At 34.1% G+C, this 550,993-nt stretch overlaps 25 protein-coding genes, 6 long non-coding RNA genes and 1 pseudogene across 36 annotated transcripts; 10 read left to right on the top strand and 22 right to left on the bottom strand.

The window, feature by feature from the left end:
- Window positions 1-32,835: 32,835 nt before the first annotated feature.
- On the bottom strand, window positions 32,836-34,688 carry LOC105322912 (uncharacterized). Its single transcript, XR_004602284.2, has 3 exons — window positions 33,634-34,688; window positions 33,187-33,442; window positions 32,836-33,027 (listed from the first exon to the last, which is right to left on the bottom strand). It is a non-coding gene; the product is annotated as an uncharacterized lncRNA (long non-coding RNA).
- Window positions 34,689-82,608: 47,920 nt separating this feature from the next.
- LOC105325449 (uncharacterized) lies at window positions 82,609-83,081 on the bottom strand. Its single transcript, XR_010708755.1, has 3 exons — window positions 82,961-83,081; window positions 82,791-82,862; window positions 82,609-82,668 (listed from the first exon to the last, which is right to left on the bottom strand). It is a non-coding gene; the product is annotated as an uncharacterized lncRNA (long non-coding RNA).
- A 995-nt stretch (window positions 83,082-84,076) lies between these two features.
- LOC117686306 (uncharacterized) lies at window positions 84,077-84,961 on the bottom strand. The gene is made up of 4 exons (XR_010708754.1): window positions 84,878-84,961; window positions 84,731-84,778; window positions 84,546-84,583; window positions 84,077-84,437 (listed from the first exon to the last, which is right to left on the bottom strand). It is a non-coding gene; the product is annotated as an uncharacterized lncRNA (long non-coding RNA).
- Window positions 84,962-95,343: 10,382 nt separating this feature from the next.
- Window positions 95,344-97,012, top strand: LOC109620476 (P2X purinoceptor 7). The gene is made up of 4 exons (XM_066069765.1): window positions 95,344-95,592; window positions 95,831-96,046; window positions 96,378-96,623; window positions 96,734-97,012. Exons 1-4 carry the CDS (start codon window positions 95,572-95,574, stop codon window positions 96,995-96,997), a joined length of 747 nt encoding a protein of 248 aa, XP_065925837.1. The 5' UTR covers window positions 95,344-95,571; the 3' UTR covers window positions 96,998-97,012.
- A 604-nt stretch (window positions 97,013-97,616) lies between these two features.
- LOC117685087 (uncharacterized) lies at window positions 97,617-99,434 on the bottom strand. The gene is made up of 3 exons (XM_066069764.1): window positions 99,225-99,434; window positions 98,436-98,600; window positions 97,617-98,252 (listed from the first exon to the last, which is right to left on the bottom strand). The coding sequence occupies exons 1-3, from the start codon at window positions 99,392-99,394 to the stop codon at window positions 97,994-97,996; spliced, it is 594 nt and encodes a 197-aa protein (XP_065925836.1). The 5' UTR covers window positions 99,395-99,434; the 3' UTR covers window positions 97,617-97,993.
- A 664-nt stretch (window positions 99,435-100,098) lies between these two features.
- LOC136271008 (uncharacterized) lies at window positions 100,099-101,773 on the bottom strand. The gene is made up of 6 exons (XM_066070072.1): window positions 101,681-101,773; window positions 101,343-101,405; window positions 101,062-101,148; window positions 100,622-100,931; window positions 100,233-100,519; window positions 100,099-100,102 (listed from the first exon to the last, which is right to left on the bottom strand). The coding sequence occupies exons 4-6, from the start codon at window positions 100,919-100,921 to the stop codon at window positions 100,099-100,101; spliced, it is 591 nt and encodes a 196-aa protein (XP_065926144.1). The 5' UTR covers window positions 100,922-100,931; window positions 101,062-101,148; window positions 101,343-101,405; window positions 101,681-101,773.
- An 11,188-nt stretch (window positions 101,774-112,961) lies between these two features.
- On the bottom strand, window positions 112,962-116,407 carry LOC136271006 (uncharacterized; annotated as a pseudogene).
- On the bottom strand, window positions 113,025-113,420 carry LOC136271007 (uncharacterized). The gene has a single exon (XM_066070071.1). The coding sequence runs from the start codon at window positions 113,418-113,420 to the stop codon at window positions 113,025-113,027; it is 396 nt and encodes a 131-aa protein (XP_065926143.1).
- A 17,686-nt stretch (window positions 116,408-134,093) lies between the features above and the next one.
- Window positions 134,094-179,654, top strand: LOC105341005 (hepatocyte growth factor receptor). 2 transcript variants are annotated; one of them, XM_066068291.1, is made up of 26 exons: window positions 134,094-134,393; window positions 139,176-139,761; window positions 140,719-140,863; window positions 145,031-145,136; window positions 145,429-145,486; window positions 149,316-149,586; window positions 149,759-149,862; window positions 150,420-150,590; window positions 152,304-152,505; window positions 154,177-154,356; window positions 155,636-155,792; window positions 157,321-157,484; window positions 157,929-158,080; window positions 159,864-160,049; window positions 160,945-161,041; window positions 161,990-162,217; window positions 162,662-162,823; window positions 163,749-163,938; window positions 164,963-165,045; window positions 165,884-165,995; window positions 166,128-166,235; window positions 170,908-171,086; window positions 171,755-171,864; window positions 172,222-172,387; window positions 175,554-175,699; window positions 176,421-179,654. In XM_066068291.1, the coding sequence occupies exons 2-26, from the start codon at window positions 139,337-139,339 to the stop codon at window positions 176,605-176,607; spliced, it is 4,089 nt and encodes a 1,362-aa protein (XP_065924363.1). In that variant the 5' UTR covers window positions 134,094-134,393; window positions 139,176-139,336; the 3' UTR covers window positions 176,608-179,654. The 2 variants fall into 2 exon arrangements, with proteins under 2 accessions (XP_065924363.1, XP_065924362.1); XM_066068290.1 differs by having other exon boundaries at window positions 134,095-134,393; window positions 163,749-163,944.
- Window positions 167,499-168,560, bottom strand: LOC136270867 (uncharacterized). The gene is made up of 2 exons (XR_010708742.1): window positions 167,877-168,560; window positions 167,499-167,553 (listed from the first exon to the last, which is right to left on the bottom strand). It is a non-coding gene; the product is annotated as an uncharacterized lncRNA (long non-coding RNA).
- A 4,215-nt stretch (window positions 179,655-183,869) lies between the features above and the next one.
- On the bottom strand, window positions 183,870-195,201 carry LOC105340989 (BCL2/adenovirus E1B 19 kDa protein-interacting protein 3). The gene is made up of 5 exons (XM_011447260.4): window positions 195,039-195,201; window positions 185,883-186,039; window positions 185,491-185,595; window positions 184,972-185,109; window positions 183,870-184,357 (listed from the first exon to the last, which is right to left on the bottom strand). Exons 1-5 carry the CDS (start codon window positions 195,070-195,072, stop codon window positions 184,309-184,311), a joined length of 483 nt encoding a protein of 160 aa, XP_011445562.1. The 5' UTR covers window positions 195,073-195,201; the 3' UTR covers window positions 183,870-184,308.
- Window positions 195,202-227,679: 32,478 nt separating this feature from the next.
- LOC105341004 (probable sodium/potassium/calcium exchanger CG1090) lies at window positions 227,680-248,097 on the top strand. The gene is made up of 11 exons (XM_034473555.2): window positions 227,680-227,949; window positions 234,791-234,988; window positions 236,851-236,951; window positions 238,153-238,239; window positions 239,619-239,719; window positions 241,726-241,943; window positions 242,612-242,704; window positions 243,068-243,292; window positions 243,741-243,842; window positions 244,304-244,435; window positions 246,207-248,097. The coding sequence occupies exons 1-11, from the start codon at window positions 227,793-227,795 to the stop codon at window positions 246,404-246,406; spliced, it is 1,614 nt and encodes a 537-aa protein (XP_034329446.2). The 5' UTR covers window positions 227,680-227,792; the 3' UTR covers window positions 246,407-248,097.
- Window positions 248,098-251,240: 3,143 nt separating this feature from the next.
- LOC105347520 (A disintegrin and metalloproteinase with thrombospondin motifs adt-1) lies at window positions 251,241-262,110 on the bottom strand. The gene is made up of 14 exons (XM_034473554.2): window positions 262,021-262,110; window positions 259,725-259,779; window positions 257,751-257,921; window positions 257,521-257,631; window positions 257,192-257,299; window positions 256,655-256,816; window positions 256,187-256,297; window positions 255,392-255,502; window positions 254,800-254,979; window positions 254,274-254,444; window positions 253,516-253,686; window positions 252,247-252,443; window positions 251,747-251,909; window positions 251,241-251,335 (listed from the first exon to the last, which is right to left on the bottom strand). The coding sequence occupies exons 1-14, from the start codon at window positions 262,021-262,023 to the stop codon at window positions 251,262-251,264; spliced, it is 1,788 nt and encodes a 595-aa protein (XP_034329445.1). The 5' UTR covers window positions 262,024-262,110; the 3' UTR covers window positions 251,241-251,261.
- Window positions 262,111-270,091: 7,981 nt separating this feature from the next.
- On the top strand, window positions 270,092-285,763 carry LOC105341001 (C-type lectin domain family 4 member M-like). Its single transcript, XM_066070003.1, has 5 exons — window positions 270,092-270,567; window positions 270,764-270,851; window positions 272,975-273,054; window positions 281,503-281,578; window positions 283,167-285,763. The coding sequence occupies exons 1-5, from the start codon at window positions 270,271-270,273 to the stop codon at window positions 283,391-283,393; spliced, it is 768 nt and encodes a 255-aa protein (XP_065926075.1). The 5' UTR covers window positions 270,092-270,270; the 3' UTR covers window positions 283,394-285,763.
- LOC105341000 (A disintegrin and metalloproteinase with thrombospondin motifs adt-1) lies at window positions 285,692-307,525 on the bottom strand. 2 transcript variants are annotated; one of them, XM_034473549.2, is made up of 19 exons: window positions 307,469-307,525; window positions 304,921-304,979; window positions 303,844-303,898; window positions 303,494-303,664; window positions 303,119-303,229; window positions 302,299-302,406; window positions 301,780-301,941; window positions 301,548-301,658; window positions 301,345-301,455; window positions 301,035-301,214; window positions 300,700-300,870; window positions 299,511-299,681; window positions 299,004-299,174; window positions 298,706-298,876; window positions 298,213-298,383; window positions 297,885-298,055; window positions 297,356-297,552; window positions 296,874-297,030; window positions 296,316-296,602 (listed from the first exon to the last, which is right to left on the bottom strand). In XM_034473549.2, the coding sequence occupies exons 2-19, from the start codon at window positions 304,945-304,947 to the stop codon at window positions 296,523-296,525; spliced, it is 2,496 nt and encodes an 831-aa protein (XP_034329440.2). In that variant the 5' UTR covers window positions 304,948-304,979; window positions 307,469-307,525; the 3' UTR covers window positions 296,316-296,522. The 2 variants fall into 2 exon arrangements, with proteins under 2 accessions (XP_065926073.1, XP_034329440.2); XM_066070001.1 differs by lacking the exons at window positions 296,316-296,602; window positions 296,874-297,030; window positions 297,356-297,552; ... (11 more) ...; window positions 303,119-303,229; window positions 303,494-303,664 and adding exons at window positions 285,692-285,897; window positions 286,217-286,373; window positions 286,735-286,931; ... (7 more) ...; window positions 292,274-292,384; window positions 292,526-292,696.
- Window positions 307,526-309,458: 1,933 nt separating this feature from the next.
- Window positions 309,459-311,268, bottom strand: LOC117690172 (uncharacterized). The gene is made up of 3 exons (XR_004602289.2): window positions 311,165-311,268; window positions 309,912-310,074; window positions 309,459-309,659 (listed from the first exon to the last, which is right to left on the bottom strand). It is a non-coding gene; the product is annotated as an uncharacterized lncRNA (long non-coding RNA).
- Window positions 311,269-316,416: 5,148 nt separating this feature from the next.
- LOC117690171 (SCO-spondin) lies at window positions 316,417-328,207 on the bottom strand. The gene is made up of 17 exons (XM_066070000.1): window positions 328,189-328,207; window positions 325,320-325,377; window positions 322,889-322,943; window positions 322,558-322,728; window positions 322,178-322,288; window positions 321,376-321,483; window positions 320,857-321,018; window positions 320,625-320,735; window positions 320,419-320,529; window positions 320,105-320,284; window positions 319,684-319,854; window positions 319,381-319,551; window positions 318,887-319,057; window positions 318,558-318,728; window positions 318,021-318,217; window positions 317,562-317,718; window positions 316,417-316,701 (listed from the first exon to the last, which is right to left on the bottom strand). The coding sequence occupies exons 2-17, from the start codon at window positions 325,344-325,346 to the stop codon at window positions 316,622-316,624; spliced, it is 2,154 nt and encodes a 717-aa protein (XP_065926072.1). The 5' UTR covers window positions 325,347-325,377; window positions 328,189-328,207; the 3' UTR covers window positions 316,417-316,621.
- A 2,058-nt stretch (window positions 328,208-330,265) lies between these two features.
- LOC136270966 (coadhesin-like) lies at window positions 330,266-340,916 on the bottom strand. Its single transcript, XM_066069999.1, has 17 exons — window positions 340,884-340,916; window positions 339,811-339,856; window positions 339,448-339,612; window positions 338,838-338,948; window positions 338,442-338,552; window positions 336,978-337,136; window positions 336,572-336,682; window positions 336,061-336,174; window positions 335,179-335,358; window positions 334,276-334,446; window positions 333,374-333,544; window positions 332,898-333,068; window positions 332,637-332,807; window positions 332,218-332,388; window positions 331,854-332,050; window positions 330,710-330,872; window positions 330,266-330,464 (listed from the first exon to the last, which is right to left on the bottom strand). The coding sequence occupies exons 1-17, from the start codon at window positions 340,884-340,886 to the stop codon at window positions 330,388-330,390; spliced, it is 2,292 nt and encodes a 763-aa protein (XP_065926071.1). The 5' UTR covers window positions 340,887-340,916; the 3' UTR covers window positions 330,266-330,387.
- A 5,505-nt stretch (window positions 340,917-346,421) lies between these two features.
- On the bottom strand, window positions 346,422-361,800 carry LOC105340999 (A disintegrin and metalloproteinase with thrombospondin motifs adt-1). The gene is made up of 22 exons (XM_066070070.1): window positions 361,752-361,800; window positions 359,164-359,250; window positions 358,688-358,852; window positions 357,561-357,671; window positions 356,375-356,485; window positions 355,494-355,652; window positions 354,988-355,098; window positions 354,542-354,655; window positions 354,051-354,230; window positions 353,790-353,960; window positions 353,468-353,638; window positions 353,034-353,204; window positions 351,881-352,051; window positions 351,444-351,614; window positions 350,966-351,136; window positions 350,468-350,638; window positions 350,033-350,203; window positions 349,568-349,738; window positions 348,439-348,609; window positions 347,998-348,194; window positions 346,812-346,971; window positions 346,422-346,698 (listed from the first exon to the last, which is right to left on the bottom strand). Exons 1-22 carry the CDS (start codon window positions 361,798-361,800, stop codon window positions 346,631-346,633), a joined length of 3,222 nt encoding a protein of 1,073 aa, XP_065926142.1. The 3' UTR covers window positions 346,422-346,630.
- A 4,669-nt stretch (window positions 361,801-366,469) lies between these two features.
- On the bottom strand, window positions 366,470-377,557 carry LOC105340987 (uncharacterized). Its single transcript, XM_066070069.1, has 21 exons — window positions 377,549-377,557; window positions 376,188-376,272; window positions 375,019-375,206; window positions 374,191-374,345; window positions 373,592-373,773; window positions 373,462-373,503; window positions 372,898-373,091; window positions 372,350-372,507; window positions 371,777-371,955; window positions 371,489-371,548; window positions 371,013-371,197; window positions 370,487-370,650; window positions 370,056-370,222; window positions 369,791-369,826; window positions 369,547-369,660; window positions 369,143-369,313; window positions 368,684-368,857; window positions 368,177-368,350; window positions 367,822-368,018; window positions 367,031-367,196; window positions 366,470-366,831 (listed from the first exon to the last, which is right to left on the bottom strand). The coding sequence occupies exons 1-21, from the start codon at window positions 377,555-377,557 to the stop codon at window positions 366,767-366,769; spliced, it is 2,865 nt and encodes a 954-aa protein (XP_065926141.1). The 3' UTR covers window positions 366,470-366,766.
- A 4,845-nt stretch (window positions 377,558-382,402) lies between these two features.
- LOC105342829 (deleted in malignant brain tumors 1 protein) lies at window positions 382,403-470,366 on the top strand. The gene is made up of 29 exons (XM_066069297.1): window positions 382,403-382,453; window positions 384,787-384,919; window positions 385,400-385,490; window positions 389,384-389,493; window positions 390,508-390,687; window positions 391,694-391,784; window positions 392,226-392,353; window positions 392,471-392,620; window positions 403,088-403,150; window positions 404,179-404,341; window positions 404,433-404,557; window positions 405,298-405,333; window positions 409,208-409,246; window positions 450,206-450,368; window positions 450,463-450,581; window positions 451,447-451,470; window positions 456,647-456,697; window positions 458,000-458,162; window positions 458,253-458,371; window positions 461,713-461,745; window positions 461,867-461,884; window positions 463,288-463,329; window positions 464,445-464,585; window positions 465,061-465,207; window positions 467,472-467,618; window positions 468,052-468,254; window positions 468,453-468,853; window positions 469,060-469,313; window positions 470,177-470,366. The coding sequence occupies exons 1-29, from the start codon at window positions 382,412-382,414 to the stop codon at window positions 470,344-470,346; spliced, it is 3,546 nt and encodes a 1,181-aa protein (XP_065925369.1). The 5' UTR covers window positions 382,403-382,411; the 3' UTR covers window positions 470,347-470,366.
- LOC105331852 (scavenger receptor cysteine-rich domain-containing group B protein) lies at window positions 425,458-432,892 on the top strand. The gene is made up of 5 exons (XM_066068867.1): window positions 425,458-425,596; window positions 428,590-428,747; window positions 428,984-429,022; window positions 432,342-432,486; window positions 432,727-432,892. Exons 1-5 carry the CDS (start codon window positions 425,574-425,576, stop codon window positions 432,890-432,892), a joined length of 531 nt encoding a protein of 176 aa, XP_065924939.1. The 5' UTR covers window positions 425,458-425,573.
- LOC136270738 (deleted in malignant brain tumors 1 protein-like) lies at window positions 434,883-442,621 on the top strand. Its single transcript, XM_066069298.1, has 10 exons — window positions 434,883-434,970; window positions 435,121-435,265; window positions 435,569-435,729; window positions 436,044-436,184; window positions 436,624-436,770; window positions 440,037-440,183; window positions 440,591-440,793; window positions 440,990-441,390; window positions 441,596-441,849; window positions 442,039-442,621. The coding sequence occupies exons 1-10, from the start codon at window positions 434,883-434,885 to the stop codon at window positions 442,206-442,208; spliced, it is 1,857 nt and encodes a 618-aa protein (XP_065925370.1). The 3' UTR covers window positions 442,209-442,621.
- LOC136270739 (uncharacterized) lies at window positions 463,426-464,235 on the bottom strand. The gene is made up of 3 exons (XR_010708591.1): window positions 464,143-464,235; window positions 463,638-463,783; window positions 463,426-463,539 (listed from the first exon to the last, which is right to left on the bottom strand). It is a non-coding gene; the product is annotated as an uncharacterized lncRNA (long non-coding RNA).
- A 4,741-nt stretch (window positions 470,367-475,107) lies between the features above and the next one.
- Window positions 475,108-490,644, bottom strand: LOC105327378 (uncharacterized). Its single transcript, XM_011427814.3, has 13 exons — window positions 490,528-490,644; window positions 489,344-489,557; window positions 487,254-487,344; window positions 485,957-486,961; window positions 485,597-485,712; window positions 481,339-481,426; window positions 481,058-481,143; window positions 480,150-480,212; window positions 478,461-478,552; window positions 478,270-478,343; window positions 477,478-477,709; window positions 476,691-476,793; window positions 475,108-476,291 (listed from the first exon to the last, which is right to left on the bottom strand). Exons 2-13 carry the CDS (start codon window positions 489,541-489,543, stop codon window positions 476,087-476,089), a joined length of 2,355 nt encoding a protein of 784 aa, XP_011426116.3. The 5' UTR covers window positions 489,544-489,557; window positions 490,528-490,644; the 3' UTR covers window positions 475,108-476,086.
- A 166-nt stretch (window positions 490,645-490,810) lies between these two features.
- Window positions 490,811-496,249, top strand: LOC105327382 (hypothetical protein). Its single transcript, XM_011427827.4, has 4 exons — window positions 490,811-490,942; window positions 492,105-492,459; window positions 495,159-495,336; window positions 495,843-496,249. The coding sequence occupies exons 2-4, from the start codon at window positions 492,127-492,129 to the stop codon at window positions 496,121-496,123; spliced, it is 792 nt and encodes a 263-aa protein (XP_011426129.3). The 5' UTR covers window positions 490,811-490,942; window positions 492,105-492,126; the 3' UTR covers window positions 496,124-496,249.
- Window positions 496,250-496,475: 226 nt separating this feature from the next.
- On the bottom strand, window positions 496,476-506,383 carry LOC105327391 (26S proteasome non-ATPase regulatory subunit 4). The gene is made up of 11 exons (XM_011427838.4): window positions 506,234-506,383; window positions 505,484-505,624; window positions 501,148-501,262; window positions 500,688-500,774; window positions 499,678-499,746; window positions 499,509-499,570; window positions 499,006-499,159; window positions 498,643-498,754; window positions 497,826-497,975; window positions 497,269-497,342; window positions 496,476-496,802 (listed from the first exon to the last, which is right to left on the bottom strand). Exons 1-11 carry the CDS (start codon window positions 506,257-506,259, stop codon window positions 496,641-496,643), a joined length of 1,152 nt encoding a protein of 383 aa, XP_011426140.1. The 5' UTR covers window positions 506,260-506,383; the 3' UTR covers window positions 496,476-496,640.
- Window positions 501,497-505,397, bottom strand: LOC105335449 (uncharacterized). The gene is made up of 4 exons (XM_066070338.1): window positions 504,927-505,397; window positions 504,664-504,795; window positions 504,421-504,555; window positions 501,497-504,333 (listed from the first exon to the last, which is right to left on the bottom strand). Exons 1-4 carry the CDS (start codon window positions 505,140-505,142, stop codon window positions 502,480-502,482), a joined length of 2,337 nt encoding a protein of 778 aa, XP_065926410.1. The 5' UTR covers window positions 505,143-505,397; the 3' UTR covers window positions 501,497-502,479.
- A 296-nt stretch (window positions 506,384-506,679) lies between the features above and the next one.
- On the top strand, window positions 506,680-511,339 carry LOC105327396 (3'-5' exoribonuclease 1). The gene is made up of 6 exons (XM_011427863.4): window positions 506,680-506,838; window positions 508,310-508,479; window positions 508,911-509,121; window positions 509,528-509,611; window positions 510,363-510,472; window positions 510,793-511,339. The coding sequence occupies exons 1-6, from the start codon at window positions 506,788-506,790 to the stop codon at window positions 511,253-511,255; spliced, it is 1,089 nt and encodes a 362-aa protein (XP_011426165.3). The 5' UTR covers window positions 506,680-506,787; the 3' UTR covers window positions 511,256-511,339.
- Window positions 511,340-514,220: 2,881 nt separating this feature from the next.
- LOC117689678 (E3 ubiquitin-protein ligase TRIM71-like) lies at window positions 514,221-517,887 on the top strand. 3 transcript variants are annotated; one of them, XM_034471297.2, is made up of 3 exons: window positions 514,221-514,311; window positions 514,833-514,907; window positions 515,136-517,887. In XM_034471297.2, the coding sequence occupies exon 3, from the start codon at window positions 515,158-515,160 to the stop codon at window positions 516,823-516,825; it is 1,668 nt and encodes a 555-aa protein (XP_034327188.2). In that variant the 5' UTR covers window positions 514,221-514,311; window positions 514,833-514,907; window positions 515,136-515,157; the 3' UTR covers window positions 516,826-517,887. The 3 variants fall into 3 exon arrangements, with proteins under 3 accessions (XP_034327188.2, XP_034327186.2, XP_034327187.2); XM_034471295.2 differs by having other exon boundaries at window positions 514,833-514,977; XM_034471296.2 differs by lacking the exon at window positions 514,833-514,907 and having other exon boundaries at window positions 514,234-514,311.
- A 10,070-nt stretch (window positions 517,888-527,957) lies between these two features.
- LOC105346321 (uncharacterized) lies at window positions 527,958-537,308 on the bottom strand. 2 transcript variants are annotated; one of them, XM_034471300.2, is made up of 10 exons: window positions 537,095-537,308; window positions 534,636-535,685; window positions 533,413-533,605; window positions 532,997-533,026; window positions 532,168-532,290; window positions 530,535-530,635; window positions 529,891-529,996; window positions 529,256-529,429; window positions 528,689-528,849; window positions 527,958-528,079 (listed from the first exon to the last, which is right to left on the bottom strand). In XM_034471300.2, exons 2-10 carry the CDS (start codon window positions 535,416-535,418, stop codon window positions 527,972-527,974), a joined length of 1,779 nt encoding a protein of 592 aa, XP_034327191.2. In that variant the 5' UTR covers window positions 535,419-535,685; window positions 537,095-537,308; the 3' UTR covers window positions 527,958-527,971. The 2 variants fall into 2 exon arrangements, with proteins under 2 accessions (XP_034327191.2, XP_034327190.2); XM_034471299.2 differs by lacking the exon at window positions 537,095-537,308 and adding an exon at window positions 536,059-536,215.
- Window positions 537,309-545,709: 8,401 nt separating this feature from the next.
- Window positions 545,710-547,368, bottom strand: LOC136271005 (E3 ubiquitin-protein ligase TRIM71-like). The gene has a single exon (XM_066070068.1). The coding sequence runs from the start codon at window positions 547,366-547,368 to the stop codon at window positions 545,710-545,712; it is 1,659 nt and encodes a 552-aa protein (XP_065926140.1).
- Window positions 547,369-550,993: the final 3,625 nt, after the last annotated feature.

Raw genomic sequence — 550,993 nt, 5'->3', positions numbered from 1 at the left:
TAAAGTCTTACATAAATTCATGTTATAACTTCGCTTTTTTACGATAATTTAAAACATATTGAATCAATTGACTTGGAAATCAATAAGGTTTGTCCTTTTACCATGCCAAAGAAGTGTACAAAGTTTGATGAATATTTATTAGAGGGTTTCCTGGGAATTTTGCTAAATTGCTGACAATGGACGCACACACAAACAAAAATATACACACACGCACAGCAGCGATGTAATATCCCCCTCGCAACAAGTTGCACGAGGGGATAACAAGAGGCCAAAAGGCCTTAACGGTGATCTGAGTACTAAAGCCCATACACAAACTTTAGCCCATACACAAACTTGTCGAGAAGTCTCATACATGTATCTGCATTTAATTGAATTTAATTTTGGAATAGAGAAATAATGATATTGTAATGACAACCACCTCCCTGCCTGAAATCTTTTAATAAGGACTATGGAATCTGTAATTTAGCAAAACCTTAAACCCCAGTCACACAGGAGCTGCGTTCTAATGACGATCCTGAAAAAAATAATTCTCCCGAAAACTTGCTTGTTTCTCGAATTCAGATGGATTTTCTTTATGAAAGTTGTGTAATTTGTCGCGGTGATATCGCCTCGAACATTATAGAACGCCATTGAACTTGCACAAAGTACGGGCAGTGACTCTGCGTTCGATTAACGCGCAGGAGAAATGGAGTGAAGTCGCCGTGACAGCGCCGTAAGATCTCGAACTGCACCACGAGTGCTCCGTTGGCGCGCTCAAGGAACGCAGATTCATGTAATCAATGTGTAGACGCAGTGATAATTAAGTTAATTGCGCTTGCGCGCGGAGTCTGCGACTCCATCGCAGTCTCTCTGCGCATCCACAGCCTTTGAACGAGTTTTGAACGACTTGATATTTAGTTAGATGTTGGCCCTGCAAAGGTAATAAGCAAACTTTTTTGAGAAATGGGGAGTTGGAAAGATGTCCAAAGTGAACAACTAACCTAAGCAGGGGATTTAGTTCATCTAATATAATTAAACCAAGCATTTGTCTGAGCCAAATTTCGGGGTATAAGTCTACTTATCGAATTATTTCAAAGGCATATCGACGCCAGCGACGAATACTTTTGTCCAATAACTGTACGTTGTCAATAAAACACGGTTTATATCTCAAATAAATTGAATAATATTATATGCGTTGTAGGGTGGTAATCTAATTCTAATTAAAGTATGAGTGCATTAAAAATAATTCGACTTCGAAATGCATAACCAAGAGAAATTAGTGTACACATTACAACGGAAATAACTTTCAGTTGGTGCATTCGTAATAGATAAGCCGTCTTATATGCAACGTGTACTCGACGCATATTCATGTATACAATACTAAATGATAACTGTTTTATAGTCGATATTTTCTAATTTTATTTAACTAATGAATAAATGTACTGGCCTAATAAATTTTATTGTCAATACAGATGCAAAACGAAGATATATAATTAATGAACGAGAGAGTGTTAACTACATTGTAATTACACCCCACCTAGCAGCCCTCTGGTATATATTGCCTTTTTTAAAGAAATGTTCAATTGAAATTATTTTTTCAATGTTAAATTTAGGCGTTGTGAAGTGGTTATGACAGAAACAGTGGATGAGTCTAATGACAGGAATGACCATGATGACAACGCAACCCATTCTATATCAGATGCAAGGAAGGTAATAATCTAGAATTCACATGCATTTGTCTAATTATCGGCAATCATAAAATTGTAGTTGACAAAGATTTAGAATTAAGCTATATTTCAGTAGGTTATGAAAGCATTTAAAACCAATTTAATGTGATTACCAATTTTATACTTGTTTATTCATAAGATACACCTTGCAGCTCTCCATTTCAATGAAAATGTTGCCAGACCCGAAATAGAACAAAGGAGTGAGAGAAGCAGTATTGTGTCTTTTATCCGACATCAGGCACGTAGCATCGTTTTTGAAATGGGGGGGGGGGGGGGGGGGAGGGGCAGACCAATTAAAAAAATATTGACTAGCAAAAAAAAAGGGGGGGGGGGGATCGGTTACTTACCAAAATCATAATCCGGGGAGGGGGGGGGGGGAGGGGCAAATATACCTTTAACTTCAATTTCACTGTTTATTTCCTTGTTTTTAATTCAATTTTTTACATAATCCCTTAAAAGGGGGGGGGGGCAACTCCATGTTAATTCAATCTTTTGTATGTAAATTTAAGAAAAATCTTTGTTGCATATAAAAGTGGGAGGGGGGGGGGGCCTGTGTTAAAAGCAATCGTAATATTGGTTATTATAACTAAATAGTAAAATCATTATCACTTTGAATAATGTTATATCAAACTATTTTTTTTATGTTTTGGAGGTTGAGGACGTTGGCCATTGACAAGTTATCACTTTGAATAATGTTATATCAAATTATTTTTATTTTGTAGGTTGAGGACGTAAGCCATTGACAAATTATGCAGTAATTAATTTATTCATTGATAATATTCAATTACTGCATAATTTGTTAATGTTTCCAGCTCTAGCCACGGGGTGGCCTCCTCAATGTAGAGCCATGTTATTGAATTATTTTCTTTTCCCTTTTTTTGTATTTTTTTTCGTTTCTTTGGTTTTTTAACAATTGAATAATAAAACGCATTTGCATAAACATACGTTCATATACACATATATATACAAGAACTAAGACATTCACATATTCTTCACAATAAAAAAGATCCATAAATCTTCTCCGGGGGATCTATTCACAAAAAATCGTACGTTTAATCGTAGACGTAAGTTTGACGTAAGATTTTTTCGAAAGATTTTGCTTATTCACAAAATGTCGTACGTGTGACGTTACGTCAAAAAACAGTCGTAAGTTTACGTCTACTATTGGGTTGACGTAAGTCTATAATTGATATGTTTATAGTTGAGTTATGGGCATTGGCAGTTCTACCTTCTTTTTGTCATAAGCAAAATTAAGAGAAGAAACTCCTATTTGATAACGCGCTGTGGTTTGCCATGAAAAAACAGTGCCGGAGATCCTTTTGTATCCCGTATTGCAAAATATGTTAATGGTGGTTGAAATTTATATTTCTTAATCTTATTTGAAGCTCAATTATAATCATTCAAGTATATAATCCAAAATCACCATTAAAAACATTACACATATTGGAAAATATATATGTTACGCGACAGCAATGCCGGTGTAATGACGAAAAGTGACCCCCATAGAATATTGACCGGGGGTCATTTTTTCTACGTAGAAAAATGACCCACTTCGTTGTAGAATACTTGGATTACATCATAGGAATTATGGCCTGTGGGTCATTATTCTCCGTAAGAGTTGTAGAAAAATGATCGTGTAGAATATCGACTTTATATTATTATTGTCTTTAGGGTGGATGCAGGGGTGGTGCTGGTGCTGGGCCGGGGGGGGGGGGGTTGCCTGTTTGATACTAAATTGTTCGAAAAACCAGCTTGAGTACGCTTTTCCGATCACCTGTTATTGCTTATCTGCATCGGTATCTTAGTCTGTTATTTAATTTTTCAAATTAAAAATGAAAGATATAGTCACGTTTAGTTAATTAAAGTTCATTGATTAAAAAATGTTTCCCTCACATTAAATCAAGGCAACAGAAGAAAATGACGTACCTTAGATAAATAGATAGTTAAAACAGGCGCAAATCTAGGAGAAAAAAATTAAAAGGTTAGGGAAGTTGGGGGGGGGGGGGGAGGAATGACATATGTTTACATTGTCAAACCATGACTGAAAAGGTATAATATCAATCTGAATGAATAAAAAACACGCCCTTATTGTATGCAGAAAAAAAAACAGAAAGAAAAAAATGGGTGGGGGAGGGGGATCCGAGGGATAATTATATTTGCCAAAGGGGGGGGGGGGGCTCTAGGCCTATTATCGGTCAATTTGATGAGTGAATTTAAAAAGTTTGAATTCCCCCACTCCTTAAATCCACGATTGCATGCATCATCCCATTTTGATTTTTCTAAGAACAATTATTTTTTTGTTACAACAGGTTAACTAAGAAGAATATATGTTAGACAAATTCTTGATTTAATATAATAATCGGTCAATATAAACGTCACAAATTCTAAAACTTCGAATTTAGAATTGATCAAAAGAAACAAAATACTTTACAGATGATTCTGTGTGAGTTTGAAATCGATCACTATCGTAATCAAAATTAAAATGTACTTGCAAACTTCGGTATATAACAGTGATAGCAAATCGCAAAATAACAATGACACTAAAAAGGGCTTTACATGTAGCATTGACTATTGAATACAACCACGGTACTTACATGTATAAACGACATCTGAATCTACCAATTAATATCGGCATATTCTGACTTAACATTAAACTCTCCTTTGATTTAGCACAAACATGTAAGTGTTCCAGGCATTTATACTCAATCTACAATATCTAGAAGAAAAAAAACAGCGGTTATTTTATTGATATTCTTGAAAAAGTGAACTCTTAACTGAGTGTTAATAAAGTATATCATCTATTGAGATATGTTTGCCGATAAGTAGAAAATCAAGTCATCATCAACATGTTGCATACAGGAAGTCCGGAAGGGAAGTCCTTTACAGTTTATTTGAGGCAAAATGTATGATCTGTCATGTAAAAACCATTCGGTCTAATACATACATGTATAATGTTTAATAATTTAAACAATATTTTATTATGTGAAATATTACATGTAAATACTGAAAACGTATTACATTTGGCTGTGTATTCTATTTAGCGTTTTTGGCGGAATGCGGCTTCTGCTAAATCAAGTACATCGCTAAATGTCATAAATATATGTAAAAGAATAGCCACATTCAGGAATACGCTAATTCAAAATCTACACCGACTTGTTCATAAACTAATTTCCGCTAAATATCGTACACGTGAAATATGATACGTTTACAGTAGCATAATATAATGTCATTTGTGAATCACTGCAAAATTGCATCCTCCAATAACTTGTTTCAGCGATGCGTTAATCGTTACCTTTTGACTAGAACTAAGTTTCTTGCACGTGTTGTTTGTATATTAAGGAAACAAGTTTTCTCCTATTGGGGAAAATTTGATATAAGAATTTGAACAAAGCAAACCAGTTTGCGACCTTTCGTGTTTGTTTGAATACACTAACTGGTCTCTGCAATTATTTTTTTCTCAAGTAGAAACTTTTTGATGTTGTTTTCAAGCGAGGTCAGAATTTGATAGGGACAGTTTTCAACATGTGGGGGTTGTAGATCTACAGGTCTGGAATGGCTTTCTACTGTAGAAAAAGGACCCTACTTGTCATAGAATACTGACCCTGGGTCAGTTTTCTCCGTAGAAATTTGACCCCCGTGTCAGTATTCTACAGGGTCACTTTTCGTCGTTACACCGGGTATATCGAATCAGTATTACTTAAAACTACGATTATGATATGATACTATAGGCTTATTTTTATTCCTACAAATGCATTAAATCAATTAAACAGTAGTCATTTGCATACACACTAATTAGATATCAGTATGTAATGTAATCAGCGTACTACATATCATGCATGGATCGGGGGGGGGGGGGGGGGGAGGTCCCTCTGGCCCCCTACAAAATTTAATTATTTAAGGTTGACCCAGCCTTTAAGAAATTTGTGTCAAACCTTTTTTTTTAAACAACTTTTAAACTTATTAAAAAGACCGAAATATTTATACCTTTGCACGTTGGTTTTCCTATTGTGAGCTTCAGCTCACGACAAGATCTAAATATTCAACCGCCAAATATTAATACAATGAAGCATGATCTAAAGAGCTATTAAATTATGCACAAAAATGCATCATGTTAGGTCATATTTTTAATAAAAATCTAATGATAGTCATGAACTAAATAACTTCTTATTCACTTTTCTACAGAAAAAAATATGAAAGAAATATTACATTTATTCTTCAGACGACCTTTAAAAAATTCACAATATCGAAAGGAAAATTATCAATGGACACGCCGACCTGGGTAATAACACTCAGTAACTTTATCATCGCCGAAACAGACAAAATAAACCGGCATATTTAAAATGTACATGTAGCGATAAACTCAAAGTGTTTTTGACAGTATTTTAAAAATGCCACGTTTTATTACAAACAAATTCTGCAGTAGATTTTTTGAAAGTTAAAAACATGACTTAAATTTCATACAGAACTAAGATTTTCTCACATGGGTCTGACGTTCAAAATTTTTCCTTTCACAACAAAATTATTCCCAGGAATATAATAACACTATTATAAAACAGGGAAATATTTTATTATAATACACAAGAAATATTTTTAACGTCAGGCACATGTACATTTTCTTTCTGTCGGTAATTGTAAACATACATACATTAAAAAAGGCGTATGGGAGGAAAGGAAGTGACTTCGTTATATACGTCTGTGCTCAAAGGCGCTATAAAAGTTCCGCGAATGTAAATGAGCGAAAATACAGCGTGACGTCATTTTTCCACAATGCCCACTGCGCATGCGCATTGTCGGTAACTAAGAACTTTGACGCACTTACGACTGTAACAGACGTACGACAACGTTGTTATCTTACGACAGTTTTTGTGAATAGCACCATAAACGTAAACGTACGTGTGTCGTAAGTTTAAGGTGTAATCGTAGACGTACGATTTTTTGTGAATAGATCCCCGGATCCTCTCTCTGTAGCTGTACGTCCTTTGACCAAGGGTGCGTTTAGTACGGCCGGTTACGGACTGATATGTGCTACCGAGGGCGGCAAGAATTACACATACCTTTCAACATTGTCAACTAAGTGATATTTAGTTAGCAACTAACATCAAAGAATTTTTTAGAACATTTTTGAGTGAGAGAGAGAGCAATACCAACAAAAGGCCCATGGGCCACATCGCTCACCTGAGGAACAATAGGTATGATAAAATCAGCTTAATGGAGTCATAGTACAAACAATCTGGACAATGTACAATAAAAATACATGTAGATCCTGTATAAATAAAATCCATTTTCCCCCTTGGAACTCGGATAGCCCTGATTGCTGCCAATATTTACAAGTGCAGACTTTAATCACCGCTCCTGCACATACATAGGGACTCAACGTTACGCAGGCAGGGATGACCGCACACCTATGCAACTCAACAGGTAGCAACGTTAACTCAAGCAGAGATAACGCAAGCAGGGATGACCGCACACTTGCGCCAACAGCTCAAACTAACGCAGGGAGTGCCCCACACTTGCGCTAGAAAGGCCAGAACACCAGCAGGGATGACCATACAGTAGTGCTCCACCGCAACCACCATCAATACAAGCAGGTATGACCGCACATCTGTATTAATGCGATACAGGGCAGGAATGACCGCACACTCTGTATCGTAGGTTAGAAAAACACGAAGATTAGATAGAGCAAGGATGTTCACACACTCAATCTATCCGTACCTGTTCAAGTTTAACCCCAAACAGTCGCTCGTGGTAATACAATAGACACTGTCCCTATATATGTGCCGGCCTAAAATAATTCATAGTATCTAAAATTTGGAAATCAAAAATAAACAAACTAATCCGGCCTAACCCAAAACTACTTATGCAGAACAACTTATATACATTGAATATTTATTATTGTATAAAAATAATCATCACAATAATTGGTTAACAGTGGATGCATTAATCAAAATAATCAAGAATCAATAAATCAAGGGCAATAACTCAAAACAGTAATACAAAAAGATTCTAATGAAAAAATAGCTGCCTGCTTCAATTTTATAGTCATATCACATGTTGAGTATTGCAGTTCTCAAAAAGATCCTTTACAATTGTTTGTATATGGGATATTTAGCTACATCAAACTCTGAACCTTCTTGCGAGGCCGATGAATTGTCCTGGAGCCAAAGTCTTAACAATTATAAAGAATCATCTTGCTGATTAGTTTCTGAGAAGAAGATTTTGAAAGATTTACTCTATATTCCTATGTAAAACTTTAACACCCCCCCCCCCCAATGTGGCCTCACCCTACCCCCAGGGGTCATGATTTTCACAACTTTGAATCTACACTACCTGAGGCTACTTCCACACAAGTTTCAGCTTTCCTGGCTGATTAGTTTCTGAGAAGAAGATTTTTAAATAGTTACTCTATATATTCCTATGTAAAACTTCGACCCCCATTGTGCCCCACCCTACCCCCAGGGATCATGATTTTCACAACTTTATATCTACACTACCTGAGGATGCTTCCACGCAAGTTTCAGCTTTCCTGGCTGATTAGTTTCTGAGAAGAAGATTTTTAAATATTTACTCTATATATTCCTATGTAAAATTTTAACACCCCCCCCCCCCCCAATGTGGCCTCACCCTACCCCAAGAGATCATGATTTTCACAACTTTGAATCTACACTACCTGAAGATGCTTCCACACAAGTTTCAGCTTTCCTGGCTGATTAGTTTCTGAGAAGAAAATTTTTAAATATTTACTCTATATATTCCTATGTAAAACTTCGACCCCCCATTGTGGCCACACCCTACCCCCAGGGTTCATGATTTTCATAACTTTGAATCTACACTACCTGAGGATGCTTCCACACAAGTTTCAGCTTTCCTGGCTGATTAGTTTCTGAGAAGAAGATTTTTAAATATTTATTCTATATATTCCTATGTAAAACTTCGACCCCCCATTGTGGCCCCACCCTACCCCGGGGGTCATGATTTTCACAACTTTGAATCTACACTACCTGAGGATGCTTCCACACAAGTTTCAGCTTTCCTGGCTGTTTAGTTTCTGAGAAGAAGATTTTTAAAGATTTACTCTATATATTCCTATGTAAAACTTCGACCCCCCATTGTGGCCCCACCCTACCCCCGGGGTTCATGAATTTCACAACTTTGAATCTACACTACCTGAGGATGCTTCCACACAAGTTTCAGCTTTCCTGGCTTTCTGGTTCTTGAGAATAAGATTTTTGAAAATTTCTCGAAATTTTTCATTAATTTCTAATTATCTCCCCTTGAAAACGGGTGTGGCCCTTAATTTCACAAAAGATCTAGGAGTTTTCCTTGGTGATTAACCATACTGATAATTTAATGAGAAACAGATAATCATGGGTTCTGTCATTGGGGTGGAATTTTTTAACAAAAGCATTTATCATTTAACTTATGCTGTTTTATTTATTTGTATTGATGTTATAAAAGATAAGTTAGGCTGCAAATATTAACACAAAAAGACTAAGTAGGTGTCCTGTGTGATTAACTGTACTGACATTTCAACGCGAAGCCAAAAACCATGGGTTCCTTCATGGAGGTTTAAATTCAAGTTAAAAGCACTTTTCTTTTAAATTTTACTGGTTATTTCCTTGTATTGATGTAATAAAAGTTAAAAAAGGGTGCCAGGATAAATTCAAAAAGATTTAGGAGTTTTTCTTAGTGACTCACTATACTAATTTTCTCTGTATGAACTGAAAATTATGAGCTCTTTTCTGGGCTGCAATTTCTGAATAAAATGATTTCTCACTTTATTAATGCTGATTTTCCCTTGTATTCATTTAATAACAGGTAATTTAGGGTGCACATATTAATCAAAGCAGGTTTAGGGTTAGGGTTAGGGTTGGGGTTAGGTTTAGGGTTAGGGTTGGGTTGGGGTTAGGGTTAGGTTTAGGCTAAGGGTTAGGGTTAGGTTTAGGGTAAGTGTTTCGGTTAAATTGAAGTAGGGTAAAGGCATATTTACGAAATCATTTGCTGTATCAACTCGTCAATGTCACCGAATTGTCACGTGGTCTTTGGAGGGCGGAGTTAAAGGTGGATTGATATATATATATATAGTGATTGTTGTTTAGGTTAAATTTCTTAAGCAGCCATTTTACCTTACATTTAAACCTGAAACCATAAACTTGATGTTGAACCCTGCATGGGGGTTAAGTTTTGAACTTATACTTCAGTAGAAGCTCTTTTAAGACGAAAATAAAAATCATTTAATGTTCCGGTTTGCATTAAAATTTACAGAAATCAATTAGGCCTACATATTGCAAATCAATTTCAACAAGAGTCCCCCCTCTAACTAATGATAATCATTAATAATCATTTCATGAATATTAACAACACTTATAAGCCTTCAAGTAGAGCAACTCTCAATTTTACAAAACAAAATTTGACGGGTACTTTTTCCCCCCGAAACTGTCCCTTGCTACCAAAAGGTTCTTCGATTTCAACTGATTCTCTATGATTAAGATTACTGTAATATAAGCAATATATTCCAAAAGATTTAGAAGGTTTCCTTGTTGATTAACCATACTGATAATTTAACGAGAACCAGAAAGTCATGGGCTAATTCATTGGGGTGGAACTTTTAAACAAAAAGCATTTATCATTTAACTAATGCTGTCTATTTTTTTGTATTGATGTAATAAAAGATAAACTGGGATGTGAAGGTAAATTCCAAAAGCTTTGTGATTAACCATACTGATAATTAAATGAGAAACAGAAAATCATGGGTTCCTTCATTGGGGTGGAATTTTTAAACAAAAGCATTTATCATTTAACTAATGCTGTTTATTTCTTTGTATTGATGTCATAAAAGATAGATTAGTCTGCAAATATTAAAACAAAGAGACTTAGTAGGTTTCCTATGTGATAAAATTGTGCTGACATTTCAACGCGAAGCCGAAAACCATGGGTTCCCTCATGGAGGTTTAAATTCAAGTTAAAAGCACATTTCTTTGAAATCTTACTGATTATTTCTTTGTATTGATGTTGAAAAGATACAAAAAAGGTGCCAGGATGGATTCCAAAAGATCTAGGAGTTTGAAAATGTGAAAAGTTTACGGACAGACGGACGGACAGACGGACGACAGACAAAATGTGATCAGAATAGCTCACTTGAGCTTTCAGCTCAGGTGAGCTAAAAAAAACGTTTTTGACGTCGGTAAAATATCATTTTCCGTATTCATTTTTTAAAAATTCATATTGTTTACATTGACAACCAACACCATCTTAATTGTACATGGTATTTAATTTCTATATCAACTATATAGTTTAAATTTCCTCTATTTTTTATCTCTGATTAAAGCATAAAATCTCGTTTATAATAGTTTTGAAAAAGTTGTACATGTATGCTTCGAAGCTTCCATAGAATAATACAAACCGGTAAGGGACGTTCATTGCTTATGCAGTAACCTCAGAATGCTTGTTCTGTTAGCCCTAAATCTTGTTCCACTGATCCTTAAATCCTACATACAGTACACCCATGCGATTGTTCCAGTGGATTTGAGTTGATATAAAGACAAAGAATAATCATCGAAATATTGAAAGGCCTAATCAAAACACTTAACATTCCTATTTTTGTTTAAATCATGTTTTAGTCGATTTGTAACTATAATATATGATCGTATACGTAGCAGTTTGATCAATTTAAATTGCGCGTAGAGTTATCACAGTAGAACATATATTGTCTCTCGTAATCTTTCCTCACTAACTTTATTCAACGAAATAAAATCTTCAGGGCTGATGAAAGCAATTGTACTCTCTCAAAAAGAATAATATCCCAGCGGGCATTTCAACGTTGATTCAACGTTGTTTCAATGTCAGGCATCAACGTTGAATCAACGTTGAAATAAGGTTGCATATGAAAGTTGAGGCACCGTTGAAAATGTAACGTTGTTTCAACGTCAATTTCAACGTTGATTCAACGTAGATAAAATTGTATTCAAATTAACATTTAACATTTGTAAAAACACGACATTAAATGCTTCCACTTTACAAAATATAAGTAAAACGTAAATTAAACAAATGAAAAGGAAGTTTAATTAATTTGAATTATGGTTGATCAACGTTGCAACTTGATTTCAACCATTTCTCAACGTTAAAACAACGTTGCATGCCCACTGGGATATACTTTTATATTTTGTGAAATTTTAAATGTTATTTTTTCTATAATACTTGTTCATGATATATATGTACATATTACAGTGTAGGAACGGAGGTGTACTGTTTTCGGTTTTTGTCAAAGCAGAGGACAAGTAGCGCTGCGTACAATATTTTGATCGTAGATGGAAAATAAGTAAAAAACTAATATCTGAAAGGGACAGTATCGCGATTTTTATACGGTAGCAAATTAGGATAAATTTGTACTCGTCATTTCAATCAAAAAAATGCTCTTTGGAAAATATATTAATTGGATCAAAACAGTGCAAATATTCAATAAGAAATCGAATCAATATTTCTAGAGAAGTTTTCTTCTCGGACACAAGTAAATGTGTTCAAAAATATCAAACCCCAATAATTTGTAAAGTGTTATTTCCTGCGCTTGCGCGGAGTGACATGTAGTTATTGTTAGATCACCAGTATACTCAGGTGACCTACTGCTATCTGTTTTCGTCCGTCGTCCTCCGTTTCAACAACTTTACATTTTTAACTTCTTTAAAACTACAAGGCTTATAGTTACCATATTTGTGTGGCATCTCAATGGTAAGAGGAATCTAAATTGTGAATTTCATGGCTCTACCACCCCCGGGGCGCCACAGGTGGGGCTGAATATGAAACAAATTTCTAATTTTTCAAAAATCTTCTTCTCTACTTCACCTTTGAGGAAAAAACTTGTAACATGGTTATGATGTCCATGAAGCCCTCTACCAAAATTGTGAATTTCATTACCCTGTGTCATGGGGTTCAGGCTCTAGGGTGGGGACCAATATGGCCATATAGTTAAAATGTATGAAATCTTAGTAAATTTTCTTCTCCACTACCATATACATTTGCATAAAACTAAATACATGATTATGATGTCCATATTAAAAATATCCAACTGCCCATCAGTTAGATATTTATATATCCAACGACTGTTGGTTGAATAGTAAAAATAAACGTTGACTAAATACAATGGGTGACGTCATAGAAGTTTTTCAAGGCCTATTGTCCTATTGTTTTATTAAGGGTTTTGTTATCAATTGCGTATACTGCAAGTATATTTAAGGTCTTCCGTTTCCAACGGAAGACCTTATAGTTTTCGTACAGTTTCTTCTTATTTTTTTTTCCACAAATTTTGTGCACGCGATTTCTCGGAAACTATCCAACAGATTAACACCATCTTTTTCACAGATAATTCGAAATGATCTGAATTTATTTTGTTTTTAATATTTTTGCCGTCGTCACTTCCGGTACCGGTTTATAGCTGGTTTTGTAACTTTTACGACCCATTTTGTGCACGCTTCTTCTCACAAAGTATTAGAGATATAAATATGAAATTTTCAGGATAGGTAGACCATAGTCTGAAGTTGTGCCTATTGGTTTTTTTTACGCCAGTGGCGCCATTCTTAAGAGCTCACTATGGCTCGAAAATTAGGTACAAATTTCGTTCACCTTTTTTATACACACGATTTTCTCTGAGATGACTCGATAAATTTTATTGAAATTTTCAGGAGTGATAGAAAAAGTTTATATCTCGAGTATCCATTTTTCATTTTTTTCAAAGTTCATTTCCTGTCGTCCGTTTTCTGTCCCGCGACAAAAAGCTTGTGACATTGAGATCTCAAAAATGATTAGGACTTGAGCATTCAGACAATATAGGATTATATGATTGAAGATGTGTTAAACGGGTTTTATTTTGTCAACCGTCACTTCCGGTACTCACCAGAAGAGTTTGAACAATTCATGTTTTTAACAAGATTAATCGAATGTCTTGTTGTTTCATCTATAGCATGATAAACAGTGATGTAAACTAGGCAAATGTATAAAAAAAAACAGCTTTTATTTTCATTAATCACTTTCGTTCGTCCGTTTCCGGTCTCGAGACAAAAAACCCAGTTTCACCAGGATCTCAGATTTGGCAAAGAGTATTGATATTTCATTGTATCATATAAAACAAATCGGACGGAAGACCTACTCATTATTCATAACGAGATCTAGTTTATATAAAGTTTCTAGTCCACTTGTCATTATAAATACTTGTATCAAATGCAAATATTTGTACCAGTACTCCGCTTTTAAATCTCATTAATCCTAAACCTAGTAGATATTGTTGCTTTTTGTTTAGCACTCATGGGCATATGAAAGCTACAGGGATCACTTTGGGTTGCGCTTTTGCGCCATTGGTGCACAATGTTTGTAAATGACGCACTAAAACTTTGGAAAGGGGTCGGTCTGGCGCATGTCTTCCAGATTTTTAATTATTTACTCTATATATTCCTATGTAAAACTTCGACCCCCCATTGTGCCCCACCCTACCCCCAGGGATCATGATTTTCACAACTTTGAATCTACACTACCTGAGGATGCTTCCACACAAGTTTCAGCTTTCCTGCCTGATTAGTTTCTGAGAAGAAGATTTTTAAATATTTATTCTATATATTCCTATGTAAAATTTTAACACCCCCCCCCCCAATGTGGCCTCACCCTACCCCAAGGGATCATGATTTTCACAACTTTGAATCTACACTACCTGAAGATGCTTCCACACAAGTTTCAGCTTTCCTGGCTGAATAGTTTCTGAGAAGAAGATTTTTAAATATTTACTCTATATATTCCTATGTAAAACTTCGACCCCCCATTGTGGCCACACCCTACCCCCAGGGTTCGTGATTTTCACAACTTTGAATCTACACTACCTGAGGATGCTTCCACACAAGTTTCAGCTTTCCTGGCTGATTAGTTTCTGAGAAGAAGATTTTTAAATATTTATTCTATATATTCCTATGTAAAACTTCGACCCCCCCATTGTGGCCCCACCCTACCCCGGGGGTCATGATTTTCACAACTTTGAATCTACACTACCACAGAATGCTTCCACACAAGTTTCAGCTTTCCTGGCTGTTTAGTTTCTGAGAAGAAGATTTTTAAAGATTTACTCTATATATTCCTATGTAAAACTTCGACCCCCCATTGTGGCCCCACCCTACCCCCGGGGTTGATGAATTTCACAACTTTGAATCTACACTACCTGAGGATGCTTCCACACAAGTTTCAGCTTTCCTGGCTTTCTGGTTCTTGAGAAGAAGATTTTTGAAAATTTCTCGAAATTTTTCATTAATTTCTAATTATCTCCCCTTGAAAACGGGTGTGGCCCTTAATTTTCACAACTTTGAATCCCCTTTGCCTAAGGATGATTTGTGCCAAGTTTGGTTGAAATTGGCCTGGTAGTTCTTGAGAAAATGTTGAAAATGTGAAAAGTTTACGGACAGACGGACGGACAGACGGACGACAGACAAAATGTGATCAGAATAGCTCACTTGAGCTTTCAGCTCAGGTGAGCTAAAAAAAAACGTTATTGACGTCGGTAAAATATCATTTTCCCTATTCATTTTTTAAAAATTCATATTGTTTACATGTGACAACTAACACCATCTTAATTGTACAGTATTTAATTTCTATATCAATTATATAGTTTAAATTTCCTCTATTTTTTTTTATCTCTGATTAAAGCATAAAATCTCGTTTATAATAGTTTTGAAAAAGTTGTACATGTATGCTTCGAAGCTTCCATAGAATAATACAAACCGGTAAGGGACGTTCATTGCTTATGCAGTAACCTCAGAATGCTTGTTCTGTTAGCCCTAAATCTTGTTCCACTGATCCTTAAATCATACATACAGTACACCCATGCGATTGTTCCGGTGGATTTGAGTTGATATAAAGACTAAGAATAATCATCGAAATATTGAAGGGCCTAATCAAAACACTTAAAATTCCTATTTTTGTTTAAATCATGTTTTAGTCGATTTGTAACTATAATATATGATCGTATACGTAGCAGTTTGATCAATTTAAATTGCGCGTAGAGTTATCACAGTAGAACATATATTGTCTCTCGTAATCTTTCCTCACTAACTTTATTCAACGAAATAAAATCTTAAGGGCTGATGAAAACAATTGTACTCTCTCAAAAAGAATAATATCCCAGCGGGCATTTCAACGTTGAAACAACGTTGTTTCAACGTCAGGCATCAACGTTGAATCAACGTTAAAATAAGGTTGCATATAAAAGTTGAGGCACCGTTGAAAATGTAACGTCAATTTCAACGTTGATTCAACGTAGATAAAATTGTATTCAAATTAACATTTAACATTTGTAAAAACACGACATTAAATGCTTTCACTTTACAAAATATAAGTAAAACGTAAATTAAACAAATGTAAAGGAAGTTTAATTAATTTGAATTATGGTTGATCAACGTTGCAACTTGATTTCAACCATTTCTCAACGTTGAAACAACGTTGCATGCCCACTGGGATATAGTTTCATATTTTGTGAAATTTTAAATGTTATTTTTTCTATAATACTTGTTCATGATATACATGTACATATTACAGTGTAGGAACTGAGGTGTACTGTTTTCGGTAGCGCTTTTTGTCAAAGCAGAGGACAAGTAGCGCTGCGTACAATATTTTGATCGTAGATGGAAAATAAGTAAAAAACTAATATCTGAAAGGGACAGTATCGCGATTTTTATACGGTAGCAAATTAGGATAAATTTGTACTCGTCATTTCAATCAAAAAAAAGCTCTTTGGAAAATATATTAATTGGATCAAAACAGTGCAAATATTCAATAAGAAATCGAATCAATATTTCTAGAGAAGTTTTCTTCTCGGACACAAGTAAATGTGTTCAAAAATATCAAAGCCCAATAATTTGTAAAGTGTTATTTCCTGCGCTTGCGCGGAGTGACATGTAGTTATTGTTAGATCACCAGTATACTCAGGTGACCTACTGGAAAAGGTCAAAAGGATCTAGCTCATTTGTGATTCAAACAGTACCATACACAATAGCCTAACCAAACACACCCTTTATTCATGGACGAGTGAACAGGTGCGCATGTTATAGTAAACCATTCCGCTGCACTGAGCAGACTTAAATTAAGATGATGAATTTTTAACGCAAAGTACATTCAATGTATATAGAGGTCTACACTACCGAGAAAGACGCGGGTACCATTTGAATGTTATTTTTAGACTTGCAAGGAGAAAGGACAAATCAGAAATTTGACAAGAATAACAGACGATTATTCGTTAAAAATTTTAGTAGGAGTCTTATGAAGTCGTAGTTCGACAATATTCCTTTAATTGTTAAAACTAAGGAAAAGGAGTGATATGGTCCAAGGTTCAAAGAGGAAGTCTACAAGTGTTTATGGAAGTGATTTATATGTGATCCCAAATCTATCAAAATTAAGAAAATGAGATATTTCTGCTGAAATTTCATTCGTGGTTTATCGGATATACTTTTATTGATGACAGGATTATGTGTTTATGTTGGATTTATGTTGGAAATACATGTTTCAACATTTTGTCATTTTTATTTGTTTTATGCACTGTTGGATATTTTGAATACCCAACTGATGGGCGGTTGGATATTAAAAATATCCAACTGCCCATCAGTTGGATATTTTTATATCCAACGACTGTTGGTTCAATAGTAAAAATAAACGTTGACTAAATACAATGGGTGACGTCATAGAAGTTTTTTAAGGCCTCTTGTTTTATTAAGGGTTTCGATATCAATTGCGTATACTGCAAGTATATTTAAGGTCTTCCGTTTCCAACGGAAGACCTTATAGTTTTCGTACAGTTTCTTCTTATTTTTTTTTCCACAAATTTTGTGCACGCGATTTCTCGGAAACTATCCAACAGATTAACACCATCTTTTTCACAGATAATTCGAAATGATCTGATTTTATTTTGTTTTTAATATTTTTGCCGTCGTCACTTCCGGTACCGGTTTATCGCTGGTTTTGTAACTTTTACGACCCATTTTGTGCACGCTTCTTCACACAAAGTATCAGAGATATAAATATGAAATTTTCAGGATAGGTAGACCATAGTCTGAAGTTGTGCCTATTGGTTTTTTTTACGCCAGTGGCGCCATTCTTAAGAGCTCACTATGGCTCGAAAATTAGGTACAAATTTCGTTCACCTTTTTTATACACACGATTTTCTCTGAGATGACTCGATAGATTTTATTGAAATTTTCAGGAGTGATAGAAAAAGTTTATATCTCGAGTATCCATTTTCCTTTTTCAAAGTTCATTTCCTGTCGTCCGTTTTCTGCCCGCGACAAAAAGCTTGTGACATTGAGATCTCAAAAATGATTAGGACTTGAACATTCAGACAATATAGGATTATATGATTGAAGATGTGTTAAACGGGTTTTATTTTGTCAACCGTCACTTCCGGTACTCACCAGAAGAGTTCGAACAATTCATGTTTTTAACAAGATTAATCGATTGTCTTGTTGTGTTATCTATAGCATTATAAACAGTGATGTAAACTAGGCAAATGTATAAAAAAAAACACCAGCTTTTATTTTCATTGATCACTTTCGTTTGTCCGTTTCCGGTCTCGAGACAAAAAACCTAGTTTCACCAGGATCTCAGATTTGGCAAAGAGTATTGATATTTCATTGTATCATATAAAACAAATCGAACGGAAGACCTATTCGTTACTCGTAACGAGATCAAGTTTATATAAAGTTTCTAGTCCACTTGTCATTATAAATACTTGTATCCAATGCAAATATTTGTACCAGTACTCCGCTTTTAAATCTCATTAATCCTAAACCTATTAGATATAGTTGCTTTCTGTTTAGCACTCATGGGCATATGAAAGCTACAGGGATCACTTTGGGTTGCGCTTTTGCGCCATTGGTGCACAATTTTTGCAAATGACGCACTTAAACTTTGGAAAGGGGTCGGTCTGGCGCATGTCTTCCAGATATGGCGCTGTAAGATGGAAAACTGCGCGTCAAAACTCTTGATGCATTTTAGGACCGTTCTGTAGATCTATTTTCAAGCTGACCGATCGTCATACTCCCCATCAAGGCCTCATCTACAGAGAGCAAACGAACTCTGGAAGTTTGAACGATCGTGTGACGTATCTGAGCAGGCTGTTACTTCGTTCAATTAGACGCTTTGTAGTCGCGTATGTTCTTTACATCAGCAGAGCGTCTGGTTGATCAAGACTAATATTGTACACGGAAAATGTCCTTCGTTTAGATTACGCTGGAAAAAAATTTCCGAATACTGAGTCAATTATATTCATTAATATTAGATGTAATGATTTAAATAATAAGCATATGAAAGATATACTCCAGTAAAATGTTTAATATGTAATATTGATTTTTTTTTAAAACTTTGATTATTTCTAAGAAAACATTTGCAAGTTATTTATTTATATCCAGACGCTTGCCCGATATGCATCCAAAGGCGAATATTGGTATTGGGCTAACTGACCCAAAACTGACCCAAAACAACGAAAACTTTTGTTCATCACAAATTAAACGACAGAAACGTTTCCATCCCAAGACTCGGCAGAGGTCTCTGATTTACAAGAACAGACCAAGACGTTAACTCCTGATGCCAACGGCAGCGATTTTCGTCATTCCCAGTCCAAGTGGACTGCCCCAGCAGAGTAATGTTCATATAAGTTTGCATCCTTTAGTTTAGCTCAACAACCTTTAAGAATTAAATCGATTAAATTTAAAAGGGTGAGGAATTATTTATTCTTTTTAATATCAATTATACTCTGTTGTATGAAGTCTCAAAAAATTTTCCAATGACATTTTTCACTACTAAGAATCATTAATGATGAAAATTAAATAAAAAAGTTCTTTTATATTTTTCATTTTATTAAAAAAACTGAAATTGGTTGTTTCAGAAATGGCATTTAAAAACCCTAAAAGACCCATCAAATTTACTTGAAATTCATCACAATATATATCATAAAAACATAAACATAAAAATCCATTAAAATCCAATTTTAACCCTGCAGCTATGTAAAAAGGACGTGCAAGGTCGATTAAAAATTAAAACTACTAATTATAAAAATAACCTGTTTTTCATCATTGAAATTTTCCTGAACGAGTCCATTCATACGATGATTGATCTATTGAGTTAACTTACCATTTGAAATCAATGCTTAAAGGGCATATCGCATGTTTCTAATATATGGGATATTGGACATTTAATGCCATTCTTGCGTATCTATTAATTATTTCCCAAAGTTTGTTTTGATTAAAATGCTTTAATTAGCCATAAAATCAATTTAAATCATAGCCCGGATCGTATGAAGACTCGCTAATTAACTTGTTACGTGGTACGGCAACGTCACATGCGACCTTCTTCGAACATCTGATTGTAAACAAATGGTAGGATTATAATTATCCTCTTTAAAGTTTTTACATTTATTCACCATCAATGTTTTTTTTTTTTTCGATGTTAACTAAATTAAAAGAATTTTACCATTCAGTCGTACAGGTTTGAGCCAACAGTACGAATAAAAAACGATGTTATAGACGAAGATGTGACTATGAAGTCGGCAATATTAATCAGACTGGTCGACGTGTTAACATTGTAAACACAACTTAATTAGTATGGATATTAGCTCAATCAAAATCGGTAACAGGTGTTTATTTTATCAAAATCTACAATAATTTTGTTCGTTAACTCATAATGTGCATTGTTGTAAAACTGTGGTGCAAAAGAAGTTTATTTCTTCGGTCAAGAGTGGTCACAACTTTCGAAAGTTTTTTACTTCATTTTACACTGTGTATATAATATATATATATATATATATATATATATATATATATATATATATATATATATATATATATATATATATATCAGGAAAAATCGTTTTTTTGAAATGTTGTTTCTTCTGTAGCATCACATATCCGTTTTTATCTATTTACGTATACATGTATCACAAACTAATGCTATTTCTAAGCGTAAAAATGATAAACATTCAATATCAACTACTTCTTAACTTTCCTGCAACAAGAAAATTTCAAATACCGTATATATGTTTTCTGCAGAGGTGAACAATGAATGAAGAAATCATTTATACAAAATCGACACATTCATGTATGTATAGTTTCACAATAAGAAAACAGCTAACGAAGCGAGGCGATATCCAAAATGACGTCCTCTCGTTATTTTCCTCCGATGAATTTGCTTTTTGAACACAGGCCCCCGTGCATAAACTTCTATTTTTCTCTTCGAAAAGTAAAAACGATTTATTTATGAAACTAACATTACAAAATTAAAACATTATTTATAATATATGTGTTGGTAGTTTTTTTTATTAATCCTCTCGTCGACAGTTATTTATCCATACTTTTTTTTGCAATGATATCAAACTTCAGGTCAGATTACTCTCTTGAGGTATATATCTACCTCTACATGTCCCCTATTTAGTGGGTGTATCTCGTACATTCTACATAAAAACATTTATTTTGGAATGTAACCTCGGATATTGATTGTCAAAAAGTTCATTGAAAATCATGTTGCCAAAGGAATACAACTTTATATACTTGTGCCAGTTTATAACAATAACGTACTGAATTCTTAAGGAAGTTTTTTTTTTCTTTTTTACATCCATTTATCATTTCATTTGATTAAACTAAGAGCTACCTCATCTACTCTTAATTGCTTCGACAAAAAGCGCTCCCCAAAAATGTACACTACTGTTCATACACTGCCTGTAGTATATTCATTTTTATAGCGTAAGAATTGGAGGATCGGTATATAAATTTCTTCCGTGATTTTAAAGTTTTTGACTTATCTTATAAGACACTTTAAAAATTTAGATAAAGTTCCTTTCATGATCTTGTCTTAAAGTTTTTACTCCATCTTTATCAGATAGAGTTTCTTCCGTTAATGTTTTTGACGTCATCTTAATCGGACACTTTAAACATTTTGTTTTCGACATCAGGTGCTTGAAGAGAAAGAGAGAGAGAGAGGCACATTTCATTTGTAATTCACTAATAGGAAGCATTGTTTTAATTCAGTAATTCAGATTACTTCATGACATTGTGATAGAATACTAGTATAAGAGTTTCAGTCAGTGTCCACGTTCTACACCTGTCAATCATCATCCCGCGAACTACACCACGTGCTCCTTCCATCATGTTTTTCAAGTCCATACAAAATAGAAATATGTTTGAAATTAACAAGTAGGTATTTTACAGTGTATTAAATGTATAACATGATTTTTATACACTCAGTGTGTCAAAGTTGTTTGTATATATACAACATACAACGTTGTTTAAACAAAAAATACACGTGTAACACACGCCTCTCTCTCTCTCTCTCTCTCTCTCTCTCTCTCTCTCTCTCTCTCTCTCTCTCCCTCAGTGTATATGTGTGTGCAAACAAAATTGTGAAACATGAACAGATCCAATTTGTTTTTATCATCTTTCAAGTCCAATCGAATCCAATCATTTTCATTTCTTTTTCATTCAATATTTTTTTCAATTGAGGTTGCATATTAAACTTGCCGACAGTCGATGACCCCTCCTCCTTTTTCCTTACCTTCTTCGAGTTCATTGTTCATGCATTTAAAATTAAAAATTGTAATCTAAAAGGTTATGAAAGCTTTAGATTTTTTTTGGCTTCCTGCACTTTGGTGAATAACCAATGGAGGCCGTAAGATTCCTGTATTTAACTGACTCACAACACCTTGGAATAGTTTCTCAAATCAACAGAAATTACTTGATTATGAAAGATGCATTGTAGAATAATACATCAAAGTATATGCATGTAGGCGGAAATATATATACAATTTTGTATTTAAGACTTTGAATTTCAAAAGTTCAGTGAAATAGGCCGCAAGCAGATCTGCAATTCAAAAGCCTGAAACTCGTGCACAGATGCCAGTATGTTTTACAACACGTATCAACTTCTCGCGTTAATATGCATGACGTCGCGTTTAAAATTTCGACGTCTTGCTAAAAACGGAACAATTTTCAGCATAAATTCCATGATGTATATGTTTTCTCTAGTTTTTAATGCTTTTTCAATTAGTACAAGAATAGAATTCCTGGGTCCCCCGCCGGTCAAGCAGTATACTAGTATCGACCAAGGCTGATTTAGGAACTTGACCACGGTATTAGTGATATAAACATTTGGTATAAATTTCATGTAAATCCGACAAAATTTGTAGGCATGAGAGCACTTACAAGGTCAATTATGGGATAAAACGGAGTCATTATTGTGGTCAAAGTCCCATAACTCCAACAAAAAGCATCGACCAATGCTGATTTACGAACTTGACCAAAGTATTAGTGGTACAAACATTTGTTATAAATTAATTGAAAATCCGTCAAAATTTGTAGGCATTAGAGCGCTTACAAGGTCAATTTTAGGATAAAACGGAGTCATTATTGTGGTCAAAGTCCCATAACTCCAACAAAAAGTATTGACCAAAGCTGATTTTCGAACTTGACCGAAGTATTAGTGGTATACACATTTGGTATAGATTTCATAAAAATCCGTCAAAATTTGTAGGCATGAGAGCGCTTACAAGGTCAATTTTTGGATAAAACAAAGTCATTATTGTGGTCAAAGTCCCATAACTCCAACAAAAAGTATCGACCAATGCTGATTTTCGAACTTGACCAAGGTAATAGTGGTATAAACATTTGGTATAAATTTAATGAAAATCCGTAAAAATTTGTAGGCATGAGAGCGCTTACAAAAAAGTGTGACGGACGGACGCCCGGTATTTCTATGTCCCCGCTCCGCGTTGCGGCGGGGGACAATAATATGTTAATCAATTTAAACGTACTTTATTATTCCGGATGTGGGAACTTTTTGGAGAAAGTGAAGAAAAGCGAGAGACAAATGACCCTAATCCGGCCCAGTTCTGGTCCGCTTTAAGGGAGGTGGAGAAGATTTGCAAACTCAAAGCAGACCCTCCGTAATGAGGCGCTCAGAGGATTAAGGATGAAATCGGACCTCGGATGCGCGAGACAACAATCTGGAAACATTTTTCGATTTTTTGTTTTACATCGAATTGCATGTTCTTCAGGAGCTCTGCGGTAAATTAGCAGCAGAGGAGGGTCCTTTCTAAAGATGAACAAGTAGCGGAAGTAAAGAGGAACCGTTCTTTGTCAACCAGAAATGTGATTGCCGTTGATGAAAGAATTTATTCCATCCCCCTTCCGATAGTGGCCTATCCTACTCTCGGAGATAATAATGAACAAATTTGAACTACACAATCTGATAATCTACAAGTTAAAGTTTTCCTGGCTAAATGGTTTTTATAATGATAATAATGATATTTGATTATCCAATCACAGCTTGCATAACACGTCCAGTGTTAATGTGAGTATTGATTAAGAAATTGTCAACGATCAAGAAGTAAGGATAGGAGAAAACTTTAGACAATGACTATGTCTTGTTTTGTGTAAGCTTCAAACAGAGCTACATGTAATAAGATATTTGTGAGTCTTTTAAAAAGTGCTCACAACCGTTACCCCCGCTCTGATATAAATATACAAAGTTATGAAGATTCATATATCTGCCTATAATTATTAAATTGATGATAGGTATTTTATTTCCAATTTGAACGAATACAGAGTTCAGGTACATTCTATACTTATAAATTAAGACATTTTCTACGAAATGCCTGCACCAGAGTAATTGCTTACATATTAAGTATTTCATTACTTGTAAGTTGATGTCCGTAAGCTATTATTAAAATTTACCTTATCCATGATGGAAAAATAAATTAAAATCCGTTTCATTTTTGATAAATCAGCCCAAAATGGCAAAAATGAGAGTAATGTGATGGACATGCTTTAGCAGATCGAAGTAAGTGGGAATTAGCATCAAAATATATGCTTGCAATGAAATCATATTAGGATTACGGTCACTCTTCTTTGCATCTCTCTCTGATTTCTTTACACCCTTTAAAGGTGGAACTAGATATCAGCGAGCTAGACACCTCAAAAACATTGACAAAGGAGGAGGTAGAAATGTTAAGCCCAATTCTTTGTGTCTTCTTGACCCTGTAAACCATTATTTCCTTTTTTAACGAATTAACGAAACCAATTATTCTTTTGTTTTGAAGGCTGTATGGTCAACAAAATACTCAGCTGATCTATCTTAAATTTTCTCAAACGAACTGTTTACAATTTATATATGATTTATTTCAATTATTTAATTACATATATAACATATGTAAAGTCCAATTTACGCGGAGATCATATAGTCTAATAATTACAGTGACCATCCATCCCTCTTACACAATTTCGTTAATTTTAAAGAGTTTACGAGTTTAGTACCCGCATAAACCGTTACACTATTTACTTTCTTTCTTAACAGTGTCTTGCTCAGGCAACGGTTAGATTTGTGGGGTTTGGGGCAGGGTAAATTTTTTAAATTTAAATACTGATTTCTTTCCGTCATTAGAAATCATTTATTCCTATGTATCTGCGGTGATTAAAAAAACTATTTTAATTTCAATTTGGATTTGTTTTTATCCCAGCCCGTGTAAACCACCAAATACCGATGCACTTCATGACGATGACATGGAATGTTTACATGTGGGTAAGCTTGAAAATATACAAATCAATCTAATAGATCGTTAATAAATGTAAAATAAAAAAAAAATAAAGATATGAACAGTAATTACTCTAGGACATTTGCAATACAAAGTGTATTATTTTCTAAAATTAAACAAATGAACAAAATAACTTCTCGATTTGATAATTCCAAGTGCTTGATGATTCAATAATGAACATTTTACTTCAAGAAAAAATTCATTGACGACATAATCGAGGACAAAACATAAGGAATGTTGTATGGCGCAGAGAGATGACATCAAATGCAGTCTAAAAACTTACAATATCGACGTGATTGAAAATGTACTTTTTAATGCATAGAAGAATTACTGCTTCACATACAACCACCAACCTTCTTTGTTAAAGCCTTGTTTCGATAAAAATAATTTCATTTTTTTTTATAATTGATACATTTAGTATAAACTCTATGTAGTGATTTACGCTGACTTTGATTAAAGGCCATAAATACCTTTATACCTGCATATATATTTATAAATATTCCGTTATGAACTAGTATGTATATATGACAATGTTTAAATAGATATATACGCATTCAAATATTTATATGGATAAAGCAATGCATATGTCATGCTAGGTATTTAATAGAGAAATAACAATGGTGTTTCTGGTATACTATTTGTTGAATAACTTAATATTTTAATTGTTGTTTTAAGAAAAGATTGTATCAGTATTAAAAGTGAGTAAACGAGTATATGCTTAAAACGTAACTATAAATATTATAGAGATTTAGAGAGAAGGACTTAAGCGTAAGGAATTTACTAATAAAGTGCGTTAATAATATACATGTTCATATGTGAGACTTGTGTCTTCGACATAAGGTCTTTAGGCGGGAGGGAATGTAGTTGTATTGTTGTTTAGAGTTATCTCGTTTTATTCTTGGATAGAGTGCGCGGTTGTTATTGACAACCGGTGCTATCGTCTGAGACGGTGGTGTTTATTCTCCGCTCCCTGGAGCATTCGGTAGTATTTCATTCGTAACGGACGTCTCTGAGTTTGTCTCCTGTTTACATAATCATTGTTGTCCAGAGGTTCTTATTAACTTTTAAAAGTCAAAATCTATCATTGGAAAATATGGAACGCCATGGCTGCCTTATAGCATTAGACTATAGGTACATTATGTCAAATTACCATTACATTATGTCAAAGTCCATTACGTGGTGTGAATATATCTTTACGCTAGGTCAAATCGTTATTACGTGATGTCAAAAGCACGTTAGATTAAGTAAACATGTCTTTACATTATGTCAACTTTTTATGTTGTGATGTAAAATCACCCTTACGTTATGCCAACATTGTACAACCAAAGGTCAATACATCATGACATTATTTCGACACTGTATTACATGGGGCGAATGTATCCTTACATTATGTCAACATTTTATTACATGATATCAATATATCCTTACATTATATCAACACCGCAGTACGTATCGCGATTCTATCCTTACATTATGTCAACATTTTATTACATGATATCAATGCATTTTTACATTTTATCAACACTTTATTACATGGTGTAAATATATCGTTTTATTATGTCAAACCTTTATAACTTGATGTCATAAGTTTATGACGTTATGTCTAAACTTAATAACGTGATGTGAATAAGTCTTTGCTGTAGGTCAGTTCTCTATTTCATGATGTACATGCTCCATTACTTTAAGGTGAAACATCATTTCGTTACGCGAACACGGATACATCGGCCTTTCTATATACAAGGAAACGATAAGCTTACCCAAATGTATCCAGGGGTTATTGAAACTTTGTGGAACAGAACGGAACCAGTAAAGGGTCATCCAATGGGAAAATAGAAATTTAAAAATAATGATTTATTTTGTTTTTATTCATTTCATTTCAAAATAAGATTGATCTTTAATTTTATTGTTTAAATTCGTTGTTTAAAGAAAAATATACATAATTATATTACTTACTACTCTAATATTAACATATTACAGTATTTTCACGGCAGAACTTACTAACTAGTTTAAGCTAGCAAAAAATATTCTCTATTAGTTAGAGATTTAAAACAAACGAAACGCATTCCAAAGCATACCATCTTTAAAATTACAATGTCAGCAGTACTTGACTTATTTGTAAGATTCTGGTTCCGTTACGTTCCGCAATATATTATTACCCCTGTGGATATTGGTATTCAACGGAACAGAACGGAATGAGCGTAAATTTCCTTCTCAACCTATTTTCACGCCTATTCTATACTTACAACGAAAATATATGTAACATGATCATACATTTAACTGTTTACAAAAACCAACACTCATGCTGTCGAATTATTTCATTTAATTAAAAATTAGTAAGTTACATGTATGGGGCAAACCCTGAAGACAGTACCGATTCTACCAAAAGTGTTTGCCTTTCTTTATAATAATTCTGAAATCGGCGAATACAGTTCCCCTCTCTTATTTGTGTGCGTTTTTATTAAGACATATTTCTGATTTATACCCTCTGTCTGAACAATTACCTAAAACAAACATTTCATAAAAACATCTATATCAAGATGGAGAAGGTCTTTAAAGGGGTTAAAGATCTCTTGTAATTTATTTGTAGATTTTATTTCATATAAGTTATCAAGTGCCCTCTTGGATGAAAAGGAGAAAATTTATTCAGAGGAACGTAGCGTACCCCATCCACAAACACCATTCCCACCCCCTCTGCAGCAATAAGAAAAAAATGATTTTCATAGCATAATAATTTTGTAGCAGAACGGCCATACCTACATGTGTAGTTAGGGTCAGTATCCTTAATTTAAGATAGCAATAGCAACGTTTACTTTTAACTACTAAATACTTTATTTTAACTTCTAAATACTTTGAGACTAAATTTTAGAAAATTAAATATGCACTGGGTGTCTGCGCCACGACATACAGGCTTTGGAACGATAAAGAACCCTGATTGCTAAATGACTGAGTGTGTAGTAACGAACGTAATTTGAATATTATTGAAGTAAAAAAAGTATAAATCAAAAATAAAATTTTAACCCCCCCCCCAAAAAAAAAAAAACCAATGAAGGGGTTATTTTTAGATTTTATATCCATTTCATTTTAAATATTCAAGGGCCGATGAGCACGAGAAAACTTGGATTTTAAGTCTTATTCTTATAACTTAGGTCTATCTAAACTATAAATTCAATGTTTAAATACGTAAATGTTCATTCACTCTCGAGAAATTAAATTGTCAGAAACTAAGTCTTTTACAGCTTTCAGAAGACCTATATATAGGCCTATATATATTTTCATTCTTGTATGATTAAATCACTGCTTCTTACTAGTATCTACTGTTGGGTTTTTTCTGGGTCCATTTGGGTAAATCGGCGTACCGTTTCTATATAGTAAATTTTGTATTTAAAACATGACAAATATACAAAGACCAAGGATTTCGTTTTTGTATAACGGAATGATGTTTCGACTTAAAGTAATAGAGCGTATACATCACGGAATAGAGAATTTGCCTAATGTAAAGACTTATTTACATCACGTAATAAAGTTTAGACAAAAAGTCAAGACATTTTCGTATCAAGTAATGTACTTTTGACATAAAGTGATAAAGTGTTGACATAATGAAAGGATGAGTTAACATCACGTTATTAAGTTTAGACATAACGTCATAAACTTATGACATCAAGTTATAAAGGTTTGACATAATAAAACGATATATTTACACCATGTAATAAAGTGTTGATAAAATGTAAAAACGCATTGATATCATGTAATAAAATGTTGACATAATGTAAGGATAGAATCGCGATACGTACTGCGGTGTTGATATAATGTAAGGAAATATTGAAAGCATGTAATAAAATGTTGACATAATGTAAGGATACATTCGCCCCATGTAATACAGTGTCGAAATAATGTCATGATGTATTGACCTTTGGTTGTACAATGTTGGCATAACGTAAGGGTGATTTTACATCACAACATAAAAAGTTGACATAATGTAAAGACATGTTTACTTCACCTAACGTGCTTTTGACATCACGTAATAACGATTTGACCTAGCGTAAAGATATATTCACACCACGTAATGGACTTTGACATAATGTAATGGTAATTTGACATAATGTACCTATAGTCTAATGCTATAAGGCAGCCATGGCGTTCCATAGGTAAACATTTCTAATAATCCTCTACATTTTCCTGGCAGTTTTTGCTTACTTAAATAAATAATCATGTTATTTGTTTTGATTTATTAAACATCGTATAAATATATCATTAAAATAAACAGATATTTGAAAACTATTGGTCATTGTTGCTTATTACATTCCATATAACAATTTATTATACATTAAACATGCTATGGTTTATCTTTTTAAAGAGAGATCTTGACATTGCTGGCTCTCATTGTGTGTACCGATTTTTTCGGGGGGGGGGGGGGGGGGGGGGTTGGGGGGTTGGAGAATGCAGTTGAATAAGATAACCTTACAATAAATATTTTATATTTTTGCTTTAAATGTTGAAAAAACAACCAACAGTCTGACAAAAGGAAGTCTTTACTTAGATCACCTTTATCACTTGAATGGGTAAGGAGGAGCACTTAAGAGAAAGAAGAATCTAAATCTGACGCGAGTAATTCAGAAACAACTTTCGACATGACGTCATACAATGATTCTCACGTATGTATTTTGGCCATATTTATACCATCCCCCTTCCCCTAAAAGTTAGCCCCATGACCTGGGCAGTGATTTCACCATCTCACATCACGACAACGTGAAAATAATAACAATGCATGAGTCATTTCCACCAACTGTGATAGCACCGGGGAGAATATTTTAATTTAGAATCGTTTTCACTCTTTGTCCATATCGGACCCGCCGCAAGGGTCCAATATGACCCATATATTCCAATGTAGAAGAGGACTTCATGAGTATCATGATCTGGCATTTAGTTTTTCTTTAATAATTTTTTACTAATTGGCCATATTGACCCCAATCTAGGGTCTGAACCCCTGACTAAGGGGCTATGAATTTCAAAATTTTTGATAACTATGCATTTATTTTTCCCCTTATGTGTTTGAGAAGAGAATATCTTCAAGATTTAAACTTTAAATCAACGTAGGCCTAAGATTCTTCGCTGTTTGATACCTATTACCTTTATGGTAACTTATCATATACTAAGTGAAAATAAAATATACAATGATTTACATATGCCTTAAATGATTCCAACTTATAGATTTCTAATCACGCGTATCGGCCCTTAATCAAACAACTGTCTTACTTTATTTAATTTTTTTAATGTAGGATTCCCAATATTCTGGGTTGCATCGACAGAACCTTCATTAGAATTATTGCTCCTAGTGAAAATGAACCAGATTTCGTCAACCGAAAAGGGTTACACTCACTGAATGTACAGGTACACGCCCCAGTGATAAATAGTTTACATATACGAGCTTTCCCCGTTGTAACACCGTTTGACACCGTTGTTACATGTGTGGTGGTAGACTTCTTTATTTTATGTGTATTATTTAATATTTCAGTAATTAAATTGTATTTAATCAGCATATGTTTATGTGTGTTAGTGTACGTATTGTTATTATAGTAATATTGTTCACGTATATCAAATTGTCGCACTCATTGTATAATTAACGTCATTTATTAAATATGACGTCACAATACGTTCCGGCCCGGGGTAGCCCGACGGTGATTGTATATTCTCCATATATTGTTGAGAAGGAGGATTTGAGAGAGTGGGTGGAAAACATTTGAACAGTAAGCACTGTTATTGTTACGCTGTGCAAGTATTGTTGTAATATCTTAATAAACGGTTATAAAACAAGAATCGATTCCTGTGCTTAATTCGGGACTATACAGTACTGTGTAATATTGGGCAACCGCCCGTTACATTTTTGGGGGCTTCGTCCGCGGGATATCGATTTTTGTTTTAACTGTTTGTTTTATATAGTTTGTTAAAAATTAAAACGAGATACTCTCAAAAGTTTATTTGTTTTAATTGCAATGAAGAAGGTAATATCAGTCTTAATTGCCCTCAGAAAAATTCAAATTACGCGAGAAAAGAGTCGGTTAGGACTCCAAGGTCACAACAGTCCAAGGAGAATGCCAATTTAAACTAGAACGGGCTGAGATGGAGGCCACAGGCTCAGCTCAGACAAATAATTGTTTTGCAAATTTTGATAAAAATGTAAGGCCAAATAGTTTCAGATTAGCTGCTATTTCTCAACACTGCTGGTTTATAAAAGTTACAATAGGAAACTCAGAAATTAAAATGCTCGTAGATACGGGTTCCGCGGTTACTTTGCTGTCGAAGCTAATGTTTGATTCCTTGAGAAATGTTGAACTGGAGAATGAATCGTCAATTTTGACGACCGCTGACGGAGAACCTATGACCGTGTTAGGTCGCTGTACTATGAATTTATGTATCGAGAATGACGAATTCAGTCAATCGGTTATGGTGGCTGATTTAGGAAATCTTTAAGGAATTCTCGGATTAGACTTTTTAGCTCGTAATCATGTTACTTTTGATACCGGCAAAGGTGTTTTGAAGTTCAAAAATTTTGACTTGGCCTTAACCAATGAGTTAGAATCGGAAAATTCGTGCGCTCGCGTACAATTAATTCAGACATGTTAAATTCCCGGAGAGTCAGAAATATTTCTGAAAGGGAAAATAAAAGGGAAATTACCCGAAATGGACAGTATTTTAGAACCATTTGAAGGTTATATGAGTGAAAAACACGTCATTATACCAAAGTCAATAATAAAATCAAACAACTAAGAAGTGGTATTTTCTGTTTTGAACCCTACACCAGAAACAGTTATATTAAAGAAAAACGCTTATGTAGCTTCTCTTGAGCCTATAACAGAAATTTATCAGCAAGAAACCCAAGTGTCTACAGACGTTAGACAAGACAACCACAGACTGTTAACGACAGACTTACCAGACCACCAGTACGAAAAATTCCACCCTGACTTAAGGCGGAATGTAGGCGAAATTTGAAAGGCGGATTCCGTCTTTCATTTCTCTGAATGTATAACTAATATCACAGATTCAGGGTGGAGTCCAGGTGAATTCCGGGCGGTATATGGCTCGAAATATTTAAATGAGATTAAGCGTATTCCGGGTAATAAAAATCCGCCTTAAAACAAAAAGGAATCCGCCTTAAAACAAAAAAGGAATCCGCCTTAATCTTAGGTGGAATCCACCTTATGATAAATTGAAATCCGCCTTAATATAAGGCGGAATATGCAAGATTCCGCCCTAAAATAAGGTGGAATCCACCTAAATATAAGGTGGAATCCGCCTTAGTATAAGGTGGAATCCGCCTTAATAAAAGGTTGCGTCCGAATCCGCTTTAGGGTAAAGATGAACACTTTTTACAATGGACAGAAAAACTTCTGATGATTTATGCTTTTGAATCCAATGACTAAGTCCTTTTAAATTAGCACCCGGATGGGGTGGAATCATTGCCTTCATTTCATTTATAAATCAGTGGCCAGACTTACAACATAATTCCTGTTTATTTCCTTTTTTAAACACATCATAATACAGATATCACATCCAGAATATCTTTTTATTTTCCTAATGTTTGTCTTCCACTTAATATAATAAGTTAAACTTTTTGATTTACAGTCCACGTTTTCACTCTTGTGTACAGGTAGTTCCTTGAAAAGTTTCTAGAGTAGCTCAGATCTTCCTTGAATCTTTTCGGTAATTGCATCACTAAAAATACTTCTCTCACATATTCTGAAAAAAATACATGTAATTTGATAAAGTATTACTTATAACCAAACACTCGATCAAATATAAATATATCAATATACATATATACCTTTTTGTTATTATCATGATTATAAAGAATACCTTTCAACAATGTGAACAAATAAAAAGAGATCCAATCCTTACCTTTCAAAACTTTGATTTTGGTAGGGTTCATGTAAATGGTATGGCTGACATTCTAATTTTTAGTCTCCCATGTCCATTGTCCTTCTGCTTTTGAGCTAGTTTTTATTTTTATCAGGCTGTTTCTCAATGCTCATACTAGGACAGCTTACATATAAGAAGGCAACTTGCCACCCTCCCAATGACTTGTTGGTATTGTTGCTTTCCTTGCTTTTTAATTGTTTAGCATAATGTCAGTTGTTTTCAACAGCTTTCAAATCTAAAGGAAGGAAGGGATTTCTATAGTTTATGCATTGTGTGACATTTACGCACTGTCTAATATCTTTTAAATGAAGAATTTCTTAGTTTAAACTTATTTTTTCTTCACATACAATTAGCACAATTTTAGACTGTACTTTAGAACTATTATTGATAAAGTCATGATCATAATTAAAATTTATATTGACTTACTTTCGATATTAACATTAAGGTTCCTGTGTTCATGCCCTTAGTCCACATAACGCGCACACTTTGCTCAACTCCATAAGACTTGGTTTACATCAAATTGCTGTAAATAAGTTTCACTCACAGTATTTCCTCCCAAAATAATCCTCATAACGGTTTACACATGTCTAAATTTTGTTACACAAAGATGATCAGGAAAGTTAGGCATGGCCGTTGTTGCCAAATTCAAAACTCACAAAGCGCGATCCTCTGAGGCCAGAAATATGATAAGGGGTAACGCTGATTTTATGTTTACAAGTGCTTGATGGCCATAGTAAAACAATTTTTGGCAGCAGTTTAAAAGTACAATAAATATGCTAGCGTGTTCATAACTCATTCCTGTCTTTATATTAATTAAACATTGCGGCTAAAATAGTATGTACATGTTTAAAATTGTGATAGAAAAAAAAGATTTTCCCTGTTGACGCCCCTCTGCAATACAGGGAGAGGCTGTGGTTCTTGCCTGTTAACAAATGGCAGCCTGTGTATTGAGGTCAAGATAAAATTAACCAGCCTGTGTGTAGAACATACATATATAACCTGTTTGATAGTGTCATCGGATTATCAATTTGAATTTAAGGTTACAAAATTAAACAATTTGAAGAAAAAATTAAAGTTTATTGAGTGAAAGCAACAGACAGTTTATAAGAATGAGCTATTTATAGAACAGAAAATGAACTGTTGTGCGCCTTTAACACGATTTGGCCAAGTTTTAGCCGTAAATTTTATATTATAACTTGCGAAGAATTGTCAATTAGCTAGGTTAAGGCGGAATATTTAATGATGGTAAGGGGGGAAACGGGCAGTGAGAAATAATACGGTTAACTTTGACAGAAAACGGCTAGATGCTGAAAATACGGCTAAGGTTTGAGGCTAGGTCGGGTTATGAATAAGATGGAATCCGTCTAACATTCAAAGCGTTTTCCATGTACGCCTTTGATACTCCTAAGTACGGCTACATTTTAACCGGAATACGTCTAAGTTCACCCTGAGTCCAGCCGGAAAACGGCCAACATTTTCGTACGGGCACTTAAGTCCTCACAAGAAATAGACAAAATGCTGAATCAAGGCATCATTGAGCCAAGTGAATCACCATGGAAAGCGCCCATTGTATTGGTTAAGAAAAAGGATAATAGCACTCGATTTTGCGTCGACTTTAAAAACAATTAAAGATAGCTATCCTTTACCTAGAATTGATTATTCTTTCGATTCACTTTCAGGTGCCCAATACTACTGTACTTTAGACCTCGCTCGATATTTTTCCAAGTGAAAATATCCGAGGAGGATAAGAAGAACTCAATATAATAATACAACAACTCGAACTCACTGGAAATAATAGAACATGTCATAATTATAATTTCAATTTTATTTTTTGAATTCCATGAAAACAATAACTATGTCATAATCAATATATACATGTATATGTGTATAAAAGGTTGCTTGATTGTATCATATACATATTAAATAAATTCTAAAAAAAACCTCAATAAATAAAAGAAAGAAAAGGATTAAGCATAATGATGCATAGTACTGAAAAACATTTAGGAAAGTGATTATATGTTAACAATAATCTATTCTGCAATTTTCAACAAAGAATTTTCAGTTAATGCATACATATACGATAGTATGTGCATGATAATCGTGAACAATGAATAAATATGTTGAATTGAATCCCAATATTAAAGTTGGAAATTCCAACTTGAAAGTTGGAAATTCCAAGATTAAAGTTGGAAATTCCAACTTTAAAGTTGGAAAAATCAACTTGAAAGTTGGAAATCAACTTGAAAGTTGGAAATTCCAAGATTAAAGTTGGAAATTCCAACTGTTAAGTTTGTAATTTTAACTTTTAAATTGGAAATTCCAAGATTAAAGTTGGAAATTCCAACTTTAAAGTTGGAATTTATAAAAAAAAAAATATGTATAGAGTGGCACTAATACGCTTCCGTAGGGTACAGATATATCAATGCTTAAAAGTACTAACATTGAAATGACAGCGCTTATACGAGAACGACAGCTCTTAAAACTGGAAAATGACATTTTAAGTCGAGTATGGAAAAACGAAAACGGTTTGACATATTTACAAACAGTTGTGCCTAAAGTTCTTAGAACAGAAATTTAAAATCAATTACACGATGCAAAGTCAGCCGGACATTTAGGTCGAGAGAAGACCTTAGGTAAAGTTAGGCCTAGGTACTATTGGCCAGGGATGACAAGCGATGTATTTCGCTGGTGTTAGACCTGCGTTCCATGTCAGCGTAGGAAACCCGGTCCAGGGTTGGGCAAGTCGCCCATGAAACGCGAACCAGTGTACCGACCCTTACAATGCGTCGCAATGGATATAATGGGTCCTCTCCCTATAACTGATCAATCAATATATTATGATGGTCGGAGATTATTCTACGAAGTGGACAGAGGCCTATCCTCTTCCAGACCACACGGCACAGACTGTCGCTGACAAATTAGTATGTGAATTTATATGCCGATATGGCTCGCCTTTAAGAATTCATACAGACCAAGGGCGCGAATTCGAGTCACATCTTTTTAAACGAATGTGTGACATTTTTGAAATTGAAAAATTCAGGACAACGCCCTTTCATTCCCAATCAGACCGGATGATAGAGCGCTTTAACAGAACTTTACAACAAATGTTGGCGATGTTCGTCAATGATTATAAAGATGATTGGGATGAACATTTATCGTTATTAACTATGGCATACCGAGCCTCAGTACAAGAAAGTAATAAGTGTACCCCAAATATTCTAATGCTAGGAAGGGAGACTTCACTCCCTATCGACATTATCACAGGGTCACCGACTCACCCTAATGACGCCCCTATAGAATGTCCCGTAAAATACGTCGAATGGTTAAAAGAAGCAATGCAAAATGCATTGGACTTCGCGCATGAAAATTTACAGAGTAGTTTCCAGAAACAAAAGCGTTACTACGACACTAAATTAAAGATTAGGTCATTCGAACCAAAACATTAGTGCTTCGCTGATATCCACCTGAAGCAAACCAAAAACTTGGTTAAGGATGGACAGGGCCTTACGAGGTTGTCAGAAAATTATCAGATATAACTTATGAAATAAAAAGATGCAGTGACGGGAAACTAAAAATAGGACATGTTGACCATTTAAAGTTACTCAACCAGAAATTAGAGTCAGATGAGGGACGGGGGTGGATTTTAATGATGACAGGAATGAGTATGAGGAGGAAAGTGATGATAGGGTTGAACCGACCCAAATCACCGCAATTCAGTAGAAGAGGCAGACGCCTCAAACCCAAAGTTATTTTCAGTCCATAAATATAATAAACTACGTTAAATATTGAAATTCAAAGCGATTCAGTAAAGAAATTAGTCTTGTTGTTGGAGTTGTAATTTCTATCTAGAGAATTAGAGTGTAATGAATATTCATTTATATATAGGTCCGTGAACATACATGTAGGTACATGAATAAGACGTGTGAACTCTATGACATAAATTGTTTTAATATATTGTTTTTACACTCATATGAAGTGAGTTATGTGGATATTATTCGTGCATGATACATGCATACATATATATAGTTTAAAACCATGCCATGGGCTAGTGCTTCCGGTTGTGTATTGACTGTATCTGTACATGTTTGCGAGTGTTGATATTGAGTGATTTTGTTTAAGCTTGATTTTATTTGTTTTGAGAAACTTAGTGAATTACATTCACTTGAACATAAGACTGGAGAAAGGTCTTGTTCTGGAGGATATAGGTTGTTGTTTTGTAGAGTTTATGAACTTAACAGTTTATTTTTTTATACCCCCGCTCCGAAGGAGAGGGGGTATACTGTTTTACCCTTGTGTGTCTGTCTGTCTGTCCGTCTGTCTGTCCGTCTGTCTGTCTGTCTGTCTGTCCGTAACAAAAATTTCTGTCGCATTTATCTCAGCAACTATTTATCGCAGATGCTTGAAATTTTTACACAGTGTTTGTTAAGGCATGCCATATCGTGGGATATATTTTTGTACCAATCGGACGTCAACTTCCTCTTAAATGATGACTTTGCTTATTTTTTAACTAAAATTTGCAAACAAATTTTCGTCAAAGAATTCTCAGCAACTATCTATCGCAGATGCTTAAAAATTTTACACAATATTTGTATAGGCATGCCATATTGTGGGATATATTTTTGTACCAATCAGACGTCAACTTCCTGTTAAATGACGACTTTGTTTATTTTTAGCAAAAATTTTCAAACAAATTTTTGTCAAAGAATTCTCAGCAACTGTTTATAGCAGATGCTTGAAATTTTTACACAGTATTTGTATAAGCATGCTATATCGTGGGATGTATTTTTGTACCAATTGGACGTCAACTTCCTGTTATATGAGTACTTTGTTTATTTTTAGCCAAAATTTTCAAACAAATTTCCGTCAAAGATTTCTCAGCCGCTATTTATCGCAGATGCTTGAAATTTTAACACACTATTTGTTTTGGCATGCCATATTGTGGGATATATTTTTGTACCAATCAGATGTCAACTTCCTGTTAAATGACGACTTTGTTTATTTTTAGCAAAAATTTTCAAACAAATTTTTGTCAAAGAATTCTCAGCAACTGTTTATCGCAGATGCTTGAAATTTTAACACACTATTTGTTATGGCATGCCATATTGTGGGATATATTTTTGTACCAATCAGATATCAACTTCCTGTTAAATGACGACTTTGTTTATTTTTAGCAAACATTTTCAAACAAATTTTTGTCAAAGAATTCTCAGCAACTGTTTATCGCAGATGCTTGAAATTTTTACACAGTATTTGTTTTGGCATGCCATATCTTGAGATGTATTTTTGTACCAATTGGACGTCAACTTCCTGTTAAATGACGACTTTATTTATTTTTAGCCAAAATTTTCAAACAAATTTCCGTCAAAGATTTCTCAGCAGCTATTAATCACAGATGCTTGAAATTTTAACACACTATTTGTTTTGGTATGCCATATTGTGGGATATATTTTTGTACCAATCAGATGTCAACTTCCTGTTAAATGACGACTTTGTTTATTTTTAGCAAAAATTTTCAAACAAATTTTTGTCAAAGAATTCTCAGCAACTGTTTATCGCAGATGCTTGAAATTTTAACACACTATTTGTTATGGCATGCCATATTGTGGGATATATTTTTGTACCAATCAGATATCAACTTCCTGTTAAATGACGACTTTGTTTATTTTTAGCAAACATTTTCAAACAAATTTTTGTCAAAGAATTCTCAGCAACTGTTTATCGCAGATGCTTGAAATTTTTACACAGTATTTGTTTTGGCATGCCATATCTTGAGATGTATTTTTGTACCAATTGGACGTCAACTTCCTGTTAAATGACGACTTTATTTATTTTTAGCCAAAATTTTCAAACAAATTTCCGTCAAAGATTTCTCAGCAGCTATTAATCACAGATGCTTGAAATTTTAACACACTATTTGTTTTGGTATGCCATATTGTGGGATATATTTTTGTACCAATCAGATGTCAACTTCCTGTTAAATGACGACTTTATTTATTTTTAGCAAACATTTTCAAACAAATTTTTGTCAAAGAATTCTCAGCAACTGTTTATCGCAGATGCTTGAAATTTTTACACAGTATTTGTTTTGGCATGCCATATCTTGAGATGTATTTTTGTACCAATTGGACGTCAACTTCCTGTTAAATGACGACTTTATTTATTTTTAGCCAAAATTTTCAAACAAATTTCCGTCAAAGATTTCTCAGCAGCTATTAATCACAGATGCTTGAAATTTTAACACACTATTTGTTTTGGTATGCCATATTGTGGGATATATTTTTGTACCAATCAGATGTCAACTTCCTGTTAAATGACGACTTTATTTATTTTTAGCAAACATTTTCAAACAAATTTTTGTCAAAGAATTCTCAGCAACTGTTCATCGCAGATGCTCGAAATTTTTACACAGTATTTGTATAAGCATGCTTTATCGTGGGATGTATTTTTGTACCAATTGGACGTCAACTTCCTGTGTAATGAGTACTTTGTTTATTTTTAGCCAAAATTTTCAAACAAATTTCAGTCAAAAATTTCTTAGCAACTATTTATCGCAGATGCTTGAAATTTTTACACACTATTTGTTTTGGCATGCCATATTGTGGGATATATTTTTGTATCAATCGGACGTCAACTTCCTGTTAAATGAGTACTTTGTTTATTTTGCATATTCACATCAGAGCGGGGGTATCACTAGTGAGCATTGGCTCACAGATATCTTGTTTTTGTCAGGAATTATGTCAAGTTCACACATGGACGTTGTACCAAATGCATGTATAGAGGTACTAGACATCATGGCTGATGATGATTTCAGCTTCGAAGAAAGCATCTTCAACTTCGAGGTGAAGGAGTTTGGCTATGTTGCCAACATGGGATGCCCTGTTGCAGATTGCAACTTTCAAGGGACCTCCCCATCGCCACTGGGAAGAGCGTCATGTTCGTGAGGTACAGAAGTGGGCATGCCCTCACCAAGGATGTAAGGCACTGGTCAGGAGGAAATCGGACATGAAGAGCCACCTTAAGTTTACACATAAGGAGACGAATCCTTCCATCCTCAGTTTGACCATCGCTAAAGCAACCAGCCAGATGGTGAGGGCCACCAATTTCATCGACCCCGGACTTCTGAAGTACAACTTCCGCCGTGCAGAGACCTTCCCGACAGCCGGCGTCCTTTCCCTGCCTGGATTCCCCTCGATGGCGAATGTTGCTCCCGGGATTGTGGTCATTCCTCCCCCGATGATTGAGCCGTCCTCTTCGTTGGAGCTATCTTCTTCCTCGTTGCAGACGTACTCTCCCGAGTTGGACCCGTCTTTTTCCTCGTTGGAACAGTCTTCTTCATCGTTGGACCCGTCTTCTTTGACGTTGGAACCTTCTTCTTTGATGGCAGCTCCTCTTCTCTCTACGATGGAACTTGCAACTGTATCAACGCAGACCGACTCGATGAAAATTTCCCTGGACGATTATTTACACAAACCACAGTCTAAATCAACGCAGACTTATTCATATTGTGACGACGATTTTGCTATACCGCCCATACCTTCATGTGAGGACTCACTCCAGATGTATATTGTAAAACTGGGAAACCAGATTGACAGAATTGCTCGTGTGCGCCTGTTAGCTAAGGAGCGCTTGGAACAACTACAGCGACCTGGATCGTCCCTCCGCGAACTAGAGAGCGAAAATCGCGCACTGAAGAGGAAAATTACTGAACTACTTGAGCGCGAGGAACTCTTCCCCGAACCGTGAACGTGAGACAATAAATTTATAAATGTGCTTAATTTCATTAACTTTAATTTGTGAACTTTGATAATTTTCATATTGTTTACTTTGTGATTTGACATGTTTGTATCCATTCATATCTTATATGTTGTAATATATGAAAATGTCGTGTTGTTTATTATGATATGTAAGTATTCTTATGTATGTAATATTGATATTTGTTCAGTTCTTTATTGTATGCACATTTGATGTTTGATAATTGAGACTAATGTACATAGTACATTAGGTCTTGGGAAGGGGGGAGTGTGGCGGTAGAATTTTTTATTTTATGTGTATTAATTAATATTTCAGTAATTGAATTGTATTTAATCAGCATATGTTTATGTGTGTTAGTGTACATATTGTTATTATAGTAATATTGTTCATATATATATATATATATATATATATATATATATATATATATATATATATATATATATATATATATATATCAAATTGTCGCACTCATTGTATAATTAACGTCATTTATTAAATATGACGTCACAATACGTCCCGGCCCGGGGTAGCCCGACGGTGTTTGTATGTTCTCCATATATTGTTGAGAAGAAGGATTTGAGAGAGTGGGGTGGAAAACATTTGAACAGTAAGCACTGTTATTGTTACGCTGTGCAAGTATTGTTGTAATATCTTAATAAACGGTTATAAAACTAGAATCGATTCCTGTGCTTAATTCTGGACTAAACAGTACTGTATAATATTGGGCAACCGCCCGTTACACATGTATTGTACATTCAATTATTTTTACAGTTACAATAAGTTTTTATTTTAAATGGCTATTGGTACTTTGCGGAACGGAACGGAACGGAACCAGTTAAGAGGCCCCAAAAGGGGAAACAAGATTTATTTTAAACGTCATTATTTCAATTTAACTTATCGTAAATGGAAGATTGTTTTACAAATTTTGCTGTTTTAATGAATTGTGTATTACATAAAATATACTACTCATTGCTCTATAAGTCAATACACGCTTCTTTCCCGAGAAAACCTAAAGTCACTAGTTGTTTTATGATGTTTGATTGACACTGTAAATATAAAGTTGAGGTTTAAACCAGACTCAATTAATCTGTGTGTGTAACGTCGATGAAAATTACTTAAGTAATCTTTCTCCTGAATATATTTCTTCTGATTCCGTTCCGTTCCGCAAAATACCATTACCCGTGTGGATATTGGTATTTAACGGAACGGAACGGAACCGTTTAAAAATTTTTAAATAAAGGAAAACATCATAACAACTACTAGCTGTTTGTTTATTTCTATGTTCTTTTGAGATAAATGAAGCAAATCATTTCATCAATTCAAACATCTTGCATATGTGCATATCACTCCTGTGTTGTGTACAGCTATAACTTTTATTTCATCTATGATACTACATTATTTACACGGATGATATTACTAGTTTGTTCACCAAGCTAGCAATAACGCAATGTGCATCCCATATTACGTAGAATTCTAAAATATAACGAGCACATTCGCAAGGAAAAAGTTTAATATTCATCACTTACCTTCCGTCTGAACAATTTTCTTCTGGTTCCGTTCCGTTCCGCAAAATACCATTACCCGTGTGGATATTGGTATTTAACGGAACGGATCGGAATCTTTCAAACTTTTTAAATAATGGAAAATATCATAACAACTACTCACCGTTCCTTGAATTTTTTATCAGATTCTTTAAAGATGAATGAGTCTATCAATCAAATCAATTCAGTCATCTTATGTATTTGCTGATTATTAATTTCAGCGTTTGTGTGCGTGTGCTGCATACAACAACAACTTTGTTTTCATTTTTTGTTTATCAATTTTATATCATTGTCACGGCAGAACTAACTAGTTGGTTAATTAAGCTAGCAAAAACACAATGCTTATATCAAGTAGAATTCATATAATACCAAGATCATTCGCAGCGCAGGGATAATATCGATAAAATACTTGATAGTCTTATTTGAAATAAATTTGAATGAATGTTGATATAACAGATGTTGTTACCATACTTATAAATAATTTTCTTCTGGTTCCGTTCCGTTCCGCAAAATACCATTATCCGTGTGGATATTGGTATTTAACGGAACGGAACGGAACCGTTTAAAAATTTTAAAATATAAAATATCTCATAACAACTACTAGCTGTTTGTTTATTTCTATGTTATTTTGAGATAAATGAAGCAAACCAACAAATCATTTCATCAATTCAAACATCGTGCATATGTGCATATTACTCCTGTGTTGTATACAGCTATAACTTTTATTTCATCTATGATACTACATTACTTACACGGATGCTATTACTAGTTTGTTCATCAAGCTAGCAATAACGCAATGTGTATCCCATATTACGTAGATTTCTAAAATATAACGAGCACATTCGCAAGGGAAACGTTTAATATTCATCACTTACCTTCCGTCTGAACAATTTTCTTCTGGTTCCGTTCCGTTCCGCAAAATACCATTACCCGTGTGGATATTGGTATTTAACGGAACGGAACGGAATCTTTCAAACTTTTTAAATAATGGAAAATATCATAACAAGCACGGCATTTATTCAATCTATAACGAACATGTATTTGTTACGGGAGTTTACAGGAGATTTAACGAGTTTGTTTATCAAATTAAAAATACACAATGTTTACATCCAGTAGAATTTTATATTATATCAAACATATTCTGAGGGATAACATTATTTCCAAAAATAATTGATTGCTTTATTTGTAATACATTAAAATAGATATTAATATAAGAATATGGATTCCATACTTATTAATAAATTTCTCATGCTCCGTTCCGTTCCGCAAAATACCAATACCCGTGTGGATATTGGTATTTAATGGAACGGAACGGAATCTTTTCCTTTTTTTAAAGCCATCTCAGGGCTCTGTTCGTACGATCAGTTTTATAATAGAGATTAACTGCCACTGATCATGGCTAAATATACATTTACATGCTTTATATGTTAAAAATATAATGTGCACATTAAATGGATTGCATGTCACTGAATTTTCATATCCATGATACAGCAAGAGACATATTATCATAATGTTGATTAAATGTGCTTAATCATGTGTCTCTGTATTCCGCTTGTAAGTTTGTGTTACTAATCAGTGTAGTCCTATTGCAACTTCTCGGGCCTTCCCGACAGGCTCGGAAAAAACATGAATGCATTAACATTACCGGATGTTAGAATTTTATACAAAATGGAGTTGCTTCCCATTTAAATAAGGATAGACTAAACAGCCTTGTGTGTCGTTTTTCGTGGTATAGTTTAGGATATATCGTTGGCTTTAATGAAGTCTATGTCAGATCTCAACAGGTCATAGATTGTGTTGTATTTATATCAAGTTTTATAAAAATGGATGTTACCATGTACGCCTATCTAATACTTTCAATTGTGTCAATTTCAACTGTTACCCTCCAAAACAGGACTATTAATTTTTTTATACTGAATGTTTTAATTTTAGAGAACATTTTACTGCTTCTACATAGAAATGACGAGAATTATACAGCAAACCGTACGCGTATGTAACAATTTGTGTGTTACCCGTTGCCAAGGGAGTTGCTAATGCTGAGGGTAATATAACGGATTATCAACTGCGTCTAAACCAATTAGATTTCAGTAAAATGAACATGTACAAGTTATTCACATCTTATATACTAGTATTTAGTTTTACAGCGCATACACATCATATATTCACTTCATTTGAGATTTAGAATATAAGTATAATATAGACACAGTCACATACCGAAGATAAAAAAGCACATGTACAGACAAGTGTATACACCGACAGACAGACGTATATATGCACAAACAATCTCGAAAACTTGCTTTCAAAAATTAACATAGAATTATAATAAAACAAAATATTCGGAAATGTATTTATTGGCCAATAAATCTCTCATCGACGGTAGAAACTAAAATATACATATAAAGACAAATGAATTCAAAGCACAAATCACACACCAACGCTAGATCAACATACAGACTTGAATCACAACGACAACTGATTACCCTTATGGCACGTCATACTATTACTTATTAGGTTAGTTACTGACTCACTACGCCTCGCCATCTATGAGATTGATCAACCCAATATATTTCCGTAGTGAGTCAGTAACTAACCTATAAGTGTTTTGTTTTCCCAAGGACTATCAAGCGACATGTTCATTCACAAATAGCGATGATCTACGCAAAGCCATGTACAAGATGTCTAACATCTCGTGCAATTTTTACTCATTTAAACTCTTCAAAATTTTACTTTCGATAAGTTTGGCAAGTATCTAGTACATTTCGGAAAGATGTGTTTATTATGCAGCGTACAGATGTAGTCAGACGATAGGAATAAGTAATTTTAACATTTTACAACCTATATATCGTCAGAAATCGTTGGAGAAACGGAAGAACTTGTTTAAAACATAGCTTGAAATGAGGACCCCCTATAAATCCAAAATGGCGAGTGTCGTCCCTTTACTTTTTTTAATGTACATTGAAAAAACTTTTTTAACATGATTGAAACGGGGGGTTTCGGTGAATTTATTTATTGCAATACACAAAAATACACATAAGATTACCAATTTTAATCAATTTTTTCTTCGGGAACAAATAATTAGGAAATTCACTATCCAACAACCAAGCCCCTGTAATTAAAGTATTCTCGTGCAAAATGTGACATAAAGTAAGCATTAAAGATTTTAATTGACAGATAACTGCAATGCGATAAGAATCTGTAATAAACAAAATACAAATAAAAATGACAGGTATTGGTTTCCATAGAAAAACAATCCAATAAAGCTTTCACATAGAATTAAGTAATGCAACATATCTTAAATATATTCTATAAATAAATTCATTAATTGAATAGAAAATAATGAGTTAAAACCGTAATCAATTGACTTTATTAAACTGACAGTACGTAATTATCAAGTTCAAAATGTAATGTTTGTCGACGAAATGGCGCACCATACTTGAAGCACATGGTAAACTAAAATCCATCGGTAACAAGAATATGCAAATCTAAGCATAGTTGACAATAAAGACAGAGGTAAATTACATCACTAGAAGATTAATAATACCTAATTATAACAGTCAAAACACTGACACAGTGGAATTCAAGGCTTACAAAAAACTGTAGTAATCGAGCGATTAGAAATATGGCGCAGTACTCCACCCATAAACAAACAAGTCGTACACAAAATCTTTCGTACAAAATACATGTAGTAATCAAAATAAGATATGCACAAGACATAACAGAAATAAAAGTTAACGTTGTACACAAGATAAACACACAAGATATTTATAATTTTATATTAATGAAATGGTTTATTAGCTTGCTTCTTATATCCCAAAATGATGTTTTGATATTTTCCATTATTTTTTTTTTTTAAGATTCCGTTCCGTTCCGTTAAATACCAATATCCACACGGGTAATGGTATTTTGCGGAACGGAACGGAATCATAAGAAAATTATTCAAAAGTTTCGTAACAACATTTGTTATATCATTATTCATTTGAATGTATAACAAACAAGCTATAGGTTAGCTTTTTAAAAAGAAAGTTAAGAAAGTCAGCCAGCGGAATATTATTTTAGGTCAAACGTGAATACACAATCTATTAAAATACGGGTTATGTAGTTTTCAGAAGAATGATAATAGGCAAGTGTATTTTTAGTTTGCACTCTTATTTTCATGTCTGTTTGCATATGTGCGGAGAGAAGCTTATATATTATAGCAAAGTCCTTACATTGTACGATTGCAAATCTACTTATTACTTAAAATTGTAATTTGCAAGATTGCACTCTGAATTTCATGGTCCTGTCGCAAACTACTGCCAATGCATTTTCTCTCCAATCTCACTAAGCTGATTCCGAAGACCCCGGCCCGTGAATGCAGACGATACTTATGGGCAGTCTTTCAAGATATATACAGTAAAACTCGTTTAGTACGAACACGGATATTGAGAATTCACGGATATAGCGAAGTCATCTTGGATCCCCAGCTATGTAAATCTAATGAATTTCTTATACGGTTATAACGAATTACGGATATAACGAAGTAATTTCTTAGGTCTCAGTGACTTCGTTATAACCGAGTTTTGCAGTATCCAGTTTGACCTAGAATCTTCGAGTTTCTCTAACAAGGACTGTCTAATTCCTTCCCAGAATTTTAATTTACGGAAGCGCAATTGAAGTTTAATCCCAACTTGATAAGTCAGCCCACTCATAAGGCTATCAAGTATTTATTTTTAAAAATGATTTTAACCCTGCAAATGGATTTGATATAAACTTCGACTTGATGTAAACAATGTCTTTCGCTAGCTTGATTAACCAACTAGCTAATTCTTCCTTTAAAAAAATCGAATGATTTATTATATAATGAATAAATGTTGCCTTTGTAAAAATATGTTTCACATTTTAAAAATTTTGAAAAATTCCGTTCCGTTCCATTAAATACCAATATCCACACGGGTAATGGTATTTTGCGGAACGGAACGGAACCAGAAGAAAATTGTTCAGACGGAAGGTAAGTGATGAATATTAAACTTTTTCCTTGCGAATGTGCTCGTTATATTTTAGAAATCTACGTAATATGGGATACACATTGCGTTATTGCTAGCTTGATGAACAAACTAGTAATATCATCCCACAGGCACCTGACGTCATATATTTTTCTCATAATAAAAATAATACACCGCTTACCTAATAATACACAAGGTACCCATCCCCGCCATCTTGGATTTTTTTAAAACTGTCACATCGCCGTGAATTTTCGCTTATAACTCAGCGGTAACATTTTTCTGCGATCATCTCCGCCGTCCGATCGGTCACTCGATTTATTAGCTTACTGCTGATTCAACCAAAACGGCCCATAACATCGTTTATTAATAAAAATATCTCCTCATTCTGCATCTACTGCTGCTGATTTGCGACAAAAGGCTAAAGGGTGGACGGAAGTTGACATCTTTGCGTCATCTTTTGGGATATCCCTTTTCTGATTGGTGCATTTTTTCCCTAATAAAATACTGCAAAAAATGCACCAATCAGAAAAGGGATATCCCAAAAGATGACGCAAAGATGTCAACTTCCGTCCACCCTTTAGCCTTTTGTCGCAAATCAGCAGCAGTAGATGCATAATGAGGAGATATTTTTATTAATAAACGATGTTATGGGCCGTTTTGGTTGAATCAGCAGTAAGCTAATAAATCGAGTGACCGATCGGACGGCGGAGATGATCGCAGAAAAATGTTACCGCTGAGTTATAAGCGAAAATTCACGGCGATGTGACAGTTTTAAAAAAATCCAAGATGGCGGGGATGGGTACCTTGTGTATTATTAGGTAAGCGGTGTATTATTTTTATTATGAGAAAAATATATGACGTCAGGTGCCTGTGTATCATCCGTGTAAGTATAATGCAGTATCACAGATGAAATAAAAGTTATAGCTGTACACAACACAGGAGTGATATGCACATATGCAAGATGTTTGAATTGATGAAATGATTTGTTGGTTTGCTTCATTTATCTCAAAATAACATAGAAATAAACAAACAGCTAGTAGTTGTTATGATATATTTTATATTTCAAAATTTTTAAACGGTTCCGTTCCGTTCCGTTAAATACCAATATCCACACGGGTAATGGTATTTTGCGGAACGGAACGGAACCAGAAGAAAATTATTTATAAGTATGGTAACAACATTTGTTTTATCATCATTCATTCAAATTTATTTCAAATAAGACTATCAAGTATTTTTATCGATATTATCCCTGCGCTGCGAATGATCTTGGTATAATATGAATTCTACTTGATATAAGCATTGTGTTTTTGCTAGCTTAATTAACCAACTAGTTAGTTATGCCGTGACAATGATATGAAATTGATAAAAAAAAATGAAAACAGAGTTGTTGTTGTATGCAGCACACGCAGACAAACGCTAAAATTAATAATCAGCAAATACACAAGATGACTGAATTGATTTGATTGATAGACTCATTCATCTTTAAAGAATCTGATAAAAAATTCAAGGAACGGTGAGTAGTTGTTATGATATTTTCCATTATTTAAAAAGTTTGAAAGATTCCGTTCCGTTCCGTTAAATACCAATATCCACACGGGTAATGGTATTTTGCGGAACGGAACGGAACCAGAAGAAAATTGTTCAGACGGAAGGTAAGTGATGAATATTAAACTTTTTCCTTGCGAATGTGCTCGTTATATTTTAGAATTCTACGTAATATGGGATGCACATTGCGTTATTGCTAGCTTGGTGAACAAACTAGTAATATCATCCGTGTAAGTAATGTAGTATCATAGATGAAATAAAAGTTATAGCTGTACACAACACAGGAGTGATATGCACATATGCAAGATGTTTGAATTGATGAAATGATTTGCTTCATTTATCTCAAAAGAACATAGAAATAAACAAACAGCTAGTATTTGTTATGATGTTTTCCTTTATTTAAAAAGTTTGAAAGATTCCGTTCCGTTCCGTTAAATACCAATATCCACACGGGTAATGGTATTTTGCGGAACGGAACGGAATCAGAAGAAATATATTCAGAAGAAAGATTACTTAATTAATTTTCATCGACGTTACACACACAGATTAATTGAGTCTGGTTTAAACCTCAACTTTATATTTACAGTGTCAATCAAACATCATAAAACAACTAGTGACTTTAGGTTTTCTCGGGAAAGAAGCGTGTATTGACTTATAGAGCAATGAGTAGCATATTTTATGTAATACACAGTTCATTAAAACAGCAAAATTTGTAAAACAATCTTCCATTTACGATAAGTTAAATTGAAATAATGACGTTTAAAAAAAAATCTTGTTTCCCCTTTTGGGGCCTCTTAACTGGTTCCGTTCCGCAAAGTACCAATAGCCTTTTAAATCATGTAATTTAAGCGTAGAGTCAATAAAAAGTTCTAGTACAAAATGAAGAAGGAATAACACTGAAATACATGTACTAGTTTTGGACAATGTTTGTTTTTTGTTTGAAGGCGCTGTGCGAAGCCAAATTTAAGATTACGAGTATTTGCGTGAAATGGCCCGGGAGCGTGCACAATAGTCGGATATGGCGGGTGTCGGCTTTGTGCCAGCAGTTTGAGAATGATATTAGGCTAAGACAATATATAATGCAGACACAAGCAAATACAGAATAGTTCATTTAAAAGCTATATGAATAATTTAAAAATTTTATGTTTCATTCGAACAGGCGTTCATAGAGGATATCTTTGGGTGATCCAGGTTATCCTTTTAAAAGGTACCGAATGACACCTTTTCTAAACACATCCACTGCCCCTCAGCAAAGGTTTAATGCATCCCTCTGTAAATTTCGAATTTTGAAACGTAGATTTTCTTGTCTTTTAAGGTGTTTAGGTATACGAAAGTCTGTAATTAAATATCCAGATATATGCATTTTTGTTTCATTTACATAATTCATACGCTTATATAAATATTCAATAAATTAATATTATCATATTTTGCCACAAGTGCATATTTTCAACAAAATTCGACATATACTTGGATTTTAAAATATTGTGGTCATTAATTCAAAACAGGACAAATCCAAATCAGGCGACAAGATATGTCATTGCCTGCATGTGAAATCTTGCACAATATTGGTATAAACAGGGGTGACATCGTAGATTCTACACAAGATCAAGTTCAACTTCGCGGTGAAAACGGGAACAACATCGTAGACGGCGATGGTGTCAACATGAGATACCACATTTTGGACACATATTTCACTTTAACACAGTCCTGCTCCAGATCTTTAAAGAGGAAGGGCGACAACCCGTTCGCATTCAGTCGGACCAAGGGAGGAAATTCACAATCAAGGAATTTCTGCGCGCTTTTGAATTCATTCATTTCTTCACCACTCGCAATGCTGAAACAAAAGCAAGTATCGTATAGCGTTTTCAAAGCACCCTAAAAGCTCGCATGTGGAGATATTTCACTCGTCATAAAACTCGAAAATATCTGGACCTTTTACCCGATCTGGCATATGCCTACAATCTCTCATCATCGCAGTATAAAAAGAGCTCCAGCTGACGTGAATGCCTCCAATGTCCTATAAGTGTGAAAAACTCTGTATCAAAAGAACTCCTCTACACCTTTTCTCCTAAATTTCACAATGGAGACATAGTGCGCATCAGTAAAGCAAAGCGAATTTTTGAAAAGGGATATCTACCTAACTGGACCAGGGAGTTGTTTACTATATCTCATCGAGTCCAGGGGGCTGTTCCTTATAGATATAAGGTATAGGACTATCACAGAGAAGAATTAGAAGGAACATTTTACGAGTCTGAATTACAAAAAGTCATGAAAGAAGACGACGTCTATAAGGTAAAGAAATCCTAGACTATAAGAAGAGGAAATAGGGGAAAAAGTCATTACAGAAATCAAAGTGCGTTGGAAAGGATACCCCCTAGCTTTGACTCATAGATTCCTCAGATCTGCTTCTCCCCAAATGAGTTTTCTTGGAAAATGTTTGGAAAAAAATTCCTAGAGCTGAAAAGGTGTATTTTGCTCAACCTTTGATCTGCTTGACATTAATTATCGCTTGTATCGTCATATTAGCCTTACATGACGCGAATCGAGAATATTGGATGATTTATGTTACTGGTTACAAATGGAATGTGGTTAAAGTCATGACTAATTTCTGGTCATGTATGACTTTTATCCACAATATCAGTAGATGTCCCACACCACCTACGATTATTAAAATTCGACTGTTGGATATATTATGCCAAGTCCCACTCTACAACTAAAATGCACCACCAAATTAAGAAAAGTATGATGAGAATTGAGGTCACGTGATCATGAGTTCTTTATAAAAGAAGTGCAGCTCGAGGTTAAGATTATTATCAGACCAAGCGATGATCAAGCAACATACGCAGTACAGTTAAGGTAGCCAATAGAAATATCGACAAACTTTAGTTTAACTGGCATGACTTTCTTTTTAAATCAATAACAGTCACTCAAATACAAGATATTTTTAATATATATACATGTATATATATAACAGTACAATATTTTATGTTGATAGTGGTCACGTGATAATGCAGTCGCATGGTACAAGCAGATGAATTTGTGGTTTTGAGGTCATTTAAAAAATGCAATGTTGCAAGGGCATAATCATGTCAAAATTCACAACCGAATTATGAAATAACTTCATGTTATATCGTGGATTTTGAAAAACGTTACGAACTTTGTAAGATAAGATTATTTGTTAGTAGAAACCGTAATTTATAATGCAAATGTAGAATAATTTTGAAGGTCACAGGGTTAATTTCATTAAAAAATAATTAGTTTGTAAGATTTTACAAGGATCAAATTCACATGTAAAAGTTTGTCAGGGTCAGTTAAGTGTATGCCCTTGCAATTAAATGATTTGACTCAGCTTTAAGATATACGATATTTTACACAAAACCGATGTTGCCTCTTTAAACAATGCATACTTATAACAAAATGAAAACTAGAGGTACTGTGAGCAAGCTCACAATTGATACCCCCCGCTAAGAAAAAAATCATAACGCGTGTATTTTTGCTATTATAGAAAATATTGGATGAATCTATTTCACTGTCCATTTTCTATAAATAACAACTGCTTTATTTTTGAAAACTGTTAATTTTTAGCTTCTAATATTTCCATTAATACAAGACATGACACAGACAGAATTTAGCTTTTTTGAAACAATGACCTTGAACTTTCTCAATTGACCTTGGGTCAAGGTCATGACACACCCTTTAATCATAAGCAATATTTGTGTAAAGTAAGAACTTCCAATGTTTCCCCATAAGAAAGATATGGACCGGACACGAATTTTGCATTTTTTCTGCCAGTGACCTTGACCTTGCCCAAATAACCTTGGGTCAAGGTCATGACACACCCTTAGGTCATAAGCAATCTTTGTGTGAAGTAAGAACTTCCAATGTTTCCCCAAAAGAAAGATATGGACCGGACACGAATTTTGCACTTTTTCTGCCAGTGACCTTGACCTTGCCCAAATGACCTTGGGTCAAGGTCATGACACACCCTTAGGTCATAAGCAATCTTTGTGTGAAGTAAGAACTTCCAATGTTTCTCCATAAGAAAGATATGGACCGGACACGAATTTTGCACTTTTTCTGCCAGTGACCTTGACCTTGCCCGAATGACCTTGGGTCAAGGTCATGACACACCCTTAGGTCATAAGCAATCTTTGTGTGAAGTAAGAACTTCCAATGTTTCTCCATAAGAAAGATATGGACCGGACACGATTGCACAGACAGACGGACAGACAGACAGACAGACAGACAGACGGACAGACGGACGGACGGACAAGGTGATTCCTATATACCCCCCCAAACTTTGTTTGCGGGGGGTATAATAAGACTATATAGGTAGCATTCTACGAATAATAATGTTAAACAAAATATTCATTTATAATTCTCCGTTAATCGGTAACATTTATTTTTTCTCGCTAATAAACTGCATGATAGCCTTCAATGACTTAACTTCATGCGTCATTTTGAAGCATAGGACGTCGTATTTTGTAGTACAGCGAGAACGACATCTCGCTTATATTTCAGTGTGTGCGATATAACGGACAGCAAAATTGTAAGTAATAGCATTTGTTGTTTTCAATTAAAAGATTAGCATAAATAAATAAGTACTTTTGAGGTTTGTAATATTCTGTGATGTCATAATGCACAATTCCCGTACTTTTTGTCTGAACGGAATTTATTGACAGCCTTAACTGTGCTGCGTAGTTGATGGAGAGAGAGAGAGAGAGAGGATGAATCCCATACAGTATCGTTGGAAAATCATAGATCCTAAGGGAGCTCCTAAAGAAAACCTTAAGGGAGCATGGGTCACATTGGGTGTCTACTAAGCTGGAATGTTTGCGTGATTTCATGCAAAAATCTCGTAGGCTATTCCTCAGGGAGAGGAAAATATCTACTTGTACAAAAGGATTCAGATTCCTCATAGAAAAAAACGTTTCTTGATGATTGGTAAAATTTAATAACAGCAATCCCATGGAAAGTCAATGGAATGTGTTTCATCGTTTTAAAGACCAGGAACCAGCATGGACTCTCAGAGAAGGAGACTGGACCGATGATTTTGAAAAGTGTTCAAAAGACTTTCGCGCCACTATCGGTGAATATTATTTGCACTCTTGTGTACCATACGAGTATGTGAACATGCGGAAAACCCTTTACATTCCGGGTCAAAATGAATAGATCTCACAGTGTACGACAAAATTCATCCATGTGTGTTTATGTTGTTGTTGTTGTGGTTCAAATAAAAAAAAATTAAGAGTGTTCTTTATGTATGAGAATACAGGGTTTTACATGGCTATACGCAGTGATGGGTCTATGGCCACTTTCCCAGAGAAGCTTATTTTAAAACATCAATATTCTCTTTACAGAAGTGGACAGGCAAAGGCTACTATGCCTGTCCACTTCTCAAAAGAGAATAGACCCATCTATACCTCCCTTGCCCGATGCTATGCTCCTGAATGCTAAAGAGTACATGCCGCATTTTATTGGTAAATTAATACTTTAGTTGCATGCTTACAGGAGTCCGAATAGTCTACATAATTATGTACTAAAATTATATTTGATGATATGATTGATTTAAGATTTAATAAATTTAATTGTACATTTAATTAATAAAGAAATAATTTTTGTTGACATTGCATGTCATGTCCACCTCTGGGACATATTATTTATATCTTTTTTTAACCTCTGATATTTCTGCTACATAGGAAAAATGTTATCATATAATAAGTTACTTAGTTAGCTTTATTAACCGAAATGCATGATTTTCAGATGATAGCATTTTGAAGTAAGCAAATTACATGTATATAGCAAGCAGTTTCTCTACTGATTTTCTTTCAAACAATTCAATGTCATAAACATTTACACCATTTTTCCCCACTTATGCAAATACAGCCTATTTACAGGTGACATTAAAAACCACACACCAAATCATAAACCATTTCAGTATAGAATTACTTATTTATTTTATTTAAGGAAATATTTTTTATATACTATGAGCAATTAAAATAATTCCAGCCAATCAGTCTATTACACCAGGAAACCCAAGGTATATTATTAAACTTTCAGCCAAGTGGGATACTTAAATGACAGCTAGGTTTAAGTGCTCAAAAATGTATTATTTCAACTTTTTTATTGCGTAAGATTATTAAAAACAGTAGTTTAATTACGAATTGTTAACGCAATTAACAAAATGTATCATTCAGACCAAAAAAAACAAATCCCACTCTAACATATTTATTCGTAATTTGAATAACAAAAACAACATTCAATTGTCTTCAGGCTGATTAGCTGTTGTGACTGGCAGGAAGTTGGGCTGGAAAAAAAAAGAATACGAAAGATTTTTCAAATATCAACTTTAAAAATATTCATCTATTTTTGTATAAACATAAAAAGATTGAATTCATGAAATGGAGTGAAAAAGTACATTAATCATTGATAAGGAACTTAAACATCATGCTACATAATGCATAAAACTTGTTGTACTCACCTCTTTAGCAGAATTTAAAGCTGTACGCTTTGACAATAATGCCATCCTCAAAAAGCACATTTACACCTGAAATTAGTAAACATTTATAGCTGAATTGAATAATTTCTTAAACACTATTAGGTATATTGTTTTTTTATGCAAAATCTTTTCTTATTTGTTTAAAGTTAAAAAGATATTAAGTTGCTTAGTAAATGAACTTTCCGAAAAAAAAGTCCATTACATGTTCAATGAAACACATTTTATGACTATAAAGTTGTCAAAAGGATTGAACAGCACTCTTCTTAAAAATTCCATGTTACTTGTGGTTTTGCATACGAAGGAAGCAATGCATACATAAACTTAAATGAAGTATTACACAATAAGTTTGCAAATTGAGACAATGTGCTTATTAAACAAAGTGATACACTGTAATACTAAAATTACCTTTCTCTTCAATGCATCTGACTTCTGCTTTGTGGAAAAAACCATCTTTCTATCTGGCCTTTACTTTCCCCCAAACAGCCTGTTAAATAGATGAAATTATTGTTTCACTTTGTATAGTCTTAAAAACGTGAAAGTCTTTTTTTTTAATTGTGTATACCTCTAAGGATTTGGCACAAACATCTTATACTAACAATGGATAAGCTTTCACTTCTAATTCTTTTGCCAACCATTTGTCGAGCTGTTTTCCGTACCCGAAGTAGTAGACTTTGATGCCACACTAACAAGAATCCACCACCATGTTACTGGAATCCTTGAGCATGACCAAAGAAAGCCGTACCTCTTTACGTGGACGGACAAGATTACCTGCGACACCAACATCGCTATCAATTGTTTCCTCAAAGTTTAAGAAAATGTTTCCAATGCGAGTACAGATATATGGGGTCTTTTGTAAAATTATGATAATAAAACAGAAAATTAACCGTGGTTTTATCTGTTCAGCTAAGAATAAACAAGTTCGAGTCGGTTTGCATATTATTGTTCAATTGTTAGGCTGTCCAGACTTAATTCTACTTTTAAGGTCACGTCAAAATACCAACCTATGAGGGAGGGCAATGAAATAAAACCAAACCAATTTTTTTCACACAAATGATTTTAATCATTTACAACAATACAAATACAATGACTATTCAAGATACATGTAGGCTACCTCTTAAATGATAAATTTTCCTGAAATGTCCATTGAGTCATTCAATATAATTATATAGTCCATTCTGTGCTCTAAACATTTCAACAATTTTACAGATTGCAATAATTTAGAAAATAATTAAAACTGGAAAAGATTTTATTAAAATAGGAGATTGTTTTTTCTATAAGACAATTTCTCCTAAACCTACGCCTGTGGGTTACGTTAAACGTATAATTAACTTTGGACAGCCTTAAAAACATTTTCCTTATCTTGTTTATATTACTCAATAAGATGGATTTTCATAACTAAAATGTGACACTTGGAGTGCCCAGTGTGCTATTTTATTAAAAACAATAAGACACACAAAGATGAACTCTAATAAATAAAAGGTCACCTGACACTTTGAGTGCCCATCGCGCTTTTTCATTAGAAACAATAAGACTTAGTGATGAAGAAGGTGACTTAAAGTTTATGTTTTGTAACATTTTAATACTAATATTTGTATTAAGAGACAGAATTACTTTAGCATATATTTTCTTAGCAATTATATGGTACTTGGACTTTATATATTGATGTTTTCAAATTTGACTACTTACTGATTTATTTTATTCGGGACATGTCGCCTCCACCAACGCTGTACATCCAAGCAGATAATTCAGCTGAAGACAACAAAGACTTTATTCTCATGGGCTTCCTCGCCAGTCTTGTACAATAGAATGTCTTTAAATGGGCATGGTCGCGATTTTGGTCAAAAATTATTCTAATGTTTACAACGCCTATTTAAGGCATTTTAAATATGCAACCAAAATGTGAGTGTCATTTGTTGAGTTATAAGCGAGTTACGGAGCTTACAATTCTTTGCTATGTAAAGAAATCCTTTGTTTATTTTTTGAATGTTGAAGTGAAAATTACAGTTTTAGACCAAAAATAATGTGTTAAACGTTAGGAACTGTTTGTTTATGCTGAAAATGAATAAGAAGACACACAAATCAGTTTGAAAAAGATTTTTACTGCATGGTATATTTTATATATGTAAACACAAACAGGGCACGAGCCTTGTTTACATGGCAAAGAGTGGTAGCCTGTGCCTACTCTTCCCATCCTCCAGGATTTGGCAATGGAGGCATACAACCCCGTGCCAAATGTTCGACATCTTGAGAACATCTGGGACTACAGACAGATGAGAATTTATCGAAAGTCCAACTTGTTGGCCACAGCAGCCCCTAACAGTTCAAATTCGTGAAAAAAGGAGATAGAGTACTGATGCATTTTAAAGAATGGCACCTCAAGTCAACAACATATCACGATGTTGACGTCACCAGCCTTGCCGCTGCGTACGAAAATGAGCCAGAGCCAATCCAGCAGATTGCAAAAAAAGAAGGAAGGTTTTTGAAGCCATGGAAGGGGGCCTTGAGAAGTGGCAAAACATTGGACTGCCATGTTTAGTTGTTTTTTTTCTAAAAAAAAAAAAATTGTATAACCGTGTAATCAAAAGGCCTTATTATGTGCCATGAAGGTCTATCCCGGCCTTTGAGCAATGAGGGACTAACACTAACTAGATTTCTCCCCAGAACTCAAGACCGTTCAAGAGGATGGGTGTACTAGTGTCAGCATCAAAGTTTATTTACATGTATATATATTAAGTCAAAAGTCTGTTGATTGATACTTCTTGTCTAACGTTATATTGATGTATGAGAGTTTAGTTAGAATTGATTTCATTTGATTTTGTAATACACAGGCATATGAATGTTTTAAAGTGTTATAGATGGTTTGTCATAATTTAATTTTCATATGAAAAACATGCAATTTTCATGTGAATTTCGCATGAATTTTAAATGAATTTGACACAAATATCTAATCGCATGAAAAACATACGAAAAATTATTCGCATGAAAATTGTACATTTTTAATGCGAACATGTTCATACAGTACAGGCAACGCGGATCCCGTATTGGCCCGCGTTACCGTCACGGTATTTTTATCGTTCCCGCGATACACCATCGCGGTTTTTGGTCATTAGATGAACTCGTATCAATGCAGAGCAATTTCATCTTCTCATTTTTATAAGTTGACACGCATAGCGCCGTAAACTGTCAATACATGTGTATGTTTTAAATTGAGAAATGAACAAATGTCGGGAATAAACTAGCAAATCTATTTTTCCATTCAATAATAAAATTATCATTTATATATAAAGTTGGTGCTGCGTTAAAGCACATGGAATCATAACGTGTTATCAGTATGCGTTTCCTGTGTATACATATAAAGTTTAAGGTACCTCACTACACCTTGAAATAGTTTCTCAAATCAGCAGAAATTTACTTGATTATGATAGAAAGAATGATGAATAAGAATTATATATATCAAAGAGGCGAGAAAATGTACAATTTTAGATAAAAAATGATATTTTCAAAAATGTCATTCAGTAAACATGAACAAAAGCCCCAGGTGGATTCGAACTCATTACTTGCGGTTCACAAGCCTGATACTTTAACCACTGAGCTATGACGATATACATCTGAATCGATTGATACAAACAGTTTAACAAAACATTTAAATCGCCATCTTATGACGTAGTGTCTTAAAAAGTATAAGTCTCGGTGTACGCGGGCATGTTAAGGCTTCCCGATGCGATATGTAGAAAGTCACTTGTCTGTACTTCATACGATATGACGTCATAATTAACTTTGACGTCACGATCTGCATTCCTGTCGATAGTTCTCAGGGAATGTATCTTAACGTTAAAAGTGAATTATATCAAACCAGTATAATACCGCATGTTTCCTTTATATAGATGTTGCAGTTAATTCTAGACGTACAGAATTCATTCATACTAAAAACCAGTATCAAATAATCGGCAGTTTTAAAGCTTCGTTTTAAGTTAAAGACTATTTATAAACTAGTGGTTTGGAGACTCTCCCTGCTATACGTGTAAACAACTGAATGAAGAAATTTTAATGCATGTAAAACCAGCTTGGCGCAGGTGAAAGATCAACACAATTTTAGAATATTTTACGTAAAATTGGTAGAGAATATAAGTAACAATGTGAATCGTGCTGCGGAAACCTACGGATTTACCCCATTTTTTTGTAAATCGCTTTTGATTAGTAAAAATGTGCATTATTTTGATGATTTTGTGGAATGTTTCAGCAATATCTTCTATAAACGAAATATCTATTTCTTTCCCAAGCAAGAACTTCAAAGTTTATGACTTAACAAAAGATTTTTCTTAAAAATATGTATGATTTAATGTCATTAATCACCTGCGCCGATGCGTTTTAACTAGATCATTTGCAATATTAGGATTCGCCTGTCACGTGATTACGAAGTACATATGACGTCACAAAAATGCATCAAATATAATGTTTAACATCGATGTCAATAAATGTAACATAGATGTAAAGAAATACTCCCGGTAAAATTATTTTTGCCATGATTCAAATAATATCGTTTTCCAGCCGTATTTTAGCATCGGGACGCCTTAACAATGCTGCGTAGTGAAGTACCTTAAGTCACGATGATTTTCTGTGTATACATGTAGTGATTAACAAACTCAGGGTAGAAAACGACATGTCCTTGAGGGTTTTCACACCTATTCACGACAAAAGAAAAAGTCTATATCGCGTACGGCTTCGTCTAATCGCACAACAACTTACGGGAGAGAGATAGAGGCGTTTAGGCGTAATTTAACGTACACTTATGTGAAATATACTAATATCCAATACGTATTATTTAGAGAGCGAGATAGTTTCTCTATTTTTGATACAAATTTGGGGGTAGACTCGTGCTACGCACTCGTCCACCCCCAAATTTGTATCAAACATAGAGAAACTTTCGAGTCTCTCAAAATGATTTGTGACACGATTCAATCGAAATGAGCAACTGACACTTCTAACTGATCAGAAGTGTCATGTAAATTTCACTTCTTCCTAAATCGAAAAAACGGGTGCATTCCCGGGTCAATAAGTGTATTTGAGTTAGATGTTTATTACACAATTTCTGCAGATCGGGTGAGACTTTGTATCAGTTTAGATTTGACCACAGCTAGGGTAAGATGGACGGTAAGATGGACATGAGCTCTCTTGATTTCCTAACGGACGAGGTAGACGATATTACCTTATCGCAGGTATGCGAAAGTATAGAGACAGAGCATCACGTGTTTGAAGGACTTCAAAATCTTAGTTTTTGCGACGATTCGAATGCGGGCGCTGCAGACAGCTGTTCAATGGACTTTGATTGCGGGGATATTATGACTTTAATGGACTGTGATGTTCAGAAAAGCGAAATGAAAGAAAACACTGCCTCTAGATTTGGACCAGTCGTAAACGATGACGAATTAAGAAATCTTATTGAAAGTCAGGAAAACTGAAACACAAAATATAATACAAAATGGGCCTTGAATGTGTTTGAAAAATGGCGCGAGCAGAGGGAAGGGGGCGTTATAGAACTTCACTTAATGGATGCTACAACCATGAACCATTGGCTTGAACGTTTTATTGTTGAGGCTCGAAAGAAAGACGGATCAGAATACCCCCCGAAATAACTGTACCTTATTTTGTGTGGACTTTTGAGTCATTTGAGACAGAGAGGTGTAAATGATATAAACTTTCTTGACGAGAAAGAAACATTTTTTATTGGAATGATAAACGTTTTGGACGCAAAAATGAAATCGCTCATTGATCGGGGAGTGGGATGTGAGATCCGCCAAGCTGATCCTATATGGCCGGAAGACGAAGAGAAATTATGGCAAGAGGGTGTTTTTGGTAAAGAGAACAGCGAACAGTTACAACATACTCTGTTTTTTTATTCGTGTAAATTGTTTGGTTTAAGGGCTAGGGCGTGTGATGAACACCACAAATTGCAGTGCGAACAATTCTCCATTGGAAACGATGTTCATGGACAGTTCATTCAGTTTCATGGGAGAGCATCGAAAACTTACAAAGGCGGTTTGGGGCAGATGGATGTACAGACGAAGAATTTGAAGCATTACAGTGAGCCTGGTATGTATTAGCGTTTATTTGATTCAATTTATGGCGGGATGTCACTGGCTTGTATTTCAATGGCTAATCATCATAGGCGTCGGAACCGGGGGGGGGGGGAGACAAGGGGATGCTTAGCGCCCACTTTTTTTGCAGACATTTTTTTTTGCTGTCATTATTTCTGATAACTTTAGCCTCCTCCCCCCCCCCCCATCCCTGCTTTCAGTTTGCTTCCAACGCCACATATTATTATTATAACACGTATATATATCTTAGCAATGTATTGTTTTAAAATTTGCAGGTAATCGGTGCTTAGCAGAGTATTTCCGGTTCTATATTGATGCTCTAGACGGCCAGGGGCCATTCTATCGACGTCCTCTACCTGGAACCCCCGACAGGCCAATACGCTACGGCACACAGGTTGTGGGAATAAATAAAATAAAAACTTTTATGAAGTCTATTGCGAAATAAGGGGGATTACAAGGGAATTATACAAATCACAGCGGCAAAAAGACGTGCGCAACACAGCTTTACGTAGGCGGAGTCCCGGAGGCCGAAATTATGTCCGTGACAGGGCACCGATCACAACAAGGAGTGAGGAAATACATGCGAAGTAGCGTTGACATGAAAAAGAATATTTGCAAGATCTTGGGTCCGCCTATATCAACATCGGAGGAATCGCTGGAACCGTCAACAACCCAGGAGTCGCTGGAACCGTCATCATTGCAGGAGTGCAGAAAATGCTCCTTATCTCCGGTAAATTCGGATAATTCTGGAGACGACGCGAAAAGGTTTAACCCGGAAAACCAACACATTTTAAAAGAATTGTCCAACACTGCTTCAGTTTTAAATAACTGTCAGTTTTCCTTTTCGTTCGGACCTTAATAACTCTCGGTGGAATTAAGTGTATATGTTCCTGAATGTTAAAAATGTCTTAATTCTCTTTGGGAATTTTATTGAGATGTCCAAGAAGGACCCCTACTCCCTTTCTTGCTATGTTTATTCTATTAGTTTTGAATATTATTTGCATATTGATTTTTTAAAAATTGAAATTAAAATTGAATCTGTTGTACTGATTGTTGCATTGATTTTTAGATCGTTCTGTATTTAAGATACAGAACAGTTGGCTAATACAGAACGGTTTATTCGCTAATACAGTACAGTTTATCACCTAATACAGTTCAGCAAATAGCTCCGCCCCCAGTAGCCTTGTACTGTGTTGTTAATACAAATCAGACCGCTAGCTCTACCATGTGTTTCCTCCATGATAAAGTTTCGTTCTATTAGTTTTATTTTTAATAAAGAAAATAAGAAGTATGTTTAACAGTTAAATATTTTTTACAAAGTTCGTGATGCATGATATACTGTGTTTGAAAAGTTCAATTCGTTGTGATTTTTTCCTATCTCTCGTTTAGTTTATAATGGAGGTTTTTTGCGGGAAGGAACATCTTCAGCACGTTTAGCGGTTAAAGAACGCAGTACAATGAATAAATTATTTGATATAACTATTAGTAAAATTGTTTGATATGCATGTAGAATTCTTCTTGGTCAATCGTCACACAGATTTTCTACCTGCCTCATTCCTGTGTATTCTGTGCGTTAAACCGTAGAGTGATTTCCTGTCAGTGCGACCACCTGTTTCACACCTTTGTGTAAAACAATTGGGACTAAAGTCAAATAAAGTTAACTCCGACAGTCATAAAGCGGTGGGGGGAGGGGGGGGTAAGGTTACGATAACAGGAAACGGGTTTACATATTTGTAGTAGCTTTCAATGAGATTACATTACATGCACACATAAAATGATATCAATACATTTACTGAAATGTTTTTTATCGGCATGAAATATCAACAGCAAAACTTTCAAAACATGTTCTTAATTTCTTTGAAATGTGTAAGAACATAAGAAAGGTTTAACAGCAGTGTCACGACAGCCGTCGTGTGTCTAACCAGTCAAGCAATGAGAACAACAATAAGTATTTACAATCTTTATATATATAAAATCAATAAATTTACAAATATACACATTTACACACACACAAAAAATATTAACCAAAAAAATGTTTCTAATATCTGATTCGTCAATGTCCTATGGTGGTATATTGGACAGCAGTGTCCCTCCAGTGTTCCTCCAATGTGTCCTCCTTCGGTACCACGTCCTAAGATTACGGCTTCCGTCCACCGGCTTCCAGCTGCGTAGTAAGTGAATACTAGAAGGAGGTTACACGGGTGGTAAGATGTTCAATACCGGAATACTGGTGTCTATGGTCGAATCATAACTGGGACATTGCTGGAGCCTTGTTGGAACCTTGCTGAAACCTTTTAATTATATATGATAAAAATAAATTCAATTAAACTTTACACTTTCACAATATACTTATTTACATAATTACCGTAACTGCACGCCATACAATCACACCGAACAATACTCGCTCTACAATACCGTTAAGTGTATCAGACCCCTCAACGTATCAAACACAGTCACAGTTAAGCGTACAAGACCTCTTAACATGCAATATAGTTAAGTGTTTAAGACCCCTTAACATCACAAAACAGTCAATGTATGACCAATAACGCCGTATAAGACTACGAAATATAAACTCACAAATAAACTAGCAAACCACGCTTGTCACACAAACACACTATAACTCTACGGTAAATAAACAAGTACTATGTAAAACGTTAACACGAAAATACTATCGAACACGTATAAGAACAGTTGCCTAAAGTCTTAAATATTACAAACAAGACTAAAGTATAAGGAAAAACGAACTTACCCCTAATTGAGATGGTTACCGTTAAAAACACGTTTAGCTATACATCGTGTTACTTCTGCAGTGCGTGCTAATGGACCCCGGCTCACTGACCAAAAACATGGGTATTTATAGCATCATAGTGAACAAATAGAACAGTCCGAGTATATAAATGACTCTCCGTCACAGTTGAATCCGGAAGGTCAAGAGGATGTCAACATGGTGAGAGAGAAACTCATGACATTAAAACTTTGCTTTGTAAATATTCTGATGTTCTTACAGATGCTCCAGGACTGACTTCATTAGCGAAACATGAAATTAGATTGACCAGTGAAAAGCCTGTACGCACAAAGCCATATCCATTACCCTTTACTTCACGTGAAACTGTATGTCAAGAGGTCAGGAGAATGCTAGAAACAGGGATCATCGAACCATCGACAAATCCTTTTACATCGCCGATTGTTACAGTCAAGAAGAAGGACGGCTCCAATAGATTCTGCATAGATTTAAGAACAATCAACAGAATAACCGTATTTGATGCAGAGACGATTCCGTGTGCGGACGATATATTCGTGCAGTTGGCAGGCAGTTAGTACGTGTCAAAATTTAATCTCTGTAAAGGTTCTTGAAGAAACGTCAAAGTGCATAACAGCTTTCCAGACACCACTTGGACTGTTTCAGTTCAAGGTTATGCCGTTTGGTCTGGTCAACGCGTCAGCCAGTTTCAGCCGTTTCAGAAAACTATTAGAGGGTATGCAGTTCATTGACAACTTTATAGATGATGTTATAATATATACCAAGTCATTTCAGGAACATCTGCAGATTGTGGAGGAGTTTTTAGAAAGACTGCGCGCTGCAAACTTAACTGCGAAGCCAAGTAAGTGCTTTATTGGATTTCAAAGTTTAGAGTGTTTGGGACATACAGCAGGAGAGGAGAAACTTCTTCCAGTACCAGAGAAAGAAGCAGCTATTCAGGAGTTTTCAAAACCTACCACTAAGAAACAGGTTAGGCCATTTTTGGGACTAGTTGGTTTCTATAGAAGATTTATACCTAACTTTTCAACTATTGCAGCGCCGCTGACAGATTTGACACGGAAAGGACAGCCTAACAAGTGTATCTTGGGACAGCAGCAGGAAAATGCATTTACATCGCTGAAGTACGCACTCATGGTAACACCTGTGTTAAAATTACCCGATATGAGTAAAGCATTTATATTGCAGACAGATGCAGGTGTTAGTGCAGTGTTGTTGCAAGAGGAAGATGGAGTAAAGAAACCCGTTATCTACGCTAGTCAGAAGCTGAAGTCGCACCAGTTGTCCTACTCTACGATCGAGAAGGAATGTTATGCTATAGTCTGGGCGGTCCAGAAGTTCCAAAGGTATTTATATAGCAAAGAGTTCGTACTAGAGACCGACCACCAACCTCTGGTTTATCTAAGCCACGCCAAGGTATCTAATGCTCGTTTAATGAGGTGGGCATTGTTATTGCAACCGTACAGATTCCGGATCGTCGCAATTAAAGGTTCTGAGAACGTCGGTGTAGACTGTCTAAGTAGACTGTAAATATGTTACAGTACATTTTGTGTATATTTTATTGACATTTTTTTTGATTGTGTTTTCTTCAAAAGTTTATAAAACTTTCTTGGATAGGGAGATATTGTCACAATCAATAGATTTATTCATGCTTACTATTTTCTTGTAGGGTACCTCTGATTTTTATTCTATGTTCATATCCTTTTTGGTGCCTCAAATTTTATCAATTCAGGTATTGGTCAATTAATCTGTTAAGAGAGAGAGATAGAGAGAGGCTCGGTCGCGAGCGAACGCTAACCCTCGTCACGGCAGGTAGCTGGTACACCATCACGACACCATCACATGGGATACTCACAATATCTTTCGATAACAATTTTATGCAACTCTGGGTATCTCTAAGGCTCCTAACTCTCTATTTGTTATAATTCAGTTCAGAGAGATACATGTTAATTTGAATTTTCCCCGCCGCAACGCGAAGCGGGGACATAGAAATGCCGGGCGTCCGTCCGTGGGTCCGGTCCGTGCGTCCGTCCGTCACACTTTTTTGTAAGCGCTCTCATGCCTACAAATTTTGACGGATTTTCATTAAATTCATACCAAATGTTTATACCACTATTACCTTGGTCAAGTTCGAAAATCAGCATTAGTCGATACTTTTTGTTGACGTTATGGGACTTCGACCACAATCATGACTCCGCTTTATCCAAAAATTGACCTTGTAAGCGCTCTCATGCCTACAAATTTCGACGGATTTTCATTAAATTTATACCAAATGTTTATATCACTAATACTTTGGTCAAGTTCGAAAATCAGCATTGGTCGATACTTTTTGTTGGAGTTATGAGAATTTGACCACAATAATGACTCCGTTTTTTTTCCAAAAATTGACCTTGTAAGCACGTTCATGCCTACAAATTTTGACGGATTTTCATTAAATTTATACCAAATGTTTATACCACTAATACCTTTGTCAAGTTCCTAAATCAGCCTTGGTCGATAGACTCGATATTAGTATACTGCTTGACCGGCGGGGGACCCTGGAACTCTATTCTTGTTCGCATTACAATGGGGCGTATTCGAAGGTGGCAAAGAAGTTGATGAGAAAGGAGAGGCTGGTAGACACTCGGTATCTTCCATTTCTCGCAGCTTGGCCCTCACTGACATGTCCTGCTCACATCAAGTATGCAAGACCACAAGCTCGATCGACTTCCTCAGGCCGGCCCCGCTGAACGTCATACTCATTTCCACACTTAATATTCAAGTCAGACTGAGTCTTGAAGAACACACGGCTTCGCACTTAAAGATTGTCGTCGCAAACGTAACGCACTTGAAAGTGGGAATCCTTGCGCAATGACAAACGACGAGCCATACATGTACCTAAAGTAACGCAACACAAATTCACTAAAACGTGAATTCACAAAAAATGTTCTTTACACATAGGAGACCTCGTAAGAAATGAACGGAACGTGCTAAAAATACTGGGTTGTGTTGATGAAATGCTGTATACTATATTTGGAACGGGTTCGGAATTCAGCTCGGGTTCGGTGTGTGATTGAATTATGTTGTATGTGTATTGAATAAACGCATGTTTGATCGTCACAGCTATTTAATAATTATTCGTCCCGATAGCACGAATTAACATGGTGGCAGCGGTGTGTGGACTCTGATAACGTCTCAACGCTCCATATCGGCATTCTTTAGGTGATTTTGAACATTACAAACTGATATTTGTAAGAGCAAAGTTTGACTTTTTGTGCAACCACGTGCATCCGCCATTTGCATATATGAAACATGGGCGAAGCAGAACCAACCCCAGTGCAGGTATATAACTGTCCTTTTCGATTACCCCCTGAGTTAGAATTAACAACAGGAAATGTGTCAGAAAATTTCAAGAAATGGAAAAGACAGGTCGAGGTGTATCTCGCAGCTTCCGGTGGCACAGAGAAGGCCAAAGAAGTGCAGGTAGCCATAATACTAAGTTGTGGAGGCCCCCACGTGGTTGAAATTTATGACCAATTCCAGTGGGACGATGGTAATGACAAGAATGACCCTGATAAATTGTTTCAGAAATTACAATCTTATTGTAACCCCAGATCAAATGAAGTACTCGAATCACACAGATTTTGGAAGCTCCCATACCAAGATCCATTTGATAGTTTTCTCACAGATCTGAAGACCCGTGCAGCATCTTGCAATTTCCAGGAACCTGACAGAATGATGAGAGACAAAATAGTGTTCACAGTTACCGGAAAGTTACAGGAACTTCTACTCAGAGAGGACAAACTTACACTCGAAAGAACCATACAAGTTTGTAGGGCGTATGAACAATCCAACAGACAAGTGAAGGAGCTACGTGAAGCCACTCTGCAAGTGAACAAACTACAGAGATCTGAAAAGTACATGCACAGCAAACCGAAAACAGAGAAAAAGAAGGAAATTCCAAAGACTAAACACACTCAGTATAAGAAGAAAGACTGTGAATTCTGTGGGTACAAACACGAACCAGGGAGACAAAAGTGTCCAGCATGGGGAAAATGTTGTGAACAGTGTGGTGGAAGGAATTACTTCAAAGCAAAGTGCAAGAAGATACATTCAGTCAGTCAGGAAGAAGAATTCAACGAGGACCAATGGTTGAAAGCTGTTAGTTCTGGTGGCAAAGAAGTGACTGCAATAATGCGTATCAATGAGTGTGACATTAGATTTCAACTTGACAGTGCCGCAGATGTGAATACAATTTCTCAGCGTTATGTCCGCAAGGAGCAATGCAAGCCTACCAAAATCCGCTTGAACATGTGGAATAAGACAAACATGAAACCACTTGGTGAGGCAGATCTGACAGTCGTCAATCCACGTACAAATGAGAAGCACCAACTCAGATTCATTGTTGTTCCAAATCATTACACATGTTTACTTGGACTTGAGGCGGTACAGAAATTGAAGTTGATTACCATAAATAACGAGAAATTCATATCCAGTGTATCAAGCAGTGACTTAGGTGATTTGGGAACAGCCCATCTACATGTCGACCCAAATGTGAAACCCAAAGCTCTTCCCTGCAGGAAGATCCCTATCGCACTCCAGAGCTTGGTACATGAGGAACTTCAGAAGCTTGAAGATAGAGGAGTACTTATTCCGATTACAGAGCCTACTCCATGGGTCAGCCAGGTGGCTATTGCTCGTAAAGCCAACGGCAAGCTAAGATTGTGTATTGACCCGCAAGCACTCAACACAGCGTTGATGAGAGAACATTATCGCCTACCTGTTCTTGATGACATTCTACCGCAGCTCAGTAAGGCCAGAACCTTCACAAAACTTGATGTCAAGGAGGCTTTTTGGCATGTGAAGTTTGATGAGGAATCCAGCAGACTAACGACAATGATAACTCCTTTTGGAAGGTACAGATGGGCAAGACTACCTTTTGGACTAAAGGTATCAAGTGAAATATTCCAGAGGAAACTGGATGAGGTGTTCGGAAACATGACAGGTGTTTTCAGCGTGGTAGACAATATCATAATAGCCGGCTGTGGAGAAAACGATGTAGTAGCTGAGCAAGACCATGCTTTAAAATTGAGAAAAGTGTTGGAGAGATGTGAGGAGAGACACATCATCTTGAATAAAGAAAAACAGGAGATTGGACTGAAAGAAATCTCATTTCATGGACATGTTATTTCCAGAGATGGAGTGAAAATTGATAACAAGAAAGTGAAAGCCATTAATGACATGCAACCTCCTACTGATGTTTCAGGAATTAAGAGACTGTGTGGCATGGTTCAGTACATGGCGAAGTTCCTTCCAGACCTTTCTACCATAATGGAGCCGCTCAGAGAACTTACTCGCAAAGATAAGGCATGGCATTGGTCTAAAGACTGTGAAGCAGCATTTCAGAGGATCAAGATGATGCTGACAGAAACTCCTGTACTAGCTTACTTTGACCCTGGGAAGGAATTAGTAGTACAAGTGGACAGTAGTAAAGACGGCATTGGTGCAGTTCTCCTTCAAGACGGTAGACCAGTGGAGTATGCATCTAGATCACTGACAGTGTCAGAGAGAAACTGGGCGCAGATCGAGAAAGAAGCGTTATCTGTGTTATACGGTCTGGAACGTTTTGACCAATATACATATGGCCGAAATGTGACGATACAGAATGACCATAAACCATTAGAGGCCATCCTGAAGAAACCTCTTGCAATGGCACCGAAGCGACTACAGGACATCATGATGAGATGGAACCGGTACGATTTTAACTTTGTGTATGTCAAGGGAACTAACCTTACAATTGCAGATACATTGAGTCGCGCATATCTGAAGAGTGAGGAAGGTAATTTTAGTGAGAGGCTAAGAATCATGGCATTGAAAAGTGACGAACCATGTGACATTCCTGATGCTCGACTTAGTGAAATAAAAGGAGCAACAGAGAGTGACGAGGAAATGCAAATTCTCAAGGAAACTGTGATGAACGGTTGGCCAGAGCAGAAACAAGAAACGCCACAGAGAATTCGCCATTACTTTGATTTTAGAGACACTATATCATACAGTGATGGACTTTTGCTCAAAGGGGAAGCTGTAATAATCCCTAAATCTTTGAGGAGTGAAATGAAGGCCAGACTTCACAAGGCTCACTTTGGATATGATAGCATGCTGAGAAGGGCAAGAGGAACAATATTTTGGCCAGGAATGAATTCAGACATCAAACAGTTGGCTGATTGTTGCTCAATATGTCAAGAGAGAAAACCAATGAACCAAAATGCTCCATTGATGCAGCATGCAGAAGGGTCTACTCCATGGCAGAAAATAGGACTTGACCTGTTTGAGCTGAATGGAAAGCATTATTTGATTGCAGTTGACTATTTTTCTAGTTTCATCGAAATCGACTTGCTAACATCTTAGACAAGCTCCAGAGTAATAGCTTTACTCAAGAAACAATTTGCTCGATTTGGAATTCCAAATGTAATCATGTCTGATGGAGGACCACAGTTCGTAAGCCAAGAATTCCAAGATTTTGCAAAGAAGTGGGGTATAACTCACATGACATCATCGCCTATGCATCAACAAGCCAATGGCAAGGCCGAGTCAGCTGTAAAAATCATGAAGACTTTGTTAAGAAAATGTGAAGCGGAGAAGACTGATCCTTATGAAGCAATTCTTGAACAAAGAAATACACCAAAACAGGATACTGGTATTAGTCCTGCAGAAATCATGTTAAACAGAAAAGTGCGTGGCATGATTCCACATTTTCCACAGAAACTGGAGAAACCAGAAAGTGATGCATTCATCAGGAAGAGGAATCAGCGCAGACAGACAGTAAAGAAATCCTTTGACAAGAAGTCTCGCGAGCAGAGTGAATTGGACGTTGGTCAAGCAGTATTCTTCCAGCATCTAGAGGGACGCAACTGGAAACTCGGAAAGATCAATGGTATTCTTGGACCAAGGACATACACTGTCAAGGACCAGAACGGAACCACTTATCGTAGAAACAGAATTCATTTGCGACCTACCACAGTTAATTTCTATAGTCGTGACTGCTCACCGATGCGTTCAGTCCCAGATGATGATACAGAGGGCATACAGAGACACTTTGTAACAGACTCTAAGCCAGTGAACAATCCGAACTCTACTGTTAGCGGAAGCGCACCAGAAACACCGTCCGTTGAACTTACCATACCAACGCAAAATGAACCACTCCGTGAAGGAAGACCTGTTCGCGAAAGGAGAAAACCAGCCTATCTGAAAGACTATATTACTGGTTAATGGACTTTGTCTTATGAAATTAAGTGATTTTCTAGTCAGTTGTTGTACATGTAATTTTCAATTGATCATTTTGTGTCTATAGGTCAGATACTTTACCATTTCAGTGACATTTTGTGCTAAATAAGTGCACTATTCATTTTATGTTTGTAACATGATGAAGTCTATTTTGTTTGATGAAATTTGATGTTTTGATGAAATTTTGACAAATTTTCTTAAGAAAAGGGGATGTTGATGAAATGCTGTATACTATATTTGGAACGGGTTCGGAATTCAGGTCGGGTTCGGTGTGTGATTGAATTATGTTGTATGTGTATTGAATAAACGCATGTTTGATCGTCACAGCTATTTAATAATTATTCGTCCCGATAGCACGAATTAACAGGTTGGTAATTTTATAGGAAGCCCTAATTTTTAATCACTTGCTCATTATTAGTTGACACTCATGGACTTCAACAACAAACAATACAAATGTAGGCGGACCAATTAATTGTTAAGAAAACACAATCACACTGCGTACACATTTATAATTTTATTGGCAATTAAAATCATAACATGATAATTTTTAATTTAACGACCTTTTTAAAATATGATAATGGATTCGAAAATATTTCATTTGCAATTGCTGCACAAGTATCAAATTAAATACTTTTATAATTTATTTAATAGCTATGAAATAAAAAAAATAGTAAAAAAGTCTCCAAGTATTTAGATTATAATCTCTGTCAAACTCTGGTTAAATATCGTCATTATTAAATTAGATTATAAGAAAGGGGTGTGTTTTTATAGTAAAAAATATATAGCTGGAGATGCGTGTACAGTTATACATGGTTGTACATGACCAACGTTGTTGTTTCTTCTAATATCCAAACCAAAGGTGATGAACGAAAATTAAACCTTCCATTTCCCAGATCCTGTCTTTTTCTTTAACTACGTTAATAGTTTATTCCATTGAAAATTAGAAATATTACAATGTGATTTCATGTACCTCAATCTTCACACCCTGGTACTGCGACTGCAACGATTCAGTTAAGACTGGATTCAATTAAATATAGAAGTATTTTGCGAATTCAGTTTTAAAAAGACATTCTACACCATCAATTTATTTACTCGGCTGTCTGTCCTAACATGTATTAAAATTGATCTAAAAAATCTAAAACATGCATCATCTTTGGTCTTATCTAGTTACATGCTTGTACTTGGAATGCCACGTAACTTTATATCCATAATATTCAAAGAATGATTCCTTATTGCTTGTATTTATGTTCACTTTAAAAAAACATTATTTTAAAACCACTATTTATTTTAATGTAGTACATGATTGGTATTACTACGCGGCGCAGCCAATACCATTTTTCGGTTATGCTATAAGACACGCCCATTTTGTGTCACTCATGTTTTATAAAGTTATTGGGTTTGAGGGTTCGAAATTGATTCGTTATGTTATCACAGACAAAGACAGTTGAAAATGTAAAATAAGAACATATCTACAATTTTCACGGTAGGAACGTTTTAGTAAGAGGTATTTTACAGCAGCATAGAGCAGAGACTTTGATAACTTACGTAATAGGCAGTAAGTCTCACGGACATGAGGCATAAAACTTTAAACAGTGGGGATCGCCTCTTTTCCATCCGTCAACAGTGCCGCGCTCTCGTTCTATGCGAAACTATTTACGAGAATATATACAAGTTAATACGTAGAAAAATGACACTTTTGCCTGAAGAATAAGTGTCATTTCATAAAAATAAGCATACTCTACATGAAGAAAAGTGACCCCTGTAGAATAATGACTCCCTTACAAATTAAAGTTTTTCAGTATAATTTTTTTGTATTTGTGAAATAGTCTTTTCAATATTGAAATCTTTACTGCAGCTTACAGAAAGTAACGAAAATTATAACTCATATTCAATTAAACTTAAAGTAAAAGAAGGGGGTATATCTTAGAAAATAAAAATCCTTACGTTTTAACATGACATTGACGTATTGTATAGGGGAATTGGTTTTCATCTTAATGAGTTATATTTACATGTTTATATTTCTCATTATAACGAGTGACAACACATTAAAATTAGTTTGAGATACAAGACACTATAAAACAAAATTCTTTTTATTGGCGATAAAAGAGTAGACTCTATATTGTTCATGAATTATACTTACTGTGACGATTTCCCCCTACTACAGACTACTGGGTATGCAAGTGTATCACCCAGAATTAATAATGAAACCAAAATTATGAAAAGTCTACTCCATTGTTTGGCATTATAACCATGCTGAAGTTATAGCAACCACTTACAGCAGCCATTCAATAAGGAAAATCGTCAAAGTACTGAGAGTACTCGAACAGAAAATATATTTTACTTTATCATCAGCATATTTTAATTAGTTTTGAAATGCATAATCAATACACTAAAAAAAATTGTTGTTTAAATCATGTTTAAGTCACTTTGTAACTATAATATAAGATCGTGTACGCAGTAGCTGATCAGTTTAAATAGCGTGTAAAATTATAACGGTAGAACATATATTGTCTCCCGTAATATTTTTTCACGAACTATATTCAACGAAATCAAATCTAAGGGCTGATGAAAAAAATTGTATTTTCTCAAAAAGAATAATATAGTTTTATAGTTTGTGTTATTTTAAATTTTATTTTTTCTCTATAATACATGTTTCTGGTCACAGTGTAGGAACGTAAGTGTACAGTTTTGGGTAGTGATGTTTGTCGAAGCGAGAGAACAAGTAGCGCTGCGAACAGTATTTTGATCGTACATTGTAGATGGAAAATACGTAAATAACTAGTATCTGGAGGGACAATATCTCGATTTTTATACGGTAGTTAACTAGAATAAGTTAAACTTTATGCTCGTCATTTCAATCTTGAAATTTCTTTTCGGAAAATATGTTTATTGGATCAAAACAGTGCAAACATTCAATAAGTTTGATTCAAAATGTTTAAAGAAGTGTTTCTCATTTTAAAAAACATGTTTCTTGTTTTGAAAATATTTCCCCAATACGATATTTTTTAGACAAAAAAAACTACGTATATGAAGGAAGCGATGCATTCTTTGAATTTTTTTGGGGGGAGGGTGTTTTTTTTAATTTTGTTTTTATCATGCCTCGATATTGCTTACTGTACGCGTAGCTCTTGTAAGTATGTACGGGTAGGTCTGATTTGCAGATGAACATATGTATGCGTAGCTTCGAACATTACAATGAGCTAAAATACTTATGCTGATTAAAATTACGTTTTGTAAGACTAGTTTGTTTTTTTTAGAAACGGTTAAAAAAACCAATTAAGAAAAAAATCAGACAGAAATGTGTACAAAAAAAACAACGCCCATTAACTTGTAAAATGTTATATCCCGCGATTGCGTGGGATGTCATCTAGTTATTTTTATATTAAAGGTTTTGATATTGTTTTGAACATATTTATTGATTAAACAAAATGATCAGAAACAAGTTCTTACAACTTACAAGTTCCTCTCCTTAAATATAACAATAGTTGTCATGCATATGAATACAGAACAAAAGAAAATATAATATAGATATACACAAAGAAATATTATATTAAGGATTCGTCTATAAACTTTTGTACAGAAGCAAAAATGCTTTTGTTGATATGTAAAGGTAGGTTGTTGTTGCCATATAAAAGTAAATTAGTATCAATATTGACTAAATCTAACATAAACAATTGATCAAACATGTTGTTTCTCGATCTAGAGTATTTTTTACAAGAAAAAAAGAAATGATGTACACATCTTATGTTTAATATCAATTGCGTATACTGTAAGTATATTATATATAAAGTTTCTAGTTCAACTTGTCAATATATATACTTAAATTCAAATACTTGTACTAGAACTCCGCTTTTAGATCTCATTAATCTAAAAACCTATATAGTTGTTTTCAAAATAGCACTCGTGTGCATATGACAGCAATGTAAAAGGATGTGCAAGGTCGATTAAATACTACTAATTACAAAAAATTTCAGCAAAAATATTTGTTTTTCATCATTGAAATTTTTTGAATTGATGAGATCATTCATACAATGGTCATTCTATTGAATTAACTTACACTAACTGATTGTATTTCGTACATAATAATAATTTCAATTTTGGAATGTGACATTTGATATTGATTGTCAAAAAGTTCACTGAAAATCATGTTGCAAAAGGAATAAAACTGTTTATACTTATGCCAGTGTATTACCATAACGTATTGAATTGTTAAGGAGGTTTTTTTATATCCATTTATCAATTCATTTGATTAAAATCTTCGACTGTTCGCAGAGCTACCTCTTCTATTTGTTAATTTGCTTCGACATAACTGTAGACTTCCGTTCATACACTGTACATGTGGTATATTCATTTTTATAGAGAAATCGTAGAATATAAAGTTCCTTCCGTGATGTTGTCTTTAAGTTTTTGACTTCATCTTCATAAGAAACTTTAAACGTTTAGATAAAGTTCCTTCCATGATCTTGTCTTATGGTTTTTTACTCCATCTTTATCAGACATTTTAAAAATTTAGATAGAGTTTCTTCCGTGATCTTGTTTTAAAAGGTTTGACTTCATCTTTATCGGACACTTTAAATATTTTGTTCAGACATCATTTATTTGAAGAAACTAAGAGAGAGAGAGAGATTTCATTAGTAACTCACTAAATAATATGTTATCGTTTAAAGTTATGCACATTGTAATAGAATCCAACAAAGCAGTTTCAGTCCACGTACTACACCTGTCAATCAAATCAGCCCGTGAGATGCACCACGTGCTCTTTCCGTGATAGAGTTTTTCAAGTCCGAAGAAAATAGAAATATGTTTTATAATAAAGTATGTTTGAGTGTTTTTTTAGTAATAATATGATTCTTGCACACTCTATGTGTGACAGTTGATCTGTTTATATACTACGTTGTTTAAGCAGAAAACTACACGTGTAATACCTCTCTCTCTCTCTCTCTCTCTCTCTCTCTCTCTCTGAGTGTAGTTTTTGTGCGAACAATATTGTGAAACATGAACAGATCCCGTTTGTTTTTAACATCTTTCAAGTCCAGTCCAGTCATTCCCATTTCCATTTCTTTTTCATCCAAAGATATTTTTTAATTGAGATTGCTTATCAAACTTGCAGAGAGTCGAGGACCCCCATCCCCCGTTTTCCCTTACCTTCTTCGAGTTCATTGTTCATGCATTTAAAATTAAGACTTGTTTTAATATAGTAGTATAGATTGTAAGTATGTTTACATGAATATAATGATAACTGAAAACATCTAGACCGACTATGCCAGACGAATGCATCACCGCCCATGCCATGATTTGAATGTTTTCGCTGGGGTTTCAGGAACTTAAACTTGGTCGGTGCTAGTTATCAGATACTTACACCATCAAAATAATTGAAAAGAAGACGCAGAAGAGCCAAGCTATCAAATTCATTGAACGACTATAGGATGCGACTGACAAGTGGATATTTAATTTCCTGACAGAAGGTCTACTACGCATATCGGGAGGAATTGTCAAGAACAGAGTTTTAATTATAGACACACAACACTTAATTTGCATTATGAAATACATGGTATTAAGTGTTTATTCGAGAGAGTTAAATCATTTCTATCATTTACCAAGAATCATCCAGATTGCTAAATAGAGGGACTACGGTTTTTGTTATATATATATATATATATATATATATATATATATATTATAATATATATATGCACAGCCACACACACAGAGAGAGAGACACTTTAAATATGCAGGGTTGAATTCAATAAATATTTAATAAAAGTTCAGGTAAAATAATTGATTAAAAAATAATTAGTACTTATTAAAATTTGCAGTTTACAATGCCCCCCCCCCCCAAAAAAAAAGGCTTCAAAAATCTACAAGAATTGCACTGATGAGAGCCTTGTCTGGACAAGGCAGTTGTTGCTGTCAAAAGTGGCAGTATGTCTTATAGAAAGGCCTGCGACACATTCAAAGTACCCAAAAACAACAGTTTTAAACAGGGTAAATGGAGACGTCATCGACAGTGGTGACGGGATTAAGACTGGCCGAAGACCTGCACAGAAAATAGTGGATTCCTCCCAAAAAGCAGCTGAAATGTGTTTTGGAATCTCAAAGTAGCAACTTATCTTAAAGGTTTCAAGGCTCTGCAAAACGCTAGGGTTGAATGTTAAGAACAACATCCCAAGTGATGATTGTAGGAGGGGATATCGTTCTCGCCACCCTGAAATATCACTGCGGAAGCCCGAACCTCTTTCAACACTGAGGTCTAGAATGATAAAAAGGGTTTGGTGTCCAACTATTTCTCAGAATTGCTTTAGCTGATTTCCGACCACAGTCTCACACCTGACCTCATCAGGAACATGGACGAAACTGGAAAGCAGTTTGAGCATCGTCCAAATACAGTTGTTGCCAGGAAAGAGGTTAAATCTCTTCCAGGAAGGACAGGCAATTCCAAGGAAAATGTCACCATCCTTGTTTGCGTCAATGCCCAGGGAGGAGCTCTCCCACCAATGTGCATAGGGAAAGGCAAGACTCCCTGAAGGCTTGAGTCTTTCGCCACTATAGATTCCCACCCCCCCCCCCCCCCACCCCCCGGCACTCTTTGGAAATACCCGGAGAGGGCTTCGATGTGCGACCTCTTACGGGAGATGTGGTTTTGGCAGGTGTTCATCCCAAACAACGGTCCCAAACGTCCCCAACTCCTAGTTTTTGATTCCCACTTTTCACATGAGGATCTTGATCTTCTTCAGGAGGCAGTCAGAGAAAACATCATTCTGGCTATGCCTCCTCACACATCTCATCATCTTCAACCTTCGGACAAATGCGTCTTTGTTCCTTTTCCCATGCCTATGACATGGCGTGTACTGACCTCCATTCAGAACACCCAGACCTGCTGATGAACAAAACAACATGGCCAAGAGTTTTCAACACAGCCTATACAGCAGTCTTCGCCATAGTCAGTGGGTTCATAGCTACAGAAATATGTCCTCCATATTTTTTCTGCTATCCCTGAGAGTGCTTTTGCCCCTTCTCTTCTTTGCGACAAACTACAAGATCCCTCTTCCTCTTCTACCATTTCCTCTTCTGCAGTTGCTAATACATCTGTTTTACAGCTTCCAACAGATGCGGAGATGCCTTCCAGCTTGACTGAGTCTCCTACCTTCAAAGAGCCAATCACCTATGCAGTTCTTTCTGAGGCTTTGAATGACTCCAATTCTGACCTGAATCTCTCTCTTCTGGCAGATGCTGCAGAAATGCACACAGAGATACATGTAGGTGCCGATGCACCAGAGATCGACTTGCCTCTACCTGATGTCCTTTCCCTTCTGACATCTTTGGGAAATGGAAATTTCATCTTGACAGAGGAAGAGCTCAGTTCAATCTTCTTTGTCATGGAACCAGGAGGTTGAGAGCATCTTCTGCATTCCTACTTCCAGTGCTCAAAATCAAAAAGCAGCACGACAAATAAATCAATTACATCCCATAGAGTATTGACGAGTGAAGAAATTATAGCAAGTTAACAACAGAAATTGGCTGAAAAGGAAAGGTAAGAAAAGCTCGGTGAGGAAATAAGGATAAAAAAATGAAGAATTCAACTTAAACGATCTTAAAAAATCTGTTTAATCTGTGTTCGGTTTTTAACATATTTTTTTATTATTTTGAGAATGCAACCACGTAAGAAATCCAATTCCGTTGACGAAGGGACAGGGGAGTCAGGAGTAAAGCGTAGATCTGTGTACTCGGGAAAGGCCAGATTACCAGGCAAAAAGAAACCCCGGGCTTCAAATGCCGAAAAAGCCGGAGGACCACTTCGACCACAACAATCAAAGGATACAATCACCTTTGATACGGAAGGAGCCGCCATAGGTCTGGAACAAGTAGTGTCATCGGTGGCAGAGCGGATGTTGCCGGAAATAAATAAAAAGATAGAAACGATTATTTCTCAGCTGCTGGACACATCCATAGATGAAGGTACCAAAATCTCGTCTAATCCAGATTTATCTGTTTCGAACGAAGTTATTTGTTTCGATACAATTGAACCACCATGTTTATTTGGTTCACCGAATATAATTAGTGTCCATGATGATCTAGCTATGCACGTTCCACAGTTAGTTAAGCAAAAAATCATGAAAGGTGAATTCGTTGAGCTGAATACACTCCTGAATAAGCAGGCAGATTTTGACACACAAGACAGTTGAGTTCTATTCATGAATGGGCAACATACTTTAAAACCTACAAATGCAACCAAAATTGTGTCGAGTTTATGGGGATTTAGGCTGGAGAGAATATGACCGACAATTTCGTTTAAAAAGAGCGAAAGACAACAGTTGCTGCAATAGTATCTGTATAGCCCCTAGAAATGCAGGGGGCGGGGCCAATTTTACGTCATTAAGATGAAAGGAAGGGGAGGGTTATCAGATATAGCCCCAGACGATGATTGGTTAAGGGGAAGGGTTATCAGATATAGCCCCAGACGATGATTGGTAAAGGGGAGGGTTATCAGATATAGCCCCAGACGATGATTGGTGTCAATATGACCCACAATGTGCATAGATATGAGGTATGAATTAAAGATGAGCTGTCTTATAATGGAATTTGCTTTTCCTGTGTTTAAATATAAATATTTAATCCTAATATGAAATAGATGTTACTGTTTATGACTGGTTTTGAAATATCATTAACATTTACGATGACAGCTTCAATATGTAATTGAAATGTAGAGACTAAATGCATCCACATGACAAAGCAATTATTGAACTTACTGCATTGCCTGTGTTGTGGTTTTTTATGACTTCGAAATAATTAAAAACATTTCTGAGATTAAGTGCATTCAAGTAATGGAGTACGACTTGGGCTATATTGAAATCGACTCATCTTGAAGAAGTTTTAGAGGCAGTAGCTGATAGCGGAATGTTTTCTAAGATTGTCAGTGAAATTTAGTACAAGGACAGAAGTTGTTTTATAATAAAAAAAAAGGAATCAAAATGGTCATTAAAGTTATTAGCTTTATGTATTTAATTAATGACGCATACCGATAATACAGTGTTAGTGTTGCACCATTTTATTGTTATGAGTTAAAGGAAGGGGGGGAGGGGGGGTAGTAGTTTAAAGTTGTTTTAGTAGAAAAAAGAGGGAAGTGAGGCAGATAAATCACCGTACAACAAATGATATAGAATGGGGGGGTCACATATAACAGCACAGTGTCAATAGAAACCAGTGGGAGGGAACATATTCGTCTTGTGGTAATATATAAAAGTCCCAGGAAATTCGTCTTAACGTATGTTTGATTGTTCCTAAATAAAAACAACATATGGAGATTATATACGAAGACCCTGAACCAAACGATACATTTTCATGAAAAATTTTCCAAAGTCAATTTTTTATAGAAGAATGTTGACAATATTATTTCTAAAATGTTCTGCAGAAGAAGTTAAAAGATTAGACAAAGCCTTTAAAAAAAGTAGGAGGAGGAGTCAGAGGTTTAATTAAAGATGAAATGATTTTGAAATTAGGCTCTAGATAGTGTTAAAGAAAAGTGGGAGGAGTCAAAATTAATATTTAAGAACACGTCCACTTTATTGAAAGCACTGTGAAAAAAAAAACATCAAAAAAATGTTTTTAAAAAATACTACATTGATTGAAAGTAAACAGCAAATATGGAAGTTATATATTTAGCAAATCTTGGGAATGAAAGAGAAGTCAGGGTTTGCATAGTGAACAATACAAAAGAAATTGTAATAGGAGAATTGGAAGGTGATACCGGCAAGGTATTACGTTAGACAGATGCCAGTGGACACATTTAATGAGGTTTGCTCAAAACGCAACAAAAGCAATGCAAAGTATGCAAGAAGAAGAAGAAAACAGCGAAGTCAATTATATGCAAGATTTGGGAGGTGATATTTATCTTCAAGTACATTCACCATTTCGATATTTTACTGTAAGAAAATTTGTATCTGCGCCATACAGTGATCCTCTTCTACCTTATCCGCATTGTCCAGCATACAAGGGGAAAGAATCGTGCCCCACTAAAGACGGTATAAGTCTACGTGTTTTAGAATAGAACCGTTTGACTGAACGCTTGCAGCTTATATCAAATTTTTTAAATTGAACATTTAATTTAATTTAAGGGTGTTCTTTGGTTATAATAAGATGTACAAAAAAAAATAAGTAAAATGTTGAGTTTCATAGTTTTATTCAGTAAATTGTAATCTTTGTACAGAACATCAAATTACAAGGAAAAATGCATTAAAAAGTCACATATAAGAAATGCACCAACAACAAAAAATCCCCCAGAAAAAAAGAATGACTATACAAGGAAATAGACAAAACATTCATCTCGTTCAAAACATTTAAATGAAATGTCGAAAAAGATTTATAATTGATAAATTTGAAGCAAGAACTCACGAAATACATACAGAAAAAGAGGTTATATACAAAGAAAGTATTATAAAAAAAAATAATGACTTTACAGAAATAGACATAACATCAATCTTTTTAAAAACATTTAAATGAAATGTCATAGAAGATTTATAAGTAATAAAGCGTATGAAAAAACTCACGATTTCAAATACATATCAAATGATAGATATAGGAATATGTCGTTAACATAAGAATCTCGTTAAATTTACAAAAAAGGTTAGAAAAGTCACTGAAATGAATGTATTTGTCAGTAATTAGTTACATAAATTATCCCTCACTGTATAAAAGAGAAGAAAATTTGTTTGTTTAGGTCCCCTATTTGTTTTCCTAAGGTTTCGTTGGCACCTTGTTTTGATGCAAGCTCTGTGGTCAGTCGCTTTTTCTCGTTTTTCATATGATAAATAGTGATGTTGGTAGGTCCGAGATCTACAGTACTAATATCATCATCATCCGTTTGCGAAAAATTGGACTAAAAAAAAGGTCATAAAATCAAAATTTATGGTAAAAAAAAAAACCGATTGTTTAAATAAAAGCGGGAAAATTTATAAAATTAAAATACCTCTTAGGGGGAGATGTTATTTCCGGCGAAGTAGATCGGGATGAGACAGTGGAAGGAGATCTGGAAAAAAAATAAGACGACTTTATGCCGAAACACAGAAAGTTTGTTCGTATCATCATGTATTAAAAAAAACCCGAAAGATTGTAGTTTATACTTCATTCAAAACTTAAGAAAAGCTATACCTTGTTATTGTCGAAAATGAAGTCGACAGGTGACTTGAGGATGATGATGAAAAAGACTCAGACGATGGTGATCTTAAATAGAAAGTAATAATTAGAAGGAAAAGTAGATTAAAAACAAAAGAAGAAAAGTTTTGTTGTAAAATAAGTATGACAGGAAAAAAGAAATATACCCTATAGAAGGTGTTTTATTAGACCCGAAGTCGATATAAATTGTTTCTTCGCCGACGCTGTAAGACAGAGAACAAATAAACATTTAGCATTTAAAAAAAAATCGAACAACACACTCCAGCCCCCCCCCCCCCCTTCCAAAAACTCTATATCAAGATCTCCAACATGGCCATTATTTCGATCACTACGCCTCCTCTCAAAGATATCCACATACCCTCAACCGAAGACTGGGATGCGGAAATTGAGGTAGATCCAAACCCCCAAGGAAGGCTGCGATTAATAAACGAGCAGTATGTGTTCATGAAAGATCATGAATACGAGGCCATGTTGGAGGCAAAAGAAAAGGATCAATAAAAATAATCAGCATCTAGACCTACAAAAAGGAAATAATACGAATCGATCCTGTGTGTACATGTTTCTCTCTCTTTATAAAAGAAAACATGTAAATACTTAGCATATAGTACATGCCGAGATAATGGTACATAGAGTTTAGTACATGAGTAAGTGAATTTATGAATGAAATTATAATTATACTGCTACCCATAAAGTTGACTTCGTTTTCTTAAAGTATGAAATAAACTTTCGCTTTTATTATTCACGGAGGGTGACCATAAAAAAAAATCTACTTAAAAAAAAAAAAAAAACAATATGAAGATCAATTCAAAATAAAGAAACAACATTTATTCACTATACATATAAAATGTAAACTATTTTCACATTCAACATTAAAGTAAATAAATGATACATAAAATAGTTACAACACAGATGAGAGAAATATATATATATATATATATATATATATATATATATATATATATATATATATATATATATATATATATATAAAAATGGCGTCGGAGCACCCGTGTGCTTGCACAGGTGGGCAACCTTGGGTTTCGGTAGGGACGCCTCCCTACCTCCTCAGCCTCCTGCTCCTCAGACGCGGTACATCATAAACAAAACACGGACAAAAAAGGACAACTATAAAGGAAAAACAATGTACAAAAAAAATAAGACATTTAATCATTCTTAGGACGATGGAACTCCACATCAGACACGACAGAGTCGCCGTCCCCTTCTCCAGACAAGGGCAGGTGATGGTAGTTCATTTCGGGAGGAGGGGAACCGCGACAACGACGACAAAAACACAAACAGAGACACATACCAAACAGAACGACGAATGACAAAACACCTACAAAAAAAAGTCGTATATACGAATGAATGAATGAAGTTAAACTGTAGTTGATTTATATATAGTCTCTAATTGTATTGATGCAGAGCGTGTAGGACGATGCGTGCGTTTATAATATTTAAAAAGCAGGACAAGCACTACAGCAATAGGAATGCATAATAAGGATAAAAAACTTAGATTTATTTTTAAAAAATGTAATTATAAAAAATAAGACATAATAAATAGATGTGTGTTAAATTACTTACTAGAAATAATTAAAACTGCCGTAAGAGTCAACGTAATCTCTCCTGAAAAAAAAAACACGTCATTTTAAAAATTAAATTACAACAAAAACAATTACAACCCCCCCCCCCCTTTTTTCCCTCCCAAAAAAGCAATGTATAATATTTATTTACCTGTGCTTGTCTCATGAACTGAGGTACCGTCTATACTACTACAAAAAAAAAACCCGAGATTAGAGCATGAAGGAAGATAGGAGAAAGAGAAGGTAATTCAATACATCGCCACCCCCCCCCCTCCCATATATATATATATATATATATATATATATATATATATATATATATATATAGAGCATTACCGGAGGTTGATGATGATGTCCAGGACACCCGGGAAGCCTCAGCGTGATCTATAAGAAAACACAATTCTTGTAATTAATATGAAATGGGGGGGGGGGGTGTGTTTTATATAAAAAAAATTCTTCTCTTTTAGAAAAAAATATATTTACCATGCGTAGTGCGACGGGGGTTGGAGGACGTGGGTGTTCATCATTGGGTGTTCATCATTGGAGCTCATCAGCGTGGTCTACAGGGGAAATAAGAAAACACACGACTATAATTAATAATATGAAATGGGGGGTGTTTTATGATAAATTCTTCTCTTTTAGAAAAAAAAATATATTTACCATGCGTGGTGCGACGGAGGACGGGGGTGTTATCTCATCAACGTGGTCTAAAGGGGGGAGAAAAAGAAAACTAGACCAAATTAATGTAATTGGGAGAGGGTATTAAATCTCTCTCTCTCTCCCTCTCTCTCTTAGAAATATATATATATATACTTACCATGCGTAGTGCGACGGGGACTGGAGGACAGGGGTGTAGTCTCATCTCCCTGGTCTACAGAGGGGGAAAAAAAGAAAAACTTACGACTAGACTATAATTAATATGTTATTGGGGGGAGGGGGGGCACACGGCTATAACTAATATGCATTGATGGATGTTAAATGATGAATTTATCGGACAAATCGACTTAAAAAAATCAGAATAATATTAATTATGCATTGTTAAAGAAAAAAAAAGTAGTATGTATAAATGGGGGTTGGGGGTGGACACACTTACCTCTAGCGGGGTGGACATCGCCGATATCTGTCAGAGTTATTTTCTTGAAACGAAATTCAATCCGGCGCACCCCTTCGCCAAATCGGATGTGGAGAGTATCGACACCTCCGGTCATCCCCACCGTAAAGAAAATGCACTCGCATTCCCCCAGACATGAGGCGAAGTCTTCCTCGCAACAAATTGTTGAAGGAAGACATTGTAAAGATGGGCCATGCAGAACAAAGATGAGCAGCCATGCTGGTCGAAATAACGCCATATTTGTACTGATCCTGTTTTTTGGGGGGCGGCAACATCTAAAAGATGCAGGCTCGCGCGCGAAAAGAGAGATTCTTTAAATCTGTACTAAAATCGCAATTTGTAAAGAAATAAAATTAATTACAATTTCAGGTTTATAACAGACTTCAGCTTATAAGTGTTTTGCTAAATGAGCATTTGGGACATTTCAACCAGGAGCTTATTGATGCTGTAAATGAAGGAAAGAGGTTCCGCCTGCTTGTCAATTTCCAACTCACTGTAAATCATCAGCGCCAGGGTCAGTCGAAGCACATGGAACACTGGTTTGCTTCTGCAGCTATCATCCAGAGCGGAGACTTCCATACACTGCCTAACTTTGCTCTTCAAGTGCCCCTCATGCAGCCGTCTGCTGATTTTTTTACCGCAGCAACAGGACTGGGATGTGATCCAGCATGAGTACAGTGTGCTAACCCTCCGTGTGATTAACAAATTCTTAAAGGCATTCCAGGATTTCAAGGTAATGGCCAAACGAATGACTGAAGAACTGCAGCCAGTATCTCACGACATATGCTCAGTACACAAAATCATTCCACTGCCTTTGTTGGCCAAAAATGAACAAAAGTTTGCTGATGTTGCCGATAGACTGGATGCATATTAAAACTTACCGCAGATAATTTCAATTCTGCTGGTAAACTCCTATTAACAAGCACCAGAGTGCAAATTAGAGGTGGCCAGCTGAACCATGAGCGTTTCTCTGGAGCAAATAGGCTTCGTTCATGACTGTGCAAATGATGATAGTGGAAACCTTAGTCATCTTACCCCAATTACATCTTCAATTGACAGTTTTATAAAATATTGTACTGAAAAGACATTCTTGAACCTTGCACCTTTTATGCTGAAAAAAAGGCTGTCAAGAAGTGATGCTAATGGTGATGTCGTTAAAAATCACTATGACCACTGTAAAGAACTTGTCATTTCTCTTATTGATACATATATCACTGTTGCAGCAATGAATATTTCGGTATGGCCACATCGATCGGACTCAGAACCTACTCAAAATTTCCCTGAAAAAAATTGAAAATATGACAGACCTGGAGAAAAAGGAATTGCTTTCGAAAATCATCAATGACTTTGTTAACAGTATGGAACTTTTAAAGGTGCAGGAGAACTTTGAAAACCAATTTACATCTCTTGGAAACTCGGGCATCCCAATTATTGTTTGTCTACCAGATGGATCCAGAATTAATCTATCGGTGCCTAAAGCAACCAACCAAATTAAATCCTCCCATGTTACAAGTACTTCTTATCTTGATAGAGTGAAAATGTATGGTCCTTGTCTTCTAGAACTTTGTTTTCTTTACAAAAGTGTACTGCAGAATGTTAAAATTTTAGAGAGAGATTCATACCACTTTTGAAATAATATGATGTGTCTAAAGTAAGGTGATGCCTATTTATGAGTCATATTCAGCTTCACCCAATTCAATAGAACATTTGAACCGGAGCTAGAAGTGCAATTAATATCAAACTATATGTATTCTATCTATTTCCTAAGACCATAGACATTCAAAACAAAATGTAAGAAAAAAATAAAATAAGTTGAATGTTACAGTAATGTGTACAACTGACTTCTTTGGGAACAAGTTAACAAATTTATCTGTTTGTCGGAAAATTAAATCGTACGTAGAAAGGTGTCAACATCGCATATTTTTATTCACAAATCGGTTATAATACAAAGCGCTATAGAAAGTGATAGGGCTGAGTTCTAATCAGTTTATATGTTGGTCAAAATCTTTGGTTACTTAAGAAATGATGTTAGTGCTTTTTGTAAAAAAAAAACATTTCAACAATAATCGCCATCTTCATTGTTGTTGTCTAGCCGATATTATATAACCATTGTACACATACACCATAAGGCAGTACATGTAGCCCTTACCTTGAGTGATCAAGGAATATACATGTAGGTACACAGGACATATGCATGTACAAGGACGGGTTATAAAACATTGACTGTCTGGACAGTCAACACTGGAGCTCCAGGTAATGGCTTAGGTATTGGTAGAGGACAAACCAGGGTCAGGGATTTATATTAACAAAATGCTTTTAATGCTGGAGAAGGATTAAACATAAGAACTAGACAACATTGAGATGGTGACCACTTCAAAGGGCCCTGCTTAAATAATGGACAGTGGGATGAAAACCATTTCAGAGATTTATTATTTTATGACCTTGTCCTATAACTTTGAATTTTTCAGCTGACATTAAAATATTTAATTCAATCTTATTACCCTTTACATGGAGGCAGATATATTCAACCTGAGCAAGATAAAGCAAATGGAAAATAGTCTACAGTCTGAAAATTGATTATGAAGAGATTCGCTTTGACTGTCGCATTCACTAGGTTCAAATTACACTGCACACCATTAACCCAAAGCTTTGTGAATGTGAATTTTGCATGATCCAAGACGACCTTGACACTTGTCCTACAAACATCATTCAAGGTCACTGAACACCCTGTGATCGTAGGCACCCTGTGAGTGAAGAAATGACCAGATTGGAACAAAGGGAGAAAAGATATGCTCCTGACATGAATGTTTGATATTATCTTGTTAAAACCGTCACATTTGACCTTTAAACGTGGTTTTTAAGTATGAGCAAAATAGGTTTAAGAGGAGAATATATATGCTTTGAAAAAAAGCATTTGCTTGATCAAATATGATATTGACCCTTGATCAACAAACTTCATTCAAGGTCACTGCACATCCTTTGTCTTAGGCAATATGTGAGTGAAGTTTGAGCCAGATTAGATTGGGGGGGATAAAAAGATGCTCCGGACAAGGATTTTTCATATATTTCTGCTATGAACTTCAGCTTTACCTAGAACATAGTTCAAGGTCACTGCACACCCTTAACTCTCTGGGTGAAGTATGAGCAAGATTGGGCCTTTGGGAGAGAAGATATGCTACGGACAAGAGATCTCGGACGAACGGATGGACAGACTGACCACTATAGGCATCACAACGGGGTCCTAATAAAGATATACCTTTAAATGAAAATCAGTTCCTATTGTTTGTGTATCCTTATCAAAGTTTTATTTGTGGGGAGTCGGTCTTAAGAAAACACAGTTCATAGAAACAGATCTAAGGCCACAAATTTGATCCACACTAAAGCTCACCACAGAAACTGATAATTCAGAGATAAATTCACCTTAGAAAAATTGTCCATCCACTCATCCATTTAAAAAGTTCCGGATCTCCTATAAAACAGTTAAAATGAATAGGCTTGTCTGGATTACACGTCCTCTGAAGTATGTGTATACATCGAGCGTGAACGTCCATTTAAATCCTTTGTAATGATATCCCACGCAGGTGAATCCCTAAAATCTTGTCCTCACGTAAAAGGGTACAAGCACTTGCTGGAAAATTTCCTTTTGGCGTCTCCATAGCTTGACAGGAACGGTACGGTAAGGGTCAAGTTCTCCAAGTGCCACAACGTATGGTATCAGAGCAGATTCTTTATATGGAATGTAGTCCTAGAAGTCAAATTTTGAAAATGTTTACGATGCACAGCAACTCCCGTAAGACTTCAAAACTTCCTCTTGATAAAAGCAAGTTCACTAATATTCCACCGTGACTTTTACATTTAGCTGAGGACGGCCAGTCCCTGATTCGGTATGAAGAAATACATCATCCACAATCTTCCCAGACCACTTTCTCTATATACGATAACAATTCAAGATGAAAATCACCATCGACGACTTCGTGTTATATTTATTTTTCGACATCTTTGTGATATGGCATATGATCACTGACTGGTTCTGTTAAAGAATTCACATTAGAGCTATAACTTGCACCTACACAAACAACCGACACCTCTATCCGTGTACTCTCTTAATAAGAAACGGAATGATTGTTACCTTAACACTCTTCACGCTGCACAGGTTGCAAAGCCGCACACCACTAGCCAGCTCTAATGGATTATTACAGCCGTTGAGTTGACTGGACCGAGGGTAAAACCTTTTGGATGGTCTCCTAATGCACTCTACTGTATCTGGATTTTCCGGAGAAATCTGATGTGTTCGGTTGACATAATTCACTGCTGCGAACAGACGTACACGTTCAAATGCTTAACCTCTCTACTTTTAACAGAATGCACATTAAAAAATAATATGAATCAAGAAATAAAATAAAAACAAAAATCACTAATTGTCACCAGGAAAGATAAATGTTTTTTCCGCTTACTCTTCTGTAACGTTGACACAAGCGGCGTGAAACCAGTCGCGGCATTCTTCGCACTGAATCATAAACGAACCCGTATCAAGACCATCGTATGTTTATGTGTAAAACCAGTGCTGCCTCTTTTTTTGGTGCAGTATCTTAGGGTGCCCGTTATTTGAGGAAGGAGTACATCCAAGTCTTCTGTTGTTTTTTAGACAAAACAAGGAATATAGATATGTTTGTTGTGTATTTCATTTTAAAAAGTTTTTTTTTTATATTACACTACGGCATGTTAGTAATCTTGTTAAGATTGTAACTTTTTCAGATGTTTAGGACATATTAGCTCAATTTATTGCAATATTTTGTCTCTTTGCGATTGTGTCCTCGATCGGTCGAGGTTCCAGTGGAACCTTTGTTTATTTTCCCTGGACTTTCTTTCACACATTACAACAACACATGCTTTTAGAAAACATCATTTTTTGGTTGTTTGTCAAAGCATAGGAAGAATTTACAGTAGTATCAGAATACCCCAGAAGTCTTGCAATTGACTTGAAAGTAGAAACTTTTACTTTGCATCCTTGTTTATTTATTCATGAAAACGTTCTTCAAAAAGACGTAGTTACGGCTTGGTAGCCTCGTCCACTGTAATAAAACAGTTGTAAGGGCAGTGGGCGAATAGTAAATCTGCATCTGGATTATGTGATAAACGGCTCTCTGTTTCTTCTTTAAAATTGGAAGACCTCGTCAATTTTCAAGCCCGGTAAAGATCGTGGACTTCTGTTATAGAGAGATTAATATGCATAAGCTAATGATTAGAAAATTCAATCTTACGGACTACTTTTAATTACTGTGTAAATTAATCTTTTAATTGATTTCTGTTTATTGACACTTCTTTCATCTTATTAATCTTTTTATGTACATGTTGCTAAAAAGTCACGAGTTACTCAATAGCTGTTCTTTTATTGATTTTTCTTACTACTGTATAATATATTATGTTAATCCTGCATTGTGTTATTCCACTGTTTATTATATAAAATTCTGAATTGAAGATTATTGTCAATTGGAATCAGACCTTTGGTGCTGATGCATACCAAACTCTTTTAAAAGTATATTTCATGTAGAGTTTATATAAAAGTCTGAAAACTAAAACGCTTGTTGGCTTGTTGGAGGTTTCATGAGACTGGGTCCAACAACAAGAGAATTAGCTCGGGGTTGGCTCAGTATTAGTCCTGTACGGAGATTGAGCGCCCCGTAATACAAATATCAAACTTTACACGATTTCCACATATTTCATATCGCATATGAACTTACACATGCAATAGTATACAACTCTTACATTATAAAAATATATATCTTACCTAATGAATTCTTTCTCAAATAAACCATCAGATATAGCTAATTTTTTAATAGAAAACTTTTAATTTATATATAATTTAAATCGAGTGAAGAACAATTTTAATGGCAAATTTTGAAGACAGAAAGATTAAAATGCCCCAAAAGACCTTCACATGAATACATAAATGTTTAGAAAAATAAAAACGGATCATAACATTTTTTTTTCAATTCAATGGAATCATAAATATATTCATCGTAAGGAATCACTTTTGTCTTGGTTAATTTTAAGAGAAAACATTTTGATGCTAAAAATGGTTGGAAATAATACACATATCATTGTTGTTTACCTTTGCAAATCCAGAAGTGTTTAAATACATCTAAAACAAATGGTAAAATCACGTGACCTTCGGTTTGCCATTTACTTTCTCTATTAAAGCATGTTTCAGTTTCAGAATATCCATTTCTGTCCAATGACATTTTTAAATGATGATTACAAAGACCTGCCAGGGATATAGTTGCGCTATCATTTGGGGTTGATATTTAAGGTCAAATGCGACCTATCTTCCATTTTTTCTCTTTTTACCCATATCCGCAGTGTGAAGATTTCCACTTAGTAATTTTATAATTATATTTTTATGTTAAATGATTTTTTACTTAGATATAGTGTTCAATTACAAATGAATAGTATGGGTTTATTAGTAAGCATTCAAATGTATGAGCATTCAAATGCATTTTGCATGATATTTTAAGAAAAATTCGAAATATTTTAGCTCTGAAAAGAACCTGGTAATGTACCCTGAATTTTTGGGAATGAACAGGAAATGTTAATAAATAAGGAATAAAATATCAAGGAACATTATATAAAATTGAGGAACGTCTCGTGTGTCCTTAAGACGCTTTATTAGCACGATAAGAAATGAGGCTCGGTATTCCAAAAATTCAAACTATTGTTTTTGGCTTCATAGATTTTCTGGTAGACGATTAGTAATTTATTTGTTGTATTGTTTATGCTTGTTTCCAAAATTTCGCCGTAGAATTGCATAACCGTGATTTTGAAGTTGGTTTGCTCTACGATGTTTGTTTTAAATTTTCGATACCTAAACTTGTGTTTTTTATTTTACCATCGAACAAGAGTTATAGAGAGAACACTGATATACAGGGAAGGCTACAACAGAAAGTGATACAGGAGTTAGAAATCTTTATTTTTTTCCAAGTTTTAAAAAATAAGCTGAAGTAAAGGGGACAGTGGGTACAAAGGATACACTTGGATACATGAAAGGTTACAGCACTATGAGAAAGTGATACAAGGTTTTAGAAGTCTATATATATTTCTAAGTAGAAAAAGCAAACAAATAAGCTGAAGGAAAGAGTATATTGAGTACAAAGGGTACATGTACACTTATATACATGAAATATTACGACACAATTAGACACGCAAAGGGAGCCTAGGATCAGCAGGATAAATATGTTTGGTCTGTCCCATCTGAAAATCTCCTCTGGTCTGCAGAACGGTGGCTGGATAACGCATCTTTTTAGAACGAACACTGCAGACCCACATGGTGGAGGGCTAGTTCTCCCTCTAAAAATAAAGTAAAGGAAAATTTGTAGCAAGTGATAAACATAAGGATGACTCAATCTATGGTAAAAAAAATTATTTAAAATACATTACCTTTCAACAGGGATCCCTGCATCATTGGTACCCCTTCTTGTCAAATCAAATGATGCATGCAGGGCAGGACCAAGTGGGGCAGCATTTTCTCTGGTAAGATCAAATGATGCACCAAGTTCCTGGACAGGATTTGCCTGTAATACAGTTGAACTAATTATGAAGTAATGGTAATGATACAGTACATGTGCATCTTTGTCATTTTTGTGCAGCAAGTTTTGAAATCATATTTAATAAAACTGTATATAATAAATTATAAGGCAATATATTTTTAAATATCTTTATATACCTCTTCATCAATGATGGTGTCCTGTTCAAATACATCTCTGGCTGGTTCTGGCTCTGGCTCATGTTCAGGTACAGGTTCTCCATTAATATCCATAAATTCATATATAAATCAGGCTATATAATGATGTATATTTAAGGATGTATATTTTTCATTAATTGTATGATTAAATTGGAAGATCGGCATCGATAAAATATTTTGGTTTATGAATTAATTTATGACTATATATCATAAATAAATAACGAACATTTAGAATTTATATTTTATTACATTTGAATGTGAATAGATACTGCATGCAATATATCCATTTCCACGTGGTTCTTTGGTACTCTCCAGTGCTGGTTGCCCCAGTTCTGATTTGGAAGAATCCTCCTTGCTAGAATGGTCTACATCAGGAATTGAACAGTCTCGACAATGTCATGAGATCAAACCATTCATTGTGTCTACATAGAGCTCCTTGGGAATATATATAATATATATATATATATTGGACAAACATGAAAAACAAATAAAAAGAATGGTTAAAATCGGTTGTTTATTTTTTAATCCTGAAAAAAACTGAAATGTGAAGGATATAATTACACAAATCTAACAAATAAGATCAAAGATTCATTGAATATAATCTAGCTTGCTTTAAATTTATGTATGAAATGGAAAAGAAATTGAAAAAGTTCAGCATGCATATAAACAACAAAAAGATTTAGATTTAATATTTAACATCATTTTCGATTTTCACTTTCTACACTTCATACTTACCTGTCAGGTTTGCACACAACACAATGCCTGACAGAGTGCGTTCAGCATAACATGCTCTCTATTGGTCATGCTGGTACATTTCCTATGATACCATTTCCGGCAGAAATCGCGCCCAATCCAATGCAAGTATTCACTTTCCCTTCTCTTGCATTTGAAGTACGTTTCAGTCTGAAAGTAAAAATGTTGTTCAAATCAAAGCAGTTCTGGCACACTTTATGTCAAAATCAAAAACTTAATAAAGATATTAAAAACAAATTAATACTCCCAATTGGTCATACTTTAGAATTTGATTAATACTCTACCTATGGATGAGATTTGCTAACAGGAAATGGTAGGCATGGAGACGGCTTGGCAATGCATGTAGGGACTCCTGTTGTATATGATAATTTAGTTAATTTAAATTAGTTCAATTATGTAAAGAAAAAAGATTTGCAACATGAAATGCAAATACATGTATATGAACATTTTATGCATATGTGAAGACTGCATCATAGCATATGTCTTATAGCACACCACAGATTTATTTTCTTAATTACTTTGTGTATATTATACAATCACAAAAGGGAGAGAACACGCTAATCGACTATTTTGTCATGAATATTTAGGTACATGTAAAAAAAATTAATGTTTTGAAAGGCTGAACTCGTGAGTTACAAAATAAGGTTAATCACAATTCAGTCCAAAAGTGTGTGACGTAAATTTCAAGTTTTTTGTACACGTTTGAAAACACATGCAAACTTGTAGAATTGTCATTGATCGGTTTTGATGTTCATTAAAAATTTATTGCTTATGTAACATTTATTGTTAGTATCTGTTTGGAATTCTTTAGAATAAGCTACAAGAAAATAAATACTGCCTCAACCTTAATTGATGCGTTTAAAATGATTAAATTTATCGATGAAGCATTGTGCACAAAAATGCAGTGGGAAACCTGTTTAAACAGTGTGTTATTGACAATTGTTTTCATCATAAATATAGGAAGTGATTATTGTGAGAACTCTTGGTCATTAATTTCAGTGCTTTAGTTTTAGCATAAACGACACAGCTAGCAGTTTGTGAATAATTTATCAATAACACGGTGCGGGTAAAAGTGGGCGGGTACTAAACGGCCAATAATAAGGCTTGTTTTATATACTGCAACTCGCGATCCCAATTATAGTGTTATCACTCAACGCGTCTACACCCATGTTGGATTTGCGGTGATACTTCGGTAATTATTCTATATTTGAATTGATTAATGAGACATCCCTACTCACGAAAAAATACTACTTTATCTGTTAACAAAGTATTAACAAGGCTCATATCCTGGTGAACATGCTGATTATATCTTAAACATTTAGCGTATTATGTTCTTGTCTTTTAAAGAGACATGGTGACTCAAACTTACATATTTTTTTCGTAAATATTTTTCATAAAATTCAAAGATTGTGAAGAAAGATGACCATAGCCAAGTTTTTGTGCATTCATCTGCACCGGAATGCAGACGAAACGTGCAATTTGAATGCACCGGGAAAACGAATATTGCATGATCCGGAACGGTTTTTAGTTTACGTTTAGCGTCACGTGACATTAATTGACAAGCGACAGAAAAGGATGGAATCGGAATACAACGAGGTAAGACTTGCAAGTACAATCGCATATAGCTTATATATCTGTTTAAATGGTTTGAATGTAAATATTTTTTAAACATTATAACGGTTTTGTCTGGATAATCACCTCAAAATAATCATAAATGGTAGATTTCATTGTGTGGGGCCCCATGAAGGGACACGATATACCGACAGTTCGGCGGGAGAATTAGACTGAAATTGCTTAATGTGTCAATTAATGCAAAACTGTATTTCCCTTTAAGAGTACAGACGACGAATCGACCGAGGAGGAGACAATTCAGAGAAGGGGGCGTGGGAGACCACGAAAGGTGTCGGGAAGGGGGAGAGGGCGACCTCGAACGGTCCGGGCCGAGTCGCAATGGCCGCGGGATACCAGGCCTGGTAGCAGAGCCAGCAAAAGAAAACAACCCGCTGACGATGCACTTGCAGCACTGGAAGAGCGTAGGCGAGACATTGAGGTATATACTAAATAAAATTATAGTTTTTTATTTCCATTTTGTATTAAGTCGGAAATGTAATTTCAACAGACTGAATAAAGGCCCACTAGCTATAGGAGCATGTACAGTACAGAATAATACACAGAAACAATGACAATACTGGTATTCATAAGTTTGAATATAATGAAATTGCATACTGCATGATTCCTTTTGCATATTTAAATTTTGAAGAAATGTATTAGTAAGTAAGTATGCACTAAACCCTTATTATTGGCTAATATATGTAATAATGTAAATTACCATACTAAATTTATGAATTTGCATTTATATTCTTTCATTTATATTTTTTTAGAGAAGAGTTGATGCACTCTCCCCTACTGAGATAAGGGAAACTCTCATAAGAGTTGTCGAGGAGAATCCAGAGTACTTGTTTGCTATTCTGGGCTCCAGCAACAAGGAACCACAGCAACCTGAAGGTCCTGGGCCCTCGCAGTCACAACCGTCTTGGTGTGTCTGCACTTTTTGTAAGGAAATGCCAACTCAAAGGGAACGACTGTGTTGTCAAACAGATCCGGAGAGTTGCATTTCTAGACTACCTGTAAGTGGATTATTTTGTCACCAAAATTAAAAAGTAATGAAACTTTTTACAAGTTGTTACAATCATAAATCATTCACATGTACCAGTATAATGTTTTATGTCATCAACAGGATTTCAGAGTTCTTATGCTCGATGAGGCTGTCCTGGCTGTAGCCAGACTCTACCGGCAGGATATCCTGGCCATGCCAGAAGACGAGGACAGGAACCGAGCGAACAGACATACAGCCTACCGTCAGTTTGTTCTTTGGCACCATGGTAGGCTCGGGGCAGGAGACAGACGTGTCATACCAAGTTGTTGTGTCTGGCGCATCAGAGAAAAATTTCCCGACCCACTTGGTCATTATGTTGGGTTTAAAAATGATCCATTGCAATAAAAATGTATAAATTCATTTTTCTGTTGTTTTGCATAACCCGGTAATGTTCACCAAAATAAATGACAATTCAGATTTTATATTATTTTAATGAATTTATTGAAAACTTATTTACCATGTCTTGACTAGCATATTAATTTGAATAATTTTCAACATTGTATGAGTATTACTTAAAAGTCTATCAGTAACTTAAGCAAAGAATGGAATGGATATTTATGGAATTGAATTATGGATGGAAACTGTTAATTTTCAGATGGCATATAAATATCAATAGTTTTATTTCCAATTTTGGGCATACAAGATTACAATTACCTGTAGCAGAGAGAAATTCCTGAAAGATTCTACCTTCAAAATAGTCCATACCCATACATAAACATGTAACAGTCAGGCACATTTACAGTTTGTCATATTAACACTATACATACATGTATCTATGTGGTCAGAAAAAAGTACCTTGTACAAATACAAAGTTGGTGTCATGCTCTTTATAAGTAGTTCACTTAGGTCTCAAAGAATTGTCGTTTTTAGTATAAATTGATAGATATAATAAAAAAAAATCTTCCTTCTTTATATAATTAACAGTAAGTAAGAAAGTGACATTCATCTTCTACACAGTTTTGGTTACATAATAAACATCCTTTTGTTTCTTTCTAAAGGAATTTTTTGACCTTATATCATCAAAGAGACCATTCAAAGTCTTTAATACTATGACTTCTCATTCTTCTTTGGCAACATTCAAAAGAAGCACAAAATCAAACTGAACAAGATATACATGTAGTATGAAAATTAAACTAGTACTCCAATGCAATGAGAATTTAGCAAGGTAGGGTGCATAATTGCAAAGTCAATCACTGGAACACAAAGTGGTTTGGTCTAACTTTTTAACATTGCTGTTTATTTCTTAAGTATACCACATATTTACACATAATTATATTTCAGTCATTAGAATCATCACAACTCAAACATCTTTTTGTTAATGACAGATTACATGCTCAGTCTTCAGTCTTTCTTCATAAATCTAGAGACTTTCTCCTCCTGTAGCACTGCTGTTGGTTTGGGCTCCACTGGTGCGATGGTCCTGCTCAGGCGTCGTGGGTCAGTGGCAGCAAGGACTGCAGGGTGGCACATCCCTTCCTGGTCAGTCAGCCGTGCTTGAACGAATCGTTTCTGAAGAATCTCCACATGGATATAACTCTTCTCAACCTTTACAGGTGTGACGCTCCAGCGGCCACTCTTCTTGTTGAAAGTTCTATGCTGCCTATATACATGTATTACAAAGGAAAGAGAATATATTAACTTTCAATTCCAACAATTGTTTTATAACTAATGGAAACAAGAAAGTTTACTAGTATTTAAATTTGACAAAAAACATTAAATGTGATGAATTACAGAATGTTTAAAGAAATCATAATAAATATATTTTAAAAGTATAATTTCTTACTGTACTGATCCATCAGGATTTCTTTTAACTTCCCTGTCAACATTGGCATTGTAGTCCAATGCTGCCAACTGACATCGTGCATTATATACGGGGGGTGAAAAGGCAAACCTTTTCCCGCTGTACATAAGAATGAGGTTGTTGAAGTTCTCCAACTCGGCAGTGCTCCTAAAATATAGATCGAATAGTGTACATGTATACATACACAGGTAAAATATACTTAATACATCCCCCTATGTTACAAAATGGGATTTAAAAATCTACATTCACATCATTTAAAGAAAAAAAAGAAAATTCAGCAAGACTACAGTCATTTCATGCATATCTTTTACAAATTTATGCTATGCTATGGTATGCGATTTTTATGATATGCTATGAAATTTGTATGCTATGCTATGAGATTAGTATGCTATGCTTTGAGAAATTGAAATGAAGGGCTTAATGATATGGTATGCTATGCTATGCTATGGTATGCTATGAGACTTGAACAAAAACGCCTCCATACACAGAAGAGTTCCACACATTTCGAAGTAAAATAATAAGAAGCCAAAGTTTACCACAAATCTATTATGTTAACATTTATTTTTTCAAATAAAACAATTTAAAACCGAGTTAAAAGAATGCTGAACGCTTTGCTATGCTATGAAATGACGAATGCGATTCTATGAGATTGTATGCTATGGTATGAGATTCCAATGCTATGCTATAAGATTGCAATGCTATGCTATGAGATTTCAATGCTATGCTATGCTATGGTGTATGTTGTAAAAGATATGCTTGAACCGACTGTACCTGAAATTCACATAATAATGTATCTGCCGCAGAAACCTTTTATTGAACACAATCTGGATCAAAGCTGTGTGTGCAGGACTGCCTTTTATGATCCAGTCTTTGTGGCCTTCCTCCTCCATTGGACCATGCATACATTTGTTGTTCCCAAAGTAACTGCTTGAGTAAGACATGCTCCATTCGTGTTCATTTACGACATGGTGGACAACCTCACATCACACCTCCTGAAATCAAAAGGAGCAATCAACATACATATTAATTTACTGTAAGATCTGATTACATATGGATTGATGAATGAAGTAAGAAGCATATTTCAATTCCAGTCAGAACAACAACAGAGTAGATATATACTATATGCAGTACAGATATCTACTCACCATGAAGCTGTCTACATCTGTGGCATAGGAACACGAGTACCAAAAGTGGTTGACAATGTCTCTGCTCCATCCTAAAAGTTCTTTGCATTCCTTGTTTTGGCCAGCAGCTACAATATTCTTCCCTAGGTTTTTGGCAGCATGCCAGATATCATGGGAATGCTTGATTTCTGGGAACCGGTTTTCTGTTAAAAATTGCCATGTTTCTCATTCAGTGCACAAAGAAAAAATGAGAGCAAAAGCGTAAGCATTAAATTAAAGTGTTACTCACTCATTACTGCTCCAATTTGTAAATGAGCGCCTGTCACTACTTCTGACACAACCACACCATTCTCTGCCAACTCTTCCATTGCTCTTACAAAACATGCTTTCTCCATGTTTGAATTTTTTTTTCCGTTTGTCTTTTGTCCATGGTGATGAGTGACAGTATTTTTTTGGACTCGTTATCCATCATTGAGTATGTGCAATACTGCGCACTGTGTCCAGGGCTATCATTTCTTCCATCACCTAATAGAACAAATAAATTAAATGTTATTCAATGTCATACATGCAAAAATCGCATACGAAAATAGACAATACCACAGCATGCTAATGTAAGTAAAAATTATGAATATTATTTTATAAATTAAAAATATACAAACCCAGAGCAATAACACTTTGACCTTGCAAATTCTCAAAAATTTCCTGTTGTTGTTCTTTGTAGAAGGCATCAATGGTAGGTACAAGGTAATTTCGTTGTATTGCTGTGAATTTTGAATTGCTTGGGAAATGCAACTTTAGAAACTTCGCAAACAATGCACACTTAGCAAAGTTATTTCCTGATGAAAGGATGGCCGAGGCAATTAAGAGATCTCCTCCATGAAGTCTCCTATTTAAAACTGGTTGGGAGCACCACCTATGGACCTCATGTTTATTGCTACATTCCTATATATCATTAAAATAAAAAGGATGTCAGATATAATATATTTATTTCCATTGCGTTCAAAGTATAGAAGTTGGTTTTGTTGAAAAAACAAGTAAGCTCACCCAGAATATGTAGAGTGCTGATCCTATGTTTTCTGTCCGATGACTGACTGGAGAGGTACATCCTTTCACCTTACAACTGTTTCCTACATTGCAGCTGGCTAGTTTCAGAATACACTTCTGGTAAACAAGGCAGGTCTTATCGCTGGTCAGCAAATGGATGTCCTCCTCGTCTTTAATCTTGGTGATGCCAGACCCCTTGTTACCCTGTGTCTCCTGCTCATCCTCTGCTTCTCCCGCATCCTCTGTCTCCTCCGCTCCAAACTCTTCCTCCTCCATGTTCACTTCTGTTAGTCCAAACATGTTATTGGGTCTAAGAAAAATAATAATTACATATTAGTTATATACCTTTTCTCAATAAAGAAAAGTGTATTGTAAAATATATTCATACACTACGTTTAGTTTAAACTGCAAAGCAAATCTATAAAGCAGTATGTTATTACCTTAGAGTTATATTAAAGCTCGGTTCGTATTCCTCATCTGAATTTACGTCATCACTGATACTGTCTTCAGTTACATCTATTGTAACGCTGCAAACAAAAAGTTCATAAATGAAGTATTTCTTTGATCACATCTTGAAATCAAATTACTAGAGACATACTTGATATCAATGATAACGTATTAATACAAGTTTCATGGTATATGTATAATTTAAGGTGCATTTAAAATTAAGCTCACCAACCAAAGATATCACAATAAAGGCAATAAGTTCGAATTTACTTACTCGAAAGGATTAACAAATGATGATGCTTCATCAGCATATAACTTTCTTCTCTTGTGACTTGGACTGTAATATTATAATTGATTGAAAGTTATATATTATGTACATATGGACAAACTGTATGATCCGGTACAATTATATGCATATCTTCAACATATTAATAGAAGTTCTGTGATCATTTTTATATATCAAAGATGTAAATTGGTAAGTAAACCAACCTATTGAATCCTGCAACACTCTAACTACATGTACTTAGCTACCGGTATATATTTAGTCTCCATATAAATTGATTGATGGACAACTGTTAAACAAAACGATTACAATATTTAATTCAGATTTACCCAGGAGATTCTTGTTTACTGGTTGTTGGTTGAGGTGATGGTTGAATGGATGTTCTTAAGACTGCTGGACCTGCATCTGTATCTGTGTTCTCACTTAAAATACATGTATAAAAGAAAAATGAAATAAAAGTGTTCTAAAGTAAAAACAAGAATAACATCATTTACAATAAATAATCATATCATAATGAGAAGTATCTTATACATGTATATAAAATGCCCTGGGAGGCAATACTACTATAGTCTGTCCCAAGATATTTATGCAACACATTTGGACGATTTAAAAAAAAATACACATGCCTGTGAAAGAAGTGCACTTGTAATAGTTAAAAGGGATAATTTCCAAGATAATTTCATTGACACATTATCAACTGTCACTCAGAAAAATTCACAGTAACGAAAACAGATTCCTTACGGAGATTTATAATGGGGAATGTTTACATCTTTATTCCATTCGGAATACACTCGGAATACATCGCGCAATTTTTCAGATTATCCTCCGGGCTTGCTGCAATACAAAATCTCTGCAGACATCACATTTTTTAGCATTGTATTGAAACCTGATATGCTAACGGGGGCGTTTCGACTGAGAAATCTGGGAAATTTTTTATACTTTTGAATGAACATCGTTTGAACCCTGAGGTATTTTTAAATATCAAGCAATTAAGCAAAATGTGAATCCAAGATATCTTGGGACAGACTATAGAATTAGATTTGCCCATGAAATGCTTAGTTGCCCTCTGCCTTTGACAAACTGAGACAACATTACATATTAGCTTTCCTACCATTTTTGCCCATTAATTTGCATGGTTTGATGCCAATTAAGCCTTATTATCCCTAAATATGAATTTTCGTAAAGTTTCAAAATAAGCAATCAATTTGAAAATAAAAAACACACACTTTTATCATATATTGCACATGTTCCTGTGTGTATTACTTTTTAGTGTTTATTTTTTTCAATTGTTTCAGGGCTGAGGAGATCTCTGATACATTTGGGGGACGAAGGTGATGTTTCCTGAATTTCGTGACAGGAGTTGATGCTTGCTGAGGATAGGGGGCTCATTGGGCTGAACTTGACTCTGTCTCACTGTCTGTAGAAAACCTATTAAATGAAATACATCAAATACATTGCGTTGAAAGCTTCAGTGGTGTACACTTTTTTGTATATAGAATTCTTGTAAACTGTGTCATTACCAGCAACTTTTGCTATTAAATGTACATATCATAATTATTCCAGAATTAAAAAATGTCTATTTTTTAACGTATATAATATATCAATTATTAAAATGACCCAGCGCATAATGTTTGGCCGCATTCGTTGTGTTTTAACGACCTTGTTCATGTTTCCCACGTTTATTGAATAAATACCCCGTGGGGGCCCCCAGAGATGAACATTTCACAAGAAGACCGTTAATACACGACAAAACCAATTTTCGGGTATAAAATTGTACTACAATGTAGTATTAACTATTTAAATAAATCAATTAATTAAACCAAACATAAGATTTGTAATAAAGTAAAAACAATAATCCAGCAAACCTGTCGAGCAATATCTTGGCAAGTCCAGCATGCGTTTCGCCGAGTTCTTCTTTCTTTAACATCCATCTCTGGTACTGGTCTCCAAGGTACACCTTTGTTCTAAACACGGCTGCCCTGTTCCTTTCTCTGGCATTTCTTTTCTTTGCAGAATCCGTCAAAAACCTCGGTCTACCTACTTTTCGTTTCTCGTGGCTAGACTCCATTTTTGTTTATGTCGTTTCTGCGCATGCGTATAATTGTTGAAGGAGGAGCGAACAATATTTACGTGTTGGGCCAACGAGTAATTATATTTTTATCCATAACGATTGAATTTTTACTTAATAAAACTTGTTATTTTCTGAAACCTCATATTTTCAAGAACTAAACAAAATTTACAAAAGCCACCAAAAAATTCTATTTTATCCAATTCACTAGTTTTTGCGTCACCGTGTCTCTTTAATATGGCAGACGCCAAAGTCTCTCACTGCTCCTTTAAGATGATTTTCTTCGATAGGAAGAGGCATTTCTTAGGCTTCCCATTCAGACACACGATGTGGTTTGTCTTACCTTTGACTTTCATCATGTCTCCCTTCACATTGACCTGATCCGCCCTGACTGCAACAAACGAATTGGACTCAACAAAAACATTTAACTAAACATTAAGAAAAAATTCCTGCTTTTTGTTCATACTTAAAAGAATATATATGCATTATAGTATACATTTATAATCAGTTTTATCATTTCCATATAAATCTTGAACATTTTGTAAATTTTTTGGCTTGTTTGAAATCACAAACTTGCAAGTTGCACACTCTGAGAATGACTGCCAAAGCTTAAACCAACTAAGGTCAGGTTTTCAGCTCTGGTGACCTTTTTGCAAGCAGGTGTCAGGCTCTCCTGATAATAAGGTACCAGGACATCTTTGATGTAGTATAGGACAACATCCATCAGATCATACCGCTGAGCAACATCCAAAACCTTAAACAATTTAAGTAATACGTGTAAAAAGAAAACTGTTACACATGTATTATTTATGGACACAATTAATTTTAATAAGAATTAAGCAAATTATCATACCATCCTCGCAAGGATCATTGGCAGGGCAATGCCTTCCAGGATCTTGATGTCCATCCCTAGAACTGACTGCAGGTTCTGCATCTCCTTGTTGACGTCAGTAGCAGTTACTGAGTTTAGACCTTACAGGACCACTGGAAAGGTGGAAGAGGCTTCTCTGGCAGCATCCTCATGTCTTCTTGCATCGCCTGTCTTCCTCTGGTGTTTCGTTTTGTTGATCTTGATCACACAAAAATTGCTGAAATATTTAAAGAAAATATGCAAATATTAAGTTAAAGAGGCTGGGTGGTCAACAAATTAACAATCAGTTCTACCTCTGACAATGTTGGCAATAAGCTATTATTAAGTAAAGATCTTCGTCTTTAAGAAGTAAATATAGGCGAAAAAAACGTTATAACCATTAGGTCCTCTTTCAATGAATTATGTCATTGTTAATTTTCGATTTTATTTCTCTTTTTCTCATTCTAACTTGTATGCAGCACTCATGTCGAAGTTAGCCATGACCAGACAACCAGTAAGTGGCTTCCTCGTCTCATCGTTTGCCTTCCCTCTAACCTTGAAAATGGACAAAAATTATTACGGATTATATTTTACAAAAATATTAATATATATTTTTAAGTTCAATTTTTGATGTTATAAAGGATACAGCTAACACATAAAAATAATACGTGCCGAATACATGTTTAGGTAAATCATAATTGATATATAGAAGAGTTTTATAATGCTATACAAATTACTCACTGCTTAATTGCCAAGATCAGTGGCTAACTTTGACACTTTATCACCTGATATTGGGTCATCCCACACAATGGAAGACGACTGCCAGTGGTCAGCCAAAATGTAGCAAAGGCCAAAGTTCATCTAGAGGGAATAGAGAAAATATAATTATATATTTACCGCAAAAGTACAATTTTATAGTAATTCCATTAAAACGTTTAATCATTTAAACCTCTAATATAACCTTGAAAGGTTTGATTCCTGAAAATCATTTCAGTTTTAAGCAAGAGCATTTATTTACCTTGAAGCAATGTGCAGCTCACTACAACCTGTCAACCAAGCTACACATTGTGCAAAGATAGGGACGGGTCTCCTCTCAGTTTTATCTAAGGGCAGTCCATTGGATGAACCTGAAAATATTGTCATCGTTACTCAATGTTGCTATACTTTATTTAAACCCATTTTGATTATTTCATGCTTGTAGTGTATGGTGCAAAAAACCTTTCATTTCCTACAACATTATAAGTGCAATAATGATAATTCTTTATAAATGTACATATATAATTTTCATAAAAATTGTTAATTACCAAAGATCCCGTTGATATGTCGAGGATTTTGGTTGGACCTAAAAATATCAGGGATGTGCCGTCCTGTCGACCTGCGTTGGTAATCGTCCTCCTTCTGTATGTGACAGACTGCGCTCTCTTCCAGGCCTCTGACGCCAGATTTGCGTCAAAAAGGAGTTTCGTTCGCTTGAAATGGTAGAGTGGGGTACCGAACCTGAAGGTTCTGTTCTTGGCTGTCTGGAAGTCCTTTGGGCCGTGAAGGTCCCCTGCCTTGAAGAAAGCTTCCCTGAAAATTATCAAAATCACCATTATTATATATTAAAGTGGACCTTTTTCAGCAGTGTAAGGATTTAAAAAAAACCTTGCCCTTTTTGTCAATTATATGTAGTGACATCAACTACATCGATGGAGTCCTGTTGGTGGCAACTTCTTACAGAAATTTGCAAATGCAGTTGGATCTCATGTGCCATCTCTCGCTAATATTTACGTTCCACTCTCCATCTGGTACTTTGATGTATTCCATTTTCTTGCTGTTGCTGTGCTCTGAAAAGATTGTAAAGGATGGTCATGACATGATGGTGATGACATCACCAATATTGGTCCTAAACAACTTAAAGGCAGTCTCGGTCGTGTGACTTCTGCAGAACTCATCGCGATAAATATGTTTAAATCCAATATGTAAGGATGGAAAGTCATTCTTGAATGCCTTTCGAACACTTGAAATAGATCTTTGAATCTGTGCCTCTTCTAATCCTAGTAAAACCCGAGATCACTTTGTTTGAAAGCTATACAAGCTCTAATGGATCTGACTTTCGACTTGTGTAGGGAAGGTAATAAGCTGGCTAAGTCCTGAAATTGTTCTTGTGGAGGCCAGTAAGGCTGAAGTAATCCTCTGATGTAAGTACAGCTGGATTATTGAAGTTAGGTGGCTGCAATTGGCGGTCATCATTTGGCGAATGTTGTTGACCAGTTGGCATATACGTATGTCACTTCTTGAAAACCAGATCTTTTGTCGAAGCTATCAATCAAAGTGCATGTCTGTTGAAGAAGCCAAACATCTATTATCTGCATAGACAAAAATTCCAGTTTGGATAAAAGCATGCTGATGCTGACTGTGGAATTTGTTGGAGTCGCAGTCGTCTACTTCTTTTATCCGGTCTGCAGACAATACAACACTTGTGTGCTCTAGGAGTAGAGGGATATGTAGAGAAATTATAGACTTTGGACTGTTAAATGCTTTCGTAGAAGATTGTTACCGGATTGCTCTGGTCGAGAAAGCTGTCAGAACATTGTCTTGGGTTTGGTTGGACTTCTGTAAACACGCACAGTACAAGAGATGCACAATACGTCGATTTCTTTGCAATTTTTTCCAGTGATTCCCTCTACATATCACCTGAATTGTATGTCAGGTGAAACGTGTCGTCTCGGATTAAGTTTACAGCGTCTGTGACATAAACAGCAGTATTCCTGTTTTGGCATCTGATATACTTTTTTTGCAAACATCCATTTGATAATATAGTACAATGTAAGCGTTTCTGTCAGTAACAATATTTTAAATTTCATAGATACAATGGAACCACTTTGCAGATAAAAGAGATGATTTACTGATTTTCTGTAAAATTCCGTATTGTTTAAACCATCAAAAGTTCAAATCGTATCCAAGTCCCTTAAGCTTTACATCATCGACTATGTGTCACATACTTTGCATATACCCAACAGTATGCTGTTTTGAGCTTAAGAAACGAATTGAACAACAGGGCCCGATAGAAAAAAAATTTCAGAAGAGGAAGGACCTCCGCAGTTACGGCAGAGGACTATAGAAAGTTAGAACGGTAAGAGATGGTGAGTCTTAAGGGAAACTTTTCCCCAGACACCACAATTGTCCTCGCATTTTTTATGCTTACCATTATTCTCTCTTTCCATGTTTTCTTGGTTGTCGATCAGGAAACCAATATTTTCCTTTGATGCGTTCGGAATCGTTTTATATTTGTGTTCTTGGGCTTTGTTTCCGAATAAAATGTTCAACAACTCTGTTTCCAGTAAGGTTCCGTTGTTCAGAAACCCGTGGGGGTGATATTTAGCCGTTTTTGTATGCACCTCTGGGACAGGGGACGAACTTGTAATAGGGGACAATGTTAATATCTAATGGTCTTTCCGAGCTACTTGTTGACATGAACGAGTCTAATTCAAACGAATCCGGCAAGTCGACGTTTGTACTTGACTCTGCTTCTTTTGGGATTTCTCTCTCTGCTAGTTGGACAAAATGATTTGCAGTCCAGCTACCAAGTTTGGGAAAGTTTGGGCTAATGTTTGACCACATTATTTTGATTGTGCGATCGGCCTCGACGTCAGTCCTTGTGGAACACGTGACATTGAAAACCTTGAACGGTCTATCTTGTTTCCCATTCATAGGTGGATAAACTACATTGATATGAGTTTGGAGGACATTGCTCAGGGCATAAATGGTCTATTGCGATAAAAATCAATAAGGTTTAGCACAGTCAAGGGAAGATACGTCAAAAGAAGATGTATTAAGGAGATCTTGGGCGTTTGGTAATGCTTTGTAGATCTCGTGATTCGTTACCGTTTCAATGTAGGTTCGAACTCGCAGATCTGTTACAAAACGGTTATCCCCCGTCATGGCTATGGAAGCAGAGCTAAAGAGGGAACTTCCATCACTCAGGGATTTCAACGGTATACCTGTTAAAATAAAATTATTAGATTTAAAGGAAATATTATACACATATATATCGGGTGGCAGTAAGTTAAAATAAACATAGCAATGGATTTGTACCATATTTCATATTGTTAAAATTATCTTAAAATCAATTTATAATAAATTATATTTACCTATATCTGTCATTCCACATCGCTTCAATATAGCTTCGGAAACGAAGACTTTAGTACAAGATGAAAGTTGGTCATCCGAGGCACGATGACGGATTTCAATTTCAGGTAGAATTTTCAGTTCTCTCCTGCATACAAACTTTAAGTTGTCTAAGACCCCCCTAGAAGCCAATTACAATAAGTAATATTAAGATAGGAGTCAAGTCGTTAAAAATGGAGAAAAGCTAGCTAAAATTCGTATAATTCTAACGAACATATATAAATCAATATTATTAATTATTATAATTAATCAATGTTATTAAGGTTCTATGACACACCAAAATTTACTTGATGGATCGATAAAGAACCTTTTATGAAGTATGGTTTTATCACCGTTTTGAGTGATGATAATTTAAGTCTTGGATGATGTTAATGATGATGATAATTTTTGACCTGTAAAATAGGACAGGAGACTGAAGTAAAGTTTACGTCTTTATTGTTGAATGTCCGAGGAAGAAGTGACCGGACAAAGAAAGAGAACGTCCCCTGTCCAGCGCATGAGTTAATCTCGTTAACAATAAGATTACGTCAAGTACGCAAATAAGAATTCCGAACAAAAAGTATCGAGATGTATAATTTACCTAAGGGCTTTACGTAGGGTTTTGTACAAAAAAGGTAGATGTCGTAAGTAAGCATTTAGTTTGTTTAACGAATTACTTTGAGTGATTCGGGGCATTTGATTTCTGTGACACTAATTCTTTTCACAAGGTTCAAAAGGAAATAGTTACAAAGAATGTGAGACAGCGTCGATAATTAAATAAAACATAATCTGTATGTGTTAACGCGCGTAATAAAGGAATGCAAGATTAAATGCTCTAAAAGGAGATAACAAAAATCTTATCTCGTTAATCAAAAATTAAGTTCAAAATGGAATGAATAAATTTCATACAATGAAATTTATTGTAAACGTTCTATATATAGAAAATCACTTTTAGGGTAAAAGTGACCATATGATAATACCCTCCTGGTAGGAAAAATCTTTGTCCTCAAAGATAAAAATACATATACATATGCATGTCAATGTTGAACATAAGAAGGTACATTGAAATGCAAATAATACATGAAAAAGAAAGAAAAAATGAATATGTACACATCAGCTTGTACGTGTTCAACCCGGTATTGCTAACTAATCAAGGAAAAATGAAAATGCATATCTATTGAGCAAAACATACATGATGTACCTGTGCAAAAATGAGGCACATTGAATTAAAGACAGAATGTCAACATATATACAATAGAAAGAGAATTGAAAAAGAAAACGAATTGTCTTTCACGCATTCACTCTATCTGATAGTCAAGTTCAGCCCAGGTTAATGGGGAAAATTTAATTGACGAGTGTAAAATATTTATGATGTGAAAGAAGGAAGTAAGCAGTGTAAGGGTGACGTAAGATGTTTTGAATGCGCCGTGCTTTTAAAGGTGTAATGAGTAGTGTTGTTTTCACAGTGATTGAGCGATAAGTGTGCACGTTAGTGATGATGATTGGGGTGCACTGGATTTCAATATAGTGAAATATAAAATTACTTCTGGTAATGTTAATAGAGAAAACATCCTAAAGTTGTTGTGTGTGCCAGTTGTTAGGGCAGAGAGGCAAGGTGATTAGCTGGATTAGGTCACACACTGGTCCAGTGGTAATTTCTAGGTGAATGGTTGTTAGGTGAGTCTGGACAAATTTGCTCCAGAGGTAAGTTATGCATGCAATAACAAGAAGAGTTGTTATGACTGAGAGGGAGACTTATGGCCAAGGGGTTGTGAAGGATGAGTAAATATGCTCATCAATGGTAGTTGGGTTAGTAGATTCTGGGGATTGGTAAATAACAGACAATTGGGGTTTAGGTGTTAGTGCAGAGACAGTATGAGTTTGATAGAGAAGACGTAATGGCATTAGAACTGTTCTAATTTTGTAACAAGACCAAATACTAAAAATAAAACCAAAGGTTGCCAGGGACGTTGCAATGATGGCGATGATTCCGCTAGTATCATGCCAATTGTCAACAGCAAATTCAAGTTGGCCGGCAATCATGGTTTCAGCTAATGTCTTGAATACCTGTCCATCACGCTTGACGACATTGGCTATATATTTCAAACTTAGATGTTGGTTTCTGTCATTGGCAATAAACTTGGAAAAGGAATGATTAAATATATTAATATATCCGAATTAGAGTCTTGTTTGAAAAATTGTTGGAGGAGAGCCAGGTTGATAGGGTGAAGGATAGAAATTTTATCAGTGTTGTTGTTACACTTACCGAGTCGAGGTGGAAGGTATAAGTTGTGTGTTGATATGGAACATCTGCAAGGAATCTTCATTACACAGAATGTGCAGCCTTTGAGAATTTTCTGGCTCGAGGAGCAATCAAGTGCAATTGTTGTCGTTTGGTAGAGTAAAACATGTGAAGGTGAAATCTCAGAAATGGATGGTTTCAATGAGTTTAGCAGGAACCGAAAATCACATAGTTTGGTTGGGTCTTCTTTTTGGTTAAAGAAGATTGAAGAGAGGCAATTGGGAGATGCAGAAGCAGTCATGGCGATATTAAAGGTGCAGAATAATGTTGTTGTCCCACTACAGTGTGATAATTGATTGGATGTCATAGTTGCATAGTGTTGATTGTCTTCTGTGGTAATTAAGTATTCTGGTGTATCAAGGAGTTGCGTGGCATGATTTGATGAAGAATTGACAGGAAGAGGAAATGAAAATACTTTATAGACACTGGGCAGACGTTTGGTGAAATGGGTATTTTAAGGGTTAGATAAAGGTGTGAGTGAAGTCTAGTGAAAATTGAGTCTCCCTGAGAGTAATAATACAGAGGATCTTTGTGGGAAATGTGAAATTGTGTAAATTTGTTTGAAAGAATATCTTGTACTTGTCTAAGTGAGGATTGTAGGATGCCAGGAGATGTTGGGATAATTTTCCTTCGTTGAGATCATGAACACCAACTTCACGTGCTCAAGTTCTTTTTCAGTTGTGCTGTGACATTGGTTTGTCTGAAGATAAGTTCACATAGTATAACAAATTCGTGTTCCAGAGCATCCATTGATCTGTGGGCCAGGCTGGTTAAAGCGATGGCGTCCTGATGGTTTTTCTGGACTGCAGACATTACATTGTTGAAGCGCTTATCTACTGTTGAAATGAAGGATGACAGATGATGATCTTGTTGGGCCATTGCTTGAGCTAATTTTACATTGTTGTTGTTAAGAGTCTGCATGTGTCGTTTTAATGCGTTAATGTCGTCTGATGTTGCAGTACCGAAAAGTGATTTTGCAATTTTACCCACGAAATCGAAAAGTCCTCTCTTTTGTCTAGACGATCCAATGTATGTTTGTTGTGGAGGTAATGTTGTGGAAGGAATTAAATGATGGATTTGGTTGACGGTGGTGTTTAAACTGGCCATACACTGCATATGTAGAAGGTTAATGGATTTGATAATATGGTCGACTGTCTTGCATTTTGGCATCTTACAATATAGGGAGTCGAGATGAATCTTCTTTGGCAGTTGAATCTGGAAGGTGTAAAGCCAGTTTTCTTGACTCAAGAAGATGTTGGTTGATTTTTCGAAGATGATGCAATAATTGATCCGTTGAATGGTGTTGTCGGTGTTTGTGGAAATTCCAGGGGTACAAAGACACAAGAAAAGAACCAGAAGTAGCAAGTGTGTAAGTCCACTTCCACCTACGAGAAGAGAGAAAAGAGGTATAAGAGGATTGTGCATTGTATAAGATTGAATGCCAGTATCAGTTTGATCAGAACTGAGAAGCACTAAATTAACAAATTCAAATATTGCCGTATTTTTGAAAAAAAATACACAAAAATGAAAAGTTAAAATTTTAACACGATCTTATACAAGCACAAGGGAAATGTTAGTGATAGAGAAAGTAAAAGTGGATAGGGTGAAAGAATAGGACTAAACATTCCCTTCTAGTTAAAGCAAGAGCGCTTTTTGCGTTTGCGGGCTTTTCCTTTTTGTGTCCTATTGATATGGAATTCTTGGATAAGAGTGGGGTGTATGTTGTCCTAAGGTTACCATGTTCTCTCTGAGTGTCCTATCCATTTGACCTGGAAGTACTTTTTGCCGTTGATGTACTTGTAGGTAAGAAGTTGTTCAACGTAGCCTATGTTGTTGTCTGAGGTTTGGGTTGCAGTCGGTTGAGTGTCCTCTCCGGTAAGTGCGTCGGGAGGATGTATCTCGGGTTGTGACGACAGAGGCTGTGAGCTGTTCTCTCCTTGAGGTGCGTCAGGAGGAACAGGGTTTTGGTGCACCAGTGTTGTTTGCTTGTGTAGGTGTTGGAGGCTGATCATCTGGAGCCTGTAAAGGTTGAGTGGCATCGTTGTTTGCTGTGGCATCTTGTGTGTTTTTTGGAATTGGGTTGACGTGCTGTTTATTGTCATAGTTGTCCGATGGTAGATGCGTGTCGTCAATGATTTCAGTATCTGGTGGCGGGTCTAAATGTTGACGATTGGCAGGGTTGTTGTAGGGTTTTAGCCTGTTTGCATGTATGTGTGATTTCAGAGCTTTGTTGTTTGATTTTGTAGGTGTTGTTTGCTCCTTGTCTCGCAATGTAGAATGGTCCATCCCAAGGTTTGTTAAATTTTAGAGAAAGTCCTTTTCTCTTTTTGTGTTGTGAAGTGGGACCCATTCTCCAAGTCTGAATTCTTTGTTGACTGCTGTTTTGTCATATTGTGCCTTTTGCCTTTGTTGTGCATTGCGGATGTTGTCAGTGGCAATATTTTCAACGACCTTCAGATGTTTTATGAGATTTTCCACATGAGTTTTGGCGTCTTTATTCGTGCCATCTTTAGGAATTAGAGATGTGTCGAAAGGTAATTCTATTTCTGAGCCAAAGAGAATTTGATGAGGAGGAAGGTCAGAGGACTGTGTTGAAGGGCTCATTCTGAGGGCCATCAGAATTCCAGGGAGTAGCTCTGTCCAGTTATCCTGATCTTCATTGATGTATGTTCGGATACACTGAGCAATAGTACTATTCATGCGTTCACATGCTGCGTTAGTTTGCGGTTGGTATGAGCTTGTGTGATGGCGGGTGACTTGGAAAAGCTCACAAACAGTCGTGACTAATTTGCTCATGAAATTTTGTCCTCTAGTAGTGATGAGAGTGCGAGGTGCACCATAACGAGCAAAAATTTTACGAAAAAGTACTGTTGCTATTTCTTTAGATTCCTGGGTTTTCAGAGGAAATTCTTCAGGCCATTTTGAAAAGGAGTCCACAACTAGTAGAATATACTTATGACCTTTAAATGTTTTAGTGACAGGACAAAGGATATAAATGTGAATTCTGTTGAATGGTTTGGTGACAGGCATGTTGACAAGAGATGCATGAGTATTTTATGTGGATTTCTTTGCACATTGACATTGATCACATGAACGTACGTAGTCTGCAACATTCTGATACATGCCAGGCCAATAATATTTTAGTTGGATGTATCGTAATCGTAAGTTATCAACACCTCAAAAAGGCATTCTCTAATGAATGCTGGTTCTTGTACCATTTCCAAATGGGCAATTTAGTCAATGACAGGCCCAATGTTATCTTTGGTAATTTTCACCTTACAATCATGAATGGAGAGGATCTCAAGAAGTTCATACATGTCTGCTTTCTCCATGTCCCCAATTGCATTGGAAAGAATCCCACTTTCACTTTTTGGGATAAATTGGAGAAATTCTTCTCTAAGTTTGTCACTACCAATTCCAAACAAGGAGGACTTTAGGAAGTTTGGGGCTAGTCGAAATGGCAGTAGTTTTTGAAGGATACAACCTAAGGCGATAATTTTCCCAACAGCCCTCCAATCGTCTACCTCCATATCATGTCGGAGACATGGAATACTCAAATCCGTACCAGTTGTGCACTGTTCATAAAAGTCTTCCCAGAATTCAGAAAGCATATCCCTCATTACTCCCCCGCTTTCATAAGCATGTTCTCTTTCTCTGTTTGGAAGAATTGTTGAGGCAAGTATAATGTCCTTTTTAAAATCGACATCAGAATTTTCTTTGAATATTTTGATAAGCTCTCGAAGAACTTGCCCTCGATGCACTACAATACTAAATTTATTAGGCTTGCGAACTATTGGAATAATTGGAATAGTGGGTGTTACAGTCGCCTCCCCCAAATAGAAGTGTACAAACTGAAGTTTGGCTTTGTCAATTATGTCCCCCAATGTTGTTTCCTCATGTTCTGTTTCAGTTGGAAATCCTTGTTGACTTTCGCCATCAGAAAAGAAAAGATTTAGATACTCTTTTATGTAGGATTGCTTGATTAGTGATCTGTTAAGCATCACGGTTCTTTTCCCTCCTCCTGCTGTTGCTCTTACATGCACATACATCTTTTTTCCTTCGTCGAAATGATACCAACCAAGATGTACTTTGTGTTCTTTTTTTGGCACTTAACTTGGTGATTTTTTTGGCAACTGATTCTGTTTCCTCGTTTGACGTATCTGTATAACTGGCCCTGCTGCTTCTTAACGTATCTCTAAGTCGATCCATAAGACTAGCCTTTCTTGTCTTCGGTTTCTCCAGTCCGTCTGTCAGGAAATCCCTCAAAGCAAATCGGTCCCCCCTTTTTTGAAGGTATTCCTTTAAATCAGCATCCGTCATACCTCTTGCGGCATCCCCATCAATCTAAAAATAGAGATAAGGTATTAATGAAAAATAATTATTAAATATATCTTGAGTTAAACTATATTTATAAACTACACTGCAAAAATGAGGGTTTTCGCAAAAAGTCAATTTTAGAGGGCGATTTCTGATATGTTTGGTTTGAAAACAGTTTTAAGTACTAGTTTTGTATTTAGGGATCATTAAGAACATACTATTATAATATGAAAAAATCTTCAGTATGGACTCAATGTTAAAATACTTAGTATTCATTAAACGTTAATTAAGTATATCGCCTTTCTATTTTTACATATATTTTCGATTAATTAAAGTTGTTTGGGTCAGAGTTGTTGGCCATTGTTCATCAGGTGAGCGATATGGACCTTGTGCCTGTTTATAGGTTTTAACGGAAAACGTATGGTGCTATGTATCAAAGATATTTTATCTGGCGGCTGCCAAATAATTCGTATAATTATCTAGCGGCCGCCACTTACATGTATTTATCTGGCGGCCGCCAACATAGATATATAGCAGCCATCAGATAATAAACTTGTGGGCAGATAAATAAGTTTCAGTCGCCAGATATTATGTGGTTGCTGCCAGATAACAATTTGTTGGCCGCCTGATGAAATATATTTGTTCCACCTGTCTCTTTCAACCTTCCATAGTTTATGCTCTTCTGTAATAGATATACATGTTTGCCGAAACAGTTCTGTATGGAAAAAAAATCAGACAGTTGAAAGACTCATAGTTGAATCTAAAAGCGTTTGTGGGAAAAGAATCGGACGCGTTTGGCGAACGAAAGTCATCTTCTAAACAGTGCAAATTTTTAGCTATTATTATTTTCTATCAATGTTGCAAAGGACTATATATGGTTGGAGCCTAAAATGGCCCCCTAATATGAACATTGTCATTTTACTGTAATTCTTTGTTTTATTTCTACAAATATGCATTTGAAGTTTTGTCATAATTTTCATTTTGTTTTTTGTGCCCACAATTTAAAAATATGACATCATAGTGTTTACCTTTTCCCGCCATTTTCTCATTTTTAGCATAAAACGGCTTGTTTTGAAGCAGTTTTTCTTTAAGGAAACATTGAGCGACAGCCTGAACAAACAAAATATTTTCACCAAAGATGTATCTCAATACATCTCAATACTTATGAGTGACAAAAAGTTCGTTCTTGTTCAAAGAGTCGCTTTATATATCCCATTCGAAAAAAGATAAGAAAAATGTCAATTTTTGATTGATTTTGGTTGCATTATAAAAATAGCGTTACTTCATTTAAATCAAATTAATAGGTGAAAAACATATTTCATGCCAACGTTTTTATGATATAACACAACAAATTAATGTACCTGAATCATTTTTAAAAAAGCGAAAAATGGGGGCCAAATTTGACTAATATCATATATAGTTTTTTGACGAAAAACAAAGGAAGGCCTATTTATATCATACATTTGAAATTCAGGGACAAATATTTTCTCGGCAGGGTTATTAAAGATTATAGTACAATCAAGCTCCAATTTTCCCAACTTATCGTTTCTTTTCAGTTTCTTTTTAAATTTCAATCTGATTTACATGGACGAGTGAAACGGTTATATTATTTCTTATTCTAAAGACGCTTGGCGTTGTACATTTTTTTCACATGACATTGAAACATTAGGTCTAATAGTATTTCATTATTACTGTTTCACTTTTTGGAAAATTAAAAATCTGTAATGTGAACTGAATTTATTGTCGATTGCAATGTTTGTAACTAATATTCAAGCATGATCAAAGAAATGCCGGGCATTTAACTAGGACAGCAATGCAGAGTCAACACAAGTTGTTAGCCATACAAATACGGAACATCGCTATTCAACATTTTCAATGAAGTGAAAGTTTTGAATTATATACTATCAAAATAACGTAACACATACGACTATGTTATTTGTATACCAGTGATATACAGATTAAAGTGTAAAATTTACAAATTAAAGTGTGAATTTTACACCTTAAAGTGTAAAATTTACACATTAAAGTGTAAAATTAACAGATTAAAGTGTAAAATTTACACTTTAAAGTGTGAATTTTACACTTTAAAGTGTGAATTTTACAGATTAAAGTGTAAAATTTACAAATTAAAGTGTAATTAACACTTTAAAGTGTGAAATTTACACTTTAAAGTGTGAATTTTACAGATTAAACTGTAAATTTGTATGTGAATTTTACACTTTAAAGTGTGTAATTTACAGAATTAAGTGTGAATTTTACAGATTAAAGTGTAAATTTTACACATTAAAGTGTGAATTTTACAGATTAAAGTGTAAAATTTACAGATTAAAGTGTGAATTTTACACTTTAAAGTGTGAATTTTACAGATTTAAGTGTAAAATTTACAGATTAAAGTGTAAATTTTACAGATTAAAGTGTGAATTTTACACTTTAAAGTGTGAATTTTACGCTTTAAAGTGTGAAATTTACAGATTAAATTGTGAATTTTACACTTTAAAGTGGGAATTTTACAGATTAAAGTGTGAATTTTAAATTTTACACTTTAAAGTTTAGATTTTACACTTTAAAGAGTAAATTTTACACTTTAAAGTGTGAATTTTACAGATAAGTGTAAATTTTACAGATTAAAGTGTAAAATTTACAGATTAAGTGTAACATTGACAGATTAAAGTGTAGAAATTTTAAAAATGTGAAGTGTATATGTGGCACTTATACGCTTCCGTAATTAATTAATTGCACTCCATATTTTCTTTCCTAGATATTAATTGTTCATAAAATACACAGACTGAGATGTAACTTCCACAAAAATAGAGAGAAAAGCAGCGTTAATAGTTTAAACGTAAACAAAAACTGCCAGAAAAGGCTACCTGCTGTATCAAAACTTAATCAGTTGTAAATGTAAATAAAATCAAACTTATTTTAGTCTTTTGATTTTTAACTTCATTTGGGAGAAAACAGAAAGAATCAAACGGAATACTTTAACTGGAGACATAGCAAAAGGTGGATTATCTATAGTAGACATAGATTGTAAGTTAAAATCATTAAAAGCAGCGTGGATTCCAAGATTACTTAACTCAAAAGGCATCCTATTTGATATTCTTAGTAACCAGCACTACTGAATTCAAAATCCACTGATATTCCCAAAAATTGACTGACATTGTCTGACATCTCCTGTATAACCACTGTACCCTACTGTATTTCCACTGTACACCCACTGTACAGAGCTACTGTACCACACTGTATCCCACTGTACCCCGCTGTACAGAGCCACTGTACTCCACTGTACTCCACTGGACAGCACAGTACCTACCCACTGACCAGCACTGTACCCCACTGTACACCACTGTACGGGGCACTGACCAGCACTGTACCCCACTGTACACCACTGTACGGGGCACTGACCAGCACTGTACCCCACTGTACACCACTGTACAGGGTACTGACAAATACTGTACACCACTGTAACCCACTGTACCTAGTATATTTTATAAGTTATTATGTTTAAACAATGAATTGAATATTTACTTTATTTGAGACCAAAATCTGGATTTGTTTTGATTCTTTCCTATTGCTTACAGAGATAAAATGGGCTTCTATTTCTTTAAGTTTATATATAATTACATGCGCGGTCAGAATTCTTTCCAGGGAAAGGGCAGGGATACTTGTTTTCTTGGGGAGCTTAGACATATTTTGGATAGTTGTACTATGTAAGTTTAAAAAAAATTAAATTATCCTCTGAACCCCCCCCCCCCCAATCCTCCGATCCACGCATGTATTTATCTAAAAACTTGGAATCCAATTATCATACAAAATATAGAAACTTATTCAGTAAAAAGGGGAAATACTTTTATATATTTCAAAATCAATGTTTTAGTAACTAACTATCTAGTTGATTTTTTTTTACAATGAATTCCATTTAATCAATATTGTCAAATAAATGTTAGTATATAATTATGTTACATTAACGTTTTAAAATTAAGAGAATTTAAAACTATGAATTACAATTTATAGATAGTTTTAAATTATCTGAATTTTAAAACTTTAATGTAACATATATGTCGAGGAGGGAGAACTTTTTAACGATAAAAAAAATTCCACCATATTGCTCAATATACTGACTTTTTTTTTTCAAAAGAGAGAAGATAACTGGTCTGGACTTTAAAATGTCTTTGAAGTTTTACTTCACAGGAAGATCAGCGAGTCAGTATCTGTGTATAGTATACATACTTTCAGTAGATCAAAAGGTGTGAATGTCCCAATATTCAACCTTGTAAATTGTCAGTCTGACACCTTGTTCAAGATATTATGTAATTCCCTTATAAGGGTATTTGTGGTCTTTAGATGATTAAATCCATTTGAAATATATTTTTTTAAAAACATAACATGTATGAATAAACGAAATACTCTTTATATTAATCATTTTAGATGCGTTTTTTTTATTATTTAAATCAAGTCGGAAATTAAACATGTTAAACATTTATAAATCCTCACACCCCCCCCCCCCCCCCACCAGTCGCTGATATCAAAATAAGTATTGTGTTAAATTAAAAATGAAATATGGTGATAACGAACAGTGTTCAAATAATATTTCACCCTATTACGGTACTTTTATTTATATACTTTTGAATTTGAACACTGTTCATTATCAGCACATGTATACGTAATACATCTACATGTATCTTCTCTTGCACAGCTAAGAATGTTCCCATGATAAACATGTAATGACATAGTTTTAATAAGAAAAAATACACCCCCTCCTTCACTCCATCCCTCCTTCCCCCCCTCTCTCTCTCTCATGTTGTAACTATTCTCCTCCAAAGTCAGGAAGGCATACATAAGCCCCCCCCCCCCCCCCCCGCGCAATATTTTTGCTGCATCACAATTTAATTTGAGCATCTCTTAAATTATAAGCGACACCTTAATCAATAGGCAAACATGTTTATTTTCTCTTTCCGTAATAAGTGAATTGTGTAAGGGTCGGATAAATGAGAAAAATAGTTTTATTATTTAGTAATTGAAAATACGCAATTTATTTTTGAATCATGCTGAATGTATATGACCTAATCAATTTCACAACGATGAATGCGCATGCAGCCCAAAACATGCATACAAAATTTTCTTTTTTAAAACAAACTTATGAGCTATTAAAGCTGTATTTACTGATTATACACTCAATTGGAACTTGTTGCACGAAAACGTCACTCCATGGAAAACGAAGTCCATTAGTTGTCATCGTATAATGGCTGCCTTTACATTCAAGTGAATATTTTTACTGATCGTATGGTTTTCTTATATAATTATATTTGTTAAAATTAACATCTTAAACAATGTCAAGTGCTAAACACAATGAACTGAGTTAAATCTTTAAAGCAGAATAAGTTAACTTTACTGAATTTTTTTAATTGTGCTTTACACACGTGCTCGGACGACATTTCCGTATAAAAATCGCGTCGTATGGTCATTAAAACAAAAAGATATTCAAACTATGACGAATTCTGACTACTTATTTATATCTTGTGTAATATTTGCTTCATGTGTATAGTGATTAGCAGCGTTCACGATCGCTTGTAGACTTCCAGCCCCGGAGGCTTTCACACCTCTAGAAATTAAGCCCCGCCCTCACCTGAGATTTACCACCCGGTAAAAAAGTTCGGCCTTTAATACGATCTTTCGTTTTTTCTTCTGTTTTTTTCTTCGTTGACTGAAACCAGTATATTGTATCATAGCAAACATTTCAAATCTTCTATAAAATCTCTCTCTCTCTCTCTCTCTCTCCATGCTAACGTACGAATATTTCAGTATTTAAATAAAGTACTACCGGTAACACGTAGTAATGTTGACAGCGGCTAAATCTACATATTGGCATTAAAAAAAATTAAAGTATGTATTTATCTTTAGTTTCGGGATAATGTCCATGGATTCAAATGATTTGAAGTTCGTTATTCAATGATTGTCTTAAAAATTCTTAATGATTGAAAGTCAACGCTAAAAAGTAATATTTTATATCGACAGTGTACTTTTTCCTTCTTTGTGTATGTCTACAAAAAAAAATCTTTTGTCTGTCTGGGAACGACGAAAAACCCGGAACTAACAGAAAGGCTCACTCAGACTATACACACGGCCGGGTGACTGTGTCAAGGTGTGAAAACTGACCACCTGTGTATATGTGTTGGCCCTAGGAATAAATAGATGTAAACGTCGGGGAAATACACTGTTAAAACAAAAACTCTGAATTTTCACTCTTGATTAAAAAAAATCATTATGGTTGCTGGGTGCATTAGGATCATAATCATTTAAAATCTGTCTTAAAAGATTATTATAATTTACTTACGTGTAGGACTAGTTTCATGTAATGTTTGCACAAAATTGGGATTTATTATATCTATTTACGGTAATAGTGATTACACATCGAGGTCAAAATCTAATAAAAATGCATCAATTTTTATAACCGATTGCTTAACATGAATCGTTTCGACATAACACAGTACTGCAAGAGGTATCAAGTGGATTCGGAAAGAAACAGGGGGGGGGGGGGGGGGGTGATATTATCCATATAATTACATTTCATTTTTCGACTTAAAGTTTGCAGATATTTTTCTAAAACCACGGAGTTGGTTGGCAAAAATAAACGTAAGACATAAAGAAAAATAATCGATATGTAAAAGAAGCAGATTAATAGACAATCAATTTCTTATTATTCTAATCGATTTCTGATAAATGGATCTCTCACACACTCTCTCTCTCTCTCTCTCTCTCTCTCTCTCTCTCTCTCTCTCTCTCTCTCTCTCTCATGAATTTTCTAGTGCTCAAACTTGAGGCCCCGAGTCAGAAAGGTATAAGCACGTTAAAATCCCTTACGGCATCACAACCGCCACTTCCAACATAGATTTTATTGTGAACTTTTCTACGCTTGCAAATGACACCAATACAATATTGTCAGAAAGTGATATACCTGTAATCTCTCTCTCTCTCTCTCTCTCTCTCTCTCATTATTCAAAAAAAAGTGTGTAGCGTAGGGCATTTTATATACATGTATCTTATTTCTTAAACATTTAAAAGTAAATCATATATTAAGAAAAATGTACAGCTACGCATATTACAACATGTTACAACCTTCCTTGATTTAAATCCTTCCTTTTATTTCTTGCTGAAATTAATGATACAGTTAACTACCGCTTAATATGTCACTAATTATGTTGAAAATTTATAATGTATTCTGCAGTAGGTGTTATTTTGTAAAATTAAAACCCGACATTTGCAATGATATTTAAATATTTTAATCAAAAGAAATCAATTAACAAATGAGCTATTAACTCGCACAAAATGTACCTGTGTAGTCAAGCGGGCAGTCATGATATTTGGACATGTGTACAAAAAAAAAACAAGCATGGATATATTTTGTGGATTCTGTGTTTAATTGACTGTTTTTAGTGGCTAAAACACAGCTTATGAGACACAGAGAATTAACAACTCGATCATTTAAACGAGGGCTTGTGTCATATATCATCAATAAGAAATGATTATGTAACCTTGCTGGTTGGGGGGGGGGGGGGGGGGGTTATTTTCGAATGACTGGCAGAATGAACATAATGACATGTAAATTTTTAAAAATCAGATTCAACATGTAAAATTCAATACTTTCACCTTATAGCTAGGGAATTATCATAATTTTATGATCGTAACATTCAATAACAATAGACATTTATTAATAAAGAAAACGTATCTAATAGATTTAACGACCTGTTACATTCTTCTGTCAAGTTATCTGTATAATTACATAATGATAATGCTATATACAGCATAATAAAAATAAATATCGAAGAAAAATAATATACTTAAGATTTAAAAATCTGATTTTTTCTCAAATTAATGGTACAGTGCCGTACAGTGGGGTACAGTGATGGTCAGTGCCCGGTACAGTGGCGTACAGTGGGGTACAGTGCTGGTCAGTGCCCTGTACAGTGGCGTACAGTGGAAGTCAGTAGGACTGTACAGTGGTGTACAGTGGGATACAGTGCTGTTCAGTAGAAATGTACAGTGGGGTACAGTGGGGTACAGTGGAAGTCAGTGAAATGTACAGTGAGGTACAGTCAATGTACAGTGGATGTCAGACAATGTCAGTCAATATTTGGGAATATCAGTGGATTTTGAATTCAGTAGTGCAGTGTAAAAAACTTAATATCGATATACACTTTCTTTTAAAGTGCTCCACTACTAAAACAGAGACCTTAGATAGTATAAAATTACCCCTATTCTACAAAGAAATATTTTGTTGTTTTAATGAATGTAAACGTGAACTGCACTTTGAAAAAAGATCACCTGATGATATTTTACAACAACCAATATGGAATAATTGTAATTTAGTATATAAGGGAAACTCCGTTTTCTTCGAAAACTGGATTAAATCAGGAATACTATACATTAAAGACTTGTTTGACGACAAGGGTAACTTCAGACGATTAGAGCATTATGCAGATATTATTAATAAATCTAATTGGTTATGTGAATACAAAATTCTTTTTTCAAATAACTAAATCAATTCGAAGACTTTTCTCATTCAGCAATGTAATTTTTATAAACATACAAAGCGTAATGAGTTTCAAATTCCCTCTGGGATATTACAACTTGACTGGTAAATCTAGTAATTTTTTCTATAAAAATCTCATTGAAAAAAAGTTTTGTAAGCCTTGTTTTCAATCAATACTGCGTAAAGAATTCGAAATATATGATGAGAAGAGCTGGAAAAATATTTATGAATGCAAGATTAAAGATATAAAAGATAAACATGTAGCCGAATTCAGTTACAAGCTTTTAAATAATATATTATGTAATAAAGTATATGTGAGTAAATGGAAAAAGATTTATCAAATCAATGTGTACACAGTAAACAAATAGAAAATATAAAACATTTGCTTTTTGAATGTAACAATGTTAAAAACATATGGAATACTGTATTGTCATTCAAAATACAATGGAAACATATTGTTGTTGGTTTCTTCTATGAAAAAAGCGATAAAACTAAATCTCTAAACTTACTTATCACTTATGTAGCTTATAGAATTTACAAACAAAAAATGCTTTGTAGATTGGATTCTATGAATGAAACTGAATGTATCATATATAATCATGTTAAAAAATCCACTTGTTTTTATGCCTCAGTTTTACGTTTTTTAAATGCAAATGCTGAGTGCAAGTTTTTTGAAAATCTGTCAAAGATGATGTGATATGTATTATTATCATTATGTAAAATATTCTATTATCCTAAAATTACTGAGAAGAGACCTGTCTTCCAGTAGAGCTGTCATAAAAGGGGGATATGGACGGGAAAACAAGGTAAAGCCTCCTAATTAAGACAGCATATTTTTGATTTCTATAACTTAATAATATAGACAACTACAGTGTGCAATTGTAATATAGTAGACTGTTATATACCATGTATACATATGGTCTGCCTATGTATCTCTACACCCGGAGAATTTGTGACTGATAATGTTGTCTACCGTGTTAGGCAAGATATTACTTGTACATTTATTTAAATCTCTATACATTGCTAATTTAGCCTTATTTGTGCACCATTTTGTTTACTTGCTTTGTGAACCTATGCTATTTGTATATACATGTATACTACACTCAAATATTATCTGTGGAATCTATACAACTCTAAATACTCTTTAAAGTATTATTTTCACAAGCAATATAAAATTAGATGACAAAAATAATAACCATAGTATTTTAGGTAAGACAATGTGCTGCCTTGTAGATAGCTAATCAGATTTTTGTGCTTGAAGTTATTGTATACTTTGTTCTTGTCAATAAATAAATTATCAAAAAAAAAATTATTTTAGTCAATATAAAACGGATATTGTACGTGCAAGAAGATTTTTACCTCAGTTTTCCATGCGCCCGCTAGAAATTTTTCGGGCAATCCGGGCTACTTTATCATCGCCCGGCGGCTTAGAAATATTTGAAACAAGTAACTAACCCGCTTCCGGAAGTACCAACCGGCTTGACCCGGCTAATGAAACAAGTGCGCCCAATGACTGTCACAGACAAGTATATATATAATTTGTAGTTGTCTTTGAATTCTTGTTTGCTGCATTATTAAAATTCCCTGGATTTTTATTCTAGTGTATGCATACATGTTAACAATAAAAGTTTTTAAGACCAATCTGAGAAGAATCTAGGATCCCGGGCGCCTTTTTTTTTTTGCTTTTCGGGCGCTCCCATGCGCTATTTTATAATCCCGGGCGCTCTCTGACGCTTTTTAGTGAGATCGGTTATTAAGAGTCACAGTTTACATGAAAGACACTACAACAAAACTCAATGAGAATAGAGAAAAACAAATATCAAAACGAACTCTGTAATATAAACAGTTAATGTTTAGGTACATCATATAAAATGAGCAGCACACATCAGTTGAGTGGATGTTTTCAGCGGGCGATTAAAGACTATGTGAATTCCAATGTCTCAAATATTCTCTTTTAAAGCACATAGATCTGTGTCTTGGCGAAACTCTGCAGGTGAAGACGAGCGAAAAAAAATACGGGACGAAAATAACTCTGCATACAGTAAACTAACATTGTTTAGAATGATAAGGAGGTATAGATTTTTAATCACTGAACTAGGACTGTTAAAAAAACTCTATCTTCTTCAGGGACAAAAAAGGATGTATAAGTTGAACCCGATTTTATTGGCCGAGCCCGATTAAAAAAATGTGTAATGCCAAATTCACAATCTAAGTACTGAGAGTACTTAAAGACAGGGTCTTGAAAGTTTTAATTTGTAATTGTTCACGTTTTCCTCGATTATGTTCCAAAAATTATGAGTTTGAACTAGTTGTTTCAATCTAGTATGCTAAAGTTCGGCTTTTTGCAATTGCCTGATACTTTGTCATAATTTTGCTAAATCCCGGCCAGGACTGTTCATAATTGTAGAAAATTGACACAACGGTATATTATGTAAAATAAGACCCCAAGAAAAAATTTAAAAAACTACAACTAACCGGGAAAATAAAAACAACTATATTTAGGTATATAATTTGAATCGTTATATTTATTTATTTTGTGATCAAAGGGAAAATCTATAAGTCGGACGGTATCTGTTATACAAGGTTTATGGAAACTCCGAAAACTCTCAAACTGTTGAATTACCGAACAAAGTCAACATTTGTATACCGATAACAAACACAGGCACCTAACGTTAGAAATACTTCTTTTTTACAATAAGATTATTCCAAGTACTACAACAATAAAAACAAGTTTGTCGCGGTAGCCATTTTGATTTTTTTTAGACCTTCTTACCTGTCATGATTTTCTTGTAGCGATTCAAATAAAATTAATAGGTAAAAAATAAATTCGTTCGCCACTTACTATTTTTTGTGTAAACTCGTGCATCATTTACACGAATCACGATATAACCGTTTCTGAAATTTCATTAAAAATCATACTCCGAATTCAGTCATCTGCTTTTCAAATCGATAAAACTAGAAAATGGAGATCAAAAGTGAATGAATCACGTCATATTTTGAGGTAGACCTTTCCTGATTGGCTGTTATATATGATAATTGTAAATTGTTAATTTTAGCTATTAATTCAGATTTATTTGATTTTAAAATTTCTAAAATATGCAAAGTTAACGCTTTTAACAGTAAAATTAACAAATTTTGTAGGAAATTGTCATTTCAGGGATCTTTGTTCTTTCAATACACTCTCGTTTATTAAACGCACATTGCGTGTCTTGGAAAAATGAACTTAATTTCGAAAGCGATTTAATTTCAAATTTTTCGAAGAGCTACAATAAAGGATTTGTAAATCAGATTTTTCTTTAAAACTACGATAAAAACTTACTTTTTATCTTCTAAAAATTGAGATAAGTCCTATTCATTTACATGTACTACCACACGATAAATTAAAAATTTAAAACATAACAACTATGCGTTATCTCTGAATTCATAGGTCTAATATTGGTGCGAGATATTTATCAATGGAAGAAAGATCAGCTGAGTTTCTGATGAGAGGCATTACGAAATTGATGAAGATTTTTTTTAAATCATAAATATGACTAGTTTTGTCCGTTATAAAGTATAGAACATGTCTCATAACATTAAAAAAATCGATGAGATAAGTTCTATTCATTTACATGTACTACCACACGATAAATTAAAAATTTAAAACATAACAACCATGCGTTGTCTCTGATTTCATAGGTCTAATATTGGTGCGAGATATTTATCAATAGAAGAAAGATCAGCTGAGTTTCTGATGAGAGGCATTAAGAAATTGATGAAGAATGTTTTAAAGTCATAAATATGACTGGTTTTGTCCGTTATAAAGTATAGAAAATGTCTCATAACATTAAAACAAATCACATGTTTGTATATTCCGACTAAGCCGGACAACATGAACATTAACATTTAACTTGGTTCTTCAATCGATAAGATTGTATACATCAATTAATCTATTGGTCACCCAAAATGTATAATCTATATAGATTTTGCTTACAATGTATTGTTCAAAATTTAAATTCAGTCTCTTTGAAATCAACAAGATTTGTCTGGCTTTTGAGCGAAGCCTACGCAATCTGTGTATATTTTGCTTGAAACCAGCGTCGTTTTAACTTGTTTTGACGCAAGAAATAGATCGTTACATCCTACTGAAAGTCCAAGCTCTTGTTAAAATGGTTCTAATATGTAGGACATCTGTGTATTTTAACCTCGGCTCGCGCATGAAGTTCGGTATTAAAATTCAAAATTTTTCCAAAATTGCCCCTTGCGTTTGGGAACCTTACTTTCGATTGAACCTTCAACCTCTTCAATTGATTTTATGAGCTCGTCCACCAACGGAATCGTTGGCGGTGTTGTGCATTCAGTTACGTAACTCCATTCCACAAAACACTACAACTATTGAACCCGAGCAAGAATATTTTGATCAATAAAGCTATTTCTTTATTTTCTTCATAGAATTCGGTTTACACATAGAGGACATAAAACGATTTAATGCGTGTTTTTATAATATATATTTACAGAAATGCATGAAAAGTTTCTGCACTATTTTCTTTCGCGTAGACTCAGTTCATGTGTTCTACGCGTGCCATCCAGTTTGAGACTTCGGCTGACAGTAAACCAATGACCCCGTCTAAAAATGAGCTTTACAAATTAATTTTCACAGTCAGTACACTACAGGTAGGTTATGGATGAAAACTGACGTTTACAGACCGTAAAATATTGGACCGTTAACAACATAAATTTATATTTCATATCCGTTTAATTATAATTAACACAATAATCTATGTTTCATAAATGTAGACTATACGTAACATGAAAAACAATCATTTGCGATTGCAAAATATACTTTTTCTGATAAAATATAGTTTCATGATTTGTGAATCATTAAGAGTAACAGTTCTTAATTAGTTTTAACGAATGTGAATCTATATTTATCAGCCAAAATCTAATATTAACATCTATAGACAGATAAACTTATATAGCGTGTGTAGACGTATCTTTAAATATCTGAGAAGTTCCTTGTTCAATATAGAATAAAATGAATATATTTGCAATTGAGGAAGGATATGATTTCAGGAAACCCAGTTCAATTACATGCACCATTTTAAATTTTGGTACGTTATCACCACAAATACACAAAATGTTATCGCAAGGAAAATGCGTTTTATACTGTCTTTATTTGAAATTTGATTCATTATTCACATATACAGACAAGATATAAGATATTTGGGAAATTAACAACAATCATGATTGTTTTAGAAATCCTAAAGTTTCAATGAATCATCATTAGGGTACAGTTCGCAAAATATTACTTTTAAGGCAAATTGACTGTAAAGCATCCATAATAAAAGTTGTAAAGACACTCTAATTAGTTGTACGATGACACATAGTGAAATATATATATTATATAATTAATTTTTGGTTTTTGGATATTGGGTGAATTGTCATAAATATGGTAATATCATTAATTAATAAAAGATGGATTTCTTGAGTCGCAACTTCTTGGGCTTTGCCGACGGAGCTCGAATATATAACTTAGATAATTTGAAAATTCTAAACCGGTGAAAATATTTCAATTAAAATGTACTTTAATCCACATTAATATCGACAGATGTCCCATACCACCTTAAATTCAATGATGTACCATAAAATACCAGTGTACCACTGACAAGACAAACAAGGCTGTCTAGCCGATACCTTATTAAAACTGGTGGAAAGCGGGTTAAAGAAAGGCCCGAGAAGTTTCAATGGGGAATTCTTAAGTATGAAGATAAGTATGAGATTTTAATTTTTCAACAACTAAAATACTAAGGCCCTATCAGAAATCAAAGTACTGAAGTACTGAAAACTGGGCTCTTTTGGTTTGTCTTTATGCATATTGTGTAGTAAAGACTGACAATCTCTCTCTCTCTCTCTCTCTCTCTCTCTCTCTCTCTCTCTCTCTCTCTCTCTCTCTCTCTCTCATGATTTTAATATCGGCAAAGCGTCAGATAGCGACCAAATTTTGTAAGCGGGTATGAACAAAAATATGTCTGTCTAGTAGAAAAAAGTTCAACAGTTGCTGCCTTGAATTTTGCAACAAGCGTTATATATTCAATCCCCATTTCTCCTACGCGCAGCAAAGTAGTTCGTGGAAATTCATGCGCATTGTATGTGTCCAAAATGCATAGTCTTGTTTTTAAAACACGTTATTAATAAGAAAACTAAAAAAGAAACAAAATGCCTACACTTTTGACAAAACTTGGCTCTTTGTGTAACTATTTGGTATACTGGTACTGTACCAGTTATCGGCTAAGACCAGTTATCGGCTAAACTGAGGGTTCGGGTTTATTGCATGCGACTATCCGAATTTTTTTAATTCAGTCGTCCGTTTCGAATAAAGAAAAGTAAGTTTGCTTGAAAACTTTCTTGAATATGTTTTAAACATGAGCTATAACGATCATTGTTTACCGCTGATTTACATCTTTGCACTTTCAGCTATGGGGAAAGTGACGTAATAAGTTAAAAATAGAATATGACCTCTTTGTGATACGTTATTATATCCCTTATTTGATTTGACATATAATATCAATACATATAAAATTTCTAAACAAAAGAAATTCACTAAATTCTGAGAGATTCATGGTGCAGTTGAACGCCTGATTGCACAATTATGTATTGAACAGCATACGTTTTTATGTATAACCGTATGATGATAAACGGATAATTTTATGAGTTTTGTTTATGTACAGTAACCCCTACGACCTATAGGCTGACACCGCAAGGGACATAATTCAATTTAAACTTTGCAGAATATAAAATCAACATGGAAAGGGATTTTACTGTGTTATTATCACGAAGCCGATAACTGGTACAGTAAATTGTAAAAACTCGGCAAATTTGGAGCGTGCTAAATAGCACAAAAACAAAATGTTTGAGTTCTAAATGATGATATAATCTAACAGACTGATAAATTAGGAGTTCACCATTTAAAATATGTCAAGTTTTATTCAAATATATCAAGAAATAAGGAAACACGAAAAGAAAACGTAAAATTATAGCCGATAACTGGTACAGTGCCAGTAGCGGAAGCTTTTACTTTGACGCTGTTTGGTTTTTTGTTTACTTACTAAGTTGTGCTATTTATAGTAACATTGGCGATTTGCCTGCCTACAGCCAGAACTCTGCTTTCAGCAGAGCCCGGCTAAAAATAAATTAACTTCCTGGTATTTTTTTACCCGTTCCTTTCTGTGCTTCCGTGGTTTTGACCCGTTGTTATATTTATTTAGATAAACTAACACTTGATCAGTTAAAACTCAAGGATTTATTGTCCCGGATCTGTCCTCATTTTAAATTTCTCCAAAGTTTCCAAATGTGTAAGTTGAGAGGGTTCAATCGCCATGGCCTTTTTTTAGACTATGTGGATATCCTTAAGAAGAGCTCTACACAAAATAGATCTAAGAAGATATAAGGCTTTTAGAACCATTTTGACAAGAGCTTGAACTTAGTAGTTGTGTCAAACAACAATGTGACGTAGACATGTCTATTTCATTGCTGGCCACTCAGCCATTGCTCTTTGAAACCAACAAGATTTGTTTTTGAGCTAAGACTATGCAATCGGTGCATATTTCGCTTGAAACCGCGTCATTTTTAACTTGTTTTGACGCAAGAAATAGATAGCTACGTCCAACCGAAAGTCCACGGTCTTGTTAAACTGGTTCTATTTATTTTAAAGCTGAAATATGTGCATTTTTTCTGTACAAAAAAAGGTTTAAAGCTTACTTAAGGGCACACACGACGTTCCTCAGTTTTTGATAATTTTCCTTGTTACATGTACATGTATATCATTATTGGCCGCCGGAAGGCGGTCCGTTATTTGATATACATTTAAATATTGTTACTGCGTTTCTGCGGAATAGTTCTTTTTTAATAGAATCAACATTATGCTTATTTTTATGAATTAAAAGTAAATTTGCATGCAGAAATATGTTTTATGCCTTTTAAAAAATATCACATATCTTTTGTTTTTCTCGTAAATGAATAATACATGTATGTAATACTAACTAAAATTTCGGAGTTCTTCATTCTTTTCAAAACAATGCATCGGCATCGAGATCGGTAATCGGGGAATACTAAAGTAACAAAGACCTGAATGTAATTAAATTTTATATAAATGATATATTTGAATTTCTATGCACCGTGTCAAATAAAATGACTTTGTGTGTGTATTTATTATATTTCCATGTAAAATGTGGTAGAAAATATTATGAAATGACATCCATATCAATTATTTACGCAAAAATATGACAGAAATGAAAATTTTAATTGATGAGTTGAATTTGGTATTAGAGTAATGTAAAATCAATGTGTTCTCCATTACTTCATACTATAGCAATGATCATACAATTACCGTTATAAATGCTTACAGTAACGAACTCGATTCTTTATGATAATAGTAAAATATTAAACTTCAAAACAAGTTGCTGAAAGTATATTAAAATTTACCATAAAAATTAGTACAACCAACTCTTATTTTCTTCTTTTTGGTGTGTTTTTATGTAAACAACCAATGATTCATACCACAATTATGTTTTTTGCGGCCCATTTGACGCTTGCGTCAATATGATTTCTTGTTTCTTCTTTATTTGCATTTTTTCGCTTTTTATAGCTTGACAAATGCAATTGAGTGCTTATAAATAATGCCATAGTATATATTTTCAATTGAAACTATTATATCCACATAGAAAAATATCATATCTAACATGAAAATAAAAATTTTGAATTGCGCAGTGGAAATCTTCAAATTGCGAATATGAAAAATTAGAAAATAAAGGAAGATAGGCCGCGGCTGACCTCAATTTCTTGAAGATTATAAAAAGACATAAAGACTCTTTTATTAACTACTTGTATATAATGTAATAAGAGTTACTATGTATTTATAAAGCATCTGTATTTCATAGCTGAATTTTAATATCAGAATAGGAAGTTGTAAGATGTGCACCGTTTCCATTCTTTATGAAATTTGTTTAAGAAAAGAAAATATGTGTTCATGTTCATTTTTATGATTGATAAGATATATAATATATAATTCAGTAAGAATGGTCCAGTGGTTAGATTAAAACGAGGAAGTACGAAAACACACACGTTTTATCGATGATTCAAATCTAAATTGTTGATTTAACAAAAAAAGTTTCTGCATTGGATTGATTAGAAATTCAAAATGAAAAGGAGACAAAACAGACAGCATAGACGGACTAATGACATTGGCGTTTTATGTTAAAGTTTTTTTCCTGAAAAGCAGCAAGCCATTTGTAGACTATATTTATCTCCTTAAGAAGAAAAGCCCTGAATAAAGATGATAAAGATGAAAAGGAAAACATTGAAATTACTAAATAATAAGTCTATAGCTTAACAAACTGTTTATAAAATTTTAAGGTACATGTACACCTGATTTTAATATGTTGACCCTAAATCTCCTCCTGAATATTAGTACATGTACTTGGACTTATAAGAAAGATATTTGGTAGTTTCCTAGCCAAGTTTGTGACACATTTTATGCCCTTTTTTCCTTAAAAAAACCAAAAACAAAACTGTATGCACAATTTGATCGGAAATCTGACAAAGTATATTATGCGCTATCCGACAATAATTTCCTCGTCCTGTAGGTTCTTTCTGTATATCTCTGTCAGTTTGTAAAGACACGGGATTGCTCTATCGAGAGATCAATATAACCTTGATCTCTTATAGATTAATCCATAGATAAATTACAGTGAATAAACGTATATATAGTATATAAAACTGAGAGAAGGTATCAGGTGCAGATCTAGCATTTTAATCTCTTTGGGGGGGGGGGGATTAATAGGTTTGCCAATGGTTACTGAGAGGGGGCGGCTGGGAGGGCGGTATCGTGGTCCACATGGCGCAGTGGTTACAGGCGTTAAGACAGTAACCCAAGTTCGCTGGTTCAAACCCCGCTGTACCCGGCTTACGTTGCATGGGAGATTATCTGCGATGGACTGGTGTCCCAGCCGACAAGAGTCAGTGACTTTTATCCGCTTTGCACCGAGGGTGGGCATCGGCGGTATGTGCCCTCGATCGTAGCTCGGAGAAGGGAAGGTTGATGCCTATTTTCAGTATTTTACTTGCAATGTGGTCTTGTTTATAAAAAAAGTACTTATATGATTAATTCTTTAAGTTTGAATTTTCAAGGGGATGTGGATCCCCTGACACTCCCCCCATCGATCCACCCATGAAGCCATATATAATGATTGTATTTAATATAAATGAAGAAAAAATATTTAAACACTGACTTTAAAGTTGATGCTTTGGTCACACATGCATTGTACAGCTGCTGTAACGGTAGTTAGCCTAAAATAAAATGATATATATCTTATTTGTTGAAGTGTGTCTGTCAATGCTACTTGCACTCTCTGCAAATGTTTATATTATACACATGTATTAACATACTTTTACAATTTCATATAGCGTATCACCTACAGGTTTAAAGTATTTCGGAATTCGAATTTCCCTCGCTCGTTGATTAAAAATTAAAGAGCCGGGAATCCAACTACCTTTTGACAAACCAAAATAGACCACCGAGTCCGATAACGCCGACTGATTCAGTGTTTACAGTGTGAACTCGTTAACAGCAACGAGGAAGTAAATGTTCCGGGGAAAAGAAAAAACAGGGCTTAAACAGCGGAAAGTTAGGTGACTGTACTGATCTCGTCCATAAAATCTAGTCATTCACGTCCCCGAGTACTGCTCCAAAGGTTTCGGAGGCAAGAGAAGCAACACTGGACCGAATTATCTCTGTTGTGTTCGATTTACCTGGACAGGTGATGTAAACAAACCATTCACTTGGAGACGGGGAGGTAAGTTCTTTTGTGAAAATTTGTCTCCTCCAAAGCATCTCAGACCTAGTTCAGCATTTTCCACAGGAAGCGTCAATTTATTGTGAAATAGTTTTGACCGGGGGAAAGGGGGGGGGGGGTTACGTACAGGTATCATAGACTTTTGCCATCAAATCTGAATAATGATACTGTGATTTAAGCATACCTGAGAGTAAAAGTGTTTACTTAACTAAAAAAACAAGTTTTTCCTCCCTCAAGTATATGTATATCAGTATTATGAGAACATTATTTACATCAGTTATTTATACTGACAGACACAGGTGTGGGTTTAAAAAAAAAGGCCATGCTATTGATTAATGATATGAAAGAGGAATAGCTTATTATGTCGGGGTCTTGTTACACTGAAACCTCTCTCTCTCTCTCTCTCTCTCTCTCTCTCTCTCTCTCTCTCTCTCTCTCTCCTCTCTCTCTCTCTCTCTCTCTCTCTCTCTCTCTCTCTGAGATCAAGAGAGATGTAAGGTTATACAGTATAATTGTTTATATGTATATACTCGAGATGACGATACTTTCCAATAACACACTGTCTCTTTCTCGAGGGTCCATTCAGTGTTTCATAGTGTAAGTGGTCAAAACCGGGAAGTGCAGACAATTTGGTAGCAGTAAGTAATCACTAAGTGACATACATGCTTTAATTGACGTCCTTGTCGATGAATATAAGAATATTATGTAACATATGTAAGACGAGGTTAAAATTTAAAACGAAAAATACGCTGCATTGATCAATATATTGTATAGTAGTAGTTGAATTTTTTTACTGAAAAAAAATAAACATATACATATATGTAGTGTATCTACATTTTTTATTATTTATTTTTTAATTTTTATGACAAGCTTAAATTTGCCCAATTAATACAAATCCAGTAAGATATAAAGAGGGAAGAAAATACTTATCTGTTATAAAAAATGGACTCTTTTCAGTTTTATTTAGTTACCTCACATTCAAGAGGTGTAGAGGTCTTCATGGCCAATAATGTCCGTAAAAGTCTGAATGAGCCAATAATACTCATTACTTTTTAAGAAAAAGGACACCCCATTCGGAACCCCTCTCTTGATGTATTTCTCTTCGCGCATATCAAAAGAAGCTTTTCTCCTATGGCTGTATACATACATTTGATTTGTGTTGAGGGTCTTTTAAAAAGGAAAAAAAAGTGGTAGATAGGAAGTAACTCCTTTAAAAGATATAATTTTAGGCTAGTCACTTTATTTATCATTTGATTGTACAGTATTAGATTTATCATGTGAAAAAACGCTCTCTGATCCGTGAGATCAGGATGCACGCGGCCATCGAACTAAAATAACGCCAGAATATACAACACACAGGGAAGTAAGAAGTCGACACAAAGTTACGATTGGTGATCGATTAATTATCTTCCAATCCACCTATGTTATACAGTCGTTGCCAATAATATATCCGTTGTTATCGTTATTTCATTCAACGAAGGTTTTTTTTTCAATTTGGTATTTTGAAATAAAATGAAAATATTCCTTATCTTGTACGTTTGCTTATATGTAAGTACAAGTACACGCTAGCTCTTATCTGTAAAAAAAAATCATTTATTGCCATTTGCATACCATTTTTGTGAGTATTCTCCCTTTACACCTTCAGATCCTATATTGATGACACAGGGAAAAATCAGTACTAATTATTATTTTTAACAATAACATACATACACGTATATAAAAGTAGAGAGGTTTCCAGTACATTTGTACTCTTTCACTTTACTTTAAAACTATTTATTAATGATAATTGGCTGATATATAAAGAATTGTACGATGTGATTTTTTTTACGACGGTTACAGAATTGCACAACAGGTTATATCGATATGCATGCACCAAGTTTCGCTTCTATATCTATAGATATATACGTACAATGTTATGCAATATTCCCAAACAGAGAGCATTCGTCTCTGACATTGGGCTTTAAAATTTCAATTATGTTATTTATATTAAGAAGTAATTCTATACATGCCGTGATTACACGTGATCTAAACAAATAACGTCCAATGAATGGATGACGACAAGGAATATTTTGGAAACCATGTACGTTCCCGAGATCGAGCTGTTTTATTTTGTATTTATATATCGTCAATCTACAGTCTGCTGAAAGTCAGACCAAAGATTGTGATCGTGTGTAGATGTTTATATTATATTCTACCTCTTTTCCACACGGATATCCCCCCCCCCAACACACACACCTTGCTATTCCCTTGTATTCAAGGAATCAAATTTTAATTACCTGTGACGTTTTGGTGTTGAACCCGTCAACATTTGTTTGAGTGGAGGGTATAGTAAAGTACATTTCGGTACTCGTCACTATATATATATATATATTTTTTTTTTTTTTTGGAGGGGGGGGGGGGGGTTGTTCACATGTATTACGTGTCCATATTACAAAAGTCACAAAATTCGTCAAATCAAAGCCGGTCCAGTGGAATGAGGAAGTCTTTTTTCTATTATCCAAAGATTGAGGAGCTTTATATTATCTGGATCTATCGTACCTGTATGTCCCTTTAAATTGCCGTGTTGTTGAGATCCCCCCTCCAAGCTTAAGAGGCTGTGATACAAATGCATACACCTATACATGTAATAAGATTGAATTCTGTACAATTCGGCGCAAAACTTCTAGGCGAGAACTTACCTGTGGTATATGGTATGTTTATGGGAAGATAAAACCATCACAGCTAAAGTTAATGACATATGCGCATGTAATATATTACGTTCTTATGTAGGTTATCGCCATTTTGAAATAAATTTACAAGTACCTAGCACCTAGAGAGCAATGCCTTTTTGGATCATTAATAAACCCCATATTTGCAATATAGTACCTTAATTTTGTTTGTGCATGCAGATTTGGGCATTTTTGAAAGAAGGAGTTGTAATTTACGGCTGGGATTTTCATATATTTTTTAATAATAAAGCTAATGATTAATTTGTTTTCCAAAGTCTATCGGAGTAAAGACTACCGTATGTTTATATTAAATTATTACAAGCGGACATCTTGGAGTACTGAGAATATTTTTTAAATCAACAACAGGATCTGTTAGAAATTATTAGAACATGCTAGCACATATGCTTTTATGAAGCGTTTGTTTTTGTCCAAAACCTTGAACGACATAAAAGTTAATTTGGTCAACCAGTTGCAATGATCACATTTGCATATTATAAAATTCACATATTGATTGCGTGTTTGAGGAAATGCAGATTAATTGTTCAACTAAAAATTAAGGAAACTATTTTTTGAAATGATGCATGGATTGATATACATTTTATTAATAAATTTTGACTGATTTTAAGTAAAAATGACAATGTGAATTGTAAAACAAAATCATGTTGCAATTTTACAGCTTTTTTCGCTATCTGAATATATGTACATAAAAGTTTACTATTTTAAGATTTTACTATCATAAAAGGCATATTTCGCAAAATCTTGTGAATTATTTTAATAAATTGGTACATTTTTAATCATAAAGGTAAATCTTTTGAATGCATTGCTAAAATTGGCTTATCAAGTGCCCTGTCATGTTGTAAATTTTGTATTTACTGCCACCCGGTAAATTCAAAATTTACATCACGACAGCCCCCTAACCGTCCGTGCAAACACGTACGTGTCAGATACCCAGTGTTTCTCGATTTGGAAAACGAATGGTACCATTTATGAACTTTATTATACACAACTGTTGCTCTACAGGAAAACTCGGTATTGAAGAAACTCTCACGCTTTCCGCTTTCCTAATTTTCGAATGGGTCAGCTTTCCAGGAGGCGAAAAAGGTCGAGCCCTCTCGGAAGGCCCGGGAAACTGCGAATGAAAGTTACGGCTACAATAAAGCAGCTATATATATATATATATAGAGCTCGTTGGGACGGATAAATAATTATATTGAAAGCATCCCCGGCAACCCTGGATACATTAACATTAACTTACATTCTCTCTCTCTCTCTCTCTCTCTCTCTCTCTCTCTCTCTCTCTCGTTTTTTTTTAAAAAGAGACATTTTAATTTTTAAACACTAGTAGTGTTACACTACCATGGATATTTATATACTTCCATCTTTCTATAATCGCTCTAATCTCATAATGAAAATTTGACATCAATTTTATTTGGATAGAAATTATGATTTTGATTTCTCATAAAAAAAAAATCCAAACCATTTTTGATAGAAAAGGGCAGCCCAACACGTATGTCTTATCATTCTACGCTGTATCCACTATCCAATCAGGAGATTATTTTTACTGTTAAAAACAAGTTCTCTAAGTATATGCACTTTCTTGCAGTTTATTGCAAGCAAATGTTACTGGATAAAATGATTAAATCATCCAGCTAGCTATTATACATTTTTTTACATCATGTTAAATATTGGCACTGAAAGTGGTTTTTAAAACCCCAAGATTACACCATAACAAGTCTCAGATACGGACAAATAGCGGTGGTGAAAACAAGAAATATATTTCTAAACAGGAAGTGAAATGGAATTAAATGTCGACTTTTGTGCAAGAGGGCACTCCAACTGTAGAAACTTAATCTAAGAAGATTTTGGCTTGTTGAATTGACTTATGCGATGTTTGATATAGTGTATTGTACATTTTTGTGAATTAATTTACATGTAACTATGAATTTAAAGAATGGATAAATGTCCCTAGATTCAAGGTTCCATGAATAAATTGCTTGTATAGACCTGTTTATATATGAATTCAAAGTACAATCTTCGTCAGAGCTTAACGTTACATACTTTCTTTTTTATTCAGTTGCCAGGTTTCATTTTTTAAGAAACAGACAGCACCATGACTCACATAGATTTTGGGAGCTGATGCCCACAAAGAGATAAGATAGCGACTCCATTACGAGAGGCCGCCATTGACCAGGAAGAAAATTAGACGAACAGATTCACGTTGGGAAAAAAATCATAATGACTATTCTTCAAGAATCTGGTAGATGGATATCGTTTGTAGTTTGTCTTCTGGTTGTTGTGGACTCGACCGTTTCCGGGTTTAATTACTTTGAGCCCACGGATGTCAAAGAACTGAGACTACTTGGGCAGGTCAGTGCAACATCGTGTGGATCCGGGTCACACTGCAATTCCACTTCCGATTGCACGAGCGGGATCGTGGAATCTCCACAGTACATTGATATTCTGGATAATGTTGAAGAAATCTGTCTAGCTGATGATTTCCTTTCTAAGAATGAGCTGCATCAAGGAATAAAGAAAGATAGTAATTTTTCAACCACTTCCAGCAATCTTGGTAACTGCACCAACGTTACAAAAAGTCTTAATGGAAAGATGTCCACTTACTATGGACTTTCGTTCTGGATCTACGCATCAACACCAAAATGGTACTTAAGTTTATGCTATATGGTATAATCATAGTTCTTTCTGATTTCATTTTGTCTGTCCGTTTAGGCTTCTTCTTTAGAACTGCTGGACTTGACAGTAAACGGATTTATAAGGGAGGGGAATAGCTACCGTTTAAGGAGCCAAAGCCTTTTGGGAATTATTTTTTTAAGAACTACATGTAAATATGTACATTGCTCAATCTGTGCCATTACTAATAAATATAACGTGAAAATTTCACATTGTTGAAACAGTGCATGTTCACTAAGATTACAATGGGGGCTCCAAAAAGGGTTATAATTGTAAGTGAGAAAATAAATTCTTTTTAAACATATTGTAATAATTGTACACTACTTCCTGAAATAGATTCAAATTTTTTAAAACCATGCAAGGTTTCTTGGACCAATACTTGGGTATTTAGATGGGTGAAAGGTCTAGCATATGAAAATAGCAATATGTGGACTAATGGAAAGTCAATTTGTGCTATATTCACGGAAATTAAAGTTCTGTAAATTCAATAAATATTCATTGAATGAATCTGAAATATTTACTGTAAGTTACATGTACCACTTCATAACAATGTTTACACTATCTGCATTTCTGTTTAGATAAGCCTCTTAATTAAGAAAGAGGAGTTACGAGTATGTTCCTTATATATATGAATGACAAGTACCTTTTATGTGGATTAATGCATGTCAATCAGTGTTCAATTAAATCTCAATTGTTTCATGAACTTTTAAATGATATTTTTATTACTAAATCTGGTCGGGTGAAAAGAAAATTTTTGTTTACTTTTTAAATTTAGATTTTTTTAAAGGAATAATAGATTTAAGAAGTTATATTTTCATGAGCTTAAATGTCTACCTTCATGTATGTAGAACATTATGTATTTATTAATTTAATGAAAAAAAAAATGCATTTTCCATTATATATCCAATCATTTTGTTTATTTTTGGCAGCAACCTTTTTAAGGTTACAAATTCAAGCAGTGGTGAATCACAAGTTAAATTAACATCAGCATGGAGCATTGGTATAAATACATTGTATAATTCAAAGACTGATTCAAAAGTAAAGAGCGGGACATGGAATCATATTTTCTTAAGGGTATGTACAATGCCAGGTGTATATCAATTAATTGCTTACATCAAAATGACAAATGAAGGCTTTAATAATCTTTTTAGTTCACTGAGAGTCGGGGGAGCTTATGCTATACCCTCGGTGTCGGCGTCCGGACCTGGTTAAAGTTTTTGTTGCAGGTCCTGTATCTAAGTTATTACTTGTCCTATCTTTACCAAACTTGCATTGATGATGCTTCTCAACCTACTTATAGACCTGATATACTTAGTTGCAGAATGTGGGCCATGAATTTCAGATGCTGGAGGAGATTAAAGTGTTTGGAGCAGGTTAAAGTCTTTTGAGCAGATACCCTTTGATGGCCATATCTAAGTTACTTCTGTTCCTATTCTTACCAAACTTGCATGGGTATTGCATCTTGTGATACTGATGCACTCCACAGCCTTGGATGCTTAATCTGAGCCATAGGTTTTGGATGATGGAAGAGGTTAATAAGGTTTTTTGAGCTGGTTAAAGTTTTTGGATCAGGTGCCCTTTGATGACCATATCTCAGTTACTACTGGTCCTTGCTTCATCAAACTTGCATGGATGATGCGTCCCATGATACTTGTGCACTTGACAGGCTTGAATGCTGAATCTGAGCCATAGGTTAATGGAGGAGGTTAAGGTGTTTTGAGCGGGTGAAAGTTTTTGGATCAGGTGCCCTTTGATGACTATATCCAAGTTATCACTGGTCCTAACTTCACCAAACTTAGGTAGCTATTGCATCTTGTAATACTCGTGCACTCCACAGGTTTTGATGCTGAATCTGAGCCATTGGTTTTGGATGCTTGATGAGGTTAATGTTTTTGGAGCTAGTTTAAGTTTTTGGAGCAAGTGCCCTTTGATAGACAAATCTTTGTTATCATTAGTTCAATCTTTACCAAATTTCCATAAATGATGCATCTGGTGATGATGCACTCCACAGACTTGGTTGCTGAATCTGAGTCAAAGATTATAGATGTTAGAGGAGGTTCAGGTTTTTTGGAGCTGGTCATATGTTAAATATGTAAATAATAGTACTTATTCAAACTTGCAAGGTTGATTTAAATATGTAAATGAATCACAAAGTAACGTAGCTTCAGATACTGAGAGTGATCTTATTTATCTTAAGATGCCAAGGCAGGTTTAAAATTTTAGAACAACTTAATTAAATTTTGTAAGGGTTTTGGAGCTGGTTACAAAATGAAGTAATCTGTGTTCATACCTAGTCATACTTTTTCAGTTAATATAACTATCATGGGTTTGTAAATAGAGATAGCTTCAGATACAGAGCTTGATCTTGATTATCTTGATGTTGGAGCAGGTGTTTTTTGAGTGGTTAAATGCAGGTTTGACTTTTGAAAAAAATATTGTCCTGACTTATATTTAACTTTGGTTTTGAAAAATATGGCTAGCCCCAGATACAGGGACTGATCTCCATCATCAAGGATGCTAAAAAAACCTTGTCCTTCCTCACTCAAACTTGCTTCGTACATGTAATTGTTGATATATGATATATACATGTATTATCATGATTCCTATTTTTTATTGTATTGAATCATATGATATAATATTTTATCATATGATATGATTTTGTATCATATTATGATATTGTAAAAAATATAATAATAAAAGTATAATAATGAATCATTTCTTGCATTAGATCATATGATATTGCATTATATAAAATGATATTGTATTAATATATCATAAAATTGTTTCATATAATGTTGTATTATATTATATAATTATACCCCCGCTCCGAAGGAGAGGAGGTATACTGTTTTACCCTTGTGTGTCTGTCTGTCTGTCCGTAACAAAAATTTCTGTCGCATTTATCTCAGCAACTATTTATCGCAGATGCTTGAAATTTTTACAGTGTTTGTTAAGGCATGCCATATCGTGGGATATATTTTTGTATCAATCGGACGTCAGCTTCCTGTTAAATAATGACTTTGTTTATTTTTAGCCAAAATTTTCAAACAAATTTTCGTCAAAGATTTCTCAGCAGCTATTTATCGCAGATGCTTGAAATTTTTACACACTGTTTGTTAAGGCATGCCATATCGTGGGATATATTATTGTACCAATCGGACATCAACTTCCTGTTAAATGAGTACTTTGTTTATTTTAGCCAAAATTTTCAAGCAAATTTTCCTCAAAGATTTCTCAGCAACTATTTATCGCAGATGCTTGAAATTTTAACACACTATTTGTTTAGGCATCCCATATTGTGGGATATATTTCTGTACTAATCGGATGCCAGCTTTCTGTTAAATGTCGACTTTGTTTATTTTGCATATTCACATCAGAGCGGGGGTATCACTAGTGAGCATTGGCTCACAGATATCTTGTTATGTATCTTCTAATCTTTTAATATTGTATCATGTTATAATGATACAGTGTTGTATCATATGATACATTATCATATAATACAATATCATATAATATTACTTGATACAGTATAATATCATATGAAACAATATTGATTCAACTGATACGATATTGTATCATATATAATGTTGTTTTAAATGATATTGTGTCAATGATATGATATTATTTCATATTTACGTGGGGGTGTAAAGAAGCATATGGGCAATTTAGTGTCTTATTTTGACTGTTATATTCACAATCGTGAAATTGAATAACTGTTTTGAATCAGATCAAAAACTTAGTATTATCCTTTGAAATAGATGTCAATGCAATAAAATCGGGTAGTGCATTACTGCCACATTGGTGCGTTATCATATGACAACTATAAATAGCTTATGTATGTTCCTTAACACAAAATTAGATAAAACAACACTACCCCGCGGTTTCCAAAATACAACAAACATACCAAGTGAAGGCAAAACATCTCAGTTTGATCAAAACTACTGCTAGAATCCCATGTTCTTCTTTATTAAATAATATTTATTTATCCGGTTCTTGAAAAACCTTCCCAACTTTTATACATTTTGCACTGAAAACAGTATGTTGCATTAAAACAACACAAAACATAGCATCCTAGCAGCACTTTTCAACTTTAAGCATTGATCAAACTATCGATAAGTGTAAAATTTGAAGTTCAATATATACGGGGTAGTGTTGTTCTAGTCGGATTTTACATCATAAACAACAACAGAGGAAAGCCTGTCCAGGAAATTAAAAAGCAGATTTACATACATGTACCTTTTTAAGCAAATGATTGATAAAAATAACATCTCTCCCAGCATTTTTGTTCAATGCTCAATATATCACACCAATATACTTTAAATTAATAGAGTCCTTAGATTTGTTATATTTCGAATCTGTTTACAATGAATGCTCTCCGATCAAATTCACACGACATTCAACTTTCAGGCAGGACGTCATCAATGTGTAAATGTACGTAATACAATCTAATTTGTGGAAAGAATTGTCTTCAGTATTTTTTGTTTTAGGTCTACACTTCATTTCTTAAATATTTGAATATGTACATAACTAAGAATTGTGATTTCAGGAATTACATGTAACTCAGATTCCATATGCTTCCTTAACACCCCAGCGTATCGTGTGATATGAAACAATATAATATCATATGGTATCATATGATATGATATTTTATCTTTTGATATGATATTGTATATTATATGATTATATATGATATGATTTGTGTTGTATGATATATGATATTGTATCATATTTATCATGTTATTTGATGCAATATCATATCTCATCATATCATATGATATTTTATCTTTTGATATGAAATTGTATTATAATATGATACCCTTATGTATCTTATGATACAATAATGTAATATGTGAAATGATAATGTTTCATGATATGTTAAAAAAAAATTATATTGTATCATATAAGTTGTAATATTTGATATAAATTATGTATCATAAAATTTTGAATTCTTTTATATCATTAAATAGTGTGTCGAACGATGCTACAATATCTTATATTTTGATATAAAAGATCATCAACAATGATTTTCATATTCTTGTATTATGATCAAAGTGGTCTTATAGAGGGGATCGATGCCTCTTTTGTTGAGCTTTGTAATCTGTGATTACCTATGTTTTTATAGTTATTCTTGAACAGAAACTGTTATCAGATAATCTTTATGTATATATGTATAGATATTTAAATATCAATGTTAAGATAAGTATAAACATGATAAAGTTGGTGATTGATTTATTTTTTCAGACTGAGAGCCTAACTCAAACCTCGGTTTTCATAAATGGAGAGTATTTTAAACCTACCTCTTATACTGGTCTGCCTCAGATTCCAGAAAATGTCATTCTAAATATCGGTACGTTTAAATTTATCTCCATAAATGCATTGTTTTCATACTAAAATGATCTAGAAAAAATGAAGGACACGAAAATAAAAAAAAAAATCATTAAATTTTTTTTAACAAGAAATGATTTAATGCCAAAGTAACAGAGTATTTATAGCAATTTGTAAATTAATTTGATGATTTTATTGCAAGATTTTAATTTAAAAACATGTTTTAAAAGGATTTTTTCTTTATTAACTTTTTATTTTTCAAAATTAAGTGAATTTGAAAAATGTCTCAAAACTGAATTGTTATTATTTTACAGACTGTTCCGGTATTATTGTTGTTGACTTTCGTTTCTATTGGAGATACCTTACAAACAGGTATTGTGAATTTGTTGTTTTTAGTTTACCTCAGAACATGGCATGAAGTTTTTAGCTCACCTGAGCTGAAAGCTCAAGCAAGCTATTCTGAACACATTTTGTCTGTCATCCGTCCGTCCGTCCGTCTGTCCGTCCGTAAACTTTTCACATTTTCAACACCTTCTCAAGAACTACTGGGTCAAAACCAACCAAACTTGGCACAAATCATTCTAGGGCAAAGGGAATTCAAAGTTGTGAAAACTAAGGGTCACACCTGTTTTCAAGGGGAGATAATTAGAAATTAATGAAAAATTACGAGAAATTTTCAAAAATCTTCTTCTCAAAAACCATATAGCCAGGAAAGCTGAAACTTGTGTGGAAGCATCCTCTGGTAGTGTAGATTCAAAGTTGTGAAATTCATGACCCCCGGGGGTAGGGTGGGGCCACTATGGGGGGTCTAAGTTTTACACAGGAATATAAAGAGTAAATATTTAAAAATCTTCTTCGCAGAAACTAAACAGTCAGAAAAGCTGAAACTTGTGTGGAAGCATCCTCTGGTAGTGTAGATTCCAAGTTGTGAAATTCATGACCCCTGGGGGTAGGGTGGGGCCACAATGGGGGGTCGAAGTTTTACATAGAAATATATAGAGTAAATCTTTAAAAATCTTCTTCTCAGAAACTAAACAGCCAGGAAAGTTAAAACTTGTGTGGAAGCATCCTCAGGTAGTGTAGATTCAAAGTTGAGAAAATCATGATCCCCGGGGGTAGGGTGGGGCCACAATGGGGGGCTCGAAGTTTTACATAGGAATATATAGAGTAAATCTTTAAAAATCTTCTTCTCAGAAACTAAACAGCCAAGTAAGCTTAAATTTGTGTGAAGGCATCCTCAGGTAGTGTAGATTCACAGCTGTGAAAATCATGACCCCCAGGGGTAGGGTGGGGCTACATTGGGGGGCCATAATTTTACAAAGGAATATACAGAGTAAATCTTTAAAAATCTTCTTCTCAGAAACTAATTAGCCAGCAAAGCTGAAACTTGTGTGAAAGCATCCTCAGGTAGTGTAGATACAAAGTAGTGAAAATCATGACCCCCGCAGGTAGGATAGGGCCACAATGGAGGATCAAAGTTTTACATAGGAATATATAGAGTAATTCTTTAAAAATCTTCTTCTCAGAAACTAATCAGCCAGCAAGGCTGATACTTGTGTTGAAGCATCCTCAGGTAGTGTAGATACAAAGTTGTGAAAATCTTGACCCCTGGGGTAGGTTTGGGCCACAATGGGGGATCGAAGTTTTACATAGGAATATATAGAGTAAATCTTTAAAAATCTTCTTCTCAGAAACTAATCAGCCAGGAAAGCTGAAACTTGTGTGAAGGCATCCTCAGGTAGTGTAGATTCCCAGTTGTGAAAATCATGACTCCTGGGGGTAGGGTGGGACCACCATGGGGGGTAGAAGTTTTACATAGGAATATATAGAGTAAATCTTTAAAAATATTCTTCTCAGAAACTAATCAGCCAGGAAAGCTGAAACTTGTGTGGAAGCAACCTCAGGTAGTTTAGATTCAAAGTTGAGAAAATCATGACCCCTGGTTGTAGGGTGGGGCCACAATGGGGGGCTCAAAGTTTTACATAGGAATATATAGGGTAAATCTTTAAAAATCTTCTTCTCAGAGACTAATCAGCCAGGCAAGCTGAAACTTGTGTGGAAGCAACCTCAGGTAGGTAGTGTAGATTCAAAGTTATGAAAATCGTGACCCCCGGGGGTAGGGTGGGGCCACAAATGGGGCTCGAAGTTTTACATAGGAATATATAAAGTAAATCTTTAAAAATCTTCTTCTCAGAAACTAATCTGCCAGGAAAGCTGAAACTTGTGTGAAGGCATCCTCAGATAGTGTAGATTCAAAGTTGTGAAAATTATGACACCCGGGGGTAGGGTAGGGCTACAAAAGGGGGGGGGGTCAAATTTTACATAGGAATATACAGAGTAAATCATTAAAAATCTTCTTCTCAGAAACTAATCAGCCAGCAAAGCTGAAACTTGTGTGAAAGAATCCTTAGGTAGTGTAGATACAAAGTTGTGAAAATCATGACCCCCGAGGTTGGGTGGGGCCACAATGGGGGATCGAAGTTTTACATAGGAATATATAGGGTAAATCTTTAAAAATCTTCTTCCCAGAAACTAAACTTGGCACAAATCATTCTAGGGCAAAGGGGATTCAAAGTTGTGAAAACTAAGGGTCACACCTGTTTTCAAGGGGAGATAATTAGAAATTAATGAAAAATTACGAGAAATTTTCAAAAATCTTCTTCTCAAGAACCATATAGCCAGGAAAGCTGAAACTTGTGTGGAAGCATCCTCTGGTAGTGTAGATTCAAAGTTGTGAAATTCATGACCCCCGGGGGTAGGGTGGGGCCACTATGGGGGGTCTAAGTTTTACACAGGAATATAAAGAGTAAATATTTAAAAATCTTCTTCGCAGAAACTAATCAGTCAGGAAAGCTGAAACTTGTGTGGAAGCATCCTCAGGTAGTGTAGATTCAAAGTTATGAAAATCATGATCCCCGGTGGTAGGGTGGGGCCACAATGGGGGGTCAAAGTTTAACAAATGAATATATAGGGTAAATCTTTAAAAATCTTCTTCTCAGAAACTAATCAGCCAGATGATTCTTTATAATTGTTAAGACTTAGGCCACAGGACAATTCTTTGGCCTCACAAGAAGGTTCAGAGTTTGATGTAGGTTTATATCCCATATATAAACTATTGTTGAGGATCTATTTGAGAACTGCAATACTCAACATATGATATGACTATAAAATCATCCTGTTAGAAAAGGGACTAATGATTATAAACATAAGAATATCCAGGGGAAAAATGGATTTTATTTATACAGGATCTACATGTATTATTGTACATTGTCCAGATAGTTTGTATTATGACTCCATTAAGCTGATTTTATCATACCTATTGTTCATCAGGTGAGCAATGTGGCCCATGGGCCTCTTGTTTCATGTGCTATTAAAGGTGTTTTATTGTCACTGCTAATAATATAATGCAAGATCTATTATCTGTCAAGCAATGCATGGTGTTTGAAAACAGGTTACAATATCACATTGAACATTTAAGTTATTTCAATTTAGCTAGCGACCTTATGTAATTTATGTTACATTTAAACAATAAAATGCTTTCTGTGGTGATCGATTCATGCGGGATATGAAGGTGGCATTATTGCAGAAAAAATTAATACAAAACATGTGTTAGTGGGTTATGTAAATTTTTTCTGCAATGATCGCTACATTCATAGCCCACATGAATCTTCAAAGAATGCATTTTATTGTAAGACTATATTTACATCTTTCTTTTGACAAATTCATAAACTGATTGTAAAAAGTAAGTAAAATTCCCTAGATCACTTTTAATGTACATAAGTACGTTGGCTAAAAGAAACATCCAAATATTGTCTAGCTCCTATAGCTATGGGAATATAAGTCTGACATCATCATGATTATTTCGTGTAGTCTGTGATTTTTCTTGGGTCGCTGTAGGTTTTGACCAATCGATGAATGGGCCATGTAGATTTCAGTCTGGCTGTTTCTTTAGAGCTATATGAATTTATTACTATAAATTTCTGTAAGAAATAGAGAGAATCATTCTTGATAGATGTAAATATGTAACTATGATTATGTGTGTTTGTACAGATATGTGTACTACGTGTGTGCGTGCATGTTTGGGTGTATGTGCTCTGTATTGTCCAATGAACTGTGTATCGATTATAGTGTATATAGAGTGGAACACTATAGGTATACTAAATTTACTTTTGAGAGTGCAGTTATGATTGACTTCTTTCAGGGAAATCCAATATGAAATAAATGACGGAGTCAGTTTGTCTCGCTTGCCAATTAGTTTTCCTGAGTGCAGGTGCCCCCAGACCCACCCTCAATTTGTGATGGATGCTGCTGACCCCTCAGGCGTATTTTGCAAACAGTTAACAACAGTTGACAAAGTAAGGAGATTATCCAATGGGACGGTGGATAATATGCGGGATAATGATTACAACACAGTATGGACAAGTTCAGAATCCATGCCAACAATTTATTTTACGTTTGATCAGGTTTTTATGGTAAGTATATCCTGAGATTATATATAGTACTGAATTGTGTCTGTGGCTTGACCACTGCATTTATTTTTTTTTTTTCATGTAATGATATTTAATGAAGTTTTATTATTTGCTACTGGTATATTTTTATATAAATTTAACATAGATTATACAAGGAGTCTTTTTAAATGTCTAGATTGACAGTGTGAAGATAAATTTTGTATCCAATGGTGAACCAGGAAGTGTAGAAATAACTTTGTCAATGAGAGGCAAGAAGATGAATTCTAAAGAATTTACAAGGTATTGTGGTTTTATTTCTCTAGTACGCGTGTTTGTTGTGGTTAAGATATTTAAATTCTGCTGTTTTGCCTGGAATTATTTTCAACCAGTAAATATGCAGTATGCCCCTAAGATATGTATATATATCGTTTTTACAAATGATAATATGTTCGAGAGAGTGGTCAGCAGGTTTATATTAGAATCATTTTAGATTTATTGGAATTATCATGTTTGTCTGTTCATCCAACTGTTATATCTGAACCTTGACTTACATGGCAAAAAATATCATAGGCACAACATAAATGTTACCTGAGACGTGATAGTATGTCATGACCCTGATTTGAGGTCATTGACCTATGTCAAGGTCGTATCATCATTGTTATGGAAATTATTTAAAAGAGCTTTAACATGTATAAAGCTCAGTATTCAATTTAATATCAATCATTTAATTAAAAGTTTAAATTTGAAAAAACTTTATGATTAATGCAAGATGAAATATGGAAATTGGATACTTATAAAATCATCAATGAAATCTCTAATGACTTTCTGTTATATATGATAACATTTTGTTTTTCCAGCTATCAGTCAAACATTTTAACCTGGGATATTCGTAACTCTTTTGGTCCACTGTCAGAAAACAGCACAAGAAGTGAGGTAGAAAAAATGGTAGCCGATAAAATTGAGATAAGAATGAACAAGATGGACCCTTCGTCAAGTGTTAGCATCAGTGAAACCAGTATTATGGGAAGGTAAGAATGTAAAGACTGTGGGAGCAGTTATTGGTGGTTAATGGGAAATTAGGATTTATTTTTTCATAGATACATATATATATATATAACATCAACTTTTCAGCAGACCACAGGTAAACCTTGTTGAAATGTAACTAAATTTAATGTTATCATTGAGGCATAGGATATTTTAATGTAGGGCTAACGTGGTCATTTGCATGAACAATTTAACAAATACCCTTTATTCACAAAATTTTATGAAACTTTTTATGCAATGTAATAATTGATCAGATTTTCATCTTATCACAGTAATATTGCACCTTAATAAGGAGCCCTCTCATATTCATTAGTGTGTCTATGTGTCCATCTGTATGTCCAGTATCACTCATAGGGGGCATGTTTTCTCTGCCCTTGGCCCAGCCTAGCTGATACTTCACCCACAGGGTGCCTTTGAGTGTGTACTGACCTTCCGTTGAACAATATTTTCAAGATCAATTGCCCATTTTATGTGGATTGATCCGATATACACTGCACTTGCTATTACTGCATTTTATTGCAGCAGTAAACAGCTTGTTTTTATAATGATATCGAAATTTGAATACCAGAAAAGAATTAGTATTTTTCTGTCTTTTAAGGTATCAGCTGATACGAAAAATAAATTATGTTTAAAGACCATTCTTCATTATTTGTTTTGCCCAGTTTAGTATATAGTTCATTCACCAAAACAGCAATTACAGAATAATCATCTTCTAGCCTTTTTAACTGAGTTTTCCAACAGAAAAATCTGGTTATTGAAATGGTGAAAATGGCGGGCGGGTAGGATGGCAGGCGGGTAGGATGGCGCGCGGGCGGGCAGGCGGCTACCAAAAGGGTACCCTCATTGTACGAATAACTGCTCCTACAGTTTTCAAGATAGAAAGTTGTTCTTTTGCAGATCAATTGTACATACATCAGAGGTGTGCATATTGCTAGGATTTTGATTTCTGATAATTTATGAAAAAAATACCAGATTTGGAACTTGGTCATTTCTTGTCAAAATATTTCATTTTCACTGGATACAGTTGGTAGTGTTTATCAATTCAGGGTTGACATGGATAATGGATAAAGTTGATATAAAAGAGAACCTGGTTTGCTGTCACATTGACAGCTTTTCAGTTGTCCTCGAGTTCTTTTGATGTTTCAATATTCACTTGCTTATGGCAGATTTATTTTAGTGTATGTCTAAAGAAAATTTTTATAAAAATATTCTTCATTTAATGTGAATACAATGGTCTATGCAGCTGTCATGAGAAAAGGAAATGTTTTGGTACTATTGACTTGAAATTGACCTACAACACAAATGTTGTTGTCCCTATATACAGACATCGCACCCATCTTCAAACAAAATTGTACATGACACCTACAACTCGCACATTAAATTAGTTTGTCAGGTTTGCGTCACACACTCAATCACTTCAAGATAATTTTTAACACTTAGCAGTCAGCCAGAATTAAGAGCCATGACTGGCAAAACCCATAGCACACCCACGGTCACCACACACGTTCGGTCAGTTGTGACTGAGGCTTAAACCCCAAAACTAGGAAAGAGTGAGATTAAAACACTGATGAAATTAAAATGCAAATAAAATTAATACTGGTATCGATCTCCCTATTTACCAAAAAAATGTTAATAATATTTACCTGTAGATTGTATTAAATAGTTTTTTTTTTAAACTTTTATCATTATGTTTTCAGGTGCTACTGTAATGGACACTCAAATTCTTGTCAAATCAGTGGGAGGAACTTTAATTGTACCTGTAACAATGAGAGGAAAGTACAGGGGGACAGCTGTGAGCTCTGTACTGAACTAGGCAAGTTCCAGGAGGAGTTTGCTTGTGACAACTCATGCAACTGTAGCAGCAATGGAACTAATGGAAATACATCAGTCTGCCAAGGTGTATGTATATCAAAGACCTTTTTCAGTTGTAGATAAAGGATCTCATGATATATATAATTTTTTTTTCAATGACATTGAATTGTGTCAAAGTCTGTCAGCCTTGGTGAGAGGATAGAACATGTACAGCGACTCATAAAAAGTTGCCAATGGATAAAAGTCATATTGTCAAACAAGATTCTATTTATTACATTCCATTTTGACAACGATCAGATGCAAAAGAAACTTATAATGGCATTTCCATTGTAACACTGGAAGGGTGTTACAATGGATTTATACGCAATCCTGTGGAAATGTCATTAGGTTCTTTTAGCTTCTGAATGCATGATGGCTATATATAAAAAGGGATCATTCCAAACAAAGGAGGTTAACAAATTTGATTAAGGTATTTTGTATGAATTGCAGTAGAATATTATATAAATAGTGCCTGTTTGGGAGGGTAACAGTTGAAATTGACACCCCGAGAAAACCATTGTCAACCGACGCGAAGCGGAGGTTGACAATGGTTTTCGAGGGGTGTCAATTTCAACTGTTATCCTCCCAAACAGGCACTATTTATTTTGTTATACTGAATGTCTTAATTTTACAGAAAACATCACTGCTTTTAGATAGGAATAACATGAATTCTAAGGCGAACCGTACGCGCATGATTTTCGCGCATATAACAATTCGTAATGTTACCTGTTGCTAAGTGCGTTGCTAACGCTGAGGGAAATAGTAAGAACAGATTATGAACTGCGTCTAAACCAATCAGATTTCAGTATTGAACATGAAAGTATAACAAAATATATTGTTACTTAAGCATATCACTGAGTAAGACTGTAACCCAAATTGAACTAATAGAACTGCAGGATACAACATTTTAAAAATTATGTTTGTTTTGGGTATATTTCTGTGTGAGCTGTGCGGTATAAGGGGTGGATCTGTGCATTTTTTAGGACATGTGACAATAAGATATAAATAGTAATTGCTTGAGCTTTGTGGTTGTTCTATAACAAAGATACTTATTGCCCCTGCTGGGGTTTGAACCCGGGTCCTTTGGCATGCCAGTCCAGCACTCTACCGATCGAGCTAAAGGCTTAACCCACTAGCCAGAGCTAGTAGGAATGCCATATACCTGACTCTATCACATTGTCCCCCTCCAAGGAAAGAGGAGTCCCGACTCTCCTGGGTGCCAGCACCTATGGGGCGAAGTACTAGAGACAATTTCTCTCACGTGCCAGAGAATCCTCAGGTCCCAACGTGGGCACCAAATGTAACAGTGACACTTTTTGCCTCTGCTGGGGTTCAAACCAAGGTCCTCTGCACGCTAGTCCAGCACTCTACCTTTGAGCTTAAGGGTTAACCCACTAGCCAGAGCTAGTAAGAATGCCATATACCTTACTCTATCACAATTCTACCGCTCGTTAGGACATAGTGAAGGTGTAATGGCTACCAGTAAATTGTTATTGTGATACAATATTATGGTGTTGGTGTGTGTTTTTTGTAATTCAGAATACTGTATAAATATACTACCGAGCAGTAATCCATATTAATGAGTTTTTTTATTTTTCAATTGATGCAGCTTATTTATACTATATTGGTCCAGGAGTATAATTATTCTATATTCGGACAAACGGACTGAGGGAGAATATAACAGGCCATCTTTTCAGTGTATTTAATTTTGTCTTTCAGGTTGGAGGCCAATGTAACTGTAAGACAAATGTGATGGGGAGAGTGTGTGACGTGTGTAAACCATTACACTACAATTTATCTCAGAGCAATCTAGACGGTTGTACAAGGTGTATCTGTGGTCCCGGAACCAAGTCATGTGACACCAATACTGGAGCCTGCACCTGTAAAAACAATACGGAGGTGTGTGTATACAATTTAACAATAAGCAAACAGAATTAAAGTTTGGGAAAAGTATTCTATTCTTTCAATTTATTTTAAAAAATCAACTTTTTTTATGTTCGAGTAATTTCAAGGATTTGTGAGATTGAGCTTGCATTGTTAAAATCATCACAGAAAAATCACAGAAAAATTTATTTTGTTTAATGAGAGATAATTTTCATTATTAAGCTTTTATTAAGTTTTTAAAGAAGCATAATCATTAATTTTGTTTCTGTATCATAAATACAACATTAGATGTTACGGTTGCAATTGTAGTTACAGTAACAGATTCATAGGTATTTGTCCTAAAGATATTTTGTAAAAGGCATCCATAAATTAGACTTATAATTGTCCTCACCTTGCCCATATATAATTACAGTAAAACTCAGTTATAGCGAAGTCCTAGGGACCAATGGATTTAGTTGGTTATATCCGTAATTCGGTATATCCGTATAACAAATAAATTCATTCAAATTATGTTAAATGGTAGTGCAAACTTTTTAATTTGTGAAGAAATTCGTTGTAAATTTAAAAGTATAATTCAATTTTGTTATTATTCACCTCTACAGGACTCAAAATCAGTTCGCTATATCCGTAAATTTGTTATATCCAAATTCATTATGACCGTAAAATTTGGAAAAATTTGAAAAGGTTTGGTAATATTTTACCGGGGACTTAAAAAAACTGCAATATATACGAGAATTTGCTATATCCGTGTTCGTACTAAACAGGTTTTACTGTATTACCCAAGGCTTATAACCATAACAGCACAAAGTAATCAGAGAGCTATTGATTCTTGTGAACTAGACTTTATACTGATACAGATAAAGGAGCTTTTATTTTTTATCGAGTTTTCCAACGGAAAAATCTGGTTAATATATTAAAATGGTGAAAATGGCTGGCGGGCGGCTGCCAAAAAGGGTACCCTCATTGTACGGATAACTCCTCCTACAGTTTTCAAGATAGGAAGTTGTCTTTGTACATATATCAGAGGTGTGCATATTGCTAGCTATATAGGATTTTGATTTCTGATAATTTAAAAAAAATACCAGCTTTTGAACTTAGTCATTTTGGGGCAAAATATTGCATGCGGGTACAGTATTTCACAGGATACGGTATGTAGTGTTTATCAATTCAGGGTTGAGTCAGACATGGATTATTGATACAGTTCACATAAAAGAAAACCCAGTTTGCTGTCACTTTGACAGCTTTTCACTTGTTAATTATTATTTGATTTGGATATTTCTGTATGATTTTGTAGACCACTTCCGATAGATGTGAGAGGTGTCTCCCCGAGTATTATGGAGTGTCGGGTACAGAGTGCGTACCGTGTGGTTGTGACAACAGGGGGATTATTGGAGGAAACCTCTCTTGTTTAGAACCCACGGGACAGTGTGAATGCAAACTGAACGTCCAAGGTGGGTGGAGTGGAAACATTACCTTAAACTATAACTTTATTTAAGGAAAGAATTCAATATTTATTTGTTTTATATGATATAAAATGGTTTGGGGCAGTTTACGCTTTATAGACTGCGAAGCAGTTTAAAAAAAAGCGTAAACTGTTTCAAACCATTTTATATCGTATAAAACAAATAAATATTGAATTCATTGCTTATAATTTAATTTTTTTACTCTTCATTGTAGATAAAAACGGTCATTTGACCTTTAAAATGACGTAAAATTGTACAAAATTCAAACGTAACGTCAGGCGTATTGATACGTTTTTGACGTTAGTCTTACTGTGACGTAGGCAACATTCTTTATACGATATAAAATAAATTTTTAGCCAATCAGAAAGCGTGTTACAACCAGAATTAAATTATTGATAATTATAACACATTGTTTCAAGATCAGGGTGTGTCATGGTTGTTGCCATTTTTAGACTGTGTTGATCTCCTAAAAAATAATTAGTAGTTTAATTTGTATAAATTTCGAGATAGGAAGTAATACAAAGAGGTATGGCGCACTTAATTTCACATAAATCTCGCCTGACGTATAGCACTTTTGCAAACATCAAACATTTTCAATATTATACAATATTTAGGTCATTTGAGTATTAAGGTCTGTAGCGGGTTTAAAATTTTGCGCCCTCTGGGTAGGTATTTCACATTACTGTTGTAAAACACAAGTTTAAAGTAAAATGTTTAATGATACAGGTTATCATGTAACGTTTTTATTTCAGAAAAATTACTTATCAAAAAATTATTTTAAGTGAAATGAATCGTTAGAATAATGTCAGAAGTATTTTAATTTTTTCGCCGCTTCTTCAAAATCGACGTTATTGTCGTCGGAGTCAACGTCTTAGGATGACATCAGTTGAGACTCTGACGTAACAATTGACAAAAATTAACGTCGTGCATTTTCTATTACAGCGTCAATAATTAAAATCAAAACTATAATTTGCAAAATAAAAACATATACGCGACCCTTCTACGTTCTGTGTGAGTGGAAATGTATTTTTTCTTCTAATACAAATAAAATTAAATTTGATTCGTAAACATCCTTTTGTTTTATACAATTCTAATGTAAAATGGCTGGCACGGCACGTTTATGGGATCAAACTATGAGGACGGATAGCTTAAAAACCATTTGATCAATTTCGTTTTAGTTTGGCAAAAAGTTTACTTATATGTTATCCTTCCATCGCTGAAAATTTAAAGAAAATCGTATGTTTGTAAGTTTTTAAATATGAAATTGAAAATAAAAACCCTCATTTTCCTGTATAATCCTATATAAAATGTTGGTGATGAATCCGACATACGACCAAAATTTGAGCGCGACAAACAGATAAACTATCCGGTCAATTTACTTTATATTTTGCACATAGTTTACTCATAAGTTGACATTTCACTGTAAAAAATTTAAAGGAAATCGTATGTTTGAAACATTCTCCCCCTAGACTCCTTAAAGAAAAAAATTATGTAACTTTTGAAATTTTTATTGTAGGTCGTCAGTGTAATGAATGTAAAGACGGATATTATAACTTGAATAAAAGTTGTTTTCCTTGCAAGTGCAATAAGGTCGGGAGGATGAGTGAGATCTGCGACAAAGGAAATAAGGGACTGTGTACGTGTCGCGGAAACTTCACTGATCAAAACAACATTCGCTGTGTGAGTAAATTATGAGATTTCAGTGTTTTAATCCCAGAGAAATTAAAATCTTCCTTGATATCATATATTCCAATGTTTAAATTCAAACCATCATGACTGTCACATTGAAAGCCAATCTTTATAATTATGAATGGATGGCTTGTTTATCTAAGGTGTGACCCCAGTTGACTGTTTTGACAAAAAATTTATTTGATGAAATCACAAAAGGATGTTTAATTCATGAATGAATAGATTATTTATGTCTTGTAAGGCCAAAAAATTAATGTATTATTTCTCAAGCACTGCTGCATATTAGGCAAAATGTTGCTATATATCTATCAATTTTACAAGGTTTTAAATTAATACATATTTATTACATTTTGAAAGTTTTGTGACACAGGATAAAAATAAGATTATTAATACAGTATAAATTTGTTGATATACATGTACTCTTGCTTTATGTAGGATCCAGTGATTGTTCCAAATCAGCTTGATCCAGCATTTGGTCCTGTGGATGGAAATACTACAGTCACTGTCCGTGGGAAATTACTTTACAGATCGGGTAGCAATGTAACGTTTTCTATTAGTACCAGCCGTAACAATAGTCCCTTTTTAGTGTAAGTTAAATATTTTGGAAGTTTAAAATGAAAGCTTTAAAATAATATGTATTGATACATTTTTATTTTGAAAATACTTTGTAAAAGCAAATTTTGAACATTTGATTCATTGCCATTTAATGAAGAGGATCATACCTTAAGATACCATGATTATATTGGTAATTTTGGCTATAAAGTCATACTGTGTTTAAATATCGAATGTTTAGCTTATTTTTTGTCAGTTATTATTTACATCCTTGAATGTTAATTAATCTAGTACCACTTTTTACTTTAAACAACTTTGTAAAATCAGTCGCAAAAACTCTCAAACCCTACTTCTTTGAACCAAATACCATTAGAGTAGTCTATGATAAGGCCCAAGTCGGTGGTTTCCCTTTAGTGATCAAAGTGTCTTAACATGACATCATTTGTCATGAGCATATTTTCTCTTAATTGCCATGGCCAAATATGGCTCAATCTTCACCCTCTCAAAGTGCCTTTGAGTGGAAAAGTATCCAGTGACCTTGAACCACGTTTCTAGGCCAAAGGCCAAGGCCAAAGCAGACCTATGTGCAAAATCCTTGTCCAAACCATGTGTTTTTTCTCTTAGGCCAAATCTTGGTCATCCTTCACTAATATAGTGCCTGTGAGTAAAGAGTGTGTAGTGACCTTGTAAAGGGTTTTTAGGTCCAAGGTCAAATTATATCTCTAAGAAATATTCTAGTCCTAGCTAAAATTTCTCTATCCTTGGCTCAATATACTAGTGCTTAACATAATGAGTGCTTGATGGGAACAAGTGTGCAGTGACCTGGAACCAAGTTTCAAGGATCAAGGTATTAGTCATAGTTTAAGTTTTTTTGGCCCTTATATAAAACAGCTAGAGGCATATTTTGTTACCCTGTTCTGTTATTTTGTCCTTCCCTCATTCCATCATCATTAATTTTCCACTCATTATCTTGGCAAATGTTGTACATATTCAGCTATTGATCAGTCTCATAGGCAATGAGGCATAGCACCCATGTTCACATATTCTTCTCACTCTTCAACTTTAATGTTCTGTTGTTATTTAATTTTAAACTTTTTTTTAGCTCACCTGAGCTGAAAGTTCAAGTGAACTATTCTGATCACATTTTGTCTGTCGTCCATTGGGTATTGACTTTACAACGCTTGTTGCCAAATTCAAGCCATCAACTGTTGAATTTTTTTTCTACTAGACAGACATATATTTGTTTATAGCCGCTTACAAAATTGGGTCACTTCTGACGCTTTGACGACATTAATATATATATGCCTGAGATATGTGTTATAATATTAATAGCATAAAAGTATGCACCACATTTTCTCTGTCCTTTGCCAAATGTGGTTCAGACTTTAGCAAACGACTACATTTAAATAAAACTTTAATGCAGTACGTGGCCTTAAAGCAAATTTTAGGTGAGCAATTTTGAGTCCAGACCTTATTTTCTTTCACCTTAATTGCCTTACTTCCCATACACAGTGCACTTAATTTCACCCATAGAATCTTTGCTAGATATAGCGTGTTAAACTAGGTTAGTTTTTTATTTAAACAATATTTTATTCAGTATTGAATGGGATTAGGTTGCAGGTACAGCCTCTGTCTGCCTTCTCTCTAAGCCAGAGGGTGTAGGTCAGAGTTTCAGGTCAAAACAACAACAACAAAATCTCAAATGCTTTTTGTCCCATTTAATGTATATTGTTAAACTGGGGCCGATTGAAATGATCACCATGCCCATAAACTATCTCAGGTTACATAATATAATGTATTTTACATTTCTCATTTCAGTAATGACACTGTAATTCAACTTTTAACTCCCCCCAGTACATCAGCAGGAACTGTTATTCTGAAATTGAAGTGGGCTGATGCTTATGATGTTGATAGTGAACCGCCGGACTTCTACTGGAATTTTACATTTGAATACCGACCAAACCCAGTGGTGAGCAGCGTGCAGTCGATAAATGCTTTTATGAGGTAAATCAATATGATGGTCTGTTACTTTAATGAAATGCCTTCTGACATCTATCTGCATCTTTATATCTAATATAGCTTAAGACAGTTGTGTTCTTGGAATTTCAGCCAAATTTAAGTTAGGATCTAGCAAATGTGAGGGGGCTTGACTTGTTTTATCGTGAATTTATCATAATATAACAGTCTTCTTTACTGTTTCTCATCTAAAATTTATGGTTCTTGTGTTGGAAAGGGGGGATAGTTTATATTATTATAGCCATTTTGTGATATTCTTATTCTTATTGGCATCTATCAGGCATCATTTGGATGAGCAAATAAACCTAAGCTCGAGACTTCTGAAATTATGTTATAATAAATTGGAAACCCTTTAGTGAGTGGTTTGTTGTTAGAGGAAGGGGGCTGTGTTTGCCATGTTTAAGCTGCAAGGAGGTCCACCGAATTGTAACATTTATGAGTCATTGGTGATAAGAGGTTCTGGATTTAATAAGGCAATGGCATTACTGAATATATAGGGAAACAGTTTGTAATATTTTTTTCTGAGATAAATCTATGTCAAAGGAACTTGAAAAAGTGTGGCAATTTGAGTTATAAGCCATTTTCCCCCTCTTCATTTATTTTCATTGATTTAAAATGTGTGGCTTTATCTTGAAAAATTACTGATAAAGTTGGACTTTGGTATTTATTCATCTAATTCAAGCAGAATCAATGATAATTCATCATAGTTAATTATTACAGTAATATAGTTACAGTAATTTGGTGTCACTGTGTCATTTAAATTGAAAACAGAAAGAACAAACAGTGAATTTAAGCTGATAAATGGTCCAGTGCTGTATAATTTAGGTTTAATTTAAACAATTTTAATTTTAAATAACCTTGTTAAATATGGATGCATTTGCAGTGGAGGATGTAAAATATCAGTCACAGGAACAAACCTCAACAGTGTGGCCAAACCGAAGCTAGTTGTGTATGGAAATGGAATTAATGACAGTTTGGAGGTATACTTGAGCATATTATTTGGATTTTTTTATTTGATCTTACACCATTATTTTAATGACAGTTTTGAACTATAATTATGAATTAAAAGTTATGACAGCTCTAGGTTTGATGTTTGTGATGTTGTATTCTAGCAATTGGATACAAACGAGCATAATCATGAAATTAGGTACAATAAGGAATCAACCGTTACTGTATTCATTTGCCAAATATTGTATTTGCTGCAATACATGATATACTGTAAAAGTGGTTATTTACACATGGGGGAAATTTACACTAGTTTTGTGGTAAGATTAAAACCGTGTAAAATGCCCCCAGGAGTATATGGTAAAAAAAAGCAAACCTTATGTGAGGTAAATGACACATCCAAGTATTTAATACCTACGCATATTGTTTGACTCCAAAAAAGTGTACTTTTATATCAACTGCTTAAATAACCACTTTTAGAGTACATATTTGTTATAGTACATTGAATGTATACATAAAAAAAAAAGTTATGCATGTGATAAAAGTAGTTGTACAAGACAAGTACTAAACAGATTCTACAGAAGAAGAATGAGGAAAAAAGCATTAAGTTGAACATAAAATCTGTATATTCTTATCTTCATGTTAATTCACATAATAGGGTCAGAATATATTTAAAGCAAAATGAGATGCAATTTTTATGTTGATTCAGAAAAGTTTTTATATGAAAATGTTATTTTTTGTTTAACGTACAAAAAATATGGCTTTTAAATTTCTGTTTGCTTTATTTTTGTGGGAAAAGCCATTAAAAGAGAAATCCTTCTTCTGAAAAAAATTAATGATTTTTTCAAATCTTGTTTTAATTATCATAAAAGTTTAAGTTACATGCAGACATATCATTCTAACAGGTTTTTGAACCAAAATAAAATTCTAAAAAATACAGCTAATTTATAATAGCTTTAATATGAATCAACTTTTTGCAACAGGATTGCGCTCCTGAGGGCCCTGGTCTTATTCTCTGCAATTCCCCAAAGGGGTACAGTGTAGGGACTACCTTGAGATACGGATTACAGTTGGACGGCATTAGGATGTACGAGGACTTGAACAGATTTCAAAATAACACAATAAAAATCGTGATTGACCCCGTGCCCACAAGAGAGGATGAGATAGTACAGGACTACAAGCCTGTGTTTGAAACAGAACTAACCATTGAGGTAATTACTGACAGAGAATTGTACAGTCACTTGAATGTGAAGCCCTTAATTGTGGCCACACAGGGAGTTCTCATTGTGTTTGTGTGTTAAATATTCTCATATGGAAGTTGAAAAATGGTCAATCAATCAACATTTATTATTGTTGCAATCTCTTTTTTGTTGGAATAAAATGGTTTTCTTTATAGTGCTTCAAATTTTTGATAGTTTTAAAATCAAGAGTCATATTAGCCTTAATTGAGTTGTTTTCTAAATCACAATTTGGCCTAGCTAGTTCAAGCCAACATTGATCAAAGTTACATTAATATTCTTCCATTATGGTCAAAGTGACATAAGTCTTATTATATGAAAGTAATATTTTTTTTAATTTTGTAACTACGGTACCCGGTATATACGAATTCCTCCTTTATGTTACTGTGTTTTACCTGAACAACTTCTTTACCACAGGGCGAGCAATTTACTTCAGGTTGTTCCGATTCAGACTTCAAAGTGATGTTGCGTGGAAGCTCAGCTAATTATAGCTGTGTAATTAAAAGTCTCGCGCAGGAACTGATTAAGTGTGAGCCTGACTTGGGTTTCCCAGGAGTTGATGAAGAAGTGATGATGATGGTAGAGTATACAAAATTAATGTGTTTATCTTTCAATATATTGGGATCTGTGTTTTATTATATATATATAATCTAAATGTATTACTGTAGAAGCAGAAATACTGTAAATTCCTTATATTACGCGAGCACTTATTTCCATGTTCCCAGTGTTTTGTATCAAATCGCGAGAATATAAAATCGCGAACACAGAACATTTATCCTTATTTCTTATAGTTCCCAACTCTCAGAAAATAATAGCGAGGTTTTAAAATCCGCGAGGCTTGCTTCTCACGATTTTATGCGGATATAAATTCCTCGCATTTAATTAGGAATTTACAGTATTCATTGAGGATTTGATTTCGTTATTTTCGTTGGCAGTATAAACCAACGAATTAAATCCATGAAGAATTTTTAACCAGAGTATTAATGAATACAAAGAGATTACTATCTGGCGAAATTAAATGCCAACAGAATTTTTTATTGGTTCAAAAAACAACGAAATTTAGATCCAATGAAAATATGTGCTTCTATTAATTAAACATGTAAGCCCCACCTTTGGCAAATTTTAGATTTGGCAAAATGACCCTTGTCAGTTGTTTATATAGGTGGAAAGGCCCATGTGAGATACAATTTTAATACATTTTGACCTTTTGACAGTTGAATGCGTTGGAGGAACAGCCCTTATGATACTACTTTTTTATCTGGACCTAACAACAGTTTTACATGCATCAGTGAAAAATCCCATATTAAAAATACAATTTCAAAAGTTTGTCATGGGACCTTTTGACAATTTCAATCCATTGGTGTCATCTCCCATAAAAATATAATTATGTTTTAGTTTGGGGCCTTTCAACATTTTTCTGAGCATGTGTGCATTGACGGATAAAAATCAGCAGTCAGGCCATAAAGTACAACATGTATTTTAAAAGTTTTGGGTCTTTTGACAGTTGTATATTGGTGGAAAGCCCTATGACATACAGAAGGTAAAACTGCACACCTTTTGGAACACCTGGCAGTTTATCCTGATTGCTGTCGGGGGGTCAGTGTTCATTCTGCTGGTCACACTAATACCCCTCTTCGTCTGCTGCTGCTGCCGCTCCAAGAAAATGAATGTGACCAATGACACCACAGACACTGGTAAAGGTACATATACATGTATGATTGCACGCAGACACCACAGACACTGGTAAAGGTACATATACATGTATAATTGCACGCAGACACCACAGACACTGGTAAAGGTACATATACATGTATGATAGCATGCAGACACCACAGACTCTGGTAAAGGTACATATACATGTATGATAGCATGCAGACACCACAGACTCTGGTAAAGGTACATTTACATGTATGATAGCATGCAGACACCACAGACTCTGGTAAAGGTACATATACATGTATGATTGCATGCAGACACCACAGACACTGGTAAAGGTACATATACAAGTATGATAGCATGCAGACACCACAGACTCTGGTAAAGGTACATATACCTGTGTGATTGCGTGCAGACACCACAGACTCTGGTAAAGGTACATATACATGTATGGTAGCATGTAGACACCACAGACTCTGGTAAAGGTACATATACCTGTGTGATTGCGTGCAGACACCACAGACACTGGTAAAGGTACATATACATGTATGATTGTACGCAGACACCACAGACTCTGGTAAAGGTACATATACTTGAATGATTTCACGCAGACATTACAGACACTGGTAAAGGTACATATACATGTATGATTGCTCGCAGATACCACAGACTCTGGTAAAGGTACATATACATGTATGATTGCACGCAGACATTACAGACTCTGGTAAAGGTACATATACTTGAATGATTTCACGCAGACATTACAGACACTGGTAAAGGTACATATACTTGAATGATTTCACGCAGACACCACAGACTCTGGTAAAGGTACATATACATGTATGATTGCTCGCAGATACCACAGACTCTGGTAAAGGTACATATACATGTATGATTGCCCGCAGACATTACAGACACTGGTAAAGGTACATATGTCCATGTATGATTGCACGCAGACATAAGTGAATTAAATATGCTTTTTGATCGAAATGATTAAACTGATAACAAATAAAATTGATAATCACTAAATGTAACATTGTTGATCACTTAACTTGTTTTCAGATTTTACATCTCTGAATAATTTGGACCCACAGCCACTGGTAAATCGTCAACAAAACAGCTATGTGGATGTTAAAATAGATAAAGTATGTACACTATAGAGAACAAAGGGGAGGGCATGCATGTAAAGCTGAATTTTTTTTAATTCTAGAACAATATGATTTATATGAATTGAAGGTTCCTAATGATTGTTAATAAATGCATTTATAAATTTAATTAAGATCACAATAGAATGTATTTATTTGTCAATTCAAAACTTTACCCTTGTATTATTCATTATATCATATGTTCCCATTACAGTATCTCCAGTTGTGTCATTAATGATATGCAATTTATTGAATTTCTTTTGAAAATTTTTGAAAGTTTAGTTGTTTGATTCTGTCAATATTTTTAAGAACCCAATTGTTGAATAAAATGATAATTTATGCATATTATAATATTTATATTAAATAACAATCTGTTAACCAATAATGTACATGTTATTGTAACTACAGTAAAACACGGTTATAGCGAACATGCTTATAATGAATTGATGCTTACAGCAAGTGAATTTCGTTCCCCAAGTCTCTATTTCATGTTGTAAACTTGACAGATATAACGAATTACGCTTATAACGAAGTTAAATTGGCCGTCCCTGGGACTTTGTTATAAGCGTGATTTACTGTAGTATTTAAATGTTAATTTTTAACTTTTGCCTTGTAAAACTTGATGTTTAGAAAGGATGATTTAGTGAACATGCTTATGACACATTTACACTTATATACTAAAGTCAGATTCATACCAAATTATTTCTAAATTGATCTGTAACCTTATCAGATACCTGCATATCAAATTAGGTTTTTATCAAATCAATATCACTTGTCCCTGAGGCTTGTCTATAACCTTATTTTAATGTAGGTATTTATTTTTCCTGTCATTTGCTAGGACTGCTGGACAGAATTTATACACAAAGTGAACGAATCGGTCAGGAAAATGTTAAAGTCCAGCCAAGTGGACAAATCAGACATTGTTGTGGGGTCCCGATGCATTAAGAAAGGTGATTGCCCTTAAAATAAAAAAAAAGCCAGTGTTAGTTTATTTGTAAATCATTAAATTGTATTTAAGGCAATTCAATGTTTACATTCTCTTTTCTTAGAGTTATATAAAAGTATGTTGCTATTTCTTGCAGGAGCTGATGTTCGTGTTGTGGATGGCCATTTTGCCCCAGGAACAGGAAAACCTTATGCTGGCAAATCCACAATGATGAAAACTATGGTTGGCAACTTCGGCAATTTTGGTATGTTAAATCATTTTACGCTCGGTTTTTATCATCTTTACTTCTACCAGTGCTTCATGCAGACTGTTGAATAACATAATCTTGACAGTCTTTTCAATTACATGTACCTCCTCTATAGTGGCAGTATATGATTTTAATTATGAATTAGGTTGGATTTGCTCTTAGTTGAGAGACTGGGGAATGTAAATATAGTCTTATAAAGATCTTTTTGCAAAAAGTAACATTTGTTGGAAAAATTAAACTTTTTTAGGCTCATCTGAACTGAAAGATCATGTATACTTTTCTGATCACATTTTGTCCGTTGTCCAACTGTCTGGTTGTCCATCTGAAAACTTTGCAAACTTTTCACCACAGAGCTAAATTTAACTTATGGTAAGGGGATTCTAAATTGTTGAATTGGAATAAATGGCCAAACCTTTTTAGCTCACCTGAGCTGAAAGCTCAAGTGAGCTATTCTGATCACATTTTGTCCGTCGTCCGTCTGTCCGTCTGTCTGTCCGTCCGTCCGTCCGTCCGTCCGTCCGTCCGTCCGTCTGTAAACTTTTTACATTTTGAACTTCTTCTCTAAAACCGCTTATCCAATTTCAACCAAATTTGGCACAAAGCATCCGTATGTGATGGCGAATATAAATTGCAGAAATAAAAGTACGATCTGTATTCAAAGCGGAGAAAACCTTGAAACTGTAGAAAAAGGGGGGTGCATTTTTAAAAATCTTCTTCTCAAGAACTACCGAGGCAAATTCAACGCAGTTTTGCATAAATTATCCTTATGGGAAGGAAAATATAAATTGCAAAAATTAAGGTCTAATTCAGTTTCAAATCTGAGTTATTACGAAAATAATGATAAAAGAAAGGCGTGTTTCAGCTTCGGTTCGGTTCGGCATCCGGTAAAATGGGTAGGCAAGACTTGGCCTGGTCAAAACAAAAGATTGGCAGTTATTAATCTGCCAATCTCATTAAAATTTCAGGATATTTGATGGACCAGTTATATTTGTATTCGCTGTAAATATTGCCGCAAAATAATGCGTATTTGGAATTGACGATTGCCGATCTACCCCGGCTTTTATTTTGCCACGGCCCGGGTTTGCATACCCATTTTACCAAGACTCGTATTCCATACTTCTAAAACGAGGTTCTTTGTTTAAAGCAGCCATGACATTATACGAAAAAGGGTCGATCTGACTATGATGAATTTGCTTGTTTATGTAACCCGGGGTATTTGGGTCGATCTTAAGTCCGTTGTGGATAGAAAGTTGAGATGAATTCAATTTACTTCTTTATTTGATGTAATCAATTACAAAATAGGTATAAATAAACCCTGCAATAAAATAAATGCGAGTTAGGAAAGATAACTCTTACAAGCATGTAGTTTTGACAAAATATGAAAATATTCCTCTTTACAAACTAGACTCAAAAATATTCGTGTCTATATTTAAATTATCTGCTTATTAAATAAATAAACAATAATAATCACATCTGTATAAATAGAACTATATGTTATCATGTCAAACTTATTTCACATGAGTTTATAATTAAATTGTAGAAATATTAATCAGTTTCATAATACTACTAATACTATGATATATATTCATATATAACTATACATGAACTAAGCTTTAACCATGTTTAAACAACGCTTACCTCACATGAGGTGTAAAGGTTGATTAGGAACAATATTCAGGATATACAAATAATACTGTAGTTGATAATCTAAATTTAAGAAAAGAAAATACACTTACAATACTTTGTACTCACTGATCAGACTGAATTTTACTATTAAACAAACTTTCTGATATTTAGTCATTTCATTTCTAAGCCAATTATATAATATCTTAGATATCTTTATAAATAATCTCACAATAAAACTGTATTTAAATATAAGGTAGTATAAAAAAATTGTAAATTAACTGACCTGATAAAGAATGTAAATTTCAAGTATACACAAGTAGACTTCCAAATAGGAACTGGTTTAACAAAGAAATTTCCCACTAAAATTGTCACATGACCAATAAAGTAACAGCTGACCAATTTTATCCAATAGATATACAGGAATACAGGAAAAAGGGTATTCCTTCTAAATATAGTTTTTGCATTGCCAGAGTTAAAAATAACAAATGATAGGACTCTTATATTAAGGTTAGATAACTGTATTAGATATTTTTGTTAAATATTGCATTGACTAAATAATAATAATATAAAAATAATACACTGTACCAATATTCAAATATTTTCATGTTAGAAAAAGATTTGAACATAATCACCAAAATTATGCAATAATACATATAATATAATAAACATATTTAATTCATGAAATTTCGCTCTACCACATTTATGCAACAGTTCGTGTATGAAGGGAAATTTTTGAAACATGCAAAATATATTGGTGCCGATTTTGTGAAGTAAATTGAGGCTAAATATTTCAATGCGTTGACAGATTTCACACATGACGTTGGTGTTAGCTTGGACTGATTTTCGTTTCGTATTCATTATTTATGCTTTGTAATTTAACCTGGGAACTCTCGTATTTCGTGATTTTTACGTATCAATTCAAACAGTTAACTCTTTACCTGCGCAAATTAAGCAAAATCTGATGTATCAAAAAAGTACTGAAATACAATTCATTCTATCGGTAATTCGGCATTATCTTTTGCGTAATGGTAGATTAATGCAATAGGTTTTGTTGAGATCGATGCTCGGCATTTTCTCGAGTTTATTCAGTTTAAATAGAGTTTTATATCGCTGAAGGAAATATGTAGGTATATATACATGTGTATATATGATTCATTTCGAAAAAATAAATTGTGTTCTTTATTTGTTATAGTGCATGCATGTTTCTTGTGTTTAATTGTTTACAATTTCTATTTACTAACCATATTTGAGTGTTAAGCTTCGAATTATAAGCAATTAAGATACAGAGATTTGCTCACAATTCTATGTTTGTACACAGATCTTAAAAACTAAAGATTAAAAAAGTAAAAAATTTGTCAATATTTATTAAGAAAATTTTCAAAGTCTGTTCTTCCAGAAACCAATTTTAACAACTTATTGTATTGTAAACTTAACCTTTTTTCGTCATTATTACTCCTACTGTACATGTGATCCTTGACTGTGTTTGTGTACATTTGTATAAACTGATTTTGAACCTTAAATACCAATGAATTGGTCTTGAGTGAATAAAAGAATTGAAAATCTTAGGCCATTCTTTTTTTCCATTTTAAATGCTGAATAGGAAATACCAAGTTAAAAATCTGAAGCTGAATGTAATAAAGTCATGTCAACAAAATATGACTCAAACCTAGGGAAACTGTGAGCTCTGTATCTTGCTTATAATTCTACGATTGACGCTGAAATTTTGGTTGAACATTAGAAATTCTATATGAATTAGAGTATGTTAAATACTTGTACAAAAAAATAAAAGAATGATATTCTGTATATACCTACTCTCTGGGGTCCCCTCATTATACAATAAATAATGTGAAATCTACATCAATTTTGATAGTTTTTCAGACACGAGTAAATAAAAACGACATCTTTAAAACAGTTTCCATAGTTTTGACACATTTCTGTTATGGGGATAAAATAATTATCGCTATTCCTAAGAAAATATCACAGCGGAAAATTATCCTGGTTTGTACGCGAGGTAAATAACAGTCATTTAATTATAATGGAAAACAAATTAAATTTTTGAATGTTTTAATTTGAGGAATTGAGCACATTGAGGTACAATTTTCTTCTTCACATCTATACATGAAGGATTTTTTAAATAAAATACAATAACTATTATATATTTTTTTTAAATACAATAACAAGTAAGTAGTTGATGAAACAAATGTACCTATATGCTCTCATATATTTTGATCGCTTTACAAAGTGTGTGTGAGTGGGGGGGGGGGGGGGGGGGGGGCAGAACGAAAATATAGGGAATTGGAAGTTAACAACTTAACAGTGTACCCCTACCAAATGTTTAGTTTTATATCTTGCGTAGGATTTTTTTATTCTGGTAAAAAATAGTATTTCATGAAGGTACAATGTCAAAGATTACGTGTATGCAAAAATAATTGTAAAATTCGAATACTTGACAATATTTATTTTTTGTTATTCTACCGAGGGACCATATGGCACAATATCTTTTGAACGCCAATTGTTGCTCAGGTGAGCGATGTGGCCCCATGGGCCTCTTGTTTAAAAAATGGGAGATAATCCCAAAACTGTGAAAAAGGGTGTGTGCCTGTAAAAATCCCCTTCTCTAGAACCATAACACCAGATATGCGTATGTTTACATCAAATCATCTTCAGTTGATGCTTTAAGAGGCTTAGGATAAAAAGATTTGTCAGTTGATGCATCTTAGGACTTGCATTCAGAATATGATGTTCCCAAAGTAGGTTTCTATGATCTACATTTTACATTTTGTTTTTATGCATTGTAAAATCTGGTAATGTGTGAGAATTTTGGTAAGTTTTACATTTTTTAAAAGAGTTTAATTTATATTTAGAAAAATATAGAAGGAAATACACATACTGTTGTTTAGATGAGAAGTGTAGTCCATTTGGCCTCTTGTTTCTCAATTTAAAAGATCAATTCAACTCTGATGTTAGTATGAATTTGTCGTGATTAGTCTCACGTGTCACTAATTATCATATGATACAAGTAGTTTAACTTTGATTCTTAAAGAAAACAACTCGGTACCGGAATGGGTGAACACAGGGCTACAAGAATGTTTGAGGTTCAGAGACATGTTTGACGACAACGTTCTTCAGATGCAGGGAGTGTCGGTGGACAAGGAACGGTTCTACATTCTGTACCGTGGCTATAAGCGAAGTCTGAAGGATTATCTCAATGACCAGAGCAACGTAAGTAATGAAAGATTTCAAACACATTAATCAAGCTAAATTAATATCTTATATAGTGATTCCAGACTAAGAAAATTAACAATGAGAGAGAGAGAGAGAGGGGAGAGAGAGTCAGAGAAAATTTTAGATACATGCATATTTATAAGTACAAGAGAGAATGGTTATTTTTTGCATTTAGGGAAATATTCTCAAAAGTGGATTGGTCTGTCAACAACTTTACATATTAATTATGTTTATGTAATTTTGTCTACTTCTCAAACTTTTGACATAAATCTTGATATTTAGCTGTAAAATAAAGATTTCCAAATTTGAAGTGTCAAGAGAAATTCATGTTTATTCATTCTTCCCTTGAATTTAAAGTCCAGAATTATTCAAGGTCATTCATTAAATTTAAATTGATCAAATGATAAGATTAAGACCTGTATTGTAATTTATTTGACCATTGCACATTTAACTAAATATTCTACAGTGACTGTAAGAACATACTACTTAACAAATAGTCACCATGTGGAGTAATTTTCTGTTATTGTGTTTTATCAGGGGGAACAACTCTTAATTTTCATGGTTTACAAATGTTCTATTGATTCAGCTTCTTGAAAACGCCAAATGCATACCAGACCTGTTTATTTGTAAATTTAATGTAAAATTATCTTATTTTTTACATGAAGACTCCTACCAAAGCCATCTTGTTGAATATGTGTGTTCAGTTAATGGAAGGTCTCCAGTTTATACACAACAATGGCATCACGCATAAAGACTTGGCAGCTAGGAACTGTGTGTATGTACATGTACTTTTCTCTCTATAATTAAAGTGTTGATGCTTAAAGTTTACTTACTCTATGCCAGCTCATATTTGTAACAACTTTATTTCACATTTTTCTTCTGGTAAACTAGTGATATGATGAGAGAAACATGCATTTAAAGACAGCATAATATTGAAATTGTATTGTAAGTTTAATAGTTTATACATGTGTGTTCCTTATGAAGATTTGTACATTTTAAAGAGTATATATATTTTATGGCATCTGTTACTCAGACAAAAAATATTCATACAAGTTTATCAATAGTTAGATAATGTATGTATTTGTAAGAATAAGAAAAATTAATGCATGTTTATTTTCTGCTTTTTTTTAAGTGTTGATGAAGATGGAAATTTTTTCAAAGTGTCTGATGGAGCATTTTCCTGGAGTCTTTACCCAGAGGAATACATGTATGACTCCCGCCGGGAAAAGTTCCTGCCCGTCCGATGGATGGCCCCAGAGAGTTTGACAGCTGGGTTTTATGATGCAGCCTCGGATGTGGTAATAACATTTAGCCGTTTTATGAATTTAAGTTCATATATATTTGCTGGTTTTACAAATCAAAAGAGATTAAGTTGTGAATAGCGTTAAATATCTTTAATTATAAGATAGACTCAGATGTGGTGATTACTTGCTAAGACAACTGATAACGTGTATTGATTAACACAGACCTAGAGTCATGGTAGCAATAAGCTGGGAGGTGGTTCTTTTGCCTGGGTTTGAGCAACCATTTTCAGATTAATGCAAAAACAAAGTTTTGTGGGCATAATAATTCAATAATTCATTGTTTCAAAGTGACTCTGTGAGAACTTAATTGATTTTGTTGTAAAATTTCACAAAATCAATACTGAACTAACATACAAAATTAAGCCAGCGATTAAATTTGTTTGATAATCATTATGAACAATCATAAAATTTCATTCTCAAAGAACATTTCTAAGTACTGTAAATTCCTTATTTTACCGAGTAATTAATTCTGCAATTCCACTGTTTTGCATCAAATCGCACAATTATAACATTGCGAGCACCAATTTTTAGCTCACCTGAGCTGAAAGCTCAAGTGAGCTATTCTGATCACATTTTGTCCGTCCGTCCGTCCGTCTGTCTGTCCGTCCGTCTGTCCGTCCGTGTGTCTGTAAACTTTTCACATTTTCAACATCTTCTCAAGAACTACTAGGCCAATTTCAACCAAACTTGGCACAAATCATCCTTAGGCAAAGGGGATTCAAAGTTGTGAAAATTAAGGGTCACACCCGTTTGCAAGGGGAGATAATTAGAAATTAATGAAAAATTTCGAGAAATTTTCACAAATCTTCTTCTCAAGAACCAGAAAGCCAGGAAAGCTGAAACTTGTGTGGAAGCATCCTCAGGTAGTGTAGATTCCAAGTTGTGAAAATCATGACCCCCAGGGGTAGGGTGGGGCCACAATGGGGGGTCGAAGTTTTACATAGGAATATATAGAGTAAATCTTTAAAAATCTTCTTCTCAGAAACTAATCAGCCAGGAAAGCTGAAACTTGTGTGGAAGCATCCTCAGGTAGTGTAGATTCATAGTTGTGAAAATCATGACCCCCGGGAGTAGGGTGGGGCCACAATGGGGGGTCAAAGTTTACCATAGGAATATATAGAGTAAATCTTTAAAAATCTTCTTCTCAGAAACTAATCAGCCAGGAAAGCTGAAATTTGTGTGGAAGCATCCTCAGGTAGTGTAGATTCCAAGTTGTGAAAATCATGACCCCCGGGGGAAGGGTGGGGCCACAATGGGGGGGTCGAAGTTTACCATAGGAATATTTAGAGTAAATCTTTAAAAATCTTCTTCTCAGAAACTAATCAGCCAGGAAAGCTGAAACTTGTGTAGAAGCATCCTCAGGTAGTGTAGATTCATAGTTGTGAAAATTATGACCCCGGGGGGTAGGGTGGGGCCACAATGGGGGGTCGAAGTTTTACATAGGAATATATAGAGTAAATCTTTAAAAATCTTCTTCTCAGAAACTAAGCAGCCAGGGAAGCTGAAACTTGTGTGGAAGCATCCTCAGGTAGTGTAAATTCAAAGTTGTGAAATTCATGACCCCCGGGGGTAGGGTGGGGCCACAATGGGGGGGTCGAAGTTTTACATAGGAATATATAGAGTAAATCTTTAACAATCTTCTTCTCAGAAACTAAACAGCCAGGAAAGCTGAAACTTGTGTGGAAGCATCCTCAGGTAGTGTAGATTCCAAGTTGTGAAAATCATGACCCCCGGGGGTAGGGTGGGGCCACAATGGGGGGTCGAAGTTTACCATAGGAATATATATAGTAAATCTTTAAAAATCTTCTTCTCAGAAACTAATCAGCCAGGAAAGCTGAAATTTGTGTGGAAGCATCCTCAGGTAGTGTAAATTCAAAGTTGTGAAAATCATGACCCTTGGGGGTAGGGTGAGGCCACATAGGGGGGGGGGGGTGTTAAAGTTTTACATAGGAATATATATAGAGTAAATCTTTAAAAATCTTCTTCTCAGAAACTAATCAGCAAGATGATTCTTTATAATTGTTAAGACTTTGGCTCCAGGACAATTCTTCGGCCTCAAAAAAAGGTTCAGAGTTTGATGTAGCTAAATATCCCATATATAAACAATTGTAAAGGATCTTTTTGAGAACTGCAATACTCAACATGTGATCTGACTATAAAATTGAAGCAGGCAGCTATTTTTTCATTAGAATCTTTTTGTATTACTGTTTTGAGTTATTGCCCTTGATTTATTGATTCTTGATTATTTTAATTAATGCATCCACTGTTAATCAATTATTGTGATGATTATTTTTATACAATAATAAATATTCAATGTATATAAGTTGTTCTGCATAAGTAGTTTTGGGTTAGGCCGGATTAGTTTGTTTATTTTTGATTTCCAATTTTTAGATACTATGAATTATTTTAGGCCGGCGCATATATAGGGACAGTGTATATTGCATTGAGACGAGCGACTGTTTGGGGTTACACTTGAACAGGTACGGAGAGATTGAGGGTGTGGACATCCCTGCTCTATCTAATCTTCGTGTTTTTCTAACTTACGATACAGAGTGTGCGGTCCTTCCTGCCCTGTATTGCATTAATACAAGTGTGCGGTCATACCTGCTTGTCTTGGTGGTGGTTGCGGCGGAGCACTAGTGTATGGTCATCCCTTCTGGTGTTCTGGCCTTTCTAGCGGTCATCCCTGCTTGCGTTAACGTTGGTACCTGTGAGTTGCGTAGGTGTGCGGTCATCCCTGCCTGCGTAACTTTGAGTCCCTATATATGTGCAGGAGCGGTGATTAAAGTCTGCTCTTGTAAATATTGGCAGCAATCAGGGCTATCCGAGTTCCAAGGGGGAAAAATGGATTTTATTTATACATGATCTACATGTATTATTGTACATTGTCCAGATTGTTTGTATTATGACTCCATTAAGCTGACTTTATCATACCTATTGTTCCTCAGGTGAGCGATGTGGCCCATGGGCCTCTTGTTTGTTATGGTTTCATATTGCTCAAAACTGTTGGAAAAATAAAAGTGTTATTTTAAAATCAGCGAAAAACTGCTTCTCTCGATTTTACATGGAAATTAATTCCTTGCGTTTAATTAGGAATTTACAGTATTCAAAGGTAAATAATGTAGATATATAACGTGATTATTATGACCTATATTTTCAGTGGGCTTACGGAGTATTAATTTGGGAGATCATGTCGTTGGCATTATATTTGCCATACCATGACCAGGAAGAGGACGAAAAAATCAAGAGCTACGTCGTAGATTCTGGATTCCGACTCGGGAAACCTGAGCTTGCGTCTGACTCTTTGTAAGTTTCTTGACTTCATTGATAAAAATTTTAGAGGATTTTTTATCTAGGCTTTGTTGAGAGCAAAGTCCTGGTGTAAGTAGGGAAATCGCTAATGTTACTATGAATAGTACAACTGCAAAAGTAAACAAAAACCAAAACAACACTTAGAGTAAAAGCTACCGCTTTACCAAATAGTCATACAAAGAGCCTTCCTTAATTGTCAAATCTATTAGCGTAGGATTTTTGAAAATAAATGTTAGTCACTGTGGAGGAAAAAATATATTTTTAAGGTTTTCACAATCAATACCTGTGTTAAAGACAAAATTGGCATTATTGGCACACACACTGCAGCATTTTTTTTATTAGTTCTGAATCAAAAGACATTATTTGGAGAGAGAGAGAGAGAGAGAGAGAGAGAGAGAGAGAGAGAGAGAGAGAGAGAGAGAGAGAGAGAGAGAGAGAGAGAGAGAGAGTGTTTTTCAGTCTTATCTACACAATATTCACAATTACAATTACACATCAAAAGATCCTGGCTTTTAATACTTTCAGTATTTGATTTAACAAGCCTTTTTTTTGGATATTAGGTCGAATCAACTCTTTGAATTTGTTTTTCAACTTTTGACTCATTTGCATATCAAGGTCACCATTTATTGTTTTATTCCTAATTCCTAAGAATGTTGACCTGTATGGTATACATATATTTAAAAATTAATCAGTAAATTGATTGAAAATATTTCAGATATCAAGAAATCATGCTTCCATGTTGGGAGCATCAAAGCGCACAACGACTAAAATTATCAGAGATCGGCGACAAATTCGAGCTTCTGCAGAACCCAGGGGCACTTGACCATCAGACGTCTTACGTTAATAGTGCTGAACTCTTGGAGGAGGATATGCCAGTGTATTATAACTATGGTAGTGAATAAGGAGAGGACATTTTGAGTGGCTGTTAACATATTTGACATGTAGAACCTTGCCTATTCCTCTGTGCCCAAGGCAATTTTTGTGATACTTGGAAACATTCCTCATTTATTAATACATGTATCTATGCATTAACATAATTATTTGATGTGAAAACTGTTGATCTGCCATATTTTTCATTTTCATATTTTTCAATTTTTTTTTATAATCTATACAATCATGAACAAATGTTACAATTTTACTTACCATAGTGTATGTGCAGGTTCTTTTGTTTTGTGCACCTGAGTCACTCAGGTGACTTATTGATTGCTGTCTGTTAATTTTGTCTGACATTGGTGCAACATATTCTGTGTTTGGTTCAATTTCAGTTCTTCTCATACACTACATAACTTCAATTTATCCAAACATGGTGTGTAGCCTTAATACCAGTCCAACACATTTTTGCGTCCATGGTCCCTGGATCAGTGGCTCCAGTATTAGGGCAGGGCTTTATTGGTCAAATTATAATGAAAATCTATGAAGTCTTATAAAATATCCTTCTCTACATTTGGACGTCATACATGTATGTTACAGTACATACAGAAGGAACACTATAAGTGTCTGTTCAAATGAAGACAAATACTTATCTTTATCAAAATTAAGGAATTCATGACATAATCCTTGAGTAAACAGTTCTTTTATATAAAAGAGAAGGGCTCCATGATTAACTGTAGATTCCTAATTAAACGCGAAGAATTAATTTCCGCGTAAAATCGCGAGAATCAACCCTCGCGGATTTTAAAGTCTCGCTTTTATTTTTAGACAGTTTTGAACTATCGGAAATTATTACAAAAAATGGGGATCGCGATTTGATACAAGACAGCGGACTGAATTAAGTACTCACGTAAATTAAGGAATTTACAGTATATCAAAATTGCATTACTGCTAACTCTTTCAATTTCTTCTATTCCAGGTCATCTACCTGGCAAATTGTGCCATAGATTGGACTAGAAAATATGTCAAAATAATTTATTAATTATCTAGGTAATTAAATACATGTAATTCATTGTCTTTTGGTCAAATTTTAGATAGGGCTATTTTGATCGTACAGTGAAAATGCATTGATTATCGCATATATTTGGAATATATTTTCCCTTACTATACATTTTGTCAATATAACAACACTTCAATTTATTTACATTAATACATTAATTTAAATAGCTGTGCAGCTATGCATGGATTTATAAAGGACCATTTTATTCTCAGGTGACCATAAAGGCCCATGGGCCTAGTTATTATCAGTTGATCTTATCAATCATTAAACTCATTTTTCATTGTTATACAATGTTATAAATAGTTATAGTTACATGTATATGTTTACCCAATCATTTAGAATTCATTGTTTTTCCATTAATTATGAATACTTCATTGTAAGAATACCAGAAAGTTTAAAATTTAGGGTTTTTTTTTTCATCATGTATATACATTTGATATATGAGCATATTTATATATATAATTACGGTGTATTAATCTGCTATATTTATTTCATCAACTATTGACATTGAAGTAAATGTTAATGTTGTACATATTTACATATATATGTTTTAAATGTTATATTTTATAATTAATCAGATATCAGCATTTGATTAGGAACCATTTTTTTCTCATAGTATGACTTCATTTTTTAAATTGACTATGCATCATGATTTATTTACTATATATGCTTCACATTCCGACTGAGTGATATCATGTACATTGAAATATGATATAATTATCTATCATTTAATGAATTTATTATCAGCTTTTTAATGGCTACTTAAATACCTTTTGTGGTATAGAAATGGTTCAATATGCAATTAATTATGATCTTAATTAAACAAAAAACTATCTATATCAGAATAAATTCCTTATCAATTCATATACAATATATGTCAACTTAAATTATAACAGATGAGCTGAATAGCTTACAATGATATCATCAATCAATAGTATAGAAAAATTTGATTTGTTTATTTGGTGATCTTTTTTAGCTTTACAATCACCATTTTTTCCTCTTTAATTAATATTTATTTTGGAAGTTTTTATCTTAATTTACATGTGATTGACAAAATTATCAAAATATTTCTATGGCACGTTGCTCTGTGATATTCAATCCGTAGTGCTTTAGTAACACAGTATGGTACCTGGACACATTCACGAAAACGTCGTAAATTAGGTTCTACCTAACGAGTTACGTTCTACTTAGTACGTCTTATGTACGCACTTAAACTATATATAAGTACTGCCTACATCACACCTATGTATTATGTACAATTTACAGTGTTTTTGTCAAACAGGTCTTGACCTGTATACTTTCTGTATAATTATATATACTACTAGAGGTATACAATCACACCATCCATTGCATGATTTTACATGTTACAATTAATGCCTTGAAAAATTCAATCTTGTCTTTTCAGTATTAATTTCTTTAATTTATAAAATGAGTGGATATGTCATTAAACGATGTCAGCTATCCTCAGCAGAATGTTCTGCAATGAAACTCCAAAATACCTGGGGCAGGAATTCTGTTATTATTTATGTACAATTAATAGATTTAGCTTTTTATGTTGCTCAATCTGTTTATAAATAATCTTATATTACTTATAATAAATATCAACAACTTTAGCCCAGTGTTATTACAGACAGCACTATGCTTGTTTTGTGAAGAAAAAAGGGCCTTGGGTCAAACCCTCCAATTCTCCTCAAAGGGCCTACTACTTCTGTACCACATTTTTTCTCCACATTAAGTTTTGTATAAAATCTCATCATTCAAAACCAAAGATCTTGGACTATTTAGAGCCTTATAGATGTATGAATATATATGAATTGATTTTGTTAAACATGAACGACACAAAGACATATATGCTAATTGTTTTCTGTTGAATATATACACAAATGCTATTTTAGTTTTAGCCTTTTCCTACATTTGTACTTTAATATAATGTAAATATGAGATGTATTTTTGTTGAGAACTGATTTCAATTGATTTTTTTTTTTTGTTAATATAAATGAAATAAACATATTTAAAATATTTTGTTTTAATTATTTTAATTTGGAGCCCTTTTGTATAACATTGTATATATAATGGGGTATAGGTATTATATCTTAATGATTAATAATATTATTAATGATTCAGCTTATACTTGTGAACATGAGAATGTATGGCACTTAATAATTACGGTACATGTATTGTGAGGACATGCTGGCGGTCCTCTCAGATTTAGATTTATTATATAGAATGCATATTTTTGATCACTTGGAGTACCCTAAAAAGTGCTGTGTTATATTGTTTCTACTACCAAATCTCTCTCTCTCTCTCTCTCTCTCTCTGAAAGATAATATAACAAATGTTAAACACCAAATCCAATTTATTGTAATTGCACTATAGATAAATGAAGTTGGCATGATTTTACTCTGCTACGTAATTCTTTTGCCATGATTGGAACAAATCAACAACAATTTCATAAAAGCAGATGACATAAATTCTACAACATCTTTAAAGCAGATGCTTTAAAATTGAGCTTGGTCGAGTAGAGTAGAAAATAAACTAACTTCCAGAGTTATCAGGTGATTGAAAACTGTTTTTAAAACCACTTCAACTTTTTAAAATAATTGAAAAATTGAACAGGAATTCGTTGTTAATTAAAATCTGTTGAATAAGCTTCAATAAAAGCAAAATGCTTGGCATAATCAATATGATACATAAATTGTTATATAGCTGTTCAGAATTGGTACACAGAAGTCGATCCTTTCAATTAAAGTGTATGTACTCAGGGGTGTCTAGCACAATTTTACATACATCGTATAATGTTTGTAATCTGTAAAATCAACCTAAATATTCAAGACTTAAAAAAACAATGTTGGCCTAAAAAAAAACTTAATGCATAAACTATTTACTGATACAATTCAAAAAGGTACTAAGGAGTGCATTTTTTAAAATGATAAATGAAAATAACAAACAATATTCAACCTTTAATTCTGTATCTTTTTCAAAAATAATAATTATCATAAAATAAAATTGTATATTTGAATATTTTGATTGATCAGAATTGACTAGGAAACTGTTTCGGGGATCCTTATGTAAAATTATAAACCTTTAGTTACTAATTAAAACCAAAAAGCATAAATTAAAATTGGAAAGATTGGTGCACTATTTTCCAGAACCAATACTGCTCGATTACACCGGATTCCATTTCTCACTTTGTTCAAATCAACATGGATTACTGAATATAGTGCAAGGCAACTTGTAAGCAACAAAAAAAATTTCAACATTCTATTTCTAATTTTCAAGTTTTGGATAAAGTAACACACTGGAATGTTGCATGATTTTTTTTCATGCATAACTGAGGTGGTCCAAGTAGAAAATGAACGGTTTGAGAGCATCCTGATAAAATTCATCTTACTGGTTCATTACAAATATTCATCATTGCCGTACTTTTAACATTTTTACATAATTCCTGCAATGAAAACAACATTGGCTAATTGAACATTCCGAAAAGCACTAAGGAAACCTGAATAGTCTGTTGGTAAATAAGGTTGTATCAATATAAATTCAAAATCTTATTATTATTAGTAAGGTAAAATAAAAATACAAATTTATTTGTATATTGTAATGACTTAGTATCGGTAAATTTTAAATTTATTTTGCTTTGTCCATGTAAATTATATTAATATAGAGAAGTAGTCAAAACTAGTTTATTGATTTTGCAATTATTTCTGTAATTAATCACGCAAATTACATCATCCATTCTGAATCAGGTGCCAAAAACATTTTAGAAAAAAAAAAACACAAAAAAACCAAACTTGACCCATGATAGCAATTGAGTTAGATTTCAAAGTTCATTTTTTATAAGAATGTACTCTATCACTTGCTACATCAAGTACAAATGAATTTCAATATTACCGTAAATCTTGACATCAGAAGATTGTGCGTAGAAACCTGAAGGTGTGACGATGTTGTAATTCAATGGCTGATGATGTGTATGTGTGTGTGTGACATATGTACATGCACATGTGTCATTCTAAGTGTGTCTCTCTAAGTGATGTGTAATAATCTAAAGTCACTACACATGAAACAAAACCACAGAAACAAACACCTTTATCACTTAACAACTCCATTCATAGACTTTCTGTCATTTAAAAAGAAATTTTACACAAATAAAAATCTTTATAAAGTAATAATTATTTTCAATAGTAAATGAAATTGTAGGTTTTATAACTATGGTCCTCAAAAGTTAAAATTTAAAGTCTGATTTTAATATGTATTTAAAAAAAAAACAGTGTAGAATGAATAGTTAAAGATTTTTTTTTTTAAAACCTGTTTACTTAACCTGAGGAGAAATTGTGATATTGTGTGATAACTTGTACATTTCCTATAAGAACATTAAATCTAATAAATGATAAATCAAGAGTTTAATAAAAGGGCATGCTAAATTAACTTTCTAGTAAGATGGTTCTACTACTAATTTCTTTGTTTAATAACACTAATTAGTCATGTTTAAGCACAGGTAGATTCAATTTGAGAGTTCATTAATAAATATAGCACTATTAGATTTTAGTGTTTAATCCATGGTGAACTAGAGATGGTTGTCAAAGCTACTCTATCTGATTTTTGGGTATAGATGTTACATGTAATACTGTGTTGATAAAAGCATGAATTTGTCTGAACACTGAGTTGAAGTGTAAAAAAAAAATACAGGGAAAGGTAATTAAAAATAAAGATTAATCAAGGCAATATCAGCTAACAAAAAAAAGACACTTTAACAATAAACAATATCAGATAGATAATAATATATAATAATACATATACAGAAAAACCTGTCAATCCCGATACCTGTTTAACCTGAAACTCTATCATATCCAAAATCACTCTGAAATATACAGACATTCACTTCATTCTTGTACACACTTTGTATCATTCCAACTGCAATATGCATTACAAATACATTTCATGAAAAAACTGTCAACGATGCCATAAAAAACACACCCAATATACATGTACCGGTAAACAAGTGTCGGAAAAGACAGATTGGTCCGAGGTTTTCTACAAAAGATCTACAGTTATGCCCAAATAAGCCGTCTCTGTGCAGGTTTTTTTTTTAATTTTTTAAAATTTACTTTTATTAAATAAAATTTCAAGGATTTCTTCTTGTTTATACTACAGTGTTTTTCATTTGAGCGATGATTGTAGCACTAATGTATTATAATTGTCTTGTTACAATAGTTGAGATACAAATGTAGCAACGACTGTTTAATTTCATCTGAATGCCAATTCCTGCAATATACTTGGACAAAACTTACACAAAAAAGAATTAAACAACTACATTTAATATATAAAGAGAATATTTAGTGTACACATCTACAGTTACTATAAGTTTACAAGATTTCTTACGCATGCATTTCAAGCAGCCTTAATAAGAGATTGTGGTTACACATGAAAAATCACAAGTAAATGCTCTGTTCAGTGTAAGGTTTCCAAAGAGAAAAAAAAGTTAAAATAGCTGTGGGAAAAAAGTCTGAATCTCAAAGTGAAAAAAAATCAAAATAATTGTATTATGCCCCAATAGCACTATATGTGTGTACAAAAACTGGACCAGGCTTTTTTTCATAATAAACTCTGTTAGAGAGTTTGAGACAACTTTTTTCTTAATAAGAAATAAATAAATAATAAAAAGAATAAATATACATATTCAAGACAAACAATACATCTACTTGTATGTCTTAGTTCCCTTTGCTATAAGTTTTATATACAGTCGAACTTCTTTATCTCGAACACTGATATTTCAAATCCAATGGATATGTTGAAGAGATTTGTAAGTCCCAACCACATATTTTTAAAGTATTTTACCCTCGATATCTCAAATACTTAGATATCTAGAAGTTTTTAAAACTGTCCCATCGAGTTCAAGATAACGAAGTTTGACTGTAAACAAAATAGTTGATCACTGTATAAATATTTTTTGTTAAGCTATGAATAAAAAGTTACCTTTATATGGAGAAATATTCATAAATGGGAGATAATTATACATCATACTGTCATACATGTACTGTAATTATCAAAAGTTTCTAGCGTTTACAATGATCATAGAGATACAGTGTATTCCCAAAATGGTTCAAGTAATATGATACATGTACTTGTATCTTTATTTCAAATATGTATATATTAAAAAAAATTAATCAGTCTTTAATAATTCAACCACTGAGAATTGCTTTATCTAAAAAAAAAAAAAAATTTTTAAATTGGACGGTAAATTAAAGACTCTTTATTAAAAATAAAACAATCATGAAATGCTTTGCAATATCATCAATGCATACTGTTTATAAGGTAAATTCAATAAAAGAAAATCTTTACTGAGCTTTAAATGAACATCTGTGTAAAAGCCCTACTTTGGGGGAAAAAAATTAACAGGATTTCAGAATAACGAAAGAAAGAGAAGAAAACTTTAACCCCTTGAGCTTATTAATAATAAAAAGTTTGAAAACAATCAACACAAAAAAAATAATTAAAGACACAAACTTATAAGATAAAGATGACAATAACAATTTTTCACTAAAAAAGAAGGCCAGAGACACAAGGTGTGATCCCCATGGATGCTGGGAGTGTGTCACTTTGTCTGTCTGTGTGTCGGTATGGACTGTGATTTTTCTGTTGTATCGCTCACAGATCTTGAGGTTGGTGATGAAGACTAGATGCTCAACTTGTTACTTCCTAGTCTTCTCATGATTAGAAACATCCTGCAATACAAAAGGATCATTAAAAAACATCCTACATCCTACAATATGAAGGCATGGGAATTCGTTAGAAACATCCTACAATACAAAGTGATAATTAGAAACATCCTACATCCTACATCCTACTACATATACAAAAGCTTAGGAAATGGTTATTTGAAACCAGCAGAGGAGATGCTTATTATAACATCCTAATATACAAAAGGCATGGAAGATTCATATTAAAAATGTCCTTCAGTACAAAATAAGAAACATCCTACAATATAATGGCATAGGAGATGATTGACATTAACATGAAGAGGTGGATGCTGTTTTCCTACAATGACCAAGATAAGCTTTACTTAGGGTTGTCTCATGTATGTTTTGATATAAGTTTACAGAAAATTCAAATCGTAAGAATGATCCTGTAAAAATTACATCATTTGGTGATTGAATATTACTATATAATAAACTTATATGACAATAAATCACCAAATTCCTCTCAAACTATGCAAGTAATCAAACAGTAAAAATCATAGCCTATAATCCCAATACCTCTAACCAGCAACATGTAAAACATGTCAGACACCATTTAATTCATATCTCTAGAAAATAAAGCGAGTACATTGTACACTTACATGGCAGCCCCACTTATAAAGGCTATCGTTGAACTGCAGACGATGTATGGCAAGTTTTCCCAAGAGAAGAACATGGTCTTCATGACACGCGTGTTCCTGACACTGGTGGCCGGTCTCTTAAACCTCTCCTTCCATTCTCTGTCCAAAACAATTTGATGTCAACGAATATCACAATATAGAATCCGATGCATATATCTTTTATTTTAAAGTTTTTTTTTTATATTATTGAACAAATGACCTGAAGCTATTATATGGTTAAAAAATTCATTAACTTCAAACAAATTTGAATTCTTATTAAGAAGAAAAATCAGGTAATCTATTTATATCAAACAGTAATTGTGGGTACTTTTCTTTGTTCTACATTTGTTTATCCCTGAAGAAAAAAACACAAAGCTGGTAATTACAACAAGATTCTTACTTTGGAGGAAAATACAAACTATCTTATAATGACCAGAAAAACAGGAGAGAGAGAGAGAGAGAGAGAGAGAGAGAGAGAGAGAGAGAGAGAGAGAGACTTACAGTGGGGGGTTGGCCTCTGGCCGACTTGACCAGTCCCAGATCCACTCTGTGCCTGGGTCCCTGGACTCCTGGAGCTCATTGTTTGGGCTGTGAGGACTCTTGGGGCTGAAGGTCAAAATATTTTTGAATCATAAATTACAATTCATTAAACACTTTCACATTTTCAGTTGTTATGAACTGAACATAAAGTCTCATTTAATGCAGTTGCACCCTCTCCAAAACTGATGTATTTGTCAATGCATGATTAACTGTACAGGTTTATGAGGAAAAAATAAACTAAAATTGGGCCGATTTGTTTTAAATATTGTAAAAAGATTTATAAATTTTTATTAAACCAGTGAAATAGAGCATTACACACTCTAACTGATTTGAATAAACATGAGTTGACAGACCTTCCCTGAGCGGAGGACTCTTTGCTGTTTGCACGGGACGGACTCCTCGATTCCTTCTGAGCCTCAATTAACAGCTTTTCCACCTCCGAATTTCCATTGTGGATAGAGTGGAGCGCTCCTGTGGAATTTCCGCTCGATTCCAGATCCACCCAAGAGTCTACAACCAATGGACAGAAAATTATCCACATATTTTATTCAGGGCTTAGGCCTTAATAGGCATTTATACTTTACAGGGGATTTTTTTAGGCAGGGGCATAATTTTGTGTTTTGTTTACTGAAAGATTTGTGATTTTTTTTGGCAGTCAAATCCTTTTTTTTCAACATACAGGCACAGAAAAGCTTATAAATGTACTTTCAAGTGTGCAAATTCAATAATTTACAATTTTTACAAGCAAGGCCTACAGTATGTCTGCAACCTCCTAACTTCATGTTCAGGTGGCACCACACACAAGTCATTACATTTTTTCACATATTTAACAGCACTGGATGGGACTGTTTTAAAAAATAATTTTAACCAAATTAAGGAGAACAATTTTCATATACATGTAACATTGACACAATGTGTGTCACAGAGGGCATGCACTGCTTCACAGACTGAAAGAACTAACTTTACAAAACACTTAACTGATTGCAATGCCTGCTGACACAATCAATTATATGTCACAGTCAGTGAAAACAAGGAAATTGTGTACAAAAAATGTGATTGTTGCATGCATGTGCAATAAAAAAATGTAATGCTATGCAGGAGCATACTGAATAGAGAGTTATCAGCAGAACTAGTCTTATGCGTGGCCTCAATTTCAGCATGTTTTTTTTAATCTAGAATATCGGTAATTCTAATTGAATTCAAAAGTACAACAAAAATATATGATTACATGCTCTTTTTGAAAAAATTTTGTACCATATATTAATAGAATTAAGAGTTCAATTTTTAAGATTTGAATAAATGACTTAATTTCCATTTGTTTAATTAAGCTATTATTAGCTCCTTAATGTGTAACATGTCCCACATTTTTCATAATTATACATGCAGCCAGGGTCAAAACAGGCGACCTATAAATACAATGTACATAATTATTGATTAAGCTGGTACATAAGCATGCTTCAATGGTCAATATCCTTCCTTCTTTGCATCATGTGTGTTTGGAGTTGATCAATTAATGACTAAAGGATGTCATTTTGTAACAATACTGATTATACTGAAAATCCTGGTGTACATTGAAAATACATGTATTTATGCAATATCACATACATCTTATATAATACAATCCACTGATCATCCACACAACATTCATTCAAAAATGTTTTTGGATTTTTCGGGAATTTTTTCCCATAAATTTATAGTGATGAAAATGGACAAGTGGAGAATCATATCTATTTATTAAGAAAAGCAGTTCAAAAATGTGTGCCTGAAATAAACATGACCTCAATAACTGCTACAAAATACACCCCTCCCCCCCCCAAAAAAAAAAAAATTAAAAGGGGGGGGGGGGGAATTACCGGTACCAATATTCTGCGTCATTTTTAATAGAAACCAATGGATTGCATATTTACACAGCTCTTTACAGTATCTCATTTATGGGTTTAATTAAGGAGGTAAGGGACACCTTTATATTGTGATGTTAAATTTTCTTGCATTAAATTAATTCTAAAATTAATTTCAAAAATTCTTAAAATGCATTTTACACTCAATTCACAATATTGCTTAAATTCAAAATTCAAAACAGACCTGACTTTTCTGATGCTATAGATATATCTTCAGACTGTAAACTCAATAATCTCATTGACAAGGTGTTTCATGCCACCTTACTTAAGTTTATCTATATGTATAGTCTGTGTTGCAAAAATAATTTGCATTACAAACCAACTGGAGTCATATCATTGTTTAATCTTGAAATAAAGTGAATTGGCAGGAAAAAGGGGCTCTGTTAATAAACAGTATCCATGCAGTAAAATAGCTTGCATCAGACTCAGACCCGTGTATATTGTACGTGCTCAGAGTACATTGAATTTTAAAGAAATTTCATTTAAGGATTGAATTTCAAAATTTAAACTTCTTACAAATTGATACACTTTTAAGGTGCCTTGATAATGACTCTTTAACTCGAAATTCTATGCTCAAAATTTGGTTAATTCAATGTAGAAACTCGATCATGCAGGCAGCATAATGGTATAAAATGATTACTACATGCTGATAATACAGTTTGCGAGTATGTGACACATAAAAAAAGATGTGAAAACTTGATACCCATAGGGAACAGTGAAATTGCATGTGTAATACAGTTTGCGAGTATGTGAAATATAAAAAGATGTGAAAACTTGATACCCATAGGGAACAGTTAAATTGCATGTGTAAATGAACTATGAGTAACCTCTATGAAACTCGAGCCTTGCGATTCACATCTAGCAAGGATGTATGGGTAACACTAGGTATTATTTTTCAAAAAGGCTGGCAACTTTTCCAGGAATCTCTAAATTGGCAGGTACACGAGTTTTGTGTATCGAAAACTGTCTGAAAAGTTAGATATAGCCTGATTGCCAGGTTTTTATTCTGACAATGCTAAAACTTTTGGAAGGTCTGTTCTAAAATAGAAATTTTCTAACATGATGTCATGATCAATGGAAGGATTTTAGACACCTGGCAGAGTTTTAAAAGAAGAGTGTTGCTGTATAAATTTACATGTGATAATCTAACTCCTATTCTTTTCAAAAATTAAAACATGCTGATATTGAAAAATGCAACTATATATAGTACTCTGATCTTGAACAGGTGCAAGTGTAATCAGCCTTAAAAATAGCTGAAAAGGTTAATGTATATTAACTGGGTCAGATTACTTAACAATAATTAAGTCCTTTTTATACCCCCCCCCCCTCCTTTAAAACAGACAAGTACATGAGGACAGGATTTATATACATGTACAATTACACAAAAGCAAAGCCTTTGATTAACTAGCTTTGATGGTCAGCCAGGTGAATCATGAGAACCAGGTATAGAAGAATGTTAGAGAGCGGGCCGTCAGCCACTAACAGGGCCACGAGTCCGAATGTAGGCCTGAGAGGTGACCTGGTTATAAACTTTCATAACTGTCCTAGCTAGTCGAAACCCCCAAGAGGCATTAAATGCCTTTAAACAACCCACTTTTATGGTTAGTCTTGGATCAAATACGAATGTAAGTTCATTGCTTATTACATGTACTTGTACTTGTATAGAGGTATACCTATACATTTAGATGACACGGATTGACAACGGTATACCAATAATATACGTTCACATGTACTTATCATAAATTGGTCTCTAAGATTTCTTTGCCCTGTGCCTGATTGTTACAAAAAGGTTTGAATTCTGGAAAATGCATGGGCAGAACTTGTCAATGAGAAGATAAGATATAAAGTTCTGTTACATGAATGGAATGACCTTGACCTGAATGACCTTGAACACCAACTTACGGTCAAAATTCATAGTACATTCAACATTTGACATAGTGTTTAATGTAGATGAAATATAGGGTTCATATATTCTGCATTTACAAGTAACTTTAACTAGTAGTAGTTTTCAGTCTGGAGTACGTAATTTGAGATATGAAGTGTGGTTTTGTCAAAAAAAGGGTTGCGTTGACTTTTAGTAGCGATGTCCTTGACAAACTATATACATGATTGTACAGTTTTGTTGCTGCGACTGCAGTTATAAAATAACTCTGGCAGGAGCTAAAAGGATAATGTTAAGCAAATATAGATTTGGACTCCAGCCCAACACCATATTCTTTTAAGTACTATACATGTACTACCAAGAACCTTAAGTAAGCTATTTTTTCTGGATAGATGCAATATGCTTTGAAGATACATGTACTTTAGCTCCTTTCCTCCCTGCCTCCCTCCCCCTTTCTCTCTCTCTCTCCCTCCCCCTTTCTCTCTCTCTCTAAAACACACAAATTAACACACTTTTTTTTTTCAAAATGAATTTCAAGAAATTCATTGAATTAATGTTTCATTGAATAATTACTGCTTGTAAAAACATTAAACTTTAATCAAACTGGCCAGTCCTGCTGTGTGTAATTCATTTGAATCATGGCTAATTTAATAACTTCATATAAATTTATGGTATGATACATATGATGAATATTATAAAGCATATTCATAATAAACTTATTACGAGTGTTTATTAAATCATTTTCCAAAGAAACAAAAAAGGACAATACCTGTATATACAGAGAAAAAAGACAAGTACAGACACCATTATTTAGGTTTTTGGTTTTCTTATTCCCCTAAGCAAATATTTATTAATAACCTTGACCTTAAACATGCACAGTAATAAATAATAAGGTCATGTTCAGTACAAGGTTGACTGCGATGCATTTTAGTACCGTTATATTATGATGTATGGTCATTTTGGTAACTCAAATATTCAATTGATTTCAGAAATACTTTGAGATCAAGCTGTCATTAATGTCATGAAAGATACATGAGAACAAGAGTTGTTCACCCCAATATTTAATATATTCTGAAAGATAAACAGCTAGTAGCTAGCAAAACTCATTTAATCCATCATTTCAATGAAGTTTTTATGAGCTTCTGTCTTTGAAAGCTGAGCAGACATTGTATGATCTAAATGAATTGAAATCAAGGTAAAAAAAAAATGTCCAAAAGTTTTATTTTCGGGAAGAAGGAAAAAATCAAATGCTGAATCAAAATCTTCCTAACATTTTAAGTGACCATGGCATTCAATCATCATTGATAATCAACACATATCATTATACTACAGTCTAACGTTATATAGCGAATGTACTGCATTGAGTATATAACTATTATATATGTGTGATGTAATCCTTCTAGAAGAGTAAAGTGGCCTTCACTCAATATTTGCCATCACTTTACATTAGCCTATATAGCTTACATAGAAATTCAGTCTGACTCATTGTTTTCCTCCTTAATTCATATACTTTCTCATACTTGTTTCTTGATTTTTTTGTTGGGGGTGACAAATGAATTTAAATGAATTACAAGACTTTAATAAAGAAATATTATATGGCAGTGGATTGAGGCATTCAGTTATCCATGTAATCTACAGATTGAAACAGTTAAGAAAAAGCAAATTACACATCTAAATCACATCTTAAGATTCACAATGTAAGCAAAATATAACAATTACATCCAAGATATTTCTTTTAATTAATCATACATGCAATCTAATATTACACAATTTAACAACAACTTATTTAACACTTGAAACAGAACACATAATTTGCATGTATAAGTCTGTCCCAAGTTATTTATGCTGCATATTTGAACGATTTTGAATAAAATTGCACATACTTGTGACAGAGGTGCAATTAAAATCGATGAAAGGGAAAATTCCCAAGATAACTTCATTCACACATTATCATTTTTCCTTCGTAAAAATTCACAGGAACGAAAACAGATTTCCTACGGAGATTTATAATGGGGAATGTTGACATCTTTTCTCCATTCGGAAATACTCAGGATGCCTCGCGCAATTTTTCAACGTTATCATCCGGGCGTCTACATCTCCTTGGCAATGGAAACAAGAGGCCCAGGGGCCACATCGCTCACCTGAGCAACAATTGCCTTAATTCTGATCAAATTAGCATTACAGTATCAAAATATCTTGACAACTGAGTACAGTAGATCTTGCTAAAAAAATTGAAAAACTGCCAATTTTTATCAACCTCTTATTTTTTGGTAAATACCAAGCCCCTTTTGTTGTTTTACCTGTAAGAAGATTTGTCTCTATTCCTATATACCCCCCCCCATTTCATGGCCCCATTTTTCTCTAGGGAATCATGGTTTCATCAGACTTAAATCTGCATAACCTTTGCTTTCACACTAAGTACTGAGTTTTGAACCGAACACTTTCCCAGAATAGTTTTAAAGATTTTCTCTTTATATTCCTATGTAAAAATTCAAACCGCCATCACGGTCCCGCCCTACCACTAGGGACTGTGATTTTGCAAACTTGAATTTACACTACCCGAGGATGCCTCTACACAAGTTTAAACCCTTTCTGGCCAAAATTCTTTAAAAAGAAGATTTTTAAAGATTTTCTCTATATATTCCTAAGTAAAAATTCATCCCCCATTGTGGCCTCACCCTACCCCTGGACTATTATTTAAACAAACTTGAATCTATATGATCTGGGGATGCTTCCACTCAAATTTGGGCTTTCCTGGCCTAATAATTTTGAGAAGAAGACTTTTAAAGATTTTCTCTATCTATAAAAATTCATCCCCCATTGTGACCCTGCCCTACCCCCAGGGACCATGATTTGAACAAACTTGAATCTACACTTCCTAAGGATGGTTACATGCCAATTTGAGATTTCTTGGCCAAATATTTTTGAGAAGAAGATTTTTAAAAGATTTTCTAAATATATATCTATGTAAAACTTGATCTCCCAATTGTGGCCCCACCCTACCCCCGGGGATCATGATTTGAACAAACTTGAATCTACACTACCGGAGGATGATTCCATTTCAATTTGAGCTTTTCTGGCCTAATAGTTTTTGAGAAGATTTTTAAAGATTTTCTCTATATATTCTTATGTAAAACATGATCCCCCTATTGTGGCCCCACCCTACCCCCGGGGACCATGATTTGAACAAACTTGAATCTACACTATCTGAGGATGCTTCCACTCAAATTTGAGCTTTCCTGGCCTAATAGTTTTTGAGAAGACTTTGGCTCAGGTGAGCTAAAAAAGGTTAAGTTTACAATACAATAAGTTGTTAAAGTTGGTTTCTGGAAGAAGAGACTTTGAAAATTTTCTTAATAAATATTGAAATTTTTTTTAGTTTTTTAATCTTTAGTTTTTAAGATCTGTGTACAAACATAGAATCGTGAGCAAATCTCTGTATCTTGCTTATAATTCGAAGCTTAACACTCAAATTTGGTTAGTAAATAGAAATTGTAAACAATTAAAACACAAGAAACATGCACTATAACAAATAAAGAACACAATTTATTTTTTCGAAATGAATCATATACATACATGTACATGTATATACCTACATATTTCCGACAGCGATATCAAACTCTATTTAAACTGAATAAACTCGAGAAAATGCCGAGCATCTCAACAAAACCTATTGCATTAATATACCATTACGCAAAATATAATGCCGAATTACCGATAGAATGAATTGTATTTCAGTACTTTTTTGATACATCAGATTTTGCTTAATTTGCACAGGTAAACAGTTAACTGTTTGATTTACCGAAGTCTCTGTTTGATTTGATACGTAAAAATCACGAAATACAGACGATAGTTCCCAGGTTACAAAGCATAAATAATGAAAACGAAACGAAAATCAGAACAAGCTAACACCAACGTCATGTGTGAAAACTGTCAACGCATTGAAATATTTAGCCTCAATTTACTTCACAAAATCGGCACCAATATATTTTGCATGTTTCAAAAATTTCCCTTCATTCGCGAACTGTTGCACAACAAGCAAATTCATCATAGTCAGATCGACCCTTTTTCGTATAATGTCATGGCTGCTTTAAACAAAGAACCTCGTTTTAGATGTATGGAATACGAGTCTTGGTAAAATGGGTACGCAAACCCGGGCCGTGGCAAAATAAAAGCCGGGGCAGATCGGCAATCGTCAATTCCAAATACGCATTATTTTGCAGCAATATTTACAGCAAATATAAATATACTGGTCCATCAAATATCCTGAAATTTTAATGAGATTGGCAGATTAATAAATGCCAATCTTTGGTTTTGCCCAGGCCAAGTCTTGTCTACCCATTTTACCGGATGCCGAATCCGAAGCTATTTAACTGATTGAAACACGCCTTTCCTTTATTATTATTTTCGTAATAACTCAGATTTGAAACAGAATTAGACCTTAATTTTTGCAATTTATATTTTCCTTCCCATAAGGATAATTTATGCTATACTACGTTGAATTGGAATCAGTAGTTCTTGAGAAGAAGATTTTTTAAAATGCACCCCCCTTTTTCTACAGTTTCAAGGTTTTCTCCGCTTTGAATACAGATCAGACTTTTATTTCTGCAATTTATATTCGCCCTCCCATAAGGATGCTTTGTGCCAAATTTGGTTGAAATTGGATAAGCGGTTTTAGAGAAGAAGTTCAAAATGTAAAAAGTTTACAGACGGACAGACAGACGGACAGACGGACGGACAGACGGACGGACGGACGGACGGACGACGGACAAAAAGTGATCAGAATAGCTCACTTGAGCTTTCAGCTCAGGTGAGCTAAAAACACATAGACTTTTTATTTTTAGCCGTGTATTGATACCCGATAAGCTAGAGGGGGCGTTTCAAAGGGCAAATCTTGGGATTTTTTCATACTATTGAATGAACATCGTCTGAACCAAGAGGTATTTATAAATATCGAATAATTTAAGGAAATATGTGGCAAAAATATCTTGGGACAGACTATAGTAAAAAAGCACTACTGGCGTGCGACCAGTTCTCGCCGAGTACCATTTCTCGCCAGTACATTGTGACGTCATTTTATCAACACATAAAATGATGTCACAATGTACTGGCGAGAAATGGTACTCGGCGAGAACTGGTCGCATGCCAGTATATCTGGCAAAGTTTATAAATATCAAATACTGTACATGGATTTTGTACATTTATTACATTTACACATAACAGTGATCAATATAAAAAATCAATTAATTAATATATTGATTGACATTGCTTATATATTATGTGCATGGGCCACCAACGTTATATATTGCTATTAAAATGATAATTATTTACAATGGTTGATCATGCAGGGTTGAATAGTGATGGTCACAATGTAATGTGTTGTGTACTCCGTTACAAACTCTTTATGCCTATTTCATTGTCTATTCAGCTATTTACACAACAGACGTGACTGTCAGATCAATTATATGTTTTTTGAGTGTACGGAGGACATTTGTTAGGATATGAATTAAATTTTCTGTTTCTTTTTCTGAACTTCTTATACGAATTTCCCTTATTCGTGTTACATCAGACATTTCCACATCATACACACGCTCAAATTCCAGAAATAGCTCTCTTATACAGACAGACCTTCTTTTGACAAATGGCTGCGAAAAGCCAAAACAATCGAGGAAAAAACGCGGGCACCTGTTTAAATGCCAGTCTAAAACGTTTCTTTACTTTGTACATACCTTGAAAGTCTTCCTGTTTTGACACAGAGGCCATGTCTCTGTTTTTCTGGACAGTTTCGAAAAAGACGCAGATCTATAACTATTGTCTAGTGCTGTCACGACACTTTGTTGATATTTTGGGTTCTATTTACCTCGACGTCATCAAATCAGTCACATGACCGCAAAGCGACACCTGTAATAATGTCAAGAAAGAACGATAACTCAAAATTTCAAGATAAGTTTTTACGTCGCACTTGCACAATGTATTATAGTAAAAAAGCACCAATGAATTGTTTTTCATGGGCAGGGGGTGGGGGTATCTTGAAATGTAGAGAATTAAACTTCTTTTTAGAGAATTATGTATACTATAAACGACACAGCCAGTAATAAACCATAAAATGGCATTCATTCTGTTTTGACGGAAAAAAAATCAGAAGATTCGCAATTATTTTGACAAAAATGCAAAACATACAAAATGATCAAAGACATGTTTGTGAACATACCTGTAAGAGTTCTCAAAAAAAATTAAGAATTATAAATTTAAAGGATCTTTTTTAATCTTGTTTTCAACATAATTATAAAATCTGTTAATTACAGTGTTAAATTTTTAAATCTGTAAATGAAGAGTCTGAAACCGGAATTACACATAAAATCATTTAAATGGTCAAGCCTAGTAAAAATTTAAAACGGTATTCATACATGAAGTTCTCTCGATCACATTGAAATCGCACTGTCAAATTCCACCTTATATAAAACTATTATTTCTTGTCAGTAGGACATATCGGTATTGCTTTTTTTGATTGAACAACAAATGTACTCGTAAACCGGCACTGGATTCGCCTTTGAATCTTATTTTTTTTTAAATATTCGTTGCTAAAAAAAATGTTCCTACAACCTCCAGCCCCCCCTTAAACCATTCCGCGGTGCTGATTGGAATTGTTAGAAATTCAAGTTAAAATTTTACATGTACATGTAAAATCATCATATCTACCGATTTCATTTTCTTATTTTAAGTAAAATCATATAAGTGTGTTCACATATACATGACTATTGATTTATGTAACCAATTTTAGTAAACTTCATTTGCTTATTTCATTATGTTCACATTGAAAGTACGGGGGGGGGGGGGGGGGGGTAGCTTCCAGTTCCTTTTTCATTCCATTCAAACTTTATATTGCAGAGTTGATCACGTTTATGCTTCTCTTCCACAATAAAAGTTGTACACCTAGTTACATGGTATATGGTGAAACTGGACGATTTCCTCTGTATATAACCATTTTTACTAGAATGATTTCATTCTGGGCCAACATAATCAATAGCAGTGAAAACAAGTTAAGCAAAAGCATATATATGTATGTACGTATTCTTTTTGATAAGGGACAAATATTAAATCCATGGCTATGCTCTTTAAAAAATGTTCTAGATAAATGTGGGCTTTCAAATTTATGGTGTGATCATGAATCGTACCATTATAACTCCAGTTGGATTAAGACAACTATTAACCAAAGGTTAAGAGATCAATTTTTACAAAAATGGCATAACGATATTCAGGAATCGACTAAGGGTGTTATATATAGAATTTATAAAACAAATTTTGAATGTGAACGCTACTTACTCTTGTTACCCAGTAAATTAAGAAAAATATTAGTTAAGTTTAGAACTACAAATCATCATCTTCCGGTTGAAATAGGAAGGTGGAGTATTGTTGAAAGAAGTAAACGTTATTGTAATTTGTGTAATTGTAACAGAATTGGTGATGAATTTCATGTTATATTAGAATGCAGGGCATTAAGTAAATTACGAAGTCAGTTTTTAGATACATATTACTGTTCTTCTCCTAACACTAAAAAGTTTTATGAAATCATGTCTTCAGACGATTATATCACATTAAGAAAACTGTGTTTCTTTATTTCAAAAATTAATCATATTGTTCGTTCACCCCACTTACTTTCTTGAACTTTACAACTATATTGTATATATGTAAATATGTTTGTTCTTCTTATGTACCTCTTGTACCATTATATGGTGTTGAGTGAAAATAAACTGAAACTGAAACTGAAACAATTAATTAAAGGAACTTTGCTATTTAATTTCATTAATTATGAACATTATTTTTACTGGACCGCAGGAAATATTTTCGCTTATGGAGAAAAAGAGTCAAAGAAATTTCATATAATTAGCATACAAATTTAATTTAACAACCAACAAGTATCGATATCTAACTTCGGTTAAGACAAAGGATATCAAACAGCCTTGAATTCCCTCGCATGCAGCATCAATTACTGAAACGTTATGTACATGTACATGTATTTCAAATTTTGCAGTATTCACCTACTTCACTGCTCGTTGTATTTAAACTTAAATTCCAATCAACAAATAAATTAAAATAGTTATCAATGATTGGATAGTTTACAATAACCATGTTAGCCTTTTACCTGTATGCTATATTTGTATTTTCATCGAGTTAAAAACAGACGGACGGTTTTTTCACACGCTTTATGAACTGTAGAACATGATAATGATATTTTCTATCTATTTAATTCAAAACTTTCATTGTAATTGTAAAGTGTTATGTCAAAAAATAAAATGTGCAGAGAGAGATGTGTTCAGAAATATGTGTCAACTTCTGTATTTTTCGCAATTGTAAAGATTTATGCATGACACGGAATTATGAATCTAAAAATAGCGAATGTAAAAAGCATACATGCATGCATTACATTCATTCGACGCTGCATTATGGAAAAGCACGTAAAAACTAGTATTGTTTTCTTCACCTGAATATATATTTTACTTAATTGCAGGTTAGCATTAATGAAAACAATTATACGAATACACAACAAAAACTCTGCATATAGAAAAATATGCGTTGTTTTTATTGTTAAAAATTGTATTGTTTCCTATCTTTTCCTGTTTTTTAACGAAATGCCCTACACGAGAAGGAAATCCTCGGGAGGAAAAAAAAAGTACTGATATATACATGTATATATGCATTTTACCTACCTGTATTTTTGGGAGTCGATGTTCCTAGACTTTTATCAGCTATAGCTGTTCTGGGAATGAGTCAGTGGACTTCTGGGCAGACAAATAAACACTGTAAAGTACGTGCATGATTTCAGGTGAGCGCGGAGTTAATTGTCTAAAATCACTATAGGAAACAAAAGTTGAAGGGAACGGAAGTGACAGTCATCACGTCGGCCATGTTGTAACTTTTAAACTAAATTCAATTTGTAGATATTATGTTTTTTATACGTTTTATCTATACCAAGAGCGCTCTCTCGTGTGTGCAATGTTATAATGCACATGTTAATGGAAAAGAGCTGTAAAGACTCCTCAATGGACCGCGCAGCATGCGGATCAACAGACAGACGGACGGTGCACTCTTCTCCTCCTTAAAAAAGCAACTATTTTCATAACAGTAACATAAAATCCTTAAGTTTCTTATTAAAAATATTCGCCTTTTTTCAACATCTTCGATCAGGTCAGCGACGCATTTGCTTGCCATGTGCGAAACCCAAGTCTATATATTTTCTTAATAAACTGATTATAACAAATATTGCACTTAATTCTCGGGTAGGTAATTTATCGTATTTGACTCAAAACAGCAATAACTGTATAATATTCACCGCTTGAAAAATGAGTTACATACTTCGAATAAGAAGTGCATGGTGTTGAAGATTTTTAAAACTTAGAACAAAAAAAATTTGGGGGGAATGGAGCTGTCCGATGTATTACATATTTTCCGAGACAAACCTCGTAATATTTACTTGAAGCTTACCTTTCCAGACAATCATAATTGTATAAAAAACGCAATGCGTAATATCTGTGTATTTAAGGAATAAGGAATCATTCTTTGAGTATTATGAGGTGATAATTTTAGTCGGGGCGCGATCAAATCCAATAAAGCCCGAAGGGCTTTATGAAAATCTGATCACGCCCCCGACCGAAATTATCACCTCATAATATTCAAAGAATGATTCCTTATTACTTATATTTATATAATTTGAAGCCCTCGTACGATTAAATATTTAAATATAAATAAGCAAAGCCCGCTGGCGCCTCAATTTGGCGTCATTTGAAGTTATGGGTTTTATAGTACAAAATCGATACGCGTAGTGTTATCACAGGCAACGCCACTGGAAAATGTAAATATATACATGTATGTTATAATTGTATTTGCAGTGACTTAGAGGCCCAATGGGCTTGGTGTTTCATTATTTATTTTGTATTACATATACGTAATTTTTTATAACAGAGTGCGTAATTCAACTAAATTTTCTTCAATAAAAAAAAAACTAAATAAAAAAGAAAAAAGAAAAAAAAGGGAATTCAAAGAAAATCTGAAAAGTTCACTATATACGATCAATCACATGGAGATTCCCTGTCAGACCCAAAATCAAAGTACTGAAGTACTGTCGGGAGTTGATTTTATTGATTATTATCAATTTTAAAATCAACGATATGTTACTTTGACTGGTAAGTAGTTTTTAATCTGTATTTGAATTACGCACATTTTTATAATATGAATTCTCGAACTTTTCCGACAAGAATTTCGAGAAAACCCCATATGAATCAAGTTGTGTAATATTTAAAGATAGAATTAATTCCATCAAACTATGTATCGGTACTCGGAAATACTCGGTGTATCAGTAATCGAAATGTTTCTAAAAATTGTACACGTCTGGATCCAAGCAATATTGAACTCCAGTCTCGTTAAACCAGATGCTCGGCTGTCTCCGTTAATCCCCGACTACCAAGAGAGACTCTCTGCTTGTCGGAGATTTACGGAGACAGCCGAGCGTCTGGTTGAACGAAACTATATTGAACTCTGGCGTAGAAATATATACAACTACAAAAACAATTAAATTGTTCGTACTATATAAAATCTAACTATTTTCAAGGTATTTATAAATACGGTTCTTTTGAAAAACAATGGTACAGCATACAGAACACCGAATTTATCTATTATTTTCAAGATCTAGACTACGTCTTGTCAGCGGTGATGATTTGTGCTTAGGTCCAAACACTGTTTCACTTAAAATTTCGGTTTGCCAGAACGTTTCTAACTTTTTTTTAACATGCTGATTTTATTCAACGTGGTAGATATCGGTCCAAGTGTGGAAATATAACACTAAATTCACTTTGTGATGTTACATGTATCTCACCAAAAAAAAATCAAAACAAAACAAAAACAAAACAAAACCTGGGAATGTAACAAAATTACGATCAAACCAAAAGGCATTTTCTCCGCCTTATTCGCCTATATTCTTTGCAATGGACGCGCTTGATTTATCTACATTGTTGTAGATGATTTACACCATATAATCAAGCGAAATTTGGTGTAGTGTATGTTTTCAATATGGACGCCAAAGTAGTGACTTCTGCCGAGAAGTTCCGTTTTTAAGACAATTCTTTTAATAGCTTTTGAAAATAAATCAATTTTGTAATCCATTGCTACCCTTGCCAGTTTTCAGGTTCATGCAAAGTACAGTATATGTTTGTCTTGTTGTTTTTAAATAGGCTATTACAAAATTGTTTGTTTATAAGTTTATTTTAGGAGAGACTCAATGCTAGTGCATTAATTCATATGCATTGAAAAATAAATGCGTACAAAACTATCTTTTTGTACTTCTTAGTACGCTATACATGTTCAATGTATCTGTTGACTTTTGCTGACAAAATATGTTTTCTTGATACATTTAAAAAATGCAAAGCTTTTGAATTTATTTTTCTTATGTTTTGAACACTTTCATATTTACACACGCAATATGTGCTACAATTAGGCTATCAACTCTAGCATATTCAATGTGCTGACAAAAAGAAATTCTTCAGATTTCTCAGTTTACCGTTTTGTCGCCATATTGAAAATAAGAGTGTAATTTCCAACACATGCCCTGCACAAAGTGTAGACGGTGTACACCTAAAGTGTACACTTTTGCACTTGATTAGAGAAAAGTGTACACCGGTTGTAAGGTGTAGACAAATCAAGCGCGCTCTTAGTTTTAGTGCTTCATGTCTATTGATAATATACATCGACCCTTTTTTATTGTTCCACTTTACTCAAATCAATTATGTGTTAACTATTAAAAATGATTTATAACATACTCCCACGCGGCGAAAAATGACTTGAAGTCAAATTAAAAGAAGATTAATTTTCCATATCTTTTCAACGTTTGAACTTTCTTATTAAAACGACGACATTTATATTTCCATGGCTGATTTGGGCTGCATGGTGGTTGGTTTTAATTGATTAATGGTCTTTAACTTTGATCACATTTATCATGATTATTACATTTACATTATATAATTGTAGGTGGATCGCTGTGAGCCAATAATTTTGCAGACTGGGATATGACCGGTATCAGGCATATAAAGTGGCGGATTTTAGGGATGCGACCCGCACCCCACCCCCACCAATGTAAAAAGGTCAATGTTAGGATAAATTATTGTTGGGAATGAATGATTGTTCACACTCAAGAGTCTAACAACCATTTGTAAGCAACTGATGTTATGAAAACAATAAAATACTTTCTTTAGTGATTCATGAATATGAAGGTGGCGACATTGAAGTGTGCCAATAGTGTATGAAAAAAAATTCAAAGTGCATTAAATTTGGGACCAAATCATTTTTTCAAAGTGCGTTAAATTTGGGACCATGTCAACCCACTTTGAAAAAAAAAATTCAAAGTGCGTAACAAAGGTACATCAACATTTTGTAGTATCAAGACACTTGACGCACTTTGAAAAATATGTATAAATCACAAATTCTGGAATTGAATTGGCGAAGTATATAACTTCAATTTCATTTTATTTTCATATCAATTTTTTACATCCTCCAAAATAAGTGGGGAGGGGGCCAACTCCATGATAATTCAATTTTAATTTTTTATATGTAAATTTTAAAAAATTAGCTGTTGCAAGAAAAAGTGAGGGGGGGGGGCAGGCCCCCCTGCCCCCCCCCCCCCCCCGATGCTACGTGCCTGTAACGAAAGATACAGTTAATATTACCAGTGCATCATTTAATTGATTACAGGAAGAAGGCCTATATAGCTATAACCCTGATTTTTTCTTCCAAAACATATGATATTCAGTAACTTGCAGAAATTGTTTAAGATTGAAAAAAGCAATACGATTTATTGTAAATCAAGTACAGTGATATTGAAAAAACGAACTAGCCAAACAATAATTTCTGTAATGGCATGTTAAAGAATCTGTAAATGTTACAACATAAACCCTCTTTTCAAATTCTAATCAAATAAATCACTACATTATAAAAAAAAAACCATTCAATTATTACAAAAACTAAAAAAATAAGGATTGGGATGTGGTTTGTTTTCTCACACTGATTTTCTAAAAGATCATATTGTTTTTGATAAACATAACTAACGTATCCTTTATTTCACATCATGTTTGTTGACAAGCACTTGTAATTGAAGCCAGTAGAAACACGTTATATATACATTAATCTCCATTGTCAGTAAACACAAATCAATTTCGTTTCTGGCATAGCCCAATGTGCCAGATAAGAAGTAAATTTATGTGCTGCATATATACACAAAAAAAGAAAATGCAGATGCTAAGCGATGCAGTTCATGTCATATTTGGATAATTAAAATCTCCCGATTTGTTTTTACGTGTAAATTAAACAGCCAAATGTGATTATGGAATACTTCTTTTTATTCATTGGTTAATTGTCAATATTCTCCTATACTATTAAAATATCAGAGCTGCATGGAGATATAGATATATATACATGTATATATATATATATATTGCACATTTTATAAATGACTATATCTACATGTAGATATAATCAAATTCACGGGATCTAAGATTTCCGATCAATTGAATAAATTAAAGGATGTGTGCACTGTTTGCTAGTGTTGCAAGGCTGCATAGTGGCAGTATTTGCAGCGGACATGAAGAACTATATATGCCATCCACTACATGCAGTTCCTTTACAAGTTAAGTAATTTTATCATAGAGATCGGCAGAGCACAGTAAAATTTCAAGTAATTAAAAGTCGAATATCTTGGAAATGGGGAAACGCATATCTATTCTCGTGTGTCAACACATGGACGAGAAGGTGGACGAACGAAGTACCCCCTCCACCTTTGGATTCCACCTCAGCAAGGATTGCGTGTTAAATGAATCCTAGAGAAATTGGGTGGATAAGGCGTGTCAAATGCCTACATTTATATAAGTAAGGATAAGATACTGATAAATTAAACCATCAACAAATCTTTTAATTTTCTTCAAAATAATTAAAAACAATGTAAACTGGCATATGCGTATCAAAGCCCCTTTTCTTTTATAGAGTGGGTCTATGCTCCATATTTGTGTCATAGTCTAATTAAGGTCTAATGAAAAACAAACCGATTTTGATCAACAAAAACGTGGAGAGATGACCCACTATACATTAATTAAGGGGGCTGTTGCTTTTATATCATTTGGCAAAAATTTTGGCCTGTTTCAGGCAGAAACAATTAAGCCAGTTCAAGAAATGTTTACATTCTTATCCTCAAATGTACAAGGTGGCCGCACATCCCCCTTAAAAATATCACTTTGTATCCCAACAATTGAACATTTTAGAAAAATTATATAAGTCCGTAAATTCGTGGCCAAAGTCCAATTTAGCATTTAAAAACACACTTGGTTGTGACTGAAATGCCTCATGCAGTGGGTAGAGCACCAAAAATTAGGTACACTAATAGAACAAGGATTAATTTGCTCGAAACCACCAACTATTATTGCAATATTATATTTTTATCGTTTGTTACATATTCAAATTTATTTTCTGATTATAGTTTTAAATGTGCATTTAAAAGCTTGTATTTTATCATTATCAAATAGGTTTAATTGGGAAAAATGAATTTGAAATGGCATTTTACGACGAAAACAAATGGGCATTTGCGCTATCTTATCCCCCATCTTCTTTCTTTAAATGATTCATTGCTTTTAAACCAGGACATGGTTCCAGTGATAGACAATCAAGACTCCATTCAGAGTCAAATTGCTCTTCCCGAATTTCCTTTGTTGTTTACATTAGATACCACCGATTTTTCTCAATATTTTCATAATGTAATAGAACGAAATAGATTGAAACAAAATAAGTTGGTATACTATAAAAAATAGTCATATTCACAATTAAACATTTGAGGGTACAAAATACCTGAAAACAATATTAATGTCAATCAAAAAGCTTTAGTCAAGCTACCTGCCAATAAGCTACCTGCCAATAACAAATCTTAGCGTATTTTTATCGACTATTTTTAGAGACGTCCGATCCCGATTGCATTGTATAATAAAATAAAAGGGCGCCTAGCGCCCAAACTGGGAGGTGTGCCATCAGGCCGAGACCGGATCCCCGGGGGTACGGGTGTCCCCTGACGGAATCCGGTCTCAAAAGGGGCCCAATTGACACCGATTTCCGGCGCCAGGGCGCTGAGTTGACCCTACCATACAGGTTCCATACATTATTGTAGGGTCTCCATACAGGGCGCATAGCGCCCAAACTAGGAGGTGTGCCATCTAGCGGAGACCGGTTCTTTGGGGGTACGGGTGTCCCCCGACGGAATCCGGTTTCAAAAGAGGCGATATAAGCACCGATTTCCGGCGCCAGGGCGCTGAGTTGACCCTATCATACAGGTTCCATACATTATTGTAGGGTCTCTATACAGGGCGCCTAGCGCCCAAACTGGGAGGTGTGCCATCAGGCCGAGACCGGATCCCCGGGGGTACGGGTGTCCCCTGACGGAATCCGGTCTCAAAAGGGGCCCAATTGACACCGATTTCCGGCGCCAGGGTGCTGAGTTGACCCTATCATACAGGTTCCATACATTATTGTAGGGTCTCTATACAGGGCGCCTAGCGCCCAAACTGGGAGGTGTGCCATCAGGCCGAGACCGGATCCCCGGGGGTACGGGTGTCCCCTGACGGAATCCGGTCTCAAAAGGGGCCCAATTGACACCGATTTCCGGCGCCAGGGTGCTGAGTTGACCCTACCATACAGGTTCCATACATTATTGTAGGGTCTCCATACAGGGCGCCTAGCGCCCAAACTAGGAGGTGTGCCATCTAGCTGAGACCGGTTCTTTGGGGGTACGGGTGTCCCCCGACGGAATCCGGTTTCAAAAGAGGCGATATAAGCACCGATTTCCGGCGCCAGGGCGCTGAGTTGACCCTATCATACAGGTTCCATACATTATTGTAGGGTCTCTATACAGGGCGCCTAGCGCCCAAACTGGGAGGTGTGCCATCAGGCCGAGACCGGATCCCCGGGGGTACGGGTGTCCCCTGACGGAATCCGGTCTCAAAAGGGGCCCAATTGACACCGATTTCCGGCGCCAGGGTGCTGAGTTGACCCTACCATACAGGTTCCATACATTATTGTAGGGTCTCCATACAGGGCGCCTAGCGCCCAAACTAGGAGGTGTGCCATCTAGCTGAGACCGGTTCTTTGGGGGTACGGGTGTCCCCCGACGGAATCCGGTTTCAAAAGAGGCGATATAAGCACCGATTTCCGGCGCCAGGGCGCTGAGTTGACCCTATCATACAGGTTCCATACATTATTGTAGGGTCTCTATACAGGGCGCCTAGCGCCCAAACTGGGAGGTGTGCCATCAGGCCGAGACCGGATCCCCGGGGGTACGGGTGTCCCCTGACGGAATCCGGTCTCAAAAGGGGCCCAATTGACACCGATTTCCGGCGCCAGGGTGCTGAGTTGACCCTATCATACAGGTTCCATACATTATTGTAGGGTCTCTATACAGGGCGCCTAGCGCCCAAACTGGGAGGTGTGCCATCAGGCCGAGACCGGATCCCCGGGGGTACGGGTGTCCCCTGACGGAATCCGGTCTCAAAAGGGGCCCAATTGACACCGATTTCCGGCGCCAGGGTGCTGAGTTGACCCTACCATACAGGATCCATACATTATTGTAGGGTCTCCATACAGGGCGCCTAGCGCCCAAACTAGGAGGTGTGCCATCTAGCTGAGACCGGTTCTTTGGGGGTAAGGGTGTCCCCCGACGGAATCCGGTTTCAAAAGAGGCGATATAAGCACCGATTTCCGGCGCCAGGGCGCTGAGTTGACCCTATCATACAGGTTCCATACATTATTGTAGGGTCTCTATACAGGGCGCATAGCGCCCAAACTGGGAGGTGTGCCATCAGGCCGAGACCGGATCCCCGGGGGTACGGGTGTCCCCTGACGGAATCCGGTCTCAAAAGGGGCCCAATTGACACCGATTTCCGGCGCCAGGGTGCTGAGTTGACCCTACCATACAGGTTCCATACATTATTGTAGGGTCTCCATACAGGGCGCCTAGCGCCCAAACTAGGAGGTGTGCCATCTAGCTGAGACCGGTTCTTTGGGGGTACGGGTGTCCCCCGACGGAATCCGGTTTCAAAAGAGGCGATATAAGCACCGATTTCCGGCGCCAGGGCGCTGAGTTGACCCTATCATACAGGTTCCATACATTATTGTAGGGTCTCTATACAGGGCGCCTAGCGCCCAAACTGGGAGGTGTGCCATCAGGCCGAGACCGGATCCCCGGGGGTACGGGTGTCCCCTGACGGAATCCGGTCTCAAAAGGGGCCCAATTGACACCGATTTCCGGCGCCAGGGTGCTGAGTTGACCCTACCATACAGGTTCCATACATTATTGTAGGGTCTCCATACAGGGCGCCTAGCGCCCAAACTAGGAGGTGTGCCATCTAGCTGAGACCGGTTCTTTGGGGGTACGGGTGTCCCCCGACGGAATCCGGTTTCAAAAGAGGCGATATAAGCACCGATTTCCGGCGCCAGGGCGCTGAGTTGACCCTATCATACAGGTTCCATACATTATTGTAGGGTCTCTATACAGGGCGCCTAGCGCCCAAACTGGGAGGTGTGCCATCAGGCCGAGACCGGATCCCCGGGGGTACGGGTGTCCCCTGACGGAATCCGGTCTCAAAAGGGGCCCAATTGACACCGATTTCCGGCGCCAGGGTGCTGAGTTGACCCTACCATACAGGTTCCATACATTATTGTAGGGTCTCCATACAGGGCGCCTAGCGCCCAAACTAGGAGGTGTGCCATCTAGCTGAGACCGGTTCTTTGGGGGTACGGGTGTCCCCCGACGGAATCCGGTTTCAAAAGAGGCGATATAAGCACCGATTTCCGGCGCCAGGGCGCTGAGTTGACCCTATCATACAGGTTCCATACATTATTGTAGGGTCTCTATACAGGGCGCCTAGCGCCCAAACTGGGAGGTGTGCCATCAGGCCGAGACCGGATCCCCGGGGGTACGGGTGTCCCCTGACGGAATCCGGTCTCAAAAGGGGCCCAATTGACACCGATTTCCGGCGCCAGGGTGCTGAGTTGACCCTACCATACAGGTTCCATACATTATTGTAGGGTCTCCATACAGGGCGCCTAGCGCCCAAACTAGGAGGTGTGCCATCTAGCTGAGACCGGTTCTTTGGGGGTACGGGTGTCCCCCGACGGAATCCGGTTTCAAAAGAGGCGATATAAGCACCGATTTCCGGCGCCAGGGCGCTGAGTTGACCCTATCATACAGGTTCCATACATTATTGTAGGGTCTCTATACAGGGCGCCTAGCGCCCAAACTGGGAGGTGTGCCATCAGGCCGAGACCGGATCCCCGGGGGTACGGGTGTCCCCTGACGGAATCCGGTCTCAAAAGGGGCCCAATTGACACCGATTTCCGGCGCCAGGGTGCTGAGTTGACCCTACCATACAGGTTCCATACATTATTGTAGGGTCTCCATACAGGGCGCCTAGCGCCCAAACTAGGAGGTGTGCCATCTAGCTGAGACCGGTTCTTTGGGGGTACGGGTGTCCCCCGACGGAATCCGGTTTCAAAAGAGGCGATATAAGCACCGATTTCCGGCGCCAGGGCGCTGAGTTGACCCTATCATACAGGTTCCATACATTATTGTAGGGTCTCTATACAGGGCGCCTAGCGCCCAAACTGGGAGGTGTGCCATCAGGCCGAGACCGGATCCCCGGGGGTACGGGTGTCCCCTGACGGAATCCGGTCTCAAAAGGGGCCCAATTGACACCGATTTCCGGCGCCAGGGTGCTGAGTTGACCCTACCATACAGGTTCCATACATTATTGTAGGGTCTCCATACAGGGCGCCTAGCGCCCAAACTAGGAGGTGTGCCATCTAGCTGAGACCGGTTCTTTGGGGGTACGGGTGTCCCCCGACGGAATCCGGTTTCAAAAGAGGCGATATAAGCACCGATTTCCGGCGCCAGGGCGCTGAGTTGACCCTATCATACAGGTTCCATACATTATTGTAGGGTCTCTATACAGGGCGCCTAGCGCCCAAACTGGGAGGTGTGCCATCAGGCCGAGACCGGATCCCCGGGGGTACGGGTGTCCCCTGACGGAATCCGGTCTCAAAAGGGGCCCAATTGACACCGATTTCCGGCGCCAGGGTGCTGAGTTGACCCTATCATACAGGTTCCATACATTATTGTAGGGTCTCCATACAGGGCGCCTAGCGCCCAAACTGGGAGGTGTGCCATCAGGCCGAGACCGGATCCCCGGGGGTACGGGTGTCCCCTGACGGAATCCGGTCTCAAAAGGGGCCCAATTGACACCGATTTCCGGCGCCAGGGTGCTGAGTTGACCCTACCATACAGGATCCATACATTATTGTAGGGTCTCCATACAGGGCGCCTAGCGCCCAAACTAGGAGGTGTGCCATCTAGCTGAGACCGGTTCTTTGGGGGTAAGGGTGTCCCCCGACGGAATCCGGTTTCAAAAGAGGCGATATAAGCACCGATTTCCGGCGCCAGGGCGCTGAGTTGACCCTATCATACAGGTTCCATACATTATTGTAGGGTCTCTATACAGGGCGCATAGCGCCCAAACTGGGAGGTGTGCCATCAGGCCGAGACCGGATCCCCGGGGGTACGGGTGTCCCCTGACGGAATCCGGTCTCAAAAGGGGCCCAATTGACACCGATTTCCGGCGCCAGGGTGCTGAGTTGACCCTACCATACAGGTTCCATACATTATTGTAGGGTCTCCATACAGGGCGCCTAGCGCCCAAACTAGGAGGTGTGCCATCTAGCTGAGACCGGTTCTTTGGGGGTACGGGTGTCCCCCGACGGAATCCGGTTTCAAAAGAGGCGATATAAGCACCGATTTCCGGCGCCAGGGCGCTGAGTTGACCCTATCATACAGGTTCCATACATTATTGTAGGGTCTCTATACAGGGCGCCTAGCGCCCAAACTGGGAGGTGTGCCATCAGGCCGAGACCGGATCCCCGGGGGTACGGGTGTCCCCTGACGGAATCCGGTCTCAAAAGGGGCCCAATTGACACCGATTTCCGGCGCCAGGGTGCTGAGTTGACCCTACCATACAGGTTCCATACATTATTGTAGGGTCTCCATACAGGGCGCCTAGCGCCCAAACTAGGAGGTGTGCCATCTAGCTGAGACCGGTTCTTTGGGGGTACGGGTGTCCCCCGACGGAATCCGGTTTCAAAAGAGGCGATATAAGCACCGATTTCCGGCGCCAGGGCGCTGAGTTGACCCTATCATACAGGTTCCATACATTATTGTAGGGTCTCTATACAGGGCGCCTAGCGCCCAAACTGGGAGGTGTGCCATCAGGCCGAGACCGGATCCCCGGGGGTACGGGTGTCCCCTGACGGAATCCGGTCTCAAAAGGGGCCCAATTGACACCGATTTCCGGCGCCAGGGTGCTGAGTTGACCCTACCATACAGGTTCCATACATTATTGTAGGGTCTCCATACAGGGCGCCTAGCGCCCAAACTAGGAGGTGTGCCATCTAGCTGAGACCGGTTCTTTGGGGGTACGGGTGTCCCCCGACGGAATCCGGTTTCAAAAGAGGCGATATAAGCACCGATTTCCGGCGCCAGGGCGCTGAGTTGACCCTATCATACAGGTTCCATACATTATTGTAGGGTCTCTATACAGGGCGCCTAGCGCCCAAACTGGGAGGTGTGCCATCAGGCCGAGACCGGATCCCCGGGGGTACGGGTGTCCCCTGACGGAATCCGGTCTCAAAAGGGGCCCAATTGACACCGATTTCCGGCGCCAGGGTGCTGAGTTGACCCTACCATACAGGTTCCATACATTATTGTAGGGTCTCCATACAGGGCGCCTAGCGCCCAAACTAGGAGGTGTGCCATCTAGCTGAGACCGGTTCTTTGGGGGTACGGGTGTCCCCCGACGGAATCCGGTTTCAAAAGAGGCGATATAAGCACCGATTTCCGGCGCCAGGGCGCTGAGTTGACCCTATCATACAGGTTCCATACATTATTGTAGGGTCTCTATACAGGGCGCCTAGCGCCCAAACTGGGAGGTGTGCCATCAGGCCGAGACCGGATCCCCGGGGGTACGGGTGTCCCCTGACGGAATCCGGTCTCAAAAGGGGCCCAATTGACACCGATTTCCGGCGCCAGGGTGCTGAGTTGACCCTACCATACAGGTTCCATACATTATTGTAGGGTCTCCATACAGGGCGCCTAGCGCCCAAACTAGGAGGTGTGCCATCTAGCTGAGACCGGTTCTTTGGGGGTACGGGTGTCCCCCGACGGAATCCGGTTTCAAAAGAGGCGATATAAGCACCGATTTCCGGCGCCAGGGCGCTGAGTTGACCCTATCATACAGGTTCCATACATTATTGTAGGGTCTCTATACAGGGCGCCTAGCGCCCAAACTGGGAGGTGTGCCATCAGGCCGAGACCGGATCCCCGGGGGTACGGGTGTCCCCTGACGGAATCCGGTCTCAAAAGGGGCCCAATTGACACCGATTTCCGGCGCCAGGGTGCTGAGTTGACCCTACCATACAGGTTCCATACATTATTGTAGGGTCTCCATACAGGGCGCCTAGCGCCCAAACTAGGAGGTGTGCCATCTAGCTGAGACCGGTTCTTTGGGGGTACGGGTGTCCCCCGACGGAATCCGGTTTCAAAAGAGGCGATATAAGCACCGATTTCCGGCGCCAGGGCGCTGAGTTGACCCTATCATACAGGTTCCATACATTATTGTAGGGTCTCTATACAGGGCGCCTAGCGCCCAAACTGGGAGGTGTGCCATCAGGCCGAGACCGGATCCCCGGGGGTACGGGTGTCCCCTGACGGAATCCGGTCTCAAAAGGGGCCCAATTGACACCGATTTCCGGCGCCAGGGTGCTGAGTTGACCCTACCATACAGGTTCCATACATTATTGTAGGGTCTCCATACAGGGCGCCTAGCGCCCAAACTAGGAGGTGTGCCATCTAGCTGAGACCGGTTCTTTGGGGGTACGGGTGTCCCCCGACGGAATCCGGTTTCAAAAGAGGCGATATAAGCACCGATTTCCGGCGCCAGGGCGCTGAGTTGACCCTATCATACAGGTTCCATACATTATTGTAGGGTCTCTATACAGGGCGCCTAGCGCCCAAACTGGGAGGTGTGCCATCAGGCCGAGACCGGATCCCCGGGGGTACGGGTGTCCCCTGACGGAATCCGGTCTCAAAAGGGGCCCAATTGACACCGATTTCCGGCGCCAGGGTGCTGAGTTGACCCTACCATACAGGTTCCATACATTATTGTAGGGTCTCCATACAGGGCGCCTAGCGCCCAAACTAGGAGGTGTGCCATCTAGCTGAGACCGGTTCTTTGGGGGTACGGGTGTCCCCCGACGGAATCCGGTTTCAAAAGAGGCGATATAAGCACCGATTTCCGGCGCCAGGGCGCTGAGTTGACCCTATCATACAGGTTCCATACATTATTGTAGGGTCTCTATACAGGGCGCCTAGCGCCCAAACTGGGAGGTGTGCCATCAGGCCGAGACCGGATCCCCGGGGGTACGGGTGTCCCCTGACGGAATCCGGTCTCAAAAGGGGCCCAATTGACACCGATTTCCGGCGCCAGGGTGCTGAGTTGACCCTACCATACAGGTTCCATACATTATTGTAGGGTCTCCATACAGGGCGCCTAGCGCCCAAACTAGGAGGTGTGCCATCTAGCTGAGACCGGTTCTTTGGGGGTACGGGTGTCCCCCGACGGAATCCGGTTTCAAAAGAGGCGATATAAGCACCGATTTCCGGCGCCAGGGCGCTGAGTTGACCCTATCATACAGGTTCCATACATTATTGTAGGGTCTCTATACAGGGCGCCTAGCGCCCAAACTGGGAGGTGTGCCATCAGGCCGAGACCGGATCCCCGGGGGTACGGGTGTCCCCTGACGGAATCCGGTCTCAAAAGGGGCCCAATTGACACCGATTTCCGGCGCCAGGGTGCTGAGTTGACCCTACCATACAGGTTCCATACATTATTGTAGGGTCTCCATACAGGGCGCCTAGCGCCCAAACTAGGAGGTGTGCCATCTAGCTGAGACCGGTTCTTTGGGGGTACGGGTGTCCCCCGACGGAATCCGGTTTCAAAAGAGGCGATATAAGCACCGATTTCCGGCGCCAGGGCGCTGAGTTGACCCTATCATACAGGTTCCATACATTATTGTAGGGTCTCTATACAGGGCGCCTAGCGCCCAAACTGGGAGGTGTGCCATCAGGCCGAGACCGGATCCCCGGGGGTACGGGTGTCCCCTGACGGAATCCGGTCTCAAAAGGGGCCCAATTGACACCGATTTCCGGCGCCAGGGTGCTGAGTTGACCCTACCATACAGGTTCCATACATTATTGTAGGGTCTCCATACAGGGCGCCTAGCGCCCAAACTAGGAGGTGTGCCATCTAGCTGAGACCGGTTCTTTGGGGGTACGGGTGTCCCCCGACGGAATCCGGTTTCAAAAGAGGCGATATAAGCACCGATTTCCGGCGCCAGGGCGCTGAGTTGACCCTATCATACAGGTTCCATACATTATTGTAGGGTCTCTATACAGGGCGCCTAGCGCCCAAACTGGGAGGTGTGCCATCAGGCCGAGACCGGATCCCCGGGGGTACGGGTGTCCCCTGACGGAATCCGGTCTCAAAAGGGGCCCAATTGACACCGATTTCCGGCGCCAGGGTGCTGAGTTGACCCTACCATACAGGTTCCATACATTATTGTAGGGTCTCCATACAGGGCGCCTAGCGCCCAAACTAGGAGGTGTGCCATCTAGCTGAGACCGGTTCTTTGGGGGTACGGGTGTCCCCCGACGGAATCCGGTTTCAAAAGAGGCGATATAAGCACCGATTTCCGGCGCCAGGGCGCTGAGTTGACCCTATCATACAGGTTCCATACATTATTGTAGGGTCTCTATACAGGGCGCCTAGCGCCCAAACTGGGAGGTGTGCCATCAGGCCGAGACCGGATCCCCGGGGGTACGGGTGTCCCCTGACGGAATCCGGTCTCAAAAGGGGCCCAATTGACACCGATTTCCGGCGCCAGGGTGCTGAGTTGACCCTACCATACAGGTTCCATACATTATTGTAGGGTCTCCATACAGGGCGCCTAGCGCCCAAACTAGGAGGTGTGCCATCTAGCTGAGACCGGTTCTTTGGGGGTACGGGTGTCCCCCGACGGAATCCGGTTTCAAAAGAGGCGATATAAGCACCGATTTCCGGCGCCAGGGCGCTGAGTTGACCCTATCATACAGGTTCCATACATTATTGTAGGGTCTCTATACAGGGCGCCTAGCGCCCAAACTGGGAGGTGTGCCATCAGGCCGAGACCGGATCCCCGGGGGTACGGGTGTCCCCTGACGGAATCCGGTCTCAAAAGGGGCCCAATTGACACCGATTTCCGGCGCCAGGGTGCTGAGTTGACCCTACCATACAGGTTCCATACATTATTGTAGGGTCTCCATACAGGGCGCCTAGCGCCCAAACTAGGAGGTGTGCCATCTAGCTGAGACCGGTTCTTTGGGGGTACGGGTGTCCCCCGACGGAATCCGGTTTCAAAAGAGGCGATATAAGCACCGATTTCCGGCGCCAGGGCGCTGAGTTGACCCTATCATACAGGTTCCATACATTATTGTAGGGTCTCTATACAGGGCGCCTAGCGCCCAAACTGGGAGGTGTGCCATCAGGCCGAGACCGGATCCCCGGGGGTACGGGTGTCCCCTGACGGAATCCGGTCTCAAAAGGGGCCCAATTGACACCGATTTCCGGCGCCAGGGTGCTGAGTTGACCCTACCATACAGGTTCCATACATTATTGTAGGGTCTCCATACAGGGCGCCTAGCGCCCAAACTAGGAGGTGTGCCATCTAGCTGAGACCGGTTCTTTGGGGGTACGGGTGTCCCCCGACGGAATCCGGTTTCAAAAGAGGCGATATAAGCACCGATTTCCGGCGCCAGGGCGCTGAGTTGACCCTATCATACAGGTTCCATACATTATTGTAGGGTCTCTATACAGGGCGCCTAGCGCCCAAACTGGGAGGTGTGCCATCAGGCCGAGACCGGATCCCCGGGGGTACGGGTGTCCCCTGACGGAATCCGGTCTCAAAAGGGGCCCAATTGACACCGATTTCCGGCGCCAGGGTGCTGAGTTGACCCTACCATACAGGTTCCATACATTATTGTAGGGTCTCCATACAGGGCGCCTAGCGCCCAAACTAGGAGGTGTGCCATCTAGCTGAGACCGGTTCTTTGGGGGTACGGGTGTCCCCCGACGGAATCCGGTTTCAAAAGAGGCGATATAAGCACCGATTTCCGGCGCCAGGGCGCTGAGTTGACCCTATCATACAGGTTCCATACATTATTGTAGGGTCTCTATACAGGGCGCCTAGCGCCCAAACTGGGAGGTGTGCCATCAGGCCGAGACCGGATCCCCGGGGGTACGGGTGTCCCCTGACGGAATCCGGTCTCAAAAGGGGCCCAATTGACACCGATTTCCGGCGCCAGGGTGCTGAGTTGACCCTACCATACAGGTTCCATACATTATTGTAGGGTCTCCATACAGGGCGCCTAGCGCCCAAACTAGGAGGTGTGCCATCTAGCTGAGACCGGTTCTTTGGGGGTACGGGTGTCCCCCGACGGAATCCGGTTTCAAAAGAGGCGATATAAGCACCGATTTCCGGCGCCAGGGCGCTGAGTTGACCCTATCATACAGGTTCCATACATTATTGTAGGGTCTCTATACAGGGCGCCTAGCGCCCAAACTGGGAGGTGTGCCATCAGGCCGAGACCGGATCCCCGGGGGTACGGGTGTCCCCTGACGGAATCCGGTCTCAAAAGGGGCCCAATTGACACCGATTTCCGGCGCCAGGGTGCTGAGTTGACCCTACCATACAGGTTCCATACATTATTGTAGGGTCTCCATACAGGGCGCCTAGCGCCCAAACTAGGAGGTGTGCCATCTAGCTGAGACCGGTTCTTTGGGGGTACGGGTGTCCCCCGACGGAATCCGGTTTCAAAAGAGGCGATATAAGCACCGATTTCCGGCGCCAGGGCGCTGAGTTGACCCTATCATACAGGTTCCATACATTATTGTAGGGTCTCTATACAGGGCGCCTAGCGCCCAAACTGGGAGGTGTGCCATCAGGCCGAGACCGGATCCCCGGGGGTACGGGTGTCCCCTGACGGAATCCGGTCTCAAAAGGGGCCCAATTGACACCGATTTCCGGCGCCAGGGTGCTGAGTTGACCCTACCATACAGGTTCCATACATTATTGTAGGGTCTCCATACAGGGCGCCTAGCGCCCAAACTAGGAGGTGTGCCATCTAGCTGAGACCGGTTCTTTGGGGGTACGGGTGTCCCCCGACGGAATCCGGTTTCAAAAGAGGCGATATAAGCACCGATTTCCGGCGCCAGGGCGCTGAGTTGACCCTATCATACAGGTTCCATACATTATTGTAGGGTCTCTATACAGGGCGCCTAGCGCCCAAACTGGGAGGTGTGCCATCAGGCCGAGACCGGATCCCCGGGGGTACGGGTGTCCCCTGACGGAATCCGGTCTCAAAAGGGGCCCAATTGACACCGATTTCCGGCGCCAGGGTGCTGAGTTGACCCTACCATACAGGTTCCATACATTATTGTAGGGTCTCCATACAGGGCGCCTAGCGCCCAAACTAGGAGGTGTGCCATCTAGCTGAGACCGGTTCTTTGGGGGTACGGGTGTCCCCCGACGGAATCCGGTTTCAAAAGAGGCGATATAAGCACCGATTTCCGGCGCCAGGGCGCTGAGTTGACCCTATCATACAGGTTCCATACATTATTGTAGGGTCTCCATACAGGGCACCTTGCTGTAGGATTTTTTTTAGAGAAAATATAGTACGTGATGTAATGTTTGTTTATTCGGATATTAAATTATTTTTTTTTGGTTTGTTTGATTGTATATCAAAGTATAACAGTCATAGTTCTGATTGTTCAACTTCAATTTCTTTGAAATGCTTTTTTACGATTTTTGCGAACTTCTTTGTTGTCCTACCAATTCCAATTTTAGAAAGGGGGTTTCCGATGTTTACAGTTTCCACATGCCTCTTTAGCTAACCACGTCAAATATTGAGCGTATCGAATGGGGATATAATTATATTGAAGAAACAAATTATTTATTCTTATACTAAGAAATGGCTTGTAGTTTTGTTTTGTAGTGTGTGCATCTTATTTCGCTATTCAATAATCGTAATAGTTAGTTGAATTTACTCAATATTTTGTACACGATAATTTATATATGTAATATAATATTATTATTGGTGGACTTAAAATAAAGAGTTCGCAGGAAACCAAGAGGCGCGGTTACAGTAAAATATTTTAAATTCAGATAAATTATTCTTGTTTTTAAGTAAATACATGAAGTAGTTAGGCTTATCTATCAAATCTATCAATTTATAGCTAAGGTTATAATTATATCACCATAGACGTTGAAATCTTGGGGGGGGGGGGGGGGGGGGGGGGTTAGCTGCGCCCACCTTCCACCCCCACCACCCAATTCCCTCGGTTTAGGATTTGCTTTGATGATTTAATTTTTTTTTCTATTTTTCTTGATTGATTTCGGAAAAGTCTCCTTCTCAAATTTGCTACCATATTACACAATCTGTTTCTAATTGTTTTAATTGAAGGATACGTCGGTCCTATCACACAACAGGCCGTGCAGACAAATTGAACACCGCGCGTATGCGCGGTATAATAATTTGTTTGCTAATTTGTTAACACGGCCTGGTGTGGAATAGAACCGACGATATCCAAAAAAAAAAAAAACATTCAATGCTTATATTTATGTTTGTTTGATATGACATTGTTTATTGTATAAGCTTATTAATACGTTTTTTGTCAGGGATATTAATAATTGATAGAACAGCCGTAAAACATGTTACGTGTATTTAGCGCGCTTCTGTGACTGAAAATATGGTGTAAAAAAAACTTAGAAAAGATATGATTTAACAATTATATTACAAAACTAGATCTCGTTACGAGTAACGATTAGGTCTTCCGCCCGATTTTATTTTCATATGATACGATGAAATATCGATATTCTCTGCCAAATCTGCGATCTTGGTGAATCTAGGTTTTTTGTCTCGAGACCGAAAACGGACGAACAAAAGAGGTTTATGAAAATAAAAGCTAGGTTTTTTTATACATTTGTTTAGTGTACACCACTGTTAATCATGGAAGATGAAACACCAAAGATAATCAGTTAAACTTGTGAATAAAATAAATTGTTTGAACTCTTCTGGTTAGTACCGGAAGTGACGGTTGACAAAAGAAAACCCGTTAAATATATCTTCAATCGATTGTCTATCATTTATAAAAGTTTGTGTCTCAATCACTTACAGTGACTAAAATCTCGCTGGTATCAATTTTGTAAAAAGGCTAGGTACCAAAGATATTTGAAATCTTGATTGTTTTCAAGTTATCTGTAATACAGTTTACGAGTGTCTTGGCCCCTCATTTAAGGGGCCAGTCCCTTTTTCTTGAGTTCAATCGAAAGGTCTCACGAATACTAACATTTTTTGTTCTTACACCCATCTAAAATTGTTGTTCATTTTTGAGATACAAATGATTGAATATTTTAGGGGCCAGCCCTCTAGATCCTTAATGGGGGCAGACTTTAGAGTTTTGATTAGTGGAATCGATTAGAATCATCAATGCAAACATTTTCTTTTCTACATTGCCTAACAAAATATGTCTCCTTCTCAAGATATATTGCATCAAAGTTTAAGTACTTTGGCCCCTTAAAATCCCTAATTACGTCATAAATGGGTGTGAAAATGATTATACCTGATAAATATTGCTACAATCAACAACTTTGCTTCTATCTTGCATTACATAATTTTGATCGTTTTTAAGTTATTTGTAATAGAGTTTATTTTAAGGGGCCAGCCCTTGTTTCCTGATTTTGTTGGAAAGAACGTTTAATTATCTACTACTTTTGTTATATATGTCTTAACAAAATACCAACTGATAAAAAGATACAGATGAAAACGTATGAAAATTTTGAATGAAAATTCGTACTCAATTTTCGAGCCCAGGCGAGCTCCAAGAAATGGCGCCACTGGCGTAAAACAACATAATAGTGCACAACTTCAAACTATAGACTACCTATCCTGAAAATTTCATAGTCATATCTCTGATAGTTTCTGAGATCAGCTCTGCACAAAATAGGTCGTGAAAATGTGCAAAATGGCCGATAAATCGGTACCGGAAGTGAGGACAGAAAAAATCTCAAAAATGTATGAAGTTTACATCAAGTCCCATCTTCTGTGAAAAAATGATTGAAATCGGTCGAATAGTTTTCGAGAAATCGCGTGCACAAAATTTGTGGAAAAAAATAATAAGAAGAAGAAATCGTACGAAAACTATAAGGTCTTCCGTTGGAAACGGAAGACCTTAATTACATGTACGTATCAAAACAGTAATGTCCATTTAAGTTTCATTTATTGCACAATAATTAATATTTTCAAAATGCGTGATGACGTTTACTTGCGTTTGTGCATAATTATGTTTATCCGTCGTGTGATTTATTGAAAATTGAACGTCACATACTTTCATTGCTAGCACAAGGGGAAATATACACCGAATTTAGATAAACATGAATGGAGTAAAAATGAAATTTAAAACAAGAACAACCCACTTTTAAAATCGCACTTAAATTGAATTGAATAAAATGCCATGCATGACTGCACAAGAACGTACAGCAGTTGGCATGGCCCACATAGGGCACAGTTCAAGATAGGTTTGTTTCTTTTAACAATATTATCCAGAAATTCCATGAAACCGGACGTGTTGACGACCTCGTTGCAAGCCAAAACGTCGTGTATTGACACATCAACAGGACCGCTACATTTTGGTAATTCACTTTCGGAATAGAAACTTTACAGCATGCGCAACTGCACGTCGTACTTTTGGAATGCATGAAGTCTCCAATTAAGTAACCAAACAGTGCGGGAAAGACTGAGACAGGGAGGATTGCATGCAAGGGAAACTTATGTAGGCTTGTACGTTGTTGTTAGCGGCTTAGCTAGACACAGACAACATTGGTTAGCTTACGCAAGATGTCAAGTGAGGTATACACGTGCTAAGTGGGGTCGATTTCTCTTTACTGATGGGTCCATATTCAATTTGCGGCGATCAGGATGGACAGATTCGTGTGTATTGTACAAGGTGGACGTTAGAACGACGTTAGAGAAAGAGGGCAATTTGCTGGTGGCTTAGTATTGGTATATCATTAAACAGGCTGAGGAAAACTGCCATCTTCACCAAACCTAGATGGTGCGTGGTATCAAAACAAGATTATTCAGCCAGTTCTGATGCAATATAATATCAAACTCCACACTGCCAGAACTACACAGCAGATGATACACGGACATAACTTCCGCTTACTTGATTGGCCGCCATGAAGTCCTGATTTTAACCTTATGGAGCATGTATGGGACGATATAGACATGAGATTTAGACAGCTTCCCCAGCCACAGAATTCTGCGGAACTTGAGAGAGACTTTATACACTCTTGGAATAACCTTCCACAAAGGTTTTAATTCAATTACGTATATTCTATGGAAGCAGATGTCTTTGTGTTATTCGTGCGAATGAGACACACGTGGTATTAGTGCTGTGACTTTTACATTCCATATTACCTACTCGTTTCTTGATTTTGTAATAAAGCCCTTAAATAAAGTCAGATTGAGGTTTTAAAAATTGTTCACTTACTTTTTGGGAGTTGATTTTAATCAACTCTCCTATGCACTTACTCGGGCAAAGCGAAAGTGAAACAGTGTTTGGACCTAAGCACAAATCAATACCGCTGACAACACTTAGTTCTTGAAAATAATCGATAAATTCGATGCTATGTATTCTGAAGCATTGATTTTCAAGAAAACTTATTTATTAATACCATGAAAATAATAAGATTTTAAATTGTACAAACAGTTTAAATATTTTTTAAAGTCGTATGTATTCCTACGCTAGAGTTTAATGTAGTCTCGTTCAACCAGACGCTTGGCTGTCTCCGTTAATATCCGACAAAACAGTCTCTCTTGCTTGTCGGAGATAAACGGAGACAGCCGAGCGTTTGGTTGAACAAGGCAAGAGTTCAATCTTGCCCGGATCCATACAATTTCTCAGAAATATTTCGATTACTGATACTACTTGCCATGCAAAATCACATATCGTTGATTTTGAATAAATGATAATCGATAAAATCAACTCCCGTCAGTTCTTCAGTACTTTGATTATTTTTTACACTTAATAATAGATATGGTCAAAATAATAAAAAAAAAATAAGAATAGTGTACAACAAAAAATTTCGGAAATATTTCTAAATAGGCTTAGTGGTCTATACAATTTAATCATCAAATCTACCTGAAAATTTTAGTAATGATTTGTTTGGTTATAAACTATAATAAAGTAAAAAATTCTACATATTCTAGCTTCTAATTTTGGTTGTGATACTATATCATTTTACAGAGCTCTTCTTCCAGATCAGGAGATCAATAAGGTTAAAAAATTGGCACGACCATCCAGTTGCAATAAAACGCAAAGTCAAAACTAAACGTATATTGCCTAATGAATTCCACTGTCAACTGCGAATTGCTTACTGTCGACTGCTGGCTGCCAACTGCTTACTCCCAAATGTTTTCTTTAACACTTTACTGGGTTAAGCGCCTGTGCAGACATTCATTTGAGGATGGATAGATTGGTAAATTGACTAGGCTAGCGTTTGTTTTATTTTACACATATTAAACACATATTAACAATCATCTGCCAACCCTAAATCACCACATTCCATATCAAATCACAACTAGCGAGCGAGCTAGTGTACTGCATGATCCTACTATTTTTATTATACCTGATCACGTGACCCGAAACCTATTCACGTACGTATGAAAACCCATCACGCACTTAGTTTTTTTAAATACTTTAAAGTACATTAACTCGTGATTACCACTTTTAAAAGACATGAGAGATAATGGAGTTTTTGATTTTTCTGATGCTATCCATATACATGTAGAATGTTTCAGATTTTGTTTCATTCTTCTCATCCAGAATGACCTTGAAAGAGTAATGGACTCATGGAATAATCATAAATATAAAACAAAACACACTTTGTCATTCGGGTCGTCCATCTTTTTTGTATAGAAACCCAGAAGTATTTGGCTTTTCCGATATGAAAAAGGATGTAGACTTAAACATTCTTGATATGTTTGAAAATACTCGGGCAACTGAAAATGATTTTGTAATAGGCTCATCTAACGAGTTTTCAAAAATTGCTCTAGAACCATAACACTGGAGTCGGAGGCAAATTGAAAAAAAAGTGTGGGGGGGGGGGGCTAGACTAATCCTCAGATATATTGAGGAAAAAAACACTATTTCCCAAAATCCTAATCCTTGGGGGGGGGGGGGGGGGGGGGGGGGGGGGGGGGCTAGTATAGTATGCCTATGACTCCAACTTCTCAATCTTTCAAGGTAAATTTAGGAACAATTATCTTTGCTGCGAGAAAAAGTTGGGGGGCTGAACCCTCTATGGTGCTATGTCCCTAATGGTTAGGGCTAACTTTGCAAAAAAAGTGGGGGGCTCAGCCCCCCTAGCCGCCCCCCCCCCCCCGGGTTCCGATGCCTATGCGTAAACGATGCTGCATCTAAATCTATAGCCCCAAACACGTTGCACGAGGCTATGGAACTTTTTTGAACCGTTTTAATTTCTGTAAAAATCAAAAAATCAAATTTCTGCCAAAACACTTTTTGAAAGTCACGGATAATATTAATCTCTCATTCCGACCAGCGCAAATTCTTTGTAGGAAGTTGCGCATGGGGATACTAGTGATAATATTGCGTACAGAGCAATGCAAATTAGGATTTCAAATAACAACAAAAACAGTGAGAAAAACTAATTAACGTTTAATGAACCTCTATCAATCTTAGCACATGTGATATATGTTTTTATATCACGATTATCACATTTCTGATACACTGAGATATCGGCTATTTAAATTTCGTTGTATCATTAAATCTATCGCAATGATCACGTAAATTACGACGCTTTCCAAACGGAGATAACAATCAAAGTACTGAAAGTACTGAAAAGCGCTAACATAGCTCGGTTCTAAAGAAAATTTACTTTGTGCAAGCTTAGTTAGAAATGAGACTTATCGACATAATGTTAATTAATATTAATGGAAAGTAACTAATGCCAGAAGAGTCGAAATGGCGTTTAAGTTGTACTCATTCAAAATGTATCCTTATTTAATTTAATTTGGTTAAGTTATTAGATCGAAATATAGTCAGAAACATTAATTAAACTGTGGAATTAAATGCCTTTATTTCTGAGACAAGACCATCCACAAGCAATTGTCAGTAAGCAGTTGGCTTAGTAAGCAGTAAGCAGTTGGCAGTAGGCAGCAAGCAGTTGGCAGCTTACAGTTGGCTGTCGTATAAGGAATTCCTTAAATATGGACAAAATTGTGTACATCAGCCTATTCATTAATCTTACTAAGTAAAATGCAAAGAAACACAATAAAATTTATTTTACTTAATATACGTTTTATTATTATTTTTGTTTCATAATTTGTCTCGAACAAACACTCGCTCTTTTTAAGAAAAGCAAAGCTCCGAAGAAACAGTCACTTTTTACACTTTCATATCGTATAACTGTCGGCCGGTAATGAGAATGATTAATTTGTTCCACATGTTTATACAGTATTGATTTTTTTAAGTTGCTGAATTATAACAAAGTCGAACTAGTAGTACTACACACATATACCTCAAACAATATGGCAAAACATTCGCATAAATTTCATTTAGAACATACCCTTAATGTAAATAAACCAAAGTACAAAGTGTTCACCCAGTATTATGTTTTTACTTTATGAAAAAACCCCATATGTTTGTCTTGGTCTTGATTACGGGTGACTGCATTCCATTTCTTAACTTTCAAATAGTTAATAATGATGTATTGACCTTAAACTTTAGCTGAGATCCGAGACCTTAAACTTTGCTGGATATCACGAACACTTCCAGATTGGATGGATTCTGCTTCGAGCATTCAGAATGTTTCAGGTTGAAGAAAGAAATGAAGATACACTTATGGAAGAGAAGAACTATGTGAAAACAAATTTTTCTTCGGATTGATTTGTATTCAAAACAATGTCGAGAACAAAATAAAGAGCAGATTTAAATTGAATAAAACCTGTCTTATGAACCATCCAAACACCAACATTCCAACGGCTCTGGCTCTTACCTCTATGATCATTTTGCCCATTTTAAGGAATAAAAACTAATATCAATCTTAAAACGATGGCAAATTATATTAAGAAGGCACAGAAATTAGAATATAATGTACGGTTAGATAGCTTTTATTCATCTTGAAATATATTGACATTTTTAAACTTTGCCTTAAAATCAAATGTTGTATTTCAACAATCACAATCACAACTGATGTGTTATAAAGCTTAAATCAGTGTTAAAAGTTGTAATATACACCTATTTAAGCTTTTTTTTAAAGATATGGTCTCATAACTGCAACGGTGTGTGCAAACAAATTGAATAACGCGCGCTAGCGCGTAATGAAAATTTGTTTGCACTCACCGTTGCAGTTATAAGACCACATCTTTCATATAATAATGATTTAATGCTTATATTTACCTTTTTTTTTAAATTCATTTCCTTTCGACAACTATAGTTTATTTTTAAAAACCTCTGCCTTATTTAACGAGCAATGTGCAATTAACGGAAGAGCCATTGGAGCAGCCGAATTATGAGGACAAAAATAGTGCAATCCGCTTTGAATACAATAATAATACAATATTGTTTTTCTTTCTGTTATTTGATAAAAATACTTCTGATATACCATGAAATTTATCAATTGAATCCATTTAACAGGTAAAGAAAATATTTACATCAATGAAATATCAATCAGCGTAAGTAAAACATCAGGTTGTGATCCGATTTGAAGTCGCGAGGAGAGTCAGTCATATTCTTTGAGAAATACTAAAGGAAGGTTAAATGTATTCATACGCACAAAATTTGGTGATTGGGTCTTCTGTGTTTTGCGTAAATATTACTCAAATTGATCAATGTCATTTATTAGGGGGAAAGAAAGTGAATGTAAATATTTACATATATTGAATATACTCAAATCAAAATATTTTAGACATCGAAAGTTAGAGAAAAATCGCGCTAGGCTATGGAATTTGCAGCTTACAGTTGGCTGTCGTATATGGAATTCCATTATGTCTGCAAGAACTAGATTTTTAAAACTTTCTTTTTCTCAATTTGTTTCTTTTTTTGTTCAGAAAACAATTTGGTTTGCAGCCGTTCGTTTGATGCTTGCGTCAGTTTTTTCTACCATCGCCATCTCGCATTTGTTTGGCTGGCCTAGTCAGGTTGCATTTTCATAAAAACTGAAATATTATATAGCAAACAATTTTTTGCATGCGTACTATGATTTAAATCTTTTCACAAATGTGTCCTGTTCCTGTTAATTTTCAATCTATCAAGAGGTTAAAATACTTTAAAATGATATCGAAGATCTACATGTAGCCTTGATGGGGTTTGGATCCGGTCTCAGCTACATAAGACCTCCTAGTTTGGGCGCTAGGCGCCCTGTATAGAGATTCTATCTTAATGTATGGATGTTGTATGATACGTTCAACTCAGCGCCCTGGCGCCGGAAATCGGTGGTTATATCGCCCCTTTTGAGATCGGATTCCGTCAGGGGACACCCGTACCCCCAACGATCCGGTCTCAGCTAGATGGCACACCTCCTAGTTTGGGCGCTAGGTGCCCTGTATAGAGACCCTACAATAACGTATCGATTTTGTATGATAGGGTCAACTTAGCGCCCATGCACCGGGAATCAGTGTCAATGTGGCCCCTTATGAGACTGGATTCCGTCTCGGCCTGATGGCACACCTCCTAGTTTGGGCGCTAGGCGCCCTTCAGGAGATTCTATCTTAATGAATGGAACCTGTATGATAGGGTCAACTCAGCGTCCTGGCCCTGGAAATCGGTGCTTAAATCGCCGCTTTTGAGACCGAGTTCCGTCAGGGGATATTCGTATCCCCGAGGAACCGGTCTCAGCTAGATGGCACACCTCCTAATTTGGGCGGTAGGCGCCCTGTATAGACACCGTTTAATAACGCATCGATTTTTATGATAGAGTCAATTTAGCGCCCTTGCGCCGGGAATCAGAGTCAATATGGTCCCTTATAAGACTGGATTCCGTCAGGGGACAACTGTCCTCCTGAGGATCCGGTCTCGGCCTGATGGCACACCTCCTAGTTTGGGCGCTAGGCGCCCTGTATAGAGATTCTATCTTAATATATGGAACCTGTATGATAGGGTCAACTCAGCGCCCTGGCACCGGAAATCGGTGCTTATATCGCCCCTTTTGAGACCGAATTCTGTCAGGGGACACACGTTAACCCGAGGATCCGGTCTCAGCTAAATGGGATACCTCCTAGTTTGGGCGCTAGGCGCCCTGTATAGAGACCCTACAATAACGTATCGATTATGTATGATAGGGTCAAATGAGCGCCCTTGAGCCGGAAATCGGTGTCAATATGGCCCCTAATGAGACTGGACTCCGTCAGGGGACACCCGTCCACCGGAGGATCCAGTCTTGGCCTGATGGCACACCTCCTAGCTTGGGCGCTAGGCGCCCTGTATAGAGATTCTATCTTAATAAATGGAACCTGTATGATAGGGTCAATTCAGCGCCCTGGCCCCGGAAATCGGTGCTTAAATCGCCCCTTTTGAGACCGAATTCCGTCAGGTGACACCCGTACCCCCGAGGATCCGGTCTCGGCCTGTGGCACACCTCCTAGTTTGGGCGCTAGGCGCCCTGTATAGAGACCCTACAATCATGTATGGAACCTGTATGATAGGGTCAACTCAGCGCCCTGGCGCCGGAAATCGGTGTCAATATGGCCCCTTTTGAGACCGGATTCCGTCAGGGGACACCCGTACCCCCGGGGATCCGGTCTCGGCCTGATGGCACACCTCCTAGTTCGGGCGCTAGGCGCCCTGTATAGAGACCCTACAATACTGTATGGAACCTGTATGATAGGGTCAACTCAGCGCCCTGGCGCCGGAAATCGGTGTCAATTGGGCCCCTTTTGAGACCGGATTCCGTCAGGGGACACCCGTACCCCCGGGGATCCGGTCTCGGCCTGATGGCACACCTCCCAGTTTGGGCGCTAGCTAGGCGCCCTGTATAGAGACCCTACAATAATGTATGGATGTTGTATGATAGGGTCAACTCAGCGCTCTGGCGCCAGAAATCAGTGCTAATATCGCCCCTTTTGAGACCGGATTCCGTCAGCGGACACCTGTACCCCTGAGGATTCGGTCTCGGCCTGATGGCACACCTCCTAGTTCGGGCGCTAGGCGCCCTGTATAGAGACCCTACAATAATGTATGGAACCTGTATGATAGTCAACTCAGCGCCCTGGCGCCGGAAATAGGTGCCAATTGGGCCCCTTTTGAGACCGGATTCCGTCAGGGGACACCCGTACCCCCAGGGATCCGGTCTCGGCCTGATGGGACACCTCCTAGTTCGGGCGCTAGGCGCCCTGTATAGAGACCCTACAATCATGTATGGAACCTGTATGATAGGGTCAACTCAGCGCCCTGGCGCCGGAAATCGGTGCTTATATCGCCCCTTTTGAGATCGGATTCTGTCAGGGGACACCCGTACCCCCGAAGATCCGGTCTCAGCCTGATGGCACACCTCCTAGTTCGCGCGCTAGGCGCCCTGTATAGAGACCCTACAATAATGTATGGATGTTGTATGATAGGGTCAACTCAGCGCCCTGGCGCCGGAAATCGGTGCTTATATCGCCCCTTTTGAGACCGGATTCCGTCAGGGGACACCCGTACCCCCGAGGATCCGGTCTCAGCTAGATCGCACCCTTTCTAGTTTGGGTGCTATGAGCCGTTTTTTATTTCTATATAATGCAATCGGGTTCGAAAAGCTTTAATTCATAGTCGATAAAAATACATGAAAATTCGTTATTGGCAGGTAGCTTATTGGCAGCTAGCTTGACTTTAGTATGAAAAAAATCAACTAGGAAGCCTTGTACGCAGTATAGTATTAAAACCAGTTATATGTTGAATAAATCCCGGATTTTTGAAAAATTTAAAATACTACAATTTACCGCAAACAAATTAGATATAAGCTAGAATATACAATATGTATGGCGTTTATGCACAAAGAGCGAAAAATTGATCGGAATAAAACTTCAATATGCATAAATGAAAGACATCAGATGGAATATTTCAACGTACGAATTATCTTTTATGGATCTAATCTCCCCCAAAATTATGAATGGACTCGCCCAAATCAGACGTCAGCAGTAAACAGCACTCGGCGTAGCACGATTAATTTGTAGACAGAATCTCGATGAACTGTCGATATTTTTATGACACAGGATGAGGAAGGGTGACGTTCGTCTCGCCGTGGGGATTACGGTGGTCGGGATAACTTCTTTGATTTTGTCTTTTGCATCTCTAGCAGAGAAGGATCAATCAGAGTCGCTATGGTCTCCAGGGGATGCTTTCTTGGAGGCTGGTCCATGGGAAACCAAGGGTAAGAAATTCTCTGACACTTTTTTCTAAAATTATCAAATTGAAATGATTTGCCACAACTTCATCACGTCATTTGTGATTAGCATCCCTAGCAGCATGTGTCCCCGACTTGATTTTTTTTTTGTTCGGGGGGGGGGGGGGAGGGAGGGGGGATGGATTTTGGGGTGGGGGGTGGGGGGTTCACTTAGAGATTCCTTTTGTTGGTGAAACAGAGATATAACGGATGAAACATAAAAGAAATACATCCAATATCCTACACAGGCATTTCTAAAATTAATTAATTTTTAATCAAACAACAGAAATTGGGCTGATTGAATTAGCTCTGCTCATGTGCTCAATTTTTAAAGATAGACATCACATTACAGTTGATATTAAATAAGCAAGACAGCTAGGTCATTTCCCCATTCTTACATCCTACAGTCTGTGTAAGCGCCGACTCTTACAAGACCTAACACTATGTTAACAAAATGAACAATTCATCAGGAAATTCCTGTCTGTGTACAAGACTTTATTTCTGTAGAGGAAGTTGTAAACTAATCAGGAATTGCAAACTTTAAACCAGTTGATGCTAAAATATCAATATGAACTAGATTTGATTTTTTGTTGTGTTCTTTGCATGTTTTATGATGTATATTCATGATGCATACACTTTGACTGTACATAATTATTAATGACATGCAATTTAAAGATGTCATGCAGATATATTCATATTTATTTAATAGGTTGCAAAATATTTTGAGTGAAAAAAAATTACATCAGTTCAACTGGTGCGATTATTAATTGAGGAGTTACATGAGCTATTGGCAAGCATTGTTAATCTCCTTTCTTTAGTCCAAAATCATATATGGTGAGTTAACCATGCATCGGACACATACCTTGGATCGGACAACTTTGGTTATAAATATACAAATAATAGTACATGGGATCATGTGCTGTTTTGTATATACCTGTATTAGAACTAATGAACTTTATCAATATTAAGAATTTGACAGTCCTATTGTCAAAGAAATAACAATATAGGCCTGTAAAATGACGTCAAATATGCTATCATTGAAAATTTAGTTATGAAGATTTTACACTAAAGCATTATTTGAATGTTGTGCATTTGATTGTGACTTAGTGCAAATGCACTCTCTGCGTAAAATAATTAGAAAGAAGTAAATTTTGAAACAAAATTTGATTAAAATAAGTCAAAGAAATTTGAACAATTAATGTCAAGGTCATTTTTGCTCCATCTGTTCATTTCACCATGGATCGGAGAGAACAATTTTCAGTGTGCACAGGATTTCTTATAATGATAAGGAGATTATGTGCCCATATTCCTTGTGATATACTTTAAATGCGAAGTAAAATAAATATTAAAAAAAAGAATTGATACAAACATTTTTCTTGGACCACTAAAATTGCAAGTTTTACGGACACAGCCTAATTTTTAGTCCAAAGTTCCAGTAGGAGCTGGCACGATAAAGAACCCCTCATGATAAATATTCCTTTAAACAGAAACACTAGTCTAAATTCCAATATGTAGATTTGAGGATTTACAATAAATTGTTTCAAAAATCTAAATAGCAATTGAATGAATTTATTTTTCTGAACCTTTGTATTTTTGCATTAAAACCAGAAAATTTAGTTATTTTTAATCTCTTCTGATAGTACGTTGTCCGATACATGGTAAATATTGTCCGATCCATGGTGAAATAGTTCAACACTACTTTATTTTGCTTTATTTTCTACATTTTTAACAAATTCACAATTATTTCTCCAATAATTCAGCAAGGGGAAAACCTATAACCTTTAAAACAAGTTTTATTACTAAAACCGATTTGGTTTGACTTTTCCGATCGCGTCGCGTTCAACTTTTTCAGCTACGACATACATAAACAATACCCGCACCTTAACCACAGTTTTTTTATTGGTGGATTCAGCTTACCGCTGATTGGCTGCTGGTTAACTAAGACTAAATTATGCACGGACAGAACAACAACATATCAGAGAATGAAAAATTCACATGGGTACTCGTGACTGTCGAAATTGGGCTATTTTTCAAAAGTGTACACTTGTGATAAAACAATACATACGGTACATAACATATATAGCTGTAGCTCTGTGTATAAATTTTGGGTTAGAAAATATAAAGCTACAGTGCATACAATACATACATGTACAAAAAAACTTTACGGCAATTTGCAGCGTATAAAAATAACACTATTTTGTAAAAATATTTACATCATACCGTACCACATTTTGTGCAAATAATCCATGTAAATAATTCTTCATTTAGTTTACTTCTGTTAATAATTGTAGCTTTACCCGCCCCAAACTTTCTCCTTTTAAACAACCTTTAACCGTACTCGGAAAGCGGATCAAGAACTGTATTTTTTTATGTATGTAAACAAACCAGTGTTCATGTATGGAGCGGGTGATCGGGGGTTCAGAGACAGGTAAAATAAAGAAATCTGCAGTAAATGGTTTGTGGATATTTTAGTATATATATTTACACCGAAAGTGATAGGGCAACAGAAGAGAAACGAATCGGACACTTGCCTAATGAAGACGCACATGTACAAACCTCCTTGCACTCTCCACTTCCGTCTCGTTCTTTCACACCATCGTTCAATACTTTTATTGACTGTCGATTGCCGATCGAAAGATGTAGAAATCGAGGAATTCATACCTATCACTTTGACTGGCAAGTTAGTGGGTATTACATGTGCATTATACATTTATGGTATTTACATGAAATGAACGCTTAGCACATGCAACTTTTAAATATTATATTTTTTATAACGCCGTACTCTGGACCGTAGCTTGAGGCTATGGTTTAACGCCCGTTTACACACACACAGAGAGAGAGAGAGAGAGAGAGAGAGAGATCGAGAGAGTTTAGCACAGAATTTAAACATACGGGATAGTCGATTTTGAATGAATAATATTGGGGGGAAATAAACTGTTCTGAGAAATCCTTCAGCTCTGGCATTGCATAAGCGTATACTGATAACTCGGCCTAAAAATAGGAGTTAAACAATCATATAGTTTTCACACCGGCGGCGTGTATAATTTATGCATGACGTAGCTGACAGAAATGATCGTGACGCTATAGGAAAAGTCAAACCAAATCGGTTTTGATAATATTTATATTTGGGCGATAGTTGATGCATGAACAAAGGGAAAAACCCAAAGGTGTCCGGTGCATGGTGAAATCACCCTATATGATTTATCCTAACCTCATGCATTTACAACCATCATAAAGCTCAGTGGGTGGAAACACTATGAAGTGGTAGATATTGTGTAAAATGTTTCTATTTTATCTTCTGGGACCATGAATCTCTTGATTGATTATAAGTTTTCTATCATACCATGCATGAGGTTGACAATGTGCAGGTTGAGATTTCATTGTTTTCTGTTCCAATGCATTTGCAGTTTCCACGAATTTCCTTGGAACAGAGCTCTAGCTATCAGTCTAGTTCATCACAAAATCATTTTTAAAAAAAGCCTCGCTTAATTGATGGATTAAAATTTCCAAGAAAAATAGTACCTTTTTCATTGGTTATTTAATTTTCGACAAGAAATTAATTGATATCCCTTATACGTTCTATAATATAAAACCGTTACATGTATAGTATTTATTTGTGCCATTCAGAATTCAATGACCATGAACTGTTTCTGACCGTTTTGACCAGAACATCAGTCGTATGCCAAACTACTCCATTAAAGCATATGATAACGATAATATATTGTGCTCATTAACTTAATTAAGTTAGCACTTGCACATATACCGGTAGTCACTTTTAAATCAGACTTTAAAAGTTGACAAGTTCAAATAAAATTGTCAGTAATTTGAAGTTTCAGTGCAGTTGAAAATGTTACATTTGAGTTACAGGTGCATGACTTGTATTTCAATGTTAGTAGAGTATAATGGCTGACTTTTTTAGTGAATGATATACTATTATAGATATTCCTGGTATTCATCCTTTTCAAATGTGGCTGTGATTGAGATTTTGTAATAATTAATTTTAATGAAATTTTAGTTGTTGATACATTGATTATATATAAAGTATCAATATATCATTTAGAACTTAGTTTTGGGTGCAAATATAAGATGATTTATTTTGAACATATTTAGATTTCCATCATAGTTAACTTTTGTTTTCATGAGCAACACAATATGGTCACAAACTATGTGGTAATAAAATTTCTGTTTGACACGAGGTTATGCAATTTCCAGGAAGAAGAAGGAATGAGTTTTGAAGTGCGTTATGAATTGAACAGTGTAACTTTTAACTGTTTTTCAATCATGTCTCAATCATATTATCTGAGGTTGTTTTGGTGAGAGCTTCCTGTAATCTTTGCTTGTAAGATGTCCAGCCTGCAATTTATGTCTTGCAGCTATATATTGATTTCACAACAAACTGCAGTCATAAATCTGATGTTAACATCTTAAGATGATAATACCAAACGATGTAAAATTAATTAACAATTGTAACACATCACATTCTTCTTTTTCTCTCTTCTGAGAGTTTGAGTGAATTAATGCAATCAAATTCAATCTTTTCACTTCACAATTTCTTAATTCTTAAAGTACTTGGCAGGTCAGATTCCTCTTTATCAGCAAAGCTATATGCTTGAAATAAGGATTAAGGGATTAAGAAGGATTTGATCACATTGAAATTTTTCTGATTTATATAGGATTCAATTTTGTAAAGGTCACTTAATTTTAATCAGAATAACAGGATGTACAGCCAAGGCATGTAATTTAATTTTCAAGCTTCGATGTAAATATGTTGTGTTTGGTTTATGCTATTTCAAGAGTGTTCAACAGACTGCACTTCTATCATGTCTACAGAAACCTATCGTTTTCCATTTAATGATGTTACATTGATAACATGCACACACATGCACACACGGAACGCCTTCTGTCAGTTGTCACCAGAGATTTACATGGTACTAGGATTACAGAAATATAAATATCTGAATGGTCTGAAATAGAAATGTGCAATCTACATGTATTATCAAAAGTACAAAAAATAACACCCAGGTAGATGTTCTGGTTTTAGTTATAATATAGTATACCCGGTACATGATGGCATAAGGTTTAATAAATTAATATACATCTACATGTAACAAGTCAACTTATTACATCAGTCACCTAAATATGCAGAAACAGTTTTTAAGTGTTTGACATTAAGATCACCTTGAATGTTGAGCAAATTACCATGAACCATACCTTATATGGTATTCATCATCTTGAACCAAACCTTATATGGTATTCATCACCTTGAACCATACCTTATATGGTATTCATCACCTTGAACCAATACTCTATACATATGGCATTTTTCATACATTATTCTTTGCTGATAAAATACATTTGGATATGAGTATCACTTAAAATGATAGAGGATACTGTTTTATATACAATATATGTACAAGTACTGGTGCATGTTAAATTGGAGAAGTATATTGAAGTTGGATATTAAATCAAGAAACTTGGTGTTCCATCAGATAAAATGATCAAGAGCAGTTTAAGTTTTGTGAATAAAATTGTTATTTCCATCATAGTTTAAATGATTGCTTGGTTGATGGACCTTGTAGAAAGAAATTGATGTGTATCAGGTGTACACAGGTAGAGATCACACATGAATGGTACAATAACACACCTACACTTACCTGATCTGTAAAGTTAACCTATAGATCTACTGAGAAATGTGATACATTTTGTACAGTTGTGTGTGGGTGCTGTCAGAAAAGAGTCATCATATGTTGAAAAATTAATTGTTCTAATGATGTAAACATCCATACATTGTCGCATTGAGTTCTATAAGGTATGAGTGTGCGTTGGAACTCTTTAATTTGTTGTTTAGACATTCAAGTACATTGTAAATAAATTGAACCGTATGCATTAACTTCGCTCGTTTCACAATTATGAATTCTGTATTTTCAAATACCGATCTAACTATTAAAATCATTTTGGCTTTAGCTAGTTATCGTAATTATGCGATTACAAACTTTTTTATATGTCAATACGTGTATGGTAATTATTTTTGCATTGAATGCATGACTGATTCATTGAAAGGATAAGTAGCCATGTTTCTTCTCTTCACAACCTTACATTAATTTCCTTCATGCATTCGAAAACATTCATAATAATGTTAATTAGATTTGCATGTTCTAATATGTGTAAATCAGCTAGTCTGGTCAACCAGCGCATTTTCATATTTGGTTCTCAGACGAAAGAAATTGATAACGTCGGGCTAACGTCGTGATAAGAATATAGGATTTTGTGAAATCTTTTAAATCTTTAAAGTTGTTTTACGAAAAATTGGCCGAGAACACATATTGATTTTTTTTCTATGAATTGATTCAAAATAATCTCTTCTGTTATTGTGTTGAGTAAAATTAAGTTCGTCTAGATCGTTTAAAAGTTTAAAGCATAGTTTTGAAATGCGGTTTTCGACTAAGATATGCATTTTACTATATATTTCATTGAAATGGCGTTGCTTGATTTTATCAGCGACACTGTGTTTGAATCACGATAAAATTATTACTACGCAGACGAATCTCAAATAAATTTTAGAAATAAATCATTGAAACCTATCGATCACGTGGACAAATTTTCAGGGTAGGTTTTCTCGCAAGCAGTAAACCCGCGAGCTACCTTAATTGAGGGGAGATTGCTCTATGGAAAATCTAGTAGATACATGTAGTCTATTTATGCTAGTGACTTTGTCAAAATGACAGAGTCACAGACATACAGGGTGCTTTAAAAAGTATTTCAATCATTCCATATTATCTCAAGATGTGGAAAATCATTATCTATTCATGCAGTTTTTGTTCATTTACAGTTGGTGCTCGGAAATTGAACTCCCTTGTCAACTGTACTCCGCGAGCCATCAAACAATTTCCACGAGACCTCTTCACGCAGAAACAGAGGGCAGATGGCGCTGTTCTCTTCCACATCCTGGTATCGGCATACATGTTCGCAGCATTCGCCTACATATGTGAAGACTACTTTGTTCCATCTCTGGAAATTATGAGTGATGGTAAAAGAAAAATGAAAGAAATAATAAATATCTCATTTTTCATTCTTGTTTTCTTACAATCAAGAAGTGCTTTAAATTACTTATTTCAAAATTGAATTTTTATTTTATTTTTATCAGCAGTATGTGATCTCTAAAAGTGCAATTTTAAAACATGTAAAACTACTTTAAACAAAGTCTTAACGCATGGACTGATAAAAATGAACTTTTGATTTAAAAAATTAAAAATGTCCTTTAAGGTACCCCTTCCCCTTCACACGCCCTCCTTTTTCCTGGGGCTACACATTGTCTTGCAGAGCAGACATGTTAATTGTTGAATGGCACATATTCATCAATTTTAACTAGCAGTGTAATCAATAAGAATTATCTTGCAGTAATCAATTAACTCCTTTGCTTAAAATAGGTATATTTACGAAAAACATCACTTAGTCTAGGACATTCACCATCTCCTTTCATTACAAGCAATATAATTTATCAACATTCAGTACTGAGAGCCCAATCACCCCTTATAATCAAACTCATTGAGAGGATGTCTTATATCTTAAAGACTTACACCTAAACATTTTCCCAGAGGATCCAAGTGAAATTTTGTTCTAGGTTGGGGGCTGGGGAGGGAAGGGGTTCAAGGCTTTTTTCAGTAATCTTATGTCAAAATGTTGATTTAAAAGTTTCAATTTTTTTGGCAAGGGGGGGGGGGGGGGGGGGGTCAGACCCAGTTGACACCTCCTTTCCCATACACCCTGCCTCTCTTAGAATATGCATGACCCCTAACAAATTGAATGTACTTGATGTACCATCATGTTACTCCACAAATGATGAAAATGAAAACACAGCCAAAGTTTATTTCTATCTGACGTGTGCTCTCTATTGGAATGATAGAATATGGGATATTACATGTAGCAGCTGTGCTGTAGGAGCTCATTCTATTGCAGTAATTCAGTCTGTTTTTTGGTGGTTTATACATGTATTTGCTTCAGTTAGATGCTCGTTAATCACAAGAACAATTAATCTTCATGATCTATTCATCAAAAACAGGCTTTATATTTATTCATCCACATGTATCTCCTATTATGGCATAATATTCAGTAGCATTATTTTACAGTGCAAGCAATCAATTTTAAAACAATCTACCAGTAATTAAAATGAGATGTTCTGAACCCACTACCGCTTCTCAAACATTTAAGAAGTGGTAGCAGATTCAGAACATCTCATTTTAATTAGATTGAATTTGAAAATGAATTAAACAGTTTAAGAAAAAAGAAAATGATTGTGTGATTTGCATTATTATGCCCACTCCCTTGAAAAAAAAGTTTACTGCGGATGTACATCTTTAATGCATAGAACATTTAATTAACGTGAGAATATTTAAGATCTTTACATAAGAATCCCCTAATCTGGATAGTGTATCTGTTTGAAGTATTGATTTTTCATGTAATTCACACAATTCAGGTACATACATCATTTTATATCATGTACATATGTATAACATATTTGATACGCTACATTTATTCAAGATGAAATTTTCAAGAAATTGTATTAATATGATTATCTTCCTTCCTCCTAAATAAAACATCCATTTAATTAAATGTATAGATAGATTACCAGTATTAATTAAGTGCCTGTTGTATAGTTTTTTAAGAACAAAACATTGACTTAGGGTTTTTGTATATTAAAATGTGTTTGTGTGCCATTTTTTCATTATTTAGGTTCTTATTTTGGGGGGTAGTAAGCAGAAATCTGAGGAATAGTTGTTGGTGATTTTGATATTTTTATTTATTTGTAATAATAAAGATGGCCAATTTAGCCAAGCTTAGTGACCATGCATTTTAAAAAACTTCTGTAATGTGACAACTTCTGGTTTGCAGCTTTTCACATCCAGCCAGATGTTGCGGGAGCCACGTTAATGGCAGCAGGAAGTTCCGCTCCAGAGTTAGCCACAGCTGTCATCGCAGTGTTCATAGCAGAGGTATTCCTGAATTATATTTATGATTTAAATAAACACCATTGAAAACAAATTGCGCATTGAAAGGGTCCATTAAAAAAAACTTTCTTACATAAAAACTGAGATGATTAGCTGAGATCAATTATTAAAAAATCTTATATTTCATATGAAACACTCAACATAATACACATAGAAAATATATGTCATTTATAAATTTAAGAAGTTACCCTTCTTTCTCAAGAGTTTACGAAAATCAAAAATTTCTTGTATTGTAAAAAATCAAAACTTTAGAGTAGTTAATCGTGCATCCGTGTATTTAATACCCACGCGTATTGTATGATTATTGAAAGCACGTATGTAACCACCTGGCCAGCATAAAGAACCATTTTTACAGTCATTTATTAAAATATTGACCCCCTCCCCCATGTTACCGGCAAACAAGGATAGTTACAAACACATGTCAACAGTCTTAATAATTAATATTCCCCTGAATGGTGGGAACAAATTGTCACGATCAGTGTGTACAGGCAGATGGAGGGATCATGTATAATAGCTACCTGTATACTTATACAGGAATAGCTACCTGTTCATATATGAAGGCTCAAGTTACGAAACAATAGGTGAACAATTGGAGGCGGTTGTTTGAGAGTAGCATGTGGATAAATGATCTATTCAAAAGTATCAACTAAGTATATATATGCATTTTTCAAGGAGAATTTTAATGAAAAAAAATATATGGCATAATACTTCTTGCACCAGCCAGTGTAAATGTATGTCTGACTCAGTTTTGGGGTATAAACAATGTGTATTCTTTGACATGGTCTGTATTTGTCTGCCAGGGCCCAACTTTACTCACTATTAAGTCAGCTATAAAAAGGGTGGTACATGTGATCTAAGGGTAATACATTTACATTATCACCCAGACCAACAGTAGAATGCCAGGGACAAGCAGTTTGTGATAAGCTATAAATAGAAACATGTTCTATAAATTTATTATGTACATTTTGTAAATGTTAAATATGATTGAAACTAGGAGGAATATAGAAATTAATGTACTAGTACTAGGAACTAATTTTTTTTATTTGCAAAAGGTAATCATATTATGATAAAGATTCATCTGAGACAGTAAAAATTTGCATATTTTTTTTATTTTAAACTGCTGATGAAATCGAGTCTGATGAAGTTTGATGTATCATTTTAATTCTCAGTAAAATTTCTGTTTTAGGATGACATTGGGTTAGGAGCAGTGGTTGGCTCAGCTGTGTATAACGTGATGTTTGTCATCAGTGTCTGTGCTCTGGGTGCTGGCATGGTAAGTCTCTTTGTGGTCTTTGTCACTAGTTTCTGTGCACTGTGTGTTATTAGTCATCAGTTTTTGTGTTCTTTGAAAGACTCAAAATGTATTGATTTTTTTTTTCCACTTTGTGTCTATATGCACTCCTTCATCACATAGTAAGTTGTTTTGTGAATAATAATTAATAGGGAGAAAAATTAATTTTTGTTAAGTTCTGTAAGCATTTATCAATCTCATTGTCATACAATAAGGCTATTGAATCCATGCTGTGATACATTACTGGTACCGCATTTAGGTATTTTATAACTCCCTCTACATTTTTCAATACTTTAGATTGTTGAATATTTCTGTAGATGCATTGGAGATACGCATGTTGATTTTGATGGTTTTCGGACTTCACACTTGTCGATCCATAATTTTTTTCAATTTGTGTCTTTATTACCCAAAGCAACTGGCTCACTTTACTTTTAATTTCTACCCTCCAGAATAATATTTTTTTTGTTGTTAGAAACTATTTGGTCAGCTAGGATAAAAAATTTTGTTTTAATAAAGATATTTTTGTTAGTAGATATATATTAATTTCTATTTTTTTAAGCTGCAAGCTGATGTGTCCTGGCTAAGCTCTACTAAGAAATTATAAAAGTAAACAATTGTTGCTTATAGATATCACTAATGTGGCTTATTTCGCACATTTTTACATATTAGTAGTACACTGCACAGGTACAATTCTAACAATTAAGTGGATGTGGAAGAAAACATGTGTAAATTAAAGTATTGATTCAATTTCTCATGTAGAATAAATCATTTCATAGATATTTGACAGATGATACAGTTTTAGTAATGAAGTAACAGGAAATTGAATTTCCAAGCAGAGCAGATTTAAAACGATCTATTGTGATCTATTGTGGGTTTTGGGGTCCTATTCATTTACCCATTTATCCTTAAAATCTAATTTAAAAAAAAAATCTTTCCTGTTTTCTTCATTTTAATCAATCTCTTTCTTTCTCGTCTTTTTGCTCTCTGAGACAATTTAATTTCATAATTTTATGTATATAAAATTATATTTTGCATGATGATAGCATTTTAAAGTTTAAGTGAAAATCAATGACTGAACTTCTTATTTTGCAAATCATTACATGGATAGCAGAAGAATATGTCTCTCAATCTCCATTCTTCCTTTAAAGTCAGCCTAATTATGGGTTTATCTGCAAAGTAATTTGGCCAGATTTATAATAGTATTTAATGAAAAATCAAATGATTTACTGGTTTTTCCCCAGAACTAATATGGCTAAAAGTAATGTTATCAAATCCGATAGCAGCTGATTCATGTATCATTCTTGCATTAAATAAATGGAAATGTTGATACATAATGGCCTTCTCCTAACTGGTTTTGACAGGTTGTGAACCTTCACTGGTGGCCGTTGTTCCGAGACTGTGCGTTCTACGCGCTGAGTGTGGGAGCTCTGGCCGTGGTCATCCTTGACGAGAATGTGTATTGGTAAGATATCAAAAAATCAAAGGACTGAAAGTCATGACAGACACTGATATTGGTATTATTATAGATCATGCTATGTCTTACTGAACCAAACTCTAATTTTTTCACTTCTGTGAATATATCACCCACAGAAAGCTTTTTTGATATGAAAATAACAAGACAGACTAGTGGCATGCTGTTTTGATAGTAATTAAATGTAATTAACACCTACATCCCGATTCCCTTCAGCCCAGGGGCCTTACCTGTTTTCTAGGGAACTTCTCTTAGAAGTTACAAAATCAAATTTTGAATGAAATTGTGTTTAAATTAAATGTACATTTAATTGATTTTATATGATTAACCTATTTCCAAATCTGTAACCAGTTACCATCGTTCTGACTAAGTAACCATTTAAAAGGTTAGAAATTGTCATCCTTAATAATATCATATTAAATGTTTTGCATTTGCAGTTTTTGCTTTTTTTCAAAGAATTTTACAAATATACCCAGGAGAGATTCAGAAATTTTGGCCACTTTTTCTATGTCAGCAGATTTCTTAGAGGTGTTTATTGTTTAAATGAATTCCTAAATATCAGTCTGAACTGGTTTTTGTTTTATATTGTCATGAGTATATGTCACAATCAGTATAATTATTGGCTTTATCTGTCTAGTTGCACTCATATAACAAACTTTTTAACATCAAAATTTGAGCTAATAATGTATATAAAGGATATGCTGCCTTGACATTCTTAACATATATCTTGATGTCATATACTCCTGATAGAAGAAACATACTTTTTTCTCCACAGTTATGAAGCTACTAGGAGACATGTCTATTAATTAAATGAATATTGATTTTAACAGTCAACAGATGACTGGAGAAAACTTTATTAGCAAAAGGAAATTGTTTCTTTCTATGAACTATTCATTATCTTCTATGTCTAGTTTACCACCTTTGGTCTTTAAAGAATTTATGAAAAGGAGCCCTTTGTAACATCTGTATTTCAATTTTTACAATATATGTCATAATAATAGGTGTTACTCTCAGAAGATGGTAATGAAAATTGGTACCTTTTTTGTCAATACGAAAGTATTTATTTAGTGGTACATACATGTACTAGATTGCTTTTCAAAAAAAAACCCTTATTACTTGATATTTGAACGTAGATTGAAAATGGCCTACATCATTGGTCAAAATCAGATGAGTAAGTAAATATGTGACAAATCTGTTCAGTTTTAGTGATTTAATCCCCAGCTGTGTATCTGCACACAGTTATTTTTTATTGCTGCTGTAAATATTGTAATGCTCAAGAAGCTTTGATAGTTGATGGACCACATCAACATTTAATGCTAAGAGGTTTATAGTCAACAGATAAAAGTTTGACACTAACAATGGGAGAAATAAATCACACACGCTTCGGTCTCGGCTGCCTCAGGGCAACAGTGTGTTTGCTGTTTGTTTGTTTAGGGTTTAAAAAAATTATTTTTCCAACTTGCTTAAACCAGTTGCTATGTTCAGTGTGAGTCTATGAAATGTTTATGTCAGCTTATCAGTACTATGAAAACAGATTCTAAAATGGAAAGTTAATTATGTCCAAATGCCTATTACACAATGGATTTTTTTATTTTGAGTGGTAGGTAATTCATGGACATGAAATGATTTAAGTTACAGTGTCACATTCAAATTGATGAAAAGATATTCTTGATTCTTTTTATTGTTTACACAAACTGATAAATGTTTTACATGACATGTCTAATGATGCACAGGAATATTAAGTTGTTTACATAAAATACAGGACAGTTTACATAAAATGCTTGATAGCTTACGCAAGTCATAAAATGGTTAATATGTTCAAGGTATCTACCAACTCGTAAATGCATGTTTCACATAGAGGGACTTAACTTGAAATTGCTAATTAAAAATTGGATTGTTATGAAAATGTTATATTGATCCCATAAATTTTAAATATGAACCATATCACAAGACATGAGAAAGCAAGTACTTTTAGTACTTTGATTTCTTTTTACTAGGTATGAAGCTCTAGGCCTGCTCTTGCTATATCTGGGTTACATAGTCCTGATGTACTTTAACTCTAACCTAGAGCAGTGGATTGTCCCAAAGTTCAAACACTGCTGTAAACCGCACCACAGGCCCAACAAACGTGACCCAGAGACAGTGGTTCTATATGAGAAGCTGAGGACCTCAGGGGACCTCAATGGGAAGGTTTCCAAGATGGAGAATGGAGGGGGTCAGTACAGAAGGTCTCATACTTGAACGAATTGGAGGATTCTATAAATAAATCAAGGAGATAAATATTGTAAACCAACTTTTATTCAGGACGACTTTATTTCGCGATTTACTTCAGAGAAACTGGTTTGTGACGACTTACGTTCATAACCAAGCATTCCCCCGACCAGTTTTGATATAACAAACATACGACTACGAATGGTTCGCGGCGAGAAATATTCGTAATGACTATGTTCTCGAGAACCTCGCGAAATTTTCTCGTACGCGATTAAAAGTTGGTTTACAGTAAATAAAATTAATTATACCCCGAGAAACGAGGAGGATCAGTGTTCTTTGTAATGAAAACATATTTATTTACAGTGTATAATATAATTACAAAATTTGAAAAATAAAGTAAGATGAAAGCTACCTGAAGTTGTAAAATTTTTTAAAAAATCACAGAGGAATGGTTGGGAAGGAAGATTGAATGTTTGGATAAGATTTAGCAATGTGTTGATTCAGGAATTGTATCCGATGTAATACTGTTCTAAAAGAAAATTGGTCAGGAATGTTGTTTTTTTTTGTTTTTTTTTATAAGGGAAATACATGTGACTCTCTTTTTTATGTCTTTAATGGAAAGCAAGAGAGTTTAACTGTACATTTGAGTTACTTTGAAATTCATAATTGCAGATAAATTTGACAGAGTACAGATTTCGTCCCCGGACTCTGATTACAACTCGGACGATGATTCCACTGAGAACGAGGCAATGTACAAGGAGATAGGTAAGTTTTAGTTAGAGCACTGTGTATTATTCTGAGATTGATGTAATTGCTTATGCAGACATTTGTCTTTTATTTCACTGTCATTCAATACTTTTACATGTATGATAACATAAAAAGACATTCAATACTTTTACATGTTTGATAAAATAAAAAGAAATAATTCAGAAAAAATTCGTGAATTAACCTGTGAATGTGTTAACTTCTCATAATATGTTTTGAGAATGTCAACACTAATAAGCCTGCAAATTTAACTGAAAACAAAATTTTCCAATTGTATATATCACATGATTGTGTAAAATGTAATTGATTTGAGAATGTTCACATGAATAACTTCTATGTGGACATTTGTTTGATTCTCTTTAGGCCCGCCCTCAACGGAGGAGCCCCATTCTGTGTTTGAGATGCCGTCCAGTGCTGTAGGACGCTGTGTATTCGTGGTGTCTATTCCCATCAAGGTCCTCCTGTACCTGACGGTGCCCGACTGTCGCCGCGCGCGGTGGAGAAAGTGGGTCATCGTGACCTTTATCCTGTCCCTAGTCTGGCTCTCTCTCTTCTCTTACCTCATGGTGTGGATGATCACCATTATAGGTAAGGACCTCTCTCTCCTGTCTGTCTGTCTGTCTCTCTCTTGCCTCTTGTCTCTCTCTCTCTTCCCTCTGTCTTTTTCTTCTCTACTCGCTCTCTCTCTCTTTGTCTGTCTGTTTGTCTCTCTCTCTCAAAGTCTATCTGCTCTCATTTCTCTCTTGTCTCTCTCTTGTCTCTCTCTTGTCTCTCTCTCTCTCTCTCTCTCTCTCTCTCTGAAATACCAGCAATCCTGTAAGTTGTTGATTTACTGGTATTTAAACATATACTTTGTTTGTGACCTGGTTTTGGAGTGTTGATTTATTCTCATCACTAGAAATGTAGAAATATCAGAATTAACATACTCTCTTAGTAGCATGCTGATTTTTTTTTTTTTTGCACTTAATTGAATCTTCAAATTAACATCAGATAATAATCTAAAATTTTGAAAGATTGATTGTGTTGTAATTTATAGGCTACACGTTACATATACCTGACACAATAATGGCGCTGACCTTTGTTGCCTTTGGGGTCAGTCTACCAGACGTGATATCCAGTCTCATAGTCGTCAGAGAAGGTAACGACCAGATATCTACGGTCAGATATCTACAAGATATATTACTGTATGCACAACTAAGTAACTGGAAATGTCAAAGTACTGGTAGTTGCATCACTGAATTTTGTTCATTTTAATTTGCCTGAATATAACTTTGTGTTTATTTAATCTTCAGTCTGAAGACAAGGATAAGGCTATTACAAGTAGTTAACAAGGAAAATTTATTAGATATGAAAACTTAAAAAAACCCAAGATGAAATAGAAATAAATATGTAAAAGAAGAAATGAATTTGCATCTCTCTTCATAATTAATATACATACAATTATTTGCCTGCAGTTCAGTGCATATCACTCTTAAAAATTATATGTTTACATGTTTTACTTTGGTAATTAAGATGTTTTCTATTAGACATCATATTAAAATGATCTAGCTTATGTGAATTGGGCCTGTTGTCAAGAAGTGTTTCTGATTTCACCAACAGGTCTCGGTGATATGGCGGTGTCCAATGCAGTGGGGAGCAATGTGTTTGACATCCTGATCTGTCTGGGCCTTCCCTGGCTCCTCAAGTGTGGCCTCGGGGGCTTCAAAGTACCTGTACAGGTGTACAGTGAAGGTGAGGGTTAGTGGAGTTGGTGAGAGGTAGTTTGTAGCTTTGCTGAACGTTGTGAATAAATGTATACATATCAATGTCTCAGATTTCCTGTTTCATAGGAAGATATCAATAATCAGATTTTTTTGTGTGAAATTTTTTTTTGTAGAGTTTATTGTTTTATGTGAAGCTATATTTAGAATTAAAGTAGGTCAGCTTTTTCTAAACATGTTAGAAGTTTCTATATTTTTCAGTAGCTGTTATACTTTAACGGAAACATATGTCAAGTGTCCTTAGAAAATATTACATACAGCTATCTTCCTTTATACGTTTGAATGTAAAGCCCAAAGCCTTTACCAAGTAATACATGTTTATGTACATGTACATATATACTGTAGAACACTCTACTTTGAAAAAAAAATGCTCTTAAAGTAGTGCGAGTATCGCACTGCGTCATAATACGGATTTTACAATAATGGTTCGACTTTTACAAAGCGTTTTTGATACCCGGTATTGATTTTGCTCTACATCGCTGTTGTAAACAATGGCAATAATAAGCAATTAGAACGGTAATATATGTATTCTATGAGAGATAGAAATGATTAATGTTGAGAAACTCGATTCTGTTAAAGTAAAATGAAAAACGAAGTTTCTGATTTAACCAGGATCTCAGGTATGCTCATATCTTCTTTGTTTTGACCCCCCTCCCCCCCGAATTTTTATTTTTCTTTTACTAAAACCGGTTTAAATTTAGAGACAGAAGCTATTTCGAATTTAATCAATCGTCAATTAATTAATGTTTAAATGATATCTAACATTGTTGACAGATCTAGGCAGAAAACTGTAGCAAAATGTGATTTTTACGGATTTTTTCGTCAAGGTCTACTTGGTTTAGAGCATATAGCGTGAAAAATAATCCGTCAACATATAATTTATTTTACCAAATCTTTTTTCTAAGATGTCAATCTATAGAATAAACACCATGAATTTAAGTTTGAGTCCATAAAATAGTAAAAATATTACTAAACGCGATACTAGCATTGCATTTTTTGTATTCTATTTTGATACATCAGGTCCATAAAGCGTACTTACTTACAAAAATTTGCGCAAAATTATTGATGAGATATGGTTTAAATAAATATTTATACTCTATTTTGTATGTCCAGTTCTAATTTTCTCAAAATTGGTAATTATTTTTAGGAAAAACGGACGTCTGGCAAATTTCATAATTGTCAATAATTTTCGCAAGGGGGTACACCCGTCTGAGAGGTGATAACAAACAAACTAGCATGTAAACATACATATTTTCTTTTGTATGTGTATTGCTAGAATGTATATTTATCATTTAAAGCTAAGCTTTTAATGATTGAGCCCATTAAGTGCCGAGTATTGGACTACCTTAACCTCTAACTGATATGCTTTCATTTAGCCAGTTTCATTACATTGACCTTTGTTTTAACTTTATCCCTATGTTTATGTTTCCGGTTTAAATTTTTAGGTCTTTTATATTCCACTTTAACCTTGTTGATCTATTTTTGGTTTTTTAGGTCTTTTATATTCCACTCTAATGTTGTTATTGACCTATTTCTGGATTTTAAGGTCTTTTATATTCCATTTTTACCTTGTTGACCTATTTCTGGTTTTTCAGGTCTTTTGTATTCCATTTTTACCTTGTTGACCTATTTCTGGTTTTTCAGGTCTTTTATATTCCATTTTTACCTTGTTGACCTATTTCTGGTTTTTCAGGTCTTTTATATTCCATTTTTACCTTGTTGACCTATTTCTGGTTTTTCAGGTCTTTTGTATTCCACTCTAACGTTGTTGTTGACCGTCGTCTTTCTGCTTGCCTCCACCCACGTGAACGGATGGAGACTGACCAAGCGTTACGGCATCGCCCTGATGATTGTTTACGTCATTTTTAACGTTCTCGCGTCCCTATATGAGCTCAATGTGTTTGGTTACGTGCATCCAAATGAATGTCCCAGAAGTGATTAACGAAAAAAATGTTATATTTTAATGTGAAGTTTTCTTTCTTTCTCAAAACAGAAAATCAAGACAAGTTACTGTGATCTGAATTGTTTACACATATTTAACTTTTTTTTTTTAAATGAGAGTTACTGTAGCTTTATATATCGTAGTTTACATACGAAAACATACCAATGATTTATTTTTTGAATTGTTTAAGAAAGGTAATTTTAGATTTATGTGGAGTTTTTGTTTTTGTTTTTGACTTACCAAAAGTTATATTTTTAAATCAAGGGTCATCTGATGTATATTTATATTTTGATGTGTTTTATATACATGTATATGAAATCTCGACTATTTTGGTCCAAAATATATATTATATTTTTATATTACTTTGTTTAAGTTATATTAAAGTTATTTGCAATACTGAAAAATATGCTGGGGAAGCAAAAAATTTGTACATATTTTTCTGTAAAGGTATTCTAGTTTATGATGAAAGAGGGGACCAACAGTGGGGTTTCTATGATTTGCCCCAAAAACTTAAACTCAATATAGTAAACATTTAGAAATCATTAGAGCTTTTGAATTATACAAAACGAAATTTGTTGCTGTGTGAAGTGTGTCTCCATAATAAATATTGGAGTAACTGTTTAAAATCCTTGACTCATAGAAAAGTCCATAATTTATATATTTTTTCTGACTGAACTCTGTTCTAAGACCATACAGCAATTTTTGACTTGCAGCAAAATTCTTATAATTCATAATTCATGAAAATGAATATTTGCCATGTTTGTGCTTGGAATTTGTAATAAGTTACATTTCTTAAAGACAAATTTTACTGAAATTTCCATCTTAAATATGATTCAGTGATAAAATCTCCAATAATATTTTCCATAAGTTTACAGCTGCATGCTTTGTAAGCCATCCAGGGGCCTGATGTAATTTCATCAAAGTTTATTTTTATGAATAAAGATTTTAGAATCGATTCCTCATGTATGTCCCTGTGATTGAAGATCAGGGACATTTCTATGTTATGCAACTCTGTTCTTGAGCAATAATGTCAAGGTCAGAGGTTAATGTTAGTGAGGGGTCAAGGTCAATGATAGAAGTCAAATTTGTGTTCCATGGGACTTGATCACTGTGGAGAAATGTGGTTTTACCAATGCATCTTGTTTTTGTTTTCCAATATTGTGGAAATGTCCAATTTCAGAGGGTTTTGTTGTTGTTGATTTTTTTCTTTATCATTTCATTATTTATGTAATGTTGCATTGAGTCGTCGATATCTATGGTATAAAATGTTGAATATATATCTATATATGAAAAAAAAAATATTTTGATATAATTACTGTTATGTATGACACAATTAAATGATGTGTGAATACTGTGATCACTTGAAAGATATTTTAAACGAAAATATTTTTACATTTCATATTATATGTCATTTAAAATATTTGTGTTCATTTTGCCTTTACAAGTATTGTTATATTTTACATTTTTTTTCTGGAAAAAAATAAATCCCACTTATGTGTTAAGTAATATAAAAAACTAAGTTGCAAAATTGTATTGGCTGGATATGATATTTTTTCTTTCCAAAGGAAAAAAAGTTATGGATTCAGAAATATGTTTTTTTTTTCTTCAAAATATACATGTAGACACCTACATGTAAATGTGATACACATCTGATGAAATAAAAATTTTCAATATAAATTTTTTTTATTCTACCCCAAGCAATCAAAGTTTTTTTTTTTTTTTTTGGGGGGGGGGGGTAAACAGGAATTATCTTGTCCATCTGTCTGTTGCTCCGTCAGTCTCTGAAATCGTGCCAGTCCAAATCTTTCTTATGGAGAGAAATTTGAAGTTTAGAAATTCTTACTTCACACAAAAGATTGCTTATGATGTGGTTGTGTCTCATGACTTTTACCCAAGGTCATTTGGTAAGTTCAAGGTCACTGGAAGGAAAAGAACATAATTTTGTCCTGTCTAAATCTTGTTTTTATTGAGAAACATTTGAAGTTCCTACTTTATACAAAGATTTCCTATGGCCTTAGGATGTAAATGATTTTAACCCAAGGCCATTTGTGCAAGTTCAAGGTCACTGGAAGGAAAATATGCATATTTTTTGTCTGCTCTATACCTTTCTTATGAAGAAACATTGGAAGATACTACTATACATAAAGAGAGCTTATGACCTGAGTTGGGGCAAGTTCAAGATCATTTTTAAAAACTTGCATGATTCGTCACTAGGCAAGCTTGTAATGGAAAAAGATTGGAAGTGAAACTTTGGTCATTTGTGCAAGTTCAAGGCCATTCCAATAGAGAAATGCTGGAGTTATTTTATTTTCCTAGCAGGAGGTATCATTTGAGAGCTTGTTCACAGTACCTCTTATCAACCTTATCTTAGTTTAGTACTTGTTAATGTTCATTAGCCACAAATTCTCCCAGAGAGAGAGAGAGGAGAGAGAGAGAAATGCTAGATAATTTGGCTTAAAATTGAAGAATTTTAAAGAAGTTGTAAAAGAAAAAACCCCTCTTATGGCAATTAATAGTGTACATGTATACAAGTACATTATATATGAGTGTTTTACGTTATAGGGTCAAGAGAAATTTATATTGTGATGGCTTTGTTTGAGAGTTATTTCTCTTTGACCCGGCCCGGTGCAGTATGTTCGTGGCGGTACTGTAGAGCTCGACCGGTCGGGGTCTTCAGTCAGTCGCCAACTTTCATGGAAAAATGTATTATACGTGTATGATATATTAGGCATACATGTTTATTTAAACAATAAAATGCTTTCTTTGGTGATTCATGCGGGATCGATATGAAGGTGGCGACACTGCAGAAAAAAAATGCGTAACTCACGTTAGCGGGTTATGTAATTTTTTCTGCAATGATTGCCACTTTTATAACCCGCATGGATTATCTTTCTTTAAACAAATTGATAAATTGATTGTAAAAAAGTAAAGCAAAATTCGCTAAGTTACGGCTAATGTTCTTCAGTATGTTAGCTAAAAGAAACAGCCAAATCGTCTCGAATTAAGAAATAAAGTACGAGTTTTCGTGAATGTTGCAGAATAACCTCCGAGGTCGAGAAATGTTGTTTTGAAATATAAAAGCCGAGGCGTTAGCCGAGGCTTTTATATTTCAAACAACATTTCGAGACCGAGGAGATTATCCTGCAACATTCACGAAAACAAGAACTTTATTTCTATTCTACTAACAGCCCAGTATTTCTACAGATCGTTTCTCCTATAGAGAGACGATTTAGGTCATTTTGACGGCTGTTCCGTGTAACCCCAACGGTTTTGTTAGTAATGTTTACATGTGTATCGATCAAAGGAATCACATGCAGACGACATACTTTTTTCTTAGGATTTTAATACTCTTCACTTATTTATAAAATATCTTTGAATCACATTCCTAATATTTTAAAGGCAATTTAATACGATTATTACTACAACACGTTAAATATTTTATGTAAAAACACGCCGTGAAAATGTGCTAGGGAGGTCCTAGGAACAGCCGCATTGATCTCTTAAGAATAAAGATTTGAGGCAATACACATTGTTTTGACTGGAACTAACACGTGAAATTGACATGGTTTTAAAACTTTTTACGGTTTGAAGTGGTACTTCCATGATCAGTGCGAGACAAATAGGTACTTCTGATCTGATAATTTACTGATGACGTTCGTGGTATATTGGAGAATAATGTCCGCGGCATCTCTTTGATCTCGGCAATAACTGTAGTAGAATGGGAATTTGAGTCTGGCATCATCAGGATTATTTCGTGCAGTCCGTGAGTTGTCCAAGGTCCCTGTAGGTTTCGACCAAACGATAAAAGGGGCGTGTTTCATAACCTGCATAAATTATATTGTTTATGTTTTACATCTTTCTTTAATAAATTAATAAACTGATTTTAAAAGCACGTAAATTTTACTAAATTACTGTTAATATACATCAGTGCGTTGGCCTAAAGAAACAGGCAATTAAATCGACTTCTATGGAAATTTGAGTCTGTCATCATCATGATTATTTCGTGCAGTCCGTGATTTTTCTCAGGTCGTTGTAGGTTTCGACCAATCGATAGACAGGGTGTGTAGATTTCAGTCTGGCTATAGATATTTAAGCATTGAATCATTATTTTTTGAAAGATACAGTCTCATAACTGCAGCAGTGTGTGCATACAAATTGAGTAACGGGCGCTACTCATTTTGTTCGATTAAGTCGCTATATGTTTCGACCAGTCGATAAACAGGGCGTGTCAATTTCAGTTTTGTCAGTTTTTTGTCAGTTTAAGCCGCTGTAGATTTCGACCAATCGATAAATGGGGCGTGTGGATTTCAGTCTGGCTATTTCTATAGAGCTAGGAATTTACTATGTTTCCGAAAGAAATAGAGGAAATACTACTTGGTAGATGTAAATATAGTAACATAAATTAAGCATTAAATGTGACGACTGTGTAAGCAAGTATATGTTTCATAATGAAACGTAACTGCAAATCACAATTAGATAACAAAGGATAAGTTTTGTGAGGTTAACTTTTATTGAAAGCATAAACAATTAAAGACAAATTAAGTTCTCAGGTGCGTGATACGAAAGAAACAACAATTATTTTGGATTTTCTTTGGTTTTATTCTGCAAAATAAATGAAAATAAAACAAATTATAATGATACATAATGATAGCCACCATATCTAATGTATGAATTTTAAAATTCTTAGAACTCTATTCATCAGAACTTCTGTATTTTAACTTACTAGTATTTTTGAATAATTAAGTTACTTTTTCAACTACATGTATATTTTGATAGAGATAATATATTTTGAATGGTGTATGCTGTATTCAGTAAATATGTGAAATAAACGTACCTGTACAAAGTGCTGTGTCATTTATTGATTCAAGATGAACGCCAAAGCTGCAGTTAATGACGTCATTAAGACAATCATTGATGCAACGCTGATACCTATGGTAAAAAAAAATTAAAGTTAATGTTATGAGAACGTTTAGACTAATTCAGATGAATTTTTTTTTAATCCAACATTATATTTATAATGGGTTAAAAAAATACGTGAAGTACTAATTATAATTATAGGCGCACAGAAAACTAGTGAAGTATATCCAACTCAAAGTTGTAATAAAATTCGATTAAAAAAAAATTCGATTGTTTTTGTCTTGAAATGCTAAAGATGAAATTTACTTTTCGATAAGTTTTTTTTTTTTAATTTGAGTGTGATAGTGGCTTGTATTCGCTATACAACATAGGATAATATCAAATCGGCGTATTTCAAGGCTCGAGCAAATGCGCATGAAAAAAGTTCTCAGAAATTATCACATGATTTTGGGCACATATTTTAAAAAGTAGTATGTCCTATACCTGCTCCGCTCTTCAGCAGGCACTCGGCTACATTGGTACATCCGGCGTACGTGTCTGTTTCGTCACTTCCGTCGTCACAGTCGGATGAGCAATCACACTTGTATATTTCCTGTATACACGTCATTCCTCCGGATTGACAGGTGAAGTAGCCGGACGGGCATTGCTATCATCAACAATATTTATAGTGAAAATCAACTACAGGACATGTAAATATACCAGCTAAACTGCTTCTGTTTTAAGAATTTAGTTTGAAACATTTTCATGAATTTATTTTTTAAAATTGAATCAATTTTGGAAAGTGTTAAAAATACTAGAAAAATGAGTTATCAACTATATTCCACTAAAAAAAAAAAATCATAAAAATTAATTACATGGAGGGATGATTGGAAGGGTAGAAAATTATAAAAGAATGCGGCGGAACAAAATATCATTTTTTACAAGACAACAACAAAATGAAATATTGCAGCTATATTTCAGTAAGGATAAGTTTTATCTTTCACCTGTTGGTATTGACCGGCCGCTACTGTTGGACAGGCATCAGTGCTACAGTCGCCATAGTCACTGGAAGCACCGGGGCAGTCCTGTCCGCCATTAGCCGGGGCCGGGTTGTCGCAAATCCTGGTCCTTGACCATTGGCCTCCACCGCACGTGACACTGCAGGTTCCCCACTGACCCCAGGAGCCCCAAGAACCGTCAACTTTAGGATAGAGGTAAATCTTTAAGATTGGTGATGTGATGTAATTCGGTTTATTTATTTAAGAAATGACTTCAATGGCTACCTAAGGTATACAAGTATAACCTGTGTTGGGGCAGTTTCCGTTTAATAATCCGTGAAGCAGATTATAAAAAAAAACCCCGTAAACTGCTTCAACGCGGGTTATACAAGTATAATAACTTAGGTAGATATTTGAGTTGGTTCCTTATGATTTAATTTTCTGTAAATTACTGTACAAATTAAGCGTGTTTTACTTTTCAAATTGATATTAACCTGTTTAAAATTTGAAATGTAACGTCAAGCAGATTAGTACATTTTTGACGTTGCTGCATTGTGACGTGTCTTGTGACGAGCAAACCAAGTTATACTTTAACTTTAATTTTTCTATCCAATCAAATGCCATGTTACAGAATTAAATTATTGAAAAAGAAACACATTGATTTACACTCGTACATACATATACTTACTGATTCAGTCTTCTTACTTATCAGTGACATTAACTTACTGATATAGACTTGTTTTATACTCACTGATACTAACTTACACAGACTTGTTACTTATAAATTACACTAACTGATACAAACTTTTTACATACTCCTTGATATTTACTGATACAGACCTGTTACTTAATTTGATATAATGATACTTACTGATATAGACTTATTACGTCCTCACTGATACTTACTGATACAGACTTTTTACATACTCCTTGATATTTACTGATACAGACCTGTTACTTAATTTGATAATGATACTTACTGATACAGACTTATTACGTCCTCAATGATACCTACTGATACAGACTTATTACGTCCTCAATGATACCTACTGATACAGACTTATTACGTCCTCATTGATACTTACTGATACAGACTTATTACGTCCTCAATGATACCTACTGATACAGACTTATTACGTCCTCATTGATACTTACTGATACAAACTTTCTACATACTTACTGATACAGACTTATTACGTCCTCATTGATACTTACTGATACAAACTTTCTACATACTTACTGATACAGACTTATTACGTCCTCATTGATACTTACTGATACAAACTTGTGTGTTGCAGTCCTGTGTACTGTTATTAACGTCCACACAGTCGGCACCGCCATACTGAGGGGCGGGGTTGGTGCACGTCCTGAATCGGTCCTGAGTGCCCCCACCACATGTCACCGTACACGACCCCCAGGATCCCCATGAGGCCCACAGCCCGTCAACTACAGACAGAACCACGCCTCAAATTACTGCCCATTATAATGGATAAAAATACTGGCTTTGTCATGTATCAAAATACTGGCTTTTATCATGACTGTATTAAAATTCTGCCTTTCATCAAGCATATTCCATTTAAAATTATTGTTTACAATTTACATAATTTAAATAAAACAAATTGCAAACCCCTTACTCTGACAAATTTTACTTTCATGTGGTTATGTGATCAACCAAACTTAATATTTATTTAACGCTTTGTATACTAGGATTGTTTCAGCACAAAAGCAGCGTTAAGAATTTTCCCCAAAAATCACATGCAACGTGAAACAAAACCAATTTCCATAAAAAGACATATTGATAAATTACTTATCAAGGCGTTAACTAGAAAAAAAACATCAGTGATTTGACAATTAGAAAAAAAAGAATTATTGGGCGCGTGTCGTCTTTAAACATGAGTCCAACTACATGTAGATGTAAGATTGCGTCTGGTGAATTTATTACACTTAACTTACGGTGAAGATCCAAGATAATAAGCATGTCAACAGAGCAAAACTCTGTTCCTATTGACTCTATCAGTACTTTGATTTCTTACTTGGGCAAGGATTGGTGTTACAGGACTGGGAACTGGTAGTGGCACCGGAACAGTCAGCTCCGCCATATTGAGGGGCGGGGTTTGTGCACGTGCGAGTCCTCTGCTGGGTCCCGCCTCCACAAGTAACGGTACATGTATCGTAACTTCCCCAGCTTGCCCAGTTACCGTCAACTAATTTTAAATATATCATTTCAATATTTCCAAAAACAACCTTCAGTAATTAAACTTTTCTATTTGTACTTATATATTTTTTTTAGTGTATATATTTCATAATTTTAAGGAAAGTGCCCAACTATCACACCCTAATGATTATTATATTGATTTTTTTTTCGCAGAGATCAAGTTCCTTTATACATTAAAGATAAAATCTATTTCAATAAAAAAATTGCAAAAATACATATGATTTTGCCACAGGTTTACAAATTTTCAGCACAATACTTTACTTAGAAATGAAAGAAATTAAGGGTTTTTGTCATGTGGTCAATTCCTTGACCCCCCCCCCCCCACCCCTCCAAATGATACTTACTTGGACAGGCATTAGTGTTACAGGCCTGGGACTCAGTAGCTGATCCGGGACAGTTGTCTCCTCCCCACTGAGGGGCGGGGTTTGTACACGTCCTTGACCTCGTCTGAGTACCTCCCCCGCAGGTTTTGGAGCATGCGCCGTATGAACCGAATCCCGCCCATCCACCATTAATTGGTGGTGCTAATAAAAACAAATTTGATTAATGTGAGAATATGTTAAATAAGACTTTTTTCACACAAAAACTGCTTCTGTCGGATGTAATTAAGAAGACTAGATGATTGCTGCCATTTTTCGACCTCCTTTTAAAATCTCATTACAAATAAGAGCTATACAAAACATCTATGAATTTTAAAGTGAAAATGAATTATTTTTCTTTCCTAAATAGTAGTCGATAGCTAAACAAATTATTTTTTTTTAAAATATGAGGTGAATCTGGTGGTTGATTTGTTCAGCAGCTGGCCTCCTGAAGCAAAATGTGATGTGAGGACAGAATGGGACAGAATTCATGGGACAGAATATGGTAGGTAACAACGGCTGTAGTTGTGTTCTACGCCTCATTGATATATGGTATTATCATAATAATTTGACTTACTGTTCTTTTCGCACATGAACTGAAGAGTTGCCAGACAATTTCCATCATTCCATGTTCCGTCGGAATCGAGCATCGCGTTGCAATCTTCGTCTCCAGAGTTGTTGGGCTCGCCTGTAATAGTCAAACATGTTTATCGGCAAGCTCTCTTTCAAAGCATTCCGGTCAAGTAAGTAGTACCGTTAATTGGTGGCCCAGTTTTAATAAAAATGCATAAACTACTCGGATTCAGGCTTAGTGTAGTCCAGGTTGGTAGAGAAATTATAACTGACACAGTCATACAGGGTGACTATATACTTTTAATATTCTCAAATAATAAATATACGAAAAACCTACAATAAATTTATAAATATAACTAACATTGACAGTTACATTAGAAAACACAAAAAAATTTACTAATTGAAGTATCTGCAGGTCTGTAGCTCCCGGTCTGAAAAAATTCGGATGGGCGACTTATGAGCTACATAGTAAAAATCTGCAATTTACGGCGCAGAAAAATCTGCGCTAGTTTTAGATTGATTAACCTTATTTACACACAAAGTCTGTGGGATAAAAAAAAAGTACCATTAAAATCTTTATGCAATTTCCATCTGATATCGTCTCTTTACTTGCCTCAGACTTTCCCCGAAACACGCTAACCGACCTTGGAAAATGAAGTATGTTAAATTCATGCCGAGATCAAGAGTCGCCCTCTGGTGAGAGATTTAGATTTATAGCGGAAGCATCTTTTTTTATATGATGCCCCAACGTATTTCCCTTCGGATAAAAACTAATAATGGTTCCAAGGCCACCACCTACCAGCCTTCCAGTTAGTGTAGCTCCAGGTGAACACTCCCCCGGACCACGCCCACGATCCCTCCGTCGGCCCGTCAAACCCTCCCATCCACACGCTCTTTCCCTGAAGCAAACCTGTTAACACAAATCACCACAGTTACCAAACTTGTTTCTTATAAAACTGGATACTGCACTATCATGAGCAAATATTTAGAATCATCTTCGAGCAAAGATTGACGATGTACATGTATTTAGATTTCTATAGGTAAGCAAATTTACAAAGAATCGAACACGCGTGTTTAAAAATAGTAAAGATGACATATATTGGACGAATAATGGACGAATTATTAAGACCTCTTTATTGGTAGTCCAAACAAATTATATTTTGATAACTACATGATGGTATAAATTCGTGTATTGTATATAGTTACTTGTATTTGTTCAACACCATAAAACGTTGCTGAACATATCAATAAGTTACTAAAAAATTACCGTAAACAAATGCATTTTCGCCGGAATCAGCAATGTTAACTAGGTTCGCTGAGTTGGCCTGACAGGTTTTCAACGCGTTAGACCATGTGACCTCTGACGTAAACAACTTGTAGCATCTACCGTCCCTGAAACTCCAGGTAGAGTCACAATCATCCAATGCAGCTAGAATCATGAAAAAAAATAACGTAAGGAATGTTACATGTACATGTAACGTTATATCACTTGTACAGTGTACATGTTTTGACACTGACTCAAAACGAGCGCATGAAGGGTAAGTGATAAGCATGGGTTATACTAATTCATATAATAAAGGTGCAAGTGACCTAGATTGAAGCCTAAGTGTAAAGTGTAAATTTACATAATAATGTAGTGTTCATATACAGTAAATTCAAAAGGAAATGGACGAAAAGGGAAAATAAAATGCTTATTGACGGACAAGAAACTGAAAAATGTTACGATCGATTAAACGAATAGGCAATTTTGCCATGTTATTGGCCCATCTTCTTTAAAATATGCGGGGGAGGGGTTCTCTCTCACTTGTTTGTTCACATATGTAGGCCATGCTTCGGCTACATGGGTAATCGTTCCACCGTCCACTGTTCAGCAAACTGGCACAGTCCTCGCCACCAGAGTCATTGGGCTCGCCTGGATGAAAACAATTTACTCCGTTTAAAATTCATTCTTCAAAAATGATTTGTGTTTGCAAGAGTTGAAACATTATAACTAAATGAATTTTGTTCAAAAATGAAGAAAACATTCCTGAATAGAATGCACAAACAAATAAATACAAAAAAATAAGGTTTGAAAAAACAAAAATTAAAAAAAAAATACATTTAGAAGAAAGCGTAATGATTGGATAGTCTTACCCGTGTTCCATTGGGTGTACCCCCATGACTGGATGCTCCCGTACCATAGCCACTGACCCTCAGTGGAAGCGTCCGACCCACTAATCCAAAATTCATTCCCCGACGCCAGATCTTGAGTTAAGATATAAAAAAAGTCAAAGTCGCCCACAGTTTATGTTTCTGAGAGAGAGAGAGAGAGAGAGAGAGAGAGAGAGAGAGAGAGAGAGAGAGAGAGAGAGAGAGATTCTCACTGTGTACAAAGGTCTGTTCCCCGTCTGAGCCTACGTCCACCAGACTACTACCCACGGCCTGACACGCCTTCAGGGCGTCCATCCATGGCAGGGTAGCAGTGTACAACTTGTAACAGTTTTCTCCATATTTTGACCAACCAGAACTACAGGTAACCGCGCCGACGCGGTGCTCTGAAAATTCGAAATTTCATGTTAAAAATGTAGTGTCCCACTATATTTAACATAGATATTTATTAAAGAATAAATATCTTTTTCTAAATGACTTGAAATTTTTCGTATGTTAAAAAGTTGCATATGATGAACATGTGATTTTTTGGTGGAAATAGGTGTGTTATGAATTTTAAATTTATAACAACATATTCTTTCAGAAATAATTTTTTTGAAAATGGTATTACATGCATGTACTTATAATTTTTATCAACGTAAAAATGCCTGAAAGTTCCATTTATAATTGATTTACGATAAGATACATGTACATGTAGATGTAAAATGTCATTTTAAAAGTATGACACAAATTTCAACAATATTTCACTGTGCACACAGACAAAAAAAAATTCAAAAACGATATATTGGGCACGATTTGAGCTCAAAATTTATTTTTTCAATTTGTATGTCTAGAATAGTTACATGTAGAACCATTTTAACAAGACCTTGGACTTTCAGTAGAACGTTACTATCTATTTCTTGCGTCAAAACAAGTTAAAAATGACGCTGGTTTCAAGCGAAATATGCACCGATTGCGTAGTCTTAGCTAAAAAGCCAGACAAATCTTGTTGATTTCAAAGAGCAATGGCTGAGTGGCCTTCAGTGAAATAGACAGGTCTTCGTCACATTGCTGTCTAACACCAACTACCCAAAGTCCAAGCTCCTGTTAAAATGGTTCTAATATAGATGTTTTTAATGCTTAGAAAAAATACGAAAGTCAAATATTGAGTTACAAGCGAGTTACAGAGGTAAGAATTCTTTCTTTTGTAAACAAAGCTCTAGTCCTGTTAATGTTTACATATTTGTTGTATTGGTATAAGTTTCAATCTGATGTTGCTGTTTGCTGTGATGAAATTGTCTATGAACCCACTGAATCAGTCTATCTTGTTTCCACAAGTTTTTTTGATAAAGAAATGGCGATTTCTTTACTTTACATTATTTGTAAACAAACTTATAAGACTCGAGCTTTGTTAACATAACAACAACTTCTTTCCTCTGTATCTCCCTTGTAACATGACCTCTTAGATTCAAATGGCGAATCATTCAAAATACAAAAGTTAACCATTTTATACATAGAAATCTAAAATAAAATTTTCATCTGAAATCGTGTCAAGGTCCCCTTTAAAACAAACCAAGAGACAATCCTTTATTTTTGTGACCGATATGCGCCAATATCAAAAGGAGGTGTCATTAAAGAATTTTTTACCGTTACTTTCAGTTCAAGCCTAGGGCAATTTGTTTAAACTAGTAAACTCTGTAAATTAATTCAGAACACTTTACTAAATCTTTTTCAAAAACATTGAACCTGATTTCAATGATAGATTTAACAAACCACGGTATGTTTTGAAAGTGTTAAAAGAAAATCTATTCAAAGAAAAATGAAGACGCGGAGCAATTAAAGATATAATGCATTTGAATGCCTTTTTTCGATGCAGGTGATATTTACTCTAATACTGAGTACGTATACTAGGCCATTTCTATTGTGTGTCAGCTTAACATGCATATTTTGTCTTTCTGCAAATTAGAAAAATAAAAATCAAAAATCAACACTCCCCCCCCCCCAAAAAAAAAACCCAGCGGAAAAAACATCCCGCAAAAAAAAAAAACAACAACAACAAAAACAACCAAAAAAAAAAAAAAAAAAAAAAAAAAAACAGCGCACCCCCTGGTTGGAATAAAATATTTTCATGTGTAAGAAAAATTATGATTTATGATTTTTGTATACATGTAGATCAGGCTTGCGTTTTTTTAAATCAGAGGAATACTCACCTTGGATAAGAATAGCAACGACCAGAACGGCCAACTGTCCAACCCTGACGGATATCTATAAACCAATGATGATAATATCATTTTGATGATTCTGATGATGATGATGATGATTCTGATGATGATGATTCTGATGATGATGATGATGATGATGATGATGATGATCTTCATTTAAACAATAAAATGCTTTCTTAAGTGATTCATGCAAGATATGAAGGCAGCGACATTGCAGAAAAAATACATAATATTTTCTGCAATAATCGCTACCTTCATAACCCGCGTGAATCATCAAAGAGAGCATTCCATTGTTTATATTTACATCTTTCTTTTAACTTATTGATTAATTTATAATAAAAAGTAAGTAAAAGTAACTGAATTATTGTTAATGTACATCAGCACATTAGATTTAAAAAATTGCCAAGACGTCTTATATGGGAATTTGAGTCTGACATCATCATGATTATTTCATGCAGTCCGTCATATTTCTTCAGGTTGTTGAAGGCTTCGAACGATCGATAAACTGGTTAGAACTGGATTGTGTAGATTTCAGCCCTGTAAGTTTCTATAGAGCTATCAATCGGTTTTCTTAAAGCTGCTTGGTCCGATTTTATATCAGATTTTATGCACGCTTTTAAACGATGGCTATGCTTAGTATATGTATAATAATAGACATTGCAGTAGTTATACCCGTCAATTATGCCAAATTTCAATGAAGAAAAATACGTACAAAATTTGCTAACAAAACAAACGACGTTAAAAGGTACCGCGTTATTTCGCCTCATGTTAAATTTAACCCCTGACGACGAGACGGGTATGGTTGTATTACGAATTTGACATCGCTTTAAATAAAGGTCGATTCTGAAATGATCAGACAAATTACAAATAAACATGTGTGCTTTCGTTTGCTAATATTTCCAAAGTCTGCTTTCTTCACAATCGATGCATAGCATGCGGGTTGAATAACCCCAATCATTCGGGAGACGAAACCAAGCGGTTTCCTTTTCTAAACATTCCCGTGATGCATTTTGGTTTGTTTTTTCGTTTGGCCAAAGAGAAATTATTTTTATTTACTTTGAATATTTCTAACTTTGAAAGGAGACTGATTCTGCTGGTGTAAATAGGAGAAAGTCCATAACTTTCTAGGATAAATGATTTGTATGAAAAAAAATTTGATACTGTAATTACAAAAAAATCGGACCAAGCAGCTTTAAGAAATACATACGAAAAATTACTCGGTAGATGTATAAAACGTTCAAGATTATTTTTCAAATGGCATGGACAAACATGTAACGGTTTATATAATAAATAGAAAATCAAAATACTCGAATTGTTTTGTTAATTCCTACAATCCTCCCAACCGCGTGTAATAAACTATTTGAATTAACAATTTTATAAGAGAGAAGGAAGAAAGAATTATGTAGTGGGATTTTTTTTAAAAATTGATATACAGTGAAATCAATTCAGACAGTCAGTTATCTGTTTGAAAAAGACACACGGAATTCAATTAGTTTTATTGGGCACATATATGTTAATTGCGTAAAATCATTTATTGATTGAATACAATCGGTGAAGTAATGAAAAAGTCAGGATATACGCAAAAAAAAAAAAAAAAAAAAAGATTTCGAAAATGGAGTTAAAATATAAATGATAATGTTTTTGATAAAAGATAAAAGAATGAAAGAAACTTTCAATAAAAAAAAGTGACAAGAAACAAATTAAAAAATGGAGATGAAATTATCGTAATTTAATTGTAAATATCAACATTTGATGGAATACAAATATCGAATCATTGTCCATATTTGTTAAAAAAAATATTAGCTCGAATTATTTAACTCTGTACTCTTCCTAACTTGACCCTGCATTTGTACATCTGTAAATATTATTGTTTTTTGTACCTCATGTACCATTGATATGGTTTAAGAGAAATAAACATTTAATTCAATACCAGGTTGTGATGACATTAAAAGATCATTATAAAAAATTGTGAAAATTTCAAAAATCAAACCAATAAATATACTGGCCACGTATTGATAAGAAAAATCTATATTAGGGTTGATTACAGACAGAAGAAGAAATAAAGGTAGACAAATAATTTAACCAAAAAATTTAAATAAGATAAAATAAAAAATAATTCAATAGATTAATAAATAAATGATTAACTTAATGAAGTAATGAATAAATTATTAATTTAATCAATAAAAATAATATATAAAAGAATAAATAATAATTAAATGAATAAATAGAATTACCAAATATAAAATGAACAAAACTGAAAAAAGTAAAAAAAGAAACTATTTACCATGGCTTCGGAGAGCTAACGATGGTCTGATTCCAGCGGTCGGTCCGCGTAGTTATAAATATATGTCATTTCAGTTGACACCGTTTCGTTATTTTTTCAGGACAGCGGTAATCTATGTAAGTATTAACAATATTTACATTGCAATTTTAGGGGATTAAGACCGAGCATTAATGTTACCTATTATGTCCAAGATTCAAATATAAGTATATCTTTTGGAGCTCGCTTTAATACATAACTGTTACATGTAACATTCTAAGCAATTACATAAATATTCTGGTAAATATGGGACAAAGAACTTTAAAATACCATGAACTCTTCTCTTATTAAGTGTCATTGGAGAATCCTCCTCCTCCTCCTCGTTATCATCAAGATTCATCATTTATCAATCATCAAGGTTCACCAAAACCAATGTTATTCATCATCATCATCATCATCATCGTCGTCGTCGTCGTCGTCATCATCATCATCATCATCATCATCATCATCATCATCATCATCATCATCATCATCATCATCATCATCATCATCATCATCATCATCAAGTATGTGTTTCAAACTAAAATTGATAATAAATTGAAATACAGATATTATGATATCAATATGATTCAACACCGTAAAAATATAAGCACTGTAAAAATAATCATATGCATATTTAAATATTACATAATTATAAAACATATTCATGCGTGCGCTCTAGATGACTTTGGACCTATTCATAATGCGCATCAAAGTGGTAGTTTTTGGCATTTTATGTTTAAATCTTGAACGTATTAATAAGTGCCAAACTGTAGGAGAAGTCATAGCGGCAAATAGAGAAGGACATGACCCTAAACTTCATAAGTTGTTGTCTACTCAAATATTCCCTTATCAAGGCCTATTGTTTTAGTAAAGCTTGGTTTTTCGATTGTTTGCCATTTTCGTTCATTTCTTAAATTTGAAACAGTTTTTTTTGGCTGCCTGTCCACTCCTACAGATACACGTTATTAATATCCAAATGTACTTCTTCTGCACATGTTTGAACCTTAGATTAGAAGACTTGAGATTGCTATACGAATGTATGTAAATCAAACTCTTTAATTGTTTTTTAACATTGAATTTTTTTTACACCTCCCCCCCCCCCCCCCCTCACCCAAATAAATCTGTAACGTTTTTGAAATAGGGAGATTTAATAAGTTCGTGAATACTTGCATCGCATGAAAATACTTTGACGATAATTCAATTTAAAATGCATGTATGCCTGTACTTATGCGGATCATAAGAACATGTAGTACATGCACACCCTTGTGCTTTTCGAGTGTGAAGGTCGTTGCACTATGAGGTAAGCCCTGTATACGTGACCTGTCCACGCATGATATTTAATTCTTTGCCATTAAAAAACAAACCGACCCAATACACACATTCCTAAATACGTCCAAATGCTTTATGCAAACATTCGAAATTTAGGTCATCTGTTAAAGATATCAAATGAAATGTGGTGAAGAAAAGTTTCTCTTTTAAACAGCACAGGTGCGCGATCTAGGTTTATGATCTGTAAGTACACGTCCTTTTAAAGGATTAAAATTCTCAATCAAAAACTATCGATCTTCTGGTATATAACATATACATGTAAGCTTTTTTATCATCTATCATATAAGTTTAACGAAATGTTGAGCATCAGTGAGTGTTTTAAAAAGACGGAAAAAGCCAGCATCCCCAAAAAAATACATTTTAACTATGATTGTGGTATGAATCAATATACCTACAATATCAGAACTTAAATAAAAAATTTACTTGTCATGTTGTAAATTTTGTATTTACACCCACCCAGTAAATTCAAAATTTTTAACATGACAGAAGACTGAAAGAATCCTCTGCAAATTAAAATCGACAAATCATTTAAAGAGCCATTATTTACATGATAAAATGCTTTCTTTGGTGATTCAATTTGTGAGCATTAGAGAAAACAAATACGTTGCACGCGTTTGCTGGCAATGTTGACATCAATATTTTCCGCAAAGATCGCTACCTTCATACCCGTGCGAATCATTAAAGAATTTATTTTAATTTTTAGTTAGTTATATTTATAGCTTTCCTCTGATAAATTTTCTCCATAGATAAGAATAACACATTGGTTACATGTGCAGTGTATTATTATAATTATAAATGGGAAACCATGATTACAGACGAGCGCCTTTGAATCAAACCATGCAGATTAAAAATTGATTTATAAATTAAAAGAGTGGAGTTGTTTTTCCTTTCACGGTGTGTCAATAGAATGAACTTGGGTCAAATGCGTTATAACGGGTGCGACAAAAAACGCTAGATATTATTTAAAAAGTAAATTAAATATGCATGTAATCTTAAACAATTTGAGAAACTATATGTAGATAAACATGTGAAGGTCGTTGTGTAAAATATTTCAAAATGTAGAAACAGACATGCAATTATATAATTATGGATACAGGTTACTCTAGCCAGGAGATGTGTAATTTTGGAACCCCATTATTCAAGATTTTCAGTGGCAAATACAGGGACAACATCGTTGGCAATTTTTCATCAGAATTTTTTGGTATCAAATATTTCCACAAATTTAATAAGGAAATCTGTTAGTAAAGTTCAAAACACACACCCGTTCAGATTAGTTAATTTATTCACTGAGTCCAAATGACTTATCATATACATAATATATGAACAATATAAGAAATTATATATAGCAATACACGTATATTAAATGCATCAAAGTATTACAAACACACTTCTGAGTGTTTCTGCTCTCTGTAGATATTTTTCTAAATAATTTAGTAGTAGCGAGCGCAGCTCGCCGGCGCGCAGCGCCGGCGCGAAGCGAGCTCTACCGGTAAGGCGTGTGTGAATAGAAAATTCGGACTATTTGCACATTCATTCAACGGATTTTTTTGGCGTCAGTAAATCGGACCAGTAATGCCTTGTTTTAATCGTCCCAGTAGTTCCCTGTAATTATGGTTTTCACATTTCACACTCTCACGAGAACAAGATAAAAGACTATGTACATGTATGCATTGTGAAAACACAACGCCATAAGACTGACGGAGTTATCGTCCTTTCGAGTGACGTCACAATGGATTTTGCGTGGACCCTGAGGTCCACGCAGAAAATATATAAGTGAGGTTAAACCGGATGCTATGGGGAAAATTCAGCCTGCGCATGAGCTAGCCTGGTTCCTGTGCGTAATGGGTAGCTCAGGGAACCTTAACCAGGCTAGCACACGTTTATCTGAATCGGGATCGGGATTCCGTGCCATATGCACACATAAGGACACAGACCACAATTATTTTTCCCTCTTATTCCTTTATACAAAAATAAATCTTATAAAAAATTCCACCGGCTCAAATGAGTTCAAATACAGCATGCCTATAGAATGACACTAGTCCAACAACATATCCAAACTACAGGAAAATCAATCGAGAGGGGACTGAGATATGGCCCCTAAAATAACCCCTACCATGAAAAATTCACTTTCACTTTGGAATTTGTGTAAACATTGGCCTCTTTACACCCTTTCTATTGCGCCTGTAAAGATAATTTTTCTAAATTTTTTCCTGCCTGTATTTTTTTTCAAACCTTCTTCTTTCCATCCATGCCATAAAAGGAACCAAATTCGACCATTTAGTACCCCTAGGAATTTTTGAAATAATACATACATTTTTAGAATGGAACTACTTGCGCGGTCAATGAGCACGGGGTAAAAATAGTGGTATGTGACCATAAGTTCAAAGGCGCTGTAATTGTAAAGTTGTCGGTAAACAGTACAGAAACAAAGTATTTCTTTTTTAAAAAATGATTGGCATGTGATATGAACTATCAGTATAATGAAATAAGTAAATGTTATGCCGAAACTACAACATGCATCAAATAACATAATTTGCAATGTTTTGTTGTTTTCCGAACATATAAGCATTTAAGTATGACTGAATAATTATGTCACTGTATAAAAGTTTAAATCCCAAGAAAAATGCATCATATGAATATGAAATTTTTAATTTACACAAAGCTGTCACTGCATAGTTAACAAAGTAGTGCGAATCGTAATGTGTGCGCAAATAGTAGAATTCACCGAATGCCTGATACTATACATGCAAACTTCATTCATAGATAGATCATAATTATATTAGAAGAAAGAATCCTTTAAATTCTAAGAGAAAAAGTCAGGGCTAAACATACATGTATACGTAATACAGCGTACAAATTTAGTGGTTAAAAGCAGAGGGCTAGAGTCGGTGGAATCTCTGATAATCTTAAGGCTTTCACGTTTTCGTTGGAAACACATGCAAATGGTCCACGTATTGTAGTCCTTTTTTAAAGGACAGCAACTTGTCTTACACATTGATCCGACAGAATTTTTCGGAGTCAGTAAATTTCGACCCACAATGCAATTCCTCAATGTCGGCCGATCTCACTAGACTGGATACCATCTCGCGAGAATCAAAGTAAAACTTTTGAGAAACAGATAAATTGTGTAATTTCCAGAACATCATGCTAATAATTTTTAAGTAAACAAAACAGTTTTCGGGTAGTTTTTTCTAGTGTGTTTTCAAAGAGACAGACTACACTTGACCGACGTGAACTTTGACGTCACAATAAGGGGAAACTACTCTAAGTAGTTATTGTAAATCTGCTGAAATATAAATACCAAAATCTTCTCAAAATCTTGCAGAGCTAACGAATCGGGACATTACTTCAGAGACAGGAAACAACTGTAACTCGCTCTCATTTGGATGAATGCTCACATTTATTTTATTCACTATATTTACGGTAATTTCCAGGAACGTTTTTTAAATGGGGCGTGGCAACATCATTCAAAAAATCTTCACAAGCAAAAAGAAAAAGAAAATTCTCAATATCAGGAAAATTCTAATCGGGGTGAGGAATGGGGAGTGCGTGGTATGCCTTTAGCTCTTTAGCTGCTCAAAGGTGTCTTTATTTTCAGTACTATTTACGGTATTACATGCTCCCGGGGGATCCATTTTCCTTATGTGATCAACAAATTTTTTTTATACGTAAATTTGATTTTTTTAAAGGGGGGGGGGCGGAGGATCTGTGATAAGTCAATTTTTATTTGTAAGTTTAAGAAAAATGTCTGCTGCAAGAAAAGAGGAAATAAACTGCAATGTACATTATGTTAAAATCTTTATTATTCAACGACATTTTATCTGAGATAAATTCTATACTGGCGTGCGACCAGTATTTTGATACGCTCCGACAAATTCTGATGTCGCTACACTTTCAGCGACTATCAGAATTTCGGAGCGTTACAAAGATCTGATTTTAATCAAATTGATATATAAATAAATAATAAATCTTATGAATTATGACATGCATAATGAAAATTTACTGGAAAAATAGGTATATTTATTTTATTTTGCATTCAAATTCATTTACTTTACGTCACTACTTTTATTTTTATTGATCTATCATAATTCATTTTTGATAACCTGCTGCGCTCGCCCCAACGGTCGCACCGTAAAACATATTATTTTAAGTTGTAACAGTTTAAACATACTTGGCTTATACCAATAGTATTTTTTGACGTAGATCGAGTTTCCTATATTCAGATACAATACGGCGAACATTTAAAGATGAAGTGATACTCTCCTTCAACTTCCAAATGACAAAAAATACATAATCTTTGCTCTGAATGTACCTGAGTAAATCTTCCATTCTCTTATCATTAATAAGTGCGCACTCTTGTAATTAGCTGACTACATTTAACTATTAATAAACATAGACACAACTTGTTTTATAAATACTAGTATCTTAATCTATACGTCAAGTACATTTTGATGATGTTTAGGAAAATGCATTACAATCTTGTTGAAAACAGTTCTGTAGTATTGTTTAAACTAGTTAACAGCTATCATCAGCCCGTGCAAGTCCGCGAAGTTTGTCCTCTCAATAAATACATACATTTGTAGCTTTGTTGCAATCGAGCAAGAAAAAAATCCACGCAAAGTGAGCAATAAAAGTGTATAAAAGAAGACATCAATGGACGACGTAAATTTTTTTTAAACATTATCTATTTGAATTAAATTTGTCATTTTAAAAGCTTAACAATACATCTACAGCAGTTTTTAATCAAAGTACTGAAGTACTGAAAGCCGGGCTCTTTTGGTGTGTCTTTATGCATATTGTGTGGTAAAGACTAAAAGTTAATCTCTCTCTCTCTATCTCTCTCTCTCTCTTTCTCTCTAATAATTATGTTTTTAATGTCGGCAAAGCGTCAGAGAGCGACCAAATTTTGTAAGCAGCTACAAACAAAAATATATCTGTATAGTAAAAAAAAAAGTTCAACAGTTACTGCCTTGAATTTTGCAACAAGCGTTATATATTCAATCCCCATTTCTTCAACGCGCAGCAAAGTAGTTCATAAAAATTCATGCGCATTGTATGTATCAAAAATGCATAGTCTTGTTTTTAAAACAAGTTATTAATAAGAAAACTAAAAAAGATAGACAATTTTATCGATATTAGAATAAAAGAAACAAAATGCCAACACTTTTGACAAAACGTGGCTCTTTGTGTAACTATTTGGTAGAGCGGAAGCTTTTACTTTGACGCTGTTAGGCTTTTTGTTTACTTGTGCTATTTATAGTAACATTGGCGATTTGCCTGCCTACAGCCAGGACTCTGCTTTCAGCAGAGCCCGGCTAAAAATTAGAGGAGTGCATAAATTCTTATACCGATAGCTATCGTACTGTAGCTTGTGCTTTGGATCGCGAATATGTCTATTTTGGCGTGCATGGACAGTTTATAAATTACAGTCAATTTCCGTAAGATATTCGAGGGCTGTTCGGAAATCATTCAGACATTTATTCTTACTCTCTTAGGAAAAAAGATAAATCATTGAAATTTCACCAGAAAATAAACCAGGATACCTTTTATCAGCGGAAAAATGGCATCATTCCTGGTAAGCTAACAAACTTGACTACACCCATTGACTCGGTCAGCAACCACAAACTCACTGCAACGTCATTTTAACGTTAATGCTCCTATGTTTTACATGTAAACACCTCACAATGCATATTCATTTTTCATATTTTCTTTTTATTTCAAAATTGTAACATTACATATTCTCTCCATTCTTGATATTTTGAGGAAAAAAATCTAGGCATTTTTTCCAAAAGTCAGCTTACTGTGAACCATCTCTTACATTCATTCTGTATATATCTTAGAACTGTTGAAATCAGTTTGTAAAAAGTACTTGATATTTAGTCCCTTTGTTTTATTTCTAGTTAAGAGTAGTAGTTAGTAAATAAACCCCGAATAACTGAAGCTTTTGACCCCTTTCCATCGTAAAGTTTTTGTTTAAAGTAGGCAATTTCATGGCCAAAAAAGGCCTTCTTCCGAGATTCTTACTAATTTGATGTATTTTTGCTGCGCCGCCTTCCGTCAGAATTCAATAAACTGTCGCAGTCAGATTTCTATTGCTTGGAACATATTTTTGTACAATAGCAAAATGAACATATAGAATTCGGTTTCTTTTTTTATCAATTGTAGGTCTACCAACAATTAAAATGTAGATGTTTAAGTTTTAAAACTCCGAGTTTGGACCTGCGCCGGGCACCCCGACCACCGACTTGTTTATGTACCGTTGTAAACGAATCCATAATTATTTAGTAATATTACTTAGCTCAGTTATTTGTTAAGATTTCTTCAATGTTTATGCCAATTTTCAATAAAATTCGTCTCTTAAAAAGCAGCTCGCATTTTTGGAAAAAAAAATAGAATATAGTTCATTGAAAAAATGAATATTTTATAAGAAACAGTCCTTTAAATTGTTCCTCATGCTCGCAATCGTTTGCTTGCAAAATCGTACCAACTCCAAGGTTCACCAACTGCGTTTGAGGAAACCTATCAAATAATTTTGAGTTTTCCTGATTGCATAATAACTCTTCTTTGTCGAAATATCGACGAATAGAAAAAAGGCGGAAACATATGAAAAATTATTGTTCGGAAATGATGGAGAAATTCTACTGATTACCAAAAACAAATTTATATTTCATAAGTCGTAGAAAACTAATATCGTCTATAGAATAAACCCCGAACAATAGTAAAATGGGAATATAATGAATTTTTCAGGTTGACATTTGGCGAAAATGCTTAAATATGTGTTTTCGAGTAGCTCGAGGATTTGATTAAACCGCGATTTGCAGGCTGAATGTATAGATGAGAAAGAAGACGAAAACGTGTTGATAAACCTAGATTATCCACTAACATTGAGTGTAAAGAGAAACAATGGGGTTGCTGACAAGAACATACTTTTATTTTTGTTTGGTAGCGTATTTCTACCGGTCAGAAACCCAAAACCGTATAAACTATGAACTCGGAAAGAAGCTACCAGTTACCCCGTTCACGATTTTAAAGGACTTAGGGTTTCAGATGTGTCTCAAGGAGTGCGAAGCATACTCCAAGTGTGTGTCAATCAACTACCACCTTCAGCATTTTTTCTGTGAATTGAACAGCGTCAGGAAGGACTCCCTTCGTCCTTTGGTCAACGACCAAGATTATGCTTACCACGAAATACCACACCCGGTAAGTGTGCATTCGTAATACAGTAAAACTCGGTTAAAGCGAAGTCTTTCGTTATATCCGTAATTCGTTATATTCGTATATTCTTGGATTTTTGGCCAGACGATCTTAATAATTTTGAAGTCAAATTATTTTATATATCATTCTATTATTTATTTTAATAAATCTCTTCCTGTTTATTTTTCGTTTGTCTATTTAGGCTAACAAGACCTGTGGAAGGTTCTCCTGTAAGTCTCCCTACAAATGTGTGAAAACGTCCTTGGGCCAGTTTGTGTGTGTTTCTTTTGGTGAGTTTCAGCTAATTATAATTTCATATACTACAGTTGTAGCTGATTATCATCAATCAAAAATGCTAAAGAAATAGCATCATTGGTATATTTTATATGACACAATTAAAGGGGCATGGTCACGATTTTGGTAAGATTCTATTTTTCTGTTTTTATTATTTACAACGCTTTAGGAATGTATTTCTAATGATCAAATGTTTAAGAGCCAGTTGTTAAGTTATAAGCAAGATACAGTGCTCACAATTCTTTGTCATGCAAACAAGGCTCATGCCCTGTTTTTGTTTACATACATGTAGGTTCAAAATACCACTAAAAATCTTTTTAAAGCCGATTTGTCTATCTTCTAATTCATTTTAAGTATAAATAAACTGTTCCTAATTCATTTTAGGTATAAAATTGGAATTTTCACTTCAACATTCAAAATGTAAACAAATGCTTTGTTTACATAACAAAGAATTGTAAGCTCTGTAACTCGCTTATATCTCAACAAATGACCCTCCAATCTTGTTTGCCTATGAAGCATTGTATGCCTTACTGAAGCATTGTAAACATTAATATTGGAAAAATAAGACACCTCTGTTTTTTTTTACTTTCTAAATAAGCACTAAAACGAGCAATAACTGTATATTCTTTCCTTCCACAATTTTAATGTCTACATATAATACCATAGCGCAAGAGGTTTAAGCAGCAGGCATTGTACTAAAGGTCACGAGTTCAAAACTCACCAGGGTTTTTACATGATTGACTTGTATATTTTTATTAAGGATTTTCAAAAATTAAAGCAATTTTATCGTCAATTTTTTTTCATTGAAAGTTTTTAAAACATTGATTACTAGGTAAATTATTAAATAAAAAAGATATACTTTCATCTAATAGTATACTAATATCTTAAAGTGTCTCATGCCACTTAAAACTGACTAGATTTACTTAATAACTCACAATTGACCTGTTGCATGGAACTGTTATCTCACTTGAATTAAAAAAAACCCATATTTAATTCCACACAAGGCAATGAATGAAGAGATAATTCATTACCCTTTTTTTATCAGGAGATAAAAATACAATAAAATAAGCAAGACTAGCAAGACTCGGTAATGCCTCTGGGGATCGGTTTGTTATTAATAGACAATTGCATGTAACATGTGCTTCTGGAAAAAAACCTGCCCTCAGCTGTAGAAAATGCCAACATCAACATACTTATTGTTTCGGATTTTTTAACCGGGCTCTGCTGAAAGCAGAGTCCTGGCTATAGGCAGGCAAATCGCCAATGTTACTATAAATAGCACAACTTCAAAAGTAAACAAAAAAACCAAACAGCGTCAGCTTCCGCTATACAAAATAGTTATACAAAGAGCCACGTTTTGTCAAAAGTGTTGGCATTTTGTTTCTTTTTTTAAAATTTCGAACGAATTGTATTTCTTTTTTAGTTTTCTTTTTAATAACTTGTTTTTAAAACATTACTATGCATTTTGGACACATACAATACGCATGAATTTCCATGAACTACTTTGCTGCGCGATGAAGAAATGGGAATTGAATATATAATGCTTGTTGCAAAATTCAAGGCAGCAACTGTTAAACTTTTTAACTTTTACTAGACAGACATATTTTTTGTTTATAGCCGCTTACAAAATTTGGTCGCTCTCTGATGCTTTTCCGACATTAAAAGCATGAGAGAGAGAGAGAGAGAGAGAGAGTGAGAGAGATATTTTCAGTCTTTACTACACAATATGCATAAAGACACACCAAAAGAGCCCGGCTTTCAGTACTTCAGTACTTTGATTCTTTATAAGGCTCTTTTGTGGTGTTTTTTAGTGAATCGCTGCCATTAGAAAAAAATGATTTCAACCTTTAATTTAAATAATCAATATGACCTAGGCTAATTAATTTTAACTGAGATTTATTCAATACGTTAACTGCAATATTGTAAAGTACTTCTTTCTTCCTCAATCATTATCTAGTCCAATGCAATATTGTAAAAATGCAGAAACGTGTTCTTCTATGAATACAGGAAACGTCATCATTATTGAAACAAGTCTTACCATATAGTGTAAATGCATTCCAGGTATATATGTATCTTCTAAAGTTTCTCTGCAATAATTGGCCTATTTATTTAAATTTAGATTGTAATACACCATGGCGCTCCTACGGAGGAAGAAGCTATTGTTTTAACAAGAAAAGACATAACTGGCAAAATGCCAAGGTAAGGTTTTTATCTTGTTTTTCTTTTACTGATTAAAGGTACTGTACATTTGTTCTTTTTGTATTTGAAACCAGTTATTCTGTAAGTGAAACAACGTACCATAGAGGAATAACTTGGACAGTTGCATACCTTCATATTGATATAATTATGATTCACAAAATATGACCGTGTTTTTTACCCACTTTACGAGTGAGAAAAGCCAAGTCCAAATTAGCTTGACTATTAAAGCTGACATGAATTCATAAATACGCATTATTTCCCTTTTATCTCCGACTACCGCCATATTAATTGTCGATTTCTATTGTTCTGCTCATCGCTACACACCCCCTATATAAAGCCGAGAGCACAATTCATGCTTCACCGCATTCAGGAATTTCATACACCCGAACACGTTACCTTGGACGAAAAGACTTGTAAAAACGCGTTTTGAACAAAAATGATATGACAACCACTTCACTGTATATCCAATAAACGACGAAACAAGACAAACTGAAATCCAGGCGCAGATACTTCGAAAACTCCTCGATAATTATAGACTGTTTTCCTGTGTATGTTATAACATCGCACATGCGCAAACCACACACTGTGGCAGTTCGAGCAATGTCAATTATCGCATGGATTTTAGAAATGGGGCGTTTTTGTAGGAACGGATGGAAACGTTGTTACTTTCTTGGATTTACTATCATTTAGCTATTGTGTTGGATGTTGTGTCGCCGGGGTTTTCAAGAAGATGCAGACGTTATTCCTTCTGTATGAACGACACACGTGTTCGATGTGCATGCGAAGTAAGGCAGCACTGTCTGTGCAAAATAATACGGATACCTTGGACATCCTTTCAAAGAATAAATATATTTTGTATGTGATTGATTGTTGTTTTCTTTATTCTTTATTACTACATTTTACTACAATGTGTAGTTTATGCATTTAGAAGTCCGTGCAACGCGAATGCCTCGATCGGAAAGCAACCGACCGTAACTTTCTTAACCGGTATATATACCCCAGTGGCAGTAGAGGAGCGATCGAAACTAATATGGCGACCGAATGCTTTTATGAATTCATGTCAGCTTTAACAAACTCATTTGTACGTCTTTTCAGGCATTCAGATTTATCTTTTGTCACAAGGAATTATTTAAGGAACAAAGAATCATTCTTTGAGTATTAAGCGGTGATAATTTTGGTTGTGGTGTGATCAAACCCAATGTAGCACGAAGGGCTTTATGATAGATTTCATCACGCCGAAATTATCACCTCATACGATTCAAAGAATGATTTCTTATTACGTATTGTAACGAACCGAGGGTACGTGTAAACGCTTAAACGTAATTATGGGCCGCTGTTTAATTATTATCTTGCGTCAAGGTTCAAAAAGAATTAACTTTGGTCACAGTTTATAGAAATCGTTGGTTCACTTATTATATTCAACTTGCCGAAACTAATATAAATACTCCGTATAAAGTTTTACCATTTATTGCAACGAACGAATGGTTCCATATAAAAACACGTATAATTATTACTATTATACAGTACGATTGGTACAACGTTATTATCTCCTATAAGTATAGCGACGAACCAATCCAGGACGCCCTAATACAAAAGTTATATTACTTTACCGTAATAGCTAAAAGACTTGGTAATGTCAATACATACCACTGTCAAGCGAGTTGCTCTTCACCGTCAACTGGACTTTGCTTTCAAAACACCGTCTTTTTATGCCCTAACTTGTTATGTTTATGCTGAGACGTTGACAACGTCAACGTCATAAGCGTCAACTAACTTGGCGCATTTTATCTCATAATAATTATATGATAACGTTGTACCGACATAAAATACATGACATTTAACATTTTTACATTATAATACAAAATTACCATTCATAAAGTTCAATAACATCAATTATTATCGTTCATTTCGATTGTCATTATTTTGTTATAAAGAGTTTAAATAGTTTTAAACATCGGGCTCAAAGTCCGTAATATACCGCAGGCATGGCGGTTAGTCCGAACGAAAGTAAACAAGTCTGTATTCCAATGGAATAAAAGGATTTATATAACAATGTAAATAAAACAAGTAAGTCACAACAACACACAAATAATTAACACAAATGATGATATAGTCTCAACCCAGGAATCGTAACATTACCCCCCTCTTAAATGAAACGTCCTCGTTTCCACTTGGTTTACTCAATCAGCAAGTTGCAAATGGACAGAACACTGAGTTTGCGCATCACGTTTCACAGATGAAGATGAGTTGATGGTCTCCTCCGTCTGGGTTGCTGTACATATAGTTGTCGCCGATGTACGATACCAGAAGGAACGCAATTGGTAGGTGGTCCCATCAGGTAGGATGGCTGTTTCCTCCTTCCTGATGTGATCCAGGGTTGGGGGAAAAATAATACTGCTCTGGTCCCCGTACGAATGGATCTCTCCCTAACCTTGATAAGTTCTTCAGCACAATGTTCTTTTCTGTAACTGGATGGAGCACCCAAGAAGAAAAATCTTGGGTCCAGATGGAGGTGGTCATAGACATTTGTTCCTTCCTGTTCCTTATACATAGGTTGCAGATCTCTCCATTCTTCATTGGTCTCGTTCATCCCATCCATAGAGCTGATGATAGTTGCTGGTGCGTCAATCTCCCGCATCTCTTGATCCTGAATATGGTTTGGTTGTGGCGATGGAGCTAGGGGAGAAAACAGAGGTGAGGTGGTCTTGAATAAAGATATGCAGGACCTCGGTGACGGGGTGGTAGGTAGCTCAACCAGTTGGATTGCAGGCCGCTCATCCTGAACTGGTGTCCATGGCATATCTCTCTCAACTTGCGGATGAATTCTATGGTTTCTTGTCGGTCCACCATTGACTGGGTGATATTTGCACTTTGCTTCATGATCCAGTAATTGGCTCTTTCTTGATCTGGACATGGCCAAAACACATCCATACTGGGAGTATTTGCACAATACTGGTTGGCTGTCATGCTTATCTCTGATGTGTCTGCTAAGTTGGCGCCATGTAGGGTACATCCTGAAGCAGGTTTTACAAGACAGCATCATTGGTACTGAAATAAAATAAAGTTATTGTCACTTCACAATCATCACTATTTTTCTTCATTGGTTATATTATAAAATGTTATCAGAAACAAAGGTCACTGGATTGGTTCACGCACAATTTTTAACAAAAATAAATTATAACCGTTTTTAACGAACGCGCTTTATTCGGATTTATTTTCATTTATTCCACTTCGGAATAATTTCATCTGATCATGGTGAATATATTTTGGTTTTTCCGTTTTTGACCTTTTGACTTTATACACGACGGATACAGCGCCTAGTACTATGTAGGGTCCTGTCCAATGGTTTTGAAGTTTCGGACTTCTTCCTTTGGTTCTGGCTTTAGACGCGATCCATACATGTTGTCCAGGTGTATACTGCTTTTGATTTGTATTGGTGTCATATTTTCTTTTCTGATTTTCATTTACTTCAATCAATTTTTGCCTGGCCTTTTCGTGGATGACTCCTATATTGGTTTTCATTTTCTCGACAAAGTCGTGGTAATTTTCATATAACTGGTCTTCCCCTGGGTGATGGCCATACACAAGATCAACTGGCAGTTTCAACTCTCTTCCTAGATTTAATTTGGCTGGACTGTATCCTGTGGTCTGGTGCACAGAGGATCTGTATGCGAGCATCACTAAAGGTAAAACTTCATCCCAATTCTTTTGGTTTGGTTGAACGTACTTGCTAATCATGTCTTCCAGGGTACGATTAAATCGCTCGACTAATCCATCGCTTTTAGGGTTGTATGGTGTAGTTCTTGTTTTCTCTATTCGCAACATCTTGCACAAATCTTGAAATAATGTTGACTCAAATTGCCTGCCCTGATCAGTGTGGACCTGGAGTGGAACTCCATACCTCGAGATAAATTCTTCTGTAAAAACCCTTGCAATGGTTATTGCCTCCTGGTTTTTTACCGGATATGCCTCTATCCATCTTGTGAAGTAGTCAGATATGATAACAATGTACTTGTTACCCTTCTCAGTCCGTGGTAAAGGACCAAGGATGTCTATGGCTACCCTCTCCAGAGGTTCACCAACTAAATACTGACCAAGTTTTCCTCTTGCTGCTCTTGACGAATTCTTCCGTGCCTCACATATAGTACAGCATCTAATATACTTCACCACATCCTCTTTATAGGATGCCCAGTAGAATCTCTCTCGGATTTTCTCGGTGGTTTTGGCTACTCCCAAGTGTCCACCTGTGGGGTTGTCATGCACTAACTTCATTACTTCAGTGACGCAGGCCCCTGGTACCACTATCTGGTGATAGGTTTGCTCGTTTTCTTCCCATGTCCTGTAAAGCACGCCGTTTCTTATAATTACGCGTTTCCATTGCGACCAGTATGTTTTAACTTCTGTCGACTCTTTTGCAACAATCTGCCAGGTTGGTCTTCTATCTTCCAACTTCCACTTGATGATTTTGGCTAATGATAGGTCTGTGTTCTGCTCTTTTTGTAGATCTTCTGGTGACTTCGTCATGTACCAATTTTGAGTGCTCATTTGATCTTCTCTTAACTTCAGTATTGGATTACTTTCAGGTTCTATGCTCTGGTAATTTATTTCTTTCTTATCACAGTGATTACAAGGTGAACATGGACGACGACTTAGTCCATCACTATTACCATGCTGTTTTCCTGGTCGATGTTCAATCTTGAAGTTGTATGTTTGTAGTACCTCTAGCCAGCGGGCTACTTGTCCTTCTGGATTTTTGAAGCTAAGGAGCCAGGTTAGTGCTCCATGATCGGTTCTAACCAGAAAGTCTTTTCCATATAAGTAATGATGGAAATGTTTTATTGAACTCACAACTGCCAGAAGTTCTCGTCTAGTTACACAGTAGTTTCTTTCTGGTTTATTAAATGACTTGCTAAAGTATGCAATAGGTCTCTCTATTCCATCCTCTATCTGAGATAGAACTCCACCCATAGCAAATGCACTAGCATCTGTGTCTAACACAAAGGGTAAGTTCAGGTTTGGGTACCTTAAGATAGGTGCTGATGTGAGGGCTATCTTTAGGTTTTTAAATGCTTCGTCACACTGAGGGGTCCAACTGAACTTTTCTGTTTTCTCTGTCAGTTTGTGTAGAGGTCGGGCTATATCTGTAAACTTCTTTATGAATCTTCGATAGTATGAGCATGTACCCAAGAAACTTCGCACATCTGTGACTGATTTTGGTACAGGCCATTCCTTAATTGCGCTCACTTTATCTGGAGAGGTTGATATCCCTTCTTGACTAACTATGTGACCAAGGAAAGCTACCTGGTCTTTGAAGAAATCACACTTCTTCGGAGAAACCTTTAATCCCGCTTCTTGTAATCGTTGCAGTACTGCATCTAGATGATTTACATGGCTGTGGAAATCTTTTGAATAAACAATTATATCGTCGATATATAAGAGACAAATTTCGAAGTTCAGACCCGCTAATACATTTTCCATTAGTCTCTCAAATGTGGCTGCCGCATTACATAAGCCGAATGGCATGACCTTGAATTGGAAAAAACCATGTGTGGTAACAAATGCTGTCTTCTCTTTATCTTTAGAGTCCATCGTTACCTGCCAGTAACCGCTTGCTAGGTCTAAACAACTAAACCATTGTGATCCTCTTAATGCATCAAGTGAGTCATCTATACGTGGTAGAGGGTATGAATCTTTTTGCGTTACTTCGTTGAGTTTCCGGTAGTCGATACAATATCGAATGCTACCATCCTTTTTGGTTACTAATACGATTGGTGCACTCCAAGCGCTAGATGATGGTTCTATAATTCCTGCTTTAAGCATTCTCTGCACTTCCTCTCTTGCTGCTTCTTTCTTATGAAGAGGTATCCGTCTAGGCTGTTGCTTGATTGGTCTTGCGTCTCCTGTGTTAATTTTGTGGGACACAATATTTGTCTTCCCTAGGTCTGTCTTTGATTTTGCGAATACTTTAATGTGCTTCTGCAAAAGATCCCTTACCAGTTCTTGTTGTTCCTTAGAAAGGTTCTTGGTACATGAGTCCAATAATGGTTTCATGTAATTTGTAAAGCTTGTGTCTACATCTGGCTCTATGTTGGTGTCATTCTTGGTTTGTACTTCACTCACATTTGGTTCTATTTCAGCTATAGCTGCAGAAGTATCTTTGTAAATTTTCAGCTCTTGGCCACTAACATTTATTACACGAATGGGTACCTTACATTCTTTGGGTTTTACTAGACATCTTGCAACTAACAATCCGGACTGTTGAAGGTCATGTTTCGTTCCATCTATGAGGAGTTCTTTATCATTTAGATTTGGGTGAACTTTCCCTTCAATTATCATCTCGCTTCTTGGGGGAATAGATAAAGTCTCTTGAATAGAAATTTTAAACACACTACTTTGATCACTGACAGTGTCGCATACTAGCTTCTGGTCACCAAGTGTAAGAGTTCCTTCCCCTAGGTGTAACTGACAATTATGTTCTTTGAGGAAGTCAAAGCCTAGTATCATTTGTGCATCAATGTCAGCAACTATTGCTCTGTGTTCGATTATTTCCCCTTTGATTTTGAATTGTAGTACAGTCTGACCTTCTGGGACAACAAGGTCACCATTTGCCATTCTTAAATTACTATAATTTGGTTCTAACTTTGGTCTCATACATCTGTTTATTTCATAATATTTCTTTGGATGAATGACTGTGATAGACGAACCAGTATCAATGATAGAGTTTATTTTCAAATTGTAAACAAAGACATCAAGTGTTAATGAGTTATAACTTGATCCCTTTATTTCTAAAACTTGTGGCCCTTTTTGTTGTGTAGTTGACGTTAGGCCGCTGGCGTCAACTACTGCACGTTTTCCTGGTTCTCTAGTACTTTGGTCACTACGCTGTTGGTGTGACCCGATTTTCTTTGACTCTTGTTTTTCTCTGCTTCCAGGTGTCGTTGTAGTAACCTACATTCACTCTTGATGTGACCATCCTTCTTGCAGTAGAAACATGGACCTCTCTTGTTGAACTTTTTTTCTGTGTTCTGGCTGATGAGAGCTATTTGGTGTGCATCATTTCTGATATTTGCATCCATCGGTTCTTCTCTCTGCATCCGTACCGCAACTCTGTTTCGTCTTCCATTATAACTTGGCGCATTTTATCTCATAATAATTATATGATAACGTTGTACCGACATAAAATACATGACATTTAACATTTTTACATTATAATACAAAATTACCATTCATAAAGTTCAATAACATCAATTATTATCGTTCATTTCGATTGTCATTATTTTGTTATAAAGAGTTTAAATAGTTTTAAACATCGGGCTCAAAGTCCGTAATATACCGCAGGCATGGCGGTTAGTCCGAACGAAAGTAAACAAGTCTGTATTCCAATGAAATAAAAGGATTTATATAACAATGTAAATAAAACAAGTAAGTCACAACAACACACAAATAATTAACACAAATGATGATATAGTCTCAACCCAGGAATCGTAACAGTATATTCATATAATTTTCAGCCATTTTTGTTTAAATGTTTAAGTATAAAAAGCAAACCCCGCTGGCGCCCCAATTATTCGTCATTTGAAGTTAATTGACTGTATACTACAAAATCGATACGTAGTGTTGTCACAGGAAAATACACTGAAACATGTAAATATAATCATATCAATGTCATTGTTTCAAAAAAATATTTGCAATATCAATATCGACAAATTATCTTATGAATATACGAATATGCGCCTACTTTAAATACAGGTATACTGAAACAGAAGGTATCTAAGGAATAAGGAATCATTTTTTAGTATTATGATGTGATAATTTCGGTTGGGGCGTGATCAAATCCAATATAGCCCGTTGGGCTTTATGACAGATTTGATCTCGCCCCGACCGAAATTATCATCTCATAATATTGAAAGAATTATTTCTTATTAATTATATTTACGACAATATCACAGACAAAGACACTGTTAAATGTGAGTATATATGGGTAAGCCTTTAAATAATTGTACTATGTTTTCTATACGACGATGTTCAGTCCAACAGTTGTGATTTTGAACTGCTGCATGTTGACAAATTATTAAATTGACATGTGATTGGCCGAAAAGAATGAACTTTGAGAAAAAACTTGAAATCATATTTACCTTTATATCAATATGTAGATGCTATATGTAGATGCTATGTGAAACAAGGCCCCACCATCACCAACTTTCCTCAAGTCAATACTCAGCCTCAATTTTAAGCCTGGGTATTGACCTCAAATTTATGAACTTTTCTAACAACAATTATGTTGAGGAATGAGTTGAGTGATGTTAAAATTTTGGTGATGATGGAGCCCGATTCATTAAGCAATACCAGTAATTATGTTCTGCTTACATATATAAATACCTTATTTGTTTGTTTTACTATTACGTTGTATTAAAATGAAGCTTATCTTTATTTAATATGCATTTATAGGAAAATTGTAATCAGATGGATGCCCATCTGGTAGAGATCGAAAGTGCTGAGGAAAACCAATGGATAATTTCTATGAGTATAAATTATATTTTTCCCTTTTCATTATTCATTTAACTCCTAAAAATTACGGACTTCTTTCCACGTGGTTAGTTTGTTACATGGTAATGAGGACGAAAGATTATCTGAACAATTCAATATCTATTTGTTACGCGTGCTATTTAACTGGCTTGATCAAAAAGTTTATACTTGTGTAAACTTATTTGATGACGTCAGAATCGTGAGGGCCCAAATTGAATTATAAGGAATATATTCTATAACTACATAAATTAAACTCATCTAAAATGGGTTACGCGGAACAGTTTACAATTTTTTGAAACCGCTTTGCTGTCCAACCCGGTTTCCTTGAGTATATTTACTGTATATTTGAATTTATTCATATTAGTTTCTTAAGGACGACGGACCTAACTCGCTTTGCGCATACATAATTTAACATGCATTAGTATTTCAACATTATTTTACCGGCATGGATATCAAAAGTTCTGAAGTGAAATTTCTATTAGTTGAAGTTATTTATAACGATTTACACGGATTATTGACATGTAAAGTTAACAGAGCTTCTGCCAGTGAACAAATCAGAAACATTATGCATTTTATACTATAGTATGTCACAGGTTGTCGTATCCATCTTTTTTTGTTGATTTATATTATCTACACATACCTGCCAGTGAAAACATTTAAAATCACTTAATGGCAATCATTTCAAGATTTCTTCGTTCACACATTCCTTTTTTATACCGGGATAAACTCAGAGGAACGAAAAACATGATATTGATTTCACTCAAAATCATCATACTTATAAGTATCATGTTTCAATCGGGATAGTAAATATGTTTTTTTACAAGAACGATTTTCCCAGTTATGTTCAAATGCAAACGAGATGTAATATACAAACAATTTTCGAAATGGTTCTTACTAAAAGCTTAATTTGATTTTAATGTTAGTTTATGTTTGATATGGATATACCAGGTTTATTAAGTTACATGTAAGTAACTCTAATTCGTATTTTAGATTTTCATGAAATTCACTATTATAGCTGTAGGAATGATATATATAGATCCGTCGTCCCTAAGCAAAAATTTTTTTTCACCTCTTTATAAAATAATTTACTATGCATTATATTGACAGAGAAAATCCATTCCTTTAAATCAATTATGCAAAACATCTACCCTGCCCAACCATTCCCCGCAACAAAAATAAATAAATAAATAAAATGTAAAATGCGAAACAGTCGCGTATTTTAATTAAAAATAAGACTTTCAATTCAAGATTTACAGAATGAAAATTGAATATATATATATATATATATATATATATATATATATATATATATATATATATATATATATATATATATATATATATATATATATATATATATATATATGCTTCTTATATATATATATATATATATATATATATATATATATATATATATATATATATATATATATATATATATAATATATATATATATATATATATGCTTCTTATATATATATATATATATATATATATATATATATATATATATATATATATATATATATATATATATATATATATATATACACACACACACTAGTATATCCTTTTTTCTTCTTCAGTGCATGAAATAAGCTCTAACTACAACCACTGGATAGGTTTGACCGATTTGAATTCTGAAGGCGTTTGGCTCTGGAACCACTCTCGCACCAATAATAGTCTGTGGGGGGATATCTTTCATATATATGACAAAAATTATTATCCAGAGTTTGAATGTGTTATGATAAGTATAAATACCTGGTATAACTATCCATGTTCCTATAAATTTTACTTTATATGTGAAAAGTAGAAGACAACAAGAAACTTTTACCTGGGGTTATACTAGTAAAACTTTTCTCATACTCGTACTCCGTACTCCGAGTATGTGCCCATTGAGTACGACTTTCTTTAAATTCAAGGATATGAAAAGTTTTGAGGACCTTCTCCGCTGACTACTCCAAGGTCAAGGTCAAGGTCATATCATATGAAACAAAATGTATTTTTCTTAAGAGCATAATTATATTTATTCTTTACTTTGCCCTTGTAGGCTTATACCTTACTTAAACAGAGCTTTTGGTTAAAGGGGTGAAGTGACCATGAACGAAGTCAATGTGATGTTCATAGCAGATCTCTTTACTTTTTTCAGTTTTAGACATAAATTATTTCCCATTTGGTTAATCTGTTCAGATTGAACAAACATGCCTGTATGTAAAGGATAATGAGACTGAATTAAAAGTTCTATGCCAGCTGGAAAATTTCAAAGTTATACGTCAAGGTCAAAGCAAAATTCTCTGAAAATCTTTAATCCCATTATTCACTATTTAAGTGGGGCACTTTGAGATGGTTGCCATCTCAATGTTGTCTAGCTATTATATCAAATTCTACAGCAAAAACAAGCTGCGAATCACCAGAATCATTTTCGTACACCGATATTAATATTGGTAGATGGTTCGGGGGGGAGGCAGGTAGATGGGGGGCACCTTCCGTCAGAAAAAATCTTAATAAAAGTTTTGGTCTCTAATAAAAAAGAACGCAATGTAATCTAAATCTCTGCAGCTAGTATGTAATGTCACATCGAAAACAAAATCGTGTACGTCAAAATTTGAAAAATTGCACACAAATTCCCAAAAATTTGCGACTTTTTTTTTTTTTTAGTAAATTTACAACTAATGCCCTTTATCATGCTTTTTAATTACTTATTGCTGATTCTTGATTAGTTTCTTTACTCCAGGTAATATTACTTTTTGTTAATTTTTAGAATATTTTTGGACTGTGTGATATTCAAAAAAAATTTAAATGAACCAAAATTATTCTAATTAAATTATTATATTTTAAAACATTTTTGACATTGTATAGAGAAAGAACAATGATTAAAAGCCAATATTTTCGACAGGCAAAAGCTGTTGTACGAAAATGAAAAAGGTATTTATGGAATTAAAAAAAATCCAATGATATGTATAACAGAAAGAAGGGCTCCAGCCAAACCCTCCCACACACACCAACTTCTCTTTGAAATATAATTATTTTCGACAGCCGCTTATTCTATAAAATTTTCCCCCTTTCCAAGGTTTGTGACACAACATAGATAATAAAAGATGTAATGTCTATTATAGCTGTCCTATCTGACATGTATTATTTTTCAAATAATATCTGCAATAAATTTATTTTGCAGTTATTATTTGAAAAAAATTATAAAAAATGTCAGAAAGGACATAGTTTCTAAGCCGAAGAAGGTACCCCACAAGTGCCTCTGAATACTACAACAAATAGAAATGCATTGATTTCGGGATTTTAATGATGGAGATTATGGGTCGTATTTGACTCAAAACAACAGATTTTTTTAGGAAGTCGAGCTATTACAATGGAATTATTGTGTGTTTAAATTAATACATTAATTAATGAAGCGAAATATCTTTGATAAATTTGGTTGCAGCTCTCTCTTACTCTCAAATTCACTTCCATAAATATAGATATTTCTTTGGGTAAATTGGTAAAAACTGTCCATTTTAATTTATATACGTGTAATTATGATGAAATTATAGCTTAATTAGTACACAACAGCATTACAAAATATAACAACTAAATATGCTTGCACTTCGTTTTATTTAGATAATTGTTTTGAGTATGACTTTGAGAAGGCTACATATCTTATTAAAAAAATTGCAGTTTTGTACTCAGCAAGAGTGCGAGTATGATAAAGTTTTATAACCTCGATACCTTGAGTACGATTTGGAGTATAAGATCGTACTCAAAAACAGTTTTATAACCTCAGGGCGACGTGTCGATGAAAATTCAAAAAGTGATCAAAACAACAACTTTGGACAGACTATAGTGATGAGACTCAATTTAATATATTTGTTTCACGTAATCTCTGATTGCAAAAATAGAACCCTTGGTTGGTTGCTCGATCGATCATCACAATGACAGTACTATCCTCGTCGTACAGTCACTGCATTGACCTGAGATAGCATTAGATATATGTGTGTATTATGAATAGTATGACAAAAATGTAAGGTGTGGACTCTTGTGTTTTGCATATCCTTTATTAATGGGTTTCGACCTAAAAAAAAATATACTTAAATTCTCAAAAATGTAACAAAATGAGGTATTTCTATGATCTGCACAGATTGTTTTATTGTGAATTAAGACATTGACGATGCAATAAAAACTTAGAAATCCATGATTGCTTGTATTTTATGATACCAACAGACTGTCTCTATTAACAATGTTTGAATCATCTCAAAGATAAAAACAAGGCAAATAGGCCACTCAGAAGAGTTCCAACAAGAATTGGCATGGAAACGGCAAACCGACCTAAAAAAAAAGAGATACAAATATGAAGCCAGATTGTAACGTCATGTAATTTCAAATCATCATCATCATCAATTTTGTTCTCACCATGATGTATGTAAATAGCGTTTTTAATATATATGTAGGTATCTTATGATATTTTTGATTTGCTTGAACTGCCGTAAACTTTTCATCAATTCAATAAGCATTTTAATATTTATGATTTTTATCATCATCATCATCATCATCATCATCATCGTCATCATCTGTTTACTACCAGAATAATATATATAGTTAATAAAAAAAAATAATAGTTAATAATATATATTTAATATAATCTTACCAGCCCCATTTTCACACAAAGCTGCTAGGGTACAATTGCCGTATGTCGCTGATTCATCACTTCCGTCGTCACAGTCAGATGAACAGTCACACTTGAATGATTCCTGGATGCAGGTGATACCCCCCGACTGACAGGTGAACCACCCAGAGGGACATAACTAGAAATAAAGAAATATTACCAGACTTAGCGCTACGTGTACATAATTTATGTATAAAGACATTTAGAACTAAAGCCATTTTGTTTTTTTTAAATTTGAAATGAAGTTGTGTGCTACTGCATGGTTGTCTCAATTTTCAACGTTAACAATCACATTTACCAAATATCATTAAAGATTTTAAGTTTAATAACAATTAAATGAGTAGATATGACAGAACAAAAAAATGTTAACTTCGAAAAACACATTAGAAAATACATGCAATGAAAACTAGCACAACTTTATATGTTCACCTCTCGTAAAAAGTATTTTAATCACACTTGAAAGTTGTCATATTTAGGTCACATACACCATAACAACTTACCTGTTGATATGTTCCAGCGGCCACTGTAGGGCAAGCAGCCGTATTACAATCACCGAAATCGGCCGAGCTCCCTGGGCAGTCTAACCCGCCATTAGCCGGTTTTGGGTTGTCGCAAATTCGTGCGCGGGATCGTCTTCCACCGCTACAGGTCTTTGTACACGACCCCCACGCCGCCCAAGCTCCCCAACTTCCGTCAACTGTAAAATAGAATATACATTGTATATCCAACTTCCGTCAACTGTAAAACAATATATATATATCCAACTTCCTTCAACTGTAAAACAAAATATATATCCAACTTCCGTCAACTGTAAAACAAAATATATATGCATGAATCATACATCTTATAGACAGTTATTTCTACGCAGACTTCAGGTACATCGCCATGCCATGCCTAGACTTTAGCATTTTCAGACACTACGACACAAGATGGCGAATTAAATGTTTTGTTAAATCGTTTGTATCACTCGGTTTGGTTTTATTAGCGCAGTGGGTAAATTATAAGGCTTGTGAGCCGCAGATCATGAGTTTGAATATGTCTGGGACTTTTGTTAATGTTTTTTAAATTAAAGTTTTCGATATATAATTATTTATTTATCTAAAACACTTTTCCGCCTATTTGACTTACACTTGGCTTAAACATCATGTTATCTTTCATAATCAAGTAATTTTCTGTTGATTTGAGAAACTATTTTAAGGTTTTGTAAGCCTTCTTAAAACAAAGCCGTTTATATAAATATTACATAGTAAACAATCCTGCCTCAAATGAATTCCAAGTAAAGCCTTTGAAAATTAATAATGTGTAAAATAGGCACATACATGAATTTCGCGGTAAAATTTAACTGGAAGTGAATTTTATAATTGAACGCATATAATTAAGAATTTCTTTTCGTAAAACGTATTTCCTTAAAGGTGAAAATATCACGCAAAACTCATTAATGTTTTCTCAACGTGATAATCACACGTGGTACAAATTATTGAAAAGATTTTACTTGGTTTGCGAGAATGAGTTGAGCAATACATACTTATGCAAACCTGCGTATTGCAATCCTGAGACATTGAAGTAGCCCCTGAACAGGAAGCGCCGCCATATTGAGGCGCAGGGTTTGTACAGGTGCGAGAACGAGACTGAGTTCCGCCTCCACAGGTCACTGAGCATGTGCCGTAGGATCCCCAACTGGACCATTGCCCATCAACTTTAAATGGGAATATTTTGAAGTTTTAAGCTCCATTCTTTAAAATAAATCACCACGCTTTTATTATAAAGTAAATTCAACGTCGAAAAAAAGAAACAAAAAAACGAAAACGAAATTTGTAAGTAACATACTTGGACAATTATGTGTGTTACAGCTCTGTGACGATGTACTACTCGACGGACAGTTGGCCCCGCCATACTGGGGGGAGGGGTTAGTACAGGTGCGTGACCTCTGCTGAGTCCCTCCTCCACACGTCACAGAACAGGACCCGTAACTCCCCCAGCTAGCCCAGCCTCCATCAACTACGTGTAATAAACGTGTAAATGATATACACGACTATTACTGAACTACCTTGCAATTACTTATAATGATCTTTTCTAATAGACAACGACATGAAAAAGAAAACATAAAAAGTAAACCAACGCACTTGGGCAACTGTGGGTGTTGCAAGCCTGTGATGACGTAGAAGATCCGGGACAGTTGTCTCCTCCCCACTGAGGGGCGGGGTTTGTACACGTCCTCGACCTCGTCTGAGTACCTCCCCCGCAGGTTTTGGAGCATGCGCCGTATGAACCGAATCCCGCCCATCCACCATTAATTGGTGGCGCTGTAACATTCGTCAACAGTTAAGGCAACCGATTTTGCATTTTTTTCAACCAAAATCATTGGCTCAACTGATACACACATCAAATTAATTGGTTTGCAGATTAATTTAATTAATGAAACCTTTAAATATTTATCGACATTTTACAATAAATCATTGATCACATTTTTTTAAATTCAGCATAAGATCCTTTGCCGGATTCAGATTCTGAATTGTTTTTATTCAAGAGAAATTAACATTTCAAAGACTAAATACATGTATTTGAAAAGCAAGTACAACCTTCAATCATGTAAACTTAAAAGTTTCCATCAAGAAAAAGAAGTTTTAATCAAGAACTAAACATAACAATTTTTAGGAATCTCGTGAGTTTTCAGTTTAAAACACAGAACCCCGAGATTATTGACATAATAATAAGTTGTCATAATCATGATAATGGGTTTAAGCATTCCATGCATTTATCAGTTTCAAAACAATAACAGTTATAATACTAAGTATAGTGGTTTATATTCTTCGATTTCTTACTATTTTTTTCGCACACAAACTGCAGCGAGCCCGAACATCTCCCATCATTCCATCTTCCACTGCTAGAATACATCATGTTGCAATCTTCGTCCCCAGAGTTGTTAGGCTCGCCTGCAAAAAAAACCCCATTCAGATTGAGATGTTGTTCATATAAGCTCAGTTTTAAACCCAAACTCCAGGTGTGTTGGGAGAAACGTTTACCTGAGTTCCAGTTAGTGTAGCTCCAGGTGAAAACTCCCCCGGACCACGCCCATGACCCCTCCGTCGGTCCGTCAAACCCTCCCATCCACACGCTCTCACCTCTCAGTAAACCTAAACATAACTTGTATCAGTACTGGCGGACACATACAATCGATTTTACAGCCAATGATCCAAGATTACTGTTATGAAAAACGGGACTGAAAATAAAGTGAATTTTTTACCGTAGACAAAAGCATTTTCGCCGGAATCTGCAATGTTGACCAGGTTAGCGTTGTTGGCCTGACAGGTCTTCAACGCATTTGACCACGTGGCTCTTGACGTAAACAGCTTGTAGCATCTACCGTTCCTGAAACTCCACGTGGAGTCACAGGCGTCCAGTGCAGCTAAAATTGAGAAACAGAACATAAGAATTTAACATGGAGTCAAAACCAGTTGACAAAGTATACAGAAATCATGAAAGAATATTATAATTGGATTCAAATTTCTGTAAAAGTTCTTATTTGTTAAATGATAGACCATTGCAATTATCTCAGAAGTTTTGGTGGCACACATGAGAAATGAGATAGTTACCTTAAAATTAAAATAATATTAATATCCATGAAAAAAATTAAATTCTACAGGATATATAGAAAAATCCTTCAGGAATTCTATTTCCAATGGGATAATAATATATTTCACAGAAAACTTATTCATACAGGTGGTTTTCCTGAAGAAAAATTAGTCATTCAATCGGATTTTATAAACCCACGTGAGGTTTGTTCAAATCCTATCGGAATAAAATTCCCATATGAAGTTTCTTAAATCTGGTAGAAAATTCATGATACATGTGGATCTTAACAAAATTGAATAATTTGACGCATAGGAATTTTTTGTATATAACTATACAGGAAAATGTTCACCTGACAGGTGAGATACATCAAATTACAAATGTGATTATAGAGTCTGACCCTGAACACAATGCATGTCCTTTTTGGGAGTTTATTTTAATTAACTCTCCTATGCAGTTACTCTGACAAACCGAAACTGAAACAGTGTTTGGACCTAAGCACAAATCATCACCGCTGACAAGAGTTAGTTCTTGAAAATAATCCATAAATTCGATGTAATGTACGCTGAAGCATTTTTTAAAAGGAAGCTTATTTATAAATACCTAAGAAATAGTCAGATTTTGAATAGTACGAACAATTTAGAAGTTTTTTGCAGTCGTGTGTATTCCTACGCCAGAGTTCAATATAGTATTGTTCAACCATCGGCTGTCTCCGTACATTTCCGACAAGCAGAGAGTCAGTCTATATTTAGAGGTTGTATCATCAAGCTATCACGTGACCTGGTATCTCTTACTTGTCGGAGATTAACGGAGACAGCCGAGCATCTGGTTGAACGAGACTATAGTTCATTATTGGTTGGATCCATACACTTTTTGAAATATTTCGAATACCGATACATAGTTTGATGAAATCAATTCTATTTTTAAATATTACACAACATAATTCATTAGGTCTTCTCGATAATCTTGTCGGAAGAGTCCGAGGATCCGTATATAAAAATGTGCGTAATTTAAATAAACTACTTGCCAAGCAAAATAATATATTGTTGATTTTAATTAAGATAAATAATAATCGATAAAATCAACTCCCCTCAGTACTTTGATTTATCAAAGCGATGATGCCATAGCATTAAGGCGATCTAAAGACTTGCAAACTTATCCGGAACAGTGTTACATATAGGACTAGAACTCACTTGTTTGTTCACAGATGTAGGCCATGCTTCGGCTACATGGGTAATCGTTCCACCGTCCGCCGCTCAGTAAACTGGCACAGTCTTCGCCCCCAGAGTCATTAGGCTCGCCTGTACACATGCAAACGTCCATTAATTCAATTGAGAAATTGGAAAAAGGTTATTACGACTATATTATATATATATTTATAAGTTACTCAATTTGTATGCACACATCACTGCAGTTATGAGACTATATCTTTCAATAAATAATGATTCAATGCTTATATATATATATATATATATATATATATATATATATATATATATATATATATATATATATATATATATATATATATATATATAAGCGCCAAATGTCAGTGTAATTATCGTAATCATATTGTAAAAACTTCTTAATTGTATCTTGACATTTTAATCTTGCATACCCAGATGGCAATATAACGTGCATTTATATACTATATGCAGGTTTTATTTTCACTCCATGCTATTTTCGCTCTTTTACACTTGCTTATTGTTTCGCCCCGTCTTCAATTTGCTCAGACACAGTTGTGTTGAAAGAAAAATAAATATAGAATTGAAATTCTTAAATTCGCACGCAGACAACGAAGGCGAAACGGGCGAAAATAAAACGGCGACGAATATTTCCCTGCATACAGCAAATGGAGATTGTAATAATTTGTTATCCTTAGAGAAATATTGAATATTTATTGACGATTATAATACTGTATTTTCACTCTTTTTCACAGACATGCATACAAAATGCCTTTTAATTTTAATTGCAAATTTTTAATTTCATGCTTGCCCAATGATCGCATGAGGTCACCTGTGTGATATTGGTGACCTAAATGTTAAATAAATGTGCTTTGAATGTAAATCCGGTATTATATTTACAAATTAAGCCCATTTATTGGGGTTTAAGCAGTAAACAATCTTTTAAATCGATCATTGTATTGAATCCTAAATGTCACCTTCGCATGGACCCAGTGCTTTAACGGCAATCACCTGAAAGACTAACGTGACTACTGGTGTACTTATATGTCCTTAAAACCTATAACTAACATCTGACCACCCCCCCCCCCCCCTAAAAAGAAACTAAAAAAAAGGGACGTAAAAAACACCGGAAAACAAAATTAAACAAAAAAAAAAGAAGCAAAATAAAGATCTCCACAGATTCACATACCCGAGTTCCATTAGGTACGAACCGCTTTGACCAGCTTCCAGCCTAATTGAATAACTGAAGTCTTCTAAACATAAAAGCTAACAGATAATGACCTACCCGAGTTCCATTTGGTGTACCCCCAGGACTGGAGGCTCCCATACCACAGCCATTGTCCCTCAGTGGAGGAATCTGACCCACTAATCCAAAACTCGTACCCCCTGGCAAGGTCTGAAACGAGACGAGACGAAATTCTCACTGTGTACAACGGTATGCTCCCTGTCTGTTCATACATCAACGAGAGAGAGAGAGAGAGAGAGAGAGAGAGAGAGAGAGAGAGAGAGAGAGAGAGAGAGAGAGAGATATCCTCACTGTGTACAAAGGTCTGTTCCCCGTCTGAGCCTACGTCCACCAGACTACTACCCACGGCTTGACACGCCTTCAGGGCGTTCATCCACGGCAGTTTTGACGTGTACAGTCGGTAACAGTTCTCTCCGTACTTGGTCCATCCAGAACTACAGGTTACTGCGGATACTCTGTACTCTGTAAGACAACAGCAATAATTACTAGATGCTCTCTCTCTCTCTCTCTCGGAATTATATTAAATTATGGCGAAACTCTTACAACAACTACTGTATCAGTCTGTTTATCCTCACTTACCAGGCAATGTAAACACTGCTATCACCAAAACAAGCTTCAAGACCCTGTAGAACACCTGTAATGGAAATACAGATCACTCAAATTGATGAAGCAACGGTTGTGATATCATTGACAATGCCACGAAGTAGTAACAGTTAAGGGAAAAGTTGTAGTATTGCAGTAATAATGGTCATACACTTTTACAGCTCGTTGATGCAGAGGTTTTATGAGAGTAGTTAATTAATGTAATATCTTTAAAAGTAGTTTTGGATGGCTATTTTCGTTAGTTGTTTTTTCAGACTGTTCTGCTTAAAACATTTGCTATGTGTCTGTTAGATTATTTACCAAGTTAGACTTCAGAGGCCCACTCATTGCTATGGTAACAACTATACTCGAGCGGATTACCTGAAAGAATTAAACTAAAATCTTAAAAAACAAATTCAGTCAACGCCATTCACTGTTCAAATACAGGTACATATTGTTATTTTTCACTGAATTAGACTCTCTTATCCCCTGTTGCTTCCGTTATTTGCCATATTATATGTAACCTTTCTTGTGAATATGTACCAATGCTGCATTTAGAGATAACAAGCTTAACTTCTTACTTTTCGAAGCCGCATACGTTTCTCAAAATTGTGAATAGTGGTCTCGTAAAATCTACGATTTACAAGAACATTCTTTATCATAATTTAGGTATATAACCAAATTCAATTTTCTATTTAGTTTATAAGTCCAATCATCAGATTAAATAAATATTCATTTACAAGGACATTTGTAAACAGATAAATTTACAATCTTTAAACTTTGTATTTTGCAATTGACGGTGCATGCTCAAATCGTCCGTAAGTTTTAGTTACAGCTACACGGATCATCATATACAGTCATGTATGCAAAACACCTGCAGTTTCCGGTGCATGCTCCGAACCGAGTTTTATCTATTCATAACACAGTCTGTATAAATACTTAATGCCAAAAAATTCTTCTGACATTTAATTCTATGGTTCAATGTTCCAATCACTACTTTAAGTTAAAAATTATAGTTTAATTGTTATGAATTATTCCAAGAACCACAACGCATCACAAGTTTAAAAAAGATTTTTCTCCACGGGCGTCTTACACTCCAATGAAGAAAAGGATATTTATCCATAAGATATTTTCTGTAAATGCAGTACTTTTTAAAACAGAGGAATAACCAAACCTCCAACTAATTCTATTTTATACATGTATCACTCACATTCACTCAAACGGCGCAAACGATTCTAAACAGCATTTAGGTATGCCAAATCTTTTTCTGATTTTTTTATTAAACCTTTTCGTTAATCTATGACGTCATTCGTCTTAACCAATCATAGTGCCTATTCAAAATTATAAATCAATTTAAAACAAAGCAAAATAAAATAAATAGATAATGAATAATGACAATATATAAATGAATCAAATAAAAAAATCAAATCATTTATACAAACTACAACAAACTGCTAAAATATCAAAATGCATCATGACCAACTATATATATAGTAAATAATCAAAAGATAATCTCTTTTTTACTCTCAGGATGTTTTTAAAAATAGATGTGCGCTAATCAATATTGAGTGTATTATTGAACCTATCGAACTTATTGAGATTAGTCGAAAAGATTATAAAACACTGATCTCAAACTAACGGCTGATTTCCTAAATCCTGTAAAGTATTAACGGTCATGATAACCGGGTCTAATTATGTTGAGAATGGTTTAATTTATGGCAGGTACCAAAAAAACCCTCATTGTACTAGATTCTTGATATGCATTAGAAATTATATTGTGTAAAATACATGACGTGTATTTGTACAGCAACATTGTTTATCATATTGAATAAATATGTTCTTTTTAAATTCTCAAAATCGGAGGAAACCCCCAAAGCATTTATTGAAACATATACAAAGTTTTCCTTCAAGTTTTAGCCACGCTTCATACACTAGGAACTGTTTCTCGTAAGAGAAGAACGGCTTATTTTAAAATATTTGAATCAAACTTCGCCTATAAATGCGTGAAAATAAAAAAAAAGAAATATTTACATATACAGAGTATTTGCTTTCTTATTACATGTAATTGGGTTTATACAGCTAGGGTAGGGGCTGGGGGTACAAGAGTCGAAAGAATCTCGAAATATCTATTATAATACTGGGCCCAGCTCCAGTTGCCAAAACTTTTGGTCATTAGAAAATAAGAGAAATGCGGGCCAGTAACGGTCAATAGTGAAAGTTTTAACCTTTCACTGTTATGAGATTAACCGCCTAACGCACTTTGTGAGTTAAGACGTACTTTCTAATCCTCTTCAGTTATCAAAATATTGTGAAGGCAAAGGATTCTTCGACCAACAACAATAGGTTACGGGAGTGACTGAAGTGACCTAAAATTGCATATTCACAACATGGCCATATTTGTCACCCCTTAATAAACAGCCTTCATTCCTGCCCATGGGCTGTGTAATTCGCAATTTTAAGGAAAGTGCTTTCTGGACTTCATAATCATGTATTTCGTTCGTCTCAGTCTCCCTGCTACGGAGGTAAAGAAGTATATTTATGACTATGTTGGCGTCAACCTAGGGCCTGAATCTAATTTTGGTAGAGGGCTATATAGACATCATATTTAGGTATTTTGCGTTTTTCACAAATTTACTCGGAAGCAGATCAGAAATTTCCGAAGATTTAATACATTTTAATTACCACATGGCTACTATATTGGCCCTGCCCATGGTTTGAGCCACTGACCCAGGGGTCATGAATTTCACAATTGTGGTAGAGGCATCCTTGCTCTTCATAACCATTTACGTATTTTCTCTGCGGGATGTCCAGAAGTAGAGATGATTTTTAACATTTGCATCAATTTTAAATTTTTATGCAAACCTGAGTCACTTATTAAGTTAGCTGCATGTCTGTAGCCCCCGGTCTGAAAAAAATCGGATGGACAACCTGGGAGCTACTGGGCCTTCCATAGTAAATAACTGCAATTTACAGCGCTAGCTAAACTTATTTCCGAACATATTCTGTGGAAAAATTAAGTATCATTAAATTCTTCTTTCAATTTACTACTGATATCGGTACTCTACTTGTCTCAAACGTTCTCTTAAACACGCTATATACCGACCTCAGAAATTGAGGTATGTTAAATTTACGTCGAGATCGAGAGTCGCCATTTTTACATGTAAACAAACTGCACCCTTTACGGGGCTGGTGATAGTGTTTAAAAATATCAGAGGCAAGTAATGATATCTGTAGTAAAATGTCCGAGGAAGCTTTTGGAATCAAATATAGTATATTTGTATAGACTTTGTTCGGTTATAAGGTTAATCAGTCTAAAGCTAGCGCAATTTTTTGTGCGCCGTAAATTGCAGTTTTTACTGTGGGTGGCCCTGTAGCTCCCAGGTCGTCCATCCGAATTTTTTCAGACCGGGAGCTACAGTCCTGCAGCTATTATTAAATGACCTTAAATGTGAAAATAGATTTTGTTATTTGTAAATCTTCTAAAATGAAAGTTGAAAACTGCGATGAATATAGTTTTATTTCAATGTATTTGTTTGGTGACACATTAAACATTATCTATACATTGGCAGAATTACAAAAACATGTAATTAATAAAACCGACATGCTTTAATCTATCATCAAAATGTCAAATTAATGATATATTTTTTTTGATGATGCTGAAATTTAATGTCAATACATCGAACATGATAACAAATTAAAGTTCAATTCATCTTGCAGACAAAACCACGGCAAGGAGACCGCTCAGAATTGTTCCAAACAGGATCGGCAAAGAGATGGCAAACCGGCCTACAGAGTCAAATAAAGTAAGGAATATGAATCATTTAAAAATATCATCGTCAATATAGTCACTCCGAAATAATAATATAATTGTGTTGATTTTTAACTAAACTGTAAGTACATGTTTGAGAACATTAAACATTGTTTCATAGAAACAATTTGAAATTTTAATAGGTATACAGAATTCATTCTAATACAAATACGTTTGTAAACAGTTTATTTTAGGAGTTCATGTAAATTAAACACAGGTAGTTTCATTAGGAAAGCAAATTTAACTTACCAGCCCCGTTTTCACACGTGTCTGCCATGGTACATCCGGCGTACGTCGTTGTTTCGTCACTTCCGTCGTCACAGTCTGCTGAGCAGTCACATTGGAATGACGACTGAATACACGTGATACCACCAGATTGACAGGTGAAGAAACCGGTTGGACATAACTAAATAAAATGATGAAGAATATATCTATTTGAATTTTGTTGAACTCAAACACAAAGTTTTCACTTTAAAATTAATCGTCGAGAAAAACATCCGCCATTACTTGTATCATTTTACAAACCATAAACAATTGATGTCTAAATTCTCAAAATTGATTAAAGGATAGAAAGTCAGAGAAAGTTTCGTAATGGAATATGCTTTTCGCGTTTTTATACCGTTTGCTGAATATCTTATTCCCATACTCTGTCAAATATTCTGCGATCTCTCATGATAAAACACTAAGCCTGTTTTTCAATTTTTTACAATAGCACAATACATATATCTGACCTGCTGATATGTTCCAGCGGCTACAGAAGTGCATGTCCCTGTGTTACAATCGTCAAAATCAGCTGAGCTCCCTGGGCAGTCTAATCCGCCATTAGCCGGTCTTGGGTTGGTGCAAAATCGTGAGCGCGACCTTCTTCCGCCCCCACAGGTCTTTGTACAAGCCCCCCACGTTGCCCAAGCTCCCCAACTTCCGTCAACTGCAAGAAAATTTTATCTTTTGTTTTCTTCAACATAAAATTAGTTATATTATCAGTCTTTGTTCGATTAAGACTGTAACGATGTTATTTACTTGGGCATTTTTTCTTCCTTTATTTGTTCGTATGATAAGAAAAAACCATGCAATTTAATAATTATATCAATTTATGTAAATAACATGGTCTATGAAAATAATATTCGTTTTGCAAAATCAGTCTGAAAAAAAATATCCACAGGCAATCAAGTGAATATAAGGCAAGTGTTTAATCTTTTATATAAATATATGTATGATAAATTTGCGTAAATGTACAAGAACAGAATATTATATACATACTTATGCAAACCTGCGTGTTGCAATCTTGAGACATTGAATTAGCCCCAGGACAGGAAGCGCCGCCATATTGGGGGGATGGACTCGTACAGGTACGAGAACGAGACCGAGTTCCGCCTCCACAGGTCACTGAGCATGTGCCATAGGATCCCCAACTTGACCACCGCCCATCAACTTAATAAGATTTATTTTAATTTTTACAGGTTATTCAATCACATACTGTATCAACTGCGTTCTTTTTATCAGCTTAGAACGAATGAACCAAGAAAAATTTTACTCAAATATAAATGTGTTATTTGTTATTTATCAGATGTACGCTGTAATAGCTTACTTGGACAATTTTGTGTGTTACAGCTCTGTGAGGATGTACTACTTGACGGACAGTTGGCCCCGCCGTACTGGGGGGCGGGGTTCGTACAGGTGCGTGACCTCTGCTGAGTCCCTCCTCCACACGTCACAGTACAGGACCCGTAACTCCCCCAGCTAGACCAGCCTCCATTGACTAATTAACGTTAGAATAATACACAGGATCATAATTTATGTGTCTTAATTATTAACTCCCGACACTTATATTTGTTGTACAGTTGTGAGTGATGTATACTAAGATTTTAATATGAAATATGTTTATTTTGACAGTAGGGTACCGAATAGTAATAACGTAAAATACATGTACCAGACAAATACGGTTATCTTATCAAGCATCAAAATTCTAAAACTCATTTAATTCACCACTAAATTTAATAATTTCGTTATTTTAATACATTGAAAAACACATATCAAAATCTACAACAAACATGCACTCCTTTGTTGTAAAATTATCTTACTTGGACAGTTATGTGTGTTACAAGCCTGTGACGTTGAGGAGAACCCTGGGCAAGCACTGCCTCCATACTGGGGGGCGGGATTTGTGCATGACCTTGATCTTGACTGACTTCCGCCTCCACAGCTGACTGAGCATGAACCCCATGAACCCCAGCTGGTCCACTGACCATCAACTGCAAATATAGAAGATATAATTTCACTTTTCAATTTTTTCTAAAACGGCATTTAAAACAAAAATCTTTCATAAAAAGAGAAATAAATCATAAACATGATTTGGTATGTTAATAGCATATAACATACTTGGACAATTATGCGTGTTACAGCTCTGTGACGATGTACTGCTCCACGGACAGTTAGCCCCACCATACTGGGGGGCGGGGTTAGTACAGGTGCGTGACCTCTGCTGAGTCCCTCCTCCACATGTAACAGTACAGGACCCGTAACTCCCCCAGCTAGTCCAGCCTCCATTTACTGGTTAATGTTAGAATAATACACAGGATCATAATTTATGTGTCTTAATTATTAACTCCCGACACCTATTTTTGTTGTACAGTTGTGAGTGATGTATACTAAAGTTTTAATATGAAATATGTTTATTTTGACAGTAGGGTACCGAATAATAATAACAACGTAAAATACCAGACGCATCTTATCTGCATCTTATCTGAATATCTTATCAAGCAACAAAATTCTAAAACTCATTTAATTCACCACTAAATTTAATAATTTCGTTATTTTAATACATTGAAAAAGCACAAATTAAAATCTGAAACAAACATGCACTCCTATGTTGTAAAATTATCTTACTTGGACAGTTGTGTGTGTTACAGGCCTGTGACGCAGAGGAGGAGCCTGGGCAAGCACTGCCTCCATACTGGGGGGCGGGGTTTGTGCATGACCTTGATCTTGACTGACTTCCGCCTCCACAGCTGACTGAGCATGAACCCCATGAACCCCAGCTGGTCCACTGACCATCAACTGCAAATATAGAAGACATAATTTCACTATTTGAATTTTTCTTAAACGGAATTTAACGATGACGTTTACTCAGAATGAAAAAAAAAATCCACTGATGATAATGAAAAACCATCTATTGTGTGTTGTAGATCTTTCATGGTAGTGTTATACTTCACTTTCAAAAAGGTAGGTCATGACTTTTTTTTTTAGTAAATGTCCATTGAATATTTTTTGAAAATTTAAGAAAAATCCATAAAAATTTTACAATTTGATTGCGATTTTCTTAATTGTGAAACTAATACAAATTGCTTAACTCTTTAACAAATGAAATACAGTTTATGAATGGTAGTGACATTAAAAAGACACAAAGATTAAGTTTTCATTATCAATTTTTATAGATATTCTAGTCCGAATGTCCTCTATCAGTTTTCAAATGACTGCCCATTTTTGATTCAATATAACAAAAAACTTAATGATGATAATGCTAAAACATTTATAGTATTAAACTTAGTATATTGACCTTTCTCTACTGGCATAAAAGTCATATGAGGTCAATGATCAAAATTTTGAGATATGGTGTCTTTTATCATTTTTAAGCATTTTTCAATATTTTGTAGTGTGTGCCATACGATTATCTAAACGAAAAAGCAAGATAAAACCAACAGAAAATATGCAAAATTATGTTGACTAACAAATAAAATCTTAAATATTACAGTACTACCAAAAATATTTCAGTGGAAAAAAAAATCTGAAAAATTTAGTCCAAATTTCCTCTGTTTTGGTAAAAGTCAAACTTTGTCAGAGCCTAATTTCTTAATTTAGTAAAAATATCGATTGTTTTGTCAATAAAAATTCATTTCATAAATACTTTCTGTATTTAAAACAAATTTTACTTCTGGAATTGAACTTGTTAACAATCCGGATTTGAGAACTCAAACCCTGAGTAAACAACGTCCTTAAAAACAAAAAAATCTTTCATAAAAAGAGAAATAAATCATAACCATGATTTGGTACCGTATTTTAATGACATATAACGTACTTGGACAATTATGTGTGTTACAGCTCTGTGACGATGTACTAGTTGACGGACAGTTGGCCCCGCCATACTGGGGGGCGGGGTTAGTACAGGTGCGTGACCTCTGCTGAGTCCCTCCTCCACACGTCACGGTACAGGACCCGTAACCTCCCCAGCTTGACCAGCCCCCATTGACTAATTAACGTAAAATGAAAAATATCAACATAATCAGTATGCCGGTAAGTCTATTTACATTCAATTGGTATATAATTTAATACATTCATTATATAGAAGAAAAAACTAATTAAAATTGATTTTAATTTAATAAACACGGAATATTTCTTTTTGTAACTACGCACTTGGGCAACTATGGGTGTTGCAGGCCTGAGAGGACGTAGAAGATCCGGGACAGTTGTCCCCTCCCCACTGAGGGGCAGGGTTTGTACAAGTCCTTGACCTCGTCTTAGTACCTCCCCCGCAAGATCTAGAGCATGAACCGTAAGATCCAAAACCTGACCATCCACCATTTATTGGAGGTGCTTTAAAATTGAAATTTTTTTATAAAATAAGAATTTTTTTTAAAAAGTATTTTGATGGCGCGTTTTACTGTTTTAATGGTTTCTTTAGGTCAGATTTGATTAATTTGGTGTAGTTGTGATTAATCCGTACTATTTTTTTCACACATGAACTGCAGTGATCCAGAACATTTCCCATCATTCCATTTTCCGTCGCTAGAGTACATCATGTTGCAATCTTCGTCCCCAGAGTTGTTTGGTTCGCCTGCAGAAGACGTATTAAGAGAGTGTATTATAACGAAACGGCCGAAGTTAATATTCGTAACAAATGCCGTGTTTGTTAAGGGAAACGTTTACCTGACTTCCAGTTAGTGTAGCTCCAGGTGAAAACTCCCCCGGACCACGCCCACGATCCCTCCGTCGGTCCGTCAAACCCTCCCATCCACACGCTCTCGCCTCTCAGTAAACCTAGTAAATATTTGCATAACTTGATTCAAAATTTCGTCGCACTGTTCAAAACCCCATCGTCATCTTATTAAATGACATCATTTACACCCAATGAAAATAAATAAAATCAAATTTAAATTACCATGGACAAAGGAATTTTCGCCGGAATCAGCAACGTTAACTAGGTTAGCTGAGTTGGCCTGACAGGTCTTCAACGCGTTAGACCACGTGACTTTTGACGTAAACAGCTTGTAGCATCTACCGTTCCTAAAACTCCACGTGGAGTCACAGGCGTCTAGTGCAGCTAGAATGATCAAAACTTATTTCTGATGAAATGTTGAAATCAACCGTATTTCTATTTACTCCAAAAATGTGCATGCTGATTACTTTTCAATTTATAGTTACTAGTAAACAGAATATGCGAGTAACCTAGGCGATTGTCATAGATAAAATTTACTGATTTTGTGCCAATTTGTTTATTTTAAGAAAAAAAAAGTTTGCAAATATGACATATCCTTAAAAGCTCATTAATAATATAACAGACAAGACGCTTCAAATTATAGAATACACATTCAAACTTAAATGCAATTTCACAACTGTTTTGGCCAATATTCTTTAATCAATATTTGTTGAAAAATTAGGTGTGGGGATTTTTTCTCACTTGTTTGTTCACAGATGTAGGCCATGCTTCGGCTACATGGGTAATCGTTCCACCGTCCACTGCTCAGTAAACTGGCACAGTCCTCGCCCCCAGCGTTATTGGGCTCGCCTGTACATACCAAAACAGACTACTATTCGGATGCGATACAATTTTACATACCCATATGTAATAAAGTGTGATTCACTGCTTAAAACAACAGATGTAAAAATATCAAATAAGGTAGAATATAACGCTCCCAATCAACCTTTCTAGACTTGTTGGATTAATAACAGTTGAACTTCGATCAAGCTACGATTACCCTCGCCTTTTATACAGTGGAATCATTCCCTACCCATTGCCGAAAACCTACGACCAGACTCGAATATGTTTACTGACAGTAGGCAAACTCATTGATTTTTTTTCTCGTTCTGAGGAATAATTCAGGTTTTATTTTTGTATGGCTAATTCACACTAAAGAAAATATCACCAATCCATGTTTAATCCACATCTATTGTAAAATTATGTACATAAGTAAAAGGGATGTTTACATAAAATATATAATTGTTATTTTCTTAGTTTCGTTATGTTTTGAAGAGTATTGCTTTCTCATTGGTGAGATGAGAGTAATGAATATTCATGTGAACGAGGAAATTAATGTTGAATAAGTTGCTGTCACGGTCAGTAAGCGTATGTGATATTGACCGTGGGTTTTCGACAGTGTATCCTGTCACAACTCTGCGTCTCTGTCGTTCAACTCATTTTAAAAATTGTTTAAATGATCTTTAAATCCAAATGAAGGCAACGCTAGATATGTACAATCTTACTCATACAGATAACCTACCCGAGTTCCATTTGGTGTACCCCCAGGACTGAATGCTTCCGTACCATAGCCACTGACCCTCAGTGGAAGAATCTGACCCACTGATCCAAAACTCGTACCCTCTGGCGAGGTCTGAATAAAGCAAGATGGTAGGGTATTATTTGACTTTACATGTAATTTTTTTTTAACGAATCTATCCATCGTGTCTTTCGCGTGTCTCAAAAATTTGGAAGAATGGGGAAGATATGTTACATTTTTATTTGCGCAAGTCTGTTTATGCGATGTAGAAAAAAAACCTAATAGCAAACAAAATCAAAAACAAATTCAACAATGTAAAATTGGTCTTATTTGATCATCGCGAATATAATTATCTTCAGTAGAGAGAGATATTCTCACTGTGTACAAAGGTCTGTTCCCCGTCTGAGCCTACGTCCACCAGACTACTACCCACGGCCTGACACGCCTTCAGGGCGTTCATCCACGGCAGTTTTGACGTGTACAGTCGGTAACAGTTCTCTCCGTACTTGGTCCATCCAGAACTACAGGTTACGGCGGATACTCTGTACTCTGTAAGACAACAGCAATATAGTTTCACTATTTTTCTGAAATAATCTTTCTTTGCCTCTCACTGTCTGTCCATCAATCTGTTTCTATCAGTCTTTCTGTCTGTCTCTTTCTTCTCTCTATCTCTCCCCTAATCGTATTTAATCAAATCGAATAAAGACATAAAGATTTTTCTGACTTACCGGGCAATGTAAACAGGGCTATCACCAAAACAAGCTTTAAGACCCTGTAGAAAAACTAAAAAAAGAAGAAACAAAGTAACAAAACAGGAATTTATCTAATATTTTAATTTAATTGGTGGTTATCATAAACAGTGCAATGTGAAATAATACTGAAATTATAGACAGCGGTCGTAGAATATTAGCTATAAGTAACAATATAGAAGTATGAGTACCATTACTACACTCGCAATGTCAGGGGTTGAAGTAACAGTAATTATATAGTATAGTCACAAAGAATTAGTAGTGTAAGCACATTAGCTGCAGTATTAAAGTAACAATAACCGTAGTGGTATAGTTGCAAAAGCAGTATATAGTTGTTGTATAGTTGCATTAGTATCGGTAGTATACATGTGGGGTAAAAAGCTTATTTCACTGTAGTAGTATAGTTACAATAGCTGTGGTAGTATAGTTACAATAGCTGTTGTAGTATAGTTACAATAGTTGTAATATATATATACAATAGTTTTATTGGTAAAGTTACAATAGTTGTGGTAGTATAGTTACAATAGTTGTAATATATATATACAATAGTTTAATTGGTAAAGTTACAATAGCTGTAGTAGTATAGTTACAATAGTTGTAATTTAGTTACAATAGATGTTGTAGTATAGTTGCAATAGTTGTAAAAGCATTAAAACAATAGTGTAACAATGGCTGCAATAGTATAGTTACAATAGCTGTAGTAGTAGTACTATAATAATATAGTTACAAAAGATTAGTTGTATAGGTACTGTAGCTGTAGAATAAAGTTACAGTAGCTGTAGTAGCAAATATAAAAATAGGTGCATTAGTAGTGTAGATTTATAGCAGTTGTTCTGAAATACTACAAATAGGTAAGTTGTTAAATTTCAATATAGCGTTAGTTAATTTGCTACATTAATAATAGCAGTGATTTTGTATAATCAGAGTAGTAGTAATATCGCTGCTTAAACTGTTACAGTAGTACTAAATTAACAAAACAAGAACACACAGACGGTAAAATTGGAATGATTTGGTGAGTCTTTAACTATTACCTAACATTTGTTTGGATTTACTTACCAAATTTGACTTCAGAGGTCCACTCATCGCTTTGGTCACACTCTTCGTGAGCGGATACCCTAAAAGAGTTTTATCAATTAAAATTTTAAATCCCAATTTCTAAGAAAGAGGACAAAAGCGTTCTAAATATTTTTAAAAAGCAATTCCTACGTCTAAATTGTTGTATATTTATGCTGGAGTATAAGTATTTACTGTAAAATTTAGTTCAGCAAACGAGTAGAAAGTAGATAAAGTTAATATTTTATCACTTGATGGAATAGATGAAGTTATTTGCTATAAAGAAACTTTAAAAGCAAACAATATTTATATCAGGTCAAAATTAAATCAGTTTATTGATTTTTTTCCAACATTTCATGTCAAATTGAATCAAAGAAATATCGTCGATACTCTATAATTATTTCCTTTCTGCATGTGCATATACAGGGTGTCCCAGAATATCTGATACCATTTGAAATTCATATAAATCAAATAATATTTGTCCAAAAAACTTGTAAATTGGGACTCTGATATACAATAAAATGCTTTAATTTGTTCCCACAAAAAAGTTAATGAGTTTCATTGAATTATGAAGTCACGAAATTGCATCATATTTCTTTGGTTGGAGTGAATCAAGAAGGACGTTATTTTAACGCACTCTATTTTTATTGTGTTTTTGAAAAACAATACTCAATTTGACAAAAACTTATGAAGGTTTGTTGAATTCGTTGAAATAAAATCATATACAGTTATGAAAATGCATTTGATACTTTGTTAAATAAATTTAATCAAAAGTTATTTAAACAGTAAATGGTATCCGATATGTGGGACACCCTGTATACGACTAACTTAGGGTTTACCCATTTTATAAAATGCTAAGAACCATCAAATGAAGCCTTATTTTTATCCTTAAGATAATATTTCTTGAAAAGCTGACTATTCTTAACATGAAAGTAAAACATAATCATTTCATTAATTTAACACCAAAATTTATGATATATTTTTTTTACTTTCAATCAAATTGATTGTTCTATTGTTATAAATATATTCTTTTATAGATCCTGTGAATTGTTTAAGCTTGTTAGTTTTATTAAAATTGTTTAACATTATAAATAAGTTATAAAAATTTAAACATCTTGTCGAACACACATTTTTATGAAACACTCCTTAGATATTCCTCCGCATCATTTTATTCCTAAATTTATGAATAAAATTTCATGAAATTTTAAATTTCATTTGCTCTCTCGTGTTTACAAATTTGAAAACTTTACTCATAAAGCAATAAATATTTATCTTTTTTATTATAAAACATTTTACGAACTTACATGTATGTTAATTTAAGAGTATATAAAAGAAATTCTAGAATTTAAAAATGATTATAATGTAAGCTATATAATTGTTTCAATCTGTAATTGATGGTTATTAAAACAGAATGTTTATAATAACCGTGTTCTTTATTTTTAAACCACGTGAATTTAAACCAAGAAATGTATAATAAAACGAATAAAAACTTGGGCTGAGAAGAAATGGGGGTGTGTTTTAATCTGAATAAAAGTGGTATTCGTTTTTGTAAACCACGGTAAAAAATATTGGTGTTTTTTTGCTTTCAAATGCCCCGAATCCAGTAAAAAAGGCAAAAACTACTTTTCACATAATATTTGGATGTACATCAATTCATGGAATTTTTTCTTTAACATAGCAATAAAAATGCACATTGCTTTCCCTATTTAGCTACTTTATTAGTTTTTACTTATATGCTCTCGGTACGAAAGTAATAAATATAAATATAAAGACCCCCCCATATTTGGTCATTACCTGTAATATCAAATGTTATCCTAAATGACCCTATCAAATTGAGAATTTTTATTACAAAAATGAGTCTTCAATCACAAAGAAGCTGAAACCCACAAATTAGAATAACATTGTCCAATGCTTTATTATCAAATTTTATGATAAACTAAATAATAAAATTATCTTCAGTTACGAAAAAAGGCTCATTTTATAAAAATTAAATGATCAAATTTATTGTTTTGAATAATCAAGATTGTTTGCATGAAACTGTGTAATGCAATATTAAGCTACGCTTTTCTAATGGTCAGCTTTTTCAACTTTTTAAAAATTAATTCTTCTACACTCCTTACGTCACTGATGGTTAAAAAAAATCCTCAAAACACTATTCACATATATCTCTACAGAAAATTGCATATAGTCCTTTGAGTGATATCACAACGGCACAGTTTAAACACATTTTTCTATTTGTTATCCTCACAGAAAGGCATGAAAATTCCTCTTTTTATAATAAAACCACACTTTATCTCCATCGCGTTATCATTTCAAAATATATTTCAAAACGCGAAGATGACAAACGAAATCAATCTATAGATCCTCAATAAATCTTCAATAACAGCTTATTCTTAAAAAAAAAAAAAACAACCAAAAACCTTTCGATTCAGCAAAACATCAAAAACCTGCCAATTAAAACAATTTTTCGATGAGTTATTTTAGAATTGAAAACAATGTTTCGATAAAATATTTTAAAATTTGAAACTTTGCACATAAAATTTAAACATACCGTGCAAACAAACAATACTCTAACTACTTTTTATGTTAAAAACTTTTAGGAATTGACATTTATACCTGATATTGCCGTGAACTTTTGACGTCAAAAGTATTGACCAATCAGATTGCACATGGGAGAAACAAACCGGAATTGGTATGCACATAAATAAGTTGCTCTATCGAATTATAAAATTTAACTTAATTTTGTAGATATATTTTTAATATATAAACTCCCCCCCCCCCTTCGTCTATTTCTCTCAAATATAAATGAAATATTTATTTCAACGGGCTGATGTATGGTTTTCTACTATTGCTCACGAACTTAATAAAAACGCTATTGAAAATCGATTGTTTGAGAAAGCTAAATCCTTAATCTAAAAGTAAACGACAGATTATCGAAACCCCGGTATGAACCAGTCATAACAATAACATGGTTTAATTATGTCTTGAAAGATTTAGGTAATGGAACGCACAGATGAAAAATTGTATGGAACGATTAGGCCTGGCTATATTAGTAGGTATATATGCACGTATTACTAGTCCATGTGTCCTTGTAGGCTTTATTTCAGGTACCATTGCTCTTAATATTTATTGCAAAATTTTAACAAATAGCTTAAACCTTCCGTATGATAACTTTTTGTACATTTTTTCATATTTCAGTTAAGTATAACATTTTTAAAGTCATTGTGTTACTTTAATTATGACGTCATAATTAATATTTCGCATTTTAATCATATGCCTTACATAACTTTGTGTAATAACCTTAAACATTCACATATTGGTAGTGGTGACTCTTTGAACCATAGTAAATGTACGCATTTTAAAAATCAGTCAAATAAAAAAAAAATTGAGCCTCGTGCGCTTATTTTAGGTATTTTTTTTTGTATTTAAAACCATTTAACAAAATCATGAATTATGCAAAAATAAAGAAATAACAGGGGAAAAAAGACTGATCATGTACGAATGCATTTTCAGAGGAATGAGCGTAATTAATACTTTCTATAAGTATTTGATACTGTAGATTCCTTTTTATGCGAGTAAATGTACGTACTTCATACCGCGATTCAACCGTTTTGCATCAAATCGCACGAATATAAAATCTCAGACGCTAGTTATTCTTATTTAAATTATACTTTCATTTAATTCACATCTGTTCGATAGATAAAAGCGAGATTCTAAAATCAGCGATATGTGCTTTTTGCAAGCTTATGTATATCCTGTAGATGCCAAATTAAACGCGAGGAATTTTTCGCATGAAACCCTCACGTATATTAAAAATTGCTTTTATTTTTCAGACAGTTTTGAACTTTAGGAATTTTTAACAACACGCGCTTTTATATTCTTGCGATTTGATACAAAAGAGCGGAATCGCGGAATTAGGTATTTGACGCGTAAAATAAGGAATTTACAGTATCTATTCCTCACGTTTAGTTTGGAATCTACTATTATACCTATCAAAGTTTGCAATAGTAAAATGGCAGATAAGGAGGAACGATTATAGAACTTTATTCAAAGGGGTAATTTATCACTAAACAAGAGATATTTGTAAAATACTTCTGCCCCCCCTCCCCTTTCTTGGAAACATCTGCAAAAAATGAACTGAAACTACAAATAATTGAAATTTCAATGAAACACTATTTAGGCGTACGTGTATATAGTCCAGTTTAGCATCGATTATATTTATAAGAGGCAACCTTTTGCAGGAAATCATGAATAGTAAAGTTTAAAATGGTTTTAATTGCTCTAGCATTCTAAAAAAAATTGTAGGTCACGTTTGTTTTCACAAAGAGAAAGGATTGTGAAGCTTACTAAAGCAGTGCAATTGCAATATGGTAAAATTTTAGAATGCCTACACCTTTTATGTAGCAACGTAATGGTGTGATAAGGGATTAGTTTATGTGATTTAATGCATGAGTGTAAGTAAAATAATAAAACACCACATTTTTAATCTAGTTTTATTGCAAAGCACACAATGGTAAACTAAAGATTTAAATATTTGATGTTTATAAGAATATGAAATGAAACCAATATACGCATTAACATAGAAAATTCCAACAGTTTAAACTTTAAATATGATTTCCAAATCCAACAATGAATGATTTCTTTGGTATATGTAACAGAGCGGGTTTAAGAACTGATCAGTTTGGCGAGGAAACAGGTCAGCATAGTGAAGAACAAAGTTGCAAGGGAAACTGAAGTATAACCTGCAAATAAAAAAAATATATCAGATGCGTATCCGATTAACATTTTTTTTGCAAAAAATAACACAATTTTTGCAAATGGATTACGGACCAAATTTGTCTTTTCCATATCAGGTACATGTAATTAAACTTTGATTTAAGCGTTGTTCTTATACAGATTGGGAGAGACGTAAGCTGTAAAACTTGAAATAAAAGAACACCTAATTAACCCACAAAAGACAGGACATTTCATGTACAGTCATTATTTAATCGAACCTGCTCCATTCTCCAGTAAGCATTGCTCAACGTTTGTACATCCGGCATATCCGGCTGTTTCGTCACTTCCGTCATCGCAGTCTTTGGAACAGTCGCACTTAAAAGCGTTGTAGATACATGTCATGGACCCCGACTCACACGTAAAGTATCCACTGGGACAAAGCTGGATTATAAAACGTAACCTTAAGTAACTGCTAGAACAGTGTTGGAATATTAAATGTAACCTTAGGTAACCGCTAGGACAAAGCTGGGACATAAAATGCATTAATTTAATAAAAAGCATTAGCTGTAAAAGTGAAAACGACCATTGTAATGGAGAACACATTGATTGGTATATTATTCTAATACAAAGTGAAACTCATCATTATTCTCTTGGAGATACATATGTATTTCAAACCATTTTGATTTGTTTTGTTGCATTGTATTGAATTAAAACTGAATGCATTAGTTTATATGATTTCAAAGGACCACATTATAAAATAGAAATGGATTACTTTAAAAGTACATGTAAGATCATGCTTATCCGGTAGAAACTGCACAATTCTAAAGGTAAAAAATAAGCCGGATAATTTTTTTTTCCTACATGGAATTATAAATCTTATCTACACTTCAATGTATGAAGATAATCATGGTTATTTAATTGCACGAGGTTTTCAAAAGAATTAAAAATAAATCAGGTTTTAGGTCAATTCAAATTTTCAGTTCTTTCATATTTTGCGTATACATGTATTATTGATATGGATGTCATTTCATGATATTTTTCTACCACCGTTCACAAGGAAATATAACAAATTTATACACTTTAAGTCTTTAGTATAGCGATCCCGATACATTGTTTGAAAAGAATGAAAAACTCTGAAATTTTTCGAATAGATCATAGTTTCGATAAAAACGCGCCTAACACGACAGTCTATGACCTACTTTACATTTACGAGTACAAAAAAAATATGTTATATTTTTTAAAGGCATAAAACATATTTCTACGTACATGCAAATTTACTTTTAATTCATAAAAATAAGCATAATATAATGTAACTATAAAAAAAAACTATCCCGCAGAAATGCATTTACAATAATTAAATGTATATCAAATAACGGGCCGCCTTAAGGTAAAAAAGTAAATAAATAAAAAATACGAGTGAGTTAAATGCAGCATGCAGAAATCTGAATTTTAATGTTTAGTTTGTAAAAAGGCAAGAGGAATGCAAAAAATATAATGTAAGTTTGCGTTTTGACTTCTGAAAAGTACATACAGTGGATCTCGCAGACGTATGCTAAAGCCCGGTTACAGGGGAGGTCATTCCATCCGTTCCGGCTGGTGTAGACGTGCAGACAGTGTTCGCCCCCAGAATTAGTGGGCTCGCCTAAAGTAAAGTCAATCATTACGTTAGTGCATGTAGCATGGAGCATTAATATCATGGGTGTTTAAAGTACTGCCTATCTTGTTACTAAAAGCTTATCGACACCAGATTCATTGGGTTCGCCTGTAGTTAAGTCTGTTGTTTAAAATACAAAATGTATTAAAAATCGATCTTCTAAAATTTCAGTATGACATGCTATATAACTTCCTGTTATACTGCTAAACGACTTTTCAAAATCATTATTTAAGGTGGCTCTATACACCATTTTTTGATGACGCAGTACGCAAAAAAGTAAATCTGGAAGCATGCACTTCCGGTCCTGGCTGATTTAATCTGAGACGAATTGCATGGGGACCGCTCTTTTGAAAAATTTGTTAAATGAATAGATTTAATTTGATAATTGGAAAATTCATTACTTACAAGTAATGTGGTATGTGACACCTTCACGTTGTGTGGTATTATTTATCGAAATAAACAATAAAATCAAATATAATTTTTTAAATAGTTTCTTTCCCTTCATTGACTTGTTACGCCGTAGGGCAGTGGGATAGTGGGTTTTCTACAAACCTGTAGGTCATGAGTTCGAATCCCGTTGAGAGCGATAAATTTTTTATCTTTCCAAAATTTTCTATAACGTGTTTTTTGTTGAATACTGTGGAAGAAAATTCTAAAGCAGTGGAAGTATTTCAATTATTATATACTTTAATGCACATTAATATCTACGGATGTTCCTTACCACATTAAGGGGATGGGAGGGTTGCTTTGAATTTCTCTCAGGTTGGGAAACATAAATCCTATAAGCCAAGTCAATTTTCCCCTTTATTTATTTGACTTAGTTTTGCATAAAAGCGAATATATTCACTTATACAGGCCTATAATGAAATACGTATTGTATTTATCATTCAAACATTATATTTATTTTCTTCAACTCAGAAATGAAAAGTCCCCAATGTGTTTGGGCCTTGGGACTTAGGAACGATAACCCTTACCTTTAAATATAAAATATTTTTTTTGCGTTTATTTGCAATGATTTTCATTCAATTTTTTATGTCACATTTATTAAAATACGTTTTCTTATAACATCAAGCAACTTTTTCTGATGATTTGTCAACAGAGTAAGAAAATATGAAAAATTATGTTTTGGGGAAATACTAAAAAATATTGCAATAATAACATTTTTGAATATTAAGAAAAGTTATATATTTTTTTATGTGTCCGAAGGAAATATCCATCATATGACAAAAAAATTTCTCTCAATTTGTAAATAGCTATCTTTTTAAAAAATATTTTGCAAAAACACGAAAAAACATTTAAAAATTCTTTAAAAATACCTATAGTATCCCTATCATCATTTTAATATTTGATAAGAATATGTTCTGTGGTCTTCTATTGAAAATTGGAATAAACTGTGGGTGTATAGAGCCACCTTAATAATATATTTTATAAATGTGACAATATGAGCAACAAATTCGAACCGCTGCGCCACATGGTGTAGGACCACCTCGAGAAACCACTGTACCACGCCCATGCTCCTTCGTAGTTCCGGTCCGATCCACTGGTCCACGCCGTGTTTCCACCAATCAAATCTACGATTACAAATTTACCAATTATAATTAAAATTACATCTTTAATCCGCTCCAATAGATCTCTTCACAAAGCGGATCAAAAATATAATTTTAATTAGATTGCATATTCACCATGTTCACATGTCTAATACATAGAATCTTTAAAACAATGTCATTTCTCTTATACGAGTATTTTGATTTAGTGTATTTATAAGTTTTAAACAGATAACAAAAGTGTATTTCTTCTATAGTACAGTCTCATCTATGTATATTTAAACGTTGGTATGACAATATGGCACCGGGACCATAAAACTTAGATTCGGTTGCTTTTTATCTCAGTCTTACTTTTACATTATATGTTCCATTCTGTAAAAGTGCGACTGAGATCAAAAGTGAGCTCGTCTAAGTTGTATGGTCCTGTGGCGATATAATGAGAAGGGAGTATACCACGTACTCTCAATTAATGAAGTACTGTTTCCTATAGAAATAACTGTTAGATAAATGTACCACGTACTCTCAATTAATGAAGTACTGTTTCCTATAGAAATAACAGTTATATAAATGTACCACGTACTCTCAATGAAGTACTGTTTCCTATAGAAATAACTGTTAGATAAATGTACCACTTACTCTCAATTAATGAAGTACTGTTTCCTATAGAAATAACTGTTAGATAAATGTACCACGTACTCTCAATTAATGAAGTACTGTTTCCTATAGAAATAACTGTTAGATAAATGTACCACGTACTCTCAATTAATGAAGTACTGTTTCCTATAGAAATAACAGTTATATAAATGTACCACGTACTCTCAATGAAGTACTGTTTCCTATAGAAATAACTGTTAGATAAATGTACCACTTACTCTCAATTAATGAAGTACTGTTTCCTATAGAAATAACTGTTAGATAAATGTACCACGTACTCTCAATTAATGAAGTACTGTTTCCTATAGAAATAACTGTTATATAAATGTACCACGTACTCTCAATGAAGTACTGTTTCCTACAGAATTAACTGTTATATAAATGTACCACGTACTCTCAATGAAGTACTGTTTCCTACAGAAATAACTGTTATATAAACGATCCATGTACTCTCAATGAAGTACAGTTTCCTATACAAGTAACTGTTATATAAATGTACCACATACGTTCAATGAAGTACTGTTTCCTATAGAAGTAACTTATGTTTATAAATGTACTACGTACTCTCAATGAAATACTGTTACCCCGAGGAGTTGATGCTGACCAGGTTGGCGCCGTACCTCTGACAGCCCTGGCGGCCAGGGACCACTCCTTGGAGCTGGTGAACAGTTTGTAGCAGGTACTGCCGTACCCTGACCACCCGCTCGGACAGGCTGCGTAGGAATATCCTAAGAAAAAGAAGTTCCTACGTAGTTTTTTCTTAAATTACAGGTTACAAATCTACGCGCGAAAATATACTTTTTCATATAAGTAATATTATTTATTGACAAAAAAACTCATATAAAATCCACTAGCCGTAAGCTTTAAATTATGGCAATAAATATAATAATATAAATATAATAAATAAATAAAAATTCCTGCTAACAAAATGGTTGCTAAGATCAATGAATTTCTATTCCCTGCCTGCAACATAAATATCGGCAATTTGACGGTATTATATTCGGACTGCACGAAATAGTCATAGTGAAGTCAGACACAAATTCCAACATCTGACGATTTGGCTATTTCCCTTACCTATCGTACTGATGTACATTAACAATAATTTAGTTACTTTTATTTATCAATTGATTACAATTTGATGATTCATGCATGTTATGAGGTAGCGATCGTTGCAGAATAAATTTACATAACTCGCTGATACAGGTTATGTTTTTTTCTACAATGTCGCTATCTTATACTAGTATCTTCAATGAATCACCAAAGAAAGCGTTGTTTAAATAAATAACTTGAATTCGCATGGAAACAAAATTGATCAAAATTGATGTTGTATAAAATTAACAAAATAAAGCGTTTGGTCATTAATTAGTACATGTATATTCAGAAATATACAGTCCAAAAATGAGTAATGTCCATATTTATGATTAGTAATATAGTTTTGTTAAAAGTCAACTTGTTATACACTACAGGTATGATTTTTTTTAACCATACTATAGGTTTTCGAGTCCGTTTCATCTAAAAATATATTACAAGCAATCTAAAAGACTTCTGTTTTAATCCGTCAAATGTATCGTTCAAGGAGAAGAAATAGTTCAACAAATACTTTTATTATACTTTCATGTTAAATACTGAAAGCTCATTGGTTTAGACGCAGTTGATAATCCGTTCTATTACCCTCAGCGTTAGCAACACACTAAGCAACGGGTAACATAACGAATTGTTACATGCGCGTAAATCATGCGCGTACGGTTCGCCGTTGAATTCACGCCATTTCTATATAAAAGCAGTAAAAGAGTCTCTAAAATTAAGACATTCAGTATAATAAAATAAATAGTGCCTGTTTGGGAGGATAACAGTTGAAATTGACACCCCTCGAAAAACAATGTCAACCTCCGCTTCGCGTCGGTTGACAATGGTTTTCTCGGGGTGTCAATTTCAACTGTTACCCTCCCAAACAGGCACCATTTATATATTATTATACTTTCATGTTAAATACTGAAATCTGATTGGTTTAGACGCAGTTGATAATCCGTTCAATTCCCCTCAGCGTTAGCAATATACTTAGCAACGGGTAACATAACGAATTGTTACATGTGCGTAAACTATGCGCGTACGGTTCGCCAAAGATATATAAAAGTAGTAAAGTTTTCTTTAAAATTAAGACATTCAGTATAATAAGATAAATAGTACCCGTTTAGGATCTGCTTTGCGTCGGTTGACAATAGTTTTCTCGGGGTGTCAATTTCAACTCTTACCCTGCTAAACGGGCACTATTTATATATTATAACCTTATCAAAGGGATTTTGTTGTTGTATTACATATTAAATATTTTCGTCTATTTTGCATGCGTTTGAAAGTGATCTATTTAGGTCATCTTTGTATTAATCAACAATGACTTGAACATGTAATGGTATGAAAAACTTCTGTATTTTATAATTGTGAACACAAAATACTAAACACGGAATAGGTAATAAAACAATTATGACATGCCTGAACAGTCAATAGACCCGATTTTTTTTCCCTTGGTGCAGGGAACAGCTCAGTTTGATTTATTGCCCGCAGCCATTGGCCTCGGGCAATAGATCAACTAAACCAACTGCACCACTTCACTTTACGGGGCCGGAGATTTAAAAAAAAAATATCAGAGGCAAGTAAAGTAATAATATCTGTGGTAAAATGTCCGAGGAAGTTTTTGGAATCAAATATTTGTATAGAATATGTTCGGATATAAGGTTAATCAGTCCAAAGCTAGCGCAATTTTTTGTGCGCCGTAAATTGCAGTTTTTACTGTGGGAGGCCCTGTAGCTCTCAGGTCGTCCATCCGAATTTATTCAGACCGGGAGCTAAAGACCTGCATGCAGCTATTATTAAATGACCTAAAATATGAAAATAGATTTTGTTTTTTGTAAATCTTCTAAAATGAAGGTTGAAAACTGCGATGAATATAGTTTTATTTCAATGTAGTTGTTTGGTGACACATTAAACATTATCTATACATTGGCAGAATTACAAAAACATGTAATTAATAAAACTGACATGCTATAAAATATCAAAATGTCAAATCAATGATATATATTTTTTTGATGATGCTGAAATTTAATGTCTATACATGGAGCATGATAACAAATTAAAGTTCAATTCATCTAGCAGACAAAACCACGACAAGGAGACCGCTCAGAAGTGTTCCAAACAGGATCGGCAAAGAGATGGCAAACCGGCCTACAGAGTAAAATAAAATAAGGAATATGACATCATTTAAAAATATCATCGTCAATATAGTCAATATCACCCCGAAATATTAATATAACTGTGCTGATTTAAAACTATACTGTAACTTCATGTTTGAGAACATGTAACATTGTTTTATAGAAACAATGTGAAAGGACTATGTGCGGTATGGTCAAATATCTGCCCCCGATTTCAACCAATTTTTAAATAGTATCGTATAAAAATGAAATCTTCACAAATCATTGTAAAGAGGATGCCTATAACTTTAATCTTGATTTTAGTCATCATTGCTCACTCGCTGTTTATCTATGACGTCACCTAAATGACATATTTCCCGCAAATTTGCAAACAAATGAAGATATTCTCATTTTTGCTCTATATTTTGCATTCGGAAGTATAGAGCGCAGGTCTGCGCAAGTGCGATTTTAACATATGTTTTTCTTTAGATAGTTATACATATCATACTAAAAAATGGTACTTGAGCAAGCCTGCGCTCGATGTTTCCCAGTCGAAAAATCATCGGAAGACACCCATATTTTGCCACAAAACATCAATTTATCAAAATAAAGCAATATTCATGACGTCATTTCTACATTATGACGGCACTGTGGTGATAACCTTTTACACCTTTATTTCCAATATGATTATAACTATCTTTCACCTTATTTTAAAGCTCTGTCTAGAACTTTGATTTTTGGGGGCAAAAATTGCATAAAACCGCACTTGGTCCTTTTAATAGGTATACACAATTCATACTAAAACAAAATTTAATACGTTTGTAAACAGTTTATTTTAGAGGTACATGTAAATTAAACACAGGAAGTTTCATTAAGAAAGTAAATTTAACTTACCAGCCCCGTTTTCACATGTGTCTGCCATGGTACATCCGGCGTACGTCGCTGTTTCGTCACTTCCGTCGTCACAGTCTGCTGAGCAGTCACATTGGAATGACGACTGAATACACGTGATACCACCAGATTGACAGGTGAAGAAACCGGTTGGACATAACTAGATAAAATGATGAAGAATATATCTATTTGAATTTTGTTGAATTCAAACACGTCTAGAAAAACATCCGCAATTACTTCTATCATTTTACAAACCATAAACAATTGATGTCTAAATTCTCAAAATTGATTAAAGGATAGAAAGTCTGAGAAAATTTCGTAATGGAATATGCTTTTCGCGTTTTTATCTTGTTTGCTGAATAACAAACCATTCCCTAGCTCTTTCAAATTGTCGATCTCTCATGATAAAACACTTAAACCTGTTTTTGAAATTTTTACAATAGCACAATACATTTATCGCACCTGTTGATATGTTCCAGCGGCTATAGAAGTGCATGTCCCTGTGTTACAATCGTCAAAATCAGCTGAGCTCCCTGGGCAATCTAATCCGCCATTAGCCGGCCTTGGGTTGGTGCAAAATCGTGAGCGCGACCTTCTTCCGCCCCCACAGGTCTTTGTACAAGACCCCCACGTTGCCCAAGCTCCCCAACTTCCGTCAACTGCAAAAAAATTCTATCTTTTGTATTCTTCAACATAAAATTAGTTATATTATCAGTCTTATAAGTTTTTCTTCGATTAAGACTGTAATGATGTTATTTACTTGGACATTTTTTTTTCCTTTATTTGATTGTCTAATATGAAAAAACCAATGCAATTTTATATATCAATTTATGTATATAACATGGTCTATGAAAATGATATTCGTTTTGTAAAATCACTCTCAAAAAAAATATCCACAGGCAATCAAGTGAAAATAAGGCAAGTGTTTAATTTTTCTAAAATAAATATATGTATGGTACATTTGCGTAAGTGTAAAAGAACAGAATATTATATACATACTTATGCAAACCTGCGTGTTGCAATTTTGAGACATTGAATTAGCCCCAGGACAGGAAGCGCCGCCATATTGGGGGGATGGACTTGTGCAGGTACGCGAACGAGACTGAGTTCCGCCTCCACAGGTCACTGAGCATGTGCCGTAGGATCCCCAACTTGACCACCGGCCATCAACTTAATTAAGATTTATTTTAATTTTTACAGGTTATTCAATCACATACTGTATCAACTGCGTTCTTTTTATTAACTTAGAACGAATGAACCAAGAAAACTTTTACTCAATTATAAATGTGTTATTTGTTATTTATCAGATGTACGCTGTAATAGCTTACTTGGACAATTTTGTGTGTTACAGCTCTGTGACGATGTACTAGTTGACGGACAGTTGGCCCCACCGTACTGGGGGGCGGGGTTAGTACAGGTGCGTGACCTCTGCTGGGTCCCACCTCCACACGTCACAGTACAGGACCCGTAACTCCCCCAACTAGCCCAGCCTCCATTTACTAATCAACGTTAGAATAATACAAATGATCACAATTTATGTGTCTTAATTATTAACTCCCGACACTTATTTTTGTTGTACAGTTGTGAGTGATGTATACTAAGGTTATAATATGAAATATGTTTATTTTGACACAAAGGTACCGAATGATAATGCTAGTAACGTAAAATACCAGACACATACAGTTATCTTATCAAGCAACAAAATTCTAAAACTCATTTAATTCACCACTAAATTTGATAATTTCGTTATTTTAATACATCGAAATATCACATATTAAAATCTGAAACAAACATGCACTCCTATGTTGTAAAATTATCTTACTTGGACAGTTGTGTGTGTTACAGGCCTGTGACGTAGAGGAGAATCCCGAGCAAGCACTGCCTCCATACTGGGGGGCGGGGTTTGTGCATGACCTTGATCTTGACTGACTTCCGCCTCCACAGCTGACTGAGCATGAACCCCATGAACCCCAGCTGGTCCACTGTCCATCAACTGCAATTGTAGAAGACATAATTTCACTATAAGAATTTTTCTAAAACGGCATTTAAAACAAAAATCTTTCATAAAAAGAGAACTAAATCATAACCATGATTTGGTACCGTATTTTAATGACATATAACGTACTTGGACAATTATGTGTGTTACAGCTCTGTGACGATGTACTAGTTGACGGACAGTTGGCCCCGCCATACTGGGGGGCGGGGTTAGTACAGGTGCGTGACCTCTGCTGAGTCCCTCCTCCACACGTCACAGTACAGGACCCGTAACTCCCCCAGCTTGACCAGCCCCCATTGACTAATTAACGTAAAATGAAAAATATCAACATAATCAGTATGCCGGTAAGTCTATTTACATTCGATTGGTATATAATTTAATTCATTCATTATATAGAGGAGAAAAAGAAACTAATTAAAGTTTATTGTAATTTAATAAACACGGACTTTAAAATTAAATACTTTAGAATGTGTTAATAAATTGCAAAATTAAAATCTTATAATTCATATTTCTTTTTGTAAATACGCACTTAAAAATTAAACCAACGCACTTGGGCAACTATGGGTGTTGCAGGCCTGGGAGGACGTAGAAGATCCGGGACAGTTGTCCCCTCCCCACTGAGGGGCAGGGTTTGTACACGTCCTTGACCTCGTCTGAGTACCTCCCCCGCAAGATCTAGAGCATGAACCGTAAGATCCAAAACCTGACCATCCACCATTTATTGGAGGTGCTTTAAAATTGAAATTTTTTTTATAAAATAAGAATTTAAAAAAAAAGAAAGTATTTTGATGGCGTGTTTTACTGTTTATATGGTTTCTTTAAGTCAGATTTTATCAATTTGGTGTAGTCGTGATTAATCCGTACTATTTTTTTCACACATGAACTGCAGTGATCCAGAACATTTCCCATCATTCCATTTTCCGTCGCTAGAGTACATCATGTTGCAATCTTCGTCCCCAGAGTTGTTTGGCTCGCCTGCAGAAGACGTATGAAGAGAGTGTATATAACGAAACGGCCGAATAATATTAATATTCGTAACAAATGCCGTGTGTGTTTGGAGAAACGTGTACCTGACTTCCAGTTAGTGTAGCTCCAGGTGAAAACTCCCCCGGACCACGCCCACGATCCCTCCGTCGGTCCGTCAAACCCTCCCATCCACACACTCTCGCCTCTCAGTAAACCTAGTAAACATTTGCATAACTTGATTCAAAACTTCTTCGCGCTGTTCAAAACCCCATCGTCATCTTATTAAATGACATCGTTTACACCCAATGAAAATAAATAAAATCAAATTTAAATCACCATGGACAAAGGAATTTTCGCCGGAATCAGCAATGTTAACCAGGTTAGCTGAGTTGGCCTGACATGTCTTCAACGCATTAGACCACGTGACTTTTGACGTAAACAGCTTGTAGCATCTACCGTTCCTAAAACTCCACGTGGAGTCACAGGCGTCCAGTGCAGCTAGAATGATCAAAACTTATTTCTGATGAAATGTTGAAATCAACCGTATTTCTATTTACTCCAAAAATGTCCATGCTGATTACTTTTCAATTTATAGTTACTAGTAAACAGAATATGCAAGTAACCTAGGCGATTGTCATAGATAAAATTTACTGTTTTTGTGCCAATTTGTTTAGTTTAAGAAAAAAAAAGTTTGCGAATATGACATATCCTAAAAAGCTCATTAATAATATAACAGACACGACGCTTTAAATTATAGAATTCACATTCAAACTTAAATGCAATTTCACAACTGTTTTGACCAATATTCTTTAATCAATATTTGTTGAAAAATTAGGTGTGGGGATTTTTTCTCACTTGTTTGTTCACAGATGTAGGCCATGCTTCGGCTACATGGGTAATCGTTCCACCGTCCACCGCTCAGTAAACTGGCACAGTCCTCGCCACCAGCGTTATTGGGCTCGCCTGTACATATCAAAACAGACTACTTTTCGGATGCGATACAATTTTACATACCCATATGTAATAAAGTGTGATTCACTGCTTAAAATAACAGATGTAAAAATATCAAATAAGGTAGAATACAACGCTCCCAATCAACCTCTCTAGACTTGTTGGATTAATAACAGTTGAACTTCGATCAAGCTACGATTACCCTCGCCAGTGGAATCATTCCTTACCCATTGCCGAAAACCTACGGCCAGACTCGAATACTTTTACTGACAGTAGGCAAATTCATTGATTTTTTCTCTCGCTCTGATGAATAATTCAGGTTTTATTTTGGTAATTCACACTAGAGAAAATATCACCAATCCATGTGTAATCCACATCTATTGTAAAATTATGTAAATAAGTAAATCGGATGTTTTCATAACAAATGTAATTGTTATTTTCTTAGTTTCGTTATGTTTTAAAGAGTATTGCTTTCTCATTGGTGAGATGAGAGTAATGAATATTCATGTGAACGAGGAAAGTTGAATGAGTTGCTGTCCCGGTCAGTAAGCGTATGTGATATTGACCATGGGTTTTTGACAGTGTATCCTGTCACAACTCTGCGTCTCTGTCGTTCAACTCATTTTTAAAAATTGTTTAAATGATCTTTAAATCCAAATGAAGGCAACGCTAGATATGTACAATCTTACTGATATAGATAACCTACCTGAGTTCCATTTGGTGTACCCCCAGGACTGAATGCTTCCGTACCATAGCCACTGACCCTCAGTGGAGGAATCTGACCCACTGATCCAAAACTCGTACCCTCTGGCGAGATCTGAATAAAGCAAGATGGTAGGGTATTATTTGACTATACATGTAATTTTTTTTAACGAATCTAGACATCCGTCTCTCTCGCCTGTCGGAAAATTTTGAATAAATGGGGAAGATATGTAACATTTTTTTCATTTGCGCAGGTCTGTTTATGCGATGTAGAAAAAAAAAATCTAATAGTAAACAAAATCAAAAACAAATTCATCAATGTAAAATTGGTCTTATTTGATCATCGCGAATATAATTATCTTCAGTAGAGAGAGATATTCTCACTGTGTACAAAGGTCTGTTCCCCGTCTGAGCCTACGTCCACCAGACTACTACCCACGGCCTGACACGCCTTCAGGGCGTTCATCCACGGCAGTTTTGACGTGTACAGTCGGTAACAGTTCTCTCCGTACTTGGTCCATCCAGAACTACAGGTTACGGCGGATACTCTATACTCTATAAGACAACAGCAATAAAGTTTCACTATTTTTCTGAAATAATCTTTCTTTGCCCCTCACTGTCTGTCCATCTCTCTCTCTCTCGCTCGCTCTCTCTCTCTCTCTCCTAATCGTATTTAATCAACAAGAATAAAGACATTAAGATTTTTCTGACTTACCGGGCAATGTAAACAGTGCTATCACCAAAACAAGCTTTAAGACCCTGTAGAAAAACTAAAACAAGAAGAAACAAAGTAACAAAACAGGAATTTATCTAATATTTTAATTTGATTGGTAGTTATCATAAACAGTGCAATGTGAAATAATACTGAAATTATAGACAGCGGTAGTAGAAATATTAGTTATAGGTAACAATATAGAAGTGTGAGTACCATTACTACACACGCAATGTCAGGGGTTGAAGTAACAGTAATTATATAGTATAGTCACAAAGAATTAGTAGTGTAAGCACATTAGCTGCAGTATTAAAGTAACAATAATCGTAGTGGTATAGTTGCAAAAACAGTATTTAGTCGTATAGTTGCATTAGTATTGGTAGTATATATGTGGGTTAAAAAGCTTATAACTGTAGTAGTATAGTTACAATAGTTGTAGTAGTATGGTTACAATAGCTGTTGTAGTATAGTTACAATAGTTGTAATATATAGTTACAATAGTTTTATTGGTAAAGTTACAATAGCTGTAGTAGTATAGTTACAATAGTTGTAGTAGTATGGTTACAATAGTTGTGGTAGTATAGTTACAATAGTTGTTGCAGTATAGTTACAATAGCTGTTGTAGTATAGTTACAATAGTTGTGGCAGTATATTTACAATAGCTGTTGTAGTATAGTACCAATAGTTGTAATATATAGTTACAATAGTTGTTAGTCGTTACAATAGTTGTAATATATACTTACAATAGTTGTAAGTAGTATAGTTATAACATATATAGTAGTATAGTTACAATAGTTGTTGTAGTATAGTTACAATAGTTGTTGTAGTATAGTACCAATAGTTGTAATATATAGTTACAATAGTTGTAGAAGCATACATGTCGTTATAACAGCTATAGTAGTATAGCTACATTAGTTGTCGAGTATAATTACAATAGTTGCTGTAGTATAGTAACAATAGCTGTTGTAGTATAGTAACAATAGTTGTAATATTAAGTTACAATAGTTGTAGTAGTATAGTTATAACAGCTGTATAGTCTGTCCCAAGATATTTATGCTGCATATTTGAAAGATTTTTAATAAAAATACACATACCTGTGACTGAAGTGCAATTAAAATCGATGAAAGGGAAAATTCCCAAGATAACTTCATTCACACATTATCATTTTTCCCTCGTAAAAATTCACAGGAACGAAAACAGATTTCCTACGGAGATTTATAATGGGGAATGTTGACATCTTTTCTCCATTCGGAAATACTCGGGACCCCTCGCGCAATTTTTCAACGTTATCATCCGGGCGTCTTCATCTCCTTGGCAATGGAAAAACCTCGTAGACTTTTTATTTTTAGCCGTGTACTGATACCTGACAAGCTAGAGGGGGCGTTCAAAGGGGAAATCTTGGGATTTTTTCATACTATTGAATGAACATCGTCTGAACCAAGAGGTATTTATAAATATTGAATAATTTAAGAAAATATGCGGCAAAAATATCTTGGGACAGACTATAGTAGTATACATGTAGTTACATTAGCTGTCGAGTATAATTACAATACTGGCGATAGTATCATTACAATAGCTGTTGTAGTATAGTTACAATAGTTGTAGTAGTATACTGAAGATTCCTTAGTTTACGTTTACGCGAGTACTTAATTCCGCGATTCAACGGTTTTCCACCAAATCGCGAGATCATAAAATCGCGAATGTCGAAATTTTATCATAGTTTAATGTAGTTTACATAATTATGTTCGAAAATTAAAAGCGAGATTTTAAAAATTCACGAGACGGGCTTCTCGCGATTTTACGCGGATATTTATTCCTCGCGATTGATTAGGAATTTACAGTAGTTACAATAGTTGTTGCATTATAGTTACAATAGTTGAAATATATAGTTACAATAGTTGTAGTAGTATAGTTATAAAAGCTATAGTAGTATATTTACAATAGCTGTTGTAGTATACTTACAATAGTTGTAATAGCATTATAACAATAGTTGCAGTAGTATAGTACATGTAACAATGACTGCAATAGTATAGTTACAATTATAGCTGTAGTAGTAGTAGTAGTAGTACTAGTAGTAGTAGTAGTACTATAGTAATATAGTTACAAATAATTAGTTGTATAGGTACTGTAGCCATAGTATAAAAGTGACAGTAGCTGTAGTAGCAAATATAAATATAGGTGCATTAGTAGTGTAGAATAATAGCAGTTGTTCTGAAATACTACAAATAAGAAAGTTGTTAAATTTCAGTATAGCGTTAGTTAATTTGCTACATTAATAGTAGCAGTGATTTTGTATAATCAGAGTCGTGATGATATCGCTGCTTAAACTGTAGAACTAAATTAACAAAACAAGAAAACACAGACGGTAAGATTTGAATGATTTGGTGAGTCTTTAACTATTACCTACGAATAGCTTGGATTTACATGTGCTTACCAAATTTGACTTCAGAGGTCCACTCATCGCTTTGGTCACACTCTTCGCGAGCGGATACCTTAAAAGAGTTTTATCAATTAAAAATTTAGATCCCAATTTCTAAGAAAGAGGACAGGATCGTTTTAAATATTTTATAAAAGCAATTCCTACGTCTAAATTGTTGTATTTTTATGCTGAAGTATAAGTATTTACTGTAAAATTTAGTTCAGCAAACGAGTAGAAAGTAGATAAAATCAAGTTCATATTTTATCACTTGATGGAATAGATGAAGTTATTTGCTATAAGAAATTTTAAAAGCAAACAATATTTATAGTAGGTCAAAATTAAATCAGTTTATTGATTTTTTTTTAATTTCAACATTTCATGTCAAATTGAATCAAAGAAATATCGTCAATACTCTATAATTATTTCTTTTCTACATGTGCTTATACAGGGTGTACCATAATATCTGATACCATTTGAAATTCATATAAATCAAATAATATTTGTCCAAAAAACTTGTAAATTGGGACTCTGATATAAAATAAAATGGTTTAATTTTTTCCCACGAAAAAGTTTATGAGAAAACTGAATTATGATGTTGCCAAATTGCATCATATTTCTTTGGTTGAAGTGAATCAAGACGAATCGGACAAGAGAACAATCTTTCGATTTAAAACTGGTTTTTTTAAACACAGATTCCAGAATGATATAGTTGTTCGATTTATGAAATAAGAATACCCTGAAGTAAAACATCCCAACAAGCAACAGATTCCTGTCTATTAGTGAGAAGATTTGAGAAATGGGATCCGTACAGTGGTTTTTGTGAGGAATACTACTCATCCAATTGACATTGTCATTGATGAAAAAGGACGTCATTTTGACGCACTCTATTTGTAATGTATTTTTAAAAAACAATGCTCAATTTGACAAAAATTTATGAAGGTTTGTTAAATTCGTTGTATTATAATCATATACAGTTATGAAAATGCCTTTGATATTTTGTTAAAAAAATTTAATCAAAAGTTATTTAAACAGAAAGTGGTATCCGATATTCTGGGACACCCTGTATACGACTAACTTGGGGTTTACCCATTTTATAAAATTCTAGGAACCATCACATGAAGCCTTATTTTTATTTTTAAAAGAATAATTCTTGAAAAGCTGACTATTCTTAACATGAAAGCAAAACATAATCATTTCATGTAAATTTAAAACCAAAATTTATGATCTTTTTTCTTTACAATCAAATTGATTGTTCTATTATTATAAATATATTTTTTTATAGATCCTTTAAATGTGAATTGTTTGAGCTTGTTAGTTTCTTTCATTAAAATTGTTTAACATTATAAATCAGTTATAAAAATTTGTAAATCTTGTCGAACACACATTTTTATGAAACACTCCTTAGATTCCTCCGCATAATTTTATTCCTAAATTTATAAATAAAATTTCATGAAATTTTAATTTTCGGTTGCTCTCTCGTATTTACAAATTTGAAAACTTTACTCATAAAACAATATATATTTATCTTTTTTATCATAAAACATTTAACGACCTTTTTAAAAGTACATGTATGTTAATCTCAAAGTATATAAAAGAAATTCTAGAATTTGAAAATGATCATAATGTAAGCTATATAATTGTTTCGATTTGTACTTGATGGTTATTAAAACAGAATGTTTATAACAATCATGTTTTTATTTTTAAACCACGTGAATTTAAACCAAGAAATGTATAATAAAACGAATAAAATCTTGGGCTGGGAAGAGATGGGGGTGTGTTTAATCTGAATAAAAGTGGTATTCGTTGTTGTAAACCACGGTAAAAAAAATATTTGTGCTTTTTTTTTTTATAAATATTAAATCTTAGTTATGATAAGAGTTTTGTGGTGGATTCTCTCGGACTAATGACACATACTTGCAATATGCATGCAGTAAAAGTTGCAAGGTAAGGGTCATATGAGGCTTTTCAAATGCCCCGAATCCAGTAAAAAAGGCAAAAACTACTTTTTACGTAACATTTGGATGTACATGAATTCATGGAATTTTTTTCTTTAACATAGCAATAAAAATGCATATTGCTTTCCCTATTTAGCTACTTTATTAGTTTTTACTTATATGCTCTCGGTACGAAAGTAATAAATATAAATATAAAGATCCCCCTATATTTGGTCATTACCTGTAATATCACATGTTATCCTAAATGACCCTATCAAATTGAGAAATTTTATTACAAAAATGAGTCTTCAATCACAGAGAAGCTCAAACCCACAAATTAGAATTACATTGCCCATTGCTTTATTCTCAAATTTTATGATAAACTTAATAATAAAATTATATTCAGGTACGAAAAAAGGCTCATTTTATAAAAATTAAATGATCAAATTTATTGTTTTGAATAATCAAGATTGTTTGCATGAAACTGTGTAATGCAATATTAAGCTACGCTTTTCTAATGGTCAGATTTTTCAACTTTTTAAAAATTAATTTTTCTACACTCCTTACGTCACTGATGGTTAAAAAAATCCTCAAAACACTATTCACATATATCTCTACAGAAAATCGCATATAGTCCTTTGAGTGATATCACAACGGCACAGTTTAAACACATTTTTCTATTCGTTATCCTCACAGAAAGGCATGAAAATTCCTCTTTTTATGATAAAACCACACTTTATCTCCATCGCGTTATCATTTCAAAATATATTTCAAAACGCGAAGATGACAAACGAAATCAATCTATAGATCCTTAATAAATCTTCAATAACTGCTTATTCTTTAAGAAAAAACCCTTTCGATTCAGCAAAACATTAAAAACTGCCAATTAAAACATTTTTTCGATAAGTTATTTTAAAATTTGAAACTTTACACATAAAATTTAAACATACCGTGCAAACAAACAATACTCTATCTACTTTTTATGTTAAAAACTTTTAGGAATTGACATTTATACCTGATATTGCCGTGAACTTTTGACGTCAAAAGTATTGACCAATCAGATTGCACATGGGAGAAACAAACCGGAATTGGTATGCACATAAATAAGTTGCTCTATCGAATTATAAAATTTAACTTAATTTTGTAGATATATTTTTACTTTATAAACTTTTCCCCCTTCGCCTATTTCTCTCAAATATATATGAAATATTTATTTCAACAGGCTGATGTATGGTTTTCTACTATTGCTCACGAACTTAATAAATACGCTATTGAAAATCGATTGTTTGAGAAAGCTAAATCCTTAATCTAAAAGTAAACGACAGATTATCGAAACCCCGGTATGAACCAGTCATAACAATAACATGGTTTAATTATGTCTGGAAAGATTTAGGTAATGAAACGCACAGATGGAATAATGCATAGAATGATTAGACCTGGCTATATAAGTAGGTATATGCACATGTTACTAGTCCATGTGTCCTTGTAGGCTTTTTTTTCAGGTACCATTGCTCTTAATATTTAATGCAAAATTTTAACAAATAGCTTAAACCTTCCGTATGATAAAATTTTGTATATTTTTTCATATTTCAGTTACATTTTTTAAATCATCATGTTACTTTAATTGTGACGTCATAACTAATATTTCCCATTTTAATCACATGCATCACATGACTTTAAGTAATAATCTTTAAAAAAAAATCACATATTGGTAATTGTGACACTTTGAACCATAGTGAATGTATGCATTTTTAAAATCAGTCAAATAAAAAAAAAAGATGGAGCCTCGTGCGCTTATTTTTGGTATTTTATCTTTGTTTAGTATATCTATGACTCCAACTTCTCATTATTTCAATCTTTTCAAGGTATATTTAAGAACAATTTTGCTGCGAGGAAAAGTGGGCGGGGAGGGGGGGGGGGAATGAACCCACTATGATGCTATGTGCCTAATGATTAGGTCTAAATTTGCAAAAAAAGTGGGGGGGGGGGGGGGGGGGGAGGGGCTAAGCCCCCCTAGACCCCCGGAACCGACGCCTATGCAAAACAGCAGAATTGCGGAATTAGGTAAAATAAGGAATTTACAGTATCTATTCCTCACGTTTAGTTTGTAATCTACAAATATACCAAAGGTTGCAATGGTAAAATGACAGATAAAGAGAAACGTTTATAGAACTTTTTTTAAAGGGGAATTTTATCACTGAACAAGAGATATTTGTAAAACACTTATGCCCCCCTTCCAAGGCACAATACTCTGTTAAAAATTCTTGAACTTACCCAAAATTAAACTTGACCTAGATATTATTATGATAAACCTGTATATACCAAATTTCAATTCAATACGTGCATCCTCTGCGAAGAAAACAAACGGAAACTGCAAATAATTGGAATTTTTCTACGTCCAAGGGGCACAACTCTGTCGAAAATTGGTAGATCGCACCCAAAATCAAACCCGATTCAGATATTTTTATGATAAACCTGTATACCAAATTTCATTTCAATATGTGCATCCTTTGTGAAGAAAATGAACGGAAACTGTTGATGGACCGACCGACCGACAGACAGCAGCAAAGCAATATGCCCTCACTTCTTTGAAGGGGGACAAAATAATGAAAAAAAATATTAAATTGCAAACTATTTTCCCGCAGATAACACTACTTATGAAACACTATTTAGACGTACGTGTGTATAGTCCAGTTTAGCATCAATTATATTTATAAGAGGCAATTTTTTTGCAGGAAATCATTCTTGAAATCATGAATAGGAAAGTTTAAAATGGTTTCAATTGCTCTAGCATTTTAAAAAGATTGTAGGTCACGTTTGTTTTCACAAAGAGAAAAGATTGTTAAGCTCACTGAAGCAATGCAATTGAAATTTTAGAATGCCTGCAGCTTTTATGTAGCAACTTACTAGTGAGATAAGGGATTAGTTCATGTGATTTAATGGATGAAGGTAGGTGAAAATAATAAAACACCGCATTTTCAATCTAGTTTTATTGCAAAGCACACAATGGAAAACTAAAAATTTAAATATTTAATATGAAATGAAACCAATATACGCATTAACATAGAAAATTCCAACAGTTTAAACTTTAAATATGATTTCCAAATCCAACAATGGATGACTTCTTTGGTATATGTCACACAGTGGGATTATGAACTGATCAGTTTGGCGAGGAAACAGGTCAGCATAGTGAAGAACAAAGTTGCAAGGGAAACTGAAGTGTATCCTGCAAATAAAAAAAATTACATCACATGCGTATTCGATTAAGAAATTTTTTTTTTGCAAATGAAAACACAATCTTTGCGAAAGGATTAAATACCAAATTTTACTTTTGCATATCCGGTATTTGGACTTTGATTTAAGCGTTAATGTCGCACAGATTGGGATAGATTTTAGCTGTAAATCTTGAAATAAAACAAACCCACCAATATAAACTCTAAAACGACAGGACTTATCATTATATTTTCAAACCTGCTCCATTCTCCAGTAAGCATTGCTCAACGTTTGTGCATCCGGCATATCCGGCTGTTTCGTCACTTCCGTCATCGCAGTCTTTGGAACAGTCGCACTTAAAAGCGTTGTAGATACATGTCATGGACCCTGACTCGCACGTAAAGTAGCCACTGGGACAAAGCTGGAATATAAAACGTAAAGTAACCACTGGGACAAAGCTGGAATATAAAACGTAAAGTAACCACTGGGACAAAGCTGGATTATAAAACGTAACCTTAAGTAACTGCTAAAACACTGTTCGAATATTAAATGTAACCTTAGGTAACCGCTAGGACAAAGCTAGGACATAAAACGCATTAATAAAAAGCATTAGCTGAAGGAGTGAAAGCGACCATTTTTTCTCAAATTTTTCAAATCACATATTTAGTTACTATTTAAGTATTAAAAATCATGTGTTACAAATTTCAGCAAAAGCAAGTCTTAAGCAATTTTTATAAAATGAATTTTATGTTGAAGAAAGACTCAATGCCTTTTAATATGTTATAATTTAAAAAAATACAATCATGGTATGACTTATTATTTCGAGTAATTAAATTATGCTAAACAATTAAATGTGATTGATAACTAGGAAAGCATGACGATATTGAAATGTCGATCATAAAACATCAAAATAAGCATTGGATAGCACAATATCAAATTAACCTACTAACAATAAGAATCAAACGTTATTAGTTTTAAAGTTGAACACCTAGTTCACAAGTAATCCTATTACACAGGTATGAAAAGCCCTATTCAGAACATTACACTTTAATTCTTCAAGGTTGGGGGGCGACATTTTGAGTGATTAATATAAAAAAGTGCATCGAATTAAAAATAAAATTGATATAAATACCGTTTTAAAAATTCGAAATTGTACAGAATTAAATATTTGACAATATACATTTTGATAACTCTTAGAAATGGAAAATTTGTATTTTTCAAAACCCTGACTTATTTGAATTCATTACTTGCAGATACATGCAAGAAACTATAACACTTTAAATTTTTGTACTACGCTGGTAGACATCAAAAGGATGACGGGAATATAAAAAGTTTTGTTTTTCGTCACAAAATAAATATGGTGGTATCCCGCACTTCGATACTTAAAAGGTGAATAGCCTACCTGTTGATACGTCCCTGCGGGTACCGTCGGACAGTCGTGTGTATTGCAATATTCAAAGTCCCCGGAACTGCCGGGGCAGTCCAGTCCACCATTTGCCGGTTTTGGGTTGTCGCAAATTCTTGACCTTGACTTCCTTCCGCTTGCGCACGACTTTGTACAATCTCCCCAGTTTCCCCACGCACCCCAAGCTCCATCAACTAAAATATAGAGTAAAAACGTATTAATCCAACAAATTATTGTTTTTATATTGTTTTTACTAAGTGTTAAAGAACAATGCGGAACTTTTAAGAAGAATCAAGTTGAACTTCGTAAATATTAACACTAACAGGAAACCAAAAAAAACCCCGATATCAACAATACGTACTGATGCAGATTTGTGTGTTGCAATCTTGTGACGTCGTATCCGTCCCGGGACAGGAGGCACCTCCATATTGAGGGGCGGGATTTGTGCAGGTGCGCGTTCTGGACTGGGTTCCGCCCCCGCAGGTTACAGAGCAGGTACCATAGGCACCCCAGGTCGTCCAGACTCCGTCAACTGTTCAAAACATTTATTCTACACTTGTACTTCAATTATTACGCTTAGAGTATTTTTTTGGTTCGAAGTAATTTGAATTAAGTAGACAAAAATAATGATTTTGTTACAAAAACATGGATTAATAAATTAAATAATTATTAATAAAGAATAATGTTGTAAACAAGCTAATTCTGTAAAAATAAATGAATTTTAGACTATAAGATACAGATTAAAAAAGAACACCCTAAAACACTTGTGTTTTATCGTACTTGGACAGTGTTGCGTGTTACAGCTCTGTGAAGAGACGGTACTTCCGGGACAGCTAGCCCCGCCGTACTGGGGAGCGGGGTTGGTGCACGTGCGCTGTCTCTCTTGTGTTCCCCCGCCACATGTTACGGTGCATGCGCCATAACTGCCCCAAGTAGCCCAAGATCCGTCAACTACCAATGAAACAGATATATTGGAATGCGAGAATATTTTGGATTATTTATTTATACGGCTTGTTATATGGTGTGTGTACTGTGTCGTACTTGGACAGTTGTGTGTGTTACAGGTCTGTGTTGCCGTTGAGAATCCAGTACAGTCACTGCCGCCATATTGCGGGGCCGGATTTGTACAGGAGCGGATTTTGGTCTGAATCCCTCCGCCGCAGGTCACCGTGCAGGTTCCCCATGATCCCCACGATGCCCAAAATCCGTCAACTTAAAATAACAATCAAATCGTTATTTACATCATTTGATAAAAACTCCGAAACTGAAATAGAAAAATAAGAATTTAACCTCTGATATTTTCTTCCAATACGACAATCAGACATAATAATTTTCCATTTTAAAGTTCCTCCGATTTATAGTGACAGAACTTTCGATATATCTAAGGTAAAAACCCAACCACTTTTACTTCTGAACAGTCAACCATCTTTACATGGTTTTGCATTAACAGTCGCACAATCCGTTTTTTATTCTAGAGACACTATCTATAGTCAATACTTGGACACATTGTTCATTACTTGGACAGTTGTGCGTGTTGCACGCCTGGCGAGCAGATCCGGATCCGGCGCAATTGTTTCCGCCGTATAACGGCGCTGGATTAGTGCAAGTGCGGCTTCTGTCTTGGGTTCCTCCGCCACACGTTACAGTGCACGCGCCCCATGACGCCCACGACGCCCAGTTGCCGTGAACTATTCAATTAAATTATACATAGCTTTCAAAATATTTCAATACCAACTGATTCATAATAATTTCACATTTCTCTGAAAAAATCCGTTTTCTGACAGATAATCTACATGTAACATATTTACGACTTGTGAAAATCATATTGACAATGTATTAATCTTCATTAAAAAATGATGATATGCTGTTTGCACATACATGTATATATCGCATACAGGTATTGATTCGACAGAAATACCCTTGAATTTGTGCTTGTGAAAGGGTAGAGTTACGTGAGAATACAAGATGAAGCCTGGAGGTAACTTTAAATCCTGTCACTGGTGATTATTTGCATGGGATATATTTATAATCCTACACATTTTCTATGATAATTATCGCAGTCATCTGGTACCGGGGACTGATACAGAAAGGAGAGTCCCTCATTTCTTAGAAATTTGAAAATCCCCCTCTCATTTTTAGCTTTGTATGTTAAACATATTTTCTGCTAAAATGCACATTCTAATGGGTCAGTATGTTTCGTCGCTATAATGTTGACATATTTTGGCAACATTTATAATCCATTTTAAAATGCATTAGATATATCGATGTACCCACTATCTGAAATCCTGACATTTCGTTTAAAATAAAAAATATATATACAATCCCTGTTATCTGTATAATGGGGATGTAACACCTTAAACAAAGGTACTTAAAAATTACTAGTAATGTTTTTGCAATGCTACATTGAATAAATACTCACTTGGACAATTATGTGTGTTACAAGACTGTGACGAGGAGGATGAACCGGAACAGGAATTCCCGCCATACGCCGGAGCCGGGTTGTTACATGATCGGGATCGAGTTTGGGTTCCGCTTCCGCAGGATTTCGTACAACTTCCGTACGATCCCCAGCCTCCCCAGTTACCATGTACTGTTTGTATCAAGATCAATTTAAGTATGGATTTTTAAAGTCTACAAGGACGACTAAAATAATAAAAGTTTTTTGACTAAAGATAGATCTTTCTTTGTAACAATTATCATGAGATGGAGAAATTGCAACTTTACGGCAGGTGTTTTTCCGAGCGCTGCCGAAAAAGTTTGAGGGATGGGGTACCTTATGTTTGAATGGATATTTGAGGGAATTAAATTGATAGAATATTAACTGCATCCATTTACTAGATAGTTCATTACATTAAAAAAATGACTTCAGTTGTTTCATTACATTCTGTATAGAAAGTAGATTGTTTCTAGTATGTACAATGGATTTGAGGCCACGTGCACCATTTATAATTAGGCATTACTAATGTTGAATTTGTGCTTGTGAAAGGTAGAGTTACGTGAAAATACAATATGTAGCTTGGAGGTAACTTTAAATCCTTTCACTGGTGATTATTTGCAAGAGATATATTTATAATCCTACACATTTTCTATGATAGTTATCGCAGTCATCTGGTACCGGGGACTGATACAGAAGAAACAGCCTCTCATTTCTTAGAAATTTGAAATTTTCCCTCTTATTTTTAGCGTTGTATGTTATCGTTTAAAATTAAAAAAGATATTTACAATCCCTGTTATCTGTATAATGGGGATATAACACCTTAAACAAAGATACTTAAAAATTACTAGTATAGTTTTTGCAATGCTACATTGAATAAATACTCACTTGGACAGTTATGTGTGTTACAAGACCGTGACGAGGAGGATGAACCGGAACAGGAATTCCCGCCATTAGCAGGAGCCGGGTTGTTACAAGATCGGGATCGGGATTGTGTTCCACTTCCGCATGATCTAGTACAACTTCCGTATGAACCCCAGCCGCCCCAGTTACCATGAACAATTGGCGCTGAATAATAATCAAAGGGAATTCTTAATAGATATCTCTTTTTCCGAGACGGAAGAGATGGAGGCAGCTATCCTTTATTGGTTACCGTTTTCTGTTAATTTTGATAGTTTACAGGTTAACCGATATTTTAAATATTTCAGCAAAATCAATAGCCCTATCCTCTCAACTCAATAATTTTGTGTGGAAGTAAAACAAAGTGAAGCATTTGAAGAAGCACTTGATACATAGTTATTTTAAAAAGAATATTTGACGCTACAAGTACTTCAACGTTTAGAGAAAAGTTGTTGAGAGACCTTAACCTCAAAAATTTTTTGTAAAAGAGGGTTTGTCAGCTCACTGTGATGGTCTAATAATTTCATAGACTATAAAATTGTTCCCATTAATAAAAATAACTGTATCCTGGTTTACTTTTTGTTGAAATCTCAAGGGTTTATATCTCAAGGGAATAATAGGAAATGTCTCAATAATTTCTAAACAGCCCTGGTATTTATTTAAAAATACATGTATATGTCTGTTTTTCGAAAGTTATGTTCATACTTTGTTAATATATATTAAAGTATATTGATACTAGATGTGTATATAAATTATATCAAACCATTTCAATAATACTTGGTATGATGGTATTCTGAATACATGTACATGTTTATGTAAATAAATATGATTGTCTTGACCATTAATATTAGCAAAATAGTTGATACATACCTGGTTTTTCACACATGGTGTAGATACTGGTGTGAGTACAAGGAAGATCGTTCCATCCGATTCTATTGGTTAGGATGTGAATACAGTGTTCGCCCCCTGAGTTATTTGGCTCCCCTAAAATTTGTGATGTATATGTAAAACTTAAATATCTGTTTATTTGGGGTTCATGACGCAACCATTATACATTTAATACTTATTAATGCATTAAATGAAAAATAAAAGTAAGACTAAATATTACGGCGGTACTATTAAAAACTGAAATAGCATCAATATCTTTTCCGCATGCTTTTTGAGACAAGAAAACAGCATCATTAAAAACCAGCATCTGCAAAAATATCGTACTAATGAATATCAATCATTAACTCCATTCAACAGTTGAAAATCATTTAGCTGTAAAATGCACAATTAAACCTGCAAAAAGACCATCGGAAGTACTATAACGAAAAAAAATGGCGTCGGACGTCAGGCTACAAACGCACCATGTGACATTCGTTTTACTTCTTTAACATACCGCGGTTCCATTTGGTGTAGGACCATGAGCGGGTTCCGCTGGAGAAGAACCAGTATCCTTCCTTGTTACCGTCAATACCACTGGTCCACACGGAGTTACCGCCGATAAGACCTGTCATTTCATTGCGTATTACATTATTGATTACATGTTACACAACTATTACACAGTTGAGATCATGTAGCAAATTGGTAACACAATTGACAACATTTTAAAAAAAACCACGATTGCGTTAATAATTACAACACCTTTTCGTTAAATATTTATTTATTTACTAAAAAGTTAGAACAGACGTTAAAAAAGTATGCAAATTCTTGCAACTAAACATCTAAGACATCGCAAATCAAATGGCTTGAATATGGTCATCTGTTGAAAGGTGACATTTACTGTACCGTGACCTTCAACTGACCTTCGACGTAGTACTGCTCGGAGCTGTCCTCGATACTGACCAGGTTGGCGCCATAACTCTGACAAGTCCTGAGGGCAGATATCCAGTTGGTTTGTCCGAACATCCGGTAACATTTACCACTCCTCTGACTCCACCCACTATCACAGCTGCTGGTTCCGTCTATGTACAGTTATTTATGAAAGTTAAGATCAGAACAGTTTGAATCAATTGCATCTTCTCGCGTATTTTCAGCAGAGCTTGGAAAAAAGAGGCTCTACCGGAAAGGTCCGAGAGGTTGCGATGGAAATTTAAATAAGGATTGGGGCAATATATGTTCAAACAAGAAATCATTTATAGACGCAAGCGTCAAATGGGCCGCAAAAATATAATTGTAACAGTTGTATGAATCATCATTGGTTGTTTACACAAAAAAACAAACCAAAAAGAAGAAAAATAACGAGTTGGTTGTACTAATTTTATGGTAAATTTTGACATATATCTTCAGCACTACGTTTTAAAGATTAACATTTTACTATTATTTTGAGAGTGGAGTTCGTTACTGTAAGCATTTCTAACGGTTATTGTATGACCATTAGACTAGTATGAAGTAATGGAGAACACATTGATTGGTACATTATTCTAATAAAAAAAGGTACACTCATCATTATTCTCTTAGAGATTTTGTATTTCAAACAATTTTGATTTTTTTTTTGCATTGTATTGAATTAAAACTGAATGCATTAGTTTATATGATTTCAAAGGACCACATTATAGAATAGAAATGGATTATACTTTAAAGGTACATGTAAGATCATGCTAATCCGGTAGAAACTGCACAATTTTAAAGGTTAAAAATAAGCCGGATAATTTTTTTTCCTACATGGAATTATAAATCTTATCTACACTTCAGTTTATGAAGATAATCATGGTTATTCAAAAGATTTAAAAATAAATCAGGTTAGCTAAAATTTTCAGGTCAATTCAAATTTTCAGTTCTTTCATATTTTGCGTATACATGTATTATTGATATGGATGTCATTTCATGATATTGTTTTACCACCGTTCACATGGACATATAATAAATACACATTAAGTCTTTAGTATGCGCCGTATACCGATCCCGATACATTGTTTGAAAAGAATGAAAAACTCCGAAATTTTTCGAATAGATTATAGTCTCGATAAAAACGCGCCTAACACGACAGTCTATGACCTACTTCACATTTACTTTTAATTCATAAAAATAAGCATAATATTAAGTAACTATAAAAAAAACTATCCCGCAGAAATGCATTTAGAATAATTAAATGTATATCAAATAACGGGCCGCCTTAAGGTAAATAAAGTAAATAAATAAAAAATACGAGTGAGCTGAATGCAGCATGCAGAAATCTGAATTTTAATGTTAAGTTTGTAAAAATGCAAGAGGAATGCAAAAAAATAAATAAATGTAAGTTTGCGTTTTGAATTCTGAAAAGAAAATACAGTGGATCTCGCAGACGTAAGCTAAAGCCCGGTTACAGGGGAGGTCATTCCATCCGTTCCGGCTGGTGTAGACGTGCAGACAGTGTTCGCCCCCAGAATTATTGGGCTCGCCTGAAGAAAAGTTAGTCATTACGTTAGTACATGTAGCATGGAGCATTAATATCATGGGTGTTTAAAGTACTGCCTATCTTGTTACTAAAAACTTAACGACACCAGATTTATTGGGTTCGCCTTTAGTTAAGTCTGTTGTTTAAAATACAAAATGTATTAAAAATCGATCTTCTGAAATTTCAGTATGACATGCTATATAACTTGTTATACTGCTAAACGACTTTTCAAAATCATTATTTAATAATATATTTTATAAATGTGACAATATGAAGAACAAATTCGAACCGCTGCGCCACTTGGTGTATGACCACCTCGAGAAACCACTGTACCACGCCCATGCTCCTTCGTAGTTCCGGTCCGATCCACTGGTCCACGCCGTGTTTCCACCAATCAGATCTACGATTACAAATTTACCAATTATAATGAAAATTAGATCTTTGATCCGCTCCAATAGATTTCTTAACAAAGCGGATCAAAGATATTATTTCTAATAATTTGAATTAGATTGCGTATTCACCATATTCACGTGCCTTATATATAGAATCTTTAAAACAATGTCATTTCTCTTATATGAGTATGATTTATGTATTTATGATTTTTAAACAGAAACCAACAGTGTATTTCTTCTATAGTACATTCTCATTTACGTATATTTAAACGTTGGTATGAAAAAATGGCACCGGGACCATAAGTCTTAGATTCGGTTGCTTTTTATCTACGTCTTACTTTTACATTATATGTTCCATTTTGTAAAAGTGCGACTGAGATCAAAAGTGAGCTCGTCTAAGTTGTATGGTCCTGTGGCAATATAATGAGAAGAGAGTTTATCACGTACTCTCAATCAATGAAGTACTGTTTCCTATACAAGTAACTGCTATATAATTGTACTACGTACTCTCAATAAAGTACTGTTCCCCCGAGGAGTCGATGCTGACCAGGTTGGCGCCGTACCTCTGACAGTCCCTGGCGGCCAGGGACCACTCCTTGGTGCTGGTGAACAATTTGTAGCAGTTACCGCCGTACCCCGACCACCCGCTCGGACAGGCCGCGTAGGAATATCCTAAGAAAAAAAGTTCCTATGTAGTTTTATTTTTCCCCCTTAATTACAGGTGACAAATATACGGGCGAAAATATACTTTTTCATATAACTAATATTATGTTTATCGATTTAGAATTGATTTATTGACAAAAAACCTCATATAAAATACACTTGCCGTAAACATTAAATTATGGCAATAAATATAATAAATAAAAATACCTGCTAACAAAATGGCTGCTAAGATCAATGAACTTCTATTCCCTGCCTGCAACATAAATATCGGTAATTTGACGGTATTATATTCGGACTGCACGAAATAGTCATAGTGAAGTCAGACACAAATTCCAACATCTGACGATTTGGCTATTTCCCTTACCTAACGTACTGATGTACATTAGGCCCTAACAATAATTTAGTTACTTTTATTTATCAATTAATTACAATTTGATGATTTTTTTTATAAAAAGACAGATGTAAATATAAACAATAAATGCCTTCTTTGATGATTCATGCAGGTTATGAGGTATAGCGATCGTTGCAGAATAAATTTACATAACTCGCTGATACAGGTTATGTTTTTTTCTACAATGTCGCTATCTTCATACTAGTATAATGAATGATTCACCAAAGAAAGCATTGTTTAAATAAATGAATCGAATTCGCATGGTAACAAAATTGATCAAAATTGATGTTGTATAAAATGAACAAAATATAACGTTTGGTTATTAATTAGTATATTCAAAACTATACAGTCCAAAAATAAGATATGTTCATATTTATGATTAGCAATATAGTTTTGTTAAAAGTCAACTTGTTATACAGGTATGATTTTTTTAACCATACTATAGGTTTTCGAGTCCGTTACATCTCAAGCAATTTAAGAGACTTCTGTTTTAAACCTTCAAATGTATCGTTCAAGGAGAAGAAATAACGGAGCGAACACCCCCTCCCCTCCGTTTTTTAAAGAACAAATTCTTGTTGGGTACTTGTATAAAGCCAATAACTTAGTACTTCTGTCGCTATTACTTCATTTTGATAGTTTTAAAAACATTACATTTATACATTTGAAAACTATATCATAAGATTTATCAAAATGATAAAACAAAATTGGAGATATTAGGTTGATATTATCGATAGGTCCATATATATGAATTTTAAATTATTGTGTAACAAATAAGCTTTCGATTTTATTTACACTATAGTTTTTAAATAATTCATTAGTTATAATCATACATGTTTAAACAAATTAACATTTATTTTGGAATTTAAAAAAAAATTAAATTAGCTCTTACCATTGGCGAAAGAAATAAATGTGTCAATTTATCCTAAAGTCATTTCAGAAATATAATCAAATGACCTATTTCATAAATTTAAATACATAATTTTTGGTGAAAGATATTAGTTCGGATTAACAACGGATTTGACAAGTACAAAAATTAATCCATTAGTCAGTGAATGCCCGGTGAGATGACCGTAACATTCGTTGACCAAAAACCGGGAAATCTTTTCAGTTTTCAGTTAATGCATGTTAATTATCATATAATTGTGACAACTCTAAATTTTGAATATACATGAGTCAATCAAGAAAAATGTAATGTCCTACAAGATTGTCAAATTGGTAGAGACAGTCTGAGTTTGTTAATCATTGAATTACAAACTTCATAGTTAGAGCACAATTATATGAAGTGTACATGTAGGTGTACATACGTACATGTAGATGCGTTTCAGTTAAAAGTAAACCATCCTTCGTACACGTAAGAACAGAGAACCTACCGTCAAAATGCTTCTACATTGTAGTATATAAACATTATTCAAGTCATCGTAGTTAATGTATATTGACATTTGTATATAAAAAAAGATCCCCCTCAAACCACACCCTTAATCCGCCACAGAAGTGAGACTTCAAAGGACATACGATAACTGCTGTTGCAAAGACTGCATCTGTCGACTATAAACACAAATAATACAAATGTGTCGGCAGATATATATGATTACATGTATGTAATGTTTTACTGGAAACTCCGAAAAATACAGAATATTGCGGTAAAAAGACGCTTCTTTTGGTTGTCAATGTAAGGCGTTGGCTTCCATTGCGCTAGGTCATCTAAAATGTTTATCTAACAAAACAACCAAGTGATATAAACCATTAACAAATACATGAATACGTATACACAAAGCAGTGATTTATATATTTTTATTAGGATTTTATAAAGACCTAAAAAATTAATTATATTACATGTATCCGTTTGAAAAAAAAATTAATACAGCTTTTTTATGTATGCTTTTTCGGCTTTATTCCCCAATTCTGTGGACAATACCCTTTTTGAACTATAGTGATCACTGTAATTATAATTTAATTTGATTTGAAATAAATTTACCGTGTTATAAATACATGTTTTATTTACCACAGCTTTTTATATTTTTTGGCGTTAATTCAGAATTCTATGGACTGTGCCCTTTTTGAACTGTAATGAGCACTTATATTTAAAAGCAATTTAATTTTTGAAAAGGCTGAAAGTGTCACACATGACATGCATTTTTATATCGTGGATAACCATAAGGTTCTTTGTGCCAGTAGGGAAACATTCCAGCGAAAAGAAATCTTAATTCTCAGCTTAGATTTTAATTAATCCGAGTTTGACCTTATTTAAATACATTGACACTTCTAAGGCCCGATATATCAAAGTCCACTTATTAAAAAAGGATTATTTTTTTTATCCATTTAAAAATCATTTACCAAGGTGTATTGATAGATTTTTTTTATGAATCAGATATACATATTAATTAGATTTTTTTTTGTATATGCAGTCTTTGACAGCAGTTTTAAAATCATCACAATGATAAAATCAAAAATAATAAGAGATAAACGCTCAGGCTAAAACAGGCACACATGTCTGAATTCAGTAAAGTTGATCGTTGTTCGAATTAACAAATTTTACACTTTGAAATGAAATAATAATTAGTTCTACAAGTCAAACTGGATACGTAAACCACTAATATGACCAAAATCTATACAAAAACAGTCAACTTAATAACAATATACAATAAACTTTAAGTCCTCTTTAGTTTGAATGCTATATTTTTCTTGATAGCATGTGGTGCTTTAAACAAGCCAGATATATAGTCTTAACTAAAATGAAAAACAACGCTTTTCTGTTTATTAGATTTCTTTTTAAAGAGAATGATAGCCATTTAAAACTAACCGTCTTATTATTACCCTAATCTGGTCTGTCTAGTTTTAACTAGTATAAACAGAGCCCGAGTAGGTCAGATTTGTATCCTTAGTTTGTGATTATCCCTCTATTCTTTTCCAAGGACATTGCTTAATCGATTTAAATTAGTAAGAACATGAGAATCGGTGTTTAACCGACCCTAATAAGGCCTCATTTCTGGTAATCAATGCCAGAAGACTTATTAACCACAAATCTTTCAAAGTTTCTCTATAAAAACATTGGTTTTATATATATATATATATATATATATATATATATATATATATATATATATATATATATATATATATATATATATATATATATATATACAACATTTTTAACTTCAAAGTTTAAACATTTTTTAAAAATGTTCTTCTTGTTTTTAAGTCGCAAAAATTTTTTTTTGGAAAGAAGCAAGGTTATCTGTACGTAAAAGCTTTTTTTTTTAAAGGAATTAAGAAGTGATACCCAATAAAGCCCGAAGGGTTTAATGATAGATTTGTCCACGCTCCGACAGAAGTTATCACTTCATAATAATCAAAGAATGATTCCTTTTTAGTTATATTTATATTATTTCAAATTGGTACACTTTAAAACAACATTATTTTAAAACCACTGTTTCTTTTTAGCACAGTCATGCTATGTATTACTACGCAGCGCAGCCAATACCTTTTTGGTTATGATATAAGACACGCCCATTTTGTGTCACTCATGTTTCATGAAGTTATTAGGTTTAAGAGTGCAAAATTGATTCGTAATGTTATCACAGACAATGACAGTTGAAAATGTAAATATAATTTCTTGTTGCCTTTTTATACTGTGCATATGATTTTGAATGATTTTAAAAGAATTTGCGAGAAAAAAAAACAATTAAAGGGAGGGGGTATGAGGACATTCATTCATATTGAGTTTGTTAGGAAGCCAAGGCATTCTTTTCATTGATTTTAAAATGTTAGAGCTTATTACAAAACAAGGCGACTTGCCTGACCGTATATATGACAATGCGTTGTTAGAACTTTATCATTTGAGAGAGAGAGAGAGAGAGAGAGAGAGAGAGAGAGAGAGAGAGAGAGAGAAAATAGTGCAATTTTTGTCAGAATCCGGAAGAACTGAGTCTCTGGTCTACTTCCAAAGGTTCTCATTTCTGGAAATAATTGTTTGACTGTTTATTTTTTTTTCTTATATCACGTTTACACATAATTGTATATAAGATTAATGGATTAATTACAGTAATCCCCTGGATTTCTGACAAGTTGAACCTAAAAGAATTATCAACTATAAAAGACTATGAACTAGATTTTTTTCCCAAGTACAAAATGATTAACTAAAGTCAAGTCTGTCATTAGAAAAGAAAAGGCAAAAGTAAAAAGAAATGTGTCCAAGGCAAATATTAACTCGAAACGCTTCAACATTCTTAGATTTTTATTTGTATGTTTCAGTTTATTTTTGTTTGCATTGAATAATTACTGATCCCAAGAGGGTGTTTAATTATCATTATTCATTAACATCTACCAAATATCTCATTTTTTTTAAAAGAAAAACGATTGTGATTCAAAGCTCTAAAGAAACTGACAAGACTGAAATCTACACGATCCAGTTCTGTCCAGTTTAATTTTGGTCGGCAACTAAAGGAAAATAATGGACTGCACGAAAAAATCATGATGATGCTAGATTATAATTTATAAGACGACTTGGCTATTACGTACAGATGTACATTATAACAATAATTAGTTACTTTTCTCATTTATTCAATAACGCGGGTTATGTATTTTCTCTGCAATGCCGCTACCATCATATCCCGCATGAATCACCAAAGAATTTCATTGTTTAAATGAAAGTTAAGGATAGTCACGTGTTTTAAAAAAAACCAAGTCTCGTTCAACCGATACGTTCGGCCAATCGCAACATCTCGGGCATTTCTAGCAGTACTCAGAAATCATCTTGAGGTACTGTAGCATTTGTTTATCTTCTCAAAATAAATACATGTACTTAGTAGAATATGATTTTTTATTTTTTCATAGTTATCGTTTACGCAGTTTAAAGCTCAAAAAACGATAAAAATAAAAATTTATGCATGTTTAAAAAACAATTTATTTCTAATGGCCTTAGTGCTCTTCTAGAATAACGAATTTAAAGTGTAATGGTTTATAACAGTCCTTTATATAGAATGTGTTACAATCTTTTTTTCTTTTACTTGTGTTTAAAATATCATTCTTCCCAGGTGACCCAAGGTAATGTTCGATTATCGTATTAAGCCTTGTTGGGAGACTATTTCAAAGAGGTTTAATAGAAAATAGAATAGAAACAACGTTTCTCTGCCAAATGGATAATTATGTATGACTGGTAACGTTTAACTTTTAAGACCATGTTCTTAAACTGAAGTATTAACATAGATGAGGTTAATTTTTAGTATGGAGTGCATGTATACTTAAGCAAATAAATTTCAGTCACTGCCAAGCTCCGTTCAAGTTTTCTATTTAATTTTCATTTATCCCTTAATCTATACACAAAATTTGTCAGGATATATGGAAAAAAACTCAACATTTTTTCCGGAAAAGAAGAGGTGACATATATAACCTAAAACAGGAGACATCTCTGATCTATTCGGAATTTGTCTGGATACCGGGCATATTTTCCCTCAACAGTTTTCATACAAATGCAAAAGTTGAGGAAGGATTTAAAAAAAATGATAATCAGCACTGTCCAAAGTCTTTGTATTTGCGTTGATGTATGCACAAAGTTATGGTATGGCATTTTTATTATACTAGTGAGTTATCGCAAAATCAAGTGTTCTATCCGTTTAGCTGACAAGATATAAAGGGAATGTTTCGAAATTAAAAAAAAAACCACTTTTTTTTTTATTTTAGAAACACTCTGATATAAAACTGTTGTGAAATTTAATGACCACAAATGGAATTGAGCAATCGAGCGATAATCAAAGCTATTCAAAGGGCTTACTTAACATGAAATGTCAGTACATCTCTATCGTCAGTCGTATCCTAATGTATTCCTTGATACTTAAATTCACATAGACTGAATGAGACCGAGAGGTTTCACAATCAATTCTTAAAACTTTCTTTATGATATCCACATCAAGCTTTAAGACTCTTCAAGGTATGCGCATATTTATTAAATCAAACTCAAAAAACTAACATGTAATATAAATGGAACAATTTGCCAACAGACAATTAGATTAAAACATGGATGTAAATGGGATATAGAACCATTTTAACAGGAGCTTGGACTTTGGGTAGTTGTGTCAAAAAGCAATGTGACCTAGGCCTGCTTAGCTATTTCATTTCTGGCCACTCAGCCATGGCTCTTTGAAACCAACTTAATTTTGCTGGTGATTGAGCTAAGACTGCGCAATAGGTGTACATGTATATTTCGCTCAAAATTAGTGTCATTTTAACTTGTTTTGATGCAAGAAAAAGATAGTTACATCCTACCGAAAGTCCATGGTCTTGTTAAAATGGTTCTACATGTTCACAGTTTTTTTTGGGGCTGGTTTTGAAAAAAAAATGGATGTGACCAACGATTACTTGTGGATGTTTAAAAACAGATCCACGAAGATTCAAATATTTTTTGTGTTTCAACAGATTTTGCTTAAATTATATACCCGTATGAAAATAGATACATCTTTGATTGCAAATATTTATTAATACGACTTCATGTGCTATTCAAATATCATAGTGGTTTTGAATATGGAAATATTCTTTATTTGAAAAAAAAATTATCAGCTGTTGTGTATGGAACAAGTCTTGTTCAGTGCATGTGTCGTTTCCCAATTCTTCACTTGCTAGCCTCGTTCCCATCCTCGGTGATTATTGTAACAGGAAGAGCGAGAGGATTAGTGAAAACAAAACCAGGAGAGAGGAAGCAACATTGTATCCTGAAAAATAATGTATAAGAAATTAAATACTCGCGTAGTGAGATTTAAGTTTTAGCTCGTGCAAAAGCAAACTTATAGAAATGTTATAACTTATTTTTTAAAAATCATCTTACCTGCCGCGCCCTGGAGACACGCCAGGGCGTTAGTACAGCCTGCATACCCCTCTGTTTCGTCACTTCCGTCGTCACAGTCCGCTGAGCAGTCACATTGGAAGGACGACTGGATACACGTCATCGAACCCGACTCACAGGTGAAGTACCCGGATGGACAAAGCTAAAGGAGCAATTATAATCAAAGTACTGAAGAACTGACGGGAGTTGATTTTGTCGATATTATTTATTTCAAAATCAATGATATGTTATTTTGCATGAAAAGTACATGTAGTTTCTAATTTGAATTACGCAATTTTTTATAATATGAATTTTTGGACTTTTTCGACAAGAATATCGAGAAACCGCCATATGAATCATGTTAAATAATATTAAAAGATAAAATTAATTCAATCAAACTATGTATCAGTAATAGAAATATTTCTCGAAAATTGTATGGATCCAAGCAATATTGAACTCTAGTCTCGTTCAACCAAACGCTCGGCTGACACCGTAAATCTACTACAAGGATTTACGGAGACAGCCGAGCGTCGAGTTGAACGAGACTTTATTGAACTCTGGCGTAGGAATACATAAGACTACAAAAAATATCTAAATTGTTCGTACCAATTAAAATCTGACTATTTTCAAGGTATTTATAAATAAGTTTCCTTGAAAAACAATGCTTTAACATAAATTACATTGAATTCATCAAGTATTTTCTAGAACTAAGTCTTGTCAGCAGCAATGATTTGTGCTGAGGTTCAAACACTGTTTCACTTTCGGTTTGTCTGAGTAACTGCATAGGAGAGTTGAATAAAATCAACTCCCAAAAAGTACCAGTGGCAATGATTAAAAAGAATCTGAAAGTAAATTATTTTTTCATGAATATTATCAGTAGTTACTGCACGTCTTGTGATACTTGCAACGCGAACCATATTCGGACGACATTATTTCAAAATCTTTTTAAAACAGAAATATTCCTTTTGAAATTTCTATTTACTCAGTTCATAGCAAATCGAAATTTCAAAAGCAATGGCTGCTGCATTCCAATTCTCATTATCTGAGTAATGTGTGTACCAGTGGACACGAAATGATGATTTACATTTAAACACAACAAAACATTTTAAAAATTGATGTTTGTGTATCATTGTTTATGAAGCTTAATCCAGTTTTTAGATTTATGTTTTGCTACAATGTATATCGCTACCTGTTGATAGGTTCCCGCCGGTACTGTGGGGCAGTCATCAATGTTACAGTCCCCGAAGTCGCCCGAATCTCCAACGCATTCCTTTCCGCCATTGGCCGGTTTTGGATTGTCGCATGTCCGTGATCGGGACCGTCGACCACCGCCGCAAGTCTTAGAACAGCTTCCCCACTGTGACCAATCAGTCCAGGCGCCGTCAACTGTCAACGTATGTTGTAATTCCAATTATATATTACATGTATTGTTAACAGGTGGAGAAAGATAGGTTTGATTGGGCTCTAGATATAAAAAGTCTTGAGGTGTATACTTAGATAAGTCTAAATGTATGCTTGAAACGATATTAACGTACATATAAGAGTGCTTAGAAAAGACAATTAACTAAAATCTATGTAGCTGACGCTCTATAAGACATCAATACTTTCATAACCTTTCTGTGATACATACTGATGCAGACTTGGGTGTTACAGTCCTGAGAGCTGTTACTGCTACCCACACACGCTGCCCCGCCGTGGGCAGGGGCGGGATTAGTACAGGTCCTGTCACGATGTTGTATTCCTCCGCCACACGTCACGGAACACGTTTTCCAAGAACCCCAGGTCGCCCATAAACCATCAACTAAGGAAAGCATACATGATACATGTATATGTAGGTAATGAACAGAGGAAATAGTGAATTTATAGTTAATATGCACATGTCTCACCCCTGCGAATGTTATTGTCATTTAAATTTTAGACCACGTGGTTTTATTTGACCCTTTCAGTTTTGCAATAAAAATCGTGCCTCGTGTTTATAGTCTATTTCATAGAATCTAAGTACTTGTAGTCAAAAATAAAATCTCGAGATTTATTGATTTTAAACTTTATCTTCATTAATTGATGGATAAAATGTGTTCTAGAAATAAATGTGACAATACTAAAAATAGTTTTTGTCTGCTGTTGCAACAATTAACATGCTTTGTAGAGATCCCCATGAGGATTAGTTTTCAAGCCGCGGTTGACCTAATAATATCATCAATAGTGAAACAGACTATACTATTTTATGCAGATTGTTCCATGAAAATGGCTCGATATACTAAGTTATTATGCAAAACAGACATCCATTATTTTTTTTTTCAAAACTAATATTGCACACCACAAGTATCAAACATGGCTATGATTTTGTTAAGTCACCCAATGTTTATATTTTTGAACCAATCTACACGTGGTTGAACACGAACGATAACTCTGTTCTGAATATTATTGTTTGATATAAATAACCGCTAGATGGTGAGACAAGACATACATCTAAAAAGATTTTCACGTTTTAACATAAATCAAAGTAGGATATGATATGAAAAACGACCAGTACTTACGTATTTTAAGAATTTTAAGAAATTTCACAGGAACTGAACAAATCTCGGTAAAGTCTCGTGAACTTTCATTCGAGCACCTCTGGATTTATTACATACTTGGCAACGATAACTAAAACATTCCGAACACATTCGCAGGGGTGGTCTAGTAAAAGTTAGTAAACACCATCCATATACATTTATTGGGCTTAAAATAGTGTTCATATGTTTCCTACTAAGTCTTACTTGGGCAAGGGTTAGAGTTGCAAGCTTGAGAAGAGTCTGTACTTCCGGAACAGCTGGCGCCGCCATATTGAGGGGCGGGGTTGGTGCAGGATCGCGTTCGTCCTTGTGTTCCGCCGCCGCACGTGACCGTGCACGTGTCCCAGTTACCCCAATTTGTCCACGCTCCATCAACTAGAGATTTTTGACGTCGAAAAAGTGAATAACTCATCATCCAACTTTAAACATACGAGTAATGAAGACCTGATTTAATTTTACAAAATTAAAACTCAACATTTATATTTCGTCTACGTCCGATTTTTTTTATTAATCCTAAGCCATTGTGTTTACATCAGAGCTGTCAATACCAAAAATCTGCCAGAAATGTAATGGCTACACATGTATAATTATAAGACCACACACAATTAATTAGATGCAAATGTCTACACCCTCTTTGTTTCATTCAGGTGTAACAAAGTAATTACTCACTCGGACAGTTGTGTGTGTTACACGCCTGTGTTGATGACGAGAAGCTGGGACAGTTGGCGCCGCCATATTGTGGTGCAGGGTTGGTGCACGTGCGGCTTCGTGATTGTATACCACCTCCACATGTTACTGTGCACGTGCCCCAGTTACCCCAGGTCGCCCATGAGCCATCAACTGAAATGCACATTTAGTTGAACTTGAACATTGCGTAAAAAAGTCAACAGAATGATTTTAAACAGTAACTATTACTTTTCGTTGAATTCATTATTAACGATAATACCCTCTCCCACGTCAAAGTTACATAAAACGCTCAGATTGCGCCAATTCGTTCAGACAAAAATCTTAGTAAGGGATACTGTTTATTGACTTTTCAACTTTCATTTTTGATTAACTTTTTTTCTCAATATATCTTCTTATAATGTCGGTTTATGGTCTCACTTGGACAGTGGTGGGTGTTACACGTGGTTCTGTCATCGGGCACGCCCACGCACGCTTTCCCTAGGTACTGAGGGGCGGGGTTAGTACAGGTCCTCTCCCTGTCCTTGGTCCCTCCCCCGCACGTCACCGTGCATGATGTCCACGTGGTCCACGCTGCCCAATTGCCGTCAACTTTGAAGAGAGAAAAAAGTATGAGACCAACTGAATAGTGTAATTCCTTTTTTTTTTTGATTTTTTTTATAGTCTTCATATTTCTATTTTTGTTGTTGTAGATACTTTAGCAGGAAAAAGGTTCTTTTCTCTGTATTGTATGTTGAAAAGAGAAAATCATTCTCAATAAAATCGATATAAAAATTAATTAAAACTAAAAATTCCTATTTTCATTTAATTTTCGTTTTCGAAAATAACTCAAACGCCGCGTTCACCTCCTTGATATGCCACGGTGAGTTTGCTTAAAACGCCGCGGTGAAATTTCTCCAAAGACCGCGGTGAGCTTACTTGGACAGTGATGGGTGTTGCAATCAGTCCTGTCGGCTCCTGAACCGACACAGTCGTTACCCAGGTACTGAGGGGCGGGGTTAGTGCACGTCCTGGACCTGTCCTTGGTGCCGCCTCCACAGGTCACGGTGCATGAACCCCAGCTGGCCCAAGATGCCCAGTTACCGTGAACTGATGGTGAATAAAAAAACCAAACAAGGTTAACTGATAAGTTAGAAAAAAGATAGGTTTGTCTCGTTGGTAAACAAAAACTGGTAGTTTTACAAGTTTGTTTTACAAGAACCAAAAGTCATTGGTTTTATTATCTTTTATTGTTTAAGAGAAAAATTAATTTTTAATCAAGAAGTATTTTATATTGGACTGTAGTAATTTTGTATACTGGTATTAATAGAGAATCTCCATTCAAAAATTTTATTTCAAATAGTTAAGTCTGGAACTTATGCAAAGCTAAGTACTGGGTGATTATTGAATTACGTACTTGGACAGTTGTGCGTGTTACAGGAGGTTGAACTAGAGGACGATCCAGCGCATGCGTTTCCACCATACGCTGGGGCGGGGTTGTTACAGCTACGGCCTCTGACCTTGGTTCCACTCGCGCATGTTTTGGAACAAGAACCATAGCTGCCCCAAGCTCCCCAGTTTCCGTGTACTGTGAATATAATATCAGTTTATTTCATAAATTCATGACCACCTCGTTCAACTTGAAAGTCTTTGATATTTGGCGTTCTTATGAACTTAGTAAAAAGTAAAAACAAACATTTCGGTGTGAACCTTTCACCAAAAGTTAAGGTGTCAGTTTGGGATCAAACAGTTTGAGAAGCAAAATTTTGTGTTCAAATGAGTTTAATGATTTGATCACGCAGCCAACAAATCTCACATTCAAGTGGTCATTGTTGCTGATTAATTTTTACGTACTTGGACAGTTGTGTGTGTTACAAGACGTAGAACTAGAGGAAGACCCAGCACAGGCGTTTCCTCCATAGGCGGGGGCGGGGTTGTTACAGCTACGTCGTCTGACCTTGGTTCCACTAGCGCATGTTTTGGAACAAGAACCATAGCTGCCCCAGGCTCCCCAGTTTCCATGGACTATAGATTGAAACATACATTTTGTTTAAAACGTTAAAGAGACAGTACAGCTGAAAACACATGTGTGAATAACTTTAGATTTACCTATTGTATCGTTAGGGAATAAGAAATAACGTTGGATGTAATAGTTGAAATACATAAAAATCCCTTTCAGATACCAAATTAACGTAATTATGAGCTTCCGGAAATTCAAGGGTCGTACAAACCGGAATAACCTTATATCGTTTATTTGTACCACGTGTACTTTGATTGAGAGTAATTGACACGTGCTGAAAACTACAAGATCTTCATCCGACTACGGTCATCATGATAAACGAGGTTACAGGGACTCTCTAATCGGAACACATCGTCACTTTCTCGATAATATATTAATGGTTTACCAATTTTGGTTTATTTTAAAATGAACAGACATAAATATGTCAAATAACCCCGCAAGAGGCTTCATTTACAAAAATAAATGTAGGTTGTAGCAACTCCAAGATAAACACGCAAAATACATGCTTACAAAATAATAATTGTGGTTATTTTAAAAACTTTGAACAATTATTACCTGGGAGAAGTAGAAAAGACATATTTTTATCAACAAACATGTCCAGGAGAATCTTCGCGAGCCCTGCATGTGTTTTGTTTACAGTAAATACGCATGCGTAATAGTATAGAAGGCTGAACCCCGTAATACGTTGCGATGTAAATATGTGATAGGTTATACGTAATTATTAATTTTAATGAAATAATTAGACTTTTTTCATGGAGAACTTTGTAATTTTCTGAAAGTTTATACATTCATGAGTAGTACAAAAATACCGAACCCGATCGGAAAATTTTTTCCAGTCGGTTTTTGATAAGATGCGCCGTACTGTCTCTTAAAATAACTTTATGGACCCCGAACAAAGAAGTTCAAAGTATTCTGATTGACATAAATCAATTAAAATATTCTCCGTGAAATTGGCATTAAGATCCAATTTTATCAAATTGCACATACTTGGACAGTTGTGTGTGTTACAGGATGTTGAACTAGAGGACGATCCAGCGCATGCGTTTCCACCATACGCTGGGGCGGGGCTGTTACAGCTACGTCGTCTGACCTTGGTTCCACTAGCGCATGTTTTGGAACAAGAACCATAGCTGCCCCAAGCTCCCCAGTTTCCGTGTACTGTGAATATAATATCAGTTTATTTCATAAAATCATGACCACCTCGTTCAACTTGAAAGTCTTTGATATTTTGAGTTCTTATGAACTTAGTAAAAAGTAAAAAACATTTCGGTGTGAACCTTTTACACAAAGTTCAGGTGTCAGTTTGGGATCAAACCGTTTGAGAAGTAAAATTTTGTGTTCAAATGAGTTTAATGATTTGATCACGTGACAAACAAATCTCACATTCAATTGGTCAGTGTTGCTGATTTATTTGTACGTACTTGGACAGTTGTGTGTGTTACAAGAGGTAGAACTAGACGAAGACCCAGCACAGGCGTTTCCTCCATACGCAGGGGCGGGGCTGTTACAGCTACGTCGTCTGACCTTGGTTCCACTCGCGCATGTTTTGGAACAAGAACCATAGCTGCCCCAGGCTCCCCAGTTTCCATGGACTATAGATTGAAACATACATTTTGTTTAAAACGTTTAAGGACATTACGGACTCCGAACAAAGAAGTTCAAAGTATTCTGATTGACATAAATCAATTGAAATATTCTCCGTGATATTGGCATAAAGATCCAATTTTATCAAATTGCACATACTTGGACAGTTGTGTGTGTTACAGGATGTTGAACTAGAGGACGATCCAGCACAGGCGTTTCCTCCATAGGCAGGGGCGGGGTTGTTACAGCTACGTCGTCTGACCTTGCTTCCACTGGCACAAGTCTTAGAGCAAGAACCATAACTTCCCCACGAACCCCAGTTTCCATGGACTGAAAATTAAGAATACCATACATTATGTTTAATTAGATTCTAAGTAATTACTTTTAAAGTTCAATCCCAGTCACTAACTAGAAACCTACTTGGACATCTGTGTGTGTTGCAGCTTTGGGTGTTTGACGAGGACCCGGAGCAAGACGAGCCGCCATTGGCTGGAGCCGGGTTGTTACACTTTCTGTAGCGAGTGTAGGTTCCTGACCCACAGGATTTCGTGCAGGACCCAAACGACCCCCAGGACCCCCAGTTACCGTTAACCATGGGTGCTGAAAATATGATCAAGGAAACATGTAATAAATCCGATGCTATGTGCTTTAGATAATTACAACTGAATAACCATCTATACGATCGATGTTTTGCTGTTGGGGAGAATCGTACTTCATTATTTTACAACTGTTTTAACACTTACAGTATTTTGCACATTATGCACAAAGGTATTCAAAAGCATTTACTTTACAAGAAACGAACAAATTTAATATTTAAGCACCTTTTTGGATTCACAAAATATCACAGAACAAAAGACTTTTTAGTTTTTGTATTGCCCGAATCACCAGAAAAATAGTTTACGAAACATTACCTGGTTTTTCACACATGGTATAAATGCTGGTGTGAGTACATGGAAGATCGTTCCATCCATTTCTACTGGTCAGGATGTGTATACAGTGTTCGCCCCCAGAGTTATTCGGCTCACCTGGGTTTTTTTTACATTGAAAAGGTGCAAATATCACAACCTAACTTGAGTATAGAAAATTTAATAAAACCGTCACTATAAACATCATCATCATCATCATCATCATCATCATCAGCGCAACCATTGTCGTTTTCGTGTATCATAATACCTACGTTTATAATAATTATCATTGGAATGTGGCAGAGAAGTAAACAAAAACTTTTTTATGACTCCCAACAAGAGGCTGCTCAAATGACAAATTAAGATCAAGGTAAGAAAGTGAGTGAGAAAAACTTCGTGAAGAATATTTCTTAAAAATAAAAACAATGATTCGTTTTACTTCTTTAACATACCGCGGTTCCATTTGGTGTAGGACCATGAGCGGGTACCACTGGAGAAGAACCAGTATCCTTCCTTGTTCCCGTCAATTCCACTGGTCCACACGGAGTTACCGCCGATAAGACCTGTCGTTACATTACGTATAACATTATTGATTACATTTTACACAACTTATATGTAATCGATTAAATGAAATAAAACTATTCTATTTGGTTTTTACACAAGATTATAATGTTATATTCTATGTATGCTATTCCTTATTAAATCTTGTTTCTTTTTATGCATATACTGAGGTGTATTACTTTTTTTTCTTTAAGTATAATTATGTTTCGTACAAATTTCTAGGTAAAAAAATTTCAGTATCGCTTTATTAAATTTTCTAGATTTTATGAAGGGCAGGCTTCTTGTATTAGCATCGCTCAATTGACTACCATGAAGTATTCTATGTAATCCTATTTTTTTAGCTGCAGAGAAAATTAGGTCTTTAGAATATGACATTGCCTTTTGACCTTCAACTGACCTTCGACGTAGTACTGCTCGGAGCTGTCCTCGATACTGACCAGGTTGGCGCCATAACTCTGACAAGTCCTGAGGGCTGATATCCAGTTGGTCTTTCCAAACATCCGGTAACATTTACCACTCCTCTGACTCCACCCACTATCGCAGCTGCTGGTTCCGCCTACAAGTATATTCAACCAGAAGTATATGGGACAAAAGTGAAAAAATTAAAGGAGCATATTAACTCATATCATTACTAATAGGGATCAATTTTTAGGATTCAGATTGATTTTGCGTTTAATGGGCATTCATGAGAATTTTAAAACATTCCACTTCATATGACCTTTTCAAGAAATGTCAGCACATGAATTCCACGTACAAAAAGTGCACGAGAAAATTGAAAGCATGTAGCATATATTTATAAAAATTAAATTCAGGTCAAAATCTCCAAAGTCAGATTCAATAATTGCTACTTGTTCTTTAGATTTAAATAAGCGCTACCGACAATTGAAAATTGATGTCAGCTAACTTCAATTCACTACGAATAAGAGCAGCACTTTTATACTTGATAATAGCATTTACCGACAATTGATTGGATAATATAAATAAAAAGGCCATGTTCCAGCATTTCATATTAAATTGCATTGTTTTTTTCATGAGTTTCAATTTTTATTTTAGCGCTTTAAGAATTACTCAATTGCAACTTCTCGGGCCTTTCCGACACAGCTCGGAATTTTCCGAGGTGTGCTGAAAAGGCCCGAGAAGTTACGATGGCGCTAAAAAAATCTACAACTTCTCGGGGCTTTTCGACAAAGCTGGCAATTTTCCGAGGTCTGCCGGAAAGGCCCAAGAAGTTGCGATTAAAAAATCACCCAGAACCATGTAGTTAGTTTGATGACTTACGGTGGATCTCGCAGACATAGGCTATACCCCTGTTACAGGGGAGGTCATTCCATCCCTTCCGGCTGGTGTAGACGTGCAGACAGTGTTCGCCCCCCGAATTATTGGGCTCGCCTGAAGAAAAGTTGATCATTACATTAGTTTCATCCAATTGTCTAACTATAGTTAAATGTATTTATGAAACTTAATAACTTGTAACTATACACTGCTAATGATATATAATTTTAGTTGAATGGTAAATGTCGATATTGATACTGTACAGTTATCAGTTTTCGTACATCGTAGTGCGACGTCTTCGTTCTTCGTCCGTTAACAATTTTACATTTCTTTTTAAAACTACAAGACCAGTTGTTACCATTGTTGCTTTCAATTGAGGCATCCTTAGGGTAAAATGAATCTAAATTGTAAAATTTATGACCCGACCATCTCCGGAGTCTCATAGCAAAAAAAGGCCAAATTTTCTGAAATCCTCTTCTCTACCACACAAATATGGAGAAAATACTAAATATATTATGTCCATGAAGACCTCTACCAAAATTGTGAAATTCGTGGCCTCTGGGTCAAGGGTTTGGGTCCTCCTTTCAATAAATTGATATTTGCAAACATAAAAAAAACGAAACCAGGGGTAACAGTCAGAGGAGTCTAATACCGGTAATAAAATTATAGACATCCCAAAATGAAGCCTAGCAGTAAAACAAACTTAAGACTCCCTGACATGTCCTTCTAAGGGCCATAGTACTCAGGTGACCGTCACGGCCTATGTGTCTTTTGTTTTAGAAATATACAAAATTAAATTTTTCTTTTCTTCTTTTTTAACTTTAAGCAATTAAAAGTTGCAAAAATATTGAAAGTTTTATAGACAGCGTCATCGCGCCGTCACAAAAAGCGTTCTCACGCTTCGATTCTTTAATATTCATAACAAGCTGCTGCACTATACTTACCTTCTCGCAATAATTACTCCACACAACGTTACCGTCATACTACATGTAATAAACCAACTTTGTTATAAAGCAGTTTGTAACAGAACGTTGTAGCTACCACAACGCCGGCGTAATGTTTGGAAGTGGTATAAAATGTCGGTTGATCTTTTGCAGTTGACCCTGTCAATACACAATACCTTCTTTCTATGTTTGTCGAGTCCATCTTAATAAATGGTATGGGAAAAATATTTGAAAAATAAGATTCGAACCTCTGTACCACTTGGTGTAGGACCACTTCGAGAAACCACTGTACCACGCCCATGCTCCTTCGTAGTTCCGGTCCGATCCACTGGTCCAAGCCGTGTTTCCACCAATCAGATCTAACGTAACAAAACACATATGTTGACACCCGAGGTCAAGATCTAAGAGATGCTTAATTAATTCAAAATAAAATCGCAGAAAATCGTTGGGTGTTTATTAATGCTATTTACTCAAGACGATTTCAGACATGGCGTTAAAAACACTAATAAACTGAGACACATACAAAAATTTAATTAATGATACAGAAATTTATTAATTTTATCGTATGAAATTATAAAGAAATATCAGAATGTTACCCCTGGCCTCTCTGTAATATGGCATTACTATAATAACATGTCATTAAAGAGACATGTTCAAATAGAATCAGAACTAATTAAATCAGGATCAAGACCCCACAATATATCCATAAAATACAGGACTGCGTTTTACAAAAGAACTTACGACAAAGTCTTAAGTAAAATATTTCAGTCTCATCCATGGAACGGTCTTTAATGAACAAAATTTATATCAAACCATTTATTTACAACTACTTTGATTTCCATAATTCTATTTTACAAATACATTGTATTACAATAAAACATTGATTAGTTTGTGATTAATAAACATTCATTAATCTGTTCGTAAATTCTTTTGTAAAAGGCAGCCCTAGTCTCTTGTGATACATGTACCACATACTCTCAGTGAAGTACTGTTTCTTATACAAGTACATGTAACTGTTATATAAATGTACCACATACTCTCAATGAAGTACTGTTTCCTATAAAAGTAAGTGCTATATAAATGTACCACGTACTCTCCATGAAGTACTGTTTCCTATAAAAGTAAGTGCTATATATACGGTAAATGTACCACATACTCTCAATGAAGTACTGTTTCCTATAAAAGTAACTGCTATATAAATGTACTAAGTTCTCTCAATGAAGTACTGTTTCCTATACAAGTAATTTATATAAATGTACCACGTACTCTCAATGAAGTACTGTTTCCTATAGAAGTAAGTGCTATATAAATGTACCACATACTCTCAATTAAGTACTTTTCCGATACAAGAAACTTATATAAATGTACCACGTACTCTCAATGAAGTACTGTTCCCCCGAGGAGTCGATGCTGACCAGGTTGGCGCCGTACCTCTGACAGTCCCTGGCGGCCAGGGACCACTCCTTGGAGCTGGTGAACAATTTGTAGCAGTTACTGCCGTACCCCGACCACCCGCTCGGACAGGCCGCGTAGGAATATCCTGAGAAAAAGACGTTCTTTAGTTTTTAGACGAAGATTATGAATTAAAAGTTCATGATTTCCATCAAATACTAGTATTAAACAGAATAAACATTTATCAAAAGAATATGATCTTGATATTTAAAATATAAATACAACAATATTAATTCAATGTACAAAAACTTTGACATCGGAAAAGGTTATCACATGTAAAATATTGATAAAAAATATAATAAACGTAAAAATTATACTTCTAAAAAAGACATGAAGATAAAAGTTAAGCTTTGTTCAACAGTTTTGCAGTTTCCTCGAATTTGAAGAAAATAAACAAACCTGTCAACACGAGAATTAAACAAGCGACGAAGCAGCTTCTCGAAGACAGCTTTTGCCCAATCTGTGAAGAGAACAATAATAAAGGTGCTATGGGTTTCGGAAAAGATTAAAGATTTTATTAATTATACTGAATTCTTAAAAGATATTTCAATCTTAGATGTTTTAGATGTTCGGCATATTTTTGAACAATATAATATATGTGATCTGACACAATTGATACTGCACATGTACATGTATATATGAAAGCAAACTTTTAAAATTGAAATTTAATTTTTCATGCAGCTTACAAGCTTATAAGCCGTCAATATGAAATGTAAAACAAAAATTAATATATATTTACATTAAAAGTCATAAGATAATCACAAAGAGCGAAGTAGGGGTGAACAAGTTGTTTGAACACTCCCAAAAATGTACGGTTGTTTTATTTTTCATAAATGTTAATTGTAAGTTAATCAAATAAAGTATAAATTGAAAACATTAATTATTTAGTAAAATAAAAAGTTCAAATTCAATTCATAATGAATTCTAAATTCCAGAAAAGGTTTACGAATAAAGAGAGATATATATTAATAAAATATGAAAATTAAAATAGAAAAGTATTATTTTTTACCATATTGATAGGGAAACCTGTGTCTCGCAGGCTACCGGCTTGTGTTAATGACTTTGATTTTTTCCAATTTCATTTGACCCATTTTTCTTATTAATACGCAATAATCTCTGTGACTTGGCATTAACAGCAAATATCGTTGCATAACCATTTGGTAGTCAACGAAGATTTATTAGAGAAATCTGATTAAATAATACTAATAACAACACAGTTTAACCCTAACATTTTAAAGTGCAAGTAAAACTAAAATAAATGAAGTATAGTTCTATATTTGATTATACGTTTTATACATAGAAAGCGAAAAATTTAATCCGATCCGAATTAACAAATACTCAGTAATACCATATAAAATTTGCATTGGGTCAATTTAACTAAAACTGTCCTTTTCGAATTGCATATGGTTTGCTTAGTAATTAAAATATACTGTGCATTTTCTCCTATATTTTAATTACCAACCCCTCCCTTCAAAAGAAAAAAAAAACCTGAAAAAAACCCTCCAAAAATCAAACAAACAACCCCCCTCATCCGCCACCCCCGGCCCCTCCCCAAAAAACCCCTCCAGACCTGAATAGTTTGCATAGACAAGCTGAGACGACCAATTAACTTAATGGGAAAATACGCCCCCTTAAAAAAACCAGTTTTGAAACAATTACATAATGATAATGAACAAAAACATTTTGTCATATTATGCATGTATGTTTAAATAAATCTGAATGTTAATTTTCATCGGAAATGGGCGTGGTTAACAGCATCACACGCTTGGTTCTGCGCCGCCTGGTGATAATTACATACAAAATGTCACATGACGCAGGCAGTTCAGACACTGACGTGATTTTTATGCTTAACTTAATTGAAAAAGGCGTTGATTTTAATTGCAAGTTCAATTTGTAAATATAAGAAATGAATCATTTTTGGACTTTTATTACAGTCGGTACGTGATCAAACCAATCGTTATATGAGCCCTTTGCGTTTTAGATTGGATTTGATCACGTGTCCGACTGTTATGGTCACCCAATGAATATCAAGCAATCCCTAATTGCTTATTCATTGATGTATTGGGGTACAATGGACGCTTTAAAAAGAAAGATAATTCTCATAGCAATAAAATATCATTTTCTTCAAAGATATAGACAGGAATTACGATTTTCAAAACATCTGTCGGCTGAAAGCCTACGTAATCGTTTTTGTATTTATTTCTAATACAGAGTACAATTATGTGAAAGCAAAAAAAAGTCCCTTATTTTCGTGTTTTGCATGTTAAGGTTGATACATTAGACGTGCACTTTTTCATGAACTGAAATTGCCGACTTCAAAGGGTCGATCTAGATTCCGTATAATCACAACCGATGACCATTAATCTTAAGTTTATTCACCGCAAAACTGTTTTTCAAAGAAGACAAGATTGTCTATAAATTACTCATCTCATCATGTCTATACCTTTAACATTTTAGAAATTATTTCTTTAGCCATCTATCAAATTATTCAACAAATAAAAAAATAAATATTAAGCTTTAAAGGGGCATGGTCACGATTTTGGTCAAATTCAATTTTACTGTTTTTATTATTTACAATGCTTTAGGAATGTATTTCTAATGATCATTTGAAATTTGAGAGTCAGGCGTAAAGTTATGAGCAAGATACAATGCTCACAATTCTTTGTCATGTAAACAAGGCTCGTGTCCTGTTTTTGTTTACGTTATTTCAATATACCAATAAAAAATCTTTTTCAAGATGATTTGTCTAATTTTTTATTCATTTTAAGAATAGATAAACAATCCCTAATATTTAACACATTCATTTTAGGTCTAAAACTGGAATTTTCACCTCAACATTTAAAATGTAAACAAAGGCTTTGTTTACATAGCAAAGAATTGTAAGCACTGTAACTCGCTTATAACTCAACGGATGATACTCAAATTTTGATTGCATATTTAAAAAAGCAAAGTTCTTCATCTGAAAGATTATGTTTTAAAATGGCTACGGCCATGAATATCTTTTTTAAAAGTGTACACGGCGGCAGGAGCCGACATTGTGCTATTAATATGTATTGACGTAATGTTCTATATAATTTTGCATATTTTACTAAGTCTATCAAACCATAAATAACACTTCACAGTGATATATTTACATCTAACAAGTATGATTCCCTCTATTTCGTTCGGAAACTTATAGTTGCATTGTAATTCATAGCTCTATCGAAACAGCCAGACTGAAATTTACACGCCCCGTTTATCGATTGATCGAAACCTACAGCGACTTAAGAAAAATCAAGGTACTGAAGTACTGACGGGAGTTGATTTTATCGATTATCATTTATTTTAAAATCAATTTTTCTTGCATGGCAATTAGTTTCTAGATTGTATTTGAATTACGCACTTTTTTATAATATGAATTTTTAGACTTTTCCGACAAGAATTTCGAGAAACCCCATATGAATCATGTTGTGAAATATTTAAAGATATATTTCAACTACTAGTACGTATTAGTTATCGAAAGAATTCTAAAAATTGTATGGATCCAAGCACTATTGATATTGAACTCTAGTCTCGTTTTACTAGACGCTCGGCTGTCTCCGTTAATATCTGACAAGCAAGAGAGCCCGTCTCTGCTTGTCGGAGATTTACGGAGACAGCCAAGCGTCTGGTTGAACGAGACTATATTAACCCTGGCGTAGGAATACATGAGACTACAAAAATATCTAAATTGTTCGTAGTATAAAAAATTTGACTATTTTCAAAATGTTTGTAGATAAGTTTCCTTGAAAAATAATGCTTCAGCATACATTACATCGAATTTTTTTCTATTATTTTCAAGAACTTAGTCTTGGCAGCGGTGATGATTTGTGCTTAGGTCCAAACACTGTTTCACTTTCGGTTTGCCAGAGTAAATGCATAGGAGAGTTGATTAAAATCAACTCCCAATTAAGGACTACACGAAGAAATCATGATGATGTCAGACTCTAATTTGCCTAGGAGCTGTTTCTTTTAGCTCGGACCCTTCCTGGCAAACTCAAATAACGGTAGGATCCCCCCCCCCCGGAAAAATGTTCTGGATCCGCGCATGAACATTTATTTACATTTAGTGAATTTTACTTACTTTTTACAATAAATTATTAATTTCTTAAAAGAAGGATGGAAATATAAACAATAAAATACTTTTTTTGATAATTTATGCGTTTTATGAAGGTAGCGATCATTGCAGAATTTTTTTTACATATTACATGTAACCCGCTTACGCGGGTTAAGTATTTTTTCTGCAATATCGCCACCTTCATATCCTGCATGAATCATCAAAGAAAGCATTTCATGTTTCAATGAAAAAAAAACCCCATCTAATTTATTGGAAATAGAACCAACTGTTGCATGCATGTCCTGATGAATGCAAATGTCGGCGTTAGTATGGATGAAGCTCAGATAGGTATGCATACTTTATTAACAGGATACATTAAAACATCGATTACAGTTTTGATTTCAAAAGTTTATCACCACTATCCATGACATGATAATTTAAAGTGTGCATCATTTAAATCTAAACAAAAACAAACAACTTCGTCTTTGAAGTACGTATTATTTATAAAATGGATTAACGTTTTTCCAACATTCTATCAATACATTCAGAGTAAAACCTATCCAAAGAATTTTGATTGTCCTTAAAGTGGATTTATGTCAATCCATATTTAAGTAAATTACAAAAGGCCTCGGTCCATTGACCTGATAAGTCTGTAAGTTGATAAATACTTAATATATTTATAAAAGCTTTTTGACCAATGTACTACCGTTACGGCTGTATAAATTGGGTCATTCGGATTCAGAGGGGTTAGACTCTATTAACAAAAAGCTCGACTCCATTACGAGAGGACAAATGGACTTAACACGTGGAGATTTAAAATGGTTAAGGACGTTTGTCCAGTAAAAGAGCATTTTACAAATGCGAGGTCAGAACAGTTACAGTTGTTGAATATGTCAGTATATCACAGGCTTTTATTCGTTTTCCATGTATTGAAACAAATACTGTAGAAACACGTTATTTCGTCGGGTCAAAATTTCTTTGTGTTTTAACGAAACAACATTTCGATGGTATTTAATGTCGTCACATATAAATCTAGATTAATATAAATATATTAAAATGTATCATTCACCTATTAACTCTGTATTCAGTAATACAGTACTTTGGATAAAATATCGTCATGGATTTAATTTCGTTGATTTATACTGCCAACAAAAAAACCCCCCGATTTTCAATCCTCAACGAATAGTTCTGCTTTTACAGTATCTGTAATGGTTCATCGACACAGAGAAGGACTCGGGGAGAATTTGAGTGGACATTGAGCGCGCTGATTAGTCGTGGCCATTTATTTTTTACATTTTAATGATCTCCCTTAAAGGGAGAGCTCTCCATAAAGATATAAGAAAATAATTTAATTCTGGTTGTAACGCGGCATCTGATTGGATAGAAAAATTTAGTTGAATTTTTATAACCTGGTTTTCACGTCACAATGTACTAACGTCAAAAACGTACTAATCCGCCTGACGTTACTTTTGAATTTTGAACAGATAAATAGCATTTTTAAAAGTAAAACGCACTCAATTTGTACGGTAAATAACAGAAAATTTAATTATAAGGAATGAACTCAATATCTACCCTATTTATTATTATGTTTAAATAAATCATTATCAAGATCAATATTTTAATGTTAATTTTCATCGGAAGTGCATTGCCTTAAATGGGCGTGATTAACAGCATCACGCGGTTGGTTCTGCGCCGCCTGGTGATAATTACAGTCTGCATTTTTACACTTACAGAATGTCAAATGACGTACGCAGTTCAGGCACAGACGGGATTTTTATGATTAAAATAATGGAAAAAGACGTTGATTTTAATTGTAAGTTCAATCTGAAAATATCAGAAATGAATCATTTTTGGACTTTTATCACAGTCGGTACGTGATCAAATCAGTCGTAATATGAGCCTTTTGGGTTTTAATTTGGATTTGATCACGTGTCCGACTGTCATGATCACACCATAAATATCAATTTGAACATTCCCTAACTGCTTATTCATTGATGTATTAGGGTACAATGAAAGCTTTAAAAAGAAAGATAATTCTCATAGCAATAAAATATCATTTTCTTTAAACATATAGACAAGAATGACGATTTTCAAAACATCTGTCGGCGGAAAAGCTTACGAGCGAGTTCGATCACGTAGTTCGACTAAAATGAGATCGAACTCACTTTAATCCGGCTAACGCGGGTTATGTTTTTTTTCTGCAATGTCGCTACCCTCATATCCCGAATGAATCACCAAAGAAAGCATTTTATTGTGTAAATGAATGCAGATGTCGTCATTAGTGTGGATCAAACTCAGTTAGGTTTGCATACTATAATAAATTAACAGGATACATTAAAACATCGATAACAGTTTTGATTTCAAAAGTTTATGAGAATTTTAAATGTGTATTATTTAAATTTAAACAAAAGTACACAACTTTGTCTTTGAAGTACGTATTATTTATAAAATGGATTAACGCCTTTCCAACATTCTATCAAATTAAATACATTCAGAGTTAAATCTATCCAAAGAATTTTGATTGTCTTTAAAGTGGATTTATGTCAATCCATATTTAAGTAAATTTCAAAAGGTCTCGGTCCATTGACCTGAGAAGCCTGTAAGTTGATAAACACTTGATATGTTTATTAAAGCGTATTGACCAATGTACTACCGTTACGGCTGTATAAATTGGGTCATTTGGATTTAGAGGGATTAGACTCTATTAACAAAAAGCTCGACTCCATTACGAGAGGACAAATGGACTTAACACGTGGAGATTTAAAATGGTTAAGGACGTTTGTTCAGTAAAACAGCATAAGTTATATTTTACAAGTGCGAGGTCGGAACACTTACATTTGTCGAATATGTCAGTATACCACAGGGTTTTTATTCGTTTTCCATGTATTGAAACAAATACAGTACTGTAGAAGCAATTTTTTTCGTCGGGTCAAAATTTCTTTGTTTTTTTTAACAAAACAACATTCCGTTAGTATTTAATGTCGTCTCATATTAATCTCTAAAATGTATCACCTATTAACTCTGTATTCATATTCAGTAATACAGTACTTTGGTTAAAAAATCGTCATGGATTTAATTTCTTTGATTTATACTGCCAACGAAAAATAATGAATTTCAATTCTCAACGAATATTTCTACTTTTACAGTATCGGTAATGGTTCACCGACACACAGAAGAACTCGGAGACAATTTGAGTGAACATTCAGCGCGCTGATTAGTCGTGGCAATTTTTTTTTTATAATTTAATGATCTCCTTTAAAGGGAGAGTTCTTCAAGATATAAGACAATATTCAAACTCTTAAGTTAACATATTTGGATTTCTTCTCTACTTAAAATCATAAATATTTATTTGGTACAAATATCATGTATAAGATTTAAGGGTAAATCTGATGGATAGTTTGTTTATCTATCTATAGTTCACTTGCTATAATTCAATACTTAAACATATATAAATACTAAAGGGTTTGCAGACATGCTAGATGTAATATTTCATTGAGATTGATAAAAAAAACCCCATGATACAGCTATATATGAGCCGAAAGACAGAGAGGCCAATCTATCCAGTTACAATGAAGTTAAAACATCCAATACATACGATCTAAGGTTTCTACAGGTAGATGTAACAAACAAGTCAAAGAAAGTTTTTATTCATGAAAGAATAAAACAACATACACTTTCATTCTGTCAAAACAAATTCTATTATTTTTTATTTCAGTCAAAAAATCACATTTATGAAGAACAGATTATTCTACCGGCCTGTGTTCACATTAAAAACCGGTAAACACATATATAATTATAGAGCAATATTACATGTACAATGTAAACAAAAACTCAGATATACAATCATATAATTTGACCAGGTTGCCAGATTCGTGGAATACAGAGTAGAAGGAAATTAACAAATGTGTAAAAGAGCTGAAACTTTCCTCAGAGCAGAGAAGCGATGATGGCACTGACTACCATCAAAAACAGGGAAGCCAAGACTTGTGTACCTGTAAATAATCATTTTGATTCGAGTGAAAAGTTGAATAGCATTGACCAGTTCAAACCGTTTTACATTTTTTCTTAAACTTTGTGTATCTATTTCAATAATTACAAAAAAAGCATTTACCACCCCTCTCTCTCTCTCTCTCTCTCTCTCTCTCTCTCTCTCTCTCTCTCTCTCTCTCTTAATCCATTGTAAGTTCTTACCCGACGCTTGTGCCATACAGTTCACAATATGTGAGGAGGAACATCCGGCATACACTTCCTGTTCGTCACTTCCGTCTTCACAGTCGCTGGAACAGTCGCATTTGTATTGTTCCTGGATACAGGAAATTGTCCCGTTCATACAGGTGAAGTAAGTAGAAGGACAGTTCTGAAATTAAAGAAAATGTTTAGAAAACGTTTAGGAATGAGAATGCGGCAAATATTCAAAAATGAAAAAAATATATTATGTGACCTGTCACATAATATGCACGATTAACGAACTGTTTTTCCCGCTTAAAATTCCTAATGTTTTGTTGAGTTCTCAATTATTTTGAATAATCCATAAACAGACGAGTGCTCGGAACAAACTCGATGAATATCAAAATACTGTTATAACGAATAAAATGTAGAGGTGATTGAGTCATTTTTTTAAAATGGAAATTCAAATTGATATCAACTTAATAATTCTGTGTACAAATGAATGTCTCAAAAAGTATTTCAAATAGAACGTTCGGGGATTGTGTATGTTTTCAAACGTCTTGATCAGAACAAATAAATGATTAACATATATGTCGTTATTTGGGCACGGTATTGCCGTGGATTTTCTACTGTAGCTAAACGGACTTTTTCTGGAATCGACAGACCATAGAGCTACATTTTTGGAGAAGCCAAGCACAATATATTTTTAAATAGGGATTGGGGAGATGGAAAGGACGGCCAGGAGGGTAATCAATAAAATATGCCCCCCCCCCCCCCCCCCCCCGCGAGGACACATCATCCCCAATGCTACACACCTGTTGGTACTGTCCTGCGGCCACCGTAGGACAGGCGTCAATGTTACAATCGCTGAAGTCCGACATATCACCCGGACAATCCAGTCCTCCATTAGCGGGGGCGGGGTTGTCACAGGTGCGAGATCTGGACCATCTTCCTCCCCCGCAAGTCACAGTGCACGTGCCCCACTGACCCCAATTACCCCACGATCCATCAACTGTCACACAAAGATATGATATCAAAACTGTCAAACATACATTTAAAAATCAATTTCATTCAGCTAAAAAGAAATAATAAAACGATGAAGAAAAATCAATTTTTTTGAAACTTATTAGCTTTATTAAACAGCTGAAACAAACAAGGATTCAGACTTACTTATGCAGACCTGGGTGTTGCAGTCTTGCGGGGAGTCTGTGCTATTGCCCACACAGTCGCTGCCGCCATATTGAGGGGCGGGATTGGTGCAGGTCCTGTTCCGCCACTGGGACCCTCCACCGCACGTGACGGAGCAGTCCCCCCAGGATCCCCAGGTCGCCCACTCGCCGTCAACTACATATATCAATTATGCCTTTAAAGTTTATGTCAATCAACATTTCATTCATGACAATTTTGCAGGTAGGATATAGAAGTATAAAAAAATAGATTTCTTGAGGAAACCAACATTTAATTAATGTCAATCTTAAGAATAATATAAAATAGGAATATGATTGGTATTCATTTACATGTAACCTCATAACTTTCTGAAATAAATACTATCAGATTGTGTTCATGGTAAAAGATGCGGATTTAGTAATGCCTATCTAACTTTATGAAAAGTCCCATTATTTTGCAGTTTGATGACGTACAGTATTCGACGTAACCATCATTATTACTGAGACTCACTGGGACAGGGGTTGGTGTTACAGGTCTGGGGCGAGTCCTGGGCGTTCCCGACACAATCAGCGCCCCCGTACTGTGGTTCCGGATTGGTGCAGTTCCTGGTGCGGTTCTGATTACCTCCCCCGCATGTAGTGGAGCAGGTTCCCCAAGACCCCCAGTCTGCCCACATTCCATCAACTGAAAAAAGTGATTTTGAAAACTAAAAAACTTTTGAGTAAGTAAAAAACCCCACCATTACAATTAACAAATGAATCTGCATTGATTATATAAAAAAAGATGATTAATGCAAGCGCTACACATCTGCATAGTAGCAGCTTTATTTTTTCTAGTCCAGTAAATTGTGTCTACATAATGAATTATTGATATTTCAGAAATAAAAAAGCCACATTATATTTTTGATAACCTGTTAGAAATAAACCAAAAAAAAAATCAAAAGCTTAAAGAATATATCGTATTCATTACTTGGACAGGGTTGAGTGTTACAATCTGCGTCATCACTTGAGGATCCTGGACATGCGGCGCCATTACCAATAGGAGCAGGGTTGTCACAAGTCCTTGTTCTTGTTTTAGTTCCGGTTCCGCAAGTTTTTGAGCATGTGCCATAAGATCCCCACGACCCCCATGCACCATTTTCTGTAAAATGTTTTTTTTTTCAGAATTGTTTTCAAATTGCTTTGATAATCAAATGTCCCCAATCACATCCTACACATATTCAGTACTCCACAGTTATTTTAAATGTATGATTTTAATGTTTTCGTTAGTTCCGTTATTTTTTCTGTTGTTGTAAATAGCCACACACGTATATGATAAGTATCAAAGTTGGTACTACCACTTGAGAATATGATAACGCGACTGACAACACTTACTGTCGGTACATCTTTGTCCTAACCAGTCTCCCGTGCATGTGCACGTGTAGTCCATTCCCTCGTCATAGCACGTGCCGCTGTTCTGGCAAGGATTAGGGAAGCAGTTGTCCATCACTGTTTGTATTATTATAAGAATAGAAATAGATAAATCAAAAGAGAAAAATAAAAAAATTAGAAAACATTGCTATATAAAATTAATTATTGAGTATACCGTACGTTGTAACTAGTATATCAATATGCTTACCGACAGAAATCAAGAATAAGTCAGCAATTACCATGTCTGAAATCAAAATCATAATAGACTATATCAACAGCCTTAAATTCTTCTTTAAATAGAAATTATCTAACAGGGAAAAATTAGAAAAGCAAAATACTGATTAGAGATATGAATATGATAATATCAATTAATATAATATCTTTTACCCGGAAAGTCTGTATTTAATTCGTTAAAAATTGAATATCGCGCATATTTGATTCTAAGATGTCAACAGGAGTAAATGATATCTCACTGTCTTGGAGGTCCCTTCCCGTCAGGCCACTGTACAGGAAGTAGGGACGGGTGGTCCTCTGCTCCCACGCGCAGGTGTCTTTCTCCACCACGAGGAACCACCCGGCGTCATTACTGCAGCCGCCGTAATTATTCTGGACGAAGAAACGCCTCTCCAAATTTCCGTCACTGATGAAAATAGAAAAATTAATTATAAATACGGTAATTCTGAATTTTTTTATCCTTACTAATTACTCTCAATATGAAATATACTTTCACATAAAACGTCTTAATTTGAAGATATTAAGTCCCACTTAGACATTGGACATAATAGACTAAAAATGCAAACATTTCTGATAATAAAAAAAATAAAAACATGCAGGGAATGGATCAAGTACTATATAGAATTCCAGTAAAATATGTATGAAATAAAGACACATATAGAGTAGGTACCCCGGGATGCCGCAGTAGGAGACTGCTTTGAGGCGGTTCAGATCGTCATAGGCCGTGTACAGCAGCCGGCTACAGTCAAACCAACTGTTCTTGTCAGTAACACCGTGGGCGTCAAACACCGCGTACGCTGTCTCCTTCCCTTTGGAGTAAAAACTCACCCTGATCTGAATATACAGACAGAAAAAAAAATCTTGTAACAGATATAGGTATTGTGTATAATTTGTTTATTACTTGTAGATGATTAGTTTTAACTAAGAGAACTTAAATTTGCAATTTTTAAAATACTAAATTATACGTATGTAAAAAATCATATACATGTACTGTGTTTTTTAAATATTAGTTGAACATAAATGTTCGTAGATTTCGTTTTTGATAGTCGGTCCATGAATTCGTAAGAGAAATGATAACTTTGGAAATGTACATGGTAAAGAAGAATAACGCTAAAACCAGGAAAATTAATGCGCTTGAAAATAATGAAACCACAGTATAAAAGGACTGTTATGGCGTTAATAAAGCTATGGCTGACCGCTGAGATTTGGTAGCTGCTCCAATTATCCACCACGCTGGACTTGTAAGTTTTGGTCCCCGTTGCTATGGTGAGGGCGTCCGTGTCAAACTCGTTTAGAGTGTAGGTTCCAGTCCAAAGGTCATAGACGGAGGATGCGGGGGAGATGGACATGGTATGCGCTACCTTCATAACCATACGCCAACCTACCGGGGTAATTTAACCATTCAAACTAATGGATTTATGTTTACAGGATTCATGATTTACTATTTGATATATCAATCATTAGTACTTTTCACACAAACAATATTAACTAAAGATTAATGTTCTTTATAAGAAAAATAATAATACTCCAAAGTTCTTTTCATTAAAAATTCTTACGATTATTTCCAAAGGATGAGAAACCTAATATCTTATATTTATTTCATGCCTTGTTAATTTTTTCAATGTGTAGAACTGTATAAGTAAATAAAAACACATATCTACAATAATTTTACCTTTGACAAAGATAGCCATGGTTTCTGCCGCGGGAAATTCTGCCTGATTCCAAGCACCGTCTGTAAGAAGATTCTCTCATTTTCAAAATTCTTATGGCTTTGTGAATATAGATATAGTTGGGTTTTTTCAATAAAATAGTTTGCAGTAGACATCCCTTGATAAAAAGGTGGCAATTACAATAAGAGAGAGAGAGAGAGAGAGAGAGAGAAAGAGAGAGAGAGAGAGAGAGAGAGAGAGAGAGAGAGAGAGAGACACACACAGACAGACAGACAGACAGACAGACTCACTAGCTTCACAAAGGGCCCAAGTCTTTTTGCTACTGTACAAAAAGTATGGTCTTGGTCTGACATTCTTATCCCATGAGCAGGGCTGGCTGGAATCCGAAGAGTCCAGAATGTTCATCCAAGCCTTGTCATTTGGACATCCTCCGTGTTCTTTGTGCACACAAAATCGCCGAGTAGTGTCACTTTAAATTAAAATCAAAATCAACATGACAGAAGTAAAGTCCCTAGAAGTGTTCAGTAAATCAACATTTTACGGTATAGATTATTTTAACATGCATGAAACAGTAAATGACTGTTTAATGGTCAAATATATGCGCAAATTTTGGAAAAATATATCAAACGCGAAGGAAAGCTGCAGGCTAAATACTAAAACTGACTGGTAAAACCGATAACATGTGTCCAGTAAGAGTACACGATATTTTCTTACCCAACAATACTGGAACCGACCTTGGTATACTAGTTACCAATCATATCTGTCCAGTAAGAATACAGGATGCTCTCTTACCATTGGATAATGAAGCTGACTTTGGTAAAACCAATTACAGGTGTCCAGTTAGGTAAACGATTTTGTCTTACCCGTCAATACTTGAGCCGACCTTGGTGTAACCGATTATATCTGTCCAGTAAGAGTACAGGATTCGGTCGTCGTTGAACCATCCGTTTTTGTCTGCGTCCCTTCCGTCAAAAATTACAAAAGCTACCTCGACGCCATTGGTGAAGTAAGCATACTTTACCTGAGAAAGGTGGAAAAATGTCAAACTTGTATACTGTCCATGGATCAAACAGTTCAATTGTAAAACGATTAATTTCTTGCTTCATTTCAGCTCCACCCATAACTTTCAAAGTCAAAGAAATAAAATAATTGTCACATTAATCTTTTAGGGGCGATTTCTGGATTTGTTGGTACAAATTATCCAGACCTTTAACTTTTCAAATATTTTGTCATTCTGATTTTTTTTTTCAAATCAGATATTGAGGTTCTGTACACATGTACCTATATCACTTTTAATCTAGCACACACTTTTAATATTTGTACATTTCTAAATTAGCGCGTTGGTAGTCCACCTAACGAATGCATACTTTTAGAACTGATCCAATAAAATATTTCCAAGAATTACACTTACACTTTCAATGAAAAATCCGGGGATACTTCTCCAAGTCTCAACGTTTTTAGATTTGTAGACGAGGTATGGGTCCTTGGTCAGGGTCTGGGCGGCGGGATTGTCGCTGTTGAGGGTGTCAGAGGAGTACCACAGCTGACGGAGCCCTCCCTGGGGAGGGACCACGCCCTCCACCGCCTTAAACACCATATCCCAGGCTATCATAAGAAAAACCAGGTGTTTTACAATCAAAGACTTAAAATTCCATTAAATTCACAGTGAAAGTTCCAAAGTTCGAGCGCTAAAATACAATACCTTCACCAATACAGTTGAAACACCCAGAAAAGGTAAAGTTCAGATATTTGCATTGCAAACTATCCAAGATTTTCACAAAGAATTAAAGATCCTTAACAAAACACAATATTGAAATATCTTAAAAGTTAAAGTTAAAAAGTTTGCGCGCTAAATCACTATTTCTTCAATTGTAATGAAAATAAGATCCTCGACAATACTTTTGATTTAAAGTTGATATCTATAAGTTATCGCGCGAAAATTATACATGTAGCATAAAATATTTAATGAACTTACCCATGACGGAAACCACCATGACGTCAGCAGTTCCTCTGTTTCCTGAAGAGAAACATAACCTATGAAAATAACTTCCTTTCAGGCCGTTGAAATACGTGACAGATAAGTTATGATATAGTTAGTGATTTACCTGAGCTCCAGTTAACTAGAGTGGTCGATGCCGAATAGTAGAAGTAGGGGGTCCCCGACATGACGTCCCATTCTTGGCATTCGCCGGTTGCGTCATAATCTTTCAACATGAACCAGCCAGCGTCTACTGTACATCCACCGTACTGATGGTTGATGAAGAACGTTCGACGTCCTGTGTTTGGGCTGTAAAGACATAATTCTATCCAATGCATAAGGTCTCTCAGGTGGTTCGTTAATTGTGACTTATCTCCCCTTTTTAATAATTATATATTAGTACATCACTATTTTTATTATATTATTATATGAAATTATAATGATCGATATTATCAAACCACCCCATCCCTTGTCCTCTAGTTGTCATAAATAATACCACCCCTCGTTGTCTTAAATATCATAAAACAAATTTTCCATTGTCCAATTTGAATTTGATCCATGTACTTGAGATACATATCTATTCACTATATTCTAACTCGTTTATGAAGGGCACATTTTACTTATTATTGGGCAGACACAACCAAGGTACTATTACATTATTTACATTATAAGTATGCAACGTTACACTGCCATTTAGAAATGTGAAGGTTGTTTGAATGGACTTACTTCATCTCGCAGTAGTTTTTGGTGGCGGTGGTGATGTCGGTATAACTGGACTCTATGATCCGCCCACAGTCCAGCCAGTCGTTCCTACTTTTACCCATGCTGTCAAACACCACGTATGCCACCTCCTTGTTATCCTTGTAGGCCGACAGACGGACCTTAAAACAGGGAGGTAACCGTGTTTAAGCAAAGAAAGGTAATTGTCGCCCAGAAATTTCAATTTGATGGTCATAGATTAAAATTGTTAAGCGCAATTTAATTTTCAATTGTTTAAAAAAGAAATAATACTAAACGTGATACGTAATAGGTGAAAGTTGAACATAAACGTAAAACGTAAACGTAATATTAAGTAATGAGTATACCGTTATAACGTGCATTTATAATACGCGAGTCTGATTACGTGAACCGTGATACGTGGACCGTAATACGTGAGCCGGAATACGTGATCCTTAATACGTAAACGTAGTACTTAACAATTAAACCGAAATACGAACATGTTAGAACGTGCATTTATGATACGCGAGTCTGATTACGTTAACCGTGATACGTGGACCGTAATACGTGAGCCGGAATACGTGATCCTTAATACGTAAACGTAGTACTTAACAATTAAACCGAAATACGTACATGTTATAACGTGCATTTATAATACGCGAGTCTGATTACGTGAACCGTGATACGTAAACCGTAATACGTGAGCCGGAATAGGTGATCCTTATTACGTAAACGTAGTAGTTAACATGTAAACCGAAATACGTACATGCTATACGTAAACGTGATACGTACATGTAATACATGTAAGTAATCGTAAATTGTTTTACAAATACATACAGCGGAGAAGCTCCTCTTGTTCCAGTCATCCAGCCATTTAGACTTGTACAGCTTGCTGCTGGCCGTAAAGTCTCTCATGGCCGTCACATCCTCGCCGTTGTAGTGTCCGCTGGCCGTCCAGAAGGCGTTCACGCTGCTAAAGCCGGGGGGACGGACGCCTCGGGGGATCTTAAACACCACGGTCCACGCTAGAAATCAAACAGATGAGGAAGAGGTTTTCATTAAAAGAAGGGCTGACAATTTAAGCAACGGTTTATTTAGCTTTATCACGAACATAATCTGTTTTTAAACATTTTCGTAGTGATTGTTAATTATGATTTATATGATATACAGTGTATAGATGTACATGTATAAATATAGTAGTTCTTTTCTTTGATATTTTTGATTCTGTAGAACTTTTTTTCACTTTTTATGTCAGACCCAGACATGGAAAATGAAATATTCACGAGGGGAAAAAGTAATGGTTCAGGAGCCTATGCATTCTGCATAATGCGATATTCATTTTTTTCTCTCCAGTTTATACATGTAAAGTGTAAGTTAATTTATTGTACTCACGCCCGCTGTAAAAGTCTAAATTAATCTATTGTACTCACGACCTCTGTAAAATTCTAAGTTAGTTTATTGTACTCACGCCCTTTGTAAAAGTGTAAGTTAATGTATTTTACTCACGCCCTTTGTAAAAGTGTAAGTCAATCTATTATACGTTCGCCCTCTGTAAAAGTGTAAGTTAATCTATTGTACTCACGCCCTCTGTAAAAGTGTAAGTTAATCTATTGTACTCACGCCCTCTATAAAAGTGTAAGTTAATCTATTGTACTCACACCCTTTGTAAAAGTGTATGTTAATCTATTATACTTTCGCCCTCTGTTAAAGTATAGGTTAATTTATTATACTCACGCCCTTTGTAAAAGTGTAAGTTAATGTATTTTACTCACGCCCTTTGTAAAAGTGTAAGTTAATGTATTTTACTCATGCCCTTTGTAAAAGTGCAAGTTAATCTATTGTACTCACGCCCTTCGTAAAAGTGTATGTTAATTTATTGTACTCACGTCCTTTGTAAAAGTAAAGGTTAATTTATTGTACTCACGCCCTCTGTAAAAGTGTAGGTTAATTTATTGTACTCAATGACATGCCCTCTGTAAAAGGATAGGTTAATTTATTGTACTCACGCCCTCTGTGGTTGTTGAACTGTTGCGATGAAATTGTCTCAATGGAGAAGGCAACACACAAACAGGTCACAACAGCTTGCAGACCCTGATATTAAAAAACAAATAAATGCTTACCAAAAAAAATTATTGTTGATTTTGATGTTTTGAATTCATATAGAATCAATAAAATGTAGTTAAAGTGAGGTAGATAAAAATTATTAGAAGATAAAATGATCTGCTCGATTTCAATTAATAATATCAATAGTATTAATAAAAATTATTATCATTATGCATCCTACGTCACGATTATTATTAAATTTTAAAGAAAAACTCAATAAATTTCAATGGCGTAAAGATGTTAATTTATTTAATTTTAATTTACGGAACCATATCTTAAAAAATAGTCACCATTTTGTCCTATCCAACACTCCCTATTATCTCCTGTCTTGAAAAATTATAAGGAGATACTTTTTAAAAGACCATTTTATTCCATAATTCCAGTCATAAATGTTGTTTTCTTTGGACATTAACTTCCTTCCTAAGTTCATTAAAACCCTCATTGCCCTAAATGTCTCGATGAACTTGTCTTCGGAATGAATAAACTAAAAATATTGACTTTTGTCATTTTCTTTGGACTCGGATATTTGCCAAATTTTTTTTTTATTTTGATAACTTGACATGTTTTTCTTTTTAAGAACCTCTTTTTGTTCAGTGAAAATATAGAAGCATCCATTTTAAAAAGCTATCTTTAAATTGATTTTTGAAAAAAAAAAATTGATCTACAAGTTAATTCAAATTTTGCACTATTATTAGTCTTATTATATGATATATGATTATTGAATCAGCTAATGAATAAAAAGTTGCTGCTTTATAAAGGACATAAACATTTAATGATTGTTCACTTTAATTCGACATGTTAACCTCAATATCAATTTTTTAGTTTAAAGTAACATAATGTTATTCTGTATAAAAGTTTATTGATGAGCAACTTTAACTTCCTCAATGTAGAAAAATTTCCTGACCCGTACATAGATAGAAAGATCAGTCTGATTTTTATCCCCAGTTCTGATACGTTTTTCTATGCGCGTACGTTTAAATGAATTTTATATATCAGAGAAAAACAAAAAATAAACAAAACAAAAACCAAGTGAAACATCACATGTAAAAATGGAGTCTTTTGTTATGTACAAACCAACAAAAAGTTGCACTCGGACATTTAAAAAAAGAATCAAATTAAAATATTTAAAATAGAAATTAGAACATACAGGTACGTATCAAAAGTATAATTACGTTTGCATATAGGATAAAGACCAGCTAACAGAGTTGGACGCTCGAGCCTTTAAAATTCAACTCGCGTGTCAGAGGTTGTGATCAATCCCTACATTGAACATGTTTTATACTACATCAAGGTGATAAATGAGAGAGAGAGAGAGAGAGAGAGAGAGAGAGAGAGAGAGAGAGAGAGTTTTAATTTCAATTCTGGAAAAATATTGAAATTTGGTATATATTTAGAGTTTTTTCCTTCATTCATCAGAGTGAATTGTAAGGATACATAACAGCAAATAAACAATTGTAGGAAGACAATACAGTGTATATTGATACAACACTTACATTTATACTACTGAATGGGGGTTATGATTTGCTATGCGTTATCGTCTATTTTTCTCAGAATATGTCATCCGGACTTGCAACTAGTTAATTAATTAAAAAAAATAACGAATATGTCCTTAATTGAGGTCACGGGTGTATAAACTAGTACTGGTACATTCAATGCAAACCGGATTGATCCGGAAAAAAGCTGGCGTAAATGTATATTGGTACAAGTAGTTAAGAAGTTTTGGGGTTAAGAAGTTTATATTAAACCGAATTATGGCATCCGGATAAACTTAAAATATTTCCATTTTTAAAATAACCAAAACGAAAGATAGGCGGATAGATAGATAGGCGGATAGATAGATAGATAGATAGATAGATAGATAGATAGATAGATAGATAGAAACAAAGCAAATTCATCAAATCATTATCATTTTTATTTTTTCTAATCATACTAATATTAGATTGTCTTCTTAATTTTGAAAAATCTACAGCTATTGTAAACATCAAAACCAATGTGAACATTATCTGTTTGTTGAAGTTTTTGTATTTACACACATGGAGTTGGTTTTAAATACAAGGTTATATTCGTTTATTTTCAAATACGTAAACTTTATTGGTACAATAATTTTTTTTAACAAATGACTTCTTAAAAATAATGAAATCATACAAAAGAAAGGGGGTATATATTCATGTACATGTATACTAATAATTAAGATTCCGCGATTTTAGCCAATGTCCTCGATATTAATCTACAATCGTCGTCTGATTGTGTTCGTTAAAGAATACAAACCCAAACGTAAGAATTTTTAAAACCCTGTCTACATCACCTAGTAGGTAAGGTCAAAGAGAGACAACCCAATAGTAACAACAGGCATTTTAATGCAATGGGAACTAAAACAAGAATTCCTTTAAAAGGAAATCGGCATGCAATATCATTGGTCAGCTCTGTTAATGTAATGCGAAAGGATAACAGTGCATACAATTAACACAATATAAAACATATATCGTACCATTTGCAATCCATTGTTTGCTGATTTGCGAAATAGCAAGGCATTGTCCTTTACAAAAATTTAGATTATTAATAATCAAAATTGGTACATGATAACACTTGTCATGTAGAAATTTTGATTATCAATAATCTAAATTTTTGTAAAGAACAGCATTAATTAGCTTTACGTTTAGTAGGCAAATTGCACTTCCGATTAAAAAATTACGATTACGTAAAAAAAAAAGTCACAAGGCAGACATTATAATAAGGTTTTTAGAAATTTACATGTAATTAAAGATCTAGATTTACACGAAGTTGTTATTGCATAGTAAATTAAGTAGTGCAAAGTGCAATGTGTGCGCAAATAGTAAAATTTGTCGGATGTCTCACATGCACACAACTTTGATCAATAGAAGCCGATCACAATAAACAGTTTTAGTTTACACTTGCCAACAAATACCTGATCTTATATATTTTACTAAATTATCACTGTTGTGTAAAACAAGATGCGATTTTACAATCTGAATTCATGAATCATTTACGTGCCAAAGATGTTGCAGGTAATGCACGGATAATAAATGCACATTGACCTGTGGATCCTGAAAAAATCAAGTTTGTATGATAACACTTCAAAGATAATTCAAAGATTTCTTTAAACATTCTGTAAATAAATGATGTATGCCTTCTAATTAAGTATTTATAAACTTTGCCGAGTTATAAATATCTTCATGAATGTTTTATTCCATTTATAAACCAAAAACAAATTTTCGTTAAAAAAAAGTATGTAGATTTGTCGGCAGAATTCTTTAACAGGTTGTAACAAGACACTTGACAGAAGTGCCCATAATTACGTACACACATGTATGGAAGTATGACACGACACCGGTTTAGATATTCAAAGATATTATTTTCCTTGGAAGAATACTTTATGACAACTGTTTAAGAGTTGGTAATTTCAAGCACGATGGAAATACTTTTGGGGTTTATTTGAGTGAAACAAATTGAACGAATCCATGAAAATTGAATAACATGATACCCCTTAGAGTGAAATGCCCCAGGGGTATACAAGTCAGTGCAGCCAGCAGCTGAGGCAGTCTGGCTAAGAAGCTGAAAGGCGACACGTTGGAGAAGCTTGAGCAGAAGAAGAAAAGTATTAAGAGGGTAAATGTCAGGAAAGGCTAGGGTAGGAATAAGGTATAGTTTCCCCAGCAGTATTGGTATCTTTGGAATTAAGTTAGGAGTCAGGACGTAGTAGATCTGCATACGATTGAGGCACCTTGTTCCCAAGATTAATAGGAACTCATTATTGGGTGGTCTGCGGTGACAGTTTGCCCAGTCTATAATATAGCCGGTAAAGACTTTGGTAAAATAATTTTAATAGAAGGTAATTATTAAAACTCAGCAAGTGTAGAGGAAAATCTTTTTATAATCAGGTCAATCAAAGTACTCAGACAGTGTCTTAGGAAAATTATATATTCCTTAAAAAGAACCCTTATATTTATTATTGTTAGAGGAAAACGTTACAGGAATTTGTAAATTGACTCAGAAGCGATTCCATCGGAAATGTTGGTAAAAATGATATTGATAAAACCCCTCTTTAGAGAACCATTTTTCATTTTATGTTTCGAGAGAACATCTTAATTTTTAGCTCACCAAACTGAAAGCCCAAGTGAGCTATTCTGATCACATGTTGTCCGTCTGTCCGTCTGTCTGTCCGTCCGTCCGTCCGTCCGTCCGTCCTCCATCCGTCTGTCTGTAAACTTTTCACATTTTCAACATCTTCTGAAGAACCACTGGGCCAATTTCAACAAAACTTGACACAAAGCATCCTGAGACTAAAGGAATTTAAAGTTGTAAAAATTAAGGACCACGCCCTTTTGCAAAGGGAGATAATTAGGAATTTATGAAAATTTTCGAGAAATTTTCAAAAATCTTCTTCTCATTAACCATAAAACCAGGAACTCTAAAACTTGTGTGAAAGCATTCTCAGGTAGTGTATATTCAAAGTTGTGAAAATCATGACCCCCAGGGGTAGGATGGGGCCACAATGAGGGGGGGGGGGGTCGAAGTTTAACATATGAATATATAGAGTAAATCTTTAAAAATCTTCTTCTCAGAAACTAATCAGCCAGGAAAGCTGAAACTTGTGGGAAAGCATCCTCAGGTAGTGTAGATTAACAGTTGTGAAAATCATGACCCCAGGGGTAGGGTGGGGCCACAATTGGGGGTCGAAATTTTACATAGGAATATACAGAGTAAATCTTTAAAAATCTTTTTCTCATGAACCATAAGACCAGGAAAGCTGAAACTTGTGTGAAAGCATCCTCAGGTAGTGTAGATTCAATGTTGTGAAAATCATAACTTATCAGCCAGGAAAGCTGACACTTGTGTGGAAGCATCCTCAGGTAGTGTAGATTCAAAGTTTTGAAAATCATGATCCCCAGGGGTGGGGTGGGGCCACAATGGGGGGTCAAAGTTTAACAAAGGAATATATAGAGTAAATCTTTAAAAATCTTTTCCTCAGAAAGTAATCAGCCAGGTGATTCTTTATAATTGTTAAGACTTTGGCTCCAGGACAATTCCTCTGCTTCACAAGAAGGTTTAGAGTTTGATGTAGGTTTATATCCCATATATAAACTACTGTTAAGAATCTTTTTGAGAACTGCAATACTCAAAATATGATATGACTATAAAATCATCCTGTTAGAAAAGGGACTAATGATTATAAACATAAGAATATCCAGGGGAAAAATGAATTTTATTTATACAGGATCTACATGTATTATTGTACATTGTCCAGATAGTTGTATTATGACTCCATTAAGCTGATTTTATCATACCTATTGTTCCTCAGGTGAACGATGTGGCCCATGGGCCTCTTGTTTTAAGCTGTTTTTCGAGATACAAAAATAAAACATAAAATAATAATATACATGTAACCATTTACTATTTTTATTAACCTTTGGCAGGTAATGAACTTATTAGTTATCTGTCCACTTTTCAGATTCGCATTTTAATTGATTTTGGTATGAAAATTATCATTTCTACAACACAAGACTATCCATAAGGTATGTATTTATTCCCATTTATATTTCACAGCAATACTTAAAACAAGGATGCCCATTTGGTTGCTATTCCATCGGCGACATGCAATTAAAAAACTCTTTATCATAACAGTAGGAACTTATTAATAAACATTTATAACATAAAGAGCACCAAACAATGCTGTTTATTTGCATAATACTAGTAAGTCATAATACGAAAACGGAAATTCAATTGACCAATTTTAAAGTAAACAAATTATAACTGAGCAAGACTACGATGGTATATGAACCAGGAAGTTAAATTGAAAGGCAAATCCTATAAAGTCTAGATTATGTGTTGGTGAGGCCAAAGAAAGATTGATGTTTGTTTCAAGTTGTCTCAGTATGCAAAAACGAATCATTCAGTTAGACTTGGAATTTATTTGTCACAGTTATCAATATATACGAATCAAAAAGATGGGATCGGCATGCAAATAAATTTAGGATTGGACGGAAGCAGAAACATAAATTAAATCAATTTAGTTTGGCCTTATTTATGTACATTTAAATAGTTATCATTATATATAAGATAAAACGTAATCATTATGAACACTTGATATATCGTTCAAACCCATCATATGGACAAAACAAACATGGGGTGGCGGTCTTTATTGTCACCGGTAAGTTTATATATATATATTACATATGTATAAGCACTAACAAACCAACCACACTCGTTATCTATAGTGTCGGATCAAAAGATACACGGTTATAAGATGAGATATAAAAAAGCAATAAAAATAACCAACGACACGAACAATAAAGTAAAATATTGTCAAATTGTTGGGACAACCCGTCCCTTCTTCAGGACAACAAAAATAAAAACCACATATGAAAGAAAAAAAAACATCTACAAAACTAGCACTAAACTAGAAATAAAATGATATATAAAAACTAAATAATATATAAAACTCCAGATCGGAACGTGGTAACTCTGTATTAAACTAAAGATTTCAAGCCCGAGAAAGAAAAATCCTGTCCGACGCAGCGGACGGTCTGTGTAGAAGTGAAAGATAACGCGAACGATTTAATTTACTAATTGGGGGTTGCTGTTAATTAAGTTGTACTAGTAAGATAATTTGTAATGATGGTTTGTAGGGAAGACAGGCTCTGTAAATGACCACATAAATATACATAAGAGTGTAAAAACTAATAGGAGTTAAATAAAGAAAAAAATGGATAAAAAACAATTAAAAGTAACAAAAAAAATCAAAGTACTGAAGTACTGACGGGAGTTGATTTTATCGATTATTATTCATTTTAGAATCAACGATAATGTTATCTTGCAAGGCAAGTGGTTTCTTATAATTATGTATATGTAATATTGTTGATCTGGCTAGGATTGATAGAAAAACATAAACCATGGTTGTGTGAATATACTGCCATTTATTTTTGCTAATAAGAACAATTAGGCAATAAGGGAAGGTATTAAAACAGTCATAATATCAATTATGTAAGTATTGTATGCACTGAGGCTTTATATTTACTAACCCAAACTTTCTACATAGAGCTACAGCTATATATGTTATTTACCCTATGTTTGTTTTATCACAAGTGTGCACTTTCGAAAGATAGCCCAATTTCGACAGTCACGAGTACCCATGTGAATTTTTTAATCTCTGATATGTTGTTGTTCTGTCCGTGCATTATTTAGTCTTAGTTAACCAGCAGTCAATAAGCGTAAACTGAATCCACCAATAAGAACATTGTGGTTAAGGTGTGTATGACGTAGCTGATAGAGTTGACCGCGACGCGATCGGAAAAGTCCAACCAAATCAGTTTTAGTAATATTTTACTAAGCCTGAAAAGTCTAATCTTGATATCAATGAATATTCTAGTGTTATGTGTGAATATCTAATAATTTTCCGCACAATATACTAAATAATGTGAGTTTTACACACATGAAAACAACGCAATTTAATGCCAGAGTGCGATTATTTTTTTTAGTTGCAAACCTTGACAATCAATGTCGCCGTAGGATTGATAGGATTCGAATTTTCATTGGTCTAAAGATAATTTGCAAACACTTCTTGTTTTACCAAGTATCATTTTTAAAACACATAGCCCCAATTTAAGAATTTCTCATTATAAATAGAATAATCTTTGTCCTAAAACTAAGCAATAATCTTAACAGTGTGAAAAAAGTTCTAGAGATCTAAATGTTTAGTTGTTTATAACAATATGAAAGAGATAACAGTGACACATTTTATACCTATTGTAAATGCTAGCAACATATATGCTTAGAATTTCATTCTAAAAATACCAAACTATAAGGAGACATTGCAAAGATACAAATTCCAAGAAACCGTCGTTGGAAAATTATAAAAACACGTCATCATAGATAACATCGAGGGTAGATAAAGGTGTTTATTTTTTCTGGAGCATGCTTACACGTTGTGCACAGTGGATAGAGATAACAATTGAGTTTCTTTATTTAAACAACATGCATGTTGTCACTCCCACCAGTTCGACTGAAGAAACATTGATCATTAGAAATATTTTGATGATCCAATTTTTATGTAGTGTCGACATGCATCAGAAGGAATCAGATTTTAATCAGGTTTGTCTTTTATTTCGAAATGCAATTTTGTCGACTATAGTACGAACTCCTGGTAAAATCGTCTGATGATTTCTCAGTTCTCGAAGGATTTACAACAAGAGACATTATGCAGCCAAATTGAAAGGTAGAAAGGTCAAATTAAACGCAAATGGCCAGCAGTTGTTCCGTGTTTTAAAAGAAACTTCATTTAAACTTTCATAAATGAAAATGAAATCATTCTAAGCGCCCCTACAAGGAAAAAAACTTACACTAAGCAAACAGTAGAATGCACTTTATCATAGATGAGTGTAAAAAACTAACAAACTGACCTTATTTAAATGAAATTGTATGAACATTCCGTATCGGAGAAAGAATAACTACTGTGAATAACGAACTATTGTATTTTCTTCACAGATTGATATAAACAAGAAACGCATAGTCCTATCTTGTGATTTCAATGGATACATGAAACACATGGCAACTTGGTATGGGACTGTCATTTCAGTAGTGGTGATTCTCTTGGTCTTCCTTTGTCCAGCAGAATGTGGTAAGAATTTTGATTTTTTAAATTTCTGATTTCTTTAAGATTCTTTACCCTTGCCTTACAGACAATGATATGAATATATCCATTGAAATTTCAACTGTTTATCTTTTATGCTGTTCGAGTCATACTGCAGGCACGTAGCATCTGGGAGGGAAGAGCAGCCCCCTTTCTTACACTTTTTTAAGGGCATGTTAAAATAAAGATGAAAGGGGGAAATTAACAGTCAAATTAATTTTGATGTTATATGAAGTAATAGGTAAGAAATGCTCTGCCCCTCAACACCCCCCCCCCTTCCCCAGCCCCAAGCGATTAGGATTTTCATGAAAAGTTACTTTTTTTTCTTGTCAAGATTTTTTGGCCCCTATCCCCCACTTTCAAAAATGATGCTACATGCCTGTACTGACAGACTTTATTTAATTGCATTACTCAGTACGGTAATTCTTCATTTTTTTTAAAATTACATTGATATTGGTCGTGTTTCAGTTGTAGACCTAAGTTGCGGATCCCCCTCTACAATTACACTAAACAGTGCGTATGAAAGCTACAGGTATCCTGCATCCGGATCATATCCAACGTGAGTATAGAAGCCTGTTCGTTGGTAACAACTTAATTATTAAAAGGAATTAGGACTCATCAGGGTGATTAATTACAGTCGGAGGTTAGCAAATCTAATAAAAGCATGACAGATTTTTTGATATATTTGATCACGCCCAACTGTATTTGGTCACCTCATAATAATAAAAAAAATGATTCCTTATTACTTATGTATGTATAGAATTTTTAACAATTTTAGATATTGAAATATTCATGGATGAAACTTATTAGACTATACATTACAAAATCGATGTGTTATCACAGACAAATATATATACTGCAAAATGAAAATATAAGAGTCTCTGAAACAGAAATCGTTTACAAAGGATATGACTCCCTTTGCCATTAGGTAAACTGAAATGTGACTGAAAAATAACTAAAGATGACTTAATGGCTTTTCTCTGACATTTTAGTCAATATGATTAAAATCAGATTCTTGATTCGCTCCTTGTTTTTTCTACTGTCGCTAAACGAGCCTCGTGTAACAACAATAAAAAAGAAAGAGCGGACCTAGAATCTGATTTAATCAGACTGACATTTAGTCACCTTTCCAGATCTTTCAGTTAATCTTCAGTTTATTGATCTGCAGATGTTCACGTACCAGTAGTTGTCTTGAGTGCTCGTTGGTTTTATTTCATGTATGGCTGATCGTTCCTGCATCGAAAATCTATTTCTTGAAACATTTCTTTTGAAAAAAAAGCCTCAACTACTTTTCATCCACAGTTTGTGTCTTTGTTGTGTTCAATAGATAAGAATTTTTTTTTTCAATTAAAATAGGATAAAATTGGCATTGATCTACGATATATTCTCAAACAAAAATATATTGATGAATATCAATGAACATATAATAATGTTCTCTTTATAATAAGTTGAATGAACCTTTAGTTTTTAGCTCACCTGAACCGAAGGTTCAAGTGAGCTTTTCTGATCACCCGTTGTCCGTCGTCCGTCCGTCCGTCCGTCCGTCCGTCCGTCCGTCCGTCCGTCTGTCTGTCCGTCCGTCTGTAAACTTTTCACATTTTCAACTTCTTCTCAAAAACCACTGGGCCAAATTTAACCAAATTTGGTACAAAGCATCCTTATGGAAAGGGGGTTATAAATTGTTAGAATAAAGGGCACAGCCCTTTTCAAAAGGGAGATAATTGCGAAACAGTAAGTTTAGGGTGCATGTCTTTAAAAATCTTCTTCTCAAGAACCACGGCACCAGAAATGCCAATATTTACACAAAAGCTTGTATATATAGTGAAGATTCTAAATTGTAAAAATCGTGACCCTCGGACCAAAACTGGGGCCCCAGGCGGGGTTCAAAGTTTAACATAGTAATACATATGGAAAATGTTTAAAAAATGTTCTTCTCAAGAACCACGGCACCAGAAATGCCAATATTTACACAAAAACTTGTATATATAGTGAAGATTCTAAATTGTAAAAATCGTGACCATCGGACCAAAACTGGGGCCCCAGGCGGGGTTCAAAGTTTAACATAGAAATACATAGGAAATTTTTTTAAAAATCTTCTTCTCAAGAACCACTGCACCAGAAATGCCAAAATTTACACAAAAGCTTGTATACATAGTGAAGATTCTAAATTGTAAAAATCGTGACCCTCGGACCAAAACTGGGGCCCCAGGCGGGGTTCAAAGTTTAACATAGAAATACATAGGAAAATGTTTAAAAATCTTCTTCTCAAGAACCACTGCACCAGAAATGCCAATATTTACACAAAAGCTTGTATATATAGTGAAGATTTTAAATTGTAAAAATCGTGCCCCTGGGACCAAGACTGGGGCCCCAGGCGGGGTTCAAAGTTTAACATAGAAATACCTTAGGAAAATGTTTAAAAAATCTTCTTCTCAAGAACCACGGCACCAGAAATGCCAATATTTACACAAAAACTTGTATATATAGTGAAGATTCTAAATTGTAAAAATCGTGACCATCGGACCAAAACTGGGGCCCCAGGCGGGGTTCAAAGTTTAACATAGAAATACATAGGAATTTTTTTTTAAAATCTTCTTCTCAAGAACCACTGCACCAGAAATGCCAATATTTACACAAAAGCTTGTATACATAGTGAAGATTCTAAATTGTAAAAATCGTGACCCTCGGACCAAAACTGGGGCCCCAGGCGGGGTTCAAAGTTTAACATAGAAATACATAGGAAAATGTTTAAAAATCTTCTTCTCAAGAACCACTGCACCAGAAATGCTAATATTTACACAAAAGCTTGTATATATAGTGAAGATTCTAAATTGTAAAAATCGTGACCCTCGGACCAAAACTGGGGCCCCAGGCGGGGTTCAAAGTTTAACATAGAAATACCTTAGGAAAATGTTTAAAAAATCTTCTTCTCAATAACCACTGCACCAGAAATGCCAATACATACACAAAAGGTTGTATACATAGTGAAGATTGTAAAAATCGTGACCCCTGAACAAAAAGTGGGGCCCCAGTAGGGGTTTAGATTTTAACATATGTAGGAAAATGTTTTAAAATCTTCTTCTCAAGAACTATAGTGCAACTGTTTGGGATATTACTATGCATACATGTATATCCTTAAATAATGTAGATTCAAAAAATTGTAACTCCCGGACAATTGATGGGCACCAAGAGGGGTTCAAAATTTAAACATTTTAAAAAACATAAAGGAAAAGTTTAAAAATTTTCTTCTCAAGAACTACAATGTTTTAGTTTGTGGAAATTCTATGCATGCATCCTTCGCTTATGTAGATTCCTAATTGGTAAAATCGTGACCCCCGGACCAATACTGGGGCCCCAAGATGGGGTCAAAATTTATTAAAGAAATATAAAGGTAACATGTTAAAAATCTTCTTCTCGAGAACTACAATGCTTCAGTTTGTGAGATTACTATCATGCATACAACCTTGGATAATGAAGGTTCGACAGTTTTAAAATAGTGACCCCTGGACTAATACTAGAGACCCAAGATGGGTTTAAAGTTAAATGTAGAAGTACCGGTATATATGGAAAATGTTTAAAAATCTTCTTTTCGAGAACTACAATGCATCAATTTGTCAGATAACTACGTCAGCACCCTCAAATAGTGTAGATTCGAAATTATAAAAGCCGTGATCTCAATCTAATACTGGGGCCCCAAGAGGTGTTCAAAGTTTAGCATAGAAATATAGAGGGAAAATGTTGAAAAATCTTTTTCTAGGGAACTATAATGCTTCAGCTTGTGAGATAACTAGGCAAGCATCCTTAAATAATGTAGATTCCAAATAATTAAAACTTTAGCACTGGACTAATACTGTGGCCCCAAGAGGGGTTCAAAGTTTAACATAGAAAGATATATTGAAAATGTTTTTAAAAAGTTTTTCTCGAGAACTATAATGCTACAGTTTGTGAGATTACTATGCAAGGATCCTCAAATTGTGTAAACTCTAATGTAGTGGAACCAAGAGTTATCTTTCTTGTGTTCTGTACAGTCTGAGAGTTATTCCTCTTGAAGTGGAACTCTGCTATGTTCAGTTTTTCAGGTTGTGTACGTGCGGTCCCACCGCAGTGCTTCACATTTTCATTCCTATGTTACTATTTATGTTGTTCAAGCCAACCATAAACCTCGGACCATAACTGGGTCCCCAGAAAGGGGTTCAATGTTTAAAATAGAAAAAGCATATGCTACGAAATGTAATGTTACAAGGAACTGCTGTTCAGGTGAGCGATGTGGCCCATGGGCCTCTTGTTTATTTGACTTACTTGTACTATTCAAATTACCATTTTATTTTAAAAATTTCGTATTTTTTTACTGGAAGCGAGAGAAAAAATTTGTTATATATGTCCACCTTTCTGTATGTGTCTTTAATTATTGTCTAGTGACATAATAAGCAGAGTAATGATGCTCTTTTTAAGACTAACAACCTGCGAATGGCTGTTTCAATCACCAGATTCAAGTTCAAAATTTTCCTTCGTTGTGTCTGATATATACGTCGACTGTGGAGATGTTTTCAATTTCTATGACGGTGAGAACAGTAATTTTCAACAATTTTAGTCATAATTTATCATAAAGTAAATAGGGGCATTATGGAATAATTTTTATTCAAGAGTGTCAATGTTCGTGGGTACATGTAGCAAAAATTTTCCTGTTTCGTTGGGGCGTAATTTTATTGAAAATTAAACAACTCCTTGTATATAGGTTCGTGGGGATGTAAATTCGTGGGCAAGGGTTACCAACGAAAGCCAAAAACATTGGTCCTCCACTAACAATGATAATTCCACAGTAGCTTAATATATAAATTATTATGTCTGAAAACCAATGATTCCGCCTTCAAGTAAACGTCTTAGCTCAATTTAAAGGGAAATGGTTAGGAAACACTGAAATAAGACTGCATTGGTGCTGTTTTTATATTAAAGGCATCTAAAAACCTGTTGTTAAGTGATATTTTGATACTGTCAATCAAGTTCTAATAAATTAGGCGTTGTTCATCCTTCAGTATGTATTATTTTGAAAATGAATTGCAAAATTATTTTCAGCACACTTATATTTGTGTAAAACTATGTCAAACAAGTAAATGTTGATAGTTGATAGTGCGAATGTTGATAGATATGCCAATAGGACCTCCTCGAAGAAAAGATAAAAATAAAAGAAACTTAAAGCTTGCATACACTTGTAAATGATAAAGTTCAAAAGCTTGTGTATTTGGAACAAAGACCCCTTTCTTTAGCTTAGCGAAATAATTTTTACAAAAGCTGTCAAGTGTTATGACATTCTGTACCTAACACAATTTATCTCACCATTAAATGTAAAGAGGTAAGGTTGGTGCTACATGCATTGTTGAAATCGTCAATAAAATTTGTTGGGTCTTTTTAAGAATTTGTTTTTGTAAATGGACGAAATAAACTGATTCAGTGTTTATATTTTTAAGAACAATATATCAAAAAAGGAGGACAATACTAGTTTAAGTTTTCACTTGTTCATCTGGCACAAGTCATGTATTGCGTAATAAATTAACGAATTTTATGTAATTATATTGCAGGTGATTCAGACAGCGCCCCGACTATTGCTACCTCTATCTGTTGTTCTACTTGTGGGACAACACTGCCTGCGAGAACATCAACCGGAAATAAAATATATGCAAAGTTAAACACTGACAGCACTAATAATACGGGAAAGGAAATTGGCTTCAAAGTATCCATTGTTTATGGAAAGGATGAATGTAAGGAAGTTTATTCAAGTTTGGGTTTCATATTATAATCTTCTTTTAGTGTGTTTTACATTATACAATTATAAGCTATTGATTCAGTCACATTTTGTCATATAGTCCTCAAAGTATCAATTGTTTATGAAAAGGATGAATGTAAGGAAGTTTTTGTCTTATATTATTATTTTATTTAGTTGATAAGAGTTAATCGACTGAGGACAAATTCCGAGGTTGATATTTCAGTATCGTCTGGTCTATAAAAACCTGTCGCAATTGATATCAAAAGGATAGAGAATATATATATATATATATATATATATATATATATATATATATATATATATATATATATATATCTATATATATATATATATATATATATATATCTATCTATATATATATCTATCTATATATATATATATATATATATATATATATATATATATATATATATATATATAGATAAATAAAGCCTTGGTACAGCAAAAAATACTTAAATAAATAAAACAGAATGCAACAGTCCAAATTAAATAAATTGTTTACTGTTAACAGTAAACAATTTATTTAATTTGGACTGTCGCATTCTGTTTTATTTATTTAAATATATATATATATATATATATATATATATATATATATATATATATATATATATATATATATATATATATATATATATATATAAAACTAATAAACTTTAGTTTATAATAATACTTTTCAACTATAACGATAAAAATTAATATGTGGTCATAAATAATAGGCGTTTAATTCGCTATCGTGATGTCACATAGCGATCATGCCAAAACCTGTATTTTGTTATAAAAATAATATGTTATTATAATACCATTAAATATAATACCAATTATTATACAGAATAAAAATAGAAGATAATCTTTATACTATTAATTCGTTAGGGGTAGAGATTGGATGATTATTACATGTTCATGTGTTATCTCTTGACAGTATATATTACTGTTGTTCATGTACCGTTGATGATTAATCTTAACGTTGCTTCTTTTAGCAAACTGTTCTTCCAATGGAACATCAAATAATGTTGATCTATCAGGTTCTGTGACTCTCTCTTCGCCGCTGTTTCCTGCTACGTACCCAATGTAAGACCTCCACATTTTTTTTTTTTTTTACTGAATATGCTATGCAAGAGTTCTTTTTAATTGTTAATATTTGATGTGATGTTAACTTTAAAAGAATTCGTATTGAGATTCCAGCAAAGAAAATTCACTTTACAAGTATTTCTTTTGTCTCCGAACCTTATTTCATGTATTTTTAGATATTGTTTTAAAACGTTAAAGGCAGTTTCAAATAATGTGAATAGCATGAACAGTTTTATTTATCTAAAACGTAATTTTTGTTAGATACTATTGAATGGGAATCTAACTATTTCTCAAACTCAAATCCCTAGCCTTTTATGTTTATTGTATATTAATGTCCTTGTGACATATTTGATAAAAAATATAAATCTCGGTTGTTTTAAAAGAGTTAATTGAATTTAGATATCCATTACATATTTTAATTTTTTGTTCTCTTTTTCATAGAAATTACGTGTGTTCTTACACTTATACAAATCCAAATCCCAATGGAATAGTTAAGATGGAGTTCCTATTTTTAGACGTCGAAACAAACGGCCCCAGCGATTGTTATGATTATATTAATATATATGACGGTAGGGTATAAAACGACTTTTTATATACATAAAAATTCAATTGCTCAGCTTAAATAAGCCTACTTTTCCATCAATGAATCTCTATTTCTTCATTTGACCGTTTTTTTTGTTTGTTAGGAGATACAACTAGCTCAACGCGAATACAGCAGGTGTGTGGAACCACTATTCCTGGCATAATTACATCAACCGGATCCTCATTGACCATTTTGTTTTATAGTGACGGTTTCAGCCCGAAAGTAGGATATTTAGCCAACATTTACCCTGAAAGTAAGTGCACATATGATAAGGACAGAATCAATATCCATAAATACCTACATTTAGTGAATATTTCCTCTTATGTTTGTATAACAAATATGCGACGTTCAATTTCCTTAAACACACTCAACCTTGTAACGGTGCACGAGCACACGTATAAACGTCATCATGCATAAGTGCATTATTCATTTTGTCTGAACGAGCTGGTGTGCTATTAGACTAATTACATCCAAGAACAAGACTCCCATGCTTAAGTAACAACACTTCGATAAAATCGAATAACAATCAAGATTTAAAGAGTCACTAACAATTTTTATCTCATGAAAATATCTAGATAATTTTGATCTCTTCCTATGAGAAATATAAATGATGTTCCCATTTGATTTTTTTAACAATATATTGTCGTTCATTTCAATACATTACATAGATATCCCAATTGAATTGTAATGCTAAAAGTTAAATGACATTTGCAAAGTGCAATAAAACGTCAGTTATAAATTATGCTCAGAAAATATGCTGTTATAATGATTGTCAAACACCATGTTGTTATAATAATCAATGGTTTAGAATCTTCCGATTTAATTCGTCTGGTTATTGATATTCTATGCAAAAGTTATTCTCGAATAAAAGCTCAAATATGAATTGAGCGGATAAACAGTGATTTTGATTGGTTGATATAATAATCAGTATTAATTAAATTTAATTTGAAGAATCGACAAAAAACTCTATATTCACATTTGTGAGTAGTTTGTCAAGTGGTGAGTTCAATTTTGTATACTTCTTACAATGCATGGAGTGCATAGATATATTAACTACAAATGCGAAAAAGCAACTGCCTTTACTTTCATGAATATTATTTGCATAAACATTTTTAAACATTGTGTCATCGTATAAATATTTAAAAAAAAAATACATTTATCAATCTTTTATGATTTGCCTTGTTTTACAACACAATCTGTCTGAGCAATGTTGCGTTGCGCTAAAAAAACGTCAGGTTGAACCAAGCATTTATAATAGCTCGGCAGAAACGCAAAGCTACTTACTTTCATATTAAATAACTGTCCGTCTTCTATCGGCTGGTGCAGTTATTTATGATCAACCATGATATAATGTTTTTGGTGTACCAAAGTGTTTTCTTTTGTTCTTTGGTCTAAATGTAACTTACTCGGTTTTTAGGTCGTTGGATTTCATAATGATACTTATTAAGGACGTTGTTTACTCAGGGTTTGAGTTCTCAAATCCGGATTGTTAAAAAGTTTTATTTCATGAGTAAAATTTGTTTTAAATACAAAAAGTATTTATAAAATGAATTATTATTGAGATAACAATCGATATTTTTTACTAATTATGGAATTAGGCTCTGACAAAGTTTGACTTTGAGCGAAACAGAGGAACTTCGGACTAAATTTTTCAGATTTTGTTTTCACTGAAATATTTTTGGTAGTACTATGATATTTAAAGTTAAGATTTTATTTGTTAGTCAACAAATTTTTGCATATTTTCTGTTGGTTTTATCTTACTTTTTCGTTTAGATAATCGCATGGCACACACTACAAAAATATTGAAAAATGCTTAAAAATGATAAAAGACACCATATCTCTAAATTTTGATCATTGACCTCATATAAATTTTATGCCAGCAGAGAAAAGTCAATATACTTAGTTTAATACTATTAATGTTTTAGCATTATCATCATTCAGTTTTTTGTAATATTGATTCAAAAATGGGTAGTAATTTGAAAACTGATAGAGGAAATTCGGACTGGAATATCTATAAAAATTGTGAATGAAAACTAAATGCTTTGTATCAATTTAATGTCACTACCATTCATAAACTGTATTTCATTTGTCAAAGAGTTAGGCAATTTGTATTATTTTAACAATTAAGAAAATTTCAATCATAGTCTAAAATTTTTATGGATTTTTCTCAAATTTTTAAATAATATTCAATGGCCATTAACTCAAAAAGTAGGTCATTTACCTACTTTTTTGAAAGTGAAGAATAACACTACCATGTAAGGTCTATAACACACTATAGTTTGTTTTTTATTATCATCAGTGGAATTTTTTTTCATTCTGAGTAAACGTCATCCTTAAAGAATATTACGCAAATATTTCAACGGGCAAGATGAACATAGCTTGCATGATTTGTTAGAGCTGATATTTTTCTTTTGTTAAAAGTTAAATCGACATCATTAGTTACTGTTCCTTCTAAAAGTAGCTTGTCACAGGATAAGTTCTAATAGCTTTTGAAATTCCGTTACACGACATCATCTAGCTTTGTTTCTGGAATCACAATAAGTTTTTCATGATTTTGAATCGATTTAGGTATTTTTGCTATACTTTCTGTAATAAACACCAATTTGAATGAAATTCATAATAAAATTCTCTACAAAGGTTTCTTTCATATATTTTGTTTTAAAAGGGCTTTTATTTGTTTGTTATTAACTGAAGTTGAAACATCGACCTCATTTGAAATTTCCGCTACATCAAGTAGCAAGTTAAAACTCATGAAGTTAGCATGACATTTTAAGTGAAAATGAACATATTTCTAAATTCTGCACATTATCTGATGCATGGGTGCATGTATTTGAAAGAGTTTTAACTCGTCTGTGAATGCTTGTATTTTGTTTAGTTATGCTAAGTAAACGTAAAATCACATGTTGCAAAGCATGAGTTTTTTAAAAATGGTATTTCTAGTGTCTAAAAAATTCTGACGTCAATCTCTTTATCAAGTGGCACTCAAAGGTTTTAAATAATAGCTTATTATCAAAGGCATGCAATCTCTATCTTCATCAATAACTTTCAATCCTATAATAAGATTATTTGTTCATATTTTCCTCGCAATGTTTCCCGATACAGTATCACAAAACACGATTCCATTCCAGGAATGTTGCATATATTTGAAAAGTGTTACATGAATGTACATACATACAGTAATTTTAATATTTTTTTCCTTTTCCTCTTTCTTGTTTTATTAGGTCACCTGAGTAAACTCAGGTGACCTATTGCTATCCGTTTTTGTCCGACGTCGTGGTCGTGCGTTAACAATTTTACATTTTTAACTTCTTCTTAAAAACTACAAGGCTGATTGTTACCATTTTTGATGTGAGGCATCTCTATGGAAAGAGAAATTAAAATTGTGAATTTCATGGCTCTATCACCCCCGGGGCGCAACATGTTGGGCCAAATAAGCAAAAAAAAAAGCCAAATTTTCAAAAAATTTTCAAAAATCTTCTTCTCTACTCCCACACATGTGAGGAAAAAACTGGTTGCATAGTAATGATGTCCATGAGGCCCTCCACCAAAATTGTGAAATTCATGGCCCCTGGGTCAGGGGTTCTGGCTCTAGGTACGGGCCAATATGGCCATATAGTAAAAATGTATTAAATCTGAGAAAATCTTTTTCTCTATTACTATATATATTTGTTAAAAACTAAATGCATGATTATGATGTCCATGAAACCCTCTACCTAGATTGTGAAATTCATGGCCCCTGGGTCAGGGGTTCAGGCTCTAGGGTGGGGCCAATATGGCCATATAGTTAAAAAGTATTAAATCTTAAAAAATGTTCCTCTCCCATATATTTTTGTTAAAAACTAAATGGATGATTATGATGTCCATTAGGCCCTCTACCAAAATTGTGAAATTCATGACCCTTGGGTCAGGGGTTCAGGCTCTAAGGTGGGGCAAATATTGCCACATAGTAAAAATGTATTAAATCTTAGAAAATCTTCTTCTGTACTCCCATATATATTTGATAAAAACTAAATGCCTGGTTATAATGTCCATGAAGCCCTCTACCAAAATTATGAAATTCATGACCCCCTTTTTTAGGGGTTCCGGCTCTAGGGTGGGGCCAATATGGCCATATAGTAAAAATGTTTAAAATCTTAAAAAATCTTCTTCTCTACTCCCACACATGTGGGCAAAAAACTGAATACATGGTTATGATGTCCACTAACTCCTCTACCTAAATTGTGAAATTCATGGCCCCTGGGTCAGGGGATCAGGACATGAGAAGGGGGGTTGCAATATGGCAATATAGTGTTAATGCATATAATGTTTAAACATTTTCTTCTGTATTCTCACACATCTATAAAAAACTAACGTATACATGTAATTATGTTTACCAGGAAGTTCTCCACTGAAATTTTAATTTTCATGTCCCCTGGAGTATGGGTTTGACTCTAGGGCCAAAATGGATGTATAGGTGTTAATGCATTAAATATTAAAAAATTATCTTCTTTACTCCCACACACCTAAAAGGAAAACTGAATTCTTGATTTTGTAGACCAGATCTCTTAGGTTTTTTGCCAAATTTATAGGTTTCACAGTTCTTTTTGAAATATTTCAGGCAGGGAGGTGGTCGTCATTACAAATTTGTATTTTTTCTACTCAAGAATGAAACCTAATTAATTAAGTGCATATATGAGACTCCTTGACAAGATTGTGTATGGTTTTTATGCTACTCAGGTGACCGTTAAGGCCAATTGACCTCTTGTTAACAGTTATGCTCTGTCAATTATAAAAAGTATTATGTGAATTTCTGACTTGTCTTCATTATGTTTCTAGTTTCTTTCTTGAGTTAAGATAGGGTTTAAACATGTTTGTTAGGCTAATTTGTCAGTAAGGCATCATCCTTGCGCCAAATGAATTGGTTTAAAATATTTAAGTTTCCTGTAACTGGTTTTCTTCATTAACGTCTCTAGTTTTATTTAATTTTAAGTAGAATCATCAACTTCATTACTATTTACAAGCACATTAACAGGTAGGTTTCATTGATTTTCGAATGGCCTAGCTGCAGATTAAGAAGTCTTATCCAATACCTGTAATTGGCATGAATATTGCATGGTGCCGAACCATTTGGAAAAAAAAATATGTCTCACTAACGTTTTGATTGCATTAACAATAGGTAGTTTTCATTGTATATCGAATTGCAAGGCTAAAGACAAAATATGCATAAAGTACACTTAGCCAATATAATACATTGAACATGAATATTGCATGGTGCCAATTATTATCATTCAATAACAAAAATACATGTCTCATTACGTTTTGACTGCATTCACAATAGATAAGTGTCACTGTATATCTAGCTGTATTGCTTAAGACGAAGTAAACTTAGCCAATGCATGCACTTAACATGAGTATTGCATGGTGCCCAATTAGTTGTAAAAAATAATGCCCAACTGCCTTTTGGCTTCATATTTATCCTCCCACCACCTTCCGACACATTATATTCAAAAGGTGTTATTGTATCGTTTTTATGCCCGTTGCAGGAATATTGTTTATTTGAAAATGCATTTACATCCTTTTTATCAATTTCATTCAAAAACGGTACAATTTTCAAAGTCAACTCCAATATGAACTGCAAATCCATAAAGATCATTTATTGCATGACCTGCGATGGATGCGGAGAAAATTACATTGGCCAAAAAGGGACCAATTTAGCCGACCGTGTGAGGGTACATAAGCAGCAGATAAGGGATCCTTCTGTTCGTAACACTCCGTGTAGTGAACTTTTGATGTGTGCGGGAGAGGCCGGTTTGAAATTTTTCCATTTTACAAAGTACGCGAGGAAAGTGATCAGCTGCGACTTGCAAAAGAGCAATATTTCATAAATAAATTTAAGCCTAAACTTAATAGATGATTGCATTATTTATTCTGCATTGACTTTATTCAGCTTTCATTTTAATAACCTCTTATTTTAAAACAATATCATCTGTACATATTTTATTACGTTGACATGTGTAAGTAAAAAATATTTGCCGCCATCTCTAAATATTGTTTACACTGTTCGTGACGTTGTCTACTTTATGACGTCATAATAACGACGTCAACGTTTGTTATTTCTGTTACAATTTGAAATCCACTGAAGAGCCGATCAGGCGAAAGCGCTCTGGATTAAATTTTAGAGAAATGGATTATTGTGTTATCGTCTACTGAAAACCTTTTTCTATATCGTTACCTATACCAAGGACTTATTCGTTTGTATATATATATATATATATATATATATATATATATATATATATATATATATATATATATATATATATATATATATATTAAAATCATGTCATTTTTGTGTAGCCCAAGGTTAACAAACGAGTGAATCGAATGCTCAATTTAGACAGAGACTCTGAAAAATCGTTTAAGCGTTATTGTGAATTGTGAATTTTGAACATGATTAAATACACCGAGAGTGTTAATAAATGTCGATTCTTTATTTTACACGTGTAGTTTTTTCAGCGATTCCACTGGTTTTTTTTTAAATTGCGAGCACAGACATTAACCATTATTTCATGTCGCACTACATACAGTTTGTATTGGTCAGTAAAATTACTAGCAATAACAAAATTTAAAATCAAAATTCTCCTAATCAACACGGAAGACAATTCTTTGCGTATTATAAGGGTATTTACAAATGTTCTAGATATGACATTAACTAAGAGATGATTTATTTACGGGGATTTAAACGTAAAAGTGGCTGTTAAAGTTGTGAAAAAATATCAACCATATTAAAGGAACTATAACTATGTACATTTATCTGGAAATAATAAGGATGCTTTTGCATATCATGAAATGAAGAGTTTATCTGTAAAAAATTAAATTAAGTCTACTAAACAACTTGAGCATTAATGCCTCATTTCATGGAAAATGCAGTTATGTTTCTTTTTTTTTGATAGACTGTAACGCAACTTACTGAGCAACGATAAAATTTTTAAAAAGCCTACCATATTACGAGTTATATTATAAAGTTTCACAGCAATTAGTAATCAAAGAAAATTTAATTCTAGATTATTAAAAAAAATTGTTAATCCCTACATATTATGACGTGTCGAAAAAAAATTGGCGTGCGCTTTTTAAATGGGTGTGCCTTAATTAAAAAATCTTTACAATGCTTATTAGTTGAGATAGACGATAGTAAGGAAGTAAAAGTATCCCAAGGAAGATCCGCACAAGAAAATTAATACCACTCATTGTGAATCTTGTTTTACTGCAACTTGTATTTATTTACTAATATAAGTCTTACCGTTAAGTTTTCATAAATTGGTATTTGTAATAAAAAAACCAAAATATCCTCAACAAATAATTTTAGTAGATATAGTAGAATATTGCTTTCATGTAGTTCTACTGAAAATAAAAGCCCAAATTTCATAGCAATTGTGTAAAGGAAGTATTGTAGGTTCAAGAGTTGCTTGCAAATAGATACTATTAGGCGCACCCCAACATTGTTTTAATAAATTCAATATACATGTATGTGCTAGAATTGAGTAATTCATTCTTTTCCAAAGATAAACATTGATTAAATTTATACCCACTGATTGACACAATGTTCCAAAAGTATTTCACACTCCTTCCCAGTATTTGGTTGTTTGAATGTAACGTAATACAATGTATTTTCCTGTGTGAGAAGTTATATCATTGATTTTATTAAACGTTTCTTCCTATTCAAATTTCACAGTGATATTAAAACAAGCATGTTCATTAAGTTGCAGATCCTTTGACAAAATGCGGTTAAAAACGTTCTTGATAACACCAGGAACTCAAACATTTTACACATAAAGAACATTAATCAATGCTATTTCTATTTAAAAAAAAAAAAATTTCAATATAATACAAAAAATGATATTCATACTACCAGTATCAAAGAACAAGACTGCAAAGATAACGATCAGGAAGTTTAACTGTAAAGCAAATTCTAAAGTCTAGATAACGTGTCGGTAAGACCAATGGAAGTTTGATATTTGTTTCAGCTTGTTTCAAATCGCAGAGACAAAGCATCTTCGGGAATTTCAACCTATGTATCACAGTTATCATTGTATAAGGATAAAAAAGCTAGGATCGGCATGCACTTATCTTGAAGATTGGACAGAAATAGAAACATAACATGATTTTAGTTTGACCTTGTTTATGTAAACATATTTACACAGTTATCAATGCATTTGAGATAAAACGTCTGTAATTTGAACACTCTGTATATCATTCAGACCCATCATATCGGTAAGATAAACATGGGGCGGCGGTTTTCCATGTCAGCGGTGAGTTTGTAATTAATTTATGATGTTTTGAGGCAAAACGTCAAATCATCAGTTTTATTGATTAGCTTGGTTTTTTTTTTTGTCTTTTTGTAATTGGTATTGTTTTTACATAAACAGACTTGAAAATCACAAAGTAAATTCAGTTCAATCCGATATCATTTTATGTTTGAACAATGATATCCGTTAATTTTATAGTATATCCTTATATCATTTGATATTTGGATTGCTAGACGAATCAGTTAATTATGTTTTAATTTTTCAGGTCCTTTTGGTAGCAGTTGTGATAGGTATGATAAAGTAACAAACATTAAAATGGACCGCATTATCAATGCAATTCATATTACATTCAATAAGAATTGAGAATACCGACAATTATAGGAATTATACTCCTTATATACTTTAACGAATGTAATACATGAATATCATATATACATGTATGAACAATATCACTTTTGATTTTGTATTGTATGCGGGCTGTAAATGTAATTAATAATTTAAAAAAAATCATCAAAATGACACATACTCTATAAATTCTTTTGTATTAAGTTTTAATATTAAACAATAAAAAATCAAGGGGCATAAAATGCATGGGGAACATTTTGTCGAATAATTGTCATCATTTGTTGATGTGAATATTGACCAAAAGTGATGAAATTGCATTATTCATGGACGGTTAAAAAGTATTACGTTAAAGGTAAAAATATGCCATTAATGGTAAATGATATCAAAGGTCTATTTCAAATGAAAGCAAATGCGACAAAATGAGCAGATTATTTTTAAAAAGTTAAATGATCTTGCCCACTTTAAAAATCTTAGAACGATCTTAATTTTATCAATGGTGGTTAGAATTCATCCAATATAAATGCAATATACTTTATATCATAAATCATCAATGATGCTTTTTTTTTAGCAATAATAAAACCATTTTCTTAAGACAGTGGATGTCAATTTTAATGCGTAATGATATAGTTCAATAAATTGTATCATTAATAAAATGCTTAATACATGTAGGTCATTAAAGGCAAGGACAGTCAAGAACATAATTTTATTTACATTGATAAAATGATTTAGATTATCACATGTTGTCAAGTTGTCATAAAAATAAACTGCTTATTTAAGCTTTTTTGGCTGATTTATTCGGGATATGAAGGTAGGGACATTGCAGAAAAAATACATAACATATATGTTATAATATGATTATTAATATTATGGTATACATAATATGATTTTTTCTGCTATGATCGCTACCTTCATACCCCGCATGAATCATAAAAAAAGCATTTTATTGTTAATGTTTACATTTTTCTTTTACCTTATTAATAAATTGGTTTTAAAAAGTAAGTAAAATTCACTAAATTACTGTGTATGAACTAAAGTACGTTAGCTAAAAGAAACAGCCACATCGTCTGCTGTGAGACTTTGAGTCTGACTCCATCATGATTATTTCGTGCAGTTCGTGATTTTCTTAGGTCGCTGTAAGTTTCGACCAGTTGATAAACGGCACGTATAGATTTCAGTATGGCTGTTTCTATAGAGCTATGAATTGACTATAAGTTTCCGTAGGAAGTAGAGAGAATCATACTTGATAGATGTAAATATAATGTATACGGTGCTCTGAATAAACGCTAATTTATGCATTTTCTGTTACTCAAGTAATCAATTGAACAAAAATTATGTAGGTTCACATGTCAATCTAAAGATTAAACGCATGTATGCGTAAATACATGCATTTTTATAAGATAAATGACAGCTGTAAATCTGCTTTCATTCAATGTTGAAAATAACCCCAAATAAATTTTATTTGAAGTCAAGTTCTTCGCTATCTGAAAGAGTATGTTATCATTGTTATCGCAATGTTTAAAATACATTCTCGTGGATTAGAATTACCGTGTTAAAATCTTTCTACGATACTTGCAATCTGTTGACAATTTCAACAACTAGGCGGACATTTCTCTGACGCTAACCTCCACTTTAAGATTTCAACGAACATGCTGACATTGGTTTGTAATTTAGTGAAAAATCAAAATCGATTATGTTTCGAATTTTTTCAGAGTTTATTATAAAGAGCAAATATCATGAATTGCTAATTAATACTGATCATGTGTTGATAAAACAATCCGGAATGGATGGTGTGACGTCATAGATTAAAATTCAACAGCAGCTCTTATAGAGGCGGGGAAGTTAATATAAGCTATCGATATTTCTTGATTTATTCATTGTTCCGGGGGGTTTAATGAAAAAAGAATACAATTAATAATTATAGTAGATGATAATTATTTTATTCATTGTATAACATATTTTTAGTTTCCTTCCCCTTTACCAAAACAAATGTATCATTATTCGTCAGGATTCTTATGATTAGTTGATGTACGGTATCATTAGAGTTCGCTACCCAGCGGTCATGATGGCTTTGATGAAATTCTATATTACAGGCTTAGGTACACGGACTACAGCATATTATACCACGGAGGATTACTCTAGACAGTACTCTGTAGGTTTGTACATTTTAAACAATAGTTATTTACTGGCGTAGTCAAATTCTAAAAAAAATGTACCATATTTTTTTTTCTTTGAGTATACTATCTTTTCAAAAATATAACTTTTAAAGTCAATTTTGTTTCAACAGAAAACCATCTTGAAGATATAAGAAGAATGCAATGTCTGTTCTTTAAAAAATGTGTCTTTTGTATGGTTTAGGATATAATTGCAGGCAATAGGTCTAAAACGGATTACAAAAGGGGACAAATAGATGACTAATGGCTGATTTCGCTAAATAAAAAAAACAAAGAGAACAAAAACCTTAAATCATATAAACTGAACATCTTCATAGTCTTATCAAGTTAGCAAATTTAAACCACAACGAAAAAAAATGAAAATATTCACATTATTTGAATATTCATCGAGCACCAAAAGAGTAAATATTGTTTTTCTCGGGTTACTTAATCATCACACTGAGAAAAAAAAAGAAAATAGATATATAATTTCAGTACTTGAAGAACTTTATGTTTTAACAAATCTTGAAAATATGTATCATCCATCGTTCTTATTGATGAGAGTGAAACACGATAGCTAGAAAATCTGGGACTAGAAACTTGCAGAATAATACGACGACAAATTGTGACTACCTTTACATGACATATTATTCTAAATGACATATGTTATGCATTGTTTAAATCCTTCGATCATACTATTTTAGCTATTGTTTATTAGCTGAATCCCTTTTGCTTTTAAAGAATATTTTTTTTCAAAAACAAAGGTAGTGGTAGTTGTTTTTCAAATTGGTGTAATCAATGTTATTACATTGCAAGCAAGATATAGATATATGATAATCATATTATAACCATGCAAGACTCTGTATACGCCTTATATCCTCTGGCTGGTGTAGGTGTGTCGAGCAGATACAGAAATTAATATGAACATTTAATTATTCTTTCGTTCTGCATGCTTTTACATGTAGTCACGTGATTTTTTGTTGTTGATTTTTTGCTTTATAATCATTATGAAAATTATATTGCACTGACAGGATATTCAGATGTCAGCATAGAAAACGGGTATTATGGTCGTTTGTACGTGACCCATTATGAACATGGCTACTCTAAATCAGAAGTATGTACCTCTGGATTCAACCGATACGAGGGAGAGGCGCTCTGTCAAGCACATGGATATTCGTATAATACATATACAGCGTATGTCATTTATCAAAATCATACTTTTCAAACCAACCTATATAATAATGCTTTAAATCGTGATTCTTTTTTATCCTCTTTTTTAATACAGCGTATCTCCAAGAAACAGCTACTACACAGTGAGCACAGATTGTAGTTCATACAGATACGGCTCATCTTATTGTGACATTCGAAAACTTGGCTACTGTTCACAAGTTGTTTACATACAATGCTATGGTAATTGTTTTAGATTTCTTTAGAAAAAAAAATTAATCTTAAAAACTTCACTGTTATAATCTGCTTTCAATATTATTATTGCATATTTTTTAATGTTCATTTCTATCCATTTTATCAAATAACCTCAGGTCCATTTACTCTTGAATTTTGAATGCATGAATGAAAGTGGTATTAAAAGAGAGTGATAAACCATTTAAAAAATTGGCGTCATGTTAAAGGATTTTTTTAATTATTTTGATTAAAAAATATAAATGAAAAAGTTCGCTATGCTAATAGCTCGGTTGGTATTGATGTCATTTCGTGTGAAACTCAAAGGACCTCAAAGATAAAATGGTGTATTTATTTATTTGTTTGCGGATTGATTGTTCTATCGAAATATAAATTGATGATACAGTTCTAAATTAAGGATATATCAAATTACTCAATGCAATGACATGTATACCAGTATACCTGGTATCAATGAATTATAAAGAATATATCATATTATAACAAGTTAAAAATGAGAAATATATTTTGGAATATTTAATTAATCATAGTAATCAGTTCATAAAACTTTGAAATTAATTAACAAAGGGAATGCATTTTTGTACGTCATATCGAATAATACTTGAAAGTAATCCCTATCGATATTTTTTTGTGATTGTTAATGATTAGATTGATATCAATGTATTGCCAAGGATATTACTTGTGTTTTTACTAAAATATCATTGTCTAATTAAACGGTTGTTTAAATATTTCAGAGTCATCTACCCTGCCGTACGGATGGTGGACACGAGGTAAGAAATGTACATACATGCACACGTATTTAAATATTTGCGGCTTCCATTGATATTTGGTCAATATATATAATATTTCATTTAAAAGTAGATATTAGGATTTAAAAAGCGACAAATACCAGTAGTAGTATTTTTTTCTTCGGTTTTATTATACCATCCATTAAATTACAATAACGCATATGATATATTTAATACAATATATTTCATTTCGCATGGAGTTTCCAATTTGTAAACATTATTAAAATCAATCAAAATCAACAAATAGGTAATTTGGGGATAAATCTTTTTTTCATTGTAAATTTTTTAAATGGAGTAATTAGAGTCAAGCAATTTGTGTAAAATTTTTATTATACTTGTGCTTAATTTAATTCTTTTTTATCCCCAATTTTAAGCAAATCATATGTGGCAATTAGATCTAGTTATTAAATTCAGAATTAGATAATGCAAATATGCAAAACATCGTTAAAACGTATTTAAATTCCTACACCTAAAATATTGACATAAATGACATCCATGTTTCATCAATATAATACTGTAGAAAAATTTAGACACGTAGCAATGATTTTAAACAATCCTGCGATTCAAGAAGTTATGATGATTCATTTAAATCAAAGTGTAACTAATATTTAAAGAAATGCCAACTTTAAGTGCAAAAAGATTGCGTAAAAAGTATGCAGGTTTATTTCCTTTTTTTCTAAATTTTTCTTATTAATCTGATTATTTCTAAATATTTGAAAAAATACAACCTTATTTTTTTTTCAATTTTATCACTTCCTACGGAAAAAATACTTGCAGCAAATGTAAAACGACTAAATTACATTTCAGGTGCAAACCGCTTTGAATGAAATGTACCATAACTCAGAGAGATGAACATTGACCCCTCTTTCTTTTGTATTTTTTATATTAGTTTTGTTTACGTCATTGATATTTTTAGGTTCTTGAAACGACAGCTTTCAGGTATAAGGCACCTGCAATGTAACGAATTCAAAATGTGTATCTGAAATATCACCGCCATTGCTTACTTTAGAATTCAATTTAAGCCTTGATCTGCCAAAACAATTATCGGTATTAGGAAAACAGATAGCAGATGTTATCCTATCTTTCTTTACCTTAAATACATGAATAAATACAACATAATTTGTTTATATGCGTGGTGGTAACCTAATACCGGTTACGAAATGGAGACTGTGAAACATCATTTTTGTCGACCAGTTTTTCCCCATATAGATGACGAAGGTTGTTCGAAAATCATTGAGAAAACACAAGTATTTCCCTTTATTAGTGACGAATATAAGTAGCATAAACATTGAAGAAATCTGAAAAAAAATCATTGAGAAAATAAATATTACAAATCAATGAATAATTTGTTTACGATGTTACACTGACAAGTCGGTGGTCCGGGAACCCGGCGAGGGCCCAAACTTGGAGTTTATAAAAAAATTGAACATCTACATTTCAAAGCAATATGAGCTGCATTTTTCATGTTGATTTTTTTTTACTTAAATGTTCTTTTCTACTAAAATGACAAAATATCATGGTTTTTAAATTTCTGTTTGTCATATTTTTGTGGAATAGGCCGTTAGGAAGCCTTTTTTGGAGCAAAGAATTATTGTCGTCCTCTACAAAAATTGATTTGCTATATATTCCTGAGAAGAGAGATAATTCCTTTGACAAATATTAATATTTTTTCAAATCTTATCTATACTACTAAATTAAAATAATAGACTCATATTTTTGGTCTTTAATACCGAGAAATCGAAAAAAAGTACTAGTACTGTCATTTGTTTTATATATTTTAAACATTATTGGCACTTGAAGATTTCACATTTGTTTATATTTTTTTTAAATCAACATTCGCTTATTAATATTCAACGAAAATTCCTTTTAAAAAACCGGCAATCATATGGATTTTTCAGATTTTACAATCTTGCGCATGCGCATTTTATTCACGCTAAATCACGGGATGCTCTTTAGTTTTTGTTTCCAAAATATCACATTTGCATGGATAAACTTAGAAACAATATTACAAATACGTGTAAAATTTCAATGAAAATTTGTCATTTATAATATTCTGTTCAATAAACGAAATACGGGAGATAACTTTAACTCAGTGCAATTTCAATAGTTTAGAATGTCAACTCGAAGCGAGTGAAGAACGTTGCTGGAGAAAGTGTTGAATTCTTCATTAATATGAATTAAATTTTCGATGAAAGGTTTTTACAGCCTCATTTTAGGAGACATTTTAAGTGTGGTATATGCCTCTCCCGAGACACAGATTATTATAACGAAGCAGAGTGTAGAGAAATTAATAGCATTATTGTAGGCTTAAAGCTTGATTATGTAAATGGCAACAATACAATGTGTCGATGTATCTATTTCGTAAACAATGGTAAATGTCCGATATCATATACATGTACAATGTCAACCCGTGCACGCACGGGTCAAAGTCTAGTTTACCATAAAGGTTTAGGTTACATGCAGAATTTTCATACAAGCAGGTTTTTGCAGCAAAATAAAATTCTAAAAAATACAGCTCACATTGCATTAAGTGTTGATAGGCCTATAATTCACGATAAAAGAAATTAAAATTCTTATGTTATTTTTGCTATATATTGTGACTAACCATTTTTCAATTTTCTCTAGTATTCGATATAAAATACGGAGATGGTTCAAAAATATGTACCGAGCAATAGAAATTTGACTATGACGGTTTATTGAATCTTGATACAAGTATATCATAACAAAATTTGTTTTGCGTTTGTATGTAATGTACTTTAAAAATTAGAAACAAGGAGAAACGTTAAAAAGACGTTGCGGTGAGTTTGTGGTTGCTCAAGGTCAGAGGATATAGGCAAGTTTGGAAGCTTACCAGAAATGAATGTATGATGTCATAAACTTTAAAATGCTCACGTTTATAAAAGGTATTCTGGTTTACTTTCTGGTGAAATTTCATTGACTCATCTATTTCCAACAGGGAGTAAAAGTAAATGTCTCAATTATTGTCGAACAATCCTCGTAAATAAGTTCATATGCAGTGAAGTAGAACAAATAATACCGTGAAAGATCAATTTTTCATAAACCAAATGTGTATCGTTTCAAATGAAATCAATTAAGGATAAAGTTTACTTAGAATGAACAAAAGAATTCCAATGATGATAATCAAAAACCAACCATTGTGTGTTATAGACCTCTAATGGTATTGTTATTCTTTCAAAAAGGTAGGTCGATGGCCTCTTTTTGAGTTTATGGCCATTGAATATTTTTGAACATTTTGAAAGAAAAATTCCTTAAAATTTTACAATATTTTTGAGATTTTCTAATTAAAATGAAAATGATAAAAATTACAGTTTCTGAATGGCAGTTTCATTTAATAGATACAAAGCATTGAGTTTTCATTCACAATGTTTATAGATATTCAAGTCCGAATTTCCTCTACCAGTTTTCAAATTCCTAACCATTTTCTATTCGATATAACAAATAAATAACTGAATGATGATAATGCTAAAACGTTTATAGTATTAAACTTAGTATATTGACCTTTCTCTGTTGGCAGAAAATGTGTATTATGTCAATGATCAATATTTTTAGATGGAAAACAAAATCTGAAACATTTAGTCCGAATTCCTTCTGTTTTCCTAAAAGTTAAACTTTTTTTAGCCAAACTCCATAATTCAGTTACAATATCGAATGTTATGTCGATATAAATTCATTTCATAAATACCTATATATACCCCAAGTATAATAAATGCTCTCTTAACTTACAAAGAGATGATAATAAACATATACAAATACATGTATATTATTACAACATTTGTTGCCAGAAATGTTTTTATTTATGATAAAACTAGTTTTATATCAAAACTACTACTTACAGAGACCACGGAAACGGCAACTCAACAGCAGTTCACTGTTGGTAAGTCATGTTTTTTTAAGAGGTTGCAGGTATCACAAATCAAAATATTATTAGTGTGAGCTTTAATGTTAATACAAAACAAGCATTATATATAAAATTAATGCTTAAACAATATAAGTAGTTTATATGCTCCAAAATGGTCATTATGTATTATTTTATTCAATAGAGAGGTTTAGCAGACCAACGTGTACGTGTACTTGTACGTGTAGGTTACAAGTTAGAACTATCCGTACCAGCTCAATTACTTTTCTTGTTTAGCAGTTGTTACGTGTACTTGTACGTTTAAATGTTTTAATGTTATTATGGATATCCTCTCCTACTAAGCTGAGAATGTTGGTTATAAACGAAAAGTAGGAATTCTGCATGTGTTAATTTTATTAAACATCATTTATTATATATGCACATTTTTATTTATCGCAAATTAATAAGATAACGGAGCAATTGCATGTTTTGGATGAAGAGTTGCGTGAAGTATAACTCCAATAACATATTAAACGCTAATGGAAGTTTATGTTGGTAGATATCAGTATTCGCATTGAATATTCAGGCTTAAGAAAAGTTAACATATTTTTTTAAATTAATAGACAACAGGGAAACAGAGGCTACAAGTTCGACCTTACGGGTACTTTGCAATTTACACGTATGTTCATTCGGGTACATAGTGTAGAAATTCGTCATTTCACAAACTGATGACGTAATGCACATATTTTCCGTTCTACACGTACACGTACGAGTACACGTTGGTTTGCTAAACCTCTCTAATGTTTAAAAAACACATACTTAACCAATACAAAACTTAGAGAGCATATTTAGAAAAAAAAATATCTTTATGTCATCTTTAATAATATTTCATGTCACCTACATGTAAGGCAAGGGTTATTGCTTGGGGGTAGTATATATTAGTTTATTATTTTATTCTGATATTTAGAAAAGGGAAAGAAATGAGCTGTCAATCAAAGTTAAGATATTGTGAAAGCATTTGGAAAGAGTTTTTTTTGGGGGGGGGGGGGGGTTAACTGATAATGAAGTAGAGTTATCTTCCCTTGCTTGTTCAAAATGGAGTTATCATCCTTTGCTTGTTCATATTTAGTAATTATCAATTGACTATAATGTAATTAATGTAATTAAGATGTTTTATGATCAAAAGAGATATGCAAGTATTTTTTTTTATTTGAATCAAAATCAGTATTGAACTTTCTATATAAACAAATATACTTGTTAAAAGAAAAGTAATAATTGGTAACCAAAATCACTGATATGAGGTACATGTAAAATGATTTTGGTATAATGCTAGATAATGATTAAATGTCAGTGAAAGTTGTTATTGAAAAGCTTGAACTGGGAGAGTTTCTGTCTGCCCCTTGAAACGGGGGATGGGAGGTTTTGCTAAATAAAACATGTACAGTAGCCACCTTGTTTTAGTTTGTCTGTGAAAACATATACACATAAAACATATCTTGAACGTTAACAAATATGGGACGATTATTTTCTCTCAGAGTCTTCCACTTTTTCAATATTGGGGCATGCAGTTCATTATTATCTTTAAGTTTTCGATAAAGTTATAGTCTTCATAAAAACTTTTGAAAGATTTCAGACAGAGACGGGGTCGTCACTATAATATTATAATTTTTCTACTCCAGAATGAAACTTAATTGAATGCTTAAATGAGACTCCTCGACAAGTTTGTGTATGGGCTATGTTACTCAGGTGACTGTGAAGGCCTGTTGCCCTCTTGTATTTTAATAATTTATTTGGTAATAGTTTAAAACTTAGCAAATGAGGATAGGTACATAGTCAAGCAGACTTGTATTATATACTGTAGCAATGTTTGCAGATTTTTGCATATTTTGAAAATAAATCCACTATAAATGAACGATACGCGTTTAGCTTGTAATTACAGCAAAGAGAAGCAATAGCGCATGAAAATATACAAAGTATTTTATAAGGGTTTGCGTGTCCGGTTTATATAATTATATAATTTAATATATATTATATAATTATGTCCTTGTACATATAAGAAGATTTCTATTGGCAGGATACTCTGATGTGACTTTTGAGCACGGAACTTACGGGCGTGTATACATTCGACATTATCAGTATGGCTACAATAGATACACAGTATGTTCAGATGGTTTCTCAAGTACTGATGGAGAGGCGCTATGTCGATCAAAGGGATATTCCTATAATTATTTTTCAACGTATGTTATCAAACATCATATACATTTCGTATCAAATCAGGTAATGCTATGTATTGTTCATCATTTTTCATTCCTTTTTGTAGAACTTCTGCAATGACCCATTACCAAAGCGTGGCCACTAATTGCTATTCATACAACATTTACAACTGTAACATCAGGACACAAAGCTACTGTTCACAGGCAGTTTACCTCTACTGCTCTGGTTGGTACAACAGCTCTTTTTTCAGAAAACAAAACACCGTTTCATATTTAGAATATTATCTAATGTATACGCCATAATAAGCATACTTTATAGACATGAAATTCATTATAATAGATTTATCATACGTAAAATTGCATATTTTCATATTATGCATTTAATTAGCGTTTTCGTGCTGAATATTGTGTTGAACATTGCTGAAAAAAGTTTATTTCAATAGAATGTAATTATGTAGATATCACAGGAATAATGTCCTCAAACTTAAAATTTTATTTTAACGGGTCTAATAAGTGGTTAAAATATGGATTTCTAAACTTCTTCTGATACCCCAAAAACGATTAAGATTTTCAATTTTTTTGACAAAAATATATTAAAAATTAAGGAGACTTTGTTTGATAGCAAGATAAAGATAAGAGGTACTTAGCTATTAATGATCAATGGGTAGTGTTATATTACGTTAAAAAAGCAATAAGGTGTTTTAAGAGATCAGTTAAAATTGTTGATCTTTTGTATTCCGAAAGGTATTGAGAGTTCTGAAGGTGAGATATGTACATTATTAAGTATGTACAGCGTCCATTGATACCTGAACAAGCAATAGCATTATATTGAAGATGTATTGCCAAAAAAAATTTCATGTATGGTTTTTCTGCTTAAATTGTATTATACCAAGCATCATAATACAATGACACATATGATGTTCTGAAACAAATATATTTCAAATCACATGAACTTTCCAACTTGTAAACAGTACTAAAATCGATCGAAAATCAAAAGAATTTAATTTTGTGGGTAAAGGTTAATTACCGCGTACGGAATGGAGACTGCAAAATATCATTTATGAAAATTACTTCTTACAGGAACAACAGAAACCACAGAAACCACTGAAACTACAGAAACTACAGAAAAAGTAGCTTCAACTTATCAACAGTTCACTTTTGGTAAGTTAAAATATTTTTCCAGAGGGTATATGTATTATCAATCTAAAAATTTAAAGCGTGAACTTTAATGATGAATGCTTATACAATGTAAGTAAAAGGAAGGCCATTTTTAGTCATTCCTTATATAATCAAAAAAGCATGTATTTATGTCTTCCCCTCATTTGAATTGTCTGAAGTTTGCGTTTTAAGTTTCAGGATTATTTGTCCATAATTTCAATCTTAAGTACGTGTATTCTATTTAAGAAAAGATCATTCAAATTTTTTGAGCGAACACAGAGTGCCACAGGCAAATAAGGAAAACGGAGACAAAGATGTCTGCTAAACCCAACTTTCTCTGGAAATTCTTGATCTGGCCCTTTTATCTATGCATCTTTTATTTTTAATAAATTATAAGCCTATAAATTCAAACTTAGCAAAAGAGGATATGTACACAGACCAACAGACTTGTATGTGTAACACTTGCAATAACAACCTTTGCAGATTATTGCACATTTTGGAAATAAAACTTCCTTAAGGTAACTCCGTACCGATAAAATCATGGGTTCAAAGTTAAAAACTTAACTTTTTTTTTAACTTATTGGACTTGAATTTCATAAAAAAATAAATAAACTATAAATGTATCCATACAATTTAAGATGTAAGGTAATAAAAACCAAAGGCTGAAATTATCATCTGAAAATCACACTTTCTTTTGTTTAAAAACTAAATGTAAGTGGATGGATACTTGTTTGTCTATCTAAATTTTATTGCTTACTTTGCCAGAAAACTAAAATTAATTAAAAAAAAGAAAAAAATTGTTTACATTAGAAAAATTAATGCATTTAGATATATCACTTAGAGAAAAGTAGAAAAGAGTTATTTCCCTTTGTCATTATTGAATTATGTCGAATATAAGGATGAAAAACGCTTATTAAATATCTCCAAGTAAACAATGATTTGAGTTTTTGGTGTGCACCTATCATAACATAGAAATTACAAATCTACTTGCAAGAATTTTAATGAATTTATGGTTTATGTAAAATGTATGACGTCACAGGAGGGTGGATTTACTTTAAATAAACCATTTGTGTTAAACCATGTAATTGCAGCAAAGAGAAACAATTGCGATGAAATAATAAAAGGTATTTTATTCATGTTCGCATGTCCCTTCTTTGTAATATATAATTACATGTATGTTACTGCGCATAAAAAAATCCATTTGCAGGATACTCTGATGTTACCATAGAGTACGGGACATACGGGCGTGTTTACATTCGGGATTATCAAAATGGCTACAATAATTACGAAGTATGTTCAGATGCTTTTTCTTTAACTGATGGAGAGGCGTTATGTCGATCAAAGGGATATTCCTATAGTTATTTTTCAACGTATGTTATTAAATATCATTTACTGTTTGTCTCAAATGAAGTTTGTGTTATGAAATGGCTAGGTATTGTTCATTTTTTTTCAATCCTAATTCCAGTACCTCTCCAAGAAACCATTACCACACAGTGGCCACTTATTGCTATTATATCAACATTGACAACTGTAACATCCGGATAGAAAGCTACTGTTCCCGGGCAGTTTACCTCCATTGTTCTGGTTTGTACAACAGCTCTTTTTCTGAAAACAAAAACACCGTTTCATACTCAGGAATATTGTATAATGTAAATGTCATAGTTAGAATAATTGATGGGCATGAAATTCATTATATTTATGATGTAGGTTTTAAAAATAAAAGATTTATAATACTTAAAACAGAATGTAATAATATACATTGTAAAACATAGGATGTAACGTTATATTTACGGTTTAAAGAGATCAAATTGCCAGAACTTAATTATGTAGATATCACAGGAATAATGTCCTCAACCTTAAGATTTAATATTAAAGGGATCCAATAAATGGTTAAAATATGGATTTCTAAACTTTTTCTGATACCTCAAAAACGATTAAGATTTTCAATTTTTCTTAGACAAGAATATATCAAAAATTAAGAAGACTTTGTTTGATAGCAAGATAAAAACAAGAGGTACTTAGCTATTGATGATAGATGGGTAGTATTATATTACGTTAGAAAAGCCAGAGGGTGTTTTAAGAGTTCAGTTAAAATTGTTGATCTTTCGTATTTCGAAAGGTATTGAGAGTTCTTAAGGATAATATATATATATATATATATATATATATATATATATATATATATATATATATATATATATATATATATATATAATTAATGTTTCAAAATCATGCGGAAAACCAACAGGTTCGAGGTCCTACAAAGAAATGAACCGTGTTAGATTTCTTACCTCAATAGAAAAAAGGAACAAAAACTAGTTATTCTGCATTGTCTACAATAATTGCTTTTACAATGTTTTAGGTTTAACGACATATTCGACATCAATTAAGAAGTGTTTATGAAAGCTTTGTATTAAGTTGGTTCTTGTCTAAATATGAATTAGAGACAGTTGTCATGAAAGCAGAATTTTAGAACATGGGAGGTACATATCTAACTTTAATACTGTATTAAAGTCATTTTAATCTTTAATAATATTTCTTTATATGTTAATATAAAATACCATTACTCTTAAGGATGACGTTTACTCAGAATGAAAAGAAATTTCTCTGATGATAATGAAAGACCAACTAGTGTGTGTAATAGACATTACGTGGTAATGTTATTCTTCACTTTCAAAAAAGTAGGTCAATGACCTACTTTTTGAGTTAATGGCCATTGAATATATTTTGAAAATTTAAGAAAATTCACAACAATTTTACACTATGATTGAGGTTTTCTTTATTGTGAAAATGATACAAATTGCTTAACTCTTTAACAAATGAAATACAGTTTATGAGTGGTAGTGACATTAAATAGATAAAAAAACATGAAGTTTTCATTCACAGTTTTTATAGATATTTCTAGTCCTAATTTCCTCTATCAGTTTTCAAATAACTACCTATTTCTGATTCAATATGACAAAAAAATCAAAATGATAATGCTAAAACATTTATAGTATTAAACTAAGTATATTGACTTTTCTTTGGTGGCATAAAATTTATATGAGGTCAATGATATAAAACGAACAGAAAATATGCAAAATTATGTTGACTAACAAATAAAACCTTAACTTAATATATCATAGTACTACCAAAAATATTTCAGTGGAAAACAAAATCTGAAAAGTTTAGTCCGAATTTCCTCTGTTTCGCTAAAAGTCAAACTTTGGCATAACCTAATTCTATAATTTAGTAAAAATATTGATTGTTATTCCAATAATAATTCATTTCATAAATACTTTTTTGTATTTAAAACAAATTTTACTCATGAAATCGCACTTTTTAAAAATCCGGATTTGAGAACTCAAACCCTGAGTAAACAACGTTCTTAAGTGGGTTATTTATACTTTATACTTATAATACTCATATATCATATGCAAGAAATAAGGTAGAACTTAGATAAAATAAACATTCCATGCATTCAAAAATCTTCAGCTTGAATTAATGATTTTAAAACACGTCTTCGATTTGTCCAAGACAAAGTTTTGAAAGTCAATGACATTGTTTCTGTGTTGATTATTATATTGTTATTCATTGTGATTGGGTTTTCTCTCTCTCCTTTTTTTTAGTTTAGCAGTTCATCGTCTGAATCTATAGATTCGATCACTTATCGTTTATAGTAAAGTAAACTAATTCTTTGGAGGCATTATTTAGAGGTCCAAAGATAATTCTGGCTGCATGCAACAGTTAGTGTTAATTTCTTAAATAGTTTTAGCTCTTCTAAGTTAATAGCTCAAAAGAGCCTTTTTGAGCACGCCCATCTGTCTGCCGTTTGTCTGTCTCTTTGAAGCCACACCCCTATTTTAAGGCTTTTCTGAACACAAAATAAAACAGTTTCGTACTAAAAATATCTATATTAATTTAATTATTATAAATTATTATCTACATTTTTTATGTATATGATATATGCAATCGTAATCATTTTAAAGATTGAAGGGCATAGCATTGCAATATGTTTATGTCGAATTTAATAATTTAAATTTAAAGAATAAAAAATTGCATACATTCATATTCAACACTTATAATAGCGTGTTAGTAATCAACATTTTTTACTTTAAAAAAAGAAAATATGGCACACTACAAGTTTTAAGTGCCTTTAGCAACTGCTCCTTAGCGCTAAAATTAATAGTGCATCAAGTATTTTCTTCACATAATCATTATTTTTGTTCCAAGTAACTTAACAAAAACTTTATTTTTTTAGTACCAGAAGAGTGTGTGTATGTCACTGATTTTGACCGGGGGGTGGGGGGGGGTGGTGGTAGGTCAAAATTTGACAACGAAACAAAATTTGATATCCTTAAATTTTGCTGATTCTCTATTGCTGAGCCTCTGAGCCCTGGGCAATTTTCGAGACCCACCAGGTGATCAAAGTTTGATCTTGGTTTATTGATATGTGAACCATATTTTTAAGAACTGAAATTCATGACGTGACTACGGAACCATTTTGTTACAAAAGGGGCTCAATGTTTCACATAAGAATATTGGGAGAAGACTTGAACATCTGTTGATACAGGATCTATTATTCTAGATTGTCCAAATTGTTTTGTAAATTACTCCATACGAAGCGCGTTCAATACATAATGCCACTAATCAGATTTCATAAAAAGCAGGGATCAATTGATCTTTGAATTTCTTGTCACGTGAAAAAATTACAATAACATACCGTCAATCATCTCAAAAATCCATAAAACGAAATACAAATTCAAAGCATAGCAACTCGGAACTCCAAAAAATGGAGGTGGGATCAGGTGCATTGGAGTGGGTTCGTTCATATTCTATTTATGTATTTATGGCCGTTTATCTGACCACGTTTTATCATCGAATATTCCTTTGAAAAGCTACTATATAACCCCTACTCGAAACACCGTATAAGATTATGCCTGGTAAGTTATCATCCAATAAGGCTGAAATTCGACGATACATGAAACTCTGTTTCATACTAGGTAAAGACTCGAAAGAAATTTTCAAAGAAATGTGTTAGTATGATTACTTATGATGGTAGATTAACCATTAAACAAATAGCAAATTTAGTAGGCATTTCGTCGGGGACAATATTGACAATTTCAAAGAAAAACCTTGGTCTTCAAGAGGTTACTGCAAGATGTATACCTCATTTATTAAGAGAAAAACAAAAACAATTGCGAGAAATTGTTATAGGTGATGAGACCTGGATTTATTATTTTGAACCACAGACGAAAATTGATAAAAAGATGTGGTTGACTTAAAGAGAAAACGCCCTGTTATAGCAAAACGATGCCAAAGTACAAAGAAAGTATTTTGCGCAATTTTCAATAATAGTTAAGGTCATGTAGTTCAAGTTGCCATTTCAAAAGGCCACTCAATCACCGGACATGTATATAAAAGTTATGTGTGGAAGAAAGTTAAGAAATATTACGAAAGGAAGCGATCAAAATCTTGAATTTGCAACATTCGACTTCTTCATGACAACGCCCAAGCAGATAAATTTTAGATCGTGAGATCAGTTTTGAAAAAGAAAAGGTTCATTTTGGCCCTATCCTCCCTTCTTATCCGACTTGTCTCCCTGTGAGTCCTTTTTTTATCCAAAATTAAAAAAACCCACTTGTCAGTTGGAAAATATGCTTCAAGAAATTCTTTGGGTTCTGCCATTTATCAGTAAATGAATTCCATTCCTAAAAAAACATATGAATACAATCAAAGCTCATATAAATCGGATGTGTCTATTAAAGGGAATTATTTTGAAGTAACCAATAAGAGGTAACAAAATATCTTATTGTGTTCTTTTTGTAACAACAATGGCATTATTTATTGAACACCTCTCGTATATTTCATTTCTTAATGGCCATTGGTCTCTTTTTCTGAATAGTTCAACATAAATGACTATTACTTTGCCGCCCCTGATAATGTAATCGTATAGAAGACCTACACCACTATTTACTTTGATTAAAATATACGAGCATTTATTTTTTGTATCTGTCAGAGTTAAAGTTATAAGGTCAATCTGGCTAGAACACTCAGAAGCTGTGAAAAATATGTCAAAATTTGCGTTTTTTTGGTGGAATATTTTGTGTTTGCTTAAATCAGGTGACGATATCACAATACGACAGTGTAAACGAGCTTAGTAACACATTAGCGTATAACATTTATAAACAAGTACCTATTGGGAATGATTTTGTTTGCATACATGTACTATTAACCATTTGATACATTAAAAATATATTATGATGAATGCTCTATGAATTGCGAAATTAATCCAATCCTGTGCGTTTTACGTACTTCAAAATATTGAAGAGCGCTAATTGATTAAGATATCATTTCTTGTATTGCTTTTTGGGGGTTAGGAGGGGAAATCAATGTAATTGTAAGGTTGTCAGAAAAAAGATACCGTTGTATCAAATAATATAGTATATTATTTTCAAATTATCTGAAATTTATTTGTTTGACATTTTAACATAATAAGGCTAATAAAATATAATTCAATTTATAGATTGGAACACAACTACTACATCAAGAACTACATCGACGACTCAGAGTCGGTTCACCGTTGGTAAGTGTATATTTTTGTTCCGATTTGGCATGTAAACTGGAAATGTATTGTAAATTTAAATTCATAGTTTTTGACACCAATGTTGAGTACTGGCATTATTCTAGTCGCTATATCTTTACATTAGCGCGTTTGTGTCTACAAAACTATAGACATTTATTTATTATTTTTTTCTTTTAGATTTTTTGTCATTATCACTTGTAAGCTAACTAGGTATAGACACAATTTCCTGTTCAAATAACTATGACAAACTAGGTATAGACACATTTCTTGTTTAAATAACTATGACAAAAATTGCCGTTTTGAAATTTCATTATTGTTTACTTTAACGTAGAATATGACATACGTCATAATTCTTTTCTTAAAACAATTTGGTAAAAAAATATGATTTTGTGCTCTATATACATACGTTTTCAAGATTATAAAAGTGTTTTATATGAGGATCAAGGTAGAAATTGCGGTATAGGGTTTTATAAATTTACTTAAGATGTTTGATGAACATAGTAGTATATCACATTGAATATGAATATCGTATCAGAAAATCATTCAATTGTATTTTAGACCATTTAGCAAGACTAAGGACTTGTGTGAAATTATTTTCAGGAAAATGTAGATTTAAGATTGTGCGAATCATCTATATCATGATGCCTAAGAGTACGGTTGCGCCACATTGTTGATAGGAGATTAATATTTTAATTAAAAGAAAACGAGTTTAACTCTTTTCAAGACCATTTTGCAAAAATAGGAAAAAACCGTGCGAATGATTCCAATGTATGTAAAATTTCAGTTTGCACATTCATGATCTTCTATAAACCTTTTAAACCATTCTTTTGTCTGTAAAAAATGAATAAAAGTACGTACATGTAATTTCAGCAAAATAATAATTTCAAACAAAATGTACATTGCATATTTTTGATGACCGTGTGTCCTTTTTCCTTTTTAACCAGTCTTATTGCATAATGGCTAGCCAATAATTACAGCGCACGAGAGCTGACGATGACGGAACAGCCGTCAGAATCGTTTTACGCACAAAATTGTAGTTTCAACTTTAAAGAGAACGAGAAAATGCATAACATGCCATTTGGTAATTTTCAATTTTGATCTGAAATATTTAAACATCACATGATACTTTTCCCCTTCTGTAATATCCTAAATACTTCGAGTTTGCGATGCATAGTTGCTGAGCGGCGGAATATATTGTTAACACTTATAGCTTAGATAATCCAGCCATTCAACTTAAAGTACATAAACCAAATTTTGCGGTGTTTGGTTTAAAAGCGTAACCATGCAATTCAGGTGTTTATTAAATTCTCGATATCAATATTAGTTAGTTTAAACGTGCATTTAAACGTAGTTAATTCTTTAATATGATTAAATAAGTATATGTGTATATATATATATATATATATATATATATATATATATATATATATATATATATATATATATATATATATATATATATATAATACATGGTTACTGTTTGGAAAAATAAGGTGTATTTGAGCGAGGATAAGAAAACGTTATCGACCCGACCCAAACATCGCTTATATTTCAAAAGAGTTTTCACATATTTTGTTTATCCTGCATCATACTATCGTATTTTGCGCCTAGAACCAGTTTCATTCGACAAATTTCGCTGCTTATCATCAGTTGAAACCATGAAGCCATGGCGTAAATGAAGCAATAAAAGTGACGTATCACTGCATTTGCAAGTCAAATGCAGGAGGCTATAGTGCGGCATTGACCAAATATAGCTTTGGTTTACCTTTATTTTGTCAGTGCTAGGAATTATTGTAGGATAAAGTCTGTTTTAATGCCATGTCATGAAAACGTTTTCGATATACATATAATGAGCTCGAATATCTGTTCCTTGAGCACTTTGATTTTGTATAAAGTACATGTACCATATCATTGTGCATAAAAAATCTATTTACAGGATACTCTGATGTAACCATAGAGTACGGGACTTACGGGCGTGTTTACATTAGACACTATCAAAATGGCTACAAAAATTACGAAGTATGCTCAAATGGGTTCTCTAGTACTGACGGAGTGGCAATATGTCAATCAAGGGGATTGTCATATAGTTCATATTCAACGTATGTTATATGTAATCATTGGATATTTGAATCCAATCAAATATTGTCTTATGGATATGTATTGTACTGCAATATGTATTTCATTTCCAGTCATTCACCAGTGAACCATTACACCACAGTGAACACCAATTGCTATTCATACGATATTTATAGTTGTGACATCCGGACACAATATTACTGTTCTGACGCCGTGTACATCTATTGTCAGGGTAGGTACATCATTATTTTCTTTCATAAAACAAAAACACTTGTTTTATACGTAGGAATATTGTCATTGTGTATGTAAGCATTTGAATCGTTGATGAAAAAAATAAACATAATAGATTAAAATAATATAAAGCGACCTAAGTTTATGTTATGCACTTATTTATAGTCTTTGCACGGTAGTCTCTAGTGAAGACAGAAGCATTTAATATATCTTATCATCATTTAAAGTAACATGACGGATTTCACATGTTGCATTCAAATAAGTAGATGATATTACAGGCCGAATGTTTAAAAATGAAAATGAAATTTGTTTGTATCCAGTAAAAGGTGAGTCAAAACCTGCAGAAGCCCAGTTAAGACTTCTTTAAAGATAATTTTGAAATATAGTGCAACAGATTCTTAAATTTGTTCAATTTATTTTTTAGTTTCTTATTACAGGAAACTCCTATAATTTTAAAGAAGTACTAACATGTTAAAGTGGTAACTTGTGTTTTATATGCGTTTTACGCGTTTTCTATAGTCACCAATACGCATATGCATTAAATATGCGGGTGCGTGATATATCACTTTGAAAGTTTTGATTTTTCATCATATACGCTCGAGTATTTTACGTGGTATTAAGAATATGTATAAATATTGTTAATGTCCCTGTTTATTTATTACCCTATATAAAACTCACTAGAAAAGTGTTTACATTCGTTAAAAATGTTCAAGCAAAATGTTTACGACAAACGTATTTAAGAATATTTTAGAGGATTATAAGTCGTATATGCGCCATAAAGAAATTGTTTTAATGAAGTAGAATAGTCAAGGATCTTAGACATTCCATGTCTTCACTTTTAAAGTTAGTACCTCACAGCATGGCGATTTTAACCCATTTAAAGCAGGTTATATTGTCAAATTTTAGTGTATATCTTTGTAATGCAATGGATGTAGTCTCGAGCTATTGGCCGAGTTCGGGTACTGCAGGGATATTTGATTTCATGAATAGGGGTGAAAATTTGAAAGTTGATTTTCCCACGAAAACTAAAAATTCTTTTCTGTCATTTTGAAGTTGATTCCATGCTATGAATTCATATCTTTAAGTAATTTATGTAGAATTCCGAGTTATGTGCAGAAGTTTTCATCAAGTGTAGAGGACCCTTAACAATTTATTGCGTCAGAAACGATTTTCATTGATTTTGATTTATTGTGACAAAACACATTTATTAACACTTAAATATATACGTTGTCCCAAATGTAACTATAACAACTGATAAAATTTAGTAACGGATTTTTGTTTGCTTTGTTTATGTTTTATTTTTCTTCCCTTTTTTTGAAATGTAAAAAAATATAAGATATTTTACATATACTATATATAATTATGTATTATAACATTTATATAAATTTATTCATTCAAACAACTAATTTTACTACTACAATGTATAAACATTTCATTTGTATTTAAACGTTGTAAACAAATTTACAAACATTATTATTGGACTTGAATCCTGAAATTAGGCAGACAACTAGTGAATTAATATAATGATATTGATGTTAATGGTTGTGAGAAAAATTGTCGATAAAAGCAATTTCATGCAAATGAATATACAATCTTCTGCCAAAAATAGATCATCTGATTTATCTATACACCCTTACTCCAGTCTTTTTTTGTTTATTTCTTGTTTAATTTTTTTTGTTCTATCAGTTTTTGAACTAAGATCATCTGATTTACCTATACACTCTTACTCCAGTCTTATTTGTTTATTTCTTGTTTAATTTTTTTGGTTCTATCAGTTTTTGAACTAATGAAGAAATTGTGCAATCACATAAATGGCGGAGCGTTTGTGTTTTTTCGTAACATAGAGTTTTATTGCACACATATTATAAAGTTTTTTTATGAACTTTCTGGCATAACTTAATATTTAAATATTTCAGGATCATCTACAGCCTTGCCGTGGTGGGCTCAAAGTAAGATATATACATATCATTCGTGTTATCAAGTAATGCTGTATTGTAATTTTTATGAAGTTACTATTTTGCAAACACGTGACATTCTAGTTACAATGTTTTATTTTTCTTTTCAGCTTCAACGGCGGATGCTTGTAAGTTCAGTAGTTATTTAAGAAGGGATATGTACAATACATTTATGCCGCTTTATGATCATAAGGTCTCTAAGATGATAATAACATTTGATTAGATGTAATGAAGTATTGAACTAAATTTCCTTTAAATATAAATGACAAGGATATACATTAGCTCTATTGTAATAAAAAAAATTGAACATCTGCTTTGACCCCGATCTTTCAAAAAGGCGTAAAAAAAGAAAAACATCGCAATGCTGCCAAATACTTTCATCATTTGAAAAAGATTACTTGTTTCATCTATGATCAGTATTGACAAGGTAATGGCAAATTTACATTTATAATAAATAGAGTGATATACCTATGTATAGCATGGAGAAGTATGCATGCATTTAAATACAGAGTTGACTTGTTTACACATCGACTGAAAAGTTCTATCTAAGATCTCCCATTATGGTAAAAACTAAAACTTATATATCCGTTCTTAGTTAAAAAATGGTAAATAAATCAGGCAGCATTATATCTTTTAATATTATACACAATGATTTAATATATAAAATTAAAATAATTATCTACTTTTCAAAATAATTATATACATGTACATGTAGTATGCATTTGTTTTTTTAGGGTTTAGGCGGTTCGCTGGTTTGTCATTTACCAAAAAAAAACAATTACAGAAATCCATAACAGTGGAACGCAATTGTTTCCTTCTAATCATTAATCAGTTTTAAAGAGACATGGTCACGATTTTGGTTAAATTGATTTTTCTAAATTGTTGTTTGCAATGCTTTAGTAAGGTAATTCTAATGATCAACCTAAATTTAAGTGTCAGTTGTAAAGTTATAAAAGATACAGAGCTTGCAATTCTTTGTTATGTAAACATGGCGCGTGTCATGTTTTTATTGACATTGATTCAATGTACAGTAAAGAATTCTCTTCAAGCTGATTTTTCAATTTGCTGATTAAAGTTTTCAACATAAACAAACAATTCCTAGAGTAGAAAATATAAAAAATATGACCTGAGCTCTGTTTACATAACAAAGAATTGTCAGCTATGTACTTCCCTTATAACTCGACGACTGACACTCAAATTTTGGTTGACTTTTAGAAAAGCTTTACAGAAGCATTGTAAACATTCAAAAGGAAAAAAAAAACATTTTTACCGAAATTGTGACCATTCCCTTTTAAGTATAATAATGTAATTTCCATTTTCAAAGACCAGTTGTTTGAACCAAAGTAAATAAAAAAAACAAATGAAAAAAGTAATATTACGATTGATGGCTGGATTTTCGACAACAAAGTTTAAAGAGGAAAAACTGCATATTCATACATGCGATGTTTCTTTCAGTTATTCGTCCTGATTGATAAGCATAACTTTATTTTTTATAGATGGAACATCAAGTTATATGAACACACCAAATAATACTTCAAGTAAGAAAACATAACCCTTTGATATGAGGGTATTTTGGACCCAAAACAAATATAATATGATATAAAAGAAAAGTTTAATTTATAAAAATTATTTTTGAACATTTTAGAGCTCCCTGAGACGACTAAGTAAACGTACGATTAACTAACAACAGCCAAGTCTAAAAATGATAAATAAATCACAGAGTGTCATTTGATTTCAATTTAATTTTGTTTTATAAAAACGTTTCAGGATAGCCACACAGCTGTGGACCTCTCAGATCATCCAATCTCCTCACACAAATGTTATTTAACTCGTGATAGTGACATGCATGAATTAAATCAATAAAACCAACATTTTTACGATAGTTCAATGTTTAATATTGTTGTATTAAAAATATATACCCCAAAACATACGTTAAACAGCTATTGATATATGCTAAACCCCTTTTTAACTTTCATCAAGTATTTCTATTTTTTTGAACGGAAAAAATATCCTAGATAAATGTAAAGGTTTTGTTTCATTGATTAGGAGTAAGGCTTGTCGGAAGTGAATATCCCGATAGAGGCACCATCGAAATATTACATAATGGACGATGGGGAACAGTATGTGATGATAATTTTGATAAAGTAGACGCTGACGTTATTTGCAGGATGATGGGATATTACTCGGCAAGGTAAATTATGATAATTTAAAAAATCTACTCAAAATTCGTTATTTCATATATCTAATGCTATAGCATAGTCTTTCGCAAGTGTAGTATATATAAAACACATTTACTTTCAGTCAATGATAGTGTTCAAAATATATTAATATTCCTTAATGATTTTTTATAAACAATTACAAATAATTTTCAATCATTCAAATTCACTACATGTATCATTTTTTAAATGTGATGGGTACGGCTTACAAAATAAATGGATGTTGATATTATGGAATTTAATTTACAATTTATGATTAAAAAATATGTGAAAAATTTGTCCCTTTTTACAAGAGGATATAAGTAATTCTATAAAATACGACTTATTTTATTGGGATTGATAGTTTGGGAAGTAAAATGGAAGTTAGCTATCCCGTAAATATATATACGTTCCTGAAAAAAAAACCCAGTTGCTCCTGGATTATTGGAAAATAACTGAATTTGGTTTTATTAAATAAACCTGATCGAAAACTCAGAAAAAGTTTATTTTTAATCACTTTTGAATAAATACATTATCGACATGGATAAGCACCCATATCACATATATCTACTCATAAATCATTCAAGCAGGATTTAAATAAAAAACGGAATACCCTACATTGTTTTTAGAGAAGATAAGCAATTTCATCTAACAATATGCTCAAAAAGAATTTCATAAATTTCAAAAAATAAAACTGTTAAGCTTTAGACCTTAATTATACACATGTATTCTCTACATAGCGCCAAAAGACTATGAGCGGAGCGATTTTGTTCTGTCATGGCCATGATGTGTAAATTGATTTTTCGATGAAATTTCAATGACCCGTGTTTGTTTTCTCCTGGCTATAAGTACCTCCTTTGTGTATTTTGGGGGAAAGTCTGCTGGTTCAGTTGTAATAGTTGAGGGAGTCAAATATCTGGTCACGAATTCCACAATCTCGATTCATTCAAGAAAACATCGCGGCGAAGATCAAAGACCCGCTCTGACCACTGTAGTTTTATGCCGTCTATTGCCAAGAAAAGGAATCGAACGCGAGCCGATCAAAATTGAACCCATCCCTCGCTTCGACCTCTTCAAAGAAAATGTGATGATCGAATGATAAAGATAGTTGCCATGATGAACCAAAACGTCATTGAATAATGGGGGGGGACTTTACGGCCGGTAGAAATGCGCCTTATAAATTGTAACATCTGCCCACTCAAATACTTGACTTTGGTCTTAATTCTTTTTTATCCCTGACGAATTTTACCATTAATAATTGAACATTCTCTTATAATGCGCGTGTAATTCGCTATGGTTGAAATTAGACAAGTAGCCGTTTCCATTTCATGTTCCAAGAAAGATAACCCTCAGGCGAAATATTTCTACAGCGATCCTCATGTACTAAGTCATGAACCTGATGTATACACACGCACTCAAGTTTCAAGATGACCATTTTGATTTATAATAAACATCCAAAAGAAATAACATATATTTGATATTTCCCCCTTGTATTTTTTTGGCTCTTTAAGGTGTTCTGTCGATATTATTGTAGAAAAAAGAACATTATAATCAAAATACTTTTACCGGTTTAGAATTTTAATATTTTACAATATCCCCCCCCCCCCCCAAAAAAAAAAAATAAGTTTTAAAATTTTTTGGAAAGGTAAAAAATTTAAATCCCCCGGCGGGATTCGAACTTGTCACCCACTGGTTTGTAGAAAACGCTCTAACCCATTGCGCTAGGCTGTAAGGTGACAATGTTTGGTAAGAAAATGTCTTTAACAATATACTTTTGTATTTTTTTTATTTCGATAAAAAAATGCAACACAATATGGAAGTGTTCCATACCATCTTGAATGCCAAAAATTAATGGCATGTGTCGAGTTAAATGCTAAAAAACAGTTTTTTTTAATGCTGACACAGCTCGAGGACCCCACCCCCCTTCTTTTTTTTTAACAAAAGTGTTAATTGGTGGTGTTTTACATATAAAGTTATTTATAACATTTTAACATTTTTAAACTGAAACATTTAAAGATAGATAGAACGATAAAAAACATCCGATGTTTCATTGTAGGTTTAAAAGTACTGAGTAATTTTCACAAGCTTTTATATTATTTTGTCCAAAAAAAAAGGTTTATTAAAAAGTATTAATTGTTACGGTATTCGATAAGAAGGTTAGAAGCAAAATAAAAATAAGTCAACCGTTTTGGCATGTTAAAATATCGATGTAAAAAGATTTGAAATTGAGCTCGTTCGTTTTAACGATGTATTGAAAGTTGGTGTGGGATAATAAAGACGTTATTCATATCTGAAAAAAGAAAATGGTTTTAATCAGGGGCAAATGTTTTTTTTATTTTTTTTTACATTATGAACCAAATATTATGTAAGAAAAAAGTATATATATAATGCACCACCCAGAATAAAGCCTTTCATTGGTGAAATGAACGATCGGTTATAAATTATTTATGATATTGTCTTTAATATATAATTTTTTTATAAAAATATGTATTCTTGATGGATGTAGAATAAACCATTGTGACCTGCTCAATCGATAATGTAACTTCAATAAAGTTCAATATTCAAAATTACTATTTCATGATTTTTTTTTCAAAATATAAAAAATCAATATCATTATTAATAGTTGCAATTATAAAAACACAAAGAATCAGTAAGACTAAATATGCATAAACATATAAAAGATTAAACTATGTAATGAATAGAAGCCCCGCTGTAGATTATAATATGATGACACTTTTATTAAATAAGTTAAACAGTTTGAAAAAAAAAGTTTTAAAAAAGACTTCAAAAAAAAATATTCTTAAACCGTGACTTACGCCATTGGCACATGTACTGTGCGAGTATATGTAGGAGTGCATTGTTGTATAATGAAGGTCGAACAAAAGAGAAACCAATCATGAGTTATAATATGTCTTAAAAAAAATTAAAACAATTTTGGAGCAAAATTAAGTTGTCAAGCAGGCTATTATTTTAAATAAGCATTTTTCAGTTCATTTTACACCAATGCTCATTTTGGTCCTGGTAACTGGACAATATGGTTGGATGATCTGGCTTGCCAAGGTTATGAAAGTGACATATCGCAGTGTGCATCAGGTGGATGGGGAATACACAATTGTGGTCACAGTGAAGATGCAGGAGTACAATGCTGTGAGTTTCATAATTGTCAAATTTATTTTACTCGACGCCTCGCTCAATTTTATACAGGTTTAAGAAGTTCTCAAATTTTGGGAAAAGCAAAAACAAATAAAAATAAATAAATAACATAATAAAAAACCTATTTATTCACATTATCACAACGAAAGGAATATCGGATCTTTTATATTTTATAGACTACTAGTATTTCTTTTAATATTTATTTAGAACAAAACTTTGTTTTGTTTTAGATTCCATGTTGATGAGCACAGCTTCATATGGAAATACAAGTAAGAATTACATAAAATGTCTTATCTCGTGAAAAGAACAAATGAAACTGGGCATTGGAGTAAATAAATAAAAAAAACCTGTAATACATATGTGTACATATGTTTAATAGGTTTTGATCACATTTTGATCGGAATCCATCGGTCCCTGTCTGTTTGCCTGTACACATTCTTAACTTTATTTCATTTTATGAAAAGAACAAATTGAAAAAAACCAACAGACTCAGCACAGATTATTTATGGTTAAAGGAAATAAATTTGTTCTGGTGATAAAGCGTTCAAGTAGGGGTAGATATCAATTTTACAAGAAAACTAATATCTCTTTTACAAATTTTGTTTTATAAGATGGTAAACCATATGGTACCTACTTACCTTGAAAATCTTTTAGAACCATGTATTCCACCTATAACCCCATATCCTTTAAGAAATCATGATGAATCTACTTACACTATCCCTCAAGCCAGAACAACATCTTATTTAAAAAGTTTCATACCATCTACAGTTAAGCTTATGAATGATCTTCCACTAGCTATTAGAAGTCTTCCAAAGTTGGCTTGCTTTTCAAATGCTATTAAGAAACATTTTTTTAAGACTCCAACAAAACTTTTTAATTTAGGGAATCGGAGGGAAAACATTATACATTGTCAACTAAGAAATAATGCTAGCAGTTTAAATGCTGACTTATTTTGTGATTTTATTCGAGAAAATTCTGTTTGTGATTATTGTGGTTTTCATACTGAAAATGCAAATCATTTTTTCTTTGAGTGCCCAAAATATAATGATGAAAGAAATTGTCTCTTTCATCAAATATCTATGTTAAATCTTCAAAAACCAATTACCTTAGATCTATTACTGTATGGAGATAATGATGTTTCATATGATGAAAATGTTAAATTGTTCAAGCTTGTACATGAATACATTAAAAAATCCAGAAGATTTGTGTAAAGAAAATAATGTAATTAACACATATACTGAAAATGTAAACAAAATTATGCATATACCTATATTTATATATATATGCTGTAACCTTATTGACAAAACTTGATAATTCTGTTCTACATTTGTTATAACCGGTTTTGTCAATTTTATCTTTTTTTTCCCTCTTTTTTTTCTTTTGTTCACTTTGCTACACAAAAAAATCATGTATTCTTAATTGTATCATTTAACTCCACAATTCTTGTATTTTATACATATGACTACCTTGTACCTAGTGGAGAAGGCTTAAATAGGCTTGCCTGCTGCCCAATCCTATTATGTAAATATTATTTTGCATAATAAAATATGTTCAAATCAAATCACAAATTTTCCTCAAACAGCAGGAAAATGAAACTCGTGTGAATCCTCAAATAGCTGAAATGTCGGTCCCAAGAGTGAGCTCGAAGGTCACAATAGCCAACTAGCCAACACACACACACACACACACACACACACACACACACACACACACACACACACACACACACACACACTTTATATTCAATTATTTTTTCTCTATAACAACCGGTCAAGAGGGAGGAATGATTACCTAAAAAGTGAATACATAGTCGGAACTTATATAAAGATTTGACCAACGTTGAATATATAAAATGAGCAATTGTTTTCTTGAACGCGCAAGTTTTGATGGATAGAACTTTCCATATGAGGGTTACCAAGAACGCGTTTTGACTAATTAACGACATTGTGGAAAGTGTACGACGAATTCCTGAAGCTTAGACGGTAGATACCAAGAACGTACATTTATGGTTAATGCAAAAAGTAAATAAATAAAATGTGCAAACTTGACGCGATTTTAGTATTGATGGAACGAACTAAACAGAATGAAGATGACCAAGATAACGCGCGGGTAGGCTAACTAACATCATGACGGAAAGTGTAGGACGAGTTAATCATCAGACATATTCCTTGGATGACAAATTTGGTTTAAGGAAGAAGTCTTCTCGTTCTCAAACATAGCTCTTATAATTTGACCTTTTTGTTTTCGCATAAAGGTCAGGTCAAGATCACTACCCTTTTCCTCAACGCAAAGGATGATAAAAACAAGTGTAGCTCTTTGGAGTTTTGTAGACATTTGTTTAAGATTTGAAGATTCTATTCTTTAATGAAATGATAGAATATCAGAATGTTTATCAGCTTGTAATACAAAATTAGAATAAATATTTATACTAGAATTGGTATTGCTTAGCCCGCATTTCCTCTAATTGTCTTAAAATTTGAAGAATATTCAATTATTTTTTTATGCTTCCAATAATAAAATATATCTGATTTTTATGTATTACGAAGACTTTATATAAAGATATAAATTGACAGAAAAGCTAATATATTGACCATTTATTAATAGAGAAAATCTGTTTTAGTGTTTTTTTCACAAAAATCAATGTATATAATGGGCGCTTTAAAAAGCTTATATAATGTAATTTGATAGGTAAATCATATTTTAAAAACATATTCTTAAACCCGTGTATTATATCATTAGTTCACATTAGTAAAAAAAAAATTCAACATATGAATGTTATTGTGTTTAAAATGCTAAAACAGACTCATTAATCTGCAGCAATTCTGAATTGCGAAACATTTTCCTACGCCAATATTACGCCAAAAATATAGTCCTTGTTAGATTCTAAACATTGATTACTTTTTCTATGCCAAGTTGTATGATAGTAAAAAAGAAAGAAAAACAAACTATTTTTATTTCCTTTTATCTTGATTTAATGAACAATTAATCAAATTTACGTTTGACAAGTCGAAAACCATAAAGCACTCTTTCCTTAAGATATGCAAAAAGATATGCTTACACATTTTTGAAAAACATACATTTTTATACCACCTAGATTGGTAGTAAATCTTATACATTAATTTGTGAACCATGAATACAAATTGCTGTATTTTGTAATTTCCTCTAGTTTCGGTTATTTCGGATCACAAGTGTACACAATGAACGCACCTGAATAACCCCAAATACGCCATGCTGATTTTTGTTGAATTGTTTTAGTTTATGCAATGCAACTATGATATTCTATGTTAGGGTCATTACAATCGAACAGCGAGGAATTGAGTCAAGTTTCAGGTTTCTGCACATCCTTTTTTTTCAAATACTTACCGTAGATGCGATGACTAAAGGGTATTGTTGAAATTAAGAAAGACAAAAATAATTGAGTGAAATAATGATTTCTTGATAATAACGATAGTAATATGAAATAATTTGTTCAAATAATTTTTTCGTCGGACTGTTTTTGAAAGTTTAGCTCCTGGATCAAGATTATGGATTTATAATGTATTTAAGTGGTGGTGTCATGTCTTTAAAATATGAATATTGTTGTTTAAGGTGTAAGGCTGATAGGAAGTGAATTTCCCGATAGAGGTACTATAGAAGTCTTACATAACGGACGATGGGGAACAATATGTGATGACGATTTCGATAAAGCAGACGGTGACGTCATATGTAGGATGCTGGGTTTTAACAACTCAAGGTAAATGAATTGAAAATTACGAAGACCGACGAGTAATGAATGGATCTAAATAATTAAACAAATCCACACCAAACTTGGTTATTCCTAAATATCAGTATGCCTATTTCAATTATTTTTAATCGTCAATGGAGCGGTTAGGCTAAAACATAAGAAGACAAGCGGGAATATATCATTTTATAAAATCAAGTTAAAAACTCGGCATAAAATGTTCGTACTTACAATCCATTCATTTTCTCCCAGGAAGTATTTTCCAAGTGCGTACTATGGATCCGGTATGGGGTCAATTTTGTTGGACAACGTGCGTTGCAGCGGCTCTGAAAATGACATTGCAGAATGCGGATCAAATGGATGGGGAAATAATGACTGTAGTCATGGAGAGGACGCAGGTGTCCACTGTGGTGAGTAAATATTTCATGTGATAAAGAATAATTATAAATTTTTACATATATATATACATATATACATAAATGTTTACAAATTTTCTCGGCAAAAAATACCTTTTTCATCGATTATTGCCATGTCTTGCTTTGTACAATTGTACAAAATGGTAACTTTATTGAAATTTTTTTTTCACAGAGAATTTAATTATTCTAGTGTGCGAATATAAACTTAATTGTGTTTATAAATTGTGATTATAAATCTGGCAAAGACGTTCGTATGTCCACAATATGCTATATTCATAATTTGATACAAAATATATAGCAAATATAATCAGACTTTTCACATATGTTACTTCTTTTTTAGAACCACTAGGTCAAATTAAACAAAGCTTGATAGAAACCATCATATATAAAATCAAATTGCATAGACATTCTAAGAAGGGAAATTTTTACAAGTATAGATAGGATTTGTCTTTTAAAAAAACATCTTCTCAAGAACAACAGCACCATAAATGCCAGTATTCATACCGAAGCTTGTTTATATTGTGAAATGTCAAATTGGTAAAACCAAGTCTGTATAAAACCATTTCCGTTCTCTTTACACTCATCAGGGTATTAAAGGTATTGATAGGAGATCATCATCACACGACCTTTACATCTGACCAATCAGGAAAGGGCTTTTGCTGCTTTAGATATCTAATGAAACTCTTCAAAAGGAGATAGAAAAATTAATTGACGCTTGTTTTCTATGTAACCTGCGATATTGAAATCAATCACAGACATGAAGCATGGTTTAGATTGGCTGGTGTATATAAAGATTGCATGCAATTGTATAGGTCGTGCAAAGATGATTTATTATCGATACCTGCCAGACCCTCTGACGAGTGTAAGGAGAAGGGAGTTGATTTTAATCAGCAAGTATCCTCAGGTAGCGTAGATTCCAAATTGTTTAAACCATAATAACAGGTCAATACTATTGCCCCAAACGGGGTTTTTAACTATTACAATAGAACCAGTGGAAAATGATTTTTAAAATTTCTTTTCAAAAACTACAATGCTACAATTTATGAGATTAGTGGTATCCTCAGATATTATAGATTCTAAATTTTGAAAATAATTACCCAGGGTTAATACCTTTGCCCAAAAATTGGTTTAAAATTCAGCATTTAATTTTATTGGAAAAATGTTTTAATATTTTTATTTTAAATTTACATTACTGCATTTAGTGATATCGCTATGTAAATATCTTCATAATTCCATATTCTTATTTCAAGGTCTTAATGACCTCCTTTCACTTTTGTAAATATTTGTAATTAGTTTATCATCCAGCTGTATAAAACTCGATACGTTGAGATCAAGGCCAGGGATAACAAGATTGGTCAGATGATGCATCTTTGATTTTATTATAATGATACGTGATATATGATGTCCAAAAAAGTGTGTTTCTTTTTATATATTGTTTTAATGTGTTCTTAAATCTTGGAACATTTTCACGGTAGTTTTTAAGAGTTTTCAGAAGAGTTCCACATTATTTAATCTCAAAAAAGATACTAGAACTGTTGCTTAGGTATCGATCTGACCACTGGCCTCTTGGTTATCTGAGAGCAAGAAGGCACAGCTAAAAATCTGGGAACTACAGAAGACTGGTCATTTAATCGAGATGATTAAACAAGGAATATACATATAAATATAAGTTATCCACAGCAGATTAAAAGAAGCAATAATGTTTAAACTTTTTTGTTAAGAAATACATTGTTGCTGTTTACAAACAAAATTTTCAAGTGACCTATCTCAGGCACTTAATACAAATACCGTTATAGATAACATCATAATAAAAATAGGACCCTTACCGTACAAGATATCAGAACTTTAATGAACAAAACAAACAAGAGAAACATTTAAAATCAATGGCATCAGAAAACTCAGAGAATGATTACATAAATTATCATAAACAATAATGCTTTGAAATGTTATTAAGAAGAATATTTTAACAGTTATGTTATACTATGGCAATTTATGCTACAATCTTTTATGCTATTAAATTTAAATTTTCTTTCTTATCGCAACCTTTATGGACTGATTCAACAACGATCAGGATACACAAGTAAGACACAATTATCATCCCATTAATCTTGTTCAGAAAGAAAGTTCAGCTTGACATAAGAAAAAAAAACACGGTCAGAGATAATTAAATACTAAATTCATAACAAAACACTATGTTAAATGTAAACTCAGTAATAAAAAATCTCTTTAGACGTGAGATTAGTTGGAAGTGGATATTACGACAGAGGTACTGTTGAGGTTTACCTGAATGGACAATGGGGAACAATTTGTGACGATCGTTTCAATAAAGCAGACGGTGACGTTATTTGTAGGATGCTGGGATTCAACTCCTCTACGTAAGCTATTTACATTTTCTTTTGTGCATCCATTGAATGTCAATGATGTTAGTTGTACATACGCAACTAGTAGGTAACAATTTTTATGTAGGTATCAATTAAAGATAATTGTTTATAATCAGGACACATGACAAGGTCTCAAAACTCCACTTATAATTCAAATAAATATATAAATAGGTTTAGCTATGTAAAGACACACCTATCTACTAAAAAAATAGTAAAAAATTATATTCCTTTGAATGTCTTTGGTATTCCTTTGATATGGTTTCTTGGTTGTTTTTAATTTTTTTTTAATTTTTAAAGTAATATTTTTGGGAGTGCTCATTATGGCACGGGGAGTGGACCAATATTGTATCAAGTTAATTGTAATGGCTACGAAAATGACATAGCAGAATGTGGATTGAGCGACTGGGGCACTACTGGATGTGGTCACTACGAAGACGCGGGAGTACATTGTGGTGATGGTTAGTCCTAGCTACAGAATTTATATTCAGGGAATTTTTTTTTTTTAAAGTTATCATTTTGTTTAACGAAAACACTATGTGACATTGCTTAAAATATATAGAATTTATTGCATCAACGGTTGTGACTGTACACAATTTCTATTGACAGTTGGCTATTTCATCACTGAGCTAGTTTTGAATTTGTTATTTTAAACTTCAAAATGCCCTCTGCAGGTGCATATTTCGTTCAGGAAATGTGAACAATAAAATTAAGAAAAATAAACCTCGATACTTGATTATATAACAATTCATGGATATTCCGGTTTTTCTACAAGGTGATGAATACGAAACAACAAGCATGAGCTATGGCACCTGTTACAGTCGCGTTTGTTATAATGGCGGTACCTGCATTGCGTACAATAATGGATATCCCGGGTACTATTGTAATTGTCCGAGCGGATTTACAGGGTTACATTGTAAGTTTCAACAGCTTTAATCTTTTATATATTCTCTGTTTCGTAAGGGCTTGGCTAAATTCGTATCACTATACAGCAATATCAATTGCTGCAAAGGAACAGAGATGCGGCAGTTTACAGTATCTGTGAAAAATATATATAAAGGCCGACACAAGTTCATTAATCATTCACACCTAATTGTGTTACATACAAATGAGTATGACATGAAGATAATTGAAATGATATACTGTATACAGGTGAATAATCGCCCGTTTTATTTTCACCCTCGTTGCAATTGTCGTCAGGCGAATTTCAATGTTTCAATAATCTGTCTTCAAATACAACTGTGTCTTGGAGAAATCAAGACGGGGCAAACTGTTTTAAAGTGAATAAGGTGTCAAAAACAACATGTGATGAATAACTCTTTATACAATATTATTTTTGTTGTTCAATTTATTAGGTCAAAATTACGCTACAACCTATGACGCATGCTATCCAAATCCCTGCCAAAACGGTGCAACGTGCTCCAGGGATTATTATTACTCGACAAACTACTATTGTTCATGTCCAAGAGGATACTCGGGCCAAAACTGCGAATATTATGTTGGTAAGAAACATTTTCATTTCGAATTTTCATAGAATTTTAGAAATAACGCATTATTAAGCCTTTTATAAATATACAATATTATTAATAATTCTGCATGCCATTGTTTAAATCAGAATGTTATGAAGAAATAATGACATGAATCGCTAAGCTTTAGATGGAAATTTAAAATTGTAACCAACTTTTTTCTTGTATTGGTTGTAAAAGTGTTTAAAGTACACAACTTTCACATAAATGAAAATGATATTTGACAAACAAAACTATTATCCCCCTTATGACTATCTGCCACTGAAACCACCGTATGTTAAGAAATATTTCTTAAAATTTTAACATTGTTCCGAAGAATGTCTTTTTAAATATAATGCCGATATCACATTCAACAGATCTAATGCTGATTACCAAGATATGTAGCATGCAAAACGTTTAAAAGCAAAATCTAAATACCATGGCAGCTGTTGTCCTGATAGCACCAATATTTTACAGTTTTACGATTTGAAAAATTACCTTTTATTTTAAAACAGTTATTCATTATATCTACAACAAGCTGAGCATTTAAATGAATTTGAAAACATTGTTATTGCTTGTCGGAAAAACGATTAAACTTATGTATTAACTCTTAAACAATTGTAAACATACACATCAAGTTTTTAAGATAATTTTCAATTTCGTATATTTACTATTATACTCTTGCATTATCATTAAATATAGTGATGTTATGAGAGAAAAAAAATCCTGTAAATTGCCCATAACATCCAATTTTATTTCAATGCAACCGAGGCATTTTCAAAACATCATGTCAAATAATATAGGAAAACATTTATATATATATATATATATATATATATATATATATATATATATATATATATATATAGGCCTTACCAAATTTTATTTCTATAACGTATGATGAAAAAAAAACATTCTTAAATTTCGGCATCAATCGTATCCTTTGCATACCAAGCAAATGAGTTCCATAGCAACAGAGCTCAGCAGACATTATTTTGTAATCTTTAAGTTATTGGAAAAGTATTTGTGGCGATGGGCAGTTATGAAAAACACGTAATCTGATAGTGTGCATCCTTAGATACAATGTTTATGCATTTTTTATTTCATATCTTAGACATCATAGTTATAAATAAAAATAAGAAGCATATTTCAGGTGTTCGTTTGCCTGCTTTATAATATTTGGGTATGGACGGGGTGAGTCGTGTTCCAAATTCTTCTACTGATGTTTTCTGATATCTTTATATTTATGATATACTTCATGATTTAGTATAGAGTCCTATCATTGATATAGATAAGTCAATACTAATCTTTCTGTACTGTCTAAAACTACAATAGTACATGGATAAATTATTTTCCAGTAATTGTTACATTTTATTTCAAAGTAAGTCAATCTTTCTAGATTAAATGCCTGCACTATACCATTTTGCAAGATTTCTGATTTCCATGGCATCATTTTTATAATCACCTTCTTCTTATTAACTGAGTAACTTCTTCCTCTTTTCTAAGGACAATCTCCTGAAGTAGCTAGCCATCTGAGCTTAATTTTTGCTGACAGAATCTTCTTTTGCCACCATTGTCCTTGACCATTCTCGTGTTTAGAGAGTCAGACACCTCTTCTGTGTCTTACTTATGTTTAGTTATTTCACCTATTTCACATATTTCTCTCGTAAAAAGTATGTTTGTTCTTTGGCGTATCCTATGGTATTTTCTAAGTTGAGTTCAGAAAAAAGTGTATTTATCTTAAAGTCGATGTATCTGACGAGAAAGATAATCAATAATCTTAAAAGAGTACAGAAATTTTACTGTTTCTTAATTTAGTAAATCGAATGTATTAATACGCGGCTATGTAAAGGCTGTCCGAAGCTAAATATATATCGAAAAATGATACTTTTTTATTGATCAAAAAATACTTTAACCGAGCAAGTTTCTTTAAACTTTTATTACATGAATTAACAGTGCCATCCAACACTATATTTGATGTATTTTTGTGACGTCATATATTTTTCTTAAGCACGTAACGGGCGTATTCTAACACGGTAAAAAAAATCTATAAAAATTACATCGGCGCAAGTGAATAATGACATTAAATCAAAATATTTTTATGAAAATTCTTCGAAAAGAAATATATTTTACAGTTCTTGCTGGGGGCTCATATAAATATTTCGTTTATTTGAAATATTGTCAAAACATTTCGCACCGCCATCGAAATTAGGCCAATTTTTACCTTTTATGCTCGATTAACACAAAATTGGGTCAATCGATAGGTTTCCCCCAGCAGGATTCACATTGGTACTTATTTTTTCTCCCGATTTCACGTAAAATATACTAAGATTGTTTTTATCTTTCACTTGCGCCAAGCCGTTTTTATATGCATATACATATCACCATTCATTAGACTTCACGTAGCAGGGGGAGTCTCAAACCCATTAGATTTTGAATAGTTATTTACCTATTACGAAGCTTTAAAACTGTTGATTTTTTTATACTCCATATCGGTGATATTGAATTTAGTATCACAAGTATTTTCTTGTACAACAGTGTCTATGTAAAGGAATGAAGTGGTTTTTTATGCAAAATAAATATCACTTATAACGTTACGATACATTCCCTAAGAACGATCGAAAGGAATGCAGATCGTGACGTCAAAGTTAACTATGACGTCAAATTTATGAAGTACGGACAAGTGACTTTCTACATATTGCTGTGAAACTAATCGGGCAGCCTTAACATAGCCGCGTATGGACTTTTACTGACCAATAAACTTCCATAAAGGTCTTCTTTGTTATGATGATAAAATCACGAACTTCTTTGTTTCAGAATTTTGTATAACTTGAAGATATTAAGAACATACTGTGTAGATTGAAATTATGGAATTTTTTACCTTTCTTCGAATGTTGACCCTTTAAACTCAAATTACTCGTATTTGATGTATTATATGCATACCAGGGTTTTGTGATATTGTGATTTTTTGATATTGGATAGTGTAGTAATTGAGCTTGCTTGGTATGAGCAAGATTTTGATATTGATCATCTTTTTTCTTTTAATAACAGTTTTTAATTAGTTTTGAAACTTTTAAACAAGGTTCATAATTTTCCAATTGATAGTAGTTCTTAAATATTTCATTTTTTTTATTTGAATATTGTGTTAGCGTATTTGTCCCAGCAATTTTAAGTCAACCAAATTTGTTATTAGAAAATAGGAAAAATAAATAACTGAACTTGTCCATATGTTATACGTTTTATGAACTTGTTTTTCTTTTAAGGTTATTATGAAACAACATCATATGATCCCTGTTATTCCCACAATCCCTGTAATAATGGCGGTACGTGCTATCATAACTATGGATACCCAGGATACTATTGCACGTGCCCTAGTGGATATTCTGGACGTAATTGCGACAGCTATAATGGTATGCATAATGTAAACTTCTGTTTTACATTTAATATTTCTATGGATTCATTTGATTTTTTTTTGGTGTTTTTGCGTCTTTATTTATGAATAATAAACTCGTGAAAGTTTAATATGCTATATAATTAGAAATTCACTTATTCAATACATAAGGATTTGTGTATGATTTTTTTATTTGCATTTTCTTCTCAGTCGGAAATTTGGGTATTTAAAAATATCCCTTTTTTCCATGTCACATATTTATGTCTAAAACGATTTGAGTCTTTTGCATAAGTGTTTCTTTGTCCCCAAATTATATATAGAAAAATTCAGAGTTTTTTTAATCCATTCTTATGTAGAATTCTTTAGGTATTTTTATTTATTATATCTATTTATTGTATATGCAAAATGTTTGGGTCATGTACACAGGTTTATCGATAGAGAGCGCTATAACCGTCGGTTGCAACGAAAACAACTGGGATGTAGCCGTGTATCTTCCTCCCCTGTACAGCAGATACTCGGATTTTAACCCTGGTGACCTTTATCTGGGTCAAGACAGCTGTACCGGATACGTGGACGGAAATTATCTACGTTTCCGGTCTGATTACACTACTTGTAGCACGGAAACTAGAGTGAGAGTCATCCAACGATATCAAAGTTTATGATTGTGTTTTGGATTAAGAATCGATAAATTAGAATATTTTGTACTGAATGAATCTTACAGTCAATAGATAGCATAATTAATGTAATTTTGTGTACTTAATGTATACTTGTATATGATAGTTGCATTAATCATAATCGTTATTCCTTATTCATTTTGATGTATAGACTTCCAGGGATAATATTGCTCACACCAACGAAATCATTTATGCTGTTCATGACCCCAGTCATCACTTCATCGTTCGTGAATATCGGTTTAGAGTGCCAGTTGATTGTTTTCTACCCCGAAACGAGGAAAGCTCCAACCATTACAATCACGGCCATGTCACTATTCCTCCAGCACATCACGTGACCGGCTCAGCACACCACACGGTTCATCTACGATTTTACACAGATTCTTCCTTCCAACATCCCAAATCTCTGTATGGGTCCAAAGTTGGTGATACTGTGTATGTTAAGGCGTTTACCGATGTCAGAGACTACAATCAGAAAATGAGGCTGTCAGACTGTTACACCACGCCCACATTATCTTCATACTCCAGTTTAAAATATTTCATTATACAAAATGGGTAATGCATTTTTTTATTCACTAGATAATTTTTTTTAAAATAAAAAATACCCCTGTTTAATCTAAACAGTAGTTAGCTTTTTGCTAAAATATCAGATTAAGATTATGCATGAGAAAATTTCACAAAGAAATGTACCTAAATTTGAGAGTATGCGAATTGGAAAGTAAAATGTCTAAGGAATTATATACCAGTATATGTTTTACAGATGTGTTATCGATCCAAATGCAGGGATTTTGTCACAAAATACGCACGAAACTCGCTTCTTTTTCCAAGATTTCGAATACTCAACCAATCAAAATTCATTATATCTTCACTGCAATGCTACCTTTTGTAAATCAAACGACTACAGCGCCGCTTGTGAGCAAACTTGTCATCACAAGCGATTAGGAGGGGGTAACGTCGTATTCGATGGCCCAGTGGAGAGCTTTGATGTCAATGACGCTGTCAGATTGACAAGTGGTATGCATGAATTGATTATTTGGTTAAATTGGGAATTATGAGAGTATATTAGCAGCATATTATTGCAATGATACGGTGTAATTATTTACAGTTTCAATGAAGATTTAACAAAATCAAAATAAATCTAAACTTTGTATAAGATGTGTATTGTCAAGAATCTATGCGAAAGTTCGAAGTTCTTTTTTACAGCTGACACAGGTAGTAAAGGAAATAGAATATACTCCGGAAATTCCACAATATTGGTTGTTATCTCCCTTGTCTTTGGAGGCGTAATTCTTGCAATGACTATAACCATCGTCGTAGGAAAGTTGAAGAAGAAAATGAGCCATAAAGGATCAGAAGTTGTAAAAGATATCTAATTGTTTAGGAACGATAAAAACTACATGTATATGTCTTCAATGAATGTTTTATATAATGCTATATAATTTCAAAATTTTTCTTTATACAAATCAGTTTGATGTTCAAAATGACTTGCACACCATTTCTATAGTTACAATACATCTAAATATTCTAAAAAAATATGTCATCATGTTAATCGCAGTTTTCAATTGTTAATACATGTAGTTTTGAATTATCATAATTGAGAGATCTTAACGATCTTTTTCTTGTGTTGTCCAATGTTAACTTGAGTGAATGGAACGAACAACCTAAATCTAGACAGAGTTTGTGAAAACTCGTTTCAGTTTTATGGTGATTTGTGAATTTTGTGCAAGCTTTGACCAAGAGTGTTAATAAATGTCGATTCTTTATCATATTAAATCATAAAGATGCTTTTTGCTTATCATTAATTCAAGAGTATGCCCGTATAAAACAAAATTAAGTCTGCTTAACAACTTGAGCGTTCATGTCTCAATCCATGACAAACGCAGTTGTGTTTCTTCTTTTGTAGACTTTAACACAACTTACTAAGCAACAAACATAGTTTCAAAAAAAGCCTACCGTATTTAGAGCAAACGTTTCACAGCAATTAGTTATCAAGGAAAACTGCGTTCATTTCTCCTTATTTTGACGTGTGGAAAAACATGGTATGTGCTTTTTGAATTGGTGTGCCTTAATTAAAGAATCGTTATAAAGCTTATTAGTTAAGATCGACTATAGTAAGGAAATAAAAGTATTCTAAGGAGGATCCGTTAAAAAAAATTAATACCACTCATTGTGATTTTTGTTTTACTGCAACTTGTACGCATTTACTTAAATTAGTCTTACCGTTAAGTTTCATAAATTGGCATTTGAAATAAGAATAATTCCCATTAAAAGCTTTCAGTAAATATGTTAAATATTGCTCTCTTCTAGTTCTATTAAAAATGAAAGCCCGAATTTCATAGCAATTGTGTAAAGTTAGTATTGTCGATTCTGGAGTTGCTTGAAAATAGATACTATTATGTGCACTATGACATTGATGGAATAGATACAATATATGCTCTAGAATTGAGTGGTTTGATTTTTTTTTTTCAAAAATAAACATTGATTGTATTTGGTACCCACTGACGGACACATTGCTCAAAAATTATTTCCTGTATTTGGATGTTTGTATGCAACTTAATTCAAGGCAATTTCATGTGTTTGATTTTATTAACTTAAAAAGATATTTCTTCCTATTCATATTACTCAGCAATAATTAAAACAATGATGTGCTGATCCTTCGCCAAAATGCAATTTAAAAAAGCGTTTATGATTACGACAGGAACACAAACATTTAAACATAAACAATCAAACAATTCCGTTCATTTAAAAACTTTTTTGAAAAGAACACAAAAACTGATATTCATACTACCAGTATCGAAGAGCAAAACTACAAAGATAAACGATGAAGAAGTTTAATTCAAAGGCAAATCCTAAAGTCTCGTAAAGACCAACAAAATATGATGTTTGTTTCACATTGTGTCAGTACGCAAAACATAGCATACTGTCGGGAATTGCAATTTATGTATCAGAGTTATCAATAAAAACAAATTCAAACGATAGAATCGATATGCAAATATATTGAAGATTGAATTAAAGTAGAAACAAATCATGAACTTAGTTCGGCCCTGTTTATGTATACATATTTACACAGTTATCAATGCATATGAGATAGAACGTCTGCATATCGTTCGAACCATTCATATCGGTCAAATAAACATGGGGCGGAGGTCGTTGATGTCACCGGTGAGTTTGTAATTGATTTTATGAGGCAAAACGTCAAATTATGTGAATGATTGATAAGTTTGGTGTTGGGTTTTTTGTTTTTGTAATTGGTATTGTTTTTACATAAACAAATCTGGAAATCACAGTCAAAGTAAATTCAGTTCAATACGATATCTTTTTATGTTTGAATAATGTATCTATAAATTTTATAGGGAATACTTATTTTATTTGATATCTGAATTGCTAGATGAATCAATCCATTATGTTTTGTTTTCCAGGTCTTTTTTGTTGCAGTTATAATAGGTATGTTGCAAAACAGACATTACAATTAATCGTATTATCTATGCAATTCATATTACATGTATACTTAATGGGAATCGACATTACCGACAATTACAGGAGCTGTATTACCTATATACATTAATGAAAAATTCCGAGATGAATATCATAAATATGAACAATAAAATGCTTGATTTTGAATTGTATGTGGGCTGTAAATGTTATTAACAATTGAAAAAAATCATCATAATGACGAATATATTAGTAATTCTAGTAAGTTAAACAGCCGAATAAAAGGACATAGCAATGCTTTTGGAACAATTTGTCGAATATTGGTTACCATTAGTTAATGTGAATGTTGACCATATAATTTTGAAATTGTATCAATAATGGAAGGCTCAGTAGTTAAGAGTAAAATTATAATCCCAACCATTCATGATGCAATTTATATAAAAAGATTTTTTTATAGATTGAATCGTACTTTAGAATTCCTATCTGTATATTTCTCAAGTTCAATTTTAAAAAGATGTTAAATATAATAGGTACATGCTTATAGGAAACACAATGTTCGCCTGCATACACGGCTTCTATTTTGAATTAAAAAAACCATTCTAGATAGTTTACGTCCAATATTAAGATAAGGAAGTGAATGAAAAGGATAAGTTTTACTTTTAGTTTACAACTATCTTTACTGTTTATGACCAGCTTGTTCTGGATACCGTATTTTAAGATAATAAATGTACAATGATATACCATATTTACTCTAAATGAAAGGGGAATGCAACAGAGCGAGCAGAATCTCAAAAAAGAATCAAAGTACTGAAGTACTGAAAGCCGGGCTCTTTTGGTGTGTCTTTTGGTGTGTCTTTATGCATATTGTGTAGTAAAGACTGAAAATCTCTCTCTCTCTCTCTCTCTCTCTCTCTCTCTCTCTCTCTCTCTCATGCTTTTAATGTCGGCAAAGCATTAGAGAGCGACCAAATTTTGTAAGCGGCTATAAACAAAAAATAAGTCTGTCTAGTAGAAGTTAAAAAGTTCAACAGTTGCTGCCTTGAATTTTGCACAAGCATTATATATTCAATCCCCGTTTCTTTATCGTGCAGCAAAGTAGTTCTTGGAAATTCATGCGCATTGTATGTGCTCAAAATGCATAGTAATGTTTTAAAACACGTTATTAATAAGAAAACTAAAAAATTTAAAAAAAAGAAACAAAATGCCAACACTTTTGACAAAACGTGGCTCTTTGTGTAACTATTTGGTATAGCGGAAGCTTTACCTTGACGCTATTTGGTTTTTTGTTTACTTGTGATATTTATAGTAACATTGGCGATTGGCCTGCCTATAGCCAGGACTCTGCTTTCAGCAGAGCCCGGCTAAAAATGAACTTTAGCAAACTTAACAACCTTAGAATAATCTTGAAAGAGGTTTGTTCCTTTGTTTTTAAACATTTTTGTGCACCTCTAGTCTGAATATTCTGCAATATATATAAATCTTTATCATATACTAATATTCTTCATTTGCAAATTGACTTTAATAGTAATATCAAAGTCTTGTAATAGTCGAGTTTTCAGATTTTCAAGAGTTCATGGTTCTTATTTGTTTGTGCATAGAATATTAAATCTTAATAAACCATAAAAAAAAATATAATAAAAAAAATAGTAAAGCACAGTAGAAACTCATTGAATAAGCTATATGTTACTCAGTTTAGCCAGACCGAAATAGACAGTGGAACATGCAAAAATCCTGAGTCAAAACATTATTATTACATACATAATGTTTATTAACTATAATTATAAAATATTTACTTTAAATGCAAAGCATTTTATAACATAAATGCTCAACGATGCATTTGTTTTGCTTTTTTCTCTCATGCCATAAATTTATGTGAATTTTGATTCTTAATGATACACTTTTAAATCTGTATTATAAATGGACGGCTATGTAGTTCAATAATATTTAAAAAAAAATATCATTATTGGTCATGATTTTGACAACTTACGCAATTTTTTTAATCATTCGTGAATATACTGTATCATTAGAGTTAGCTACCCAGCATATATATAATGGCTTTGATGAAATTCTTATGTACAGGATTAGGGACACCGATTACAGCTTATCATACCACGGAGGATTATCCAAGGCAGTTCTCCGCCGGTTTGTACGTTTAAAACATTTTTTTTTATATTTTTATTTTCACACAGGTGACAAATTAAAAGTAAAATGACTATATTTACTCGATCAAATGAAATACATAATATGAACATTTACTTGCATTGAGTCGATCTTTGTATATTATTGCAATTTTAAAGGTAAGCAATGTAAATAGATAAATCCTCGGTTTGATCAAATACCCCCAGGAATATTTGTTTTATTAGATGACTTATTGACAAATCGATACAGTTTTATCACATCAAAGGGACATGGTCACGATTTTGGTCAAATTTTATTTTTCGATATCTATTGTTTTCAATGCTTCAGTAAGACAGTCATAATAAAATTTGAGAGTGATTCGTAGAGCTATAAGAAAGATAAAGGGCTCGTAATTCTTTGTCATATAAACAAAGCTCGTGTCCTGGTTTTGTTTACATAGTAAGAAATCTTTTTTCCAGCTTATTTGTCTTTTTATTTATTTTAGGCATTTATAAACAGTTCCTAACGTTTAACACATTTGTGTTAGGTTTAAAACTGCAATTTTTACTTAAACTTTAAAAATGTAAGCAAACGCTTTGTTTACATAGCGAAGAATTTCAAGCTCTGTAACTTGCTTAAAACTCAACAAATGATACTCAAATTTCTGTTGTCATTAAAAATGCCTTTCTGAAGCATTGAAAATATTAAAATCGGAAAATTTATTTTTGACGAAAATCGTGACCATGACCCTTTAATAAGTCTTATCAAGCGAGGAAAACCTTAACATAAGAAAGCTAAATAGATTAATCTTCCATCATGTTAAGTATTCATTGAGCGCGATGGGCGAGGTAAAATATCATTCTTAAGAGTTCCTAAATCATCTAAATCAGCGTATCGACCAAAACAGCCCAGGAGTAAATGTATTATTATTAGTAAAAGAAGAACAAGGTAAGTCAGCAAAACTTTATTATATGTAGCATTTATGACCATTATTGGCGACAGTAAAAGCAAAGAGCTAATAAACCTGTAGTTCGCTCTCAAAAATATTCCTGACCCTAGGGACTAGAAATTTGCGGGCAATCTTGAAGACACCCTGTGATCAACAAAACAAAAACTATATAGGAGCTGACCAGATATCTTTTTAAAACACCCACAAAAACAAATCAATATTGAGAGATGAAAACTGACTTATTTCAAATGAAATATGATTCTAATTATCATAATTTATGCATCGATAAAATTTTTGATCACACTGATTGTAGTTAAAAACTGTTGATTTACTCTAGCTGAATCCGTTTTATTTAAAAATTAATAATATTATGCAAATTGTTTGTTGTCTCAGAAACAGTTAAAGCGCTGGCAGTTTTCTTTCAAGCTGATGTAATTAATGATATTACTAAACAAGATATAAATGCATGATAATTATATGTCATTACTGTATCCCAAGCTCTGTACGCCTTATGTCCTCTGGCTGGTATAGTCATGTTGCGCTGATACAGAAAATAATATGACCATTTAATGACTCTTTCGTTCGGCATTCTTTTACTCATGTGTTTGTAATTATAAAATTAAAATTGCACCGACAGGATATTCAGAAGTCAGCATAGAAAACGGGTATTATGGGCGTCTGTATGTCAGCCATTATGAACATGGTTACACCAGATCAGAAGTATGTTACTATGAATTCAACCGATACGAGGGGGAGACGATCTGTCAATATTATGGCTATTCATATGATACATTTATTAGGTATGTCATTTTAACTAACCAGTTATAGTTTGCAATTCAACCTTAAAGTACCTCACTACATCCAGAGTTAAAGTTTGCAATTCAACCTTAAAGTACCTCACGACATCCAGAGTTAAAGTTTGCAATTCAACCTTAAAGTACCTCACGACATCAAGAGTTAAAGTTTGCAATTCAACCTTAAAGTACCTCACGACATCAAGAGTTAAAGTTTGCAATTCAACCTTAAAGTACCTCACGACATCAAGAATTACACTTTTTAAAACAGTACGTCACATGATGACAATTGAATTGTTTGTATATCTTAGCACAGATTTGTGAACAGCAGATCATAAGTTTTAATCCCTACGATGCTTTTGTTCATTTTAACTGACCTAAATGTCTAGAATTTTTTTTTTATCAAACGTTAAATTTGACTTGTATACGGCCTATGCATCATGCTATCTTCCTTAATAACTCTTATGCTGATTAGGAAACTAGGTCAATGTATTGTGAGCCACTTTTATTAATTACAATGAAAAAAATAAACCGTGAAACTTTTTTTGTTTTTTTTTTAAATACAGCGTATTTCCAAGAAACAGCCACAACACAGTGAGCGCACATTGTAGTTCATACAGAAATGGCTCATATAATTTTTGTGACATTCGAAGACTTGGCAACTGTGCACATGTTGTTTACCTACAATGCCATCATGATGGTAATTTTTTTCAGATTTCATACAATTCTCTAAAAAGTTCACTGTGATAATAACTTGGTTGGTCTGGGTGTCAATTCGTGTGAAACCCAAAGGACCTTCAAAAAAGTGGGAATTTATTTGCAAGCGTAATGTTATCTAACTAAATTTAAATCGTATATTGATACAATTCTAAATAAATAATATATTGATTTACTCCTGACAATTGCCTATTGTAACAAAGTTGCCTATTGTCAAGTGTTTCTTTTGTTGACTTGATGGCATAATTTATTAAATGATATATCAAACGTTCCATTACATTTTAGTCATCTGCAAAACTTGAAAATGTTGGATAATAGAGATATTAATTGAAATTTATGTATTAACAAGGACATTACAATTTTGAAAACGAAAAAAGAACTTCAGCAGGTACTTAAATAGACTCTCCCATGATTTTCTAACACTTGTTTGATATTTCAGCGTCATCTACAGTGCCGTACGGATGGTGGACACGAGGTGAGATATGAGTAAATATTAAAATATTTGCAGCTTCCATTGATATTTCTACAAAATAAATAATATTGTATTTTAATCTTAATATTATATTTTAAAAGTACGGATTATGTCATTTCTTTTTTATTATACCAAGAATCATATTATAATAACACATATAATGCATTGAGAACAAATAGCTTCAAATTGCATAAACCTTACAAATAGTAAACAGTTTTAATATCAATCCAAAATCAGTAGAAAATTGTGTGGCTTACGCTTACTTACTGATTACGAAATCAAGACCGCAAAATCTCACTTATCAAAATTGCGTTTCACAGAAACAACAGAAACCACAGAAGGAACAACTCAACAACAGTTCACTGTTGGTAAGTTGTGTTATCACTCAAGAGTTTGCATGTGTCACTCTTGATATAATTCAAAAGACATGTATATAATATCATCGCCTCACCTTCACTGTAAGTTTTCAGTTTGAAATACATATATTCTATGAAGAAATAGCATTACTATTTCTGTTTACGAACACGACGTGGCAATTGCAAATAAGAAAAAAGAGACAGGTGCTAGAAAAGCTGCCTGAAAAAAATATTTTTAAACCCTACTTTTTTTTTTCGAGAAATTTTTCTCTAGCCCTGATATCCATGTATCTTATAGTAATTTTGGATTAGTTATCAGGTTATATATAGTTTCAAACTTCGCAAAGGAAGATAGGTACAGAGTCTAATAGATATATCGCTTATTTTGATTTAAACAGGTAATTGCAGCAAAGAGAAGCAATTGTACATGAAAACGTACAAGGCAAATGATGTCCGTGTTTCACTTTTACTTTCTTGTTGTATATATAATATATTATATCATTGTGAATAAAAAGAACATTTCCATTGGCAGGATATTCTGATGTTACCTTAATGTACGGGACTTACGGGCGTGTTTACATCCGACATTATCAATATGGCCTCGACAGATACGAAGTATGTTCAGATGGCTTCTCTAATACTGACGGAGAGACGTTATGTCGATCAAAGGGATATTCGTATAGTTCATTTTCAACGTATGTTAATAAATACCATTTAATGATTGTCTCGAATGTAATTTGCGTTATGAAATGGCATTGTTTTGTTCATCATTTTCATTCCTTTTTGCAGTACCACTCCAAGGAACCATTACCACACAGTGGCCACCAATTGCTATTTATCTGACATTTCAAACTGTATCATCCAAACACAAAGCTACTGTTCACGGGCAGTATATCTCTATTGCTCTGGTTGGTACAACAGCTCATTTTTCAGAAAATAAAATCACCGTTTAATACGTAGGATTATTGTACAATTTCAATGCCATAATTATTAATTGATGGGTGTGGAATTACATTATGTTTAATGTAACATTTATGCTCCCCTCCCTTGGAAACACCCACGAACAAAATGGAAGCTGGAAATTAGTGGGGTTTGTTAATCAAAGGCGCACAACTCTGTCAAAAATTGCTCGATCGTACCTAAAATCTTAATTGACCTAGATATCATTATGCGAAATCTGTATATCAATGGTGTAATACATGCAACCTCTGCGAAGAAAATGAAAGGAGGTTGCTCAAAAATGTGTTAAAAATCAATTTTTTAAACTTCTTCTGATACCTTAATGATAAAACTTCCATTTTTTGTTGACAAGAATGTATTAAAAATAACGATGAGTTCGTTACATACATGTAGCAAGAAAATAAATAAGAGGTACTTGGGTATTTATAATCAATGGTTAATATCATATTATACGTTAAAAAAGTTATAAGGTGTTTTAAGAGATCAGTTCAAATTTTTAATCTTTCATATCCTGAAAAGTATTGAGATTACTTAAGAATTATATCTAATGTTTCAAAATTGTTCTGAAGATCAACTGATTCCCTACTACGAGATCAGATCGTGTTTGTTACCTACCTGATTAGAAAGATCCATTTAACAATATGTTTAAAAAAAACCTTTAAGTAATGCTAAAACAAATAAAGTACATGTAAAAAATTGTGTATTTGCTTGAAATAAAAGATCGGACTGTACGTGATAAGCAAAAAAAAAAAGATATCAGAATAAAACAAGTTATCCTGCAGAGTCTAATTATTTTTCTTATTGACGTTTTAGGTACAACGACAATTTCGACAACAAGTAAGAAATCAATATAATATAAAACTGATCATTTACTATGTTCTCGTTACTTTGAACTATTACACTTGTAGTTTCAGTTTATGAAATTAGATGTACACTGCAGTAGAGATATATATCTAAAGGACTATATATGGTTTGAGTCTAAAATGGTTCCCTTAAATGAACATTGTCATTTTACTGTAATTCTCTGTTTTATTTGTACAAATATATATTTGAAGTTTTTCTCATAATTTTCATTTAGATTTTAGTGCCCACAATTTATAAATATTACATCATAAAATCTACCTTTCTTCGCCATTTTCGCATTTTTATCATAAAAAGGCTTGTTTTGAAGCAGTTTTTCTGTAAGGAAACATTTAGTTACTGCTTGAACAAACAAAACATTTTCACCAAAGATGTATCTCTTTAGTACATATAAGTGACAACAATTTCTTGTTCAAACAGTCGCTCTATATTTCCCATTCGAAAAAAGTTTTTAAAAAATGTCAATTTTTACTGGATTTGATTGAATTATAAAAATAGCGTAACCTCTGACGTCATTTACTGTCAGTGAGTGCATATAAATCGAAAAATAGGTGAAAAACATATTTTATGTCAACTCTTTTATAAAATAACACAACAAATTAATGTACCTGAAACACTTTAAAAATAGCGAATTATGGGGGCCATTGACTAATATCATATATAGTTCTTTCAAATTTATGTAGCAGTCATTCAAATCTATGGCAATATGTTAATATAAATTATCATTACTCTTAAAGCTGACATGAATTCATAAATACGCATTATTTCCCTTTATCTCCGACTACCGCCATATTAGTTGTCGATTTCTATTGTTCTGCTCATCGCTACACACCCCCTATATAAGGCCGAGAGCACTATTCATGCTTCACCGCATTCAGTAATTTCATACACCCGAACACGTTACCTTGGACGAAAAGACTTGTAAAAACGCGTTTACAAACATAATATGACAACCACTGCACTGGCAAGATATATCCAATAAACGACGAAACAAGACAGACTGAAATCCAGGCGCAGATACTTCGAAAATTGTAGACCGTTTTCCTGTGTATGTTATAGCGAGCGCAGCTCGCCGGCGCGCAGCGCCGGCGCGAAGCGAGCTCTACCGGCAAGGCGTGTGTGAATAGAATGAATAGAAAATTCGGACTAGTTGCACATTCATTCAACGGATTTTTTTGGCGTCAGTAAATCGGACCAGTAATGCATCGTTTTAATCGTTTTAATCGTCCCAGTAGTTCCCTGTAATCATGGCAATTTTTATCACTTCACACTCTCACTCTCACGAGAATCAGCAAGACAAATTTAGACAGTAAAAACAATAACGATGTAAGCGACATACAGTCAATGTTACCTCTAAAGTTCACCTCAGTACACTTTCAATCAAAAATAATCGTGTGACGTCACAAACGTTTACACATTGATCCGATATATTTTTTCGGAGTCAGTAAATTTTGACCCACAATTCATAGTACCAATGGTTTCCAACCTCACGTTCCAACATCACGTTCTCCCGAGAATCAAAGTAAAACCTTTGAAAAGCTTATAAGATGTGTAATTTTAAGAACGTCATGCTTTTTAAGTAAATAAAACAGTATACTTCGCATACTTTTATTTCTCAGGGGGGGTTTTAAAGAGTAAGACGACACTTAACCAACGTCAGCTTTGACGTCACAATAAGCACTGATAAGGGGAAATTACTCTAATTGAAGTTATTGTAAATCTGCTGAAATGACCAAAATCCTTGCAAAGGCTAAGATAAAGAACAGCTGACGAATAAGGACATTTCTTCAGATACAGGAAACAGTTGTAAATTGCACTAATTTGGATGAATGCTCACAAAAATTTTATTCACTATAACGGTAATTTCCTGAAACGTAACGTTATACGTAGCAGCGCCTTTTTTTAAAGGGGGTGGGTGGGTGGATGGCAGCCTCATCCAAAAAATCTTTGCAAGCAAAAAGAAAAATTAATCATGAAAATTCTAATCCTTCAGCTCTTTAGCAGTTCAATGGTTTCTTTATTTTCACTTCCATTTATATTTATTACATGCGGGGCGGGGGGGGGGACAACACCATGTTCTTTTAACATGATAAGCAAATATTTTTAAGCGTAAATTAAAAACAAAATTAAACATTAATTATTTTTTTTTAAGTGGAGGGGCAAATCCATGGTAAGTCGATTTTCTATGTATAAATTGACAAAAATGAAAAAAAATTTAGCATGGGGGGAGCTCTATGATGAGTCAAGTTTTATATGTAAGTTTAAGAAAAAATGTCTACTGCAAAAAAAGGGGGGAAATCAATAAATCAATCATAATCACAATCACTTTAAAAGAGGAGATGCAGTGCAATGAATATTTATATATTAAAATCTTTATTATTTAACAACATTGTATCTGAGATTAAACTATTGTTCTACATATAAATAAATAAATAAATTATAACAAATCTTATAAACTATGAATAATGAAAATTTACTGAAAAATAGGTATGTTTTATCTTTTAGCATTCAAATTTCACGTTGTTAATTTTATTTTATTAATTTATTATAATTCATTGTTTGATCACATGCTGTGCTCGCCCCAACGGTCGCACCGTAAAACATATTAACATCGCACATGCGCAAACCACACACTGTGGCAGATCGAGCAATGTCAATTATCGCATGGATTTTAGAAACGTGGCGTTTTTGTAGGAACGTATGGACACGTTGTTACTTTCTTGGATTTACTATCATTCAGCTACTGTGTTGGATGTAGAGTCGCCGGGGTTTTCAAGAAGATGCAGACGTTATGAACTCTATATGAACTACACACGTGTTCGATGTGCATGCGAAGTAAGGCAGCACTGTCTGTGCAAAATAAAACGCATACCTTGGACATCCTTTCAAAGAATAAATATATTTTGTATATCATTGATTGTTGTTTTCTTTATTACTACATTTTACTACAATGTGTAGTTCATGCATTTAGAAGTCCATGCAACGTGAATGTCTCGTTCGGAAAGCAACCGACCGTAACTTTCTCAACCGGTATATATACCCCAGTGGCAGTAGAGGAGCGATCGAAACTAGTATGGCGACAAAATGCTTTTATGAATTCATGTCAGCTTTAAATAGGTTATTTAAACTAATGATATTCTTATACATGTATCATATTAGGTAAAACATAGATAAATTCATTTTTTGCATTTAAAAATGTTTAGTTTTAAATCAAAGAAAATGAAATCTTTGATTTGTCCACAACATAGTTTTTCGAAAACCAATAATATTGTTTCTGTGTTGATTATGATATTGAACATTAATTTCCTTCTATTTCGAAGGAGACTTATCAGGTCATCTTTTGACTTGAAGAAACTTTTTTGAAGCACAGTCTTTATTAGGATATATTTCGATGCTGCTTTGTTGGTATGAAATGCTAGGAAATTCTTTGTTTCGTATTCACTATAAGAAATTTATAATACGTCTACAACAAATACTGTATCAAGCTGAATATGTCTTTTAAAAAAATTAATGTCACTGCAATAATGTGATTCGGAGATTAAGATTTTTCTCCCTTTTAATATTAAGGAATTCATCGTAATTACTATGATATCTAAATATTTTCCTTTCATTTTAAGAAAAGTATAATGATTCTTTGAAGACAATATTTGGAGGTCCTTAATCATTCTGGCTGCGTGCAAAAGATAGTGTTTAGTGCTTAAATAGTTTTAACTCACCTGAATTGACAACTCAGAAGAACCTTTATGATCATGGGGTCTGTCTGTCCGATGTCTGTCTGTCTGTTTATCTGTTCTTCTCTTTCTCTGTCTTTTCCGTCTGTCTCTCCATCTGTCTGCGTCCGAAAATGTTTTACATTTTTGTTCTTCTCCACAACTACTGGGCTGATTAAACTTCTCTTGCACAAAGCATGTTAAGGTGAAGGAGATTCAAGTCTCTTAAAATAAAGGGCCACATATGTATTCAAGGCGATATAACTAGAATTCTTTAAAAACTTGTTTGCAATTTAAACACTAATTCTCGGATAAGTTATTTTGCCAGAATGGCTGAAACTTGTATGGAGGCGTTCTCAGGTAGAGTAGTTTTAATGTCAAATCATTATATCAATGTGTGCAGTGGGTCCACATTTTTGGGTTGACATTTTACACAGAAAACTATAGATCAAACTCTTTGATAATCTTTTTCTCAAACAATATTTGGCCAGAATTGTTGAACATGTGTGAAAGCAGCCTCAGGTGGCTAAGATTTAAATTTTTTCAAATCATAATTTCAAAGGGTGAAGTAGGCAACAATAGGGATTTAATTTATACATAAAGAGAGATAGAGAAAACTTTCAAGTCTTTTTAAAATTCATATGGAGAGAAAAGTTCACAACCGCAGATAGTCTAGATTCAAGTTTGTTTAAATCATGATATTTTAGGAGAGAATGGGACCATACTGCAGGTGCGTGTGTGAGTTTTTACATGAGACGATATAACAATACGGCAATATAAACGAGCTCAGAATCATCTAGCCGGATAACGCTTAAAAACTGGAAACTGATGAAAATTGTTAAGTCTTTTTTTTTCTTCGCTTGCATTTAATTTTATTGAAATTCAATAAAATTATTTGAATCCTGCAGATATTTTAAACATTTGGTCTTCAACGCTTTTATTTTTATCGTTTACAGTGCTTAAGATATGCAAATCAAAAGATCAACAAACATTTCAATGCCAGTCGTAAAGTTGTAAACTAGATACAAAGCTCACAATTGTTTGTAAGGTAAACTAGGCTTATGCTATATTATTGTTAACATTGGTTTGATAAACCGCTAAAAGTTCTTTTTCAAGTTAATTGTTCTATCTGCTAATTCGTGTTGAACAATATAAACAGTTTAAAGCGTTTGTTCCAATAATTTCAGGTCTAAAGACTTAACCTATAATTTTCTTTTCTACATTCAATAAGCCTTACTAAATCATTTTAAGCTATACAAACGAAAAATTAATTTTTTATCTAAGTTGTGACTTCGCCCCTTTAAGTAATCCTAAGATTTTCCTTTAGAAAAGCACTGTTGCTTATAATAAATTCATGGAATAATAGTTGAATATTTAAAAAATATGGAGTTGACTTTTAAACAATATTAATGCTTGGAAATATTTATTGATTCGTCATTTAGCAAAATGGTTGACAACACACGCTCCAACATCTCAGAGTATGTTAACAGTTGGTAAGTGAATATGTTTGTTTTGATTTAACACGTAAGATAAGACATATATTGCAAAGTTAAATTTGAATAAAATTCTTCACGCCAATAAAGAGTACTGGTATTGTTTTAGTTTAAATGTTCTTACCAAAGATCATTTACATTGGTTAAATGTACAACTATTTAGCAAAACATATTGAAATATAATAGTTTTATCATAACGGTCCCCTATATTGTACTTTTTTAATTTAACCAATCTAATATCACGATAGATGCCATGTCATGAAAACGTTTTCAATATACATATAATAAGCTCGGATATCTGTATCTTAAGGAAGGAGTCTTTTCATTATCAAAGATACTTCTTATAATAAGAAATACATGAAATTTTGACACAGTCAAACGGATCATATTACTTAATGATTCTATCAGTTTAATTAAATTTGACCTTTTTGTTTTCGGATAAAGGTCAGGTCAAGGTCACTACCTTTTTCCTCAACGTAAAGAATGATAAAAACAAGTGTAGCTCTTTATAGTTCTGTAGACATTTGTTTAAGATTTGAAGATGCAAATCTTCAATGAAATCATAGACCATGAGAGTGTCTATCAGCTTATACTACTAAATTGGAATAAATGTTTATACTAAAATTGATATTGCTTAGCCCGCATTTCCTCTAATTTTCTTAAATTTTGAAGAAATTTTGATTATTTTTTTATGCTTCCAATAATAAAATATTTCTATGTATTATGAAGACTTTATATAAAGATATAAATTGACAGAAAAGCTAATGTATTGACCAAGAGAGAAAAACTGATTTGAGTGATTTTTTCACAAAAATCAGTGTATAGAATGGGCGCTTTAAAAAGCTTATAAAAATGTTATTTGATAGGCAAATCATATTTTAAAAACATATTCAGAAACCCAAGTATCATATTATTAGTTCACATTAGTAAAAAAAAAACCAACATTATTGTTATTGTTTTTAAAATGCTAAAACAGACTCATTATATATATAATCTGCAGCAATTCTGAATTGCGCAACATGTGATATTTTCCTACGCCAATGTTACGCCAAAAATATAGTCCTTGTTCCATTCTAAACATTGATTACATTTTTCTATGCAAAGTTGTATGATAGTAAAAAAAAAAAGAAAAATATACTATTTTAATTTCCTTTCATCTTGATTTCATCTTGATTTAATGAACAATTAATCAAATTTACGATTGACAAGTCGAAAACCAGAAAAGACTCCTTCCTTAAGCACTTTGATTTTGTATAAAGTACATGTATCATATTATATTGTGCATAAAAAATCTATTTACAGGAATCTCCGATGTAACCATAGAGCATGGGACTTACGGGCGTGTTTACATTGCACATTTTCAAAATGGCTACAAAAATTACGAAGTATGCTCAAATGGGTTCTCTAGTACTGACGGAGTGGCAATATGTCATACATGGGGATTGGCATATAGTTCATATTCAACGTATGTTATATGTAATCATTGGATATTTGAATCCAATTAAACGTTGACTTATGGATATGTATTGTAATGTAATATGTATTTTATTTCCAGTCATTCACCAATGAACCATTACACCACAGTGAACACAAATTGCTATTCATACGATATTCATAGTTGTGCTATCCGGACACAAAGTTACTGTTCTGGCGTTGTATACATCTATTGTCATGGTGGGTACATCAGCATTTTCTTTCATAAACCAAAAACACTTCTTTCATGCTTAGGAATATTGTCATTGTGTATGTAAGCAGTTGAATTAATGATGAAAAAATAAACATAAAAGGTTTAAATAATATAAAGTGACCTAAGTTTATGTTATGCACTTATTTGTAGTCTTTGCACGGTAGTCTCTAGTTAAGGTGTAATATCCCTCTGCTATTAATTTTGCCATATATTTTTTAAAAAAAATTCATATTGATTTTCATCAAAGTCAATATCAATCGATTCATATGAAACAAAAATGAAGTGATGAAGCGCTGCTAGATTTTTCAAAAATTGATAATGTCTCTAATCATGATATGAAGAAAACTAGACATAGTGATTAGAAAAAGCAAACTTTTACCATTGCAGCATAAAATTAAAAATCCAAAATGTATATAAAAATAATACATAGTTATATACATTTTCATTTCATATTACAAAACATATTGAAGCGCAGCATTTTAGTTCAGAATAGCATCTTGTTGTATAGGTTTGCAAAAACATTGCTTCAATCAGCAAGAGTTATCTTTCTTTATCATAGACTTTTGAAGGTTTTACATACATGTTTTACATATACTGCATGATAAATTGCCACAGTTTCTAAATTTTCAAAAAAGGTTTTCTGTTTTCAAATTTGGATAAGATAATAGTAAATTGATCTATATATTAAGAAATTCTAAAAATGTAAACCAGAGCATAAATTTTGTTATAACACAACAAGGGAATGAAGCGAATAATCTCCCAGTAATTGGTATAATATCAATATAGGGATTTATTGTCTTGAATCAAATGAGATATTGATTTATTTTTTAAATTTGTTTCCCATATCTGCTCCCTCAGAATAGAAAAGCCTTATTAAATCTTAAAGATTTGAAATGTTATAAGATTTAAACGATTATAACTAAGTATAGAATTTGTAATTGTCTTCGTCAAATTTTTCCAAATTATAATTCATTCAGCTCTGTGACCGAGCTACAGATAGAGAAATAAAAACATTCCATCCAAATATTCTCTGGCCTAAAACATCAACTGTACATGTACTGAACAAGTACATAAAATTTTGATATATTTAAAAAAAGAATTAATCCATCGGGATATGGAAGAGGAGGAATAGTCATGTAGATACATGTATTGCCTCATAAATACTTTATCATTATGATACATTTCTTGTAATATTTTGTAAAAGCTTTCTTTACTTTTTTGCCGACTGCTTTAAAAAAGCCCTGGGGTTCAATTCGTTCCGGTAATTTTTTTTTTCTATATTATTGAATTTAAATAAGTGTATCGCCTTCCAACATAAATAAGGACCCAGGACCACCTCCCTTGTTGTTACATGCCTTAATTGTGAGTTAACAGAAACAAAGTGATATTATTTTCTACAAAAGTTATCTCCCTTATCAGAGGGACATTCAACCTTAAGACAGAAACATTTAATATATCTAATCATCTTTTAAAGTAACACGACGGCTTCCACATGTTGCATTAAGTTAAGTAGATGATATTACATGCCGAATGTGTAAAAGCGAAACTTAAAATTAAATTTGTTTGTATCCAGTGAAAGGTGAGTCAAAACCTACAGAAGCCCAGTTAGGACTTTTTCAAAGAATATTTTGGAAATTTGGTGCAACAGATTCTTTAATTTGTTCAGGGTTTTTTCTTTAATTTCTTATTACAGGAAAATAATTTTTGTTACAGAAGTATTTTTATAATCTGCTTCAAAGTGCGGATAATTTCAATTTTTCATAAAATCATACCGTAAATGTACCCATATTTTTGAGAAAGTTTCTTCAGACAGGCAGAGAGTGTATTATATTTAACTTTGTAGCAACATTAAAAGTTTGTGTATTTTACAGATGGTAAAATAAACGATTTTTGTAGTTTTGTACGCTGAAATCCGTTAATGACATTGTGCTCCTTTTCTAATAAGTAACTCCTATTTCAGATAAGTGCTACAATGAAAGTGGTTACCTGCGTTTGTCGTTAATTACACGTTTTCCATAGTCCACAGTACCCTTGTGTATTAATTACGCGGATGCTTGATTTATCAATCTAAATTTTCGATTTTTTCTATATGTGCGAGAGTATTTTACGTAGTTTTAAGCATTTGCATAAATACTGTAAAAATCCCCCTGCTTATTTATAAGCAAATATAAAACTTACTACAAAAGTGTTTACATTCCTGAAAAATGTTCAAGTAAAATGTTTACAACAAGCGTATTTAAGAACATTTTAGAGGATTATAAGTCGTATATGCTCCATAAAGAATGTGTTTTGATAAAGTCATCCTGTACAGGATCCTGAACATCCCTATGTCTACTTTTTAAGTTAGTACGTCACACCATGACGATTTTAACATGTTTAAAACAGCTTATATTGCCAAATTTTAGTGTATATCTTTGCTGTGCAATGGTTGTAGTCTCGAGCCATTGACATGCCGGTTCCGATTTCGAGTACTGCAGGGATCTTTGGTTTTATGAATAGTAGTAAAAGTTTGAAAGTTGACTTTCTTACGAAAACTGAAATTCTCTTCTGTCATTTTGAAGTTGATCCATGCTATGAATCCATATCTTTAAGTGATTTATTTAGAAGTCCGGATTGTGTGCAGAAGGTTTTCCTCAGGTGTACAGGACCCTTAACAATATATTGCGTCAGAAGCGACTTTCATCGAATCTGATTTATTGTAGCAAAACACATGCACATTAATTATTACTTTAATATATCCATTTTCCCAAAAATAACTAAAACAATTGATAAAACAACGGACTTGTTTTGTTTTGTTTTGGTTTTGGTTTGTTTTTTTTTAATGTTTAGAAATGTAAGAAATATAAGATATATCACATTCACTACAAACATTTTTGTCTTTATAGTATTTAAATAAATTTATTACTTCAGACTACTAATTTCACTACTATTAACATTGCTTTTGTATTTAAAAGTTGTAAACAAATTGACGAACATTATTATTGGACTTGAATCCTGAAATTAGGCAGACAACTGATACATTAATTTAAAAATATTAAATATATGTTGATGGTTGTGAAAAAAACCGTTGACAAAAACAATTTCATACAAATTATGAACATACAATGTTCTGCCAAAAATAGATCATCTGATTTATCTATACACCCTTACTCCAGGCTTATTTGTTTATTTCTTGTTTAATTTTTTTTTGTTCTATCAGTTTTTGAACGTAATTGTGCAATCATAAATATCGGAGCGGTTTTTTTTGTAACATAGATTTTATTGTGCACATATTATATAGTCTATTTTTATGAACTTTCTGACATAACTTAATATTTAAATATTTCAGTATCATCTACAACCTTGCCGTGGTGGGCTCGAGGTAAGATTTATACGTATCAGTCGTGTTATAAAGCCATTTTGTATTGTACTTTTATTAATTACTATCTTGTTAACAGGTGACATTTTTGTTACAATGTTGTTGTTTTTTTATCTTTTTTTAGCTTCAACGGCGGATGCTTGTAAGTTCAGTAGTTATTTAAGAAGGGATATGTACAATACATGAATGTCGCTTAAGGATCATAAGGTCTCTAAGATAATACTAACATTTGATTAGATGTAATGAAGTACAGAACTAAATTTTCTTTTAAAATAAATGACTGAAGGATACACATAAGCTCTATTTTCATAAAAAAGACCAAATTTGTTTTGATCCTGATCTTTCAAAAAGGAGAACAATAGAAAAACATCGCAATGCAGCAAAACACATTCATTAGTTTCATCTTGTATGATTAATTTTGAAAATTTAAAGGCAAATTCGCATTTAGAATAAATAGAGTGATATACTTATGAATAGCATGTCGAGGTATGCATGCATATAAAAACAGAGTTGGCTTGTTTACGCATCGACTGATGAAGTTCTTTCTAGAATCTCAGACTTATGTATCCGTTCTAAGTTTAAAAAATGGTAAATAAAGCCAGAGAGCATTATATATTTTAATATTATACACAATAATTTGATATATAAAATTACAATAATTATCTACTTTTCAAAATGGTAAAATACATGTACATGTAGTATGCATTTTTTTTTTGGGGGGGGGGGGGGGTTAGGCGGTTCGATGGTTTTTCATTTAAAAAATAGAACAAGAACAACAAATACAAAAATCCTTAACAGTGTAGTTTAATTGTTTCCATTTAATCATTAATCAGTTTTATAGGGGCATGATCACGATTTTGGTCAAATTGATTTTTCTATAATTGTTGTTTGCAATGCTTTAGTAAAGTATTTTTAATTATCAACCTAAATTTAAGTGTCAGTTGTAAAGTTATAAGGAAGATACAGAGCTTACAATTCTTTGTTACGTAAACAAGGCGCTTGTCATGATTTAATGACATTAATTCAATGTACAGTAAAGAGTTCTCTTCAAGCTGATTTTTCAATTTGCTGATTATAATTTTCAACAAATATAAACAATCCCTAGAGTTTGTCAAATTCATTTTAGTGTAAACCTAGAAAATACAGAATATAAACAAAAATATGACATGAGCTCTGTTTACATAACAAAGAATTGTCAGCTCTGTACTTCACTTATAACTCGACCACTGGCACTCAAATTTTGGTTGACTTTTAGAAATGCTTTACTGAAGCATTGTAAACATTCAAAAGGGAAAAAACATTTTTAACCAAAATTGTGATCATTCCCTTTTAAGTATTATAATGAACTTTCCATTTTCAAATTCCCTTCAACCAGTTGTTTGAACCAAAGTAAATAAAAAAAACAGAAGGAAAAAGTATAAATGCGATTGATTGCTGGATTTTTGACAACAAAATTTCAAGAAGAAAAAACTGCATATTCATACATGCGATATTTCTTTTAGTCATTTGTCCTGATTGATAAGCATAACTTTATTTTATTTGTAGATGAAACATCAAGCTATGTGAACACACCAACTAATACTACAAGTAAGAAAACTCAGTTTAACTCGCAATATCATGGTTAAACATTAGGATATTTGTTTCATATAATCATCATTATACAATTTTCACAAAAAGTCTTACTGAAATCGCGATTCTCTTGTAGAAGCCGCTGGGTTTCAGTTATGGGAATTTCACATATAAATCTGTAAGCTTCTCTGCCATCAGGTGCTCCCCATGCATACTTTTGAAGTGATGCTGCAAAAACGAATATGAATGAACAATAAATACAGTGTATATTACCCCTATGAAGGAATGTGCATGTGTTGAACTTGTGGTCTTATATTGTACTTTACCTGAATATTTGTATACAATGAATTTTGAGAAACCCTGCAAGTCGTCTGGGCTTGCCCAAAACATGACGTCATCACGTGACACGGTACCGTCTCCGCTCCACTTGATGTGCTTCTCATCCCTGTATCCACTCGTGTACCAGAAAGATCTAAATAAATGAGTGGGCGTCTATTCAATGTTTTAAGAACACTTTCAATGCTAACAAAAACTGAAAATTATAAAAGAGAGCTGGACATTCGTGCATGGCAATTCTTAGACCAAATGAATCTCGTTATAAAGAAATGTGTGGAATTATACTTTACCAAATAACAGCTCATAGCTAAACAAATAATAATTTTTAAAACGTTAAGGTAGATATAGACCCGATGTGTAATTTGTGTTGACCAGACAGCCTCCTTAAGCACAAAAATTGGAAAGAACAAACATTTTATTATAATTAAATTGCTGATTGATCGTATGAGTAGCTGTATGTAAATGGTGTAAAGATTGTTTTTAGAATCTCCGTACCTATCCCTGTCAATTCTCTCTAGTATCGTGTCGATAAACTGGTGCTCTTGGGCGGAATTGACGCTTAACAGTCCGGCTCCTTGGGCCTTGGATAAAGAATTTAAACGGTCAATGCTGATCACGTCTTGATAAAGCCAGGAACAAAGCATCACTGAGCTATTTTTGAATTTGCTATTTTAAACTTCAAAATGTCCTCTGTACATGCATATTTCATTTAAGAATTGTGAACCATAAAATTAAGAAAAATAAACCTCGACACTTGATTATAAAACAATTCATGGATTTTCCGGTTTGTTTACAAGGTGATGAATACGAAACAGCAAGCAAGAGCTATGGCACCTGTTACAGTGGCGTTTGTTATAATGGCGGTACCTGCATTGCGTACAATAATGGATATCCCGGGTACTATTGTAATTGTCCGAGCGGATTTACAGGATTGCATTGTAAGTTTCAACAGCTTTAATCTTTTATATATTCTCTGTTTCGTGAAAACTTGGCTAAATTCGTATCACTATACATCAATATCAATTGTTTCAAAGGAGCAGAGATGCGGCAGCGTTCAGTGTCTGTGAAATATTTATAATGCCACCGACACAAATTCATTAATCATTTAAACTTAATTGTGAGTGTATGTTGTTAAATACAAATGAGTATGACTTTAAGATAATTGAAATGATATACTGTATACAGGTAAATAATCTCCCGTTTTATTTTTGCCCTCTTTGCAATTGTCAGCAGGTGAATTTTAGACTAGGCGAATTAAAATGTTTCAATTTTTTCTTCAAGTACAACTGTGTCCTGGAGAAATCAAGACGGGGCAAACCGTTTGCATGTGAATAAAGTGTCGAAAACAACATGTGGTGAAATAGCTCTTTATACAGTATTTATTATTTTTATTGTTAAAGTACAATTTATTAGGTCAAAATTACGCTACAACCTATGACGCATGCTATCCAAATCCCTGCCAAAACGGTGCAACTTGCTCCAGGGACTATTATTACTCGAGAAACTACTATTGTTCATGTCCAAGAGGATACTCGGGTCAAAACTGCGAATATTATGTCGGTAAGAAACATTTTCATATCGAAATTTCAAAGAATGATAGAAATAACGCATTATTAGGTCTTTTATAAATAGAGAATTTTATCATTAATTTTGCATGTCATCGCTTAAATCAGAATGTCATGAAGAAATAATGACATGAATCACTAAGCTTTAGATTGAAATTTAAAATTGTAACTATTTTCTTTTATTGGTTGTAAAAAGTGTTTAAAGTACACAACTTTTACATAAACGAAAATGATATTTGACAAACAAAACGTTATCCCCCTTTTTACTATCTGCCACGGAAACTACCGTATGTTAAGAAATATTTCTTAAAATTTTAACATTGTTCTGAAGAATGTCTTTTCAAAAAAAAAAATGCCGATAACACATACAACATACCTAATGCTGATTACCAAGATATGTAGCATGCAAAAAGTTTAAAAGCAAAATCTTAATACCTTGGCGTCTGTTGTCCTAATAGCGCCAATACTTTACAGGTTTAGGATTTAAAAAAGTACCTTTTATTTTTAAACAGTTATACATTATATCTACAACAAGCTAAGCATGTAAATAAATCTGAGTTTTACAAAACAAAAGTTGATCTTCAAATGACATAATCAATTGAAATTAACATTGTTATTGCTTGTGTGAAAAAAACGAATAAACTTATGTGTTTACTCTTTAATAATGGTAAACATACACATCACGTTTTTACGATAACTTTCAATTTCATATACATTTACTTTCATTATACTCTTGCATTATCATTAAATATAGTGATATTATGAGAGAAAAAAACTCTGTTAATTGCCCATAACAACCAATTTTACTTCAAAGCAATATATATATATATATAGCCCTGATACTTAAATTTCGGCATCAGTTGTATCATTTGCATAGCAAACAAAGGAGTTGCATAGCAACAGAGCTCTGTAATCTTTAAGTTATTGAAAAAATATTGGTGACTCCGATAGATAGTTATCAAAAACAAATAATCTGATAGTGTGCATTATGCAATGCTTATGCATTTTTCGTTTGATATCTTAGAAATCATAGATAGTAATAAATATAAAAGGCATATTTAAGGTAATTGTTTGGTAGCTTCATGGCATTGGGGTATGGACGGGGTGAGTCGTATTCCAAATTCTTCTACTGATGTTTTCTGAAATCTTTATATTAATGATATACTTCATGATTTAGTAGAGAGTCCTATCATTGATATAGATAAGTTAATAATAATCTTTCTGTACTGTCTAAATCTACAATAGTATATTGGTAAATTAATTTCCAGTAATTGTTACATGCAAATAACATTATTTCAAAGTAAGTCCGTCTTTCTAGATAAAATGCCTGCACTTTACCATTTTGCAAGATTTCTGATTTCCATGGTATCATTTTTATAATCATCTTCTTCTTATGAACTGAGTAACGTCTTCCTCTTCTCTAAAGACAATCTACTGAAGTAGCTAGCAATCTGCGCTGAATTGTTGCTGACAGAATCTTCTTTTGCCATCATTATCCTTGACCATTCTCGTGTTTAGAGACACCTCTGTGTCTTACTTATGTTTAGTTACTTCGCCTATTTCATATATTTCTCTCGTAAAAATTATGTTTGGTCTTTGGCGTATCCTATGGTATTTTCTAAATCGAAATCGGAAAAAGTGGCTTTATCTTAAAGTTGATGTATCTGACGAGGAAGTTAATCAATAATCTTTAAAAGAATACAGAAACTTTACTGTTTCTTAATTTAGTAAATCGAAGATATTAATTTGGACGTGCGATTATAGGTCTTTTTGTTATGCTGATAAAATCACGAACTTCTTTGTTTCAGATTTTTGTAAAACTTTTAAATATTAAGAATACACTGTGTAGATTGAAATTAGGGATTTTCATAACGTTTCTTCAAATGTTGGCCTTTTAAACGCAAATTACTATTATTTGATGTATTGTATGCATACCAAGGTTTTGTGTAGCAATTAATATTGGATAGTTGAGTATGTGAGCTTGGTATGAGCAAGATTTTGAGTAGTCCATATTGATTATCTTTTTTTTTGCCAAATAATAACAGTTTTCTTTTGTTGTTACTAAATTTTGAAATTTTTTAACAATGTTTTGAATTTTTCAATTGATAATAGTTCCTAAATATTTCATTTTTTATTTTGATATCGTGTTAACTTATTGTTCCAGCAATTTTAAGGTCAACCAAATTTGTTATTAGAAAATAAGAAAAATAAATAAGTGAACTCTTTTCCATATTTTATATGTTTTATGAACTTTTTAAGGTTATTATGAAACAACGTCATATGATCCCTGTTATTCCCACAATCCCTGTAATAATGGCGGCACGTGCTATCACAACTATGGATACCCAGGATACTATTGCACGTGCCCTAGTGGATATTCTGGACGTAATTGCGACAGCTATAACGGTATGCAAAATGTAAATTTTATGTTTTACATTTAATATTTCTATGGATTCATTTGATTTTTCGTGTTTTTGTGTCCTACACTGATTGTTTGTTTTATCATTTAATGAAAATTAAACTCGTAAAAGTTTAATATGCTATATAATAAGAAATTCACTTATTCTATTCATAAAGATTTGGGTATGATTTTTTTTATTTGAATTTTCTTCTCAGTCGGAAATTAAGGTATTTAAAAATATCCTTTTTTCCATGTCACATTTTAATCTATAAAAAAAGATTTTAGTCTTTTGCACAAGTGTTTCTTTCTCTCCAAATTATATATAGAAAAATTCATGTCTTTTATCCACTTTCAGTAGAATTCTTTAGGTCTTTTACACATTTTTTATTTATTTTATATATTTATTATATATGCAAAATATTTGGGTCATGTACACAGGTTTATCGATAGAAAGCGCTATAACCGTCGCTTGCAACGAGAACAACTGGAATGCAGCCGTGTATCTTCCTCCCCTGTACAGCAGATACCTGGATTTTAACCCTGGTGACCTTTATCTAGGTCAAGACAGCTGTACCGGATACGTGGACGGAAATTATCTTCGCTTCCGGTCTGATTACACTACTTGTAACACGGAAACAAAGGTGAGAATCATCTAATTAGATCAAAGTTTATGATTGTGTTTTGAATTTAGATTCGATATATTAGAATATTTTTACTGAATGAATATTACAGTCAATAGATATTATAATTAATGTAACTTTGTGTACTTCATGTATATTTACATGTATATGGTAATTATATACTCATAATCTTTACTCATAATTCATTTTGATGCATAGACTTCCAAGGATAATATTGTTCACTCCAATGAAATCATCTATGCAGTTCATGACCCGAACCATCACTTCATCGTTCGTGAATATCGGTTTAGAGTGCCAGTTGATTGTTTTCTACCCCGAAACGAAGAAAGCTCCAACCATTACTATCACGGCCTTGCCACTATCCCTCCAGCACATCACGTGACCGGCTCAACACACCACACGGTTCATCTACGATTTTACACAGATTCTTCCTTCCAACATCCTAAATCTCTGTATGGATCCAAAGTTGGTGATACTGTGTATGTTAAAGCGTTTACCGATGTCAGAGACTACAGTCAGAAAATGAGGCTGTCAGACTGTTATGCCACACCCACAGCATCTCCATATTCCAACTTGAAATATTTCATTATACAAAATGGGTAATGCCAATTTTTCCTAGTTTTGTTCATAGATAAATATTTGTTTAAATAAGATATAAGTACCATCTGAATAGTATAGTTTGTTATTTGATAAAATATCAGAATTAAATCATGCGTTTTCAAATTTCATAAAGACATGTCCATTAAGTTGAAAGTATGCGATTAAGAATGTTAAATTTCAAAAGAATAATATATTTATTTTACAGATGTGTTATTGATCCAAATGCAAGGATTCTGTCACAAAATACACACGAAACTCGCTTCTATTTCCAAGATTTCGAATATTCAACCGATCAAAATTCCTTATATCTTCACTGCAATGCTACCTTTTGTAAATCAAACGATTACAGCGCTGCTTGTGAGCAAACTTGTCATCACAAGCGATTAGGAGGAGGTAACGTCGTATTCGATGGCCCAGTGGAGAGCTTTGATGTCAATGACGCTGTCAGGTTGACTAGTGGTATGCATGAATAAATTATTTGGTTAAATCGGGAATCATCAGAGTTTATAAGAAGCAAGTAAAGTACGCAGAGAGTTCGTGAAAGTGTAAAGTTTCAAGGAAGATCTAATGTGTTTTCTTTTACATAATTATGTTACTTAAATCAAAATGAAATTACATTGTTATATCCAAGTTAATATACTTATATTCACTAGATTTCCGATTATTTAATCTCTTTTTTAAAAGAATACTGAGGTTTCATTAAAATGATTTTTTTTAGATTGTTTTCGTGAAAAATCCATTGTGTAGACTTCGTTGACAAATGTGCCTCAAATTTTATTTTTTTTTATTGAAATGATAAACATGACAACACATTGTATTAAATGAATAAAGCCACTTTTATCAAATCAAATTTAAGGTTCTATCAAAACTGTCTACCGTTTTCATATAATAAACTTAAATGACTATTTTCTTTTAATGTAACATCAGTACGCTACAGTTTTGAAGATATCTAATCGTAATGTGTTTAAGGTGGATTTACGGCCATCTTATTTAAATATGAATTAATATGTAAACATTTTTTAAACTAACTAGTTTATGCCCAAAACTGACAAAAACTGCTTTCGAAAGATACAAAAGCAATGCATTTGATGTTTTACGCGTTGTTTTGTACGCAGATTGTTTACGCAAGTTCAGAACAATGCCTTTGTCTATCACTTAGAACTGCGCAGCTGCAGCCTTAAATTAAAGATTTAAAAATTTGAAAAATATGAAATGTGGTGATAAGTGTCCACTCTACAATCATTTGTTAAGACGTGAATCCCCCTTAACTTTGTATCGAATAATTTTTTAACGTTACACGTTGATGATTGTTTTTTTAATAGGTGGCCCGTCCGGAAACGGAAATAAACTCACCTCCGGAAATTCTACACTGTTGCTTGTTATCTCCCTTGTCTTTGGAGGGGTAATTCTGGCAATGACCATCGCTATCATCGTAGGAAAGTTGAAGAAGCGAGTGAGACAAAGAGGAACAGAAGTTGTGAAAGATATCTAAATATCTACTTTTAACATTATTTGTTTTTGAGAAATTAGAGTTTTATATGATTACTCGTATTTCTTTCGATATGTTATTTTTCAAATAATCCTTGTATTCTTTCCGAAATGACTTGCACACAATTGCTATAATCCTGATAAATATTTCTAAAAACTGTCAAATTGTTGAATGTGATGTTTTCTTGCTCTTATGCTTATACTAGATGACAATTCGTAACGACAGACGAATGTGTATCTGTTCCCTCTTGAAAAAATAAAGCAATTCTGGAGGTGTTGATCCTCCGCCAATTTTGTATACTAGTAGTCTAAAATTAGCTGTTGATGTCACATGATAGATTAATATTCAAAGGGAGACATTACATTCTTGGCAGGAAACTAATATTATATAAATAACTCAGAGTATGCTTTTTCACCGTCATAAATGACGCCAATTCTAGTATGTACAGCTTTAAAGGGGCATGCTCACGACTTTGGTCAAATTTTATTTCTCTGTTTTATTATTTGCAATGCTTTAGGAATGTATTTCTAGTGATCAATTGAAATTTGAGAGTCAGTCTTACAGTTATAAGCAAGATACAGGGCTCAAAATTCTGTGTCACATAAACAATGACTTTTCACTTCAACATTCAATATATATATAAACAAAAGCTTTGTTTACATTGCAAAGAATTGTAAGTTCTGCAACTCGCTTATAACTCAACATATGACACTCAATCTTGGTTGCCTATTAAATTTAAAAATACCTTCCTAATGCATTGTACACATTAAAAACGGAAAAATAATTTTTGACCGAAATCGTGACCATATATCTCGATCTTTAAATAAGTTGCGAAACGCTAAGTTCATAGAACACAAAATTTATTCAGAAAAAATACATCAACATGAGTTCAGTTTAACTACCAGTCAAAAAAAGGTTTTGTCAGTATCCTGACACACCATTATCTATGGTTCACCCAAGGTAGAGTAGCCCCTAATTAGGAGAAGTTAGTAACAAACCACGTCCCTAATTGGACATTCCCGCGTGAGCTGTAAAGTTTGCATTGTTAGAATTGATATCTTTTTTCTGGTCGCTTAACAAGTTGCTGCCGTCCATTTTTGTTGCTTCGGCCCTTCTTGAATATCTTCCCTTAACACAATTCACTTTAGATATAGAGGAACTTTTCTCTGCGTCCAAAAATCGCTGCACTATTGCACACTGTCTTTCAAATTTTGTAACTGGTCCATAATATTGAGTTGTTATGAGTTCTCCAAATCTTCTAGATCTATCGTTATATTTCACATGTCTGTCTTCTCTTGGCTTACTCATATACTTTTTCACTTTTCCGGAACTTTGACCCATTCTCTGTTTCTGATGGTTTATCGCAATCGACGATTCCGATTCAATTTTTACACATCTCTCTCCATTATCCATGTGACACATCAGATCCTGTCGTCTGCAAAATGCTTTGAAGCAACATGGACACTGCGTCATAAGATCCCCCAAGTTACCGCGCAAGAGATTTTCGGGGGCAGCGAGAGGAACAGAGTGACAGAATTGATGCATATCCAGTTCTATCTTTCTACTGTACGCCTTTCCGCACACTGCGCAGAAATGTAATTTCCGGTAAACTCCGATTCTGTTCGAAAAGGTAACATGGTTAACGTTGTCGTCCACAGCCATAGCCAAAAGATATCCAAAACATCCAAGATAAGCTGGAATAAGAAAAATATAAATATTCAAAAACTTAACTAATTTTTTTAATTTGATAATTGTATACTCTGTCTCGGGGTTTTTTTCCGTTACTTTGTTGTTGATTTTTTCGATAAGTGCATGATTGTACATATATCTATATCAGCAAAGAACAATCGATATTGAAATGGAAAGTCTATTATCATTTGTCTTCATTTGGAAAATATTGGAACATCTTGCACCTTGTTTTTAACAATAAAATGCTTTCTTTGGTGATTCATACGGGATATGAAGGTGGCGATACTGCAGAAAAAATACTTGACCCGCGTTAGATGCGCCGGTTTTAATCAATCATTTCATCCCTAACCCTAAATAGCCAACTAGATTTTCATGTATATTTTTATTTCCATTGCTGGAAAATATAGTTATATTGTGTATTTAAGTCATACTAACACTTGGACGACGATCGGAATCAGGCATTCATTTGGAAAATTATTAGAATTAACATATAAATTACAACTGAACTAGTTGATCCTCGATCTCACCTTGAATTTTGTTTTTGGGCAACATATTTTCATATATCAGTTCATTTTGCATCAATGTATAAGAATTATTAAAGAACTATATATGATAAGAGTTAAATTTGGCCCCCATAATTCGCCATTTTTTAAATGTTTCGGGTACAATAAAATGTTAACTAATTTTTTAGAAGATTTGATATAAAATATATTTTTCATCTGTTTATTTGATTTATTTGCACTCACTGGCAGTATATGACGTCAGAAGTGACGCCATTTCTATAATTCAATCAAAATCAGCCAAAAATTGACATTTTTCTTATCTATTTACGAATGGGAAATATAGAGCGCACGCTTGAACAAGGAAATTTTTTTTGTCTTGGCTAGATATATCTCTGATTTAAATATTTTATTTGTTCAAGAATGCGCTGTATGTTTTCGGAAGGAAAAACTGCTTGAAAACAAGCTGTTTTACGCTAAAAATGCAAAAATGGCGGGAATTAAAGGTTGTCATTATAATGTCATATTTCTAAATTGTGGGCACTTGAACTAAAATGAATATTATGTAAACACATCACATACATATCTGTACTAAGGAAACAACGAATGATAGTAAAATGATGATGTTCATTTTAGGGGGCCATTTTAGGCCCTTATCATATATAGTCCTTTGTATTTTTTTTTTTTTTTGGGGGGGGGGGGTACTTTTTTAGTTACTTGTGGAAGTTGTATTATATTAAGGTGATTGTTAAGCCCCCTGAGTCTCTTGTTACTGTATGACGCAATAGAGGGGCCGTTTCATAACTGATCTCATGAATACTTGGTATTTTAAAAATCGACTGCTTGAAACGAGAACTTGAATATATTAAACTAAGAAATTTGTAATGAGTTGTTTGCTCTCTCTCTCTCTCTCTCTCATTTGAAATGCAAAGAAAAGTCTTTATGAAAAAATGCATCTACCAGTCTCGGCTTGATACCACATTAGCTCAGCCGCCATGCTTTCGACAAAATGACTTCAATGGAATAATACATGTATACATATGACCATGCAGACGGGTTTACTTACATGTATCAGACATACAAAATGACTACCGCTTATTATTCTCAGCTTTTACGCATTGTTTAAGGTCCTAAACCAACTTTAATTTTGAGGTCCTAAACCAACTTTAATTTAGGCTAAGAGTGAACCCATACTAATGTCCCTTGATATTTTTAATAATTTAATAATTTATTTAATATAAATTAATAATTTAATTTTTGAATTTGAATACTTTATGAATTAATTATGATTATTAAACAATTGGCTCAAATTCAGACACGTAGCACTCCCCTACTTTTTTAAAATGACGTATTTCACATATACAGAAAAATGTTCGTTTTTCTTTTACAACCTTTTACCCCTTTCACTTTTTTTCGGGGCAGGGGGTAAAAATAGTGTTCAAAATAAAACTTTTCAAAAAATTCATGATGAAAGACACTATACGCTGCCCAGAGGATTACGAATTTTTAGCACTTAAGAAACTAGTGTTTCCCTTTTTTTTCTTGGGGGGGGGGGGGGGGGTGTCAAGATGATGAGGTGTCTGTCCCTCCTCTCCCCCACCCCTTAAAAACAAAAGTGTCCGAACTTTGAATATAGTTGGATCTTTTCGAACGGGATCTGTATGATTGTGCTGTCACGATCAAAACACCATCAGCCTTTGGGCCTATTCAACTTCCGCCCATATCTCTGGTGGTAATGAAATATAACGTCTGTCTTAGATGACGGACTGTGAAGGTGGGCGTAGCACATAAAAATCAAAGTGAGTCGTGGTATCTATACATTTGTAACACGCATTTATTAAATTAAAATCTACCTTACCTCTTTGAAAAAGTCGTAACACCAGCAGTTCCACGTGGTATGGAGTCACGTTTGTGTCACAGCATGTGTTTATGACAATACCAGACTCGATGCACCCGATAACAAGCTCTCTTCTGATTTTGACCAGAGCTACTTGTGCAATTAATTGCGGGGGCGGTGATTTTTTTGTGCAATTATGATATTAAATACAGAAAAATAAAGACACATGCAAGAAATTGAAGCGAACACGACTTTGACAGAAGCTTCCATATTTTATTATGCTCTGTTGCTTTCTTTAAACCATGCATGGATTACTTGGTATTGGGACACTTGAACATGACGTGCTGAACCTCTACCGATATGAACGTTCTCGGTAAGACTTTTAATTATCATAAGATTTTCAGACCCTATCTAACTTCAAAATGATCCCAATCTACTCCGCAGTGCACTTGCCAAGGATGTAAAGATAGCTTTAATTTGTTTTGTTTTTTCTGTAAGAAATGGTTGTTTAATACATGTATGTCACAATGTGTAGGGGGTCCATGCTTCATCCCGTCTAGTATATTTACTTTCCTTTATAAGGTCTTTATTTGCATATTATAAATGTTATCATTTTCAAGTCATCTTCGGTCCTGTTATAAACAATTATATAGTAAAATATGAAGCGATGGCATATTCTTACGTGTTACAGAAATTAAATGCCAGCAGATTTAACAGAAAGAAAAAACAACACATCAATCACTAATTGGTAACATACTTGTATTCAATATGCTTTCAACAAGTTTATAACATTACATTATGGAGACATAGTTTACATTTAATCATGATCGGTATTCTCATAATCAATGTGAGCTAAAAAGTAAAATGCACATAAATTACATATGACACCAGATTACTTTAACTTTAGTGCAATTATATAGGGGTCTAGTTTTACATAAACAATGTTATGTACATGCACTGTAACACTGGGTGGTTGTCCAAACTTTGCTAAAAATCTGTCTAAAAGAAAAAGGATTCAACTATAACGAAAACGGCAATAATATTCTTGATTTTTTTTTATGTTTAAAACTAATGAATAAAAAATAACTAAAACAATGTAGAACATGTATCCCATATATCAAACCTACCTTTATCTGTGTGTTAGAGAATGACTAACGTTTGCAACTTTGGTTACAAAAGTTTTCATTTCAAACCACTGCATGAAGTTAAAAAAACGAAGCCCAAGTTGATGAAAAAGTTGTTGCGGGAATCCACTCTCATATCAGAATATGTTGATCATAATTGCATTTGTTAAGTCTGAACCATCAGTATATATTTTTCACTATCAAATCCATCAGGGAGAGAGCGACACAGAAGAATTTACAATACTGATAAGAAAAACACAATTTCTACCCTTGACCTCAAAAATACATTTTTTTTTTAAAAAAACATGTACATTAAAATAAATCTATTGAGAGCTGCCATATGAGATTTTACGACTGATTAAATTGTAGGTGGGAAAATCAGTCAACTGCTGCTAAAAATTGAGAAATCTGATGAAAAAGTGTGTAGATACATCATCACAGAGAATAGCAACTTCAGATCAGGTGTTTAGATCAAAAAGAACATCGGGTCATTAATTTTAATACAGGCCTAATCACTAAAGTATAAACACTATCTTCATGAAATACATGTATATAATTATGAACATCTGATCTTGAGGTATAAATACAGTTGGTCATGAAGTAAAGAAGTCGGACGAGGAGATGAGATCACAAGCACTCGTGTGCTCCAGCATGTCCTTGGCAAAGTTCCTGAACTCTCTCAGCAGACCCTGGTCCTTCTTGGTGTTACGTTTGTACCGCTTGGCCCTGATCAGCTTGTCCGCCAAGTAATGCAGCCAGAACACATTGGTCTGGGCATGGAACGCTTCCCAGTTGTTTCTGAAGAAGACATGAAAAGTTCATGTAAATAGGTATTGAAAATTTAAATATCAGGTATCCCTTATTGCATGAAAGATTTTTTGGGTACAGATTGGCATGTTGTATGCTTGCAGACAAAACTTTTGATAAAAAAAAATTCCAATAATTTCACGTTTTGAAATTTTTTTAATGAATTAAAATCATGAAAAGAAAAAAAAATGGAAATGCTCTAAACATATAAAAAAAAAAAATAACCAAATAAAATTTACCAAAATCTCTCAAAATTCAACTAAAACGATTTGAACCGATTTAAATCAATTTTTTTTCACTATTTCAATAAAAGTTTTGGATGTCAATGACAGCAGTAATTTTTTAAATCAAAGGCTCTTAAACATCTATTGTTAAGCTGTTTCGACTTACTTGTTGAGCTCTTTCATTTTGCGATACATGTCAAACTGGTAGTCCCCCGTCCCTTCGAACAGACTGTCATCTGTGGAGAGGTCTGTGAAAACTGTACAGCCATCTACACATGAAAAAAAAAAAACAACACAAAAGAATTAATTATACATGTACATGTATGTCACATGTTTGCATCAATATGCCTTGAATATCACTCATGTAATTATTACACACTGCAATGATGTTACAAAGGCTTTTACGCTTTACTATTGAAATGATGTTTTATTACTGAAATGATGTTTTATTATTGAAATGATGTTTTAATCTTATGCATCAAAGATAGCATAAATTGGATTATAGAAAAGTGGTTAAAACATGTAAATAAAAAGAATTTCCCATGATTTGTGATGGTATATGATTTTTATACAGCTCAAATGTTTTTCTATCCTATCCTATAACTAGAAAGCTATTAACAACCTGTTGGATTAAAGTCATATTAAAGTCATATACCCTCACAAATCACGAATGATTTCATATATTTTCTATAAACATGTAGATACAGCTGGTCTTTAATCAATTCAATATCTTGTAGATGTTACTATCCAAATGACATTGAATGATTTTATTAGAAATGAATGTGACTAGATAAAGTTAAATTAAATTTACTGTAAAGGGTAACATACAACCATGATTAAACAATTCGGTACTAAGCACCAAATGAAAATATCAATTTGAACAGATTCCATTCGATACATTTCATATAATTATCCTTTTATCATCCCTGATCCTTCAGCTAAAATGAACATACCTTTAATGAGCCGAGACAGAGTAAAGTCTATGATGCTGACATGAACTCCGTGAGACTCCACCTGAAACGTCTGGCCCATCACCACATACTCGTGGAATTTGAGCTCCGTTTTCTTGACCAGTACGTTCCCCCAGTGAAGATCTCGGTGCTCGAACTGTAGGGCTTCCTCCGCTACCGCCAGAGAAAATGTCACTTGTTCGAAAACACTCTTGGCCTCAAAAATATTATTGAACTGTAAAAAAGAATGAAAGGCAAGATTTTTTGTTATTTGGATTTCAGTTTCATGAAGTGTAATTATATACATGATATAGATACTTTGACTTATAAAACTACATGAAGCATTTTTAAAAACAAAAAAAATTTAAACAGTGTATTTGCTGATTCATTTTCACTACTATTTTCTTCTAAAAACACTAAAAAAGCAACCATCAATTTTCTGTCCTTTTGTGATAAATGCATTAACAATATTTATTACATTTTAACAATGTCAAATTCTAAATTACTTCTAATATTCACCCCCTTTTTACTTTCACCGCTTTTGCCCTCGTTGTCAATGGGCGAATTTACGACTGGGCGAATTCAGCATCTCAAATTAAATCTCTTTAAACACAACTGTGTATGGGTGAATTCAAGACAGAATGAAACTGTTTGCAAACGTAGAGGGCAAAAATTACATGGGGCGAAAATAACCCTGTTTACAATATCTAAATGTTTGGTTGACCAAATTTCAATATTCAATGCAGTTCACAATTTTAAATTCTAAACTGGAATTTTGAGTACTATCTAATTCACCTGCCCAGACTCCAAGTCTTTCCCTCCGTCTGCGAACTCGAACATGATGAAGAGCTGGTCATCAGAAAACATGTCTGAAATCAAGACACAGCACTTTGTCAACTGAATTCTTTAAACCAGAAGTACTACATGTGTATTCATTTTAGAACATCGTTGTTCATGCTTTTTCCCCGAAAACTCATTGAGTGTACCTGGGTTATCATTTTCAGACCCTTTCTCTTCATGAAATGCATTCCACTCATTCAGAAGTTTGGAGGGGTACCTTCCCTTCACACATGAAACTCTGCAAAACAAAGGCCCAGGTAAAATAAAATCTTGTTTGATTCAAACTCAAGCTAAATCAATTTTTTTTCTGCTGAGTAAGGGTATATGGAGATTTTGTTGTAATTGCACTAAATGTGATTTTTTTATTTTTATTTTTTTTGGAGAGGGGGATATAATTTTAAACTTGCAACTACAAATGACGTAAACTTGTGTCTACGCAAGATAAATGTTGTTAGGTACTACATGTTTGCCAACAGATTTCGAGAACCACACAATGGTGATCCATAAATTCACATTTACTGTGGTTTCATCAATATTCGTTGAATACCAATTTTCGTGTATTTCGTTGTTTAGTTGATCCATGAAATTAAATGTTCATTAAAGTGCAATTTTTATTAACATTTTTTGTTGATAGGGTCATTGGCCACGAATTTACGTATCCTTGATACTGTGATTTTTACTTTATCCACGAAAATTGATGCCCTTGAAAATTAATGAAACCACAGTATTCACTATCTTTGTAATTTTAAAGCAGAAAAACCATTAAGGTATACGTTTACTCAGAATGAAAAAAAATTCCACTGATGATAATGAAAAACCATCTATTGTGTGTTAAAGACCTATCATTGTAGTGCTATTTTCCACTTTCAAAAAAGTAGGTCAATGACCTACTTTTTGAGATAATGGCCACTGAATATTTTTTGAAAATATAAGAAAAGTCCCTCAAAATTTTATACCATGATTGACATTTTCTTAATTGTGAAAATAATACAAATTGCTTAACTCTTTTAAAAATGAAATACAGTTTATGAATGGCAGTGACACTGAACAGACACAAAGCATTAAGTTTTCATCCACAATTTTTTTGAATATTCCAGTCTGAATTTCCTCTATCAGTTTTCAGATTCCTACACTTTTTTTTATTCAATTTTACAAAAAGTTGAATGATGATAATACTAAAACATTTATAGCTTTAAACTAGGCATATTGACCTTACTCTGCTGGTATAAAAGTTATATGAGGTCAATGATCAAAATTTTGAGATATGGTGTCTTTTATCGTTTTTAAGCATTTTTCAATATTTTTGTAGTGTGTGCCATTCAAATATCTAAATGAAAAAGTGAGATAAAACCAACAGAAAATATGCAAAATTATGTGCATTAACAAATAAAATCTTAACTTTGAATATTACAGTACTACCAAAAATATTTAAGTGAAATACAAAATCTGAAAATGTTAGTCCGAATTTCCTCTGTTTTACTAAAAGTCCAACTTTGTTTGAGCCTAATTCCATGATATAGTAAAAATATCGAATGGTTTGTCAATAATAATTCATTTCATAAATACTTTTAGTGTTTAGAACAAATTTTACTCATGACATTGAACTTTTAAACAATCCGGATTTTGAGAACTCAAACCCTGAGTAAATGACGTCCTTAAGGATAATCATGGGTCATAAATTTATAGTTCACTTATTGTTCATAGTTCCCTCAGGTACTTTTTTTCTTGATTAATACGGAATGAGTACATTGGTAGCAGGTAAAAAATAACATTAAAAACAGCAATGACAAAATGACCATATTAAAAATGTCAGGAACAAGTATGAGCCTGGTTACCTTTGAACTTCACAAAAATTCTGAGTGTAGCACTGTTCATTTTCCCTCAACAAACTCAATTCTCTGAAAAAAGGAAAACAAATTACATAATGTAAAGGCTAAAGATAACACAGGTCTATTCTTATAAGCAGCTTTCGTCTCTGGACATATGAACCACATGTTGATAGGTTCATATAAATATTTTTTTAAATTTTCTTTTAAAAGAGCTACAATAGTGAATATTTAATTAAATCAATACTATACTCTGTCTTTTTTTGCTTCCACCACTTTTTGCTTGATATTTCGATAGTCTTACATGTAAATACCTTTGTGCTCAAACTACTTTCATCCACTAATATAAAAAAATGTCCCGATTTTCTGTTTTGAAACGCCCCCTACACAGTTACAGGTTTCAATACACAACCCAAAGGGAATTTTGCATTGCACAGCCATGAAATAGCCCGGATGATAACGTTGAAAAATTGTGCAAGGTATTCCAAGTGAGTTCTAAATGGTGAAGAGCTGTAAACATTTCCCATTATAAATCTCTGTAAAAAAAATTGTTTTCATTCCTGTGAACTTTTATGAGTGAAAAATGATAATGTGTCAATAAAGATATCTTGGAAATTTTCCCTTCTATTAATTTCAACTGTATTTTTTTCACATGGATGTGTATTTTAATTGAAAACCATCAAAAAGTGATGGAAGCAATAACTTTGGACAGACTATAGTTTACATTAAGAATTTCTTAGCAATGAATAACATACTTGAGTTATCTTTAGAAGTTTGGTTTTTTTTACTTTCCATATTTGAAAATTCCTGTTTTGAATATAAATATGGCAATGGTGATATTTCAATATATACTAATATCAGGACAAAGCCTTAAAATACTAGATGGTAATTTAAGAGAGAGAGAGAGATAAACTTACACTGAGATTACAATCTCTGGTAATATTTCCTCAAATGACTTTTGCTTCTCATCGTTTACTTCAAAGTCGCCTTCTACTGGAATTATCTACAACAGGACTAAATCTAAACAGGGCGCACAGGGTTTGATGGCAATGCACAACTTTGATTACATAGATTATTTATTGTAGGTTCATATTTCAAATACAATGTACATATATCTTTCCTGCACAACATGTTTAAATGTTATGGTATGGAGATACATGTATATAATACATGCACTTGTGTACAACAGAACATTTACCTTGAGAGCTACAGAGTTCTTTCCCCTTTTAGTCCGGAACACTTCTCCATACACACCCTCTCCAACCTTTTTACATTGTTTCATCATACTAAAAAAGAGAACTCTTCCTCCTAGCAAAATTTTTTTTTAATCCTAACTATCGTTGATCTTATTCCTTACCTCACTGAACATTACTCATAAAAAAAAGAAAATATATTTAGCCTGTTTAACATTCAAATTAGATTGTGCCTCTAGTCTAAGTATAGATTCAAAACTTCTCTCTATCCAGAAAGAAAAAAAAAGAGGTTTATACACCACTGGTATATACATGTAATGAAATAAAATTATAGGACAAAGAGAAATTGTTTAAGAATTAAATTTTATATAACTGTGAACCAACTTTCATCATGTTTATTTGCCTGCAAGAAATATTCATGAGGGTTGCTAGAGGCTAGTTGTCCTGAAGACATTTCTCACTGCAAACCAGTCTTCAAATATTTTTAGTATTCTATTTTCAAAATAATCGACATCATGATTGTGAAAATAAATTGATGAGAACAAGTTTATTATAGCATTGAATCATGATTTTTTGAAGTATACACTCTCATAACTGCAGCGGTGTGTGCATACAAATTGAGTAACGCGCGTTAGCGAGTTATGAAAATTTGTATGCACACACCGCTGCAGTTATGAGAGTGTATACTTCAAACATAGGTAATCACAGATTACAAAGCTCACCGAGACGAGACATCACCCTTATGAGACTTCACCTTTATGAGACCACCTTTATCATATTAAATGAAAATCATACTTTATGATCTTGTATATTCATGGATTCTGTTTTGACACAATATCGTATATCATCTGTTAAAAAATTGTATGATAATCATATGTTCATATGTTAATCAATACAATTATAATATAAAATTACATATTGCATCCTATCATATTTACAACATATATCATATGATACAATAACTTACCATAGTAAACAATGATGAGATATGATATTGTAACGTATGATATGACATTGTATTGTGTTATACGTTATTGTATTTGATCACATAATACAATATCATAATATATAAAACAATATAGTATTATATAACAATATCATATTACATAATACATCATAACATTGAAACATGATATTATATTGTATAATATAGTATGATATTGTTTGATACTGTATCATTTTTTATACATAATATCATATTGTATCATATGATACAATATAATTTGATACAACATTGTATCATATTAAATGATACAATATCATGTGATAAAGTAAAATATTATATAATACAATATCATATTATATATACTGTATCATATGATACAATTATATATTTTACATTGTTATACTTTCATGTTAAATACTGAAATCTGATTGGTTAAGACGCAGTTAATAATATTTACTATTACCCTCAGCGTTAGCAACGCACTTGGCAACGGGTAACATTAAAAAATGTTACATGCGCGAAAATTATGCGCGTACGGTTCGCTGTAGAATTCACGTTATTCCTATATAAAAGCAGTAAAATTTTCTTAAAAATTTAAAAAAAAGACATTCAGTATAACAAAATAAATAGTGCCTGTTTGGGAGGATAACAGTTGAAATTGACACCCCTCGAAAACCATTGTCAACCTCCGCTTCGCGTCGGTTGACAATGGTTTTCTCGGGGTGTCAATTTCAACTGTTACCCTCCCAAACAGGCACTATTTATATAATATCATATAATACAATTTCATGTGATAATATATCATATTATAAACCAATATCATATTTAACAATATCGTATGATACGATATTATATAATATTACAGTATCATATTATATACAATTTCATGCGATATAATTCTATATTACAGAAACTAATATCATATTATACAATATCGTATGATACAATATTATAGAATATACAATATTGTATCATAGGATACAATATAATATTTTGCAATATCTTATGTAATAGTATCGTTTGATAAAATAAATTAATAATACAATATGAAATTATACAATATTGTATCATAATATACAATACTATACATAACGATATCATGATAAAATATCATAACATAAAATATAAAAAAATTGATACAATATCATATCGTATCATATAACTTTTTATAGTATTACATATGATATTATATTGTATCATATTAAACAATATTGTTTCATCCCATACAATACTATATCATAGGAATCATGTTATATCATTTATCAAAAAACACATCTATCTATCGAGCAAGTTTGAATGAGGTAGGAGATTTCTTTAGCATCCTTGATAATTGAGATCAGGCTCTGCATCTGAAGCAACCTCTGCATTTCATTTATAATATAGTTAAATCAACTATGCAAGCTATCATCTTTAAAACATGTGACCTGTTCCAAAAAAACTAAACCTCATCCAGCATCCCAAACCTATGGCTCAGATTCAGCATTCAAGCCTGTTAGGTGCATCAGTATACATAAGACGCATCTCCATGCAAGTTTGGTGAAGTTCAGACCAGTAATAACTAAGATATCATCATCAGAGGGCACTAGCAATCAAAACCTTAACCTGCTCCAGCATCTGCAACCTTTGGCTCAGATTCAGCATCCATGCCTGTCAGGTGCATCTGTATCATAAGCCACACCATCCATTCAAGTTTGGTGAAGTTAGGACCTGTAATAACTAAGATATATTTTTTAGCATCCTTGATAATGGAGATCAAGCTCTGCATCTGAAGCTTCCTCTGTGATTCATTCATATTACAGTTTAATCAACTATGCAAGTTTGAAATAGTACTATTATCTATTAAACATGTGACCTGTTCCAAAAAACTTAACCATATCCAGCATCTGAAACCTATGGCTCAGACTCAGCATTCAAGCCTGTCAGGTGCATCAGTATCATAAGACGCACCATCCATGGAAGTCTGGTGAAGTTAGGACAAGTAATAACTAAGATATAAGCATAAGAGGGCACCTGTTTCAAAAACTTTAACCAGCTCTAAAAACCTTAACCTCCTCCAGCATCCGAAACCTATGGCTCAGATTCAGCATTCAAGCCTGTCTGGTGCATCAGCATCATAAGACGCACCATCCATGGAAGTCTGGTGAAGTTAGAACAAGTAGTAACCAAGATATAATCATCAGAGGGCACCTGCAACGAAAACTTTAACCAGCTCTAAAAACCTTAACCTCCTTCAGCATCTGTAGCCTATAGCTCAGATTCAGCACCCAAGCCTGCCTAGTGCATCAGTATCATAAGACACACCATCAATGCAAGTTTGGTGAAGTATGGACCAGCAGTAACTTAGATATTGCTATCAAAGGGCACCTGCAACAAAAACTTTAACCTGCCCCAAAAACCTTAACCTCCTCCAGCATCCGAAACCTATAGCTCAGATTCAGCACTCAAGCATGTCTGGTGCATCAGTATCATAAGACACACCATCCATGCAAGTTTGGTGAAGTACGGACCTGCAGTAACTTAGATATTGCTATCAAAGGGCACCTGCAACAAAAACTTTAACCTGGTCCAACAACCTTAACCTCCTCCAGCATCTGAAATTTAGGACTCAGATTCAGCATCCAAGTCTTTCAAGTCCATAAGTAGGTCCAGATGCATCATCCATGCAAGTTTGGTGAAGATAGGACAAGTAATAGCTTAGATACAGGACCTGCAACAAAAACTTTAACCAGGTCCGGACGCCGACGCCGAGGGTATAGCATAAGCTCCCCCTGACTTCGTCTCGGTGAGCTAAAAAATCATGATTTAATGCTTATATTTACATTTTTTTTAACTTCTTGCCTTGTCTGCAAATATGATTCATACCTTAAAATTCCTATCTTATCCTAAGGGTAAGTTAATATTAATGGAAGAGCCACAGTAACAGCCACAAGCGTGAACTTTGATTTTCGCTTGTGACGTTGCAGTTTACAGCGTTCAACGTTTGTGACGTCATAATAAAACTCGTCAATTTGACCTTTGACTACTTGTTGCATTTAGAGGCATTTAAACATCACGGAATTTAATGGAAAAACACAGTAGAATGTAAATATTTCCTGTTAATCACAAAATATAGTCATCACAAATAGAAGTTGGTTAACAGTAGATGACCTGGCCCCGTGGCCACAAAACTTAGACAAGCTCACTTTTGATTTCAGTTTCACTTTTACAAAAGGAATGGTGAAAAAGAGAGACCGAGATCAAAAGTGAGCTCGTCTAAGTTTTTTGGCCTAAGGGCCTGAAAATTGCCCTTCTCCTTCTTGCACTGTACATGTACTTACCTGCTATTGATACAGGAGTGGAAGGTTTCTATATCCTCTTGTTGGCAGACCTCCAATATTTTGGAGCGGGGGGATGGAGGGGGAAGCGATTTCTTTCTCTGAGGAGTCAGGACATCCTGAAACATACAGGTAAATAAAATGAAATGATTTTGTTGAACTCCAATCAAACCGTAATTATTAACTTGACCTTTGGCTGTCAATGAATTTTAGAGTATTTCTTTACTTAATTGCTTATTTTGAAATAATTTACAAGTGGTAAGCTTCAAAACTATGAAAATAATTAAAATAGGATTTGACAAACTACAAACTTTCATCTTTTGAAAGATAAAACCATTATTTTAAGCTCAAGTTTATACTTACAAAGTGAGATCTATTGAGCAAGCTTTTGCTGAGTGAGACATTAGGGGTTTCCTTTGAGGCCAAGGAAGAATGAGCTGAATAGAAGTTGTCATTTTCTGGACTCGCCAACATATACTTGGTCATACTCCTCTCACCCTCTCCCCCCTCATTTTCTTCTTCATTTTCATTTTCCTCTTCTTCATCTTCTTCAAAAATTTCACTTAAATCATCATCACCTCTTACTTCACTTTCCTCATCTTCTTCAGTATCACTTTCATCCTCCTCCTCCTCCTCCTCCTCCTCCTCCTCCTCCTCAGAATCTAACACTACAAGTTTTGATTCGGCAGTCACACAATTGATCGAAGAGCCATTCTCATCAAAAGTACTGAACAAACTTTCCGAGTGGTCCATATTAGACGGCTTGGAGGACCTCCGAGACACATGCATGGAAAGGAAACTCTGTCTTAATTTTTCCAACTGAACAATGCAAGGTATAACAGGGCTAGATAAACTTTCGTCCTTTGGTGTCTTAAACACCGATTTACTTTTATTGTTAACATCAGAAGCATTAGATGCCGAGACTCTTGATAAACATTCATTGGCGTAGGAGCTTTGCTCCAAATGAACGGAAGGAGAAGGCGGAACGTCGTCCTCTACATGATCAATTATTGACAAATTATTTATATCATTAGCAGAACAAGTCCTCTTAGCACAAGGAGTACTGGTTTCAATCTTATTCTGACTGCGTAAATTGCGCGGAGAATAAACGCTGTCATTTTTAATCTGGGCCGGGGACCCCGATATTACGAGGCTGTAGTCGTCAAATTCACTAAAGTTTGTAATGGAGGATAATGAATCCGATTTTTGACTAGGTAGGTGGATGCTTGAGTTTGGAATCCGTTTCCGCTTTCCCCCGTACTTTGGTTTGCCTACTTCCTCTTGTTCGGCGTAGTTCCTGTCCCGTAAGGCTCTCCTGGGGCGACTGGTTCGGAACAAACTGTCACTTCCTGTGCTGGAGCAACTCTCCTAAAGGTAAAAAAAAAAATCTTCCTCTCAAAGAATATCAATAATGTTATAAAAAAATAAAAGAATACTTATGATACATTTAAGGAGGAATATACTAAGTTCTTATCATGTTTACACTTATGTTAAATATGTACGGTAGTTAAAAAATTCCAGCAGTATCAAGCCAAATCTTTTTATACAGGAAAAATAAAGATCATATTCTGGTAGCATTGGAGAATTATTTACGACCAAGGATTTAAATTCTTAGAATCTTTATCAATCACTGACAAAACTTTGTGTTGTTTTTTCTTACCCCATCAGATCCAAGTCTTTTCTGTTGTAGTCTTTTGTTTTTCACACGTCCAATGTTTTCTTTGTTCTTACCTCTGGAAGGTTTATTTGAGCTGGAATGTATCATTTCAATAAAAAGTTGAAACTTTACAACCTGATTTATTCTCTTTAGTCTTATTTCATACATGTATTAATAATAAATATTTTTTATTTGTTATTTTTATCATTTATAGAGGCTTCAAGCTTTCAATTTCCAGTATAATTTCTATGAATAATTTGATTACAATACAAAGTACATAATAATGTGAGGTACATGTATTACAACATGTACAATATCAAAAATCATGTATAACAACTTCTTAAATATACATGTAATAACCTACAATACATGTAACAATAAAACATTTTCACTGCCTCTCTGAAAATCTGAGGGATCTAGCTTTTTTGGTGATCATTTTTGAAAGATAATACAATGTAATGTATATCAAAGTCTGTGTATTTATGACAGGGATGGGGTAATGGTAATTTGTAATGGTAATTGAGTGTAATTAATTACAAATTTTTATGTAATTGAAAGTAATGTGTAATTGGTCAAATTTTCAATTACATGTAATGGTAATTTAATTAATTACTTTCAAAAAAGGCATGTAATTCCAATTACTTTTCAATTACATTCAATTACACACTGATGTACATATAAATATAAAGCTGTCCACTACCCATTGTTCCCCACACTATCAATGGTACAAGGTCAAGATAGGAAGAGTAGTTAAAAAGCATTGAACTATTGTTATATATATCATACTAAATATTTTTCAAAATGAATTTTTTCAGTGATTCAATATTTAATCATAAGTTTCCCAAATTTAATTAAGTACATGAATTTAATGATTTGCTTGATCTCTTTTTATTAAAAGAAATACTTATTACCCTTCTTATTAGAATAATTAGTGTGACAATTATCATTAAATTAGTTTAAAAAATCACTGTTTAATTTACAAACAATATCAGTGTTACCTAAATTATATAAACTATCAAGTCATGCTTGCTAATTGATAGTCTAAAATACATAGAGCTGAATGCATGGCTTCAAATGGGTTTTAAGTTTTTGATGCCTAACATGTCCACAGGGTGTGTTCCCTTAATGCAAACATTTAATAATTACATGTAGGTACAGAACAACAGGTGTGAATTGTGTTTTGATAACAATTATAGTCAATCCTCTACCTGAGATTAACCTGTATTTTGGCATTGTATTAACCAGTATAACTTAGAAAAAATAGTGGATAAAAATGCAAAGGTGAAAGTTTTCATAGAATAGTTTTGCATGCAGAAAATACTTTAGTTACATGATAGGTGTAGGTTAGGGGATATAACGTTCAAATTTTTATTGAATATCAAGGTGGTATGGGACACCTTCATATTGTGACTATAGATTTGGTACCTGTGTTTTGAAATAAACAATAAATCAAATTTATATTTGTTCTTTCCAAAAATTGTTACTTATCAGAGTACTAGTTATAAGCAAATTCTCAAATAGTGAAAGTATTTTGATTATGACGAAATGTTATTCACATTCTACACATACCTTCTTAAATGTTTACGTGTTGTACATAAATCATGGTTTAATATAGTAAATTTTGATGAAAATGTAATTTGTAATTTAATTAATTACATCTGCAAAGTAATTGTAATTTAATTAATTACATTTGAAAACTATTGTAATGGTAATGGTAATTTAATTGAAGAATTTAAGAAAGTAATTGTAATTTAATTAATTACTTTCCATTGTAATTGACCCCATCCCTGATTTATGAATTCAAAATCACACACACACTAACACACTGACATTAAATAATAACAACATGTGTGGAATCAGACATTTTTCCATTGAGCCTGATGAGGGGGGGGGGGGGGTTTGGGGTTAGTCAAAAGGATAATTTTCTAAGGGGAAGGGGTGTCAGATCCCCTCCCCACTAATTGATCTAAAATAGTAAAATACACGGTCTGATATTAATCTAAAATACACTGAGTCTTTATCAAATAAAAACAAAGCAAATAGTCAGGAAGACTAGAACTCAATCAAACAAATTCTTTGACTGTTTCCGGAACCTTCGAGTAGTTATTGGTCCTCCAAACAGGCTGTCGTTTGTTGAGTTTTGGGTCGAGGAGTCCAGGCTGCTGCTACTACTGCTGAACAAACCGCCCCCAGTGTCAGTCTTTTTCTCATCATCAGAGCTCCAAATATCCGCAGTTATCACCCTTTGTCTGTGACGGCCATAGGTCTTGATGGTGTTCTTGGCTCGGCCCATCTTTTCCTAATTATCTAAAGAAATGTTAAGATGACACTTTATTCAATGGAGAGTGACCGAGTCCAAGACTGTGTATACAGAGCATGTAGAGGTTACTAACTCTTTATGAAATTATGTCACGTACACAACCAATCTTATCATAGGCACTCCCCAGATAATTTTGTAAATGACAAACGATAATTATTTATATGTGTCTACCCTCTATACTATAAAATCAGATTTTATAGTAATGTGGTATTTACGTCGGGCTCGGTGCCACTTATCAATAGAGCTCAATTAGAGGATAGATATATATAGATATCGTTCATCATTTATAAAATTGGAGTCAAGTGAAGTCGTACCCAAACCGACTCGTACCCAAACAGACTAATAATCCATTGGTCCAGTGGTAAACAATAATACTTGGGTTGTAAATGTAAAAGATAATCTGTTAAAATTAGGTTTTGACATAATTGCAATAATTTAGAAATTGTCATCTCCTATAAGTTTGCCAAAGAGGTCCCTATATCAACATCTATGATTGTAATTGCATAAGTAGATATACACAGAGGCATTTTAACCTTCTTGATTCTGTAAAATATATGTAAGAGACCAGAATGGTTAAAATGCCCGCCCCTGTATTGCCATGGTTCTATGTTCACGTTCACAGTTACATCGTGTGAAAAGTAATGAGTGACTATGTATTGACTTTAGAAAAAAAAGCTCAGGAGGGACTCTAGAGATTCAACTGCACAATTAATTATGCCCGATGGCGAAAACATCAAATGGCTGTATTCTCTTTTGAGAAGTGGATATATATTATGCCTTTCCACTTCTCAAAAGAGATTGCAACTTAAACTTCTGACTGCAGCATCCAAAACAAACTCTTATCTTCACAATTATCACGATGAATCGAATTACTCAATAAATACACATAATTTTTCAACAGTTTTTATGTATCACTTTACTTAAATTAAAAAAACACAAATTGGAATACAATTTTACCTTAATCACATTACACGAGACATCATTTGTACTAAAAGTTAGTGTAGTGTTTACATTCAAATCAAAAATGGCGGTGCAGTCTGTAACAATCAATTTGATTGGTCAAAGGAAAAATTCCAAAATTAAAACGTTCTTGAAACAGAAGATATATTTCCGGACTTGAAACCATTGCATTTAGGCTATTTTAAAATTTGTAAGGGGAGAGTTTTGATATATGATAAATCGAATAAATGTCATTTTGGTAATCAATCTGATGAACGAAATTAATAATTAGATAGTATACCAAAACTACCACAAACGATTTGGTTTTTCTTTTACACATATTTCGTTACATAAACAAGGTTTGCAGTGATATATTTATCTTGCTTACTTATTCAAGTTTCAACTCTAGAGGAGAGAAATAATGTGAACATGTGTAAGTACTCAAAATCTTTTTTTTTAATGTTTAAATCAAGTAAATAACAGGAAACCCATTATCTGCAAAATAGAATTATCTTTCCTTGTTTTGTTTTTTCGGGGAGCGGATCATGATACATGTGATTGGAGTGGTACATACATGTAATTACCTTTTCTGACGATAATCGATGCTCAAATACACAAATCTCTGAAATAAAAAAATGTTAACGGGCGAAAATAACCAAGCTTGGTCTGTTTCTTGCTTTACGGATCATTAAAAAAAAATTTATGTAATTTAATAAAACTTAAAAAAACATATTTTTAAAACCTTTTCCTTATTGTATCTTGGGCATACTTGGACAATGTATATGGGGTTTTTTTTAATAACAAAAGGACGCAATATAATCAAATACAATGATTTGTCCCTGGACTTTTATAATTCTAATCAACACCACCTGCCCCTGATTAATATTGTAACTTCACTAAAATTGATTCAGTCGTTCCACTTTTTGTATATGAGTGGTTTTTCTACGGCGGACAGAGAAAAAGTTTACAAGAATTGCATTTAAAAAGACTGAAAAAATCGAACACGTATCGTTATTGCATAGGCGTCGGGGCCCTTTTACAAGAGAGGGGACTTGTAAAGTTAAATACATAACCAGGCGGATGACCAGAGCCTTTTTTTTTTGGCTTGTCGGGTTTTTTGCTAAGTCTAGCCAACTAGCAACTTTGCTCAAATATTAATATATAATCAGCCTCACGTCTGAGAACTGAGAAATGACCTCACATTTATGAAATCGAGTTTAATTATTTAGGTGGACCGCATGCTCCTAACGTGAAGACATCGTTGTATTAAAATAAGCTTTAGCTATGCAAAATATTTTAATAGACCAGGTTACATTTAATTTTTGAATCTATGTTTTAACACAAAATACAATGTAAAATACATTTCATAATTTTTTTTTTAATTTATTGATGCATAAAATTTTTCGACAACAAGTAGTCTATAGGTACTACATGTAGTTTTGCCTTTCTTGTCCTTATTTATTGTTGTTTTGGTTTATAATTAAAACTTTGATTGAAAACTTCTCAGATGGAAAAAAAATGATTTCACACCCCCACCCCACCACCAAAATAAAAAAAAACAACTTATAAATGATCATGATAAATATTAATTGTAGGCATATGACGTAAAGAAGAGAAATGACTGCAATGAGTGGAATCGCTTTAATACAGGGAGCCAGTAGAGGGATAGGACTTCAGTTTTGTAAAACCCTGTTGCAGCGCAACCCCGCAACAACCGTCATAGCAACATGTCGCAATCCGAACTCAGCCCAAGACCTCGTGCAACTGAAAGACAGCAACCCCGCCAATCTACACATTTGTAAACTAGACGTCACAAAAGAGGAGGAGATTGTAGGCGTGTCTAAGTTTGTGACTGACAGCTTCGGGAGATTGGATCTGCTTATTAACTGTGCAGGGATGCTGCACCCCAGCGGCAAAGGGGAGACAAGTCTGCGTAGTGTTGATGAACAGGTAAATGTATATAGTATTATATGGTAAAGAGTTTTACATCATTTACATGGACATTTATACAGAAAATTCGCCGTAGTTGTTATTGCCAATTGATTGCCACAATTGTTGATTCATTTTATTTTATTTTTTCGGGGGGGGGGGGGGGGGGTGGTCAAGATTTTCGACGCTATTTTGACTAAGTATGATTGCCTTTATTTTTGGGAGTTGATTTTAATCAACTCTCCTATGCAGTTACTCAGACAAACCGAAAGTGAAACAGTGTTTGGACCTCAGCACAAATCATCGCTGCTGACAAGACTTAGTTCTTGAAAATAATTGATAAATTCGAAGTAATGTATGCTGAAGCATTGTTTTTCATGGAAACTTATTTATAAATACCTTGAAAATAGTCAGATTTTAAATGGTACGAACAATTTAGATATTTTTTGTAGTTGTATGTATTCTACGCCAGAGTTCAATATAGTCTCGTTCAACTCGACGCTCGGCTGTCTCCTTAAATCTCCGACAAGCAGCTAGAGAGTCTCTCTTGCTTGTCGGAGATTTACGGTGTCAGCCGAGCGTTTGGTTGAACGAGACTAGAGTTCAATATTGTTTGGATCCATACAATTTTCGAGAAATATTTCTATTACTGATATATAGTTTGATTGAATTAATTTAATCTTTAAATATTATTTAACATGATTCATATGGGGGTTTCTCGACATTCTTGTCGAAAAAGTCCAAAAATTCATATTATAAAAATGTGCGTAATTCAAATACAAATTAGAAACTACATGTTCTTGTCATGCAAATTAACATATCATTGATTTTAAAATAAACTAGAGGTACTGTGAGCAAGCTCACAATTGATACCCCCCGCTAAGAAAAATCATAACTCATGTATTTTTTCTATTATAGAAAATGTTGAATGAATCTTTTTCATCGTCCATTTTCTATAAATAACAACTGCTCTATTTTTTAAAACTGTTAATGCTTATATGAGTACACAAACCAATTTCTATTCTTTAAATTCCATTTTAGTTCAAGTTAACTGTTAATGCATGAGGACATTTGCATCCTTATGTTAATAAACATGACGAATCAAACGAAATTCCAATTTTGAATTATTGGTATACTGAGCCCGATTTTTTTTTAACAATGACCTTGAACTTCCTCAATTGACCTTTGGTCAAGGTCATGACATACTCTCAGGTTATAAGCATTCTAGATGTGAATTAAGAACTTCCAAAATTTGTCCATTAGAAAGATATGGACTGGACACGAGTTTTATACTTTTCTGCAAGTGACCTTGGCCTTGCCCAAATGACCTTGGGTCAAAGTCATGACAAACCCTTATCTTATAAGCAATCTTTTTGTGAACTGAGAACTTCCAATGTTTCTCCAGAAGAAAGATATGGACCGGACAAGAATTTTGCTTTTTTTTCCTGCCATTGACCTTGACCTTGTCCAAATGACCTTGGGTCAAGGTCATGACACACCCTTAGGTCATAAGCAATCTTTGTGTGAAGTAAGAACTTCCAATGTTTCTCCATTAAAAAGATATGGACCGGACATGAATTTTGCAATTTTTTCTGTCAGTGACCTTGACCTTGCCCGAATGACCTTGGGTTAAGGTCATGACACACCCTTACGTCATTAGCAATCTTTGTGTGAAATTAAAACTTCCAATGTTTCTCCATAAGAAAGATATGGACCGGACACGAATTTTGCACTTTTTCTGTTGGTGACCTTGACCTTGCCCGAATGACCTTGGTTCAAGGTCATGACACACCCTTAGGTCATAAGCATTCTTTGTGTGAAGTAAGTACTTCTAATGTTTCTCCATAAGAAAGATATGGACCGGACACAAATTTTGCACTTTTTCTGCCAGTGACCTTGACCTTGCCCGAATGACCTTGGTTCAAGGTCATGACACACCCTTAGGTCATAAGCATTCTTTGTGTGAAGTAAGAACTTCTAATGTTTCTTTATAAGAAAGATATGGACCGGACACGAATTTTGCACTTTTTCTGCCAGTGACCTTGACCTTGCCCGAATGACCTTGGTTCAAGGTCATGACACACCCTTAGGTCATAAGCAATCTTTGTGTGAAGTAAGAACTTCTAATGTTTCTCCATAAGAAAGATATGGACCGGACACGAATCGAACAGACAGACCGACAGACGGACGGACGGACGGACGGACGGACAGACGGACGGACGGACAAGGTGATTCCTATATACCCCCCCAAACTTCGTTTGCGGGGGGTATAATAAACATCGACAAAATCAACTCCCGTCAGTTCTTCAGTACTTTGATTTAATATTGAATTCATCAATTGATTTTGTTTTACATATATTTTGTACTTGAATGCTTTATATCATTTACATGTACATTTCTAGATCAAGATCGCTTGAAACATCTACTGTTAAATGTTTTCATTCAACTCGATCTGGACGTTGTCAGTCTACTTTTCTGGGATGTTGCATATATCATATGGCGAAAATTAGTGGGAAAGGGGGGGGGGGGGGTTAGTGACTGTTTTTATCGTTATACACAGAAGCATACACCTCTTGTCGCTGGAAACAAATAAAACAAAAATTATACTATACCTGATAAAGACAAACAAGTACATGTACTCCAACACGGAATTAGCACACTTAGGACATGTATATATGGCGTATTGCTTGGTACACCTATATTGGTCTTAATGATTTTAGGGCCTGCTGTCCACCATACATACGAATGCTGTTGGTCCACTGCTGATGGCGAAGATGCTGAGCCCGCTGCTACTGAATGGGCAGGGACAGTTTGGGGCCACGCCCTCTGACTCTGGATCCGCCCACTGTGGAATTATTGCCAACATGTCAGCCAAAGTCGGATCCATCACAGATAACGGTATGTACCAGCACTAGTTTTTTTTTCCAGCGATGTTTTGTTTAGACTTATAATATCTGAACGGATCATCTTAGCCAGACCGATAATTACCATTGGCAAGATTAACTACATAACTGTATATTTTTACTTACATGTAGCTGATTTTTTATGCTGTACATTTGTTGCAATTGTTAACTTTGCTCACCTGTCAATTGTAATTTTCAATTGTCATTTTATAACATGATAACTCTTGGGTTGGGCCTAATGTGAACACTTGGACCAATCTCCGAGTTTCTACTGTTAATCAAGCTGGCCTTATATATTGTATTTGTACTTGTATTATGTATTATACCATACTGCTATTGGGTGAAGTTTTATCACAGAAACAAACGCCGGTGCTATCATACGCAAGCCAGGATCAAAGCCATTTAAACATTTATTTTTATACACTAAAATCGTTTAATTGTACCATAATTACCCTCAGATTTACATATATCTAAAAAAAAATGGATTTTTTTTTTTGTTAGGCCTAGGAGGATGGTACAGCTACCGAATGTCCAAGGCAGCACTCAACATGGCCACCAAGAACCTCAGTATAGAACTGGGTCGCGGCCGGAAGAAGGTGATATGTGTGTCGCTACACCCGGGGACTGTCGACACAGATTTATCCCGCCCTTATCACAAGAACGTACCCAACTTATTCACCACGGAATACTCGGTCAATTCGCTACTACAAGTCATTGACTCTTTGACAGTGGAGGATTCTGGGAAATTTTTCACTTATGACAGGACCGAGCTGCCATATTAATCCAGCACGAATAATTGTCCATGTGTTCTTTGTATTAAAAAGTAATCTCAGGTGAATGAGTGTTTTTTGGATGTCAGATGTATTTAACTTAGTGTTAAAAGTGAAATAAAATTTAAAACTTTGAAATCAGTTCCTCTTCACTATGAACAGACGTGTATTAACTTGCCTGGAGAGAGAGAGAGAGAGAGAGAGAGAGAGAGAGAGAGATTTACATGTACACTGTACATGTTGTATACAGGCTTACAATGTTCAAGTAACTATAGCCATGCCAATTCCAAAATTTTCAGCAAAATCAACATTGAAAAATTCATATCTAACTGAGTATAAGTAATAAGTAATTAAATCCCAAGGGTTTTCACTTTCATATTTTAATGACAAATTTGTAAACATTAAGATGACACCTTCTATCAATCCTAAATTTAAACGTCTGTCCATTTCTCATTCTCACAAACATGAAATACACACAAATGTAACGTTCCGTTTTGATACATATATATATATACAAGCTCTGTGCCCTCTACTTCCCGTCCTTTTTATCCTCCTTTTTGCTGCCGTCTTTGGTCATGGAGCTGACGGCACTCTGAATGGCCTCGTCCTGGGGGTCCACTCCGGGGAGGTTCTCTAACACCTGCTGCAGGAAGGCGGGGTCGTTCATCACGTCCGAGTAATCCTCATCTCCCTGTCACAAAATAAAAAGGGGTGTCAAGTCTTACCTCAAATATATTATAATCATCATGAGAGTAAATAAACTCAGTTGTTATTTAAGATACATGTATAGATAATAAATATTCTGAGATAAATGCTATAACAGTACTGTTACCCTGAGCTATCTCCCAATAAATAAAGTTTATATGTAGCCAGAACACCCATGGCCACAAGAACCTTGACATTGATAAGTATGACAAGTTTCAAATTTTTCTAAAGACAATCCATGTCAATACAAACTGACACAACTTTATAAAATTAAATGAAACAAAAACAATCTTTTGTGTCATAGGCAGATCTGCATTTAATTAAAATTTAATTCATCAAGAGGTCATTGATCAATGCCGCAGTATTTGACCTCATGGGGCGGTGCCATATAGAGAAATGAGACATTCAATTTTTTGTAGCCTTATCAATTTAACAGAGTTGTCTTTCCTTACCTTTTTATCATCCGAGGGTTTTCCTTCGTCATCAACGTCCATAGGTGCTGGGGTGTTTTCTGTTGAAGGAGCAGCTAAAAGAAAATATAGTTCATATCAAATTTAGCATCTTTGCAAATTTTAAAGATATATTGTAGATTCCTTATTTTACACAAGTATTTAATATCGCATTTCAACCGTTGTGCATCAAATCTTGAGAATACAAAATGGCAAAAGTCAAAATTTTTATCATTGTTTCATTTAGTTTACATCTCTCTAAAAAATAAAAACAATATTCCTAAAATTCAGGAGATGTGTTTCCATGATTTTATGCACATTTAAATAGGAATTTACACTATCACTCTTTTCATTTATATCGGGGGTTTTTTTTGGAAAATTAATAGAAATAAATCAAATTAAAATGATGTTTCCCTTTTTAAACTGGCAGTAAAATTCAAACTAACCAATGCCAATGGGAACTTAACTTTCTTTTTTAGGAAAGGGGTGGAGGGGTGGACTTAAATATTAATAGTTCACAGGTGAGTGGATTTTTTTTTTATGATAACCAGAAAAGTTACCAGAATTAGCCAGGGACATCTGCATGGCATAGGCTATCTGCTCTTCCTCACTCATCGATCCAAAGTCCGGAACACTTGGAGTAGGCTGATCCGCGGAGTCTGGATTCATGGACATGGCCAGGGCCTGCTCCAACATGGCAGAGTCGTTTCCTACAGTATTAAAACTCGTCCATTAGAAATGTAATGTCACATGTACCACAGTTAAGAAGAAGTGATCATTTAAAGTATCGGTATATGAAGAAAGAGAAACAATCTGCCCATGCAGTAGCTGCTTTGGAATGTGGTTCCTTTAATGAGCAAAAATTTCTAACAGGAAAGTTCTTAATTATTGAATTTCATCAAAAAATCTTCTCTGCTTTGTTTATTACAATTCAATACATTATCAAAAATAAACAAAATTCTTCAGATTTTCATGTAGCGATCTAAGTACTGGTAATCACATGAAGGATCTTATTTTAATCAGAATGCCAAATGATGAAGTATATCAATTAAATGATATAGAGTGTACATACTATTGTAAAAACATTCAAAGTTTCATCTTTCCATCAGAAGTCTATCATTGTTACAGGTGGATGCCAATATGAGTACATATACAAGTGACAAGTGTACCTAATGATTTACTTGAACTTCTTGTCTAAGTGACCTCAGCTATAATGATCACTTCCCACAGAATTGACAGAAATAAACATTTGACACAGAAATAAGCATTTGACACATAAATAAGCATTTGGCACAGAAATATTTAAAGCATTTGGCACAGAAATAAGCAGTGGACACAGAAATAAACATTTGGTACAATAATGAACTGTACTCGTACCTCCAGCTGATTCAGCTGGCTGTGTTCCTGTTTCCGTGGGGGCCCCAGGGTTCGTCTTCTTAGCTTCGTCCTCCTGTCTGGCTCTTTGTTCCTCCATTGACACACGCAGAGCCTACAGAAATCAATCAGATCTTGGCACATTAACATCTCTGTACATTTAACATAAATAGCATGCAAACAAATTTGTAATTTAAAGGCAATTTTACAAACAATGTACATGACTGTATAAACCATCTTTCTACAGCCTACAGTAGGAATTTTTTTCTTATAAATTACCATTGAAGATTTTGTCTTCAAATATTTATATCTTGGTTTTTTTAACAAATTTCTTTCACTTTTTAAATTAATTTTTATAAACTTTACCAGAGCCAGTTCTGGATCTTCATTTGGATCCACTCCGAATTCGAATCCGACTGCAGAGAGTCCTGCTCCAGATCCATCCTCCCCCACTAGGATCGGGGAATTCATCAGGGCCTCGGACAGCATTGGTCCAGGGGGAACTGTCACCAGATGGCAGCTGTAACAGTATCCCAAAGAGTTAGCAAAGGAATCAACAATCAGGAACAGAGGAAAACTATGCTGTAATGTATACTAAATGCTATATGTCTAATGCTATGAATAACATTACTTTTGCAGTGCTCCTTATATATGTAATAGCAAATGTCTACTTAGAATCTGCCATCAGTACAATAATAAGATCAATATTTCTGACATGTCTTAGATAAGTTAGGGCGGCAAGTCCTTCTCAAAATATTTGAAAGACACATAGTTACATGTACAAATATCTTACATGAAACAAAATGATACAGAGTACATACTCTGTGAGTCAGCATACTCAGATTTGTTTTTCTATCAACTATATGTACCTGTTTCCATCTTTTCCATTGATGGTGTTGATAAAGGTGGTCAACTTATCTGTGTTTATTTGCTGAAATAAACAGACAAATCCTTTGTATATTTCATTCACAGTTCATTTTCATATTTCCTTTAAAATCTCAATAAAAAGTATTTTTATCTGACAGTGTTTATAAGTACCTCTTCACCAAAGTTTATGATATCAATGTTGACTTTCTCTTTCTTTAGTTTCTTTGCCATCTTGACCATCTGAAAATGTACAAACCATTTAGATTGCAAATCATTTTCAGCAAACAAACTTCTCACTTGGCATGTAAATTTTAAAACCCTTTGATTTTGGTCTTCAGTCTCAGGTTAATAATTTTGTGGTCCAAGACCCAACTTGAAGGTCTTTCATATTAAGATTTTTTAAAAACAAATCACTCGCAAGACACCAATATCTTGAAAGAACAAAATAAAAGCTCTAAAGATTAAATACTTCATGACAGGAGTTTTTCCTGTGTTTTTATGAAATATTACTGAAAGTGTGAGACCAAACTGTTTGTCATTAGAGACCTGGATAATTTACCTCCTTCTTGTCGTCCTCTATGGGACTCCCTACAAACACCACAATAACTTACCTCCTTCTCGTCGTCCTCTATGGGACTCGCTACATACTCCACAATAACTTACCTCCTTCTCGTCGTCCTCTATGGGACTCCCTACAAACACCACAATAACTTACCTCCTTCTCGTTGTCCTCTATGGGACTCCCTACATACTCCATAATAACTTACCTCCTTCTCGTCGTCCTCTATGGGACTCCCTACAAACACCACAAAAACTTACCCCTTCTCGTCGTCCTCTATGGGATTCCCCACAAACACTACAATAACTTACCTCCGTCTCGTCGTCCTCTATGGGACTCCCTACATACTCCACAATAACTTACCTCCTTCTCGTCGTCCTCTATGGGACTCCCTACAAACACCACAAAAACTTACCCCTTCTCGTCGTCCTCTATGGGATTCCCCACAAACACTACAATAACTTACCTCCTTCTCGTCGTCCTCTATGGGACTCCCTACATACTCCACAATAACTTACCTCCTTCTCGTCGTCCTCTATGGGACTCCCTACATACTCCACAATAACTTACCTCCTTCTCGTCGTCCTCTATGGGACTCCCTACAAACACCACAATAACTTACCTCCTTCTCGTCGTCCTCTATGGGACTCCCTACAAACACCACGATCCTCATCTTGTGGTTTCTGCCCTGTCTGTGTTTCAGGGCCAGCTAGAGGGGCAAAAGAAGAAGGAGACACAAATTAATATGAAAATTTATACAGTTGCTCCAAGATTTTCTTTTAAATCTTTTTTAATGGAACATGGACATTCCATGGCTTCAAATAAAGATATTTAAGACTTCACAAGAGCCCTGATGTTAATCAATATTTGACAAGTTTTATTATAAATCATGATATCAACTTTCCAAGTGTTACATTTCTACAGATTTTTCAATTAATTCAAAATTAATGCTATTTTCTCTCTCAAAGACTACTTCAATATCAACTTTGGATGGGAAAAAAGTGAAGCATGAACAGGTACCAGATGGTACATGGATGTCTGAAAGACAGAATGAATGACTGAATGAAAAAATGTAGACATACATGAGCCACTTTGACTGCGGTGTTGAACTTGATGTTTCCTTTGGGCTGTACTTGATGCAGTTTACTCAGCAATCGACCCACATCAGATGTCAAGGTAACCAACACATCAACAGTGCTGTGAAAAATAAAAAATTGTGAAAACTTGAGAAATCATAAGCTACAATCTTTAAAGGAAGTGAACATGAAAAAATTATCAAGGGCTCAAATTTGTCAGTTTGATGTATATAATGATTTTGTAAAGCCAATTAGACATAGCTTTCCTCAGTAAGAAGATATTCCATTAAAAGTAACTAATTCTTGCAATCCATGGGAGCCGCCATATTGATAAAATCATTACCTCCCTGCTGGGTTATCTCTAAGCATCTAAGAGAGGGCAGCACTGATGCCGACGTCAGTGAGACACATTGCATTTTGGCACATTGGTTAATCAGCACTCAGTTACGCAGTTAAAATGTCATCGTCAGAAAGTGAATTAAACAATGAAATTGAAGTTGAGGGCTATCAATTTGAACCAGAGTTTACAGAGGAAGAAATTGAAGCCCAGAATGATGCCCCTCCACCTGCAGTTAATGTGAATGAGAGAGGAGCATCATTAAATTGGTGTACTTGTGAAAACTGTACAATTCTACCTACATTTAAGGAATGTCTTTGTTGCTATGAATTTGAACATTATGTGGCGGACTACATTAACGAGCACATAAAGTGCATATCCCAGCACCCAGATTTTGATACAGTGTGTCTTAGTCCTGTCATCCTCGAGACAGCTTATATTATCTATCTAAGATATACCGGTAAAAGCCAGAGAGGAAGAGCCCCAGAGCACTTAAATAACAAGTAAGACTCCCAAAGAATGATTTCAAATACAATCAATATTTATTTGAAATATTTCAACAACATCTCATTTGTGTATAATCACTTGCACATACATCTGATACAATCTAATTCTGTTACAGACAATCAAGATTTATGGCCTACAGACAGTTTATAAATTGGGTTAGGCGAGGTCAGCCTCTTGGGAAAAAGTTCAGAGTTGTTATTCCATCATGTGTAGTGACAAAAATAAGGAATTCATTTCCCGATGAGCATGGAAATTATGAAGGATTTCATGAAGCCTCAGACACTGATTCAGATTCTGAATAAGTACATATATTTATCAGTGTAAAAAGACTGTAAATAAGAATACAGATATTTACCTAATGTATACCTATATACTTGAATGCATGTATTCATTGTAAAAATGACATGACAGTATCAAATACCATTTGATAAAAAAAAAACCACCCAGTTACCTTGATATCTATATATCAAACACTTGAATAAAGTGGATGAAATTTAATTAATCTTAAATCTTGAAATATGGGCTTCAACAAGCTCAGAAGTTGGGGGAGCTGGAATTTTAGCTATATTCTGTGGTAGTGTTTTCTTTTTTGTCTGATGCATTGTTGTTAAGTTTGATTTTAATTCTTTTTGCTCCAGAACCATATCCATCAAGTCTAATCTAAATCCATAATCTTTTTCTTCATAGAGTCTCTTGGCAGTCCATCTTCCAGTAACTTTTGAGAAAGCTCTGTAAAATTTTGGTTGACCCTCATCATCAGTTTTTTGATTTCTCCAAATATTGAAGTTATGGTCAATAGCTGACAATTGTGTACGGGCTACCATTTGCTCATATTTGAATTCTTGACGCTTTGGAATGTACTTCAGCATCATTGAATGATATACCTCAAGTTCACCAGTATGACAAAACAGATTCAATTGGCGAATATCTTTTAGAAGTCTTTTGTGAAAAATAACAGTCACTAGGGCTTTGTGGGCCTTGCTACCTTTCTGCAGCCATTTTTTCTTTCTCGTTTCCTTTGTTGAGAGTTGTGGGTGACCACATTTTGTATAATTGTTACCAGGAAATTCGTGCACATTACAAATATGATGTTCTAAAGACCTCCACATTTCAACAAGCAAATCAGGATCACCTCTACATCGACATGCACAATACCAAATATGATTGTTTACACTCCTTATCCAAGGAGCTAAATCTTCACATCCTTTCTTTTTTGATGCTACCAGAAGCTTTTTACATATACTTTTTGCTAAATGCCAAACATCAAACTGATGCTTAATACCAGGGTGTTCTTTTCTAAGAAAACTCCGTATTTGTACATGTCTGTCAGTTGCTAAAGCTTTTATAGATATATTGGATTGTTTTAATTTTGACAAGCATCTTTTAAATCCTTCTAACTCCATTGTAGAAGATGACCCCGTTTCACTTACTTGAACAACATTAAAATCTAAAATTGCAGAAGTCATGGCCTCCATGACTGTATATGTACAGTATTTAGCATTGAAACCTGGAGAATCACATCTACCATCTCCACAAATTACTAGGGGTTTTCTTTTCATTTTTTTAAGAATATCATTTTGTTGTTCTCTGTAGTACATATCTATGACAGGTAACACTAATGTTCTGCTGTTATTGATAAAAGTTGTTCTAGATATTATTTTTAAATTCATGCACTTAGCAAAGTTTGAAATGCCTGAGAAAGTTAATCCACTAAAATATGTGGCTGCTGATAACATAATGTTACCAATTGGTTGTTTCCCTACAAAGGGTTGTGATTTCCAAGTAAATTTATGGTTGTTCATGCAATTAAACTCCACAGACAATCCTGTCCCATTGACATAATGGTTTGTAGCATTGGCATCAAATGGTTGTTTGCAAACTTGGCACATTAACATACAGAAAAGAGATTTGATACATGACCAAAAGACAATAAATTTTGAATCCTCAGTAGGATTAACATCTTGCTCTTCATCACTTGATAAATTTGATAACTCATTTGTTGACTCATCTGAGGGAATGAAAGAGAAATCTGGGTCAGCTTTGGTAGTAATTGATTTGACAGGTGATAATTCATCCGATTCAAATGTGTGCGAGAAGCACTGTGCAGATTTCACAGGTGTAGAGGAGAGAAAAATAGTGTCAGTTTCTGATGTTGAAGGAATATCCTGGAATATTTTTGAATATCCGTGATCAGATGTTGCTAGACCAGGGTTTTCTCTTGATCTACAGTTGACACAGAATTCTGTTGATTTTTCAGTTCTTATGTCACATTGTGTTCCCATATCTTTCATAGTTCTTTCATCCATGTATTCAAACTGAATTCCAACATCAACAGTGTTCTTTGAATTCTACAAAACAGTATGATTTTAAATGTAAAATGCCTTTGCTTTTACTTTACAAAATAGATATATATATTAAACTTTTAAATTTCTTACCTTTGGTTTTTTTGATTTTCCCACAGGAATTGTTTCTCCTTTCCTTTTCTGCCCCGATCTCCCAGTATCATAAGAACAGCCTGGCTCATCTATATTGTCATCATCTTCAGCATTGACAAGAATATTTTCAAGTAGCTGTGAATTCAAGAATGATACAAATTAAGGCTTTTATTTAATGCACAGATTCATTGTTCATGAATTTGACTGTATCAACGTTAGTTATTAAAATTACCCTGTACTCACTTCCACTTTTTCCTTCTCTTTTATTCTTTTTTCACTTGTTTCCCTTTTCTTTGGAGTTTTGCTGTCAAGGAAAATAGTAGGAACTGCCCCCTTTTTCAGCTTTTTTCTTGGTTTGAAATTCATCAGGCGTGCCTTTATTAAAGAAATAGGCTATTTATTGAAGATTGTTTATCAAAATATTTATATTTTGTCTGTATTTGAAAATCATTCGTATATCAAATGCATATTTAACTTAAATTGAAAACATTAAAGCAAATTCCTACCTCAAGATCATCTTCAAAGCAATCCTCTTCAAAGTGTTTTTCACATACAATTTTATAATATGCAAACACAAAAGTCTTTATGTTTAATTTATCATTCCCCAAATTATGAATCCATCTTTTGCACAATTCATAGTCACGCTTAGGGTCAGGAATAGAAAATGTATTAAATCCTTGTCCCCTTCTGACAGTGCAAAATTTTGCTTGACATTCAGGCATGTTTTCCCGTAGTGCGATCAGTTTGTAACACTGACCCAGTCAGCAGCAGCAATGTGTCTCATCTACGTCAGAGCACAGATGCATGCTGGGAAATAATTGATGGCCTCCATAAACCTTTCACTGAGAGTGTTTAATTGATAAAATCTCTCAAAATAAATAAATTTAATAGCTACAACTTTCATTATCAAGTTTCAGAGGGCTTTTCAAGTTAATTGCAAAAGAGTTATTTTTTTCATGTTCACTTCCTTTAAAAAAAAAAAAAATCAATTTTTTGAACTACATGTATAATTATGTTGATATTTATTGATAACAGAGAATTTAATGAATTAATGGTTATTTACCTTCCCATAGCAATTAGACCAACATTATTCTCTGGGTTGGAGCGTGTTTTGGAATGACACACGAGGTTGACAGCATCTTGTTGTGCTTGAAACCGAGTTGGGATGAAGTCCCCATTTCTCATATAATCGCTGCTGTCAACACTGAACGAAAAAGTTTTATATTAAACAATTCTGGTTTATTATTTCGCGGTATAAAAATATTATATAGAACCTTTTTTTCTTTGTCAGGATTATTAATCAAGCTACCCAGTTATAGCAAACGCTAGAACTGTAAAAGGCTTAACCGAACACATTGTTCCACTCTTAAGAAAAAGTCTTCTTGGCCCTCTAAATTATTACTTAAGGAGGGTGTGCAGTCATTGCATACATTTGAGGATCAAAATGTAAACATGCTCTCTTACAGAGGAAATTCGATCCAAATAACTATTGTAAAAAGAAGCAAATCAAATTAAAAGCATATAACTATATATCTAAATCGCCAAAAAATCAGATGCAGTTTTTTCCTTCAAAAAGACATTATGAATTTGTACTATATCGACTAAGATACAACCATAATAGTATGTTATTATACATTCTCAAATTAGCTTACTCACGATACCGATATATTCTTTCTTGAGTTTTTCAGACAACATAAACTTTAATGGCATAGTATACTGTTCACATCTGATGTAGAAGTTTTTCAAAAATAAAGTATACTTTCTAAAAATGCGGTAAGACTTCATGTGGGAGGAATAAAGGCACAAAACTTACCAGACAACAGTGCTTTCGAGAACCATTTTTGCCAGTTACGTTCATAAAGTGAGTATACATACGTATGCGGATATAATTGGAAATGAAAAAAATTGGATCACTTGGGAATCAAATTCTAAGTAGAGAATAAATAAAAATTAATTGCAGTAAGATGTATATGTTTGCATGGTTATTTTAGATACTTATATATTCATTTGAAACATATATATCTTCAAAGATACAACTGGTTACAAAATCAAGTTTTGAAATAATCCCTAAACACTCTTTGTTCGGACAGCGAACCAGTACAAAAATGATTTCGCTTATATCCTTACCAAATACATAATAATGACAGCCATTGAAGAGTATTTTCCATATAGATCACATTTTAAGCTTAAAAACACGAAAATTGTTGACATTGAATTAATAATGCAGGTTTGATTTGACATGTTTAAATCAGCTTTCTGTTATTGAATGATCTATTTTTCAAAGTGATCTAAGCGATGTGAGGAAATTGTCTTCTGTCGATAAAAATACTCATTTAGTCATTGTATTCTTTACAAAATCTCTAAATTATGTCAACAGTTGAAGATTCTGATGGAGCTAACACTGCCTCTGGTGAAAAGGTATATGTGTATTGAATTTGTTATTCTTCAACGTCGACTTCGATATCTGATGAGACTGAGTGCTGTGTCACCAGACTCATGTAATGAGACACATGTACGAGGCATTATGTATCAAAATTTGTTAAAACGTGTATTTTACATAGATCTAACATTTACGTAGTCAGACATACAATGTTTGGATGATCTCTCTCTCTCTCTCTCTCTCTCTCTCTCTCTCTCTCTCTCTCTTTTTTTCTCTCTCTCTCGCAAATATACAATTTATAAATGAAATTGGAGATACATTAATTGAGAATACTGAGATGGTTCAATGTGATATGAAACTCTAAATCTTAAACCTGTGAAACTCTACATCGTAAACATGTTAATTAAACTCTACTTGCATATAAAAAAATGACTGCATACAACATGTTTATATATGAAATGCACATCAATATCATTGTGTCTTTTGATAACTCTGCCCCATTAACCAATTAGTGACTTGCTAATTCTACTGAGTAAAGGAGGCAGATATTAATTACTTATATCTTGTGACACAATTGAAAAAATCATATAGAAACAAGAAAGTGATAATAATGACATTTAATTTCCTAATATTTACATTCCACACACTTTTTGCATGTAGAGTGTGTGGAAAGCGACAGCAGTAATCCAACGTACTGTTAAGACACAGAGTACTGAAAGGTTAAATGTCATAAATGATGAGTTTTATCATGACATCATAAATGTTGAATGCTGTTAAAGTGCAACATATTAAGCAAATATCAAAGTTCACGCTTGTAGCTGCTACAGTGACTCTTCCATTGATTTGAACTTGTCCTTAGGATAATACAGAAATTTGGAGGTATAAATCCCAATTATTGTTAATGTACACATCAGTACAAAAGAAAAGAAACAGCCAAATCATCTTCTGTAGGAATATGAGTCTGACATCATCATGATTATTTTGTGCAGTCTGTGATTTTTCTTAGGTTGCTGAAGGTTTGACCAATCAATAAAAGGGGTGTGTAGATTTCAGACGAGTCCTGTTAGTTTCTACAGAGCTATGAATGTATGATCAATTTCCTTAAGAAATAGAGGGAATCAAACTTGGTGGATGTAAATATATGAGCATTGAATACTTATTTTTGGATATCTTTGGTCATATAACACACCAGACCATGCAGACAAATTGAATACTGTGCGTTAACATGGTGTATTCAATTTGTGCGCACAGCCTTGTGTGTTATAGGACCCACCATAATCAAAAAATATTTCAATTCTAATTTATTAGTCTAATGCAATCACAGTATACTCTATATATTTACACTGTGGTAAACAGCTTTTATGGGGGTGTAGAAATGAGCTGTAGTCATCTGTGCTTTACCTTCTACAGATGACCACACATAAGTAAACCCATCTTAATCAAACAACAAAAAACACGGGCTGATTATTTAATTCTTAATCATGATCTTTCCTTCTTTGTCTTTGTTAGGATGCTGAATCTTCTAAGATGCATAAAGTTCACAAGATGAGAGCCAAACGAGACCACGGGGGTGACATTGACCCTGTGTACAAGAAGCTATCAGCCATCAATGGAGAGATCAATCGGATGTCCTCCAAGGAACTACGGGACAAGCTTGCTGAACTAAAGCTTGATGTCAGGTACATATATAAATACAGTCTAGAGAAGAAGTTAGGCTTTGTGTTGTGAAAATGTTAATTTTATTAGACAGACTGATCGAGTTTTTCTAGACATAAATAAAAAAATTGGATATTGTTTTACATTTTTTGTTGTGTGATTAACTTCAGATGAGTAATTTGCAGGAAATTTACACATTTACATATGTATTTAAATTAAGTAAAGTAATTTTAAAATGCTTAAACATATCAAAATTTAAAAATGACATATATAGTAGTCATGTAGATTTAAATGTATTATTTATCAGAATCTCAATTTACCAGGTTATTTTTTATAATACATGTATGCATGTAAAGTCTACATGATCTAATTTTTTTAATTTATTCCTGATGAATTAAATTTTTCATTTGTTTAATTAAATATTGAATTATTATGGTGAAATCTGATTATATAGAGGTTCCAAGGACATTTTGCAGAAACGGCTGAAGATGCATTATAAGCAAAGAAAGCTCATGAAAGCAAAAGTAAAACCACCAGGAAACTCAACATACGATTATTTGATTATCATTGACTTTGAAGCAACATGCCAGGAGAATAATTTGAATTACAATCACGAGATCATCGAGTTTCCAGCCGTCTTGGTGGACTGTCACACAAGAGAAACAGTAAGTTTAGAACTTTAGATGCAAAGGGACTCAAGATTATTTCCTCAGAACTTAGTTTGACAGAGTTATCTATCTTTCTATTTTGCATATTTTGCAAATGTGATTGGTTAAAAGAAGACTTGCACTAGAGATCTCATTTTGTAGAGCACCTGACTTGCAATTCAGGGGGTCTGGGTTGAAATCCTGGTCTGGTCCATCATCAATTCTCTCTGTGAATTTTATGAATTTTAAACATACTTTTTTGATACTGACATTTGATTTCATATTTATATATAAGTAAATTTAAGTACATGTACATGGGATGAATGTATCAAAGTTGATCTATATTAATATATATTAATTGTCTTAACTAACATTGGAAATCAATCTGAATTCGAACTAACAATTGAGTTATGATCTGTATTAGGTAGACGAGTTTCATGAGTTCTGCAAGCCTATCATCAACCCGAGGCTGACAGAGTTCTGTTGTGGTTTGACAGGAATAACTCAGGTCAGTCAGAGAAACAGTAATTTATAACAAAAAAATTATAAATATATTCATACTGCCAGTGTCTATTTAAGCATTGAATCATTAATTTTTGAAAGATTTGGTCTCATAGCTGCGATGGTGTGTGCATACATTTACATCAACGAAATGTTTATTAGCATGGGTATAATACATATAGCAGGTTGTGATCTGGTTTGAAGTCGCAGAGGATAGTCAGCCATGTTGTTAATCGAGAAACACTGTTGAAATTGTATTCTTACGCACCAGATTTAGTGATTGGGTCTTCTAAATATCTCTCAAATCAATCAATGCAATTTAATAGGGGGAAAGAAAATGAACATAATTATACATTTTTATGTAAACAATGAATATAAAGAATATGTTTTAAACATTTATTTATTAAAGCCACCGTATACTTTAATTGTAACTATAAACATGTAAAGTTAACATCACTGCTCTCTGCTTTGATCATCAAAACAGTGTAAAGAGAACACAGTGACAACATAACAATATCTAAGCATAATGTATACACATGTAAATACATGTAGTTCTGATAAGCTAAAATAATCTGCTGCAAATCCAAATATCACAGCTGACTATAAAGATGAAGCAGCTTTCAACATCATAGTTTATACTGCAAAGATAAAACTTGATATATTTTAGATCATTGAGTACGTTTTAAACCTATCAACAAAGATAAAGAATGGCATTATTGTCATTGATATTTATTGAGTGAATTTTGATTGGTTTCCAGGATGTGGTAGATAAAGCGGATGAATTTCCGGCAGTGCTGGAAAGAATGGAGTCTTGGATGTCCAGTCATTATCTGGGGGTGGATCATACATTTGCAGTGGTCACAGATGGGTAATTTAAATGTGTTTATTCCTATCATAAAGATAGTTAACTAGCAATATGTAAAAGTTTTGTAGGAAGTCAGAAAGCTTCCAACTATTTAAAGTTTTTATAAAAGAATCATATTTATCAAGTCTGCAGATTTCCTTCATCCAGTAATTTACAATTATCTTGTTTTGAAAAAGTATAACCCTAAAGAACATTTCCTTGAGCAAGTTTCTAGTTCTAGTAATTGCAATATAACTCCAGTTCACGTACCATAGATTGTTTTTCAATAACCAAAATGAAGCATTAAATTTTATGATTAATATCATTTCTAATGTTATTTTCAGACCATGGGATATGAGCCGTTTCCTTCAAATGCAGTGCAATTTTAGTAAAATTCATTTTCCTCATTGGGGAAAGAAATGGATCAACATTCGTAAAGCATATTCAAGTTACTATTCATGTAAGCGTATGAACTTGGAGGAGATGCTTATAAATCTAGGACTGAAATTCCAAGGAACGCAACATTGTGGACTTCATGATTCACGAAACATAGCAAGAATTGCCATACAGCTCTTAAATGATGGTTGTGATTTAGTCAAAAACGAATTTCTCCATGTAGCCCCTCCCTCTCCTGGTACAAAGTCACTGGGATGCTTGTCAAACATTTCGTCAGGGGACACATCAGACCATCAGAACAGAACAAAGGAGGAAATAGTAAAGAAACTGGAGGATATGAAATTAGAGTCCAAGAACTTTGTGGAGGAGAATCAAGATTTGTTGGAATATCACAGATTGCAGTCAACCTGAAATGCCATTTAGTGTCTGTAGTTGTTAAATATCTCACTTTTCAGCAATTCAAGTTGATTGGTGCGATCCTTTTCCTGAAAAATTTTTAATTTGTACTATCCATCAAATTTTAAACAGGATCAATGTTATTTAAAGATAATTTTTTGTTGCAATTATCATTTGATTGACATATTCTTTAATGATATACATGTATTGTCTTTACCTTTATCATGTATGTTATCAAAATATTTGCCTTTGAATTCTGCTTTGTTTTGATTGTATAATTGATCTTGAAAATAAAGTCCTTGATGATAAATGAAATACTCGATTCTTGATTATCTGGATGCTATGATAGACCCCCTCCCCCTGGAATAAGAAAATTTATTAAATTTATATAGTAAAATTAACGCAAATATGCCTCGGAAACCCCCCCCCCCCCCCCCCCAGCAAACACAATTATCCTTCAGACCCCACCCCCGGAAAAAAATTCTTGATATGCGCATGACTTGCATGGTAAATGTAACTATGGAAGTGGTACTCAGATGTTGCTTCCGATGAAGTCTCTTCTAAATTTTTAGAATGCTTGAAGAGGTTCAAATTTTGAAAGAAGTTACAAATTCGTAGCAGGTTTGCGTGTTGCACCTGCATGGTTATCTTACTAAGTAAATATTTTGCCTGAATAGATATATACTAGTATATAATTTGTTTTAAAACCTGTATATGGTTCATGTAACTTTAAAACTATGATACAGGCATATGGCAATGGACAATGCAAAATAAATAAACAGATTTTATAAGTTAACTTAAAATGGAATGTGTATAATCGAGCGTAGACATCATTTGTGGTTTTAAAGTGTGACGAGGGGAGGGGGGTTGGGTCCTGACCTTCCTGTAAATTTTTAAATTATTAAATTCAAATGATAATGTTCTCAAAAATAGGGATTAATTCTTTACAATTAATCAATTCTTTACAATAGTACGCATGCATTGTCTTCATTTCATTTGCTAGCGATAGGATTTGAACCTATTCTTCATTCCAAATGGTATTAAGAACTGAATCATTGCCCCGGCCAACTTAAGCAGAAAAATTAAACTAAAACAGAGAAGAAAACAATATACTAGTAATTAAAATTAGATCCATCATGCTCCCGTATTTGTTATTAGATTGAGAAGAAAATGATCAACCTATAATCATGCACTACAGTTCTATGTGTAAAAGCTGATGTGGTGTAATGGTGCACACATTCCATTTGGAATGAAGAATAGGTTCAAATCCTATATCTTAAAGCGATTTAGAGAAATCTTTCACGCACAACCCTAAAAAGGATCTTGTCATGAAAGGTCCCATTAAAAGGTGAAACAAAACTAACATACCTCATCTGAGCTTAGAATTTGTATCTTTAGAACGAACTAGATTTTTTTAGCCCTTCCCACCCCTTGCTGAACAAAAGTAAAGTTTACAAAAAGGAAAGATTTAAATTTGTGACCCGCAACCACGATTACATAAAGTAAAATGATATCATTAATACGCAAGACATATGATTTTTATATACACAAAACTTTGCAATGTATAATTATAATCTACCCTTTCCATAAGTTTGGTAGCGTAAAATAAATCTCAGTATAATATATCGGTAGTAATTAATTCCTTCTCATGATATAGACGCAATTCAAAAAGAAACAAATGTTTATTGAAATCCAAAAGTATAGAATTAAGGAATAAGGAATCATTCGTTGAGTATATTATGAGGTGATAATTTCGGTCGGGGCGTGGTCAAATCCAATAAATCCCGAAGAGCTTTATGATAGGTTTCACCACGCTCCGACCGAAATTATCATCTCATGATATTCAAAGAATGATTCCGTATTACTTATATTTATATTATTTACAATTAGGTTGTACTCTTAATACAACTTTTTTTTAAAACCACTATTTTTTATGTAGCACATGCTATGTATTAGTACGCGGCGCAGCCAATACTTTTTCTCGGTCATGCTATAAGACACGCCCATTTTTTGTCACTCATGTTTTATGAAGTTACTGGGTTTTAGGGTTCAAAATTGATTCGTAATGTTATCACTCACAAAGGCAGATGAAAATGTAAATATTAAAATATAATCCAAACGAAAATCACATAATAAATCCAAAATACAAATAAAATGAATAGATGGCTATTAAAAAAGTTAAAATCCAGTCTGAACCTAAAAATCTAAAACATCTCTCAGTCATCCTACTTCTCTCCATGCATAATCCATATACAAGCTGAAATCTCCGACCTTCTTCAAGGCTCACCAAACATTTTTTAAAGCGAGGAATTCTTATTAGGGCCTACAATCACTTCGAAAAACATTGAAATCATTCATACACAAAATATTTAGAATATACATAATTTATGCACTAATCTTTGCAATTGTATATACAAAATACACTTATATATAAGTGTATAGCAATCAAACCTATATGATGTATAATATAGCTTAATGTATGTGTATATGTATTTACAGCACAAATGAACAAGAATGTCATTTGAAAACTTTTCTTATAATGGATGACCTTTTTACCGTCGAGACAGTAAATTATTTCAACTCTTTATACCGTCTTCCAAGGAAGACGGTAATAAGTAAAACAAGATGCTGAATGCAGCGGTATAACTTTGATTTTATCAAAATAATACGATTCTACGACCTTTTCTAAGATCTCTTTTACCCTACTATAATAGTCAATTTCAACTTACAAGCTCGGATACGCATTTCTTTAAAAGGCACATAATGACATAAACATGTTCCACACGCCATGGTACATGTATGTAGAGGAAGGTGACATTCATATTAAAGAATTAAATTGTCTTTGATAACTAATTGCTGTTTAGGGTTTGCTCCAAACGGTAAGCTTTTTTTAAAAAAGCTTTACTTGTTTAATGAGCAGTCATTGTGCTATATACAATAACCCGTAAAAAATTGCATTTATTTTGATCACGTGATCCTCTGCACATAGCAACAGACCAGGAAGTATAAATTCAGGAAAACGAACAGGTCTGATACGGAATCTTTATTGAGTGTCACTGGATTCACAATTAGTAAGTTAAAAAAATAATTATTAAATTCATTATCTTAAAAGAAAATCCAAAGTAAAGATAAAACTAATACCGTTATATCAGCGGTGTTTGTATCTTAAAATATTTAAACATAAATATGCACTGTTGGCATGATTGATTGTTTCTATATATATATATATATATATATATATATATATATATATATATATATATATATATATATATATATATATATATATATATCCACAATGTGCTTGCTTGAGTATAATATAAATGAATGCATGGTTTATAGTTGTTTACAAAATGTTTGTCAAATGAAAATAAAGTGGAATGTAAAAAAGGTATTTATCTATCATCTTACTGTGCATACTACTAGTTTATAAAATTGCGTAGCATATATTGTCACAACAACAGGTGTCTGACCTAAGATAATGGTGTGATTTAAATGCTGCATATTAAAGGTACACAGTAGATAGTAGGTACATCGGCATTAACGATGAAAGATTAAAGAGACATTTAAATCAATCACTGATCTCTACCAGGTAGCTGGATCAGGAACAATGAATACCTGGAATCCGCAAGTAAAACGCTGCTGTTTAGCAATAGATAAACACCGAGTAAGTTATCCTAACAGTATCCCAACTTGATCGAGATACCGGTATATCAAAAGGAATTTACCATAGCCTTGTGAGTTACTTAGAATTTAAAAATGCTTGCACTCACGTTAAATAAATACCTGTTAAGTTAAAAAAATTGAAATTTTACATAATGTATTAAAATGTAATTGTACATGTATAACTGTGATTATAAATGCATTGTATTCTTTAAATATTAATTTTCCCCAGGTTCAGGAGAGGTTCCCTGAGTATGGACCCCTGGAACAGCGCCCAGGATGTTGTACGCTGCACCCTGTGTAAAAATCCTATGGCCCCAATGTACTGTGAATTTTGTCATATACATCTGTGTAATGACTGTAAAGAGAAGCATATATCTGATTCCTCTAAAGTTCATAACGTGGTGCCACTTAAGCAACACTGGACTGCACTGAACTATCCTAAGTGTAGGAAACACCACACTCAACAATGTAAACTCCACTGTGAACAATGTGACATTCCTATTTGTGTACAATGTATTTCATCTGGAAAACATCTGGAACATAAACAAATTGACATTTCAAAATACTTGGAAAACAAAAAGAAATATGTACTGAGAGATTTGCAAGAACTAGAGAAATCCCTTTATCCTAGGTACAAAGAGATTGCATCCAACATCCCAGTGCAAAAAGCTGATCTGAGTAAAAATTCCCAGAAATTGACAACAGCAATTGACAAACAAGGAGAAGTCTGGCACAGAGAAATAGACACCATTATCACAAACCTGAAATCTAACGTGGAGGAAATGGAATCCAAACACCTGGTCGTTCTTAATAAACAGGAAAATGAAATCACACACACCATTTCTGAAATCACACAGACCATTGCTGAACTGAAGAAGTTACTAAATTCCAAAGATGTCTGTCTTGTCTCTGAGTACAAATCCAGGAATGCTGAGTTCAAAAGATTGCCTCCTAAACTCAAAGTGTTCTTACCAAACTTTAGGCCTCAGGAAATCCACACAGATCAGCTGATCAAACAGTTTGGTTCTCTGTCAGCATTATCTTTTACAACAAAGGAACAAAACTATAGCATGCCGACCCAAGGAGCAGAGTCCTCTCACCAAGACCGAATTCTGATAGATGTACCCATGGTCACCATTGCAATAGACACTGGGTATGAATATCTATACAATGTGGCCTGTTTAAATGATACAGAGATGTGGACGCGTGGGGAAGACAGCATGATGAAACTATTCAACCTCAGGAAGGAATTAGTAAAGTCCATTCAAACCAAATCAGGGAATGATCCACGGGACATTGCACTGACAAAGAGTGGTGATCTAGTTTATACTGATTACAATGATAGAACTGTGAACATAGTGAAGAATACACAGATACAGACAGTGATCAGATTACGGGGGTGGAAACCTGACTGTATTTGTAGTACCTCTTCTGGTGAACTCTTGATTGTTTTGGACAGGGACGATCGAAAACAAACAAAAGTTGTGCGATATTCTAGCTCCACAGAGAAACAAATTATTCAATACGATGACAAAGGACAACCCCTCTATTCATCTGGTGGCACTAAATACATAAATGAGAACAGGAACCTTGATATTTGTGTGTCCGACAATAAAGCCCATGCAGTAGTGGTGGTCAATCAGGCCGGGAAACTCCGGTTTACCTACACTGGTCCTCCCTCTACAACCAAGGGATCTTTTATACCACGCGGCATTACAACAGACAGCCTATGTCGGATCCTGACAGCAGACAGTAACAACCAGTGTATCCACATCCTGGATCAGGACGGACAGTTCCTCCGCTATATTGATAACTGTCATTTAGGATTCCCATGGGGTTTATGTGTTGACGGCGGAGACAACCTCTTTGTGGCTGAGTTAGGAACAGGTAAAGTGAAGAAAATACAAAATTACATATAAACAAACTGTGTGTATACTATGTACATACATCTTTTATATATACGGCAGTGATATGGTATTTACGTATTGATTATGCAAATCGAATAAATAATCACCTGCATGTACATGTATTACATTTAAGTTAAACGACTCTTCATATATTTTAAATTTATATTGTATATAATCAAACTGTATATCATGTATTCAAAATGCGTGTGTATATTTATGTGCAGATACTCTGTAGATATATACCTGTGTATTTTACGTGGTAAAGTAACATTCACCAACAAAATGCAGCAGTGTTTGTAAGTGTAAAAGACTTACTTTTTTCCGATAAAGCAAGGAATGGTTTTGACACATCTATTCTACAATACATATTGATTCACCTGACAAATTGAGTATTGAATGGCAATTAATGACTTTGTGTTTATAAATCTACTGAGCTAGCATATATATAACACATTAAGGGTGGCACTTAATTCTCTAATAACGATTGAGCCAGTGGCAATGGGACTGAGGACAAGTACTTACACAGAGGAGTGGTACATTTACATATAATTATTGATGCCATATTATTTGTACTAATTAGACTTATATTTACATGTAGAACTTCAGAATTGCAGTATGATCACATGACTTTCAATCGGTTTTGATAGTTAAACTGCTGTTCAGGTACATCTTACGTACTTCATGGTCAATGTTTGCTATCTGTCAATTTTGGAATTAAATTTGATGTCAAATGATTACTGATTTCGTGTGTCAGCTGGTGAATATTTTTCATTTTCTGATGAATATTTTTAAAATTGACATATACTTTAAAAGATATTAATTCTACATCAAGTTGAAATGCTGATCGAAGCATTTTTTTTCCTGGATCGTTGAAATATCACAATAATGTTATTGTATACGAGTGTTGGTATGATAAAGTGGAAAATTTGTTTTGGTTTCAAGTAACACATTATGGAGTGTAAAACTTAGTGTGAATAAATGCACAATAATTATATCTAATAGATCATGTCCAGTAATGTCAATAGGACTTTTTAATTTTTTTTATAAAATATATTTTGGCAAGCAACGATAATCGTTGTTGTTATACTTTCATGTTAAATACTGAAATCTGATTGGTTAAGACGCAGTTAATAATATTTACTATTACCCTCAGCGTTAGCAACGCACTTGGCAACGGGTAACATTAAAAAATATTACATGCGCGAAAATTATGCGCGTACGGTTCGCTGTAGAATTCACGTTATTCCTATATAAAAGCAGTAAAATTTTCTTAAAAATTTTAAAAAAGACATTCAGTATAACAAAATAAATAGTGCCTGTTTGGGAGGATAACAGTTGAAATTGACACCCCTCGAAAACCATTGTCAACCTCCGCTTCGCGTCGGTTGACAATGGTTTTCTCGGGGTGTCAATTTCAACTGTTACCCTCCCAAACAGGCACTATTTATATATTACTTTATATTGAATATTCCATCCCTGCTAATGTGTTCGGAATGTTTTCATTATTGTTGCTAAGTTTGTAATAAATCCAGAGGTGCTCGAATAAAAGTTCACAAGATTTACCTGAGATTCGTTCAGTTCTTGTGAAATTTCGAAAGTATTCGGATAATTTTCTCAAAATACATGTACGTAAGTACTGGTCGTTTTTTATATCACATTTTACTTTGATTCAAGTTAAAACATGACAATCTATTAAGATATATGTCTTATTTTATCATCTAGCGGTTATTTGAATTAAACAATGATATTCAGAACAGAGTTATCGTTCATGTTCAACCACTCTACACGTAGTTGAAAACGTAAACATTGGGTTGCTTGATAAAATCATAGCCATGTTTGATGCTTTTGATGTGCAATTCCATGCTTTTTAAACAAAGATTAGGTATCTGTTTTGTATTATTATATCGAGCCATTTTCAATGAACATTCTGCATAAAAAAAGTATAGTCTGTTTCACTATTGATGTTATAAGTTCACGCGCGGTTCGACAATAAATCGTTTAAGTTAGTGGGATTGCTACTTAGCATGTTTATTGTTGCAACAGAAGAAAAAAACCTATATTTTCTATTGCCACATTTATTTCCAGAACTCAGTTTATCCAGCAGATAATGAAGATAAAGTTTAAAATCAATGAACGTCTACATATTTGATTATATTTGACTACAAGTACCTACTATACTCTGTCCCGAGTTTTTGTTTCCACCACTTTTTGCTTGATATTTCAATAATAGTAAATACCTTTGTGCCCAAACTACGTTCATCCACTAATATGAAAAATGTCCAGATTATCTGTTTTGAAACGCCCCCTCTAGCGCTTCAGGTTTTAATACACAACCAAAAATTGAAAGTCTACGGAGATTTTGCATTGCATCAGCCATTAATAAGCCCGGATGATAACGTTAAAAATTGCGCGATGTATTCCGAGTGTATTCCGAATAGAGAACATTTGGAAATGTAAACATTTCCCATTACAAATCTCCGTAAGAAAATTGTTTTCGTTCCTTTGAAATGTTATGAGTGAAAAGGGATAATTGTTCAATGAAGATATCTTGAATATATTACCTTTTATCGACTTCAATTGTAGTTCTTTCACAGGTATGTGTATTTTATTAAAAATCATCAAAAATTGATGAAAGCAATAACTTGGGGCAGACTATAGTAGATTTTATGAAATAGACCATAAACCCGAGGCACGATTTTTACTGCGAAACTGAAAGGGCCAAATAAAACAATGTGGTCTAAATTTAAATGACAATAACATTCACAGGGATGATTTGCAACTTGTTTAAAAGTGTTTATTCTACAAGATGTCTCATAATTTAGCTGAAACCATTTACTCTTTAAATAACTTTAGATTTGATTTATCTTAAAAGAACCAAAAGCATTAATTTATCATAATTGTATAATTTTATGATGTAAATTTTCACGCAAAGAATTTCACAGAGTCTGACATACTTAAGTTTTTGACATATTAAGCATAAATTTGAAAATCACAAGAAAGAGAGTTCATAAGAATTACTCTCTTTTTTTATCAATGACAACGTCAATTGGATGAGTATTATTCCATCCAACAAACACTGTACGAATACTATTTTCTCAAATCTTCTCACTATTTAAAGAATTTGTTGCTTGTTGGGTTGTTTTTCTCGAGAGTATTCTTATTTCGTAAATCGTAGAAAGATATCTGGAGTATGTAGTTTAAAATACAGTTTTAAAATGGAGGATAATCGCTCTCTTGTCCGATTCATCTTAAATAAGAACTAGAACATAGCATAATTTATGAAGATTCATTAAAAATAACAGTCAAATTATTTATAACTATTTTGAGGCTGTAAATACCTTCACCCAAAAATAATATTCATATTAATGAAGAATCAGGGACTGGATGAATTTAAAACTTTTTCACCAACGTTTTTACTCGCTTTGAATTAACACACCATGTTCATATTCGGAACTTTCAGGATGATTTTTCATATTAAATGCACTGAATTAGAGTGTTCTCCCGTTTTTCCTGTGATATATTTGAATAACGAAAATTTACACGTATTTGTAATATCGTTTCTGAGTTATCCGTACAAATGTGATATTGTGGAAACATAAACTAAAGAGCCTACCATGATTTAGCGTGAATGTAATGCGCATGCGCAAGATAATTCTAAAATCCCAAAAATCCAAATCCAAATCCAAATGATTTCCGGATCTTTTAACGGAATTTTCATTGATTATTAATTAGCTAAGCTTGATTGAGAAGAAATAAAAACAAATATAATAGGTAATTATTAGTAAATATATTGGTAATCTTTAAGTACCAATGATGTTCCAAATATATAAAACAAAAGTCAGTACTCTTCCGATTCCTCGGTATTAAAGCCCAAAAATTCGACTCTATTATTTTAATATAGAAGTATAGATTCAATTCAAACAAAGAAATATGATGCAATTTTGTGATATCAGATTTCAATGAGAGATATGTTTTCCTCATTAACTTTCTTGTGAAAAAAAACCAAACTATTTTACTTTTCATTTGAATCACAATTTACAAGTTTTGGCCTCACATAATTTAATTTATATTAAATTCACATGGGTATTCAGAAGCTGGAGTTCTATTTGCTTTCCGATATTCATTATTCAAATAGCGAATAGAATTCTGTGGTGGGTCCGCTATTCAAATTACCGTTAACATGCTAATAATGGTTATAATCAAAGTACTGATAGTGCTGAAAAGCGCTAACCCAGCTTCAGATATATCATTATGTATATAACATTTCAGCTTCTGTGTACGCATCCTCATCACTGCATGACAGTCCCTGCAATGATGTATGTAAGCCCCGTACATTAAATTCACAATAGCCCGTAAATTAGATTCACAATAGCCCGTAAATTAGATTCACAATAACCCGTGCAGTTATGTGCATAAACCCCTGAAACTGGTTCCCTAACCAGTTTAAATGATGTATACTTCTGCTCATAGGGGGCGGTTATTCTATGCATCGGAAGTTGAAGTCTAACGACAATAAAGCGCTGAGCTATGCTTAGCGCTTTAAAAATCAAAAATCATCGCAAATCATGAGAGATCTTATATATATTTTCGCTGTTGACGACCTGTCCCAGTAGCTGTTGTTTAATGGTTAAACTAAAATATATAGAAAATGCTAAAGGATCTAATATGTTCTTTTTTGTGGCACCAAAGAAAGGGATTTGGACACGATTTTAGATCAAAATTTTCTTTTTCTTTTTTTCATGTTATTGTATGAAATGGTTAACTTGCTAATTTTGAATGATTGACCAAAATTTGAAAATTGAAAGTCAAGTTATAAGAGATATACAGAGGTAAGACCTCATTGTTATGTAAACACGACTCGAGTCTCATAATTATTTGTTTACAAATAATGTAGAGTATGGAATTACCATTTCTTTGACCAAATGACTCAAACAAGGTTGACTGATCCAGTGTGTTCATAGATGGAATGATACATAGAAAAAAGCAACATTTGATTGAGACTTATACCAATAAAACACATATGTAAACCATAACAAAGCTCGAGTTTTGTTTACAAAACAAAGATTTTCAAACTTTGTATCTTGCCTATTACTCAATATTGACTTTTAGATTTTGACAAAGCATTAAAAGTACCCATATTTATTTTAACCATTTTAAACATTAAAATTAAAAAAATAAAATTTTGAATTTTGAGCTCAAATCGTGTCCAAGTCCCTTAAACTGATTAAGCAAACTTCAATGGTTTGAACATATTTTATTGTATATATAATATACAAAGGGTTCGAACACAAGTTCTTGCAACTTACTAGGTTCTCACCCAATTACAAGTAATTTGCAATTGTCATAAAACATGGTACAGGTATATACACATATATTGAAAAAAAAAATGGTAAAGAACAAAATAGTATACTTATGTAAATCTGCGAGAATTGATTATAAAGTTCTGCACAGCTGTGAAAATTCTAACATTAGTTTTATAATCTAGGTTGTCATTACCCCATAGTAAAGTATGCGAATCTATTATACCTAAATTTTGTATTTGGAACAGTTCATTAAATAAGGTATTCCTTGCATTAGAAAATAGTTTGCAAACAAATAAAAAATGATATACATCTTCTTTCTTTCCACATATGCAATTTGGAGAATCAACAATATTTCTTCTGTGTAAATCATAATTTAGTAAACAATTGTGTCTTAATTTTGTATGAATGATGTTAGCTACTCTTTTGCCATGAAGAAAATATTTTGGAACTTTTGAATCACTGCCATTATTAGAGATGCTTCTTTGAAACTGGCGGATGGATGTTGATTTTTTAATATCCGAATTTAGTGAGTTCCATTTGCCTATAGCATCTGGAACAAAAATGATTTTTTATATGTATTATACTTAACTCTAGGAGGTATATAATTGTCTTCATAACGAGTATTGTAGCGAGAATTATCTTTCCTAAACATGTTAGCAATATCACTAAGATATTGTGGTACAAGATTGTAATGAATTTTGTACATAATCGTCAGTTTAGCTATTTCTCTCCTTTTAGATAGAGAGTCCCAACCCGTTTCGAAATACAATGATTCCCTTGAGGCCAAAATTGGAAGTCCCGTGACAAATCTTGCAGCGTGTAGTTGTACTTTCTCTAACTTTTCAATTTCTGCGGAAGAACAACCGTCCCATACAACAGAAGCATATTCTAATATTGGCCTTACAAAAGTTATATATAATTTTGATAGTTTGTCTCTGCCTAAAGTAAATTTAAGTTTCTTAAGTAGTTCTAATTTTTTACAAGCGATGTTCACTATATCATTGATGTACACAGACCACTTCAAATCATCAGAGAGCGTTAGGCCTAGATGTTTATGACAAGAAACAATATCTAACTGACAATCTTGAAAAAACAGTTCTGGGGTTACATTACGTTTTGATTTGCCAAAAAATACAACTTTGGTTTTATTAGGATTAAATTTAAGTAACCGATCATTGGACCATTTTTCTAATATTCTAAGGTCATTGTTTAACACATTTTCGACATTTCTTAAGTTTTTATCCGCATACTGGATTGAATTATCATCTGCGTATAATCTACAATAGGACAACATATTTTGTGCAACATCATTGACATAAATTAAAAACAAAAGGGGCCCAAGTACAGATCCTTGTGGAACTCCAGCATTAACATTTAAGCTGGATGATAATAAATCTTTATACATCACTTTTTGAGATCTGTTACACAAATAGCTGCTAAACCATTGAAAAAGATTGCCACAAATACCGTAAGTTTGTAATTTAAAAAGAAGCCCTTCATGCCAAACTCTGTCAAAGGCTTTTGATAGATCACAAAAAACAATGCAACATGATTTACCCTCATCAATATTCTTAACAATGCTATGATATGTCTCAATTAACTGGTACACTGTTGAATGACCGGGTAAAAAACCGGCTTGGTATTTATAAAATAGATTGTTACTATGGAAATAATTATAAACATGTTTGAAAACAATTCTCTCCATTATTTTACTTACACAGCTTAGTAAAGAAACAGGTCTATAATTACATGCGAGTGATGGGTCCTCTTTTTTAAAAAGAGGTAGAACATGGGCCATTTTCCAACTATTAGGAAATGATCGTTCTAAAAGAGACTTATTAAAAAGTAAACATAAAGGCTTGCATATTGTAAACATAGTTGATTTTAACATTTTGTGACTAATACTATCAGGTCCAATAGCTTTGTTGACTGGCAAAACAGATATAATGTCAGTCACTTCAAACTCTTCAATAAAAATGTTGTCTAAAGTTTCATCACATTGTAAGTACAATTCTGGTAAAACCTTACCGGTAGTCAGAATATTCGAAATAGATGAAAAATATTTGTTAAGCACTTCTGTCTTATCAACATCAGAAAACGCTGTTTTAACATTATTTTTATCATCTGTGTATTGTAAAGGTGGAATTTCACTGGTTGTTTTTGTTTGGAAAACGTCTTTAAGAAGTTTCCAGTATAATTTGTTATTGCTTTTACTAGAGTCATCAATAAAAGTTTCAATGTTGTCGTAGTAGTTAGAAAATGCTTGCTTTTTCATGTTGTTTACTTGATTTCGAACTTTTTTATACTTTGACCAATCACATATTTTGTTAGTTTTCATTGCAATGTTACGTAGACGATCTCTAATCCTAATTGTTTTACGTAGAGTAGAATCAAACCATGGCTTATCCTTAGGTCGAACAGTAATAGTTTTCTCTGGAATGCACTCACGTACGCATTTAAGGAAATGAATGGTAAAATTTTCAGCAGCGACAGAGACGTTACTGGCTTCAGATATAAGAGTTGACCAGTTACTGTTCTTAATCAAAAGATTTAACTTATCAAAGTCAGCACTTTTATAATCCCAAATTTTTCGTTTGTACGCCCGCTTTAAATTATACTTCAGAACAAGCGAGATATGTGTAGCTTTATGGTCGCTAAGAGTAGAGTCAATTTCAATAGTCCCTGCTTCGCCTAATTGAGTATATATTGTTGTGAGAATAGGGTCTATAAGTGTGCATGTCGTGCTGGAAATTCGTGTAGGTTCGTGGATGTTGTTAATTAAACTATAGTTGGACATAACATCGACAATTGGATGTGACTGTGGAATATTTAGGAAATCAACATTTAAATCTCCAACTATGGCTATTTTGTCGGATATTTCCCCAACTTTATCTAAAGACCATAAAAAATTTGTCCAAAATCTATTGTCAGCGTGAGGAGGACGATATATGCAACAGAGGAAAAAGTTACAGGTATGTTTTACGATTTCTATCCACAAACATTCTATCCCTACTGGTTCGTATTCTGAGCGTCTATGTACTTGAATGATGTTTGAAACATATATCATGACCCCACCTCCGTAACAGTTTCTGTCTTTTCTATAAATAGTATCAAAACCGTCAAGTGAAAGACTATCGTTCGACACAGTGTCGTCGAGATGAGTTTCGGTAAAGCATAAAATGTCGAAATCATGAACCAAAGTATTAAGATGAGCAATTTTGTGTCTGATACTTTTAATATTTAGGTGAATTATGTCAAGGACATTGTCAGTCATTGGTCCAGGGTTGACCTCAATATCGCCGGATATCATCAACATAAATATGAAAAATTGTAGGTAAAAATTGATTAAAACTGCGTTATCCCTAATACGTATTGCAGCATTTTGGATGGTGATGACACATGATTTGAATATTGAATACATTTTCGAAAACTTAAAAAGAAAAGTGGCGGTCTTTGACAAACATCTGCATGAAAAATAGAAAGAGCCTATTGCAGCACGGTATTGCTCAATGGAGTAAGCCATTGTCAAAATGTTTGGATTTGAAAAATACCGGGTAGCATAAGCAGCTGCAATCGGTAGAAAATAATAATGCCAAATAGAAAAATAGTGCCGGATAGAAAAATTCGCTAAGAAATTAAACATTGAAATTACAGAGCATGTACTATGACAATTGGTAACATATTGTTCAAGTAAAGTCTCAGAAAAAAATACAACAAAACAAAAATAAATCGTACACATGTGAAGGTAAACATAGAATACAAATCAAAGTACTGAAAGTACTGAAAAGCGCTAAGCCGGTAAGAAATTGTTAAAAATATATCGATTGATATGAAAATACATGTAAAGAATCATATTGTTCGTTATTGAGAAAAATGCACTTGATATAAAATCGAAATTTCAAATTTACAAATATATAACAATCTGCCTTGATTTTAAGATTTTAGCAATATCTTGAAATCGAGATCATTTGTAGTAATTTTATAATGATATTGCTGGTTAGTTTTAAACAGATTTCGCTACTGTTTAACAGAGCTACAGAGTGCATGTTTCTTGTAAAATTAGATTGTCGCCAATAACAACGTTAAAATGATGATTAATATTTATTTATGTTTATTTGCTAATTTTCATAATTTCTTTGTTTTTACATCAGACAACTTCCAAACAAAAAAAGATGAACACTAAAAAATACAGTGACAAATTACGATACCAATATTATTGCAAAATAAAAAGCCAAAAAGTTTTGACAAAAGTAAGTTAATACTAATCGCATTAAAGATTTTCCTTGCAGGGAATGCTACTTATTCTTTAAAATATAAGCTTTGGTATTCGAACAACATTTCCAGCCTTATTTAATAATACACCATGCAAAGACCCCTAATGAATAAACATTACCAGATGTTAGAATATCAAAATGGAGTCGCTTAATTCTTTTCATTTAAGCATCAACTATACGGTCTCTTCTGGGGTATATTTTAGGGTATATGATTGAATTTGATGAAGTCTAGCTCACATCTCATCAGACGTAAAAAGTATCGTGTTTTTAACACGTATTATTAAAAGAATGTTGTCATGGACGCCTATGCAGATGTCACAACAGTATTTCACCGTACATGTAGGTTCACGTCAAAACCTAGCTGAGGCAAAACCATTCGAATTCCTCTTCGAATTGGGCCGTTTCTAACTGCTACCTTTTTATGAAATGAAAAATATACCGGTATGTGTAACATGTCAGACTATTCACGTTTTGTAATAATGCGAGCTAGGTCATTTTTGTGATGCGTGATGATTTTCATGGGAAGAGCACAGGGGCTTGGTTGTTGGATAGTGAATTTCCTAATTATTTGTTCCCGAAGAAAAAAGTAATTAAAATTGGTAATCTTATGTGTATTTCTTTGTATTGCAATAAATAAATTCACTAAGACCCCCCGTTTCAGTCATGTTAAAAAAGTGTACTCAATGTACATTAAAAAAAGTAAAGGGGCGACACTCGCCATCTTGGATTTATAGGGGGTCCTCGTTTCAAGCTATGTTTTAAACAAGTTCTTCCATTTCTCCAACGATTTCTGACAAGATCTAGGTTGGAAAATATTCAAATAACTTATTCCTATCGTCTGACTACATCTGTATGCTGCATAATAAACACATCGTTCCGAAATGTACTATATACTTGCCAAACTTATGGAAGTATAACTTCAATTTAAATAAGTCTCCCTACTGCAAAGTTATGATATTTCAAGAGTACGTCATCTCCAGGGTACGACCTCTCCAGCATCCGCCAGTAGGTGGCGGTATATAGGAAACGCGAAAACGAAAGTGGAAGTAGGTTTAGAAATCTGGCGACAAAAAAGCGCTGCAGCTATGCTTAGCGCTTTAAAAACAAGGAAGTGGAAATGAAACAACTACGTTGGGAACACTCTCCATTTGGAGAAGTACAAAAGCGTAATTGGTAAATGAAAAATAACAAAAGATATGTACAGAATGTATGCAGACATAGAAGTTGCATGGAAAGAGTTAATTTGTGTGAAGATGAAGATGAGAGAAGTTATGATGGATAATAGTTAGATTTCTATAAAATTGCTTATGTTTTATTTTACTGAATTATAGTGACATATATATTTTACTTCAATGCTTTTATTTCTTTAGTTTCCCGCGAGTCCCCCTTTTGCACTTAGCCTATTTTAGTTTAGTTCATGAAAAACAATTTGCAAATATTGAGGGCAGAGAGAAAGTAAGTTTCAGAGTAAAAAAATAGGAATTTAATTATATAACGCATAATTATATATGATACATGTATTTTAAAAAAGAATGAAATAACTCTAGAAATAAGTTGAATAACGAAGTGAATATTTTTTGTTTATTTCGCCGAGCATGTAATTTCATTGTATTGATCCGTCAGAAATATGTGAAGTGACGTCACTTGTCCCATGGTATATAAACAGTCTGGCACCGTCTGGAACATCCTCTGTTGATAAAAAGAGAATACGATTACTGATATTACAGCTAAGCGAACAATGTAAGTTTTAGTTAAGTCACTCAATGTAAGAAAGACACTGATTACATGCCTCATTGTCGTTACGAACCTCACTCGTGAAAGCAGGTAACGATTATGTACATTGTATTTATAAATACATTTTCAGGTGTCTTTTTTAAAATCTACATTTTAAATTTCCTTTTGATTTTTTTAATAACTGTGTCATAGAAACATGGCCTTACAGGCGTATTAAACAGCATTTATTTAGGTAGTTGCTTTAGAACACTTAACAAAATTGCGCACACTATCGGGGCACAGGAGGGGTTTAAATTAAAAAATAAATATGAAATTATCAGTAATTTTAGTTATTTATTTCATAATTGAAAAAGTGCATACACACCAGTAAAGGAAATAAGAAATAATTCTTCGACTTGGATGGGGATGATCGTTATATAGTCGGTAAGAGACCAAATCTATTATAAAGCCCTTCGGGATTTATTGGATTTGACCACGTGTCCGAGTGTAATGATCACCCATTAAAAGTCTAAGAATGATTCCTTATTTTCTTAATATATATATAATAAAATCAAAGAAACTTACCGAATACATTGTCTGTGGAATTTTCTCGAAGACGGGCGACTGTATGTCTGACACAAAGAACCAGGCGAACGCCACCAAGTGGCCCCTATCGTACATCAGGTGTAAGGGGGCTAACTCTTCACAGTACATGTCCTTACGTACATTGTACTGGTACTGGTGTCCTGTAATATCACAGTGACTAAAATACATGGGAAGCATAATCATATGCACTAATAAGTAACTTTTATAGAAGTTATATTATTCAGTACGTTTAAATATTTAAAACTGTTACAATTAAAATTCGCCACAACATATATAATGCCCTGGTCAGAATGAAAGCCATATTATATAAGTATGACAGTAACTTTTGATACTGAATCGTTTTTAAATTGCGTTTCAAACAACATTTTTTTTTTCAAAAGTGAGAACTAGTTATAGGTTTTAAATTTAATGCATCAATTTCATTTTGAGCAGATTAAAAAGGCTTCAATATTTTGACAGCAAACTGATTAAAACATTTCACTGTTTTTCGTACGTGAGGCGTAAAGTGGTGGGAGGGGTGAAAGTGATACTTGAAAGTTGACCCACCTAGTCTGGGCACACACTTTCCCTGCCCCCACAGCGTCTGTTGTATTGTGGACTCCTCTGACGGCACCGGCACGGCGTCAGTGAGGGGGTTGGGACCGTTCTGGAAGTACAGCCCCGACCCTATCCCCTCTGATATCATCTGGGCCTCGGTCCGCGTGGAGGAACAGATTTTTGCTGCATAATAAAATTAACAACTCTTTCCTAAGTTCATGTCTAATTCAAAGAGCTAAGAAAAATATCTACGTGACACCGTATGTCAAAACAGGAAAAATTTTGAAGGCGTGTGTATGTTAGGGAGAGGGCGGATTTACGGGTATGAAGTTATAGAACGTACTTCATTAGTGTATATTTTACATGTAAGTCATTTTGCATATAATAAACATTATGATATAAGCAACAATATGCAAAGGGACTTTCGGATTTACAATGATAATCTCTGTATCGGGGATTTTAAAGTAATCTTTTTTGGCCTGATAACAAGAAATGCTTAAATGTTTACGAAATCAGTAGTTAAAAACAACATGAATATAGGCTACTTATTAAATATTCTAAGCTTTATGTAAACATTAAATGATGTGTGTCCTTACCAGATTTATTTCTCTATTTTACAAAGTTGAAGACAAAAATAATCTTACATGGCTCCATGAAGTATGCAGTGACGAACAGAAGGTTTCCCTCCAAAACAAATGGACGGGGCTTCAAATTACGGGTGGGGTATCCATTGGGCAAGTTATCCGGGATCTGAAAAAATGTAAACATCATGCATTATGATGCATCTACAAGTATAAAACAGCAGCAACACGATAACTCTCATCTGACTTGAGCAGATGTGTGCCTATTTCAGACATATTAATTAACCCCCTCCTCTTCTTCTTTGAAGAAAGAAAACCACCTTTTTGAAAGCTTAGTTTTGGGGTAACCTTGAATACACAGGTACATATCCACAACACCTTCACTCGTACGTTGATGTTCAATTTCATGAAAAACAATTTATAAAGATTTAAGACTCGATTATAAAAGGTTAATGTGCCAAAGAAATGCTCTTATATTCATGGGTGGTCGCTTGATTCGACATATCGGTAAGGACGTTTGTCCACCTTTGAACCATGTGAGTTAAAATCATTCAAATACATGTAAGCCATAAACATTATGAAAACCTTACTTATAATACAAATAATTTTACACAAAACTGTTATTCTCGACAAGATTGAACAGATCTAAAAATATCGACGATCATATCTAGTTCTCTCGAGGCCCCGTTATACAGTATGACTCTTACCCCTGTCTGTATACCGGCTATCAGCCCCTGGGAGTCGTAGATCAACACTAGGGCGGGGTCGTTGTTCCGCCAGTACCGCCTCCCCACGAAATTCGCCGACCCTAAAACCGTAAAATATCGTATTCAATATATACATGTACTAACCATATTTCTAAAAGTGAGTGTGAATCAATTTTAGTAAAGCATCATAATTTACATAATTATGTAAACAGAAGAATCGTTAAGTTAAAATTCCTTTAGGAAAAATATCACGATTTTTGGTCAAATTTTTCCTGTTTAAATTTTAGAATGCTTTAGTAGGACATTTCTAATAACCAAAATTTGATTGTTAGTCGTCGATTTATAAGCTCAGTTCATATATTTGATTACATTTTGAAGGTTGACAGGAAAATTCTAGGTTTTGACCTAGAATAAATGTGACAAATTCTAGGGATTGTTTATTTTTGCTCAAAACAAATTAAAAGAACTTCTACCGGTATATTTAACCAATGTAAACAAACACATATTACAGAATTGTGAGCTCTGTATCTTGCTTATAACTCTACAACTGACGCTCAAATTTTGGTTGATCAATTGATATGCATTACTAAAGCATTGTAAACAATAAAATTAGAAAAATAAAATTTGACCAAAATCATGACGATGCCCCTTTAAGAGAAAAATACCGCGTCAGGCGAATGTGTCTTACTTGTAAAATACAAGCATTGAAAGAGGGTGTGACAATGACAACTAATCCCACAGATGCTTGAGGACAGGACCCCCCCCCCCCCCCACCCCCCGACTTAGAAATGGAGTAGTTGACGTTTTTGTGATAGAAACTCATTTAAAATCATTTACACATGTTCCATATCATATATCTGAAAATTAATTGAAAATAAATGATTTATTAACAACCCAACCTGCATATACATGTACATATGTGTATTATATGCAAGGGGGGGGGGGTGTTGTTTTTTAAATTAATCGTTAAATTTTCGTTAATTTTTAGATACTTAAAATTATTGAACATGTTGTGTACATGACTTTAAAGGATTTTCTATCAAAAAGTCAACTACCCCGGGGGTTTAAATCGGGGGGTGGGGGGTGGTCTTGGTCCAGTCGTCAAGCACCTGTGAACTAGTCCCACTCCTGATGTTTGCGGTGATGAATGAATTACAATACAATTCATTAGTTAATCGTTATTTTTATTTACGTTGAAATCAATCAAAGAGGTGTGTTTACAAATTCGGTCATCATTTGACTGATTGATCTGGATCACTCTGACACGACTCATCAATCAGCGAGGGTCTCCTGTCGCTACAATTCATTAGGCAGGTTTATTTAATTAGCGCACGCGCCACAATCGTTTTTGTTTCTGGTGTGATATGTTTCTTTGATCAATCTAACGATGATGTATATGCATACATATTTATGTATGCCCTCCCCTTCCCCACTTATAATCAGCAAATGCATTCTTGTAGGCCTACAGAATAACTTTGCTATTTCTACAGCGTTGCTTGATACTTAATTCAGAATGGCGACTGATCGATAACTAACATTGCTTTATACATTCAGTTGCTTAGGTACTAACTTATTTTTTACTTAGACATACTCATGTATACTTAATCGTGTACTTGATATATATTGTACCTACCAGAACAGTCCGTCAGTAGCATATAACCATCAATGATGGCGTCTGACTCCTTCAGAGGAAGGTGAGCGAAGGCGGACGGATTGCCCATCAGACCGGGTTCTGTGGCGTTGTGGTCCCATGTTACTGAATGGAATAAGGAGTAGATGTATGAACAAACGAGTAAAAAATAAAACACATTTTACGGTTCAGTAATGTGCCAGTCAATGAAAAAAACTATTAAAAGCTTGCAAACAGAGAGAGAGAGAGAGAGAGAGAGAGAGAGAGAGAGAGAGAGAGAGAGAGAGAGAGAGAGAGAGACTGTTTGCTAAGTTTTTGAAAACTATAAATATATATACATGTAGAAAATACAATTATATCCACTTGACAAATTGAGACTGGGTTAATAGAATGTCGTTGGCCGAATATCACCCCAGTGTTGTAAAGGACACACGTACTCCGTGATTAATTATCATTATTTCGTTAACGCGATATGTGACATTTTCAAGGAAATTTCCCTAAACCACTCCTGTTCTTACAGCGTTTTTAAAATGACAAATGATAAATAGTTTGTTTGTTATCTGCTTTAGTTGCAAAGGTCATAATTTTTCATATGCATTTATGCATATTTCAATGAATTTCATTAATGCACAGATATCCCGTGTCGATCTTTTGCATTTTCGTTCACACACACACAAAAAAATAGAAGATAAAAAGCTAGATATATATATAGTCATAGAAACAATAAGATGTAAATATTTTACTTTTATGATATGCTAGTATAATGAAGTAAAGTATAAAAGCAAGTTCATTTCCATCTTTTTTTTTAATGATATACTACATGAATACCTACCTCGTAAGTCGTTCCATTTTGGAGACTGTCCTAGAATTGAAAAAAAAAAGACAAATTAAAATAAATGTTAAATCAACGCAATCCGAAAGTTGAAGAATATTTGAATATTGTTTTCATTTTCCGTATCCTTATCCTCTTAAAAACAACACCCTTCCCAAAAGCAGATAATATAATATAGCCCCCCCCCCCCCCAAAAAAAAAACCTCCCGATTTTTAAAACAAAACATCCCTAAAAGTTTAAAGGTCTGACGTTTGTTTAAATTAACATTGAATTTTTCACAATATTTACATTTCTTAATTCCACACCTCTTAAATCATTTACAGATGGTTGCATGTAAATAGAAATTAACATTTTGTGCAATACCACAGACAAAAACAGAATCAACGCCATAACAGTTTAATAAAAAAAATCCTACCGTCCAATGGGAGCATGAAATTACTCATCTGCGGACCTGAATTTGACGAGGTTATTTCCGGTTGACCTATTGCGTTGGGTGTGATTTGCTGTGTACCGCCTGGTCGCTGGATTTGCCGAGAGCCTTGCGGTTGACTGGACTGCATCCCATTCAAAGTTTCGCTTGGTAATTGATTATTTGTGGTAAACGTCGACTAAAATTAGTAGAATAACAATTAATTTAGTTCTTTTTTTTTCTTTCGAAGAAACGATATATTGTTCGACAAAATGAGATAAATATCATTAAAAAATAGATTTTCTTGGAAAACTAAATAGGCCAAATGTGACAAAACGAACGCTGTAGTTTTCATGAGAAAATACAGGTTATTTTCCATAACCATCAATAAAATTTTCGTTTCATCAAATTTGATGTTAACCACTGAAAATAACGCTTTAAGAATATAAATATCGGTAATTTATTCTTTAGTTTCAATTAAACATATATCTTTTTTTTTTAAACTTAATTTCTTATTTCATTAGAAATATTAAAAAAGCGTTACACGTACATATCTTAAACTGCTGATCAGAAATAGGATCGATAATTATGCTCTTTTTCTACCCATAATTTTGCTTTGTACATGTATAAAACAAAGAAACGGTGAAATCACTATGTAAGTATGTAAGCCGAGCATCGATACTCAGCTAGTTATGAAATAATTTATCTGAATATAGTGACCATTAATAGCAATTATATGTGTGTAGTATTGCCGAGATCGATATAAATCGGTGACCGTTCCCACCTTTTCTGGGGCCAGGTGGTAGTAACCACTGATCATCGGTACTTATATTATGTTCCCGTCACATGTCAGAGCCATAAACCTTCTATAACGGACATGAATGGAAGATCCTTTTACGTACTGTCTTAATCTAAATATTTGACCTAATGACTGTAATACTATACGACTAATTATCTATGGCTAATTACTACGAAGAAAAGATTCGATCTATTTTTTTTTATATGAAATATAAAATTTGTATGCATCATACAAACGTTGCCGATTTGATAGAGACTCGAGACTGTTGAGTCTAAATATCTAGCCATGGATATGTAAGATTTAATATATAAGATTTTAAACATCGATTGTTGTTGAAGCGCTTCAATAATTACCTTTGAATTAGTTGGGTTTTTTTGGGTTGACTTTGATTTAAGTATACACATAAACAATAAATGATCGAATTACAAACCGTTTGCGCGGGTAATGCGGCTTCATAAAGTGGCACGTTACTTCCAGGAACAATGGATGGAATAAACATTTCCGGTTCCTCACTGTGTCGGCGGTTTTCATTCGGTTGGAACGGAATATAAACCGGGTAGATTTCTCCAGTGGCTGGGACACGCACTGCTAACTGGGGGTAGGGTAAATATATAGGTCTCTCTGGATATTTCAGCCTTCTTGTAGAATCAGTTGTAAAAGGTAAATACGCGTACGCATTTTGCTGCGGAAGAATATATTGAATATAGATGGTTGTTGGATCATCAGACACAACTGCTGTACCTGCCACACCAGAACTTCCCTGGAAAATTTGTAGGGTAGCGCGATTTTCCACCCTCCGAAGTGGGGGCACATTTGGATAATAGGTATCAAACATGGATTTAATTGTGACGTAATGATCGTCATATCCATTATCAGGAATCGACACAGAGGGAAAGGAACCGGAAACGGAAATAAAAGTCACAACGGAAGTGGTGCTTGGCGGTACTGTTGGCACAGTAGGAATATTGCCTCCACTCTGAGCGGAAGCCATCCACGGTGGCGATGTAGCGGGTTGATTGGCTGGAGTAAAAGCCATGTTCTGAGTAGGGGGTACCACATTCCCAGGGGTCCCAATCGGGGGTAATGTTCCTATACTTTGTGGAATGGGTAGATTGCCAGGGGGCGGCAAACCAGGTAATTGTCCCGATACTTTAACCGTCAAACAAACAAGAAACGCGATCACAAGATTAAAATCCATTTTGAAGAAACGCATCAAAAGACGTGTGCACGAAGTGATAAAGATATAATTCTGTATGACGAGGTAAAACAATAAACCGGATTTCCTACAGAATAAAAAATTCAGTCCATAATACAACAATAACGTGTAGCCGTGCTTCTTTAGCGAGAAAGGTCACTTGTATATGATACTCCGTGTCTGTTAGCGTTATAAATGACCCCGCAAAAGTATCGTTAAGCGGAAACCATTATCATTTTATTCCTGGAAACAATGTCCTTTCAGTCCGAGGCTCGGTGCAGAGTTCTGCAAAATAAAATGAACATGAGGACACCTTAACGCTTTTGTTCAATGCAGTGACCTTTCACCTTTTGTTGTAAGTTTCAAATCCGTCATTCGGAATCATGTAGCTAAGAAATCGATCTTGTTAATCGATTTTTTTGGTCGTGAGACATCAAAGTCAACATTTGTTAGAATGCCTTTGAAATTCATTTAGAGCATCTTACGCGAATCAATTTCACTTCATCAAAAGTCAGACATAAAAAAGCAAAAGTTTGTTTTAAAATCATGATTTCTTTTTCATGAAGATATATCGTAAATATAATAAACATTAAATAAGCATAATTCATTTCCAGCTAATTAGCTGTGTTGTTCAAAACTAATACGTAAAAATACAAACCCTTCGACGCAGCCGACAGTACTCTATTTAGTGTATATAAATCCTATTTTTGTAAGTAAAATTCAAGAAATGTTGTAGTCTGAAATGTTTTCAATGTTCTAATGAACGCACAAACCCGTGCATGTTTTTTTATTATAACAATTTTTTACGCCAATATCGTTTTTGCATATTAATAAACAGAGAGGGATGTTACTCACAATATTACTGTCGGGTTCGGAAGTATGAATCACCCATATTCTGATATATTTTTATATATATATATAAGGAAACTGACATGTAGATCAAATAACAATTATTTATATTAAAAGAGGTCGTATAACCTAATGATATACTTAATCATAGTTTTGTGGTTTATTAGAAAGTAAAAGAGGTGACGCACTGTCATGTTAAACTGAGAAAATGCTACCTTTACGCATGCTCATTCATTTTTCAGAGTATATAAAACAGTGAAAAGACACATATACGAGACTGCAGAGTCACATTTAAATAAAGCATTTTGAAATATGCCCGTAATTTTGTTTTTTTGATACTTTTGATTCTAAGATATGTTATTGTTTTATAGATTCTAGTAACCTCTCTCTCCTACCCTCTCCCTCCCCCTCTCTCTCTCTCTCTCTCTCTCTCCCCTCTCTCTCTCTCCTACCCTCTCCCCCCTCTCTCTCTCTCTCTCTCTCTCTCATCCACAATTACGTACATATGTTAAGCAAGATCTGCACTTTTTTCTTCTTTACTAGTTTACATTTTAAAATAAAATGTAAACTAGTAAAGAGTAACCGAGTCAAAAAGCTTTCATAGAATACCTTTCTTAATGCATCAAAATTATATATAATCATTTAGAATTACATTTAGCAAAACTACAGATCAACTACACAAATCAGAAAGACGTTTTCTTAAAAAAGTATAGAATTTAACAATGCATCACAGAAAAGTGAAACCCTGAAAAATAATTCACTAAGTCTTAAAAAAATAAATTAAAGAAATATTCTAAATCAATCACAACAATTACAAACAGAATTGATAAAATTAAATTTCTTACCGGCTTATCGCCATCAGATCCGTGTCATTTTCCGTTCTTTAGCTTGACCAAGCGCACGGCGCAAGCGAGATTTACACGGTGTTTAGACGAGGTCATAAAAATGGCGATAAAATCAGCAAAGCGTTGACACCATAACCGCACGAGACGGGGACAATGTGTAATAAATTGCAAAAAATTGGCAAGCGTATACACATTTCTTTCAAACATATGTATGAATATTCCTCCCAAAGTTTGGAATATTTTGTTTGACCTTTATTGTTCGAAGGTAGTTGCGGTTTCTGTAATTGCTTGTATTTGTTTTGTTTTTTAAATCTTGGATTGTTTGGGATTTTTTCTTCCTTTTTTAGATATCTGTCGGGAAGATTTATCATCTGACTGATGGACGTTTTTATAATAACATGGCACTATGACGATAAGGATTTATTTTTCAATTACAGGTACGAATTGCATTTAGAAGACCTTTAAGTCTCTTTGTGTAATTTCTTTGTTTTTCAGGACCGCAAAAAAGGTGAATATTTTATCAAAAGCAGAAATCTGTTACATGTAACAATATTAATAAATTCTGGATCAAAGTGATCTATAAAAATTTGAATTTTATATAACCCTTGCAGAATTTATCCTATCCGCTTCACAGCTAATTTAAAAAAGTTGAAATGTTAATGTAATTTGAGTACATCTAGGTTCAAGAATTATCCTAACTATACTTATCACCAATCAAAGTACGAAAGTACTGGGCTGCGTTCAAGATCGTAGCTGCTACGTAGGGCTAGGGAGTTGAACGATAAGATAGCCTAGCCGCTACGTAGCCTAAATAGTTTATGTTAAGCATCAAATTCAAGATGGTCACCTTAGTTACCACTTTGTAACAAACATGAAATCTATTTATTTAGTGATATTTTGTTCATCCTTTAAGTTATAATAAATTTTAACATGTATATTTCCTCTTGAAATTAACAAATTATGTCAATATAATTAGTCTTTAGTTGAATATTTCCAACTTCAAATCTGAGACCTAGCGGCTAACCTAGCGGTCCGTTCAACAGACCTCTATATCTACGACCAAGCGGCTAGGCTAGCTGCTACGATCTTGAACGCAGCCCTGATGGGAGTTGATTTAATGGATTATTATTTGGTTTAAAATCAACGATATGTAATTTTGAATGGCATTTAGCTTCTAAGCTGTATTAGAATTACGCCTTTTTTCTATTACCGATATGAATTTTTGGGGTTTTCCAACAATAGTTCAAATAAAACCCTTTAGGAATAATGTTGTGTAATATTTATAGCGATTACATAGAGTAAATTTCATCAAACTATGAAATTTGTAATAGAAATAATTCTTGATATTCAAGGATCCGAGCAATATTGAACTCTTGTCTTGTTCGACCAGACGCTATGCTGTCTCTGTAAAATTCCGACAAGCAGAGCGTCTGGTTGAACGAGACTATAATAAACACTGGCGTAGGAATCATTCCTATAATCTCGTATTCCGAATGCCTACGACATAAATTATCTGAATTGTTCAGCCATATATAACCTGACTATTTGACTATTTCAAGGTATTAATAGATAGTTTTCCATGAAAAACAATGCTTCTGAATACATCATATCAAAGAAGAAAGGGCAGTAAGGGCTTATTTTGGACTCTATTTAGGCATAAATTTAAAAACCGTGTATATTTCTGTAATAGTAATTTATAAACTAGTCAATGTCTGTTTTTTTTAAATTAATGATTATTTTTTTTCTCCGGGAAAATAGATTTTGATACTGTAATGCTAATTTGATCAGAGTTATGGCTATTGTTGCTCAGGTGAGCGATGTGGCCCCTGGGCCCCTTGTTCTATTGTAGTTTTAATGCTCAAAACTACTCAAGTTGGCCCCCTATCTCCATAACTACTTCTGCATTCATTAACATATTCCTGAATGCAAATGGTTGCCATGACAACCATAAACTCATTTTTAAATTTAAAAAACCAAATCATTTATCAACTATAATTAAAACATTTACCCTAATTACATTCAATGATGTGGTTAATTTAATGAATAGTTGTGATGTTAAGTCAGTGAGTATTACATGATAAGCCATTTTGCAGCGTTTTTATGCTGATATTTTCCCCCCAAAATTGACTTTTCCGAACAGTTTAGTACTGTTTTTGAGAAATAGACATCTACAGCATATAACCAGAAAATTATGATTCGTTTTTGAGATGGGGCCGATTTTGGCCCTTAGAATCCCTAGTTCTTTTTAACCTGTCCCGGGTTACCCGATGACTGGGTTTACCCGGTTATACCCAAATGCGCGGTTTAAGAATTTTTTCCTAGACGGGGGGTTCCGAGATTTAGTATGTCAACATACTAGTGTTTAATAATTGGATTTGTAAATAAATAAATCAAGGAAAGGTTGAACAGGTGGTCTGGTTCCCTCCCACCATATTTCAAACCATGGACATTCATCCGTTATATGTTTATGTTCAAACGTATTAGATTCACAGTTGAGTATCCGTGAAGACGTTGAACCCTCTCGCAATGACAAAACAACTGGTGCAGACATTGCCAGGCAGGTCCTAAATTTGACAATTTAACTAAATATTTATCTTCACAACAATTGACGCACTTTACAACACTTTGCAATCGGATTTTGTTGGCTTTGCGCGAGCTATCGCATACGTTGCATGAGCTCTCGCATTCGTTGCATGCATTTTTCCGGGTGCGTTGCATGCATTTTTCCGGGTGCATCAAGTCTCTTCAAAATACTGGACATGCACGCTATTCATGCTATCAGATGCGACCGAATGCGATCTACATTTCTGCAATGCGCCGCACATCCTATCGCATTGGCGCACGTTCAATTGTTCGATCATCTAGTCATTCGTGCGACCCTATCGCATAACCTCACAACACTCGCTTTATTGTACAGCAGTCGCATACAGATTCAATGCGTTTACATCGCACAACGGTCGCTCTGCATCGTGCGAGTTTCGTACGAGTAATTACGAGAGAGAGACTTAGAGTCTACTTTGTTATATACTATTCATGTTTCACCGTGTTAATCTTTAAACTAAGCGTGAAACTGGGGAATCAGCTCTGTGGCTGCTGAGCTACTCGCTTTTACAGGAAATATATATCTATACTTCTATACTACTATATTAAAATAATTGACTCGAATTTTTGGGCTTTAATACCAAGGACTCGGAAGAGTACTGTCATTTGTTTTATATATTTTCAACATTATCGGCACTTGAAGATTACCAATTTGTTTTTATTTTTTCTCAATCAAGCTTCGCTAATTAATAATCAACGAAAATTCCTTTTAAAAATCCGGAAATCGTATGGATTTTTCGGATTTTACAATCTTGCGCATGCGCATTACATTCACGCTAAATCACGGGAGGCTCTTTAGTTTTTGTTTCTACAATATTACATTTGCATGGATAAACTCAGAAACGATATAACAAATTCGTGTAAATTTTCATTGAAAATTTGTCATACAATCACAGGAATTACGGGAGATAAGTCTAACTCAGTGCATTTAATATGAAAAACACGATAGTTTCGAGTGTCAACTCGAAGCGAATGAAAAACACTGCTGGAGAAAGTGTTGAATTCTTTATTAATATGAATTGAATTTTTAGATGAAAGGTATTGGCAGCCCTCAAAATGGTTTATTATGAATAATTCGACTGTTATTTTCAAAGTAACTTCGTTAATTTTCTCCAAAATCGTTTTGGAGCGATTCTGCAATTTTTTGCTACATTACGGGTATATGGGAGGCATTTTAACTGTAGTATCTGAAGGCCTGTCCCGAGACACAGTGTAGGGAAATCAATAGCATTATTGTAGGCTTAAAGCTTTATTATGTAAATGGCAACAATACGGTGTATCTATTTCGTAAATTCCAATATCATATACAATCTCAACCCGTGCACGCACGGGTTAAAGTCTAGTCTGATTTAAAACAAATCAAAAGTCCTAATTAATAAATTTAGAATTGATGTTTATTCAATTAAAGCAGGAAAGAAAGTGCAATAAAATCAATAAAAAATGTACAACAATTAAAAAGATTTTATATTCACCACTCCGGAGAAATAAGAAAATACAACAAATGAAATTAAGCAAAAGTTTCCAAAAATGTCGACTATTTTACCACTAATTCTTAGCATTTTTCTGAGTATTTAAAGGAAAACTTTGCATAGAAAAAAATAAAAATGATCAATAGAAAAATATGATTATGCATATTGTGACCATTTGATGACATTCAAATAATGTAATATAACAATTTTGTTTGATTCAAAAAACATTATTTCTCTTGTATTGATTTAAATTCAAAAACATCCATATAATGCATAATCATGTATTACTCATTGTCTAAATACATTGTTTTAGGAAAAACGTCAAATAAGATCAAATACATTTTTAGGTCCGATTAGATGAAAAATATTAAACACTCAAAAAAAAAAACCAAAAAAAAAAACAACAACTAAAAAAGGATCTTAATATTTTGTGGATATCGATGTGGATTTTTTGAAGTTTTGAACATTCATCAGAGAAAACAAGGTTGAATGGAAAACTTAAACGACTACTCTTATTCTTAAGATCATATGTCGATAATGATATAATCAGCTCTTACAACTTGAATTCTAATTGGAATAACATACATTTACCACTCCTCTTTATAAGTAATGGGCCTTAGTCCCTTTGTGGCCATTGCTGGTAAAGAACTGCTACTCGTCCCTTAAGCATTGTCATTAATGTGACATAACGTTTGCTGATAGCTATATATATATAATATATAAAGTGCATTACCGTAATTAATCTAGGAAAAACAAAGACTATTGAAGTGTTATAGATAAACTCTCATATAATATAAATAAAAAAGAGGCCCATGGGCCACATCGATCACCTGAGGAACAATAGGTATGATATAAAATATAAAAATTATAAATAAAATCCATTTTTCCCCCTGGATATTCTTATGTTTAATTTATAATCATTAGTCCCTTTTCTAACAGGATGATTTTATAGTCATATCACAAGTTGAGTATTGCAGTTTTCAAATAGAACCTTAACAATTGTTTATATATGGGATATAAACCTATATCAAACTCTGACCCTTCTTTTGAGGCCGAAGAATTGTCCGGGTGCCAAAGTCCTAACAATTATAAAGAATCATCTGGCTGATTAGTTTCCGATCAGAAGACTTTTAATGATTTACTATACATATTCCTATGTAAAACTTTGACCCCCCCCCATTGGTGGCCCAACCCTACTCCCGGGGGGTGTCATTATTTTCATAACTTTGATCTACACTACCTAAGGATGCTTCCAAAGAAGTTTCAGCTTTCCTGGCTGATAAGTTTCTGAGAAGATTTTTAAAGATTTACTCTTTATATTCCTATGTTTAAATTTGACCCCCATTGTGGCCCGAACCTACCCCTGTGGGGTCATGATTTTCACAAATTTGAATCTACACTACATGAGAATGCTTCCACACAAGTTTAAGCTTTCCTGGTTGATAAGTTTCTGAGAAATTTTTTAAAGATTTACTCAAAATATTCCTTTGTAAAACTTTGACCCCCCATTGTGGCCCCACCCTACCCTCGGAGGTCATGATTTTCACAACTTGGAATCTACACTACCTGAGAATGCTTCCAAACAAGTTTCAGCTTTCCTGACTTAATTGTTCTTGAGAAGAAGATTTTTGAAAATTTCTTAAAATTTTTCATTAATTTCCAACTATCTCCCCTTGAAAAAGATTGTGGCCCTTAATGTTCTCAACTTTGTATTCCCTTTGCCTAAGGATGATTTGTGCCAAGTTTGGTTGAAATTAGCCCAGTAGTTCTTGAAAAGATATGTTGAAAATGTGAATTGTTTACAGACAGACGGACGGACGACAGACAAAATGTGATCAAGAAAGCTCACTTGAGCTTTCCGCTCAGGTGAGCTAAAAACTAATTATGCACAGTTTGTTCACATGCAATATGAATATTTGTTCACTTACACAGCTAATTTGTTTTCAGATATTTTACTGCACAAGAATAGCCAGTTTACAAGTAATATGAAATAAACAGTTTAAATCTGTGCACATACAAAAATGATATTTTGAAAAGGTATTCAATGTATAATGATCACATTTTGTACCTAAAAATGAATGGTTCAATATTCTAAATCATAATATTATTTTGAAATTGTTATCAAATAAAAAATATTCGACCAAAAGAATTTTCAAAATTTTGATTGTTCTCTAATTAATTGCATTGCACCTTGAATTATACATTGATCAAAGTCTACAGGCAACGCATGTTTTATTAATATATTCTAAAAAGTAAGTTGAATTTCATATAAATCTCTTGGTGAGTGTATGCATAGACATTCTTTTGATTAAAATATGAAATAAAGTCAATCATTCATCACTGATATTTTAACAAAATTAAATTTTTTTCCTTTTCATCAAGGAAAGATATCTCCTTAAAAAAGTTCTAGGTGCAAAATGGCCAGCTTCTTATATGTTGTCAGTCATGTAAATTTGGTTAAGGACGTTGTTTACTCAGGGTTCGAGTTCTCAAATCCGGATTGTGAAAAAGTTCAATTTCATGAGTAAAACTTGTTTTAAATACGAAAAGTATTTATCAAATGAATTATTATTGACATAACTATAGATAATTTTACTAAATTATGGAATTAGGCTCTGACAAAGTTTGACTTTTAGCAAAACAGAGGAAATTCGGACTAAATATTTCAGATTTTGTTTTCCACTGAAATATTTTTGGTAGTGTTATGATATTTAAAGTTAAGATTCTATTTGTTAGTCAACATAATTTTGCATATTTTGTTGGTTTATTTTGCTTTTTCGTTTAGATAAGCGCATGGCACACACTACAAAAATATTGAAAAATGCTCAAGAATGATAAAAGACACCATATCTCAAAATTTTGAACATTGACCTCATATAAATTCCATACCAGCAGAGAAAGGTCAATATACTTAGTTTAAAACTATTAATGTTTTAGCATTATCATCATTCAGTTTTTTGTTATAATGAATCAAATATGGGTAGTAATTTTAAAACTGATGGAGGAAATTCGGACTAGAATATTTATAAAAATTGTGAATGAAAACTTAATGCTTTGTATCTATTTAATGTCAATACCACTCATAAACTGTATTTCATTTGTTAAAGAGTTAAGCATTTTGTATCATTTTCACAATTAAGAAAATCTCAACCATAGTGTAAAATTTTTATGGATTTTTCTTAAATTTTCAAAAAATATTCAATGGCCATTAACTCAAAAAGTAGGTCATTGACCTACTTTTTTGAAGGTGAAGAATAACACTACCATGTAAAGTCTATAACACACAATAGTTGGTTTTTCATTATCATCAGTGGAATTTTTTTTTATTCTGAGTAAACGTCATCCTTAAATTCACTTTTGATGTAATCTATACTCTGTCTCAAGTGTTTGCTTCCACCACTTTTTGCTTGATATTTCAATAACAGTAAATACCTTTGTGCTCAAACTACGTTCATCCACTAAATATAAAAAATGTCCAGATTATCTGTTTTGAAACGCCCCCTTTACCGCTTCAGGTTTCAATACACATCCCGAAATTGAAAGTCTACGGAGATTTTGCATTGCAACAGCCATTAATAGGCCCGGATGATAACGTTAAAAAATTGCGCGATGTACTCCGAGTGTATTCCGAATGGAGAAAAGATGTAAACATTCCCCATTATAAATCTCCGTAAGGAATCTGTTTTCGTTCCTGTTAATTTTTCTGCGTGGAAAAGGATAATTGATCAATGAAGATATCTTGGATATATTCCCTTTTAACGATTTCAGCTGTATTTCTTCCACAGGTATGTGTAATTTTATTAAAAATCATCAAAAAGCGATGGAGGCAATAACTTGGGACAGACTATAGCAATACATATTAAACTAATTCTAAATTATTCAATTAATTAATAAAATTATTGTTTAATATCCCTTCATTACACATTGAATACCTTAAATCCACATATCAGTTCGATGACATTAAATAATTAAAACTACATGTATTGTAAAATGAATACAGTCACACAGTCTTAAAAACATCTAATAGATTGTCACTCTGTTTACATGTGATACATGTTTCATACGAGATATAAATTAAGTTAGTGATCATTTAGAAAATTTATACATGACCCATTAACGCAGATTATATGTATTTTATCTTTATGACAAATACTTGTACAATATAAACACACACAGCGACCTACGAAAAATCACGGACTGCACAAAACATTCATGATGATAGACTCCAGTTCCAATAGAAGATGATTTTGCTGTTTCTTTAAGCTAGCGCACTGATGTACATTAACAGTAATTTAGTGAATTTTACTTACTTTTTACTTTTTTGACGTGATCAAATCTATCATAAAGCCCGAAGGGCTTTATTGGATTTGATCACGCCCGACCAAAATTATCACCTCATAATACTCAAAGAATGATCCATATATATATATATATATATATATATATATATATATATATATATATATATATATATATATATATATATATATATATATATATATAATTGGTTCTTTTGATTTCATATAATTTATGCAGTTAATTGATTTACATGTAATATAGGATTTTCTTCACTTTACCTGTGTCACACTCGGCCACAAAGAGGTTGTCTCTGGTGTCCACACATAAACCCCATGGACGGTCTAAATCACAGTTGTCAATGTAGCGGAGGAACTGTCCGTCCTGATCCAGGATGTGGATACGGTGGTTGTAATAGTCTGCTGTCAGGATCCGACCCTGGCTGTCTGTTGTGATGCCCAATGGACTAAATGATCCCTTAGTAGTAGAGGGAGGACCAGTGTAGGTAAACCGGAATTTTCCGGCCTGATTGACCACCACTACTGCACCGGCGTCAAAGTCTGACACACAGATATCTAGGTTCCTGTTCTCACTGATGTATTTCATGTCACCATATAGATAGAGACGTTGTACTTTGTCATCGTACTGAATACTTTGTTTCTCTGTGGAGCCAGTGTAACACACGACTTTGGATTGTTTATCATCACTGTCCATGACAACCAGGAGGTCACCAGAGGAGGTACTACAGACACCGCGAGGTTCCCACCCCCGTAGTCTGATCAATGTCTGTATTTGTTTATTCTTCACTATGTTCACAGTTCTATCTTTGTAATCAGTATAAACTAGATCCCCACTCCTTGTGACTGCTATGTCGTCTGGTTCGTTTCCTGACTTGGATTTGATGGACTCCATTAGTTCCCCCCGGAGGTTAAAGAGTTTCATCATGTTATCCCCATGCGTCCAGATTTCTGTATCATTCAGACATGTCACACCGAGTAGATCTACATACACTGCAGTGTCTATATCTGTGATAAGCCAGGGTACATCCATCAGTGACCGGTCTTGCGCAGAGTACGCGTCTCCAAGTGGCGGCATGACTTGTTCCTCTATAGTGAAGGATAATGCTGAGAGAGAACCAAACTGTTCAATCAGCTGATCTGTGTGGATTTCCTGGGGTCTAAAGTTTGGTAAGGACACTTTGAGTTTAGGAGGCAATCTTCTGAATTCAGCAGTCCTGGATTTGTACTCGGAGACAAGGCAGACATCTTTGGATTTCAGTAACTTCTTCATTTCAGCAATAGTCTGTGTGATTTCAGAAATGGTGTGTTTGATTTCATCTTCCTGTGTATTTAGGACGACCAAGTGTTTGGATTCCATTTTCTTCACGTTAGATTTCAGGTTTTTGATAATTGTGTCTATTTTTCTGTGCCAGACTTCTCCTTGTTTGTCAATTGCTGTTGTCAATTTTTTGGAGTTTTTACTCAGATCAGCTTTCTGTGCTGGGATATCAGATGCAATGTCTTTGTATTTAGGATAAATGAATTGCTCAAATTCTTGCAAATCTTTTCGCACCTTTTCCGTTTTGCTTTCGAATGTTTTAAGAATATCATCTTGTATATGTCCTAAATGTTTTTTAGAAGAAATGCATTGTACACAAATAGGAATGTCACATTGTTCACAGTGGAGTTCACATTGTTTGGTGGGGTGTTTCCTACACTTGGGATAGTTCAGGGTGGTTAAATATTGATTAAGTGGCACCACTTTGTGAACAATAGAGGAATCAGAGAAATGTTTCTCTACACAGTCTTTACACATATGTATGTGACAAACTTCACAGTACATGGGGGCCACAGAGTCCTGACACAGGGTGCAGCGTACAACATCCTGGGCACTGTTCCTGGGGTCCATGGTCAGGGAACCTTTATGTACTATCTAGAGGGATCAACTTTTATCTGAAAAAAAATTTAGAACATGTAAATTTATATATTGTCCAAATTACATGATTGAATAGAATTAAATGTAATATTTATTATGCACTACACATATTTTATACTTTACTTACCATAATTATATTAATTTATACCATTACCCGCTATCACTTTTGTCGGTGGAAATTATTTATCAACAACAGTTTTGATTTAAATGTTTATATAATTTGATAGAGTCTATATGAAAATATCACACTAATTAATATATAAATAAATCACTTAAAGAACTTACTCAATTAAAATACCAAACTTCACTACCCAGCATGTCGGGTTCTGGGTGTTTTACTTTGTTCTGGTCTCCCAGCTACCGGTCAGATTTAATTAAAGGTTGCATCATCCTCTGCCCTCAGTCTACATGATGATGACAAAATGTTGTTCTTTATCAACACAATATGGTTCATTTGAAGATATTGTTCAAAATCAAAGAAAACAGCTCTAAATCAAAGTAAAAAAGAACCAATTAATCCAAAACATATGTGTAAGACCTCAATCACTGATATGATATATTTACACTAGCCACATATAGTATCCCCATTTGCCCCCCCCCCCCCTCCCGGAAAAATAATTACAAGTTAAAGAGAGTTGGGTAGGTTTTATTATGAAAAAAAAAGCCGAGTTGAAATAAGAAGTCATACCTGCATGTTCAAAGACTACCAGAGATGATTTTCTAGAACAACTTTGGAACCACAATGTTATAAACTATTGAAAAACTTTACAAATTCAACATGGCGGGTTGTTGGTGAATATTGTTCCTAGTCCACCTACCTGTACAAGGTCGCGTGATTCAGACTTATATTTCAGGTACAAATATCACAGGTAATCTGACATGGATAGATAAATCTCTCATATCTAGGTCACACAATGTTAAAATGTTTGAACGGGAACAGCATTCTTTATTTGGTCAAAACAGAAAAACAGTATAAAACATTTGGTTTATATTTTGTTTTTTGTTTTTTTTTAAAAAGCATGCATCCCTTATCAAAAACATATTCTGAAATTGTGTGTTAGGGGAGGAGGGGTGAGGTGTATTTAGAAATCAGACTGATCAATCCGTTTTTAGAAACACGTACATTTTGTACTTAATAGCTTAAAGCCCCTTTCACAATTGGCGCACGAGCAGAAGCGACAAAATATTCGTGTGACCTATAAAATGAGATATGAATCGTAAACTGTTGCCGAAATAATCGCATTTGAAAAAAGTATTCGTACGAAATTCGCACGATCTAAGCGAGCGTTGTGCAATATAAACGCATTAAATCTTGCGATATATCTTGCGTCTATGTTTTACAATGAAAGCGACTGTTGAAAGATAATGCGATAGGATCGCGCGAGAGACCAGGTGATCGGGCGATTGAACGTGCACCAATGCGATTGGACTTGCGATCATGCGTTCCATGGTACAAATGCTCGTGCGAGTCAGAGGGGGTATATATATCGTCCATTTTCGACGCTCTTCAGTAGACATAGTTGAAAGCGAGAAAACATGCCGCCCCAAAAAACCCAGATGCAGCAGCATTTATTATTATACCTCAATATGATTATTCTATTATAATTGTGAAAGGGGCCTTAGATATTCAAAAATGAATATAGTTTAAAATTGTACTTTTGGAAATTTGCTTTCAAAATTATCAAATAGATTTAGTTGAAAAAAAGTTGAATTTTAAATGTTTACGACTAATCAAATGGGAATTAGCGTTGTCTTAATTCCCCCCCCCCCCCCTCGTCTTCTTAAAGCTAGCTCATGTACAAAACGACTGGCTCCAAATTTGAGAAGTCACATATTATACAAAAACGCTCGCAAAGTGTTATCAAATAGAAAAAAATATATACGTCCAACACAACATATCGTGATCAGTTTATTTATTTTAATGCTATTTACTAAATTACAAACTGTGAGTTGAATAAACTGAATTGGCCATAAATCGAATAACGCATGTTTAAGGATAAAAAAATCTTTAACAAAAGACACAACTTGATATACCGTACAAACTTAACATGCAACTACCTTTTCCTTGCAATTAGGAGACGAGAATCGGAAAAATTTAATAAACTTTAATAACTGGTTTATCTAGATCAAAATATCAAACCTTAAAATAGCAATATTTTTTTCTACTCATATCTGTAAGACCTCTTGCAGTGCACTGAGCTTTGCTCTAGTTTATCATGATTTTACAGAGTGTTGTAGATAGCAAACATTCAAACAGACGTCTCTTTTATAATTTTAAGATTACCTAATTACTAGTAGTCGAAAGCATTTGCATTGTCCAAAACTATGTTCTAAAGACTTTCTTGACACAAGATCTCACGGTGAATCATTTGCATGGCCAATATATTTCCGAAATATATCTTGTTTTTTATTTAATGTAGACCGTTGTTTTAGGATATTCATCTCTGAGGAACTGGCGACAAAGGGAAACAATTTTCTTATTCCTCCAAAATAATAAAAAAAATAAACCCACCGGGTTTCAATTACTAGTAATTAAGATGTGCAATATAATATTGCGTTCTGTATTTCAAAAAGGCCTAAAATGTAATTCAACAAGTCTGAAACACATTAAGATAAAAAAGTTAAATGAATTAAAGAATGGTAAAAATCCTGTATTCATTCATTAACTAACTTTTAAATTAAAACGTCGGAAACATGTGGTTGTTTACACCCTTGATAAAACTGTATCGTTGCATGCATACATGTTTGATTTTAGGAGTCACCAATTCCTTTTATTTCATTACTAGCATGCCTGGTGAACATTTTGCGATTATGTACATTGCTTGTCTCTTAAATGTCATTAGAACAATTTTGTGGATTGATAATTCGACAATATATTGGGTTTTGTAGTCTGTGGTTATCCCCGCCAGTTACTCTGTCTACATGTACGTCATGATCAGTTGAATTCGAAAGCTTGAGGAAAGACGATACTTTGGATTCAGATAAGTGAGGTTAAGAGTTATTTCATAATGACATACTCTTTAGAAAGAGCAATAACTCTTGCATCGTTTTTCTTTCACCAAACATGCATCGTTGTCAATTTATTTCGTAAATATTGGAGGTTCTTCACTAAAATTTAAATTCAAAATTTAATTAAGTTCTCAAACGTTTTAAGATGTATTTCGTCAAATAAACTTATCACAGTTATACAATACATGTATGTATGTACCAACAAGGTGAAATTGAAATTGAAATAAGTTTGAGCTTTTATAGAACCAGGTATTCGGGAGTCGGTTATGCCAGCGTTTTGACCGTTGCTCTCAGCTGCTGAGTTGAACAAATATGACAATCGCATATAGAAAACAAACACAAACGCCTCCAGCTATTATTTTGTTTGTTTTAATATTATTTCAAGTCCTATATCAATAACAAGGTTCGTCACAGTCGCCATTCTAAGTTATATTTAGAGCGGCTCTGTAGCAACCTCTAATGATACACCGTCCACTAATGATATAATGTTGCATTAGTGATCAGGATGTTGACCACTAATGATATAATTTTATCATTCATGAACAACCTAACCGTCCACTTATGATATAATTTCAGATTAAAATCATTA

This window comes from Magallana gigas, chromosome 8 (assembly GCF_963853765.1).
Source record: "Magallana gigas chromosome 8, xbMagGiga1.1, whole genome shotgun sequence".
Taxonomy (NCBI): Eukaryota; Metazoa; Mollusca; class Bivalvia; order Ostreida; family Ostreidae; genus Magallana; species Magallana gigas.
Note: the sequence above shows the minus strand (reverse complement) of the source record. Positions and strands in the feature narration are given on the sequence as shown.

Bases quoted from the DNA above. Each gene is read 5' to 3' on its own strand.
- LOC109620476 (XM_066069765.1), top strand. From the start codon at position 95,572: ATGGAATCGGAATACAACGAG. The intron at 95,593-95,830 runs GTAAGACTTGCA...TTTCCCTTTAAG, and splicing joins TGGAATCGGAATACAACGAG to AGTACAGACGACGAATCGAC. The intron at 96,624-96,733 runs GTAAGTGGATTA...TGTCATCAACAG, and splicing joins GTTGCATTTCTAGACTACCT to GATTTCAGAGTTCTTATGCT.
- LOC117685087 (XM_066069764.1), bottom strand. From the start codon at position 99,394: ATGTCTTACTCAAGCAGTTACTTTGGGAACAACAAATGTATGCATGGT. The intron at 98,601-99,224 runs GTACAGTCGGTT...TCTATATTTTAG, and splicing joins CATTATTATGTGAATTTCAG to GAGCACTGCCGAGTTGGAGA. The intron at 98,253-98,435 runs GTAAGAAATTAT...ACATGTATATAG, and splicing joins AATCCTGATGGATCAGTACA to GCAGCATAGAACTTTCAACA.
- LOC136271008 (XM_066070072.1), bottom strand. From the start codon at position 100,921: ATGTTTGGACTAACAGAAGTGAACATGGAGGAGGAAGAGTTTGGAGCG. The intron at 100,520-100,621 runs GTGAGCTTACTT...AATGATATATAG, and splicing joins CAGCACTCTACATATTCTGG to GAATGTAGCAATAAACATGA.
- LOC136271007 (XM_066070071.1), bottom strand. From the start codon at position 113,420: ATGAATAGTACTATTGCTCAGTGTATCCGAACATACATCAATGAAGAT.
- LOC105341005 (XM_066068290.1), top strand. From the start codon at position 139,337: ATGACTATTCTTCAAGAATCTGGTAGATGGATATCGTTTGTAGTTTGT. The intron at 140,864-145,030 runs GTATGTACAATG...TTATTTTTTCAG, and splicing joins GGAATCATATTTTCTTAAGG to ACTGAGAGCCTAACTCAAAC. The intron at 149,863-150,419 runs GTATTGTGGTTT...TTGTTTTTCCAG, and splicing joins AATTCTAAAGAATTTACAAG to CTATCAGTCAAACATTTTAA.
- LOC105340989 (XM_011447260.4), bottom strand. From the start codon at position 195,072: ATGGCCTCTGTGTCAAAACAGGAAGACTTTCAAG. The intron at 185,596-185,882 runs GTCTGTCAACTC...TTTGACCTTCAG, and splicing joins GAGTCCTCCGCTCAGGGAAG to CCCCAAGAGTCCTCACAGCC. The intron at 184,358-184,971 runs GTAAGTGTACAA...TTTGTATTGCAG, and splicing joins TTTATAAGTGGGGCTGCCAT to GATGTTTCTAATCATGAGAA.
- LOC105341004 (XM_034473555.2), top strand. From the start codon at position 227,793: ATGAGGAAGGGTGACGTTCGTCTCGCCGTGGGGATTACGGTGGTCGGG. The intron at 236,952-238,152 runs GTATTCCTGAAT...TTTCTGTTTTAG, and splicing joins TCGCAGTGTTCATAGCAGAG to GATGACATTGGGTTAGGAGC. The intron at 241,944-242,611 runs GTCAGTACAGAA...TCATAATTGCAG, and splicing joins CAAGATGGAGAATGGAGGGG to ATAAATTTGACAGAGTACAG.
- LOC105347520 (XM_034473554.2), bottom strand. The intron at 257,300-257,520 runs GTAAGACTATCC...GTTTTCATCCAG, and splicing joins GTACACCCAATGGAACACGG to GCGAGCCCAATGACTCTGGT. The intron at 251,336-251,746 runs GTATAGGACATA...TTTTTACCATAG, and splicing joins CCTGCTGAAGAGCGGAGCAG to GTATCAGCGTTGCATCAATG.
- LOC105341001 (XM_066070003.1), top strand. From the start codon at position 270,271: ATGGGGTTGCTGACAAGAACATACTTTTATTTTTGTTTGGTAGCGTAT. The intron at 273,055-281,502 runs GTAAGGTTTTTA...ATGCATTTATAG, and splicing joins ATAACTGGCAAAATGCCAAG to GAAAATTGTAATCAGATGGA. The intron at 281,579-283,166 runs GTATAAATTATA...TTTCTTCTTCAG, and splicing joins CCAATGGATAATTTCTATGA to TGCATGAAATAAGCTCTAAC.
- LOC105341000 (XM_034473549.2), bottom strand. From the start codon at position 304,947: ATGAGTGGACCTCTGAAGTCAAATTTG. The intron at 303,230-303,493 runs GTGAGAATATCT...TGCTTTATTCAG, and splicing joins GGAACAGACCTTTGTACACA to ACCTCGCCAGAGGGTACGAG. The intron at 298,056-298,212 runs GTAAGCTATTAC...AATCTTATTAAG, and splicing joins TAACACACAAAATTGTCCAA to TTGATGGGCGGTGGTCAAGT.
- LOC117690171 (XM_066070000.1), bottom strand. From the start codon at position 325,346: ATGAGTGGACCTCTGAAGTCAAATTTG. The intron at 319,855-320,104 runs GTGCGTTGGTTT...TACGTTAATTAG, and splicing joins CAACACCCATAGTTGCCCAA to TCAATGGGGGCTGGTCAAGC. The intron at 316,702-317,561 runs GTAAGTTAAATT...TTTACTCTGTAG, and splicing joins CACATGTGAAAACGGGGCTG to GCCGGTTTGCCATCTCTTTG.
- LOC136270966 (XM_066069999.1), bottom strand. The intron at 336,683-336,977 runs GTCAGTTGAAGG...ATGAAATGACAG, and splicing joins CGAGCAGTACTACGTCGAAG to GTCTTATCGGCGGTAACTCC. The intron at 330,873-331,853 runs GTAGGCTATTCA...TTTATATTCCAG, and splicing joins CCGCAGGGACGTATCAACAG to CTTTGTCCCAGTGGCTACTT.
- LOC105340999 (XM_066070070.1), bottom strand. From the start codon at position 361,800: ATGTCGGCTCCTGCCGCCGTGTACACTTTTAAAAAAGATATTCATGGC. The intron at 358,853-359,163 runs GTTTGTTTATTT...TCTTTTTCTCAG, and splicing joins TTTAATTCTCGTGTTGACAG to GATATTCCTACGCGGCCTGT. The intron at 351,137-351,443 runs GTACGTAATTCA...ATTCACCATCAG, and splicing joins TAACACGCACAACTGTCCAA to TTCACGGTAACTGGGCATCT.
- LOC105340987 (XM_066070069.1), bottom strand. The intron at 371,198-371,488 runs GTAAAATTATTG...TTACCCCGGTAG, and splicing joins CATGGCTATCTTTGTCAAAG to GTTGGCGTATGGTTATGAAG. The intron at 368,019-368,176 runs GTAAGTCTGAAT...TTTGTGTGACAG, and splicing joins CAACACCCAGGTCTGCATAA to TTGATGGATCGTGGGGTAAT.
- LOC105342829 (XM_066069297.1), top strand. From the start codon at position 382,412: ATGGACAAAACAAACATGGGGTGGCGGTCTTTATTGTCACCG. The intron at 389,494-390,507 runs GTGAGAACAGTA...ATTATATTGCAG, and splicing joins TGTTTTCAATTTCTATGACG to GTGATTCAGACAGCGCCCCG. The intron at 404,558-405,297 runs GTAATTGTTTTA...TAAATATTTCAG, and splicing joins TGTTTACATACAATGCTATG to AGTCATCTACCCTGCCGTAC.
- LOC105331852 (XM_066068867.1), top strand. From the start codon at position 425,574: ATGATGGGATATTACTCGGCAAG. The intron at 429,023-432,341 runs GTAAGAATTACA...TTGTTGTTTAAG, and splicing joins AGCTTCATATGGAAATACAA to GTGTAAGGCTGATAGGAAGT. The intron at 432,487-432,726 runs GTAAATGAATTG...ATTTTCTCCCAG, and splicing joins CTGGGTTTTAACAACTCAAG to GAAGTATTTTCCAAGTGCGT.
- LOC136270738 (XM_066069298.1), top strand. From the start codon at position 434,883: ATGCTACAATCTTTTATGCTATTAAATTTAAATTTTCTTTCTTATCGC. The intron at 435,730-436,043 runs GTTAGTCCTAGC...TTTTTCTACAAG, and splicing joins GGGAGTACATTGTGGTGATG to GTGATGAATACGAAACAACA. The intron at 436,771-440,036 runs GTAAGAAACATT...TTTTCTTTTAAG, and splicing joins AAACTGCGAATATTATGTTG to GTTATTATGAAACAACATCA.
- LOC105327378 (XM_011427814.3), bottom strand. From the start codon at position 489,543: ATGGGCCGAGCCAAGAACACCATCAAGACCTATGGCCGTCACAGACAA. The intron at 477,710-478,269 runs GTGAATTAGATA...TCTTTTTTACAG, and splicing joins AAGACTTGGAGTCTGGGCAG to TTCAATAATATTTTTGAGGC. The intron at 476,794-477,477 runs GTATGTTCATTT...TTTCATGTGTAG, and splicing joins TCTGTCTCGGCTCATTAAAG to ATGGCTGTACAGTTTTCACA.
- LOC105327382 (XM_011427827.4), top strand. From the start codon at position 492,127: ATGACTGCAATGAGTGGAATCGCTTTAATACAGGGAGCCAGTAGAGGG. The intron at 492,460-495,158 runs GTAAATGTATAT...TAATGATTTTAG, and splicing joins TGCGTAGTGTTGATGAACAG to GGCCTGCTGTCCACCATACA. The intron at 495,337-495,842 runs GTATGTACCAGC...TTTTTTTGTTAG, and splicing joins CGGATCCATCACAGATAACG to GCCTAGGAGGATGGTACAGC.
- LOC105335449 (XM_066070338.1), bottom strand. From the start codon at position 505,142: ATGCCTGAATGTCAAGCAAAATTTTGCACTGTCAGAAGGGGACAAGGA. The intron at 504,556-504,663 runs GTGAGTACAGGG...TTGAATTCACAG, and splicing joins AAGAGAAGGAAAAAGTGGAA to CTACTTGAAAATATTCTTGT. The intron at 504,334-504,420 runs GTAAGAAATTTA...ACTGTTTTGTAG, and splicing joins GAAAATCAAAAAAACCAAAG to AATTCAAAGAACACTGTTGA.
- LOC105327391 (XM_011427838.4), bottom strand. From the start codon at position 506,259: ATGGTTCTCGAAAGCACTGTTGTCTG. The intron at 499,747-500,687 runs GTAAGTTATTGT...GTACATTTTCAG, and splicing joins TAGAGGACGACGAGAAGGAG to ATGGTCAAGATGGCAAAGAA. The intron at 496,803-497,268 runs GTAAGGAAAGAC...ATTTTGTGACAG, and splicing joins AACCCTCGGATGATAAAAAG to GGAGATGAGGATTACTCGGA.
- LOC105327396 (XM_011427863.4), top strand. From the start codon at position 506,788: ATGTCAACAGTTGAAGATTCTGATGGAGCTAACACTGCCTCTGGTGAA. The intron at 506,839-508,309 runs GTATATGTGTAT...TGTCTTTGTTAG, and splicing joins ACACTGCCTCTGGTGAAAAG to GATGCTGAATCTTCTAAGAT. The intron at 509,612-510,362 runs GTCAGTCAGAGA...ATTGGTTTCCAG, and splicing joins GTTTGACAGGAATAACTCAG to GATGTGGTAGATAAAGCGGA.
- LOC117689678 (XM_034471297.2), top strand. From the start codon at position 515,158: ATGGACCCCTGGAACAGCGCCCAGGATGTTGTACGCTGCACCCTGTGT.
- LOC105346321 (XM_034471300.2), bottom strand. From the start codon at position 535,418: ATGCGTTTCTTCAAAATGGATTTTAATCTTGTGATCGCGTTTCTTGTT. The intron at 533,606-534,635 runs GTTTGTAATTCG...TACTAATTTTAG, and splicing joins CCGCATTACCCGCGCAAACG to TCGACGTTTACCACAAATAA. The intron at 528,850-529,255 runs GTGGGTCAACTT...GTGATATTACAG, and splicing joins AAAGTGTGTGCCCAGACTAG to GACACCAGTACCAGTACAAT.
- LOC136271005 (XM_066070068.1), bottom strand. From the start codon at position 547,368: ATGGACCCCAGGAACAGTGCCCAGGATGTTGTACGCTGCACCCTGTGT.